The sequence below is a fragment of the Pseudophryne corroboree genome, chromosome 4, assembly GCF_028390025.1.
Source record: "Pseudophryne corroboree isolate aPseCor3 chromosome 4, aPseCor3.hap2, whole genome shotgun sequence".
Classification (NCBI taxonomy): domain Eukaryota; kingdom Metazoa; phylum Chordata; class Amphibia; order Anura; family Myobatrachidae; genus Pseudophryne; species Pseudophryne corroboree.
In genome coordinates, this window is record NC_086447.1 from 522647348 (window position 1) to 523218982 (window position 571635).

The 571635-nt window shown below is 45.1% G+C and overlaps 2 protein-coding genes and 3 pseudogenes across 12 annotated transcripts in view; 4 read left to right on the top strand and 1 right to left on the bottom strand.

Moving 5' to 3' along the window:
* Positions 1–188511: 188511 nt before the first annotated feature.
* Positions 188512–467683, top strand: PKIB (cAMP-dependent protein kinase inhibitor beta). 9 transcript variants are annotated; one of them, XM_063917249.1, is made up of 5 exons: positions 188512–188800; positions 262629–262678; positions 380516–380583; positions 463037–463211; positions 466869–467683. In XM_063917249.1, exons 4-5 carry the CDS (start codon positions 463064–463066, stop codon positions 466943–466945), a joined length of 225 nt encoding a protein of 74 aa, XP_063773319.1. In that variant the 5' UTR covers positions 188512–188800; positions 262629–262678; positions 380516–380583; positions 463037–463063; the 3' UTR covers positions 466946–467683. The 9 variants fall into 9 exon arrangements, with proteins under 9 accessions (XP_063773319.1, XP_063773323.1, XP_063773318.1 ...); XM_063917253.1 differs by lacking the exons at positions 262629–262678; positions 380516–380583 and adding exons at positions 338774–338959; positions 339049–339165; XM_063917248.1 differs by lacking the exon at positions 380516–380583.
* LOC134913175 (5S ribosomal RNA) lies at positions 315081–315199 on the top strand (annotated as a pseudogene).
* On the bottom strand, positions 351458–351576 carry LOC134913773 (5S ribosomal RNA; annotated as a pseudogene).
* LOC134912312 (5S ribosomal RNA) lies at positions 362018–362136 on the top strand (annotated as a pseudogene).
* Positions 467684–541815: 74132 nt separating the features above from the next.
* The window catches only part of SMPDL3A (sphingomyelin phosphodiesterase acid like 3A), an 89004-nt gene continuing 59184 nt past the window's right edge, over positions 541816–571635 (top strand). Inside the window, exons 1-5 of one of the 3 annotated variants that reach the window (XM_063917259.1) lie at positions 541909–541978; positions 554505–554751; positions 560597–560810; positions 563820–563964; positions 569679–569775. In XM_063917259.1, the coding sequence (XP_063773329.1) occupies positions 560722–560810; positions 563820–563964; positions 569679–569775 (331 nt within the window). In that variant the 5' untranslated portion in view covers positions 541909–541978; positions 554505–554751; positions 560597–560721. Of the gene's footprint in view, positions 541979–554504; positions 554752–560596; positions 560811–563819; positions 563965–569678; positions 569776–571635 lie in introns of all 3 variants that reach the window. The other 2 variants (XM_063917258.1, XM_063917257.1) reach the window with 2 other exon arrangements.

Consider the following 571635-nt stretch of genomic DNA (forward strand, 5'->3'; position numbering starts at 1 on the left):
CAGCCTCTGGATTCCACCGTACCTCCCAGCAGGTAATCAATAAACTAAAGGCCCTTAAAAGGAATTTCCATAAGGTCCACGACCACAACAGAAATAGAAGTGGTGCTGCCTGTATGGAGTGGCAATATTACGAGCAGTGTGCCACCATATTTGGCCACACAGCACTTGCTACACCGGTTAGCTTATCCTCCAGCATAGCAGCAGCAGAAACAAGACAGGCCTGTGCTGCTTCCACCTGCAGCGTACAGGACCCAGACACCCGATCACAGGACCCAGACACCCGATCACCACCACCATCTCCACCAGTCGTACTGTGTGATACGCAACCGATGCAAACCACTATGCCTGACCCAGTTGTACAGGAGCCCAGCAGAACTGAAACCACTGATGCGCCAGAAGACACAGTGGCCCCAATTGCACAAACGCAGCCTTTGCGTGGAAACAGTAAGTACTACAATCCTAAAAGCATAATAACTAACATTAACAATTAACGTAAACTAAACACAAACTAACAACTCTAAACATTAACGTCATTAAATCTGAACCAAAAATGCATACAATTAAAAATGATAAATGTTGCAGAGTATATGCAGTGTGTAGGTGGGAGGAGGCCACAAACACGTTTGCGAACACTGCTATTTTATATAAGCTCTTTGCAAATTGCAATAACATAATTATTTGATTTGTGTCTGCAGTATATACTGTTCCGCCAAGGAGGCGCCGCCCAAACAAAACGGAGCAAGCTGCAAGAATTATGACCACTGTCCTGGTGGAGAAATTAGAGCAGATGGACGCTGCCATGGCTGATCGAGAAGATGCACGTCTCGAGCGATTTTTGCAGGCAGAGCAAGACATGTACAACACATTTATGACGCAGAAAATACAAAATATTCACACCCTCAAGAATTTGCGCTACCACTCAGAAGTGGGATGTTACCCTCACCCCAGAAAAGACACTCCAAACTACCAAGATTTCTGAATGTCCTCTTTCCTGCGCTCTCCCAAATTAAGAACAAAAGGGAATCTTCACTTATCTTAAACCAGATGCTTCTCTCAGTTTTCCACCATCTTCATGTCCACATACATTGTCAATAATGGTGTATATTTTTCAGCAGTGGTACATGAAAGAGAGAAATCAGGAATACAATCTAGTGTATTATCTTCTTAACTTTAAAAAGGAATCACTTCCAACTTATGGAGTACAATGATCAAAACATGTATGATAAAATATAATTCTATTTAATAGTCATAGAGCAATCCAGCAATAAAAATCTTCATCACGTGAAGAGATGATAAAAAAATCCACTTTACATCCAAAATGTATGAGGGGGGCTTCCTACCAAAAAGATCAACGGATTGATCGAAACGCGTTGGCTGATTATAACAACTGGTGGCTGATTGACCAGACGAGGAGAGGACGAGGTGCCCACTGCTTGGAGCTGATTGTCCCCGGGGACGCTGAACATCTATACAGCCCTATATTTGGTGCACTTCAGAAATCCAAAATCTGGTAGGAAGCCACCCTCATACATTTTGGATGTAAAGTGGATTTTTTTATCATCTCTTCACGTGATGAAGATTTTTATTGCTGGATTGCTCTATGACTATTAAATAGAATTATATTTTATCATACATGTTTTGATCATTGTACTCCATAAGTTGGAAGTGATTCCTTTTTAAAGTTAAGAAGATAATACACTAGATTGTATTCCTGATTTCTCTCTTTCATGTACCACTTCTGAAAAATATACACCATTATTTACAATGTATGTGGACATGAAGATGGTGGAAAACTGAGAGAAGCATCTGGTTTAAGATAAGTGAAGATTCCCTTTTGTTCTTAATTTGGGAGAGCGCAGGAAAGAGGACATTTATGACCTCTATGCAGGAAACCTATAATAGGGATGCAAGAGAACGTCAGAGGGAAATGCAGGAATTTCAAATGTCCATATTTGACCGAATGTTCCAATGCATTGAAGGGCTGCACACAGTGCCACCAAACTACCCTCAACCGTATACCCAATATTACCCTGGCCCCCCCTACTATGAACATACCCCACCTCAACCAACGTCACACCATACCCATCCTTGACATAACCAACCTCAACAAACCCCACCTCCACTAACTCCAACTCACTATACCCATCCTCGACATACACAACCTCAACAAACCCCACCTCCACTAACTCCAACTCACTATACCCATCCTCGACATACACAACCTCAACACACCCCATCACCTTCTGAAACGGAGACAACTACAGAGTCTCCTGTTTACCGTAATTTATCTTAAATGGTTATTGTTTTTAAAAAAAAAGTTGGTTTTAAAATCATAGGAGTGTTTTTCCTACACTATTACTGGTTTGACTTTTATTACTGTAAAGATTTCACTACTTTATTTACCAAAGTTTTATACAAATTAAAATTCTAAGGTCTCTGACCTTTTATTAATCTTTGGACTTGTCCTATTTTTACTTACAAACGCATGATACATCCATTTCAAATTGGATATTGATGTTGTACATTTGTTATCGACACAGTAGCAGAACGTCAACTAAACAGGTTTATTTTTTGTAGCAACAACAATTAACAGAATATACAAACTGAAAAAAATTAACGGAGTAATGAGGGAAGGTTGGCCATTATAGCAGACCTCATCTGTTCTGCACTTCCAGAATGGTCGCCCAGATAGGCCTCACAATCAAGTGCAGGGTACGCAGCGGAGGCCTGCACTGTCCACTCTGGTAGGAATTCCTCCCTCTGAAACTCACATAGGTTATGCAGAATACAACATGCTGCAACAATGTTAGGCATGATATTAATGTCTACATCATTGCGCTTCATAAAACAGCGCCAACGTCCTTTTAATCGTCCAAAGGCATTTTCGACCACCATTCTTGCTGAGCTCAGGGTGTGCGTATATGTAATTTGGGGCTCAGCTGGACATGTTGGGTGAACCCCTTCATGAGCCATCGTCGTAACGGGTAGGCTGCATCACCAATTATGTGTACCGGGATCTCCACTCCGCCCACAAATTTGGATTTCTAGTAGGAATATAGATAAAAAAATGTACGTTAGCAACAAGAAATTGGAATACAAATATGAGCAGACTCCTCCGTGATGGGCAGGCTGGTGGGCACATAGGAAGCATGTTTGAAGGTAACGACAACTAATTGTTCCCAATGTAAATTAAATTGCATTCATCTATTACCTGCTTGATTCATGAACATTGCGTCATTTTAACACATCTTTTCTTGGGCATGTTTTCAAAAGTATTAAAATTATTAAACAAAATCACCTCTCTTGGAAAAAGGTAGCCCCCTTGCTTGTCCTCTGCTAGCCGGTACAGATCAGAGTTAGCAAGCACTCGAGCGTCATGTGACCGTCCCGGCCAACCGATGAATACGTCTGTGAAGCTAATATAAAAATATATATTAAGTTGTAAATTAATTATAAACAATTAGCATTAAGAAAACACACTGACAAGAACATTACCAATACTTATGATCCACCACAGCTTGCAAAACAATGGAATGCCATCCCTTTCTGTTGTAGTAGTTGGCAGGATTTTCATGAGATACGATTATAGGGATGTGGGTACCATCAATTGCACCTGCACACTGCGGATATCCAGACTCCACAAATCCCTTAATTGTTTTATCCAAACGCTGGCCATGCGGAAGAGAAATAAATTTGTGGTATAGGTTGTCCACCAATGCTCTGGTCACCTCATGTACAATGGTGCAAACGGTAGATATCCCCACACCAAACAGGCAAGCAATTGTGCGATATTCACCTGGAGTGGCATACCACCACAATGCTATAGCTAGCCTCCTGCTTGGCTCTATTGGTGACCTGAAGTTTGTGGTCTGTCTAGAGAGTGCTGGGGACATTAAATCCAAAAGGTAGTGGTATGTGTGACGCGACATTCTGAAGTGACACTTCCACTGAACATCCTGAAAGTTCAGCACACTTTGCATAAAAACTTGTCCATGCTGCCGTTCTCTAGACCACAATCTTCGTTGAGTAGTGAGGTTAAGGTTGAGTATGGTGGTCACAGAAGCAGATATAAACGATCTCCTTCTGCGCAGGTATTGCCGGCGACGAATGGCGGTGTCTCTCAAATACTGCAGCCTCCTCCTCCTCATAACATAGCTGCTGAACAAGCTACAGAATGTGAGAAGCTCAAATATCCTCTCACAGGCTGAATCCAAGAGCAGTACAGCTGAGACTATCATAAAGTCTAGAGACATGTGCTGTGTCGGCCATGATTGCTGCACTACTGAGCACTCTCCAGCCCCTCCTTGTAATACCTTTCAAACCTCATCAATAGGAGACAGAAAAGTCCATTTATAATGACATCACAAATGTTTTCAAAGTGTGAACCGGGTTCAGTGTGAAAGGCACCAACCCGGGAATAATCCGGTAATAACACGGCTCCAAACTGCGATGTGAAAGGGGTATAGCGTGTTCAGACCCGGGTCGGAACCGTGTTCAAAAGCCGGTTCTTTACCGGGTTAGCGATGTGAAAGCGGTATAATAACATACAGTTTTATAGGTTGCAAATATAGGGAAGATGTGGCACACCCAGCCTATGTGGAACTACAAATCCCAGCATATCCTGCCAAAAGCAGGGTATACTGGGAAATGTAGTTTCACACCAGCTACAGGTGACACATAGAAGCAACTCCACAACCTACTTGCAAGGAGGAGGAAATGTCAGACGGAGAAGTAGTCAGTCAGCATCCATCACATCCTATGGACCTACAGGGCTTCTGTAGCTCTGTAGGACAAAGTTATAAAAAAGTCTGTAGTAGGATCACGCGCCGTGGCTGGTCCAACAGTGACAGTCAGATCGCAGCCACAGCTGCAGCCGCATAAAACACTGCACCACCAGGGCATACTTGCCTACTCTCCCGGCTGTGAGACTCCTGAGAGGCCAGGAGGCTTCATTTGCCTATGCCTAGAGCCAGCTTTGTGTTGAGGCTATTATTTTATACCAATAATCTCATTTTATTTAATCCAAAAACAGCATCATATCGTCCTCTATTTACTTGCACTATAAAAGGGGCACTGTTGATTGGCAACTGGAACTATATATGGATTTATGCCTCCAATAGCAAGAATGTCTAAGGGGCAAATTCAGGGTTGATAGCAAAATCTGTAATGGGCAAAACAATCTGCAGGGGAGGCAGATGTAACATGAGCAGAGAGAGTTAGATTTGTGTGGGGTGTGTTCAAACTGAAATCGATATTGCAGCCAGTATTTACCCTGCACAGAAACAATATAACTCACCCATATCTAACTCTCTCTGCACATGTTATATCTGCCTCCCCTGCAGTGCACATGGGTGGTCATTCCGAGTTGTTCGCTCGTTGCCGATTTTCGCTATGCTGCGATTTGTTGCTAAATGTGCATGCGCATGGTACGCAGGGCGCATGCGCTTAGTTATTTAACTAAAAACTTAGCAGTTTTGCTGTTGTTCGTGCGGCGCTTTTCAGTCGCACTGCTGATCGGTCAGTGATTGACAGGAAAGGGGCGTTTCTGGGTGGTAACTGAGCGTTTTCCGGGAGTGTGCTAAAAAATGCAGGCGTGTCAGGTAAAAACGCCAGAGTGGCTGGAGAAACGGGGGAGTGGCTGGCCGAACGCAGGGCGCATAGGCAAACTCGGGGGGGTTCCGGTTGTCCAGAACCCCCCCTCTTGGCAAGTGGCTCAAATTCTGACCACAATAGCAATGGTATATAATACGATTACTAGAACTGCAGTCACATCATGCAGTTTAAGGGACAGACCAGAGCTGCTGCACATGCCCGGTGGTAGCAGCTTCTTCTACTGAGATTACTATGCGTGTGGATCTGAGTCCTCAATCAGTGCACTGGACCAGAGAGTACAGTAGCTAGCAGGAAAAAGAGTCAGGAGCCATACCATGAGGTGGGAGAATGTGTGCTTAGAAAGTGCAGTACTGGTTGTATTATGTTTATGTATTTAGTTATTATGGTATGTTTAACCTTTTCCTGACCACTTATTTAGATTATTTAAATATGTTTGATACAGCCTATACTATAGACCATATATAGTGTTAAATATTAATACTGTATTCCATACAGTATACAGTGTATAAAAAGACAAATGTGTACATTAATGTGAAGGGTCATTACTAGGTTCCTCGGCCACTCCCCCAGTTGGAGATTGTGGACTGCATTTGGAACCCCCCCCCACTAGAAATCCTGCGTTTGCCACTGGGGCGTGATTGTGACGCCAAACCAGGAACTAAACTGACCGAGCTGATCGCAATCTAGGAGTAGGTCTGGAGCTACTCAGAAACTGCAAGAAAATATTTAGTAGCAATTCTGCTACTCTTTCGTTCGCTATTCTGCTAAGCTAAGATACACTCCCAGAGGGCGGCGGCCTAGCGTTTGCAATGCTGCTAAAAGCAGCTAGCGAGCGAACAACTCGGAATGAGGGCCATGGTTTTGCCCATTAGAGAAAGATTTTGCTTTTGCGATCAGGTCTGAATTAGGCCCTATATCTGGATTGTTTTTCTATACTTTTTGGCCCTCATTCCGAGTTGTTCGCTCGTTCTTTTTCATCGCATCGCAGTGAAAATCCGCTTAGTACGCATGCGCAAAGTTCGCACTGCGACTGCGCCAAGTAACTTTACTATGAAGAAAGTATTTTTACTCACGGCTTTTTCTTCGCTCCGGCGATCGTAATGTGATTGACAGGAAATGGGTGTTACTGGGCGGAAACACGGCGTTTCAGGGGCGTGTGGCTGAAAACGCTACCGTTTCCGGAAAAAACGCAGGAGTGGCCGGAGAAACGGTGGGAGTGCCTGGGCGAACGCTGGGTGTGTTTGTGACGTCAACCAGGAACGACAAGCACTGAACTGATCGCACAGGCAGAGTAAGTCTGGAGCTACTCTGAAACTGCTAAGTAGTTAGTAATCGCAATATTGCGAATACATCGGTCGCAATTTTAAGAAGCTAAGATTCACTCCCAGTAGGCGGCGGCTTAGCGTGTGTAACTCTGCTAAATTCGCCTTGCGACCGATCAACTCGGAATGAGGGCCTTTATATGTGTAATAAAAATACTGAATTGTTAATGCTCTGTTTTTGAAATTATTGGTTGCATTGCAATTTTCTATTAATAAATGATATACAGGATTATCTTTATGGGAACCCGCATGACAACCCATTTATAAGACTACAACTGAAAATATTTCACAAGCATTGCAGCAATTGTACAGAACATTAACAGCTGGTAAAGCTTTCAATACCAGTATACAAAACAAATTCATTACATAGTTGCTGCCATACTAATGTTTAAACCAGAGGTTTGACTATATAAAGTATATGACAAATACAAAGAATACATTATAAATATCCTCTGTTTATTATTCTAATGATTTTTATAGTCAAAGCCACACCCGCTTTTTGGGCGAGCGCACAAGAGTCCCGATTGGCTCTAACTAAAAGTTGGGTGTTATGCCTCATCTGCTTATCTTTTCTACACATCTCTGATCAAAACTCGCCAACTTTCCAGCAGTATAACCTGCTGCACCTCTGTATAATGCCCACATACACCCTTTGGCTTATAAATTGTGTGTAAATCTAGCTCTGGTACTAGCCAGTGCCTCCACAGCCATTTACCTCACCACACGTCCCTGAGTTGCATTTGGATAACAAATGTGTCAGTACAGTATATACACTTACCATAACTAGACACTTTAGACTGACATAGTATCAGAATTAACTGTTTTTTTCCAGGTCAATCTTAAAATATTTATCACAGACTGTCATGATTGGATGCCATTCTGACGCCAGAAAGTGCATAACTGCAAATAATATTGTATTGATCAATCTCTGCAAATGCCCTGTGTGTGGTTATGTATAAATCCTGTGTGAAAAGGTCATTCTAACAGCCCCTTCACAGCAGGAACTCTGCTATGTGTCAAGGTAACCAAGCTCTTTGATATGTCAGGCAGAGAAGGCTTCAGGGGAGCATTTTGTATCCCCTTCCTCTCTGTACCTATAAAAACTATACTAAGTACTGTATGTGATCTATTGTATTGTATGTGCTGTACATGTCTTCTCAGGACAAATGGAAGAATAGTACTGGCCTGACGTGCCACTGCTCCCATGCTGATCTTAAAGGGGGAGGTTTCATGATCCGGGCTATTTCAAGTAGAAATAGGCCTGTTAAAATCAATGTATGTGATATCAATATTCTGATCGATGTACCAGTGTGTGATAACTGTCTTTGCATGTCAAATGGTTGAAGCTTGATTGATCTGCTGGCATTTCATTATAGCCACAGAACTCAGAGACACACTGGCTACGCAGGTGTGAAATTCCTCCTGACCAAAGCTAGTTTAATTACCCAGAATCAGAACTGAGATCTTAAAGTAAACGCAGGTCAGGCCTGAAATGTGTTTTCTCAACTGGCTTGTGTATCTCCCAACAGGTTGTTTCCTAACAGTGGCTTAGTATGATTGATAAATCTGATAGCCCAGCTTCAAAAGGAATGGGAAAAGTAATTAGCCAGTCCCTGCGTATATGACCAAGAGACCTCATGTTACAGTTGAGTTTACACAATTAACTCTGATCTGGAAAGGGTTAAGAAACCCAGAGGTGGGGGCTACGAGAGAGGGCAGTTTGAGTTCTTAAATACACCACTCACAGACTGCAAGGTCTGCATTATCAAAGAAGCGAGTCAGGAGAAGCATCCTGGCTTTGTAATGTCCCGAATATCTGAAGAGGCTTCACTTCATCCCATCGTTCCACTCTGCATGTGCTAGGATCAGTGGGTTTTATCTCCCTATTTTTATTTTTATTGAAACGGTTTTTACTCACGTGACTTTGACTTTTTACCATTATATCTTGTAACTTTGTTTTCTGTAACATAAGCTTTGAAGTGTTATACTTACATTAAATTATCTCATTTTAACTCTGGTTTTCTGTTGGTTGCCCAACCCAACTCTCTGAAAGAGGCGTTACCAAAATATTAATAATTCTGGGTGCAGGCAAAAGCCATAAGTTTGCCTTGGGTCATACCCTAAACGTTTGTACTTTGGCTGGTGGCAGTGACTGTGTTGAAATTAACGCACGCACTCAGGTATCCAGTAATGGTGTCACGTGGCAGGGATTCGCAGATTGGTATCTGGGGAATTGCCGTGCCTAGGATCGTGACACACACTATTGAAAGAATTGTTCTCATTTACAAGTGGCATTGTCAACTGCAAAGTCTACCCACACATTTCCAAAACTCATGAATTAGTGGACAAATTTGGCGATGTCATCAAGATCACTGACTATTTCAACTTTAAAAGTACCAGTGTTGTCTATTGCATAATATGTCCTTGTCAAAAGAAATACGTGGTAATGACTACCAGTATGTTAAAACAATGAGCACTAGAACATATTGGCACAGTTAGAAATGCTGCAACTGATCAACAAAAATTTAAACAATTAAGCATTGTAGCCACACACTTTCTTCTATGTCACTCTGACTCCCCCCGAGATCTAAAAATCTTCGACCTAGAACATATCAAACTAGGCATCTGAGGTGGTGATGCCACCAAAGCACTTCTTAGAAAAGAAAGTGAATGGACCTTTTTAACTTGGGCACTCTGACTCCTGATGGATTAAATTAACACATCAATTACCGTGTTTTTCTACACTATTGACTACTCCATTAAGACTCTTACTTTTTTGTTAATTTATTGGTCCTCACAACTTGCATCAATTGTGTTCTCAATCATCGCGTCACACTATTACACTTAATTTAGTACATCCACAACAGACTCCATGCTAACATCTCTCTCCTATTTTCCCTTTACATTCATAGATTTTATTCCTAATCACGTTTTTCATCCATTTTGATAAGACTTATTTCACATATATAATCTGGTTTTCCATTTTATTCGGACTTATGTAACTCACTTTCTTATACGTCCTAGAGGATGCTGGGGATACCATAAGAACCATGGGGTATATACGGGATCCGCAGGAGACATGGACACTTTAAGACTTTGAAAGGGTGTGTACTGGCTCCTCCCTCTATGCCCCTCCTCCAGACTCCAGTTTTAGACTTGTGCCCAGGCAGACTGGATGCACTCTGAGGAGCTCTACTGAGTTTCTCTGAAAAGACTTTATGTTAGGTTTTTATTTTCAGGGAGATCTGCTGGCAACAGTCTCCCTGCTTCGTGGGACTTAGGGGAGAGAAGTTAGACCTACTTCCAGTGAGTTAAAGGCTCTGCTTCTTGGCTACAGGACACCATTAGCTCCTGAGGGTTTGATCACTAGGTACGTCTAGGGGCTCATTCCCAGAGCCGGCCGTCACCCCCCTTGCAGAGCCAGAAGTCAGAAGACAGGTGAGTAGAAGAAGACAGAAGACTTCAGTGACGGCTTCAGAGGTATCGCACAGCGGCCGTGCTGCGCGCCATGCTCCCACACTCAGTGGCACTACAGGGTGCAGGGCGCGGGGGGGCGCCCTGGGCAGCATATACAGCTCTAAAAAAGTGACTGGCAAGAGGGGACAAGGTACCAAGCCACTGTCCTAACCCCCGCCAGTATAAAGATTTTGAAAAATAGCGGGCTGAAGCGCGCCATTATGGGGGCGGGACTTAGTCCTCACAGCTCACATCAGCGCCATTTTCTCTTCACAGAAGCTGCAGAGACGATGGTCCTTCCTCACCCTGCTGTACAAGTAACAGGGTGCAAAATGGGGGGGGGGGAGGGGCACAGTGATTTTTGGTGCAATATAAGTTATTATAAAAGCGCTGCAGGTCTGGGACATTCTGTAACTGTTTCAGAACCGGGTTTAAGCGCTGGGTTGTGGGCTGGCAAACTTCCTCTGTGTCTCTCTGACAGGCTTTATTGTGGGTCTATCCCCTATATGCCCAGTGTGTTTGTGGGTGTTTTGTGCACTTGTGTCGGCATAGCTGAGGCTGAGTGCTCTTCCCAGGAGGAGACTGTATTAGACACACAAACGGCTGTGGGGGTGACCCTGTCGGCACCACCAACTCCTGATTGGGTAAATGTGTTGAATCCTTTAAATGCTAAGGAAATCTATGGAGGATGTGTTATTACAAGTTCAGACCCCCTCGGGGTCACAAAAACGTTCTTTTGCCCGGTCGGCAGACACGGATACCGACACGGACACCGACTTCAGTGTCGATTATAGTGATGTCAGATTAGATCCAAAAATGGCAAAGAGCATGATTGTGGCGATAAAAGACGTATTACATATCTCTGAAGACCCTGCTGTCCCAGGTAAAGGGGTCTGTATGTACAAGGAAAAGAAACCTGAGGTAACGTTTCCTTCCTCTCATGAACTGAACACTCTTTTTGAAAAGCTTTGGGAAAATCCTGACAAAAAGTTTCAAATTCCCAAGAGGATTCCGGCGGTGTATCCGTTTCCCTCTAGGGATATAGAAAAGTGGGAGTCACCACCCATGGTGGACAAGGCTCTATCCCGGTTGTCAAAAAAGGTGGCTCTCCCGTCTCCTGACACGGCAGCCCTTAAGGATCCTGCGGATCGTAGACAGGAAACTACGTTAAAATCCATTTATGTCACCACAGGTACACTAGTCAGACCAACAATTGCATCTGCGTGGGTGAGTAGTGCTATCGAGAAATGGGCAGATAACTTGTCATCTGATATAGATACCCTAGATAGGGATAGCATCCTCTTAACGCTGGGTTATATCAGGGACGCTGCGAACTACCTAATGGAATCGGCAAGAGATATAGGCCTTTTGGGATCAAAGGCCAATGCCATGGCAGTCTCGGCAAGGCGAGTTTTGTGGATTCATCAATGGAATGCTGATGCTGACTCCAAGAAAAATATGGAATATCTACCATATAAAGGTGGTGTCTTGTTTGGTGACGGTCTCGCTGATTTGGTATCTACGGCTGCCGCGGGTAAGTCATCATTTTTACCTTATGTTCCTCCACAACAAAAGAAAACACACCACTATCAGATGCAGTCCTTTCGGCCCAATAAATACAGAAAGGGCTGAGGTTCTTCCTTCCTTGCTACTAGAGGGAAGGGAAAAGGTAAAAGATCACCGGCAGTGGCAGGTTCCCAGGAGCAGAAGTCCTCCCCGGTTTCTGCCAAATCCAGCGCATGACGCTGGGGCTCCTTTGCGGGAGTCCGCACTGGTGGGGGCACGTCTCAAACTCTTCAGTCAGTTCTGGGTTCGCTCGGACCTGGACCCATGGGTATTAGAAATAGTGTCCCAGGGGTACAAATTGGAGTTTCAAGACGTTCCCCCTCGAGGATTTTTCAAATCGGCCTTACCAGTTTCTCTGCCGGACAGGAAGGTGGTATGCGATGCAATACAAAAGTTATGTCAAAATCAGGTCATTATCGCGGTTCCCCCATCTCAACAGGGAGAAGGCTTTTATTCGAGCCTGTTCGTGGTCCCGAAGCCGGACAGCTTGGTCAGACCAATTCTGAACCTAAAATCCCTCAATTTCTACCTAAGAAGATTCAAATTCAAGATGGAGTCTCTCCGAGCAGTAATCTCCAGTCTGGAGGAAGGGAATTTTATGGTGTCGGTGGACATAAAGGACGCCTACTTACATGTCCCCATATATCCTCCGCATCAAGCTTACCTGAGGTTTGCAATTCAGGATTGTCATTACCAATTTCAGACGTTGCCATTTGGTCTGTCCACGGCTCCGAGAGTTTTCACCAAGGTAATGGCGGAAATGATGGTTCTCCTGCGCAAGCAGGGAGTCACAATTATCCCGTACTTGGAAAATCTCCTGATAAAGGTGAGATCCAGGGACCAACTGGTCCAGAACATTTCACTCTCCCTGACAGTTCTGCAACATCATGGTTGGCTCCTAAACTTGCCAAAATTGCAGTTGACTCCGACGAAGCGGCTGTCGTTTTTGGGAATGGTTCTGGACACAGAATTACAGAGGGTTTTCCTTCCAGTGGAAAAGGCTCTGGAAATTCAGAGTCTGGGCAAACAGATTCTGAAACCAGCAAAAGTGTCAATCCATCAATGCACTCGATTACTGGGGAAGTTGATAGCGGCCTACGAGGCCATTCAGTTTGGCAGATTCCATGCCAGAGTTTTTCAGTGGGACCTGTTGGACAAGTGGTCCGGATCCCACCTGCACATGCACCGGAAGATAGTCCTGTCTTCAAAAACCAGAATCTCACTCCTGTGGTGGCTGCACAGCTCTCACCTCCTAGAGCGGCGCAGGTTCGGGATCAGGACTGGATCCTAGTAACCACGGATGCGAGTCTCCGAGGCTGGGGGGCAGTCACGCAGGGGGAAAACTTCCAGGGAAGATGGTCAAGCCAGGAAATTTGTCTACACATAAATGTTCTGGAGTTAAGGGCCATTTACAACGGCCTTCTTCAAGCGGAACATCTTCTTCGAAATCTGTCCGTACTGATCCAGTCGGACAATATAACTGCAGTAGCGTACATAAACTGCCAGGGCGGAACAAAAAGCAGAGCGGCGATGGCAGAGGCCACAAAGATTTTCCGCTGGGCGGAAAAGCATACAAGCGCGTTGTCAGCGATCTTCATTCCAGGAGTGGACAACTGGGAAGCAGACTTCCTCAGCAGACACGATCTTCATCCAGGAGAGTGGGGTCTTCATCAAGAGGTCTTCACAGAAGTGACGAGTCTATGGGGAACTCCTCAAATAGACATGATGGCGTCTCGTCTCAACAAGAAGCTTCAGAGATATTGTTCCAGGTCAAGGGACCCTCAAGCAATAGCAGTGGATGCCCTAGTGACACTGTGGGTTTTTCAGCCGATGTATGTATTCCCTCCACTTCCTCTCATTCCGAAAGTTCTAAAGATCATAAGAAGAACAAAGGTTCAAGCGATCCTCATTGTTCCAGACTGGCCAAGTAGGACTTGGTATCCAGATCTTCAGGAATTACTCATAGGAGATCCCTGGCCTCTTCCTCTACGCGAGGACCTGTTACAACAGGGGCCGTGCGTATACCAAGACTTACCACAGCTACGTTTCACGGCATGGCGGTTGAACGTCAAATCCTAGCCCGAAAGGGTATTCCCAGTGAGGTCATTCCCACACTTCTTCAGGCTAGAAAAGGAGTAACATCTAAACATTACCACCGTATTTGGAGAAAATATGTGTCTTGGTGTGAATCCAAGAAGGCTCCTATGGAAGAATTTCAGTTAGGACGTTTTCTCCATTTTCTGCAAGCAGGTGTGGATGCAGGCCTAAAGTTGGGCTCAATTAAGGTACAGATTTCAGCCTTATCGGTTTTCTTTCAGAAACCCTTGGCCTCCCTTCAGGAAGTTCAGACTTTCGTGAAAGGTGTGTTGCACATCCAACCTCCCTTTGTGCCCCCAGTGGCACCATGGGATCTTAACGTGGTGTTGCAGTTCCTTCAATCACATTGGTTTGAGCCTGTACAGAAGGTGGAGTTGAAATTTGTCACTTGGAAAGTGGTCATGCTGTTGGCCTTGGCATCCGCGAGGCGGGTGTCTGAGTTAGCGGCTTTGACTCACAAGAGCCCTTATTTGATATTTCATGTAGATAGAGCAGAGTTGAGGACTCGTCAGCAATTTCTGCCGAAGGTGGTTTCATCTTTCCACATGAACCAACCTATTGTGGTGCCAGTGGCTACTGATACCTTGATTGAGTCGAAATCTCTGGATGTGGTCAGAGCTTTGAAAATTTATGTTGCCAGAACGGCTCAAATTAGGAAAACAGAGGCTCTGTTTGTCCTGTATGCTCCCAACAAAATTGGGGCTGCTGCTACCAAGCAGACTATTGCACGCTGGATCTGTAATACAATTCAGCATGCTCATTCTACGGCTGGATTGCCGTTGCCAAAATCGGTGAAAGCCCATTCTACCAGAAAGGTGGGCTCATCCTGGGCGGCTGCCCGGGGGACCTCGGCATTACAACTCTGCCGAGCAGCTACTTGGTCGGGTACAAATACTTTTGCAAAATTTTACAAGTTTGATACCCTGGCCGATGAGGACCTCATATTTGGTCAATCGGTGCTGCAGAGTCATCCACACTCTCCTGCCCGTTCTAGAGCTTTGGTATAAACCCCATGGTTCTTATGGTATCCCCAGCATCTTCTAGGACGTATGAGAAAATAGGATTTTGATACCTACTGGTAAATCCTTTTCTCTTAGTCCGTAGAGGATGCTGGGCGCCCGTCCCTGTGCAGTCTGTGTCTGCAGTTATTAGTTATGGTTACACACAGATTGGATTACGTTATAGTCAGCCTGTTGCTGACAGTGTTCAGGCCGTTGCCTTGAGTTATGTTGAATGCCAAGTTGTATGGCGTGCTTGAGGTGTGAGCTGGTATGAATCTCACCTTAGTTTAACAATAAAATCCTTTCCTTGAAATGTCCGTCTCCCTGGCCACAGTTCCTTTAACTGGAGTCTGGAGGAGGGGCATAGAGGGAGGAGCCAGTTCACACCCTTTCAAAGTCTTAAAGTGCCCATGTCTCCTGCGGATCCCCTCTATACCCCATGGTTCTTATGGTATCCCCAGCATCCTCTACGGACTAAGAGAAAAGGATTTACCGGTAGGTATCAAAATCCTATTTTTACATATACACACAGTGCCGTAACTAGACATTTTAGCGCTGTGTGCAAGATAGGGCCTCGGCGCCCCCCCTATGTAAAAAAGGGTCAGTGGGCGCCGTAGGCTCGCGCAAAAAATATATGGGCATGGCTTCATGGGGAAGGGGAGTGGCCACAAAATAATACCAATTCATATTACATATTATAGTAGTCTCCATTATTCAAATTACGCCGCACAGTAGCGCCACTACACCAGGTACAGCCCCTCTTACACATTACGGCGGACAGATCCCCTTTTTACACATTACGGCAGACAGCGTCCCCTTTTTACACATTACGGCAGACAGCATCCCCTTGTACACATTACGGCAGACAGCTTTCCCTTTTTACACATTTCGGCAGACAGCATCCCTTTTTACACATTACGGCAGACAGCGTCCCCTTTTTACACATTACGGCAGACTGAGCCCCCCTTTTTACACATTACGGCAGACAGCGTCCCTTTCTTACACATTACAGCAGACAGCGTCCCCTTTTTACACATTACGGTAGATTGCGTCCCCCTTTTTACACATTACGGTAGATTGCGTCCCCCTTTTTACACATTACGGCAGACAGCGTCCCCTTTTTACACATTACGGCAGACTGCGTCCCCCTTTTTACACATTACGGCAGACTGTGTCCCCCTTTTTGCACATTACGGTAGACAGCATCCCCTTTTTACACATTTCGACAGACTGCGTCCCCCTTTTTACACATTACGGCAGACAGCGTCCCCTTTTTACACATTTCGACAGACTGCATCCCCCTTTTTACACATTACGGCAGACAACGTCCCTTTTGTACACATTAAAGCAGACAGCGTCCTCTTTTTACACATTATGGCAGACTGTGTCCCCTTTTTTACACATTACAGCAGACAGTGTCCCCCTTTTACACATTAGGTAGACAGACCGATAGATAGATAGATAGATAGATAGATTACACATTACGGCAGACAGCGTCCCCTTTTTACACATTACGGCAGACTGCGTCCCCCTTTTTACACATTACGGCAGACTGTGTCCCCCTTTTTGCACATTACGGTAGACAGCATCCCCTTTTTACACATTTCGACAGACTGCGTCCCCCTTTTTACACATGGCAGACAGCGTCCCCTTTTTACACATTACGGCAGACAACGTCCCTTTTGTACACATTAAAGCAGACAGCGTCCTCTTTTTACACATTATGGCAGACAGCGTCCTCTTTTTACACATTATGGCAGACAGCGTCCTCTTTTTACACATTATGGCAGACTGCGTCCCCCTTTTTACACATTACGGAAGACAGCGTCCCCTTTTTACACATTTCGACAGACTGCGTCCCCCTTTTTACACATTACGGCAGACAACGTCCCTTTTGTACACATTAAAGCAGACTGTGTCCCCTTTTTTACACATTACAGCAGACAGTATCCCCCTTTTACACATTAGGTAGACAGACAGATAGATAGATAGATAGATAGATAGATACCATCTCTTCACTGGCTCAGGCAGTCAGGCTCCTTGGTGCTGGCAGCTCCGAAGGCAGGGAAGAAGGAGGGAGCCGCAGCAGCGCTATGTAATTGCTGGCGGCGCCGCATGCAGCTGTCCCTCTCCTTCCGCATTGGCTGGCCGCCGCCGCTGTGAATGCTGGGTCGAGGGAAGCACATCCCAGCATTCACAGCAGCGCCGGCCAGCCAATGCGGAAGGAGAGGGACTGCTGCGGCGGCGCCGCCACCAATTACATAGCGCTGCTGCGGCTCCCTCCTCCTCCTTCTCCGCTGCTCCCTCTCCTCCTCCGGCATAGGCGGTCAATTTGACTCATTACAAGCCGCTGACTTTAGGGAATGGGGGCCGTTGCGCCCTCAGTGCGACTGTGCTGTATGCCAGGCACACCTGGCACACACGTAGTTACGGCACTGTATACACACATACATTATCAGCATCTAATATCATTTCTTAACACCTAGTGTTCATTGCCTTATTTGTAATTTATCATTTTTCCTGTTCCATTGATCTACATAATGCTCTCATTTCATATGCTTACAATATCTGTCACTCACTTATGACAGTTGATGCCCTGTATCCTAGAAATCCTCCATTGGTTAGCGCTGCACATTAATGTCTCACACGGAGGCCGACTGAGCAGGTGATCAGGTGAACAAGATCCCGAGCGAAAAGGACGTCTGATGTTTTGATCTTTCCACACTCTCATTACTTATGTGCTGTTCAAACAGATGTGCAAAAGCAGACGTGGCATTTCATTCCTGATAAACCTCTTTTCCTTCTAAAAAGAGTGAAATGAGTACATTGACTAACTAATACATTATTATAATGTACTTGCTTACTATTTGGTACTTTTTCCATATACACTCTCTCATCCATACCGATCTGCAATGCTATTTAAGCAACAAGGTTTCCCTCTTGGAAAACAGAAGTGTACCATTAAATCTTCTTTCATGTCAGATTTTGAATCTTGACACACTCTCATTGCTCATTCAATGTAAAAGCAGAAGTGGCATAGCTCATTTTCCTTTTTGATAATCTTTCCCTTATTTTCCTTCTTTTGACCCTGTCGACCTATTGACTGTAAACCTTTTTATTGCAGATCTATAGACCGGATAACATTTTCCTTTAGTAGTTATCAGCTTATGACCTATCCTTCATAACTAAAATTGTGCACAAAAATTATAGTTTCAAAACTTGATATCTGTGCTACTTTTCAATATTGTACAGCATTTGAAAGCTTATTGACACTATGGGGCAGATGTATTAAGCCTGGAGAAGTGATAAAGCAGTGATAAGTGCAAGGTGATAACGCACCAGCCAATCAGTTCCTATCTGTTAATTTACATATTGGAGCTGATTGGCTGGTGCATTATCACCTTGCACTTATTACTGCTTTATTTCTTCTCCAGGCTTAATGCATCTGCTCCGTTGCAACATTGCTTTTCTTAATTATACCCCTTTCCCACTGCCAAAAATAACCAAGGTTATTGCACGTGAACGTGCAGCCTGGACTTTTGTGTAGTGTGAAAGGGGCCAATTGAAATAATCAACATGCATTTAACACAGGTCGCACTGGTAAGCCGGATCGATGCAACTCAGTACCCGTTCACTTTATAGAAATAGGCGGTGCTTGGAGATTACGTGATCTCCAAGTGCTGCCTCCGGGACGCGTCATGGCTGACGTCACAAACCTGCCAATATGTGGGGTAGGGACACCGTCTGAAAGTGATCTCAAGCTGGTCACATTCGGGAAGGAGCTGTGCACAAGTCCCTGGTGCAACCCGCTATATGCGGTCTGAAAGGGGTATAAGTGTTTGGAGGAATACAACCTGTGGCTTTTCCCTTTCATAACTGATACACAATATATCCATTGAGACTGAATTACTACAGTTTAAGAACTTGATATCTGTATCCTCTCAAACAATGCACTACATTTGAAAACTTATTGACACTATGGGGTGTATTCAATTGATGTCGGATCCTTTCCAACGGAAAAGATCCGACATCTCAGTATTCAATTAGCAGCTAAATCTGACAGTATTCAATTAGCAGACATTTCCGACAGGATTTTTTAACTTACTTTTTTAAAAAGTCAGATTTTTAACTAACTTTTTTAAAAGTCAGATTGACATTGTCGGAAATGGGGCTAAAACCTGTTGGATTTGACCACGAATCCGACAAAACACGTGGCCGATCCACGTGCTTTCCAACAAGTCGGATTTTCTGACTTGTCGGATAAACGGCACTTTGAATAGGTCGAATCTGGATTCGACCTTAAATTGCCTTTTATTCGACAAGTCAGGAAATCCGACTTGAATTGAACACTGCTCTATGAGGTTACTGCCATTTTCGCCAGGTTTTTAGTTCAAATTTACATTCAACCTATTCAATGTCCGTGACGTTTTTTGAATGGTCGAAAAATTTGTCACTAGCGAAAACCACGTGCAGCGGCAAATTTGCCACTGATACACGTGTTTTGGTGAATTCATGGGCGTTTTTGCCTGCTTTTGGCCATGCAAATTCAACAAAAAAAAAGTGAAACCACATGGGCGAAAATGGGTAAAAAAAATGGGAGAAAATGTCCGCAATTGAATACCCCGTGTCGAATTAGTGCAGTTTTTTATGCCACACTACTTTTTTAAGTGTACATTTGTAAAAGTTATGTTTTAATTATTTTTCACAATACAGTACATAAGAAACATAATAAGTGTGCCCCAGATAGACTGACAGTCTCCTTGCTCTTGCTAACTCCACTAATATAGTTTCCTGAACTAATATCTGGGAGCACTACCAACCCAGGGCTATCAACATTGTTAACATTTACAGCAGCATGTTAGTAACATACATGCGCAGACATACATAGAGATACACAATTCTAATTCCAAGACATTCCTGTGCAGAGTTCAAACTGCAACTAGAATACTATATACATTTACCATAACTAGCCACTTTAGACTGACGTAGTATCAACATTAAAGGCCCATACACACTTGACGATAAAATGAACGACGTCGTTCATTTCAGCCCTCATCAACGACGTCGCTCATTATATCGTCAAGTGTGTATGCATCCGACGACCACCGATGCGCGGCCCCGCGGGACGAGAACGACCCTCGCTTATCTGTGGAGCATGTATGCTCAATTTCCACTATGGTCATTACCGACCAGAGACGTCGTTGAATGTGTATGGTGTGAAAGACCAACGACCAACGACCAAGCCACTGTTCACCAGCCCTGTTCCCAGCTCATTATTTTAATAAACTGTTCAGCTTGGATGCTTCAACTATGAATGGTCTATGGTCTTTGGTCTTTCGTCTTTGGTCTTTCGTCTTTGGTCGTTGGTAGTGTGTATGCTCATGTCGTTTGCTCAGCTGTTCAAGGGAAGTTCAAGGGAAGTCGTTAACGACGGTCGTTAACGATGTGTGCATCGTCAAGTGTGTATGGGCCTTATCTCTTTTCTCCAGGTGAATACTTTCAATCTTAAGGCCCATACACACTTGACGATGCACACGTCGTTAACGACCGTCGTTAACGACTTCCCTTGAACTTCCCTTGAACAGCTGAGCAAACGACATGAGCATACACACTACCAACGACCAAAGACCATGCATCGTTGAAGCATCCAAGCTGAACAGTTTATTAAAATAATGAGCTGGGAACAGGGCTGGTGAACAGTGGCTTGGTCGTTGGTCGTTCACACCATACACATTCAACGACGTCTCTGGTCGGTAACGACCATAGTGGAAATTGAGCATACATGCTCCACAGATAAGCGAGGGTCGTTAACGTCCCGCGGGGCCGCGCATCGGTGGTCGTCGGATGCATACACACTTGACGATATAATGAACGACGTCGTTGATGAAGGCTGAAATGAACGACATTGCTCATTTTATCGTCAAGTGTGTATGGGCCTTTAAAATGTTTATCATACACTATTAAAATGATTATACTCATTTACAGTATGAGTGGAATTATAGAGACTCTATGCAGCTTTTAAACCGACTCTAGATTTTCTCTGCTGCACTCCTATCTTTTTAACATTTTCCTAAGCTTCTATAAGTATATTTTACAGTAATTATAGCATTGAATATATATGTATGTATATATATATATATATATATATATATATTTATACAATCAAGGTGTCTTTCACTTTATACATTTCCGTTATGAATTATTGTAGGTATTTTTTATATGTTATTTTTAAAGTATACCGAATGAAAAGATTTCCATTTTAACCATATATACTTAGACTCATGAGAGCCGTTTCAATTGTTTAACCTGGTGGCTACCACTCTGGGGCGCAAAACAGAGTAATTCAATTTTTGCTCCGTTTAGATGCCTGGCAGCCGCAGGGATGACATTTCTTCTTGCAGCCTCCTGAGGTGTTAGAAAAATGTGCACAAAGTTAGCAGTTTCAGCATTCAGACGGGAGTTTGGATGCCCAAACCAGGATTTTAGACGGGTTTAGCTGTTTTACGCTGCAATTGTTTGCATTTAGACACGAAAAATAGTCGCCCAAAACATTTGAATCGGCCCCACAGGCATCTCACGCAAGGACAATTATATTTCTTATTTGTTTTTACAATACTACAATAAAACATGACTAACAGATATTAATGAAGCCTAGATGCCCCACACTTGTAAGACTTTTTCTTTAACTCATTTTTCTTTTAGTCAAAAAAGTTGTCAAGCCTTCTTTTATTTTCTGTAGTTATGTAATTATTAGTTTCCCATTATGGACCTGATTCATAGCTGTATGCTAATGCATTCACAACTGCAATTCCATATGCAGGTACTGTGCAAAAATATGCAAATGTCTCAGCTGGCAGGTTTTCTATTATGAGGCGCCCAATAGCTGCAAATATTTAATGATAAATAGTCTCCAAGTGGAGAGTGAATTGTAAAAAAAACACTGATTAGTTGTAGAAGGGGGTTACAATGTCATTAGAGATGTTTTATACAGCATTATAGTTTATGTTCAAAAATAAGATTTTACTTACCGGTAAATCTATTTTTCGTAGTCCGTAGTGGATGCTGGCGACTCCGTAAGGATCATGGGGAATAGACGGGCTCCGCAGGAGACATGGGCACTTTAAGAAAGAATTTAGATTCTGGTGTGCTCTGGCTCCTCCCTATATGTCCCTCCTCCAGACCTCAGTTAGAGAAACTGTGCCCGGAAGAGATGACAGTACAAGGAAATGATTTTGGGAATCCAGGGTAAGACTCATACCAGCCACACCAATCACACCGTATAACTTGTGATAACTTTACCCAGTTAACAGTATGAACAATCACAGAGCATCAGATAAACTCTGATGCAACTATAACATAACCCTTATTTAAGCAAAAACTATATACAAGCATTGCAGAAGAAGTCCGCACTTGGGACGGGCGCCCAGCATCCACTACGGACTACGAGAAATAGATTTACCGGTAAGTAAAATCTTATTTTCTCTAACGTCCTAGTGGATGCTGGGGACTCCGTAAGGACCATGGGGATTATACCAAAGCTCCCAAACGGGCGGGAGAGTGCGGATGACTCTGCAGCACCGAATGAGCATACACAATGTCCTCCTCAGCCAGGGTATCAAACTTGTAGAACTTTGCAAAGTTGTTTGAACCTGACCAAGTAGCCGCTCAACAAAGCTGTAATGCCGAGACCCCTCGGGCAGCCGCCCAAGAAGAGCCCACCTTCCTAGTGGAATGGGCCTTAACTGATTTTGGCAGCGGCAATCCAGCCGCAGAATGAGCCTGCTGAATCGTGTTACAGATCCAGCGAGCAATAGTTTGCTTTGAAGCAGGCGCCCCAAGCTTGTTGGAAGCATACAGGATAAAATAAGATTTTACTCACCGGTAAATCTATTTCGCGTAGTCCGTAGTGGATGCTGGGGACTCCGTAAGGACCATGGGGATTAGCGGCTCCGCAGGAAACTGGGCACAACTAAAGAAAGCTTTAGGACTACCTGGTGTGCACTGGCTCCTCCCACTAAGACCCTCCTCCAGACCTCAGTTAGGATACTGTGCCCGGAAGAGCTGACACGATAAGGAAGGATTTTGAATCCCGGGTAAGACTCATACCAGCCACACCAATCACACCGTATAACTCGTGATACTATACCCAGTTAACAGTATGATAACAACTGAGCCTTTCAACAGATGGCTCAACAATAACCCTTTAGTTAGGCAATAACTATATACAAATATTGCAGACAATCCGCACTTGGGATGGGCGCCCAGCATCCACTACGGACTACGAGAAATAGATTTACCGGTGAGTAAAATCTTATTTTCTCTAACGTCCTAAGTGGATGCTGGGGACTCCGTAAGGACCATGGGGATTATACCAAAGCTCCCAAACGGGCGGGAGAGTGCGGATGACTCTGCAGCACCGAATGAGCAAACTCTAGGTCCTCCTCAGCCATGGTATCAAACTTGTAGAAACCGACCAAGTAACAGCTCGGCAAATTTGTAAAGCCGAGACCCCTTGGGCAGCCGCCCAAGAAGAGCCCACTTTCCTCGTGGAATGGGCTTTCACAGATTTAGGGTGCGGCAGTCCAGCCGCAGAAAGTGCAAGTTGAATCGTGCTACAGATCCAGCGAGCAATAGTCTGCTTAGAAGCAGGAGCACCCAGCTTGTTGGGTGCATACAGGATAAATAGCGAGTCAGTTTTCCTGACTCCAGCCGTCCTGGAAATATATACTTTTCAGGGCCCTGACTACGTCCAGAAAATTGGAATCCTCCAAGTCCCAAGTAGCCGCAGGCACCACAATAGGTTGGTTCACATGAAAAACTGCTACCACCTTAGGAAGGAATTGGGAACGAGTCCTCAATTCCGCCTTATCTATATAAAATACAGATAAGGGCTTTTGCATGACAAAGCCGCCAATTCTGATACACGCCTGGCCGACGCCAAGGCCCACAGCATGACCACTTTCCACGTGAGGTATTGTAGCTCCACGGATTTAAGTGGCTCAACTCAATGCGACTTCAGGAAATCCAACACTACGTTGAGATCCCACGGTGCCACTGGAGGCACAAACGGGGGCTGACTATGCAGCACTCCCTTAACAAAAGTCTGAACTTCAGGCAGTGAAGCCAGTTCTATTTTGGAAGAAAATCGATAGAGCCGAAATCTGGACCTTAATGGAACCCAATTTTAGGCCCATAGTCACCTCTGACTTGTAGGAAGTGCAGAAATCGACCTAGCTGAAATTCCTCCTTTGGGGTCTTACTGGCCTCACAGCACGCATCATATTTCCGCCATATGCAGTGGAGTTCTGGGTACCAAGCTTTTCTTGGCCACCCGGAACAATGAGTATAGTTCTTACTCCTCTCCTTCTTATTATTCTCATTACCCTGGGTATGAGAGGCAGAGAAGGGAACACATTCACCGACTGGTACACCCACAGTGTTACCAGAGCGTCCACAGCTATCGCCAGAGGGTCCCTTGACCTGGCGCAATATCTTTGTAGCTTTTTGTTAAGGCGGGACGCCATCCTGTCCACCTGTGGCCTTTCCCAACGGTGTACAATCATTTGGAAGACTTCTGGATGAAGTCCCCACTCTCCCGGGTGGAGGTCGTGTCTGCTGAGAAAGTCTGCTTCTCAGTTGTCCACTCCGGGAATGAACACTGCTGACAGTGCCAACACATGATTTTCCGCCCATCGGAGAATCCTTGTGGCTTCTGCCACCGCCAACCTGCTTCTTGTGCCGCCCTGTCGGTTTACATGAGCGACCGCCGTGATGTTGTCTGACTGGATCAGCACCGGCCGGTGTTGAAGCAGGGGTCTTGTAGGGAAGTCTCCTGACTTTTCCATATGCCTTGGAAGTTTCTTCCCTGTGTGACTGCCCCCCAGCCTTGAAGGCTGGCATCCGTGGTCACCAGGACCCAGTCCTGTATGCCGAATCTGCGGCCCCCTAGAAGATGAGCACTCTGCAGTCACCACCACAGCGACACCCTGGCCCTTGGAGACAGGGTTATCCGCCGATGCATCTGAGGATGCGACCCGGACCACTTGTCCAACAGATCCCCGTGGAAGATCCTTGCATGGGACCTGGCGAATGGAAATTCTTCGTAAGAAGCTACCATCTTTCCCAAGGCTCGCGTGCATTGATGCACCGACACCTGTATTTGTATTAGGAGGTCTCCGTCTAGAGACGCCAACTCCTTGGACTTCTCCTCCGGGAGAAACCCTTTTTATCCTGTTCTGTGTCCAGAACCATACCCAGGAACAGTAGAGGCGTCGTAGGAACCAGCTGCGACTTTGGAATATTCAGAATCCAGCCGTGCTGTTGTAGCACTTCCCGAGATAGTGCTATTCCGACGAACAACTGCTCCCTGGACCTCGCCTTTATAAGGAGATCGTCCAAGTACGGGATAAGAACTTCGGCCATTACCTTGGTAAATAACCTCGGTGCCGGTGACAGACCAACGGCAACGTCTGGAATTGGTAATGACAATCCTGTACCACAATTTTGAGGTACACCTGGTGAAAAGGGTAAATAGGGACATGCAGGTAAGCATCCTTGATGTCCAGTGATACCCTGAAATTTTCCAGGCTTGCAATAATCGCCCTGAGCGATTCCATTTTGAACTTGAACCTTCGTATATAAGTGTTCAAGGATTTCAATTTTAGAATGGGTCTCACGAACCGTCTGGTTTCGGTACCACAACATTTTGGAATAGTAACCCCGGCCTTGTTGAAGGAGGGGTACCTTGATTTCACCTGCTGGAAGTACAGCTTGTGAATTGCCGCCAGTACTACCTTTCTCCGAGGGCAGCAGGCAAGGCTGATGTGAGGTAACGGCGAGGGGGAGTCGCCTCGAACTCCAGCCTGTATCCCTGTGATACTACTTGCAGAACCTAGGGATGCACCTGTGGGCAAGCCCACTGGTCCCTGCAGTTCCCGAGACGCGCCCCCACCGCACCTGTCTCCACCTGTCATCATGCGGTGGACTCAGAGGAAGCGAGGGAAGATATTTGATCCTGGGAACTGGCTGACTGGTGCAGCTTTTTCCTTCTTCCCTTGTCTCTGTGCAGAAAGGAAGCGCCTTTGACCCGCTTGCTTTTCTGAAGCCGAAAGGACTGTACCGGAAAATACGGTGCTTTCTTAGGCTTTTGTGAGGAAACCTGAGGTAAAAATTTTTCTTCCCTGCTGTTGCTATGGATACGAGGTCCCAGAGACCATCCCCAAACAATTCCTCACCCTTATAAGGCAGAATCTCCATGTGCCTTTTAAAGGCAGCATCACCTGTCCACTGCCGGGTTTCTAATACCCTCCTGGCAGAATGGACATTGCATTAATTCTGGATGCCAGCCGGCAAATATCCCTCTGTGCATCCTTTATATATAAGACAACGTCTTAAATATGCTCAATGTTAGCAAAATATTATCCCTGTCTTAGCGTATTAATATTATCTGACAGGGTATCAGACCACCCTGCAGCAGCACTATTTATGCTGAGGCAATTGCAGGTTTCAGTATATAACCTGAGTGTGTAAATACAGACTTCAGGATCGCCTCCTGCTTTTTATCAGCAGGTTCCTTCAAAGTGGCCGTATCCTAAGACGGCAGTGCCACCTTTTGACAAACGTGTGAGCGCCTTATCCACCCTAAGGGATATCTCCCAACGTGACCTATCCTCTGGCGGGAAAGGGTACGCCATCAGTAACTTTTTAGAAATTACCAGTTTCTTATCGGGGGAAACCACGCTTCTTTACACACTTCATTCATTCATCTGTCAAAGTCGGAAAAATATCATGTTACACGTTGCCATATATTCACCTCATGCGCTTGCCCGCTGCACGTGCACATTCTCTCCCGTGCGTGCGGATACTCGCAGCTGCGTGATGGCGCCTCCTCGGCCATGCGCTCGAGCGCGTGGTATGTGCATTTACGGTAGAGTTTGTGTGCGTCTAGCGGGCGAATCAATCGTTAAATAATAAAACCAAATAGTATGTTTTATAGATAATGTTCCCCTTAATAATAACTAAGTTTGTTTAATGTAACTGGTCGCTGGACAGGGACATTCCTCTTTGCATGATACGAAGGGTCAGACAGGGTTTGAGCAGTGGTGTTTGGTACCTAACTAAAGAACATTTTATTAGAAACAATCCGGTGCTGGTTAGGTAAAGATTAATCGCTCCTGCGTATAGTTATGTCTATTAGTAGTTTCTGGACATGCACACATGCACGCACGCACACACCTGCAGTGTTGCGACTCACTCTCTTGTTGCCATTAGAATCGATTATTAGACACGTGCTGAGGAAATCTGGTGCTATTTAGTTGAGATTATAAAGGATAATTTTTAAGGGAATAATTGTAAAGGACACGCACACAGCATAGCAAATACTGTGTGGTGTACGGTAAGCGATTACAGTTGAACATCGTTTACATTTATAGAAGCGTGTTAGTTGCGTTGCTGTGGGCATATCTGGACTTTGTGCATACGTGTCTCGGGCAACGTGCGAGATTACGTACGCAGCACAAAGGCATACGCACGTAGCCTGTTTACGCAACGGAGTGTACGGATACGCCCACCGAAACTCAAATCACACGATAACATTGTTTTAGTGGGGGCGGTATAGTATAGCCACCTGATAATAGCACAGGTTTGTTCAGTTTTTCCAAAAAGCTTAGTTAAAAGAGAACCTTTTTCTATTGCAATACTCAGGGATTGGACTACTGCCTGTATGAAAGGAATTTCTGTACAGAAAGATCAGTGTGTATATGAGTGAGTAGGAGTGAGTGTGGAAATAAAGGTATTATTTTGTGAACCCAGAAATCGGGATCCCGTCGGAGACCACATCAGGTGAGTGGACACTTGGTGGCGTGGGACTGGCTTGCCCGCGTTAACATTATACAAGGTAAAAGGAGCAAGTAGTATCCGCAGACAAAAGGACTGCGAAGGTTTAAGCGCAGCCCGGGGGGTTTTGCGTATTACCCATATAGACAAGTTGAGCTCCGGCTGAAGGTTTCGCAGCCTAAACAACCGATTCCGTTGGTCGTACAGTGTATAAATATTAAGTTACTTATGCGCAGTGCGACTGGACCGCACGTAATGGTGTGCATTAGTTTGTTACCTTGATACCCATTAAAATTTACTGTGGGATCATAAACGCTATTTGTACATTCTAACGTGATTTGTGTAGGTTTTTGTTATTTTAAGGGAGTTTCGCTGTTCACTCAGGAAATCTCCAACAACCAATACTTACTGGGGAGGGTAGCATACTCCCACACGCCCCAGTAAATAGAGGTTACAAAAAGATCCCGCAAATTGGGTACGTCCAGTGGTGGGCACATTGCTGGAACTCGTATTGGCCAATTGGGGCGTAAAGTGAGTGAAGGCACTAGTTGAACTTTCACCGTCGCCTTACCGCGGGCAAGTTGGTTTGTTTTGTAAGAATTCGCTGAGACAGCAATATCTGCAAACGATGGGGGCCAGTTGTTCAAAGAAGGGACGTCCAACAAGGGTTCACGTTGGTATTTGTTGGCCCAAAGGGTCAGCCCGGTATATAATGTGTGAAAAATACGGATCACACACACAGGTATTTTGCAAAGAATGGGAACGAATGACAGAGGATGATGGGGAGCAGTTTCCCCGGGTAGGCAGTTTGAACCCTGAGGTATTGCAGAATCTAAGAAAAAGGATAGGTCTAATAAAATCTGCAAAGCAGAGGATTAGACATTATGATTGTTTACAGGTATGGCAACAGGAAAGTGAAATACAACAGGAATTAGCTCAGAAAGCAAATTCAAATCCTGGTAGGAGTCTGATAGCAACGGCACCACCACCGTATATAGTAGGGGAAAAAGTGGCTGCAGAGAATGACATGCGGGTGTACGATAAGGGTACACTTAACCAATGTAGTAATGATAAGAATAAAATGAAAGTTAATGCAAATGTTGATACTAACGCTAACCCATGCAAGTTGTATCTCATTTTAAACTTCCCCCAGGAATACGACCAGGAAGATGAGCCCACTACGATTTCAGCTCTCTCTCTAGCGGCCAGCATAAATGATACTTCAGTGGGCATCGCCCAACCAGTAAGAGTGGTATCAAAGGCACATAGCTCAGGGACAGGTGAGGTTGTATCTAGAGGTAAGTACGGCACTGTACAATATGCTGAAACTGTTGCACCACACACTGTAGAATCAACCCAGAATGAAGTAATTAATCTTAATCCTGTTAGAGTGATAGCGGTCCCCAATGGGAAGACCGACACAAATGGGGTCACACCCATCAGGAATATTGCAATGCACTGTCCCTGGTCCCGAGCAGAATTAAGAACAATTTTGTCTGAATTTCCTGATCCCAGAAAAGATTTAGCCGCATGTCAGAGGTTCATTAAGGACCTGGGTAACTCCACTGAACCTAACAACAAAGATTGGCGGACACTACTGAGGGCATGTCTGCCCTCTAGTATTGACCTTGTGAAATTTATAGCTGACTGTAAATTAGATGAAGAGGTACCCCTTACGGATGAGTATAATCAAGATAATGTAACCAGGATCAATCTGCAGCTGGGAGTATACTTCCCAGCTGTGGTAAAATGGAACAAAATTTTCTCCATTAAACAAACGGAAGGAGAAACAGCCTCTGACTATTTCCACCGGGCACTGGAGGAAATGGCTAAATATACTGGGATCGTGGACATTGAGGCAAATGTACACCATAGAGAGGTAGCGGTGTCCGTCTTGATGGACGGTTTAAAGGAGGTATTAAGGAATAGGGTACAAACCACTCAACCTAACTGGAGAGGTATGTCGGTGGCCGCCTTAAGAGAGACTGCTGTTGGGCACGACAGGAACATCACAAGACGCAGGGAGTCACAGAGTGATAAGCTGATGGCTATAAGTATCCAAGCCCTTACAACAAGGCCGCCTCAGTCTAAATCTCAGACCCCTGGTGGTAAGCCGCATATGGTAAAATGTTACAATTGTAATAGGGAAGGTCATTTTGCACGTAACTGCACCAGTAATCCACACAATGCATATAAAAACCCTAGACAACGACATGACATACGAGATTGGGATCAAGGACCGCAGAGACGGAGTTATGAGCCACACGCAGGGGAAACAAGAAGGTATCCCCCAAGAAGAGACTGGCAAGTCTCTGATAGTTCCCATTTACCCCCTTCACAGGTAATAGCTGCCAGCGCAATGCAGGGAGGTCACCACGCACCATAGGGGTGGGGCCACACCTGTAATCTGCAGCCAGTGAAATTAATTGCGAGCCTTGGGAGTGAACCCGAGGTCACAATTGATGTAGCTGGTAAATCTCTAAATTTCCTGGTAGATACGGGGGCGGCCAAGTCAGTGATAAATTCGACCGTGGGCATGAGAACCACTGGTAAAACAATTCCAGTCATGGGAGTAACAGGAGTAGTGCGACAATACCCTTTAAGCAAACCAGCAGAGATTACGATAGGGCCTTTGCATACCAAGCATTCTTTTCTGCTGGCTGCATCGGCTCCGACTAATCTCCTAGGGAGAGATTTACTGTGCAAAATGGGATGCGTCATATACTGTACCCCTGAAGGTGTGTTCTTGGACATACCCGAAAACCACGCTCAGGAAGCGCAGGATATGCTAGACTCCCCAACAAGATTAATGTCACACACTGTTGTTGTAAATAGGTGTCCGTCCAAGGTAGAGGAAATGATTTCCCAGATACCGGAATCACTTTGGACCAAGGATGGACAAGACACTGGATTAATGGCAAACGTAGCCCCAGTAGTTGTGCAAGTAAAAGATGGTAGGATAGCTCCAAAAATCCCACAATACCCTCTGAAGCCAGAGGTGGAGTTAGGAGTTTACCCTGTAATAGAGCGCTTGCTACAACAGGGCATTCTGGTAAGGACGTCCAGCACTGCCAATAGTCCCATCTTCCCTGTTAAAAAGAGTGGGGGGAGGGGTTGCAGATTAGTGCAGGATCTAAGAGGGATCAACAAAATAGTTGAGAGTCAATTCCCTGTAGTGCCAAATCCAGCTGTTATCCTTATGCAAATCCCTCCCACTGCCAAATTTTTCACTGTGATTGACCTCTGCTCCGCTTTCTTCTCGGTACCTCTGCACCCTGACAGTCAATACTTATTCGCATTCACATACAGAGGAGTTCAGTACACTTGGACTCGATTACCACAAGGTTTCATAGACAGTCCAAGTATTTTCTCACAGGCCCTGCATGATTGTTTGCAGTCTTTCCAACCAGAGAGTGGATCAATATTGATACAGTATGTGGATGATTTACTACTGTGTTCAGATTCACTGGAAGCGTCCCTGAGAGATACGAAACAACTCCTGTTTCATCTTTCAGACACAGGACACAAGGTTTCCAAGGACAAGTTACAGTTATGCCAGACCCGTGTGAAGTATTTGGGACACTGTTTAACACAAGGACTGAGACACCTCACCGCTGATAGAATTCAAGCAATTCGTGACATAACCCTGCCACAAACCCAGCAACAGATTAGAACGTTTTTGGGAATGTGTGGGTATTGCCGTAACTGGATCCCAGGTTTTTCCATACTGGCCCTACCTTTGCAGGAGATGGTCTCATCAAGCAAACCTGATCGGATTTCGCACACAGACGAATCCGAGATGGCATTTGAGAGACTTAAACAGTGCCTAACGCAGGCACCAGCATTAGGTATGCCAGATTATGGAAAACCCTTTGAACTGTACGGAACAGAGAGTGCTGGGTGCGCAGCAGGTGTCTTAACCCAGAAGCATGGTGATGCCAGCAGGCCGGTAGCCTACTACAGCGCTCAACTAGATACGGTAGCACGATCCCTCCCCACATGCTTGCGAAGTGTTGCAGCAATAGCATTGCTAGTCACAAAGAGCGAAGATGTAGTGCTAGGACACAACCTCACAATTCATACACCACATGCAGTGTCAGCCTTACTAAATTCGGCCCAATCCTGACACGTCTCATCAGCGCGGTTTACAAGATGGGAATTGGCATTGATGGCCCCCGTAAACATCACCATAAGGAGATGCAGCGCATTAAATCCTGCAACGTATCTCCCAGGTGTGCCTGGACAGGCACAAAGGGTGGAGGATGAGAGTGATGGTGAAGGAGGATTTAATACAGGAGATGACACGCATGATTGTATGGAATATTTGACCCAAAATTTCACGGCAAGGCCTGACATCAGTGACAACCCACTGGAAGATGTAGATTTTACTTTCTACACTGACAGTAGTTGTCACAGACAGACGGACTCGGGAGACTTGTGTACTGGATACGCAGTCGTAGATGACCAAGGTACCATAGAAGCAGAACCGCTAGGCCCACCACACTCAGCACAAGTTGCTGAACTGGTTGCCCTAACCAGAGCATGCGAATTGGCTAAGGGCAAGTCAGACAATATTTACACAGATTCTAGGTACGCCTTCAGAGTAGTCCATGATTTCGGGGCCCTATGGCGCCTCAGAATTTTCATGACGGCAGCTGGCACACCTGTAGCGCATGCAGCCCACATCAAAAGACTTCTAACAGCGATACAGGAACCCGACAGAGTGGCTGTTATCAAGTGTAAAGCTCACACATATAGCCAAGACCCGGTATCACTTGGTAACAGCCGAGCAGACGAAGCTGCTAAATCAGCAGCCAGTACCCCCATACAGACAGACAACACACAACTGATGGTATTTAATACTGTAAATACACAGAAATTATATGAAATGCAAAATTTGTGTTCCCCACAAGAAAAGGCAGTCTGGAGGTCAAAAGGATATGGCCAGGAGTCCTCAGGACTCTGGACAGATGGACAGGGTAAGCCAGTGGCACCCAGAGCATACCTTCCAAGTCTAGCGGAAGCGGCACATGGGCTGACTCATCTAGGCAAAGAAGGAATGTGTAAGTTGGTAAGAGCTTATTGGTGTGCCCCAGGATTTTCTTCCCATGCGGGTAAAAGAGCGATGACATGTCTCACCTGCTTGAGGAAGAATGTCGGAAAGGCAATACCGACAGAGCCATCCCATATCCCTCCGACAGATGGCCCTTTTCAGGTAATACAAATTGATTTCATACAATTGCCACCTTGTAGAAATTTAAAATATGTATTGGTCTGTATTGACGTGTTCTCAAATTGGGTTGAAGCATTTCCCGCGGCCACAAATACCGCTGTATTTACTGCAAAGAAAATTGTGCAGGAATTTGTGTGTAGGTATAGTATCCCCAGAATCATTGAGAGTGATAGGGGTACCCATTTTACAGGTGAAGTCTTTCAAACAATGTGTAAGTTGATGGGAATTAATAGTAAGCTGCACACTCCGTACCGCCCCCAGGCGAGTGCGAAGGTGGAAAGAGTAAACAGCACTATTAAAAATAAATTGAGCAAGGTAATGACTGAAACAGGACTGTTATGGCCTGAAGCTTTGCCAATTGTATTATACAGCATCAGAACCACTCCCAGGTCCCCTCTCAATCTGTCTCCTTTTGAAATTCTGTTTGGTCGACAACCCCATGTTATGATTAACCCCCAGGAGGATTTGAAATGTAACAATGAAGTAACCGTAAAGTACTTGGTTAAGATGAGTAAGCAATTGAGGAATCAGAATGATAATCTAAAGTTGGTGATTCCTGATTTGCCAGACAGTAATTGTCATGACATTGAACCTGGGGATTATGTAATGATACGGAATTTTCTACGCTCAGGTTGCCTTATTGACAGATGGGAAGGACCATATCAAGTCTTATTGACCAGCACAACTGCATTGAAGGTTGCCGAGATGGAGACTTGGGTCCATTCGTCTCATTGTAAAAAGGTTGCTGACCCAGAGAGGTCTCGTGATAAAAAACAGACGGTAGAGGTTGTATCACTAGAGTGTCTGTTCAGGGAGGATTGAGACGACACCTGAGCACTGAGAATAATAAGACCAGAGGCGTTTGTCGAGCCAGATTTCTTTTTCCCATTTGTTATTTTCTCCAGTTCCCACCTCCCTCCTATTTCCTTTCCCCCTTCTTATTTTTCTCCTTTTACTCCTCTAAGATGGACTTGCCCCAAGAGACTGTGATCCGGATTTTCCTGTTGACCATGATGTTGACCTGCTCTGGTTCTGTTTCGGTGAGAGTACCATGGAGGTCGAGAAAGGATCGGGAATGGGTTCTGATGACCAGGATGGAGGCACGATTTTCCAAGAGCAACATAATCACCGAGTAAAGGCGAGTATCAGAAAACGATCTGGTAGCATTGACAATAGAAGGAATTGTGAAGGATTGTTAGCTGAAGAGAACTGCATCTGTAGGCATTGTGACAATATAGTTGAGGATGGGTGCATCAAGAAATGTCAGTCCAGTTTTAATGTCCACATGGACCGGCATCCATTGAGTGACTATCACTCCTTAGTGGGTAAAGTGTTAAATCAGACAGACTGTTGGGTATGCTCTCAAGTACCTCAAGGTCATAGCAAATCAGGACTAGTACCATTCCCTTTAACTGTAGGAGAGGTACTTGAGTTAAGTGGTGGGAGGCCGGTGGACAAGAGGTTTAATATCTCTAGTCCTCCTAGTTTGAAGCTCCACCAATATCATGTGGATAGGTCTTTAGTATGCTTTAACATTTCCAATCCCCGAAATCCGGGAAATTGGGAAGTGTCATGGAGTAATCAAACCATGACCTATTCATACAGAGCCGACAGAATGCCCATAGACACAGAACTTATACGCCAGATAGCCGACCATAGAAAATTTTTCCGGTATAGGTACACTTTAGGAAGTAGGACCATGCGAGTTGGAGAAGTATCACCAGGATACTGTGCACATATTGTACAACCTGATACGTGTACTAGGCAGATGGGAGAGTTAGGGTTAGGAGATTTTACATGGAAAATTTGTAACATGGTAATGTCATACTCTGTCCCATATGTTCTCCCCGATGATGCATATTTCATATGCGGGAGAAAGGCGTATAAGTGGCTTGCCCCAAACTCAGAGGGATTGTGTTACATTGGAAAAGTACTGCCTGAAGTAATGACTGTAACCCATAACAAAATGAAAGATATTCACCGCAGTGCCCAAGCTCCTTATATTCACACTCATTACGAGCACATCGTTAAAAGGCACCTGATAGAGAGGACAGAGCACTCGGCCTCTGATCTGATCCATGAATCCACCGGGATTCAATTCCTACTCGCGTTAGATATCACTCGTACCGCCCGAGGAGTGATAAATTATAAATATATATCTGCGCTTGCAAATTTATTAGACAATATCACCGAAATGTATGACGACACATTCAGGTACACTGGGAAAGAGTTACAAGCCTACAAAACAGAACTGGTTCAGCATAGGATGATTCTCAATTACCTCACAGCTGTGACAGGCGGGTATTGTGTTACCCTAGCAACTCAATATGGAATAAAGTGCTGCACGTACATTACAAACAGCACGGAGGACCCAGCCGAGGTCATAGACCAAAAGATGGATGACATTTTACAATTAAAATGGGAGTTCCGAAGGAAACACAATCTCACACTCGCTGCTGTGGGTAATGAGCTGACCAGTTGGGTGTCATGGTTGAACCCACGAAATTGGTTCTCAGGCTTAGGAGAATGGGCCCAAGGTATTATAATGGATGTAGGAAAATTTCTCTTGTGTATTCTGGGAGTCGCCATATTGGTTGGCCTGATATTTAGATGCGTTCGGGCTTTGACGAAGTGTAAAAGTAATACCAGAGTGATGAGTTTAAGGAGCGAAGACACTATAATAACAACAACAAATTTGATTTATGACCCAACGATAGAGACAATGTTGTGATGAAAATGTGATTCCACGGTCCGTTTCTTTCACCCGTTTCTCCTTTGTTTTCCTCCAAGGTACAAAGACATCCGCTTGGAAGAAGAATTTGACAACCTCTTTTATACAGACCATTGATGAACTATGCTACAAGCCCCCAATTTCCCTAGTGACTTTAACTTTTACGATAGCCCAATACTTTAGAGACTGTAACATTCATGGACACTGGATAAGCTTTTGTCGCCATTTATAGCAAAAGCATCGAGAGACATCAGACAACATGTACATCAAGACAAGACATCTGACAAGACCTCAATCAGCGAATGCATATTAAACTCACATAGTTTACGATTGCATTTATAATAATTGCCTCTTATCTTCACCTCTACAACCTTTAGGTAATGACACACATAGTCGATAGGGAATATAGACACAGATATCAGCACTCACATATCCCCCCATTCATGTATCATCAACTAAATGTGCTCCCCCATTTGTTGCAACCAAAAGCCGAAAAGAGCTCGGTAAAGTTTGACAGCCCATCCACAGACCCGTAATACGGGATAAGAAGGATTCAAATGTATACTTCGCAATACCTCGAAGCTTGATTTAAAACACGTACGGCACGATGATACATGACCCCTCAAACATGGATTCATACACACATGCTTCTACTATCTCACTAGGTCATACCTTTTTCCCACCTGCTCCTCTCCTCCCTTACCCAATCATAAAATGGTATTTACATTATGACATATATATTTTCTTTTTGAACTGTTTTAGGAAGTGGCAGTTATTGATGACTGCCAAAGGGTGGACTGTCAAAGTCGGAAAAATATCATGCTACACGTTGCCATATATTCACCTCATGCGCTTGCCCGCTGCACGTGCACATTCTCTCCCGTGCGTGCGTATACTCGCAGCTGCGTGATGGCGCCTCCTCGGCCATGCGCTCGAGCGCGTAGTATGTGCATTTACGGTAGAGTTTGTGTGCGTCTAGCGGGCGAATCAATCGTTAAATAATAAAACCAAATAGTATGTTTTATAGATAATGTTCCCCTTAATAATAACTGTAAGTTTGTTTAAAGTAACTGGTCGCTGGACAGGGAAATTCCTCTTTGCATGATACGAAGGGTCAGACAGGGTTTGAGCAGTGGTGTTTGGTAGCTAACTAAAGAACATTTTATTAGAAACAATCCGGTGCTGGTTAGGTAAAGATTAATCGCTCCTGCGTATAGTTATGTCTATTAGTATTTTCTGGACATTTACTATATTTGCGGTTCATTATCCATGCGGCGGGAATTCTGAGATTCCCTCCCACCTGAGCAGTTTGATATAGTCACAGCCCACCTGTTCAAACTAACCTATGACCTTTTGTTATAATGCGGAGAGACATTCCTGTGTCCAATGAACAATAAGATCGTAGGGCCCTTTGTAGTACACTGTATGTTGTGTATATAAGGGTCACTGTCCCCAGACCGGCTAGTACTCTCTCTCATCAACATTTATCTCTGATAATTGGAGGACTGGATCCGGTTGCGCTAGCGAGTGTTCCCCGTATGGTATGTTTCTCTGTGGCCACTTTGTTACCTGTTTTAATGTTAGCCATTCATTCTTAGCCTATGTATTTGTGTTTGCGATCGTTCGCTGTTGTGTATATTTCTGTTTAGTTATTCTGTTAGATATTTATGTTAGCCTGTAGTGTATGAACTGTTAACTGTTTTTCCTTTTTTACTTAGCTAAATATTGTTAGCAAAGGTGTTGGAACCTTAGCAAGGTATTGTGTGTTTATTACATTGCTGAGGGTAATCGGAGCGTCTCAATCGCTCAAACAGCTAGCTTACAGACCAAGGTTAAACAGTTATATCCTTGTAGTATCTCAACACTAAGAATTACAGTATAAGCATACTCTGTGTAAGGTTTAAAAGGTTATTATCTGTGTGTACGCTCGCTGTGTGTATCCCGTACTCACAGCGCAGCGTGTGTACGTAACTTGCGTATCACGTGCGAGGTCTTTGTATGCAAATAGCGTACGAAGTGCGTAGCACGTGCACGAGGGACAGCGGCCATTACGGCTTTACGATATTAGTAAATAGCTTGTGTTCTAAGGTAAATTAATGAGCTTTATCACATCTGATGGGGGAACAAAACACTGGCTGCTTTTTCTCCCCAAAAATAAACACCCCTTTTATGTGGTACTTGGGTTCATGTCAGAAAATGCGTAACACATTTTTCATTGCCGAGATCATGTAACGGATGTTCCTAGTGGATTGTGTATATGTCTCAACCTCGTCGACACTGGAGTCAGACTCCGCGTCGACATCTGTGTCTGCCATCTGAGGTAACGGGCGTTTTTTGAGCCCCTGATGGCCTTTGAGACGCCTGGGCAGGCGCGGGCTGAGAAGCCGGCTGTCCCACAGCTGTTACGTCATCCAGCCTTTTATGTAAGGAGTTGACACTGTCGGTTAATACCTTCCACCTATCCATCCACTCTGGTGTCGGCCCCACAGGGGGCAACATCCCATTTATCGGCCTCTGCTCCGCCTCCACGTAACCTTCCTCATCCAACATGTTGACACAGCCGTACCGACACACCGCACACACACAGGGAATGCTCTGACTGAGGACAGGACCCCACAAAGTCCTTTGGGGAGACCGAGAGAGAGTATGCCAGCACACACCAGAGCGCTATATAATGCAGGGATTAACACTATACTGAGTGATTTTCCCCCAAATAGCTGCTTGTATACATATATTGCGCCTAAATTTAGTGCCCCCCCTCTCTTTTTAACCCTTTGAGCCTGAAAACTACAGGGGAGAGCCTGGGGAGCTGTCTTCCAGCTGCACTGTGAAGAGAAAATGGCGCCAGTGTGCTGAGGGAGAAGCCCCGCCCCTTTTTCGGCGGACTTTCTCCCGCTTTTTCTGGAATACTGGCAGGGGTAATTTTACATCTATATAGCCTCTAGGACTATATATGATGTAGATTTGCCAGCCAAGGTGTCATATATTGCCCTCAGGGCGCCCCCCCCAGCGCCCTGCACCCATCAGTGACCGGAGTGTGAGGTGTACATGAGGAGCAACGGCGCACAGCTGCAGTGCTGTGCGCTACCTTGGTGAAGACCGAAGTCTTCTGCCGCCGATTTTCCGGACTCTTCATGCTTCTGGCTCTGTAAGGGGGACGGCGGCGCGGCTCCGGGAACGAACACCAAGGTCGGGTCCTGCGGTCGATCCCTATGGAGCTAATGGTGTCCAGTAGCCTAAGAAGCCCAGACTACCACCTGTTAGGTAGGTTCGCTTCTTCTCCCCTTAGTCCCTCGCTGCAGTGAGTCTGTTGCCAGCAGATCTCACTGTAAAATAAAAAACCTAAATATACTTTCTTTCTAGGAGCTCAGGAGAGCCCCTAGTGTGCATCCAGCTCAGCCAGGCACAAGAATCTAACTGAGGTCTGGAGGAGGGTCTTAGTGGGAGGAGCCAGTGCACACCAGGTAGTCCTAAAGCTTTCTTTAGTTGTGCCCAGTCTCCTGCGGAGCCGCTAATCCCCATGGTCCTTACGGAGTCCCCAGCATCCACTTAGGACGTTAGAGAAACAAAGATTCTGTTTTCCTGACCCTAGCCGTTCTGGCTACATAAACCTTCAAAGCCCTGACCACATCAAGTAACTCGGAATCCTACAAGTCAGTAGTAGCCACAGGCACCACAATAGGTTGGTTTATATAAAAGGATGAAACCACTTTCGGCAGAAATTGTGGGCGGGTCCGCAATTCTGCTCTATCCGCATGGAAAACCAGATAGGGGCTTTTATGTGACAAAGCCGCCAATTCTGACACACGCCTAGCCGAAGCCAAGGCTAGTAGCATGACCACCTTCCACGTGAGATATTTAAATTCCACCGTTTTGAGTGGTTCAAACCAGTGTGATTTCAGGAAACTCAACACCACGTTAAGATCCCAAGGTGCCACTGGAGGCACAAAAGGGGGCTGAATATGCAGCACTCCCTTTACAAACGTCTGAACTTCAAGCAGAGAAGCCAGTTCTTTTTGAAAGAAAATGGATAAGGCCGAAATCTGAACCTTAATGGAACCCAATTTAAGGCCCAAAGTCACTCCCGACTGTAGGAAGTGAAGGAAACGGCCCAGCTGGAATTCCTCCATAGGGGCATTCCTGGCCTCACACCAAGCCACATATTTTCGCCATATACGGTGATAATGTTGAGCCTTCACATCCTTCCTAGCCTCTATCAGCGTAGGAATGACCTCATCCGGAATGCCTTTTTCTGCTAGGATCCGGCGTTCAACCGCCAAGCCGTCAAACGCAGCCGCGGTAAGTCTTGGAACAGACAGGGCCCCTGTTGCACAAGTCCTGTCTTAGAGGCAGAGGCCACGGGTCCTCTGTGAGCATTTCTTGCAGATCTGGATACCAAGTCCTTCTTGGTCAATCCAGAACAATGAGTATTGTTCTCACTCCTCTTTTTCTTATGATTCTCAGCACCTTGGGTATGAGAGGAAGAGGAGGAAATACATAGACCGACTGAAACACCCACGGTGTCACCAGTGCGTCCACAGCTATCGCCTGAGGGTCTCTTGACCTGGCGCAATATCTCTGCAGCTTTTTGTTGAGGCGGGATGCCATCATGTCCACCTGTGGCAGTTCCCACCGACTTGCAATCTGCGTGAAGACTTCTTGATGAAGTCCCCACTCTCCCGGGTGGAGGTCGTGCCTGCTGAGGTAGTCTGCTTCCCAGTTGTCCACTCCCGGAATGAACACTGCTGACAGTGCGCTTACGTGATTCTCCGCCCAGCGAACAATTCTGGTGGCTTCTACCATCGCCACCCTGCTCCTTGTGCCGCCTTGGCGGTTTACATGAGCCACTGCAGTGATGTTGTCTGACTGAATCAGAACCGGTTGGTCGCGAAGCAGGGACTCCGCTTGACGTAGGGCGTTGTATATGGCCCTTAGTTCCAGGATGTTGATGTGAAGGCAAGTCTCCTGACTTGACCACAGCCCTTGGAAATTTCTTCCCTGTGTGACTGCCCCCCACCCTCGGAGGCTTGCATCCGTGGTCACCAGGACCCAGTCCTGAATGCCGAATCTGCGACCTTCGAGAAGGTGAGCACTCTGCAGCCACCACAGGAGAGACACCCTGGCCCTGGGGGATAGGGTGTTTAACCGATGCATCTGAAGATGTGATCCGGACCACTTGTCCAGTAAGTCCCATTGGAAGGTCCTCGCATGGAACCTGCCGAAGGGAATGGCATCGTATGATGCCACCATCCTTCACAGGACTCGAGTGCAGTGATGCACTGACACCTGTTTTGGTTTTAATAGATTCCTGACCAGTGTCATGAGCTCCTGAGCTCTCTCTATCGGGAGATAAACCCTTTTCTGGTCTGTGTCTAGGATCATGCCCAGGAGAGGCAGATGAGCTGTTTTAGGAACCAACTGCGACTTTGGAATATATAGAATCCAGCCGTGTTGCCGTTACACTTCCAGAGAAAGTGATACGCTGCTCAGCAACTGCTCTCTTAATCTCGCTTTTATGAGGAGGTCGTCCAAGTACGGGATAATAGTGACACCTTGCTTCCGCAGGAGCACCATCATTTCCGCCATTACCTTGGTGAATATTCTCGGGGCCGTGGAGAGACCAAACGGCAACGTCTGAAATTGGTAATGACAATCCCGTACCGCAATTCTGCGGTACGCCTGATGAGGTGGATAAATGGGCACATGAAGGTATGCATCCTTTATGTCCAGAGTCACCATAAAATCTCCCCCTTTCAGGCTTGCAATGACCGCTCTTAGCGATTCCATCTTGAACTTGAACCTTTTCAGGTATATGTTCAGGGATTTTAAATTCAATATGGGTCTGACCGAACCGTCCGGTTTCGGAACTACAATATGGTCGAATAATAACCCCCTCCTTGTTGAAGGAGGGGAACCTTGACCACCACCTGTTGAAGATACAATTTGTGAATTGCAGTTAACACTGTTTCCTTCTCGTGGGGGAAAGCCGGCAGGGCCGTCGGTGAGGGGGCATCTCCTCAAAGTCCAGCTTGTATCCCTGAGACACAATATCTATTGCCCAGGGATCTAACAGGGAGTGAACCCACTTGTGGCTGAACTTACGAAGGCGTGCCCCCACCGGGCCTAGCTCCGCCTGTGGAGCCCCAGCGACATGCGGTGGATTTTGTAGAGGCCGGGGAGGACTTCTGTTCCTGGGAACTAGCTGTGTTGTGCAGCTTCTTTCCTCTGCCCCCGCCTCTGGCAAGAAAGGACGCACCTCGGACTTTCTTGTTTCTTTGTTCGAAAGGCTGCATTTGATAATGTCGTGCTTTCCTAGGCTGTGCAGGAATATAAGGCAAAATATCAGAATTACCAGCAATAGCTGTGGAGACCAGGTCCGACAACCCTTCTCCACACAATCCTCAGCCTTCCATATGCCTGTTAAGTCGGCATCATCTGTCCATTGCATATTCTACAGGACGGACACGTCAAGCAGAAATCGACATAGCTTTGACTCTAGGACCCAGTAGACTCGTGTCTCTTTGGGCATGTTATATATATATATATATATATATCTATCTCTTAAGACAGCATCTTTAATATATATATCTACTGCTATATATACATATATATATATATATATATATATATAATCATTCCATGGTGCGGCACTCATGCTGATCTCAGAAATAAATGGACATCAGTCCTTCTTGCTTCAACGTTTCAATTTATTTCGTCAAATTGTCATCAGGAAGTCTGATGACAATTTGACGAAATAAATTGAAACGTTGAAGCAAGAAGGACTGATGTCCATTTATTTCTGAGATCAGCATGAGTGCCGCACCATGTTATCTTTGTGAGGGCACCGGCGACAGCAAACACCAAGGCTCACACGGAGTGCCGGACCACAGTTGCCTTATATATATATATATATATATATATACATACTAGGGTCTCAATCTCTGCTGATAAGGTACCTGTCCACGCTGCCACAGCGCTATAAACCCATGCCGACACAATCGCCGGTCTGAGTAGTGTACCAGAATGTGCACGCTATTTGCAGGATCCCTGAGGATAGCTGTTACGTCAGGGCTACCTTTTGGGCAAACGTGACACCCTAGGGGAAGAATCCCATCGTATCCTGGCCCTAGTAGGGAAAGGATACTCCCTGAGAATTCTTTGTGGGAAACTGCAGTCTCTTGTCTGGAGATTCCCGCTCTTTTTCATCATGAAAGGAGGGAAATTTACCTCAGCTTTCTTCCCCTTAAACATGTGTACCCTTGTGTCAGGGACAGATGAGTCATCAGTGATATGCAAATCATCTTTTATTACATTAATCATATATTGAATACTTTTCTGCCATTTTGGCTGTAACTTTGCATTATCGTAGTCGACACTGGAGTCAGATTCCGTGTCGATATCAGTGTCTATTATTTTGGATAGTGATCATTGAGAGACTCTGAAGGTCTCTGCGACATAGGGACATACATGGGTAGATTCCCTGTCTGTTCTCTAATCTTTGTGCAATAAATTCACCTTAGCACTTAATTACACATATCCAAACAGGTGTCGGTGTTGTCGACGGAGACACCCTCTCACACACATATTTGCTCCATCTCCTCCTTAGGGGAGCCTTTTACCTCAGACATGTCGACACACACGTACCGACACACCACACACTCAGGGAATGCTCATCTGAAGACAATTCCCCCATAAGGCTCTTTGGAGAGACAGAGAGAGAGTATGCCAGCACACACCCCAGCGCTATTAACCCAGGAATAACACAGTAACTTAATGTTAACTCAGTAGCTGCTGTTTATATTGATTTTTGCGCCTAATTATGTGCCCCCCCCCCCCCTCTTTTTACCCTCTTCTACTGTAACTGCAGGGGAGAGGCTGGGGAGCTTCCTCTCAGCGGTGCTGTGGAGAAAAAACCTGGCACTGGTGAGTGCTGAGGAAGAAGCCCCACCCCCTCGACGGCGGGCTTCTGTCCCGCTTTCATGTACAATTTTTGGCGGGGGCTCATACATATATACAGTGCCCAACTGTATATATGCAAACTTTTGCCAAAGAGGTCTCTAATTGCTGCCCAGGGCGCCCCCCCCCTGCGCCCTGCACCCTTACAGTGACCGGAGTATGTGGGTGTAGTGTGGGAGCAATAGCGCACAGCTGCAGTGCTGTGCGCTACCTCAGTGAAAACTGGAGTCTTCTGCCGCCGATTTCGAAGTCTTCTTGCTTCTTTCACCCGGCTTCTGTCTTCCGGCTCTGCGAGGGGGACGGCGGCGCGGCTCCGGGATCGGACGACGAGGGTGAGATCCTGTGTACGATCCCTCTGGAGCTAATGGTGTCCAGTAGCCTAAGAAGCAGGACCTATCTGCAGAGAGTAGGGCTGCTTCTCTCCCCTCAGTCCCACGATGCAGGGAGTCTGTTGCCAGCAGAGCTCCCTGAAAATAAAAAACCTAACAAAATACTATCTTATAGCAAGCTCAGGAGAGCTCACTAAACAGCACCCAGCTCGTCCGGGCACAGATTCAAACTGAGGTCTGGAGGAGGGACATAGAGGGAGGAGCCAGAGCACACCAGAATCTAAATTCTTTCTTAAAGTGGCCATGTCTCCTGCGGAGCCCGTCTATTCTCCATGGTCCTTACGGAGTCCCCAGCATCCACTAGGACGTTAGAGAAAATGTGTGCAATTTTACTTTATCTCGACATGGTCACATTATTTCAGTTCATTTTTTGTTAATAATTTAATAAAATTGTTACGCCTCATCCTACACCATTTATTAACATTGCAGTCTTATTGCTGTATTTTTAAAGTGCACTGTACTGAGTCTTTCACTAGGGGGCACAAAAGGACAATGTAAAGCAAATAGATTTCAATATTGTGAATAAAAATCTCATATTGTGTAACATAATTGGAAATATCTCTGCAGTAAATTCAAACAATAACCACACCGTAATATTTTAATATTTAAGTTTGCCAAAACATAACTAGCACGTTTTAGTTTATTACAAATTATTCAATATTTACTCAAAGTATTTGAGAACAATACAGAACAGCGGTTCTTAATCATTTTCCACCTGGGCCCCACCTTACAGTCCTTTTGTGTTATTTGTATCCATACAACTGCAAAGCAATACACTTGTAATGGATATAATTGCTATTGTAGATTATTATTTACAGTAGGTGTCTCTAAAAACAATAAATGTGCTACAAAAAAGTTTTTTTTTTTAAAGATATAAGAATAGAAAGTGTGCAAAAGCCACACATTTGTCAGTGTGTAGGGACTATAGATTATAAACTCTACTGGGGCTCTCTATAAGCACTGTGTAAAAAATGCAACAATATATATTAATCAGCAGTAGGTGGGAGTAAGTGTATTGGGAGTAATAGGTAGAAAGTACTGTGATAAATGTATACTTTGACAGATGATACTTGCAGAATGTACTGTACAGGGCTGCAAGTAGGGGGGCTAAGGGGGCATGTGCCCTGGGTGCAGGATTTGAGGGGCGCTGAGGAGTTACAGAGAAGCAGGGTTTTTTATTGTGCTGTTGTGCTCCAGTGAGACAGCAGACGGCTCTCAGAGCTGTGACTCTGACCCACTTGTCTGCCCGCAGCTGGCTCCGACGCTGTGCAGGTGTGCTCCAGTACCTGGGATCTCTCCTATGCCGGCTACTGTCTTAAACTCTCTTCTTTGCCATGCAGTGCTGTGACTAGCGTGCAGTGCACCAAGCAAGCTATAGAAGCAAGCTGTTGGTGCTGTGTTTTTCAGCAGGCTATGATCCCGGCTGCCTACCCAGCACCAACCGATAACAAGCTGACGGATACACATCCTTGAGAGGACACAGGCTTTTGCCTGCAGGTGCAGTCACCAATGTTACAGAAATCAAAGGCTCACTTTGCTAGCTATCCATTAAACAGTAGAAACTAAGAGCCTAGACAACCTCCAACTCTCACCAAGTATCACTACAGTAGCTTTGTGGTGAGTTTAAAGACAGACTTTATTATTGGCACTGTGCTCCCAGTTAGCAGTATCAACCTCTGCTTTGCCTACCAGATGGGGAATTTGGTGTAGCTTATAGGGGGATGTAGTGTAGTGATGTAGTGTACCATATAGGGTATGTAGTGTAGTAATGTATTGCAGCATAGGTGCCGATTTATGTTTTTGCTGGAGGGTGCCATAAAGTACTAACTTGCGGGTGCGAGAACTTCACCTGCAATTGGATTTTCCCCTTTAAGTGTAAACTATGGGCGGGATGTAATGCCGTCCGAGTTTGCTGGACGTGTGGATTTCAATCCGAACTCTGAAGTTTTTTTTAAAGGGGCAGTCATTTACAAGGCAAAACTATGCCTTGTTAATGACTGCCCCTTTAAAAAAACACCCTGCATCCAGGCAGAGGTGTAGCATGGAGCCATGGCTCCCGGAGCAAGCTCATGTCACGCCCCCCCCCCCCCTATATACACACAAACACATAGTTCCCGACAGGGAAAAAAGCATTGAACCCAACGGGGAAAAAATAAGAATTTACTTACCGATAATTCTATTTCTCGGAGTCCGTAGTGGATGCTGGGGTTCCTGAAAGGACCATGGGGAATAGCGGCTCCGCAGGAGACAGGGCACAAAAAGTAAAGCTTTAGGATCAGGTGGTGTGCACTGGCTCCTCCCCCCATGACCCTCCTCCAAGCCTCAGTTAGGATACTGTGCCCGGACGAGCGTACACAATAAGGAAGGATTTTGAATCCCGGGTAAGACTCATACCAGCCACACCAATCACACTGTACAACCTGTGATCTGAACCCAGTTAACAGTATGATAACAGCGGAGCCTCTGAAAAGATGGCTCACAACAATAATAACCCGATTTTTGTAACTATGTACAAGTAATGCAGATAATCCGCACTTGGGATGGGCGCCCAGCATCCACTACGGACTCCGAGAAATAGAATTATCGGTAAGTAAATTCTTATTTTCTCTATCATCCTAGTGGATGCTGGGGTTCCTGAAAGGACCATGGGGATTATACCAAAGCTCCCAAACGGGCGGGAGAGTGCGGATGACTCTGCAGCACCGAATGAGAGAACTCCAGGTCCTCCTTAGCCAGGGTATCAAATTTGTAGGATTTTACAAACGTGTTTGCCCCTGACTAAATAGCCGCTCGGCAAAGTTGTAAAGCCGAGACCCCTCGGGCAGCCGCCCAAGATGAGCCCACCTTCCTTGTGGAATGGGCATTTACATATTTTGGCTGTGGCAGGCCTGCCACAGAATGTGCAAGCTGAATTGTATTACACATCCAACTAGCAATAGTCTGCTTAGAAGCAAGAGCACCCAGTTTGTTGGGTGCATACAGGATAACAGCAAGTCAGTTTTCCTGACTCCAGCCGTCCTGGAACCTATACTTTCAGGGCCCTGACAACATCCAGCAACTTGGAGTCCTCCAAGTCCCTAGTAGGCGCAAGGCACCACAATAAGCTGGTTCAGGTGAAACACTGACACCACCTTAGGGAGAGAACTGGGGACGAGTCCGCAGCTCTGCCCTGTCCGAATGGACAAACAGATATGGGCTTTTTTGAGAAAAACCCCACCAATTTGACACTCGCCTGGCCCAGGCCAGGGCCAAGAGCATGGTCACTTTTCATGTGAGATGCTTCAAATCCACAGATTTGACTGGTTTTAAACCAATGTGATTTGAGGAATCCCAGAACTACGTTGAGATCCCACAGTGCCACTGGAGGCACAAAAGGGGGTTGTATATGCAATACTCCCTTGACAAACTTCTGGACTTCAGGAACTGAAGCCAATTCTTTCTGGAAGAAAATCGACAGGGCCGAAATTTGAACCTTAATGGGCCCCAATTTGAGGCCCATAGACACTCCTGTTTGCAGGAAATGCAGGAATCGACCGAGTTGAAATTTCTTCGTGGGGCCTTCCTGGCCTCACACCACGCAACATATTTTCGCCACATGTGGTGATAATGTTGTGCGGTCACCTCCTTCCTGGCTTTGACCAGGGTAGGAATGACCTCTTCCGGAATGCCTTTTTCCCTTAGGATCCGGCGTTCCACCGCCATGCCGTCAAACGCAGCTGCGGTAAGTCTTGGAACAGACATGGTACTTGCTGAAGCAAGTCCCTTCTTAGCGGCAGAGGCCATAAGTCCTCTGTGAGCATCTCTTGAAGTTCCGGGTACCAAGTCCTTCTTGGCCAATCCGGAGCCATGAGTATAGTTCTTACTCCTCTACGTCTTATAATTCTCAGTACCTTAGGTATGAGAAGCAGAGGAGGGAACACATACACCGACTGGTACACCCACGGTGTTACCAGAACGTCCACAGCTATTGCCTGAGGGTCTCTTGACCTGGCGCAATACCTGTCCCGTTTTTTGTTCAGACGGGACGCCATCATGTCCACCTTTGGTATTTCCCAACGGTTCACCATCATGTGGAAAAACTTCCCGATGAAGTTTCCACTCTCCCGGGTGGAGGTCGTGCCTGCTGAGGAAGTCTGCTTCCCAGTTTCCACTCCCGGAATGAAACACTGCTGACAGTGCTATCACATGATTTTCCGCCCAGCGAAAAGTCCTTGCAGTTTTTGCCATTGCCCTCCTGCTTCTTGTGCCGCCCTGTCTGTTTACGTGGGCGACTGCCGTGATGTTTTTCCCACTGGATCAATACCGGCTGACCTTGAAGCAGAGGTCTTGCTAAGCTTAGAGCATTATAAATTTAGCCTTAGCTCCAGTATATTTATGTGGAGAAAAGTCTCCAGACTTGATCACACTCCCTGGAAATTTTTTCCTTGTGTGACTGCTCCCCAGCCTCTCGGGCTGGCCTCCGTGGTCACCAGCATCCAATCCTGAATGCCGAATCTGCGGCCCTCTAGAAGATGAGCACTCTGTAACCACCACAGGAGAGACACCCTTGTCCTTGGATATAGGGTTATCCGCTGATGCATCTGAAGATGCGATCCGGACCATTTGTCCAGCAGATCCCACTAAAAAGTTCTTGCGTGAAATCTGCCGAATGGAATTGCTTCGTAGGAAGCCACCATTTTTACCAGGACCCTTGTGCAATGATGCACTGACACTTTTCCTGGTTTTAGGAGGTTCTTGACTAGCTCGGATAACTCCCTGGCTTTCTCATCCGGGAGAAACACCTTTTTCTGGACTGTGTCCAGAATCATCCCTAGGCACAGCAGACGTGTCGTCAGGATCAGCTGCGATTTTGGAATATTTAGAATCCATCCGTGCTGTTGTAGCAGTATCCTAGATAGTGCTACTCCGACCTCCAACTGTTCCCTGGACTTTGCCCTTATCAGGAGATCGTCCAAGTAAGGGGTAATTAAGACGCCTTTTCTTCGAAGAAGAATCATCATTTCGGCCATTACCTTGGTAAAGACCCGGGGTGCCGTGGACAATCCAAACGGCAGCGTCTGAAACTGACAGTGACAGTTCTATACCACGAACCTGAGGTACCCTTAGTGAGAAGGGCAAATTTGGGACATGGAGGTAAGCATCCCTGATGTCCCGGGACACTATATAGTCCCCTTCTTCCTGTTCGTTATCACTGTTCTGAGTGACTCCATCTTGATTTGAACCTTTGTAAGTGTTCAAATTTTTTTAGATTTAGAATAGGTCTCACCTAGCCTTCTGGCTTCAGTACCACAATATAGTGTGGAATAATACCCCTTTCCTTGTTGTAGGAGGGGTAATTTGATTATCACCTGCTGGGAATACAGCTTGTGAATTTTTTCCCATACTGCCTCCTTGTCGGAGGGATACCTTGGTAAAGCAGACTTCAGGAGCCTGCGAGGGGGAAACGTTTCGACATTCCAATCTGTACCCCTGGGATACTACTTGTAGGATCCAGGGGTCCTGTACGGTCCCAGCGTCATGCTGAGAGCTTGGCAGAAGCGGTGGAAGGCTTCTGTTCCTGGGAATGGGCTGCCTGCTGCAGTCTTCTTCCCTTTCCTCTATCCCTGGGCAAATATGACTCTTATAGGGACGAAAGGACTGAGGCTGAAAAGACGGTGTCTTTTTCTGCAGAGATGTGACTTAGGGTAAAAACGGTGGATTTTCCAGCAGTTGCCGTGGCCACCAGGTCCGATGGACCGACCCCAAATAACTCCTCTTCCTTTATACGGCAATACACCTTTGTGCCGTTTGGAATCTGCATCACCTGACCACTGTCGTGTCCATAAACATCTTCTGGCAGATATGGACATCGCACTTACTCTTGATGCCAGAGTGCAAATATCCCTCTGTGCATCTCGCATATATAGAAATGCATCCTTTAAATGCTCTATAGTCAATAAAATACTGTCCCTGTCAAGGGTATCAATATTTTTAGTCAGGGAATCCGACCAAGCCACCCCAGCTCTGCACATCCAGGCTGAGGCGATCGCTGGTCGCAGTATAACACCAGTATGTGTGTATATACTTTTATATGATATTTTCCAGCCTCCTGTCAGCTGGCTCCTTGAGGACGGCCCTATCTATAGACGGTACCGCCACTTGTTTTGATAAGCGTGTGAGCGCCTTAGCCACCCTAAGGGGTGTTTCCCAACGCGCCCTAACTTCTGGCGGGAAAGGGTATACCGCCAATAATTTTCTATCGGGGGGAACCCACGCATCATCACACACTTCATTTAATTTATCTGATTCAGGAAAAACTACAGGTAGTTTTTTCACATCCCACATAATACCCTCTTTTGTGGTACTTGTAGTATCAGAAATATGTAACACCTCCTTCATTGCCCTTAACGTGTGGCCCTAATAAGGAATACGTTTGTTTATTCACCGTCGACACTGGATTCAGTGTCCGTGTCTGTATCTGTGTCGACCGACTAAGGTAAACGGGCGTTTTAAAACCCCTGACGGTGTTTTTGAGACGTCTGGACCGGTACTAATTGTTTGTCGGCCGTCTCATGTCGTCAACCGACCTTGCAGCGTGTTGACATTATCACGTAATTCCCTAAATAAGCCATCCATTCCGGTGTCGACTCCCTAGAGAGTGACATCACCATTACAGGCAATTGCTCCGCCTCCTCACCAACATCGTCCTCATACATGTCGACACACACGTACCGACACACAGCACACACACAGGGAATGCTCTGATAGAGGACAGGACCCACTAGTCCTTTGGAGAGACAGAGGGAGAGTTTGCCAGCACACACCAAAAAACGCTATAATTATATAGGGACAACCTTATATAAGTGTTTTCCCTTATAGCATCTTTTTATATATTTCTAACGCCAAATTAGTGCCCCCCCTCTCTGTTTTAACCCTGTTTCTGTAGTGCAGTGCAGGGGAGAGCCTGGGAGCCTTCCCTCCAGCCTTTCTGTGAGGGAAAATGGCGCTGTGTGCTGAGGAGATAGGCCCCGCCCCTTTTTCGGCGGGCTCGTCTCCCGCTCTTCAACGGATTCTGGCAGGGGTTAAATATCTCCATATAGCCCCCGGAAGCTATATGTGAGGTATTTTTTGCCAAAAAATAGGTTTACATTGCCTCCCAGGGCGCCCCCCTCCCAGCGCCCTGCACCCTCAGTGACTGCCGTGTGAAGTGTGCTGAGAGCAATGGCGCACAGCTGCAGTGCTGTGCGCTACCTTAAGAAGACTGAGGAGTCTTCTGCCGCCGATTCTGGACCTTCTTCTCTTTTCAGCATCTGCAAGGGGGCCGGCGGCGACGCTCCGGTGACCATCCAGGCTGTACCTGTGATCGTCCCTCTGGAGCTAATGTCCAGTAGCCAAAGAAGCCAATCCATCCTGCACGCAGGTGAGTTCACTTCTTCTCCCCTAAGTCCCTCGTTGCAGTGATCCTGTTGCCAGCAGGACTCACTGTAAAATAAAAAACCTAAGCTAAACTTTTCTAAGCAGCTCTTTAGGAGAGCCACCTAGATTGCACCCTTCTCGGCCGGGCACAAAAATCTAACTGAGGCTTGGAGGAGGGTCATGGGGGGAGGAGCCAGTGCACACCACCTGATCCTAAAGCTTTACTTTTTGTGCCCTGTCTCCTGCGGAGCCGCTATTCCCCATGGTCCTTTCAGGAACCCCAGCATCCACTAGGACGATAGAGAAAAACACAATAGCCTCCACAGGGGGGAAAAGAAAAGCACAGTCACACAATGTCCCCTAACGCCCCCTGTTGCAGTGATGCTTACACACGTAACGCCCTCTGTAGCAGTGACGCTTACACGCGTAATACCCCCTGGACCAGTGACGTTTACACGTAACGCCCCCTGTAGCAGTGATGCTTACACGTAACGCCCCCTGTACCAGTGATGCTTACAAGTAACGCCCCCTGAAGCAGTGACGCTTACACGTAACGCCCCCCTGTAGCAGTGACACTTACACGTAACGCCCCCTGTAGCAGTGACGCTTACACGTAACTCCCCCTGTACCATTGACGCTTACACGTAACGCCCCCTGTACCAGTGACGCTTACACATGCAACGTCCTCTGTATCAGTGATGCTTACACACATTATGCCGCAGTCATACATACACACACACACCACATACAGGGGTGTCAGAATGTTTTTTGGTTGGGGGGGGCAAGATAACATCTCAGTTTAGCGCCCCTAACTTCTGGCCACCTTAGACAGGTCACTTGTACCTGTACGGAACTCTATGTCCTTTACTCACATTACACCGCACAGTAGTGTCCATTACTCACATTACACCGCACAGTAGTGTCCATTACTCACATTACACCGCACAGTAGTGTCCATTACTCACATTACACCACACAGTAGCATCAGTCACTCACGTTATATCGCACAGTAGCGTCCATTACTCACATTACACCGCACAGTAGTGTCCATTACTCACATTACACCACACAGTAGTGTCCATTACTCACATTACACCGCACAGTAGTGTCCATTACTCACATTACACCACACAGTAGCATCAGTCAATCACGTTATATCGCACAGTAGCGTCCATTACTCACATTACACCGCACAGTAGCATCAGTCACTCACGTTATATCGCACAGTAGCGTCCATTACTCACATTACACCGCACAGTAGTGTCCATTACTCACATTACACCGCACAGTAGTGTCCATTACTCACATTACACCGCACAGTAGTGTCCATTACTCACATTACACCACACAGTAGCATCAGTCACTCGCGTTATATCGCACAGTAGTGTCCATTACTCACATTACACCGCACAGTAGTGTCCATTACTTACATTACACCGCACAGTAGTGTCCATTACTCACATTACACCACACAGTAGCATCAGTCACTCACGTTATATCGCACAGTAGCGTCCATTACTCACATTACACCGCACAGTAGCGTCCATTACTCACATTACACCACACAGTAGTGTCCATTACTCACATTACACCGCACAGTAGTGTCCATTACTCACATTACACCACACAGTAGCATCAGTCACTCACGTTATATCGCACAGTAGCGTCCATTACTCACATTACACCGCACAGTAGTGTCCATTACTCTCATTACACTGCACAGTAGCTTCCATTACTCACATTACACCACACAGTAGCATCAGTCACTCATGTTATATCGCACAGTAGCGTCCATTACTCACATTACACCGCACAGTAGCGTCCATTACTCACATTACACCGCACAGTAGCGTCCATTACTCACATTACACCGCACAGTAGCATCAGTCACTCATGTTATATCGCACAGTAGCATCTGTTAGTTACATTTCACCGCACAGTGGCGTCCGTTACTCACATTACAGCACACGGTAGCGTCCGTTAGTCACATTACAGTGCACAGTAGCATCCGTTAGTCACATTACAGTGCACAGTAGCATCCGTTAGTCACATTACACTGCACAGTAGCGTCCGTTAGTCACATTATAGTGCACAGTAGCATCCGTTAGTCACATTACACTGCACAGTAGCGTCCGTTAGTCGCATTGCAGTGCACAGTAGCATCCGTTAGTCACATTACGCTGCACAGTAGCATCCATTAGTCACATTACACTGCACAGTAGCATCCGTTAGTCACATTACAGTGCACTGTAGCATTCGTTAGTCACATTATAGTGCACAGTAGCATACATCACTTTTCAGTGCACAGTAGCGTCCGTTAGTCACATTACAACACACAGTGGCATCCGTTAGTCACAGTATAGCGCACAGTAGTACCCTTATACACAGTATATCACAGTAAAGCTCCTTATACACGTCACACCACACAGAAGAACCGCTTATATATCATTACACCACAGCAGAGCCCCTTATACACATTATGCTACAATAGAGCACCTTATACATGTAATGCCAGGTAGAGCTGCTTAAACACATTATGCCAGGTACAGCCCAAACACCTCCTACCTGCAACCAAACCCACCCTCCTACCTTTATTCATTAAATACTTATTCACATTGATACTAATTCCTATTAAATTGCTTTTAAAATCAGTACAGTTAATTTATATTTTCCAATAACTCTGTTTTCCCTGTTGGTCTAGTGTGAAAACATTCAGCAGGTGCTCACTATTCCCAACACCCAAAAAAAAAAAACGTTTTGGGATCGAAGGGTGCCCACCTTCCACTTACCAGGAGCAGGGGGTGAATAGGCACGGCTGCAGTGCTAGACGTGGCTGTAGCTCCTATCCATAGGCATGCACAGCTAATTTTATTACGGGGTGCACTGCAGGAGGGGCGTGTCTAGCATCACCTTTTGGTCATGTATAGCACCGCCTTTTGGACGTGTCTAGCACCGCCCAGGTACATGTCTCGCACTGTTTTACATTCTCTCAGTAAAATCACATGACTTAATATAATTTCTCCCAGGTTCCTAATAATAAAGTAGATATAATACACCCGAGAGAAATAAAATGACAACATATTGGTGCGACCACCAGCCGGTACTGCATAACCCTGAGTCCTAGCTGCCGCTGCACCCTATCGCTGCTTACACTTCCCCAAACTATCCCTGACCCAGTGGTGGAACTAGAGAGTGGTGGGCCTAGGTGCATATACTACTAGAGAGTGGTGGGCCTAGGTTCTTACCCACCCCCCAAACCCCTTGCACACGCCAGCACCTACAGCCTATTTTGGGTGGGCCACTCTGAAAAGTATGGAGATTTAGGGGGCCAAACATTTGAGTTTTAATATAACACAACTAAAGTTTAAAATGTACACATGTGTCATCAAAGCCATATCTGCCTCTTTCTATACCATCAGGCCCCTCCTCTGCCGCAGGACACCAGCATTTGTCACATGACCCCATGATCACCAGCTACTGACAGTAGCGCCCCTTATTCACATTACGCCACACAGTATGAGTCAAAATGTATATTATGCCACACAATATGAGCAGAAATGTATATTGCGCCACACAGTATGATCCGAAATTCACATTTCACCACACAGTATGATCCGAAATTCACATTACACCACACAGTATGAGCCGAAATTCAAATTACGCCACACAGTATGAGCCAAAATTCACATTACACCACACAGTATGAGCCGAAATTCACATTACGCCACACAGTATGATCCGAAATTCACATTATGCCACACAATATGAGCCAATATTCACATTAAGCCACACAGTATGAGCCAAAATTCATATTACGCCACACAGTATGAGCCAAAATTCACATTACGCCACACAGTATGAGCCAAAATTCACATTACGCCACACAGTATGATCCGAAATTCACATTACGCCACACAATATGATCCAAAATTCACATTACGCCACACAGTATGAGCCAAAATTCACATTACGTCATACAGTATGAGCTGAAATTCACATTACGAAAACATAGTATGAGCTGAAATTCACATTACGCCACACAGTATGAGCCGAAATTCACATTACGCCACACAGTATGAACTGAAATTCACATTACAGCACACGGTATGAGACGAAATTCACATTACGAAAACATAGTATGAGCCAAAATTCACATTACAGCACACAGTATGAGTATCTTCACTTTTCATTAATCCAAGTGTACCGAAGATGCTGAGCTGCCCCGCAAAGACTGTCAGTACCGGCTCCTGTCACTGAATAGGAGCTGGCGTTTTGGCGTCACCCCTTTGCGGGTGACACCTGGGTAGTGATACCACTGAATGTGTCTCATATTACTGTGCAGTTCAACCTCTTAACTAGTCAGAAGGAGGTCTAGGCTACAGTACGGATGTGAAAGGAAAGATTGCCCATATTTTTCAGGTAAAGCAATGTTATTACTGACCTAACAGGATCACTGATAGTCTAGATGAAGGTAAAATGGCCTCATTAAATTTGTAGAACCGTATGACATTTGCATAACTTGCATTCTATTAATTTTAATTAAACTACTATGTTCCACAAGATTTGTCAGTGGTTTATAACCCTAAACAGATTCCAAGCAATTGATACTGCAGACAAATATATACAGTACCATGTAGGGGATCAGTACTAAATCCCGCCGGACAGGATCCAGGTGGTCAAAATACCGAGGCCGGAATCCCGACCACACAATCCCGACAGGGGTGGCGAGCGGTACGCAGCCCCTTGTGGGCTCGCTGCGCTCGCCACGCTCGGCACACTAATTTATTATCCCTCTTTGGGTGTCGTAGACACCCACGGAGGGAGAATATGTCGGGATTGTGCCGGTCAGGATTCCGGCGTCAGTATTTTGACCGCCGGGATTCCGTCCGGCGGGATCTTGACAGCATCCCCCTTGTAGGTAAAGAAGTTAGATGTCTTTAAAAAAAAACTCTATATGCACTTTTCTGGTTACCTGGGCTGGGCCTGTGGTGTTAGCGTGTGGCAGCAGTAGCAGGACACACGTAGATTGGAGCACACTGGCAGGGCAGACATGCAGTGTGGCATCAACAGTGCCAGTCAGAGTGTAACGTCTGTCCCCCTCTGTGCGGCCGTATATACTGCATGTCATATGATACTCGGCAGCGCGGAGGGTAGTAGGCTGGGTACCGCCGGTGGCGTCCTGCGGGCTGCGGCAATCATCACGGACTGTGCCACTGTAGGCAGCAGTCGTGGCGGGTTGAGGTTGCCTGTGCGCACGCGTTCTTTCCCGCCGCGGCTAGCGCGTATCGATTGTTGTCCTTAACAGGGAGTGCAGTGTGCTGGGGCTGGGAAGGCATGCTAGACGATGACAGCGCCGCTGCCTGTAATACCATTTGACAGGTGCTGCGCTTGTCAAATGGTATGACAGGCAGTGGCGCTGTCACTGTCTAGCAGCAGATGCGGAATACAGTAGAGTTGCAGAGCGGGGAGAGCGCCTCCCTGCTTTGCAGACTCTGCTGACCAGTACAGAGGGTTCCGTTGCAACTGGTGGCGGCATGAACACACAGGGGATTGATCAGGGTGGATGGCGCCTCTCTCATGTTTGGGTGAAGCGAGCTGCCCCCTTGCCCCCCCCATTCCGACGCCCCTGACCACATACATACTGTACATACATTACACACATACACAGTCACACATATAGATACAGTACACAGATACTGTATACACACACACACACACACACACACACACACACACACACACACAGTTTCACTCACTCACACACTCGCTCAATCTCCATCCATTTACCTAAGGAAATCTGTCAGGAAATCTGTCATCCTCCTGTGTTGCAGGATGCAGTCTGGTCCCGTGTAGCCCCACCCATTTTCCCATGTAGCTCCTCCCCCTTTTAGGTCCGCAGCGCACTGTGACAGGGGAGCGGGAGAGGAGGCTTCATGCTGCCAGCGCCCTCTGAAGTTTCCGGCGCCTGGAGCATGCGCTCCACCGGAACCACCCTCCCTACGCCCCTGCATCCAGGAACCATTACCCTTTCACCCTGTCCATGCATCCAGGTACCATCATTCCTACACTCTATCCTTTGATCCAGAGGCCCTCACCCTTCACATTGTCCCTTCATCCAGAGACCTGCTCACACCTATAGCAACCCCCAGTCTAGCAATCTCCTAGACTGCCTATACCTCAGACCTCCATTCCTATCCTCAAACTCCTGTCTCCTCAGAGTCATCTCCTCTCAGTCTTACCCTGCACTACCCTGTATCACACACCCCGGCTGTGGTGTCCTCTGTATTTTATGGTTGTCGTTGGATCTCTATATATAATATGGCTTTGATTGATCACTTGGATGCTTTGTGTATTATATATGTCACTGCAATGCTCTCTGTATTATAATTTAGACACTGTACTTCTATCTATTTTATGTGGCAATCATTGCAATGCTCTCCGTATTATATGGCGTTCACTGCAATGCTTTATGGATCATCTGGCGGTCACTGCAATGCTCTCTGTATTATATAGTGCATTCTGTGATGCTCTCTGTATCATATGGTGGTCACTGATCATTCTGTATTATATGGTGGCCACAAACTTTTTTTTGTTTTAGCTCCACTTAAGTGGTTGAAGGTAGGCACTAGCTATGACCTCCATGGAGATAGCTACACCCACTGCATAGGCCACACACCCAAAGTAGATCACACCCACACCACACTGGTCACAACTCCACATCACCAGTCACATCGCCGCTGCGCTTGCCACACCTCCTGCCGAGGAACATTATAGGTCCTTCATAAAATTCAGCTCCAGGCCTATGTGGACCTTAATCTGGCACTGCCAACAACCATAGAGTGGAAATAGAAACTACTGAGCCCACAGCATGGTGAGCGCAGCGTACCCGCCAGGGAACTTGCACTGCTTATCCCGGCATTCTGCCGGGAATGATACCACTGTCAGGATACTGACAGTCACCCCCCCCTCCCCCGCCCGGTGGGATTACGTATGTAATCCGTTTAGTCAAATCACCTGTATTCCTGCATTTTGGAAACCGCAAAAAACTCCACATTTTACGCTTTGTAAAATACACTCCACGTCAGCGCCCTGATTTTTCAACTGTAATAATGCATACTATTAAACTTATCATCAGTTTCGAAAACTGTCAGGAAAACTACTGGAAAGCTGGCCAAATGAGTTGGTTGTGGTAAGCATATTTGAAGAAATCGCAACCAATTGCCTATAGGTAAAGACTATGGGGGTCATTCCGAGTTGTTCGCTCGTTGCCGATTTTCGCAACGGAGCGATTAAGGCAAAAATGCGCATGCGCATGGTTCGCAGTGCGCATGCGGTAAGTATTTTAGCACAAAACTTAGTAAATTTACTCACGTCCGAACGAAGAAATTTCATCGTTGAAGTGATCGGAGTGTGATTGACAGGAAGTGGGTGTTTCTGGGCGGAAACTGGACGTTTTCTGGGAGTGTGCAGGAAAACGCAGGCGTGTCAGGGAAAAACGTGGGAGTGTCTAGTGAAACGTCAAACCAGGAACGAAACGGCCTGAGTTGATCGCAATCTGTGAGTAGGTCTGGAGTTACTCAGAAACTGCTAAGAAATTTCTATTCGCAATTCTGCTAATCTATCATTCGCTATTCTGCTAAGATAAAATACACTCCCAGAGGGCGGCGGCCTAGCGTGTGCAATGCTGCTAAAATCTGCTAGCAAGCGAACAACTCGGAATGACCCCCTATGTCTATAAAAGTCAACAAATGTTTGATACATTGGGGTAGATTTACTAAAGCTTGTAAAACAGACAAGTGATGTTGTTGCCCATATTAATCAATCAGCTTCTGTCTATCATTTTCTAGAATACAGCTAGAATCTGATTGGTTGCCATAGGCAACACTACCACTTTTAATTTTTAGAAGCTTTAGTAAACCTACTCAGGGGCGAGGAATTGGCCCATGTGCAGATTCCATCTGGTACCCCTCCTCTCTAGTCAGCAGCGCTATGGACTCTGGGCACTAGGGTCACTAGGGGACCCTAGCGCTGTCCCATAGTCTAGTACACATGTGCAGATCTCTGGGAAAATGGCATGGTGGGCATTTTCCTGGAGATTTCCATATTGCATATGCGCAAATCTCTGGAAAAATGGCCACCGCGCCATTTACCGGAGATTTTCTTACATATGCTGCCACCGGCAGTGGTGAGTATTTACAAAATACTTGTAAATACGCCAGTGAATCTACTCCATTGGCTCTCTCAGATGAGGAGGTGGTACAAAAGTTCCAAATGCAGTAACTACAGAATGCTAGCCTCCTGAGTATGAGCAGGTGAGAGTAGATTTGAAAACAGAAACTTCACACTCCAATGCGGTGTCTGTCCTGCACAAATAAGTATGTGCTATTCTGTTTATGGTCACAGGCTCATTTCAGTCTGTGAAATCCTCCAAAGATAGATATACATATATTTACATCCCCACCCAGAATTTAGAGTAGCATGAGTTCAAGGTAGTAGAGTATAGGTTCTTGGAACTGCTTAATGTTTCTCATACGTCCTAGAGGATGCTGGGGTCACTTCAAGAACCATGGGGTATAGACGGGACCCGCAGGAGACATGGGCACTCCAAGACCTTCAAAGGGTGTGAACTGGCTCCTCCCTCCATGCCCCTCCTCCAGACCCCAGTTTAGAATCTGTGCCCAGGCAGACTGGATGCACACTGAGGAGCTCTACTGAGTTTCTCGGAAAAGACTTATGTTAGGTTTTTTATTTTCAGGGAGAACTGCTGGCAACAGTCTCCCTGCTTCGTGGGACCTAGGGGAGAGAAGTCAGACCTACTTCTGTGAGTTTAAAGGCTCTGCTTCTTTGGCTACAGGACACCATTAGCTCCTGAGGGTTTGGAACACTAGGTACACCTAGGGGTTCATTCCCAGAGCTCGCCGTCACTCCCCTTGCAGAGCCAGAAGTCAGAAGACAGGTGAGTAGAAGAAGATCAGAAGACTTCAGTGACGGCTTTGAGGTACCGCACAGCTCCCACACACAGCGGCACTACAAGGTGCAGGGCGCGGGGGGGGGGGGGGGGGGCGGGCAGCATATAGACCGCATATTAGACTGGCAGAGAGTGATTTAACGAATTCACTAATTCCGGACCCCCGCCAGTATAAATATTTTAAGAAAATAGCGGGGCTGAAAGGGGGGGGGGGGGCATAGTTGATTTGGTGCAATATAAGTTAATTATAAAAGTGCTACAGGTCTGAGGCATTATATAAGGGTTTCAGATCCGGGATTGAGCACTGGGTTGTGAGCTGGAAAACTCCCTATGTGTCTACCTGACAGACTTATTGTGCGTATGTCCCCTATAGCCCAGTGTAATGTCGATGGGTGTTTGGTACACGTATGTCGGCATGTCTGAGGCTGAGTGCTCTTCCCACAAAGTCGGCACCGCCGACTCCTGATGGTACTTGGTACATGTGTGTCAACATGTCGGTAGATTAATGTTTTTCCCAAGAGAAAACTATATGGGGGACACAGACGTGTGTGGGTACGCCCTGTCGGCACCACCAATATCTGACTGGGCAAAAATTTGCATGATAATGTGATGCATAAGGGCTATACATGTATGTATATGTATGTGTGTATATATATATATATATATATATATATATATATTAGTGATGAGCGGGTTCGGTTCCTCGGAATCCGAACCCCCCCCGAACTTCAGCCTTTTTACACGGATCCGAGGCAGACTCGGATCTTCCCGCCTTGCTCGGCTAACCCGAGCGCGCCCGAACGTCATCATCCCGCTGTCGGATTCTCGCGAGGCTCGTATTCTATCGCGAGACTCGGATTGTATATAAGGAGCCGCGCGTCGCCGCCATTTTCACACGTGCATTGAGATTCATAGGGAGAGGACGTGGCTGGCGTCCTCTCCATTTAGATTAGAAGAGAGAGAGTGAGAGTGAGACACTTGATTTACTGGAGCTTAGGAGTACTCAGAGAGTGCAGAGTTTACTAGTGACTGACCAGTGACCACCAGTGCAGTTTTATTATATTATTATTTAATATAATCCGTTCTCTGCCTGAAAAAAAACGATACACAGTGACACAGTAACAGTATACCATATCTGTGCTCAGCCTCAGTGTGCTGCATCATCTATGTATATCTGACTGTGCTGAGTGCTCAGTGCTCACACAGCTTAATTGTGGGGGAGACTGGAGAGCAGTAGCAGGAGTACATATTATTTAACAGTGCACACTTTTGCTGCCAGAGTGCCACTGCCAGTGTGACTGACCAGTGACCACTGTCTGACCACCAGTATATTGTGATTGTCTGCCTGAAAAAGTTAAACACTCGTCGTGTGGTGTTTCTATTCTATAAACGCATTCTGCTGACAGTGTCCAGCAGGTCCGTCATTAATTATATAATATATACCTGTCCGGTTGCAGTAGTGATATATATATATATATTTTTATATCATTATCATCCAGTCTATATTAGCAGCAGACGCAGTACGGTAGTCCACGGCTGTAGCTACCTCTGTGTCGGCAGTCGCTCGTCCATCCATAATTGTATACCACCTACCTGTGGTGTTTTTTTTTTTTCTATCTTCTTGATACTAGTAGCTTACTTTAGGAGTCTGCAGTGCTGACAGTGTCCAGCAGGTCCGTCATTATATAATATATACCTGTCCGGCTGCAGTAGTGATATATATATATTTTTTATATCATTATCATCCAGTCTATGTTAGCAGCAGACGCAGTACGGTAGTACACGGCTGTAGCTACCTCTGTGTCGGCAGTCGCTCGTCCATCCATAAGTATACTAGTATCCATCCATCTCCATTGTTTACCTGAGGTGCCTTTTAGTTGTGCCTATTAAAATATGGAGAACAAAAATGTTGAGGTTCCAAAAATAGGGAAAGATCAAGATCGACTTCCACCTCGTGCTGAAGCTGCTGCCACTAGTCATGGCCGAGACGATGAAATGCCAGCAACGTCGTCTGCCAAGGCCGATGCCCAATGTCATAGTACAGAGCATGTAAAATCCAAAACACCAAATATCAGTAAAAAAAGGACTCAAAAATCTAAAATAAAATTGTCGGAGGAGAAGCGTAAACTTGCCAATATGCCATTTACCACACGGAGTGGCAAGGAACGGCTGAGGCCCTGGCCTATGTTCATGGCTAGTGGTTCAGCTTCACATGAGGATGGAAGCACTCAGCCTCTCGCTAGAAAAATGAAAAGACTCAAGCTGGCAAAAGCACAGCAAAGAACTGTGCGTTCTTCGAAATCACAAATCCACAAGGAGAGTCCAATTGTGTCGTTTGCAATGCCTGACCTTCCCAACACTGGACGTGAAGAGCATGCGCCTTCCACCATTTGCACGCCCCCTGCAAGTGCTGGAAGGAGCACCCGCAGTCCAGTTCCTGATAGTCAGATTGAAGATGTCAGTGTTGAAGTACACCAGGATGAGGAGGATATGGGTGTTGCTGGCGCTGGGGAGGAAATTGACCAGGAGGATTCTGATGGTGAGGTGGTTTGTTTAAGTCAGGCACCCGGGGAGACACCTGTTGTCCGCGGGAGGAATAGGGCCATTGACATGCCTGGTGAAAATACCAAAAAAAATCAGCTCTTCGGTGTGGAAGTATTTCAACAGAAATGCGGACAACATTTGTCAAGCCGTGTGTTGCCTTTGTCAAGCTGTAATAAGTAGGGGTAAGGACGTTAACCACCTCGGAACATCCTCCCTTATACGTCACCTGCAGCGCATTCATCATAAGTCAGTGACAAGTTCAAAAACTTTGGGCGACAGCGGAAGCAGTCCACTGACCAGTAAATCCCTTCCTCTTGTAACCAAGCTCACGCAAACCAACCCACCAACTCCTTCAGTGTCAATTTCCTCCTTCCCCAGGAATGCCAATAGTCCTGCAGGCCATGTCACTGGCAATTCTGACGAGTCCTCTCCTGCCTGGGATTCCTCCGATGCATCCTTGCGTGTAACGCCTACTGCTGCTGGCGCTGCTGTTGTTGCTGCTGGGAGTCGATGGTCATCCCAGAGGGGAAGTCGTACTCGTAAGACCACTTTTACTACTTCCACCAAGCAATTGACTGTCCAACAGTCCTTTGCGAGGAAGATGAAATATCACAGCAGTCATCCTGCTGCAAAGCGGATAACTGAGGCCTTGGCATCCTGGGCGGTGAGAAACGTGGTTCCGGTATCCATCATTACTGCAGAGCCAACTAGAGACTTGTTGGAGGTACTGTGTCCCCGGTACCAAATACCATCTAGGTTCCATTTCTCTAGGCAGGCGATACCGAAAATGTACACAGACCTCAGAAAAAGACTCACCAGTGTCCTAAAAAATGCAGTTGTACCCAATGTCCACTTAACCACGGACATGTGGACAAGTGGAGCAGGGCAGGCTCAGGACTATATGACTGTGACAGCCCACTGGGTAGATGTATGGACTCCCGCCGCAAGAACAGCAGCGGCGGCACAAGTAGCAGCATCTCGCAAACGCCAACTCTTTCCTAGGCAGGCTACGCTTTGTATCACCGCTTTCCAGAATACGCACACAGCTAAAAACCTCTTACGGCAACTGAGGAAGATCATCGCAGAATGGCTTACCCCAATTGGACTCTCCTGTGGATTTGTGGCATCGGACAACGCCAGCAATATTGTGTGTGCATTAAATCTGGGCAAATTCCAGCACGTCCCATGTTTTGCACATACCTTGAATTTGGTGGTGCAGAATTATTTAAAAAACGAGAGGGGCGTGCAAGAGATGCTGTCGGTGGCCAGAAGAATTGCGGGACACTTTCAGCGTACAGGCACCACGTACAGAAGACTGGAGCACCACCAAAAACGCCTGAACCTGCCCTGCCATCATCTGAAGCAAGAAGTGGTAACGAGGTGGAATTCAACCCTCTATATGCTTCAGAGGTTGGAGGAGCAGCAAAAGGCCATTCAAGCCTATACAACTGAGCACGATATAGGAGGTGGAATGCACCTGTCTCAAGCGCAGTGGAGAATGATTTCAACGTTGTGCAAGGTTCTGCAACCTTTTGAACTTGCCACACGTGAAGTCAGTTCAGACACTGCCAGCCTGAGTCAGGTCATTTCCCTCATCAGGCTTTTGCAGAAGAAGCTGGAGACATTGAAGGAGGAGCTAACACAGAGCGATTCCGCTAGGCATGTGGGACTTGTGGATGGAGCCCTTAATTCGCTTAACAAGGATTCACGGGTGGTCAATCTGTTGAAATCAGAGCACTACATTTTGGCCACCGTGCTCGATCCTAGATTTAAAACCTACCTTGGATCTCTCTTTCCGGCAGACACAAGTCTGCTGGGGTTCAAAGAACTGCTGGTGACAAAATTGTCAAGTCAAGCGGAACGCGACCTGTCAACATCTCCTCCTTCACATTCTCCCGCAACTGGGGGTGCGAGGAAAAGGCTCAGAATTCCGAGCCCACCCGCTGGCGGTGATGCAGGGCAGTCTGGAGCGACTGCTGATGCTGACATCTGGTCCGGACTGAAGGACCTGACAACGATTACGGACATGTCGTCTACTGTCACTCCATATGATTCTCTCCCCATTGAAAGAATGGTGGAGGATTATATGAGTGACCGCATCCAAGTAGGCACGTCAGACAGTCCGTACTTATACTGGCAGGAAAAAGAGGCAATTTGGAGGCCCTTGCACAAACTGGCTTTATTCTACCTAAGTTGCCCTCCCACAAGTGTGTACTCCGAAAGAGTGTTTAGTGCCGCCGCTCACCTTGTCAGCAATCGGCGTACGAGGTTACATCCAGAAAATGTGGAGAAGATGATGTTCATTAAAATGAATTATAATCAATTCCTCCGTGGAGACATTGACCAGCAGCAATTGCCTCCACAAAGTACACAGGGAGCTGAGATGGTGGATTCCAGTGGGGACGAATTGATAATCTGTGAGGAGGGGGATGTACACGGTGATATATCGGAGGATGATAATGAGGTGGACATCTTGCCTGTGTAGAGCCAGTTTGTGCAAGGAGAGATTAATTGCTTCTTTTTTGGTGGGGGTCCAAACCAACCCGTCATTTCAGTCACAGTCGTGTGGCAGACCCTGTCACTGAAATGATGGGTTGGTTAAAGTGTGCATGTCCTGTTTATACAACATAAGGGTGGGTGGGAGGGCCCAAGGACAATTCCATCTTGCACCTCTTTTTTCTTTCATTTTTCTTTGCGTCATGTGCTGTTTGGGGGGTGTTTTTTGGAAGGGACATCCTGCGTGACACTGCAGTGCCACTCCTAGATGGGCCAGGTGTTTGTGTCGGCCACTTGGGTCGCTTATCTTACTCACACAGCTACCTCATTGTGCCTCTTTTTTTCTTTGCGTCATGTGCTGTTTGGGGAGTGTTTTTTGGAAGGGCCATCCTGCGTGACACTGCAGTGCCACTCCTAGATGGGCCAGGTGTTTGTGTCGGCCACTTGGGTCGCTGAGCTTAGTCATCCAGCGACCTCGGTGCAAATTTTAGGACTAAAAATAATATTGTGAGGTGTGAGGTGTTCAGAATAGACTGAAAATGAGTGGAAATAATGGTTATTGAGGTTAATAATACTTTGGGATCAAAATGACCCCCAAATTCTATGATTTAAGCTGTTTTTTAGGGTTGTTTGAAAAAAAAAAAACGAATCCAAAACACACCCGAATCCGACAAAAAAAATTCGGTGAGGTTTTGCCAAAACGCGTTCGAACCCAAAACACGTCCGCGGAACCGAACCCAAAACCAAAACACAAAACCCGAAAAATTTCCGGTGCTCATCACTAAAATATATAGTAAGGTTGCTTAAATCTGTGTCCCAGACACAGACGTAAAAATATCTATGGATGTCATGTTCATAGCTATATTTCCCGCAGACCCCAAGGGGTCGCAAAAATGTTATTTTGCCCGGTTACTACTCCCTGATATCGACACGGATACTGTTTCCTATGTCGACGATAAAGTTTCCTGATTAGTTCCGCTAAAAAACAAAACAAAAAAAAGCATTCAGTACATGAGTAGTGCAAAGACGTCACTGAGGACCCTGGGGGTAATTCTGAGTTGATCGCAGCAGGATTTTTGTTAGCAGTTGGGCAAAACCATGTGCACTGCAGGGGAGGCAGATATAACATGTGCAGAGAGAGTTAGATTTGGGTGGGTTATTTTGTTTCCGTGCAGGGTAAATACTGGCTGCTTTATTTTTACACTGCAATTTAGATTGCAGATTGAACACGCCACACCCAAATCTAACTCTCTCTGCACGTTATATTTGCCTCCCCTGACAAAATTCCTGCTGCGATCAACTCAGAATTACCCCCTATGTGTGGATATGTATATATATATATATATATATATATATATATATATATATATAAAAATATATATGTATATATATATATATAATTATATATATAATAATGAAAGCTGAGGTATCGTGCCTCCTTCTCATGTGTTGAGAGCTCTATGTGAGAAAGTCTGGGTCAGCCCTGACAAGATGGTTTCAAATCCTCATGAGGATTCTGATTGGTTATTTCTTTTTCCCGGCGCGGACAGAATAAAGTGGGAGTCACCCCCTGTTCTGCACGGGGCCCTGTCACAAATCCAGCGGATCGTATGCAGGAAGCTACATTATATTCTAGTTATGTGTCCACGACTATGTTAGTTAGTCCTGCCATTACATGCGCATGGGGGAGTAGTAGTATTCAAAAATGGTCGGTTGCCTGGTCATCCGTTATAGATACCCTGGGGAGAGATGGGATACTCCTTACGTTGGGTCATATCAAGTACGCTGCAGCATGCTTTCGTGCGACTGCAAATGATAGAGGACTCTTGGGTTCGCGGGCCGATTCCATGGCGGTCTCGGCTAGGAGGGCGTTGTGGATTCACCAATGGAATGCTGAGGCTGACTCCGAGAAGATATGGAGTCTCTTCCCGATGAAGGTGATGCCTGGTGACGGCCTAGTTAATTTGATCTCGGCAGATGCCGCTGGTAAGTCTACCCTCTGGGCCTATGTTCCCTCACAACGGATGATGGCGCATAATTGTCGGATGCAGTCATGTCGGCCCAATAGATATGGCTTCCCCTTTTTTCTTTGCAGGTAGAGGAAGGAGAAAAGGGAAGAGGTCAGCAGCCTCTTCAAGGTCACAGGAGCAGAAATCATCCCCTGTTTCTGACAGATCCACCCGCATGATGCTGGGACTCTCTTGCGGGAGCCCACACCGGTGAGATCACGTCTAAAACTTTTCAGTCGGTCCTGGAACGGACTTGGGCCCGTGGGTTTTACGAATAGTGTCCCAAGGGTGCATACTGGAGTTTCCAGGCGTTTTCCCTCACCAATTCTTCATTATTACCGATTCTCCTCCGGACGGGGAGGTAGTATGCGATGCAACACAAGAGTTGTGTCAGGATCAGGTCATGGTCCTGGTGTACCCTGTCACAATAGGGAGTAGGCTGTTATTCAAGCCTCTTCGTGCTCCCGAAGCAAGACGGCTAGGTCAGACCAATCCTAAAGCTGTCATCCCTTAATTTCTATTTAAAGAAATTCAAATCCAAGATGGAATCTCTCAGGGCAGTGAGATCCAATCTGAAAAAAGAATAAAGGAAGTATAATTACATTTTCCTCCGCATTAGATTTACCTGAGGTTTGCTAATCAGGATGGTCATTACCAATTTCACCAGGGTGATGGTGGTAATGATGGTTCTCTAGTACGGAGTCAAATTTATCCCGTACTGGGACGGTCTCCTGATAACGGCGAGATCAAGAAACCAGTTGGTGCAAAATGTTGCACTCTCCCTGACAGTTCTTCAACAACAGGGTTGGCTCCTGAACTTGCCAGAATCACTGATGGCCCATCGACGCGGTTGTCGGTTTTGGAAATAATACTAGATACTACAGAGAGTTTTTTCTTCCAGTGGAAAAGGCTCTGGAGATCCAGAGTCTGGTCATACAAATTCCCAGACCAGCTAGAGTGTCAATCCATCAATACATTAGAAAAGATGGTTGCGGCCTACAAGGCCATTCAGTTGACAGGTTCCTTGCCAAGGTGTTCTAGTGGGTCCTGTTGGACGAGGGGTCCGGTTCCCACCTACACATGCACTGGAAGATAATCCTGTTGTCAAAAGCCAGGATTTCGCTCATGTGGTGGCTCCACACCTCGCACTTACTAGAGGGACGCAGGTTCGGGATTCAGGACTGGGTCCTGGTAACCACGGATGCAAGTCTCCAAGGCTGGGGAGCTGTCACTCAAGAGAAAAGCTTCCAAGAAAAATGCTAAAGTCGGGAAGCCTGCCTTCACATGAATATGCTGGAATTGAGACCTTCAACAGGTGGTACATCTTCTTCAAGATCACCCCGTGTAGATTCAGTTGGATAAGGTAACAGCAAAAAAGCAGAGCGGAAATGGCAGAGGTGACGAAGCTCTGTCGGCAATTTTCATTCCGGTGGACAACTGGGAAGCATGCTTCCTTAGCAGACACGATCTACGTCCGGGAGAGTGGGACCTCCACCAAGAAGTCTTTGTAGAGGTGACAAGTCTTTGGGGAGTTCCTCCAGTAGACAGGATAACTTCTCGTCTCAACGAGAAGCTTCAGAAAAATTGTTCCAGGTCAAGAGACCCTCAGCAATAGCAGTAGATGCTCTGGTGACCCAGTGGCTATTCCGGTCAGAGTATTCCTTCCACTTCCACTGATCCCAAAAGTTCTCGGGATAATAATAAGAACAACGGTTCGGGCAATTTTTTCTGCCCCAGTCTGGCCAAGGAGGGCTTGGTGCCCAGATCTTCAGGAGTTGATCATTAAAAGATCCTGGGCCTTTTCCTCTTCGCGAGGACCTACTACGGTAGGTACCGTGCGTGTACCTAGACTTGCCGCGGCAACATTAGACGGCATGACTGTTGAGCGCCGAATCCTACCCCGAAAGGGTATTCCCAAGGAAGTCATCCCCACTCTTATTCAGGCCAGGAAAGGCGTAACGTCTAAACATTACCACAGTTTTTGGAGAAAATATGTGTCTTGGTGTGAATCCAAGAACGTTTCAACGGAAGTGTTTCAGTTAGGGCGTTTTTCTCCGTTTCCTACAGGCTGGGAGAAATGCAGACTGCAGTTGGACTCCATTATGGTCCAGTTTTCAGCATTGGCAATTTTCTTTCTGAAACATTAGCTTCCCTTCCGGAAGTTCAGTTTTGTGTGAAAGACGTGTTGCGCGTTGAACCTTCATTTGTGCCTCCAGGGGCACCTTGGGATCGTAATGTGGTGTTGCAGTTCCTTCAATCACATTGGTTTACACCTTTCCGGAAGGTGGAGTTGAAATTCCTCACTTGGAAAGTGGTCATCCTATTGGCCTTGGCATCTGCAAGGCGGGTGTCTGAGTTAGCGGCCTTGTCTCACAAGAGCCCTTATTTGATCTTCCAGGAAGATAGAGCTGAATTGAGGACACGTCAGCAATTTCTACAGAAGGTGGTTTCCTCTTTCCACATCAACCAACCTATTGTGGTGCCTGAGGCTTCTGACGCCTTCGCTCAGGCAAAATCTCTGGATGTAGTCAGAGCTTTGAAGATTTATGTTGCCAGAACGGCCCAGATTAGGAAAACAGCGGCTCTGTTTGTCCTGTATGCTCCCAACAAGGTTGGGTGTCCTGCTTCCAAGCAGATAATTGCATGCTGGATCTGGAACACCATTCAGCACGCTCATTCCACGGCTGGATTGCCGTTACCGGTATCGGTGAAAGCCCATTCTACAAGAAAGGTGGGCTCATCCTGGGCGGCTGTCCGGGGGGTCTCGGCATTGCAACTTTGCAGAGCAGCTACTTGGTCGGGGTCAAACACATTTGCAAAGTTCTACAAGTTTGACACCTTGGCCGATGAAGACCTTAAGTTTGGTCAATTGGTGCTGCAGAGTCATCCGCACTCTCCCGCCCGTTCTAGAGCTTTGGTATAAACCCCATGGTTCTTGAAGTGACCCCAGCATCCTCTAGGACGTATGAGATAATAGGATTTTAATACCTACCGGTAAATCCTTTTCTCTTAGTCCGTAGAGGATGCTGGGTGCCCGTCCCAGTGCGTACTGTATCTGCAGTTATTGGTTGTGGTTTCACACAGGTTGTGTTACGGTTTTTGTCAGCATAGTGCTGAAAATTCTTCATGCCGTTGGCTTGTGTTCCATTGAATGCCACGTTCTGCAGCATGCTTGAGGTGTGAGCTGGTAAGATGCTCACTGTGGTTTAACAATAAATCCTTTTCCTCAAAATGTCTGTCTCCCTGGGCACAGTTTCCTTAAACTGGGGTCTGGAGGAGGGACATGGATGGAGGAGCCAGGTCACACCCTTTGAAGGTCTTGGAGTGCCCATGTCTCCTGCGGGTCCCGTCTATACCCCATGGTTCTTGAAGTGACCCCAGCATCCACTACGGACTAAGAGAAAAGGATTTACCGGTAGGTATTAAAATCCTATTTTTTGAGCTAAGGATTGCACACATAGGGCCTTATTTTTATACCTATTCTTTTTGCAGAATTTGCAATCCTTTCACTCACATGCTCGGGGCCACACATCGCAGGGCAAGGCCGCCCAGCATGCTATCCGCCACCCACCCATTGCGATCCCGCTGAAATTGCGTCATGATCGCAATTTCGATCGAGTGATTGCAGAAATTATGGAAGCCTTCTGCCAGCGCAGCCTGGCTACAACAGCAGGAGGACTGGCAAAATTTTTAAGATCGGAGCAGCTGCATGTGATGACATGCAGGTACCCCGATAACTCCGCTGACATGACCCCCATTCGCGCTGTCACCTCCTGTTTTCCTGTCCCCACCCCTTCAATGATCCATCTTCCCCTTGGAAATGAAGCGTTGCCGCCCCGCGAATGCCCCTGCCTGTCAATCATCTGCAGTAAATACGGGTGCATGTGCAGGATGGGCCCTGTGCATAAATTCGGGGCAATCGCAAAAATTCCGGTTGCATCGCGATTTGCGATCCAACCTGAATTAGCCCCATATTACACAGAGACCACCTCAGAATAGGGCTATGGTATAGATAAACCAGGGCCGCAACTAGGGGGAGCTGAGGGGGCATGTGCCCCGGGTGCAGAATTTGAGGGGGTGCCGAGGAGTTATAGAGGAGTAGGTTTTTTTTCTAAACCGGCAGTGCTGTGCTGCTCCAGTGATACAGCAGACAGCTCCCAGGGCAGTGTCTCAGACCCACCCAGGGCTGCCATCAGAAATTGTGGGGCCTGGGACTGACAAAATAAGCAGCAATCCCCCCCTCAGGAAAAAAAGTTAAATAAAATTAAATATATATTTTAAACAAATCTAAAATAGAAATTTCTATGCAGACATGGAGCAACACCATTTTATGCCACTTGCACAATATAAAGTTCCCACAGTAATGGCCGTAACCATATTATGCCCCACACAGTAATGCCCCTGACACCATATTATGGCCACACAATAATTATGCAAGTACCTGTTACATGTAGATATCAGGGGTTCTGCTCATTGTCAGGGCATTCCTTCCTTCCCTCTCCCATTGCTGCCACTGTCGGGAGGGCCCGGGATGCTCATGCCGCTGCCTGCCCCCCTCTGTCCCCGCTGTTCTGCTGCTGTCCTCTGTCCTCTTGAAAACATCCCTCCCAAAATGGTCACTGCCAGGGCCCCTCTAGTATCTTGAATAACTGTCTCCTCTGTGGCAGCAGGCATTTTGGGAGGGACGCTTTCAATACAGAAAGCATCACCAAGGCTCCTCTAGTATCTTGAGTAACTGTCTCCTCTGTAGCGTCAGGCATTTTGGGAGGGACACTTTCAATACAAAGCTGCTGGGGTCGGAGGACAGCGGCAGAACAGCGGGGACTACAGCGGAATGGTGGGGATGGCGGCAGGCAGGCAGGCGGCTGCATGAGCATCCTGTGCCCTCCTCTCTTTGTCAGAGAAGCTGGGCCCGGGACAGTTGTGCCTCCAGCACCCCCTTGATGGCAGCCCTTGACCCACCTGTCTGCCCGCAGCTGGCTCCGTTGCTGTGCGGGTGAGCTACAGTACAGTATGCCGGCTACTGTCTTAAACTCTCTTCTTTTGCCATGCAGTGCTGCAGCTAGCATGCGGTGGTGCACTGTGCAAACTATAGAAGCGAGCTGCTGGTGCTGTGTTTTTCAACAGGCTATGATCCCGGCTGCCTGCCCAGCACCAACCAATAACAAGCTGCTGGCTACACTACACACCACTGAGACGACATGCTGCCCCAGACCTTTGCTTATTAACAGGTGGTGTCACCGATGTTACAGAATTCAAAGGCTCACTTTGCTAGCTATCCATTAAGAGTCTGGACAACCTCCAACTCTCACCGAGTATCACTACAGTAGCTTTGTGGTGAGTTTAAAGACAGACTTTATTATCGGCTCTGTGTTCCCAGTTAGCAGGATCAACCTCTGCTTTGCCTCCCAGATGGGGGGATGTAGTGTAGTGATGTAGTGTACCATATAGGGTATGTAGTGTAGAAATCTATTGCAGCATGGGTGCCGATTTATGTTTTTGCTGGTGGGTGCTCGGCAGGAAGCGGCAGCAGGAATTAACGGACGGCCATGGCAGTGACTAATGCCCATTACACAACACACCATAATGCCCATTACACATTATGCAACACACCGTAATGCCCATTACACATTATGCAACACACCATAATGCTCATTATACATTATGCGACACACCGTAATGCCCATTATACATTATGCAAGACACCGTAATGTCTATTACGCAATATGCCACACATCGTAATGTCTATTACACAATATGCCACACACCGTAACACCCATTATGCATTATGCCACACACTGTAACATCAATTACATATTATGCCACACGCAGTTATGGCCCTGATACCATTTTATGCCCCACACACAATAATGCCCCTTACAAATTATGCCACACAGTAAGGCTCCTAATTACTTTTAAATTACCTGCCTGTTGTCAGGGGTCTCATACTCTTTACCAAGGGTTTCATGCACGTTGTCAGGGGTTTAATGCTCTGGGTTCCATGTTCGCCCGGGGTCTCCTGCGTGTTGCATGGGGTTTCATGTGCATTGCCAGGGATCTCAAGCATGTTGCAAAGGGTTTCCTCCGCGTTGCCAGGGGTTTCCTGCGTGTTGCCAGGAGGATCCCCTGCTAGTTGCCAGAGGTCTCCTGGCGGCTGTTCCAGTAAAGTATAAGAGGGTGTGTGTGGGCTTCAGTATGTATACTTCTAGCCCCCGCAGTGGCTTGAGATGCGCTGGGGACTGGGGAAGTGCTTCTGTACATTACAGTGTGAAAAAAAACCCTTAAAATGCCCGCCGCCGGGGAGACAGGCGCAAGAGGTCAAATGTGACTTCTAGCATCTGTCTCTGCCTTGGCAGTGGCCATTTTTGGTAGGGTTTTTTACATTGCAATGTATGGAAGCGCTGTCGCAGCCCCCAGCGTATCTCAATTCACTCAATGCGGGGGCTGCGGTGGCTAGAGTAACTGTACTGGGGCAGCGGCTGGTTCCGTGGGTGCTCCTCATTGTCGATGGGTGCTCGGGCCTGGGAGCACCCACGGAATCGGCACCTATGTATTGCAGTATATAGGGGCATGTAGTGCACTGATGTGGTGTAGCATATAAGGGGATGTAGTGTAGCATATAGGGTATGTAGTTCAGTGTATAGGGGCATGTGGTATAGTGATGTAGTTCAGCATGTAGGGGGATGTAGTGTAGTGGAGAAGGGAATGTAGTACAGTGATGAAGTATTATGATATAGGGAGTAATTCAGAGTTGATCACAACAGCAAATTTGTTAGCAGTTGAGCAAAACCTTGGGGGTAATTCCAAGTTGATCGCAGCAGGATTTTTTTTAGCAGTTGTGCAAAACCATGTGCACTGCAGGGGAGGCAGATATAACATGTGCAGAGAGAGTTAGATTTGGGTGTGGTGTGTTCAATCTGCAATCTAATTTGCAGTGTAAAAATAAAGCAGCCAGTATTTACCCTGCACAGAAATAAAATAACCCACCCAAATCTATCTCTCTCTGCACATGTTATATCTGCCTCCCCTGCAGTGCACATGGGGGGTCATTCCGAGTTGTTCGCTCGCAAGCTGCTTTTAGCAGCTTTGCACACGCTAAGCCGCCGCCTACTGGGAGTGAATCTTAGCTTATCAAAATTGCGAACGAAAGATTAGCAGAATTGCGAATAGACACTTCTTAGCAGTTTCTGAGTAGCTCCAGACTTACTCGGCATCTGCGATCAGTTCAGTCAGTTTCGATCCAGGTTTGACGTCACAAACATACCCAGCGTTCGCCCAGACACTCCTCCATTTCTCCAGCCACTCCCGCGTTTTTCCCAGAAACGGTAGCATTTTTCCGCACACACCCATAAAACGGCCAGTTTCCGCCCAGAAACACCCACTTCCTGTCAATCACATTACGATCACCAGAACGAAGAAAAAACCTCGTAATGCCGTGAGTAAAATACCTACCTGCATAGCAAATTTACTTGGCGCAGTCGCACTGCGGACATTGCGCATGCGCATTAGCGACTAATCGCTCCGTTGCGAGAAAAAAATAATGAGCGAACAACTCGAAATGACCCCCATGGTTTTGCCCAACTGCTAAAAAAAATCCTGCTGCGATCAACTTGGAATTACCCCCCTTGTGCACTGCAGGTGTGGAGATATAACTTTTGCAGAGAGAGTTAGATTTGGGTGGGTTGTTTTGTTTCTGTGCAGGGTAAATACTGGCTGCTTTATTTCTAAACTGCAATTTAGATTTAAGTTTGAACACACCCCACCCAAATCTAACTCTCTCTGCACATGTTATATCTGCCCCCCCCCTCCCCCCCCCCTGCAGTGCACATGGGCCCTCATTCCGAGTTGTTCGCTCGCTAGCTGCTTTTAGCAGCATTGCACACGCTAAGCCGCCGCCCTCTGGGAGTGTATCTTAGCATAGCGGAATTGCGAACGAAGGATTAGCAGATTTGCGAATAGAAAATTCTTAGCAGTGTCTGAGTAGCTCCAGACTTACTCAGCCATTGCGATCAGTTCAGTCAGTTTCGTTCCTGGTTTGACGTCACAAACACACCCAGCGTTCGCCCAGACACTCCCCCGTTTCTTCAGACACTCTCGCGTTTTTCCCAGAAACGCCAGCGGTTTTTCGCACACTCCCATAAAACGGCCAGTTTCGCCCAGAAACACCCGCTTCCTGTCAATCACACTCCGATCACCAGAACGATGAAAAATCCTCGTTATGCCGTGAGTAAAATACCTAACTTTTGAGTAAAATTACTAAGCGCATGCGCTCTGCGAACCTTGCGCATGCGCAGTAAGCGACTAATCGCAATATAGCGAAACTCGGCAACGAGCGAACAACTCGGAATGAGGGCCATGGTTTTGCCCAACTGCTAACAAATTTGCTGCTGGGATCAACTCTGAAAACCCCCCATAGGGGCTAATTCAGACCTGATCAGTGCACAGCAGCGATCAGGCTTGAACTGCGCCGATGGCTGTCTTTAGCTAGCGATTGCCTCTGCCTGATTGACAGGCTAAGGGGGTCGCTGGGCGGGAGGGGGCGGGAGTGTCTGAAGAAATTTCTAGAATAGAATTTTCTATTCGCAAATCTGCTAATCTTTCGTTCGCAATTCTGCTATGCTAAGATACACTCCCAGAGGGCGGCGGTTTAGGGTGTGCAATGCTGCTAAAAGCAGCTAGCGAGCGAACAACTCGGAATGAGGGCCCATGTGCACTGCAGGGGGGGGCAGATATAACATGTGCAGAGAGAGTTAGATTTGGGTGGGGTGTGTTCAAACTTAAATCTAAATTGCAGTTTAGAAATAAAGCAGCCAGTATTTACCCTGCACAGAAATAAAATAACCCACCCAAATCTATCTCTCTCTGCACATGTTATATCTGCCTCCCCTGCAGTGCACATGGTTTTGCCCAACTGCTAAAAAAAATCCTGCTGCGATCAACTTGGAATTACCCCCCTTGTGCACTGCAGGTGTGGAGATATAACTTTTGCAGAGAGAGTTAGATTTGGGTGGGTTGTTTTGTTTCTGTGCAGGGTAAATACTGGCTGCTTTATTTCTAAACTGCAATTTAGATTTAAGTTTGAACACACCCCACCCAAATCTAACTCTCTCTGCACATGTTATATCTGCCCCCCCCCTGCAGTGCACATGGGCCCTCATTCCGAGTTGTTCGCTCGCTAGCTGCTTTTAGCAGCATTGCACACGCTAGGCCGCCGCCCTCTGGGAGTGTATTTTAGCATAGCAGAATTGCGAACGAAAGATTAGCAGATTTGCGAATAGAAAATTCTAAGCAGTTTCTGAGTAGCTCCAGACTTACTCAGCCATTGCGATTAGTTCAGTCAGTTTCGTTCCTGGTTTGACGTCACAAACACACCCAGCGTTCGCCCAGACACTCCCCCGTTTCTTCAGACACTCCCACGTTTTTCCCAGAAACGCCAGCGGTTTTTTCGCACACTCCCATAAAATGGCCAGTTTCGCCCAGAAACACCCACTTCCTGTCAATCACACTCCCATCACCAGAACGATGAAAAATCCTCGTTATGCCGTGAGTAAAATACCTAACTTTTGAGTAAAATTACTAAGCGCATGCGCTCTGCGAACCTTGCGCATGCGCAGTAAGCGACTAATCGCAATATAGCGAAACTCGGCAACGAGCGAACAACTCGGAATGAGGGCCATGGTTTTGCCCAACTGCTAACAAATTTGCTGCTGGGATCAACTCTGAAAACCCCCCATAGGGGCTAATTCAGACCTGATCAGTGCACAGCAGCGATCAGGCTTGAACTGCGCCGATGGCTGTCTTTAGCTAGCGATTGCCTCTGCCTGATTGACAGGCTAAGGGGGTCGCTGGGCGGGAGGGGGCGGGACAGCAGCGTTAAGCCGATGTTTAAGGGGCGTGGTCTGGCCAAAGCAGGCATGGTCTGACCGTGCCGGGAGCGGGCCTCGGCGGCTGTGTGACGTCACACGCAACCGCTGCGACCCGGACAGCGACGAGTAGCTCCCGGCCAGCACGCAGGAGCTGCGCTGGCCGGGAGCTACTCCTGAAGTGCAAAAGCATTGCCGCTGTGCGATGCTTTTGTACTTCTGCGACGGGGCAGGGACTGACATGCGGGGTGGGCTAGCCCTGTGCTGGGTGTCCCCCCGCATGTTCGTGTGCCTAATCATAGCTGCGCTAAATTTAGCACAGCTATGATCAACTCTGAATCACCCCCATAGTGCAGTGATATAGTGCAATGTATGGGTACACACAGGGGGGCATGTAGTGGAACACACTGCTGGAGGGCAGGTGATGCTTAGGGCATTTGGGGCACGTAGGGAATATTGTCCAGTAGTATCCCCTTTTTTTCCTAAATGTATTATAATCTGATCATTTTAGTCTAACAGGGTTTTATTTTTTTTATTTTTTGGGGGGTGAGGGTTTGGGGCGCCAAATTACTGCCTTGCCCCGGGTGACGAAAATCCTAGATTCGGCCCTGGATAAACTGCCACCACTATAGATTCCTGAATGTGCAGTTGATTTGTGATGTGATCATGCAGATACTGTGTGTTAGGTCTGGCTATCTTGGTTCAAGTCACGATGCCAATATTTTAGACATGTATCCTTATATTCTAAAGTTTGACTGTGGAGAATATACCAAAGGGATTGTGTCTGAATATGTTTAAACAAATTGAGGATGTCAGATAGAGATGAGCAGGTTGGACACACCCAAACTTTGGGATCCGAGTCCAGATCTTAGTCCAGCTCGGGGGTTTCCCGCCAGACTCAAAACAAGGCAAAATGTCATCACCCCACTGTCGGATTCTCAGTGGGTTTTAGATTCTATAAAGGTCCCGGTTATCAGCACCATTTTCTCTCCAGCTGTGGAAAGTGTTCTGAACAGACGTGTGCTGGGTTGCGTGCCGCGAGGTGTTGGCTTGGGGCTGGTGGCTGCTGTAGGGCTGGTATATCAGCCTAGAGGTGCTCTGTCTGTCATCTGTTGTATCTAATAAGGGGTGCTCTGTCCACTTAGGGGTGATCTGTCCATACATCCAGGGACTCTGCCCCAGTGTCAATTAAAAACCCAGTATACTGTATACATCCAGGGCATAGTCGCCTACCCTCCTGCATTCTGTAGGAGACTCCCTGAAATAGTAGCAATCTCCCTGACTCCATGAATAGTCCAGCTATCTCCCTGATTGCACCTTACCCCATTATGTAGCAGTGGCGCACCCAGGGGGGTTTCCGAGCACCCAGAAACCCCCCTCCACCATAAAAAAAAATATATATTTTTTTTTTATGCTGCATGAGTATTATTAATGGCTGTCTAGCGTCCTCTGCAGCCTGCTTTCTTCCTGGTGGCACTTGTAAGTGCTTAATAATAGTTTACTTTATTTTAATTATAGTACATATATATCCATGTGCAATTTGTGCATACATATATATACAAATGTATATACATACATACATATAAACACTAGTGATGTGCACCGGACATTTTTTGGGTTTTGTGTTTTGGTTTTGGATTCGGTTCCGTGGCCGTGTTTTGGATTCGGACGCGTTTTGGCAAAACCTCCCTGAAAATTTTTTGTCGGATTCGGGTGTGTTTTGGATTCGTTTTTTTTTTACAAAAAACCCTAAAAAACAGCTTAAATCATAGAATTTGGGGGTCATTTTGATCCCATAGTATTATTAACCTCAATAACCATAATTTACACTCATTTTCAGTCTATTCTGAACACCTCACACTATTATTTTTAGTCCTAAAATTTGCACCGAGGTCGCTGGATGGCTAAGCTAAGCGACACAAGTGGCCGACACAAACACCTGGCCCATCTAGGAGTGGCACTGCAGTGTCAGGCAGGATGGCACTTCCAATAAATTGTCTCCAAACAGCACATGATGCAAAGAAAAAAAGAGGTGCACCAAGGTCGCTGTGTGACTAAGCTAAGCGACCCAAGTGGCCGACACAAACACCTGGCCCATCTAGGAGTGGCACTGCAGTGTCAGACAGGATGGCAGATTAAAAAAATTGTCCCCAAACAGCACATGATGCAAAGAAAAAAAGAGGCGCAATGAGGTAGCTGTGTGACTAAGCTAAGCGACCCAAGTGGCCGACACAAACACCTGGCCCATCTAGGAGTGGCACTGCAGTGTCAGACATGATGGCAGATTAAAAAAATTGTCCCCAAACAGCACATGATGCAAAGAAAAAAAGAGGCGCAATGAGGTAGCTGTGTGACTAAGCTAAGCGACCCAAGTGGCCGACACAAACACCTGGCCCATCTAGGAGTGGCATTGCAGTGTCAGACAGGATGGCACTTCAAAAAAATAGTCCCCAAACAGCACATGATGCAAAGAAAAAAAGAGGCGCACCAAGGTCGCTGTATGACTAAGCTAAGCGACACAAGTGGCCGACACAAACACCTGGCCCATCTAGGAGTGGCACTGCAGTGTCAGGCAGGATGGCACTTCAAAAAAATTGTCCTCAAACAGCACATGATGCAAAGAAAAATGAAAGAAAAAAGAGGTGCAAGATGGAATTGCCCTTGGGCCCTCCCACCCACCCTTATGTTGTATAAACAGGACATGCACACTTTAACGAACCCATCATTTCAGCGACAGGGTCTGCCACACGACTGTGACTGAAATGACTGGTTGGTTTGGGCCCCCACCAAAAAAAGAAGCAATCAATCTCTCCTTGCACAAACTGGCTCTACAGAGGCAAGATGTCCACCTCATCATCATCCTCCGATTCCTCACCCCTTTCACTGTGTACATCCCCCTCCTCACAGATTATTAATTCGTCCCCACTGGAATCCACCATCTCAGCTCCCTGTGTACTTTGTGGAGGCAATTGCTGCTGGTGAATGTCTCCACGGAGGAATTGATTATAATTCATTTTGATGAACATCATCTTCTCCACATTTTCTGGAAGTAACCTTGTACGCCGATTGCTGACAAGGTGAGCGGCTGCACTAAACACTCTTTCGGAGTACACACTTGTGGGAAGGCAACTTAGGTAGAATAAAGCCAGTTTGTGCAAGGGCCTCCAAATTGCCTCTTTTTCCTGCCAGTATACGTACGGACTGTCTGACGTGCCTACTTGGATGCGGTCACTCATATAATCCTCCACCATTTTTTCAATGGTGAGAGAATCATATGCAGTGACAGTAGACAACATGTCAGTAATCATTGGCAGGTCCTTCAGTCCGGACCAGATGTCAGCACTCGCTCCAGACTGCCCTGCATCACCGCCAGTGGGTGGGCTCGGAATTCTTAGCCTTTTCCTCGCACCCCCAGTTGCGGGAGAATGTGAAGGAGGAGATGTTGACGGGTCACGTTCCGCTTGACTTGACAATTTTCTCACCAGCAGGTCTTTGAACCTCTGCAGACTTGTGTCTGCCGGAAAGAGAGATACAATGTAGGTTTTAAATCTAGGATCGAGCACGGTGGCCAAAATGTAGTTCTCTGATTTCAACAGATTGACCACCCGTGAATCCTGGTTAAGCGAATTAAGGGCTCCATCCACAAGTCCCACATGCCTAGCGGAATCGCTCTGTTTTAGCTCCTCCTTCAATGTCTCCAGCTTCTTCTGCAAAAGCCTGATGAGGGGAATGACCTGACTCAGGCTGGCAGTGTCTGAACTGACTTCACGTGTGGCAAGTTCAAAGGGTTGCAGAACCTTGCACAACGTTGAAATCATTCTCCACTGCGCTTGAGTCAGGTGCATTCCACCTCCTTTGCCTATATCGTGGGCAGATGTATAGGCTTGAATGGCCTTTTGCTGCTCCTCCATCCTCTGAAGCATATAGAGGGTTGAATTCCACCTCGTTACCACCTCTTGCTTCAGATGATGGCAGGGCAGGTTCAGGAATGTTTGGTGGTGCTCCAGTCTTCGGCACGCGGTGGCTGAATGCCGAAAGTGGCCCGCAATTCTTCTGGCCACCGACAGCATCTCTTGCACGCCCCTGTCGTTTTTTAAATAATTCTGCACCACCAAATTCAATGTATGTGCAAAACATGGGACGTGCTGGAATTTGCCCAGATGTAATGCACGCACAATATTGCTGGCGTTGTCCGATGTCACAAATCCCCAGGAGAGTCCAATTGGGGTAAGCCATTCTGCGATGATCTTCCTCAGTTTCCGTAAGAGGTTGTCAGCTGTGTGCCTCTTCTGGAAAGCGGTGATACAAAGCGTAGCCTGCCTAGGAACGAGTTGGCGTTTGCGAGATGCTGCTACTGGTGCCGCCGCTGCTGTTCTTGTTGCGGGAGGCAATACATCTACCCAGTGGGCTGTCACAGTCATATAGTCCTGAGTCTGCCCTGCTCCACTTGTCCACATATCCGTGGTTAAGTGGACATTGGGTACAACTGCATTTTTTAGGACACTGGTGATTCTTTTTCTGACGTCTGTGTACATTTTCGGTATCGCCTGCCTAGAGAAATGGAACCTAGATGGTATTTGGTACCGGAGACACAGTACCTCAATCAAGTCTCTAGTTGCCTCTGAATTAACGGTGGATACCGGATCCACGTTTCTCACCACCCAGGCTGCCAAGGCCTGAGTTATCTGCTTTGCAGCAGGATGACTGCTGTGATATTTCATCTTCCTCGCAAAGGACTGTTGGACAGTCAATTGCTTACTGGAAGTAGTACAAGTGGTCTTCCGACTTCCCCTCTGGGATGACGATCGACTCCCAGCAGCAACAACAGCAGCGCCAGCAGCAGTAGGCGTTACACTCAAGGATGTATCGGAGGAATCCCAGGCAGGAGAGGACTCGTCAGACTTGCCAGTGACATGGCCTGCAGGACTATTGGCTTTCCTGTGTAAGGTGGAAATAGACACTGAGGGAGTTGGTGGTGTGGTTTGCAGGAGCTTGGTTACAAGAGGAAGGGATTTAGTGGTCAGTGGACTGCTTCCGCTGTCATCCAAAGTTTTTGAACTTGTCACTGACTTATGATGAATGCGCTGCAGGTGACGTATAAGGGAGGATGTTCCGAGGTGGTTAACGTCCTTACCCCTACTTATTACAGCTTGACAAAGGCAACACACGGCTTGACACCTGTTGTCCGCATTTGTGTTGAAATAATTCCACACCGAAGAGCTGATTTTTTTTGTGTTTTGACCAGGCATGTCAATGGCCATATTCGTCCCATGGACAACAGGTGTCTCCCCGGGTGCCTGACTTAAACAAACCACCTCACCATCAGAATCCTCCTTGTCAATTTCCTCCCCAGCGCCAGCAACACCCATATCCTCATCCTGGTGTACTTCAACAGTGACATCTTCAATTTGACTATCAGGAACTGGACTGCGGGTGCTCCTTTCAGCACTTGCAGGAGGCGTGCAAATGGTGGAAGGCGCAAGCTCTTCCCGTCCAGTGTTGGGAAGGTCAGGCATCGCAACCGACACAATTGGACTCTCCTTGGGGATTTGTGATTTAGAAGAACGCACAGTTCTTTGCTGTGCTTTTGCCAGCTTGTCTTTTCATTTTTCTAGCGAGAGGATGAGTGCTTCCATTCTCATGTGAATCTGAACCACTAGCCATGAACATAGGCCAGGGCCTCAGCCGTTCCTTGCCACTCCGTGTCGTAAATGGCATATTGGCAAGTTTACGCTTCTCATCAGACGCTTTCAATTTTGATTTTTGGGTCATTTTACTGAACTTTTGTTTTTTGGATTTTACATGCTCTCTACTATGACATTGGGCATCGGCCTTGGCAGACGACGTTGATGGCATTTCATCGTCTCGGCCATGACTAGTGGCAGCAGCTTCAGCACGAGGTGGAAGTGGATCTTGATCTTTCCCTATTTTAACCTCCACATTTTTGTTCTCCATTTTTTAATGTGTGGAATTATATGTCAGTATCAATAGCAATGGCCTACTACTATATATACTGCGCACAACTAAAATGCACCACAGGTATAGAATGTAGATGGATAGTATACCTGACGACACAGAGGTAGGTACAGCAGTGGCCTTCCGTACCGTACTGCTATATATACTGGTGGTCACTGTGTCAGCAAACTGCAAAACTAAAATGCACCACAGGTATAGAATGTAGATGGATAGTATACTTGACGACACAGAGGTAATTACAGCAGTGGCCTTCCGTACCGTACTGCTATATATACTGGTGGTCACTGTGTCAGCAAACTGCACAACTAAAATGCACCACAGGTATAGAATCTAGATGGATAGTATACTTGACGACACAGAGGTAGGTACAGCAGTGGCCTACCGTACCGTACTGCTATATATACTGGTGGTCACTGTCAGCAAACTGCAAAACTAAAATGCACCACAGGTATAGAATCTAGATGGATAGTATACTTGACGACACAGAGGTAGGTACAGCAGTGGCCTTCCGTACCGTACTGCTATATATACTGGTGGTCACTGTCAGCAAACTGCAAAACTAAAATGCACCACAGGTATAGAATGTAGATGGATAGTATACTTGACGACACAGAGGTAGGTACAGCAGTGGCCTTCCGTACCGTACTGCTATATATACTGGTGGTCACTGTGTCAGCAAACTGCAAAACTAAAATGCACCACAGGTATAGAATGTAGATGGATAGTATACTTGATGACACAGAGGTAGGTACAGCAGTGGCCTTCCGTACCGTACTGCTATATATGCTGGTGGTCACTGTGTAAGCAAACTGCAAAACTAAAATGCACCACAGGTATAGAATGTAGATGGATAGTATACTTGATGACACAGAGGTAGGTACAGCAGTGGCCTTCCGTACTGTACTGCTATATATGCTGGTGGTCACTGTGTCAGCAAACTGCAAAACTAAAATGCACCACAGGTATAGAATGTAGATGGATAGTATACTTGATGACACAGAGGTAGGTACAGCAGTGGCCTTCCGTACCGTACTGCTATATATACTGGTGGTCACTGTCAGCAAACTGCAAAACTAAAATGCACCACAGGTATAGAATGTAGATGGATAGTATACTTGACGACACAGAGGTAGGTACAGCAGTGGCCTTCCGTACCGTACTGCTATATATACTGGTGGTCACTGTGTCAGCAAACTGCAAAACTAAAATGCACCACAGGTATAGAATGTAGATGGATAGTATACTTGATGACACAGAGGTAGGTACAGCAGTGGCCTTCCGTACCGTACTGCTATATATGCTGGTGGTCACTGTGTAAGCAAACTGCAAAACTAAAATGCACCACAGGTATAGAATGTAGATGGATAGTATACTTGACGACACAGAGGTAGGTACAGCAGTGGCCTTCCGTACCGTACTGCTATATATGCTGGTGGTCACTGTGTCAGCAAACTGCAAAACTAAAATGCACCACAGGTATAGAATGTAGATGGATAGTATACTTGATGACACAGAGGTAGGTACAGCAGTGGCCTTCCGTACCGTACTGCTATATATACTGGTGGTCACTGTCAGCAAACTGCAAAACTAAAATGCACCACAGGTATAGAATGTAGATGGCTAGTATACTTGACGACACAGAGGTAGGTACAGCAGTGGACTACTGTACTGTAATGCTATATATTATATACTGGTGGTCAGCAAACTGTGCAAAACTGAAATGCACCACAGGTATGGATGGATAGTATACTTGACGACACAGAGGTAGGTACAGCAGTGGCTTTCTGTACCGTACTCCTATATATTATATACTGGTGGTCAGCAAAAGTATGCACTGTACTCCTACTATATACTGTCTACAATGCAGCACAGATATGGAGTGTTTTTCAGGCAGACAACGTATACTGGTGGTCACTGGTCAGCAAATCTCTGCACTGTACTCCTCCTATATAATATTATACTGATGGTCCCCAGTCCCCACAATAAAGCAGCACACTGAGCACAGATATGGAGTGTTTTTTCAGGCAGACAACGTATACTGGTGGTCACTGTCAGCAAAACTCTGCACTGTACTCCTGCTATATAATACAGCTGCTCCCCAGTCCCCACAATTAAGCAGTGTGAGCACTGATATATGCAGCACACTGAGCACAGAGCGTTTTTTTCATGCAGAGACTGGATAAAACTGGTGGTCACTGATCAGCAAAACTCTGCACTGTACTCCTTCTATATTAATATACAGCTGCTCCCCAGTCCCCACAATTAAGCAATAAGTAAAGCAAACACAAATATTTGCATCAACAATACACGGAGAGGACGCCAGCCACGTCCTCTCCCTAACATTTCCAAAGCACGAGTGAAAATGGCGGCGATGCGCGGCTGCTTATATAGAATCCGAATCTCGCGAGAATCCGACAGCGGGATGATGATGTTCGGGCGCGCTCGGGTTAACCGAGCCATACGGGAGAATCCGAGTATGCCTCGGACCCGTGTAAAAAGGGTGAAGTTCAGGGGGGTTCAGTTTCCGAGAAACCGAACCCGCTCATCACTAATAAACACACACACATATGATATATATACATGCGTATATATACGTGTACTGTATGTGTATATATATATATATATATATGAGGAAGGTGCCTTTGAGCACCGAAACAGCTGTCGACCCACCTGTCTGTCGCTGGAGGCTTGCACTATCTACCACTTTGAAATGGTGATATGACATTATGCAGTTTTTTTGACACCCCATGCGCTTTATCTAATGATTTTTGCCTCTGGTGTTTTTAAGATCTTATTTCTTGATAAAGATTTTATTATGCAGCAATTTGGAGGTGCTGGTTTCTTTTCCTTGGGACTATATATATATATATATATATATATATAGTGTATCGATGTGGCGGCGGCACTCAACCAGACTTCACAACTGCAGTTCAAAGATTTATTGCGCCAACATGTTTCGGGGATTAGACCCCGTCCTCAGGGCCAGACAAACCTCTACAGACAAAACTAACACACATTTATAGACAACATACAAGACATTAGAACAAACCCTGCTCACCTGCTCCACGGCGCGACCGCCCGCCAGTCCGTCCGGCTACACTTCCGCATCGCCGTCATACGACGTCACGGTGCGCCGCGTCGCAGGGGAGTTGCTATGACAACCAGCCGAAGCTGGGCGGAAGCTGAAATACAATAACAATACAATCAAAATAAACATACAGATACTTGTTTAAATGGAAATACAATTAAAACGGCACTTCTCTGGTTAGCCACTCAGAGAATAGGAGCAGTGGCAGAAACTTGACATAATCCACACTTACATTAATTCCAAAAGCTAGCTTGATAATAAGAGCTCTGTTATTTTTAAAGGCTCAATTATTATTAAAGACTCGATTATTTATGAATCTTCACTTATTTTTAAAAATTGTTAAATTATTTTTAAATTATGTTTAAATTATTTTTAAATCATGCCAAGGATCACAATTACCCATGCAGCTATGTTGTAAACAGAGGTGATTATAACGTATCAAGCTGACTACAGGAAACATTGGATGCCCAAGTTTTCATTTAATCCTCTGGGCGACAGTGTCCCCAGCATATAAATCCACCTGGATTCTCGCTGTAATAATATCCTGTCACGATTACCGCCCCGTAATGAGGCCGGAACATGATCAATTAGTATTGCCCTGATGCTAGCCACATTGTGCCCCGCAGCAAGGCAATGCCGTGCGAATGGTTGCTCACTGAAGCCCTTTTCATGGGCTTTCTTGATGGCACTCCGGTGTAGTGCCATCCTTTCCCGAAATTGACGTATGGTCTTGCCCACATAGGCAAGACCACATGGACAAGACAACATGTATATAACATGTGTGGTGGTACACGTTAATCGGTGATGGATCTTAAGTTTCTTACCCGTAAGAAAGACAGGATAGTTACCAGGGACAGACAGGATAGTTAAAAAAGCTAAACAGTTATGGCCAATTGTTCAAACAGATCCAGCACTATCATCCCTGTCTGAAACCACTCTGTTACCCAGTCATACACGTGGTCGTAACATAGGTGATTATGTGATCAAGCTTGATATTACCAATATAACTAAGAATAAGGAATCCCATTTTTTGCGGACGAAGAATGGTTGCTATAGGTGCCTAGGGTGTGCTACCTGTAACACTTTGATTACGGGGGCCACCTTTAGTCACCCTCTTACGGGTAAGAAACTTAAGATCCATCACCGATTAACGTGTACCACCACACATGTTATATACATGTTGTCTTGTCCATGTGGTCTTGCCTATGTGGGCAAGACCATACGTCAATTTCGGGAAAGGATGGCACTACACCGGAGTGCCATCAAGAAAGCCCATGAAAAGGGCTTCAGTGAGCAACCATTCGCACGGCATTGCCTTGCTGCGGGGCACAATGTGGCTAGCATCAGGGCAATACTAATTGATCATGTTCCGGCCTCATTACGGGGCGGTAATCGTGACAGGATATTATTACAGCGAGAATCCAGGTGGATTTATACGCTGGGGACACTGTCGCCCAGAGGATTAAATGAAAACTTGGGCATCCAATGTTTCCTGTAGTCAGCTTGATACGTTATAATCACCTCTGTTTACAACATAGCTGCATGGGTAATTGTGATCCTTGGCATGATTTAAAAATAATTTAAACATAATTTAAAAATAATTTAACAATTTTTAAAAATAAGTGAAGATTCATAAATAATCGAGTCTTTAATAATAATTGAGCCTTTAAAAATAACAGAGCTCTTATTATCAAGCTAGCTTTTGGAATTAGTGTAAGTGTGGATTATGTCAAGTTTCTGCCACTGCTCCTATTCTCTGAGTGGCTAACCAGAGAAGTGCCGTTTTAATTGTATTTCCATTTAAACAAGTATCTGTATGTTTATTTTGATTGTATTGTTATTGTATTTCAGCTTCCGCCCAGCTTCGGCTGGTTGTCATAGCAACTCCCCTGCGACGCGGCGCACCGTGACGTCGTATGACGGCGATGCGGAAGTGTAGCCGGACGGACTGGCGGGCGGTCGCGCCGTGGAGCAGGTGAGCAGGGTTTGTTCTAATGTCTTGTATGTTGTCTATAAATGTGTGTTAGTTTTGTCTGTAGAGGTTTGTCTGGCCCTGAGGACGGGGTCTAATCCCCGAAACATGTTGGCGCAATAAATCTTTGAACTGCAGTTGTGAAGTCTGGTTGAGTGCCGCCGCCACATCGATACACTACTTAGTGGAAGTCAGTTTCCACCAGGAGGGCACCGCAGCAGCTATTACACTTCAAGGGGAGTGCCGGGACCATTTGCAAATTATATATATATATATATATATATATATATATATATATATATAAATACGGTAAAGTCCACACTCCAGACTTGATAAAATCAATGATGGGGTGCTCCACAAAGGCCCATAGGCCAGTATATAGAAATTTGGGTATGCAGGCACTCACCAGTAGATTCCAACAGGTATTTATTAATAACTCACAGAGACATAAAGACGGTGTGTCGACGTTTCGGTCATCACGTGACCTTCTTCAGGACATCATACAGGGACATCAGGAAGACAACTGTCCAGTGCATCACCATTCGCATGGTGATGCACTGGACAGTTGTCTTCCTGATGTCCCTTACGACGTTTCAAGGCATGGCAGCCTTTTCATCAGGTAAGTAACCCTGGTGCTGTGAGGAAGAAAAGAACCAAACCAACGAAAGAAACACTCACCTGTTAAGTAGCGTGGAGTACAGGAGAGAGGTGTTCCCGGCGTCTGTGTCCAGGACTTCCGGGAGGGTCACGGCTCCCCTGTGACGTGTTGCGATGGGGTCCTCAGTGGCCCCATCGTTTGCTAACGTATTTATGTTCCAACAAGAAGAACTGTTTTTCTTTTCATCACCTGCCACAATAGGGAAAATGCTGCTATATACACGCTATATCGATGACCTGCTCATCATCTGGTCTGGACCAGAAGAGGAACTCACTACACTCATCAACCAGATTAATTTGCAGAACTCCCCTATCAAATTCACTTATCAAATCAGCCACAATACCATTAATTATTTAGATGTAACCATAGAGATTATAGATAACCAGCTTCACACCAGACTGTTTTCAAAACCCACCGATCGCAATACTTTGCTCCACCACAGTAGTTGCCATCCTCCTGCATTGATACGAGGATTGCCAAGGTCCCAAATGCTTAAGGCAGCCCGCATTTCCAGCGACAAAACTACCCTGGCTACTGCACTTGATCAGATGATTCATAAATTTGCCAATAGGGACTATAAACTCCGCGAATTAATGAAAACCAGGGATGAAGTCCTGCAAATCCCCAGAGAACAGCTATTGTATAGCGTGCCTCAAAAACGACTTGGATCACGAATTCCATTTGTGACCCAATACACCACTGCTAGCAGGGTCATCCCACGTGCCACAAAAGGATTGTGGCCTATTGTCTCAGGGGACAAGGACCTCCCTTGCTTCAAGAATACCACACTGATGCCTTGTTATAAAAGAGGACCTAACATCAGAGACATTCTTGTTAAAACCAACATGGTCCCAAAGAATCCAGCTAATGCTTCGCATACACAGTTGAAAAAACCTGGATGCTACAAGTGTGCATCCTGTACTACATGTAAATATTTAGAAACTGGTCATGAATTCCATAATCCACACACAGGTCATAAATACAAAATCCGCCATGTGCTCACATGCACCACGTCATACATTGTTTATATTATCATTTGCCCATGTGGCATGCTTTATGTAGGACAAACCATCAGAAACCTACGAGACAGAATGGCGCTTCATCGATCTGCTATAAAAGCATCTCTGGATGGCAAACCAGTTGACCAACCAGTGGCACGCCATTTCAAATTATGTGGCCACCCGCTATCTAGTCTTAGATATAAAATAATTGACCATATTCCAGCACCCCTGAGAGGTGGTGACCGACAACGGGCCCTATCCAAGTGTGAAGCTAAATGGATCTTCCTACTGGATGCATTGTCCCCTAAAGGACTAAATAAAAAATTCACCTGGAATGTCTTCTTATAACAGAGACAGCATATTATGCTACAGTCAATATTTTTATAACCCACAGAATAGGGGTTCCTGCTTTAACCTAGTTCCCTCTGTTGTTTTTTCCTTCCCCCCCCCCCCAACCTTCCGCCCCTTTTTCTTCAACCCCCCCCCTCCCCTTTCTCATTCCCCCTTTTCCATTCCCTCACGGTCACCTTCCTTTGTTCTTTTAAACCACCTCCTCACCACCCCACCCCTCCAACCTCCCCCACCCCCCTCCCACTATCCTGGCCCTGTGATCAATAACCGTAAGGGCTAAGTGTTTAATGGTCAATATGGTTTTAATGATCACCATGTATATCGCAATTTGCATGTATTTAGTATCAAATGCTATTATGGTTTAATGATTACTTTATATATAAAATGTTGTGTAACAATATGCCTTCTTTATGGTAACACCAAGTTATCCACGATTGCACACTATCGTTTTAGTGCAGCTGCTGTTAATAATTTTTTAATCTCTTCCTTCAATTTCTTTCACATTTGCCACGCTTCACCCTATAGCACTACCCTTGCTGGGCATGGCATGTAAACACATGCCTCTATTCACTGTGTTTGTTTCTATCACCGACAGGCTTTCCCGGCGCCTGCCACAGTTTGTGTACGTTGCTTAGCACAGGGGAGCCGCTCACGTGACCCTCCCGGAAGTCCCGGACCCAGATGCCGGGAACACCTCTCTCCTGTACTCCACGCTACTTAACGCTACTTAACAGGTGAGTGTTTCTTTCGTTGGTTTGGTTCTTTTCTTCCTCACAGCACCAGGGTTACTTACCTGATGAAAAGGCTGCCATGCCTTGAAACGTCGTAAGATACCTGTTTTTTTGTTTTGAATGACACAATGTAATTTTGATGTCACTATGTTTTAAATACAAATAACCTTTTTGCATAAGTCCATGGAGTGCCGCCTTATTTCCTTCGCTGCTAACACCTAAACCACAGGTAACATAGTATCTGAGGTTGAAAAAAGACAATTGTCCATCGAGTTCAACCTATTTGTGGTGTCCTATGCATGATGATTTGACTAAAATTTCTGACTGATGCTGCTGTCAGCCATTGCATTTTATCCCTATTTATAGTAACTATAATGCATGACTATGCACCATACCCCTGGATATCCTTTTCCAATAGGAATTTATCTAACCCATTCTTAAAGGTGTTGACAGATTCCGCCATTACAACTCCCTCGGGCAGGGAATTCCAAACACGTATTGTCCTTACCGTGAAAAAGCCTTTACGCCGTATTGTGCGGAATCTCCTCTCCTCTAACCTGAGCGAGTGTCCACGAGTCCTCTGTGTTGATCTAACCAAAAACAGGTCCCGCGCAAGCTCTGTGTATTGTCCCCTTATATATTTGTAGATGTTGATCATATCCCCTCTTAGTCTCCGCTTTTCCAATGTAAACATGCCTAGTCTTTCAAGTCTTTCCTTGTATTCCATCGTCTCCATGCCCTTAATTAGTTTGGTCGCCCTCCTCTGTACCTTTTCAAGCTCCAGGATATCCTTTTTGTAGTACGGTGCCCAGAACTGTACACAGTATTCAAGGTGTGGCCTCACTAGTGATTTATATAACAGGAGTATAATACTCTCGTCCCTAGCATCAATACCCCGTTTTATGCATGCTAATATCTTATTAGCCTTCTTTGCTGCAGTCCTACTTTGGATACTACTTCTTAGCTTGCTGTCTATGAGGACACCTAAGTCCTTTTCCAGTACAGAATCCCCTAATTTTACCCCATTTAGTAGGTAGGTGTAATTTTTGTTCTTGTTACCACAGTGCATTACCTTACACTTGTCTGTGTTGAAGCGCATTCTCCATTTGGCTGCCCATGCTTCTAATTTAACTAAGTCGTTCTGAAGAGACTCGGCATCCTCCTCTGTATTTATAGCCTTACACAATTTGGTATCATCTGCAAAAATTGACACCATGCTCTCTAGACCTTCTGTTAGGTCGTTAATGAAAATATTGAACAATAGCGGTCCTAATACTGAGCCTTGCGGCACACCACTTAGCACTTCAGTCCAAGTTGAAAAAGATCCATTAACCACAACGCGCTGCTTCCTATTATCTAACCAGTTTTTGACCCAAGTGCATATTGTGCTTCCTAGCCCTGATTCTTGTAGCTTGTATATAAGTCTCATGTGTGGTACAGTATCGAACGCTTTGGCAAAGTCTAAAAAGATTACATCCACGTCTTTACCCTGATCTAGGTTTGCGCTTACTGTTTCATAAAAGCCAAGTAAGTTGGTTTGACAGGATCTGTCCTTCATAAACCCATGTTGATTCCTTTTAATGACCTTATTGGTTTCAAGGAACTTCTGAATACTATCTCTTAGAATACCTTCCAATACTTTCCCCACTATAGATGTAAGACTAACTGGTCTATAATTACCTGGTTCAGGTTTACTTCCCTTTTTGAATATAGGCACTACTTCCGCTATACGCCAGTCTTTGGGAACCATACCTGATATAACTGAATCCTCAAAGATCAAAGATAGTGGTTTTGCCAGTTCAGAGTGAAGCTCCATTAGAACCCTTGGATGAATACCATCGGGCCCTGGTGATTTATTAATCTTTAAATGTTTTAATCGGTCACAGACTACTTCCTCGCTTAAATAAGTACCTATCAGTGTGATATTGTCATTATTGAGATTGTGTGTCAGTCCCTGAATTGGGTCCTCTCTAGTGAATACTGTTGAAAAAAACTCATTTAGTGTGTCCGCTATGTCATTATCATTTTTGCTTAAGACTCCCAACTTGTCTTTCAAAGGGCCTATACTCTCCTTTTTTAATATCTTGCTATTAATGTATTTAAAGAATATTTTGGGATTCGCTTTGCTTTCCTTTGCTACTAGTTTTTCAGTTTCTACTTTAGCCGCTCTTATTTCCTTTTTGCAATTTTTGTTACATTCCTTATATTGCTGAAATGACTCTGCATCCCCGTCAGATTTGTATTTTTTAAATGCTCGCCTTTTCTTGCCCATAAGTTCCTTAATCTTTTTGTTAAGCCACATCGGTTTATGATTTTTATTCCCTTTTTTGCTACTCATAGGAATATATTTGAGTGTATTTTTAGCTAGCAGGAATTTTAGTACCTCCCATTTCTCCGTAGTATTTTTTCCTAAAAACAAATCTTCCCATTCAATATCCCTGAAAAATACCCTCATCATTTCAAAGTTGGCTTTGCTAAAGTTTAAAGTCCTAGTTGAGCCAGTATAGGGCCGTTTGTAGAAACTGATATTGAATGTGACCATATTGTGGTCGCTGTTTCCTATGGGTTCCCCTACTATAATACCCGATATTAAATCCTGATTGTTTGTTAATACCAGGTCTAAGATTGCATTGTACCTAGTTGGTTCCTCAATTAGTTGGACTAGGTAGTTATCATTTAGTGTGTTTAAAAACATACTGCCCCTAGCAGTGTCACATGAATCGTTTTTCCAGTTTATCTCTGGATAGTTAAAATCTCCCATCACTACTATGTCTCCTACTCCTGCTGCTTTTTCAATTTGCTTTAGTAACAATTCATCATCAGATGCTTTGATACCAGGCGGCCTATAGCATACACCCAATACTAACTTTTTTGTTCCATTTTCCCCGCATGCAATTTCTACCCATAATGTCTCAACAGTGTCTACAGTCCCCTCCTGACGATCTTCCCATATATTAGGTTTTAAAAACGGCTTTACGTACAGACACACCCCTCCACCCTTTTTATTTAGTCTGTCTCTCCTAAACAGTGTATAGCCCTCTAGATTGACTGTCCAATCATGAGATTCATCCCACCAAGTTTCAGTAATGCCTATAATATCATACTGTTTGCTTGCTGCAAGTATTTCTAGTTCACCCTTTTTACCAGTAATGCTTCTGGCGTTTACATACATACAACTAAGATAAGTATTTTCCCTTGCGTTAGGGACATCTTTCACCTTATGTGGCAAGGATGACCTGTAATCGTCATTGGTTAGTGCTTTGGTAAAATCCCTTTTAGTACCCATGTTAGTAACCTTACCGCCTGCTCTTACCCTCCCCCCAACTTCTCCCCCATTTTGTTTACTACTGCCGTCCCCACTATTCTCACTGCATGACCCGTAGTTTCTAGCTAAACCCTCCCCCCAGGCTCCTAGTTTAAAATCTCCTCCAACCTTCTAACCATCCTTCCCCCCAGCACCGCTGCCCCCTCCTCAGTCAGGTGCAATCCGTCACGACAAAAGAGATGGCGCCTGACTGAGAAGTACGCCCAGTGTTCCAGGAACACAAACCCCTCTTTCCTGCACCAATCCCTAAGCCACACATTTACCTCCCTAATCTCCCTCTGCCTCCCTGGTGGGGAAGGATACCTTCTCTGCATTACTATTAGGAGGGCACCCTGGCATTTATACATTGATTCTGGAGTGCCGGATATTTTTTGCTGCATATATATATATATATATATATACACAGACACACTAGTTTTACGGACCCAGCATATACTGGGTCACCTCAGTCCCCACCACTGTGCTTGGCTCCACCCAGTTCTGGAAACCCCCCCATGCAAATCCTGCGTTTGCCACTGTGTAGCTATTACATTCTTGGGGAAAAAAATAAATCAGAGATACATACATTCAAATGGGATCATCACTGCCATTTCACTGCATTAGATAAGTCACAATGATCCCTATAGCTACATGCATTTTAAATAAGATTTCTCATGGCCACTTACAGCATATGGATCCTCTTGTAAAACACAATACACAAACATATCCTGCAAAATATCAGTGTCCTTTCTTCAACAATTAGATGTTACTAACTTTGGAGCTCATTTACATTTGGATGTAAGTCATTTTTATGACACGCCTCTCAGATGTAGCCGTACACGTCAGTGCTGATAGGTGTTACTTTCACAATCTCCCATAAATGCTTTTTTCAAAAGAAGGCAAGTATGTGTTACAGAGGTTCTGTCTAGCTGCCTACAGCAGGATGCATTGTGATGTCACAGAGATACTGTCAAGATGCCTGCAGCTGAATGCATTGTGATATCACAGATGTACTGTCGGGAGGTCTTCAGTATGCCGAATGTCGGTATCCCGGCGCACAGAATACCGGCGCCAGGATCCCGACACACTGCATAACGACAGCTATTTTCCCTCGTGGGGGTCCACGACCCCCCTGGAGGGAGAATAAATAGCGTGGCGCGCGTAGCGTGCCACCGTGCCCGCAGCGTGGCGAGCGCAGCGAGCCCGCAAGGGGCTCCTTTGCGCTCTCCACACTGTTGGTATGCCAGCGGTTGGACTCCCGGCACCGGTATGCTGGTCGCCGGGAGCCCGGCCGCCGGCATACCGTACTACTACACCCGTACTGTCTAACTACCTGCAGATGAATGCATTGTAATGTCACATAGGTACTGTCTAGCTGCCAGTGTATGAATGCATTGTGACGTCACAGGTAATGATTAATGATTAGCTGCCTGTAGCTGAATGCATTGTGATGTCATAAAGGTACTGTCTAGCTACCAGAAGCTGAATAAAATATGATGTCAACTAGGTACTATGTGTCTGCTGCTGAATGCATGATAATGTTACACAGGTACTGTCTAGCTGCCAACAGCTAAATGCATTGTGATGTCACAGAGGTACTGTCAATTTGCCTGTAGCTGAATGCATTGTGATATCACAGATGTACTGTCTAGCTGCCTGCAGCTGATTGCATTGGGATGTCACAGAAATACTGTCTAGCTGCCTGCAGCTGATTGCATTGTGATGTCACATAGGTACTGTTTAGCTGCCAGTATATGAATGATTTGTGATGTCGCAGGGGTATTAAATAGCTGCCAGCAGCTGAAAGCATTGTGATGTCACAGAGGTATCTATAGTTGCCTGCAGCTGAATGTATTGTGATGTCACAGATTCACTGTTCAGCTGCCTGCAGCTTCATGAAATGCCCCCATTTTCATCACTCTGAGTGATTGTTCAGAAGTCGCTGGAGATGCTGGGCTGACCCCAGACTCTTCCTGCACTGTGAACATGTGATGTCACAGAGGCACTGAGTAGCTGCCCACAGCGGAAGGCACTGTGATTTCACATAGGTACTGCCTAGCTGCCTGCAGCTGAAGGCACTGTGATCTCACAGAGGTACTACCTAGCTTCCAGGAGCTGAATGCATTGTGATGGCACCTAGGTATTGTCTATGGGGTATATTTACTAAGGTCACGATTTCATTTGATTCCATTCGTTTTTTTTCCCCTAAGTGCCTTCTCGGTATTTACTAAACAATAAACTCGGCAGTGTTCGTGGCATTCGTATTTTTTTTCACAGCCGCATACTCAAATACGAATGAATAGACCATCGGTCAAATACGGTTGTAATTTAATAGAACATGGTACTTTACAAAGGTTTCGTATTTATGATTGTGGCTGGAAATACCTTAAACTCGGCCGCAAAAGGCCTCTATTCGTACAAAAGTTCACATTTCAAATAGAACTGCTTTTGGCTGGCGTGTTTGACATCTATCACCAATCTATCTATCTTGGTATGTATTGTATATGTTTTTTTGTGCTACTGTTATGTTTTTAACAACATAGCACTTTTTGGGGTATGCATTATTCAATTTAATTTCAATTTAATATATTTGAAATTCCAGTACAGTTATTCTAAACATTATAGGAGCACAGCATTTATGTTATTTGTTGTTTGCTTTGTGAATGTGACCTCATGCTTACACATCTCCCTAAGGTAATTTTGACAAATACAATAAAGTTTTTAAAAATACACTTTACTCTATATCAATACTTTACCACTGTTGCATGTGTAATCTATGTTGCTTGATTGTGACTGCATATTATATACTTAAACAACTATTTGTAAATTGTTCAATTAAAAATACACATACAACTTTTTCCTGTTTCACCTTGTTACTTGTGAATTTGTAAAAGATGTACATTTGTTAACCAATACTAACCCATGGCCTGAATTATGACCAGAACAAGAAAAATGCAACTTGCATAAAATTAACACTGACTAATTCAAACACATTATTGTAATCAATTATTTTGCACATCATCCTCTGGTGCTGGATGGCCCTTTCCCACTGGTGTCTGGTCGTGTTTGGCCAGAACGTCTTGGTGGTAACGTTACAGGTGTCACTAAGGGGGTTGTGGTTGTCGAACTGGAACTTGTGTGTTCAGCTTGATGAATGAGATGCTGGGTAAGGGTAGTAAGAGTCACATTCAAGTCTCTAGTGGCTGACGTGTGGTTTTCCATGATTCTGACCATGGTGTCTTGTGTGGTTTGTGTTGAAGTTAAGATCTGCAAGTAGGATTGATGGATCCTGTGATTGTCATCCATGACTCTTTGGAAGGTATCTAGCAATTTATTATTGTCTGCCCTCATTAGTTCTAGGGTGTTAGCCATTCTGGTTAGTTCTGTTGTTTGTCTGCTGTTGCTTCTGCAGAGTCTTGGAACATGATGGGTTAGACTGAAAATAAATTGGGTTTGCCTATGCAATAAATTGGGTTTGCTTGCTGGGTGGACCAGCTGTACCAAAATGCCTGTTCTTGAGACTGTGGTATTTGTGTGGTAGGGCTTCTGTCCGGCTGAGGTGTCTGTTGAGTGGGCGGAGTTGCAAAATGTGTTGTTGGTTGGTCAGGTGGTAGTATTGCTGTTAGATTGAGTGTGAATGTTTCCTCATTGTCAGAGTCCTGCACTTGGCCTGGCTGACTTGGCTGAAGAATGGTATCCCCTGAAATGAGAGACCAGTTGTGTCTAAGTATAATTGGAATACTTAATGAAGAATATCATATGTGTTATGTTTACTTGTGCTACAAATGTATTTTTTTTCTTTATGGTCATTAAATTATTACTTTATGTAATAACTTTATTTGGTGGCTTTGGCCAACATATGCGTTTTGAGGCCATAATGGTAATTTAGTTAGCTGTGGTTTGTTTTCAAAAAAATTTGGTCACTAAATTGCTTCCTTAAACCCAGAAAAAAACAATGGTGTCTTATAAGTAAGATTAGCTTTCTATTTAATCTGGGATATAGCACATATTAATCAATCACATTTTATGTGTTCCCTTCTAGAAGGTGCAACATAAATGACAAGTTTAATGTGATTGCTTTTTAAGGACAACATCCCATCTTAAGTAGCAAACAAATCTTAGTGTAATTTGATCAATGTTTGTATTAGGGTAAAGTGTGTGGCGAAAGCGGTGACAAGGGTGACAGACTGTTGAGGAGTTGCTGTGGTGGCACTTCTGAGACCTGCGATATGCGTCGACGTGGTGGAGGCTTGTGTGCTGGTCTGGAAGACACACCCAGACTGTGCTTCCACGGTGGCAATACGTGTGTGGATGGTCCTTTAAAATGAAATTTTACAATTATTATTGTGTAAAAATAGATGTGAAAACATACCCAATGCGAATGTACTTACCAGCAGCATCCTCTACTTCAGTAGGAGTGGACACAGGGCCAGAAGGTCTATGTGACTTTATTTGAGACTGAAAAAGAATAGGAAGCATTTTCTTAAAAAAAAATACGAAAATTTAGAATTAAAAAAAACAAAACACATTACTCCTAAGCTGATGTTAGCCATATTGTAGAATTTAAGTTTCTCAAAACAAATAAAAAAAATAAATAAATACTTTTAATACTTCTGCATATCATAATTTAGAGAATGTAAGCTCTCACGAGCAGGGTCCTCTTCCCTTATGTGCTTTAATGTCTCTTTCTTAACTTATCTTCTTTACAATACTCCCTTTGATGGCACCAAATCCTTAGGTTTTCTGCCATTCTAATACTTATTTCTGTGCTGTTTATTGACGCAGCTATGTTTATATACCCTGTACTTGTTCAATATTGTATTTGTTTACACTGTAATTGGTCGCAGAGGATCCCATGTGGCTCCATATAAATAATGGATTATATTAATTAAACAAATGACCATAACCATGTATTACACAAATTACCACCTCTCTTTCATTTGACTAAAATACAATGCTGAATTAAACACAGTATGTTAGGAAAACTAATTATGAACAATACCCACTTAGCATAATAAATATTGGTGTGCATGAATCTACTACAAAAGCCAGGTAAAATATTTTAAACTCTCACAACAATATAATTGTTTAATTTATGATGGAAAAACAAAACACAAAACAAACATTTCTGTGCTGACAGCATACACAATGGTAAATTAGAATATTAAAACAGCCATTCTTACTGCAAAAAAAAATAAAAATTTAAAAAGTGCACACTAAGAAACACAGTAAATACAATGTAAATATTACTGCATCTTCTAAACTAATATATTAATAATCAAACCTTACAAGCCTCCTTGGGGCGATCTGAGTCCCGGACGTAAGCCCCCCCTCACTATCTCCGGAGGAATTAGGTTCTGCAGGGGCTCCTCATATGCCAAATGAGTGGCGATAAAAAGGATGCCCACCTTCAGTTTGACATGCCAACTTGGCCTCCTTCGCCATTTTGGCTTTCACACGATGCTTAATGTCGTAGAAGCGCTTTCTGCTGGTCTCCTATGTTCGTATCACCAGGCCCTCACTGTTCACAGCATCTACCACCTTCTACCACATGAGTGCTTTTTTGCGGGATGACACCTTAGCTTCATAAGGACCAAAAAGCTGGCGATGGTATTTCATAATCACCCACACCAGGGCAACATTCTCTGCAAAAGTGAACTTTACATTGTGCCCTGTCTTGGTCCTGGTACGTGGCTGCGGAGCCACATCACTATCACTAGAAGACTCAGGCACTTCCTCTGCCACCTCCTCCACCTCAGCCCCCTCACTAACCCCCTCCACATCACTAACCTCCTCCACCTCACCAACCTCACTAACCTCCTCCACCTCACCAACCTCACTAACCTCCTCCACCTCACTAACCTCATAATGTGACATGCTTAGGACAAACAACACTGAACACTAAAAATTAAACACAGACAAAACACACTCCTCCTCTACACAGTACACACCACACACACACACACACACACACACACACACACACACACACACACACACACACACACACAAGAAACTAAATGAAAAAAACACTGACAGAAAATATGACAAACTAATAACTAACAATACAACAATAAAGACAAGACAACTTTCAACAACAATACAGCACTCAGAAATCGCAAAACTACTAACCACAAAACTCACCAACTCCTCATAGCACTATCTCTCACCTCTCCACTAACTAAAGCCACGAGGTTCGGGCGGTTTGTGGCATATTTATATGGCTGCGCTTTGACACTCCCACGTATTCCACAGAACCAAATTAGATCTTACTAACTTTGGGTCTCATTTACATTTGGATGTAAGTCATTTTTATGACACGCTTCTTACATGTAGCAGTACACGTCCACACTGATAGGTGTTGTCACTGACCTAGGTTGGGGGTGTTGTGAACTCGGGGGTTCTCCCGATGGTAGGGGAGAGGAACCACAGTTGGGTCGGAACAGGGATGGCTTGATATAGGTCTTCCTCATACTGGACTCTGACAGTAAAGCTTGGTGAAAATATTAAAGAACTTTATTGCAGGAAGGGAGCAACACAATGTCACATAGCAGAGAAGGAACGTATGGGGGGAATTTCCAGGCCTATAGGAGAACTTGTAAGCAATGTTAAAGATTCCAGGAAAAGAAGTACTTGTGAGTGTTGGTACAAGATAATAATGACTGAAGAACTTGTGAGTGATGTTTTTAAAGATACTGATGATTTGAAGAACTGGTGAACGGTGGTTAAAGACTCTGATGATTTGAAACACTTGTGAGCGGTGGTTAAAGACACTGATGATTTGTATGACTTGAGAGCGGTGACTAAAGATACTGATGATTTATAGAACTTGAGAGCGGTGGTTAAAGACACTGATGATTTGTATGACTTGAGAGCGGTGATTAAAGACACCGTAGAACTTGAGAACGGTTGTTAAAGACACTGATGATTTGTATGACTTGAGAGCGGTGGTTAAGGACACTGGTAACTTGCAAAACTTGGGAGCGGTGGTTAAAGACACTGGTAACTTGCAAAACTTGGGAGCGGTGGTTAAAGACACTGATGACTTGCAGAATTTGAGAACGGTGTTTAAAGACACTGATGACTTGTAGAACTTGAGAGCGGTGTTTAAAGACACTGATGACTTGTAGAACTTGAGAGCGGTGTTTAAAGACACTGATGACTTGTAGAACTTGAGAGCGGCGTTTAGCCCGCAGCCCACGCTGACTCCAAGAAGCACTGGTGACTGGATTGCAGAGGAACACGCCAGCCGCTGTATACGCTGGAACTGTGCAGCAACTGGCACCTGGAAGTGCCGGAGACACTGGGGTACGACTGCAGAGAGATTCGCCGGGAACAAGAGCACTGACATCCACTTCAGGGGAAAAGACGATACTCAGGCGCCGAAGCTCTGCCCGGCGTCTGCCTTTGAATCTCCCGCCTCCGCTGGATTGGCGGAACAGTCTGATGACGTCACCTGCTCCCCGCCCACGTGATGCCAGGTGTCATGGCGGCGCCCCTGCCCCGGGGAACCGCCGGAAGCCACGCCAGCCAGACGCCGGAGCCCGTGGACCACCGAAGGTGGAGGTCGCAACACAGACCAGCAGGCACGCAGGGGTAAGCGCGGTGAACGCCGCCTATGGCATGTGACAGGTGTTACTTTCACAAACTCCCTGAAGTGCTTTTTCAAAAGTAGGCAAGTATGATCCAGAGGCTGGTGTGTCCTATCAGAATTAGTCCAGGGGTGCTCTGTCTGTCATGTGCTTTATCCAGTGCTTAAAGTGGTCCTAGAGAGGTGGTGGAACTCACCCCCCAACCCTTGTTTGTGAAATAAAGGGATTACGCATGCCTCAAAGAAGGGGCATGGCCTCAAAAAGAAAGGGGCGTGGTCACCCAATAGTATCCCCAATTCAAATTACGCCACACAGTAGCACAATCTAATTCACATTACATCACATAGTAGTGTGCCTTATTCATGTTAAGACACACATTAGTGCCCCTTATACACAAAGCCCACAGTAGTAGCACCCCAAATACACATAATGCCCACAGCAATAGTGCCCCTTATCTCCCCAGGAGTTATGCCACCTTATTAAGTGTCCCCTATGCAATACTCCCATTAGTATTGCCCCCAGTAGTAATGCCCCCGTAGTTATGCCCCCATAGTTATGCTGCCTGTAGTTATGTCTCCAGTAGATATGCCCCCTGTAGATATGCCTCCAGTTGGTTTGCCCCAGTAGTAATTTCCCTATTTGTTTTGCCCCCAGTTGGTGTGCCCCCAATAGATATGCCCCCAGTTGGTGTGCCCCCAGTTGGCTTGCCCCCAGTAGTTATGCCCCCAGTTGGTGTGCCCCCAGTAGTTATGCCCCCAGTTGGTGTGCCCCCAGTAGTAATGGCCCAGTTTGTTTGCTGCCCAGTAGATATGCCCCCAGTTCCCCCCTCTAGTAGTGCTGCTTAGTGCTTACACACACACAAAAACCCAACAATATTCACCAGCCTCACTCCTGCTTCTGGAACGCAGCCTCTGTCTGGCCCCCGCTGCTCGCAGCTATGGGAGAGACGTCATGATGCCACCCAGCCGCACACTGCCCGAGCCGGAGGCCGGAGCTCAGGAGTGATCTCCGGCTTCCAGCTGCCACTTAGGGGGAAGAGCCGGTGCCTGCTGGTAACACAGTCTCATCGGGTGCCCGGCATTTCTCTAGGTTAGGTGAGCCAGTGGAGGTGGAACAGCGTTCCATCTCTAATTGGAACTGGAGGAACGCAGTTCCGCCCCTTCTGGCTCACTTTAACCTCTGGCTGTATCTGAGAAGGGATGCTCTGTCCACCTAGAGGTGATCTGACCATGCATCCAGGGGCTCTGCCCTGGTGTTAATTAAAAACTAAGTATACTGTGTACATCCAGGGGCTGGTGTGTCCTATCAGTATCAGTCCAGGGGTGCTCTGTCTGTCATCTGCTGTGTCTGGCAAGGTGTGCTCTGTCCACCTAGGGGTGATCTATCCATACATCCAGGAGCTCTGCCCCAGCATTAACAAAAAAACAACTAATATTATATTAATTTATCTATCTATCTATCTATCTATCTATCTATCTATCTATCTATCTATCTATCTATCTATCTATCTATCTATCTATCTATCTTGTGCTGTACCCCAGCATACATCCAGGGGCTGCTGTGTCTGTAGAAGGGTGCTCCGTACGTCCAAACAGGGGCTCTGCCCCAGTGTAAAATTAAAATAATAAAAGCTAAAAAGCCTAAACTATAATTATAAAATATATAATTTTATTGTTTATGCTGTACCCCAGTGTACAATACATTTTTTATTTTATTTTCATAAGTACTGTGACACTGCCGGTCAGACCACAGTATTATATTATCTCATACTTATACACATATTGTGTGACACTGTGGGTGAAGGTGGTACCACCGTAATATATTTTATTTCATACTCATACACAGTGGGTGAAGGTAGTACCACAGTAATATATTTTATTTTGTACTCAAACAAGTATTGTGTGACACTTTTGGTGAAATTAAATTGCAGTGTTCGATTACTATTTCTGACTCATATACGTATTGTGTGACACTGTGGGTGAAGGTGGTACCACAGTAACATATTTTATTTTGTACTCCTACACATATTGTGCGACACTGTGGGTGAAGGTGGTACCACAGGGGCGGCACCTGCTGGGGGTGGCACAGAAGTTCCCCCCCAAACCAGTGGAGCATCACAGCAGTCCTCCCCCTCCTTGTGGCGGTTCTAAGAGCGGCGGGGTTAGCAGAATGGGTAGTCACCGCGCCAGCGCTATTTCCCCTGCCCACATACCCCCGCCAGCCTCCCGCTGCTCAAATACCTCTCCCCCATCCGCCTGCTATCAGCTGGCTAGACCCCTCCGCAGCTATTCACTTGCCGTTGGAAGAGCCGGGAGCCGAGGGACAGGAGCCGGCGTGGTTGGTGTTGAGTAAGACACACACTCACACTCTCTCTCTCTTACTCTTTCTTACCTGGTGCAATGCTATAAGGGGCTACCTGGTGCAATGTGTATAAGGGGCTTCCTGGCACAATGTGTATAACAGACTCGACCTGGCACAATGTGTATGAGAGGCTCTACCTGGCATAGTGTGTATAAGGGGCTTTACCTGGTGTAACTTGTATAAGAGGCTCTACCTGGCACAACATTTATAAGCGGCTCTACCTGGTGTAATGTGTGTAAGACAGTGGTTCTCAAACTATGTGCCATGGCACCCTGGGGTACCTCGGGGCACTTGCAGGGGGGATGCAGTCAATTTACCTACAATCAAAGTCCCGATGGTCAAAATACCGACAACCATTGACTAACGGTCAAAATCCCGACAAGGTCAAAATCCTGACATGGTCAAAATACTGACATTTAAAATACCGCCAAGTTAAAAATATTGACATTTACAATGTCAACAGGTCAAAGTGTCGACATGAGTTTTTCATTTTTTTTTCATCGAAACAGTGTTGTTACCATCCCAGTGGACATGGAGGGGGAATGTAGTAGTGTGCGGAGCGCAGCGAGGCACCATGCCCGAAGCATGGCGAGTACAACAAGCCATGTGAAGGAACGCGGTACACTTATACGGTGTCCATGTCAGCCTATGTCGACATGCACACCCCCTAAAAATTGAAAAACATCAACTTTTTGACCTGTTGACATTTTAAATGTTGGTATTTTGACAGTGTGAACATTTTAAATGTTGGTGTTTTGACCTTGTCAGAATTTTGGCCTTGTCTGTATTTTGACCATCGGTCAATTGCTGTCAGTATTTTGACCATCTGGATTTTGATTGTAGGTATTTCATGCTGATCCCTTGCAGGGTGCCTTGGGTTGGTGACAGAGGACCTTTGGCGCGCACTGTCCCCGTTTTCAGTGGGGAAGGGGGGAGGCACCAAAGGAAATATTTGCCCTGGGCTACAAGGTCTACAACCGTCCCTGCCCCGTCCCCCTCATTAGTGGAGCGGCACAGCAGTTCTAATTATAATTACGTATTTTTCCTGTTTCCCACCTGCAGAATACCTATGTTACATTTCAGCTCCGTTACATATTGGAAAGTAAGAGAATTAGTGATGAGTCAGTGAGTGAGTGAGTCAGTGAGGGCTTTCGCATTTTTGTAGTTTATTAAATTCTACCCACTGGAGGTGCAACCCAAATTTTGATCCGATTGTCCGTTTGGGCGTTATTGTTCCCGCAATGCAAACCACACATCGGTGATGATGTCATTATGTCAACCCCTTTTTCATCCTCTTTGGGGAGGTTTATTAAAATTCAAATTACATAGTTTTCCTATTTCCCACCTGAAGAATACCTATGTTAAATTTCAGCTCTCTAACGTTTTGGGAAGTAAGAGAATTGTGATGAGTCAGTGAGTGAGGGCTTTCACATATATATATATGGATTAACATACATTAATCATAATGCAGATCATATTTTAGGTGTGAATGGGTCCCCATTGTCACAGCTCTTGAGTTTTCTTGGTATGGTATTGCTTGATACCTAATATGTACATTCTACGAAGTATTCTGTATACAGTATGTTTCTATTGTGGATCAGTACTACAAAACTGTTTAATACCGGAGGCGCTACATAGTGACTATTTAAATTTGCCTATTAGTGCATGCATATGACTTGGATATTTGTGTCTATCAAATCTCATTTGATGTTGGACTAAGTGCACACATTTGTTTGCGTGGCATATATACACAATTATATTGCAGAAGTGATCTTAACATGATTAACAACTAACAACAAGTTCTATAGCTCTGACTACAGCTGGTGTCTTTAACCTCTCCATTGATAAAGAGTGTCTGCATTTCACATTGCTTGAACTTTAAAACTATATTTCCAGATTTTACCCTTGGTTACTCCTATAATACATACCACTTACTATGTTGCTACAGAGTATTCCAGCAGAAGGGAGTGGTTTCTTAAATCTTACAGTACTTTAACTATACGAGAAACTTTAAGTTTCTCAGAATTTGATGCAGAAAAACTTAACCATACGATACTCAAACTCAAAACTGTGAAATAAATTTTCGTCTTCATGGAATAACATTATATGACTACCACTGTGACAGAAAAATTCTATGCAAATTGAGAATTTTGTCATTTGTGGGTGGCCATTCATGACACATTTTTCCCCTGGATTTGATACTCCTGGTCGTTAAGGAATCAGCCAGGGAACTGAAACTTGTGCAAGAGAAAATTAGTGTCTTTGAGAAAGCTCGTAAAACCACATTAAATGATGTCAGATTCACCAAGATTACCAAGAGCAGAAGATTCTTGGGCTACTGGTAGAAACCACTCCAAACTGAATTCCTTGACCCGAGACCCTTTAGAAGGGGTGTACAGAATATTGATTCTTTATGTGGGCCCAATTTGTCACATTGGTGGTCATTCCGAGTTGATCGCAGCACAGCGATCAGGCAAAAAAATGGCAGTTCTGCGCATGCGTATGCGGCGCAATGTGCACGCGCGACGTACGGGCACAACGAATTATGCAATTTTGCACAGGGTCTAGCGATACATTTCAGTCGCACTGGTTGCCGCAGAGTGATTGATATGAAGTGGGCATTTCTGGGTGGCAACTGACTGTTTTCAGGGAGTGTTTGGAAAAACGCAGGCGTTGCTGGACGAACGCTGGGCGGGTGTGTGACGTCAAATCCGGAACTGAATAGTCTGAAGTGATCGCAAGCGCTGAGTAGGTTTTGAGCTACACTGAAACTACACAATTTTTTTTTGCAGGTGCTCTGCGATAAAAACGTTCGCAGTTCTGCTAAACTAAAATACACACCCAGTGGGTGGCGGCATAGCGTTTGCACCGGCTGCAAAAAACTGCTAGCGAGCGATCAACTCGGAATGACCCCCATAGTGACATTGAAAAGTGTACTTTGATATCTTCAAAAAAGTCCACTTTTGGGGTGGCAAATCACACCCAGTGAGATGATGCCGGAGGTCCGTCATGAGGCGAGAAAGTCAAACCAAGAGGCAAAGAGCCCTGCAAGAGACAAATGTACTTATTAATTTGACCAACAGATTACTCATCTCCGATTAAACTAAAGTGTTAAACAAGGGGATGCCTTTTGTACTAACTAGTGGTTTCAAGGAATTTGAATGGAAGGTTGATTTACAGAGATTGAATCTAGATGAGCGGTTTGGTTTTGCTGAAAAATGAACACACACAAACTTTGGGGTTCCAAGTCGAAGAGAGTCCCGGCGTAGGTCATCCTACCAAGTTCAGATCTTGGATCTAAAAACTGAATCTCAAGTGTTTTGGATTCCATGTAAGCAGAGCCGGATTAAGGGGGGGGGGGCCCTGGGGGTACGTACCCCGGGCCCCCCTGTCCAAAAGGGCCCCCTGCCACACCACAGATCAGATCTTTCTTCCAATCCGATCTGCGGTGCTGCACTCCCCGGCTCCCGTCCCTACTGCAGTGGTGGCCGCACAGACAGGACACAGGACAGCTGAGCTGAGCGACGGCTCAGCTGTCCAATAATATATGAATGAAGCAGCCTGCGTGCCCAGCCAATGACTGAGCGGCAGGCTGCTTCATTCATACATTATTGGACAGCTGAGCCATAATCAGGGGCGGAACTGCTGGAGATGATGGAGTCTTTTGCCGCCGGGATCCAGTCCTAAAAGGGGCACCTGACCTCCCCGTGCTGTATCCTTCCTGCTTTTACAGAGGAGCATCAATCGTCATAGGTGGTGCTCCAATCCAGTGACCTGGACTCAGTGTTCGTCACCAAACATGCGTCTGCGACCCTGACTGGGCCTGGCAGAGGAGCCAGGAGCCGGTAAACAGTGCAGTATGCGGGGCGGGTGTGCAGAGGAGAGCGGACGGGAGCCAGAAGAGCAGTAGCAGATGAATGTGGTAATATGTGAACATCTATATGTAAAACACTGCAGCCGTATAAATAGTGTAGAATGCTTCCTGCACTGAAGATCGGTTGTAACAGAAATGGCAACAATGTTGCTTCTACTAAAAGTATCTAGTAATCACCCACCATCTGTCTCTGATCTCAACCTCTACAGGAATATTCATGTTGCTGTCGAGAATATGAGTCTCTATACTTGTATTTATAGTTTGCCATGTTATTTACTGTTGTCGTATTTTTTATGTATTTGGGCTGTATAAATTTATGTTATAAATGTTAGCTATTGTGTGTACTAAATGATTATGTTAAACACTATACCCATGTAATGTGTCTGTGATATATTTAAATACTGTTGGTATATCTCCTCAATTAAGAGTCTGAATGTCAGCGGCTGCACTGAGTTTATTGAAATGTGTATTGATTCGTTTTTAAATATTTTCTTTAAAAAAATGGAGCCTTCTCAGAGCTATAATTTGTGGAATAGCATAATTAAAATTGTATGGATGCATTTTACCAGCCACTGCCCGGTTCTTAAAACCGTGTTTTAAACTGATGTAATATTGTGATTAATCGAATGAGCTGTATAGGGTTAGGGCATACATGCCCACTTTCCGGGAGGGGGCAGCCAGGTAAGCACAAAAGGGGTTATGGTTCTGGCATGGGGTGGCGGAGGAATGGAGATGTGATCACTTCATTGCAGCCCCATTCCTCGCTCTACAATGCCCACATTACTTTTCCTCCGTATGCGCTGGCTGCGGGGGTGAGTGGGCAGCCAAGGGAGATGGTGCAGGAGACTGCGGGGGAAGGTGGTGGGTGTAAACCGGCTCCAGGAGACCTGCCTACTTTACTGGGCTGCCAGGAGTGGCACCCGATTTTCAGGAGCCTTCCGGCCATTCCGTGAGAGTAGGCAGGTACTGTATGTGTTAGGATTTGTTAAGGAGATTGTGTTAGGGCGGAGCCACTGGGGGGGGGGGGGGGCACCATCATCTCTTTTGCCTCCGGGCACCTGGTATGAAGATACACCACTGGAGCCATCGCTCAGCTCAGCTGTCCTGTCTGTGCGGCTGCCGCTGCAGTGGGGACGGGATCGCAGGGAAGGAGTTTGGCTTTGGCTGGGGAGGCAGGCTGGCTGTCTAAAAAGTAAAGAGTGCCGCATTATTGTCTATATATAAATATATATATATATGTGTGTGTGTGTGCATGTATATATAATACATATATATATATATATATATAAAAATTGATATAATTCATCTGCCTTCTCTTTATTAGGGGCCCCACTGTTTTAAGTGCCCCGGGCCCCCCCCCCATGGTCTTAATCTGGCTCTGCATGTAAGTCCCTCCTTCATGATTTCAGGTGCCATTTCACACTGACAAATACTGGAAATGAATGTTATTGATGTTAACAATAATGTAGAAAAAAAAAGGTCCAAATGACATGATTTTAGCTGTTTTAATAATTTTTTTAAAGAAATCTAGATTCTGGAATTTGATAAGCTTGCCTGAAGAGGTGCGTTTTCAAGGAACACTTGAAGGACTAGAGAGACTAGAAGAGAGTCTTATTATGCATGAGAAGGTGTACCACAGAGTGTGTGCAGCCCAAAGAAAGTCCTGCAATTGTGAATGGGAGTGAATAATGAGTGTATATGAGAGACGTAGAACTTGTGACAAACAAAGATGTCAGGTGGGCAGATCATTTGAGATAAGCAAAGTGATGTAAGTTGGTGTAGTTTGAGTAATGGCCTTGTGTGTGAGTAAAAGTAATTTATATTGAATACGGTAGAATTCAGGTAACCAATGGAGGGGCTGACAGAGTGGATCCGCAGATGATGAACGTCTAATAAAGAAGATTAGCCCCGCAGCTGCATTCTGAATGGGTTGTAGTGGTGAGAGTCTCTATTTGGTAAGAACAGTAAGAAGACTATTGCAATAATCAATGCAGGAGATAATGAGATCTATTGTATGTAAAAAAAAATCCTATCCTATAAATTACTATAATTGCTGCAACCATGTATAAAACAAGACACTGAATGCAAAATTATTTTTATAAATAATTACACCACAAGATATATACTTATAATTAATTATTAATATATAATTTATAAATGGGCTAATTGATCCTGGCCAATTGTCAATATGGATTCCAACATTAAAGCCTAAATGGAAACAAAGTTGCTGACTTGCTAACATAGAGGAAAAAAATCTAAAAACTGGCTAGTTCATATGGATATATCAGGTATCCTGAAAGGATTGTCATCTAATTTTCTTCAAAAAGCCAGGATGCTACAAATGTACTGAATATACAGTATAATTTATAGATGGGTTGGGGCTGAAATACCGGCAGTTGGGATGCCAGCGGTCAAAATACCGACTGCGGCATCCTGATTGTTAGAATCCTGACAGAGGTCAGGAAACAATTCTAACTAACCCTCTCTTCCAAAAGCCTAAGCCTAACCCTCTTCCCCCCCCTGCAGCTTAACCCTCCCCAGTGTTGCCTACCCCTAACCTCCACTTCCCGCAGCCTAACCCTAACCCTCCCAGGGCCATCTTTTCGTATGGGCTCAATGGGCTCTTGCCCAAGGGCCCCAGGAGTATAAGGGCCCTAGGCTGATAGCTGAGGGTACTCTCTTTCCAGGGGTACTAGATTTTTGAAAATCGGCCTTGGGGAACCGGAGATATTCAACGTGAAAGCAGTGGTCCCCATCCGAGCCTGTTAATTGCTCTTCCCAGCCAGATATCTCAGGTTCTGTCTGACTTAGAGTTTTTCTGGTATAATCCAAAAGCTGAGACTCTCCCCTTTTGCTGTACACTGTCAGCTTGTCTCTACTGTGCCCAGAACCAGAGATATCAGCCTTCCAGCAGCTGGTCCCTGCTCCAGCTCCACACGCCTGGTATACAGTTTTATATATTCGTTGGAGGATTGCTCTGGCTCCTGACCTCTGATCCCCAAGTTCACAGAACCTTCTGAAAGGTGGGACTCTCTAGTTTTTTTTATCCCATTCTAAGCTAAGAAATATATTTTCAGGAACTTGAGATATCTGCAGTCAAGCAAGCTGCCCTCCCACCAGAAAATGATGAATATTAAGCCCACTCCATTAGCCACCCCTCCCCTGCGTATTAAACACCCCCTACCACCCCGGAAGTCATGTACCAGGGTGCCTTCATTCAGCCCAATGCCCCCTTCTACAGTTTAGTGTTCTCCCTCCCACCCCATCTGTGCAGTAAAGGAGCAATTAGCAGAAATTACTGCTCCAGGTCCTACATGCTGAGCGGACGATAGAACACCCCCTACCGCCCGTGGGACATCAAAGCTGCCACTGATAGCACACCCCACCCCTACCGCTGGAGGATGGGTAGGGGGCCCAATGCATTGCTGTGCCCAGGGGCCTACACTGCCGTTAAGACGGCCCTGAACCCTCCCAGAGGCTGCCTAACCCTAATACCCCCTCCCTGCAGACTAAACCTCCCCCCCTTCCCAAAGCCTAACCCTCCCCACGCAAACTAAACCTAACTCCCACCCCCTGCGGCTTACCTCCCGGTGGCATGGCAATCCGTTCTGGATCTCGGCTGTTTGGATGCCGGCACCGACATTCTGATTCATGGCGGAATTCCGCCGTTGGTATTTTGACGGTCAGGATCCCAACTGTCAGGATTCTGACTGGATCCCCTTGTAGATATATGGAGACTGGGCCGTACATCGTACATCCTCACTCTGGCAGAAGGATGCCCATTAAACATGTGCTGTATTACATAAGCAGGTTTGTGATCTATGAGATAAAATGCCCTAGTGGACTATTATATATTGCCACATAAAGTAAAAAAATGTACATTAAATAAAGGTAAATAGGATTATCTGCAGCAGGCAACCTAGATGGTTGTGCAGTGAATTGCACAATTAGGTTCAGTCCTAAAGAATTCAAGTTTTTGCAAATCAATGTACTTCAGGGGTTCCAGTATGAAATGCCGGCGCTTGGGATCCTGGTGGTCCTAATACCAATGCTGGCATCCCGAAGCTGGAAAGACCAACAGGGAAGAGTATGGGATGTTCTCCCCCCTCCCCTTCCCCCAACCCTAACCTTCTGTTCCCACAGTCTAACCCTAACCTCCCTCCTTACTGCCTGACCCTAACCACTCCCTGGATGTGCCTAGACCTAAATCCCCTGCCCCACTGCCTAAACCTAACCCTCCCGCCCCCGCAGTCTGACCCTAACTCCTCCCTCCCTCCCTACAGCTTAACCATGACCTAGTGCTTTTTAATAGGCAATAGTTAATCTTTAAGTAATGTTCCATTACTCTGCTATGGTGTATAGATTGGCTTATATATATATATATATATATATATATATACACTGTACATTGATTATTATTAACCTTTTAACATAATATACTACTATTGAAGTTACCACCTGCTATTCAGATAGATGTTTATTTTCTATGCTTTTTTTGTTGTTGTATGTTGTCGTAGTGATGGTTACCATAGCAACTAGTCCACACTCCTGGGTATGCCACAATGTGTCACGCATCTCAGCCATTTTATTATTTATATTACTATTATCCTGCAGCTGTTGGGGGTGTGGAATGGTTTGAGTGAATGGAGAGACCTAAAGATAAACTATTTATTGTAGAAATATTAATACAGAAGCTGCTAGCAACCATAACTGTCTTTCATCATTTATATTAACTGAACATCCTTCTTCTTTAGGTATTAGAGATAGCTTTTATTTTAGTGCTGCAAGGACACTCTTGTTCTAATTGCCAACTTGAATTATATGTGATTTTCTCCTTTTTAATTTCTTTTTATTTATATATTAACAGTTATTTATAAAGCGCACATATATTATGTACCAGTTGTTTGTCGCAAGCAAATAACATTTTAGAATAATTTAAATAGGCGAGTTGTCTACAGAAAGTCCTAACTGAAGTGACATCATTCTAGACCCTCACTTTTACATACCAAAAAAGTTAAACTGTTGTCAGGTTCTGTGGATCAGAATGAAAGCATGAAATGTAAATACAAACAATGGGGCAATGTATTAACCTTGAAAAGGCATAAGGAAGTGATAAAGCAGTGATAAGTGCAAAGTGATAAACCCACCAGCCAGTCAGCTCCTGAAAGGATCCCTACCTCTCTTTGATTACCTCGATGTGATGGCCACTGACGTCAGTGAGAGCAATCCTTAACGTTACAGATAATACACGACACCATGTAGTTAAGAATCACTCTGCGTTTATTGTTCATAACAATGGTATATAAGGCATCATTGTCTAGGGAGGGATTGGAATGTCCAGGGAGGGGTAGGCAAAAGTAAATACTTTATTGGTTTAACTTTACTGCATAGGAGGGATAAAACAGGCTACATGGGGGGGATGTAGGCTACAGCCTAGTACTTCATCTAGGGGTGGTGATTTCACACAGTTCCCAACAAACTATGGGTGGAGCTATATTTATTTTATGCAATGCAAGCTAAATCCAAGGCAAAAGAAAAAGAAACAATATTTACACAATGCACAATGACAGAGGAGATTTAACCCTTCAATCCCCTCTTAGAATCATGATTGTTATACGACATGATTCTTCTGTAGAGCCCCCTTTTTGTTTCTCCAATTTTTTAGATATTGAACATAATCATCGGGGCCTTTGCTATCAGAGGAGGTGATGGGGCTAGTGGTAACATCATAATACATCAAGACTGTGTCAATACCTTTAGATGTGAGTTTCTTTCCACAGGGAATCACACAATAAACTATGAGACCTATAAAGATTAAAGTTATTATTATGAATATACTTATTTGCACAAGAGCCTGTTTCCAATTTTCAATCCACCCAAAATATTGGCTCCATGGGTTATCAACACCTGAATTTTTCTTAAGTTCTATGGATAAGGTTTCTAATTTGTTTATGGCTAAAGTAACCTTACCATTAGGACCAGTGTTGTCAGGAATATATGTACAACAGCCTTCCACCTTACTAATGTAAACACATGTACCGCCTTTTTCTGCTAGAATCATGTCAAGAGCCATTCTATTTTGGAAGGTCATTTGGGAAGTGGCTTCTAGCTGTTCAGCTATACCTTTAAGAGCATCTTTGGTATCATTAACAAATCTTTGTTGATTATAATATATATAATTAATCCAGGCTACGTTTTTATTTACAGTTACTATAGGAAACAATGATTCAAAACCCGCAGCCACCTCATCTCTAGCTTTGAACTCATTTGGAACACCTCTTGGGACCCCTATAGCATCAATGTATACGTGGGGGTCAAAGCTACCTCCTGGGAGTGCTCTTTTCTTTCGATTAGCAGGAGTATTAGAGGGAGGAGTGGGGTCATCGGTGATCATTAGGAGTGGCATTATGACTTTGGCCAGGGCACACTCACCATACCATGGTGTGTCTAATTTAGTTCTAAGCTTCATATCCCCACATATATAATAAATGTCACCTAGTGATCTAGTTTGGTTAACTAAAACAGTTGTTCTTTTATTTGCACAATACCCTGGTGGGAAGGTTTTTAAATTTCTACCTGTGGTAGTGTTAGATGTATAACAGGTATAGTTTCCAGGATATATGGTTATGGTGCTTCCTGGGTTGGGATTTTTTGACAATATGGGATATTCCCTTTTCCACATTTCGCACTGACTGTCATTTGTTTTGGTGTCATTAAAAAGGCTGAAAAAACAATTTTCCTGTTCTAGGGGTATATTAAGGGGCACTGTACCTAGGTGGGGCCTAGATTTGCCACAGACATAACAGTTACTTTTATTATGTTTGCTAGCACTATACTTCATCCATTCTAACCAGAAATTGATGTCAGAGAAACCAGTTTCAATAGCTAGGGTGTCTTTAAAGGTGGGATTGTTAACGGCCATCATATCCTTGAAGGTGGTTATATGAGGTTTCAAGGGGTTGGGGCGTGGTTTAGGGGGCTTGAGCTGGGCATACTTTTCATTGTTAAACATATCCTGTAACAAGAATGGTGTAAGGGATGGGTTTAAAAAAAAGGATTCACCTAGGACATAGGTGCCTGCATCAGTAGACTGGGGATGTTTTATGCTTAATATGAATTTACTATCACATCTGTTTTGTCTATGAAGGGTAAGACGGGTAAGCAGGGACTCACCATATTTGTCTTTTCTTGAGAGAGCCTCTTTGGGCTGGTATCCATAACTATGGCCAGAATTCCATCCCACTGATCCCCAATACGCACATTTATTTCCCCAATATTTACTAGTAACACAAATATAGGCTTCAGTGGGGGTATTACGTGTACCATACTGATCACACTGCCAGGCATAATGTTTGTTAAGACAGGGAGCAATGGTACAGAAATCTATTTTATAGGCGGCAACCTCAGTATTGGAGGAGTTATACCAAAATGTGTAGGTGCCGGATTTTTGTGTAATGTCTACTTCAGCTGTAGCTTGGCAAGTGAGGACCATTAGGATTATCAACATAGTCCCCAGGATAGAGGTAGGGGACAGGTTCCTCATCCTCCTCTGTTCTTCTGTCTTCGCTAGGTGGGAGGTCAGGGCTGTCTGCCCCCGTTTGTACCTCGCTGGAATCACTTGCTTCCCTCTCTAGGTCTGGTCTAGGAATCTTTTTCACTCGGGATGCATGGATCCAGGTGGGGCTTTCCTCTGTCAGGACTGCTGTTCTGGTTACTGCTACGACCTCTGTCTCTGGACCGTAGGTAAAGTCTCCTGGGCTCTTGTTCCTGGGGAGCACCTTCACCACGACTCTGTCTCCGACTTTAAAGGGGTGTGTAGGTTCCTGTGGATTCAAAGGGTTTTTACAAACAACCTCATGTTCAATTTCATTCAGTTTTGTTATCAGGGACCTGACATACTCTTCTCTGATAAGTTCTAGATCTCCCTCCTGTATTACTAATGGTTTCTTAGCCCAAGGTGTAGGGAAGGGCCTACCCATTAATATTTCAAAGGGGGAGTAACCCAAAGTCTTTTGTGGTGTCATTCTAATTTCTGCCAAGATAATGGGAAGGACTTGCTTCCATTTGTGGAAGGTGCCTCCTGTGGCCTTCCTAAGCTTGTCTTTGAGGGTCCTATTCATGCGTTCTACGACCCCTGAACTTTGCGGGTGATACGGGATGTGGAACTTCCATTCCACCTGCAGGGCCTTTACCAAGGCCTGTGTAATTTTTGCTGTAAAGGCGGAGCCTTTATCACTATTGATTTGCAATGGGCACCCCCATCTGGGGATGATTTCCTGAGTTAGGATCCTAGCAACTGTCTTTGCATCCTCAGATTTAGTGGGGAATACCTCTGGCCATCGAGAGAACATGTCTACAATGACCAGGGCATATTCCTGTTTACCAGTACCTGGGATATGGGTGAAGTCAATTTGCAGGTGTGTAAAGGGTGTGGTGGGGTATTCAAGATGCTGATGTTTTGCCTTGTCAGGGTTGTTGGGGTTGTTTCGCAGGCAAGTGATGCATCTACTGACATACTGATCTACTAATGACTTGGCATCCGTGACATAGAAATCATTACGTAAGAGTAAGGTAGTTGTTGCCTTACTGTGGTGTCCTATGCCATGGTAGTGGGCAATAAACAAGGGTGCACTGGACTGGGGTATACAAGGTTTCCCCTCTTTGCAGATTAATCCTGTTTTAGGATTCTTCTGCAAAACTGGGTAAGTCCAGTCAGCTAGGTCGGCATTGGAGGCTGAGGCCTGTAACTGGGTGATCAGGTAATGGTTGTCGAGAGCTGGGGGGGTCATGATGGTCATGTGGGCCTGAGTGATGGGCTGTGAGGCTGCATGTTTGGCAGCAGAGTCAGCAAGGGCATTTCCAAGGGAGACTGCATCCTTCCCCCCGGTGTGTGCCCTGCAATGGAGGATTGCAATGTCAGAGGGTAAGGTTATGGCATGCAGAAGGTCAGAGATGAGTTGGGCATGTGATATGCCTTTTCCATCAGCTCCAAGGAAACCACGGCGTTGCCAAATGACCCCATGGTCATGCACGACGCCGTACCCGTATTTGGAGTCAGTGTAGATGGTGACTGGTTTATTCCGGTAAAGGTGACAAGCCCTTGTGAGAGCAATGAGCTCTGCAGCCTGTGCTGACTGGTAAGGAATAGGCTGCGCTTCCAGAATAATGTCAGGGAGAGTGACAATAGCATAACCCGCTTGGTACGTGGTGTCATTGGGTCTGCTACAGGAACCATCTACAAAAATGACATCCGCGTCGGGGACAGGGACAGGGGACATGTCCAGTCTGGGGGATGTTTCTGACTCAATGGAGGCCGAGCAGTCATGGGGTTCAGGAGGGTGGTCTTCAGGACCTTTGAGCCCCAGTAGAGCGTTGAGAATGGGTGCAGGACCTGAAGAGTTGGTGGCATACTTAATGGTGAGTGAGGGGTTGTTCAAAAGGAGAACCTCATATCCACTAAGGCGCTGAGCTGACATGTGTTGTGTGTGTAACCCTTTTAAAATGGTTAGAACATCATGAGTGGTGTGAAGTATTGTTGTGTGGCCTAGGGTGAGTGTGGTGGCCATTTCAGTTACCATTGCACAGGCTGCAAGTGCCCTGAGGCAAGCAGGCATACCTTGCACAGTGACAGGCATTACTTTGGAAAAAAATGCCACTGGGCGCAACTTTCCTCCATGAAACTGTGTGAGCACCCCCGCCATGGTTTTACAATTGTCCCTTGCAAACAAATGAAAAGGTAGTACATAGTTGGGGAGGCCAAGTGCCGGACTTTTCATTAACATACACTTTAAGCTCTCATATGCAGTTAACATTTCCTGTGACCATTGTACAGTGTTAGGTTTGTCTTTCAGTGTGGCTTGTCTCAAGATGTTATCATAATAGGAACAATCAGATATCCACTGTCTGCAGTAATTTACCATACCCAGAAAAGACAGCAGTTCTCTCTGGGTAGTTGGGGTGACCAGGCCCAATACAGACTGAATGCGCTGTGGACTGACTTTCCTTTCCCCCTGAGTGAGCACAAAACCTAAGTAATCCACATGCTTCTTACACCATTGCATTTTTGTTTTGGACACCTTGTGTCCACATTCACAGAGCCAGTTTAACAGTGATATACCATCCTCCCGGCAGGCCTCCTCAGTTTGACTACAGAGCAGCAGATCATCTGCATACTGTAGCAGGACTGAACCATGGTGAGGTTGCCAGGGCCCCAATGTGGCCTGGAGTACAATGCTATACACAACAGGTGCGTCAATGTAGCCCTGGGGTAAACGACACCAGGTGAGTTGCTTGCCCTCAAAAGAAAATGCAAAAAGTAACTGTGTCTGTGCATCCACTGGAATGCTAAAAAATGCATTTTTTAAATCAATCACAGAAAAAATTGCAGCATCTGCAGGGATAGCTGAAATGAGTGAGTTAATGTCAGGTACAATGGGTGCTATAGGCACAATGAGTTGGTTAATTGCCCTGAGGTCTTGTACAAACCTTACACTACCATCTGACTTAGCAACAGGGTTGACTGGTGTGCAGTAAGGTGAGATTATGTGTCTGAGAATGCCTTGTTGGAGAAACTGTTGTATCATTGGTCTAAGACCTTCAACCTTCTCTTGTGACAAGGGGTATTGCTTTTGATAGACAGGTTGTGTGTCAGGTTTCAGGGTTGCTCTATATGGTGTGCAAGGAATGAGGCCAGTGTCATAGGGACCCTCCGACCATAGAGCAGGGTTTACTTTGTCAAAATCAGGTGTAATGTCTGTTGCTTCCCACACCGGTAGGTGTGGGGACTCGACCTCCAGGCCACTGCTAGTGGGTGAAGGGAGAATGGAGATTTCGAGTTTGCTAAGAAGATCCCTTCCCAGAAGATTAATTGGACATTCAGGTATTACAGTGAAATTGTGTTTACCCATATACGTGCCTCCCGTGGTTCTGACACTAAGGGCATCTGTCAGGTAAGCATCTGTGGGTATCCCATTGATTCCCATTGAAGGAGCAGTCTTTTCCAAATGACCATCGTACAGGTCGACACACAAAACACTAGTAGTTGCCCCGCTATCCACCAGGAAAGGGATTGCTCTCTTTCCTATAATCAAGGTTAGTAGCGGTGGGTCCTTCCAGTGTCTGGTGAGTTGGGCAAAGGCTGGGATACCCTCCTCCGGGCCCCGTCAGTGGGAGGGATCCTGCCAGTCAACCCGGAATCGGACATGATCCTGAAAGGGGTTGTTGTGTGACTGTCGGGGATGATCCCGGGAGGGAGCCGGAGCTTGGGGCTGTCGGTGGTTTTGTGGGGGACAAGGGCAATCCCTTGCCCAGTGATCGTCCCTTCCACAGTTGAAGCAGGAGGTTTGTTTCCTGCTGGCAGAGTCAGGGGGGTGGGGTGGCCTGGCTTGTGGGTTTTGATATCGGGCTGGATTGCGGGGTGGGCCAGTAAAGTGCTGCTGGCGTCTATCTCCCCGGTTTCTCTGATTTTGGTAATTATGAGTTGGGGCATTCTGCAAGGGTTTTTTAACATCAAAGCATCCTGCAGCTTCCTTTTCATATAAGTGCTTTTCAAATTCCTTAATATTATCAGAGGTCCAGGAAGAAACAGCTTGCTTAACAGGGACCATAACAGATGGCAACAAGTTATTTACAAAGGTAGAAATTAGTAAATGGTCTGTATCTACAAGAGTAAGACCTGCATCTTCAGACCAACACTTTTTAAACCTCTTCCAAAACTCAGTGACAGTTTCAGTGGGCTTTTGTTTACATGCTACGGCAATAGGAAGAGAAGCTCGGGTTTTAAAAATCTCTTTCATATGGGTCTCAATTTCCTTCCACATCGCCTTTACACCATCCCCAGTATTGAGAGGGTAGCGAACGGCATCGTTAAGGATGGTAGGAGTGTTTATGGTGGGAATCTTTTTCCAATCCCACCCGTTGTAATGGTCTATAACCCCATCTATGATCAGCTTCATATCTTCTTGAGTATAGCTGCGTCCTGTGCAAGCCTTTTTCAAGTAAGCTATGCAGCCGTCAGGTGCAACAGTGGGTTTGGGACAGTTCTTAACAATTCTGTCTAAATCCTCTATTTCAATGGGTTTCTTTAACAACTGATCCCCTACTGTCATAAAGGGCAGGTGTGTAGCGACACCGCTGGCACCAGCACTGTTTTCAAGGAAACCAGTGCCGGATCGCGTTATGGAGGGGGTAAGAGGGTGGTTAATGACAACAGTTGAGTCAGCATTACGGCGGGAGGTGATTTGTTTGCTAGGAGTCTGGACTGTTGTTTCAAGCTGGGTTACATATATTTGATCATGGCCTGAGCGGCCACCACCTTCAGTAGGAATGTCAGGGTCGCTACCCACAACAGCTGCGTCAGGGGCACTAGGGGCGGGGGTGGTTACGCCTGTGTGGAGGGTACTGTCAGGGGGGGCTGTTTCTCCTTCAGAGCCTCCTGAGCCTCCTTCCCCTCCTCCTCCTCCCCCTCCTCCTTGCATTGGCATTCGTGACAAAGCAATTGCAGCTAAAAGATCTGTGTCCTTTAAGGAGGGATATAGGGGAGTGTAAGGCGGGGGAGAAGAATTTTTCAGAAACTTGTTGCTTCTAAATTCCTCAGCTTTATGCAGTCTGGAAGTTACAGATTTTATTCTACGCTGTTTCTGCTTGATATTCTTGTCATACCAATGAGGTGCTATCGTGAGCCATTGCTCTCCTCCAGCACGCATATATGTCATGTCCCATTGTGGGTCATGATCATACCATGGCCAGGCTTCCTTGTCTTCCAGACAAAGACCTTTGACCATGTCCATATAAAAGGGATAATTAATACCGTCACGGGGGAATGGACTGGGGCTGCCAACTTTCTCTGTCCATCCTGCTAAGTTATCCACCCAAGGGTTAACTAAATAATAATCTGTGGTGGAGTTACGGGCAACATACTCTTTACATGTCTCCCCTGGTAAAGGTGGAGGATAAATGACTGTTTTACTCTGACCCCCTCCCATAGTAAACAATACAATCTACACCAGCTTTCTACGCAATTTCCACAACAACTTACAACAACTGTCTATGCAATATCACAACAAAAATGCAGTTTAAAAAAAACCTTCTATACAATTTCACAACAAAAAGACTTTCTATGCAATTTCACAACAAAAAAAAATGCAATTTACAAAAACTTTCTATGCATGCATTAGCTAACACCAGTTAATTAGTCATTGACAATATCACAATATTATCTGTATAATGAGAACATGAAATCTTTTGACGGGTACGCTTACCTTCGTACAAGATGTCAGAAAAATACAGCGTTTTAAACAGGAAGCAAGAAAAGAGTTTTGAGTAAAGATATCTGGCAGACGAAAACTTACCAGCCGTCTGAACCAAATATAAGAACTTATCTCACTACAACATACAAGAATATATATATAGACGATCAGATCGAGGTATAGTCTACGTTATGTATAGACCCCAGGTCTATATATTTTTTTTTTAAGTATCCCAGATACTAACGTCTTTGGAGAATTGCGCTTGGACTCCTGGTCCTTTCTCAGACGTATCTTTAAGTCCCAGACATTAAAGATTCTATGGTATCCCTGATACCTGTTTTATGTTTTTACATAAAACTTCGTAATATTAAGTCCCGGACTTAAATATTACCTTGTCACGTGTTCCCGGAACACTGACACGGATTCAGCTTCAGTGTATGACCGCAATCCTGTATGGCAAAGATAGACAATAAATTCTCTATTTTTACCATTCAGGGACGATCACTGAATCCCGGACATAGAGCTCCCAGCCTTGAAAAGGCATAAGGAAGTGATAAAGCAGTGATAAGTGCAAAGTGATAAACCCACCAGCCAGTCAGCTCCTAACTGTCAATTTGCATATTGGAGCTGATTGGCTGGTGCCTTTATCACCTTGCACTTATCACTGGTTTATCACTTCCTTATGCCGTCTCCAGGTTAATACATCTGCCCCATAATTAGGAACATCGCTACTGCCTGTCATTACGTATGAGGAAAAACTGCTGACGTCAAACAAGTGGCGGGCTTAGAGGCGTTGGTGAATTGATTACTGACAGAATGGGTAATGATGATGGGGGTTGTGTGTAAGCAGAGCAATAGTGAGGGGGTGGTGTGAGGATGGTGATGGTGGGGTGGGTAATGAATAATGGGGGTGATGTGAGATGGGTAATGATGGGGGGGCGATGTGAGGAGGGTAATGATGGGGGGTGGGTTTGGTGGGGCACTTGAAGAAATAAAATATAGCTTTTATTATTTTCATTAAATAATACATTTTTAATAACATGCAAAATAGTGCAACAATAAAATATTCAAAGATGTACTGAAGATAAAGGAAATAGAGGTTAAACATTATTTTTTGCTCCTGTGTGTGTCTTTATGTTTTTATTGCTAATATGGTCAATGCCTTGATTGGTGTGAGTTTTGGAAAGTACACTGGGCTTAATTCTGAATTGGACACAAGTGAAAGCATCATGCAGATGGATCTGGTGATTTCAGAGTACTGCACAAGTGCAGAATCAGGCATACGCACATTGACGGAAATTACCCCCCTGTGTCTGACTGATCTTGTGCACATAGCATGGTGTGGGTGAAAGTCCAGATAGTAATGATGATGACTGCAGCAGTGGTTGTAACAAAGGGTGGGATAGGCTTCTACATGCTGGCGCACAGATCTTCAGTAATTGGCTGGATTTTCACATTAGCATAAAGAAGGCGCCTGCCGTGGTCATCCACAGATGTGTCTATACTCGGAATCAGGCCCTCTGTCTGCAGTTGAAGAGTGTTCTCAATAACACTAAGGTAAATGTGGAAATTATAATATTACTGCATACACTTGATAATAGATATTTATTTATATATATACTTACATGTATATAGGTACCAGGATACTGGTGTATTTTGTCTCATTAACTAATGTGTATATATACAGTATACAAGGTGATTCAAAAGTTGCAGTACACCCTTTTGTTTCAAAAACTGTGTAGGAAATGGGAAAACTGAATACTCCAGTAAGGTATGGGTGAGGTGGACTATCTGTTAGGGTATGTACCGAACATCGGTGCCATCTTGAAATCGTACATCTTGAATCTAAGTCAGTTTTTTCAAATGGAAAGGGGGTAGTGTAACATGTCAAACAACATCAGAATTTGCAGAAAATTTTATTGCTGCAAACATTTGAAATAGCAGTTATGGTTCAAAAGTTACAACACTTTTTTTGTTGCAGGAAACTGAAGATGGCTTTGACAAAAGAGGATCCCCTTGATGAAGTCCTCTGCTATAGGCCAAAACGCATTGGCACAGGAACTTGCTGCTCACCCTGAACTTCCCTAGTGGACAGATAAGCTATTTTATGTTTTTATCCTGTACGTTTGCTACCTGCATTTGCTCCAGGACTGTATATTAAATGTGTTTACTTTTATATAATTACGCTCTTTTTATGATTTTTGGGACCAGCAGGGTTCCTAATTAGGAGCATTTGTTTAATACAGTACACACTATGTTCTTTTCTCTTTTTTAAATTTACATGCCTCAAAGTGTCATCAGAGCTGAAGACCCCTATAGAGATAAGTTGTTCTCTTAAATATTCTGTCTCACATGTTCACATGGTGATTTACCAAATCTTAACTACCTCTTATAAATAACACCAGCAGGCGCTCTTTTGCACTCCATTTTTAACACATATATATATATATATATATATATAGCACAGAAGATATAGGCGGCACTCAGAGGACTAAAATGCTGATAATATAATGGCACTAACGCCTATGTGTCATCAACGTTTCAGTTTTATTTCAAAAACTTTCGTCATCCTGACGAAAGTTTTTGAAATAAAACTGAAACGTTGATGACACATAGGCGTTAGTGCCGTTATATTATCAGCATTTTTAGTCCTCTGAGTGGTAAGGAAGACACCGAGGTGACTCCGGACCTGTCAGACGGAGTGCCAGCCAACGCAGCAATTATATATATATATATATATATATATATTAGGATTTATGTTTTGGTTATATAGAGCTTTTAGGATAGGATTTGGTATATGTAAAACAGAAAACCATTATTTTGTTACACATTTCTAATTTTATAACAATATTCTTTCAAGTAGGCATACTGTCTTATAGACTGCATTATTCATTTAAAATAGCAACGTGGTAAAGATAGCTGTTTAAAAAAAAAATCAAATGCAACATTGGATGGGAATGTATTAGGCTCCTATTTAGTGAAAGTGTTATTTTTAGGCGCGTTTTTAGCGAGATTGTAGTTGTCATTTGTAATAGAATGAGAGTAGAAGCACACTTGCAGAATCACGTGATTTTCAGCAATATACAACGACCCTTCAGATGTTTCTAATGTGAAACATACAAGTCACTGGATGTAAAAGTCTGTGAGTTATAAACTCACTGGCATTGCACCAGAATATCTCTTAAAACAACAGATGGACCAGAGGGCACCAAGATAATGCAGCTACATCACTGTGTTACACCTGGTTAAATATTGTTAAAAATAAAAATAAAAAAATAAAATGCATAGGGTCCTCCACACTAAGCATAAACATCACTAGTGCTTGTGCCTAGGTTGGCATTGGAAAATTTGGGTGTGTGGTGCCCCCAATTTTTCCATCACCAGCAATAGGTTTGACCAGCCAGAGCTAGTGGATCCATAGAGGGGAGAACTGCAATGCGGCGGTCATCTCACCATCCTTCCACTAGTCCTACATCGATTTCTGCCAGGGCACCCCAAATCCTTAAAATAAATAGCATGTTTCCAGCAAACACACTGGAAACACCCTGGAATGCTGGCTTCTTAACCCGCCAAACTGTTATGCTGGGTACACACTAGACAACATGTGTACCCAGCCGATCTGACGGGTGATGGGACCCAGTATCTGGCAAGTGCATACACACTTGCCGATACCAATCCAACAGGGGGAGCCACACGACATTCTGCATTCTGCATCATGTCATTGCTAGCATTGTGCCCCATCGGCTCTGCTGCATGGCTGACTGGATATGTCGCTAGCGACCCGTGGGAGCATGCATATTATGGGTACACACTAGACAATGTACCCAACATGTCTCTTCAATCCGCGGATCAGGCATCATTGTCTAGCGTGTGCCCAGCTTTAGTCTAACTAGATTTGTACAATTAACATTAACTTCCTTGATATGGATAGAAAATGGGTTACACTTTTTTTTATTGTGTTTCTGTCTATTGTTTTACTTCCATTGCTTTCCTATTTATTAACAAAATTAAAACTACAAATTCGCTTTTTAAACATAATACACAGTAAATGATTGTGACAGTTTTCATAAATATGTGTTGAATTAAATTCACTTCTCATTATAACTGGAAAAAAACAGACATGTTCTGTAATATCCTTTTGAATTTTCCAAATAATAAATGTCCAATTATAGATGAATCTCTTGATCTGGTATTAGTCCCATCTCTTCATTAATTTGTTCCTCAGAGTTCCATGTAAAGATACAACAAATCCTCTAACCTCATGTTTCTTGCAAGCGATATTTTTAGCATGGATTAGAAAGGTTATGCATTAAATCTCATTGCAAATTCTAAACTCTTCAAATCAGCTTTTGAAAGTGCACAATCAGGGACCACACAACAAAAGCCATGATGATTTCTGAATTTCAGTACGGAAACTAAAGACTGATTGGTGTTCTTTTCTTGTTTGTAAAATTAATGTATTTGTAACTGCCTGATTGTGTCTGCTATTCTACAGCTTAACACAAATTCATCTGTAATTTACATTTATTTTAATTAAGACAGTTGTCAAGATAAAACTTTTCTTAGTACCTATGCATTAACCTTGTTTTGGATGTAGCATTAATTCAGTAAATCAATGCACATTGCAAGATATAAATTGGCTGCAGACTAATCTATTTACTTAAGGCCTGATTCCGATGGGGCCCACAGAAGGTGCTAATTGTGCTAAGTGCGATTTGAGCCTAGACAATGTGTGCTATGTGATTTGGACTAAGTGGAGTATGCTATTTATTATTATTATTATTATTATTACTAGTTATTTATATAGCGCACAGCCGCACACATATTCCACAGCGCTTTACAGAGAATAATTGTCCATTCACATCAGTCCCTGCCCCAGTGGAGCTTACAATCTATGCTACCTGCCACATGTACACGCACACAAATTCACGCTAGGGTTAATTTTGTTGGGAGCCAATTAATCTACCCGTATTTTTTTGCTTTGTGGGAGGAAACCAGAGCACGCGGAGGAAACCCACACAAGTACGGGGAGAATATACAAACTCCAGACAGTTCGCTCCCGTTCGCTCGCTACTTTTTGTTGCGGCCGAGTGAACGAGTCCCTACTGCGCATGCACCGGCGCCGTAGTGCGACAGCGCATGCCATACGGCCGAAGGCCATAGCAGGGATGCGATCGCCTCTGCCTGATTGACAGGCAGAGGCGGTCGCTAGGCGGGAGGGGGCGGAACGGCGGCGTTTGGCCGCCGTTTCATGGGAGCGGTCCGGCCAATGCAGGCGTGGCCGGACCGAACCGGGGGGGGGCGGGCCGCAGCAACTGCGTGACGTCACATGCAACCGATGTGGGCCGGGGAGTGATGAGTAGCTCCCGGCCAGCACGCTAAAACTGCGCTGGTCAGGAGCTACTCTTCAAGTGCAAAGGCATCGCCGCTGTGCGATGCTTTTGCACTTCTGCAGAGGGAGCGGACTAGCCCTGTGCTGGGCGTCCCCCCGCATGTCAGTGTGAATGATCATAGCTGTGCTAAATTTAGCACAGCTACGATCAACTCAGAATGACCCCCAATAGACACGGTGCGATGTGAACTAGACTCGATGCTATTTGAACTAAAAAGATCAAATAGCATGCAATAATTGCATCGTGTGTGGGCACCTTAAGTTGTACACTATTTGAAATGCTGCTACATCTTTGTACGCAGCAGTGATGTGAAAATATGCTAATGCCACAGGAGCTGTTTCAGGACAAAATACGCCCACTGCCGGCATTGCAGATCTGAGTGCTGCATCCAAAGAATCGGTATTGGATCGCAATCGGGCAGTCATTGCCCATCTGAGTAAGTTTACTCACAGTGGACATCCCAACCCCTCAGCCAATGCCAGTAAATTTGCATTGGAAGACACTGGCCATGGTACAATCAGAAACGGGTCTGACATGCTTGGAAGGGTGCAATTGAAGTCATCCATCTGGATGTCTCTGCATCATTCTGCCTCCCCTACTGGTCCGTGCAGCCACTACCTTTCCTCTGCTCCATCCCGCCCCTTAGCTGCTTTTTTTCTGCTACTGTAAATACTGCATTCTCACACTACATAATGCTTCCCCACTGATCTGTGGTGCTGAAACCAGTGGCGGAACTAACAGTGGTGCAGCCTGCCGCTATTAAGGGGCCCAAAGCTGGCAGCTTTTAAATAAGTCAAACTGACTCAGTATGCCGCTGTGCTGCTTCATGTGCCATGCCGTGGCTATGAAGAGAGGATCCTGAGGACGCGTTCCAAAGGAGGGGAAGGAGGGCAGGAGGAGTGAGGGCAGGGGGAGGTAGGGCCTCCCCTCTCATCTCTTCCTGGCTCCACCTCTTTGCCTCCTTAGTGGCAGTGACCGGCTGGGTGCTGAGGGGGATGGAGGTGCCACTGGGGATGATAATACTTTAACACCAGGAGATAGATAGGAGGTGCTGCACAGATTAGGGGGAGGGGCACTGGGGTTATGCTCCCCCCCCCCCCCCCCCCTGTCTGAGAGAGCCACTCGCTGCAGATTGGATCTGCAGCCTTCACCAGTCCTCTGACTGACAGCCGTCACTCACAGGAATTTTCAATTGTAGCCTGCAGCTAAGTAGGGAGCAGGAGAAAGTGAAGGCATGGCACACTGGGCATAGCTATAGCCACAGCATACGGAGGGAGGATGACGATGTGAGGAAGGCTGAGATATAACATGTGCAGAGAGAGTTAGATTTGGGTGGGTTATTTTATTTCTGTGCAGGGTAAATACTGGCTGCTTTATTTTACACTGCAGTTTGGATTTCAGTTTGAATACACCCCACCCAACTCTAACTCTCTCTGCACATGTTACATCTGCCCCACCTGCAGTGCACAAGGTTTTGCCCATTAGAGAAAAATGTTGTTGCTGCGATCAGGTCTGAATAAGGCCCCATTACCGAACTAATACAATGTTTCTGCTTTAATCATCTTATCATTAATACTTTATTTAGGGATTCTATCAGCGCAGTCGTGCGACTTGAAAATATGTTGACCAGACACTGAACAAGATTTTTTCCTGTCCTGAACTTTACAACTTGTGACGTTCCCATTTATCTCCAAAAAACCCCCGCACTTTCTGCTAATATTATTACAGGCTCCCAAATTACATAAAAACGATCTGTGACAGAACTACTATAATACAATGTCGCTGCTTTAATCACTTTAACATTTTTTTTCAGCACATTCATGCAATTTACTGAAAATATGATTTGAAATTTTTCCTGTTTTCCTTGTAAAATTCTCATTGTCCCCAATAAGACAGTTCCTTCTGCCAATATTAATTACAGGCTCCCCAATGATCTATTCATTATCTACAGTATAAATATTATTGGCTACTGCAGCGATGATCAGTTTACTGAGTACAACATAATGTAGAAAGATTGTATGTCTCTCACTAACTGTATCTCTCATAGTCTCACGAGAAACCTATTGTAGAAAAGCAACTGAGTTCCTGTTATAATTTCGCCTTACACTAGAAAACATACTCATATCTAAACTAAATACTGAACTGACAATTTGTATGTGTCTTTTATTTGACAGTTGATATGTTCTCTTTCTTTGATTATTTTAGGCATTTTTGTTTCAATGTATAAGTTATGTTTGTTTGTCCTTGCGTTTCTCACAAATTTTAATGAACTATAAATAATGTAATGTTTTAGTATTAACTAATTTCTCACATGAACAAGTAGTTACCTCCAAAAAGGTTCTGTCTTTTGTATTTTTGGTCTATATGAAAAACAACCCAAAGTACTGTGGGTACTTACCAAACCAAGGGGAGCACCACCAACTTAAACTAATTGTTTATAACACTTTGCCATAAATATCCTGGGAAATTGCATGTGAAGGAGCAGCAACCTGGGATATTGTGCAGTGTGAAAGCACCCTGTTGAAATCACCTGGCTCAAGCAACCTGGCATTTCAACCAGAGTAGTGAACAGGGTTGAACACGGGTTCAACCCAGCTCGCGGTGCAGTGTGAACTGGTGAGCCAGGTTGAGGCGGTTCACCCCATATGAAGAGGCCGTGCATGGAGATCATCTCATCTCCAACAGCTGCCTTGTCACGCACTAGCACTGTTGTCACCAACCTGGCATTTAGCCGGATTGGGCCACCAGTCTGAATGAGGTCTCAGCCGGGTTGCACCCAGGAAGGACCTGTGCCCATAATCCCAGGTGCTACCTGGCAATGCAGTGTGAAAGAGGTATTTATAGTCTGCACTGCAGAAGATTAGTCTTCTTCTGTCAGCAGGTCAAAGTCACTGTAGGAAAGTAGAGGCTTCAGTTGGGTTCTACTTTTGCCCAGAGTATCTGCCATCATCTTTAGTCATATTATATTTCCATTTGTTTTACATGGGATCTGGTCAACATACTGGTGTTCCGGATGATGGCAGTTGAAACACTGGCGGCGGAATCCGACACTGGTCAGAAGACCAACGCCGGGATCCGGACATGGATTACAAGGCCAACTCCGAAATCCAGACTGCCAGCATCCGATCATAAGTATGCCAGGGCATGTTAGGTGTAGGCTGTGAGGGGGGTAGGGAGGTTTTTATTTTGGCACTTAGAAGAGGGGGTTAGGGGTAGACACTAAGGGGGCGGGTTATGGTTAGGGTGTGGGGAGGGAGGGTTAGGGTTAGGCACCATTGGGGAGGGTTAGAGTCAGGCTGCGGGAAGGCAAGGTTAGGGTTAGACTACTCACCTACCAGGTGTAGGGATTCTGCACATCGGGATGCCGCTGTTGGTATTCTGACCGTCGGCATCCCAAGTACCAGGATTCCAATACCATCCCGTTTTACACATATCTATTTTATCCTATCTTTTACAAACTATGCCATTTTCTCAAATTGTCCCATCGGGAGCTAAACTATTAGCCCCGATAAGCCGGAGCGAGCCGTGGCTCATCAGGGATTCTGTTTCACCTGCCTCAGGCATGCAAAACCAAATCCCTAGAAACACACACGTTTCACTGAACCTGTGTTTTATCATGAGGAAAGTTTTTTTTTTACGGGTGAACCTAATTGGATAGCCTGTAAAAAAATATGGATGAAACATCAGGGAAAGTGCGAAAACCAGACGTTTTTGGACCTTGGGGTTTTTCACCTCTAATTGGATACCCTCCATATCCTCTTTCAGCTTAAGCAGATATACTACTTTATTTTCATTGTCCTAAAAGCATTCTTTTTCCCCTTGTTTCTATCTCATTCTAAAACCAGACGATGATATTCAATGACAGATAATGCCAATGTTTAACAAATATATTAGTCTACAATATTTGAACTATATAGATTTTTATATTTCTTGAATTCTAAGTCAAATCCCTTACAGTAAGTACCGTATTAACAAAATTATATGAATTCATAGCAGGTGCAAAGCTTAAGCATGCAAAAGAAACCACAGAAGCAATAGAAAGTAAAGTTTCATCAATTATTTTTCTCTACAGTCATTAAAACAACGTCTTATATCAAGCAATATCAAGCACTGTGTTTGAAAGGTGTAAATAAATAAATAATATTTCTAAAACAATGGAAAATGCAGAAGATAGGAAACAGAAATAATTTCTTTTTAGCCATAAAACTGTCTAGAAACTATGGGTAAATTTAATAAGCAGCAGTGTTGCTAGGGTTTTGAAACCCCTGCACATCGCTGGCAAACTATGCACCAAACCAAGCACCAAAGTAACAAACCACTGAAATTACTACTATTCAGCTGTTTTGATATGGTTTGAAAACCACCGTCAATATCTGTTTTTCGACTGATACCAACATAAAACCACCACGCAACCACTGCAAATCTGCCTCAAAACTGCCGCAGAAAGTGATATACTGTATCACAATACAATTATAAATCAATAATTACAATACACAGGGGTAGACTTATTAATAGTTTACCAAAAACGGTGATGATCATCCACTTTGGACAGGCTTTGAGAAACAATGACTTAGAAAGCCACCCCTTATTGTCATGTAACTATAAATAAGCTAGGTGCTTCATATACTGTATATATCACTATACAGTAGAGATGTGTGTGGACTGTGGAGTCTTGTGTTTTGCTTTTGGTTTTGCAAAACCACACTAAAGTATTTTGCTTCGGGATTTAGATTTAAAATCCAAATCTTGAGTTGTGGATTCCGTAAAAACAGAATGGAAACAGCTAAAATCATGATTTTTTTCCCCGAACTGCGGAAAGATCAGAACCCGGCCTCGATTTTGGATCAGATCGCCCATGGGGTTCAAAACGGGGCCTTGTTTGGATTGGATCACCTCTGGAGATCACAACCGGAACTCAATTTGGATGGGATCCCCTCTGGAGATCAGAACTGAGACTTTGTTTGGATCGGATCCCCTCTAGAGATCAGAACTGAGACTTGGTTTGGATCAGATCCCCTCGGGAGATCAGAAATGGGACTTGGTTTGGATCAGAACCCCTCTGGATATCAAAACTGGGACATAGTTTGTATCGGATCCCCTCTGGAGACCAGAACTGGGACTTGGTTTGTATTGGATCCCCTCTGGAGATCAGAACTGTGACTTGGTTTGGATTGGATCCCCTCTGGATAGCAGAACTGGGACTTGGTTTGGATCGGATCACCTCTTGAGATCAGTCCTGGGACTTGGTTTGGATCAGATCCCCTATGGAGATCAGAACAGAACTGTGACTTGGTGTGGATCGGATCCCCTCTGGATATCAGAAGAGGAACTCTGTTTGTTTTGGATCCGCAAAATCCGTGTGGGTTTGGATTTCTAAAAAACCGAACAGCACATCTCTACTATATAGTTATTTGATTGTAAAGCAAATTGTCAGTTTTATTGGGACTCCATTTGCACATAACAACAAGAGATTAAGGGGCTAATTCAGGTCGGATCGCAAATCGCGATCCGGCCAGAATTTTTGCGGGGGTGCCGTGGGCGCATGTCAATCAGGCAGAGGTGGTCACGGGGCAGGAGGGGGCGGCAACGCTCCCTTTTCAGGAAGGAAACGGAGCATTGTGGGGGCGGAGCAACCCGAATGGTGGGCAGTGCGGCGCGAACGGGGGAGTGTCGGGGGTGCGGCGGCTGCATGATGTCACACACAGCCGCCGCAACAGGTATGATGGCGCTGGGACTCCTGCGGCCGCAGCTAAGCTGAGCCTGCAGGAGTCAACCTTAGTTTCTGCTTGTAGCAGGGGGGGAGGCACCGGTCAGCATGCTGGGCAGCCTTGCCCAGCACTGGGCGGCCCCCAGCATGCATGCAGCAGAATTTGCTATCCTTACTGAATTGGCCCCTATATGGCAGATTCAGGGCCACATACAATCTGCCCGCAATGCCGATGTTCATGTATGTTGAGTGATTCTTTGCCACTGAGCATACAGGAAAAGTGTCCACCGAGTACATGCACAAAAGCACTGTTGCCATTGGGACAAATGGTACCACCTGGAAGTGGCTAGAAATGAAGGCAAAAATGGTCCGTGGGTGTGCTGTGGGAGTTTCAATGAATGCAACTGCGTTTCCAGATGCACAGCCTCAGGCATAGGAGGTCATGGTCAGATGGAGAAACTGCACCTGCCATAGGGCTGCTGCAAGTTTCGATGGTGGGACTGAATTATAAAGATGCACCAATCAGTATTACATCTTGCATGGACACTAAAACTGAGCATCTCAGAACTTACACATGTATGTACACAAGGGATGGGGTTTGTAGCTGTATGTTCATAAAGATGCTGCTGTGTGCGCTTCTGCATTGGACCCACAATCAGGCTTAAGGGTTTGCATGATCCATGTTCTGTAGAGGTGAGTGAGGTTGCAGGAAATGTGAAAACTGAGTTCTGGGGATGTAGTTGTAATGTCAACATTTACAATGTCAACATTCATAATTGACATCACAATATTGACAGTTATGATGTTGACAATGAACATGTCTGCATGTGCAGAATGTCGACATGTTTACAATGTCAACACAAAGAAAGGGTTATCCCACTGCACTGGGTTAAAGAGACAGAACCTTATAGAATACAGTCTCGTTGTGATAACCACTGACAAATAACATAAGAATTTTTTTTCTATATTGATAAGAGTGGTGGTGCTCCCACAGAGTCAAACTATTGTGAATAGAGAAACAGCTCAAGAGAAAAGCTATAAAGAAACTCTATAGGTGGTTGAGCACTTTTATTAAGGTCAAGGAAGGAAGGGGGAAGAAGAAAACAGAAAATAGAGACGAACAAGAAAAACTTAACTTTTATTCAAAAATTTCAAATGGCCCCCAGGCCCATATAACCATAAAATAGACTGACATAGGCAAAATATGAAGACAATAGACAAACGTATAAGTAAAATACATGACATTTAAAAAGTCTCCAGGTAAAAGACTATATAATTATGGAAATAGCTGTGTCCCCCAAGTGATTGACAATAGATAGGCGGGACTACCAGGGCACGGTCAGAGTATTACTGTCCCTCATGTGTAATACAGTGAATGAGGGATGAGTGATTCTTAGTGGTGTCAGTCCTTGGAAAATAGAGATAAAGATAAACCAGTGGAGAGGACAGTGTCTCTTTTCTGCTTTTGGCTGATGCGTACTAGACACAGCGCAACCAATGGGAGAAATACTGGGCTGTCCTCAACTACTGGAGAAAGGATATAGTTGAATCTATAGAATGTGTAGATGTGGTGGTAAACACAAATGTATAGATGAAAAAGGTGATAGGGTCTGTATGTTATAAGGACTATAATGTTATAACGCGTGAGAACCCTGTAAACAGATCATGGGGTCTATGATTAATGCCCTTATATAATATAGAAATCATATGTAATGCGCAGGCAGGGCTTGTAAGCACACTTTCGGAGTTCTACTGTCCTCCATATGTCAAGCTGTGAATTAGGTATGAGAGATTCCTACTGGTGGAAGTCCTTAGAAAATAGAAATATCAAGATAGGGCCGGACACTTATTCCCTTCTGCTTTTGGTTGATGCGTAAAGAACACATTGAAGCCAATGAGAGAGGTACTGGGCCATCCCCCTATTGATAGAATAGATATAGATGTATGTTATTAGTGTTCAGTACCCTTATATGTGAAGATATGACTCTCCATAAAGTAATAACCTATAGAGTGATGTTATTCAGTAGTGTCCCTGTAGCAAGGAAAAAATATGCATCACCACATCAAATAATGTCTATACCTTATACATCGATCATACAAATAAATATCCAAGATCTGATATAAATAGTAAGTACGTATATCCCCTCTCAAGAATAATAAAATACCCTGTATATAGACTATTCTAATAAGAAACGATATAGATAAATCCCAATAGTATTTTTTGGGAAGCAATAACCATATGGTATATGCAAATATATATATATATATTAGGGTATATTATTTACTCCATAATAATTCTGAAACCGAGGTTATCTTATATTCTTATTAGGCAAAAAGGGTACACATATAATATCTGACTATATTGTTAGTTCAACCAGCTAGCATATGGACTTGTCACATAGAATAATTTGCAAAATACCAACAACTCCTGTATGGTATCCGATACTTTCATTACTTAACAATCAGCATCAAACTACGAAGACGTAGAAGAACAATGACATTATGTCTTAGCTGATTGGATACCTAACCGGAAGTGCTGAGTTTAAATAGCACTGTCCGTTTAGCATACAGGGTGAGCTTTTCCTGTGACAAAACCAACCGGCGAAACGTACGTCAGGACCCTGGGCATGTCTGCTAAATGCGCATAGCAGACTGCCCCCAGCCATCCAGGTACAATAGCCATGCTCGCATAATATGTTGATGGGCAAAAATTTCATATTTTTTCCTTGCTACAGGGACACTACTGAGTAACATCACTCTGTAGGTTATTACTGTATAGAGAGTCATATCTTCATATATAAGGGTACTGAACACTAATAACATACATCAATATCTATTCTATCAATAGGGGGACGGCCCAGTACCTCTCTCATTGGCTGCGATGTGTTCTTTACGCCTCAACCAAAAGCAGAAGGGAATAACTGTCCGGCACTATCTTAATATTTCTATTTTCTAAGGACTTCCACCAGTAGGAATCTCTCATCCCTAATTCACTGCTTGGCATATGGGGGACAGTAGAACTCCGAAAGTGTGCTTACAAGCCCTGCCTGCTCATTGCATATGATTTCTATATTATACAAGGGAATTAATCATAGACCCCATGATCTGTTTACAGGGTTCTCACACATTATAACATCATAGTCCTTATAACATACAGACCCTATCACCTTTTTCATCTATACATTTGTTTTTACCACCACATCTACATATTCTATAGAGTCAACTATATCCTTTCTCCAGTAGTTGAGGACAGCCCAGTATTTCTCTCATTGGTTGCGCTGTGTCTAGTACGCATCATCCAAAAGCAGAAAAGAGACACTGTCCTCTCCACTGGTTTATCTTTATCTCTATTTTCCAAGGACTGACACCACTAAGAATCACTCATCCCTCATTCACTGTATTACACATGAGGGACAGTAGTACTCTGACCGTGCCCTGGTAGTCCCGCCTATCTATTGTCAATCACTTGGGGGACTCCGCTATTTCCATAATTATATAGTCTTTTACCTGGAGGCTTTTTAAATGTCATGTATTTTACTTATACCTTTGTTTATTGTCTTCATATTTTGCCTATGTCAGTCTATTTTATGGTTATATGGGCCTGGGGGCCATTTGCAATTTTTGAATAAAAGTTAAGTTTTATTGTTTGTCTCTATTTTCTGTTCTGTTCTTCCCCCTTCCTTCCTTGACCTTAATAAGAGTGCTCAACCACCTATAGAGTTTCTTTCTAGCGTTTCTCTTGAGCTGTTTCTCTATTCATGTTTACAATGTCGACATGTGAAATGCTGAAATTCTGCATGGACCAGCGGAGGAGGGATTGCTTTTTGGTTCAGGAGGAGAGGGTTACGATTAGTGATACTGCTAGAACATCACCTGAATGGTGACATGAAATTGTATGCAATGATGCTCAAACTAAATTGTATGTGCTAATTGTTGTTTGCAGTCATAGAAAATATATTGTGGAGTGATGATTATAGACTGTGTACACTCAGGGGTGGATCCAGAACAAAATGGAAGGGGGGGGGGTGGGCAACATGATAGGAGTGGGGGGGAGTTTGTGCATGCTGAAGGAACCTGTGCTCCTGGGGAAAAGGGTGTGGCCTCACAACAAGGGGTCTGGCCTCAAAGGGAATGCACAAACCAGTGGGTGACAGGAAAGGTTAAAGGGGAGAGTTAGAGGGTGATGGAGAGAGGCAGTGGGTGACAGGGAGAAGGTGACCAGAAGAGACATTGGGTGATGGGTAGAAGGTGACGGGAAGAGGCAGTGGTTGACACCAGGTAGATGGTGACAAACAGTGGATTAGAGGAAGAGGGTGACAGGGAGAGGCCGTAGGTGACGCCAGGTATAGGGTGACAAGGAAAGGATGAAGGGGAGGGGCAGTGACAAGGGGGCACTGGGCTGGATGGGAAGGGGCCAGTGACATGGTGAAGGATGGGGGGAGACACTGGGCTGGAGAAGGGGTACACTGGGCTAAATGAGGTGGGAACATTTTGACTGGACTGGTTGGGGAGGTTCATGCTGAGGGGCAGTTATAGTAGATGAGGGAGTGGGCTAGTTGGTGGTTGGACTGAAGGGGGGATATACTGGGCTTGCAAGGTGGGAGACACTGGGATGGGGGAATCAATGAGATGGTGGGGGACACTGGGCTGGATGGGAGGTTGACACTTTGTGAGTGGGGCACTGGGCGGGATGGGAAGGGTGCAGGGAGATAGGGGTTGGAGGAGTGGAAAACTGGGCTAAATGAGGGGGGATCACTGTGAAAGGACTGGCTAGGGGTTCTAGGTGGTGGGGCAGTGAGTTAGGCACACTGGGCTGGTGGGGTGCACACAAGGAAATTACCCCTACCCACTGATATACCACCCCTGTACCCCCACACTATAATAAAGGTGACTATCCCTCTCCCAGCTGCTGCCCTTCGCTGAGGATGTGCCCAGCCATTGGAGCTGCTGCCTAGTACCTGCCCTGAGACAGACAGGTGGAAGAAACAAAGGATAGAATAGGGGGCTGGTTAGGGATGGCCATGGGTGGGTTATCCGTTGATGGTCACCATCGATGTTTAGCATCTATGTCATAAAGCCATCCTCTAGGGAACCATTGATGATTTCACCCACCAAGGGTCATCCCTGCTTTACTGTGGAGTGGGCTGCGGGGCAATCAGTGACTAAGGACGGGGATTCACAGGTGTCGGGTGGGAAGGGGGGATGACTATGCTCCATGTCCCAGCACATTGTAGAGGGGAAAAAAACCCTCTATGTTTGGTCTTACCATCAATGGTTCTCCCACATCGATAGCTAAAGAATGCAACAATGGCAATAGACCATCTATGATTTTGAATCATCAATGATGATGGCTATCTCCAAGGTGGACAGTTTAACTGGAGAATGAGATCTGCGTGCAGGCAGGGGGCAGCAGAATGCCGGTCACAGTCATGACACAGAGAAAGAGCCAAGTACACACATGCAGGAAGCCTCTGAGCACAACCTAGCAATAGGACTGCACATCTCTCCTGCACTGAAAGGTCCATCGAGGTCAGAGTGTCGTATTATCACCATCATAGGTGCAGCACTTGCGTGTGTAAACTGTACACACTGTACATAAAAAAGAGACTCCTAAATGATAGGGGTGCATGTGCCTCGGTGCCCCCCAAAATCTCTGTCCCAGAGTCTACAGTGCATGCGCAGATCGCTGGAAAAATGTTTGCCGTGTAACTACCAAACTGCTTTCTAACAAATATTTAAAATGCCCGCTCTAATATATATTGTAAACGCCTGCACATCTTATTACCATGTGCCATGAAGGTGCGCTATACATCGTAAAACACTGCATCCCATAAGAGAAAACAATACACCCACACGTTATCTGAGTTCCAAAGCTCATTGATGTATAGATTTGTTATTAAAAGGATATGGATTCAATATATTACAATATACAGTATACATATAGTTATATGGTTACAATTTATACAGTAATCAGTTAATACATACAGTTACATACAGTTACAGGCCAGCATACCATACCATTCTCTCAATGCATCTTCCTCTTAATATATCTCTCTCTCTCAGCAAATAAATACAGGAACTGGTCTGGCAGCAACTCCATCATCGTCTGGGACAAAACAGCAACTGGCAACTGTGTGTCTCTGTAATGTGTTATCTAGTTTTGGGGGAGGGAACTTTCTCATTCATGATGAGTCACTAGTCTGTTCGTATGCTAAACAGGTTCAGCCTTGAAGACATCAAAAGGGGCTGGCCTGAGCTTCCTGTCCACTACCTGTTACTGTAAATGTCTATTGTCCTAATAAGAGTGATTTTAGCTTTCATACATTTAATCATAACTCCTTGTTGCAATGTCCTACAACTTAATAACAAGTATCAAATGAATCTACACATTAATCTGGTTGCTTTAATACTAAATATGATAGGTCTATCTTGCTTCGTTCAAATAATACACATACATGACATTACTTGATTATATAATTTTAAATCATTATGATGTCCGGCGCTTGATATTATTATAATTATGTACTGTATGAAATAAGTGTCGAATCCATCTCTGTGGCATGTCCGTGTAAATGTGTGTGTTACCATATATTGCTGTGCTCGCTGCACGTATTTGCAAGTATAGCGACTTATAAGGTGTAGAGTTTGTATGTTCTTTCTATGTAATATTTTTTACTTCAACAGCCGCAGCCATTTTGCCAGTGATTTTCCTTCTGTGCATGCCCAAAACACCAGGAAAATGGCACAGCACCATTTTCCTACTGATTTCTGCAGCGCTGCTGTTGCACTGCGGAACTCTGGAGGGTAAGTATTAAAAATAATGGGTGCAGGGTGTGGGCCCCTTGGACCCCGGGTTCCCGTATGCACCACACACACTGCTTCAATTACAAATATGCCAGTGGCTCCACCCCTGAATTAAATCACAAAATCCGTTAGGCGTGACACCAGGTCTTGGTAAGCAGCAGCTACAAGAAAAAGGCATGGCCTTGAAGAGGAGTTCTGGGAGGAGACTGTATGTGAGTAAAGCAACAACAGCTGGATAAGAACGTGTATCCTGGCAGAAACAGGAAACAACTGCAAAGTTATAGAAAATATTAGCATAGCCCAGTGGTTCTCAACCTGTGTGCCGTGGCACCCTGGGGTGACTCAAGGCACTTGCAGGGGTGCCCTGGATTGGTGGTCCAGGATCAATTCAAATTATTTATGGTCAATATAATAGGCAAAACCAGTCCTGTTGGCTACCAATCATAAAATATGTGGCCAAACAGCAGCAAATCTTGTACCTCACCACACAATTGAACTTAAGGATGGCAGATAAATACAATTTACTTAATTCAATTATTTCTTTTTACATTTCTCAATAAGAAACTTTTGACCTAGGGGTACCGTGAAAAATATTCTGCTATTCCAGGGCGCTGTGATTCAAAAACTTTTGTGAACCACTGGTATAGCCTATGCTGTGAACTACTACTGATTCACAATTTTTTTTTTCCAGTGAGGGAGCCATCATTACTTTGCAACAGAAAAAAGAGATAGGAGATATTGGGGTAAATATATGAAGCAATGATAAAGTGGAGAAGTTGCCCATAGCAACCAATCAGCTGCTCTGAATAATTTTATAGTATGCAAATTATAAATGTTACTTCAGTGCTGATTGGTTGCCATGGGCAACTTCTCCCCTTGCTCACTTCTCCACTCTTATCACTGCTTTATACATTTACCCCAGTAAGTGATGAATTTGGGAAAAGAGAAACAATCACCATTAAATTGATTCAGAGCAACCTCAGTAGGATAAGAACAGACCTCTAATGCACTGCAGAGTTGATCAGTGCCGTACCTAGGCATTTTAGCACTGTGTGCAAGAAAGGGCATCGGCGCCCCCCTCCCTTTATGCAGAATAGGGGCAGTGCACACAAAAATTATAGGGGTGTGGCTTCATGGGAAGGGGTGTGGCCATAAAATAATACCAAATCATATTACGGTGCACAGTAGTCTCCATTATTCAAATTACGCCACACAGTAGCACCACTACACCAGGTAGAGCCCCTTTTACACATTACGGCAGACAGCATCCCCTTTTTACACATTACGGCAGACAAAGTCCCCTTTTTTACACATTACGGCAGACAGTCCCCCTTTTACACATTACGGCAGACAGCGTCCCCTTTTTACACATTACGGCAAACAGAATCCCCTTTTTATACATTAGAGAGGGGGGGCACATAAATTAGGCGCAAAAACACAATATAAACAGCAGCTACTGGGTTAACATTAAGTTACTGTGTTATTCCTGGGTTATAGCGCTGGGGTGTGTGCTGGCATACTCTCTCTCTGTCTCTCCAAAGGGCCTTGTGGGGGAACTGTCTTCAAAAAGGGCATTCCCTGTGTGTGTGGTGTGTCGGTACGCTTGTGTCGACATGTCTGATGAGGAAGGCTATGTGGAAGCAGAGCAGGAGCAAGTGAATGTGGTGTCTCCGCCGACGGCGCCGACACCTGACTGGATGGATATGTGGAAGGTTTTAAATGATAATGTTAATTCCTTGCATAAGAGGTTAGAAAAAGCTGAAGCCTCAGGACAGTCAGGGTCCCAACCCGTGCCTGATCCTATGTCGCAGAGGCCGTCAGGGTCTCAGAAGCGCCCACTATCCCAAATTGTTGACACAGATACCGACATGGAGTCTGACTACAGTGTCGATGACGATGATGCAAAGTTACAGCCAAAGTTGGCTAAATCACTCCGATATATGATTATAGCAATTAAGGATGTTTTGCACATCACAGAGGAAACCCCTGTCCCTGACACAAGGGTTTATATGTATAAGGGAAAGAAACCTGAGGTAACTTTTCCCCCCTCACACGAACTGAATGAGTTATGTGAAAAAGCTTGGGAATCTCCAGATAAAAAAATGCAGATTTCCAAACAGATTCTTATGGCGTATCCTTTCCCGCCAACGGACAGGTTACGATGGGAATCCTCCCCTAGGGTGGACAAAACTTTAACACGCTTATCCAAAAAGGTAGCCCTGCCGTCTCAGGATACGGCTACCCTCAAGGATGCTGCTGATCGCAAACAGGAGGGTACCCTAAAGTCCATTTATACACATTCAGGTACCTTGCTCAGACCGGCAATCACGTCGGCCTGGGTCTGTAGTGCAGTAGCGGCATGGATTGATACCTTATCAGAGGAGTTGGATACCCTAGATAGGGATACTGTTTTATTGACCCTGGGGCATATTAAAGACGCTGTCCTTTATATGAGAGATGCTCAAAGAGACATTAGTCTACTGGGTTCTAGAATAAATGCTATGTCAATTTCTGCCAGAAGGGTCCTGTGGACTCGGCAATGGACAGGTGATGCCGGGTCAAAAAGGCATATGGAGGTTTTACCTTACAAGGGTGAGGAATTGTTTGGGGAGGGTCTCTCGGACCTGGTCTCCACAGCTACTGCTGGAAAGTCAAATTTTTTGCCATATGTTTCCTCACAGCCTAAGAGAGCACCATATTATCAAATGCAGTCCTTTCGATAACAGAAAAACAAGAATGTCCGAGGTGCGTCCTTTCTTGCCAGAGGCAGGAAGCTGCACAACACAGCTAGTTCCCAGGAACAGAAGTCCTCCCCGGCATCTACAAAATCCACTGCATGACGCTGGGGCTCCACAGGCGGAGCTAGGCCCGGTGGGGGCACGTCTTCGAAATTTCAGCCACAAGTGGGTTCACTCCCAGTTGAATCCCTGGGCAATAGATATTGTGTCTCAGGGATACAAGCTGGAATTCGAGGAGATGCCCCCTCACCGATACCTCAAATCGGCCCTGCCTGCTTCCCCCCACGAGAGGGAAATAGTGTTAGCTGCAATTCACAAATTGTATCTTCAACAGGTGGTGGTCAAGGTTCCCCTCCTTCAACAAGGAAGGGGTTATTATTCGACCATGTTTGTAGTCCCGAAACCGGACGGTTCGGTCAGACCCATATTGAATTTAAAATCCCTGAACATATACCTAAAAAGGTTCAAGTTCAAGATGGAATCGCTGAGAGCGGTCATTGCAAGCCTGGAAGGGGGGGATTTTATGGTGTCTTTGGACATAAAGGATGCATACCTTCATGTCCCCATTTATCCACCCCATCAGGCGTACCTCAGATTTGTGGTACAGGATTGTCATTACCAATTTCAGACGTTGCCGTTTGGTCTCTCCACGGCACCGAGAATATTTACCAAGGTAATGGCGGAAATGATGGTACTCCTGCGGAAGCAAGGAGTCACAATTATCCCATACTTGGACGATCTCCTCATAAAAGCGAGATCAAGAGAGCAGTTGCTGATCAGCGTAGCACTTTCTCTGGAAGTGTTACGGCAACACGGCTGGATTCTAAATATTCCAAAGTCGCAGTTGGTTCCTACGACTCATCTGCCTTTCCTGGGCATGATTCTAGACAAGCGCTCACCTTCTCGAGGGCCGCTAATTCGGCATTCTGGACTGGGTCCTGGTGACCACGGACGCAAGCCTCCGAGGTTGGGGTGCAGTCACACAGGGAAGAAATTTCCAAGGTCTGTGGTCAAGTCAAGAGACTTGCCTGCACATCAACATCCTGGAACTAAGGGCCATATACAACGCCCTACGTCAAGCGGAGACCCTGCTTCGCGACCAACCGGTTCTGATTCAGTCAGACAACATCACCGCAGTAGCTCATGTAAACCGCCAAGGCGGCACAAGGAGCAGAGTGGTGATGGCGGAAGCCACCAGAATTCTTCGCTGGGCGGAGAATCACGTAAGCGCACTGTCAGCAGTGTTCATCCTGGGAGTGGACAAATGGGAAGCAGACTTCCTCAGCAGACACGACCTCCACCCGGGAGAGTGGGAACTTCATCAGGAAGTCTTCGCACAGATTACAAGTCGGTGGGAACTGCCACAGGTGGACATGATGGCATCCCGCCTCAACAAAATGCTGCAGTGGTATTGCGCCAGGTCAAGAGACCCTCAGGCGATAGCTGTAGACGCCCTGGTGGCACCGTGGGTGTTCCAGTCAGTCTATGTATTTCCTCCTCTTCCTCTCATACCCATGGTGCTGAGGATAATAAGAAAAAGAGGAGTGAGAACAATACTCATTGTTCCAGATTGGCCACGAAGGACTTGGTATCCAGATCTGCAAGAGATGCTCACAGAGGACCCGTGGCCTCTTCCTCTAAGACAGGACTTGTTGCAACAGGGGCCCTGTCTGTTCCAAGACTTACCGCGGCTGCGTTTGACGGCATGGCGGTTGAACGCCGGATCCTAGCAGAGAAAGGCATTCCGGATGAGGTCATTCCTACGCTGATAAAGGCTAGGAAGGACGTGACAGCTCAACATTATCACCGTATATGGCGAAAATATGTTGCTTGGTGTGAGGCCAGGAATGCTCCTACGGAGGAGTTCCGGCTGGGCCGTTTCCTTCACTTCCTACAGTCCAGAGTGAATTTGGGCCTAAAATTGGGTTCCATTAAGGTCCAGATTTCGGCCCTATCCATTTTCTTTCAAAAGGAGTTGGCTTCTCTACCTGAAGACATATAGATTGGTAAATGCTCAATTAGCTTAGTGATATCATTCAGGTGCTTGAAAGGAAGGGGTATTTCTGAGCAAGAAAAAAAAGCAATTGTTTCCCCAGCACCCTGAATGATAACAGTAACCAGATATAAATCCCACATGATAATAGAATTCAGAGATCTTCGTTACACATATTTGCGCAAATGTGTGGTTAAGCCCCAAAGCCGCATCATGGTAATGGAGGTGTGAGGTGTGGTGCCTCTGGACTGGCTGAGCTGGATGGCTTTAGTGTGGCATACCTTTACATTCTATTAACACTTTTCACTTATTAATTTTCTAACACTATTTCTCTATTTTAATTACATTTCATGTTTGTATCACCCCCTCTATAGCTTCGGCTTCCTAAATACTAATTTATTAACACTATAGTTTTTTACACTGGTATGCCCCTTCCTTTCGAGCACCTGAATGATATCACTAAGCTAATTGAGCATTTACCAATCTATATGTCTGTTGTGAGAGGCAGAGAGGTTTCTGCATTAGGAGGAGGTGCAGGCCCTGACATGCCACATGGAGCATTATGGGGTTGCTCCAAGGTAGGTAGCTCTTAGCTTAGACATATTTTAGTAAGGAGCCATTATCATGTGGCTCCTTGCTGGTTAATATTAGACCCAGATTGGGGTAATGGAGGTGTGAGGTGTGGTGCCTCTGGACTGGCTGAGCTGGATGGCTTTAGTGTGGCATACCTTTACATTCTATTAACACTTTTCACTTATTAATTTTCTAACACTATTTCTCTATTTTAATTACATTTCATGTTTGTATCACCCCCTGTATAGCTTCGGCTTCCTAAATACTAATTTATTAACACTATAGTTTTTTACACTGGTATGCCGCGCTGGGCTTTCTGGCTCATTCTGGGGTTTTGGGGTGCCACACCCTGCACCTAGATATAGCGCTAGGGACCCCAAATATACAGAGAGGCCTTGATGCGGCTTTGGGGCTTAACCACACATTTGCGCAAATATGTGTAATGAAGATCTCTGAATTCTATTATCATGTGGGATTTATATCTGGTTACTGTTATCATTCAGGGTGCTGGGGAAACAATTGCTTTTTTTTCTTGCTCAGAAATACCCCTTCCTTTCGAGCACCTGAATGATATCACTAAGCTAATTGAGCATTTACCAATCTATATGTCTGTTGTGAGAGGCAGAGAGGTTTCTGCATTAGGAGGAGGTGCAGGCCCTGACATGCCACATGGAGCATTATGGGGTTGCTCCAAGGTAGGTAGCTCTTAGCTTAGACATATTTTAGTAAGGAGCCATTATCATGTGGCTCCTTGCTGGTTAATATTAGACCCAGATTGGGGTAATGGAGGTGTGGTGCCTCTGGACTGGCTGAGCTGGATGGCCTTAGTGTGGCATACCTTTACATTCTATTAACACTTTTCACTTATTAATTTTCTAACACTATTTCTCTATTTTAATTACATTTCATGTTTGTATCACCCCCTCTATAGCTTCGGCTTCCTAAATACTAATTTATTAACACTATAGTTTTTTACACTGGTATGCCGCGCTGGGCTTTCTGGCTCATTCTGGGGTTTTGGGGTGCCACACCCTGCACCTAGATATAGCGCTAGGGACCCCAAATATACAGAGAGGCCTTGATGCGGTTTTGGGGCTTAACCACACATTTGCGCAAATATGTGTAACGAAGATCTCTGAATTCTATTATCATGTGGGATTTATATCTGGTTACTGTTATCATTCAGGGTGCTGGGGAAACAATTGCTTTTTTTTCTTTCTCTACCTGAAGTTCAGACGTTTGTAAAGGGAGTGCTGCATATTCAGCCCCCTTTTGTGCCTCCAGTGGCACCTTGGGATCTTAACGTGGTGTTGAGTTTCCTGAAATCCCACTGGTTTGAACCACTCAAAATGGTGGAGTTGAAATATCTCACGTGGAAGGTGGTCATGCTATTAGCCTTGGCTTCGGCTAGGCGTGTGTCAGAGTTGGCGGCTTTGTCACATAAAAGCCCCTATCTGGTTTTCCATGCGGATAGAGCAGAATTGCGGACCCGTCCACAATTTCTGCCGAAAGTGGTTTCATCCTTACATATAAACCAACCTATTGTGGTGCCTGTGGTTACTACTGACTTGGAGGATTCCGAGTTACTTGATGTGGTCAGTGCTTTGAAGGTTTATGTAGCCAGAACGGCTAGGGTCAGGAAAACAGAGTCTTTGTTTATCCTGTATGCTTCCAACAAGCTTGGTGCTCCTGCTTCAAAGCAAACTATTGCTCGCTGGATCTGTAACACGATTCAGCAGGCTCATTCTGCGGCTGGATTGCCGCTGCCGAAATCAGTTAAGGCCCATTCCACTAGTTAGGTGGGCTCTTCTTGGGCGGCTGCCCGAGCTTTGCCGAGCGGCTACTTGGTCAGGTTCAAACACTTTTGCAAAGTTCTACAAGTTTGATACCCTGGCTGAGGAGGACCTTGTGTTTGCTCAATCGGTGCTGCAGAGTCATCCGCACTCTCCCGCCCGTTTGAGAGCTTTGGTATAATCCCCATGGTCCTTACGGAGTCCCCAGCATCCACTAGGACGTTAGAGAAAATAAGATTTTACTTACCGGTAAATCTATTTCTCGTAGTCCGTAGTGGATGCTGGGCGCCCGTCCCAAGTGCGGACTTCTTCTGCAAGACTTGTATATAGTTATTGCTTCAATAAGGGTTAAGTTATGGTTGCATCAGGTTTTGACCGGATGCTCTGTTATTTGTCATACTGTTAACTGGTTGTTATCACTTGTTATACGGTGGGATTGGTGTGGCTGGTATGAATCTTGCCCTGGATTACCAAAATCCTTTCCTTGTACTGTCAGCTCTTCTGGGCACAGTTTCTCTAACTGAGGTCTGGAGGAGGGGCATAGAGGGAGGAGCCAGAGCACACCAGAATCTAAATTCTTTCTTAAAGTGCCCTATCTCCTGCGGAGCCCGTCTATCCCCATGGTCCTTACGGAGTCCCCAGCATCCACTACGGACTACGAGAAATAGATTTACAGGTAAGTAAAATCTTATTTTTTTACACATTACGGCAGACAGCATTCACTTTTTAACACATTACGGCAGACAGTGTCCCTTTTTTACACCTTATGGCAGACTGTCCCCCTTTTTTAGATTTAATAACAAGCCAGGGATGAGAATAGGATAACAAGCCAGGGATGAGGATAGGATACTCCATTGATCCTGAGGAAGCCCCACGCCAGGGGTGAAACGCGTTGATACAGGAGTTGACTTGTCTGCCGGCAGACACCTCATCTTTGAAAAACTAAGGTACTTTCTATCATTTACTTCAAAGAACAGCACATATTTGGACTTTGAAACACTGAAATCACACATCTACTGGGTTTACTTCCACGGTTTGAAGAAAGATCTTGAGGAAAGAAAAATTCCCCCAACAGATACACTAAGGCAGTGATTCTCAACCTTTTTTTACTCGCGGCACACCGAACAATAATTTAAAATTGCCAAGGCACACCAGAAAAAACAATCACATTGCTCCCCACATAAATCATGTTGCTCACACATAAATCAATCACATTTCTCCACACATAAATCCTATTGCTCCCCACATGAATTATTCACATTGTTCCCCCCATAAATCCATAAATTCGTATTCTCCCCACATAAATCCTATTGTTCCCCACAGGAGAAATAAAATAACAAATATTAGCCCCTACCGGTCAGCTGTCCACCTCCCTGTCCCTCAGTGGCGGGGGTTATTCATAGTGGAGTTCTGCGAATACTGAGCAGGGTGTGGTCAGGCAGGTGTGGATGTGGGTGGGAAAGGAAAGCTGTGTATGCAGGCAGGAACAGGAAGATGTGTATGCAGGCGGGTGGGCTGGCTGGGTGGTGAGAAGCGGCGGCCGTGACCTATGATATCACACTGCCGCGTCTTCAAGGCATAGGTCACGGCTGGAGCACGACTGATCCTCTAAGAAGAGCCCGAGCCAACAGTTCACTCTGAAGGTGCAGAAAGCTTCTCTGACTCTGCGGCACACCTTGCAATTGGTCGCTGCACGCTAGTGTGCCACAGCACACTGGTTGAAAAAGCCTGCACTAAGGGGTAAGAAGTAAAACGCCACTAAAGCGTATTCTTAACCCAGAGGAGAATTGCAACCATCACTAAAATTTGCAAGAACTATTGAACATCATCTCTAATTTCACTTTCAACCTCACATATTCCTTCTATGTTGTCTAAATGTTTGTATACCGGTATTAGGTTTATCAGTTATAGCATACATATGACCCCATGTTAAAGAGAAAAAGCAAAGAAAGTACCTTTGGGATAAAGGTTTTATTGAAAATACTCAAAATGTTTGAAATCAAATAATTATAGAAAGTTTTTGAAGAGAAGATACACCAGATAGGCAAAAGAAGTTAGATATAAAAATGAAAAAAAAAAAAAAAACAACAACAAAAAAACAACAATGTAACAATAGGTCTAATTATACATGGAGTAAGGGTGCACAAAGTAATTTTAGAAATTGTTATGGAAGTAATGATGTTAGAAGGGATACTGTACTATGAGGAATGGTAAATCTGATTTTAGAAGATGGGCAAGAGATGAGGCCTGTCCTGAGGATGAAAATATGGTCTACCAAAGGTGAAATAATGAACAAAGAGGAGGTGACCACTATAGATCACATTTTTTAGACAGAAACCCACCACAAAATAGGTTCTTTTAGCCAATGTTAAACCTAAAAACCTTGAGAAAGAGAAAGTTAAGAAAAAGACTAAAAGGGGAAAAAGAGGTGGTGTAAGGAAAAAACAAAATAGAGTCAAACAAAAGGAGGCTTAAAATATTGTCACTAAAATAGGTACAGTGAAAATATTTAATCAAAGCAAGAGAGAATTTACAATAGATGAAAAAAGAGTATTAACTAGAGGATTAAAATTTTCCCCTGACAAGTCAGTTGGAACCGTTTGATTTTTATGTTGACTTACAGAAATTTGAGCGTAAACTTACGTAAAAAGGTTTTTTGCCAGTAAGAATGGAGCGGATTTGGGGAATACCAAAGTTCCCTCTGGATCCCAAACCATCCTTTTATCTCTCCCACGCTAAAGGCAGTTTTCATTGACTGATTTTGATTTAGAGTAAGTTTTCCCATCATTAAGCTGGCGGCCTTGTCGTTATGGACAGGTTAGATTATATAGCCAAAATAGACCGCCAGTTTAATGATGGGAAAACTTACTCTACATTAAAATCAGATCCCACTATGAGTACTAGTGAATCTTTACATGTTATGACTACTGAAGCTTTGTCTAAAGGGGTTATCACAAAGGATATGGGGCAACTTCTAACCTTACTAACCTTACTAGACAATGTAAGATGGAAGGACAATTATACACTTGTAAGTATGGATGTATTTACACTCTATACGATTATTGAAGAGGATAAGGGTATAGAAGCAGTATCTTACTTTCTTGACTTCTGCGATTATTCTACTAATCTGAAGGTTTTTATTTTGGAAGGTATAAAATTCATCCTAAGAAATAATTGTTTCATTTTTAACAGTAACTATTACATTCAGCGTGTGGGGACTGCTATGGGCACCAGGTTCGCCCCCAGCTATGCAAATCTCTTCATGGCCTACTGGGAAGATCTTGTAATGTGGCATGGGGATGATCTGGGGGTGGGCCTGGTGCTATGGCATTGCTGCATTGATGATTTGTTGTTCGTATGGGAAGGAGGTTTGAAGGAATTGGATTCCTTCATTGAATCCCTTGGAGAAAATCAATTCAATATAAAATTGACTACCACTGTAAATCAGAATTAAATGATGTATCTAGATGTATGCATTCATATAGAAAATGGATCACTAAATACTAAATTATATCGTAAACCTACCAACTCTAATAGCTTTATTGAGAAAGCTAGCCAACACCACGAGCATTGGCTCGATGGGATACCATATAGTCAACTTCTAAGATTTAAATGCAACTGTACCAATCCAAAGATCTGTGAGGCCCAGACAAGGGAAATGAATGATCGTTTCCGTGAGAAAGGGTATACCATTGAGGCATTAACAAGAGCCCAGGAGAAAGTGGATACAGTGAATAGAATAGATCTTATACAAGGCACAAATAAAAAGAAGTCTAAAGAAAAGACTTCTAAATGGTCTTTTAGTTCTCATTTTAATTCTCAATATAAATAAATTGAATACACTAATAAGAAACATTTGTAGGTACTTACTAAAGACCCTATTTTTAGGGTATTAAGCCACCTATTTTGGGTGGCTTAATACCAGACAAGCCAAGTTTTATTTAAAGGAGATCAAAATCCCTGAAAGATAAATTGGTACATAGCTCAACTGAAGCTCCAAAAAGAAGTAGTATTAGAAGTAAAGGTTTTTATAGATGCAGGCTTTGTGTAATGTGTAAATGTACGAAAGGAGTAAGTAAAATGAAAGAATTCACGGTCAAAGGTACTACTTATCCAATATTGCAATTTGAGAAGTGTAATATACGCACTGGAGTGTGATTGCGGTCTAATATATGTTGGAAAGACCAGTAGAAACCTTAAAACTAGACTGCCTGAACATATATATAATATTAAAAAGGGCTTGGAGACCCATACAGTCTCTAAGCACTTTAAACTAAAACATGCATGCAAACCGTGTCATTTTAAGTCTTTTTGGGAGATTCAGTTAATTAGCCCAACAAGACATAACAAAGAAATTGATGTTATCCTTTCAAAAACCGAAATGAAATGGATATATAAATTAAAGACTTTGGTACCATTTGGGCTCAACAGTGATTTTGAGCTCAAATGGTACCTATAGGTCTATATCTCTTCATTTATCTCATTTAATTTAAATTATTGTTTTAATGAATTATGCACCTTTTTGAATGTTATTTATTGTTATATTTATTTGTTTTTCTTTTGGTGCCTTATGGTTGGACTTTTAATATGAGTGATTAAGAAACCCTTCAGACCTATTTATATGGTGGAACACAAACATCACGAGTTCACACGTTTCTTTGGATATACATTTCTTGGTGGAAGTCTGTGTGGTCTGCAAACGTCACTTCCGGTGACACATCTTCTGGTGACATGAGTGGAACGCAGAAATGCCACTTTCCGTGATGTGGGATCGGCCGCCGGGAGGACGGAAATGGTGTACCCAACTATATTTATTTGTTTTTCTTTTGGTGCCTTATGGATGGACTTTTAATATGAGTGATTAAGCAACCCTTCAGACCTATTTATTAGTGATGAGCGGGTTCGGATCCTCGGGATCCGAACCCGCCCGAACTTCACCTTTTTTTTCACGGGTCCGAGCGACTCGGATCCTCCCGCCTTGCTCGGTTAACCCGAGCGCGCCCGAACGTCATCATCCCGCTGTCGGATTCTCGCGAGATTCGGATTCTATATAAGGAGCAGCGCGTCGCCGCCATTTTCACACGTGCATTGAGATTGATAGGGAGAGGACGTGGCTGGCGTCCTCTCCGTTATAGTAGAAAAGACTGAGTGACTTAGTTATAATTGTGGGGAGCATTGGGGACGGGGAGCAGCTGTTAGGGAGTACATTGCAGGGTTTTGATTATAATACCACCAGTGAATTTAATCCGTTGTTTCTCTGCCTGAAAAAAAACGCTCCACCATATCTGTGCTCACTCAGTGTGCTGCACTGCTGCATATATCTGTGCTGAGTGCACTGCTCACACTGCCTAATTGTGGGGACTGGGGAGCAGTTATAGCAGGAGTACAGTGCACAGTTTTGCTGACAGTGACCACCAGTCCAGTATACGTTTGTCTGCCTGAAAAACACTCCTGTGGTGGCTTTTTTTTTTCTTCATACTAGTTTAGCAGTCTGCTGACAGTGTCCACCAGGTCCGTTATTATTATACATTATATTATATATATATATAGCAGTACGGTAGGCCACGGCTGTACCTACCTCTGTGTCGTCAGTACACTCGTCGTCCATAAGTAATATAATACTATACTATAGTATCCATCCATCTACATTGTATACCTGTGGTGGCTTTTTTTCCCTTCATACTAGTTTAGCAGTCTGCTGACAGTGTCCACCAGGTCCGTTATTATTATTATACAGTATATTATATATATATATATATATATATATATATATATAGCAGTACGGTAGGCCACGGCTGTACCTACCTCTGTGTCGTCAGTACACTCGTCGTCCATAAGTAATATAATACTATACTATCCATCCATCTACATTGTATACCTGTGGTGGTTTTTTTTTTCTTCATACTAGTTTAGCAGTCTGCTGACAGTGTCCATCAGGTCCGTTATTATTATACAGTATATTATATATATATATAGCAGTACGGTAGGCCACGGCTGTACCTACCTCTGTGTCGTCAGTGCACTCGTCGTCCATAAGTAATATAATACTATACTATAGTATCCATCCATCTACATTGTATACCTGTGGTGGCTTTTTTTCCCTTCATACTAGTTTAGCAGTCTGCTGACAGTGTCCACCAGGTCCGTTATTATTATTATACAGTATATTATATATATATATATATAGCAGTACGGTAGGCCACGGCTGTACCTACCTCTGTGTCGTCAGTACACTCGTCGTCCATAAGTAATATAATACTATACTATCCATCCATCTACATTGTATACCTGTGGTGGGTTTTTTTTTCTTCATACTAGTTTAGCAGTCTGCTGACAGTGTCCATCAGGTCCGTTATTATTATACAGTATATTATATATATATATATAGCAGTACGGTAGGCCACGGCTGTACCTACCTCTGTGTCGTCAGTGCACTCGTCGTCCATAAGTAATATAATACTATACTATACTATCCATCCATCTACATTGTATACCTGTGGTGGCTTTTTTTTTCTTCATACTAGTTTAGCAGTCTGCTGACAGTGTCCACCAGGTCCGTTATTATTATTATACAGTATATTCTATATATATATATATAGCAGTACGGTAGGCCACGGCTGTACCTACCTCTGTGTCGTCAGTGCACTCGTCGTCCATAAGTAATATAATACTATACTATCCATCCATCTACATTGTATACCTGTGGTGGTTTTTTTTCCCTTCATACTAGTTTAGCAGTCTGCTGACAGTGTCCACCAGGTCTGTTATTATTATACAGTATATTATATATATATATATATATATATATATAGCAGTACGGTAGGCCACGGCTGTACCTACCTCTGTGTCGTCAGTGCACTCGTCGTCCATAAGTAATATAATACTATACTATCCATCCATCTACATTGTATACCTGTGGTGGTTTTTTTCCCCTTCATACTAGTTTAGCAATATGCTGACAGTGTCCACCAGGTCCGTTATTATTATACAGTATATTATATATATATATAGCAGTACGGTAGGCCACGGCTGTACCTACCTCTGTGTCGTCAGTGCACTCGTCGTCCATAAGTAATATAATACTATACTATCCATCCATCTACACTGTATACCTGTGGTGGTTTTTTTTTTCTTCATACTAGTTTAGCAGTCTGCTGACAGTGTCCACCAGGTCCGTTATTATTATACAGTATATTATATATATATAGCAGTACGGTAGGCCACGGCTGTACCTACCTCTGTGTCGTCAGTGCACTCGTCGTCCATAAGTAATATAATACTATACTATAGTATCCATCCATCTACATTGTATACCTGTGGTGACTTTTTTTTTCTTCATACTAGTTTAGCAGTCTGCTGACAGTGTCCACCAGGTCTGTTATTATTATTATACAGTATATTATATATATATATATATATATATAGCAGTACGGTAGGCCACGGCTGTACCTACCTCTGTGTCGTCAGTGCACTCGTCGTCCATAAGTAATATAATACTATACTATCCATCCATCTACATTGTATACCTGTGGTGGCTTTTAGTTGTGCGCATTAAAATATGGAGAACAAAAATGTGGAGGTTAAAAAAATAGGGAAAGATCAAGATCCACTTCCACCTCGTGCTGAAGCTGCTGCCACTAGTCATGGCCGAGACGATGAAATGCCATCAACGTCGTCTGCCAAGGCCGATGCCCAATGTCATAGTACAGAGCATGTAAAATCCAAAACACAAAAGATCAGTAAAATGACCCAAAAATCAAAATTAAAAGCGTCTGAGGAGAAGCGTAAACTTGCCAATATGCCATTTACGACACGGAGTGGCAAGGAACGGCTGAGGCCCTGGCCTATGTTCATGGCTAGTGGTTCAGCTTCACATGAGGATGGAAGCACTCATCCTCTCGCTAGAAAAAAGAAAAGACTTAAGCTGGCAAAAGCACAGCAAAGAACTGTGCGTTCTTCGAAATCACAAATCCCCAAGGAGAGTCCAATTGTGTCGGTTGCGATGCCTGACCTTCCCAACACTGGACGGGAAGAGCTTGCGCCTTCCACCATTTGCACGCCCCCTGCAAGTGCTGGAAGGAGCACCCGCAGTCCAGTTCCTGATAGTCAAATTGAAGATGTCAGTGTTGAAGTACACCAGGATGAGGATATGGGTGTTGCTGGCGCTGGGGAGGAAATTGACAAGGAGGATTCTGATGGTGATGTGGTTTGATTAAGTCAGGCACCCGGGGAGACACCTGTTGTCCGTGGGAGGAATATGGCCATTGACATGCCTGGTCAAAATACAAAACAAATCAGCTCTTCAGTGTGGAATTATTTCAACAGAAATGCGGACAACTGGGGTCAAGCCGTGTGTTGCCTTTGTCAAGCTGTAATAAGTAGGGGTAAGGACGTTAACCACCTCGGAACATCCTCCCTTATACGTCACCTGCAGCGCATTCATAATAAGTCAGTGACAAGTTCAAAAACTTTGGGCGACAGCGGAAGCAGTCCACTGACCACTAAATCCCTTCCTCTTGTAACCAAGCTCCCGCAAACCACACTACCAACTCCCTCAGTGTCAATTTCCTCCTTACCCAGGAAAGCCAATAGTCCTGCAGGCCATGTCACTGGCAAGTCTGACGAGTCCTCTCCTGCCTGGGATTCCTCCGATGCATCCTTGAGTGTAACGCCTACTGCTGCTGGCGCTGCTGTTGTTGCTGCTGGGAGTCGATCGTCATCCCAGAGGGGAAGTTGGAAGACCACTTGTACTACTTCCAGTAAGCAATTGACTGTCCAACAGTCCTTTGCGAGGAAGATGAAATATCACAGCAGTCATCCTGTTGCAAAGCGGATAACTCAGGCCTTGACAACTATGTTGGTGTTAGACGTGCATCCAGTATCCGCCATTAGTTCACGGGGAACTAGAGAATTGCTTGAGGTAGTGTGCCCCCGTTACCAAATACCATCTAGGTTCCACTTCTCTAGGCAGGCGATACCGAGAATGTACACTGACGTCAGAAAAAGAGTCACCAGTGTCCTAAAAAATGCAGTTGTACCCAATGTCCACTTAACCACGGACATGTGGACAAGTGGAGCAGGGCAGACTCAGGACTATATGACTGTGACAGCCCACTGGGTAGATGTATTGCCTCCCGCTGCAAGAACAGCAGCGGCGGCACCAGTAGCAGCATCTCGCAAACGCCAACTCGTTCCTAGGCAGGCTACGCTTTGTATCACCGCTTTCCAGAATACGCACACAGCTGAAAACCTCTTACGGCAACTGAGGAAGATCATCGCAGAATGGCTTACCCCAATTGGACTCTCCTGGGGATTTGTGGCATCGGACAACGCCAGCAATATTGTGCGTGCATTACATCTGGGCAAATTCCAGCATGTCCCATGTTTTGCACATACCTTGAATTTGGTGGTGCAGAATTATTTAAAAAACGACAGGGGCGTGCAAGAGATGCTGTCGGTGGCCAGAAGAATTGCGGGCCACTTTCGGCATACAGGCACCGCGTACAGAAGACTGGAGCACCACCAAAAACACCTGAACCTGCCCTGCCATCATCTGAAGCGAGAGGTGGTAACGAGGTGGAATTCAACCCTCTATATGCTTCAGAGGATGGAGGAGCAGCAAAAGGCCATTCAAGCCTATACATCTGCCCACGCTATAGGCAAAGGAGGTGGAATGCACCTGTCTCAAGCGCAGTGGAGAATGATTTCAACGTTGTGCAAGGTTCTGCAACCTTTTGAACTTGCCACACGTGAAGTCAGTTCAGACACTGCCAGCCTGAGTCAGGTCATTCCCCTCATCAGGCTTTTGCAGAAGAAGCTGGAGGCATTGAAGGAGGAGCTAAAACAGAGCGATTCCGCTAGGCATGTGGGACTTGTGGATGGAGCCCTTCATTCGCTTAACCAGGATTCACGGGTGGTCACTGTGTAAAACATGAAAACAGCGCTAATGAAAAAACAGGTGTTTCCTTAAAATGAATTACATACGTTTTAATAATATATCACATAAATATAAAAGAGAAACTCTCATAGATGTAAACCATAGGATTATGGAGCCTCTAAAGCCAGTCTCTGACCCCCGACATTTTGATGTATATATGCACACCTCTTGGTATTGACAGTGTCCCTGTGACCGGTCACAATATCAACAGGATCCTCAGTTTAAATATGCAGATGAGTCCAATCTTGTAATATATTTACCAGGATTATAGTGGATTAGCCGGGTATCCCACCTAGCGAAGATCCAGAGGCTGTCTCAGATCCAACGCAGATGTTTTTGGTGGTTTTCCCTCTTATTAATTTTCCACGTCCATGGATTGGAAATGTCCAAGATGGTAGTGACTGCAATGGTATCCTTAAGATGATTTTAGGGTGTCTGGGTCAGGGCTGGTTTCCTTACGCGTTTCGCTGGCGTTTGGCAGCTTTAAAGCTGCCAAACGCCAGTGAAACGCGTAAGGAAACCAGCCCTGACCCAGACACCCTAAAATCATCTTCAGGATACCATTGCAGTCACTACCATCTTGGACATTTCCAATCCATGGACGTGGAAAATTAATAAGAGGGAAAACCACCAAAAACATCTGCGTTGGATCTGAGACAGCCTCTGGATCTTCGCTAGGTGGGATACCCGGCTAATCCACTATAATCCTGGTAAATATATTACAAGATTGGACTCATCTGCATATTTAAACTGAGGATCCTGTTGATATTGTGACCGGTCACAGGGACACTGTCAATACCAAGAGGTGTGCATATATACATCAAAATGTCGGGGGTCAGAGACTGGCTTTAGAGGCTCCATAATCCTATGGTTTACATCTATGAGAGTTTCTCTTTTATATTTATGTGATATATTATTAAAACGTATGTAATTCATTTTAAGGAAACACCTGTTTTTTCATTAGCGCTGTTTTCATGTTTTACACAGTGTTTTTGCATTATATGAGAGATTGACTGTCTCTCACTTTAACAGCAGCTTAGAGAACCAGCACAATCTTAGCGCCAGAACGTGTATCAAGCAATTGATACATATTAAATTTTTTCACGGGTGGTCAATCTGTTGAAATCAGTGCACTACATTTTGGCCACCGTGCTCGATCCTAGTTTAAAAACCTACGTTGGATCTCTCTTTCCGGCAGACACAAGTCTGCAGAGGTTCAAAGACCTGCTGGTGAGAAAATTGTCAAGTCAAGCGGAACGCGACCCGTCAACATCTGGTGGAGGATTATATGAGTGACCGCATCCAAGTAGGCACGTCAGACAGTCCGTACGTATACTGGCAGGAAAAAGAGGCAATTTGGAGGCCCTTGCAGAAACTGGCTTTATTCTACCTAAGTTGCCCTCCCTCCAGTGTGTACTAGTGCCGCCGCTCACCTTGTCAGCAATCGGCGTACGAGGTTACTTCCAGAAAATGTGGAGAAGATGATGTTCATTAAAATGAATTATAATCAATTCCTCTGTGGAGACATTCACCAGCAGCAATTGCCTCCAGAAAGTACACGGGGACCTGAGATGGTGGATTCCAGTGGGGACGAATTAATAATCTGTGAGGAGGGGGATGTACACAGTGAAAGGGGTGATGAATCGGACGATGATGATGAGGTGGACATCTTGCCTCTGTAGAGCCAGTTTGTGCAAGGAGAGATTGATTGCTTCTTTTTGGTGGGGGCCCAAACCAACCAGTCATTTCAGTCACAGTCGTGTGGCAGACCCTGTCGCTGAAATGATGGGTTCGTTAAAGTGTGCATGTCGTGTTTATACAACATAAGGGTGGGTGGGAGGGCCCAAGGACAATTCCATCTTGCACCTCTTTTTTCTTTCATTTTTCTTTGCGTCATGTGCTGTTTGGGGAGTATTTTTTTGAAGGGCCATCCTGCGTGACACTGCAGTGCCACTCCTAGATGGGCCAGGTGTTTGTGTCGGCCACTAGGGTCGCTTAGCTTAGTCACACAGCTACCTCATTGCGCCTCTTTTTTTCTTTGCGTCATGTGCTGTTTGGGGAGTATTTTTTTGAAGGGCCATCCTGCGTGACACTGCAGTGCCACTCCTAGATGGGCCAGGTGTTTGTGTCGGCCACTAGGGTCGCTTAGCTTAGTCACACAGCTACCTCATTGCGCCTCTTTTTTTCTTTGCGTCATGTGCTGTTTGGGGAGTATTTTTTTGAAGGGCCATCCTGTCTGACACTGCAGTGCCACTCCTAGATGGGCCAGGTGTTTGTGTCGGCCACTTGGGTCGCTGAGCTTAGTCACACAGCTACCTCATTGCGCCTCTTTTTTTCTCTGCGTCATGTGCTGTTTGGGGAGTATTTTTTTGAAGGGCCATCCTGCGTGACACTGCAGTGCCACTCCTAGATGGGCCAGGTGTTTGTGTCGGCCACTAGGGTCGCTTAGCTTAGTCACACAGCTACCTCATTGCGCCTCTTTTTTTCTTTGCATCATGTGCCGTTTGGGGAGTATTTTTGTGAAGGGCCATCCTGCGTGACACTGCAGTGCCACTCCTAGATGGGCCAGGTGTTTGTGTCGGCCACTAGGGTCGCTTAGCTTAGTCACACAGCTACCTCATTGCGCCTCTTTTTTTCTTTGCATCATGTGCTGTTTGGGGAGTATTTTTTTGAAGGGCCATCCTGTCTGACACTGCAGTGCCACTCCTAGATGGGCCAGGTGTTTGTGTCGGCCACTTGGGTCGCTTATCTTACTCACACAGCTACCTCATTGCGCCTCTTTTTTTCTTTGCGTCATGTGCTGTTTGGGGAGTATTTTTTTGAAGGGCCATCCTGCGTGACACTGCAGTGCCACTCCTAGATGGGCCAGGTGTTTGTGTCGGCCACTAGGGTCGCTTAGCTTAGTCACACAGCTACCTCATTGCGCCTCTTTTTTTCTTTGCGTCATGTGCTGTTTGGGGAGTATTTTTTTGAAGGGCCATCCTGTCTGACACTGCAGTGCCACTCCTAGATGGGCCAGGTGTTTGTGTCGGCCACTTGGGTCGCTGAGCTTAGTCACACAGCTACCTCATTGCACCTCTTTTTTTCTTTGCGTCATGTGCTGTTTGGGGAGTATTTTTTTGAAGGGCCATCCTGCCTGACACTGCAGTGCCACTCCTAGATGGGCCAGGTGATTGTGTCGGCCACTTGTGTCGCTTAGCTTAGCCATCCAGCGACCTCGGTGCAAATTTTAGGACTAAAAATAATATTGTGAGGTGTGAGGTGTTCAGAATAGACTGAAAATGAGTGGAAATTATGGTTATTGAGGTTAATAATACCATGGGATCAAAATGACCCCCAAATTCTATGATTTAAGCTGTTTTTTTAGGGTTTTTTGAAAAAAACAACCGAATCCAAAACACACCCGAATCCGACAAAAAAAATTCGGTGAGGTTTTGCCAAAACGCGTTCGAACCCAAAACACGGCCGCGGAACCGAACCCAAAACCAAAACACAAAACCCGAAAAATTTCCGGTGCACATCACTACTATTTATATGGTGGAACACAAACATCACGAGTTTACACGTTTCTTTGGATATACATTTCCGGGTGGAAGTCTGTGTGGTCTGCAAACGTCACTTCCGGTGACACATCTTCCGGTGACATGAGTGGAATGCAGAAATGCCACTTTCTGTGATGTGGGATCGGCCACCGGGAGGACGGAAATGGCGTGACCAACTACAGGTGCTTTGTATTTGGAAATTACAATGGTATTTAAAGCAGGAAGTACACATGTTCCCCTATGCTTCAGAAGAAGGATCGGTATCCGAAAGCACTCAAGCAGAGGACTGACTGTGCTGATTTAAGGACACAGGAGCCGGATGCCGCAATAAGTGAAGTGGGGGACACCTGAGTAACCGGGACTTGTGGTGACGATACTCCTGAATTACGATTTGTGGTATCTTGCTTTTCGGCGAGTTCTTCAGCACATCAATACTATATGCCTTTTTTAATCAATGTTTGTGAGTGTGTTTTATTAAAATAATTTTAAACTACAGATACAGACGGTATTGCACTATTATTATCTTATATTTTAAAGTGGTTGGTGGGGAAAGAGCTTGCTTACAGCATATCTATGAAGTGGAATCGTTTTGTATCCAGAGATTTGATATCTACATGCAGTTTTATCTGTTCCTCCAGGTGAGTGGGACCAGTAACAAATAAAATTAATTTGTATTACCAACAGGAATGCACTATGTTCTGTGTTCCTTTCTATCCATAGTGTTGATCATCTAAAGAAAAATATATGAAAACCTATTTGAAGTTTTGAAGCGTTCTTAAGATTCTGAAAAGAATGTAGATTTCTTTACATCAATAATGTGTAAGCTATTTGTATCACTGAATGTGTAAAGCTGTGCCACTTGGTATCACGTTTTGTATATATTTTGCCCTTAAACAGTCCAAAAGGACTGCAGATTAGGTACTGAGTAGGCCTTCCTGGCTGGGGGAGCTGCAGAAGGAAGATATGTGGACTTACCCGCAGTAGCTTTGGAGATCCATTTGTCTAGTTCATCTCCAAATAAGGCCTCTCCTGAGAGGGTAGGCCTTACACACCTTTCCTGGAGTCTGCGTCCGCAGTCCACTGGCGTAGCCATAAGCCCCTGCATGCTGACACTGCCATAGCAGTAGTTCGTGCATTAAGCAAGCCTGTTTCTTTTTTAATTTAGTCCTGTATATGTTGCAGGAGTAAATTAATCTCCCCCTGAGGCAAGGTATCGAACCCCTCAAGCAGGTTACCCGACCATTTGGCGATGGCCTTAGTATTCCACCCACATGCTTTAGTGGGTCTCTGGAGCCACCCCAGCAGCTGTATACAAAGATTTGAGTGTAGTCTCAATTCTACGATCAGCCGTGTCTTTTAGGGAGGCTGCACCTGGGACAGGCAATACTATTTTCCGTGACAGCCTGGATACTGACGCATCCACTATCTGTGGATTTTCCCATTTTTTCCTATCCTCAGGAGGAAAAGATGATATCAACCTTTTAGGGATCTGAAATTTCCTATCAGGATTAACCCACGGTTCTTCAAACAGGGTATTTAGTTCCTTTGACACAGGAAAAGTGGCTGAGGATTTCTTTTTTATATTAAAATAAGATTCCTCAGTTTCCCCTGTCACCTTATCAGGGATATGCAGAACTTCTCTGATAGCTTCCATGAGAGCCTCTATTCCCTGTGACAGAATAGCCTCCCCCACCTCTGAGTCCACCTCCCCCTCCTCCATGACTCACCCCTCATCATCAGAATCAGACTGCAGGATATGGGCCAAAGGACGTTTTTGTGTACAAATGGCAGAGGACTGAGACGTTGGTTTGGGTACTGAGTCTCTTTTTATAAACTCAGTCATCGATTGTCTTGGTATTGCGCCTTTTTCTCATTGCGGGACAATTTAGTAGAAATATTGGAAATCATTCCCCTAATGGAGTCCAGCCAAGCTGGCTCTGCCCCGCTAGCCTGGGAAGGTACACTGCACTGAGTACACTGCAGTGAACCCCCTGGAGAAGAGGATCACTGTGCCTTACATGAAACACTCTTTATCTGACATACTGTAACATTGACAGCACACACACACAGGAACAGGTTGAATGCATAATTAACCCACAAAGAGCCCTTCCAGGGAGACACAGAGATAGTATGGAGCCAGCACACAGCACCCTTACTGCTAATGCCAAGCTTAGCTGGGTCACAGACTAAGGGGGTCATTCAGACCTGGTCGCACGCATGCTATTTTTTTCACTGCTGCGACCAGGTAATTGCCGCCCACAGTCTCTGCACAGCTCAGGACTTACTCACCCACTGCGATTAACCAGGATGGAGTTGACGTCAGGATCCCTCCCTGGAAACGTCTGGGCACGCTTGCGTTTGGATGGACACTCCCTGTAAACCGTCAGCTGACGCCTCCAAACGGCCTCTTCCTGTCAATCTTCTAGCGATCGCCGGAGCAATTGCTTTCTTTGTTAGATCCGTCGCTCCCTGGCAATGGCCGTCGCCTGGGAGTGACACGCCTGCGCATTGCGACCCATGTCCAGGCGCATTTCAGACCTGATGACACCGCTGTGAAAAACGTCAGCGTGCGATCAGGTCTTAATGACCCCCTAAGTGCCCAGATTGGGGACTTAGGGGGTCATACCGAGTTGATCGTATGAAGCTACAGTACTTTACGAATGTTTGTGCAGCCCTGCTATGCAAAAAAAGTTTTGAGCAAAAGAAGACCAGGATCAGACTTACTTACCCTGTGCGACGGATCCAGCAACGAAGGTACCGGAATTGACGTCAGACATCCGCCCTCCAAACGCCTGGACACGCCTGAGTTCGCCTCACCACGCCTTGAAAACGGTCACTTGACGCCCCTGAAACGCCTCCCGTCTGTCAGTCTTCTTGCGATCGCCTCTGCAATCACTTTTTCAGCTGGCGGTGTCGCTGCAGGCAACGACACGCGTGCGCAATGCGGCCGATTGCATGCACAGTTCCGGTTAGAATTACCCCCTTAGTACACTAGTAAGTGCTCCCCCCCTGCTATGACCCCCTGGTACCTCTGAGGTAATCTGGAGTGTCTCTGGAGGAGCTGCACATCCCTGTCAGTCAGCGTCTGTGTCCTCTGCAAGGGAAAATGGCGCTGGTGACCTGCTGGATCTGCTCATAGTGAAGCCCCGCCCCTTCAATGGCGTGCGATCTTCCCGCACTTTTTTATACTGGCTGAGGTAATTTTGTGCCTAAAATGGAATCAGTCCCCTTTTAAGTCTGTAATGCCAGTCTAGGTATTGTGTACACATATAGTGTACTGAGACTCAATTCGCTCCCTCAGAAGCCATGCGTCTGCACTGTGTCTGAAGACCCAGCAGCCACATGTAGAAGCCGTGCGTCTCCGTACCCTCATGCCGCCATAATGGCCGTCGACCCGCAAACTGAGACGCCAGCTTAGTACTCACCACTCTTCTGTCTTCTGGCTCTGTTAGGGGTGGTGGCATGCTGCAGAAATGTACGCTCGCCATGGTGGGGCTTGAGAATAGTTCCCTCAGGAGCTAGTGTCCTGTCAGTGGGGAACGGGACCATTAACCCATCAAGAGGTTGGGCCATTCCCCCCCTAAGTCCCACGAAGCAGGCAGGCTGGTGCCATCCAGTCCTGCCTGAAAATAACAAACAGATAAAATAAATGCAGAAAACTCTTCAGGAGCTTCGAGCGACGTGACCGGCTCCTCCGGGCACATTTTCTAAACTGAGTCTGGTGGGAGGGGCATAGAGCGAGGAGCTAGCGCACACTATCAAATTCTTAAAGTGCCCAAGGCTCCTAGTGGACCCGTCTATTCCCTATGGTACTAAATGGATTCCCAGTATCCCCAAGGATGTTAGCGAAAATTGTGAGAGATAAAGTACGGGCTATGTTTGAAAAACGGCAGGAGCTGATTGATTGGTTTGTACTTGATCTCTTACAATATTATCTCTCCCTCTGAGCTTTGATCAATACCCCCCTATGAATGATATACCTGCTGTGTGAAACTCAATGTTGAAAGTGATATTTTTACTTTAGCTCTAACTACAAAACATCTATGAAAATTGGGGTGTTCAGGAGCGGGCTCAGAGGCATTTCCCAGAGTGCTGCAATCTGGAAGGGTACAGTCCAGCCCATCAGTCTTCGCTGCATTACACTGCTGCTCTCTGGTCTGTGCAGTTGTCCAACTCCTGTCTCTACTCTGCACGATCTCTCTCCTCTGCTTCATCCTGCCCCCTGGTCCATCCGAATAGTGTCAAATAGGTAGTGTTGAATGGTGTTGAATAGATGAGTATGACGTTCGGATGGCTTCTGATTTTTCGAGGTATCTAGAATTGCCACCGCATTACATGCGAGTCAGAATCAACCTTCTGGCTGTACAGGTAGTGATGCTTGTGTGTGATGACAGTTTGGATGAAAGATATACTGACTCAGACTATCTATTAAAGTTACCAAGGCTAATTTTTTTGGACCCCATACTCAAATGGTCTCAGCAGTTGTTTTCAGTAGGAAGATACCTGATAAGAGAATTTGGCAAGGAAAGCAGGGGTGGGGTTTATAATATTCACAAGAGCTATTTTTTTTATTTTTTATTCATCAGAGTTTCTGTAGCAGTTTTGCTGTCAGCCCCACCTCCTCCCTGCCTTCTCATTTGCCTTCTTAAGTCAGAATAAGGGTTTGTTGTCCATCATTTTGCTTGGCTTCATGCTGTCACTCACCAATGCAACTGTTGGACTGTTCTCCATCTCAGGGTGGCATGCATTGCAAACTTAGCTGCTATTAAACTTCTTTGAAACAAATTAATTGGAGACAATCTACAAAATGGTGCCTGACTGACATCAATACCATTTGTGGTCTCCTGGAAGTTTCCCCAGCCAGGTAGGAGGATCCATCAACTGCACCTCATTTTGGTATGTTCAGGCTCTATACTGGCGGGTTGGCTGACCTTCCTTACCTGTTTGTTGGGTGCTACGCTAGCTCTCTATGTTGTTTTGGAAGTTGTGCATTGGAGATCACCGTGGCTTACATCTGAAACAGTCTCCCCCCTGGAACTCCAAAGCTCTATATAGCTTCTGCAGTGAGAAGGAATGTATCACCCTCCTTTGTTCTCTTAGGCTGGGTACACACTTTGCAGACCACTGTGTAGATATGATAAATTATCTGTTCCTCAGAGCTATTATCATATCAGTCTACACCCAATACACTGACTGAGGTATTTTTAGCCCAGTGTGGGCTTTATACAAAGGTTCAGGGGGTTGTGCATCAGCAATAACTTCTGAGCCCACTGCCGCTGGAGCATTTGAAACCATGTATTGGCTAACCGCTCTACATACAGACCTATGCAATTACTGGACCAATTAGCTTGTCATTTTTATTATTTTTAGTATCTCAGTTTTATGCTTTTCTAATGAATTTTTTCCACTCAATACTGAAGGTGCCTTTCAGTCTTACATTGGATGTGAGGCCCTCTAGTAGTCACATGTGTATCTCTATACCTTAGTTATCACTGAGAGAGTTTGTAATTGTTCTGACCCTATGCTGCTGTCCTTTTGCTTTCCAACCCTTGGGGTGCCTTATGGATTTATCAATAGTCTGCCTGTATTTTTTTTTATTGTTGAATCATTCTTGGCTTCAGTTCACCCTATGGGTTTTTTTTTAGCAACCTAGTGATTTTGACAATCAATCAAAGTCCTAGAAAGCTGGATAGCTCCTGAGGAAGCTGGACATCTCTAACCAGTGAAACACGTTGAGCTTTATGCCACCAGTGACCAGCCACTAGAACTTTGATTGATTTTTCTTGGCATTAACTTGTACTACTACCCCCCACTGCAGAGAAACACTGCAGCCTGCCTGTGGCCTGAACACCCTTTCAGCACTTGAAAGGATTTACTACCAGCTGACCTTCTATGGGAACTGCTTTTTCACAATAGGCCAAAACCTCTTCACTATACAAAATGGAACTCCACCAGATCTGCAACTGATATCCGGTAAAAGAAACAAAAACCTGATGCTTATTACAGTGATCTGCAATTTTACATAAGGGGAGAGTTCTAGCCAGACAGAAATTTAATTCACAGGTGTTCTAGTGGCCTTCCACCTGGTACTATACATATGTGTGGCTTTTACTGCTGTATATACAAATATATATATTGTATATTGTATTTGTAATAAATGTGTTAATATTAACAAGCCATTTATATTTATTTAGTTTTCAGGGAACGTTTAAAGGTTTGGAGACTAAATTAAATTTAATACAGTAGAATACTGGTAACAAATGTAGGGACTGACAGAGCGGATCTGCAGACGATGAACGTCTAGCAAGGAAGATTAGCCTCGCAGTTGCATTCATGTTTGGGAAGACCAGTCAGGAGACTATTACAATAATTAATGCGGAAGATGATGAGAGCATTGATTAGAGTTTTTGCTGTGTCTTGTGTAAAATATGGTTGTATTTTGGATATGTTTCTTAGATGTATGTAACATGATTTTTAGACAGATTGAATGTGGGGAACAAAGGAAAGTTCAGAGTTAAGAATGACACCTTGGCAGCGAGCTTGTGGGGTAGTGTTGATTGCTGAGTTATCAACAGTGATGGAGATATCAGGTTGGTAACGACTACTGGCCGGTGGAAATATAATTAATTCCATTTTGGAAATATTAAGTTTGAGGTGGCGAGATGTCATTCAAGATAAAATGGCAGAAAGGTTTTCAGTGACCCGGCCCAATACAGATGGTGACAAATCTGGGGAGGATAGGTAGATTTGAGTATCATCCATATACAGATCATACTGAAATTCGAAAAAGCTGATTAGTTTGCCAAGAGATGTGGTATAGATAGAGAAAAGCAGAGGACCTAAGACTGAGCCTTGCTGTAATCCGAGAGAGTACTGTAGCGAAGAGGAGGTGGATTCAAAGAAATGAACACTGAAGGAGCAATTAGATTGGTAGGATGAGAACCAAGACAGGGCTGTGTCCTGAAGTCCTAGGGATTGTAGTGTTTGTAAGAGAAGAGAGTGGTCAACAGTGTCAAAAGCAGCAGAGAGATCAAGGAAAATAAGTAGTGAGTAATGGCCTCTAGATTTAGCAGTGACCAGACCATTTACTACTTTAATCAGTGCTATCTCTGTGGAGTGTTGGGCATGAAATCTTGACTGAAGTGGGTCCAGTAAGCTGTGTGAGTTAAGAAAGTGTGTGAGGCAATTTTAGGCAAGTCTCTTAAGTAACTTGGAGGGGCATGCGAGTTGAGAAATGGGACAGTAATTTGAGAGAGAGTTAGAATCGGAATTTTGTTTGGGATGAGCACAGGAGACAGAGCTTTACTAATTTGTGAGGGAATAGACTCAAGAGGAGAGGTAGTAGAGTAGGTAGATGAAAAGTGTGCAGATACTTCATCTTTGTTTGTGGGATCAACTGAAGAGAAAGTGTTAGAGGATTCAGGTAGGGAATTGAGCAAGTTATTGGCTGTGGAAGAGCATACCATTTAATTTCAGAACTTATCAATCTTATCCTTGAATTGGGAAGCAAGATCTTGTGCACTGATAGTGGCTGGAGGGATTGGTGAGGGAAAGATAAGAAGTGATTTAAATGTATTAAAAAGTTGCTTGTGGCTAGAGGTTTGAGCAGAGATGAGAGATTGAAAATATGGTTGTTTGGCAGTGTCCAGAGCATTACAATAAGAGTGATAAATGGTCTTATATGTGAGAAAGTCACTTGAACTATGAGATTATGCTACTGACGTTCTACTTTTTGTGAGAGTTTTTGTAGGTGTCTTGTGAATTTAGAGTGCCACGGTTGACATCTAAGTCTACGTGGAGTGTGATGGGTAGCTGGAGCCACTTCATCGAGTGCTGTTTCTAGAGTTTGGTTAAAGTGTGATACAGCAGTCTTTGGAGAGGTGAATGTAGAAATTGGTGAAAGCAGTTGTTGCAGAGAGGTAGATAGTTGTTGAAAATAAATAGCGTTTACACTTCTGTGGGTTAGAGGAGTCTTGGTAGACTTCAGCGACATTGAGTTAAAATAATGGAGGAGAGCATGCAGGTGATAAGGTTGTGATCTGAGAGAGGGAAAGGAGTGGTAGAGAATTCAGAAACAGAGCATAGTCTAGTGAATACAAGATCAAGGCAGTGGCCCTCCTGATGAGTAGAGGAGTCAGTCCACCGGGAGATGACAAGAGAGGCGGTTAGAGAGAAAAGTTTGGAGGCATGGGGAGATTGTGGACTGTCAATAGTGATATTGAAATCATCCATAATGATGGTGGAGATGTTACAAGATAAGAAGTAGGGTGCCAAGCAGAAAAATCTTTTGAAACTTTTTGGGTTGCCCAGGTGGGCAATAGATAGCTGCAACATGCAGAGAGAATTGGACAAAAATCCTAATAGAATATATTTCAAATAATGTAAATGTGAGTGATAGAACCGGTGGTAGAACTGTGAATGTGTAAGATTTGGACAATAATATTCCAACCCCACCTCCTTTACTGTTACCAGGCCTGGGGTGTGTGTGTGAAGTGGAGGCCACCATGTGACAGTGCTGCAGGGGAGGTATTGTTTGATTTTGTGAGCCATGTTTGTTATAACTAGCATATTAAGGTTTTTTTTTATTAAAGGTCATGGATAGATGTTAATTTGTTGCAAGCAGAGTATGCATTCCATAAAGCACATTCTAGTGACTTGGAGGGAGATGGGAGACATGTCATGTTTATAAGGTTTGTTGGATTTATAGTCCGTTGTGAATCAGGTGAGTGTGGTATGTGGATGGTAACTGGATTTGGGGATATGTCACCAGCTAGTAAAAGCAGAAGGAGAGACAGGTAAGTATAGTTGGAGGAGATATGTGATTGTTTCTTATGCTGACATGTTGAATATGTTATAGTTAGTGTACATACAGTAGATAGGTTAAAAGCTCATGAGTGTTAATAAGAGGGGAGTGGATTAATGAGGCTGCAATGTGGAAGGAGCGATGAGTTACAGGAATAGTGAAGGACGTTACCGCTTTATAGAGGATACCATGAAGTGCTATTAGAAAAACCATTTGTGGTACATGGTGTTTTTAAAATAAAATTATAGATATGTAGGTAAGTGCATAAGGAAAATGCAAGTTATATTGTGAAATTACCTGGTGTCCTATGTTATTTAATATTTGTTCAACTGTTGGTTTAACTGTTACTTTAAAAATGTTCTCACTTTCTAATTTCCTCACTTCGTATATTTCCAAACTCAGACAACTGCCCCTGTTTATGGTTTATGGATCTGCCAGTAATGTTTCTGTCATGTTTTCTGCCACAGCTCTGGACCATGATTCATGTCTATTCAGATCTACCATGCCTGGAACCTACCTCTTACGTTTGATTATTACTTACAAGACCTCTGGATACTGTTATTGGGTTCTTTTATGATCTGGACGTTGCTTAAAACTATGAGCTTCTGAGCCCGCCAAACCCAGGGGAACTCTGCTGCTCACCAGGTTACTATCTTTTATTTATCCATTTAAGCTAGTACATCTCAGTAACTCATATCCAGCTTCTTCAGTTTATCTGGGATATATTTAATCTGTACTGTCAAAGTAATCTGCATTCCAGCATATCTGCCAGGGCTTATCAAGTGTTTGCATAACAAACTATCTGCACTCTACTGCCCATGCATTTCCAGCAACAAACATCATACTGAATTCACTACTACAATCTGTCACTTGTTCTGCTCTCCAGGGGGTTCATAACAAACTCTGTATCCACTAAGGGTTTAGATAAAACACTGATTCTGATGCTCTTCTCACAGTGAGAACCATTCATCAAATGCTCATTGCGGTTTGAAAGGTTCTTACAGTATGTCTGAAATGAGAATGTCATTGGAGAACTCAAGACTGAAAACTCAGAGACTGGCAATTGAACTGCTCACCTTGACATTAAAATGTCTGTTTATCAGATTTATTTGTTTTGTATTTTATGAACAACATAATTTTAACATTGTATTAGAATGCTATTAGAGGTACCTCTAGCATTTTTAACCCACTACATGCAACTTTCTGTGTTAATATATTTTTCACTAAACTTTTTAATGTTTCTAACATTCTGCTATTAACCCTAATAAAGTGTATGTTTTAGCCCCATCCCTTATCATAGTCATACTTTCAATACCAGCCTGCCAATAAATTTTTACATTTACGGCCCCTTCCCACTTAATATGCATTAGACTTTTCTGAGCCTCGGATACCAACCCATTACCCTTGGATAAATGCTTTAGCGTGTATAACCAAAAAGAAAGAAAGTATTCCTTAATGGGGCACTCATGGACTCAGCATGATGTGCATTAACTATAAGTCACATCAACAGAGGTGACCACTGATATATAAAATGTAACTTTTAATATTCTTATTATTAAAATTAGCGAAATATAAAGTCACCCAAATTATAATAAATGTGCAAAAATAATATTAAACAATGAAAAAGAAATATATTAAAAGTAGATTGCACTGTTAGTCTTCACGTATCAACTGACTATTAATAGAAGTTTTTTTTATTGTGTCTGTAATAAATAGGGGCAATTTTTCAGGTTTTGTGTCTTGGTTTTGAATCTGGATCTCCTTCGTGTTTTGTATATGTATTTGGTTTTGCCAAAATCGCCCTTGCGGGTTTTGGATCTGGATTTTTATTCAAAAAATCATAAAAACAGCTAAAATAACAGAATTTTGTGGTGTTTTTGTTACTACAGTTTTATTAACCTCAATAACATTCATTTCCACTCATCTCCAGTCAGTTCTGAACACATCACAGCTCACAATATTGTTTTTATCCAATTTAGACCAAAAGTTGCACCGAAGTAGCTGGATGACTAAGCTAAGTGACAGCAGTGGGCAGCAAACACGTGAGTTAACAATATATTTTTAAATGCTGTAATCATCTGTTAAAATTATTTCAAAATTAGGATCAAGTTCTTCTGTTCCTCAAATATATCTTTGACATGGAGAACATTCGCTAATCATCCGTTAAAAATAATTTTCAAATTAGGATTATGTTTTTCTGTTCCTCAAAGATATCTTTGGCATGCAGAAGGTTAGTTATATTAATTTAATTTAAATTTAGTTAATTTATTATTATTATTATTAATAATAATATTATTAATAATAATAATAATAATAATAATAATAATAATAATAATTAATCACAATGTGGTGATAAGAAGAATTATGAAAATAGGACAATAAGTTATAACATAAGAATATGAGATACGGACACAGCACTCTGAAATGGACGGAGCATGGCTGGATGTATACTGGGAAAATACAGCACAAAATATAAAAAAAAATGTCATTTTTGGGGGGGGGGGGGGGTGAACTGGCAGAACACCCCTAGATAGATGAAGCAGCTGCAGTCCCTGGATGTATACTGAAAAAATAATTTATTTTAAAAAAATGATGCATTAGGCATGACTCAATATTTTAGTTCATAAAAAGATGAACTGGACAAAGAAGAATAAAAAAAGACAATGTTTTAGATGCTGTAATCATGATTTTAATTTATTTTGGATCAAGTTCTTCAGTTCCTCAAAGATATATTTGATATGCCGAAAGTTCGCTATATAAGTGTGGAGAGTTTAGTTATATTAATTTTATTTAAATTTTAGTTAATTTATAATTATTATTAATAATATTAATTTGAATCAATCACAATGTGGTGATAAGAAGAATTATGAAAATAGGACAGTAAGTTATAACATAAGAATATGAGCTGTGGAGACAGCACCCTGAAATGGATGGAGCCCGTCTGGATGTATACTGGGAGGATACAGCACAAAATATATTTAAAAAAGTCTTTTATTTTCGGTGGACTGACAGAACACCCCTAGATGGATGGAACAGCTGCAGTCCCTGGATATATACTGTGAGGAAACAGCACAAAATATTAATTAAATCAAAATATATATTATATTTTATATCACACACTACGGTTACAGGGTCACACAAATGAGTCAAAAATATGTATTTTTTTATATCACACACTGGCGGTTACAGTGTCGCACAAATGAGTCAGAATATTATTACACACTGCGGTTTAAATTCACAAACCGTCGCACAATACATGTATGAGTAGGAAATAATATACTGCGGTCTGACCGGCAGTGTCACAGTAATTATGAAAATAAAATAAAAATTGTATAATACACTTGGGTACAGCACAAACAAAATATATATATTTTTTATGATTATAATTTTAGGCTTTTTGTTTTTTAGCTTTTATTATTTTAATTTTACACTGGGGCGGAGCCCCTGGATGGACGGACAGATCACCCCTTTCAGATACAGCAGACAGAGCACCCCCTTTTGAGATACAGCAGACAGAGAGAGCTCCACTTTTTTAGATACAGCAGACAGAGATCACCCATTTCATATACAGCAGACAGAGAGAGCACCCCTTTCAGATACAGCAGACCGAGAGAGCACCCCTTTACAGATACAACAGACATAGCACCCACCCCACGTCAGACAACACAGTACTGAGGCGGACACGTCCGTCCAGTATACTCTCCACAGTTAGAGTGAAGATGGCGCAGATGCACAGGGACTTATATATAGAATCCAAAACCCGTGATAATTTGACTGCGGGAAGATGACATTAGGCCTCACTTTGGGATACGAGTAAGGTGGGAAGTCACGAGCCGGACTCAGAGTCCGGCTCAGATTGCAATGTTCAGATGGCTTCGATTCCCCGAGAACCGAACCCGCTCATCTCTAGTAATAACACTACCAGTGTCATTTCTTTGTAATGGTATTAATGAGAAATTAATTTACTATATAAATTATAACCTTAATATGCTCAAAATAAAACCTGTATTAGACACATGATATTGATAAATGAAACAAAACTGCACATTACCAGGACAGAGACACAATGTAAGAGCAAAGCCGTATGAATAATTTTTGCAGCATAGGAATAAATATTACAGTCTAGCAGCAAAATCTGCATTCACAAGATAGACACTTCTGAAGATTCCAGTTGCTAAGGAATTAATTTGAGCATATGAGATCAAATGCATTTTTTTCACATTTGATACACTTCGTACTGTATTTCTCAGCATGTTAGGAAACACTGCTCCGTGCCAATAAAATATATTCAGATCGTCAGAGAGCAAGAACAGTGATTTTACAAATCCTAATCCATTATCCTCAAGCAGAGAAATAGCTCTATCTGGTTTCAGAACGATATGTGTTCCAATTACATCCTGTATTTATTATTCACTCTGCCTTTTTAGTCATAATTTATATCCTGCTGAAAGCCATGCTATCATTTCTGTTTACTTTTTCAAGGACTATGGGATTATATAGCCTATTACTGTTACCATGGCTATACAAATACTGTATTTTGTACTGACTTACATTTATTCCTATAGCTTTTCATCAAACCTTTAACAAGGTTCATGACTAGGGGTCATAGAACTAGCATGCTGGTAATTTAACGTCTGACAATGTCACTACAAAGCATGGATGGTCTTCAAAATAGTCTTACTTAAATCACTCTGAAAATCAGTTTGTCAGTACTCATTAGAGATGAGCGGTCCGGATTTCAAGGAATCCAAACTGCTCCAAACACTGGGGATCCATCTGAGGCCGAATATCATTCTTCCAGCATAGGATTCTCGTGGGACTTGGATTTTATATAAGGCACCGCAGCTGGAATTTAGCACCATTTCACTGATTCATGCTGTTGTTTGCTGTGCTGTACTCTGCTATTTTCCTGTGCTGTGTGTATCAGACTGAAGACTCACAAGTGGCTGTGCAATGTATAGTGACTGTGTATAGAGGGTGTGCTGCACGCTGCTGTTTGCTGCACTCTACTCTACTGTTTTGGCTGTGCTGTTTGTGTCAGACTCCAGACTCAGAAGTGGCGGTGCAGTCTGGAGTCTGACACAAGGATTTCAAGAATTTTGGGTCTCCTCAGGCCCCTAGGCTTTCAAGTATTTGGGGCCCCCTCAGGCACTTTAGTGTGTCATCCTACTACAGCTGATATTTGGGAAGCAGAATTTATGCCATCATTTACAATTTCAGTATTCACACGGACACCATTACCCAGATGAAATAAAGGTGGTAATTCAGAGTTAATCATAGATGTGCTAAATTTAGCACATCTACTGTACGATCATTTACTTTGACATGCGGGGGGACGCCCAGCACAGGGCTAGTCCGCCCCGCACAGGTTCAAAAGTATCGCCACCGCTTTTGTACCTGGTGAGTAGCTCCATGCCAGCGCAGCTCCTACGCTCTGGCAGGGAACTACTCATTGCGTCCCAGGTCACAGCGGCTGTGTGTGACATCACGCAGCTGCCACGGCCCGCCCGCACAACAGTTCGGACATGCCTCCGCTGTCAGGACCGCGCCCCGCCAATGGCGTTCTAATGCCATTGATACACCCCCTCCTGCCCACGACCGCCTCTGCCTGTCAATCAGGCAGAGGCGATCGCAGCCAGTGAGATGCTAATAGCATCTCACTGGGCTCCCGGGCTCTGCATGCGCAGTGCGGCCACTGCGCGTGCGCACTCCGCAAAGTAATTCAGACTGTGATCGCTGTCGCAGAATAGTGGGGCACATGCATGTGACCGCCAATCATTCACTTCAAAGGGAGCCCGGCTGCAATGCGTACCCATGATGCGGCATGCCATCCCACTACAGTACGCTGTTATATGCAGCAAAGCTGTAGCAGCACATATCTCTAGGAACTGTAGGGTTAAGTATAATACAGTATGTCAACATTCATAATGTAAACGTTAGAATGAAACATTGTCATAATGTCGATACTGACTATGTCAACATTTATTATGTTGACACTGATGAAATATCTACACTGTAGAACGTCAGCATAATATCCCTGGTGGCCCAGCTGTGACTTACCTACTCTCAGCTGCTGCAGTGGCTCCAGCTGTGTCTTCTGGCTCCAGGTGGTCTTGTGACTGTCACTTCCAGTGGAATCATCTGGTGGAGTGGCGTTTCGGTGAGTATTCTGGCCCTATGTCTAACCCTAATCCCTGTCCTTAACCCTCCCTCTACTGGCCAAACCTAACATCCCACCGGAGTACCCTATCCCAACCATCCCTTAGCCTAACCCTATGTCAGCATTTCACATGTCGACATAATGAGAATGTCGACATGTTGCCTGTTGACATTTTAATAATAATAATAAATGTCAACATTATGAATGTTTTTGTCGACATAATGACTACATCCCGAAATGTATTATATGTATATTTTGTGTGTTGTAAATGTTTTAAAACATTGAACAAAATACTGTATTTTGAGAGATGCACGATCCAGACCTAAAGTTGTTGGCTGCATACTGGGGGAGGTGTATGAACGTTGGATAATTGGCTTGGCGGTAACTGCACTTATTATGTGCACCGGTTACTGCTTCCCTGTATGTATATTGGTGCTGATATTATCGCCACCAATATACCTTCATATGGGAATAATAATAAAAAAGACACATTTTGCTTAGTTAATAGGGTTGGTCTTATACGCAAGATGCTTCCAGCATAGTGAAAGTAGCATATATAAAAAATGTTGATTATCTGGCGTTCCCCATAGATTTTGTTAGATGTAGTTATTAAACCATAAATGGTGATGTTTTTCCTCAAAATAAAGAGAGAACAAAATCATAGTGTAAACTGTTGAAATACAGTGAAGTGTTCACTTTGTTAAAAAAAAAATGGCACAGTGGACAGAATCTGACGCTGTCCTCTGGTGGTTGTTTAGCAACTGGTGATAATTCTCCAGTTGCTTTTGCTTTTATGGGGTCTATTTAATAAGCCTTGGATGGAGATAAAGTGGACGGAGATAAAGTCCCAGCCAATCGGCTCCTAACTGCCATGTTACAGGCTGTGTTTGAAAAATGATAGGTAGGAGGTTAATTGGCTGGTACTTTATCTCCATGCACTTTATCTCCGTCCAAGGCTTAGTAAATAGACCCCTTATTTAGTCTTTATGGTATTATCCATGATGAAAAACGAAATGTCAAAGGAGGCAATTGTGTTCTCTACAGGAGATACTTTGAGTGTGCCTGTAAACCTGCAGGTGTTCACTCAAAAGGGGAGTAACCTCGCAGAATTGGGTATGACCTCACTGCAATTGGCGTGGCCTTGTAGGAAAAGACTACCTTACACCCCTTACACATTATGCCATACACCGTAATGCCCTGTAAAACATGAAGTGCCCTGTACACCATATTGTGCCCCACACAGTTATGCCCCTGACACCATATTTTGTCATACACAGTAACGCCCCTTGCACCATATTATGCCATACACAGTAATGCCCTTTGTCCCAGATTATGTCCCACACAGTAATGCCCAGGACACCAGATTATGCCCCATGCATATTGCCCAGTTCAGGACAGCAGATTATGCCCCACACAGTAATGCTCAACCCAGGACACCAAATTGTGCCTCACATAGTGATGCCCAAAACAACATATTATGACCGATACAGTAATGCCCAGATCAGGACACCAGATAATGCCCCAAACAGTAATGCCCAGCCAAGGGCACCAGATTATGCCCCAAACAGCATGTTCAGCCCATGACACCAGATTATGCCCAGCCCAGGATACCAGATTATGTAGGCTGACCATAATATCCCTTTAAACTGGGATACTCATAAATTACACAGGTTCTGAGGCTGACTAAAACCAGATGACATACAATCTTGAAGACAACTAGAAACAGAACCTGTGTAATGTATAAGTGTCCCAGTTTAAAGGGATATTATGGTCAACCTAGATTATGCCCCACACAGCAATGCCCAACCTAGAACACCAGTTTATGACAAGCCCAGGACACCAGATTATGCCCAGCCCAGGATACCAGATTATGTAGGCTGACCATAATATCCCTTTAAACTGGGACACTCATAAATTACACAGGTTCTGGGGCTGACTAAAACCAGATGACATACAAAGTTGAAGACAACTAGGAACAGAACCTGTGTAATTTATGAGTGTCCCAGTTTAAAGGGATATTATGGTCAGCCTAGATTATGCCCCACACAGCAATGCCCAACCTAGAACACCAGTTTATGACAAGCCCAGGACACCAGTTTATGTCCCACACAGTAATGCTCAGCCCAGGACACCAGATTATGCCCCACACAGTGATGCCCAGCCCAGGACACCAGATTATGCCCCATCAGTGACGTGCGGTGGGGTGAGGCAATGCCCAGCCCAGTACACCAGATTATGCCCCAAACAGTAATGCCCATCACAGGACACCAGATTATGCCCCACACAGTAATGCTCAGCACAGAACACTAGATTACACCCAGTCTGTGAGTGAACTGAATGCTGATACACTCACTATGCTGTCTGCAGCGGCCGCCTGCCTTGTCTAGGGGGTCTCTCTCCGATTCTGAGGGGTAAATGTATGAAGCAGTGATAAGAGTGGAAAATTGAGCCAGTGGAGAAGTTGCCCATGGCAACCAATCAACTGCTCTGTATAATTTTATAGTATGCAAATTATAAATGTTACTTCAATGCTGACTGGTTGCCATGGTCAACTTCTCCACTGGCTCACTTCTCCACTCTTATCAGTGCTTCATACATTTACCCCTGAGTGCTCTGAGTCCTTGCTGTGCTATGGCTGCCTGCACTACACCTGTACCCCTCCTCATTGCTCTCCAAAATGGCACCCGTCCGCTCCTCTGTCCTCTGCGGTGTCTCCCTTGAAACTGTGCGCTTCCAATGTGTGATGTGATAACGTCAAGATGCATCCGTGTCATGCTGCTCAACTCTTCCCAGCGTATTTAGTAGCGGGGGAGTCATTTGAGGACTTCAGAGAGCAAGCAGCAGCAATCAGCAGGGTCACGGCGGGCGCCCCCACGGCTCGTCCACCATAGAATTGGCCATGCCTGCATTAGATATTAACTTCTATAAACTTGGTCTTAATATTCCAGATATTCCGGAAAGCAGATTAACCAAAATCAGGGTGGCAGATTAATGAAGGTTAGATGGTTTACCTCCCATTAGGAAGAGTTCATAAGGTACATCATTAATTTTTATCTCAATAATAGTTTAATAAATGAACATGGATAGTATAAATAAATATACAATGCATCAAATTTAAATAATACAAGGGAGTCTGGAATAAAATTATTCCTTTACCTATTGTATATATTAATAGCCTAAGGATGACATTAATGAGTAATTTATTTCTATGACGCCATTGTCTGAGCAGGGCACATCATACAGTATACCCAATTAAAGCTCTTGATCTGTAGATTTGATGTTGTAATTGGTTGCTTTGTTACGGAGTTATGTGGCAAAATGTACAGCCGCTATTTACAATGCAGCAGCATCACCAATGTGCTCTGGAAAATGTGAAAGTTGGTGAACTCTTCATATGCACCTGCTGGGTGACCTTTAACATATGACCTGCTGGGTGGTCTTTGTCAAAGTCAGAAAAATATCACGATGCACACTGCCATATTTGTACCTCATATGTGTCCCTGCTGCGCATGCGTGCGCTCTCCCGTGCGTGCGCATACTCGCTGTTGCGGGCACCCGCAGGCGCACGGTATGCGCATTTACGGTAGAGATTGTATGCGTCTAGCGGGCGACTCTTTCGTTACATATTTCCACTATATAATGTATTTTGTAGATCATGGTCCCTTTGATAGATTCTGAAAGTTTGGTTAATGTAGCATGTTCATGGACAGAGAAATCCCTCTTTGTTTGATACGAAGGGTCAGTCAGGAGTAATACTGTGGTGTTTAGTATCCATCGGAAGAGTATTTAATTAGCAATATTCCGGTGTTGGTTTGAAGCGGATTAATCGCTCGTGCGAATAGTTATGGACATAAGAAGTTTATGTCCATTTACTATTATTTGCACTTACTTATCCATGCGGCGGGAAACCCAGTTCCCCACCCACCTGAGCAGTTGGGAATCGTCACAGCCCACCTGTATGAATCAACCTATGACCTTTTGTTATAATGCGAGGAGGAATTCCTGTGTCCAATGAACAATGAGATTGTAGGGACCATTGAATTGTATTGTGTGTGGGGCATAAATAGACAAGCCGATCACATCCAGCTCACTCTTCAACGGTTATCATTGCTGAAAATCGGGAGCTGGATGTCCAGAGGCGCATGCGATCGTTCCCCTTGTGCGTAAGTTTTCTCCGCAATCATATTGTCTTTCTTGTTGTTATGGGCCATATCTCTCTCTCTCTCTCTTCTCTTCTTTCTCTCGTACTCTCTTAAACGTAATAGTATTGTATTGTATTTCCTGTGTAGTTATCTGGTTAGGTAGTCTATGTTATATTGTAGTGTATGACTTGTATTGTATTAATTCTTTTGCAAGTATAACATTCATAATATATATATTAGGCGTTGGACCCTAAGCACGGTATCTGTGTATTTCTTATAGTGTTAAGTATTCACAGAGCGTCGGTGACGCTCAAACAGCTTTTAAGTTAATAAGGTTACACTGTGTTGCATCTACACCCTATCTCTACGCTAAGGTTTTACAGCATATTACATTGTTTATGGTTTAGATATAAAGGTTTAACATTGTGAGCGTCAGCGCCGCTAGTGATCTCCTCGTGGTCCCGAGCGTCCGCTACGCTATAGCGAATCATTGCGTTAGTCGGCAGCCAATAGCGTGCCTGCCTGTGATCTCTTGGCCGTGAGCGAACGTGACGCTTGAGCGTCTCGACCTCGGCTAAGCGATCGTTACGCAACGAGCGTACCCTTACGGTACTCCATACGTAAATAGCGTACAGTGTTCTTAGACCTCATAAAGGGTTTTATATAAGATAAATATTTAGCTTTGTCATCTTGAAACTGTGACAGTTGTTTGCAGCCACCCAGCAAACCTTTGCCGCGTTGAAACAGGGCACATCGGCTACTTTTCTTATTAATACCTAAAGACAATATGTGGGCAAAGGAACATCACATCAATAGGAAATAAGAATTAATCTAGTTTGTGAACAGGTCTCCACAGAGTGGAAAGAAGCTGTAAACCTTTTGTGTATATACCTAGGTATATTGCTCTGTGCATCCAAACTGCTTTATACAGTAAATACATTCTGCAGAGGTCACAACTGCAAGCATCTGGCTACAAATAATACTGAATAAGCACCCAAAACTGGACAGTGTAATTACAGGTACATTTTAGGATGATACACTTTTGCCATAGAACAAAAGTGTACATGTGGAATCACCCAGTGGTAGTCTCGCTTCAGGATTGGTGACAAAGCAATTCTCCTCAAACCCAGATACAGTGTATAAATAAAGTGAGGCTACATGCCAGCGAATTGTAAATATAAAACTTGCTGATTAAGAGCTATTTTATTAATGCAGGACAGACAAACAGGGTAGCATCTTGAAACAAACAGATGTTTTGAGGTTCATAACCTCTTCTTCCAGTGCAGCAAGATGTACTGTACACTCGGTAACTGGAATTGACCCGCAATGGGTTGTGTCAAACCCTGTATGAACTGTTACATCTACGATCAGTCAAACAGATATGCGGGGGGACGCCCAGCACAGGGCTAGTCTGCCCCACTTGTCAGGCCCGACCCCCCTCCGCACAAGTACAAAAGCATTGCACAGCAGCGATGCTTTTGTACTTTAGGAGTAGCTCCCTGCTAGCGCAGCTCCTGCGTGGCGAGGGTCGCAGCAGCTGCGTGTGACATCACGCAGCCACCGCGGCCACCCCCCCAACGGTCCTGGCACACCTGCGTTGCCCGGACCAAGCCCCCTAAATGGCGGACAAATGCCGGCGGCCCACCCCCTCTCAGCGACCGCCTCTGCCTGTCAATCAGGCAGAGGCGATCACAGGGCTGAGACAGCTGTCGGCTGTCTGGCATGCACCGACGCACTGTGGCGCCGGCGCATGCGCAGTTCAGACTTGATTGGCTGCTGTGCAAAAACACACAGCAGCGATCAGGTCTGCCACTTGTCAGGCAAAATAGGGTTAGTGTGTGCAGCAAAAAATAGGGGCGTGGATTTCATAGGAATGGGCATGGCCACAGAATAGTTCCAATTCACATTACACTGCACAGTAGTGTGCGTCAGTCACATTACACCACACAGTAGTACCCCTTATACCATGTTAGAGCCCCTTACACACATTACACCACAGTAGAGTAGAGCCCCTTATACACGTTACACCAGGTAGCCCCTTGCACACATTTCACCAGGTAGACCCTTATATACATAGCACCAGGTAGACCCTTATACACACTGCGACAGGTAGTCCCTTATACACACTGTGTAGCCCCTTATACACATTGTACCAGGTAGACACTTAAACACATTGCACTTATTAAGTGCCCCCTATGCAATGCCCTCATTAGTAGTGCCCCCAGTGGTAATGCCCCGGTAGTTATGCTCCCTGTATTTATGCCCCCTGTAGATATGCCCCCAGTAGTTATGCTCCCAGTAAATATGCCCCCTGTAGTTATGCCCCCTATAGATATGCCCCCTGTAGTTATGTCCCCAGTAGATATGCCCCCAGTAGATATGCCCCCTGTAGTTAAGCCCCAAGCAGAGATGTCCCCAGTAGAGATGCCCCCAGTAGTTATGCCCCCAGTAGAGATGCCCCCAGTAGATGTGCTCCCAGTAGATGTGCCCTCTGTAGTTATTATCCCTGTAATTATGCCCCCAGTAGATGTGCCCCCTGTAGTTATGTAGTTATGCCCCCAGTAGATATGCCCCCTGTAGTTATGCCCCAAGCAGAGATGTCCCCAGTAGAGATGCCACCATTAGATATGCTCCCTGTAGAGATGCCCCTGTAGAGATGCCCCTGTAGTTATGCCCCCTAGTAGCGCCGCTTACACACACAGACATTAAAAAACCTACAATACTCATCAGCCCTGCTCCTGCTTCCAGAGCGCTGCCCTCCGCCTGGCCGCCCGCTCCACGGATCTATGGGAGAGACATCATGATGTCTCTCCCATAGCGCCGCACAGCCAAACACTGTCTGAGCCGGAAGCCAGAGCTCACCTCTGGTTGCTGCTGAGGGAAAGGTGCCAGCTGCAGCGGACGCCCCCACAGCCCCATGGTGCCTGCTGCAGCCAGGGTACAGGATGCAGAGTGCGGGTGGGAGGCGGCCGCCTGCAGGGTGACTGCGCCCGCGCCCTCAGGCCACGGCGCCCCAGACACCTGCCTGGCTTCCCCGCGCCTAGAACCACTCCTGGCCATAGTCCTGGAATTTTGAATTAGGCCTGGTAATTCTCCATGTCCTGGCAACAAACAAAAGGGCTAATGGTTTATTTGGTGTCTCACTATTTGGCCAGTGCATTGGACTGTTCTGCACCCCAATAGGTGCTTCTTCAAGGGACGTATTGTTCATTATAGAGTAATAGGTGTTCTGCAGTGCAAATTTTGACAAGGATTTTCAATTTAGTTTTAGTCTCAAACACTTACTTAAAATTGTAGTTGGTTTTTTAAAGTCACATTGTAGTCTTTTTCTTTGTTTTAGTCAAGATTTAGGGGGTTATTCAAAGTTGGTCACAGATTTTTCAATCTTAGAAAAATCTGTGACCACTGAAATGACATGCCGGGGGGCTGCTCAGCATGTGTGGCACCACCCAGTGATGCAAACGCAATTCAATTGCTTTCACATCACAAAAACCTCAAATAGAGGTTGACCCCCGCTTACGCAGCATGGCTGTGTAGGCAGGGGCACCTCCGCCATGTTTTCAATTACAAGAAATGCATGTGGCGTCATTGTCCGGCCCTAAAAACGGCCATGACATGCCTGGGTTTCCCGCAACACTCCTACCCAACGCCGCGACACTGGCCCGGATGCTCGTCACCTGCCAGTCATGATGCGATCAGATAATGACTGATTGTGCACGCACACTACAGCCGGTAAGCGACCATTTGTGCGATCTCAACGGCTGCAACAGGGTCTGAATAAGGCCCCTAGTCCATGGATCTCAGTTTTCATTTGAGTTTATTTTTAGTCAATGTTTTAGTCATAACTTTTGCAAACAGTTTAATGATACTGTAATGGATTTTTCTGAAGAACATTGCTCTAAAATTCCCTTGAGTAGTTTGCATACATTTAACTATGTGTTTAGTAATCTAGGCTCAGTAGACTCAGAATCTGTCACATACTTGGAGCAGCATGTAATGAAGTCCGAGTTCTGAGGCCGCGCGGAATCATCTATAATGCATGGTTTAGCCTTGTAGATGATTGCCATCCCGCACGGCCACCGAACTCCAACTTCATGACATCCTGGCCTGAGTCCGACCTACCGTAGTGCTCCCATCAAATGAATGCAATACATAATCCTATTCCCTTCACAGCAGGTCATATTTATTTTCTGCAAATATCTAGAACACATAATTATTCTTAAAAAATGTAAAACCCTAATTCCAGTGTTAATTTTGTCAAGGATTTTAAATTTAGTTTTAGTCTTTGTCGCTTTTTTTGCTTTGTTTTTGTTAAGATTTAGGCAGCAGAGCTTAGTTTTCATTTTAGTCTAATTTTAGTCCTGATATAAACTACAGTTGACAAATACTTTTAGCCCAAATTTTCGTAGTCAAAATCAACACTGGTGTTCTGACACCCTCAGCAGGTGTCAGGTGAGGTGGAGGTGTTGGCTCACACGCCTCTAGAAAGTGGCGCCTGTTGTGCTGTTGGCTCTACTGAAAGATCCCTACATAGGGCCTAATTCAGTAAGGATTGCAAATTCTGCTTTTTAGCAGATATGTCATTACTTTCACTCGCATGCTGGGGGCTGCCCATAGCAGGGCAAGGCCACACAGCATGCTGTCTGCCGCCCACCGATGCCGTCTGCCGCCCACCCATGCTGTCTGCCGCCCACCCAATGTGATCACGCTGAAATTGCAACACGTTTGCAGTTTTAGCGTGACAGCAGGATGCCCTCCACCCTTTTTTAGAGTGGAGCAACTGCGGCCGCCTCCGAAAATGCTTATGACATACCCTCCATTCGCGCCGACACACCCCAGTTTCCCTGCCACCACCACCGCAACACTCCATCGCCACCCCCCCCTCCTGCTCCGCGAATGCCTCTGCCTGTCAATCCGGCAGAGGAGTTCGTAGTTACTGCGGGTCACCTGCTGTAAATGAGGGTGCATGCGCAGGATGGAGCCTGCGCATACACCCACGTGGCGAATGCAAATATTACAGCTGGATCGCGAATTGCGATCCAACCTGAATTAGCCCCATAGTCCAGAATGTCAAACCCAACGGAAGTGTGGATGAGAGTCTGTCCGGGGGGCAATAGTTGTAAGCGATGAGATGGCTTTGAGCTGCAACCTGGAATTCTGCAGTGTATCTTGCATCTTGTTTTCAACTTGTGGTCTAAGTTTGAATGACTGTGGGTGTGCACCTGGACAGAAGGTGTATGCATACCCTCCAACATTTGACATATAAAAATTGGTACAAATTCAGGAAGGGGGCGTGGCCACGGGTAAAGGGGGCGTGGCCACGTCCCCTTTACTATACTTTCAATGTGAATTTGGAGAGTCAAAAATCGGTACAGATCATAAAAAAAGGTACTGTACCTGGTAAAAAGGTATAGTTGGAGGGTATGTGTATGAGGAGCTGTGCGTGCGATGTTGTCTGTTGACGTGCAGTTGCCATCTGTAGCCTAACTAGTTTGCATGCTCTAACCCTTAGGAGTTGCAAGCAGTCATGGAATGCATGCTGGACATAGACACAAAGGAAAATTTCTATGTAAAAGGAAATGATGAATACCTTTCTTCCAGTGAGATAACAGACACGCCTTACCAAACCGATACCTTTCAAATAGGGATTTTGGGGTTAACCGAAGTTCATCCCTTGCACTTTTGGCCTCAGATCCCGAATTTCACCTCTGGATATTCACGCACCAGGTGAAGATTCGACCATGCAACGGAGTGCAAGGTCCACTGTCCACCCAGAAGACAGATATACAGGAAGAGAGATACATAGGTGGGTCTCACCGGTGCCACTCTTAAACTTTGTCCAGCTCACTCTCTCCTGTAGTTCATGTAACAAGACAATAAAAACCACAGTCGTGCAGGGCCTAATCCTAACATAGGTGTGTCACAAGGTATCCTCACTTCCACAACAATAACAAACGAGGCCCTTAACTTACTGACCTAACATTATGTAACAATGATTGTAGTGCAACACAACCTGCAATCTGCACAATATTCTACGCTGCATGGATACAATACAGGTATAACAATTATACAGAACAAGAATAACACATGCTACTGTCTCTTTAAACCCCTGTCTATACAGAGGTGACTAACCCTTTTCTATCACTAATACACTTGTAAAGTTAAACCTTGAATAGAGTGTGAGAGCTAAACAGCTATTCCACCTCAATTAGCAATTATAGTGCCCTAAATGTTATGGATTCAGTTATTTAAATTACCTGGGCCTATTGTCTAGGTCCACAAAGAAGCAATGATTAATTCACTGGGTCTACTGCCCAGGCTTATTAAAGGGGCACAATTCGAATGAATAGAATGATTTGTGCCTAATGCCCATATCACTCACTAGAGGGCTCAGGCTATTGCTAGCAAACTTGCCACACAGGAAGTGACCTGCACCTAAAGCCCAGAGTCACTTATACCAAGTGTGCCCAACTAGATGATTTGGGCTTAATGTCCAGGTTAACTTCATATACTGTATGGGCCTCAGACACAAGGAATGCCTAATGTTGCACAGACCTGAGTCCTGACTACCCCCACTGGCCTAGTGCCTGACCAGGGCCGAAACTAGGAGTTACCTCTCCTGGGGCGAGCCATTAACACCCCCTCCCGCCCCCCCCCGCCCCCCCCCGCCCCCCCCCCACCTCGACAGCATTCCGCTGTCAGGACACCGGCACCGGTCACGTATACCACACCCATACAGATATGTAGTAAGTCACTCACCTATTCACATACAGTCACACACACGCACACATTCATACACACATGTAGCAGTCACACACACATACAGTACCCATTCCCTGAGTCATACTCACTATTTAGGCTGTTATGCTGCTCTCCTCCCCTACTCTCTCCAATGCTGTTTCTGGCTGGCACAGTGCCATTTAGCCCTGCCCCCTTTTTGGACCTCAAGAAGCTTATTTTACAGTGCAGCAGTGGCTGCGATAATTAAAGGCACTGGCACTGGTGGTGGTGGTGGTGGTGGTGGTGGTGGGGCGGGGGACTAGTAACTTGTCCCCTGTGCCGGATGTGCCCCCTCTTAATCTAGCTCTGCCGATCAGCACGCTACAAAGATGAAACTAAAAGTAAAGTACAGTCCCCGACAGCAAGGGCTGCTGGGAGATGTAGTTTATTTTCAGTTTTATCTCAGCGATGCGGTGCGCGCGATTACTTTCCGGAACAACGAAGATTTTTTGCCATCTGAGCAAATGTAAGTAGTTCTGAGTATGCAACTAATCTGCGACAGAGACGGCCTGGAAGTGGTCTGTGTTGACGTCGGAGACCCTCCCCAAAAATGCATGGGCACGCCTGTCTTTTTTCTGACACACCCAGAAAACGTCAGGTTTCCACCCAGAAACACTGCCTTCCTGTCAGTTAAACAGCGGCTACATTGCGATTACGATCTGTACGCATTATCTGTTGCTATTACCTCTCATGGGCGCGCAATGCGTATGCTATGCATGTGCAATCGTTTGATAATCACTCAATTAGCAAATTCTATGAATAGCGATCCATGCTGAATTTGGATCTGCACCATGGAACAGTTTTCTTCCTCCACGTACAATACTTCTCTTCCACTGGTATCTCTCTCCACCCTGGAGACTCTAGCTCCATAAGTCTAGGCTGTGGACTCTTCCAATATGGAGAGATCCTGAACACTTTTCAGATCCTGAATCTTTACAGCCCAGTTAACCATCTTCATTGTCTACGGAAAAGTATCCTTCACTAGGACCTCTTCTTTATGACATAACAGCTTGGCTACATCTTCCCAGGGACACTTGTGAGCCAAGTACCCCTGCCGCTGAAACCTCCAGGGGGCTGCAGACCGCTGTCCAGATGATATGAGCACCAGTGATCTAACTTCCAGCAGGCCTTTCCACTCCATTATTCTGGTTTCTTCCAACCATTTCTGAGCTTAGCCAACTGTGATCATCTATTCTTCATCCCATGAACAATCTTTAAGGACATGCACCCTCTCCTTACAAAGATCTCGCATGGGTTCATCAACCACCTTGCACCAGATGCTGCATCTGATGCTGCATCTGTTGCCTTCTTTTGGTCTTCTGCGCAGGGACAATCCAGGAACTTATGCTCAGGGTCTCCACAGCCTTCACATTAGAGTTCTCTTTCTCCATCATCTGTGTGTTCTCTTTGGGGACATTTCTTCCACCATCCCAACCTCATGCCAGGAACATTCATTGGCAAAATTTCCCAGCTGCAGAAATGTCTTACAGGGGGTGCTGTGGCATTAGCTGCATCACTTCATGATGTCTTCTCCAGACACTGTGATCAAGCCGCTCTTGTCCACACATGTCCGAGGATGGATCTGCTCCAGTGCCATCCATAGAGGGGTCCTCTTGGGGATGTTCCACCTTGTGTCTATTGTCCGTATACTGATGACTATGCCAAATGTAAAAGGTGCGGTGCATGTGATGTTACCTGCTGCCATGCAGGTGTTGTCTGTGAGCTACCTGGTTCGCATTCGCTCAATTTGATATAGACAGACTGCTTAATATTGTTTGTTTTTGTTTAAAGATGCATTTTGCTGCACTCTGGGCCTAAGTTAGCATGAGTTGTAGATGTACGAAAGAATGCACACCTACAGCTCTTTACTCTGACATGCGGGGGGGATGCTTTTGCATGTTCAGGGTTGCCCTCTGCCTACGTTTAGCCCCAACTTCGATTTCCATAAATTGAAAAAAACGATGGAAATCGACATTTAGTAATTATACCCCTAGTAGGTACATTGGGGAGATATGTCAAAGCTTGGAGAGAGATAAAATGGAGAGAGATACAATACCAACCAATCAGCTCATAAATGCTAGTTTCAAACATAGCTTGTAACATGAGTTAGGAGCTGATTGGCTGGTACGTTATCTCTCCCGACTTTATCGCTCTCGAAGCTGTGATAAATCTCCCCCATTGACTGCTTTGCCTATCTTTACATCACTTGCCTATATAATAAAAGCCTAACGCTGCTTCTCACTTCTATGGAGGTAGTTCAAGTGTTTTGTGCGCCGTCGGCCAGTAGATGACTCTCGATGAAGCTGTTATATTGTTTTGTCATTTTGACAGGCTGGTAACTAGTAGTTATATTATATATCCTTTATTATTGCTACAGGTGGCTTCACGTACTGTATGCTTCTAATCTCTCTTTCTAGGCATGTGTTCTACTTCTAATGTGTTATTTCAGTGTCCACTTGATGGCACTGCATCTTCCTAGAATTGTTTAGTGCTAAGATTCAGCCAGGGGAGGAGAATCTGTAGATTCAAGTCACATAATAAAGACAGTTGACTCGAAGTAAAGGTGTGTGTATGTGTGTGTGTGTATATGTGGGATTACAGAGAAGAACAACTGCGACGGTATCTCTAGAGGCACTGAGAGCTGTGTGAGCTGCTGTACAGACACTACCTGAATTAGTGCTGCTGCTAAAATGACCTCCACAGCTCTCTGCAGAGGTCTGGATTATAAAGGCTGAGCAGTGTATCCTGAGTCTGTCAAGAGGGGCAGTGACAGCCCGGGTGCTGATACTGGACTGATCATCTCACTGGTGAGTTATTACAGGGTAGTAAATACTTACATACTTACATTTGATGATATATATATATATATATATATATATATATATATAGTATTATTATTAAAGCTATTGCATAGCTAACCTTTGCTAGATTGGATCATAACAGAATAACAGACATTTCTGACCTTGTCTACTAAACCGGAATTGGAGGTGGGGCGATTGTTTCATTCATGCTAGTAGTGAAATATGCCTAGACTCCTAGAATTCCTCTACTTTGTGTGATAATCATATGTGATTACATTTATATAGAGGGGGTTTTGTAGTGCATGAATTAACTGATGCTATATTTATTAAGTGCTTTTGATGCTTAGCTATACATTCTGTGGTGAAATATATATATATATATATATATATATATACACATACTGTGCATATACATATTCTATATTTGCATTTTGCATTATCTAAGAGTAACTGTCTGTGGTCCTGAGGAAGGGGCTGTGTCCCCGAAAACGTTCGTTAGACGTGACTTTAATACATTGATTCATTATACCAGTCTCTGAGTGCCGTTCATATTGGAGATATATATATATATATATATATATATATACACATACTGTGCATATACATATTCTATATTTGCATTTTGCATTATCTAAGAGTAACTTCCCATGAAACGAATATTGAACATTTAGTAATTAATATTTTTTATTTATTTGTAAACTTTGGGTTAGTATTCAATTTTTAGACGATGCATCTATCTATCTATCTATCTATCTATCTATCTATCTATCTATCTATCTATCTATCTTTCTATCCTTGAACAAGTATCTATCTATCTATCTATCTATCTATCTATCTATCTATCTATCTATCTATCTATCTATCTATCTATCTATCTATCCTTGAACAAGTATCTGTCTGCCTGTCTGTGTCTGTCTATCTATATATCTATATAACAGTTTCTTTATAGTGTATGTAATGTATTTATCTACTCTATATACTCAATGTATAACATGTAAGTAAACAGAAATAATCAACCTTTAATTGGGCTCATGTGCAAGTTTATATGTGCCCTCTCCTTGGGAGAAATAGCTCTAGCACATGTGCATAAGAGTGCAATTAGTCCTCACAATCTTCTGAGAATGCTCTATGGTGAATTAGGGGCTAAATACATCTGCCCCTTAGTCAGAAATAAGACGCTGGCATCACCCTGTTCGGGCCACCTCATCCCAGTGGCTCTGTTTAGAGTAGTAATGTATTTCTTGTGCAGAACGGTGGCACAGCGTAGAAATTAGCACTACAGTGGCTGACTGATATGAATTATATATTCTCTGTGAAGTAATGCATAATATGTAGGCGCTATATGAAAAATTGTTTATAAACATTATGAAACTGAAAACTCATTACTATTACTGTAAAATCTGTGTTTATAGTGTGTCACATACTGTAATGTTGATTTCATGCAAGCTGTGGCAACCATATCGTTAGTATCAGCACTTGCACTGGTCTGAAACTAGGTGCAGGTGAGCTGTCAGAAAAGGCTTCCATTCCCCGTATTCACAGAGTATACATTCCCATGACACGTCCATAACACTCCCATGAGACAGGGTGGATCCAATAAGGGGTATGCAATTAGGTCCGTTTTATTCGCCTAGACGAAAAAACTGAGCTTTTCGCTATTTTTAGGGCAAATGGGGATTCTCCCTATGCAATAGCAGGACCGTATTTTCACCTAGGTGGAAAATGCAGCAGGGACAGAAAACACGTGGATCGTCGAAACCACATGTTTTCCGTCAAAAATGCGGGCCATTTTCGACAATTTTTAGAAATTTTTCATCAATGCCTTTTCATTAAAAAAAAAAAAAAAGTGAAAAGGCATTGGCAAAAATGCCTTCAAAACGGACGAAAACGGCTCGCAATTGAATACTCAGTGGGGCGAATTTATTATTTCCGAAATGATCGGAGTTAATTGCATATCACTCAATGTTGTCATGTTTGTCAATGTGTGCATGTATACAAAAACTCAGCTTTGCACCTGTGCACAGAGATCCGTCAGAATCAGGCCTCAAGTTTGTATCTAGGTCCGCCAAGGAGTATGTCCATCACTAGCAGACGGAAGCTATAGTACTGTGGTGCCAATTCAGACCCGATCGCTGCTGTGCGTTTTCGCACAGCGGGCGATCAGGTCTGAACTGCGCATGCGTATGCACCGAAATGCGCAGGCGCAATCGACCACAGCAATGGGGATCGTCGGTCAGCGACAGGATGGTGTGAAAAATCCGAACGCATCGGCGAATGCAAGGTGATTGACAGGCAGAGGGCATTTGTAGGTGGCAACTGACCGTTTTCAAGGAGTGTCCGGAAAAACGCAGGAGGGCCAGGTGTTTGGAGGGAGGGTTTCTGACGTCAGCTCCGGCCCCGATCATCGCACTGGAAGAGTAAGGGGTACATTTACTAAGCAGTGATAAGAGCGGAGAAGTGAGCCAGTGGAGAAGTTTCCCCATCAACCAATCAGCAGCTGTGTATAATTTTATAGTATGCAAATTGTAGATGTTACTTCAGTTGTGAGAGGTGCGGTGCGTGTGGTGGTGCCTGCTGCCGTGCAGGTGTAGACTCTGTACTCACCAGGCGCCGCTCTCTCTCACCTTCAGGTACCGGAACCTTCAACGGACCTGGAATTCTTCAGTCGGATCCGGACACGGCGATTCCCTCTTGGAGCTGACCGTCGACCGAGCTGAGGAGAGAATGGTTTACATTAAAGGGGGTATCGACCCTTCTTCCACTGGAACAGGGGATACCCCAGGGGTGGCTGCGACCTTCACCGGCTGGGTGAATGGTCATCACCGGCACAAAGCCTCAGCTACCCAGCTTTCACACACTCGCGCTTTCGCACGTAGTGTGATGAAAGGGATTCTCACGTCCGTGAGCAATCCTAACTCCGGCGCTCGGGGACAAACAAGGGACAGACGTACACGGATGCTACTCACCGTCACGAGTCTTGCACTCCGATCTTCTCCACTTACAGGTCCCTGTAAGGAGGCAAAGAGAAACAGCCGTGCAGGGCCTAACTCTGACCTAGTGTCACACCCTATACTATCTACAACAGCGGAGCCCTCAAACTAGCTCTGTGGGTGTGGTGCAACACAACTATGCACAACTTACACAACACAACACTTTGCCCTGCACGGTAACAACATATAACACACTATCGGAGTTACAACATAAAACGGTGCTGTCCCTTTATCTACCCGACCCAGAACACCCAGTAGTGGGGACCGCACAGCTCACCCACCTACCGTACTCTCAGGGTGGCCTGAGCCTAGCGCCCAGTACCACCTTTACTCACCTCAGGGAAACACTGCTTCGCTGGGCCTAGCGCCCCCTAACTGCCCACAGGCCGGAGGCCTGACTTTGCCCACGGGCCTAGCGCCCGCCTACTTGCCGCCCGTTGGGTGACCTGGGCCTTGTGCCCAGGGTCACCTTATCGTATCCCTGATTTGGCCACAAATACCCTAGGGCCTAACGCCCTCTATTAGCCACAGGCCTAGTGCCTAGATCGTTCCCCGGGCCTAGTGCCCGCCTAACTGGTGCCGCATGAGTGGGGTGGCTTGGGCCTAATGCCCAAACCACCTCATCAAATATTGGGGGCCCAAACTCCTAACTGCGCCCAGGCCTAGCGCCTGAATTGTGTCCTCGGGCCTAATGCCCGTCCCTGGTGGTCGAGGGAGGAAAAGGGGAGGGGGAGGATAGCCTCACTGAGGCCTTACCTAACCTGGGGGCCTCCACCGTCTTCTGCCGCTGACCCGTCCTGGCCAGCGGCGCCTCCGTCTCTTCCCTGCGTCCAGCCGCCGCTGGACATCTTCTTTCTGCAGGCCGACGTCTTCTGGCCTCTTCCGCGGCCTCAGGACCTCCTCTCCCCGCGGTCGTCGTCTTCTCCTCGGCGCCGGATCCTCTTCTGCGCTCCGGCGCGCCGACGACCTCCTCCGCTGCTCCCGGCCGTGTCTTCTCTTCAGCCACGCGATCCTCTTCTTCCTCCTCCTGCGCGCGGGCTCCTCCTCTTCGCCGCTCTTCGGCGCGGCCTCCTGTCCGAACGGCTCCCGCCCGGCGTCTGACGTCAGACGCCGGGGGCGGGGCCTATGACGCGGCGAGCGCTGATTGGCTCGCCGCGTCTCTTCCTGATTGGCCGCCGCTCCGGGAGCCGCGATTGGCTCCCGGAGGGCGCCAACATTCAAACCCTCCAGCCTGGGGTCCGGTGCAGGGAAAAGGGTAATCCCTGCACCGGACACCCGCCGCCGCCACGCACCCAGCGCTGGGGACAGACAAGCTGCCCCAGCGCTGTCCCCAACTAGGGACAACACAGATGTGCCCACAGGGCACATCCTTACACAGTGCTGATTGGTTGCCATGGGCACTTCTCCACTGGCTCACTTCTCCGCTCTTATCACTGCTTAGTAAATGTACCCCTAAGTCCTGAGCTGCGCAGAGACTGCACAAAATTAGTTTGCACAGCGAATTCCCCCTCCCCCTGTAGGTGGCGACTACCTGATCGCAGGGATACAAAAAATGCACCATAGCGATCATGTCTGAATTACCCCCTGTGTGCAGAATGAGATATGTGTATGTGTAGCACCCTGCAACACTCTGTGTAGTGTAGCAGAGTTGAAGAGAAGATAGAAAGTCCTAAGATTGTGTGTGTAAACAGCAACCTGTAACAATGGGCTGGATTGATAGATGGTTGCAGTTTCCATTTTGTATGCAGTAGAGAGATATTTGCCACTGCTCATGCATCTGATATGCACTGCTCATGTGTTGTGTGACTGTCATAGTGTGGATTTAATTGACAGGCACCATATGTGTGTGGTAAGGGGTGGCTGCTAAAACACAGGTATGTTGCCACCATTTTGGGAGCATGTAACTGCCAGTCTGCGCAGCCACAGGGTTATTCAGAAGGCCGATGTTTGACTGATGTGTGTCTGATGGTTGTGTGACTGCCAACTAATAGAACTATGACAAAAGTTAAATTGTGGGACAAATATTTGCAGGTCAGAAGTATGCATGCTGGAGTTTGCAGTACTATAAACAGTGGCGCAGACAGTGGCTCTGAGGGGGCGGCTACAAATTACCTGAACCCGCGCTGCTGGAGGGGCCCAGCGGAGGCCCGGGTGTGCTACCCCAAACCTCACCTCAGTATACCTGTCTCTGTGATTTCTTTGGAAAAAAGGCTCTCTAGTGGCTAGTGTCATCTTCCCAAATATCACTGGGAAAATGGCGCTGGCCGGGGAGGAGGGACCCACTTTCTGTTCAAGTTAGGTAGGAAGTTTCCACAGTAGCCTTGCTTTGTTAATTTAATTGGATACATAAATGATATTGCTTTGTGCCAGGTGCACAATTTTGCCTAACTCTAGTTATGCCTATAATATGTATTATGGATGACTGTTGTCAAATTTTGTGTTTTGCGGCGGAACAGGTTGTTTTGATTTTTCTTCACCATTTGGTGCAGTGTCATTCCACATTATGGGGCATATGTACTAAGCCTTGGAGAGTGATAATGTAGAGAGAGAGAGAGAGAGAGAGAGAGAGAGAGAGAGATAAAGTCGTGGACAATCAGCTCCTAACTGCCATGTTACAGGCTGGATGTGAAAAATGACATGAGGGAGCTGATTGGCACTTTATCTCTGTCCACTTTATCTCTCGCCAAGGCTTAGTACATATGTCCCTCTATATGTAAATTAATATTTTGCAGAATGTACAGTTTTTAATAGAGGTAGGACAATGGTTTACTCTTTATGCTTTGTTGTGTGAGAATATTTCAACTAATATTGCTGTCAGTACAATTACTGCATATTAAGTATCACTTCTTTAATAATGAAGTCACTCCCAGGTGCTGCAGTGTCCTGGGGGTTGGATTTAGAGGGAAGCACTGTCACTGAGCAGTGGGAGTATAGATGCTGTGCGGAGAACAGATGCTGGCATCTATACACTGTACAGTGAGAGCCTGGGGGCAGTCCAGCATCTTAGAGAATCCTGGCCATGACCCCACAGTGATGACACTGGAGGTGCCACGAGTCTCAGCCCATATTTCCGCAAGGCTCCTCTACCTTTTAGGGAGCCCACTGAGGCTCTGCCCCTTTCCTACGAGGGGTCCTTCGGCGTGAATTCACTGTCAGCAATGTTGGGAAGTGCTATAGTGCATGTGCACAGTGTTTAATCCGACGAGGACTCCACAAAGCCTATAGATGGAGTTAGGATTTCTTCACAAACAACTGAAAGCTAAATTGCTAGTTGCCAAATGTTGAACTGATGTTATAACCCCTTTAAGCATCAGAAATGAGTGCTGAAGGGGTTATGACTCGTTCTTAAATGGAGCCCAAAGAGTGATTTAAACAATTATTAAAATAATACTAAACTGCTGGAAAAGTACATCAACTTTCATACAAGCGTTTAAACTTTAAAGGCATTAAAACAAAACATTATCTTTTAACTATATAGCTTAAAAGAGGAAATAAAGTTCTTCAAAGGGAATTTTCTTTCCATAATGTATGTCTCATAAGAAACACAATGTTTCCTGCCTGGAGACCTGTCACTTGTAATAATGCCATTTCGAGAGTACCTTTGCTCGGAGCCTGGAGCGTTACATGCCCTGTGAAAGCCACTGCATAAAAAGGACCTCTTTAAATCAAAATAACATCTCAAGTATTAGTTGGATACAGTCACACTGCTGGCCTTTAAATGGCACAATAAAATAAAACATTTATTTATAGGCATAAAATGCGCCTCTGGTCAGAAGAACAGTGGCCCTCATTCCGAGTTGTTCGCTCGCTAGCTGCTTTTAGCAGCATTGCAAACGTTAGGCCGCCGCCCTCTGGGAGTGTTTCTTAGTTTAGGAGAATAGCGAACGAAAAATTAGCAGAACTGCTGCTAAATAATTTGCTGCAGTTTCTGAGTAGCTCCAGACCTACCCCTAGACTGCGATCACCTCAGTCCGTTTAGTTCCTGGTTTGACGTCACAAACACGCCCTGCATTCGGCCAGCCACTCCCCCATTTCTCCAGCCACTCCTGCGTTTTTACCTGGCACGCCTGCGTTTTTTAGCACACTCCCTGAAAACGTCCAGTTTACGCCCAGAAACACCCACTTCCTGTCAATCACACTACTATCACTCGAGCAATGAAAAAACGTCGCTCGAGCTTGTGTAAAACAACAAAGTTTTGTGTGAAAGTACTTAGCGCATGCGCACTGCGTACCATGCGCATGCGCATTTTTGTCATTTTTTAAACTTAATCGCTGCACTGCGAAAATCGGCAGCGAGCGATCAACTCGGAATGACCACCATTGACTGAAGAGCAAATTGGTCAGGGTTACACAGAAAACGGTTTGTTGGTGACTGATGAAGGGATATTTATAGAAGCTTGGACAGAAATATAGTTAATTATGGGGTCCATTTACTATGCCCTGGAGTGATATAAAGTGGAGAGAGATAAAGTACCAGCCAATCAGCTCCTAATTGCCATATCACAGGCTGTGTTTGAAAAATTAGTCAGGAGATGGTTGGCCGGTACTTATGTCTGTCTACTTTAACTCTCTTCAAGGCTTAGTACAGGGGTAGCCAACCATGGTCCTTGAGAGCTACTAATAGTTAACGTTTTCCAGGTCTCCTCACAGAATCACAAGTTAAGTGATTAGCTCCACCTGTGGATCTTTTAAAAAGTGTCGGTGAGTAATGAGTTCACCTGTGCACCTGCTAGGGGAGCTGGAAAACATGAACTGTTGGACCAGTGTTGGCTACCACTGGCTTAGTACATTGACCCCAAAGCACAGATATAGTTACGCTCATCGTGGCTACAGTACATTTAGACACGAATGCGGCTAGTTTGCCGTGACGTGCATGCACGCCGCTATGCCCCATTGAAAGTATATGGGGAGTCAAAAGACGCAGCCTGGTGAGGCCAGGTGCGGGCACGTCTAGCCATGCCAGGAGTGCACATGACACCTAGATGTGGCCACGATGAGCGTGGCTACATCTGTACCAACAAATCAGCTTCTAACTGACATTTTTCAAACACAGCTTGTAAATGGTATACAGTATCTCCACTTTATCACTGTCCAAACTTTAATAAATCTCCCCCTTAATCTCTTACTAGCAGCTTAGCCTATACTGTGGAGCGTAGACAATATATTTAGGCAGCTTTACCAACAGTGGCAGGCAGTAAGTTGTCAATGTGAACATTCATAATGACGACACCAAAATATCAACTACCATTAAGGCAATGGTTAGGGTTAGGTTTAGAGATTAGGGGTTAGGTTTACATGTTAGGGATAGGTTTAGGGGTTAAGGTTAGTAATAGGGTTATTGATAAACTTACCTGAATAGCACAGTGTTGACATTCTGACCTTGTCGACATTTCATCAGTGAATGATGAATATCGACATTGAGAATGTGACATGAAGAACATGTCGAGATCAATAGTTTTAACAAGGATATGCACTAAAATCGATGTTCAGTCACATAGGTATAACATCAAAAAACAATACTTATTAGGATTGTTGTCATATGCTCAGTCCTGATATGCACGTTTCCACCCACATGTAAAGGGAAAACATATAGAACACAATACAGGTTGAGTATCCCTTATCCAAAATGCTTGGGACCAGAAGTATTTTGGATATCGGATTTTTCTGTATTTTGGATTAATTGCATACCATAATGAGTAGAGATGAGCGGGTTCGGTTTCTCTGAAACCGAACCCGCACGAACTTCATGTTTTTTTCACGGGTCCGAGCAGACTCGGATCCTCCCGCCTTGCTCGGTTAACCCGAGCGCGCCCGAACGTCATCATGACGCTGTCGGATTCTCGCGAGACTCGGATTCTATATAAGGAGCCGCGCGTCGCCGCCATTTTCACACGTGCATTGAGATTGATAGGGAGAGGACGTGGCTGGCGTCCTCTCCATTAGAAATTAGATTAGAAGAGAGAGAGAGATTGTGCAGAGTCAGACAGAGTTTACCACAGTGACCAGTGCAGTTGTTGTTAGTTAACTTTTATTTATTTTAATATATATCCGTTCTCTGCTATATCCGTTCTCTGCCTGAAAAAAAACGATACACAGCAGCAGCCAGTCACACAGTGTGACTCAGTCTGTGTGCACTCAGCTCAGCCCAGTGTGCTGCACATCAATGTATAAAAGGCAAAGCTTATAATAATTGTGGGGGAGACTGGGGAGCACTGCAGGTTGTTATAGCAGGAGCCCCCAGGAGTACATAATATTATATTAATTTAAAATTAAACAGTGCACACTTTTGCTGCAGGAGTGCCACTGCCAGTGTGACTAGTGGTGACCAGTGCCTGACCACCAGTATAGTAGTATATTGTTGTATGTATTGTATACTATCTCTTTATCAACCAGTCTATATTAGCAGCAGACACAGTACAGTGCGGTAGTTCACGGCTGTGGCTACCTCTGTGTCGGCAGTCGGAACTCGGCAGGCAGTCCGTCCATCCATAATTGTATTACAATATATACCACCTAACCGTGGTATTTTTTTTTCTTTCTTTATACCGTCATAGTGTCATACTAGTTGTTACGAGTATACTACTATCTCTTTATCAACCAGTGTACAGTGCGGTAGTTCACGGCTGTGGCTACCTCTGTGTCGGCAGTCGGCAGGCAGTCCGTCCATCCATAATTGTATTATTATTATAATATATACCACCTAACCGTGGTTTTTTTTCCATTCTTTATACCGTCGTCATAGTGTCATACTAGTTGTTACGAGTATACTACTATCTCTTTATCAACCAGTGTACAGTGCGGTAGTTCACGGCTGTGGCTACCTCTGTGTCGGCAGTCGGCAGGCAGTCCGTCCATCCATAATTGTATTATTATTATAATATATACCACCTAACCGTGGTTTTTTTTTCATTCTTTATACCGTCATAGTGTCATACTAGTTGTTACGAGTATACTACTATCTCTTTATCAACCAGTGTACAGTGCGGTAGTTCACGGCTGTGGCTACCTCTGTGTCGGCAGTCGGCAGGCAGTCCGTCCATCCATAATTGTATTATTATTATAATATATACCACCTAACCGTGGTTTTTTTTTCATTCTTTATACCGTCGTCATAGTGTCATACTAGTTGTTACGAGTATACTACTATCTCTTTATCAACCAGTGTACAGTGCGGTAGTTCACGGCTGTGGCTACCTCTGTGTCGGCAGTCGGCAGGCAGTCCGTCCATCCATAATTGTATTATTATTATAATATATACCACCTAACCGTGGTTTTTTTTTCATTCTTTATACCGTCGTCATAGTGTCATACTAGTTGTTACGAGTATACTACTATCTCTTTATCAACCAGTGTACAGTGCGGTAGTTCACGGCTGTGGCTACCTCTGTGTCGGCAGTCGGCAGGCAGTCCGTCCATCCATAATTGTATTATTATTATAATATATACCACCTAACCGTGGTTTTTTTTCCATTCTTTATACCGTCGTCATAGTGTCATACTAGTTGTTACGAGTATACTACTATCTCTTTATCAACCAGTGTACAGTGCGGTAGTTCACGGCTGTGGCTACCTCTGTGTCGGCAGTCGGCAGGCAGTCCGTCCATCCATAATTGTATTATTATTATAATATATACCACCTAACCGTGGTTTTTTTATACCACCTAACCGTGGCAGTCCGTCCATAATTGTATACTAGTATCCAATCCATCCATCTCCATTGTTTACCTGAGGTGCCTTTTAGTTCTGCCTATAAAATATGGAGAACAAAAAAGTTGAGGTTCCAAAATTAGGGAAAGATCAAGATCCACTTCCACCTCGTGCTGAAGCTGCTGCCACTAGTCATGGCCGAGACGATGAAATGCCAGCAACGTCGTCTGCCAAGGCCGATGCCCAATGTCATAGTACAGAGCATGTCAAATCCAAAACACCAAATATCAGAAAAAAAAGGACTCCAAAACCTAAAATAAAATTGTCGGAGGAGAAGCGTAAACTTGCCAATATGCCATTTACCACACGGAGTGGCAAGGAACGGCTGAGGCCCTGGCCTATGTTCATGGCTAGTGGTTCAGCTTCACATGAGGATGGAAGCACTCAGCCTCTCGCTAGAAAACTGAAAAGACTCAAGCTGGCAAAAGCACCGCAAAGAACTGTGCGTTCTTTGAAATCCCAAATCCACAAGGAGAGTCCAATTGTGTCGGTTGCGATGCCTGACCTTCCCAACACTGGACGTGAAGAGCATGCGCCTTCCACCATTTGCACGCCCCCTGCAAGTGCTGGAAGGAGCACCCGCAGTCCAGTTCCTGATAGTCAGATTGAAGATGTCAGTGTTGAAGTACACCAGGATGAGGAGGATATGGGTGTTGCTGGCGCTGGGGAGGAAATTGACCAGGAGGATTCTGATGGTGAGGTGGTTTGTTTAAGTCAGGCACCCGGGGAGACACCTGTTGTCCGTGGGAGGAATATGGCCGTTGACATGCCAGGTGAAAATACCAAAAAAATCAGCTCTTCGGTGTGGAGGTATTTCACCAGAAATGCGGACAACAGGTGTCAAGCCGTGTGTTCCCTTTGTCAAGCTGTAATAAGTAGGGGTAAGGACGTTAACCACCTCGGAACATCCTCCCTTATACGTCACCTGCAGCGCATTCATAATAAGTCAGTGACAAGTTCAAAAACTTTGGGTGACAGCGGAAGCAGTCCACTGACCAGTAAATCCCTTCCTCTTGTAACCAAGCTCACGCAAACCACCCCACCAACTCCCTCAGTGTCAATTTCCTCCTTCCCCAGGAATGCCAATAGTCCTGCAGGCCATGTCACTGGCAAGTCTGACGAGTCCTTTCCTGCCTGGGATTCCTCCGATGCATCCTTGCGTGTAACGCCTACTGCTGCTGGCGCTGCTGTTGTTGCCGCTGGGAGTCGATGGTCATCCCAGAGGGGAAGTCGTAAGCCCACTTGTACTACTTCCAGTAAGCAATTGACTGTTCAACAGTCCTTTGCGAGGAAGATGAAATATCACAGCAGTCATCCTACTGCAAAGCGGATAACTGAGTCCTTGACAACTATGTTGGTGTTAGACGTGCGTCCGGTATCCGCCGTTAGTTCACAGGGAACTAGACAATTTATTGAGGCAGTGTGCCCCCGTTACCAAATACCATCTAGGTTCCACTTCTCTAGGCAGGCGATACCGAGAATGTACACGGACGTCAGAAAAAGACTCACCAGTGTCCTAAAAAATGCAGTTGTACCCAATGTCCACTTAACCACGGACATGTGGACAAGTGGAGCAGGGCAGGGTCAGGACTATATGACTGTGACAGCCCACTGGGTAGATGTATGGACTCCCGCCGCAAGAACAGCAGCGGCGGCACCAGTAGCAGCATCTCGCAAACGCCAACTCTTTCCTAGGCAGGCTACGCTTTGTATCACCGCTTTCCAGAATACGCACACAGCTGAAAACCTCTTACGGCAACTGAGGAAGATCATCGCGGAATGGCTTACCCCAATTGGACTCTCCTGTGGATTTGTGGCATCGGACAACGCCAGCAATATTGTGTGTGCATTAAATATGGGCAAATTCCAGCACGTCCCATGTTTTGCACATACCTTGAATTTGGTGGTGCAGAATTTTTTAAAAAACGACAGGGGCGTGCAAGAGATGCTGTCGGTGGCCAGAAAAATTGCGGGACACTTTCGGCGTACAGGCACCACGTACAGAAGACTGGAGCACCACCAAAAACTACTGAACCTGCCCTGCCATCATCTGAAGCAAGAAGTGGTAACGAGGTGGAATTCAACCCTCTATATGCTTCAGAGGTTGGAGGAGCAGCAAAAGGCCATTCAAGCCTATACAATTGAGCACGATATAGGAGATGGAATGCACCTGTCTCAAGTGCAGTGGAGAATGATTTCAACGTTGTGCAAGGTTCTGATGCCCTTTGAACTTGCCACACGTGAAGTCAGTTCAGACACTGCCAGCCTGAGTCAGGTCATTCCCCTCATCAGGCTTTTGCAGAAGAAGCTGGAGGCATTGAAGAAGGAGCTAACACGGAGCGATTCCGCTAGGCATGTGGGACTTGTGGATGCAGCCCTTAATTCGCTTAACAAGGATTCACGGGTGGTCAATCTGTTGAAATCAGAGCACTACATTTTGGCCACCGTGCTCGATCCTAGATTTAAAGCCTACCTTGGATCTCTCTTTCCGGCAGACACAGGTCTGCTGGGGTTGAAAGACCTGCTGGTGACAAAATTGTCAAGTCAAGCGGAACGCGACCTGTCAACATCTCCTCCTTCACATTCTCCCGCAACTGGGGGTGCGAGGAAAAGGCTCAGAATTCCGAGCCCACCCGCTGGCGGTGATGCAGGGCAGTCTGGAGCGACTGCTGATGCTGACATCTGGTCCGGACTGAAGGACCTGACAACGATTACGGACATGTCGTCTACTGTCACTGCATATGATTCTCTCAACATTGATAGAATGGTGGAGGATTATATGAGTGACCGCATCCAAGTAGGCACGTCACACAGTCCGTACTTATACTGGCAGGAAAAAGAGGCAATTTGGAGGCCCTTGCACAAACTGGCTTTATTCTACCTAAGTTGCCCTCCCACAAGTGTGTACTCCGAAAGAGTGTTTAGTGCCGCCGCTCACCTTGTCAGCAATCGGCGTACGAGGTTACATCCAGAAAATGTGGAGAAGATGATGTTCATTAAAATGAATTATAATCAATTCCTCCGCGGAGACATTGACCAGCAGCAATTGCCTCCACAAAGTACACAGGGAGCTGAGATGGTGGATTCCAGTGGGGACGAATTGATAATCTGTGAGGAGGGGGATGTACACGGTGATATATCGGAGGGTGAAGATGAGGTGGACATCTTGCCTCTGTAGAGCCAGTTTGTGCAAGGAGAGATTAATTGCTTCTTTTTTGGGGGGGGTCCAAACCAACCCGTCATATCAGTCACAGTCGTGTGGCAGACCCTGTCACTGAAATGATGGGTTGGTTAAAGTGTGCATGTCCTGTTTTGTTTATACAACATAAGGGTGGGTGGGAGGGCCCAAGGATAATTCCATCTTGCACCTCTTTTTTCTTTTCTTTTTCTTTGCATCATGTGCTGATTGGGGAGGGTTTTTTGGAAGGGACATCCTGCGTGACACTGCAGTGCCACTCCTAGATGGGCCCGGTGTTTGTGTCGGCCACTAGGGTCGCTAATCTTACTCACACAGCTACCTCATTGCGCCTCTTTTTTTCTTTGCGTCATGTGCTGTTTGGGGAGGGTTTTTTGGAAGGGACATCCTGCGTGACACTGCAGTGCCACTCCTAGATGTGCCCGGTGTTTGTGTCGGCCACTAGGGTCGCTAATCTTACTCACACAGTCAGCTACCTCATTGCGCCTCTTTTTTTCTTTGCGTCATGTGCTGTTTGGGGAGGGTTTTTTGGAAGGGCCATCCTGCGTGACACTGCAGTGCCACTCCTAGATGGGCCCGGTGTTTGTGTCGGCCACTAGGGTCGCTAATCTTACTCACACAGCTACCTCATTGCGCCTCTTTTTTTCTTTGCGTCATGTGCTGTTTGGGGAGGGTTTTTTGGAAGGGACATCCTGCGTGACACTGCAGTGCCACTCCTAGATGGGCCCGGTGTTTGTGTCGGCCACTAGGGTCGCTTATCTTTCTCACACAGCTACCTCATTGCGCCTCTTTTTTTCTTTGCGTCATGTGCTGTTTGGGGAGGGTTTTTTGGAAGGGACATCCTGCGTGACACTGCAGTGCCACTCCTAGATGGGCCCGGTGTTTGTGTCGGCCACTAGGGTCGCTTATCTTTCTCACACAGTCAGCTACCTCATTGCGCCTCTTTTTTTCTTTGCGTCATGTGCTGTTTGGGGAGGGTTTTTTGGAAGGGACATCCTGCGTGACACTGCAGTGCCACTCCTAGATGGGCCCGGTGTTTGTGTCGGCCACTAGGGTCGCTTATCTTACTCACACAGCGACCTCGGTGCAAATTTTAGGACTAAAAATAATATTGTGAGGTGTGATGTGTTCAGAATAGGCTGAAAATGAGTGTAAATTATGTTTTTTGAGGTTAATAATACTTTGGGATCAAAATTACCCCCAAATTCTATGATTTAAGCTGTTTTTTAGGGTTCTTTTGAAAAAAACACCCGAATCCAAAACACACCCGAATCCGACAAAAATAATTCGGTGAGGTTTTGCCAAAACGCGTTCGAACCCAAAACACGGCCGCGGAACCGAACCCAAAACCAAAACACAAAACCCGAAAAATTTCAGGCGCTCATCTCTAATAATGAGTTATCATGGCGATGGGAAAGTCTAAGCACTGAATGCATTTATGTTTCATATACACCTTATACACACAGCCTGAAGGTAATTTTATACAATATTTTTAATAACACAGAATTTGGTGGTCATTTTGATCCTACGGTATTATTAACCTCAATACCATTCATTTCCACTAATTTCCAGTCTATTCTGAACACCTCTCACCTTACAATATTGTTTTTAGGCCGAAAAGTTGCACAGAGGTGGCTGTATGACTAAGCTAAGTGACACAAGTGTGTGGCACAAACACCTGGCCCATCTAGGAGTGGCACTGCAGTGTCAGACAGGATGGCACTTAAAAAAAACTAGACTCCAAACAGCACATCATGCAAAGAAGAAAAAGAGGTGCAATGAGGTAGCTGTATGACTAAGCTAAGTGACACAAGTGTGCGGCACAAACCACATGGGACGTGCTGGAATTTGCCCAGATGTAATTAGAGATGAGCGGGTTCGGTTTCTCTGAATCCGAACCCGCCAGAACTTCATGTTTTTTTTCACGGGTCCGAGCGACTCGGATCTTCCCGCCTTGCTCGGTTAACCCGAGCGCGCCCGAACGTCATCATGACGCTGTCGGATTCTCGCGAGGCTCGGATTCTATCGCGAGACTCGGATTCTATATAAGGAGCCGCGCGTCGCCGCCATTTTCACACGTGCATTGAGATTGATAGGGAGAGGACGTGGCTGGCGTCCTCTCCGTTTAGAATTAGAATAGATTAGAGAGACACTTGATTTACTAATTTTGGGGAGCATTAGGAGTACTCAGTAGTGTGTACAGTGCAGAGTTTTGCTGATAGTGACCAGTGACCACCACTTTTATTTATAATCCGTTCTCTGCCTGAAAAAAGCGATACACAGCACACAGTGACTCAGTCACATACCATATCTGTGTGCACTGCTCAGGCTCAGGCCAGTGTGCTGCATCATCTATTATCTATATATAATATTATATATATCTGTCTGACTGCTCAGCTCACACAGCTTATAATTGTGGGGGAGACTGGGGAGCACTACTGCAGTGCCAGTTATAGGTTATAGCAGGAGCCAGGAGTACATAATATAATCCGTTCTCTGCCTGAAAAAAGCGATACACAGCACACAGTGACTCAGTCACATACCATATCTGTGTGCACTGCTCAGGCTCAGGCCAGTGTGCTGCATCATCTATTATCTATATATAATATTATATATATCTGTCTGACTGCTCAGCTCACACAGCTTATAATTGTGGGGGAGACTGGGGAGCACTACTGCAGTGCCAGTTATAGGTTATAGCAGGAGCCAGGAGTACATAATATTATATTAAAATTAAACAGTGCACACTTTTGCTGCAGGAGTGCCACTGCCAGTGTGACTAGTGACCAGTGACCTGACCACCAGTATATAATATTAGTAGTATACTATCTCTTTATCAACCAGTCTATATTAGCAGCAGACACAGTACAGTGCGGTAGTTCACGGCTGTGGCTACCTCTGTGTCGGCACTCGGCAGCCCGTCCATAATTGTATATACCAGTGACCTAACCGTGGTTTTTTTTTCTTTCTTTATACATACATACTAGTTACGAGTATACTATCTCTTTATCAACCAGTCTATATATTAGCAGCAGACACAGTACAGTGCGGTAGTTCACGGCTGTGGCTACCTCTGTGTCGGCACTCGGCAGCCCGTCCATAATTGTATATACCACCTAACCGTGGTTTTTTTTTCTTTCTTTATACATACATACTAGTTACGAGTATACTATCTCTTTATCAACCAGTCTATATATTAGCAGCAGACACAGTACAGTGCGGTAGTTCACGGCTGTGGCTACCTCTGTGTCGGCACTCGGCAGCCCGTCCATAATTGTATACTAGTATCCAATCCATCCATCTCCATTGTTTACCTGAGGTGCCTTTTAGTTGTGCCTATTAAAATATGGAGAACAAAAATGTTGAGGTTCCAAAATTAGGGAAAGATCAAGATCCACTTCCACCTCGTGCTGAAGCTGCTGCCACTAGTCATGGCCGAGACGATGAAATGCCAGCAACGTCGTCTGCCAAGGCCGATGCCCAATGGCATAGTACAGAGCATGTCAAAACCAAAACACCAAATATCAGTAAAAAAAGGACTCCAAAACCTAAAATAAAATTGTCGGAGGAGAAGCGTAAACTTGCCAATATGCCATTTACCACACGGAGTGGCAAGGAACGGCTGAGGCCCTGGCCTATGTTCATGGCTAGTGGTTCAGCTTCACATGAGGATGGAAGCACTCAGCCTCTCGCTAGAAAACTGAAAAGACTCAAGCTGGCAAAAGCACCGCAAAGAACTGTGCGTTCTTTGAAATCCCAAATCCACAAGGAGAGTCCAATTGTGTCGGTTGCGATGCCTGACCTTCCCAACACTGGACGTGAAGAGCATGCGCCTTCCACCATTTGCACGCCCCCTGCAAGTGCTGGAAGGAGCACCCGCAGTCCAGTTCCTGATAGTCAGATTGAAGATGTCAGTGTTGAAGTACACCAGGATGAGGAGGATATGGGTGTTGCTGGCGCTGGGGAGGAAATTGACCAGGAGGATTCTGATGGTGAGGTGGTTTGTTTAAGTCAGGCACCCGGGGAGACACCTGTTGTCCGTGGGAGGAATATGGCCGTTGACATGCCAGGTGAAAATACCAAAAAAATCAGCTCTTCGGTGTGGAGGTATTTCACCAGAAATGCGGACAACAGGTGTCAAGCCGTGTGTTCCCTTTGTCAAGCTGTAATAAGTAGGGGTAAGGACGTTAACCACCTCGGAACATCCTCCCTTATACGTCACCTGCAGCGCATTCATAATAAGTCAGTGACAAGTTCAAAAACTTTGGGTGACAGCGGAAGCAGTCCACTGACCAGTAAATCCCTTCCTCTTGTAACCAAGCTCACGCAAACCACCCCACCAACTCCCTCAGTGTCAATTTCCTCCTTCCCCAGGAATGCCAATAGTCCTGCAGGCCATGTCACTGGCAATTCTGACGAGTCCTCTCCTGCCTGGGATTCCTCTGATGCATCCTTGCGTGTAACGCCTACTGCTGCTGGTGCTGCTGTTGTTGCCGCTGGGAGTCGATGGTCATCCCAGAGGGGAAGTCGTAAGCCCACTTGTACTACTTCCAGTAAGCAATTGACTGTTCAACAGTCCTTTGCGAGGAAGATGAAATATCACAGCAGTCATCCTACTGCAAAGCGGATAACTGAGGCCTTGGCATCCTGGGTGGTGAGAAACGTGGTTCCGGTATCCATCATTACTGCAGAGCCAACTAGAGACTTGTTGGAGGTACTGTGTCCCCGGTACCAAATACCATCTAGGTTCCATTTCTCTAGGCAGGCGATACCGAAAATGTACACAGACCTCAGAAAAAGAGTCACCAGTGTCCTAAAAAATGCAGCTGTACCCAATGTCCACTTAACCACGGACATGTGGACAAGTGGAGCAGGGCAGGGTCAGGACTATATGACTGTGACAGCCCACTGGGTAGATGTATGGACTCCCGCCGCAAGAACAGCAGCGGCGGCACCAGTAGCAGCATCTCGCAAACGCCAACTCTTTCCTAGGCAGGCTACGCTTTGTATCACCGCTTTCCAGAATACGCACACAGCTGAAAACCTCTTACGGCAACTGAGGAAGATCATCGCGGAATGGCTTACCCCAATTGGACTCTCCTGTGGATTTGTGGCATCGGACAACGCCAGCAATATTGTGTGTGCATTAAATCTGGGCCAATTCCAGCACGTCCCATGTTTTGCACATACCTTGAATTTGGTGGTGCAGAATTTTTTAAAAAACGACAGGGGCGTGCAAGAGATGCTGTCGGTGGCCAGAAGAATTGCGGGACACTTTCGGCGTACAGGCACCACGTACAGAAAACTGGAGCACCACCAAAAACTACTGAACCTGCCCTGCCATCATCTGAAGCAAGAAGTGGTAACGAGGTGGAATTCAACCCTCTATATGCTTCAGAGGTTGGAGGAGCAGCAAAAGGCCATTCAAGCCTATACAATTGAGCACGATATAGTAGGTGGAATGCACCTGTCTCAAGTGCAGTGGAGAATGATTTCAACGTTGTGCAAGGTTCTGATGCCCTTTGAACTTGCCACACGTGAAGTCAGTTCAGACACTGCCAGCCTGAGTCAGGTCATTCCCCTCATCAGGCTTTTGCAGAAGAAGCTGGAGGCATTGAAGGAGGAGCTAACACGGAGCGATTCCGCTAGGCATGTGGGACTTGTGGATGCAGCCCTTAATTCGCTTAACAAGGATTCACGGGTGGTCAATCTGTTGAAATCAGAGCACTACATTTTGGCCACCGTGCTCGATCCTAGATTTAAAGCCTACCTTGGATCTCTCTTTCCGGCAGACACAGGTCTGCTGGGGTTGAAAGACCTGCTGGTGACAAAATTGTCAAGTCAAGCGGAACGCGACCTGTCAACATCTCCTCCTTCACATTCTCCCGCAACTGGGGGTGCGAGGAAAAGGCTCAGAATTCCGAGCCCACCCGCTGGCGGTGATGCAGGGCAGTCTGGAGCGACTGCTGATGCTGACATCTGGTCCGGACTGAAGGACCTGACAACGATTACGGACATGTCGTCTACTGTCACTGCATATGATTCTCTCAACATTGATAGAATGGTGGAGGATTATATGAGTGACCGCATCCAAGTAGGCACGTCACACAGTCCGTACTTATACTGGCAGGAAAAAGAGGCAATTTGGAGGCCCTTGCACAAACTGGCTTTATTCTACCTAAGTTGCCCTCCCACAAGTGTGTACTCCGAAAGAGTGTTTAGTGCCGCCGCTCACCTTGTCAGCAATCGGCGTACGAGGTTACATCCAGAAAATGTGGAGAAGATGATGTTCATTAAAATGAATTATAATCAATTCCTCCGCGGAGACATTGACCAGCAGCAATTGCCTCCACAAAGTACACAGGGAGCTGAGATGGTGGATTCCAGTGGGGACGAATTGATAATCTGTGAGGAGGGGGATGTACACGGTGATATATCGGAGGGTGAAGATGAGGTGGACATCTTGCCTCTGTAGAGCCAGTTTGTGCAAGGAGAGATTAATTGCTTCTTTTTTGGGGGGGGTCCAAACCAACCCGTCATATCAGTCACAGTCGTGTGGCAGACCCTGTCACTGAAATGATGGGTTGGTTAAAGTGTGCATGTCCTGTTTTGTTTATACAACATAAGGGTGGGTGGGAGGGCCCAAGGACAATTCCATCTTGCACCTCTTTTTTCTTTTCTTTTTCTTTGCATCATGTGCTGATTGGGGAGGGTTTTTTGGAAGGGACATCCTGCGTGACACTGCAGTGCCACTCCTAGATGGGCCCGGTGTTTGTGTCGGCCACTAGGGTCGCTAATCTTACTCACACAGTCAGCTACCTCATTGCGCCTCTTTTTTTCTTTGCGTCATGTGCTGTTTGGGGAGGGTTTTTTGGAAGGGACATCCTGCGTGACACTGCAGTGCCACTCCTAGATGGGCCCGGTGTTTGTGTCGGCCACTAGGGTCGCTAATCTTACTCACACAGCTACCTCATTGCGCCTCTTTTTTTCTTTGCGTCATGTGCTGTTTGGGGAGGGTTTTTTGGAAGGGCCATCCTGCGTGACACTGCAGTGCCACTCCTAGATGGGCCCGGTGTTTGTGTCGGCCACTAGGGTCGCTAATCTTACTCACACAGCTACCTCATTGCGCCTCTTTTTTTCTTTGCGTCATGTGCTGTTTGGGGAGGGTTTTTTGGAAGGGACATCCTGCGTGACACTGCAGTGCCACTCCTAGATGGGCCCGGTGTTTGTGTCGGCCACTAGGGTCGCTTATCTTACTCACACAGCGACCTCGGTGCAAATTTTAGGACTAAAAATAATATTGTGAGGTGTGAGGTATTCAGAATAGACTGAAAATGAGTGTAAATTATGGTTTTTGAGGTTAATAATACTTTGGGATCAAAATGACCCCCAAATTCTATGATTTAAGCTGTTTTTTAGTGTTTTTGGAAAAAAACACCCGAATCCAAAACACACCCGAATCCGACAAAAAAAATTCGGTGAGGTTTTGCCAAAACGCGTTCGAACCCAAAACACGGCCGCGGAACCGAACCCAAAACCAAAACACAAAACCCGAAAAATTTCAGGCGCTCATCTCTAGATGTAATACATGCACACTATTGGTGGCACAGGATAGCGTACCCCTAAACCAAACACACAAACGGCAAAGCCTGTAAAATTAATTTGGAAAATAACCCTTTTATTTGAAGCTATTATAATAATATGCAGCACAGGTGAGTGTACCCCTACACCACACAGGGCAAAGTAATGTATATAACCCTTTTATTTGGAGTAAATAATATACAGCACAGGACACCACCACTGGATTTATGTCAGCATAAGACACCACCACAGGACTGATACAGGACAAGACATCACCACTGGACTAGACTTACACAGCAGTACTCCTCGACTTATACGGCAGTACCCCTGGAGTTGTACGGCAGTGTCAGACAGGATGGCACTTTAAAAAACTAGTCCCCAAACAGCACATGATGCAAAGAAGATAAAGAGGCGCAAGGTGGAATTGACCTTGGGCCCTCCCACCCACCCTTTTGTTGTATAAACAGGACATGCACACTTTAACAAACCAATCATTTCTGCGACAGGGTCTGCCACACGACTGTGACTGAAATGACTGGTTTGTTTGGGCCCCCACCAAAAAAGAAGCAATCAATCTCTCCTTGCACAAACTGGCTCTACAGAGGCAAGATGTCGACCTCATCCTCATCCTCCAATTCCTCACCCCTTTCACTGTGTAGTGTACATCCTCCTCCTCAGAGAGTATTAATTCGTCCTCACTGGAATCCACCATCACAGGTCCCTGTGTACTTTCTGGAGGCAATTGCTGGTAGAGGTCTTCCCGGAGGAATTTATAATTCATTTTGATGAACATCATCTTCTCCATATTTTGTGGAAGTAACCTCCTATGGGAGAAAGTTAAGGAGGAGCTGTTGACGGGTCATGTTCCGCTTGAGTTGACAATTTTCTCACCAGCAGGTCTTTGAACCTCTGCAGACTTGTGTCTGCCGGAAAGAGAGGTTCAGGCGTGTTTGATGGCGCTCCAGTCTTCTGCACGCGGTGGCGGAATGCCGAAAATGGCCCGCAATTTTTCGGGCCACCGACAGCATCTCCTGTATGCCCCTGTCATTTTTCGAAAAATTCTGCACCACCAAATTAATTGTATGTGCAAAACATGGGACGTGCTGGAATTTGCCCAGATGTAATGCATATTGGTGGCGTTGTCCGATATCACAAATCCCCAGGAGAGTCTAATTGGGGTAAGCCATTGTGCAATGATGTCCCTCAGTTTCCGTAAGAGGTTGTCAGCAGTGTGCCTCTTACGGAAACCGGTGATACATAGCGTAGCCTGCCTAGGAATGAATTGGCGTTTGTGAGATGCTGCTACTGGTGCCTCTGCTGTTGTTGCTGCGGAAGGCCATACATCTCCCCAGTGGGCTGTCACAGTCATATAGTCCTTAGTCTGCCCTGTTCCACTTGTCCACATGTCCATGGTTAAGTGGACAGTGGGTACAACTGCATTTTGTAGGACACTGAGGACACTTTTTCTGATGTCTCTGTACATTCTCTGTATCGCCTGCCTAGAGAAGTGGAACCTAGATAGGATTTGATACCGGGGACACAGTACCTCAAACAATTCTCTAAGTCCCACTGAACTAATGGAGGATACCGGACGCATGTCTAACACTAACATAGCTGTCAATTTCTCAGTTATCCGCTTTGCAAAAGGATGACTGCTGTCATATTTCATCTTCCTCACAAAGGACTGTTGGACAGTCAATTGCTTACTGGAAGTAGTACAAGTGGTCTTCCGACTTCGCCTCTGGTATGACGATCGACTCCCAGCAGCAACAACAGCAGCGGCAGCAACAGCAGGCGTACCACTCAAGGATCCTCCTGAGGAATCCAGGTTAGGAGAGGACTCCTCAGTCTTGCCAGTGACATGGCCTGCAGGACTACTTACGTTCTTGACTGAGGAGGAAGTTGACGCTGAGGGAGTTGGTGGTGTGGCTTGCAGGAGCTTGGGTACAAGAGGAAGAAGGGATTTGGGTGTCAGTGGACTGCTTACGCTCTTACCCAAAGTTTCACAACTTGACACTGACTTCTGATGAATGCGCTGCAGGTGACGTATAAGGGAGGATGTTCCTAGGTGGTTAACATCCTTACCCCTACTTATTACAGATTGACAGAAGCAACACATGGCTTGACACCTGTTGTCCGGATTTGTGGAGAAATATTTCCGCACCGAAGAGGTGGCTTTTTTTGGTATTTTGCCCAGGCATCACAATGGGCTTCTTCATCCCACAGACAACAGGTGTCTCCCCCGGTGCCTCATTTAAACAAACCACATCACCATCAGAATCCTCCTCGTCAACTTCCTCCTCAGCGCCAGCAACACCCATATCCTCATCCTGGTGTACTTCAACAGTGACATCTTCAATTGAATATCAGAAACTGGACTGTGGGTGCTCCTTCCAGCACTTGCAGGGAGCGTGCAAATGGTGGAAGGAGCCACCTCTTCCAGTCCAGTGTTGGGAAGGTCAGGCATCAGAACCGCCGACACACTTGGACTTTCCTTGGGGATTTGTGATACCATCTCAGAACGCACAGTTCTTTTCTGTGCTTTTTCCATCTTAACTCTTACAATTTTTCTAGCGGGAGGATGAAGGCTTCCATCGTCATGTGAAGCTGAACCTTTAGTCATGAACATAGGCCAGGGCCTTAGCCGCTCCTTGCCACTCCGTGTCGTAAATGGCATATTGGCAAGTTTCTTTTTTTGGGTCTTTTTACTGAACTTTGGCTTTTTGGATTTTACATGCCCTCTACTATCACATTGGGCATCGGCCTTGGCAGACGACGTTGATGGCATTTCATCATCTACAGTATGTCATGACTAGTGGCAGCAGCTTCAGCACTAGGAGGAAGTGGTTCTTGATCTTTCCCCTATTTTATCCTCCAAATTTTTGTTCTCTATTATTTTTCTGGAGTTATATAACACAATACGCGGCACAGGAGAGCGTTCCCCTACACCTCACAGGGCAAACCCTATAAAAATTATTTGGATTAAATATTAATAACCCCTTTATTTAGAGTAAATAATACACACCACAGGACAGCACCACTGAATTTATATGGCAGCACCACTGGACTGGATTTATACGGAATTATATGGATTTATATGGAATTATACAGCAGGATCACTGGAATTCTATGGCAGGATTACTGGAATTATACAGCAGGATCACTGGAATTATATGGCAGGATTACTGTAATTATACGGCAGGATTACTGGAATAATACGGCAGGATCACTGGAATTATACGGCAGGATCACTGGAATTATACGTTATACGGCAGGATTACTCAAATTATACGGCAGGATCACTGGATTTATACGGCAGTGCCGCTGGACATATACGGCAGTACCGCTGGACATATACGGCAGGATCACTGGACATATACGGCAGTACCACTGGACATGTACGGCAGCACAGGGACACCACCACTGGACTGATGCAGGACAACACAGCACCACTGCAATGGACTGGATTTATACAGCAGCACTGGACATATGGCAGCAGAGGACACCACTGTTACTGGTCACTGGACTGATATATACACAGGACATTACCACTGGTCTGATGCAGGACAACACAGCAACACTGTAAGGTACTTATTATACAGCAGCACTGGACATATGGCAGCAGAGGACACCACCACTGTGACTGGACTGATGCAGCACAATACACCACCACTGAGCTGATGCAGCACAACACAGCACCACTGGACAGCACTGGACATATGGCAGCAGAGGTCACAACCACTCTTACTGGACAGATGCAGCACAAGACACGGACACTGAGGACACTGAGAGAACGGAGACACGTCCTCTCTCTCCACTCTCCAATGCCGGAGTGATTCCCCTTGTGGTTCCTGTGTGTCACGGAGGTGTCTATGCTCCTGTTAACCTATGAGTCAGAGTAACATCAAGCTTCCCTGTTTTCTTTACGTCTCAGCTCACACCCAAGGTCCAGAGCCGGATCTAAAGAATCCAAGAGCCATGACAATGTTGGCATTAAAAATGTTAATCAAATATACTGAACCCCTTTACCAGGAACACATTATTTGGCAAATTATACAAACCAGGCTACTAAAGTTATATGATTATTTTATTGGTAATTACAATACATATGAATTCAGAATAATACATCTTTTATCATTTTATTTCTCTCATTTTGATTAATATTGGTGCTTTATTGAATTACAGTACACAATTACATATACTGTAATTTATATTTCTAAGAAATTCTTGGAATTATATTAAATTACAAAATACAATTTCTTATCACAAGGTAGCATTACCGATATCTTCATACTGTAGGTACATCGCTTCATTTTCATTATTAATATGAGTAACAGTGATTTGTTCCTTTAGTCAATACCTATTTACACAATCTTTGAGTCCCAATTTTGTTTTCTCATTATATGTCACTTAAATATCCACTATTCTAGTACAGGTACTAGTTACTTCCTTAGAATATCTTGCTTTTTATGTTTTTGTTTAAATTTTAGCAAAACAAATTTCTCTAACGTCCTAAGTGGATGCTGGGGACTCCGTCAGGACCATGGGGGTTTAGCGGCTCCGCAGGAGACAGGGCACAATAATAAAAGCTTTAGGATCAGGTGGTGTGCACTGGCTCCTCCCCCTATGACCCTCCTCCAAGCCCCAGTTAGATCTTTGTGCCCGGCCGAGAAGGGTGCAATCTAGGTGGCTCTCCTGAGCTGCTTAGAATAAAAGTTTAAGTTAGGTTTTTTATTTTCAGCGAGTCCTGCTGGCAACAGGCTCACTGCTGCGAGGGACTTAGGGGAGAGAAGTAAACTCACCTGCGTGCAGGATGGATTTGCTTCTTAGGCTACTGGACACCATTAGCTCCAGAGGGAGTCGGAACACAGGTCTCACCCTGGGGTTCGTCCCGGAGCAGTGCCGCCGACCCCCCTTGCAGATGCCGAAGTTGAAGAGGTCCAGAGGTCCAGAAACAGGCGGCAGAAGACTTTCAGTCTTCATAAGGTAGCGCACAGCACTGCAGCTGTGCGCCATTGTTGTCAGCACACTTCATACCAGCGGTCACTGAGGGTGCAGGGCGCTGGGGGGTGCGCCCTGGGCAGCAATGTATTATACCTTTTTTATGGCTAAAATACATCACATATAGCCCTTGAGGCTATATGGATGTATTTAACCCCTGCCAGATCTCACAAACTCCGGGAGAAGAGCCCGCCGTTTTAGGGGGCGGGGCCTATTCTCCTCAGCACACGGCGCCATTTTCCTGCTCAGCTCTGCTGTGAGGAAGGCTCCCAGGCTCTCCCCTGCACTGCACTACAGAAACAGGGTTAAAACAGAGAGGGGGGGCACTTATTTGGCGATATGATTACATATGTGAAAATGCTATAAGGGAAAACACTTGTATAAGGGGTTGTCCCTGTATAATTATAGCGTTTTTGGTGTGTGCTGGCAAACTCTCCCTCTGTCTCCCCAAAGGGCTAGTGGGGTCCTGTCCTCTATCAGAGCATTCCCTGTGTGTGTGCTGTGTGTCGGTACGTGTGTGTCGACATGTAGGAGGACGATGTTGGTGAGGAGGCGGAGCAAATTGCCTGTATTGGTGATGTCACTCTCTAGGGAGTCGACACCGGAATGGATGGCTTATTTAGGAATTACGTGATAATGTCAACACGATGCAAAGGTCGGTTGACGACATGAGACGGCCGGCAAACAAATTAGTACCTGTCCAGGCGTCTCAGACACCGTCAGGGGCTTGTAAAAACGCCCATTTACCTCAGTTGGTCGACACAGACACGGACACTGACTTCAGTGTCGACGGTGAAGAAACAAACGTATTTTCCTTTAGGGCCACACGTTACATGTTAAGGGCAATGAAGGAGGTGTTACATATTTCTGATACTACAAGTACCACAAATAAGGGTATTATGTAGGGTGGGAATAATCTACTTGTAGTTTTTCCTGAATCAGATAAATTAAAGTGTGTGATGATACGTGGGTTTCCTCCGATAGAAAATTATTGGAGGTATACCCTTTCCCGCCAGAAGTGAGGGCGAGTTGGGAAACACACCTTAGGGTGGATAAGGCGCTCACACGCTTATAAAAACAAGTGGCGTTACCGTCTCCAGATACGGCCGCCCTCAAAGAGCCAGCTGATAGGAAGCTGAAAAATATCCTAAAAAGTATATACACACATACTGGTGTTATACTACGACCAGCAATCGCCTCAGCCTGGATGTGCAGCGCTGGGGGGGCTTGGTCGGATTTCCTGACTGAAAATATTGATACCCTTGACAGGAACAATATTTTATTGACTATAGAGCATTTTAAGGATGCATTTCTATATATGCGAGATGCGCAGAGGGATATTTGCATTCTGGCATCAAGAGTAGATGTGATGTCCATATCTGCCAGACGATGTTTATAGACACGACAGTGGTCAGGTGATGCAGATTCCAGACGGCACATGGAAGTATTGCCGTATAAAGGGGCGGTCCATCGGACCTGGTGGCCATGGCAACAGCTGGAAAATCCACTTTTGTTACCCCAAGTCACATCTCAGCAGAAAAGGACACAGTCTTTTCAGTCTCAGTCCTTTCGTACCCATAAAGGCAGGAGGGCAAAAGGCCAGTCATATCTGCCCAGGGTTAGAGGAAAGGGAAGAAGACTGCAGCAGGCAGCCCATTCCCAGGAACAGAAGTCCTCCACAGCTTCTGCCAAGTCCGCAGCATGACGCTGGGGCCATACAAGCGGACTCAGGTGCGGTGGGGGGTCATCTCAAGAGTTTCAGCACGCAGTGGGCTCACTCGCAAGTGGACTCCTGGATCCTACACGTAGTATCCCAGGTGTACATTGGAAATTTGAGACGTCTTCCCCTCACAAGTTCCTGAAGTCTGCTTTACCAACGTCTCCCTCCGACAGGGAGGCAGTATTGGAAAAAAATTCACAGGCTGTATTCCCAGCAGGTGATAATCAAAGTACCCCTCCTACAACAAGGGAAGGGGTATTATTCCACACTATATTGTGGTACTGAAGCCAAACGGCTCGGTGAGATCTAAAAGATTTGAACAATTACATACAAGGGTTCAAATCAAGATGGAGTCACTCAGAGCAGTGATAGCGAACCAGGACGATATGGTGTCACTGGATATCAGGGACGCTTACCTACATGTCCAAATTTTGCCCTTCTCACCAAGGGTATCTCAGGTTCGTGGTACAGAACTGTCACTATCAGTTCAGACGCTGCCGTTTGGATTGTCCACGGCACCCCGGGTCTTTACCATGGTAATGGCCGAAATGATGATTCTTCCTAAAAGAAATATGGACGCTTTCCTGATAAGGGCAAGGTCCAGAGAACAGTTGGCGGTCGGAGTAGCACTATCTCAAGTAGTTCTACGACAGCACGAGTGGATTCTAAATATTCCAAAATCGCAGCTTTTTCCGACGACACGTCTAATGTTCCTAGGAATGATTCTGGACACAGTCCAGAAAAGGATGTTTTCTCCCGGAGAAGAAGACCAGGGAGTTATCCGAGCTAGTCAGGAACCTCCTAAAACCAGGAAAAGTATCAGTGCATCATTGCACAAGGGTCCTGTGAAAAATGGTGGTTTCTTACAAAGCGATCCCATTCGGTAGATTTCACGCAAGAACCTTTCAGTGGAATCTGCTGGGAAAATGGTCCGGATCGCATCTTCAGATGCATCAGCGGATGGCCCTGTCTCCAAGGACAAGGGTGTTTTCTTCTGCGGTGGCTGCAGAGTGCTCATCTATGAAAGGGCCGCAGATTCGACATTCAGGACTGGGTCCTGGTGACCACGGATGCCAGCCTGAGTGGCTGGGGAGCAGTCACACAAGGAAAAAATTTCCAGGGAGTGTGATCAAGTCTGGAGACTTCTCTCCACATAAATATACTGGAGCTAAGGGCAATTTACAAGGCTCTAAGCTTAGCAAGACCTCTGCTTCAAGGTCAGCCGGTATTGATCCAGTGGGACAACATCACGGCAGTCGCCCACGTAAACAGACAGGGCGGCACATGAAGCAGGAGGGAAATGGCAGAAACTGCAAGGATTCTTCGCTGGGCGAAAAATCATGTGATAACACTCTCAGCAGTGTTAATTCCGGGAGTGGAAAACTGGGAAGCAAACTTCCTCAGCAGGCATAACCTCCACCCGGGAGAGTGGGGACTTCAGCGGGAAGTCTTCCACATGATTGTAAACCGTTGGGAAAAACCAAAGGTGGACATGATGGCGTCCCGCCTGAACAAAAAACTAGACAAATATTGCGCCAGGTCAAGGGACCCTCAGGCAATAGCGGTGGACGCTCTGGTAACACTGTCGGTGTACCAGTCAGGGTATGTGTTCCCTCCTATGCATCTCATACCAAAAGTACTGAGAATCATAAGAAGGAGATGAGTAAGAACGATACTCGTGGTTCCGGATGGGTCAAGAAGGACTTGGTACCCGGAACTTCAAGAGATGCTCACGGAAGAACCGTGGCCTCTACCTTTAAGAAAGGACCTGCTCCAGCAGGGGCCTTGTCTGTTCCAAGACTTACCGCGGCTGCGTTTGACGGCATGGCAGTTGAACGCCGGATCCTGAAAGGGCATTCCAGATGAAGTCATCCCTACCCTGGTCGAAGCCAGGAAGGATGTAACCGCAAAACATTTTCACCGCATTTGGCGAAAATATGTTGCATGGTGTGAGGCCAAGAAGGTCCCTACAGAGGAATTCCAACTGGGTCGTTTCCTACATTTCCTGAAAACAGGACTGTCTATGGGCCTAAAATTAGGGTCCATTAAGGTTCAAATTTCGACCCTGTCAAATTTCTACCAGAAAGAACTGGCTTCAGTGCCTGAAGTTCAGACGTTTGTAAAAGGGGTACTGCATATACAGCCTCCTTTTGTGCCCCCAGTGGCACCTTGGGATCTCAATGTTGTTTTGAGTTTCCTAAAGTCACATTGGTTTGATCCACTCACCACTGTGGAATTAAAATATTTCACATGGAAGGTGAAGATTCTATTAGCCCTGGCTTCAGCTAGGCGTGTGTCAGAATGGGCGGCTTTATCATATAAAAGCCCTTACTTAATTTTTCATTCTGACAGGGCAGAATTGAGGACTCGTCCTCAATTTCTCCTTAAGGTGTTTTCTGTTTTTCACATGAACCAACCTATTGTGGTACCTGCGGCTACTAGGGACTTGGAGGACTCCAAGTTACTTGACGTTGTCAGGGCCCTGAAAATATATGTTTCCAGGACGACTGGAGTCAGAAAATCTGACTCGCTGTTTAGCCTGTATGCACCCAACAAGATGGGTGTTCCTGCTTCTAAGCAGACGATTGCTCGCTGGATTTGTAGTACAATTCAGCTTGCACATTCTGTGGCAGGCTTGCCACAGCCAAAATCAGTAAAAGCCCATTCCACAAGGAAGTGGGCTCATCTTGGGCGGCTGCCCGAGGGGTCTCGGCTTTACAACTTTGCCGAGCTGCTACTTGGTCAGGGGCACACCCTGACTGAGGAGGACCTGGAGTTCTCTCATTCGGTGCTGCAGAGTCATCCGCACTCTCCCGCCCGTTTGGGAGCTTTGGTATAATCCCCATGGTCCTGACGGAGTCCCCAGCATCCACTTAGGACGTTAGAGAAAATAAGAATTTACTTACCGATAATTCTATTTCTCGTAGTCCGTAGTGGATGCTGGGCGCCCATCCCAAGTGCGGATTGTCTGCAATACTTGTACATAGTTATTGTTACAAAAATCGGGTTATTCTTGTTGTGAGCCATCTTTTCAGAGGCTCCTTCGTTGTTATCATACTGTTAACTGGGTTCAGATCACAGGTTGTACGGTGTGATTGGTGTGGCTGGTATGAGTCTTACCCGGGATTCAATATCCTTCCTTATTATGCACGCTCGTCCGGGCACAGTATCCTAACTGAGGCTTGGAGGAGGGTCATAGGGGGAGGAGCCAGTGCACACCACCTGATCCTAAAGCTTTTATTATTGTGCCCTGTCTCCTGCGGAGCCGCTAAACCCCCATGGTCCTGACGGAGTCCCCAGCATCCACTACGGACTACGAGAAATAGAATTATCGGTAAGTAAATTCTTATTTTAACCTTTCTTTTCAAAAATACAGATATTTTAAAATTCCCCTGCATGCCATGTATGCCAGTGAGGTGCAGTGAGGATAATGGCTGGGGAGGCACTGGGAACTATTAGAGCCAGATTTACACACATATATGATTTGGTCACGCGTTTTGACCAGTGGCGGATTTTACCTAATGGCTGTGTAGCCCCTCCAGTACAATCTGCCACCTTAGCTCATTGTCAGTGAGCCAGATGCAGTCTGTGACTACACTGGCTTCACTGTGACTGGTAGTGACTTTCTATTCGAAGATCTACCTGTCAGTCACAGGCACTACAGGCAGTCTCAGGGGAAGGTGTCTTTTCCCTCTAGGACTGCCGGACTCGTCTGCGATTAGCTGAGCGCATGCTTCCACTCCCTGCCTTTTGTGCAGACCATTCCGGCTTTTATGATCTGCAGCGGATGCATGCGCAGTTCGACCTCCACTTGTGTGTATGCGCCGGTCCCGGCACCTGCCAGATCCATTGCGCAGGTGCTGGGACATGGCTGACAGGGGCTGACTGTCTCCTCCCCTCCAGATAGGTACAGGTAGCGACAGCCACCCTACCACAGGCAGTTAGGAGTCGCCACTGGTTTTTACTTGATTAGAATAATACAAAGTGATATAAATGATTAGAATAATACAAATATGATATAAATAATACAAAGATGATATTTATAAGTTCTTAATATCATCTTTTATTATTATTAGAATTTTTATAGTCAATACTCTGGAGTATACTGGAGTATGACAGGTAAAGCTCTGCCTCCCCTGACCGCACATCACTAGTATACGCTATACTCCTGTACATGCAGTGAACCAATGTAGTATTTAGTTGAAAGAGAGATGTCTACAAGACGGACAATTTTCTGATTTTCTAATTCAGTAATGTGAAAGCATATTTAAAGATTCAGGTTCTGCAGTATTTATCTAAATGGAAATGAATCACTTACAGCATTAATTAGAATGTTTGGGGCACATTAGAATGTAAATGTCCTAATCATTTTATCAACACTTGCAATATGTAATTGAATGCATAAAGAAGTTTCACCAACATTGTTTTGTTCTTGGCTGTCACAAAAATGATATGTATCCATCATCATGATTCTCCTGTCACCACGGGGGCAAATCCAGTATGGCTTAAAGGTGGATGCAGTTGTGAGCTTTGCATTTGAGTGGGTTGTGATTTATTTCATTATTTCAAGTATATCACTGTCACCATGAATAAAACATGTGCAGATTTATAATGAAACAAGTGTTTTCTAAGGTTTGTAGCAGACTGACACATTTTCATTGTAGTTGAAATAAAGAATAATTTAATAATTAGAGCCATTGCTGGCACAGGATTTACTTGAATCAAATAAAAACTGTAAAAGTGGGTGTGTGAAGTGAAAGACCAAGAAATGTTTTTCCAATTTATATAATTTCATTTACACTAAAAGTCTGATCATTGCCCTTTTAAGATTACACTACAATATGATGCAGATTTGATTGAAAATATCTACTTTTTTATTATTATGGCAGGCTGATTCTGCGCGCACCTCCACCCATGCGCCATCAGTTACCACGTGGAAGCTGTCAGAAAGGGTCCCGGCGGCTTCCATGCTTGATTGAATCTGTCCCAGCATGTACATACTCTGAGTACACTGGTAATTCTGTGGAGTATGCACAGCTGTGCATAAATAGATCTGATTTCTAAAGTACTTGGCAACACTTGTTTACTCAAGTTTACGCTTGTTTACTCTGAACATGGCCACAGCCGCTGGTCAGGACTCACCAGTGACTCGTCTGCAAACACCGACTCACCAGGCCCCCCCCCCCCCCACCCCATCAAAAATGGAATGTAGTTAATATCCCGGCGGCCGGGATCTCGACGGTCAGAATACCGATGCCGGGATCCTGACCGCCGAGAATGCTGACAGCTACGCTAGGCCTATTCCCACTGGTGGGTGTCCATGACACCCATAGAGTGGGAATAGAACCTGTGGCGAGCCACCGAGCCCGCAATTGGCTTTCTAGCAATTGCCCCACTTCTGGCATTCTGGCGGCCGGGATCCTGGCGTCGGTATGCTGACCACCGGCAACCCGGGCGCCGGGATTTCATACCCAACCCTCAGAAATTATTTAATAGATCTCTGTGCAATTTCTATCTGTGTATTTCTGCGGTGACCTTCTGGATGAAAACGCAGTGTGGTTCGGATGCATGCGCAGACTAGAAACGTCAGCCACTTTTCGCCGATGCCGACACAGCCTCCACTTCAGTCTTAAAATCTAAAGAGGAGCACTGTGCAAAAGTGTCATTGTCATATTATTATTTTTATTATTAACAGTTTCTTATATAGCGCAGCATATTCCGTTGCACGTTACAATTAGAACAACAGTAATAGAACAAAACTGGGCAAAAACGGACAGCTATAGTGGTAGGAAGGCCCTGCTCGCAAGCTTACAAGTCATATCAATATCAATTACTGTTTTTTTAATTTTTCTCTTAAATTACTACCAAGTATAGACTTGAATGGTGTAAATGAATTCTGAAAGTAATGGGATAGCATTACTGTCTATATTAAGGGGTATATTCAATTAAGGTCGGATCCATTCTGACATGCATTTGTCGGAATGGATCCGACAAGGGCTATTCAATGCCCATCTCAATTTGACTTTAAAAAATTTGAATTGAGATGAGGGACCGGAGAGGGGGGAGAGCCGTGGGCAGATGGGGGACAGCAGCGCTGCAGGAGGATGTGGCACAGCCGCCAAACCTCACGGCAGCGTCCACCCGGCTCTAGCAAGTGGGACCTCACTTGCTGGAGCCGGGTGAACGCTGCCGTGAGTGGCGGCTGTGCCACATCCTTCTTCAGCGCTGTGCTGTAGCGCTGCTGTCCCCTGTCTGCCCGCTGCTCTCCCCCCCTCACCTCCTCTCAGGTCCCTCATCTCAGTTCAACTTTTTTTTAAGTCGAACTGAGATGGTCGGAAACGGGGCAAAAACCTGTGGAATTTGGCCCCGTTTATCTCAGAAGTACGCGAATCGGCAGCTATACCGCCAATTCACGTACTATTCGACAAGTCGAATTCCCCGACTTGTCGAATAAAAATGCTGGGGACTGAATAGGTTGGAACCCCTTCCGACCTGAAAAAGTAAAAAACTGACGTCTTTTCGACAAGACGGCAGTTTCGACTTTAATTGAATATACACCTAAATGTGCCATTTTTATGATTTTGAGGCTTTTTGGTTTCTTTTCTATTAACAATACTCGCCTAGAAACTTGTCTCTATGCTGAACTGCGACTGAAAGGTACAACATTCATCCATTTAAAGTACAGTATAGAACCCAAACTATACATTAATGCAGGGAATCATGGGCCCGTATGGAGGGGATGGGGCCATTATGACGCAATTGAATGAATTGCGAGGAGAGAAATTTTTTTGGCATGTTCTGTTTGTCCTTCCACATAAAAAAAGATTTTAATCTGCAACACGGCCATTTTGAGTGTCATAATTGGCCTCCCCCTTGCACATAACTAAAGTTGGAATATAATTCTTAAATTACTTTCTTAAGGTTATGGCTAATGGCTATGTGACTATGTAATTGGCACCTCTTTTATGCTTGCTGATTTGATTCTACGTTCAACAAAGCTTGATGCCTATATTTTTTTGGTAGACTTGAGTTTAAGAACTCCATAGGACTTCAGCTTCAGTCAAATTAGTTCTTTAATCTTTAATATAATACTGTATATGCCTGTAGTATTATAAAACTACTGTTAATGTTTCAGTTAAACCACAGTAATAGCAAACTGTACAAATACTGTACTGGGAGCTGATATTTCAGCAGTGTTTTCTGTCAAGGAGACTTTTACTTTACACAGCATTAATTGGAGGTTTACTTCATATTTATAGACATCTTATCTATCAGTATCAGGGCTAAATCTGGATCTACAGTATAGCTATTCTCCATGACAAGGATTTATAATAAATAAGATCTAAAAATACAAGTTCTTCTATACGCTAATCCCCGTAAACCACCATGCATAAGAAGCTCACAACCAACTTACATAATACAGTTTCAATGACAAATCCCTGTTAACCTCTTCTCTGCCAAAAATGCTGGGAGATTAACATAACAGGCAGAGAAATCACCTCACATTCTAGATTAGTGGTATTGGTACAAGATTAACATAGGTGCATTAAGTCGTTCTGAAAGCCTGTCTCCCTTATGAGGTCTTCCAAAATATGTATAAAGCCCCCACTTGTCTTTGAATTCTTCATATTTAAAATTACCATTCCAGTGACTGCCTCTCTCCTTTCCTCCTTCTCTCTCTCTCGCTTCCTTTGAGACATATTTATCAATTATTAGGACTTGGATCTAAAAATTATAATTTCTTATTACTTTATGGGCGGGATGCATCAAGCGCATCCCGCCACTAATCACATGCATATTGGCATGGCTTAAAGTGGTCCTGGAGAGGTGGTGGAATTCATCAACCTTCCCTCCCCCCCTCCCATCTTCCCCAGTGCTAATGTTTTCGGCACCCATGCAAACTATAAATTAGTGCCCTATTTCCCATACTTTTTAAAGGGACATTGATCGCACAAAGAAGCAGAGTGGTCACACAATAGTACTCCCAATTTAAATTACACCACACAGTAGCATAATCTCAATCACATTACACCACATTTAGTGCCCCTGATTCATATTACACCACATAGTGATGCCCCTTAATGTGGTTACATCACTCAGTAGTGTCCTTTATTCATGTTGCACTACACAGTGGTATCCTTTGTATACGTTATGCAACACAGTAGTGCCCCTTATATACAGTATACAATGTCCACGGTAGTGCCCCTTATAAACAATTCCCACAGTAGTAGTACCACTTACACATAATGCCCACAGTTGTAGTGCCCCTTCAACATAATGACCACAGTAGTGCTACTTATACACATAACATATCTGCCTCATTCACTCCAGCAGCTCACTGCCTCTGTCCTTCTAGCAGTTCCATGCCCTGTATCCCTCCAGCAGCTTCCCCACCTCTATTGTCCCTCCAGCCCCCTTTCATCTTGGTTTCAAGATGCACAGAGCCTGCTCCTCTTCATGGCCCTTCTACACTTCAGCAGCGGTGACAGCATGATATCACATATGCTCTGACGGAAAAGGAAGCCACTGGGACCTGAGGAGGTGATGAATGCTGTCCAACAGACACAGCGCGTGTGTGAGTACCAGGAGGGATGGGCTGTAGATGGAGGAGGACCATGGAGCCACCAGGACCTGAGGAAGGGGGAGTTGGCTGCAGCTCATCAGTAACGCTAGCGCCACCTGCATCATTGATTGATATAGGTGATGGCTTTTCTGGGTGAGGTGGAACTAGTTTCCCCTACCATTACAGTTAGAGCTGTCCTTTGCGGTGGGGGGACCTCCAGGTTTATAACCTGGGAGTCCATATAAGCATGCGTCATTTGAGGCATGTGCAATGGAGGATGCTGGGAGGGATCCAATTGTGGCTGTAAGTAGTGCAATCACATATAATTAGAAATATCCTGGAAAAAATATGAGTGAACTCTCCATTTTACATTGAAATATCTGCTATATAGGGTTTTACATTTAAAACACCTTTATCTGAAATTTACATAGTACCTGTCTTCTAATGTTTTATGAGAATAATATAACAGAGTTGTTAGTTGCTAGTTCAAAATCTCAGTTTATGGATAATTCAGTTGCAGTAGGAAGATACTGTAGATGGAAAAGTAAACAATTTGTTTAGTGTACCAAATAGAGCATCAACCACTGTTTTCCCTCTGGGTCACTGGGATAATGTTAAATTCATGCATTTAGGGCCTAATTCAGTAAGGATTGCAAATTCTGCTAATGGAATTCTGCAATGAAATTGCACCTGAACTGCCAAAGTGATTACCATGCGATCATGCGATAGATCGCATGGTAATCACGTGATGGGCGCGTCACTGCCGAGTGGGAGCGGCGTCTGGCCGCTCCTGGCGGGTGCCCATCGCACATTGCAGTGCGATATATTGCACTTGCGATTCGATAAATATTAAGTGCAGCACATACTATCTTGAGACACGAGATTCGACCGGCGTGCCCGCGCATCGCGTCGCAAGATACCTAAAATGTGCATAGATCTGGTCGAAATCGAAGGTTAGCACTGATTATCTCACAAGTGTATGGGCACCATTAGAATGAAAATCTACTAATGAATGAGAGCAAATTACAATCGACCATTTGCTCCCAAACACTAGAAAAATGGACAAATGCTGTTGTTCATAAAAATTTGTTAAATCTGTGATTCAACAAATTTGCCTGAACGACAGGTTTTGGCCCTGTGCCCTGTGTGTAGGCACAGTTTGCATACCCTCTAAAGTATTGTCCACTTTAGAGTTACTTTAGAGGGCTTAAAATCGGGGGGAAGCTCCAAGTGAAAGTAATTAAAACAGATAATTGAGAAGAGCCACCAACAGCACCCCCTACCCTGCAGCGCTATGTACAGTACCCCCTCCGCACACACCTAGTTACGGCCCTGTGTGGCACAGACTGATCATGGCACTGCTGGGATCATTACAGCCCTTCCCCAGAAGCAGAGTCTCTGTCACAGCTCCAACACTATCTGGAATATCTGTCTCTGGCCTTAAGCAAATACTGTAGAACAGTGCTGAAAAAAGGCAACAGTATTTGTGATGAGTTATCACACCCAATAAGCTGTACAGGGACAGCAGCACCTTCTAGGCTGCAAATTGGGTCATGCTGTCTGTCTGGTCTAGAAATGTCAGAATTACAATGGCTTATTTATTGTATAGTGATGTCCCCACATTGTGAATGTCATGCAGTTTTTGCACTGGAAATCACTTAAATGACAGTCATATCTGTTTTCACCATACAGTATGTGTTGAGGGTAAATGCTATGGACTTTATAAGCTCAATATAAAACTTCTACAGTACAACTCTGCACATTGGAAATACAGTTTTCATTCTACTTTTTAATGATAATAAAACTGGGTCTACAAGAAATGAGTTTACCTTTAATTTAAGCACCAGTACCACATACCTCCCAACTGTCCCGATTTTCGCGGGACAGTCCCGTTTTTTGGGGACTGTTCCGCTGTCCCACCCGCGGGCCGCAGTGTCCCGCGGTGGGGTTGGGCAGTTGGGAGGCTCTGTCTCTCGCTGCCCTGCTTAGCAGAGCATGCACACAGCGTCTATTCACTGGAATCAGAGGGAGAGGGGGCATGCCAGCGGCTCACAGAGCGCTGGGTATGCCCCCTCGTGATGAAAACGGGGGCCATGCCCCTTTTTCAGGAGCGTGTGCGGCTTAGCCGCGCGTGTGTCCCTTTTTAGAGAGATGAAGAGTTGGGAGGTATGGTAACATGTACTGAAAGGCAGTGGCAAACGCAGGATTTGCATGGGGGGGTTTCCAGAACTGGGTGGAGCCAATCACGGGGGTGGGGACTGAGGTGACCCAGTATATGCTGGGTCCGTAAAACTAGTGTGTTTGTGTGTGTGTGTGTGTATATATATATATATATATATATATACACATATCTATACATATATATACCATATATACACCTATATATGTGTGTGTATATATATATATATATATATACACATACATATACACATATACATAGCATATTAAACATGCATATATATATATATATATATACATACATACAGTACACGTATATATGCACATGTGTATATATATCATATGTGTGTGTATTTATATGTATGTACATGTGTATATATGTATGCACATGGATATATATGTACTATAATTAAAAAAAAAGTTAACTTTTATCAAGCACTTACAAGTGCCACCAGGAAGACAGCAGGCTGCAGAGGACACTAGACAGCCATTAATAATACTCATGCAGGCAAAAAAAAAAAAAATTGTGGAGGGGGGGTTTCTGGGTGCTCGGAACCCCCCCTGCGTGTGCCACTGTAAGTCACATATAGGGCATACAGTATGTATTAATGCTTGGAGAGTGATAAAGTGGAGATAGATAAAATACCAGCCAATCAGCTCCTGTAATTTTCAAACACAGCCTGTAAACTGACAGGAGCTGATTGGTTGGTACTTTATCTCTCTTCAAGTGTTGATGGATAGGCTATAAGCAAACATCAGTCCCTGGGGTTTCCCTCACTGTTAGGAACTGTCTAATGCAAGAATGAAGGGGATGAGAAAAGTACAGTATATAGGGCCTTATCCAGAGATGGGCGCAGCTGTTGAATTCGCATGCAGCGGCCGTGACCATCGGATCTGCACATGCACACTGGCCATAGTGCGCATACGGGACCCTTCACCATGTGGCTGTGTCCATGAAGGATGCAGTCACAAGGTGATTGACAGCGGAGGCTGTGGGGGCGTGCCAATGTGGCGTTTATTTGGCACAGTCTTGACAATGAATGCAGGCATGTCCTGAACATTTTTTGTTCGGCTACGTGACGTCACATGCAGCTGCTCCGAGAAAACCAACGGTGCCGAACCGCCTGCCAGCGCAGCAAGTGTTTGCATGCAGGAGTCGAGCTCAAACAATGCGGTCCTCAGCATGTGAGTATATCTTGCGGGAGCAAGATCTGCTCCCATCTCTGAATAACCCCCATAACCTACTAATATGTGTACATATGCATCCAGAATCATTTATGTTGTCAGTCATGGTGACGATTTAATAACATATTAAACTAGCATAGGAAGCAAAATCATTCCTTAGATCAATCCATTAAATTAGTCATTCATTCATGAAAAATTGTCTTCAGAAACAGAACAGAGACTACACTTAAACAAAAAGTATCTGCCTGAATCTGTAAGAAATGTGGAGTTTAAACCTTGGTATTAAATCTGCCAATATGTATCCAGAGGAGGAGCATTTGGCGCTTCATACCTAAAGATTTCCAGCTTCTCATGAAGCGCTCAGGGGGCAATATATTGTTAATGAATACAGTTATACATATTTCAGAAGATTGTGTTACACATTGTAAAAATCAATTTCTAAAAGTAAGGACCAGCTATATCCCACATATCAGTAAACTAAAGCTTCAGACTGCGGTCTGAATATTTAATAGGATTTTTTAGTACTTCTGGCCACACAAAAGAAAAACAGTTTTCCATTCCCAAAGTGTTTCTCTGATCAACTCCCTGAGGTGTGATGTTTATGTACAGTATTACTGTAGTGAGAAGCAGAAGCTCTGTTATTGCTTCATGCAGCGCCAAACAGTACATTGTCAGCTCACATAGAGAAATGTGGGATGGGGCCCAGCCATGCTGCTCTTTAATCTTCTGGTGACCTCTTCTGAGCATCTGCAATATGGCGTACTAGTGAGTGACTGCAACTATATACCTGTTAGAGTGCTGGGAGCTATCTACTAGAAATGACAGTATCCCCTTCTCCTACACATAGAAAGACAGCATGGGAATAGGGTGGGCCCCACCATTAGGCAGTTTTAGGCAACTGCAAAGGGCACAGACACTTGAGGGGACATCAGAGTTTACCCACCACCCAAGACGTTTTCTTATAGATGACCATGGCAACGTCTGTGTGTCATATTAGCTACGGACGGCACTATCTCCGCTATTTCTCCCTACTCTTGGTTGGCTAGCCACAACAGCAATGACATGTCTGTTGTGTCCTGTGATGTAGTCTGCCCATCGCCTGTCCTATGCTCTTTCCTCCGTCCATACCTCCCAAACCTTCCTCCAGGCCAGCATAGATTAGAAGCAAAGAAAATATTTAAAATCTAACTTTTATTTCTCTTACGTCCTAGAGGATGCTGGGGTCCATTTTAGTACCATGGGGTATAGACGGTTCCGCAGGAGCCTTCGGCACTTTAACACTTTTCAACAGTGTGAACTGGCTCCTCCCTCTATGCCCCTCCTCCAGACCTCAGTTTAGAAAATGTGCCCGGGAGACTGGCTGCACATCAGTGAAGCTCTACTGAGTTTTGCTGAAAAAGACTTTGTTAGGTTTTTTATTTTACAGGGAACCTGCTGGCAACAGTTTCCCTGCTTCGTGGGACTTAGGGGGGAAGTAGGAACCAACTTCTCAGTTAGTTTAATGGCTCTGCTTCCGCTGACAGGACACCATTAGCTCCTGAAGAGTGCTGAACACAGCCCTTGCCTGACTGCTGCTCACTCCCACCCCCTAACAGAGCCAGAAGTCAGAAGGCTGGTGAGTATTAACCGGAGACCTGCAGAGAGGGGCCCTCCGGTCATCATGGCGGCATAAAGGTACCAGCGCAGTGCACGACGCTGCGCAGCAACAAGTCTCTCAGCACAGGGTGCAGGACGCGAGGTGGGGGGGGGGGGGGGGTAGGGGGGCGGCGCGCTCTGAGGGACATGATAAATCCTTACTTTCACTGGCAAAATGTACATATATGTGAGCCGCTGATGTACACTACCCCCGCCAGTATAAATATTACTGTGGCTGAACTGCGCCATTACAGGGGGCGGGGCTTCACCTCAGAATTGCTTGTAACACTCATTTGGCGCCATTTTCTCCTCACAGAGACGCCGGAGCGCTGATCCTAAAGGCTGCTTCTCCTCACACATCGCTGATACAAGTACCAGGGTGTTATAGAAGGGGAGGGGAGCACATACATTATTGAAGTTGCGGGCTTCACATTGGATATAAAAGCGCTGTTTTGGTATATATGTATTTTCATTGTATGTAATACATATAGGGCGCGTGGTGTGGACTGCAGTGACGTGCGGTGGGGTGAGGCAGGTGAGGCAGAGTAGCTCACCGCATGTCCCTGGTGGACTGGCAATTCCCTCTGGGTCCTTCTGACAGACATTAGTGTAGGTCTGTCCCCATTAGCTCCTGTGTGTGTGAGTGGTGTGACTGTACACGTGTGTATCATGTCTAGAGAAAGTAGTTCCCCAGAGGAACCCATTTTGGAGGCACAAGAGTGTTCTGAGCCTGTGTTGGTGAGAAAGCTGCAGAGTAATATGGCTAAACTAGCAAGGAAATTCTCTGAGTCTGAAGAACAGACAAAGCATTGGAGACAGTCTGTGGAAGATGCTTTATTTGCTGATTCACCTACAACGTCCACTCGGGACCCCTCCAGTTCCCAGTAAAGGTCCCTGGCCCAAATTATGCAAAGGGACACTGCACAGATTCCGACACTGACGTCGACACTGGGGATTTGAGGGGGGTAGATCACAAACTGGCTAAGAGCATTCAATTTATGATAGTCGCTATAAAAGAGGTGTTGGAATTTCCTGACACAACACCTCCACCTGAGGAAAAAGATTATTTTAAATTAAATAAAAAACAGGTGGTGACTTTTCCTCCGTCTAAGGACTTAAATACCTTTTTTGAGGAATCCTGGGCTAACCCGGAAAAGAAATTTGCTATCCTTAAAAGGTTGCGGGTAGCATACCCTTTCCCTGAAGAGGATAGGCGTAAGTGGGAGTCAGCCCCAATGATAGACACCTCAGTCTCTAGGTTGTCAAAGAAAATAATTTTACCTGCCCCGGGGTCAGCTTCATTAAAAGAACCTGCTGACCGCAAATTAGAGATGACTTTAAAGTCCATCTATGTTGCTACAGGTACATTACTCAGGCCCACAATTGCTTCTGCGTGGGTACGTAACGCAGTTGAAAAGTGGGCAGATAACTTGATTGTTAATATTGACATGGTCGATTAAGATGACATGCTGCAAATTCTAGGTCATATCAAAGACTCTGCAGGTTACTTGGTTGAGGCTATGAAGGACGTAGGCTTACTGGGCTCACGGGCCTCTGCTATGGCGATTTCAGCCTGCAGGGCGCTCCGGATCCGTCAATGGAATGCTGACGCAGAATCCAAAAGGAATATTGAGGCGCTCCCTTACAATGGCGAGGCCTCTTTGGAGAGAAACTAGATGCTATGATATCAACTACTACATCTGGCAAGTCAGCATTTCTACCGTCGGTAGCTGCACCGGCTAAAAAAGTATATCATTCTCATACTATGCAGTCCTTTCGGCACAATAAGTGACCACCTCCACAACGTAATTAGTGGTAGTTGGGGTACAGAAACAGAAAGAAAATGGATAGTGCAGTATCCTTTTTAAGTTGGTTGGATTTAATCAATTAGTGCACTTACAAATATACGAGTATATAGCAGCATTTCACAGATGATTCCACTGGTGTGAGATGTTAACTTTCAGATGAATCAGAATACTTGAGTCTGCAAGACAGAATATACTTGCCTCCTCATAGTATGTGCAGGAGTGCAAGTAAAGAAATATAGTGCAATAGTCTATGTAATAAAACACACATTTAATACAAGATGCACTTACAAACATAAAGGATTCATAGGCATGGTACAATGATCCCAAAGGGGGCACAGCAGCTCAGCAAGCAGCACACAGACTCATAAGTCCCACTGGAAGCGGATGTAGATATTCAAACAGATCATCCAGATGGTTGTCGTGGAGCTGTCAGGTTCCCTTGTGGGTCAGAGTTTTTGGGAGAACAAGCACTTAACGCGTTTCTGACTATTAAAGTCCTTCGTCAGAAGTGTAGCATGATCCTCCCTGTGATCCTATTTAAGTCTCCAGCAGTCAACACAGCTGTGTGTGATGATTGCAGCTTCCCGGCGTTCGCGCCGTTCTGCGCATGTGCAGTTCTTCCGGAAACCGGGAATGCGTTCCATTGTGACCCGGAAATGCGTCACATGCGTTTCAGAAGCCGGAAGTCCATGTTAAAGATAGCGCTGCTCACAATATCGTCTTGGAAACAGCACATAAACACGAATGTTCATAGTTAAAATGTCCAAAGCCATCATAAAAGAAAATAATAAAAAGCATGATTAAATCTGGATGATCTGTTTGAATATCTACATCCGCTTCCAGTGGGACTTATGAGTCTGTGTGCTGCTTGCTGAGCTGCTGTGCCCCCTTTGGGATCATTGTACCATGCCTATGAATCCTTTATGTTTGTAAGTGCATCTTGTATTAAATGTGTGTTTTATTACATAGACTATTGCACTATATTTCTTTACTTGCACTCCTGCACATACTATGAGGAGGCAAGTATATTCTGTCTTGCAGACTCAAGTATTCTGATTCATCTGAAAGTTAACATCTCACACCAGTGGAATCAACTGTGAAATGCTGCTATATACTCGTATATTTGTAAGTGCACTAATTGATTAAATCCAACCAACTTAAAAAGGATACTGCACTATCCATTTTCTTTCTGTTTCTGTACCCCAACTACCACTAATTACGTTGTGGAGGTGGTCACTTTTTTCTTCTAGGTCCAATATAAGAACGGAGGACCATTACCAATTAGGGTGATTATTGTCACTTTATTCATAATCTACGGTGGAATAATTTGTCCTTTGAGCGCCACATGTGTGTGTAACACCTTGTTTATATTGTCTGATTTCAGTGTTTTGGATGTACACTTTTGTTACACTCATTTGGGCTGCACTTCGGTCTTAATTGCGCACTGGAGTTCTCATTTTTCCTAATAGCCCAATAAGTACAAAAAGGCTAAAACTACCCCTTTTTTCATAGATTAGGGGAGAGGAAAAGGTAGAAAACCTACAACACCCTCAGGCTCCCAGGAGCAGAAGTCAGCAACTACTTCTGCAAAAGCCGCAGCATGACGCTGGGGCTCCTCTGCGGGAGTGCGATCAGGTGGGGGCACGTCTACTATTTTTCAGCCAGGTCTGGCTTCGCTCAGACCTGGATCCTTGGATTTTACAGATAATATCCAAAGGTTACAAGTTGGAATTTCAAGACCTTCCCCATGCCGATTTTTCAAATCAGCCTTGCCAGTTTCCGTTCAAGACAGCACAAATGTTCTGAACGCAATACACAAATTGTGTCAAGACAAAGCAATTACCTTGGTTCCTGCCAAACAAAGGAACCAAGGCTTTTATTCAAGCCTGTTTGTGGTACCGAAGCCGGATGGCTCGGTCAGACCGATTTTAAACCTAAAATATCTGAATCTCTATTTGAAAAGATTCAAATTCAAGATGGAATCCTTGAGAGCAGTGATTTCCAGCTTGGAAGAAAAGGAATTTCTGGTGTCAGTGGACATCAAGGATGCTTACTTGCATGTCCCCATTTACCCGCCACATCAAGCATACCTGAGGTTTGCGGTTCAGGATTGCCACTATCAATTCCAGACATTACCGTTCGGGCTCTCCACGGCTCCGAGAATATTCACCAAGGTGATGGCAGAGATGATGGTTCTCCTTCGCAAACAAGGAGTCAACATAATTCCATACTTGGACGATCTCCTCATAAAAGTGAGATCCAGGGACAAACTACTCCAGAACATAGCATTATCCCTGAAGGTGCTTCAACAGCACGGTTCTATCATCAACTTTGCAAAATCCCAGTTGGAACCGACAATGAGATTATCATTTTTGGGAATGATACTGGACACCGAGATACAGAGAATATTTCTACTGGTGGAAAAGGCTCAGGAGATCCAGAACATGGTCAAACAACTTTTGAGACCAAGAACAGTATCAATTGATCAGTGCATTCGCCTGTTGGGGAAAATGGTAGCGGCTTACGAGGCGCTACAATATGGCCGTTTCCATGCCAGGGTCTTCCAGTGGGACCTACTGGACAAGTGGTCAGGGTCACATCTCCACATGCATCAAAGGATAATCTTGTCAGCAAAAGCCAGAATTTTGCTCCTGTGGTGGCTACAAATTTCTCACCTCCTGGAAGGACGCAGGTTCGGGATTCAGGCCTGGATCCTGGTGACCACGGATGCAAGTCTCCGAGGATGGGGAGCAGTCACGCAAGGAGAAGGCTTCCAAGGAAGATGGTCAAGTCAAGAAACTCGCCTTCACATAAACATTCTGGAGTTGAGAGCTGTGTACAACAGCCTTCATCAAGCGGCACACCTTCTTCAAGGTCGTCCCATATAGATCCAGTCAGACAATGTAACGGCAGTAGCTTACATAAACGATCAAGGCGGAACAAAAAGCAGGGCGGCAATGGCAGAGGTGACAAAGATACTTCTCTGGGCAGAAAGACATGCAAAAGCTCTGACGGCAATTTTCATTCCGGGAGTGGACAACTGGGAAGCAGACTTCCTCAGCAGACACGATCTCCATTCAGTAGAATGGGGCCTCCACCCAAAAGTCTTTGCAGAGGTAACAAGTCATTGGGGCGTTCCTCAAGTGGACATGATGGCACCTCGTCTCAACAAGAAGCTTACGACATATTGTTCCAGGTCGAGAGACCCACAAGCAATAGCAGTGGATGCACTGGTGACTCAGTGGGTGTTTCAGTCGGTGTATCTGTTCCCTCCACTTCCACTTGTTCCAAAGGTTCTCAAGATCATCAGAAGAACAAGAGTTCGAGCAATTCTCATTGCTCCAGACTGGCCAAGGAGGGCCTGGTATCAAGATCTTCAGGAGTTATTACTGGAAGATCCTCGGCCTCTTCCTCTTCGCGAGGACCTGCTTCAGCAGGGGCCGTTAGTTTATCAGGACTTACCGCGGCTGTGTTTGACGGCATGGCTGTTGAGCACCAGATCCTAGCCGGTAAGGGTATTCCCAATGAAGTTATTCCCACACTTATTCTGGCCAGGAAAGGGGTAACGTCCAAACATTACCATCGTATTTGGAGAAAATATGTATCTTGGTGTGATCCAAGAAGTTTCCTGCGGTGGAGTTTCAATTAAGACGTCTTCTCCTATTTCTACAGGCGAGTGTGGATGCTGGACTGAGATTAGGATCTATCAAGGTTCAGATTTCGGCCTTGTCAGTTTTCTTTCAGAAACAATTGGCTTCTCTTCCTGAGGTCCAGACGTTCGTAAAGGGGGTTCTGCGCATCCAACCTCCCTTTGTGCCTCCTGCGGCGCCATGAGATCTTAATGTGGTGTTGCAGTTCCTTAAATTGGACTGGTTTGAGCCTCTACAAGCCGTAGAGTTGAAGTTTCTCACTTGGAAAGTGGTCATGCTATTGGCCTTGGCCTCAGGCAGACGGGTGTCTGAGTTAGGAGCTCTTTCACACAAGAGTCATTACTTAATATTTCATGAAGATAGGGCTGAACTAAGAACACGTCAGCATTTTCTTCCGAAGGTTGTGTCTTCTTTTCATATCAACCAACCAGTGGTGGTGCCAGTGGCTTCTGACACCTCAGCCGTCTCAAAATCCTTGGATGTCATCAGAGCATTGAGGATTTATGTTGCTAGAACGGCTAGGATAAGGAAAACAGAATCTTTGTTTGTCCTCTATGACCCCAACAAGATTGTGAGTCCTGCTTCTAAGCAGACTATTGCGCGCTGGATCAGGGGTACCATTCAGCACGCTCATTCCACGGCAGGATTGCCGTTACCGACTTTGGTAAAAGCCCACTCTACAAGGAAAGTGGGTTCGTCCTGGGCGGCTGCCCGGGGTGTCTCAGCTTTACAAATCTGCCGAACTGATACTTGGTCAGGTGCAAACACGTTTGCTAAGTTTTATAAGTTTGACACCTTGGCTGCTGATGACCTAAAAATTGGTCAGTCAGTTCTGCAGGAACATTAGCACTTTCCTGCCTGTACTGGGAGCTTTGGTACATCCCCATGGTACTAATATGGACCCCAGCATCCTCTAGGACATAAGAGAAAATAGGATTTTAATTACCTGCCGGTAAATCCTTTTCACGTAGTCCGTAGAGGATGCTGGGCGCCCGCCCAGTGTTCATTTTTCCTGCTGATTACGTTTATCTCCTGCACATTTTTTCATGTGTTCAGTTGTTAACAGCTGTTCCTGTTGAGTTATGCATGCTGGTTGGCATGACTTATGTTAAAGGCCATGTTAGCCGACATGTTGTTTATGGATGGTGTGAGCTGGTGTGAATCTCGCCACAAGTTTAATAGTAATTCCTCTCTCGAGAATGTCCGTCTCCTTGGGCACTGTTCCTATACTGAGGTCTGGAGGAGGGGCATAGAGGGAGCAGCCAGTTCACACTGTTGAAAAGTCTTAAAGTGCCGAAGGCTCCTGCAGAACCGTCTATACCCCATGGTTCTAAAATGGACCCCAGCATCCTCTACGGACTACGAGAAAAGGATTTACCGGCAGGTAATTAAAATCCTATTTTTCTATTGTTAAAATTAAAACCTGCAAAATAAGATAAAGAAATAGAGACTGTAATAAGTAGGAAAGGTGATTTCAAATGACTGCGTAGAGTGTTCATGCACTAATATCTGTAATAATCGTAATTACACTATAATGATGTTATCTTGTGTCTCATTTTCAGTATTCATATAATTTCACATATATTAAATGCATTAGATGTATCTTCATATAGTAGTTTGATAGCTTATAGTGCTACTTAATATCTTGAAATTTTCTGACTATAACTATTTCTCATCTGCTTATTCAGAGCAATGGTTGCCATGCATCACCAAAGGATGATCACATTTGCAGTATTAAATTGCATATTAAAGGAACGGAATATTACATTAGGGTCATTGTTTTCACAAGTAGTTCGGCTAAGTGTTATTTCAATAACCCCCAACTGGAGAGGCCAGTCGGGGGGGGGGAGGGGTGGGGGGGTTAGGATGTGGGAAGGGGGTGAGGGGGGGGGGGGTTAGGTATAGGCAGCGAGAAGGGAGGGTAGGATTATCATTCTTACCATTCTATCCGCCGTCATCCCGAACGCCGGCATATCAGCCCCGACCCTCCCAATAAATGTGGGTTCACATACACACTTTAGATCTGCTGTATAATACTATTGTATAGAGCTAATGCATTTAATATTTATTCTCCAGCAAACATTTAATAAAGGATCATTAGGGGTAGACCTTTTCAATTAATACTGTTGTGTTATACATATGTCCTGTGCGAATAGTTCAACATTAACATGGTGAGTAAAAGAGCCTGCTGTGTAAGTGCAGTATTATTATCAGTGCAGCCAGATGCCGCTGCAGTACACTAAGTGGTCTATTTATTACTTTTTTATGTTAGCCCCACCCAGCCATTAACTGAGTACCAGACTCGCTGCAAGTTGCTGCATCAGATACATTTCTACCTGTACAATTTAATATTGCTTTGATGCCAGTATAGCTACTCCTCAAAGAAGCTGCCATGGCGATCCCTACCACTGCAACTTCAACCACTACTTGGCAGCAACTCTGCCAGGTCATACCCAGCATGCATGAACTGGCTCATACATGCGCATGGAGAGAGCTGTGTCAGAAGGATCAAGAGAGTTCCCTCTTTGCTACCCGGACATCCTTTGCATGCACAGGACTGGTTCTAGATCATGTGGAGCTCAGGGCGAGTTTCCTTTGCCCCACCCCCTTCCCCCCAGCCACCCCGGCGCTTTACATAATTCATATCTATATATATTTATATAGTCAGTTCTGAGAGGCCATCGCCACTGGCAAGCCTGTGGAATCAGAGTCAAAGATCTTCCACCTGGTGGTGCTTTTATGTCACAATTGAAATCCTCCCCTAGAGGCTCCCCCACAGGCTATGGGGCCACAGTGTGTGTTTTCGGCATGGTCGTTGAGCTTGAGGGAGCATGCTAAACACAGAAGTTTGCTGCTCCTCTCTCTTTATTGCACTCCTCTCAGTAAGCCACTGAAACATTAAGGAGGAGCACATTTTTGTGCCGGCAGCAGACGGGCACTGTCAGACTAGACTAGTGCTCTCTGCATTGTATAGAAATTACTAGAATGCTCTTTGTATTGTACAGGGATCAGTAGAATGTTGTCTGTGTTTGCAGCATATTGTTTATTAAGATGTTGTTGGTGTTGTACAGTATGTTGACCTTAAGATGCTTTTTGCAATGCACAGTATTTTTGCTCTGTATAATGTCCTCTGTGTTGTATAGAGATCAGTAAAATACTCTCTGTAAAGTACTAAGGGGTACATTTACTAAGCAGTGATAAGAGTGGAGAAGTGAGCCAGTGGAAAAGATGCCCCATCAACCAATCAGCAGCTCTGTATAATTTTTTAGTATGCAAATTATAGATGTTACTTCAGTGCTGATTGGTTGCCATGGGCACTTCTCTCCTGGCTCACTTCTCCACTCTTATCATTGCTTAGTAAATGTCCCCCTACGTCCACTAGCATGTTCTCTGCATTGTATTAAGGGCACTAAAATGAGTCTGTATAGATGTGTCCTCATACATCCAGCCTCAATGCGACATGCAGCCTGCAACTCTTCTAGTGTCAAGCTTCTTTTTTGACTAAAATGTGTCTTAAGATGCATACGCACAGAACGGTTATACCCATGTTGTGGGCGTTCCGTGTGTATAAACGATAATGATATGCACACCCGCGGGTTGCTAGCGACAGCCTCAGATCTTTTGTACATACAAGAAGATCTGGGGCTGTCACTAGCGATGCCATGCTGCCGAATACAGCATGCCCTCGCTCCCCCCCTGCACTCGTTCTTTGCTGCCGGCATCGACAAGTCAAGTGTGTATACAATTACCGATGCCGCCCACCCGCCAGTCACGATGTGTCATTCAGTGACACATCGGGTCATCACATTGTGACCAAGATGCATCTTCAGCAAACAAAAACAAAAAAAAGCCGCCTAGTGCAAGTGGAGGCTTATGGGATCTGCTGTGCCGAGACAAGCTGTTTGGTGCGACTGCAGCAATGATGTATGATGACACAACTGTATGTTGTATTTTGCTTGTATGTATTATATAGAATCTGGTAGCATTTCTGTATTGTGTAGAAGTCAACAACCGGAATTCCGCCGTCGGTATTGGGACCGGCAGTCTCCTGCCCGCTTGTCACACATACCCAACGCGTCACTAGAATGTTGTATGAAAGTCTCTGCATTGTATAAAGGGCAGCAGAATGTTTTCTCTTATATGCTGTTTCTTAAGAGTTCTATATTGTGTAGTGAGCCCTAGGATACTTTCTATTTTCAGCATCAGTCAAAAGAACGCTCTCTGTATTGATGTCACTAGAATGACTGTTCACTGTAGATCACTAGAATGTATCGTTATTGTATATAGATTATTATAACATTCTCTGTATTGTTTATCAGTCACTAGGATACTCTGTGTATTCTTTATTACATCAATGCTATTATGCTGTCAGTGTTGTATATAGGTCACTGCACTAAATAGCAGTCAGATGAGGTTAATAGATGTTCTTTGACACAATTTGTATATGCTTCATAGGCTGCTTTGAAACCAGAATCACATTAGACAAACCATACATTTTTTTGCTAGAAGAACCTGGACTAACTGATAAACGTTGATTGCCCCCTTCGAGCCACCTAATAATCATTCCTAAAATATCATGCCCAATCTCAAAAAACAAGTCAACTTGAATCAGGGGCCATTCAAGATTTTTTTGACCGATACAATTGATCACATTAATGGGCCCCACTCCAATTTGTTAAAGTCAACGGGTAACTAGAAACTGTTACTGAAATTATTAAGGTTGTTGACAGAGGCGGATTGGGCATAGGGATTACAGGGAAGATTCCCGGTGGGCCGACGCTACCGTGGGGCCTGTTTTGTTTGAGGACATGTGGTCCTTTTTATAGACATAATGAATAAGGTGCAAAATAATTTGCAGATATGAAAATTACTTTGCCGCTTAGCCTGTGATTGCAGATGATCTAGTGCACAGGTTCTCAACCTCGGTCCTCAGGACCCCACACAGTTCATGTTTTGCAGGTCACCTGTAGATTTTTGAAATGTGACAGTTGGTGATACACAGTGCAGCTGCCGGGTGACATGGAAAACGTGAACCCTGTGGGGTCCTGAGGACCGAGTTTGAGAACCACTGATCTAGTGTATGCTCTCTCTGCCTGCTTGGCTGACATATAAGATTGAGTGAATAGTGATTGGGATACGGTTGGTGTAATAAGCAAGAAAATATATCTTTCTAAAGAATGATATAGTTTCCTAAATTCTGAAGGTGTATCATATAATGTGCTCATAATATTTTATTGTATTTCCTTTTAACTTCCCCCTTGATGCTGGACATGCCCACTATCTGGAAAGTCTTGGGGGGAGGGTGCTGCTGTCGTGGCCCATGGCTAGACCTTACACCTCTGGTGCTGCCCATGTGGGGCCACTAGTACAAAGTTTTCCAGGGCCGCTTTTTGTTCCCAATCCGCCCCTGGTTGTTGAAGAGAGCAGTATGAGTTACGCTAAAAGTATTCCACTGGTAAAATGCATTTAAAGTATACTATATTTTACTTCACAACAGGTATTGCACACAAATATCGACCAGTATAAAAATGTTAGTGCTCAGTTACAAAACACAAGGTTGATTAAGGCTTAACAAGTACAGTTAGGGTAAACTTTTTAATGGTCTAGAGCACAGGTTCTCAAACTCGGTCCTCAGGACCCCACACAGTGCATGTTTTGCAGGTAACCCAGCAGGTGCACAGGTGTATTAATTACTCACTGACACATTTTAAAAGGTCCACTGGTGGAGCTAATTATTTCACTTTTGATTCTGTGAGGAGACCTGCAAAACATGCACTGTGTGGGGTCCTGAGGACCGAGTTTGAGAACCTGTGGTCTAGAGGACTGAGGTATTGCAAGGTTGTGAAAGTGGCCATTTTTAACAAGCACACTGATTTACCTGGCCAGCGGGACAAAATATTTTTTTCAACAGGCTTTAACAGAATTAACATCCCAGCTCCTACATCTTTAATGTAGTGATGAGCGTGTCCACATCTCTGAGATCCGAACCGCACCGGACTTCAGGATCGAGGCAAAACAGCATCACCCCACTGTCGGATCTCGCAGGTTTGGATTCTATATAAGGATTTTTATTTTGTCTTATGAATGTATTTAAATAAAACTACTATTAAGTAATTGAATGACATTTTTTCAGCGCTCCTATAAATTATTTTTTGTAATTCTATATAAGGAGAGGCGTGTCGCCACCATTTGCACTCCAGATTTGGAGCGCAAGGGAGACAGACCTCTGTCTATGGGTGGTGGCGTACAGGGGTGCTGCTGTCCTGTGCTGTCTTGTGCTGTTCTGAGGTGGTGTCCTCTGCTGATGTACTGTGCTGTTAGGGGTGCTGCTGTCCTGTGCTGTACAGAAGTGCTGTTCTGGGGTGCCTTCCTGTGCTGTTAGTGGTGTTGCTGTCCTGTGCTGTACAGGGGTACTATTCTGGGGTGCTGTCCTGTGCTGTTAGGGGTGCTGCTGTCCTGTGATGTTCTGGGGTGTTCTGTGCTGTTTGAGGTGCTGTACAGGGGTGCTGCAGTCCAGTGCTGTACATGGGCACTGTTCTGTGTGCTGTAAAAATAAAGGGGAACTACCCTGTGTGCTGTAAAAATAAAGGGGCACTGTTCTGTGTGCTGTACAATAAAGGGGCACTGTTCTGTGTTCTGTAAAAAAAAAGGGGCACTGCTCTGTGTGCTGTAAAAATACAGGGGTGCTGTAAAAAAATAAGGAGCTCTGTGGCCCTGTCCTGTATGCTGTACAAACACAGGGGTGCTGTAAAAATAAAGGAGCACTGTGGCCCTTTCCTGTATGCTGTAAAAATACAGGGTGCTGTAAAAATAAAGGAGCACTGTAGCCCTGTCCTGTATGCTGTAAAAATACAGGGGTGCTGTAAAAATAAAGGAGTGCTGTGGCCCTGTTGGGTGCTGTAAAAATAAAGGAATGCTGTGGCCCTGTCCTGTATGCTATAAAAATACAGGGGTGCCGTATAAATAAAGTAGTGTTGTGGCCCTATTGGGTGCTGTAAAATGAAAGGAAAGCTTTGGCCTTGTCCTGCATACTGTAGAAATGCAAGGGTGCTGTAAAAATAATGGAGCTCTGTGGCCCTGTCCTGTATGCTGTAAAAAATGAAAAATGCAGGGGTGCTGTAAAAATAAAGGAGCGCTGTGGCCCTATCAGGTGCTTTAAAAATAAAGGAATGATATGGCCCTGTCATGTATGCTGTAAAAATACAGGAATGTCATACAAATATAGAAGCACTGTGACCCTGTCCTGTATGCTGTAAAAAATTACAAATTCAGTGGTGCTGTAAAATAGAGGAGTGCTGTGACCCTGTCCTGTATGCTGTAAAAATACAGGGATGTTGTAAAAATAAAGGAGCGCTGTGGCCCTGTAGAATGCTGTAAAAATAAAGGAACACTGTGGCCCTGTCCTGTATGCTGTAAAAATAAAGGGGTGCTGTAAAAATTAAGGAGTACTGTAGCCCTGTTGGGTGCTGTAAAAATAAAGGAAAGCTGTGGCCCTGTTGGATGCTGTAAAATAAAGGAACACTGTGGCCCTTTCCTGTATGCTGTAAAAATACATGGGTGCTGTAAAAAATAAAGTAGCGCTGTGGCCCTGTATGGTGCTGTAATAATAAAGGAACACTGTGATACTGCCCTGTATGCTGTAAAAATACAGGGGTGCTGTAAAAATAAAGGAGCGCTGTGGCCCTTTTGGGTGCTTTCAAAATAAAGGAATGCTGTGACCCTGTCCTGTATGCTGTAAAAATACAGGGATGCTGTAAAATAAAGGAGCGCTGTGGCCCTGTCAGGTGCTGTACAAATAAAGGAACACTGTGGCCCTGTCCTGTTTGCTGTAAGAATACAGGGGTGCTGTAAAAATAAAGGGTCACTGTTCTGTTTGCTGTAAAAATAAAGGGGCACTGTTCTGTGTGCTGTAATAATAAAGGGGCGCTGTCATGTGGAATGGAGAACAACAATTTGGAGGAAAAAATAGTGAAAGAACAGGAACCACTACCTAGTAGTAGTGCTAAAGCTACTGCCACCAGTTATGACATTGAAGATGCAATTCCATCAACGTCATCTGCTAAGGCTGATGCCCAATGTCGTAGAGGGCATGAAATATCCAAGAAGCAAAAATGAATAACCAAAACTAAAAATTTTTTTTTATCTAATGAGAAATGTAAAATTGGCAATATGCCATTCACGACACAAAGTGGCAAGGAAAGGCTAAGGCCTTGGCCTATGTTCTTGACTGGTGGTTCAGCTTCTCATGAAGATGGAAGCCTTACTCCCTTTCGAAAAATTAAAAAATAAAGCTTGTTAAAGCACAGGAAAAAAAAAAACTGTGCATTCAGATCACATATCCCCAAGGAGAGTCCAAGTGTGTCCACGGTTGCGATGTCTAGGCCTGACCTTCCCAAGACTGTATGGGAAGAGGAGGCTCCTACCACTATTTGCACGCCCTCTGCAAGTGCTGGGAGGAGCACCGCCAGTCCAGTTGCTGATATTGAGATTGAGGATGTCACTGTAGAAGTACACCAGGATGAGGAGGATATGGGTGTAGCTGGCGCTAGAGAAGGAAGTTGACAATGAGGATTCGGATGGTGATGTGGTTTGTTTGAATAAGGCACCAGTGGAGACAGTTGTTGTCCGTGGGATGAATGAGCCCATTGTCATGCCTGGGCAAAATACCAAAAAATCCACCTCTTCGATGTGGAATTATTTCTCCATTTCTCATTAAGAAAAGTGTCCTCAGTGTCCTAAAAAATGCGGTTGTACACTTAACCACGGATATATGGACGAGTGGAGCAGGGTAAACTAAGGACTACATGACTGTGACAGCCCACTGGGTAGATTTATTGCCTTCCGCAGCAACAACACCAGCAGCACCAGTAGCAGCATCTCAAAAACACCAACTCATTCCTAGGCAGGCTACGCTGTGTATCACCGGTTTTCGTAAGAGGCACACTGCTGACAACCTCTTACGGAAACTGAGGGACATCATTGCACAATGGCTTACCCCACTTAGACTCTCCTAGGGATTTGTGATATCTGACAACACCACCAATATTGTGCGAGCATTACATCTGGGCAAATTCCAGCACGTCCCATGTTTTGCTCACACAATTTTGTGGTGCAGAATTTTGGATGTGCAGGAGATGCTGTTGGTCGCCCGAAAAATTGCAGGCCACTTTCAACATTCAGCGACTGCTCGCCGAAGACTGGAGCACCAGCAAACACTCTTAAACCTGCCCTACCATCACCTGAAGCAAAAGGTAGTAATGAGGTGGCATTTAACCCTCTATATGCTTCAGAGGATGGAGGTGCAGCAAAAGGCCATTCAAGTCTATACATCCACCTATGACATAGGCAATGGAGCGGAAATGCAGCTGAATCAAGCTCAGTGGACAATGATTTCCGTCTTGTGCAAGGTTCTCCAACCCTTCGAACTTGCCACATGTGAAGTCAACTCAGACACTGCCAGCTTGAGTCAGGTCATTCCACTCATCATGCTTTTGCAGAAGCAGCAGGAGAAATTGAAGGAGAAGCCAAAACAGAGCGATTACGCAAAGTATGTGGGACTTGTGGATGAATCCCTTCATTCGCTTTGCCAGGATTCAAGGGTGGTCAATCTGTTGAAATCAGATCACTACATTTTGGCCACCATGCTTGATCCTAGGTTTAAAGCCTACGTTGTATCTCTCTTTCCGGTGGACACAAGTCTGCAGAGGTGCAAAGACCTGCTGGTGAGAAAATTGTCAGCTGAAGCGTAACGTGACACATCAACAGCTTCTCCTTCATTTTATTTAGCAACTGGGGAAAAGAATAACATTTCCTAGCTGACCCACTGGTGGTAATGCAGGGCAGTCAGTTTTGACATCTGATCCGGACTGAAGGAACTGCCAACAATTACTGACATGTCTACTGTCACTGTATATGATGCTGTCACCGTTGAAAGGATGGTGGAGGATTATATCGGTGACAGCATCACTGTAGGCATGTCAGACAGTCCGTATGTATACTGGCAGGAAAAAGATGCAATTTGGAGGCCCCTGCACAGACTGGCTTTATTTTACCTAAATTGCCCCCCCTCCAGTATGTAATCCGAAAGAGTGTTTAGTGCAGCCAGTAACCTTGTCAGCGATCATCATAGGAGGTTACTTCCACAAAATGTGGAAAAGATGATGTTCATCAAAATATAAATTCCTCCGGGAAGACCTTTACCAGCAATTGCCTCCAGATAGTACACAGGGACCTGTGATGGTGGATTCCAGTGGGGACGAATTAATAATCTGTGAGGAGGGGTATGTACACAGTCAAAGGGGTGAGGAATCGGATGATGAGGAGGAGGTGGACATCTTGCCTCTGTAGAGCCAGTTTGTGCAAGGAGAGATTGATTGCTTCTTTTTTGATGGGGGCCCAAACAAACCAGTCATTTCAGCCACAGTCGTGTGGCAGACCCTGTCGCTGAAATTATGGGTTTGTTAAAGTGTGCATGTCCTGTTTATACAACATAAGGGTGGGTGGGAGGGCCAAGGACAATTCCATCTTGCACCGTTTTTTTTCTTTGCATTATGTGCTCTTTGGGGCATAGTTTTTAAAACTGCTACCCTATCTGGCACTCCAGTGCCACTCCAAGATGGGCCACGTGTTTGTGCCTCCCACTTGTGTCGCTTAGCTTAGTCATCCAACTACCTCGGTGCAAACTTTTGGCTTAAAAACAATATTGTGAGGTGTTCAGAATAGTCTAGATATGAGTGGAAATGAATGTTATTGAGGTTAATAATACTGTAGGAACAAAAACAAACAAACAAATTCTGTGATTTTAAGTGTTTTTATGTTTAAAAAAAAAAAAATCCAGATCCAAAACCAAAACCCGAAAGGGTGGTTTTGGCAAAACCAATCCATATCTGAAACTAGAGATGAGCGGGTTCGGTTCTTAGAGAACCGGACCGTACCGAACTTCACCATTTGAGTCCGGTTCCGAGCCCGGCTTGGGTTTCCCGCCTGACTCGGAAACCCGAACAATGCAAAACGTCATCATCCCGTTGTCGGATTCTCGCGTGATTTGGATTCCATATAAGGAGCCGCGCGTCACAGCCATTTTCACACCAGTCTCGGATAGTGTAGTGAGAGCACATGTCTCCGTCCTCAGTGTCTATGTGGGGGCGGGAAAGTGGGGTGACGAGTCTTGTGCTGTGTTGTGCTGCTCAGTCCAGTCCAGTGTAGTCAGTGTATTGTGCTGCATCAGTCCAGCCAGTCACAGTGTTGGTGTCCTCTGCTGCTATATGTCCCCAGTGCTGCTGGCTGCTGTATAAGTCCCTTGCATTTTTGCTGTGTTGTCTTGCATCAGACCAGGGGTAGTGTCTTGTGCAGCATCAGTCCAGTGACCAGTCACAGTGGTGGTGTCCTCTGTTGCCATATATCCAGTGTAGCTGTATAAGTCCCTTTCAGTGGTTCTGTATTGTCCTGCATTAGACCAGGGGAAGTGTCTTGTGCAGCATCAGTCCAGTGACCAGTCACAGTGGTGGTGTCCTCTGCTGCCATATATCCAGTGTAGCTGTATAAGTCCCTTTCAGTGGTGCTGTGTTGTCCTGCATCAGACCAGTGGTAGTGTCCTGGCCATCAGTCATTCCAGTGACCAGGCAGTCACAGTGGTATACACTGCTGCTATATGTCCACTGCTACAGTATTATAATAATAATAATAATAATAATAACAACAACAACCACAAGTCCCTCACAGTGTTGGTGTGTTGTGCTGCATCAGACCAGTGGTAGTGTCCTGCCATCAGTCATTCCAGTGACCAGGCAGTCACAGTGGTATACGCTGCTGCTATATGTCCACTGCTACAGTATTATAATAATAAGAACCATAGTGTTGCTGTATTGTGCTGCATCAGACCAGTGGTAGTGTCCTGGCCATCAGACATCAGCCATTCATGTGCCGCATATTGTGTTACATAACTCCAGAAACATAATGGGTAACAAAAATTTGGAGGATAAAATAGGGAAAGATCAAAAACCACTTCCTCCTACTACTAAAGCTGCTGCCACTAGCCATGATGTAGACGATGAAATGCCATGAACGTCGTCTGCCAAGGCCGATGCCCAATGTGATAGAAGAGGGCATGTAAAATCTAAAAAGACAAAATTCAGTAAAAATACCCAAAAAAAGAAATTTAAATGGTCTGAGGAGAAACGTAAACTTGGCAATATGCCATTTATGACACAGAGTGGCAAGGAATGGCTGAGGCCCTGGCTTATGTTCATGACTGGTGGTTCAGCTTCACATGACGATGGAAGCCCTCTTCCTCCCACTAGAAAAATTAAAAGAGTTAAGCTGGAAAAAGCATAGAAAGGAACTGTGCGTTCTGAGATGGTATCACAAATCCCCAAGGAGATTCCAAGTGTGTCGGTGGTTGCGATGCCTGACCTTCCCAACACTGGATGGGAAGAGGTGGCGCCTTCCACCATTTGCACGCCCACTGCAAGTGCTGGAAGGAGCACCCACAGTCCAGTTCCTGATATTGACATTGAAGATGTCACTGTTGAAGTACACCAGGATGAGGATATGGGTGTTGCTGGCGCTGAGTAGGAAGTTGACGATGAGGATTCTGATGATGATGTGGTTTGTTTAAGTCGGGCACCGGGGGAGACACCTGTTGTCCATGGGATGAAGAAGCCCATTGTGATGCCTGGGCAAAATACCAAAAAAGCCACCTCTTCGGTGTGGAATTATTTCTGCACAAATCCAAACAACAGGTGTCAAGCCATGTGTTGCCTCTGTCAATCTGTAATAAGTAGGGGTAAGGATGTTAACCACCTAGGAACATCCTCCCTTATACGTCACCTGCTGCGCATTCATCAGATGTCAGTGTCAAGTTGTGAAACTTTGGGTAAGAGCGTAAGCAGTCCACTGACACCTAAATCCCTTCCTCTTGTACCCAAGCTCCTGCAAGCCACACCGCCAACTTCCTCAACATCAACTTCCTCCTCAGTCAAGAACGTCAGTAGTCCTGCAGACCATGTCACTGTCAAGACTGAGGAGTCCTCTCCAAACCGGGATTCCTCCAGAGGATCCTTGAGTGGTACGCCTGCTGTTGCTGCTGCTGCTGTTGTTGCTGCTGGGAGTCGATCATCATCCCAGAGGGGGAGTCAGAAGACCACTTGTACTACTTCCAGTAAGCAATTGACTGTCCAACAGTCCTTTGTGAGGAAGATGAAATATGACAGCAGTCATCCTTTTGCAAAGCAGATAACTGAGGCCTTGACAGCTATGTTGGTGTTAGACGTGCATCCGGTATCCGCCATTAGTTCAGTGGGACTTGAGAATTGTTTGAGATACTGTGTCCCCGGTATCAAATCCCATCTACGTTCCAATTCTCTAGGCAGGCGATACAGAGAATGTACACAGACGTCAGAAAAAGAGTCACCAGTGTCCTACAAAATGCTGTTGTATCCAGTGTCCACTTAACCACGGACATGTGGACAAGTGGAACAGGGCAGACTAAGGACTATATGACTGTGACAGCCCACTGGGTAGATGTATGGCCTCTGGCAGCAACAACAGCAGCGGAACCAGTAGCAGCATCTCACAAACGCCAACTCATTCCTAGGCAGGCTACGCTATGTATCACCGCTTTCCGTAAGAGGCACATAGCTGACAACCTCTTACGGAACATCATTGCAGAATGGCTTACCCCAATTGGACTCTCCTGGGGATTTGTGATATCAGACAATGCCTCCAATATTGTGCGTGCATTACATCTGGGCAAATTCCAGCACATCCCATGTTTTGCACATACAATTAATTTGGTGGTGCAGAATTTTTCTGAAAAATGACTGGTGTGCAGGAGATGCTGTCAGTGGCCCGAAAAATTGCGGGTCACTTTCGGCATTCAGCCACCGCGTGTCGAAGACTGGAGTGCCAGCAAACACGCCTGAACCTGCCCAGCCATCAACTGAAGCAAGAGGTAACGAGGTGGAATTCAACACTCTATATGCTTCAGAGGATGGAGGAGCAGCAAAAGGCCGTTCAAGCCTATACATCCACCTACGATATAGGCAAAGGAGAGGTAATGCACCTGACTCAAGCGCAGTGGAGAATGATTTCCGTCTTGTGCAAGGTTCTCCAACCCTTCGAACTTGCCACAGGTGAAGTCAGTTCAGACACTGCCAGTTTGAGTCAGGTCATTCCCCTCATCTGGCTTTTGCAGAAGCAGCAGGAGAAATTGAAGGAGGAGCTAAGATGGAGCGATTCCGCAAAGTATGTGGGACTTATGGTTGGAGCCCTTCATTCGCTTTGCCAGGATTCAAGGGTGGTCAATCTGTTGAAATCGGATCACTACATTTTGGCCACCGTGCTCGATCTTAGGTTTAAAGCCTACATTGTATCTCTCTTTCCGGCAGACACAAGTGTGCAGAGGTGCAAAGACCTGCTGGTGAGTAAATTGTCAACTCACGCGGAACGTGACCCATCAACAGGTTGTCCTCCAATTTCTCCCGCCACTGGGGCTGCAAGAAAAAGGATTAGATTTCCTAGCCCACCCACTGGTGGTGATGTAGGGCAGTCAGGAGCGAAAGCTGACATCTTTTCCGGACTGAAGGACCTGCCAATGATTACTGACATGTCTACTGTCACTGCATATGACTTTGTCACCATTGAAAGAATGGTGGAGGATTATATGAGTGACAGCATCCAAGTAGGCATGTCAGACAGTCCATATGTATACTGGCAGGAAAAAGAGGCAATTTGGATGCCCTTGCACAAACTGACTTTATTTTACCTAAGTTGCCCCCCCTCCAGTGTGCACTCCGAAAGAGTGTTTAGTGCAGCCGGTAACCTTGTCAGCGATCGGCGTAGGAGGTTACTTCCACTAAATGTGGAGAAGATGATGTTCATCAAAATGAATTATAAATTCCTGCGGGAAGACCTTTACCAGCAATTGCCTCCAGAAAGTGCACAGGGACCTGTGATGGTGGATTCCAGTGGGGACGAATTAAAACTCTGTGAGGAGGAGGATGTACACGGTGAAAGGGGAGAGGAATCAGAGGATGAGGATGAGGTCGACATCTTGCCTCTGTAGAGCCAGTTTGTGCAAGGAGAGATTGATTGCTTCTTTTTGGTGGGGGCCCAAACAAACCAATAATTTCAGACACAGTCGTGTGGAAGACCCTGTCGCTGAAATGATTGGTTTGTTAAAGTGTGCATGTCCTGTTTATACAACATCTTTGCATCATGTGCTGTTTGAGGACTAGTTTTTTTAAGTGCCATCCTGTCTGACACTGCCGTGCCACTCCTAGATGGGCCAGGTGTATGTGCCGCACACTTGTGTCGCTAAGCTTAGTCATCCAGCTACCTCATTGCACCTCTTTTTCTTCTTTGCATCCTGTGGTGTTTGGGGCCAATTTTTTAAATCTGCCATCCTGTCTGTAACTGCAGTGCCACTCCTAGATGGGCCAGGTGTTTGTGCTGCACACTTGTGTCGCTTAGCTTAGTCATACAGCCACCTCGGTGCAACCTTTTGGCCTAAAAACAATATTGTGAGGTGTTCAGAATAGACTGGAAATTAGTGGAAATTAATGTTATTGAGGTTAATAACACCGTAGGATCAAAATTACACCCAAATTCTGTGATTTTAGCTGTTTTTATGTTTTTTCCCCAAAAATCATCCAAAACCAAAACACGAAAGGGTGGTTTTGGCAAAACCAAAACACAAAACACGAAAAGTGCCAGCTGCACATTTCTATCTTAAAAGGAGATCCAGATCCGAAACCAAAACACAAAATTTAAAAAGTGTCCGGTGCACATCTCTACTTTAATGTCACTAGCAAGATTTTATGGCTTTCTGCAAGGAATACTTTGAAAAGTGGTGGTATTTTGTTCTGTATAAAGTCAGAATTTAATTGGCTGTGATCTGCCACTTTACAGTACTGAACACTCTGTCCACACATATGTTATTATTATTACTATAGTATATTATGTAATGCTTTAATATTACGCAGCACTGTACAGAAAATCAGTGCAGTAAGCTAAATGGCTGGGGAGGCACTGGCTAGTATCAAAGCCGATTTACACACACATATATGAGCCCAAGGGTACATGTAGGCATAATACACAGGTGCAGCACAGTGGCGTAAGTTCGCCCCAGTTGCCCGGAGGCAAGATAAATATTGATGCCCCCCTATTTCCTATTCTAAGATAAATGTGTGTGTGTGTGTGTGTGTGTGTGTGTGTGTGTGTTGTTCTGAAAAAAATGATATACTGTATTTATACATTTAATTGTCTTTTATTTTAAATCACACATTCCTTAGCAGTCATACCCAGGATTAGGACCCATGACCTGTTACACTGACAGCTTTATCAGTAAGGTGTCTGCTTCCTGTGTAATAGGTTGTGGGTTCTAATCCTGGGTATAACACTTGTAAAATGTGAATCTACAGTATAATAAAAAGGGTGAGATTTGTAAGGTGCAGGGACCAGTGAGGAAGTCTGCCACTGAGGAGATAGCGGCAGCTATCAATTAACTTAATTCAATGGTGTCACAGAATGGGAGGAGAGGTGCCCCCTTCAGAGCAGGAGCCCGGCGGCAGATGACTCCCAGAGTTCTGCCTCTGGTGCAGCAGTATATACTGCTGGAAATCTGGTGAGTTTTCATCAGAGATATGCAGACAAGGTAGGAGGGTGTGGCACTTCCTTATCTATGACAGACCTTTATACTCCAGAGTTTTGACCATAAAATATATTAGAATAAGCCACACCCCATGAATGACGCATATTTGGGTAGTGTCCACATGACACCCCCCATCTGTTTTCATGTCATGCTTGGGGCATGCCCAGCACTCCGGCAGCTGCTGGGCCGCCCCACCCTCCACTGTGCACTAAATAGATTCTGCTTAGTGTCCCAACTGCCCCCAGGACTCTATGGCCCGTGGGTGATACAGTCCTCGAATCAAGCAATTGTCCCACTAAAATCAGGACGATTAGGAGGTATTCATTTATTGTAAAAACTGGAGTATACTGGAGAATGACAGGAGAGATTCTGCCTCACCTGCCTCACCACACGTCACTGCAGAAAATATATATTATACCCCTTTCACACTGCACAAATAACCCGGTATCGACCCAGCATATTGTCGGGTCGACACGGGTCAGCGTGCGGTGTGAAAGCGCTATGTCGGAAATACCGGGTCGCCTGACCCGGCAATTCAACCCGGGAATAAAGCAGTGTTATTCCCGGGTTGAATACCGGGTCAATGGCAGCGTAAACGGGCTGCAACACTGCAACAGGGAGAGACAGCGCGGAGATGATCTCATCTCCCAGCACGGCCCCCGCTGCCCCCCCCACCCCTCTGCTATGGCAACCTGCCCGGCATTTTGCCGGGTCGGGGAAGCCAGCAGCACCATCCAATGCCGGATCCCACCCGGGAAGGACCCGTTTCCAATTCCCGTGGGGGATCCGGCATTGGCGTGTGAAAGCGGTATTATTCACCTCAGTCCCTATATACCCATCAACCAAACACACACAAAGTAAATTATTATTCAACAGCCATTAAACATATCAGAATATGTTTGGACTGTGGCAGGAAAGTGGAAATAAGAAGCTTGATATAAACAACCAAATCTAGATTGCCATTACTTTAGAACCACCCTTTAACTGAATAAAAACTTAATTGATTTTCAAAAATACTGCTTGGTTTAGCCTCAATTAGGACTTTTATTAATTATGAGAATGAGAAGACATGAAAATGATCTTCTCAAGCTGGAAGGTACAAAAAGTATATGAATCGACCAAGGTGTCTATTTATCAAGCTAAAATCACCTGTTTCCACATGTTTAGGCACTTTGTAAGTATCATTAAAATTGAGTAGAAGTTGAATGCAGGAGAAATGTTTTGATTTATAGAGCTTAGCCTCCAATAGCAAACACCATCTAAAGATGGCATTAGCAATTCTGTGCCTATGGGGAGAGCAGCCTCCATGCTCCTCCCCTACATGCTATTGCATTTCTTTTCCACACGTGCACGGCCACGAATGCTCAATGTCAGGAATTGGCAGTAAAATGAGACCTACAGTATCACTTTACTGTAGACTATTCCTTGGGATAGACTCCTATTGAAGTTGGTGTCCAGGCATGAGCTTTTTGTTAAATGCCAATGATCAGTTCTTAATCACTCTGATATGCAGAAATAACAAATTATGCTATTTGGGTCCCTACTGGTACCAGTAATAAACTGTCACCCAAATCTTTGCCAACTAGGAAAGGTGCAAATTCCAAAGTGATTTTGTAGAATTATAATATATATGTCAGGGACGTGCGGTGAGCTAAATGGCCCAGGAGGCACTGGCTAACCCCAGAGCCAGATTTACATGCAATATATGAGCCAAAGGGTACATCTGGCCATTATGCACAGGTGCAGCATTATAAACTCCTGAAAATCTGGTGAGTTTTGATTAGAGATGTGTAGAAAGGATACACAGGTGAGGCACTGCCTCACCTGCCATAGACTTTACTCCAGAGTTTGGGCTATAAAAATTATTAGAATAATGCAAAAAAGATATTTCAAACAAATTATCAGTATTTTTCATAGATTTTATTCAGTCAAAACTCTGGTTTTAACGTAAGTATGACAGGAAAGGCTCTGCCTCACCCCACAGCACGTCAGATATAAACTGTGCATGGACATGAGTCACAGGGACGTGCCGCAAGACATGGGTGTGTGGCCTAGCATTATTACGCTCCATCTTTCATTGGTTCCCCCACTATGCAGCTGCACAATATGACCTCACAACAGTGCCTTCAAATTAGGAGAAAGCCTGCATTTACAAGATTGGAGAGAGAGCCAGTCCAGACGTACTGTGCACCCTGCTGCAAATCAAGGAATGCCCTAATCAGTATGCCCTCTTCACTCTTTATAGTTTTTTTTATTACCAGTGATTATAATGTTCTATGTACAGTATAAAAGTCCATCCTTCTTGCTTACGCTGCAGTTATATTTAGGAGACTTTCAGGGCCTAATTCAGCATGGAACACTGCTGCGGCAGCATTCGCATGCTGATGCCCAGTCAGTGTGCACACACACATGCATAAGCCACACTGGCTGTGCAGTTAGGCTGCATAGGCAGAAGGCAATCCTAAACATGCGAAAGCCTCGCCATCGTGCAATGTTTTTGCATGTTTGCAGGGGGAGGGGAGGGGACAGGACTCTGCATGCGGGGCGGACTTGCACTGTGCTGTGCGCACCCCCGCATGTCAGTGTAATCGGTCGTAGATGTGAGATTTTTCACACGTCTACTATTAATGCTGAATAAGGCCCACAGTTTGTGGGGAATCACATGATCGCTGCCTTTCCTCCCTACTGCACAATGCTGCAAATCACAGCATTTTGTAGGGGCGAGGGGAGCTGTGGTAACGTACTTCACAGCACAACACCCATCACACCTCCCACCTGGGCTGGGTAAAAAGTAGGCAATTTCAAATTACACAATGCTGTAGAAAAAAACAAAACATATTTTCTATGTATTTTTAAATGGTGGAAAATATTTCAGATAACACATTTTTAGCCAATGCATTTTTATTTCACTGCCAATGCAAATTGTATGTTGTTTTAAACTTGAATGGTGTGATTGTTTATTGCTGCTGCTGAACTAGTACACAGTGAAGACAGTGAATCTGTCTCTTATGTTTTCAAGGACCTGGAAGTGTACAGGGACAGTACTATACACTTGTGGAAATGATGGGGGTAACTACGGCAACAGTAATTGCTATGCACTTCAAAAAGAAGAGTCTGATCAGTTCTTATTGGATTCTCTATCTGCCGCATGGTAACAGAAGCAGAAGGCGCATATCCCTATGAGACCTTTCACTTGCATTATGGTGTTATTTAAAACAAATCTAGTAGTACTCAGAAGTGCTGTGTGTTGTGGAGCTGTGCTATCCTATAGAAAACACATTCCAGACGTAACTTTTTGACAGTGTAGGTTTGCCCAAAGAGTCATTGTAAAATTTGCCTTTGAAAGAATTTAACATGAAATTACGGATGTGGAAAAATAAATATAGATTCCAACCAGGGCCATTCTGTGGATGTTATAACATTGATGCCTGCTCTCCAGAAATGTCAGAGGGACTCACAAATTTAGTTGAGTAGCTCACTCTCCCAGATCACATTCACTTCTGCAGTGAAGTGGGTATGATAGTGTGATTTGCAAAATACATCATTATAGCACTATGGGGGTCATTCCGAGTTGTTCGCTCGTTGCCGATTTTCGCAACGGAGCGAATAAGGCAAAAATGCGCATGCGCTAAGTATTTTAGCACAACACTTAGTAGATTTACTCACGTCCGAACAAAGAATTTTCATCGTTGAAGTGATCAGAGCGTGATTGACAGGAAGTGGGTGTTTCTGGGCGGAAACTGTCCGGTTTCTGGGAGTGTGCGGAAAAACGCAGGCGTGTCAGGGAAAAACGCGGGAGTGTCTGGAGAAACGGGGGAGTGGCTGGCCAAACGCAGCGCATGTTTGTGACGTCAAACCAGGAACGAAACGGGCTGAGCTGATCGTAATCTGTGCATAGGTCTATTCCCAATTCTGCTAATCTTTCGTTCGCAATTCTGCTAAGCTAAGATACACTCCCAGAGGGCGGCGGCCTAGCGTGTGCAATGCTGCTAAAATCTGCTAGCGAGCGAACAACTCGGAATGACCCCCCCCGGAATGCACAATTAGCTGCAGGAATTTTCTAATTGTGCCAAGTGGGATGTTAGTAGGGTTTATATGTTCTCCCGAATAAACTACTAGATTATTTAAGGCATTAGACATCTCCAAAGACCAAAAAGTATGTAAAGTTCCTGACTTGCTCTGGGGAGAGCATATATATCAACCTATGCAAAACCAAAGTGATTTACGTGCACTTAGGCAGTGAAGTTCTCTGAGGTGTTGAGTACGAAATCCCGGCAATGATGTTCAGGATGCTGACAGCGGCATCCCAACAGCCAAAATTCCAATGCATTCTGGTAAGTTTTTGAACCCTACCTTTGACCGTAACTCACCCCTCTCGCAGCCTAACCCTAACTATTCCCTCTCTAAACCTAGCCCTAACTTGCCCCCACACAGCCTAACCCTAACCCCCCCCCCCTTCAACCAGACCATAACCCTCCCTATAGTACCGAACCCTGACCCATGTACTTACTTCCAGGGTCCTATTGAATTGTGACCATCAGGATCCCGCTGTCAGTATTCTGAGTATCATATGGGAATATTATGATATAAACTGTCAGTCTAAATGCTTTGCAGATATTAAGTAATAGATGGCTCCAACTTCATATAAAATAATAGGCACACTAATGATTTATATATTACCATTGAGAGGGGACCAGAAGCAATAAGCCAATCAGAAACAACTGCCAATCGCCATCATATTTTGCAGTAGTAGTTGAGCACCCACATGAGATACTCCTCCTGACAGGAGCAGTTACATCAACACTTTCTGTTCTCAGCCTAGGCTTGACAGTCTAACATAGAAAGACATAAGTGAAGGATTTAACCTTATTTGCATACAGACGCAAGTACAAATCTTTTGTGTGCATATATGGAAATGCATATTTTCTGCTAAAAACACAATACATCCAACTCTATGGGCAGGATGCATGACTCATCACATTTTGAATGTGTGGCATCCTGCCACTCATCACAAGCATAACGGCATTTATTAACGCAATATGCTTGAAGAACGTCTCAATGGACAGCTCCTCCCGGTAAGAGCTGTAATTTGCGATAGAAGGACTTCCAGGTTTAAGACCTGGAAGTCCTTTTGCACTAGGTAGACCAAAGGGTGCAGAGAGGGATCCATTTGAGATAACATGGAGAAAAGCCCATAAGATTCTATATGGTAATACCATCTAAAGATTGTGTTATCCATAGCTTCCAAGCTCCCGAATGTATCGCATTCCAGAGCTAAGTACACATGCATAAGTGGCCAAAACTCAAAAAAAGGCAATTTTCAGAGGTTTCACCGCAAATTATGCTTTGGTTCATCATGACCCAAATGAGTCTACGTGCGGGATGTACTAAGCATCACATCTGCAATGTGGTACATCCCGACACTTATTGGGTACATACCGGCGCAAATAACTCTGGTATGTACCAAGAAATTTGCAAAGAACAGCCCCCCTGATAAGAGCTGTCCTTTGTGATAAGAACTTCCGCGGTTAGGACCCGGGAGCCCTTCTGCGCATGTGCAGATGGATGTGTGCACCACCGGGGTTGAGTCACCCAAAGGTGGCATTAACCAACGGAACCAAGCTCCAGAATGAATTGCATCATGGAACTTGGTACATATGGAAAAGTTGAAAAAACCTGAAAAAAAAAAAGGCATTTCAGGGGTTTTTATAGCATTTTAGAGTTTAGCAGATCCCCCACTAAATAACTTCATATTTATCCACACAAAATAAATACGTTATAGTTTGTAATATTACATTTTAATTTTATTATTATAAATTAATTTTTTGAGACTTTGGCTGATTCTAGATGTTTTAGGAACTAATTAAACCTGTGGTTCTCAGAACTTAACCTTCATCTTATTCTTTTCAGTCCTTTGGGATCTGCACTAAAATCTACTAATGAGCAAGCTTTGAGTTCAGAGGCTTATTGCTGTGAATGTGTGTCATGTATAATTGCCTTTTTTGCGTTGTGGTTCAGTTAAATGCAACTTAGGGACGACTTCAGCAGCAAGATTTGTCTTGAAGTATTGAAGATGTTATTATCGGTAGAGACAGTGTTATAACACATTCACTACACGGGGTTGATGACCATCAAAGCAATTTAGACAATAATCTCTGTACTGTTGAGAGCTGTCAGCTGGAAATGTAATGATTTATTCAATGGCACTGCTGGATGGTCTTAAAAATATAAAAAATTAACTGAAAGAAATTCTAGTACCGTATATACTCGAATATAAGCCAACTTTTTCAGCACTTTTTTTTGTTCTGAAAAAGCCCCCTCGGCTTATACTCGAGTCAGTGCAGTGGGAAGGAGTGGGGACACGGAGGGCAGTCAGTGCAGTGGGAAGAAGGGACACAGGAGGGCACAGCGCGCACCTCTCCTGTGTCCCTCCTGCGTCTCCGGTGGCAGGTCTATTAAATGAAGTACCCGTTCGTGAGCTCTGATTGGCTCACGAACTGGCACTTCATTTAACAGACCCGCCGTGGCCGCCGGAGACGCAGGAGGGACTCAGGAGAGGCGCGCGCTGTGCCCTCCGTGTCCCTCCTTCACAAGACATTGCGGGAGTGGCGGAGGGTAAGTTACCGTATACCTGGCACTGGGGGAGCATATTTGGCACTTGGAGGGGCATATGTGGCACTGAGGGGGCATATCTGGCACTGTGGGGGCATATCTGGCACTTTGAGGGCATATCTGGCACTGTGGGGGAATGTCTGGCAGTATGAGGGCATATCTGGCACTGTAGGGGCATATCTGGCACTATGAGGGCATATCTGGCACTGTGGGGGAATATCTGGCAGTATGAGGGCATATCTGGCACTGTGGGGGGCATATATGGCACTTTGATGGCATATCTGGCACTGTGGCAGAATGTCTGGCAGTATGAGGGCATATCTGGCACTGTTGGGGCATATCTGGCACTATGAGGGCATATCTGGCACTGTGGGGGCATATATGGCACTATGTGGTCATATCTGGCACTGTGAGGGAATATCTGGCAGTATGAGGGCACATCTGGCACTGTGGGGGCATATCTGGCAGTATGAGGGCATATCTGGCACTGTGGGGGCATATCTGGCACTATGAGGGCATATCTGGCACTGTGGGGGCATATCTGGCAGTGTGAGGGCATATCTGGCACTATGAGGGCATATCTGGCAGTATGAGGGCTGTGTACGGCTAGAGCTGCATTTCCCACCCTAGGCTTATACTCGAGTCAATAAGTTTTCCCAGGTTTTTGTGGTAAAATTAGGTGCCTCGGCTTATATTCGGGTCGAGTTATACTCGAGTATATACGGTATATTTGTGTACTAGGTGGTGTCTCTTCTCCCTCATCTGTTTAATCATATGAGCACTTGTTTTTATTAAATAGATTATCCTCAGCCTTACCTTTTTTAATCTTACTATTGTACTTTTTGAGAAGTCAACACTTTTTCTTTCTGTATTGTCCTACTGTATGTTCCATTTTCATTTCTTCTATACTGCTGTGAATAATGTATTGATGTTATTATTGGTTGATTTTTAGTAGTGATGCACAGAATTGAAGTTGCTCAATCAATTTATTGGCCCATCACAGGTGCATTCTAGGGGGAGTTAATCTAGACTAGAAAAACAAACAAAAACAAACCAAATTCACCCAATACACTGCAATGGACCAGCAAAAGAGAATTACATCCTACATGATAATAAAATGCAGAGGGCTCAGTTAAATACATTTGCACAAATATATGGTAAACTTCCAGCCATGTCAAGGCAGCTCTGTTCTGGTGGTCCTGCACTACATATAGCACCACTTAGGTCATATTTTAAATTGAGAGCCAACTTACCTGGAGGCACTTTGTGATCATCATCCAATATGGCACTACAAGGACCAGTATACCCAGTAGCTACTGATCCCATTCATGCCTCTCTGGACTGCGATACACAGAATGGCAGTTCCTTGATCAGTTTCATAGAGTTTCATGAGTGACTGTGTTTTCAGGTGGTTTGGAGACTGTAGTTGTGTGATATGCCGTAACTCCATATGGCAGTAACATCATTAGCACAGTTGGAGGATTCAGAGTTCATAACTGTCATTAACTGCCAACATGTTGACATAATTGTTTCATCTATCTATCTATCTATCTATCTATCTATCTATCTATCTATCTATCTATCTATCTATCTATCTATCTATCTATCTATTGTATTATATTATATTATTTTCGTGATGTCAAAGCCACCCTCGAGCGTTTCGGTTTTGGATCTGGATGTCTTAAAAGTTGACAAACATCTAAAATCATTTAATTTGGATCTGTTTTTGTTCCTACAGCATTATTGGCATCAATAAAATTAATTTCCAGTCATTTCCAGAGTGAAACGGCTCCTGCAATCACTGGGGAGGGAATACATATGATGCAAAACCGAAACGCTCATCTTTAATAAAAAATAATAATAAAATATATATATATACAATTCTTTTTTGCATACACAAGCCTCCAGTGCCGTTTTCTTTGGATCTGTGTATATATATATATATATTTATGGCACAAATGTAGCGGCACTCCAAGCACAGTTTTGTACACTAGACAATGTATATTGGCAACGTTTCAGTTCCTTTACTTAATCACGCCATTTTATATATATATATATATATATATATATACTGTATATACTCAGATGTTGCCATGTTCTTCTTTGCTGCAATGCGGCAGGCTGCATCACAACATGCTGATTGGCGTGCAAGGCTGTGACTAGTCGCAGCTGTCAATCGCTCCATTAATACCATTAGGAATTAATGGAGCGATCGCTGGCTGTGAATAGCCAGGCATGCTACTCTCAGCTCATAAGGGAACAGTCAGGAGAATAGTATAATATATCTGTAGTGCATTTAATATTTGTATAGAGATGAAGGAAAACCATTGGATTCAATTCAGTTTTGTTTCTTATCACTGTGTTTGATTTCCCTTGAACATCCTGTTTTGTGTTACATATCCAGATTTGCATACACAAATGGATGGATATCAAGTACAGATGTGTCCTCTTATATCTAGCCAAGCAGTGGGAGGTGCCTGGAAGGTGTGAGCTGACAACTCTGCTAGCATCGGCCATGTTTTTTTTTTTGCCGAAAATGCATCTTGGTCTTAACGCAATGGAACTAGGATGCACCAGGAGACTATGCTGATAAATTTAATATGCAATATTTGTATATACGTGTGTGACTGTGTGACTGAGTCTGTATATGAAGTACAATGGAACTTGGCATAGAAAAAAATCAATGGCCACTTCATTGTTGCTCTTTGTTTGCAGATCCAAAGACTCAGCTGCACACATACAGTATATATCAGCACAATCTCTTATAGCATCCTAGGCTCATCGCGTTGCATCTAAGATGCACTTTCGGGGGAAAAAGACACAAAAAAAGCAGAGACCCACGGGACCTGGAGTGCCAACAAGGCCTGTTTGGCGCAACTGCAGTAAAGATGTATAAGGACACATCGGTAGTGGCTGCAACAAAAGTGAATTTCCACTAATACCACAGCCGGGAACCATCTGGACCATTCACATTGCGTTATTGATGCATGCATTGATGTAGAACAACGGGCACTTGTGTTCTGATGGCACTTGTGTACTACATCCGCCCACCTCTGAATCAGACCCTGTATTATAGTTCTGCAAAGCCAATTATCCCTGCTGTGATATTATGTGTTGAATGTCTTAGCTCCAGAATGCCAACCTGAATAATACCTCAAAGTAAAGCTTATTTTCTATTATTGCAGATGTTGCTTTACATCACATTTTCATTATTACACTGTTATTACATTTTGTATGTTGCTGTGCGAAAGACTGTGTTCAGAGGTAAACATGCATATGGCAAGAATATTACCACATTGTATTAATGCTGGAAAAAGATGAATGTGTCATTCTCAAATTTTTGCTCATCTCTTTCAGTTATAAACTTGAAAAAAATCTTATAATATGATGGTGGTTCAATAAGTAAGGTAACTAGACCTCTCTGTTTCATTCTAATTTCCCGCAAGGTCAAATATAAACCCACAGTCCTCCACATCAGGGTTTTTTTGCTACTGTCTTTTCCTCACTTTGCCTAGACCAGAGGTTCCAAAACTGTGTGCCGTGGCTCCCTGGGGTGCCTCGGGATACTTGCAGGGGTGCCCTGGGTTGGTGGTCCAGGACCAATTAAAATTATTCATGGTCAATATAATAGGAAAAACCAGTGCTGGTGGCTGCCAGTCATAAAATATGTGGCCAAACAGAAGCAAATCTTGTCCCTCACCACACAACTGACCCTAAGGATGACATATAAAAGCGATCTTCTTAATAAGAAATTTTTGGCCTAGGGGTGCCGTGAAAAAAATTCTGATATTCTAGGGCACCGTGATTCAAAAAGGTTTGGAAACCACTGGCCTAGACTCTTGTCTAGGCAAAGTGAGAACCTAAAGCAACATCTAAAGCAACATCTGTAATAACATCTATACCTGTTACATTTACGATAAGCGGGATCCACTCATTCACTATTTTATGTCCCTAGGATTTAATAGTGAATACCCACAATGGGATCCGGTCTCTAGGTTGACAAGACTTAGGTTGACAATGTCTATGTTGACCACTATTGGTCAACAGTAAGTAGGTCAACATGGTTTTCTAGGTCGACAGGGACCATAGATTGACATGTTCTAGGTTGACAAGACAAAAGGTCAACATGAGTTTTTCACATTTTTTTTATTTTTTGAACTTTTTCATACTTTAAGATCCATGTGGACTACAATTGGGAAAGGTAACCTGTGCCGAGCGCAACGGCAGCGTAGCAAGGCACCTTGCCCGAAGCTCGCGAGCCATGCAAGGGGACATAGTGCACTAAATGGGGTTCCCTGTCACTGGGGGTCATTCAGACCCAATCGCACGCTGCAGTTGTTTGCAGCGCAGCGATCGGGTCGGAACTGCGCATGCCCCGGGCCCAGTGCGCCAGCGCATTCCAGAAGGCCGAAGGCTGATGTTACTTAGCGATCACCTCTGCCTGAGGGAACAGCACAGCAGCATTTAGCCGCCGTTTTCGGGGTGCGGTTCCGGCCAACACAGGCGTGGCCGGACCATGCGGGGGGCTGGCCGCAGCAGCTACATGATGTCACATGCAGCCGCTGCGACCCGGGGCAGCGACGAGTAACTCCTGACCAGCCGCAGGAGCTGCGCTGGCCGGGAGTTACTCTTCAAGTACAAAAGCATCGCTGCAGTGCGATGCTTTTGTACTTGTGCGGGGGTAGCCGGACTGACATGTGGCGCGGACTAGCCCCGTGCTGGGCGTCCCCCCTCATGTCTGGGAAGATGATCGTAGCTGTGCTAAATTTAGCACAGCTACGATCAATCTCGGAATGACCCCCAGTGTACGGAGAAAACACCAAAAAAAGTGAAAAAACTCATGTCAACCTTTTGTCATATTGACCTAGAGTCCCTGTCGACCTAGAAACCATGTCGACCTATTTACTGCAGACCAATAGTGGTCGACCTAGACACTGTCGACCTAAGTCTTGTCTATCTAACATACCACACCCACCAGCAATCTATCCCATTTTAGGCAAATCTTGTATGCACTTTTCTATCCCTTAATTACCTGCATATGTTTCTTAAGACAATTACATTAATTACAATATATTAATATAGCATATTATGAACTGATGTGGAGGTCCGTGGGTTTAAATTAACGTATTCAGTACTTGCTGCATAGTCATGCTAAAAAGATATGTTCTGTTATAGTTTCACTGTCAAACTATTCATGTATAGAATATGATGTGGCTATAGATTTACAATATACTGTATTGTCACGTTTTTAATTACATGTCCTTACCAGTTAGGTTTACATTCTTCATCAACAGTAGTGGATATATTATAATCTTCTTGACATGAACCTTTTCATATGGATATACGGCTTCTGACATACTGTACCTGTTCCTGTAATATCTGTATACAAAAACAAATCTGGGGTCGTCTTACTGCATCTTTTTCACTTCATGATCTTAGTTTATTATTCGGTTTAGTTTATTACTGGCTTCACACTACAGTAAATTGTCTTTCGCAACATTGTATTATAGTGTATAAACTACTGTATGGTCTATGTGTACACACTGTTTAATACACTGACATTAACCTGCAAATAATTTTCATGTGTAAGATCAGTTGTTTGTAGTTTGACTACAGATTCTTACAACTGTACTTCGGTTGTCACTCACTGATTAGACTGCAGAGAGGCTTCTCTGCAGTATTATATATAATAGGTGTTTTGGGCATTGTCTTGTCTGTTTTGGATATTTTAAATGGAATTTAATACAAAATAATTTTGACTTCACTGAGATGCCCCCACAAAAAGTGTCTTTCTTTTGTGTTATTGCTTTATTACTGTCAGTGACAGTAATACAGCAAGTAACACTGTGCTACACCGCCCCCACAAGTGGCACGCATATCATATGAGATGTCATGGCTTGTTTTATTATTATATTATAGTGGCACATGCCAAATTAGGGAATATACTCTAAAAATAAAATGATATAACTGGGGAGTGGCCTTTCATTTTGTGCCTAGGGTTGGACTGAACCCTAAATTCACACTTGGTACCTGGTATTGAACTTTATCTATAAAATGTGCCCAGAAGTAATGGTTGGTGACTCATAAAAACCTGGCTGTTTTCCGCATACTGGCACCAGAATCCCGGCAGCCGGCATACCGACAACTATTCTCCCTCTTGGGGGGTCCACAACACCCCTGGAGGGAGAATAAATGGTGCCGGGATCCCAACAGCCGGCATAAAGTAGTAGACCCGCATTTGACAAAACAGAATGCATACAGTATGGTCTTCACATGTGTCTGCTGTCATTAATGATACCTGTACTGTGCTTCTGATTGATGCAGTTCAGCAAATAAGAGCAATGTCTGACCCGTTGTTACCAGTACCGGTTTAATGCTTTTAGTACTTTTAATGTTAATTGCTGAATGCCTCTATTTATTGTGGTAATTATTCTTTTTTTCTGTATATTTAATTTGAATTATTTTGGTTTCCAAAATGGCATCTAATTTAACAATAACACACTGAACTTACACTATAGTGATAAATATAATGTATGAGTGGGATAGCTATTATTTGTCAGGAAGGAACAGAAGGAATTGTTAAGCAAATTCATATTTTTCTTACAAAAGGCACATCTGTATAGCCATGGGCGCATAAGCCACTGTAACTTCAGTACGAGGAACTGCCAGTCAGTTGGTAAATTCAGAAATGTTCAGCATGTACAAAAATGTAGCTCATTCAATATCTGGTTTTCACTTGTGCTTTAGCTGCTTTGTAGCTCTATGGGTTCCCCTCATGGTGAATATACAGTATGTAAGGTAGAAATTAATTATCAGATAAAAGACACATAGGAAAAGAAGAGAAAAATGGTCAGCATGGTTCTTAATAAATAAATCCACTCAAAATTAGATTTGAAGTAACCTCCTCACACCACATACCCCTCTTTCTTCACTTAATAAAATGTCATTTTTGGGCCATGTAGACTAAGCCTGCTTACTCCTGCTGGCTGGTTGGGGTAGGGACAGATGAAGCAATTTATCAAAATATACCTTCCAAAAGCACCTGCAAATAATAAGTACCACCTGGATGGATGTATGGGGGACCACTGCAGATATCGGAGCTATCTGCTTCAATCCCTCTTATAGATAGCAAAAGTATCCACCATAGGTTTCTATGGAGGCTGCTACAATGCAGAGATTACCGAACTCTGGAACGCAAAGCATTTAAAATCATTAACAGAATAAAATAAAATATTAGTACTATGTCTATGTGGCCTTTCCTGAAATCTGGGAATGAGGAGGGGGGATTCTGTATTGATAAAACATTGAAGGCTGGCCATGCCCAATTTGCTGCCATAGTTTTTAAGGGTGCTCTCCCCCTCTCATGACTATGGGCATACCACCGCACTGCATGTTACGGGATTAACTCCTGATACCCTGTTGGTCTAGAGTGGTAATGAGCAAAGGGGGTTCCACTGGGACTTTACCCATCCCGCCAAGCCCGGTACCCTCTGCACCATCCCATCGTCACAAGGGACGACATCACTCCTAGGCTTGCCTTGCTGTGGAACCTCACTTGCTTCTTGGTGCTAACTTGACTCCTTCAGCTACTTGACTCTTGCTGGACTTTACCTGAAGAGCAGGGGAACTGATATAAGCTCTTTTGCAGAGTCCCCTTACTGACAGGGATCAGACATCATGGCTTGACCCCGGTCTTCTGGCTTGACCCGGCAACTCACGTTTTCCTTCTGCTATCTCTTACGCTGCCTTCTTAGGCAGCAATTCTTTGACTGTTTAGAAGTTCCTCTATGCACCGCCTCCACCATCATACTGACTTTGTGCCTCTTGCACCGGCTAATAAAAGCCAGCATTAGTGACAGAGCGATAGTGTGGTGAGCCACAATTGGCTCTCTGCTGCTATTCATGATTGGCTGCAGGTATGCAAGCCACAGTTGGCTCAAGGCTGGCGCCAAATTAGAAAAATGGCTCCTCCATCAGTGCTAAGATCCAATGCTCAGTCTCAGTGCGACCCACAGATGTGTCCTCAGCGGTGCACAGCTCTACACCCGGACAGTCTGGTAGATTTCCAGATTGTCCAGAGTAATTCCCGGGTGGTTGATACTGCTCAATCCTGGATGGGTGACATCCCTCTGGAGCAAAGTCACCCTAGGCAACAGCCTAGGTCCCCTATATTCATGGCCAGCCCTGGAAACATTTACTTTTGGGTAGACTTATCTTTAGTTTTGAATTCATGGTGTACTGTAGATACTGACTTTAGAAGGGAAGGTAAAACATATTTGGAATAACAATGCTTTCACAATGTATTTTGAGGTCTCTTTTCTTTCATATCAGTAGCAATGTTTTTTTTATTTAACCAAATTCTATGATGAGATAAAAGCAAAAGTTATTCCAGTCTTCAAAATAGTCTTGTCTGCTGTGGGAGTTTGTCTGGATTACTTGCAATCACACTATCCTTAAATAATGTGTCTGTGAGATTGGATGTCTTTTTTCTTCAGCCTGAGCAATATTATCTACTTTCAAAGCCTCCCTACCAACAGCATTGAATATTTAACAAACATTAACTCAAGTGCTTTATACACAATCTTTGGTAGACAAAACATCTACAAATCAAATTCAATGTTTTGGCTTCCTTTTTTTTTTTTTTTTTAAATTGTTTATTTAATTTTCAAGTTATACAGGGTTACATTGTTACATTAGCCCCCCCACAACAGGTGGGGAGGGTATATCTGTGGAACAACAGTATTTTTACAGAAGATGTATAATCCAAAAGCAGAGATAGCGAGGATCCCTTGTCGGAAGGAAAAAAGAACATTATGGTAATAATAAAGGGAGTGGTGATGACGTATACATTGAGAACGACCAAAGCACTTTAATTAATTAGTAACCGGGGAAAAAGAAAAACATGCTCGTGGTTGTATCAGTAGAGAGAAGAAGAGTGAAGAGAGGGCGAGGAGTGGAGAGAAAGGAAAGACAAGGAAAGTATAGAGTAGGAAGAAAAGAGGCAGGGTTGGGGGGTTCCGCCAGCACGACGCCATATACAGCGAGTATAGCTCGAAGCGCCAGTGTAAAACAGGGGGTAATGCTCAAGGTAAACGAAAGGGCAGCATGTAGGACGGTCACACACCTGCACTGTGGGAGGCGGAATTGCTAAAATCACAGGAGGATTGCTGCGGAGCCCCCAGGGGTGCGAGCTCTACGTGCTGGAGCTTGAGAGTTAAACCACAATTCCCAAATCACTAGATACTGGAAAGATCTGTTGTGTAGGTATGCAGTGATTTTTTCCATGCTTGCGAAGTACCATACTTTATCAATGACCATCTTAATAGGGGGGGCCTCCTTCTTTTTCCAATGGAGAGCAATTGAGCAGCGAGCAGCATTTAAAATCTGTGACAGTAATTTATCGGTATTTGGAGGTGTGTTAGTAACGGGGAGACCCAGTAGAAAAGACCAAGGGTCTTTAGATATCTGAGATTGGAGCACTGTACTTAACAAGTGTGCGACTGAGTCCCAAAATAGCATGATCTTGGGGCACGTCCACCAGATGTGAAGGAAAGAGCCATGTCCGCCGCATCCTCTCCAGCACGAGGGCGAAGAAGAAGGAAATATCTTGTGGAGTCTAGAGGGGACAAGGTACCACCTATATAGTACCTTGTAAGCATTTTCCTTCACTAGCGTTGAAATGGAGGATTTTGCGGCAGCCGTGAAGACATCCGACCAATCATGGTCTCCAGGCGGCGGACCAAGATCCCGCTCCCACTGGAGAACAAAAGCCGGGATCGTCGGCTGCACTTCAACCTGGAGAAGGGAGTACAGTAGGGAGATGATTCCTCGAGCAAGCGGTTTATGATAGCTATATGATTCTAGAGTGGTTAAAGGTTGGAACGGGGAAGAATTCGATATAGAAGAGACAAAATGTCGTATCTGGAAGTAGGTAAAAGGGTTCGCCTCCTGGAAATCATATTTCGCTATGATGTCCGATAGGGACGCGCATGTACCCCCAGACAGAACATCCCAAGCAAAGCGGATGTTCTTTTCCATCCATGGACGAGATCGAGTCAGAGATTGACCTGGGGTGAAGGAAGGATTATCCCATAATGGGGTAAGTTGAGAGGGAGATGACAAGAGGTGAAAGCGCCGAGTACAGTAGTCCCATATCTGGCAGGAAAATTCCAGCACTGGGTGCAGTTGCAAATGGGGGGATCTAGTTTTGGGGGAGGATACGAGAAGAGACGACAAAGACGTAGTATGGCCCAGTGCAGATTCTAGCTGTAGCCATCTAGTGGACTGAGCAGGGGCGAACCAAGCGACGGCTTGGCTAAGATGAGTGGCCAAATAGTAAAGGCGGATATCTGGGAATCCTCTTCCGCCTTCCTGTACTGGTTTGCGTAAGGTGGCGAAACCTATCCTAGGGGTCTTATTTTTCCAAACGAAGCGGAGAAACCAAGAGTGAACTTGCGCTAGGACAGAGTCCGGGACTTTCACAGGCAGCGTCTGAAATAGATAAAGTAGGCGGGGGAGTATATTCATTTTCAGAGCTATGATACGCCCCAACCAAGATATAATAAGGGACTGCCATTTATGAAGATCGGCCTTGATGTTGACCAGCAAAGGGGCGAAGTTTGCCTTATAGAGGTCCCCATAGCGGTGCGTGATGTATATTCCCAGGTAACGGATCTTTGAAACACACCAAGAAAATTTAAAGTTGGATTGCATGTGAGCTAGGTGGGTAGAGGGAATATGGAAGGGGAGAGCTTCCGTCTTGGACCAATTGACTTTATATCCCGAGACATGTCCGTACTCCGAGAGAAGCTGGAGAAGGTTCGGCAGTGAAGTATGTGGTGAGGAGAGCGAAAGAAGGACATCGTCCGCGAACAGGGAAATCTTGTAGACTGAGCTCCCCACCTCTACACCCCCAACATCATTTGAAGTCCGGATGTGTGCGGCCAGTGGTTCTATTATCAGAGCAAATATCAGGGGTGAGAGTGGGCATCCCTGTCTGGTACCGTTGGAGATATCCAAAGGGTCCGACAGTACTCCGTTCACGGATACCCGTGCTGACGGGGCCGAGTATAGAGCCTGAATCCCCGTGAGAAATTCCCCTCGAAAGCCAAAATGAGCGAGAGTTTCGAACATAAAGGGCCATCCTATCCTGTCAAATGCTTTCTCCGCGTCCAGAGAAAGCATAAGAGCAGGGGTACGGGTAAGGTTGATATGATGAGCAAGGCTTATGACCCGTCTCGTATTGTCGCGGGCTTGACGACCCGGGATGAATCCCACCTGGTCATTATGAACAAGGTGGGGCAATACGTTGTTCAATCGAAGGGCCAAGATTTTCGCGTATATCTTAATGTCCGAGTTGAGCAGCGATATAGGTCTATAGTTAGCGCAGTTGGTTGCGTCTTTGCCTTCCTTGGGAATAACTATGATCTTGGCCTCCAAAGCCGATTTAGAAAAAGAGGCACCCTGTAGGACAGCATTAAATAGGGTCGAAAGGTGGGGCATAAGCTGGGGCAGAAAAGTCTTATAGTAGACGGCGGAGAAACCATCTGGGCCGGGAGCTTTGTTGGGTTTCGAATCTTTAATGACGTTGGCAATTTCTTCATCGGTGATTCTAGTGTTCAAGTTCGCGGAGATCGTTGGGGATAGATGAGGTAGATGGCATTGGGACAGAAAGGCACGCACTTCCGTAAGAAAGTCCGGACTAGAGTGTGAGGGCCCGTAAGCATTATATAACTTCTTATAGAAGCTAGAGAAAGTCTCGGTGATACGCTTGGGATCACAGGTTTTCTTCCCAGGGGAAGATTGAATAGACTGAACATTATTCCTTGCCAATTTAGTCCGAAGCCGCGAGGCTAGTAGCCGGTCCGCCTTATCCCCCTTTTCGTAGAAAGACTGGTTGAGCCATTTCAAGCTAGTTTCCACCTTAGCCGTCAAGAGCATGTTCAATTCGCCCTTGGCAGAGGACAAAGCAGAAAGATCCGCTTCTGCCCCTGATGTTTTGTGTTTCAGCGAAAGGGATGTAACCAAGTCTGAGAGTTCCCGGATACGGTTGGTTCTAGCCTTCTTGTTAAAAGAGGAGGCACTAATCAGGCAACCACGTAAAACCGCCTTGTGGGCATCCCACAATAACATAGGAGAAATAGTCGAGGACGTGTTTGTATGAAAGTAATGAGAAATTTCGGCTGCTATGTGGGCCTTCGTTTGAGGATTAAGAAGGAGTCTGTCATTCAGCCGCCACGTAGGGTGGCGAGCGGGAGGGTGCGGACCTGGGATGTCCACCGTGACTGGGCCGTGGTCTGACCACGTACTAGGGTAAATGGAGGCGTCTAGGATGCATTGGGCAGGTTCTGTACTCAGAAAGAGCATGTCCAATCTTGTATAGACATCGTAGATAGAGGAGTAGTAAGTGTAATCCCGCGCGGTCGTCTCCTTCACTCTCCATGTATCAAAGAGAAGGTGTCGGGATAGCAAGAGATTCAGAGCAGCTGTATTACGTGAGTGAGAGGAGCGCATTGATCTGGGTAAAGGTTTAGATCTGTCCAGGGTGCTATCCAGGGTCACATTAAAATCCCCACCTAGAGCCACATTGCCGCGTCTGTGCAGAGCTAGTAGGCCATTCAGGGAATGGAAAAAAGGGGCCTGAAGTTGGTTTGGAGCGTAAACATTCAGGAATGTGTAGGGGGTCCCGTTCAACAGTCCCACCAACAATAGGTATCTACCCTCAGGGTCCCTTAATATGTTGGAGGGGGTAAAAGCAAGGTGGCTAGCAAAGAGTATAGAGACCCCCTTCTTTTTGCGTATAGGATCGCAAGCATGGAATGTGTGTGGGAATGTTTTAGACCTAAGTTCAGGGTGTGATGTGCCCGAAAAGTGGGTCTCTTGTAAGAATATAACATCGCCTCTGAGTTGTTTGAGGGTTTGAAATAGGAGAGAGCGCTTGTGTGGACTGTTCAGGCCCTTCGTGTTCAGGGAAACTATTCTAAGAACCATGGGAAGTGAATGGGGTACCACTCAGACTGAGGCGCACCGGCGGAATCCCCGAAGAGAAAGGTGGAGGAGAAGGGAAGAAGACCTGAGAAGAAAGAAGATAGGTAAAAAGAGAACAGAGGAGAGACAGATGTATGGTAGTGATAGCAATGAACAAACATAGAGATTCTATTCTCATTGGTCGGACCCAGGGAAAAAATAGGCCTGCGGGCCAATTTCGTCCGACGTCGACCCTAAGGGCCGAATGGGGGATGGGTGAACCCAGCCGCTCAGAGGAGAGGACTGTGAGCACCGGGTTCCGTGTGTGGGCAAAACCCATGCAGAGCGCAAATTGTATTTAGTAGACTGAAGGAGCTATAGGGGGAAGAGAGAGGGGGGGAGAGGGGGGGGGGGGGGCGAGGAGGGGGAGCAAAACTAAAAGAGCAAAGTGTAGATATGGTGTGACGTCTATCCGACCTCAAAAGAGATGGAGGCTTGTGGTTCCCCACTACCCAAGTCACAGAAGAATAAGCATATAAACGCAGGGGAGGGTGGGGGGGGGAGATAAAGGAAAAAAAAAAGAAAAAAAAAAGAAAAAAAAACAATACACCAAAAGGGAACAGTAACATCACGACCATTTAGGAGCGCATAGGAGAGAGCGGGGCCCGGTCGGGACACCCGGGCTCGGGGGCCGCGCGGCCAACCGCGGAGGCCCCCGGTCCCGGGGCCCGAACCGGCCCAGCCCCCACAAACATATACATGTTAAAAACAGGAAACATTAACTAAACATAGGGGTCCACCGAGTGTGTGGACGCTGATGGAGCATCAGACGACATCTGGAGATCCCGTGATGGCCGTTGCGGGGGAGAGGCCCGCACAGGGGCCGCGCCAGTTATAAAGTCATGTGCCCTTAGGAGTGTGGGAGGCAGAGCCAACTGTGTTCCAAACGGGGGACGGGGCCTTGGGGGGAGGAGAGGTGTCGACTGGGGGAGGGCGTTGCGAGGCAGACAGAGGGCCAGAGATGTTCAAGTGGCGGAGCAGTTGGAGGGCCTCGTCGGGGGATCTAGCAGAGAGGACTTTACCATCAGATCGGACCTGTAGGGCAAAGGGGGAAGCCCCATCTATATCTGATATTGTTATCTCTTAGGGTCTTGGTTATGTCCTTTAATTCTCTTCGTCTATTCAGCGTGACCGGTGACAAGTCCTGGAAAACTAGGAGGTCGGAGCCCTCGAAAGATATGGTTGGAGACATCCGAGTTTTGGCGTAGACTTGGTCTTTGACCGCAAAATAGTGAAAACGTAGGATTACATCCCTCGGTGTTTTAGCATCTTGGGATCTAGGACGTAGGGCCCTATGTGCCCTATCTAGGAGTAGCATATCGTCAGGAATTGAGGGAACGAGTGAGCGGAACAGGCGGAGCAAGTAATTAGAGAGGTGGGACTGTTCTACCGTCTCGGGAACGTTGCGGATCCGGAGATTGTTCCGCCGGCCTCTATTATCTATATCTTCTTGCTTATCTGCTAGTAGCATAACATCTGTACGCATTTGGGCCATCTCCTGTTCCGATTCTTGTTGAAAAGCGATAAGCTCCTCTTGTTTCCTTTCAACAGCGTCAACTCTGGATCCCAGGTTGTCCACGTCTGTCTTCAGACCAGAGATAGCTTCCTGCACCTCTGCACGGATTGACTTTTTTATATTGCGCATCTCGGACAGAAGAAGAGCAACGTCTGCTTTGGTGGCAGGAGTGGAGGAAGCATCATCATCCGAGTCGTGGTCGGACGTTGCTGATACAGGTGGAGGTGATGATGATTTCCGAGTAGAAGACGGGGTGGAGTTCTTGAAGTAGCCCACCAAGTTGTGGGCATTGGATTTTTTCCCTCCTTTAGGCATAGTGACGGAGAGGAAAGAGGTAGATTGGTAGTCGACACCTAGTCAGGGACGGGGAAGCTCCTATAGCATGAGGGTCACCCACAGGACCGGGTGTATCACATGGTGAGATCACATCATATGCAGTTCATAGAGTGTGGCCGGGGAGGGGGGGGGGGGGGGCATCCAGGTGCCCTGTAGTGCACGAGTGTAGATTCCGGAGGTTGAGGCTTGTATAAGAAATCCCTGAATCACCGCAGCTGTAATATGTAGAGGTGCAAGAGAAAGCACCACAGAGGTGCTTTTAGAAACACAGGGATATAGGTTGGAGTATTACAGACCTATCGGAGAGGACTTGGTATGGGCAGCTTGTCCCCGTGAGATCTCAATCTGAGGATATACTGCTGGGGAGAGAGAGTGCTCATGCAGGGGTATTCTCCCAGTAGCAGTGCAGTGAGCTTCACAGCAGTGTATTGTGAGGCTGTGTGGAGATATTTATACCTTGGGGTATCCAACAGGCATCCCGGGGGTCAGTGGGTGCTACTAAGGTGGAAACCCAGGGGAGAGCTGAGACCCCTCCAAGATGGCCGCCGGGCGTCCCTCAGCTCCGCCAAGCCGCACGGCCTACGGCGTGGTCCAGTTCAAGGGCAGCAGAGAGGCCTCCAATAAGGTGAGCAGCGGCGTGCTGAGTGCTCAGGAGCGAAGGTGAGGGTGCTCAGGAGCGAAGGTGAGGGTGGGGAGCCTGAACCGCGGACCTCGCCGGCCCGGCGGTAAAATCCAGGTCCCGGCTTGTGGGAAGCTGCTAGGCCGCTATCCGCGGGAGCTCCAGGGTCTGCTCCCCGATTCCGCGGCACGCACCCGGCTGTAGCAGGCAAGTCGAGGGGGGTAGGGACAGCGGCGGGAGGGGGGGAAGGTTCTCCGATGCTGCGCCGGAGTAAACCCGCAGGAGAGGACTCACCCGCCGTACGGAGCCGCCGCCGCCAGCTCCCCTCAGCTGCACGTCTCAGGCTCCGAGGAAATCACCAGTCGATGCTCAGTTTTCACATGCGTGTGCACACCCAGGTCCCCTCTTCTGACAGCCCGCACAACCGCGTCTCCGGGCGGGGGGGGGGAGGGGGGGGGGGGAGTCCTACTTCAGTCCCCGGCTTCTTGTGGAGGGGAAGGCCGCAACCTGCAGGAACCCTGAAAAGGGCTCCCCGGCTCTGCAGTCCAGACCCTCCAGTCCCAGGTGTGATAGGGAGAGGGTACACTACTTTGCAGGTGTGTGCAAGCCCCCAATTCACTTTTTAAGGCTAGAAAAAGAGCAGGGCCAGCAGGAGCTCACTGAAATCGCCTCCTCTCAGCTCACTTGCCAGGCCACGCCCCTGGCTTCCTTTTTTGTTTTCTAGTTTTGGCTGTTATTAGAAGTGATTGTTTTATTAACACAGAATCAGGAGAAACCAAAGAATAACATAATCATTTACGCACCATTTTCAAAAGATTTTGAGACAGATAAATTGAGCCTTAGAAATTAAAGTGGGGTGAGATTAGGGGGTCATTCAGATCTGGTCGCTGCTGTGCGTTTTCACACCGCGGGCGATCAGATCAGAACTGTGAATGCGTATGCACCACAATATGCAGGCGCGTTGGACAGCTACAACGGGCATGGGCGGTCAGCGATGGGATGGTGCGAAGGATCCATTCGCACGGGCGTTCGCAAGGTGATTGACAGGAAGAAGCCATTTGTGGGTGGCAACTGAGCGTTTACAGGGAGTGTCCAGAAAAACGCAGGCATGTCCAATCGTTTTCAGTGAGGGTGTCTGACGTCAACTCCGGCCCCGATCAGCAGGATTCAATCGCACTGGAAGAGTGAGTCCTGGTCTGCGCAGAGACTGCACAAGCAGCTCTGCTACACATGCGATCGCACACTTGCACAGCTAAAATACTCTCCCCCCGTAGGCGGCGACTTTCTGATCGCAAGGCAGCAAAAAACGCAGCCCAGCGATCAGATCTGAATTAGGCCCAAAGTACCAACCAATCAGTTGCTAGCTGCCATGTTAAAGGTTGTGTTAAAAAAAAAGACAGGAGCCGATTGATTGGTACTTTATCTCTCTCCACTTTATCACTTTCCAAGGCTTAGTGCATCTGCGCAATTGTTACAGAAATCACTGACATTTTAGATTATGTTAATTAAAATTAATATGTATGTGTTATTTATAGGTGCTAAAGATGCCAAGTAATTCATTGTATGCTATTGTTAAAGTGACACTGTTATGATTGCTGTTCCATTAATTACCGCTGTAAGCACAATATTATTGTTTTAGTGGTATAAAATATCATACAGCAATGAATTTCAGTGTCAGTCCATTAATAAACATACAACTACGTGCTCTCCAATGCTTTCAGTATAGCATGACGCACTGTACAACGACAAAATAGTATATAGAATTAGTATAGTGAAATAGAGTGTTCTTTTGCTGTGCATAATGCAGAATGTTCACAAGTAAATTCTTTGCATGTGAGATTAATGCCCACCGCATGCAGCCCTATATTCTGTACATTTGGTGCCAGGTCTGTTATTCAAATTCATATCTAGTGCCAAGCCTAATGTTCAGATCCATACTCTGTGACAGTAGCTTGCAGAGAATGTATATGATTTTAACATTAATTAGGAAGCAAAACAGAATCCACCTCTGAGATTATTATAAAGCATGATAATAATAATAATAATAATAATAATAATAATAATAATAATAGTAATAGTAATAGTAATACTTTTATTTATGTAGCATCTAATATAAGGTTCACATAATATCACCATGAAAGACCAAGGTACACATTTGACCTGAAATTTGTTGGAGCCATAAAATCCGCCACCTGCTTCACTTTATTTTGAAGTTAGCATTGTGAGTTATAGATTTTCATATGAATCTGTCCTCGGGAATTATCTGAGTACTAAATTAATAATAAAATACTAACTTCTGTTTTATTGAAACGTACAGCCAGATTCCATACTAATGACCCTGTAGCTCTTTATTTAGCTCTTCTGTCACATTCCAAATCTACATTACAGACACTCTTAGGAGAATGAATCACAGGGGAGTATAGGATGTTAGAAACGGGTACACACAGCCACTCAAAACTATCATTCTCCTCTTATTTACAAACAACATACACTACCTAAACGTCAAAGCATTTCCCAGAGTCCTCTATTGTTTCAGAATATAGAAGAGACAGATAGGTATCTCATGTTTGCCATTTGTTTTTTTTTACAGAACAGTACAATTATATTTTATTTTTACACAGTGCTTTTTACACATGACTCATACACTGAGCACAGCATATGTTTAAGTGTTCTTATCACTATTTTATGTTATTTGGTACTGTAACTAAAAGGGGATCGGTATGCGTGACCAGCGGACGGGATGTCCCTGCCCACATAACCGTAACCCTCCCTTACCGCAGCCTAGCCCAAACCTCCCCACTTAGTGCCTAACCCCCTTAATGCCTAAACCTAACCCACCCCTTTCCGCAGCCTAATCCTAAACCTCGCCCTTAGTGCCTAAACCTAATGGGTGGTGATTACCACTAACCACCCCCCACCCCCCACCCCCTGCAGCCTAACCCCAACACTCCCAGCTATACTTACCTTTGGTATTCCGTCTGTCGGGATATTGGTGTCGGGAAGTTGACCTGTTCTGGATTCCGGCGTTAGTGTTCGGAGCGGTGTAGGGATTCCAGCATCGGTATTCTGACTGCTGGGTTCCCAGTAGCTGGTATACCACTAAAAGGGATATTTCCACCATGAAATATGTATGTAATAAGACCAATATACTGTATGTGTAACAAATGTATCTCTGGTTTTCCATATGAAACAACTCGAATATTTTCTAGGTGGGTCTGAAAGACCAAGTATAAGTTTTCTAGTTTTTCAATCTGCACCACAAGCCTTGGTTAGTATACAGAAAGATTTAGTGGGCATTTTGTTCAATTTAACTAAACATTTTAAGTTAACACGTTGCTCTACTTTTGAACTAAGCATTTTTAAGATGCACGGTAAAAACAACTTCAATCTTGATGATGATGGTAGTTTCCGGTGCATAGACTAGTGTTTTGTCTCACGATCTCTGCTTGATTTTTTTTCTAAAATGGACAAATTCGCTTTTGACTTTCTTTTTGCTCGGCAGTGAGAAGCGTTGCTCTTAGCACTATTTTGTCTAATGTTAAGATCTTGATGCAAAACTTGCCTAACAGTTTCTTTGTCGATTTTTACCATTACTTCTATCATTCGGATGCTGAGTCGCCGGTCAATTCAAACAGTTTTGTAAATTTTTTCCACATTTTCATTTGATTTTGATGTGCAAGGCCTTCCGGGATGTTCATCATCTTTGGCATCCTCATGACCAGGACTGGCTCCAGGCCTACTAGCACCCCGAGCGAGAAAATATTGAAGTGCCAAATGCGTGCTCCGACGGTGCGCGCGCTCCTGGAAAAATGGCCGTGGCCTCGCAACTTCATATTATCATACTATAAATAAATAAATTTTCATACCCCCTCTACACATGTAATTAGCAGCCTTACACATAACAGCTACAGTAGTGTTCCTTACACATAGTGTGTCCAATATAGTGACAGATACCCTTGATATGCCCCCCAGCAGCGCCGGATACACATGATATGCCCCCCAGCAGGGCCAGATACACATGATATGCCCCAAAGTAGTGCCAGACACACATGATATGCCCCACAGCAGTGCCAGATACACATGATATGCCCCACAGCAGTGCCAGATACACATGATATGCCCCTCATCAGTGCCAGATAGACATGATATTCCCCCAGAAGTGCCAGATAGATATGATATGCTCCCCTCAGTGCCAGATCCAGATATTTATTTATTTATTAACAGTTTCTTATATAGCGCAGCAAATTCCGTTGCGCTTTACAATTTGAAATAACAATAACAAACTGGGTGATAACAGTCATAGAGGTAGGAAGGCCCTGCTCGCAAGCTTACAATCTATAGGGAAATAGGCATATGTACACAAGGAAAGGTGCTATCTATTGCATAGAATGAGAAGACATGTGAGGATATGTGTGGACTGTACAGAGTGGATGTAATGTGATAGGAAGGTTTATGAAAGTTATGTGGGCGGTTCAGGAATTTGATACGCTTGCCTAAAGAGGTGAGTTTTGAGGGAACGCTTGAAGGTTTGAAGACTAGAGGAGAGTCTTATTGTGCGTGGTAGGGCATTCCACAGGGTGGGTGCAGCCCGATGAAAGTCCTGCAGTCGTGAGTGGGAGCGAGTAATGAGTGTGGATGAGAGACGCAGGTCTTGTGAAGAGCGCAGAGGTCGGGTTGGGAGATATTTTGTGATAAGCGAAGTGATGTACAGATATGCCCCACAGTGCCAGATTCAGATATGCCCCACAGTGCCAGATCGATATGCCCCACAGTGCCAGATCCAGATATGCCCTCAGTGCCAGATAGATATGCATTCAGTGCCAGATAGATATGCCCCCATTGCCAGATCCAGATATGCCCCCAGTGCCAGATCCAGATATGCCCCCAGTGCCAGATCCAGATATGCCCCACAGTGCCAGATCCAGATATGCCCCACAGTTCCAGATAGATATGCCTCACAGTGCCAGATAGATATGCGCCCAGTGCCAGATAGATATGCCCCCAGTGCCAGATAGATATGCCCCACACTGCCAGATCCAGATATGCCCCACAGTTCCAGATAGATATGCCTCACAGTGCCAGATAGATATGCCCCACAGTTCCAGATAGATATGCCTCACAGTGCCAGATAGATATGCGCCCAGTGCCAGATAGATATGCCCCACACTGCCAGATAGATATGCCCCACACTGCCAGATCCAGATATGCCCCCAGTGCCAGATAGATATGCATCCAGTGCCAGATAGATATGCCCCACAGTGCCAGATCCAGATATGCCCCACAGTTCCAGATAGATATGCCTCACAGTGCCAGATAGATATGCCCCACAGTTCCAGATAGATATGCCTCACAGTGCCAGATAGATATGCGCCCAGTGCCAGATAGATATGCCCCACACTGCCAGATAGATATGCCCCACACTGCCAGATCCAGATATGCCCCCAGTGCCAGATAGATATGCCCCCAGTGCCAGATAGATATGCCCCACAGTGCCAGATCCAGATATGCCCCACAGTTCCAGATAGATATGCCTCACAGTGCCAGATAGATATGCCCCACAGTTCCAGATAGATATGCCTCACAGTGCCAGATAGATATGCGCCCAGTGCCAGATAGATATGCCCCACACTGCCAGATAGATATGCCCCACACTGCCAGATCCAGATATGCCCCCAGTGCCAGATAGATATGCATCCAGTGCCAGATAGATATGCCCCCCAGTGCCAGATAGATATGCCCCCAGTGCCAGATCCAGATATGGCCCACAGTGCCAGATCCAGATATGCCCCATAGTGCCAGATCCAGATATGCCCCACAGTACCAGGCATGCCCCACAGTGCCAGATCCAGATATGTCCCCAGTGCCAGATAGATATGCCCCCAGTACCAGATCCAAATATGCCGCCAGATCCAGATATGCCCCACAGTGCCAGATAGATAAGCCCCCAGTGCCAGATAGATATGCCCCACAGTGCCAGATAGATATGCCCCACAGTACCAGATCCAGATATGCCCCCAGTGCCAGATATATATGCATCCAGTACCAGATAGATATGCCCACAGTGCCAGATCCAGATATGCCCCACAGTGCCAGATCCAGATATTCCCCCAGTGCCAGATAGATATGATCCCAGTGCCAGATAGATATGACCCCAGTGCTAGATAGATATGCCCTACAGTGCCAGATCCAGATATGCCCCACAGTGCCAGATCCAGATATGCCCCCAGTGCCAGATATGCCCCATAGTGACAGATCCAGATATGCCCCAGTGCCAGATAGATATGCATCCAGTGCCAGATAGATATGCCCTCAGTGCCAGATCCAGATATGCCCCACAGTGCCAGATCCAGATATGCCCCCAGTGCCAGATATGCCCCATAGTGACAGATCCAGATATGCCCCAGTGCCAGATAGATATGCATCCAGTGCCAGATAGATATGCCCTCAGTGCCAGACCCAGATATGCCCCCAGTGCCAGATATGCCCCAGTGCCAGATCCAGATATGCCCCATAGTGCCAGAATCAGATATGCCCCACAGTGCCAGATAGATATGCACCCAGTCCCAGATAGATATGCCCCCCAGTGCCAGATAGATATGCCCCCAGTGCCAGATCCAGATATGCCCCACAGTGCCACATCCAAATATGCCCCCAGTGTCAGATAGATATGTATCCAGTGCCAGATAGATATGCCCCCCGTGCCAGATACATATGCCCCCAGTGCCAGATAGATATGCCCCACAGTGCCAGATCAAGATATGCCCCTAGTGCCAGATAGATATGCCCCCAGTGCCAGATACAGATATTCCCCACAGTGCCACTCACCGCCGCCGGGCTCCTATGCTGCTTGGCTCCCTCCTCTTCAAACACTGCCGGCAGATCCAGATATGCCCCCAGTGCCAGATCCAGATATGCCCCACAGTGCCAGATCGATATGCCCAACAGTGTCAGATAGATAAGCCTCCAGTGCCAGATAGATATGCCCCCAGTGCCAGATAGATATGCCCCACAGTGCCAGATAGATATGCCCCACAGTACCAGATCCAGATATGCCCCCAGTGCCAAATAGATATGCCCCCAGTGCCAGATAGATTAGCCCACAGTGCCAGATCCAGATATGCCCCCAGTGCCAGATATGCCCCATAGTGACAGATCCAGATATGCCCCCAGTGCCAGATAGATATGCATCCAGTGCCAGATAGATATGCCCTCAGTGCCAGATCCAGATATGCCCACAGTGCCAGATATGCCCCAGTGCCAGATCCATAAATGCCCCATAATGCCAGATCCAGATATGCCCCACAGTGCCAGATAGATATGCACCCAGTCCCAGATAGATATGCCCCCCAGTGCCAGATAGATATGCCCCCAGTGCCAGATCCAGATATGCCCCACAGTGCCAGATCCAAATATGCCCCCAGTGTCAGATAGATATGTATCCAGTGCCACACAGATATGCCCCCAGTGCCAGATACATATGCCGCCAGTGCCAGATAGACATGCCCCACAGTGCCAGATACAGATATGCCCCTAGTGCCAGATAGATATGCCCCCAGTGCCAGATACCGATATGCCCCACAGTGCCACTCACCGCTGCCTCCTCCACTGCTGGACTCCTCTTCAAAAACCGCCGCCGGGCTCCTCTGCTGCTTGGCTCCCTCCCCTTCAAACACTGCCGCCAGGCTCCTCCGCTGCTGGACTTCCCTTCTCCTAGCACTGCCGCTGGGCTCCACGGACAGGGCATGCTGCTGGTGTTCGAGGGAAGGGGAGGGGAGGAGAGAGCAGCGCGTTCCTCTCCTTCCCCTCAGTAAGTACAGTTTCCCCATCTCCTGAGGCAATGAGTGCGGCGGGCATCTCAAATATAGCGCCAGTTCGTGAGCCCATCAATGCTCGCGATCTATCAGCCAATCAGGAGCCAGTACGCGAGCTCTGATTGGCTAGAGGCCGGCACCAAATTTGAAAGTGACAGCCGCCTTTAAAAACCCAGCGCCCTGTGCGGCCACTCAAGCCGAACGTTCCTGGAGCTGGCCCTGCTCATCACTGTCACTAAATCTTTTGTCCCACTCAAACACACGTGCACGTGACATACTACCTGCCCCACAAGCCTTGGTTAGCTTACAGAAATATTCAGTGTGCATTTTGTTCAATTTAACTACTTTTGAACTAAGCATTTTTAATATGCACGGTAAAAACAACTTCTTTAAACACTGTGTGACAGCAAACTCGATTAGCGAGAGGGGTAAAACTTGCAAAACCATTTTGGGATAATTCAAGTTCCCCCTTCTAACATCCCTAACTCCCGTAGTATGGTTTATTTTTTTTACAAGTACAGTCTTGTTATTTAATTTAATTGCCACACCTCGTATAACTCCAAGCAGCATATCTATATATTAATAGCAGAAGGATGACTTTTATGAGTTACATAGTTCTATGATGCCATTGTATGAAAGCTCTTGGTCCACAGATTTGCAGAAAAACATTAGCGCTGTAATTGGCTGCTTCGCTTCGGAGTTATGTGGTAAATGTCTGCTCGCTTTTTACATTGCCTCACCATTGTGCTCTGGAAAATGTGACGGTTGGTGAGCTCTCCCTGTGCACCTACTGGATGACCTGGAGCATGTGTGACATTCCGGGTGGTCTAGAAACTGTGGCAGTTATTTGCAGCCACCCACTAAGCAGGGATTTTTTTAAATTCGATTCCTTAGGGGCTTTGCCTGGTTAAAACCTGGGACATCAATTAGTTTATTATTACTAATTAGTTTATTATTACTACAGTATTTGCAGCCAGCCCCCCAAAATAGATAGTCATCATTGCAAAAAAAATGTTGGCATTATGGACTCTTTTTTCATCTGTATGTATTATTGCTTAGACACCAGGATAGGGGATCCGATAGCAGTCAGTCCCGGCAAGCAGTAAGAAGCAGTAAGAAGTAATGTGTTTGCATTACAATAACATTACTTTCTACTTTGCCCCCTCACCTGTACTACTGCGTGGACAGATGTTGGAACATGTGCAAACCAGAACCACTGGGAAAGTACCCATTGGATCCCTCTCCTGGAAAATATTGTGAAATTAGCCCATATGCTATAATAGGCTAACGCGATCTGAAGTTGGCATTAGCTGCCAGGGGCCTTCAGCAATCCAGTATTTAGGGAAAGGATCTTCAGTTCCCCTCTAAGCACTTTTGCAGTGCTGGGAACTAGAAACAACATGTGATATCTCTGGTCACAGACCACGGACATCACAGCCCGGCTTCTCACTGAAGAACAAAAGGATTTCCTTTCATACACAGTAGGGAGCCCAGGCCTCCCAGGATCGTTAATAGGCCTGCAGAGGAGCAGAGTTTGTGGCTGCATGAGATGCAACCAAAGCAGGGAAAGGCCACCTCCGGTGGTCACATCCCATGCAATCATGCCAGGCAAGTGGTTAACAGCAGCGGGGGAATGGAAGGGGATTACTAATGGGGTATGGGTCGTTGGGTCGACCCAATTTAGGTTGACAGTCATTAGGTCGACCACTGAAGGTTGACATGGGCATTAGGTCCATATGCACTAGGTCGACATAGGAATGAGGTCAACATGTACTAGGTAGACAGGTGAAAAGGTCGACATGAGTTTTTGGACTGTTTTTGGTGTCGTTTTCTTCGTAAAGTGACGGAGAACCCCAATTAGTGCACCGCTCGGCACAGGTTACCGTTCCAATCTTAGTCCACGTGGATCGTCAAGTATGGAAAAATCCCAAAAATGAAAAAAAAAAGTGAAAAACTCATGTTGACCTTTTGACCTGTCGACCTAATGACCATGTCGACCTATTGACCATGTCGACTTAGTGCATGCCGACCTACAGTGGTCAACCTAATGACTGTCGATCTAAGCTGTGTCAACCTAACGACCGTATCCTTACTAATGTATGGCCTGGCTGCCTGCCCCAACAGACTCTGGCACAGAAAGAAGTTTTGCTAAACTTGATGGATAATAGATGGCATTTAACATTATTGTATTAATAATGGAATGCATATACTTCATTTCATAGTTTTTAAAATAAATATGATGGTTATGTTATACAGAGTGATGTGGCAGAAGAGTTACTTTGCCACCTGGAAACAACTCTAAGCAATCAATACTGTCATGTGCCGCTAATAGAGTGACTGGTGGAAGCCACTTACAGGGTCCTCGGGGTGAATGGGAAGTACAGATGGACCGGATTCCCATCCATTGGGCCCAGACCAGGTCTTATGGGCTTCTCAGCCCATGAAGATGCTTCATAAGCCAGCACTTGGCTGCTGGGTTTAAAGCAGAGTCTCTCCCACAAGTCAGGGCTTCTGAAGGCAGTTAGTGCCCAGGCAAAAGGCCTGCTAACAAAAGGTTTCTTTAGATGTGGAACCTGTTTGGGATGCATGAGCGTCACAAACAGTTTTGGTCCTAAAGTAAGAGATGTTAATATTAATGGGATGAAATATGAAATAAAGGATTTTATGACCTGTCATTCCAATAATGTTATCTATGGAATAGAATGTTTATGTGGGAAATTTTTATATTGGAAGGACAAGTAGAACATTAAAAATCAGAATAGGAGAGCACCTACGGAATATACGTAAGGGTCTGGAATCTCATGCTTTATCAATGCACTTTAAGGAGATTCATGGCTGTGATGTGAGGGGAATAAAAAAACTTTTTTATATTAAAAAAAGGTTTTACCTGATGTAAGAGTGAGTAATATAGCCACAAATTTAGCAAAGAGTAAGATGACCATGATATATAATCTCAAAACATTATCACCGTTGGGTCTTAATAAGGACTTTGAATTAAAGTGGTTTATGTAAATAGGAAATCTTTATTGTATTTATTGTTTTTCTAGTATTCATTGCTACCCCATATGTGGATTTATTGCTTTCCAAAATGTATGTATTGCTTTTTAGTATTTATTGCTTTCCTTTATGTGGATTTTATATTATATTAATATGTGCTTTTTTGTATGCAATTCCCTATTTAAATTTCAAGAAAATGGTGGCATTCCATGCAAAGTATAGGACCACAGTTTAGTAATTTTTCAGTTAACCCAGAACAAACTAATAAACAGACACACAAATCTAAAAGTGGCTAATTCAGTTGAGGTACCTAAGCTAAACATCTAAGTTTAAAATGGCTATATATGTTACAACTAGAAAGTTAAAATTTTTTATTTAGATGTATGGATACAGATTAATAATTTTTGAAAATAGAGTGATGCATGGCTTGCTTTCTTCTCATGTAATTTGACATGATTCAAAAACGAACTACATTTATATAACTGGCCTTAAAAGCTGAAAGATAAAAGAGCAGCGTAGGAGAAAACAAGAGTAATATTAAAGGCTTTGCTAAATTTCAAGTTCACAGGTATAAGAACATCAAAGTAGCTGCCTTAGAGGGGCATTTACTAAGCAGTGATAAAAGCGGAGAAGTAAGCCAGTGGAGAAGTTGCCCCATCAACCAATCAGCAGCTCTGTATAATTTTTTGTAGTATGCAAATTATAGATGTTACTTCAGTGCTGATTGGTTGCTATGTGCACTTCTCCACTGGCTCACTTCTCCGCTCTTATCACTGCTTATTAAATGTCCCCCTTAATACCATATACTGCTCAAGTATTCACTTTTGTACTTGTAACTGGCCCAGCAAGACTATCTCTCATACTCCTGCTAATAATGGCATATAAATAACATGCCTTTTACTTAGTATCGATGTATAAAGCTAATTGTCCTGTAGTTATTTAATTTCATCTAAAGTATTGCAAAATGCATTGGAGGAATTCAATTGGCTACAATACATTTTTCTGTGAAAAAAACTGGCTCAATGTTTTTTTGGGGCAATTCAATTAATGGCCTTTATTCGTGGAAAAATTAACCTCTTCATGTGACAGCCATAAGAAACAAAAAACAGCACTTATCATGGATGTTGTTTCTTCTGCCTCAGGGCAGGTGATCCCTGATAATGCTGGCTATATCACCGTCAATTGAATTACCCCAAGGAATCAATTAGCTGTGGTAATTTACTGCGGGTTATTGAATTCCCCCCACTACATGTACAGTATGTGTAGACAAATGAAGAAATTCTCCACTTCAAATACAAACAAAAAAAATGTATGAATAGAATAGAATGAGAGAGACCAAAGTTATATGGAAAAATAACTTCTTAGGCACAAATACCCAGAGCTCTCATGCATTGTACATCCCAGTAACTGTCCCAAGCTCTCTTGAGGTCAAAAATATAATTTCTTATTGTCACAAATGGCAGTGATAACAAATAATTTATCTGTATTATTTCATATATACTCATGCCATCACTGCAGCTCTGATAACAACCTTTTGGAATGTGAATTTAAAAACCTGTAATAAGTATCATTAAGTACATAGTTGGCCTATTCTTGTTTATTTGTTCGTTTCCAAAGTTGGTGAAATGGTTTTAAAAACATTAACTTTCATCTAGGTAGGTTAGAAGAGAGAAGTGTTAATGTTGGGCAGGTATGTTGTGTAGTGAATAGGTGAAATTCTCTAGTTTTTACAAAGTTGTTAAGGTTCTTATTCAGAAAAAAATATGTATTTGCTACATGATTGCCTAAAACTGTGTCTCTAACATACGCAGTGAGAATTTTGACATTCATAGTGACTAACAAAAATGTAAACCAATACATGTGCAAAAGTCACAAAACACAGCAGAAGTAATACCCAGTATAATGCCCATCGTTAGTAGTAATGGCCAGTATGTTATCCAACAGTATGTTCAGTTGATGTACTGTAATACCCATTAAGAAGCAGAGTTTGAGCATTACAGCCCAATAAATGGCACTGCAAAAGCAATAATTCCCATTGCTGTGTCATCCATGCACAATCATTATTTACACATGCTTATCTATGAATGCAGATGTTGTTGACTCCCTCTCCCATGAGATTACAATTCATATGTTGGTAATTTGTACTGTCTTAACCGTCCTTGTAACAGAACAATTGTTTATTTAAAAAAAAATAGCTTAAAACTTAATTACTGTATAGGAAATTTAATTTGCTCTCAGCATAATACTGTCCCGTCATTTGAAACCTTGTCCTCGCTAACATAATCACACTAGTCCTGGTGGACAGGTCAGTCCCTTCAACATGATCAGCAAGCTCACGCTCTGAAATTCTCTCTGCTGCAGTGGACGATCCTATGAACTGAGTGCAGTGTTTCAATTCTGCCCACTTCAAAATTGGGGAAACAACAGATGAGAGAAACCTGAAGATAGAATATATAAAATGTGCTCTGACCAATTATAAACCCACCTAAAACATATTAGTAAGAAAATAATGGTACAGCTGAAGCGGCAATAAGGCAGATACAAAAAGTATATTAATATACTGTGCTGTATTGGGCACAGAAAATGACATCTACTAACAAATACCCCTTTTCCACTTACGAGCACGGGTCGCAGCCGGGAGCCTGACACGGGAGCTGCCCCCTGCTGCGACCCGTGCTCGGCCCCTTTCCCATCAGCAGTCACAACCCGGCATATGCCGGGTTGGTGACGCTTCTAGTGACGCGGCAGGGGCGGCGCAGGGAGATCACATGATCTCCCAGCGCCGCCCTTCCATACAGTGTAAATGGGAGCCGTGTCGCATCGACACGGCTCCCGTTTATACTACAACCCTACCCGGATCATTCCCGTGTCCTACCCAGGTAAATAGCCGGGTAGGATTCACGGGTCACTTGATCCGGGTTTACCCTTTTCCACTTGCAAAAAACACGGGTAAATGCGCGCCCCCGTGCATTTACCCGTGTTTTTTGAGCTAGTGGAAAAGGGGTATGAGTGATGTGTTTTTGTTAGTGGTAGAAAGGAGTTGGAGGAAAACCAACAATCACATTTTGTTGGTTTAATTTTCAAGTGAGAAAAATACAGCCTCATTTCCCCAGAATAAAATGTTCAGGGAATAACAGGCAGCTAGAAAGCTTATTTTCAGTATATAACCATTTTCAGTTATTGAAAACAGCAACATAATACTACCAGTTAAATTATTATATTAAAGTGTAATTATTGGCAAACAAAAGGTTAACTAATGGCGGGTACACACTAGACGACATGCAATAGATATTTCGCTCACGATTTCCCTTGAACTTCCTGGGACTCCTAGACAAATAATATTGTGCGTACACACTGAGCGATTTTACAAACGACCAAACAATATACGTTTGCTACTATCAAATTGTTGGTCTCAGCCTAATTTAAATACTAGGCAGGTGGTGAAGACATATTGTTCATCTTTGGTAGCGTACAGACGGCGCAATTTGCTCCTAGTCATCAGCAACATTTTCAAAATTGTGAGTGCGCATTGCTAACGATACAGTGTATACACAATGAATGATTTAAAGAATTTGTTGTAACGATTGGTCGTTATCAGCAAATTTGTTTAAAATGTTGTCTAGTGTGTACCCGACTTAAAGTGATTTGGAGAAATTGATTTTGCATAGTATATCAACAAACTTACAAACATGTCATGCTAATTAAACATCCCGTTGAATGGTGGTACTGTAGCTTTTATTGTACCTAGAAAAAAAAAATACACATCATACTGTAAGTGAATGGACATATTTCTAAAGGATTCCAGCTACATTCTATCTTTATACACTGTTAATTTCTTATTATGAATAATAATAATAATAATAATAATAATAATAATAATAATTATTATTATTATTATTATTATTTAAATAAAACTTTTCTACTCAAAAGCTATATTTGCATTTAAAAATAAACTGAACAGAAAAGAGAACTTCAACAGATATTTGAATTCCCTTATCTTGTCTACAATCCAAGTGGTGCAATTTGTGGTTTAGATCGTTACCCTTCTAATCTTACTTGTTTTTGTTTTTGCAGACCTGCTCCTTATTAGCTTACCTGTTTGATACTTCATGTATATTGGATCAATTTATGAGCCAGCTGCATGCATCATTTCTGTGGTGGCAGAGGCTGTGGAAAATATTGGTCCCTAAATATCATCAAATGTAATTTCCATATTAATTATAAGCAATAGGGACAGGTTTTGACAGATGGCTGACTTGCTACAGTTTATACTATACGAGTATTTTGGACCAGTCACTTATTGGGTCTATAGTTTCCCATTCCTCACTCTCCTTTTGGTCTTTCTCTCTCTTTCTTTCTCTCTTCCATCTTTTTGTCTTTCTCTACAATGTTTCTCTCACTCTCCTGTCTCCCTCTGTCTCTCTTCCTTCCACACCTTCCTCTCTCTGGGGCAGAATTATTAAGCCTGGTGAAGTGATAAAGCAGTGATAAGTGAAAGGTGATAACGCACCACACAATCAGCTCCTAATGTCATTTTTCAAACCCATAATGATTGGCTAATGCATTATGAGCTATCACTTATCACTTATTTTTCACTGCTTTATCACTTCTCCAGGCTTAATGCATCTGTCCCAAAGTACCAGCCAATCAGCTCCTAACTGCCATGTCACAAGCTGGGTTTTAAAAATGACAGTTAGGAGCTGACTGGCTGGGGCTTATCACCTTCCACTTTATCACTTCACCAGGCTTAATAAATCTGCCCCTGTGTCTCTCTCTCTCTCACTCTGTCTTCTTTCCTCTCTACCACCTTCTATCTCTCTGTAAATGTATGTGGATTTTTAATGTTGTCTCTAACACAGCCTACATGTCCTACACAATAGCAGAGGGAAGGCATGCTGGCCATGTAGTGCTACTCAGCACCTCCCCAGTTTAATGATGAGCAGCTCAACATACAGTATATAGAGTATATGTGGCATGATGTTGAACAGCTGGACATATATAAGGCATAAGGAGAACGTTATTGTGCATTATGATTACCAGCTCAGGGTAGCCATCTTCTCCCTCCAGCTCTGTCCCTTGATCTGATTGTACAGTCCCCACTGCAGCAATTGAGGAAGGGGGAGTGTGATCCGGTGGTGGGAGTGCAATCCAGTGGTGTGAGTAAGGGTGTGATCTGGATGTGGGGGAGTGATACAGTAGTGGAGATGGGGGTGTGATCTGGTGGTGGTGTGATCTAGTAGTGTGGATACAATGCAGGTCAGAATTGCTTCCAGAGTGGATGCCCAGCTTGTGACCTTATTCTCTCAGTGGGGTGGGGTGGGGGGGCTAGCTTTTATGAAGTTGTGGTTCAAAAGAGCATGTTTGATAGTTCCTGTTTTTGTTATAATTTCAAATTGTTTGTAGAAGATGCAGTTTGTAGGTCCAGTTGATTCATCATCACAGTGGTGACATTCTGTTGCTGCTATCTCTAGCTTAATTTGATAGAATACTTTTGTATATACAAGTTTTTAGCCATGTTACATAGTTACATATTTGTTGAGGTTGAAAAAAGACAGATGTCCATCGGGTTCAACCTGGATAATAAATATTTTTGTTTTTGTTTTTTTAAATCTTAATTAAATGCTGTATCTTTGGATATTTTTTTCCGCTAGGAATTTATCTAATCCATTTTTAAACTTATTGATTGAGTCCACCATTACTACCTTCTCTGGCAAAGAATTCCAAATCTTTACTGTTCTTACTGTGAAGAACCCTTTTCTCCGTTGTGTATGGAATTTTTATTTAGTTTAACCTCAGGGAGTGTCCTCGTGTCCTATGTTGTGTTTTTTTGATAAACAAATCGTTTGATAAATCCTTGTATTGTCCCTTAATGTATTTCAAAATATTAATAATGTCCCCGCTCAGTCGCCTCTTTTCCATTGTAAACAATTCAAACATTTTAAGTGTTTCCTCATAATCCAGTGCCTCTAACCCCTTAACCAGTTTGGTGCCTCTAACCCCTTAACCACTTTTCGAGTTCCAAGATATCTTTTTTATAGTGAGGTGCCCAGAACTGTACACAATATTCCAGCTGTGGCCGCACCAATGATTTATACAGTGGCAGGAATACACTCTCATCCCTTGGCTCCATTCCCCGTTTAATGCCTGCTAACACCTTATTTGCTTTTGTTGCTGCATTTTGACATAGCGTACTGCTATCAAGTTTATTGTCGATGAGCACTCCCAAATCTTTTTCAACTACTGTTATCCCTACATTTTCCCCATTTAGTTTATAGGCTGCCTGATTGTTCTTAGTCCCAAAGTGCATAACTTTACATTTGTCTGTATTGAACCCAGTGCGCACCCAGGGGGGGTTTCCGAGCAGCCAGAAACCCCCCTCCACCAAACAAAAATTATTATTTTTTTGCTGCATGAGTATTATTAATTGCTGTCTAGCGTCCTCTGCAGCCTGCTTTCTTCCTGGTGGCACTTGTAAGTGCTTAATAAAAGTTCACTTTATTTTAAATATAGTACATATATATCCATGTGCAATTTGTGCATACATATATACACATGTATATACATACATACATATAAACACACACATATGATATATATACATGCGTATATATACGTGTACTGTATATATATATATATATATGCATGTTTAATATGCTATGTGTATATGTATATAAATATATACATAGGTGTATATACGGTATATATGTGTAGATATGTATATATATATATATATATATACACACACACAGACACACTAGTTTTACGGACCCAGCATATACTGGGTCACCTCAGTCCCCACCCCCATGCTTGGCTCCACCCAGTTCAGGAAACCCCCCCATGCAAGTCCTGTGTTTGCCACTGGAACCTCATTCTTCATTTATCCGCCCAGACCTCAAGTCTAGGTAAGTCATTCTGAAGAGACTCAACATCCTTGTCTGAATGAATTACTTTACATAGCTTAGTATCGTCTGCAAAATTTGATACTGTGCTTTCCAGTCCCTCTCCTAGGTCATTAATGAATATATTAAACAACAATGGTCCGAGTACTGAACCCTGTGGTGTTCCACTGAGCACTGAAGCGCATTCAGAGTACATCCCAGTAATCCCCACTCACTGTTCCCTATTGAACAGCCAATTATTCACCCAAGTACAAATAGTGTCCCCTACCCCAAGCTCCCTTAATTTGAGAATTAGTCTGTTATGTGGAACCTTGTCAAAGGCCTTAGCGAAGTCCAAAAAGATCACATCCACTGCATGACCCTGATCAATATTATCACTCAGTTTCTCGTAGAAGCTTATTAAGTTAGTTTGACAGGATCTGTCCTTCACAAAACCATGCTGATTCCTAGTAATAACCTTGAAGGTATCCAAGTACTCAAGTATGCTGTCCCTTAAAATACGTTCTAATAATTTCCCCACTATAGATGTCAAACTTACTGGTCTATAGTTACCTGGGTGAGTTTTAATACCCTTTTTAAATATTGGGACTACCTCTGCTATACGCCAGTCCTTTGGTATCATTCCTGATCTAATTGACTCTCTGAAAATCAAATATAGGGGTCTCGATATCTTTACATTGAGTTCCATAAGAACCCTGGGGTGCAGTCCATCCGCCCCAGGAGATTTATTTATCCTAATTTATTTAGTATCTCCCGGACTACATCCTTGTTTAACCAAGTACCTAACATCAGGTCGTTTTTGTAGCTTATGTTATGCTCTACTCTCGTCAACCTGTCCTCATTCGTGAATAATGATTAAAAAAATGTATTAAATAAATCTGCTTTATCCCTATCATCATTAATGAAGACATCCAACTCGCCCTTTAAAGGCCCAATATTCTCCCTTTTTAACCTTTTTCCATTTATGTACTTAAAGAACTTTTTGGTGTTTGTTATAATCTCCTTTGCGATTTTTTTTCCGTCTTCTAGTTTTGCTGCTCTGATTTATTTTTTGCGTTTTTTGTTACATTCCTTTTATAACTGGAATGAGTCCACCATTCCGTCAGGCTTAAATGCTTTGAAAGCACGCCTTTTTTTTTTATCCATTTGTTCTTTGACCCTCTTATTAAGCCACATTGGTTGGAATTTCCTACTCCTGTTTTTGTTGCCTTTGGGAATATGCAAATGAGTGTACTTATTAAGCGTAGTTGTAAAAACATCCCACATTTAAGCAGTATTCTTACCTTGCAATACAATTTCCCAATTGATGTCCCTCATTGCTTGTTTCAACAATATGAAATTGGCTTTCTTTAAAGTTAAAAGTTTTAGTTAGACCCTTATATTGTTATTTTTGAAAGCTGATATCAAATGTGATCATATTGTGATCGCTATTTCCTAGTGTCTCCCCTACTTTAGTATTTGATATTATTTCCTCATTATTAGTTAATACTAGGTCCAGTATAGCCCTATGCCTGGTTGATTCTCCGATTACCTGTGACAAGTAGTGATCTTTAAGCATGTTTAAGAACCTATTACCCCTAGTTGTATTTAATGTTTTGGTGTTCCAGTTTATGTCTGGGTAATTAAAGTCCCCAACGATAATGACGTCCCCCATACCTGCAGCTTTTTCGATTTTCTGCCAGAATAGTAATTCGTCAGACACACTAATATCTGGCGGTTTATAGCATGTCCCTATTAGAAGTTTTTTTGTATCCTTACCCCCACTCGAAATCTCAACCCACAATGACTCCACGTAATCTCCAGTCCCCTCGTAAATGACTTCCTTTAAATATGGATTTAAGAAAGGTTTAACATATAGACAAACACCCCTCCCTTTTTATTAGAGGGTGAACCCCTCCATGTTTGCCGACCAGTCGTGTGAATCGTTCCACAATGTCTCTCTAATGCCTATCATATTGGTCATTAAGTGCAAATTGTTTCTAATTCCCCCATTTTACTTGTTAGGCTTCTTGCATTTGTAATCATACACTTTAGTTTGGTAATTCCCTGATCCGTGAGATTTGTTGTGGATAACTTTTCCTTAGTAATCTGAGTTTCCCTTAAATTACCATCGCTGACTATTTTTCTCCTTCCCCCACTCTCCACCCTCATTATACTTTATACAGCCCATTTTTCCTCGCTCTCTAGTTGTCCCACTAATTATTTCTAATCCCTCCCCCCAGACACCTAGTTTAAAATCTCCTCCAACCTTCTAACCATCCTTCCCCCCAGCACTGCTGCCCCCTCCTCATTCAGGTGCAATCCATCGTGACAAAAAAGATGGCGTCTGACTGAGAAGTCTGCCCAGTGTTCTAAGAACACAAACCCCTCTTTACTGCATAAGTCCCTGAGCCACACATTTACCTCCCTAATCTCCCTCTGCCTCCCTGGACTAGCGCGTGGCACAGGTAATATTTCAGAGAATATTACCTTAGAAGTCCTTGTCTTTAATTTTTGGAATAGGTCCCTATAATCTTTCTTAAGGACATCCCACCTACCACTAACTTTTGTCGTTGGTACCAACGTGCACCAAGATTGCCGGGTCATTCCCGGCCCCTCCCAACAATCTTTTTACCCGGTCCGCAATGTGCCATACCCGAGCACCGGGGAGACAACAGACTGTATGGCAATCACGGTCCCGGTAGCAGATTGCCCTGTCTGTTCTCCTGATAATAGAATCCCCTACCACCACAATCTGGCTAGGTACCTTACTGTCTTTTGTTCCCTTTGTCCTGGAGGGACCGCTCCTCTGGTTGCTACAGGGAATGGTCTCCTCCAGTGCTGTCATTTCCTCACTGTCCTCCCCAGAATCTTTGTCCAATCGGGCAAATTTATTGGGGTCTGGCAGATCGGAGATGTCCTGTCTCCCCCTCTTCTTCTTCCGTCTAACCATGACCCAGCTAGCTACCTGATTATACTAGTCCTCGTCTACCGGTGGCCCCCCCTGCAACTCCTCCACCGTTCTATCTAAGCTCCGCTCAAGATTGTGAATCTCCCTCAGTCGCGTAACGGTTTGCTCTAGATCAGGTACCTGGGCTTCCAGGGCAACCGTTTGCATACACCTTGCGCAGAAGTATTCACACTGGACCAGTTGCTCCAGGTGCGCATACATCTTGCACGACATGCACTGAGTGAGAGCCTCAATCACGCCCACCCCCATTTTGTTTAAGAAAAAAAAACTCCAACTCCCTGTACCTTTAGAAAAACAATATGCAATACAGTACGAACAGTACAGACTATGCTACACAATACCATACTATAGCCTAGCTGTGGAGGGAAACAATTAGCAACACAGTAAAGTAAGTGGCAATGCAATGTATAAAAGATGTATCAATAGAAAACAGTCAATAAAACAGTCAATACTAACTATAATAAACAATACAGTACTATTGCCTAGCTGTGAAGAAAAACAATGATCACGACAGTACAATTACAGAACAGTAATTGGTAATTTAAATCAAGGACAGGGGGAGAGAGAAAAGAAGAAAAACACTTATGTACTATACAATATACAGTAATTCAAAGACAGTAATATAATAAAGTAGGTAAAATGATACTTATATGTGGAAGCCCTCTCCTGCGGCACCCCTGTACCTCCTCACTTCTCCTCTTAACGATGGGTTAGCTGTCCTGCAGTCCCTGAGGCTCAGGCTTCCCTGCTGCTACTCAGTCTCCGGCTTTCAGCATCTCCGTCCTGGCTCCTCCGTCCCCTGCAGTTATTGTGCCTCTGGCTCCCGTCACCCCCGTCTTCCAGCGGTGGGAGGTTTGCGGCTCAGGCTTATGGCGCCTGCGGTCCCCTGCTGTTCCCACGCGTTGCTCCGTCCTCGCGCGAATGGTTCACGGATCTTCCGGTTTCAAGCTTCCTGTTTCCGGTCGCACGTCTCAGCGCATCTCTGCGTCTCCTCCTCCTCTGCCTTTCAGCGTCTCCTCCTCCTCCTCAGAAACATGTGATTAATATAAAATTCTTAAATGCTATACTATGATTTTTTGGATGTGTTTGGTACCAGGTTCTACTTGTAAATGGAAGTAGGATCAATCCCTCAAGAATAATAAGTCCTGAAGAAAGTATTGAATACAGGGAAGCCTAATTTTTTGTTTGCTTAATTGAAATTATGTAAGTCTGACAATACCACAAAACCAGTTGCTTTTCACACCTGCTAATAAGATTAGCGTCAATTAAAGGGTATTTGTGGTTTTATTTTAAATGCTTTTAATAATGGTAAATGTGTTTATAAGATCTGACATATTCACATTATACAACTAATGGTTCACATATTTAGAGTTAGTTCATTGTTCTAAATGACTTCTTGCAAAAAATATATTTTGCAGTAAATTGACTTACAGTTGTTTTTACTTGTATTGATAAATTAAAGTTCTATCCTGTATTCGTGTTGTATTTTGCTCACGATGTCGCCATAGAGACCAGCACAAAAAAAAAGACAGTTGAACTTTCACTGATTACTGATTTTTATCCCTATGGCTTCTGAAAGTATTCAATGGTGTCCTTTTACAATGTAGAAAAAATATAATCAGGGGCATACCTAGGGGTTTATTTACTAAGATTCATGTTCCTGCCGAATTGGTGGGAGTTTAAAATCGAATTTTATCTGGTGTATGTTTCTGCAACTTTTTTAAATTTATTTTGGTAATTTACTAAGATGCTGAGTTTTAGTTTTTCGGATTTTCCGATGTCAATGTTATCCGTATTGTCGGGCGTGTTTTACGGGAGTGATTAGTAAAACACTGCTGGACATAACACAATGAAGCCCTGCCGGATCAGGGAGATCCGTGCAGGGCTTTATTGTGTACAGTATGAAAAGACTGTAAACAGTTAAAAGTGTGAAAAAAATGCATGGGGTTCCCCCTCCTAAGCATAACGAGCCTCGGGCTCTTAGAGCCGACCCTGGTTGTTTAAATACCGGGGGGGGAAATTACTGGGGTCCCCCTGTATTTAGACAACCAGCACCAGGCTCTTGGGCCGGCCCTGGTTCCAAATATACAGGGGACAAAAGACGTATTTAGTAACTACTAAATATTTCCACATGCCATCTTCAGTGGAGTATAAATGGATAGGACAAGCACAGACATAATTAGAAATAAAACAAAATGTTACAGTTCATGGCTCTTTTTGTATTATTGTTTGAAATTGCTAATCATCAAATGAGGTTTTACAACCATACAATGAAAATATTAAAATTGGGCAGAGAGGGGTGCGGATTTCTGTTGTGCCTAGGGGTGATTTGATGCCTAAATCCACCCTTGCTAATACCCTAACTCTAATATCCTAACCCTCATCCTTAATCCTAATCCTAATACCCTAACCATCACCCTTAATCCCAATACCCTAATGCTAATACCTCACCCTTTATCCTAATACCCTAACCCTCACCCTTAATCTTAATACTCTAACACTAATACTCTAGCCCTCATCCTTAATCTTAAACCTTAACACTAATAACCAAAACCTTCACAATTAATCCTTCTACCCTCACACTAACACTCCAACGTTTGCGCGTAATCCAAACTCTGACCCTAATACTTTAACACTAATGCCCTAGCAAACCCCTAACCCAACCTGCTAAACCAACTCTACCGTCTAACTCTAATAACCGCTTCCTGAAATGTCAGAATATATGGGCCAAATGGTTCTAATCTGCCACCAAATTCTTTGTTTCTATGTTACCTCTCTGTTCAGTGCTACCTCAAGCCTAACCTGAATAAAAACAGAGCGCATAATCTTCTGCACTCCCCAGAGTCACTACTCCTCCAGCAGTCTCCTACAAAGCTGACATCTCACTCTCCCTTGTTTCTCAAAACTGCTGCCTTTGCATAACTCTTTCCTCATCCCTCAGCTTCATCCCCTATAAATAGTCCCCCAACCAATGGGGCTGCATCCTCCTTCACATCATGCCAAATTGATTCTTGACATAGGACGTGGCCATGACCCTGTTACACTTCCTCATCATTTCCCACGTGGATTATTGCAATCTCTTGGCCACTCCCATAACCAACTCATACTCCTAGAATCCATCCTAAATGCTGCAGTATGAATGTAAGGAATTCTCACCATAATACATCCACTACACCACTGTGTAAATCCCTCCAATTGCTCCCCATCTCCTCCAAGTTCAAATTCAACTTCTCTCATCCTCCCACCACTTCACACTCTCACATACATGACTTGACCCATACTGCTCCCCAGATGGGAACTCCTTACACATCCCTATAGTGACCGCTTAAGGCAGTGAAGGTTTGTGTATCTCCACCAACCTCTGCTTCAAGTCCCTCAAAATACAACTCCTATTTAATTATTAACAGATAATTATATAATATAAACATTCTGCAGCGCTTCACAGAGAATATTTGCCCATTCGCATCAGTCCCTGCTCCAGTGACGCTTACAATATATGTCCCCTACTGCACGCACACACACTCACATGCACACACACACACACACACACACACGCATATACAAACTCCACACAGTTAAAGCCATGGAACTGAACCCAAGACCTCAGTGCTGTGAGGCAGTAATACTACCCATTACACCATCTGTTCTGCCCCAGTGCCTACATACTCTGCACTGTATAATTATACATGCTCCAAGAACTTACACACAACCTTTACCTGACTCATGGCTATTCACACATGACTAGTATATTCATGTTCCTGAATACCTTTTATATATATATATATATATATATATATATGGATACACTGATCAAAAAAATAAAGGGAACACTAAAATAACACATCCTAGATCTGAATGAATGAAATATTCTTAATAAATACTTTGTTCTTTACATAGTTGAATGTTCTGACAACAAAATCACACGAAAATTATCAATGGAAATCAAATCTATTAACCCATGGAGGTCTGGATTTGGAGTCACACTCAAAATGAAAGTGGAAAAACACACTACAGGCTGATCCAACTTTGATGTAATGTCCTTAAAACAAGTCAAAATGAGGCTCAGTAGTGTGTGTGGCCTCCACGTGCCTGTATGACCTCCCTACAATGCCTGGGCATGCTCCTGATGAGGTGGCGGATGGTCTCCTGAGGGATCTCCTCCCAGACCTGGACTAAAGCATCCGCCAACTCCTGGACAGTCTGTGGTGGATGGAGCGAGACATGATGTCCCAGATGTGCTCAATTGGATTCAGGTCTGGAAACGGGCGGGCCAGTCCATAGCATCAATGCCTTCGTCTTGCAGGAACTGCTGACACAGTCCAGCCACATGAGGTCTAGCATTGTCTTGCATTAGGAGGAACCCAGGGCCAACTGCACCAGCATATGGTCTCACAAGGGGTCTGAGGATCTCATCTCGGTACCTAATGGCAGTCAGGCTACCTCTGGCGAGCACATGGAGGGCTGCGCGGCCCCCCAAAGAAATGCCACCCCACACCATTACTGACCCACTGCCAAACCGGTCATGCTGGAGGATGTTGCAGGCAGCAGAATGTTCTCCTTGGCGTCTCCAGACTCTGTCACGTCTGTCACATGTGCTCAGTGAGAACCTGCTTTCATCTGTGAAGAGCACAGGGCGCCAGTGGCGAATTTGCCAATCTTGGTGTTCTCTGGCAAATGCCAATCGTCCTGCACGGTGTTGGGCTGTAAGCACAACCCCCACCTGTGGATGTAGGGCCCTCATACCACCCTCATGGAGTCTGTTTCTGATCGTTTGAGTAGACACATGCACATTTGTGGCTTGCTGGAGGTCATTTTGCAGGGCTCTGGTAGTGCTCCTCCTGTTCCTCCTTGCACAAAGGCGGAGGTAACGGTCCTGCTGCTGGGTTGTTGCCCTCCTACGGCCTCCTCCACATCTCCTGATGTACTGGCCTGTCTCCTGGTATCGCCTCCATGCTCTGGACACTACGCTGACAGACACAGCAAACCTTCTTGCCACAGCTCGCCATCCTGGATGAGCTGCACTACCTGAGCCACTTGTGTGGGTTGTAGACTCCGTCTCATGCTACCACTAGAGTGAAAGCACCGCCAGCTTTCAAAAGTGACCAAAACATCAGCCAGAAAGCATAGGAGCTGCAGCACAACTCCTTTATTGGTGGTATCTTGCTAATTGCCTATAATTTCCACCTGTTGTCTATTCCATTTGCACAACAGCATGTGGAATTGATTGTCAATCTGTGTTGCTTCCTAAGTGGACAGTTTGATTTCACAGAAGTGTGTTTGACTTGGAGTTACATTGTGTTGTTTAAGTGTTCCCTTTTAAGCACATCCCAGCATTCACAGCGGCGGTGGGCAGCCTATGGTGAAGCAGAGGGACAGCAGCAGCGGCGCCTCTGCCAATTACACAGCGCTGCTGCGGCTCCCTCCTCCACCTCCCTCCTCCTCCTTCTCCCCTGCCCGGGATCTCTGCAGAAGCTGCACCGAGGAGCCTGAGCCAGCGGAGAGAGAAAGTATAATTCTTTCTTTCTTTTTTCTTTTTTTTCTGTCTGCCTTAATGTGTAAAAAGGGGGGCGCTGTCTGCCGTAATGTGTAAAAAGGGCACGCTGTCTGCCATAATGTGTAAAAAGGGCATGCTGTCTGCCGTAATGTGTAAAAAGGGGAATCTGCCGTAATGTGTAAAAAGGGGACTCTGTCTGCCGTAATGTGTAAAAAGGAGACTCTGTCTGCTGTAATGTGTAAAAAGGGGACGCTGTCTGCCTTAATGTGTAAAAAGGGGACGCTGTCTGCTGTAATGTGTAAAAAGGGCATGCTGTCTGCCGTTATGTGTAAAAAGGGGGACACTGTCTGCCGTAATGTGTAAAAAGCGGACGCTGTCTGCCGTAATGTGTAAAAAGGGGAAGCTGTCTGCCGTAATGTGTAAAGCGGGCACGCTGTATGCTTTAATGTGTAAAAAAGGGCATGCTGTCTCCCGTAATGTGTAAAAAGGGGGACTGTCTGCCGTAATGTGTAAAAAAAGGTCACGCTGTCTGCCGTAATGTGTAAAAAAGGGAACGCTGTCTGCCATTATGTGTAAAAAGGGCACGCTGTCTGCCGTAATGTGTAAAAAGGGGACTCTGTCTGCCGTAATGTGTAAAAAGGGCACGCTGTCTGCCTTAATGTGTAAAAAAGGGCACGCTGTCTGCCTTAATGTGTAAAAAAGGGCACGCTGTCTGCCGTAAAGTGTAAAAAAGGGTATGCTGTCTGCCGTAATGTGTAAAAAGTGGACACTGTCTGCCGTAATGTTTAAAAAGGGAATCTGTCTGCCATAAGGTGTAAAAGGGGCTCTACCTGGTGTAGTGGTGCTACTGTGCGGCATAATTTGAACAATGGAGACTACTGTGCACCGTTATATGAATTGGTATTATTTTCTGGCCACACCCCTTCCCCATGAAGCCACACCCCTATATTTTTTGCGCGCGCCTACGACGTGCACTGCCCCTGTTTTGCATGTAGGGGTGGGGCTCCTATGCCATTTCTTGCACACAGTGCTAAAATGTCTAGTTACGGCACTGTTGCTAGGTATCCATTCTCTGGCCCTGAGCAGGTCCCCCTCACCAGATCCTCTCCAGGGGTGAAGGGGTGGACTTGGATGGGATGAGGGGGGGGGGGCAAAGCATTTTGTCGCACCTGGGCCCACCGCTCGCTAGTTCCGCCACTGGCTGTGATGCATGTGCAGTCTACCAATAATCAGGCCCCATCTGTGGTGCTTGCTGTATGTGACCACACCATTGAAATAAAAAAATCACACATGCTCTGCTCTCACCTACACCTCATAGTAACCAATCAGATTCCACTTAACATTTATCTAGCTGCTTCTAGAAGATAATAGATATAATCTGGTTGCTATGGGCAACATCACCAGTTCTAAATAATTCCCACATTAGTAAATTTACCCCAAATTCTTCCCTTCTGGCCAGTCGTACAGAAGAGAAGTGCATCAAGTTTTATTCGCTAGAAAATAAAATCATGCACTGATCAAATGTGGTCTATTTCTGTTTTCTTTTGTTGTCTCCGTTGTAGTAGAGGGTTCAGTCAGCATTGTGCTTCGCAACTAATAAGGATCTTCACCTGTAATTAGTTCCACTCCTGACATTGTAGTTTTTAAATAATTGACTACAGTTGCTTTGTGTTGTCGTGAGCATGTTTGTTTTGTTTTTTTAAGACCTCTATGTCTTCATTGTTGTGTTGTTCCCTTGAAAAAGCTGCAAACATCACCTAAACATCTGTCGGGTTTATTTATTCACATAATCCAGATACTGTAAGTATGATTTTGGCATTGCTGCTCAGCTGTTAACTGTAATGTTATAATTCCTTCTCATATAAATACAGTTTGAAATGTTTTTGCTAATATGGGGCCTGATTCTGGTGTGCAAAGTACCGAACATGCTGTAAAGTACTGATGGTTAACATTGGTGTTTACAGTAATCTGTATATATTCTGTATATACATACAGTACATTTATGTGACAGGTAGTATACAGAATGTTTGATTGTTTCTCAAAGTTCTTCATTTATAACTTTGGATACAAAGTTTCTGCATTTGTTCGGCGTTGAAAAAAAGCTTCTTTTCCTCTGGTAGTTTGTGTGGTAACAAAGTATCTATTTCCTTAGGGAAATTTGTAAGGAATGCCTCCCATTTGTATCAATGGATTTATTATAAAAAACATCCAGAAATGGTGCTTTCTTTCTTTTAAGTATCAGCCACACTGTATGTTTTAAATATGTAATAGAGGAGAAATCACAATTCTGCATTACTTAAATTTCATCCGATTTTTGTTTCAAAATCACCATTGCACTGTCCTTTATGGGAATGGTAAAAAATGTATCAAGCTCCAAAAAAATAATAATTGGATAGTGGGGTTTTTTCCATGTAGCCTACACATATGTACAGTATTACTCTCCTTCGCCATCAGCCCAACCACCTCTGCTGCTCTCCCACGGTCTCATCGATACCCCTCACCCTGGCTCCCCTGCAGCCCATATGGGAGTCCATGGTCTTGCCTATAACTCTGCCCTAGGCTCATCTGGCTGCTCTTGCAGACATCAGCAGTGAAGCATACTTACCCACTCTCCCAGAAAGGCCGGGAGGCTCCCGAAATTAGGGTGGCACTCCCGGTCCCTTGGGAAAGGGGCAAGTCTCCTGCATCCCGCTCGCCCCCCCGTCGCACCCCTCACTCCTTCCGCTGCACCCCACGCCCCCCACCACTTTCAGCCAGTTAACTAGAAAAAAGGGGCAGGGAAATGACGCGATCGCACTCATTTGCATAATATTAGCCCCGCCCCTGCTCTGCAATACCAATAATGTGGGCATTACAAAGCAGGGGCGGGGCTACGATGATGCAAACACATCACCATGCCCCGTACCTCCTCCTCCACGCCCCTTCTTGTGTGACCAGCCACAGAGTAGGTAAGTATGCAGTGAAGTTAATGCTGTACTGCAGTGTTACACTATAGACCACGAAAGCCTTCATCGCTGGGACAGCAAGATAACTGTAACTGTTCTGGCAACTGCAATTTGATACAATAACATAATAATAAATAATAAACAGTGATGTCACAGTCTGTGGGAGTGTACCATGGTAATGAATGCACAAAATAATTGGATTATTAATGCATATATCCCTAAGATTCTATTCTACACTATGTGCGACACCGAAGAAGGTCGAGTCAGTCACTCCAATTCGTCCCTAAGGTTCTCAGTGGGATTAAGATCTGGACTCTGAGCTGGCCAGTCCATCACGGTTACTGAATTTTCTATATACCAGTCCAGTGTCGTCCAGGAGACATTACATCGCGCAGCAATGATTCCCTTTTCAAACTTGTTTAGCCACTTCCGGCAAGCCATTTCATTAGCAAATTGTCTAATTAGTGCCCCTCTACCCGTTTTATACCTTCATGAACATGTCTACTGCGGGAGCAAACCATTTTGCTTGCACGCGGAAGTGAGGAGAGGAAGGTCACTTTTGTCTACATAATATAGGTTATGTACAAAAAACTTCATTACAATATTATATTTTGCTCAGAATTGGTACTGTAGCTTTTTCAATGACTACTCACACTAGTAAGCCACATCTCTTGCTGTAAAACATGTGCATACAGTATGCTGTTGTTATAGCCTCGTGTAAATCAAGCACATGTATTGTTGCTGCCTATCATAAGCAGGTCCCGGGTCAGAGGCATCACTTACCTGCTCGATACTCAGTGCGACATGCTCAAAGGGGGTGTGGCTTAGCAGGATGGAGGTGTGGAATGGGACATGGCTTAGTGGGATGGGGCGTGGGCAGGCTTCCCAACCCCCATATTTGTCACTCCGGGGTCCGGGAAATATGGGCTGCACCCGGAGGATGACTTGTTTGCAGTGCTGGCTTCTACATGGTGATATGAGCAGGGGTGCTGCATGTAATGTTACAGTGCAGCACCTGACACAGGTTGTTACTGAGCAAGAGACGGCACTTTGGTGTCACCCCTTGGCAGGTAACACCTGGGTGTGGGCCCCCCCGCAACCCCCATGTGATGGCACTGTCCAGGGTAGTAAAGAGGAACCCCATCATATCTCTGGGTGGTCTTCTGTATGCCGACTGACGGGATCCCGGCGCACAGTATACCGGCGCCGGGATCCCGACAGCCGGCATACCGACACTTATTCTCCCTCGTGGGGGTCCACGACCCCCCTGGAGGGAGAATAAAATAGTGTGGCGCGCGTAGCCCGCAAGGGGCTCATTTGCGCTCGCCACACTGTCGGTAAGCCGGCGGTCGGGCTCCCGGCGCCGGTATGCTGGGCGCCGGGAGCCCGACCGCCAGCATATCGTAGTGAACCCATATCTCTCACCGCCGCTTCTGCATTGAATGCCCTGTGGCTGTGCGCATGCTTGATATCAGGTAACACACTGGTAACACTTGGACTTTGTTAACAGTGTTAGGGATCACTGGAACCACTGCTTTTCGGTGCAGCTGTCCCTGCACTGGAGCAATATTGAATTGCTCAGGTAGTTAAGTATCCAATGTGGCAACCTGTGGTAAGTAGGATACTTAATCCAGCTCCCAATAATGAAATGATTCCATAGAAATTCTTCCAACTGAGCATATTGCACCTTTTTTCCCCAGACACATTTTACACCTGCAGTATTTATGTAAAATGTACAAAAGTTTACATCAAACCAAATCTGAGCAGTATAGAAATGGGGTAGGATAACAGATTTTATGGTCCCTAGTCTGGACTCCTCACATGACCGAAGATGTATGCGAAAGAGGGTGTGGCCTCATACAATAATGGATGAAAATTTGGGGGCAAGACCCTGTTCTCATCATGCTGGGGACTTGCCTAGGGATCCTCTTCTGACAGTGTGGATGATGCTCCCCTCCCCCCCCTTCCCCCACCTACAGAAAACAGCTGCCTGCATTGGGGCAGAGAGACAGTGCCTAAAAAGCAGGACTATCCTGCTGAAATCGGGATAGTTGGGAGGTATGATTTAACCAGTGACGTGCAGTGAGGTCAATGACTGGGGAGGCACTGTTGTAAATGAATGTGAATATATATATATATATATATATATATACACACACAAAACACCGAACAAAAATTACATGTACTGTATATTGAATTTAAAGAATAAAAAGTCACTGTACTTAAAATAATAATAATAATGACACACAATGAGAATGCACAGAAAGGTACACACACAATATAAGCGCCTGACAGGGACTGGATCTATGATCCAGGCCTGCCGCCTCCCGCCACTGTCGATGCCCGCCGCCGCCCAGGCAGGGGCGGATTTAGATCTCATGGGGCCCTAAGCAAGGCACCAATTTGGGGCCCCCCTTCCTCAAACAATCCATAGCACTTTATCCTGTCATCACCGCCCCTGGTTGTGCCTGCTGTGTTTGTGCCTCCTTCCCTCGCACGCCCATGAAGTGGCAGCAGAAGTGCAGGTCCTACCTTCACTTCTGCAGTGGGGGCAGATACTGGAGCCTCCTCTCGGGCAGCGTGGGGATCGATCTTGCTAGTCTCCAGCCTCCGCCACCAGCAGCAGATTTCCCAGCAGACACACTGCTTCTGAGAGAACTGCTACTGGCAGTGGAGGCTGGAGATTAGCAGAATCGTCCCCAAAATGCAGCGCCAGCAGGGACAGACCTATACTTTTCTTTTAGTGGGAGCTGGCAGTGGACATCCCCCCGCTGTGATAGGTTTGTGTTGCAGTTCAGAGATAGAAGAAAGCCAAAGGGGGCCAACAACAAAGGGGAGAGAGAGACCGTAGACAGGTGCAAGAAGCGAGATGGGAGCTGCCGATAGACGTTTAAGAAGAGAGAGAGCAAGATATGTGGAGGGATAGAGTGTGGACACTGTGACTATACTGGATGGGGGCTTTCTAGGTGCAGGAGCAGTGAGAGAAGTGCAGTGGGCTGGTTGGGAAGGGAAAGGAGGAGACACTGGGTCGGCAGGGTGGGAGACACTGGGATGGGCGGGCAGTAATGGTGGGGGACACTGGGCAGGGTGGGAGACACTAGGATGGGGGGCAGTGATGGTGGGGGACACTGGGCAGGGTGGGAGACACTGATATGGGGGCAGTAATGGTGGGGGTCACTGGGCAGGGTGGGAGACACTGGGATGGGGGCAGTAATGGTGGGGGTCACTGGGCAGGGTGGGAGACACTGGGATGGGGGGCAGTAATGATGGGGGACACTGGGCAGGGTGGGAGACACTGAGATGGGGGCAGTAATGGTGGGGGTCACTGGGCAGGGTGGGAGACACTGGGATGGGGGGCAGTAATGATGGGGGACACTGGGCAGGGTGGGAGACACTGAGATGGGGCAGTAATGGTGGGGGTCACTGGGCAGGGTGGGAGACACTAGGATGGGGGGTCAGTAATGGTGAGGGAAACTGGGCAGGGTGGGAGACACTGGGATGGGGGGGCAGTAATGGTGGGGGACACTGGGCAGGGTGGAAGACACTGGGATGGAGGGGCAGTATTGGTGGGGGACACTGGGCAGGGTGGGAGACACTGGGATGGGGGGGCAGTAATGGTGGGGGTCACTGGGCAGGGTGGGAGACACTGGGATGGGGGGCAGTAATGGTGGGGGTCACTGGGCAGGGTGGGAGACACTGGGATGGGGGGCAGTAATGATGGGGGACACTGGGCAGGGTGGGAGACACTGAGATGGGGGCAGTAATGGTGGGGGTCACTGGGCAGGGTGGGAGACACTGGGATGGGGGGCAGTAATGATGGGGGACACTGGGCAGGGTGGGAGACACTGAGATGGGGGCAGTAATGGTGGGGGTCACTGGGCAGGGTGGGAGACACTAGGATGGGGGGTCAGTAATGGTGGGGGACACTGGGATGGGGGGGATCAGTAATGGTGAGGGAAACTGGGCAGGGTGGGAGACACTGGGATGGGGGGGCAGTAATGGTGGGGGACACTGGGCAGGGTGGAAGACACTGGGATGGAGGGGCAGTATTGGTGGGGGACACTGGGCAGGGTGGGAGACACTGGGATGGGGGGGCAGTAATGGTGGGGGTCACTGGGCAGGGTGGGAGACACTGGGATGGGGGGCAGTAATGATGGGGGACACTGGGCAGGGTGGGAGACACTGGGATGGGGGGGCAGTAATGGTGGGGATCACTGGGCAGGGTGGGAGACACTGGGATGGGGGGCAGTAATGATGGGGGACACTGGGCAGGGTGGGAGACACTGGGATGGGGGCAGTAATGATGGGGGACACTGGGCAGGGTGGGAGACACTGGGATGGGGGGCAGTAATGATCGGGGACACTGGGCAGGATGGGAGACACTGGGATGGGGGGCAGTAATGATGGGGGACACTGGGCAGGGTGGAAGACACTGGGATGGAGGGGCAGTATTGGTGGGGGACACTGGGCAGGGTGGGAGACACTGGGATGGGGGGGGCAGTAATGGTGGGGGTCACTGGGCAGGGTGGGAGACACTGGGATGGGGGGCAGTAATGGTGGGGGTCACTGGGCAGGGTGGGAGACACTGGGATGGGGGGCAGTAATGATGGGGGACACTGGGCAGGGTGGGAGACACTGAGATGGGGGCAGTAATGGTGGGGGTCACTGGGCAGGGTGGGAGACACTGGGATGGGGGGCAGTAATGATGGGGGACACTGGGCAGGGTGGGAGACACTGAGATGGGGGCAGTAATGGTGGGGGTCACTGGGCAGGGTGGGAGACACTAGGATGGGGGGTCAGTAATGGTGGGGGACACTGGGATGGGGGGGATCAGTAATGGTGAGGGAAACTGGGCAGGGTGGGAGACACTGGGATGGGGGGGCAGTAATGGTGGGGGACACTGGGCAGGGTGGAAGACACTGGGATGGAGGGGCAGTATTGGTGGGGGACACTGGGCAGGGTGGGAGACACTGGGATGGGGGGGCAGTAATGGTGGGGGTCACTGGGCAGGGTGGGAGACACTGGGATGGGGGGCAGTAATGATGGGGGACACTGGGCAGGGTGGGAGACACTGGGATGGGGGGGGGCAGTAATGGTGGGGATCACTGGGCAGGGTGGGAGACACTGGGATGGGGGGCAGTAATGATGGGGGACATTGGGCAGGGTGGGAGACACTGGGATGGGGGCAGTAATGATGGGGGACACTGGGCAGGGTGGGAGACACTGGGATGGGGGGCAGTAATGATGGGGGACACTGGGCAGGATGGGAGACACTGGGATGGGGGGCAGTAATGATGGGGGACACTGGGCAGGGTGGGAGACACTGGGATGGGGGGGCAGTAATGGTGGGGATCACTGGGCAGGGTGGGAGACACTGGGATGGGGGGCAGTAATGATGGGGGACACTGGGCAGGGTGGGAGACACTGGGATGGGGGCAGTAATGATGGGGGACACTGGGCAGGGTGGGAGACACTGGGATGGGGGGCAGTAATGATGGGGGACACTGGGCAGGATGGGAGACACTGGGATGGGGGGCAGTAATGATGGGGGACACTGGGCAGGGTGGGAGACACTGGGATGGGGGGGCAGTAAATGATGGGGGACACTGGCCAGGGAGCACTGACCTCGGGTTGCTGCTCCTGTCAATGCCTTGCCCCGCACACTGGCTCCAGCACTGCACTGCACTATTACACAGCAGCCTGCTGAGCCACCCCTCCGCTCCGGCTGCTGCTGGGATCTGGCAGGCTGGTGTTTGTGAGGTGCTCCAGGGATCACTGCCTCACGCTGGTGGTGCGGTGCGGTACAGCTCGCTAGGAGGAGAATAGACAGTGTAGTGCCAAGCGCCGGCTTTAGGAAGCCACCATCAATTAGACTGAGCTGTGCGGTTAGGAGGCGGGACTTCCCCTCCCGGCTTCCGAGCCTCTCTGACTGTGACTGTGTAATGACTACTGAGGGAACGATGGGGCCGGGGCCAGAGCCGGCTCCCGATTAGCGCAAGCCGCACACGGATTTTAAAACAATTTAAAAAAACAGACACCGCAGCCGCCTCCGCCCGCTACCGCCCTCTATGCCGGGTCTCACACAGCAAAGTGTGCCTGCTCATCGAACGTGATGAGCAGGCATTAACCATCTGTGTGTGTGCTGTGAGTGTGGATCTATTTTATAAAATACATTTAAACCTCTATTGTGTGGAACGGAGGAGAGGGGAAGGAGGGAGAACGTTAATATAATATTGCTGTCCAGGGCTTCCATCCATTAACTTAATAGCGCTGCGGGTGCAGCGCTATTGGGTTAATGAAAGACCTGGACAGCAATATAGGGAGATGTAGAGTAAACTGTGTGACAGTGTGTGTGAGTGTACTGTAACTAAACACTTACATGCACTGACACACTGCAGCAGACACAATCTCTCTCCTACTCTCCCACTGTACATCACGGACAGTGATAGACGGATGCAGGTCACTGTCAGTGCTGCAGCTGCTGCCCAGTGCCCAATCACAGTGACAGGGGCGTGCTTTCATATGGCTGAAAGCACGTCCCTGCTGCTCTGAGGCACTTGTATAGGTGCCGCTTCCAGTGCATTTTTTAATGGGCTTTTTCAGCCCTCACCATGGCCCCGCCCCCCGACCGTCCCCTGCTTTCGGACTTTACAATGGTGAGCGAGAGGCACCGCTCTCGGTGCCGCAGACAATGTCTGAAATTAAGTTTAAACAGGTATTTATGCCTAAAATGATTAACATAATATAAAGCAGATACTTCTGACACATAATATGTGTCATAAGTATCTTCTTTGTATTATGTTAATCATTAATGACAGGGGAGGCACTGCCTCCCCTGCCTCCCCTGACTGCACGTCCCTGGATTTAACCCGTCCTTGTGGTTTACATAAGATTGTGGTAGAAAGAGTTCTAGTGATCAGGCCATAGTTACTGTCTTAGTAAGCTATGAGATGTGTGCTTCTATTCTAATTGGTTGCTAAGGACAAAATTACATTTTCTAAACACGTACCTGTGGAACACTTTTTGGAAATATTCCCCTTTTCCTCACACTCAAATTATCATATAGATTGGCTTAATCTGTGCAAAATTATTAGAACCTGAACATAAGAGTTCATAATAGAATGCACATTTAAACTTTAACTAGGATAATGTCAACCACATCAGTATAATTAGGAAAATTGAAAATTAAAGGTTAATAGATGCAACTAATAAGGTACTTTTGATGGTTGCTAAGCAACAATTCTGTTGGATGATTTTAAAAATTAATATTATTCTGTCTCACATAATACCTGTAATAGGTTCAAATTTTGTGAAAGTTACTTTTTTCCCAATGAGATAATAATCACTTTTGCCTGAGTATTGTGGTGAAATTAACAGAAAGCCATCACAATCACTCTTTACTGGATACAAGTTGCAATCTTGATTTTTAACATGCCAAAAATGTCAGATATACAGTACTTTGCTGCAACTTGAAAAATCGCCAAAAAACTTTTAGAATAAAAGAGGTTCCTCGGCACAATATATAGGAAATAGAGATGTGCAGGTTCGAATTTATCCGGTTCTTAATGCCAAAATGAACAAGAGTTCGGATTTAGCCAGATTTTTCTTATTGGCTATCCAAAACACGGGATATCTGAGAGCCAATAAGATGTCGTTTAGTGATCCGGGTAAATCTGAAATGCACATCTCTAATAGGAAACCATATTATGTTAAAAAAAGGAAACATGTTAACTATTTTCACAACTAGAATCTATTATTATGAGTTTTTGGCCTAGAAAAACTGTTCCTCCTATCCAGACAATTTCTCAAAACCTGAGGACTGATTATTCCACAGCCACGTCTATGTCTTTATGCTAATGTCACGGCCAATTTTGAGAATACTGAGTAGCCCATTTGCAGCATCTTATGGCGGTGCAAATCTGTCTCTGTGAACCATCAGAAGCACCTTCAAACCTTGTACCAGCCCTATGCACAGAGGCGGATTGGCCATAGGGTTTACAGGGAAGATCCCCGGTGGGCCGACGCACCCGTGGGGCCTGTTTAGTTTGAGGACATGTGGTCCTTTTTATAGACATACTGAATATGAAAATTACTTTGCCACTTAGCCTGTGATTGCAGATGATCTAGTGTATGCTCTGTCTGCCTGCTTGGCTGACATATAAGATTAAGTGAATAGTGATTGGGATACGGTTGGTGTAATAAGCAAGAAAATATATCTTTCTAAAGAATGATATAGTTTCCTAAATTCTGAAGGTGTATCATATAATGTGCTCATAATGTGTAATTTTATTTCCTTTCAACTTCCCCCTTGATGCTGGACATGCCCACTATCTGGAAAGTCTTGGGGGGAGGGTGCTGCTGCCATGGCCCATGGCTAGACCTTACACCTCTGGTGCTGCCCATGTGGGGCCACTAGTACAAATTTTTCCAGGGCCGCTTTTTGTTCCCAATCCGCCCCTGCCTATGCAGGTACATTTAACCATCAGAAGCACCTTCAAACCTTGTACCAGCCCTATGCAGGTACATTTTCTCTATTTGGACATGGCTTCCTTTGCGAACAGTTTGTCTGTCTTTGAATGAAGCTGCATACAGTTACATTTCTGGTCTCCCTGCCTCCTACATGTTAAAATAACTGGTTTCCTAGCCCCCACTGGCTTCCAAGCTCAATGGACTCTGACTGCAGACCCCACCTGGACTATCTGACTGCTCCAGCCCCACCCAGGCTCTGTCTCAATAGGCAGCATCTAGGTGTGGCCACTCACCCTTTTTCTGCCATGTGTGGGCAGAGCCCTTCTGCCCCACACAGAATTCATGGCTGACTAATGACATTTACCTTCATACTGCCACACATTCCCCTCCCCTGCTCAAAACCTCTAGTTTGACTGACATTGGACAAGGCAGCATTTTCATGATGAAGTCCCTCTTTACTCTTCTTATCAGGGCCTTTCACCACTTTCCAAAATAACATCCATACTTGCCTGACATTTGGCGGCCTTATTATCCACATTCCTGTGTCTCTTTTTTTTCCAACTTCATGGCACTTTATAGGTTTCTGTGAATTACCAAGCAGTTGCTTGATGGGGTTTTCAAACATCGTATCAATCAAGGGCGTAGCTAGCATAAGTGCAGGAAGTGCAGCTGCTATGGAGCCCAGAGCTGAGAGGGACCCCCTTCATTGTCAAAGTTAGAAGTGTTATATAAATTTTTTACCGTTGAGTGGTGCAAAGGGGCCCTTATAAACTTTTGCCTGGGAACCTACAATGTATCTAGTTATGCCCCTGGACATGCTCATTGTAGTGTGGTATAAAATGAACTGGATAATGTTACATAATATGAACTGAAGCACTGTAATGTGCCATAATATGAACTGGGGACACTGAGAGTTATACAGAGATGAACACAGATCGCTGCATGTGCAGCCAGACCTGCATTCATCTCTGCACATGCTGGGGGCCACCTAGTACAGGGCAACTCCGCCCAGCATGTGTAAGCCAACTAGATTGCAGACATATCAGAAATAAGGTTGACCCCTGGCTGTCAGGTGGTCTGCCGCCATTTTTTTGTTCAGATCGGCTGCATGTGACATCATGCAGCTGCCCTGCAAATTGTCCCAATCCGTACCCATTCATCTGCTCCCCCAATGCCACATCGCCACCCCACAAATGCCCGCTGCTTGTTAATCACATTGTGGTTGCATCTATCAGATGCGACCACAATATGTGTGTCCACACAGCTGCTGTGCGGCTGCTGCACATGTGTAGTTTGCCGCCAGTGGCAAATTGCGCTGCGGGCCACTGATACGGCCGGGTCTGTATAAACCTCTGTATGTTATAATGTGAATTGTTGATACTGTGTTGCATAATGGGTACTGGCAGTCTTAATATGATAACATAAATTAGGGCACTACTATGGTTTATAGAATGGACTATTACCCTACTATGGGACACAGCATTGACTAGTGCACTACTATGGTTCAGAAAATGAACTAAAGCACTATTATGGGCATAAAATCAAGATCTACTGAGGAGAGGTGTCTATCTAGAAGCATTGGGACAGGGGCCCCTTTAAAATGTAGCTATGGGGCCCACACCATTCTGGCTATGCCCCTGGCAACAATTTTTTCCACTTGAACACATTCCAAATAAAGCCTTATGTGCTCCTTCCTCAATTTCCAAAATTTTCTTTGAACCTCTTGCCCAATAGTCTGTATAAATGCGTCCCTATCTTTTTGGCTGTATTAAGCGTGTCACAAACTTTCCCCACATATAATGGCAAGAGGTGATACTTTTCATCTATAACACTTTCTGGGATGACTGCGATTACAGAAGCAATATCAAAGACTGTAAATGTCCCCAGAAGGTTAAGACTTTCAATTTCTCTTCATTTTTGACACATTGCTCAACTGAGCAAGACAATTCTGTCAAAGTCTCCACAAGCTTTGAATGGCTTTTTCTTAGTTTCTTTTTAACAGAATAAATGTTTCTCTTGCTTAAACTTCTTATAGGCCCATGCAGTGGCCAACTTATGCTTGCAACATCTCTAACCTTCAGCCTTGAAGCACTATATTGGCCACTGGCATGCCTCACTGCCAACTAATCTTCCCTCAATAAGCCACTATCATCATAATCTTCAGACCTTGGCTTTATGTCAGGTGACATACTGGTACTGCCACTCTCAGATTCTGGACTTTCTCACCACATAACATACTCAAATTTTGATTTTATTGATGCACAAACTTCATCCTATGATTTTGATGACTATCGGCCACTTCAGTAATACTCATATCTCTTAGATCTTCCTGAGCATCTGCTTGTTAGGCATTTGTCAGCTCCACATCACCAACTTTAGACACAGCTTTATTATGTGGAACTGTAACCCTTTGGGAGGACTTCACTCTTTGAGACATAATAGGAAGCTGAATGTCACTTGAAGGTATCTCGTCCACTTTTTCAACACAGTCTTTTAGGGAGTTTCCCAGTTTTGATTCTTTGTTCTCTTCTTGCACACTGTGACATTTAATGAGGACATCTCCTGTGTCCCGCTGCTGCTGAAATCTCAACTTTTGTAAAGCTATGTCAAATTCTGACACTTTTAATTTACACTTAAGCTCTAGTTCTCTGTCATTAATTTCCATTTGGAGAATTCTCCATCTCTGCTCTGTTGTCTCAATTTCTCATTTCTTATATAGGTGCACTCTCATTGGCGTACACATAAATCTCTACTACCATACCACGCTGTCAGCGCCCAATCTCGTCCGATCTTGGAAGCTAAACAGCGTTGGGCCAGGTTAGTATCAGGATAGGCGACTGCCTGCGAATACCTGGTGTTGTAGATCAGGAATTAATTTCCTCCCTTATGTGATAAAAAACACCAACAGCAGTATCACCACTAATTCTATTCTGTACTTCTCTATCATAGTGTTTACAACATTAACAGTTTTTTGACTGTATTATGATGCCTACAATTTTTGCCTGCAAACATGGCATTTATATGTAACTCAGGTGTACAATCCCTAGAGTGGTGACCGCTGATTACCATTCTAGTTATTCATAGTCTACTTATTTTGACTTCCTTTATAGAAACTGTGTTTTGACCAACCCCCGGTTCCATCAATACAGAAACCCTGTACTGGTCAGGGGAAATGGGGGTATGACAATTCAATGTCTACAACCTTTCCAAATACTCTTTGAAATAAAGAGACCAGAACAATTTTAATATTTTCGCAAATTTTCAATCTGTCTCATAGATCTTTGGGAAGGGTATTTTCGTTTTAACTATGTCAATAAAGGTTATGTCTTAAGCATTTTCTAGATTTTCATACATTATCTACTTCCTTTCTCAAGAGTGCACCCACAAAAGAGCCTTCTGTTCTCTCCCATTGTAAGTCTACCATTTGCATGTCCCCTCCAGCCCCGTAACCGCCTCTGCCTGTCAATCATACAGAGGCGATCGCAGCCCTGAGATGCTGTTCGCATCTCTCTGGGCTCCTGGGGTGCGCATGTGGGTGAACTCTGCAAAGGGCTTCAGACTGCGATCATTGCCACTGCAGAAATCCAGTCTGAATTAGGCCCTAAGTCCCTTATTTGCTCATAATATGACAGTCTTTCATGCATAACTTTTTCATATGGTCAAATGCTGACATAATCTTCATAAATTCATCTGCCGCCAGCCTTTGCACCATAATTGAAACTCACTGTTACATTTACTTTGACTAAGCAAAATAAAGCTATCTTTATCTATTCTCTGCAAATGAATATGCCATAAGAGTTTATACAACTTTATACCATCTTTAGTCACCTCACTTGCATTGCTGCCAAACAGTGACTCTCTATCATGAAAGTGAACACGTTTAGCGGGCCACATGCCATTCCTATTAGCATATTTATTTTTATTTTCCATAATTATTTGCTCACAATACACACAGGAACAATTTCTCTCTTGTATCTCACTTGGATTTCAATGTATTTTCAATATTGCAAAATATTTTTTTTTTCATGTGGCACTACAATAACAAGTATTTATAGTGACACTTACTCTTAAACTGCCTTTTGCAAAATGAATCTCCACACATTGTTTGATGAGGTATCTCTCCACCCATTGCTTGATGAGGTACTGTATCTCTGTACCACATCTTGCAGTAATGAGCCAGAGAAATTGGCTTGGGTGCTCAGCAATATAAACATACTTTTTCCATTAACCCTATCTCTGCTGCAACAAATTCACAAACACTATTTTGCTTTTGTTTGCAGAAATTTTTCAACAATTATATAACACATTTCTCTTCAAGGACACAGTATACTTTAAACTTTTGTTTTGACTCACCACCTTGATTAGCTCTGTCCTGTCCACATGCAGCTTTTCAGATAAAATAAATCATACATTTAAATGGTGCTTTACTGTCAGCAGAACAACCTAGATGTGTGTAGGGTACTATCTCACTGCTCTGCCCCTCACTATACTGGGGCAGCTAAACTGCAAACAAAAGTATCTAAACCCAACAAAACTAATGGGCACTACGCAAAAAGTTGGGTCACTTTTCCCACATTTCAGCTCGCATTCCCTGGGCGCATTTTAGTGGCTACCTGCGAGAAAACCAAATGAATCTTGCCCAAGATATCTGTTCACTGAAATGGTATTTTGAGACAAATTTATTAACACAATCCATACATTTAAAACATTGGTGGTCATTCCGAGTTGATCGCAGCCAGCAACTTTTTGCTGCTGCTGCGATCAACTAGTACACGCCTATGGGGGAGTGTATTTTAGCTTAGCATGGCTGCGATTGCTTGTGCAGCCCTGCTAAGCTAAAAAAATTTCAAGCAAAAGAAGACTAAGCCTATACCTACTTGCACTGTTGACGATCCCTGTGATGCTGGAGCCGGCTTTGACGTCAGACATGTGCCCTCCGTTCTTCTGGACACACCTGCGTTTTACTCACCACTCCCCGAAAATGGCTCCAAACGGTCCAGATCCGCCCTGGAACGCATTCTGCCTGTCAATCTTTTTTGCGGTCGGCTCTGCGACTGCTTCCTTTGTAAGCCGCAAAGTAACCCGGCGACCCCTGTCGCCGGGTAATGTTGTGCACGTGCACTGCGGCTGGCATGCATGCGCATTCCGCACCCATTCACACCGCAGCGATAAACCACTGCGTGCGAATGGGTCGGAATGACCCCCACAGTTATAAATGTATTAACAAATAGATCTGTTTAAACCAAGGGTCCCTTGCCCAAAGAAAAATTATAAAAAAGGGGATATGGCATTCATTTCCACTCACATGATATTAACAGTATAATTGAAAAGAATTATCATATCCTGAAACCTGACTCAGTTTTAAAAGATATCTTACCAGCAAAACCAAAAATATTATATAGAAAAAATAAATCTTTACAAATATTATTGCTACAAGCCATCTAAAATCCTATACAGACTCATTCATTTAGTAATTTGGACACCTGGCTGTCAACGAAAACTAATCAGTTTCTATAAATGTGGTAAGCCCAGGGCTATCACTTGCACACATGCTATGAACAAAACAAAAACAGTGATGGTACAAAATAATGTCAAACCTTTTACAATAAAACATTTTAATAATTGTGACACATTATGCTATCTATTTATTGACCTATGGTTGTGAGAACATGAGACAACTTGGGAGAACAATCAGTTGTTTAGAACATAGGAGGAACATACAGAGCCGGCCCTAGCCAATTTGATGCCCTAGGCAAAATTTTGTCTGGTGCCCCCTAGCTCCGCCGCTAGTTCTGCATCTGCACCTGCAACGCTCAGGTAGTGGGGCCCACTGGGGGGTTACCCTGTGGGCCAGTTCAACTCTGCACAATGCCACACAGTAATGACCATAATACATATAATTCCACACAGTAAAGGAACCTAACACATATGCCCCACATTAGTAATGCCCATAATACACATAATGCCACACAGTAATGCACCTTACACATATGCCCCACATTAGTAATGCCCATAATACACATATACTGCCACAGATACTGCCACACTTGCTGGTTATACAAAAAGATCAGTATCAAACATGTAGAAACTGTCCATTCTCTTCACTATTCAGTGTGTGTGCTGGTGTCTGTTACTCCCGTTAACTGCATGCACTTTACTTTATACTGTGGGAGCTAAATGCTCTGCCCTCCAGTCTGATGTGTCCAAAAGTCACGCTGCACTGATGTTTCATATAGAAATAGCACAACGCAACTTACTGACCACGTTACAGTGCTAGATGGCAGGGGAATTTTACGGTATGGACTGACTAGGAAATAAAGTGTGGGGAGAACACTGCCCATGTTATGTCCCTGCAGACACCTGGGAATTGCACAGGGATAAGGGACACACACAGGATGGCAGGGTCCCCCTCCCCCATGTGCACAAGCAGTATAGGTGATGTCAGGTTTCTGTGAAGCAGTCTTCCAAAATACACATGTGTTATCATAAGAAGCCATCCAGTAATAACCTTATATAGTCAGTAAAAATGTCACAGGTCCAGGAATTGCATTTACTGGGCTTCTGCTGTCTGTCTGAGGTCTCACAAGTCAGGGGCATTCACGCATGTCAGAGGAAGTTTAAGGCACAGTGTGCATTTTTTTTGACAAATGTAAACAGCAGTGTATACAAGTACTGATTGAATACATTTGGAAAGTAACAGTTAGTTTGCGGACTGTCCCTCTCAGCATGAGATGCTGCAGGGACATGCTTGGATGCCCCTAGACATGCTTGAATGCCCTAGGCAAATGCCTAGCCTGCCTATAGCTAAGGCCGGCTCTGGCAACATACTTAAGAATATGTGGCATAGTGTGTTATGTCACTTTATTGAGAAACATGAGGGGGAAATAAGCACATTAAAAGTGACAGGTTGGGAACTGGTATGTGGTCTATAGATCTACAGTGTCTAGATAAACAGTCAATAGGTTGGCACCAAATGGTCAACATGGTCAAAAGGTCAACATGGTCTTTAGGTCGACCTGTAAATGGTTGACAGTGATTATGGTCGACAGGTACAAATGGTCAACAGGTTCAAATGGTTGACATGCCAATGATTGACACCCATATGATCGAGTTTTTTTATTTGTAAATTTTTCTCATATTTTTCATACTTTACCATGCACGTGGACTACGATTAGGAATAGTAACCTGTGCCAAGTGCTGCAGTAGCTGTGTAAACCATGTGTGAGCTATGAAAGGGTAATTGGTACACTCTTTGGGTTTCCTTGTACTCTGACGGTGAAAACGACACCAAAACAATAAAAAAGTTGTGTCAACCTTTTTTGTTTGACCTTTTCATGTGTCGACCTTTTATAAGTCAACCTAATGACCATGTTGACCTTTTGTCCATGTCGACCTAATGCATGTCAACTATTTGGTGTCGACCTATTGACTGTCTATATAGACAAGTTTATCCTCAAGCTCTGTAATTATCCACAGCTGCCTTCCTATTTTAGGCCCTCAATGTAAATAGGTCAGTGTTATTTTATATATATACTTTTGGAGAATGGAGGCGGGTTGTGGCGGTGCAGGATGGAGCTGGGAATGGGCAAGCAAAGTAATTCTAATCCATTGCTATCCTTCCCAGGACCCCCAACAGCCACCACATCACACTGTGCATGCGCAGAAGGACCCCTGGGTCTAAAACCTAAAAAGTTCTTGAATAGCAAAGGACAGCTTTTGCTGGAAGAGCTGTCCGATAAGTGGTGGGTTGTATTGTATCACATATGCAATGCTTGATACATCCTTCCCTTTGTAGCATAATAATAGTGAGGTAGCAGTTACAAGTACAATTACAGTAGCTTTACTCCTGTCCTGGTATAAATCAATCTTGAATCAGTACTGTTTATAGAAGAGCAGGAGCACCCCAGTACTAGGCTGGCAGTTATAGTACTTCTTCAACATTTGCTTTTAAAAAAGTCAAGGGGTAGGATGAAGGTGTAAGAAAAAACACTCCATGTCTAAACAATGTTTGACAATATTTAAGAAAACATCACCTAAAACAATGAAGGGAAAAGTTACTGATGAAAAATGTAAAATTGCCAACATACACCACCTACAATAGCAAGGAAAGGGTCTGACTATGGCCTTTGTTTGCAAATTAATGCAAAAGCTAGTACCAAACACAATCAGGCAAATTTTGTAACCTTGTATGCACCACCTCTAAAACAGGCAAATCCGTGCACAAAAAGAACAAGTGTCCATGTGTTGAATGTGTGAGTCTGACATTTCTGACTCTGACACTACTATAATCCTAGAGAAGACTCCTTTCACCATGTCTGAACCCTCTGTAAATGTGAGACTGAGTAGTCATAAAAGTATTGATGATGATGATGGTGGTTTACATATTGAGGATACTACTGTTGAATTTGTAAATATTCAACAGGACAATGGGGATAATTGTGTTGGACAATAGCAAGTTGATAAAATTCAGGAAGGTGATGTGTTGGAGTATGTCAGCTACCAGTGGCAGCACTTAATGCCGGTCATGAGAAACACTTGGGCAGCAAACCAAAAAAGCCACCTCTTCCATATAGAAATATTTTTACCCAAATCCTGACAACATGAATATAGGCATTTGTAATATTTGTTAAACCCCAGGAAGTAGAAAGTAGTAGTAGGAACTAAAACATCTAGGAATCTCCCCCCATTATGTCATTTGCAGTGAGTTAATTCAAGTGGTTAAAAAAATATATGGACAACCATGTATAATAACAAGCAGTCCAGCATCAATTATCAGCCCTATGGATACATACTGGAGATGACCCCTGACTCCATGTATTAGTTTTGGTTCTAATTTATCATAATTTTTTGGTTTAGGCAAAACCAGCCTCAAGTATTTTGGTTCAGATTCAGTTTTTGGTTCAGATAAAAATCAAGAAAAAAATCTGTAATCATTAATAATAAAAAAAAAAATCAGTTAAACAAGTAAAAGCACATAATTTGTGCAATACAAAACCTGAAATTTGGATTTAAAATTTTATTTCTGAGCCATAGCAAGATCTGAACCGAGTCTCCGATTTCCTCAGAAGATCCGTACTGGGTTTTGGTTCAGTTCAGATCCACAACACTCGGGTAGATTTGGATTACTAGAGAACTGAACTGCACATCTCTAATAGATATAAACACATGCAATCTCCATTACCAACATCTTTATCATCACCTCCTCATTAATGATCAGCGGTACTCCTCTTGCATCTTCTTTGCAAAGGCAAACTGACTCCCCTAATGCAATCCATGATTCCTAAAAAAAATCCTTTTACATTAGGGCTGCTGCTGGATCTGAATCTTCATTACAGAAGGGGATTAAGAAAACTAGTACTTTAAATAATAATTTTCTGTGAAACAACTGTTTGCAAGAGAAACCAAGTATGACAGCTGCCATACTGTTGCACAGTTCCATCTCAATTCTATTTTTCCAGAACAGCAATTCCACACCTGAACCAGGACATTAAACAAAAATGTATTCTTTGCCTATAAACTGCCGTTGTACCAATTATCAACTTAACAATAGATATGTGGACAAGCGTTACTGGCCAAAATAAAGTCCACTGAGTAGGTGTATCACCTTCAGCAGCAGTAACTAACACACTATGCCAGTTCTTTCACAAGCAGACTACTCTCTATATCACTGGCTTCACTAAGAAACATGTCAATCTGTTGGAAAATCTCTGGGATTTGTTACCAAAATAGCTTGCCCTTCTAAGACTTTGCTCAGGATTTGTAATTTCTGATAATTGAACTAACATTATACAAACATTATGAATATGTAAATGTCAACACGTACCATATTTTGTGCACACAAAAAACTTGGTGGTTCAAAATGTAAAAAAAAATGACTGGTCCATGCAGGAGATGTTTCTGTGGCACATGGCTTTTATGCCCATTCTCTACTCGGCAACTACATGTAGATCATTGCAGCAGCAGCAAGAAAAGTTAAATTTGCCATACTCCCAAGCATGAAGCACAATTTGGTAACCAGATCAAATTATACCCCAGTGTCTGGAGAAACAGCAACAAGCCACCAAGACATACTGTACACATAAATTCTAGAGATGTGTGAGCTCGGTCTCCTGAAAACCGAACCTGCTTGAACTTCAGGTATCCAAGGTAATCCAAGCCCTGGCTCAAGTTTTCCTGTCAGACTTTGATTTAAAAATGAGGCAATACGTCATCTTACCGGCGCTAGATCTTGCATGTTTTGGATTCAATGTAAGTGGCTCCCATAGTGATTTGGGCCCCATTTCACAGCAGACGCCTGAAAGCACAGCCACTAAATGGCCAGGCCAAATATAAATATTATCCTCCTTACTAGGGCACTGCACACACTGCACATTGCCTTGCACATCGCCCAGAGCTCCTAAGAGCAGCATTTTTTTAATTTTAATTTTAATGACATTATTTTTTTTTCAACCATAACATTAACCCTCTCTACTAATTATTGGTGCACAGTCAATCACACTGGTGCTGTAAGCCAGCAGTGCAACCCAGTGCTCCTAATACAGGGGTAGCATTAACCCTTGGTGCATAGTCCACATGTATTTTTTGGCACTGCCTACATTGCAGCCCAGAGCTCCTAAGGGCAGCATTATTTATATTTATTTTAATGCTATTATTTTATTTTTAATCATAACATTAATCCTCTATGTTTATTACATTATGTCACACTGGTGCTGAAAGCCTGTTTTTGTCATTTGTAGAAAAACAGTAAAAAGAACAAAAAATATTTTTGTACAACTTGTAGTGTGTTTTCAATAAAGCCCAGTAGGTGCCATGCCCCAGTGTGTTAATAAATATAAGCACTGTGAATCAGCAGTGTAAGTCCACAGAAAAAATAAAAAATATTTTTTTTTGTACAACTTGTGTGTGTTCAATAAAGCCTGGTAGATGCCATGCACAACTATGTTAATAAATACAATCACTTAGTAGAGGGATCTTGATCAGTCAATAGAAGAGCAGAAGCAGCAAACAAGTACTAGTGCTGTGGCTATTGCCAGTCATGATGAACTTGATATTAGTACTTCAAATTCTACTAAAGCTGGTGCTCAATGGCAGAAGAAAAGAAACCTGAAATTAAAGCAATACTTTACAATGCTAAAGACAAAAGATCTCTAATACAGGGAATGTTTAATGCTGAAAAATGTAACATTGCCACTGTACCATATACCACATGCAGTGGCAATGAAAGAAATGGAAGCCTGACCTTTCTGATACTGTACTCATAGAGAAGCCTCCTTCCACAATTTCTCTATCCTCTGCAAATGTGGGGATGAGTAGCACAAGTCAACATGCTGACATAAAAATTGAGGAATTACTGTGGAAATGCAACAGGATAAGGGTGATATTTGTGTAGCTGATGCCACCACTAATGAGTAGACTGATGATGAGGATGTTTGTGTAAGTCAGGCACCAGTGGAAGCAGTTCTTGCCAGTGATAAGAAGGTCATTGCTATGCCTGGGCATAAGACTTAAAATCCAGCTCTTATGTGTGGAATTATTATTTTTGCCAAACCCTAACAACAGTTGTCAAGCCATCTGTAGCATTTGTAAAGCCAAAGTAAGTAAAGGTAAAGATAGTAACCATCTTGGAACCTTCTCTCTGTTGATTTATTTGCAGCAAGTTCATGCAAGTTATTCAAAATCTAAAACAAATCCTGTAAAATAATAACAAGCAGTCCAGTATCAGCTACCAGTAGTTGGGACCAGCACAGGCAATCTCCACTGCCATCATTCTCATCATTAACATCCTCATTAATGATTGGAGGTAGTCCTCTTAAAAAAATGTTCTATAGAGGCCCAAACAAACCAAGCATTTCAGTCCCTGTCGATGAAGTGCTTGGTTTGTTAAACTGTGCATGTCCTTTTTTTATATCCAACATAAAGGTGGGTGTGAGGGCCCAAGGACAATTCCATCTTGCACTGCTTTTTTTCTGGCACTGCTGAGTGGTAGTGTTTCATAGATGTGCTATAAAACTGCCATGTGTTTGTTCCCCTGCTCTGTAACTTAGTAATCAGTCAGTTCACTGCAGCCGTTGGCCAATGTTGATAAAAACAACATTATGAGCTGTGAGGAGGTCAGAATTGACTGGAAGTGTATGTTATTGAGGTTAATAATACTGTAGGATAAAAAAAACTCTTGTGTTTTTAACTGTTATCAATTTAAAAATAAAAATACAGGTCCAAAATGAGTGAGTATGGTTTTGGCAAAACCAAAACCCAATGAGGAATTAGAACAAATACCAAAACATGGGAGTTGGTGCACATCTCTAAAAATTCATGCTATAAGAAGATGAGGATATTAACTTACTACTGTACTCTAGAGAATACTCTATATTTTATGCAAGCTACTGAACCATTGGAAAATGTAACCTACTGTATGAAGTGAATTCAAACACTGCTATTCTGATTCAGGTCATATCCTTAATTAAAATACTTGTAAAGCAGCTAGAGAATCTGAATGAGGGTGAAACTAAATTCTGCTTTTGGATCCAGTATTTTCAATGTGGATGTGAATTTCTTTATTTGCTTTGTCAGGACCAAAAGGTTTGCAACATCTTGCAATTGGATTAATCCTTTTTGACAACCATGTTTGGTTATGTATATAATATCTTTCTTTCTAACTGATGCAGCTCGTAAGAGAGCAAGAGGTCCTTGCAAGCAAGTTGTCAGCTCAAGCAGCCTGCTTCTGCCAGGAAATACTGACCTTTTCAAGAGATTCACTGATGTTGATGAGCAATCTCAGCGCACCAGAGTGAAACCTTATGACACTTGGTCAGGCTTTAAAGAAATGCCCACATATATTGATAGCTCTACTGTGGCTGATCCAGTAAGCATTAATAGAACGTTGGAGGATTCCTTTAATGGCAATGAACAAATTAGCATATCACACAGTCCCTTTGAATACTGGAAGGAATAACAGGTCATTTGGATATCCTTGCACAAACTATCTATGGGATTTTCAAGCTGCCCACTCTCAAGAGCAATTTCAGCATACACCAATGGGTGTATGGGTTTTGCCTGCCTTGCTGTATTGGTATAAATGCTACTAGTCCAGTGGTTTCCAAACTTTTTTGAATCACGGCGCCCTAAAGTATCAGAATTTTTTTCACGGCACCCCTAGGCCAAAAATTTCTTATTGAGAAATTTAGAAAGAAATATTAAATGGAGTAGATTGTGTTTATATGTCATCCTTAGGCTCAATTGTGTGGTGAGAGACAAGATTTGCTTCCGTTTGTCCCCATATTTTATGACTTACAGCTACTAGCACTAGTTTTACCTATTATATTAACCATGAATAATTTGAATTGGTCCTGGACCACCAACCCAGGGCTCCCCTGCAAGTGTCCTGAGGCACCCCAGGGAGCCACGGCACACAGTTTGGGAACCACTGTACTAGTCTATTATTCCATCTACATTTACATGTAGTGGTCTCAGGCCTGTGATTTGCTGTTTGGTGTAAGTTATATGGTGATCTCGTTTCTACTATACATTATTCCAGCAGCAATCACCCCTACTGGCCTGAGGCATGTGATTTAGTATGGAAGCTTGGTTTTTAATTATTAGCTTCATGTTTCCAATTTACTTGTCCTTATACATGGTCTAACTTCCACTAAATACTCTACCTTCAATCACCTATATTGGAACCTGGCCTGTTATTTGTTGTTTGTAGTTTCATGGTGAACTAGTTTTCTGCTAGTTGTTACTCTGGCAGAAATCTCGCTTTCTGGCCTGAGGTCTGTGATTTGTTGTTTGGATTCAGTTTGGTTTTTAATATCTTGTTCCATGTTTCCAATATACTATTCCTTTATAGTAATACATGTTTTACCTTCCTATAAATACTCCACCTCCAGTCTCCTGTACTGATCTTGGGCTGTGATTTTCTGTTTGGAGTCTGTTGGTGATCTACTTTTCTACTAGACTTTACTACAGCATCAATAACATGTACTAGCCTGAAAACCATGAATTGCTGTTTGAAGAAGTGTGTTGGTAATATATTATATTTTCTAAATATTTCACTATGTTTTATTGATGAGCTATAATCTTTTAAACTGCTGGGTGTTTATGCCACTGCTCTGTTGCTTAATTTTGCCATCCAGCTTACTGCAGTCTTTGCCAATATAGGTAAAAACAATATTGTGAGCTGTGAGGTGGTCAAAATGTACTGGAAATGACTAACAATGAGTCAGGAGGTGGCCCCGCCTCTGGAGCCGTCCCTGTAACCAACTCAAATCTAAATCTCTCTGCACATATTACATTTACCCCATCTGCAGCGCAACATGGTTTCACCCTATTACTAACTTTTTTGGTTTGCTAACAATAACTTCCATAGTGTGGAAATTAGTCCACAGGATGTAATACAAAGTTGCAAAGCAGGTGAATATAAGTATTGCCATTAGCATTTGGGGTCAATTCAAGATGGTCTTGCTGTATTAGAATAGTCTATGTATCTCTGGTTTATGCATAGAAGTTCTAGAGTGAAGGTTAACAAGACAGTTACTGAAGATATTGTAGGACAATACTGTAACCACGTAATAGGCTGAAGCCTGGGCTGGTGGAAAACCATGTTATCCTGGTCACCAACAGATGTAGATATATAAACAGGACAGGGTCATAACAGTAACCTACTGTAACACAGGAAACAGCCTGAGGACAAGGTCTGGAGCAACAATAGTAAACCAACAGGATATACACATTGATCTACAATGAGTATAAGGAAGGGTAGGTCTATAAAGCCTCAGCACAGGTGATTCAAATCACTAATGCAGTCATGAGATTAAACTGCTGAATAAAAAAGAACCAAGTTAGTAGCAATCCAGGTGGAAGGACAGGATGTTGGAGGATGTAAGTAAAAACATTCAGGCAGACTTTACAGTCCTAAAAGTCATCTCCCTTTTGATCCTCATCGTTATCTGACACCTAATAGAATCAGTAGCAAGGTGACTAAATTACAATTTTGAGCTAGCTACCTGATGCTCAGTATGTTATACAGAGCAAAATTCTTGAGAGCCAATATACAATACTGATTTTGTTGTCTGGTGGTTACTGAGCCTATAAAACAAATCCCATTCCCTGCTTGCCAGTGAACAGTAGAGTACATTCTGTGATGGCCTAATTTACAAAATGGCATACTGTAATGTAAGATGTATAACAGAGCCCGTTAGTAGTAGCCAAATAAAAAACATAAAATATTGCTTAGTGGCTAAGGAGCAAATGTATCAGACATTGGAGAGAGATAAAGTACCAATCAATAAGTTCCTCACTGGAGGAGAAGAAACTATCATTAATAAGGACTTCTCTGCCTTTATATCAGCCCAGCACTGGGTAACTCAACAAAACAAACAGTACAATTTTAATAGTTCTAATAACATAAAACAGAGGCTTTGTATACGCAAATTTTTAGAGCATAGTAAATATATAAATTAATGTAGACACTTTTCTCTGGCATGTACTGTCTGGTGAATTAATTGTAGAAAGCAGGAATTCTATCTTATACTATCAAGTATAAATGTGTTAACACTGAGGAGCAGAAACATTTTCAAATCATAAAAATGACACAGGGGTCCCTGTGGGCTTACAATAAACTAATAACTAGTTATTAAAAAGTGCAATGGCCTGACACAAAAAAAAATGTGATTTAAAAGGTTTATTAAATGCAGCATAACAACAACAAGATTATAAGAGTGAAATTGCAAGTGAACATAAAATAAAACACAAGGCAAGGAAATATCAATGAAGCAATAACAGAAAGAAATAGAATCTAAACATTAGTCCAAATAACATATGTAAAGTATCAAAGATATCAAAGAATTAAGGGACATGACCAGAAAATCTACCAGGAGTGTTGAAACCGATTGGAACCAGGGAAAAACCAGGATAATGCTCTGCCGGGAAAAATAACACGGCGATCTGGAGGGAGAGTCAAGCTCAGAGTCATTGATTGCAGGTATAGCTGCAGAGATGTTTACTGTCCTTTAACTCTTGACCTGATGGAATGCGCACCATAGCAGGGGTGTAACTCCTAGAGGTAATAGAGATGCCTGCTTCCGGGATCCAAGTGTAACCGCAGCTCTTCCAGTGGAGATCTGTGGTGCACCCACTACTGCTGCAGAAATAATCGCCTCTGTCCCAGAGCCCTGCTAACATCTGCAATAGGGGAAAGGATGTCTCCCTCCTGGTACCTCTCAGCCTCTGCTGCAGCAAGCAACGGTGCACTTGCCATTGTTGCTGGACTGTGAGATGGGAAACCGGTAAATACTGACTCTACATACTGCAGACTGCTGAATTTTGTGAGTCTGATCCTGACCCACTGGCCACTGTCACACAGCATCGCTGGAGCCCTAACAATTTGCTACAGACTTCGGTCCTGAGAGCACTATCTGCGTAACTCTGTAGTATATATATATATATATATATATATATATATATATATGTATATAGTATACACAAACGCACCCATATATATTTGTTTTTCCTTTTTTTCGTTTTTTTAGAGGGGGAAGCACCAACCAAACTCCAGCTTGACTCTGGGCAACTGGGATGAACTTCTGCCTCTGCACCATAGTAATTACTGGTAGATTGATTACAGGACGCTGACAAAATCTGAAAGAAAACAATTTATCCACAATAAAAAATATGAATCACAGGATATCAAAATAATCAATTTTAGATATTCCTGCTAGGGCCATAGAAAGCAGGCCTGGGCCCTGGTATTGTAGGATGGGTTACCTAATCATGGAGACACGACCAAGCCCCGATACAAAAAAAAACAACAACTTGAAAAACAGTACGCAGCCATTGGCAGATCCAGTGGGGGCGGGTGGAGGGAGGGGTGTTAGTGATCAGTGCATATTCTTCCCCACACACATCAAGAAGGGAGAGGAGACGGCTGTTGCCCAGCAGAAGCAGCCACCCTGGCTCCAACGCAGCCCAGCGCATAGAAGTAGCTGTAAGAATTAGCAGCCACTCCCCCCTCCTTCCAGTACCCATGATTTCCGCTATGTACTAAAAGCTTAATGCAGGAGATTTCACAGAAGTCTCCAGCAAAGGTTATATAGTGCTGCAACTGCAGTCCCAGTTATTATCAAAGTACAGTAATATGAAAGACTCCTCCAATATGCAAGGATGTAATTAGAAGGGGTTGCGGTTATCTGTACCGCTGTCCAGTGGTGCAAGTAGAAAAAATGTCTTATAGGTACTGTGCGTGCGCAGGCCAAAATGGGCGTGGCCAAATGCTACATGGGGCGTGCCAGATACACAAATGACCCAGAGTGCCAGCTACACAAATGCCCCCACAGTGCCAGATACACAAATGCCACCACAGTGCCAGATACACATTGCCCCACAATGCCAACTACACAAATGCCCCGATAGTGCCAGTTATACATTGCCCCACAGTGTTTGATGCACAAATGCCCCCACAGTGCCAGATACACAAATGCCCCCACAGTGCCAGATACACAAATGCCCCCACAGTGCCAGATATACAAATGCCACCACAGTGCCAGATATACAAATGCCCCCACAGTGCCAGACACACAAATGCCCCCACAGTGCCAGATATACATTGTCCCACAGTGCCAGATATACAAATGCCGCCACAGTGCCAGATATACAAATGCCCCCACAGTGCCAGATACACAAATGCCCCCACAGTGCCAGATACACAAATGCCCCCACAGTTCCAGATATACAGTGCCCCCCCCCCCCCCGTTTACCGCTGCCTCTTGTTTCTGCTGTGTGAGGGGAGGACAGCGCAGCGCCTTTCCTGCCCCTCATGCTCCTGAAGTCCATACTCTGCAGCTCCGGCGGCGGGTATCTCAAATGAGGCACCGGTTCGATAGCCAATCAGGAGCCGCGGTGCTGCTCCGCGAGCTCTGATTGGCTAGCAAACCGGTGCCTTATGAGATTCACCCCGCCGCTGCTGCAGCCATCCCAGAGAATTGAGGGACAGGAGAGGCTCACATAGCAGCCAGTGGGAGGCAGGTATGGTGGACGGCCCGGCAGTACGGCGTACCAGCTGGGAATTTCTTACCGGTACGCCGTACAGCCATACTTGCAGCACTGCCGCTGTCCCTCCCTGTGAGTTACAGTTAGTATATAGCCAGGGCATTTCTGTAAAAAATGAAAAAGTGTTAATAATCACAGTGCTGCCAAACAAATCAAAAATATCCAATTTTATGCTAGTGTATGGTTAAAATCAGCAGATTTGCAGACCGTTTCTAGTAAAGTAGAAACATTTCAAGATTGGCAGATCTGTATTTGCTGAAAGTTATCTGCAAATCACTGAAAAATATCTGTAATGTATGGGCGCAGATTGGTGGATTTGAGAATAATAAGAATTTACTTACCGATAATTCTATTTCTCATAGTCCGTAGTGGATGCTGGGGACTCCGAAAGGACCATGGGGAATAGCGGCTCCGCAGGAGACTGGGCACAAAAGTAAAAAGCTTTAGGACTACCTGGTGTGCACTGGCTCCTCCCCCTATGACCCTCCTCCAAGCCTCAGTTAGGATACTGTGCCCGGACGAGCGTACACAATAAGGAAGGATTTTGAATCCCGGGTAAGACTCATACCAGCCACACCAATCACACCTTACAACTTGTGATCTGAACCCAGTTAACAGCATGATAACAGAAGGAGCCTCTGAAAAGATGGCTCACAACAACAATAACCCGATTTTTGTAACAATAACTATGTACAAGTAATGCAGACAATCCGCACTTGGGATGGGCGCCCAGCATCCGCTACGGACTATGAGAAATAGAATTATCGGTAAGTAAATTCTTATTTTCTCTAACGTCCTAGTGGATGCTGGGGACTCCGAAAGGACCATGGGGATTATACCAAAGCTCCCAAACGGGCGGGAGAGTGCGGATGACTCTGCAGCACCGAATGAGAGAACTCCAGGTCCTCCTCAGCCAGGGTATCAAATTTGTAGAATTTAGCAAACGTGTTTGCCCCTGACCAAGTAGCTGCTCGGCAAAGTTGTAAAGCCGAGACCCCTCGGGCAGCCGCCCAAGATGAGCCCACTTTCCGTGTGGAATGGGCTTTTACAGATTTTGGCTGTGGCAGGCCTGCCACAGAATGTGCAAGCTGAATTGTACTACAAATCCAACGAGCAATCGTCTGCTTAGAAGCAGGAGCACCCAGCTTGTTGGGTGCATACAGGATAAACAGCGAATCAGATTTTCTGACTCCAGCCGTCCTGGAAACATATATTTTCAGGGCCCTGACTACGTCCAGCAACTTGGAATCCTCCAAGTCCCTAGTAGCCGCAGGCACCACAATAGGCTGGTTTAAGTGAAAAGCTGAAACCACCTTAGGGAGAAATTGAGGACGAGTCCTCAATTCTGCCCTGTCCGTATGAAAAATTAGGTAAGGGCTTTTATAGGATAAAGCCGCCAATTCTGAGACACGCCTGGCTGAAGCCAGGGCTAACAGCATTACCACTTTCCATGTGAGATATTTTAAGTCCACAGTGGTGAGTGGTTCAAACCAATGTGATTTTAGGAATCCCAAAACTACATTGAGATCCCAAGGTGCCACTGGAGGCACAAAAGGAGGCTGTATATGCAGTACTCCCTTGACAAACGTCTGAACTTCAGGAACAGAAGCCAGTTCTTTTTGGAAGAATATTGACAGGGCCGAAATTTGAACCTTAATGGACCCCAATTTGAGGCCCATAGACAGTCCTGTTTGCAGGAAATGCAGGAAACGACCCAGTTGAAATTCCTCTGTAGGGGCCTTCCTGGCCTCGCACCACGCAACATATTTACGCCAAATACGGTGATAATGTTGTACGGTTACATCCTTCCTGGCTTTGATCAGGGTAGGGATGACTTCATCCGGAATGCCTTTTTCCTTCAGGATCCGGCGTTCAACCGCCATGCCGTCAAAGGCAGCCGCGGTAAGTCTTGGAACAGACATGGTCCCTGCTGGAGCAGGTCCTTTCTTAGAGGTAGAGGCCACGGGTCTTCCGTGAGCATCTCTTGAATTTCCGGGTACCAAGTCCTTCTTGGCCAATCCGGAGCCACGAGTATAGTCTTTACTCCTCTCCTTCTTATGATTCTCAGTACTTTTGGTATGAGAGTAAGAGGAGGGAACACATACACTGACTGGTACACCCACAGTGTTACCAGAGCGTCCACAGCTATTGCCTGAGGGTCCCTTGACCTGGCGCATTATCTGTCCAGTTTTTTGTTGAGGCGGGACGCCATCATGTCCACCTTTGGTTTTTCCCAACGGTTCACAATCATGTGGAAGACTTCTGGGTGAAGTCCCCACTCCCCCGGGTGAAGATCGTGTCTGCTGAGGAAGTCTGCTTCCCAGTTGTCCACTCCCGGAATGAACACTGCTGACAGTGCTATCACATGATTCTCCGCCCAGCGAAGAATCCTTGCCACTTCCATCATTGCCCTCCTGCTTCTTGTGCCGCCCTGTCTGTTTACGTGGGCGACTGCTGTGATGTTGTCCGACTGGATCAACACCGGCTGACCCTGAAGCAGAGGTCTTGCCTGACTTAGGGCATTGTAAATGGCCCTTAGTTCCAGGATATTTATGTGAAGTGACGTTTCCATGCTTGACCACAAGCCCTGGAAATTTCTTCCCTGTGTGACTGCTCCCCAGCCTCTCAGGCTGGCATCCGTGGTCACCAGGACCCAATCCTGAATGCCGAATCTGCGGCCCTCTAGGAGATGAGCACTCTGTAACCACCACAGGAGAGACACCCTTGTCCTTGGAGACAGGGTTATCCGCTGATGCATTTGAAGATGCGATCCGGACCATTCGTCCAGCAGATCCCACTGAAAAGTTCTTGCGTGGAATCTGCCGAATGGAATCGCTTCGTAAGAAGCCACCATCTTTCCCAGGACCCTTGTGCATTGATGTACTGACACTTGGCCTGGTCTTAGGAGGTTCCTGACTAGGTCGGATAACTCCTTGGCCTTCTCCTCCGGGAGAAACACCTTTTTCTGTACTGTGTCCAGAATCATCCCTAGGAACAGCAGACGTGTCGTCGGAATCAGCTGCGATTTTGGAATATTTAGAATCCATCCGTGCTGTCGTAGTACTACTTGAGATAGTGCTACTCCGACCTCTAACTGTTCTCTGGACCTTGCCCTTATCAGGAGATCGTCCAAGTAAGGGATAATTAAGACGCCTTTTCTTCGAAGAAGAATCATCATTTCGGCCATTACCTTGGTAAAGACCCGGGGTGCCGTGGACAATCCAAACGGCAGCGTCTGAAACTGATAGTGACAGTTCTGTACCACAAACCTGAGGTACCCTTGGTGAGAAGGGCAAATTGGGACATGGAGGTAAGCATCCTTGATGTCCAGAGACACCATATAGTCCCCTTCTTCCAGGTTCGCTATCACTGCTCTGAGTGACTCCATCTTGAACTTGAACCTTTTTATGTAAGTGTTCAAGGATTTCAGATTTAAAATGGGTCTCACCGAGCCGTCCGGCTTCGGTACCACAAACAGCGTGGAATAATACCCCTTTCCCTGTTGTAGGAGGGGTACCTTGATTATCACCTGCTGGGAATACAGCTTGTGAATGGCTTCCAATACCGCCTCCCTGTCGGGGGGAGACGTTGGTAAAGCAGACTTCAGGAACAGGCGAGGGGGAGACGTCTCGAATTCCAATTTGTACCCCTGAGATACTATCTGCAGGATCCAGGGGTCCACTTGCGAGTGAGCCCACTGCGCGCTGAAATTCTTGAGACGGGCCCCCACCGTGCCTGAGTCCGCTTGTAAGGCCCCAGCGTCATGCTGAGGACTTGGCAGAAGCGGGGGAGGGCTTCTGTTCGTGGGAAGAGGCTGTCTGCTGCAGTCTTTTTCCCCTTCCTCTGCCCCGGGGCAGATATGAGTGGCCTTTTGCCCGCTTGCCCTTATGGGGACGAAAGGACTGAGCCTGAAAAGACGGTATCTTTTTCTGCTGCGAGGTGACTTGGGGTAAAAAGGTGGATTTTCCAGCCGTTGCCGTGGCCACCAGGTCCGATAGACCGACCCCAAATAACTCCTCCCCTTTATACGGCAATACTTCCATATGCCGTTTGGAATCCGCATCCCCTGACCACTGTCGCGTCCATAATCCTCTTCTGACAGAAATGGACATCGCACTTACTCTTGATGCCAGAGTGCAAATATCCCTCTGTGCATCTCGCATATATAGAAATGCATCCTTTAAATGCTCTATAGTCAATAATATATTGTCCCTGTCCAGGGTATCAATATTTTCAGTCAGGGAATCCGACCAAGCCACCCCAGCACTGCACATCCAGGCTGAGGCGATTGCTGGTCGCAGTATAATACCAGTATGTGTGTATATACTTTTAAGGATATTTTCCAGCTTTCTATCAGCTGGTTCCTTGAGGGCGGCCATATCAGGGGACGGTAACGCCACTTGTTTTGATAAGCGTGTGAGCGCCTTATCTACGCTAGGGGGTGTTTCCCAACGCGCCCTAACCTCTGGCGGGAAAGGGTATAATGCCAATAACTTTTTAGAAATTAGCAGTTTTTTATCGGGGGAAACCCACGCTTCATCACACACCTCATTTAATTCATCTGATTCGGGAAAAACTACGGGTAGTTTTTTCACACCCCACATAATACCCTTTTTTGTGGTACTTGTAGTATCAGAAATGTTCAAAACCTCCTTCATTGCCGTGATCATGTAACGTGTGGCCCTACTGGAAAATACGTTTGTTTCCTCACCGTCGACACTGGAGTCAGTGTCCGTGTCTGTGTCTGTATCGACCTGAGGTAACGGGCGCTTTAGAGCCCCTGACGGTGTTTGAGACGCCTGTACAGGTATTAACTGATTTGCCGGCTGTCTCATGTCGTCAACAGTCTTTTGTAAAGTGCTGACACTATCACGTAATTCTTTCCATAAGACCATCCAGTCAGGTGTCGACTCCCTAGGGGGTGACATCACTAACACAGGCAATTGCTCCGCCTCCACACCATTTTCCTCCTCATACATGTCGACACAACGTACCGACACACAGCATACACACAGGGAATGCTCTGATAGAGGACAGGACCCCACTAGCCCTTTGGGGAGACAGAGGGAGAGTTTGCCAGCACACACCAGAGCGCTATATATATACAGGGATAACCTTATATAAGTGTTTTTCCCTAATATAGCTGCTGTATATATTTATATGCCAATTTAGTGCCCCCCCTCTCTTGTTTTACCCTGTTTCTGTAGTGCAGGACTGCAGGGGAGAGTCAGGGAGCCTTCCTCCAACGGAGCTGTGAAGAAAAAATGGCGCCAGTGTGCTGAGGAGATAGGCTCCGCCCCTTTTTCGGCGGCCTTTCTCCCGCTTTTTTATGTTAAAATAGGCAGGGGTTAAATACATCCATATAGCCCAGGAGCTATATGTGATGTATTTTTTTGCCAAAAAGGTGTTTTTATTGCGTCTCAGGGCGCCCCCCCCCAGCACCCTGCACCCTCAGTGACCAGAGCGTGAAGTGTGCTGAGAGCAATGGCGCACAGCTGCGGTGCTGTGCGCTACCTTAGTGAAGACAGGACGTCTTCTGCCGCCGATTTTGCGGACCTCTTCAGTCTTCTGGCTCTGTAAGGGGGACGGCGGCGCGGCTCCGGGACCCATCCATGGCTGGGCCTGTGATCGTCCCTCTGGAGCTAATGTCCAGTAGCCTAAGAAGCCCAATCCACTCTGCACGCAGGTGAGTTCGCTTCTTCTCCCCTTAGTCCCTCGATGCAGTGAGCCTGTTGCCAGCAGGTCTCACTGAAAATAAAAAAACCTATTTAAACTTTTACTCTAAGCAGCTCAGGAGAGCCACCTAGATTGCACCCTTCTCGTTCGGGCACAAAATCTTAACTGAGGCTTGGAGGAGGGTCATAGGGGGAGGAGCCAGTGCACACCAGATAGTCCTAAAGCTTTTTACTTTTGTGCCCAGTCTCCTGTGGAGCCGCTATTCCCCATGGTCCTTTCGGAGTCCCCAGCATCCACTAGGACGTTAGAGAAATTTAAATCTGGAAAAAAATCTCAGAATCTGCAGATTGTTTTTTTTGTGATTGCTACTGTATGGGGGCCTTAAATCTTTAAATTAAATTGCAGTGATTAGATTAATTGAATGCAAATCTATATTATAGAGCTGCAGAGCTTTACATCCTTATTACTAAAAGTGTTCACTAAAAAGACAAAAGTCCCTGTCGGCAAAACCAAATTATTTGTGTAGCTCGTGTCTCATATGCAGTGCAGGTCTGTGTATGTAATAACCACTTTCAAGGTTTTGGAAAACAATACTCACATGGGATTCAGTATGGAAAGGATGCCGGTGGTCAGAATACCGCCAGCGGCTTCCTACCTTCAAAATACCAACAGCACCCCAGAAAGTACCCTAATTGTCCATGCCCCCTACTCTTACCCTCCCTTCTGGGTGCCTAACCCTAACCTTCTCCGGTGGTGTCTAACCATAACCTCCCCAGTGGTGCCTAACCCTAATCCTCCCTTCCCCGCTGCCTAACTCTAACCTCCCCCTCCCCGGTACCTAACCATAACCTTCCTGCCCCTGCACCCTAACCCTTACCCCACTTCCAGTGCCTAAACCTAATCCCCCCACCCCACCCCATGGTGAGATGTGAGCGCACCCAGCTGTAAGAACTATCGGGATTCCGAGCATCTGTATTTTGATGCTGGGATCTGAGCTCCATTGGGATTTAGGTGCCTGGCTTATGGCGTCCTTCAGGATGCTGGTGTCGGTATTCCACCCAGCGGCATTTTAGCTATATCCCCTCTCACATGTGTGGTTGGGCTTATGTATTTCACCACATAGTACTTTTGTGGTTTCAGAGGAAAGTAAGTACTTAATATGTCATGGTTATAATTAAATCAGAACCAGCTAATCAGATTTAATTCTTATCTGTCTCTTTTAGATTTGGTTTATTCATAAATTGCATAATTTCTCTTTGTTGTGCTTATAAATAATAATAACTAACATTTTGACCAAATACCCACTTGTTCATAAACTTATTAATGTTATTATTTTTATATACTATGTTCTGGGGGAACCCTTTCCCAGCTACATTTGCGATGTGTAGCCCATAGGCTACAGCTGGCTAAAGCCATCTATGGTTGACATTAGCAGCAGGGAAGCAGATATATGCTGCGATCCTTCTGTCATATATCCAGGGGATAAATATTTTCTATTACCCAAACTGACTCTAAAAAAATAGAGCTTCACACCTCTTATTAATCCTTTACATTATGAATGATATGGCTGTGTTGAAGTAACTGTAGATACAAACAAAAAAGCTGAATATTTTAAGATTTGTTATAGCACTAAATTAACAGCTGACTGGAGGTTTGTTCTCTTGTTATTAAATTATTTTCTTCCTTGAAAAGCATTGATACCTAGGGGCCTTTGTACTGGTCCTTGCAAAGGGATAAAGTGTCAACCAATCAGCTCCTACCTGTCATTTTTTTTAAACACAGCCTGTAAAATGGCAGGTAGGAGCTTATTGGCTGGTACTTTCCCTCTCTCCTATTTATCACTCTACATGGCTTAGTAAATGACCAACAACAGACTGGTATCAAACATGCCTTTTCTAGGAAAGGTTTTTGAGAAAGTGGTTGCAACTCAACATATGATATTTATGATCCATTCCAGTCAGGATTCAGGAGAATACATAGCACTGAAACAGCCCTGGTATATGTGCTTAATAATCCTCTGATGGCAAGAGACAGTCGACTGTTCAATCTTAATCCTTCTGGATCTATCTGCAGCCTTTGATACTGTGGACTCTGGGATTCTGATTAAGCATCTGAAAATTTTCTGTGGACTGGATGGCACAGTCCTTATCTGCTTTAAATCATTTCTCACCGACAGGTCACAGAAAGTTATGTCTGGACTATTTATTTATTACCAGTTACTTATATAGTGCACACATATTCCGCAGCACTTTACAGAGAATATTTGTCCATTCACATCAGTCCCTGCCCCATTGGAGCTTACAATCTATATTCCCTACCACATGTACACGCACACACATTCACACTAGGGTTAATTTTGTTGAAAGCCTATTAACCTACCAGTATATTTTTGGAGTTTGGGAGGAAACCGGAGAACCTGGAGGAAACCCATGCAAGTACAGGGAGAATATACAAACTCCGCACAGTTAGTGCCATGGTGGAAATCGAACCCATGACCTTAGTGCTGTGAGGCAGTAATGCTAACCATTACACCATCCGTACTGGACTATACTCATTGTCACCAGTGTCACTGCCATGTTGTGTCCCACAAGGTTCTATACTATCCCTCGTGCTTTTTGCAGTATACATGCTATCACTGGGTGAAATACAGTAATCAGACATCGTGGCCTGGTCTACTGCTGCTGTGCAGATGATACACAACTATACCTGTCCTTTTCTCCAGGTACTCAGAACCCAATAACAACTCTAAATGGCTGTCTAGCAGAATTCCAGCAGTGGACGATTGCCAGTTGGCTGAGACTGAATCCTAATAAAACAGAAGTCTTTATGATAGAACCTCAACATCAAAGGATGAGGCCAACCAACTGGATTTACACTTGGGGTTTAAGAATTCCAAAACACTGATCAGGTGAAAAATCTTGGAGTTGTCCTGGTTAGTGATTTTACACTTAAACATCAGGTATCTGCCAGAATCAAATCCTCATTCTTTCATTTTAGGAATATAGCCAGAATCAAGCAATGAATTCTCTCTGAAGGTCTACCAAAAGTCACACATGCTTTGTATCATCTCGATTAGACTACTACAATAACCTCTGCCTTGGTCTCCCAGAAAAAGTGAGCATCCATTCTCTACTCCCTCCACTGCTGCCTGTAAGTTGATGAATCTATTTCAAGATTGGCTTACTGACTTTCAAAGCTCTACATACCAGGGCTGTAGGTATTTGAAGCAGCTTCTGTTTCCATACTGCCCCATTCGATTACTGCGATCCGTAGATGAAGGAATTTTAGCACTAACTAAAATCTACCGGAATTCATCTGGTGCTTGAGGCTTTAGCCATGTGGTTCAGACTCTATGGAACCCGCTTCCTCATACAGTTCGAGAGGCCCCCCACTCTAGAACCCTTAAATAACAGACTCATGACTTACCTGTTTACTAAAGCATTTCCTTAAATATCTCCATGTTCTCTTTATTTTATGAAAAGCTTTTCTGTACTTCATTGTTTCTATATGGTATTACATTCATTCTTTCTGTTAAGCGCCTTGAGTCCTATTGGAGAAAGAGCACTGTATAAATAAAATTACTGTTGTTATTATTATTATTATTATTATTATTACTACTACATAGGCCCCATAATCTCTAAAAATGTGATTGACTTCACAAAAATCATTCCTTGAAATGTAACTTGGAATTTTAAAACTAAAGCTGGCCATCCACCTAAAGAATACGTTATCTGTACAACCAACCAGTGAAGTGCAATGTGGTCTATAGCTGGGGAGGCACTGGCTAGTACCAGACCCAGATTTACACACACATACATATATGAAACCGATGGCTCCAGGCAATTACTATCGCAGAAGAGATACGGAGTTCATTGCTGCCTTACTTCTGGTCTCTTCCTGACCGTCCCTGTATTTCCAGTGGAGCGCTGCAACTTTGGTGAGTTTTGCCTTTAAAAAAGAATAGAGTAATACAAGGATGATATTTATAAGTTATAAATATCATCTTTGTATTCAAAAATTTTTTATAGTTAAAATTCCCATGCCTACCCTGACTGCACATCACTGCAGCCAAGCAACCAATTTGTTGTGTTATGCAAATACAGCGCTATGTGTAAATGTTGGAATGCTGATTAATATACAGGTTGAGTATCCCTTATCCAAAATGCTTGGGACCAGAGGTATTTTGGATATCGGATTTTTCCGTATTTCGGAATAATTGCATACCATAATGAGATATCATGGTGATGGGACCTAAATCTAAGCACAGAATGCATTTATGTTACATATACACCTTATACACACAGCCTGAAGGTCATTTTAGCCAATACTTTTTATATCTTTGTGCATTAAACAAAGTGTGTCTACATTCACACAATTCATTTATGTTTCATATACACCTTATACACACAGCCTGAAGGTCATTTAATACAATATTTTTAATAACTTTGTGTATTAATTAAACAAAGTTTGTGTACATTGAGCCATCGAAAAACAAAGGTTTCACTATCTCACTCAAAAAAGTCTGTATTTCGGAATATTTGGATATGGGATACTCAACCTGTACTATATATTATGTGTTAATACACTGCACAAGCACTAATACTAAAAAAAAATAAAAGGTATGTTTGTTTCATATTATGTCATCTTGTAACAAAGGAAGGACATTATTTTAAGTGTTGTGAATTTTTAGATTGTATTTTTTAGTATTATGTTTGCATAGTGTTTTAACACACACACTATTTAGTACTGTATATTATTCAGCATTCCAACACTTAGACATAAGTGCTCTATTTGAATAACACGAATATTGATATGTATATATGCTGCTTCATACTATATAGCGCAGAATCAATTTTATATTTTTTAACAACCAATTGTTTGTTGGAACGAATATATGGTAATGGATGTGAGCAAATGGTAATTAACCATTTATTCTCAAACACTTGAAAATATACAAAAACAGTCATTCAGACAAATTGGTTAAATCCATTTGATTTAATTAGTTTGTCTGAATGGCCATTTTTATCCATTTTCCAGCATTTGGGAGGAAATGGTCGATTGCAATTTGTTCCCATACATTACCACCTTTTCATTCCTGCTGTACCAGCGAATTGGATAGTTGGCTGGACAGAAAATCTTAGTGTCCTGCTAAGCAAATGTTGTGTCCATTGCAATGCCTTGAATACACTTTTCTCTATTCAATTAAAAAGTGCAGGCAGCTTTAGCTAGGTTGATGATGTCACTGATTTACTTCAAATAGTTGTAGTGATATCACTCAGTCTGAATATAAAAGTTAGTACTGGTCTCAGAACAGCGAGTTATCAGCTGTTTGTGAACAAGTTTGTATTGTGTATATTTTTCATTTAGTTTATCAGCTGTATTTTTTTTATCACACATACTAAATTAAACATATTTTATATATGCATAAAAAATATTTACTAATAGTCAGTATTTACAGTACAAAAAATAGATATGTGATATATAAAAATATACTTATCATTATACTAAATTTAGTGCTCACAAACGGTTCATTTTAATCAGGTCTATTAAATGCTTATAATTTTTCATGTCACTAATTTTTATAAGGTGTACAATTAAAATATAGTATACTGTGATTATTAAGGCTATTTATATAACCTGATAACAGTATAATATTGTTTATGCCAATTTAGAGTTTTCCAATTGAGCACTCAGTGCCGAGATGAGATTTGCCACCAAGAATCAATAGTGTTGCCGTTGGTGGAAGAAGTCTGCTGGTTCTCCACCATCGATGGTAGGGAATCATGGCACATGGCATAGCACTTACCATGGTCCCAACCCCTTCCCTGATTGCCCCACAATTGTGACTTGTCCCACAGTGGTGATGCCCCAAGGATTTTAACCATCAATTGTTTCTTGCTACTGAAATAAAACATCAACATCATAATTAGAGACCATCAATGGGGAACCCTTAAATGGCAACCCCTACTCACAGCCGAGTGGAAAAGTAGTTTAACACTTGTGGGGTACACAATAGAACTCAGGTTGCCCCAAACATAATATGCCCTTGCATAGGATCTAAGCATCAACTTGGTCAAGCCAACGTGAAAATGTATATTTTTCTATATGATCTCTTGCACTCCTAGTACATCTGGTTCCAAGATAGAAGTCCTTTTAGATCCTCTTTTATCCTGGTTCCATGATTAGGATGCACTGTGTTAACCAGAAGATTAAATGGGATATATATTAATGTGTTATTTAAAAAAAAAAAAAAAAGTGAGCAAGACCTTGCTGCCAGGGGTTCCTGGGGCTTTTGAAACGGAAATTTCCATCATGAATATTTCCACAATAGTATTACTCTGATGTTTTGAAAATGCTATTGTTTATAATGGAGATTGAGGTCAGTATCTGCGCAACCAAGTAACTGGCAACATTGCTTGGTGAGTGACTATGCTTTTTCCATTTATTATATGGGCTATGGATTTCAATGTGCTTTCTGCTCCAAATGAAAATTCTCTGCCTATTCAAATGCTTGTGAAAAGTGTACATTTTGAATAGCAGAATAAAATGTCCCACATTTCATGCATTTAAAATAAATATAGCTTTAATAGAGTGGAGACTTGAGTGAAAGAATTAATTTATTTTGGTGATTTTAACTTTTGAATAAATTTGCCAACTGGTAGATTTCCCACAAGGATCAAATTGCAGTGCTTACTGCAGACTTCTAGCTCCAGGCTTTAACACCCAGACTTATTCAATTACAAGTCCATTTGCTTTCTGTACTGCTGTCTTCTATCTCCTCATGGTTATCCCATAACTATCTAAAGCTCATCAGGTCAAAAGCACATCTCATTAGCCTAAGCAATGATTATGTCCCATGACATAGCATATAAAAGTAGGGTATTGGGCAGCCAGAATTGAGGGGAACTAGCAATTATCAAGTTCACCCTCCATCCACCTTCATCTCCTTTTAGTGTTTGGCTAGGCTCAGCTCTTTAGAAACAGAGTAGAAGAGGATGTTGAGAGGAATAAGGGGGACACCCTCAAGCAGAGGGACTCATCAACAATTTCCCCAGAATCCAAGCAGACCAGTCAGACATTGTAAGTCACGTTATGTATTTCTACTAACAGTGGAACTTTTTCAGCTTAGTGAAAGATGCAACAAAGTGGAATGAAGTGGCTACAACACAATTTTAAACAATGACACAGTACATATGTATTAGCTGTATTGATTGATCAAGTGGGTATTTTAAAGCAATAGTTATTACAAATAACTGCAGTCCTCCCACGATTTAAATTCTTCAATAAGGAAATGCCTTCTTTAAAAGGGAGTGTGACCATATCACATTAGGGGCATGGCTACATCAAAATAGCTGTGACCAGGCTCTCAACCTTTATTTCCTCCCTAGAAGACACCCTGAAATTACTGCTCATTTCAGAAGCATATGCCTCTAAAGATGCCCATTGATGGGTTAATTATCAGTGGCTTTTAATCATCTGTTAGAAACTATCAATGGTTGAACTATTGATGGGTCCTAAACATGAATATGAAGACCATGGCCACACTCTGTCATCAGACCTCCGCATCCGATTTTCACCATCAGCGAAAATCCAATAATATTAAAATTATTTACAATATGTGTCAGACCATTGATGATGGATAATTGTTAATGGTCAGGCTATCCTTACATGCATCTAGTGCACATAGCACTTGCATACCTTTGTAACCAAAGACATACAACCTAACTGCCTGTGAGTCAGGACACATGTGAGAGGTTTGTTCCTGCAACCTCTGTGGGAGTTTTTGTAGCAATGTATTTTGTAAGTAGCTGTAAGGGTCACCTATGAGGTCTTACAGTATAACAGATGTTAAATTATACACCCTCACATTTGATAAGAGTACAGTCTTTATTATACTACTCAAAACCTTTTGATCAGCTAGATTGGAGATTTATGACTACGGTATTAGGACGCTTGGGGTTGGGTGAAGCCTTTCTTCTCAAGATTCTGGCTCTATGTAGGGTGCAGATTTGGGTAAATGGGACTCTATCGGACCCAATGCATATTGCAAATTGCATTCGGCAAGATTGCCCTCTGTCGCCATTAGTCTTCATCCTTTGCATGGAGGCCCTTACTAGGCCGATTCATGCAAATCAGAATATTACTAGCTTGGCGGTGGGCTTGTGGGAGTACTGTCTTGCTCTCTTTGTGGATGACTTGTTAGCAGTGGCTACGAACTCTGTTACATCTTTTCCAAGCTTAGTGCAGGAACTCCAGCGATTTGCCATCTTTCAAATTTTAAAATTAACAACATAATGACACCTCCTCGGTAGAGACTGTATCTGCTCATCATGCTTCCTGACTTTTTGAGTAGTACAATCATCTATAAAATACTTAGTATTTTCCTTAATAGACAATTTAGTGACTTAATCTCCCTCAACAACATACCTCTGCCTTGTACACTTTGCAAGAAATTAGATCAGTGGCTCTTGTAATTCTTCTGACGAAGCCGCTGAACGTATATTAAGTGGAGAAACGCGTTAAGAAGGACCCTCTGAGGCTCGATGGATGCAGTGTTTGCTACTGTCCTGAGAACGAGTGGCTACCAGTGGAGTGAGGAGACCCGTCACCGTTTGTTACTGTATCACGGGTGAGGGAGCAATCGGAGTCTGACTTTTGAATATCCATGTTATTTGGAGCACTTGTTTGGGACTTTTATATGCATCCTTAATTTATTACATTACTCCAAGTTGCTTTTAACTAATGGACACTGTTTATTACGGACAGCAGCGAGGTCAGATATTTTGATCAATTTAATATATTTGAGAACCTGCTAACCAAACAGTTGGAATCCAATCATTTTGGAGTACTATTCTAACACGTTGAACCATTGCAAAAACAGAACTTTGAAACATTGTAATGTGACCCCTTTTAACAAACAGGTGGAAACTGTTTCAATGAGTTTTTGACTTTTGAAACTTATGTTGCTAGTTATGTGCAATAGCATCTCCGCTGTGGAAATAAATTCAGCTGCTTAGGAGTATTTTTTGTTAATTTTAGAGATTGTACTGCTTTTTAACACCGGCCGAGTGTAATATGTTTGTATAATAAATATATTTTTATTATTTTTTAAGACTGTGTTGTTAATATACTCACTTTGGCACAGCAGCGCTGTACTTTTGTCTGTGGGATCTTGTAGCATTCCTCTTTTTTCGGACACATAACTATCATTAAAAATTAATCTTGTCCCCTGACTTTTATATTTATTACACCACGGTTCTTCTCTGTGGTTCACACTTTTCTCCGTAATTTTGTCTGGGGGGGGAGTGGGGTAATTAATCAGAGACTAGAGTAGGCAAACAGCTGCCTATGATCTTACTAGAGACAAGAGACTCAGGAAGGAAGCAATGGATGAAACTAGAGACCCTGTCCTCAAATCTTCATCTAGTTACGCTTTCCTGGTGCTTTAAAATAATGCGGTCAATCCATCTGACAGTTTTCCCTACGATGGAGATGTGGAGAAGACTGTGTGGAAGAACAAGGGTTTCTCTGTATTATCCATCTCACACCTATTTTGCATAACCCTCTCTACCCCCTTAAGTTTCAAGCAAGGCAGTTTCAACTAGGGATGAGCGGGTTCGGTTCTCTGAGAACCGAACCCTACCGGACTTTACCATTCGAGTCCGGATCCGAGTCAGGCTCGGGTTTTCCCACCTGACTTGGAAACCAGAACGAGGCAAAATGTCATCATCCCGCTGTCAGATTCTTGCGGGATTTGGATTCCATATAAGGAGCCGCGCGTCGCGATAATTTTCACTCCAGTCTCGGAGAGTGTAGTGAGAGGATGTGTCTCCGTCCTCAGTGTCTGTGTGGGGGTGCGAAAGTGGGGTGGCGATTCTAGTGCTGTCTTGTGCTGCTCAGTCCAGTGTAGTCAGTGTCTTATGCTGCATCAGTCCAGCCAGTTACAGTGTTGGTGTCCTCTGCTGCTATATGTCCCCCGTTCTGCTGGCTGCTGTATAAGTCCCTTGCAGTTTTGCTGTGTTGTTTTGCATCAGACCAGGGGTAGTGTCTCTCTTGTGCAGCATCTGTCCAGTGACCAGTCACAGTGGTGGTGTCCTCTGCTGCCATATATCCAGTGTTACTGGCGTATAATACTAGTGATATTGCCGTATAATTCCCGTGATATTGCTGTATAATTCCCGTGATACTGACGTATAATTTCAGTGATATTGCCGTATAATTCTCGGGATACTGGCGTATAATTCCTGTGATATTGCCATATAATTCCAGTGATATTGCCGTATAATTCCCGTGATACTGGCGTATAATTCCTGTGATATTGCCGTATAATTCTCGGAATACTGGCGTATAATTCCTGTGATATTGCCGTATAATTCTTGTGATATTACCGTATAATTCTCAGAATACTGGTGTATAATTCCTATGATATTGCCGTATAATTCCTGTGATGTTGGCATATAATTCTCGGAATACTGCCGTATAATTCCTGTGACATTGCCGTATAATTCTCGGAATACTGCCGTATAATTCCTGTGATATTGTCATATAATTCTCGTGATACTGGCATATAATTCCTGTGATATTGCCATATAATTATTGGAATACTGGCGTATAATTCCTGTGATACTGCCATATAATTCCCATGATACTGGCATATAATTCCTGTGATATTGCCGTATAATTCCAGTGATATTGCCATATATTTACCATGATACTGCCGTATAATTCCAGTTATCCTGCCGTATAATTCCATATTGATCCATATAATTCCATATATGTGCTGTCCTGTGCTGTATATTATTTACTCCAAATAAAGGGGTTATTAATATTTAATCCAAATAATTTTTACAGGGTTTGCCCTGTGAGGTGTAGGGGTACATTCTCTTGTGCTGCATATTGTGTTATATAACTCCAGAAAAATAATGGAGAACAAACATTTGGAGGATAAAATAGGGAAAGATCAAGAACCACTTCCTCCTAGTGCTGAAGCTGCTCCCACTAGTCATGACATAGACGATGAAATGCCACCAACGTCGTCTGCCAAGGCCGATGCCCAATGTGATAGTAGAGAGCATGTAAAATCCAAACAGCCAAAGTTCAGTAAAAAGACCCAAAAAAAGAAATTTAAATGGTCTGAGGAGAAACGTAAACTTGCCAATATGCCATTTACGACACGGAGTGGCAAGGAACGACTAAGGCCCTGGCCTATGTTCATGACTAGTGGTTCAGCTTCACATGACGATGGAAGCCCTCAACCTCCATTTTACCAATTAATTCCAGTGATTTTGACCTATAATTCCAGTGATTTTGCCATTTAATTCCAGTGATTTGGATGTAGAATTTCAGTGATTTGGACATTTTATTCCAGTGATTTGGACGTATAATTTCAGTGATTTGGACGTATAATTCCAGTGATTTGGATGTATAATTCCAGTGTTTTTGCAGTATAATTACAGTGATTTTGCAGTATAATTACAGTGATTTGGATGTATAATTCCTGTGATTTGGATGTATAATTCCAGTGATTTTGACGTATAATTCCAGTGATTTTGACGTATAATTCCAGTGATTTGGACATATAATTCCAGTGATTTTGCCATTTAATTCCAGTGATCCTGCCGTATAATCCCAGTAATCCTGCCGTATAATTACAATGATCCTGCCATATAAATCCAGTGATCCTGCCGTATAATTACAGCGGTACTGGCGTATAAGTCCAGTCCAGTGATACTGCCGTGTATATATATATATATATACACCCTGTTGCAAAGCGGATTACTGAGGCCATAACAACTATGCTCGTGTTAGACGTGTATCCGGTATCCACCATTAGTGCAGTGGGACTGCAGTGCCAACCCCAGGTGGGCCAGGTGTTTGTGCCACACACTTGTGTCGCTTAGTTTAGTCATACAGCTACCTCATTGCCCTCTTTTACTTCTTGGCATGATGTGCTGTTTGGGGACTATTTTTTTTAAAGTGCCATCCTGTCTGACACTTCCGAATATGTCCAGTGGTACTACCATTTAATTCCATTGATTTTGCTGTATAATTCCAGTGATTTGGACGTATAATTCCAGTGATTTAGCCATAGAATTCCAGTGATTTTGACGTATAATTCCTGTGATTTTATAGTATAATTCCAGTGATTTTGCCATTTAATTCCAGTGATTTAGACATATAATTCCAGTGATTTTGACGTATAATTCCAGTGATTTTACAGTATAATTCCAGTGATTTTGCCATTTAATTCCAGTGATTTGGACGTATAATTCCAGTGATTTTACAGTTTAATTACAGTGATATTGCCATTTAATTCCAGTGATTTAGACATATAATTCCAGTGATTTTGACGTATAATTCCAGTGATTTTGCCATTTAATTCCAGTGATTTGGATGTATAATTCCAGTGATTTTGCCGTATAATTCCAGTGATTTAGACGTATAATTCCAGTGATTTTACAGTATAATTCCAGTGATTTTACAGTATAATTCCAGTGGGAATTTTTTGTGTTGCTTGGCTTAGTCATACAGCTACCTCATTGCACCTCTTCGACATCTTTGCATGAGTTGCTGTTTGGGGCCTAGTTTTTGAAAAGTGCCATCCTGTCTTACACTGCCATATGAGTCCAGGGGTTCTGCCGTATAAGTCCACCAATTGCAGAATTTTTGAAAAATGACAGGGGCGTGCAGGAGATGCTGTCAGTGGACCTAACAATTGCGGCACACTTTCCACATTCAGCCACTGTGTGACACTATTAGATGGGCCAGGTGGTTGTGTCGCTTCGCTTAGTCATACAGCAACCTTGGTGCACCTCTTTTTCTTCTTTGCATCATGTGCTGTTTGGGGCCTTTTTTTGGACATCTGCCCTCCTGTCTGCCACTGCAGTGCCACTCCTAGATGGGCCAATTGTTTGTGTTGCTTGGCTTAGTCATACAGCTACCTCATTGCACCTCTTCTACATCTTTGCATGAGCTGCTGCATTCAATAAAGCAACTGCATTAATAAATATAAGCACTGTGAGTCTGCAGTGTGAATTTGTCATTAGGAAAAAGACAAAAAAAGCTTATTTTTTTTTTTATAGAACTTGAGCGTTTGATAGAGCCCTTTAGGTGCTGTGCCCCACTGTGTTAATATTATAAACATGGTGAGTCCACAGTGTGAATTAGTAATTTGCTAAAAATCAAATAAAAAGCTGTTATTTTTTTTTGTACAACTTGTGCATTCAATAAAGCCCAGTAGGTGTCGTGCCCCACTTCTTTTAATAAATATAAGCTCTGTGAGTTTGCAGTGTGAATTTGTAATTTGTAAAAAAAAAACAAATAAAGCTGTTATTTGTTTTTGTCCAACTTGTGCGTTCAATTAAACTCAGTAACTATAAGCAGTCTGAATTTGTCATTTGTGAAAAAAAAAGCTGTTGGTAAGAAAGGCTCAGGCCTCGGCCTTTATGAGTGGTGGTTCAGCAACTGTCAGTAAGGCATATGTTGCCTCTCATAATGATGCAAGGCCTTTTTACAATCTTGTGGTTGCCCTCAATTAACCTTGTGGTCTACCGCAAACTGCCAGTTCTCACTCATAGACTTCTACGGGGACTTTTCCCCATAGAAGCATATAGGCTCTGTTTGACTGACAGCGCCGCAGTGCTAAGCTATGCTGTGCTCCCTGATTGGCAGGTGGGTCTCCAAGTGACAGGTGTCATGTGGATGCCTGACATTCAAGAAAGGGGATCTCCCTTGAAGGAGAGAAGGGAAAGGGGGGACATGATAGAAACTTTAAAATATACCAAGGGTCTTAACAAAGTTCAGGAGGGAAACATTCTTCAAAGTAAGAGAAGTATTAGAACTTGAGGACATACACTGAAACTGGAGGGAGGCAGGTTCAGGGGAAATTTAAGGAAAAATTACTTCACAGAAAGGGTAGTGGATAAGTGGAATAGCCTCCCATCAGGGGTGGTAGAGGCTAAGACTGTAGAGCATTTTAAACATGCTTAGGATAGGCATATGGATATCCTTACAAATAATTAATGTTCAAAAAGGGTTGAGATTACCTAAAGGATAAAAAAGGGGCAGACTAGATGGGCCAAGTGGTTCTTATCTGCCATCAAATTCTATGTTTCTATGTTTCTATGTGTATATATACAACGATCTCCTAAGTCTGCTTTATCAGGTTTTTCATTTCTTTATTTTTAACCCCTGGGATGCCTACATGGATTGAAGAATACCAATCTACACAGGAAATAGGTGAGTATTTTTTTTTTACAGGTTACGTATGGATTACCCAAGTGCTACGTGGGATGGTAGGTAAGTGTGTGTATGTAAATGTGATTGTGAAGGTGTTTTATTAAAGTTCTACTCTGTACGGTATCCATGTAGTGTCATTGGTGGTCATTCCGAGTTGTTCGCTCGCTGCCGATTTTCGCAGTGCAGCGATTAAGTGAAAAAACAGCAAAAATGCGCATGCGCATGGTACGCAGCACACATGCGCTAAGTACTTTCACACAAAACTTTGTAGATTTACACAAGCTCGAGCGATGTTTTTTCATCGCTCGAGTGATCGTAGTGTGATTGACAGGAAGTGGGTGTTTCTGGCTGAAACTGGGCGTTTTCAGAGAGAGTGCTAAAAAATGCAAGCGTGCCAGGTAAAAACGCAGGAGTGGCTGGAGAAACGAGGGAGTGGCTGGCCGCACGCAGGGCATGTTTGTGATGTCAAACCAGGAACTAAACGGACTGAGGAGATCGCAGTCTAGGAGTAGGTCTGGAGCTACTCAGAAACTGCAGAGAATTATTTAGTAGCAGTTTTGCTAATCTTTCTTTCGCTATTCTGCTAAGGTTTCAAAAGAAAAGAGAGACTCTGTGTTGGGGCACGCTTGAAAACGAAAACTTAACTTTTAATTAGAGTATGATAAAATTATGGTACACAGATAAACACACATATATAATACTTTAGGAGAAGGTCATAAAAAATTATTATAGCCTCTCTCCACTTGTATTCTTTGATCTGAGAACTGATTCTCACTAGTCAAAAAAGGGGGGGGGGGATAAATAGGAGTAACAATTCTCCAAATAATATGAGTATTTAAGGTGACAGTGACACCTGAGATGAAAATATTAGGAATTTAATTTCAGCATAACAATTTTTTTTCCGACATGTGGTACATAGGCATGTGATATAATAAATTTTGACTAAGATTTTAGTCCATCAACCAATGCCTATTGTAATAGTATATCCTGGTAAAGATTAATCTGCTATTTCTAAGTTTCTGATCAACAAGTACAGTAAGAGAAAAGCTCTAGATGAGTCAATGATCAGAAAAAAAGATTGAATAAGAAGAAAGGAATATAGATGTGAAATCGGTAAGGGACAAAGGTTGCTCCAACACTTCTGCTTTTCACATGGATACAGAGGTATTTATTACTGCACCTAATATTCCCTAGCAGTCTCCCATCTAGGTACTAATCAGGCTATTCACTGCTTAGCTTCCAAGATCAGGCGAGATTGGGCGTAACCAGTGAGATATGGCAGTAATATCACATAGATTGTGAATGAGAGGGTGTATGGTTATTGGCACATACCAGAAAGAGTACTTCTGCTGTCCATTATTGCGCACAGTCTCTCTGTTACTTTTGCATTGCAGAGAAGTTATGTGACTGGCGTCAGGATGAGAGAGTACTGAAAAAGCAAGATATAGGAAACGTATAGGTTCAGGGCACGTCTTCTGCTGTCCACTGTCATATAAAGAATATAGCGGACAGTAAATGAGAGACGCGGGTTACCTAGGCCTATTGAATATTCGTGTGAAATTACACAGGTATCTAAAGGTTTCTTATGATAATACAGCATCCGAATTCAGATTTCTCTGACGTCCTAGTGGATGCTGGGAACTCCGTAAGGACCATGGGGAATAGCGGCTCCGCAGGAGACTGGGCACAAAAGTAAAGCTTTAGGACTACCTGGTGTGCACTGGCTCCTCCCCCTATGACCCTCCTCCAAGCCTCAGTTAGATTTTTGTGCCCGGCCGAGAAGGGTGCATTCTAGGAGGCTCTCCTGAGTTTCTTAGTAAAAGTTTAGTTTTAGGTTTTTTATTTTCAGTGAGACCTGCTGGCAACAGGCTCACTGCATCGATGGACTAAGGGGAGAAGAAGCGAACCTGCCTGCTTGCAGCCAGCTTGGGCTTATTGGCTACTGGACACCATTAGCTCCAGAGGGACCGAACACAGGCCCAGCCTCGGAGTCCGGTCCCAGAGCCGCGCCGCCGGCCCCCTTACAGAGCCAGAAGCAAGAAGAGGTCTGGAAAATCGGCGGCAGAAGACATCAGTCTTCACCAAGGTAGCGCACAGCACTGCAGCTGTGCGCCATTGCTCCTCAGGCACACTTCACACTCCGGTCACTGAGGGTGCAGGGCGCTGGGGGGGGGGGGGGCGCCCTGAGCAGCAATAGAAACACCTTGGCTGGCGAAAATACATCACATATAACCCCCAGGGCTATATGGATGTATTTTAACCCCTGCCAGAATACAGCAAAAAGCGGGAGAAAAGTCAGCCGAGAAGGGGGCGGAGCCTATCTCCTCAGCACACGGGCGCCATTTTCCCTCACAGCTCCGCTGGAAGGACGTCTCCCTGACTCTCCCCTGCAGTCCTGCACTACAGAAAAGGGTAAAACAAGAGAGGGGGGCACTAATTAGGCGCAGTATAAATAAAACAGCAGCTATAAGGGGAAAAACACTTCTATAAGGTTATCCCTGTATATATATAGCGCTCTGGTGTGTGCTGGCATACACTCCCTCTGTCTCCCCAAAGGGCTAGTGGGGTCCTGTCCTCTATCAGAGCATTCCCTGTGTGTGTGCTGTGTGTCGGTACGATTGTGTCGACATGTATGAGGAGGAAAATGGTGTGGAGGCGGAGCAATTGCCTGTAATGGAGATGTCACCCCCTAGGGAGTCGACACCTGAGTGGCTGAGCTTATGGAAGGAACTACTCAGCTCGTGCCTGTCTAGGCGTCTCAAAAGCCATCAGGGGCTCTAAAACGCCCGTTACCTCAGATGGCAGATACAGACGCCGACACGGATACTGACTCCAGTGTCGACGATGAAGAGACGAATGTGACTTCCAGTAGGGCCACACGTTACATGATTGATGCTATGAAAAATGTTTTACATATTTCTGATAATACAAGTACCACTAAAAAGGGTATTATGTTTGGTGAGAAAAAACTGCCTGTAGTTTTTCCTGCATCTGAGGAATTAAATGAAGTGTGTGATGAAGCGTGGGTTTCCCCCGATAAAAAACTGATAATTCCTAAAAGGTTATTAGCATCATACCCCTTCCCGCCAGAGGATAGGGCACATTGGGAAACACCCCCTAAGGTGGATAAGCGCTCACACGTTTGTCAAAACAGGTGGCACTACCGTCTCCTGATACGGCCGCCCCTAAGGAACCTGCTGACAGAAAGCAGGAGAATATCCTAAAATGTATATACACTCACACGGGTGTTATACTGCGACCAGCAATCGCCTCAGCCTGGATGTGCAGTGCTGGGGTGGCTTGGTCGGATTCCCTGACTGACAATATTGATACCCTAGATAGGGACAGTATATTACTGACTATAGAGCATTTGAAAGATGCATTTCTATATATGCGTGATGCACAGAGGGATATTTGCCGACTGGCATCAAGAGTAAGTGCGCTGTCCATTTCTGCCAGAAGAGGGTTATGGACGAGGCAGTGGTCAGGTGATGCTGATTCCAAAAGGCATATGGAAGTATTGCCTTACAAAGGGGAGGCGTTATTTGGGGTAGGTCTATCAGACCTGGTGGCCACGGCAACTGCTGGGAAATCCACATTTTTACCCCAGGTAGCCTCTCAACATAAGAAGACGCCGTATTATCAGGCGCAGTCCTTTCGGCCCCATAAGGGCAAGCGGGCAAAAGGCTCCTCATTTCTGCCCCGTGGCAGAGGGAGAGGAAAAAGGCTGCAGCAAACAGCCAGTTCCCAGGAACAGAAGCCCTCTCCCGTTTCTGCCAAGTCCTCAGCATGACGCTGGGGCTTTACAAGCGGACTCAGGCACTCCCCCTCGCCGTTTCCTAAAGTCTGCTTTACCGACGTCTCCCTCCGTCAGGGAGGCGGTATTGGAAGCCATTCACAAGCTGTATTCCCAGCAGGTGATAATCAAGGTACCCCTCCTGCAACAGGGAAAGGGGTATTATTCCACGCTGTTTGTGGTACCGAAGCCGGACGGCTCGGTGAGACCTATTTTAAATCTGAAATCCTTGAACACTTACATACACAGGTTCAAATTCAAGATGGAGTCACTCAGAGCGGTGATTGCGAACTTGGAAGAAGGGGATTATATGGTGTCTTTGGACATCAAGGAGGCTTACCTCCATGTCCCAATTTACCCTTCTCACCAAGGGTACCTCAGGTTTGTGGTACAGAACTGTCACTATCAGTTTCAGACGCTGCCGTTTGGTTTGTCCATGGCACCCCGGGTCTTTACCAAGGTAATGGCCGAAATGATGATACTCCTTCGAAGGAAGGGAGTTTTAGTTATCCCGTACTTGGACGATCTCCTGATAAGGGCAAGATCCAGGGAACAATTGGTAGTCGGGGTAGCACTATCTCAAGTAGTGTTGCGGCAGCACGGTTGGATTCTCAATATTCCAAAATCGCAGCTGATCCCGACGACACGTCTTCTATTCCTAGGGATGATCATGGACACAGTCCAGAAAAAGGTGTATCTCCCGGAGGAGAAAGCCAGGGAGTTATCCGAACTAGTCAGAAACCTCCTAAAACCAGGCCAAGTCTCAGTGCATCAATGCACAAGGGTCCTGGGAAAAATGGTGGCTTCCTACGAAGCAATCCCATTCGGCAGATTCCACGCAAGAACTTTCCAGTGGGACCTGCTGGACAAATGGTCCGGATCGCATCTTCAGATGCATCAGCGGATAACCCTGTCACCAAAGACAAGGGTGTCTCTCCTGTGGTGGTTGCAGAGTGCTCATCTTCTAGAGGGCCGCAGATTCGGCATTCAGGACTGGGTCCTGGTGACCACGGATGTCAGCCTGCGAGGCTGGGGAGCAGTCACACAGGGAAGAAATTTCCAGGGCTTGTGGTCAAGCCTGGAGACATCACTTCACATAAATATCCTGGAGCTGAGGGCCATTTACAATACCCTAAGCCAAGCAAGACCTCTGCTTCAAGGTCAGCCGGTGCTGATCCAGTCGGACAACGTCACGGCAGTCGCCCACGTGAACAGACAGGGCGGCACAAGAAGCAGGAGGGCAATGGCAGAAGCTGCAAGGATTCTTCGCTGGGCGGAAAATCATGTGATAGCACTGTCAGCAGTGTTCATTCCGGGAGTGGACAACTGGGAAGCAGACTTCCTCAGCAGGCACGCCCTCCACCCGGGAGAGTGGGGACTTCACCCAGAAGTCTTCCACATGATTGTAAACCGTTGGAAAAAACCAAAGGTGGACATGATGGCGTCCCGCCTCAACAAAAAATTGGACAGGTATTGCGCCAGGTCAAGGGACCCTCAGGCAATAGCTGTGGACGCTCTGGTAACACCATGGGTGTACCAGTCAGTGTATGTGTTTCCCTCCTCTGCCTCTCATACCCAAGGTACTGAGAATTATAAGACGGAGAGGAGTAAGAACTATACTCGTGGCTCCGGATTGGCCAAGAAGGACTTGGTACCCGGAACTTCAAGAGATGCTCACAGAGGACCCGTGGCCTCTACCTCTAAGAAGGGACCTGCTCCAGCAAGGACCCTGTCTGTTCCAAGACTTACCGCGGCTGCGTTTGACGGCATGGCGGCTGTACGCCGGATCCTGAAGGAAAAAGGCATTCCGGAAGAAGTCATTCCTACCCTGATCAAAGCCAGGAAGGATGTGACCGCAAAGCATTATCACCGCATTTGGCGGAAATATGTTGCGTGGTGCGAGGCCAGGAAGGCCCCAACGGAGGAATTTCAACTGGGTCGATTCCTGCATTTCCTGCAAACAGGAGTGTCTATGGGCCTAAAATTAGGATCCATTAAGGTTCAGATTTCGGCCCTGTCGATTTTCTTCCAGAAAGAACTGGCTTCAGTTCCTGAAGTTCAGACGTTTGTCAAGGGGGTGCTGCATATACAGCCTCCTTTTGTGCCTCCAGTGGCACCTTGGGATCTCAATGTAGTTTTGGGGTTCCTAAAATCACATTGGTTTGAACCGCTTAAATCTGTGGATTTTAAATATCTCACATGGAAAGTGGTCATGCTGTTGGCCCTGGCTTCGGCCAGGCGCGTGTCAGAATTGGCGGCTTTATCTTATAAAAGCCCTTACCTGATTTTTCATACGGACAGGGCAGAATTGAGGACTCGTCCACAATTTCTCCCTAAGGTGGTTTCAGCGTTTCACCTGAACCAGCCTATTGTGGTACCTGCGGCTACTAGGGACTTGGAGGACTCCAAGTTGCTGGACGTTGTCAGGGCCCTGAAAATATATGTTTCCAGGACGGCTGGAGTCAGAAAATCTGACTCCCTGTTTATCCTGTATGCACCCAACAAGCTGGGTGCTCCTGCTTCTAAGCAGACTATTGCTCGTTGGATTTGTAGTACAATTCAGCTTGCACATTCTGTGGCAGGCCTGCCACAGCCAAAATCTGTAAAAGCCCATTCCACAAGGAAGGTGGGCTCATCTTGGGCGGCTGCCCGAGGGGTCTCGGCTTTACAACTTTGCCGAGCAGCTGCTTGGTCAGGGGCAAACACGTTTGCTAAATTCTACAAATTTGATACCCTGGCTGAGGAGGACCTGGAGTTCTCTCATTCGGTGCTGCAGAGTCATCCGCACTCTCCCGCCCGTTTGGGAGCTTTGGTATAATCCCCATGGTCCTTACGGAGTTCCCAGCATCCACTAGGATGTCAGAGAAAATAAGAATTTACTTACCGATAATTCTATTTCTCATAGTCCGTAGTGGATGCTGGGCGCCCATCCCAAGTGCGGATTGTCTGCAATACTTGTACATAGTTATTGTTAACTAAATCGGGTTATTGTTGTTGTGAGCCATCTTTCCAGAGGCTCCTCTGTTATCATGCTGTTAACTGGGTTCAGATCACAAGTTGTACGGTGTGATTGGTGTGGCTGGTATGAGTCTTACCCGGGATTCAAAATCCTTCCTTATTGTGTACGCTCGTCCGGGCACAGTATCCTAACTGAGGCTTGGAGGAGGGTCATAGGGGGAGGAGCCAGTGCACACCAGGTAGTCCTAAAGCTTTACTTTTGTGCCCAGTCTCCTGCGGAGCCGCTATTCCCCATGGTCCTTACGGAGTTCCCAGCATCCTCTACGGACTACGAGAAATAGAATTATCGGTAAGTAAATTCTTATTATTGCATATTCTTAATCCTAACAGTAGTGGGCAGAAAATTTTCGCTATTAGCGATGCCCCTAATGTACAGCAATGGAGAACCAAAACCAGCTGTTGGAGATATCCCATAAACATACGTGATAAGTACGAATTATATATCACTAATTGAAGTATGTAAATGAAAGTAAAGAACATTAAAAAGCGTTAGACGTTTAACACTGTAATCGTATAATAAATAGCAGATTTAGCAAATATTAAATAATTTGATGACCATAATTTCGTCAAATATACGATACCAGGAGGTGAGTGGGCTGAACCGTGCACTGTTCAGCACCACTTAACACAGACGGCCGTTTCACCTGAAGGTGGCTTGTTCACTGTGTGAAGTAGTGGTGGAAGACAGTCTATTTAAGGCAAAAATAGGGGTGGTCTCAATGTAAGGGCCAATCACAGGAAGGAGGGAATGAATCATGTGATGTTTCTGAGACATACAGCGCATCACTTCCGGTTTCAAAACCCGGAAGTTGTATCTAATCGTGTTATATTAAAGGCCTGTGTGTGGTTAGATATGGCTTGAAGTATTTGGTGAAACTCATATTAATAAAAGAAAATGAAAATTTGACTTGGATGCTGGAGCCAAGATCGGAGCATTAACTCCGTGACCGGAAGTCCTTAGATCACCGGACTTCTCTGGGGCGTGTCACTGGACATTGTCGCGTCACTTCCGGTTTCAAAGACCAGAAGTGGCGTGGAAAGCCGTCACGTCTGAGTTTATGTGCGGCTGAGTTGAGAATTACATTGGGCTGGGAATGACTAAGTGAGCCTGAAGGGGAATAGAGGGTTACATACTTGGTAACCCGGGCGATGGGGCCGCATTCGGAGTGATAGCTCCATGACCGGAAGTGGCGTCAGAACGTCATCATACAGGCAAAGCATGGCTACATCACTTCCTGTTTTGAAAAAAACGGGAAAGCTGTGTGCAACCAATATTAGGGTTGAAAAATGATCACATGGTTATGTTTATGTTTATCAGGTTGCTAGGTAACCATGAGGTGAATAAAAAGATGATATTTGTGCAGAATTGAGAGTTAAGGTAAATAATTAAAGTGTATACTATAAAATCTATGACTATGAGTAGCTGGTTAAAGGTGAGGAGAAAAGGATAATTGCAAGTTTAATAGCCACGATGATACGATTGCAATCGGAGCATATTGGGGTATCGGGTTCAGCAAGGTTGCATTTAATTATTTTGAAGGAAAAGGAAAGGAAAAAACTGAGTGCAGCCCCTATAGTAGAGCAAAAGGAGTCTTGTGATTATATTTTTATTTTTATTTATGAGGTTGCTAAGTAACCATATGGTGAATAGGAGATAGTACTGTGTTAGTGCAGAAATCAGGGTATGGTAATTATTTTGAATGTAAAAAAATGTTTGGAGGAAAAGGAGGGATGTGTTTATAGAAAAAAGGGGAGAGAGAGAGAGGAAACCTGGGGGAAAAAAAGGGGGGGGGGGGGTTGCTATTGGTGGTCCTATTGAGGAAAGGATAGTAGGGGAAAGGGTGTGAGCCTTATATGATTGGGAAAGTAAAGGGGGATGTGAACTAAAAGAATGGTTGGCTGGTATGCCAGATTGACATAGCAGATCTTGATAGAGGAGGGAATATGGGTATTAGGAATGTCTGTGAAAAAAGTGGGTCATTACTTAATTCATGATAGAGGGAGTGCCTATAATGTTGTTATATGTAGGTTTTAATTATGTGTGTGAATGTGAGGGGATGGGTGGAAGTGCTGGATAAGGAGGTAAAGTGGATAGGGACAGATGAAAAAAGGAGGGGGGGGGGGTTGTGGATCCTTAGTATTAGTATATTGAAGAACATCAAATAAAAACTCCATAATTGATGTGATCATTCATGCCTTTTGGTGCAAGACAGTTTAGTTTGAAGGTCCATTCGGATTCATGTTTTAGCAATTCTTGCATCAAGTCTCCTCCGCGTATTCCTAAGCTTATTCTTTCCAAACCAAAGGCTTTAAGTTCTTTAGGATTGTCCTGATGATGGTTGAAAAAATGGCGTGCCACTGACGTTAATTTTTTCATTTTTTGAATATCGGATGACGCATTTCTCACAGATCCTTTGTGTTCCAAAATGTATTGTTTCAGGGCTCTTGTGGTGATGCCCACATATTTCATATCACAACTACATAGGCTCTGTGAGAAATGCGTCATCCGATATTCAAAAAATTAAAAAATTAACGTCAGTGGCACGCCATTTTTTCAACCATCATCAGGACAATCCTAAAGAACTTAAAGCCTTTGGTTTGGAAAGAATAAGCTTAGGAATACGCGGAGGAGACTTGATGCAAGAATTGCTAAAACATGAATCCGAATGGACCTTCAAACTAAACTGTCTTGCACCAAAAGGCATGAATGAACACATCAATTATGGAGTTTTTATTTGATGTTCTTCAATATACTAATACTAAGGATCCACAAACACCCCCCCCCTCCTCCTTTTTTCATCTGTCCCTATCCACTTTACCTCCTTATCCAGCACTTCCACCCATCCCCTCACATTCACACACATAATTAAAACCTACATATAACAACATTATAGGCACTCCCTCTATCATGAATTAAGTAATGACCCACTTTTTTCACAGACATTCCTAATACCCATATTCCCTCCTCTATCAAGATCTGCTATGTCAATCTGGCATACCAGCCAACCATTCTTTTAGTTCACATCCCCCTTTACTTTCCCAATCATATAAGGCTCACACCCTTTCCCCTACTATCCTTTCCTCAATAGGACCACCAATAGCAAACCCCCCCTCCTTTTTTTCCCAGGTTTCCTCTCTCTCTCTCTCTCCCCTTTTTTCTATAAACACATCCCTCCTTTTCCTCCAAACATTTTTTTACATTCAAAATAATTACCATACCCTGATTTCTGCACTAACACAGTACTATCTCCTATTCACCATATGGTTACTTAGCAACCTCATAAATAAAAATAAAAATATAATCACAAGACTCCTTTTGCTCTACTATAGGGGCTGCACTCAGTTTTTTCCTTTTCTTTTCCTTCAAAATAATTAAATGCAACCTTGCTGAACCCGATACCCCAATATGCTCCGATTGCAATCGTATCATCGTGGCTATTAAACTTGCAATTATCCTTTTCTCCTCACCTTTAACCAGCTACTCATAGTCATAGATTTTATAGTATACACTTTAATTATTTACCTTAGCTCTCAATTCTGCACAAATATCATCTTTTTATTCACCTCATGGTTACCTAGCAACCTGATAAACATAACCATGTGATCATTTTTCAACCCTAATATTGGTTGCACACAGCTTTCCAGTTTTTTTCAAAACAGGAAGTGATGTAGCCATGCTTTGCCTGTATGATGACGTTCTGACACCACTTCCGGTCACGGAGCTATCACTCTGAATGCGGCCCCATCGCCCAGGTTACCAAGTATGTAACCCTCTATTCCCCTTCAGGCTCACTTAGTCATTCCCAGCCCAATGTAATTCTCAACTCAGCCGCACATAAACTCAGACGTGACGGCTTTCCACGCCACTTCCGGTCTTTGAAACCGGAAGTGACGCGTCAATGTCCAGTGACGCGCCCCAGAGAAGTCCGGTGATCTAAGGACTTCCGGTCACGGAGCTAATGCTCCGATCTTGGCCCCAGCATCCAAGTAAAATTTTCATTTTCTTTTATTAATATGAGTTTCACCAAATACTTCAAGCCATATCTAACCACACACAGGCCTTTAATATAACACGATTAGATACAACTTCCGGGTTTTGAAACCGGAAGTGATGCGCTGTATGTCTCAGAAACATCACATGATTCATTCCCTCCTTCCTGTGATTGGCCCTTACATTGAGACCACCCCTATTTTTGCCTTAAATAGACTGTCTTCCACCACTACTTCACACAGTGAACAAGCCACCTTCAGGTGAAACGGCCGTCTGTGTTAAGTGGTGCTGAACAGTGCACGGTTCAGCCCACTCACCTCCTGGTATCGTATATTTGACGAAATTTTTGTCATCAAATTATTTAATATTTGCTAAATCTGCTATTTATTATTCGATTACAGTGTTAAACGTCTAACGCTTTTTAATGTTCTTTACTTTCATTTACATACTTCAATTAGTGATATATAATTCGTACTTATCACGTATGTTTATGGGATATCTCCAACAGCTGGTTTTGGTTCTCCATTGCTGTACCTTAGGGGCATCGCTAATAGCGAAAATTTTCTGCCCACTACTGTTAGGATTAAGAATATGCAATATCTGAATTCGGATGCTGTATTATCATAAGAAACCTTTAGATACCTGTGTAATTTCACACGAATATTCAATAGGCCTAGGTAACCCGCCTCTCTCATCTACTGTCCGCTATATTCTTTATATGACAGTGGACAGCAGAAGACGGGCCCTGAACCTATACGTTTCCTATATCTTGCTTTTTCAGTACTCTCTCATCCTGACGCCAGTCACATAACTTCTCTGCAATGCAAAAGTAACAGAGAGACTGTGCGCAATAATGGACAGCAGAAGTACTCTTTCTGGTATGTGCCAATAACTATACACCCTCTCATTCACAATCTATGTGATATTACTGCCATATCTCACTGGTTACGCCCAATCTCGCCTGATCTTGGAAGCTAAGCAGTGAATAGCCTGATTATTACCTAGATGGGAGACTGCTAGGGAATATTAGGTGCAGTAATAAATACCTCTGTATCCATGTGAAAAGCAGAAGTGTTGGAGCAACCTTTGACCCTTACCGATTTCACATCTATATTCCTTTCTTCTTATTCAATCTTTTTTTCTGATCATTGACTCATCTAGAGCTTTTCTCTTACTGTACTTGTTGATCAGAAACTTAGAAATAGCAGATTAACCTTTACCAGGATATACTATTGCAATAGGCATTGGTTGATGGACTAAAATCTTAGTCAAAATTTATTATATCACATGCCTATGTACCACATGTCGAAACATTTTTTTGTTATGCTGAAATTAAATTCCTAATATTTTCATCTCAGGTGTCACTGTCACCTTAAATACTCATATTATTTGGAGAATTGTTACTCCTATTTATCCCCCCCCCCTTTTTTGACTAGTGAGAATCAGTTCTCAGATCAAAGAATACAAGTGGAGAGAGGCTATAATAATTTTTTATGACCTTCTCCTAAAGTATTATATATGTGTGTTTATCTGTGTACCCTAATTTTATCATACTCTAATTAAAAGTTAAGTTTTAGTTTTCAAGCGTGCCCCAACACAGAGTATCTCTTTTCTTTTGAAACTTTGACACGTACTATTGACTCTGGGTGCACCACCAACAACAGCAACTCCTTGAATACCGATACAGGCATTTCTTATGCATATGCACTGTTGGTTCACAAGGGACAAATTTTACAAGAGCCCATTATAAAGATATTTCTAGAGTCCTGTGCGGCACCAAACTGACCTTTTCCTGCTATTCTGCTAAGCTAAGATACACTCCCAGAGGGCGGCGGCCTAGCGTTTGCAATGCTGCTAAAAGCAGCTAGCGAGCGAACAACTCAGAATGAGGGCCATTATTATAATTTTTTTTGGGTGGGACTACAGGTACCAGCTGGTCCTTTAATACCCAACATGCTGGTACTTGTGGTTCTCAAAATACCAGCATGTGAGGGAGGCTTTAATTCTTAATTTTATACTCAATTGTAATTAACTTTCCACCAACAGCCCATGTGTGGTGGAAATAGGCCTAGGCTTCTCTCTATCACCAGCTTCACTAAGTGGCATACCCCTGACAACCTCTTAGAAAAACGAAGAGATGTCATAGCATTTATTATTTTTGGTAACACCAGTAATATTTTGAGAGCATTACAGCTAGGTTAATTCAAACATGTTTTGCTCACACAATTAACTTGGTAGTACAGAGTTTTTTTTTTAAAATGAGGGGGGCGGGGTGCAGGAGATGCTGTCTGCCAGCCCAAAACATTTCAGGACATTTTTTGGCATTCAGCAGCTGCATGCAGAAGATTGCAGCACCTACAAGAACAGTTCAATTTGCCCTGCTACCAACTGAAGCAAGAGGTAGTACCAAGGTGGAATTCAGCTGAAGGAGGAACAACAAAAAGACATCCAAAGCTACATGATGCAGTGGGGAATACTCTCTGTGTTGTGTAAGGTGCTGAAACCATTTGAAGTAGTCACCTGTGAAGTGAGTTTTGACACTGTGAGCTTGAGTCAGGTGATTCCCCTAATTAGACTTTTGGAAAAGCAGCTCTAGAAATTGTAGGAGGAGATGAAATTATGCAATTCCGCTAAGTATGTAGGACTTGTAGATCAAGTCTTTTTTTCCCTTTGCCAGGATCTAAAGGTTACCAATATCTTCGAATTGGATCACAATATTATGGCGAAAGTGCTTGATCCTAGGTAAGTTGTAAGTTGTGTCTTTCTTTCCATATGATCCAGATCTTAAGAGATGCAAAAAGCACCTGGTGAGCAAATTGCTAAGTGGCACATGATACGCCTACCTCTCCTTCAGTTTCTCTGGCTACTGCTGCGGTCATGAAAAAACTGAGTTTTTCCAGAAGGCCCAGTGGTGATGCAGATGAGTCATCACAACATTTACTGCCCAAAATTAGTGAAACCTCTACTGTAACTCCAGTTGATACGGCCACCATACATAGAATGTTGAAGGATTATTTTATTGACAATATACAAATAGACATGTCAGACAGTCCCTTTGACTACTGGAAGGAAAAAAGCCATTTTGGAAGCCCTTGTACAAACTGCATTGTATTACTTAAGCTCTCACCCTCCATTGTGTATTTGGAAAGAGTTTTTAGCACAGCCAAGAACCTTGTCAGCAATCGGCGTAGAAGGCTACTTCCTCAAAATGTGTAAAAGATGATGTTCATCAAAAGGAACTACAAATTCCATGAGGAAGACCTTTACTGGCAATTATGTCACAGTACAGAGACTGCTGTAATGGTGGATTCCAGTGGAGATGAATTAATATTGTGCAAAGATGATGTGAACACTGATGAGGGTGAGGATGATAATGAAGACATCTTTCCACTGGAGAGATCATTGACAGCACTGTTAGCTTAGCTTCCTTAAGCCTATCATTGACAACAACACTGTTAGCTGCCTTAAGCCCATTGGTAGCTGGTTTTGTTGGGGCCCCAAAAAAGCCAAGCTCTAGCTACAAAGTGGCAGCCCCTGTTGCTGAAGTTTTTGGTTTGTTAAACTGTGCATGCCCTTTTTAATATCCAACAAAAGGGTGGGTGAGAGGACCCAAGGACAATTCCATATTGCACCACTTTTCTTTTCAGGCACTGCTGTGTGGCAGTGTTTCATAGATGTTCTATAAATAGCTGTGAGTTTGTGCTGCTGCTCTGTCACTTAGTAATCAGCCAGCTCACTGGAGCCTTTGGCCTATATCAGTGAAAATAATGTTGTGAGCTGTAATGTGGTCAAAATTGACTGGGTATGACTGGAAATGAATGCTATTGAGATTAAAATACCATAGGAGCTAATTAATGGCCCAAATTATGTTATTTTAGCTGTTTTTATCATTTTTTGAAAAAATACAGATCCAAAACCAAACACATGAGGGCAGTTTTGCCAAAAAACAAAACCTGACGATGAATTAGAACCAAAATATGGGGGTCGGCGCACATCTCTACTTTATAACAATTTTCACATTGCATATAGCAATCATAAAACGATATGTTAGGAAAGAAGACTAAAGACGTGAGTTTGAAGGGAAATTTTGAATGGTGCATTGTTTTGGGGTTGTCTGATGTGGTGATATAATGAGCTCCATAATGAAATTGAGAGTTCTTGGAATGTCATAAGACTTTATAAGTGTAGGATTATTGGAGCACATGATTGTTCAATGTTGTGAAAGACTTCAAATGTAATTCTACATTTTATAGACCATGTAACAGAGTACGGAGACTGGAATAGGAAAGGAGAAAATATGGAGAGACACAAGGGGTCAATGATGTTTATGGATCTAGTGGCATGATGAGAATAATATTAATAATAATAATAATAATAATAATAATAATAATAATAATAATAATAATAATTGTATTTATGTAGCACTTTTCTCCCACAGGACTCAAAGTCCCTTTACATACATCAAATCATGGTACATTGTAGAAAGGCATTAGATTTACAGCAAATTGAAAAATGTACAGAAATAATTAAGACCAACAAAACCTAGAGAGCACAATAGTCATAATGCAGGGTAGGTGCAGACATTTTGGGTAATACCTTCTAAGGATTATAAGTGTATTAAAAATGAATAGAACAAGGTGAGGCAGCCATGTTGGTCACACTATGTAGGACTACCCTGGGCAAAATAGGTCACATCCAAAAGAAATGACACGGCACAATCATCAGGTCCATGTACTTTCCAACCGATCCATGGGCATGCCAGGTGAGGCATCCATGTTGAGTGCAATACAACAGTTACGCTTATCCGACATAAGCCATACAAGGGCCAGAGGCGTATATGGGAAAACTGGCACATGTGTGTTAGTATGGTATACCCTGCATGAGAGACATCCTGACCACAGGGGACCATCAAATGCAGCCAGTGGGGTCAGAGCACACAGGCATAACATACAGTGGTGATGTAAGTACACAGTTAAGAAACAGTGGGGACAGACATACAAGGTAACAAAACAGTGAACAGCAAAGTAATATATTGTTTTCACCAGCTCAAGGAGAAGTTGGATCAGTGATGGCAAGAAGATTGAATGCATGGGAAATTAATAGTTTGTTTCAGATGAATCTGACATTCCAGAGGGCCACGGAGAGTGGTAAGAACGGGGCAGGGGAAATGTGGATGAGATTGGTTGGGTTGCAGATTTAAGGGGGTGGGATGGATCTTGGGGGATGTGAGAGCAGACAGAAAGGGTTGGTATGGGACAGTGCCATGGAGCCATAGTGGGCAGATCTGGCAGTAGAGACAGGGGATAATATGGGTAGTATGCTGGGTGAGGGGTTTGGCAGGTGTAAAGATAAGTGACAGGTAGGAAAGCCCGGCAGTGAATACCAGTGTATAAGAAAGGAAGTAGGTAGAAGACAAATCCTACCATAGGTACTCAAGGCTAAGCTGTTGAGAGAGTTTTGGCATGTACAGTGTATAGGAAGTGCAGTTAAATTGGCAGAAATGTAGGTTAAAGAGGTAAGATTACAAGTATCAATCTCTGCTCTTGACTTTGACACTTACCTCACATCCAAAATGTATTCAATACATCAGGACATCACATCACACCAGACCATCAGCAGCCAGCCTTCTCCCATCCCTTACAATCCCTCCCCATCCCTCTCACCAACTCTGACATCTTTCTCCCATGCATCTCGTGAGGAAGTCATGGCCCTCATTCGTTCCTCTCCTCTCACCACTTCCCTACTTGACCCTATCCCCTCCTGCCTCTTCCGCTACCTCTCTCCTTCTGCCTGTTCCCATCTTTCCCACCTTCTCAATCTCTTCATCTCATCAGGCACTGTCCCCTCTGCCTTCAAGCATGCACTCATCTCTCCTATTCTTATAAAACCTACCCTTGATCCAAACACTCTCTCCAACTACTGACCCATCTCTCTTCTCCCTTTTGCCTCCAAATTCCTTGAGCGTATTGTCTACAACTGCCTTACATCCTTTCTTTCCTCACACTCACTGCTTCACCCATTCCAGTCTGGCTTCCGTTCTCTCCACTCCACTGAAACTGCCCTTAAAAAAGTCTGCAATGACCTCCATGCTGCCAAATCTAGGGGCCACTACTCTCTACTTATTCTTCTTGACCTCTCTGCTGCTTTTGACACTTTGGACCACCATCTCCTACTGCAAATCCTTCACTCCATTGGTCTGCATGATACTGCCCTCTCTTGGCTGTCTTCCTACCTCTCTGACCATTTATTCTCTGTCTCCTCTCATAACTCCACCTACCCCTCATTTCCACTAACTGTAGGTGTACCCCAAGGTTCTGTACTTGGTCCTCTTCTTTTTTCTCTCTATATGTCCTCACTAGGTAAGCTCATTAATTCGTTTGATTTCCAATATCATCTCTATGCTGATGACACTCAAATCTATCTTTCCTCTCCGGACCTCTCCCCTGCTCTCCTCACTCGTATCTCCAACTGTCTCTCTGCTATCTCTGTTTGGATGTCCCAGCGCTTTCTTAAACTTAACATGTCTAAGACCGAGCTGATCATCTTCCCTCCCTCCCGCATAACCTCACCTCCCACAATCTCATTATCGATTGATGGCACTACTATCTCCTCTAGCCTCCAAGTGCGCTGTCTTGGAATAATCCTTGACTCCTCCCTCTCCTTCAAACCACACATTCAGTACCTCTCACAAACCTGCCGTTTTCATCTAAAAAATATTTCCAGGATCAGACCCTTTTTGACCCAGGATGCTACTAAAACCCTTATCCACTCAATGGTCATCTCCAGACTGGAGTACTGCAATCTCATCCTGACTGGCATTCCTGACAAATACCTCTGTTCACTCCAATCTATCCTCAATTCTGCTGCCCGGCTAATTTTCCTCACCAAATGCACTACGTCCACCTCTCCTCTCTTACAATACCTTCACTGGCTTTCTTTCCCTTCCAGAATCCATTTCAAGCTTCTCACACTTGCTTACAAAGCCCTCACCCACTCCTTTCCCATTTACATCTCTGACCGTATCTCCCTTTACACTCCCACCCGTCCTCGCTCTGCTAATGCACGCCGACTCTCCTGCCTACTGATTACTTCCTCCCACTCCTACCACCAAGATTTTACACGTGCTGCTCCCTTTCTTTGGAATTCCCTACCTCTCCCCCTCAGACTCTCCACCTCTCTACAAAACTTCAAACGGGCTCTCAGGACCCACTTCTTCACCAAACCCAACCAAATCTCATCCTAACCCTCTGTTCCACGCTCTCTATGTACCCCGTCTGTGTCACCCCTGTCTGTCTACCCCTCCCCTTTAGAATGTAAGCTCTCACGAGTAGGGTCCTCTTCCCTTGTGTGCTTTTCCTTTTTCTTACTTTAATAATCTCCAACTGCACCAAATCCAGCGGTCTTCTGCCACCTGATACTTATTCCAGTGTCATCTGCTGATGTAACTATATTTATTTACCCTGTACTTGTCCTATATTGTCTTCAACTGTAAGTTGCTGTTTTCCTATTTTGATTATTTGTTTATGTATTCTGTAATTGGGCGCTGCGTAACCCTTGTGGCGCCATATAAATAAAGGATAATAAAAATAATAATAATAAAAACTACAGTAGTGAATAATCTAGAAATTGTGAGGAAGAAAATGGTAAAATAAACAATGTTAAAAGTGGGCGTGCTAAAAAGCAATGGCATTGCAGACAATACTTTTAAGGGAATAGAAGCAAATTGAAATTGGTACAGAGTAGATGTAGCTAATAGTATTTTGAAAAAGCAACAGCTGAGAGCAGCAAGTCTTTAAAATATCCAGGTAAGGAGTACAGGTTGTCCAGGTTGTGCATTCAACAGGTGTTGGAGGTGGGGAATTAGTCAACTCACAGTAGTGTGATGAAAGTAGTCCTTTTGGAGTAGATATGGAAGATAGATCATTGTCCTTCTGTTGTCTCCTGTTTAACTCTGTTGTAACTCCGAGTTTCATATTAATATTTTATAGCACTTTATACTAAACACTTAACCGCTTGACCTATAAAATAAGGCTACAGATATGGTGCCTGATTGATCCCTACCCTCTAAAAAGTTCACCCACAACAAAAGGTTTTAACAAAGTGTAAAGAGAGAGAGAGATACAGATTTTAAGCTATTACTATAAACTATTGACACTAAACCTAAGTAATGATTTCACTGTTATAAAAATACTCACAAAGCATTAGTAGATGATGGGAGTAGGAATACCACAATTTACCTGTGGAAAACAGGCAGAAAGGAGGGGTCACTTCGCAGCTCATAAGATGTCTGGTGTAACTCCGATTTTCATAGTAATAGCTCATGACACTTTACACTAAACACTTAACAGCCTAAATGCTTAGCACGCTGACCTATATGGTAAGATGAAAAGGCAACAGACTCTAAGGGCTAAATGTAATCGCCTGTGAGAACCAGGAAGTACGGGACTTTGTGTGAATCTGGCCGAGTTTAAAAAGCGACAATCATTTAGCCAGCACAACCAACCTGGAAATGGCTTGTAAATGATTGCCATGTAAATGATTGCCGCTTTAAAAATCCATCCAAACTCTCATGAAGTCCTACACTTCCTACGTCTCGCAAGCTATTGCATTTAGCCCTAAGTGTGATAGCTACCATTGGTGGGGGGTTTGTATATTCTACTTGTGTTTCATGGATTTCTTCTAATGCTCCAAGGTTAATTGGCTGCTGTCTAAAATATACTCCAGGGAGTTGTGTGTTTTCTTGTACATAAGGAAATTTAGGCTGCAGGCTCCAATGGGACATGAAGTAATATGAATGACAAATATTTTCTCTGTATTGCACAGTAATTTTGTGGAAGTGGATTTTTGTAACTATCTACTCTATATTAGATTCTTATATCTGTGATAGGCTGTGGCAGAAGGACAATCTGTGCTTCTATATACAGCAAAAGTATGACATATAGAAAAATAAATCTATTTTTGAATAATCTGAGTTTATTATGTTATCCATACGAGTATATTTCTGAGGACACCGTGCAATATCATGCAGACTTAGATACTAGATGTTTGCTACACTAAGGAATGGTTGACTTCTTGAAAAGCAGAGGAATATCTAGAAGTAGAAGAATGTTTAGGGAGAAATGTAATTCAGGTGTGTGGAAACAAAGTTATTTTCACCTTTTGATATAGAGGCATTCCTGCGACCCCTTCCATGAGAGGGCAGACAGCTCAGCGCAGCAGGGGATGGGATGGGTGTGAGTGACACGGCATAGGGAGTGGGACCTGGCTTAGGATAGGAGGCCACACAGGGGGTGTGGTGCAAATGGTTGCATCATCGTGGCCATGCCCCTGCTATAGTGTGCTGATATTGCAGTTATTGTACCTGTGCTCTGTAAGTCCTCTGTAAGTGCACCTGTGCTCTGTAAGCGGGTGGCTGAGGGGGAAGAGAGCGACACATGATTTTGGGAGCCTCCCAGCTGTTCCAGGAGGGTAGGCAAGGATGAATAGAGGGAAACTACTATTACTACCATAGGTGTTTCTATAATGGGTGCAGTGTGTGCGGTGCACATGGGCCCCTAGGTACACAGGGACCCGCACCACACATACTGCACCCATATAGTATACTTACCCTTCCAGAGTCCAGCGCCCATTTCCGAGTGAATTGTGCATGCGCACTGAAGATGTTCCCCGGAACAAGGCGTGGGCGCCATGTTCCCGGAGACTTGCGCAGGCGCAGTAGACTCTGGCATTATGCCAGAGTCTACCTACCGTTTGAGATGAGCGGGTTCGCAACGGATGCTGCACGCGGGTCCCCTCCTCTCTTAAAACGCCCCTGTTTATTACTTAGGGTAAATATCTGGATAAGTGTATATAAAATGTTTAAATAATAGCCAATTAAACAGAATTAATATTCTGGTGGATTTTTTAAGTCTCTGTCTGCAAATCCGTGCTAAAGTAATAAAATAATCACTCTGCAATTGAGGCAATTTTCCCTTCTGGTAAGCCTGGTTATCAGCACACATGGTTCATGAAATATCTGCTTTATATGTTTTGGGATTTATAGCCAATAACTTGCCTCTGAAAGAGATGACAGAAAGCTTCCTTATTCAAACACAGCTGGTCTGGATGTCAAGTAGCTTGATGAACAATAGCACTAATCTATCTCTTCAGTTATATGTCTAAAGAGAACAAAAGTAGTGTAACAGATCTCTCACACTGTCTAATTGTGACGCAACATCAAATTGCTATAATTTTTCCTTCTTAGTAATACCATTCAAGGGGAAGGTCAGCTTGTCTGTTGTAAATTACCAGTGTTGGATGAAAAGTGAAACATTGAACTGATCCTCAATGCATTTAATTTATGCAACAATGAAATGCAGTAGTGTGGAAACTTAGGGTTGCCTGCTTTTGTTAAGGCTAACATCGGGCATTTGTAGGAAAGTTAGCACATTGCATAGTGCAGCACAGTACATTTTTAAACTTCCTAGACATAGTAATAATTGTTTAAAGTGACAAGAATATAAAAAAGTTTTTATCTAGATGACTCATTTCAATTAACACGTACAGTATGTTATCAGGTTATCTTGTTCTCTAATATATACACCTTATACCCCTTTTCCATCTGCAGCACGGGTCGCAGCCGTGTCGCCTCACACAGCTGCGACCCATGCTACTGCCCCCTTTCCCACAGCGCTCACCAACCCGGCATATTGCCGGGTTGGTGATGCAGCTAGTAACGCGGCAGGGGCGGCGCTGGAAGATCACATGATCTCCCAGTGCCGCCCACCCATACACTGTGAACGGGAGCGTGTCGCCTCGACGCGGCTCCCGTTCACACTACACAGCTTACCGGGTTGAACACGTGTTCAACCCGGCAAGCTACCCGGGTAGGATTCCCGGATTACTTGATCTGGGAATTTGCAGGGGGACCCTTTTCCACTAGAAAAAAAACACGGGTAAATGCGCGCCCCCGCGCATTTACCTGTGTTTTAAAAGCTAGTGGAAAAGGGGTAATAGTGATTAGGGATACACAATATACACAAATGAACTACAACTTAACATTGCTGAGGTGATGTAAGTGATAACCATAATAGTAAGTAATATTCTAAGCAAAGTTGATATTAATGTTTTACAATATTAAGTAAAATATTTAATATCATTAAACTTGAAAAAGTATTTTGTGGGGTAGCATTAGGATTAACAATAGAGTTTGTGGAATAATATAGCTACATTTTACAAATAGTGGGGTTAGCCTTTCATAACATTTATTCTCTACAACACCTACTGCAGGCTAAGCACTCCCTTCCTAATTTATTTATTTTATTAATTATTTTAATATGTCAGTTTTTTTACTTTTATTTATTTTATAATTTATTTTAAGTATTTCTTTTTTGTCTTGATATGCAGTGATAAGTTCTTACTGCCACCAATAATAGATATGCCCATATAGCCATATACGCTGAAATGTCAATAAAAAGATACCCTGAACAAATAAATAGCTACTGTATATAGTAGATCAGCCAAGCACCTAAATTGTGACTTTTACTTGCATGGAATGTTAATAGGCAACAACCATGCTAAATAACTCAGTCATAGCTCACACAGAAATTCTAGGGTGGGTGGATGGGTGGCAATAAAAAATTTGACATTATAGGTCATTTCAAAGTCATTTTGTGGCCTAAAAAGGTCAAATTTCAAAGTCATCCAAATATAGTCATGTAATATATTAAATGAAAGGTGTGGAAGAGTCAAACCATTTGGTACTATTAGGTCAGAATATTGATCTCAGAAGTAGCTAACATAGGAAATATTTAAGTAGGTCAAATTTGTAGGACAAGGTGACATGATAAGAAAATAAAAAAAGTCTTATAGACGTGACATTACAAAATATAGTTTTAGCCATCATGTAGTTGACTTCTGGAATAAGTTGCCGAGTGATATACTTATGTTCTTATTTTGTTATGTACTGTACACATTATTACAATGTACAACCTTAATACATTTTACTGTATATAACTAATAACATTTAGGGGGAGATGTACTAAGCCTTAAAAAGTTATACATTTCACGGTGATAAAGTACCAGCAAATCAGCTCCTAATTGCCATGTCAAGGGCTGGGTTTGAAACATGACACTTAGGAGCTGGTTGGTTGGCACCTTATCACAATTAAATGTATCACTTTTCAAGTCTTAGAACATCTGGCCCTTATTGTCTTTTCTTGAGCAGGCTGTGAACTGATTCTTCTACAATAACCACCAAGATGCAGTGTACTGAGTATGAAAACAAGAATGATTGTTTATTTTGTCAAAGCCATTCAAGCCTCCACTGATGGAAAAACCAGAACCAAATTTGTTGCACAACAAAGAAGGAAATTGGGTGACCACAGTTATTCAGAAGTGATGGACAAACTATTTGGTCTCTCATTGGAAAATTTTAACTCTTTTGAAATTAGGTGGTATAAATCCTTCTATTCTGTGTTTACATCAAAGAGCAAACTAGACAGACTATGGAATAAGCGACAAACAGCATCTATACCATCTACCAACTCAAACATCACAGCTGCAACAAGAAGAACAACATCAGACAACTATTAACTGGAAGCTTTGTATGTTTTGCCAATTACAGACCTCAAACAAGAAACATAGAAACATAGAATTTGATGGCAGATAAGAACCACTTGGCCCATCTAGTCTGCCCCTTTTTTTTTTTTTTTTTTAGATGATTTTTTTCTCTAACCTTGTTTGATCCTTATTTCTTTGTAAGGATATCCTTATGTCTATCCCTTGCATGTTAAATTGCTCCACTGTCTTAGTCTCTACCACCTCTGATGGGAGACTATTCCACTTGTCCACTACCCTTTCCTCAAATTTCCCCTGAACCTCCCCTCCTCCAGTCTCAGTGCATGTCCTCGTGTCCTATTGCTTCTCTTCATTTGGAGAATGTTTCCCTCCTGGGCTTTGTTAAAACCCTTGATATATTTGAAAGTTTCTATCATGTCTCCCCTTTCCCTTCTCTGCTCCAAACTATACATATTGAGATTTCTTAGTCTTTCTGGGTATGTTTTGTGATGTAGGCCATGCACCATTTTAGTTGCCCTTCTTTGTACAGTTTCTAATGTATTAATAACCTTTTGAAGATATGGCCTCCAGAATTGAACACAGTATTCTAGATGAGGCCGCACCAATGACCTATACAGTGGCATAATTACTTCTTTCTTTCTGCTGCTGATTCCTCTCCCATTGCAGCCAAGCATCTGACTAGCCTTCCTCATTGCTTTGTTACATTGCTTACCTGCCTTTAAGTCACCTGAAATAGTGACTCCTAGATCCCTTTTCTCCTCAGTAGTTTCCAGTATAGTGCCATTAATACTATATTTAATCTTTGGATTTTTGAGACCCAAGTGCATGATTTTGCATTTTTGGGCATTAAACTGTAATTGCCACACTCTTGACCATTCCTCTAGTATACCTAGATCCTCAATCATTTGTTTTACCCCACCTGGTGTGTCTACCCTGTTGCATACCTTTGTGACATCTGCAAAAAGGCATACTTTCCCTTTAATGCCATTTGCAATGTCACCAATGCAGATATTAAAAAGCACTGGTCCAAGTACAGATCCCTGGGGTACTCCACTAGTAACATTTCCCTCCTGTGAATGCACTCCATTTACCACAACTCCCTGTTTTCTATCCTTCAACCAATATCTTATCCATTCAATAATCCTAATATCCAATCCAAAACTTTCAAGTTTATTTAGTAGTCTGTGATGTGGAACAGTGTCAAAAGCCTTACTAAAGTCTAGATAAGCTATATCCATGGCTCCACCTTTATCCATCACTTTAGTCACACAGTCAAAAAAGTCAATAAGATTTGTTTGACATGATCTCCCCCCAGTGAATCCATGCTGTTTGGGATCCTGTAAATTGCCGGATTTGAGATAATCTACAACTCTTTCTTTTAAGAGTGTTTCCATCAATTTCCCTACTACTGATGTAAGACTCACTGGTCTGTAGTTGTTTGCCTCTTCCTTGCTTCCACTTTTGTGCAGTGGGACTATGTTTGCTCTTTTCCAGTCCTCTGGAATTACTCCTGTAGCTAATGACTGGTTGAATAAAGGAGCTTCACAAAATTGAAACTACAAATAAATTCACAACACTGATTGAATGATCTAAATCTGCTCCAGAGATGTTTGTCAGACTCTCTGGTATCAGTGACTTGTTTTCATATTCAATATGCTGCCTCTTGGTGGTCATTCTAGGGGAACCTTCACTCATGATTATTGTATCATCAGTTCACAGTCTGCATATGCAAACATACAATAATAATAAATGTTACTAGTTATATACAGTAAAATGTATACTGTACATTATACTAAAGTGTACATAACAACATAATAATTGTAAGAATAACACAGAGCCACTAGGGCCCATCGATGGACAGACTGCTGAATCCCACTAAAAATCAATGAACAAATCACTACAAACCCTGCTCATTCATATACTTATCCAAACCTTTCTTAAAGGAATTAAGAGAGATACGATTGACTACATCACCTGGTAACTTATTCCAGAAGTCCACTACACAATGGCTAAAACTATATTTTGTAATGTCAAGTCTTACAGTGTCCCCCAGTATACCAAGCTGTACTTGTAGAAAGACTTGAAAGCATATATATATATACACTGCTCAAAAATAAATAAAGGGAATACTTAAACAACACAATTTATCTCCAAGTCAATCACACTTCTGTGAAATCAAACTATCCACTTAGGAAGCAACACTAATTGACACTCAATTTCACATGCTGTTGTGCAAATGGAATAGACAACAGGTGGAAATTATAGGCAATTAGCAAGACACCCCCAATAAAGGAGTTGTTCTGCAGGTGGTGACCACAGACCACTTCTCAGCTACTATGCTTACTGGCTGATGTTTTGGTCACTTTTGAAAGCTGGCGGTGCTTTCACTCTAGTGGTAGCATGATACAGAGTCTACAACCCACACAAGTGGCTCAGGTAGTGCAGCTCATCCAGGATGGCACATCAATGTGAGCTGTGGCAAGAAGGTTTGCTGTGTAAGTCAGCGTAGTGTCCAGAGCATGGAGGCACTACTAGGAGACAGGCCAGTACATCAGGAGACGTGGAGGAGGCTGTAGGAGGGCAACAACCCAGCAGCAGGACCGCTACCTCCGCCTTTGTGCAAGGAGGAACAGGAGGAGCACTGCCAGAGCCCTGCAAAATGACCTCCAGCAAACCAAAAATGTGCATGTGTCTACTCAAACGATCAGAAACAGACTCCATGAGGGTGGTATGAGGCCCCGACGTACACAGGTGGGGGTTGTGCTTACAGCCCAACACCGTGCAGGACATTTGCCATTTGCCAGAGAACACCAAGATTGCCAAATTCGCCACTGGCGCCCTGTGCTCTTCACAGATGAAAGCAGGTTCTCACTGAGCACATGTGACAGACGTGACAGAGTCTGGAGATGCCAAGGAGAATCTTCTGCTGCCTGCAACATCCTCCAGCATGACCGGTTTGGCAGTGGGTCAGTAATGGTGTGGGGTGGCATTTCTTTGTGGGGGCTGCACAGCCCTCTATGTGCTCGCCAGAGGTAGCCTGACTGCCATTAGGTACTGAGATGAGATCCTCAGACCACTTGTGAGACCATATGCTGGTGCGGTTGGCCCTGGGTTCCTCCTAATGCAAGACAATGCTAGAACTCATGTGGCTGGAGTGTGTCAGGAGTTCCTGCAAGACGAAGGCATTGATGCTATGGACTGGCCCGCCCGTTCCCCAGACCTGAATCCAATTGAGCGCATCTGGGACATCATGTCTCGCTCCATCCACCAACGCCACGTTGCACCACAGACTGTCCAGGAGTTGGCGGATGCTTTGGTCCAGGTCTGGGAGGAGATCCCTCAGGAGACCATCCGCCACCTCATCAGGAGCATGCCCAGGCATTGTAGGGAGGTCATACAGGCACGTGGAGGCCACACACACTACTGAGCCTCATTTTGACTTGTTCTAAGGACATTACATCAAAGTTGGATCAGCCTGTAGTGTGTTTTTCCACTTTAATTTTGAGTGTGACTCCAAATCCAGACCTCCATAGGTTAATAAATTTGATTTCCATTGATAATTTTTGTGTGATTTTGTTGTCAGCACATTCAACTATGTAAAGAACAAAGTATTTAATAAGAACATTTCATTCATTCAGATCAATAATGTGTTATTTTAGTGTTCCCTTCATTTTTTTGAGCTGTGTATATATATATATATATATATATATAGATACGAAAGACGTGGCACTCCTGGTGTCTCAAATAATGGCGCTTTTAGGCAGGTAGTATACAACGTTTCAATTACTTTATTCCGTCATTTTCCTCAGGTCAAATCAAACAAGTATACAGATCTTACCTTTTAAAGAGTACCATCACCCATGTGCAAATGCACGCTGCGGGCTACGGGACGCCGCCCGCTCCGTCCAGCGCGCCTGGAGATGACGTAATGCTGCATATATATATGATGTTGGCCCAGATGCTTGTAGTATATGATGTTGGCCCAGATGCTTGTAGTATGCATTGATACCATGCCCTCCACCTTTTGTATTTTCAGCGGTACGTCTGTTGTTTTTATTGTTTATGGTGTGTTGTAACTATGGTAACGGGGAGCACGGTACGGGATAATGACGCAGCATTACGTCATCTTCAGGCGCGCTGGACGGAGCGGGCGGCGTGATTCTGGATATTTTCACCCAGAACCATTTCCAATATGCTGATTCCTTTTATGTGCAGAATGCTGGGACCGCTATGGGTTCAAATTTGGCACCAGTATATGCCAATATTTTCATGACGCAGTATGAAAGTACCCATATTTACCCTAGATATGGTCCCAGCATTCTGCACTACTATAGGTATGTAGATTACATTTTCATCCTGTGGGGTGGCTCCCGTGACAATTTTTAGAAATGGGTAGGGAATTGAATGAGTTAAATAGTTCCATCTGTTTTACATACAACATCCAGACCAACCAAATAGAATTTCTTGATGTCTGTTTTCAAAAAAGATAATAAATTGGGGACTCCTTTGTTCCGTAAAAACAGGTTCTTATACCAGTCACCATCCAAGATCTCTTAAAAATGGACTGCCTATTTTGCAATTCCTATATGTTATGCATAAAAATACACCAAGTGATTTAGCAGAGATACAGCTATTGGAGATGACAGCCAAGTTTGAAGAAAGCAGCTATTCATCAAGTATTGTAAAAAAGGGCACTCAAAAGGGCAAGATATTTTTTTGCACATGGACAGACTAGATCAACATCACAAGTTTCTGATAGAATTGTCTTTACTACCCAGCATGATGTCAACGCACCTGCTTTCGTCTGCTCAGTAAAAATAAACTTGCTGATAATTATTACAGATAAGGTCTTCAAGAAAGTTGAGAAGAAGCCATTAATATCTTTTGCATGCGTGCCAAATTTAAAACAGCTATTAAGGCAGCCAATGAAGAATTCAGCATAAAATGTAAACAATCCTGGCTCAATCCCAACAAATTGGGTTGTTTTCGTTGTTTGGGCTGCACAACGTGCAATGGCATGCTCACTGGTAAAGTATTTGCATACCCTCATACGGGTAAAAAGATCCTCATCAGGCATCACGTAACATGCACGATGGACCATGTGATCTATATTCTTATGTGCCCTTGCAGACTTTATTATGTTGGCAAAACCACTACAACATTGTGAGAAAGAATGGTGAATCATCGACTCTCCATTAGACCGGCAACCATCAACAAACATAGGCCCTCATTCCGAGTTGTTTGCTCGGTAAAAATCTTAGCATCGCAGCGATTTCCCGCTTAATGCGCATGCGCAATGTCCGCACTGCGACTGCGCCAAGTAAATTTGCTATGCAGTTAGGAATTTTACTCACGGCTTTTTCATCGTTCTGGCGATCGTAATGTGATTGACAGGAAATGGGTGTTACTGGGCGGAAACAGGCCGTTTTATGGGCGTTTGGGAAAAAACGCTACCGTTTCCGGAAAAAACGCAGGAGTGGCCGGAGAAACGGGGGAGTGTCTGGGCGAACGCTGGGTGTGTTTGTGACGTCAAACCAGGAACGACAAGCACTGAAATGATCGCAGATGCCGAGTAAGTCTGAAGCTACTCAGAAACTGCTACAGGTGTGTAATCGCAATATTGCGAATACATCGTTCGCAATTTTAAGATGCTAAGATTCACTCCCAGTAGGCGGCGGCTTAGCATGAGCAAATCTGCTAAAATTCACTTGCGAGCGAACAACTCGGAATGAGGGCCATAGTTATAAACCGGTGGCCTGGCATTTTTTTGAAAGTGGACATCAACTTACATCACTTAAAAGCATGATTATAGATCATGTCCCCAAGTTGACTAGGGGTGGTGATCATGGACGGGTGTTGCTCCAAAAGAAGGCCAGATGGATATTCATATTATAAACTAAATCTCCAAGGGGCCTAAGTGAGAGTATAAACCTTCGATGCTTTCTGTGATTTGGTAGATTTGCAACACTGGCTTTTATACATCTTTTATACATGTTTTGCTAATTTTTTGTAAATATTACTATGTATTTGTGTGTATAATAAATGATATTGTTTTTGTGTTGTTTGGTATAAAGTGTCTTAGATGGCACGGATTATTACCATACTGCCCATTGTATTACGGGATCGTTTGTATTATGATATTAATTGATTTATTATTTGATTCATTATTATATATGTTGTTGTTGCACTTGGCACTTTAAAAGTCTGTGGTTAGAGGACATTGATGGGAGATGACCCCAGAGACTTACATATTATGATATAATGATTAACATATATGATATGCCTTGGTATTTTTGTGATTTTTTTTTATTGTCAATGTATTTGATCTATATTATATACTGTGCTGATTGCTGTCCCATAAACCCTCAGTATGGCTAATTCCACATAGTACTGTGGGGCTGATTCCTTTGTTGATTAAAGTTAACAAAATTAGCATATAATTGCAGTTTATCTGCTAAGCATTAAGTGGCTGTTAAGCTATGTAAAAGACCGGGCTGGGATACGCAGGCATAAGCCTGTTGTTTGCAGCCACTGGTATCCATGGCTACAGCTTAACTTAAGGAACAATCTGAGCATGTGCATAGCTTGTCACCAGAAGTGACGCGCACCCAGTGGAACTCATAACTCGGAAGTCTGGGAGCTTATGGAACGCAGGAAGCTTCCTGCTGAACCAGAGTATGCAGCACCCTGAGTAAGCAGCACATAGAGTAAGCAGCACATAGTGAAGATGCTGCTGGGCTATAGTGCATGCCCAGTAGTGTGGAACGCACCCCAGAGGGTTGGACATCATGTCAGCTTAGTTGTAAATATTTTGTTATTGTGTTTTGCACATTTATCATGAGTCTGTGGTGTCTTCTCCTTAGATGGCTCTGGACTACAGAATTGGCAATGACGTGATGCTGGGGTCTTGAATGGTCATTTACTGACTGAGGTCCATAGACTGATAAGTTACAACTTTCTATTTCCAATGCATTTCTGTACTATGCTGACCATTAAGGCACTATAATTGCTACTACTGATTTATGCTGGATGTCTGGATTTTTATGCTAAGCCACTATAATTGAGACTTTTGGAGTGCCCATCTGGGTGAAAATAAATATATGTGATTTTTTTCAAAAATGATGTGCCCTTTTCCATATTATTCTATTTGTCCTGGACCATGATGGAATAGATTCAAGGGAGAACTGTGTAAAAGTGATCTTAGGAGAGTGCAACTGTCCAATGATACGAATAATAGAAATCCAGAGGTCTTAGTTACATACATTTGCAAATATATGATAAGCTACCAGGCCCCGACACAGCTCCTCTGATACTGGTAGTCCCTAAATCTAGGTCTGGACCTGGGGTGCAGAACCCCACAAACCGGCAGAGGCTAGCTACCCCAAGGCAGCACAATGTGAGAAGATAAAGTGTTAGTAAGCACTGCATCTTGGTGGTCATTCTAGGGGAATCCATTCACAGCCTGCTCAAGAAAAGACAATAAATGTTATTAGTTATATACAGTAAAATGTATCAAGGTTATACACTGTAATACTGTGTACAGTACATAACAACATAAGAACATAAGTATATCACTCCGCAACTTATTCCAGAAGTTCACTACATGATGGCTAAAACTATATTTTGTAATGTCACATCTATAAGACTTTTTCATTTTCTGATCATGTCCCCTTGTCCTACAAATTTGACCTACTTAAATTTTATCTATGTTAGCTACTTCTGAGATCAAAATTATGACCTAACATTAGTACCAACCTGTTTGTCTCTTCCATACCTATCTTCAATATATAACATGACTATATTTGGATGACTTTTTTACCTTTTTGGGCCACAAAATGACCTCGTAATGACCTTTTAAGGTCTACGTTTTTAGTGGCATCCATACTAGTATTTCTGTGTGAGCTATGACTAATTTAATTTAGCATGGTTGCTGGCTATTAACATTTTATGCAGGTAAAAGTCACACTTTTGGTCCTTGGCTGGTCTAATAGAAGGCTGAAACACATAGGTATACTATAGAGATGAGTGAAATATTTCCCTCATTTATCATTTGTCTGAGAATGTTGCAATGTACAGATTAGTGAAAATGTAACTTGAAGATTGTACTGCTGATACAGTACCTCAATAATCTACAGAACGGCATGTACCAATGTAAACTCAATATGTTTGGAGTTTTGCAAATGTTTACTAGTCTGTAAAGCAGTAAAGCGCTGTAGATTAACCTATTGATCATTGCATGATGTCATATCTCTAAAGATCGGTACACACTAGGCGATGTGCTTGGTGAGCACCATCACCATCAGGGTCATTAATGACCCACAGGGCCGTGCATCGCTCGTCGTTGGCTGCATACACACTGGGCAATATAGTAAACTATATCGCTCATGAGGGGGGAAATGAATGGTATAGTTTATTATATCTATAAGTGTTTACCCACCTTTAGACTTTTGCCTACAGCTCATCTTCCCCCACAAATTTGCCACACCAGTTTAAGTTCCTCTGTGGAATTGGCATCCTTTGACTCTTCCATACCTAGACTTCTTCTACATATGCTTGCTGTCAGTTTGTCAAAATCAGGTCCTAGCATATTACCATTCACTTATCTTTCCTGTTGGTGCTCAGCCTGGGAATTCACACAACTCAGTAAAAGTGATTCATACGTGGATTTAAAATGTTTTAGAAAATGCAATTGCTTACATAAGGTTTTCCAATTAAAGAATCCACAATTCAAACTCATATCAGTTTCCCTTTTCTGTGTGACAGGCCCTACAATATTATATTTATTTTGGCTTCAAATATGAAGGAATAGTACCAATGGAACAGGACTGAGGATCTATGTTTGAAATGTACTCACTTGATTGTAGAATGTTTTGTCCTTTGAAAAAAACATCTAAGAATATACAGTACTCAACAGAATGATTTCTTAAGGACTGGAAATTGATCAGTGTATTTCCAAGAACACTATAGTTCATATAACAAAAACAAATCTGTTGTAATATTCCGTGAAAAGGTTTTGTTTTGATGGAATGATTAATTTTGGTAAAGTAATATTGTGTTATCATGTTAAAAGTTACAGGGAGTTTTCACAAAAGAAGCTCTATGTATATATATATATATATCTAAAAAGGAAAATTAGAGGAGCGCTTCATAGTGCAATATCGTTTATTCACAAACAATTTTAAAACAGCAAGCAAACTTGCTGTTTTAAAATTGTGAATAAACGATATTGCACTATAAAGCGCTCCTCTAAGTTTCCTTTTTAAACAAATCATCCTGTGGGATTCCAGGATCCTTCTAAGAGGCAGCTGCAGTCTGAAATTAGAGGACTTGGCGCTGGCAAATTAATTGGAGGACACTCTCGGAATTTACTATCTGCAGACCACCGTGAAGCGCACCTGTACTCTTTTCCACAAAAAAATAATATATATATATATATATATATATATATACTGTGTATATATATATATATATATATATATAGTTATATACACACGCACACACGATCGAGTCACATTAATTTGACTACCTCATACATTTGACGTCTGCAGCGTGTGGCCCATGAAGTACTGTACATGTCATGTTGTGGGTACGTACGGTGTGTAATAGGCCATCTGCACACATAACACTGATTGCTGTCATGGGTAAAATGGGCGATTTATCCGAGTTGCAAAAAGGTATGTGTGGTGTATATAGTTCCTATTGCTGTATATGTGTTCCTGTGGAAGGTTACAATGGATCTTATTTTGTGTTTGTATTAGTTGGCGTATGAATCTCTTTCTGTGGTCTTTTGTTTCCTGTAGTTCTCCAGTAAAGAAGCATGCAACACTCACTGTGTCCTGGTTACATAAAAAACTCTTATTGAAATATAAGTCACAGATTTAACAGGATGTTTATTGGCTTTTGAGGCCAAGGGTGGCAGTATTTCTGAAACAGCGCAGTTTGTGAACTTCCCACGTGCTACTGTGGTGAAGATATATCGTAACTGGACAAATGGCACCATTGCAAATAACCGACGTGGATGCTGGGGAGTACCATATGCCACTGATGTAAGAGATGAATGTTGGCTACAAAGGTACGTGAGGGACGTCAAACCTGCTACAGTGAAGCAGCTCACCATTAAAAGGACCCTGTGGCTTTCCAGACGTGTGTCTAAAACAACAGTTCAGCGAACCCTGCTGCTTATGGGCATTTGAAGCTATTACTCTGGCTAATAGGTGGTGGATATAATAATGTGACTCGAGTGTGTGTGTGTGTGTATGTGTATATATATATATATATATATAGTGCATCTGGAAAGTATTCACAGTGCTTCACTTTTTCCACACTTTGTTATGTTACAGCCTTATTCCAAATTGGAATGAATTCATTTTTCCCTCCAAGTTCTACACACAATACCCTATAATGACAATTGACAACGTGAAAAAAGTTTTGGGGGGATTTTTGCAAATGTATTAAAAATTAAGAAAGTAAGAAATCACATGTACATAAGTATTTACAGCCTTTGCCATGAAGCTCAAAATTGAGCTCAAGCGCATCCTGTTTCCACTGATCATCCTCGAGATGTTCCTAAAGCTTAATTGGAGTCCACCTGTGGTAAATTCAGTTGATTGGACATGATTTGTAAAGGCACACACCTGTCTATATAAGGTCCCACACTTGACAATGCATGTCTGAGTACAAACCAAGCATGAAGTCAAAGGAATTGTCTGTAGACCTCCGAGACAGGATTGTCTCAAGGCACAAATCTGGGGAAGGATACAGAAAAATATCTGCTGCTTTGAAGGTCCCAATGAGCACAGTGGCCCCCATCATCCATAAATGATAGAAGTTCGGAACCACCAGGACTTTTCCTAAAACTGTCCGGCCGTCTAAACTGAGCAATCGGGGGAGAAGAGCCCTAGTCAGGGAGATGACCAAGAACCCGATGGTCACTCTGTCAGAGCTATAGCATTCCTCTGTGGAGAGAGAAGACCCTTCCAGAAGGACAACCATCTCTGCAGCAATCCACCAATCAGGCCTGTATGGTAGAGTGGCCAGACGGAAGCCACTCCTTAGTAAAAAGCACATGGCAGCCTGCCTGGAGTTTGCCAAAATGCACCTGAAGGACTCTCAGACCATGAGAAACAAAATTCTCTGGTCTGATGAGACAAAGATTGAACTCTTTGGTGTGAATGCCAGGCATCATGTTTGGAGGAAAGCAGGCACCGCTCATCACCAGGCCAATACTAATACTATCCCTACAGTGAAGCATGATGGTGGCATAATCAAGCTGTAGGGATGTTTTTCAGTGGCATGAACTGGGAGACTAGTCAGGATAGAGGGAGAGATGAATGCAGCAGAGACATCCTGGATGAAAACCTGCTCCAGAGCGCTCTTGACCTCAGACTGGAGTTACGGTTCATCTTTCAGCAGGACAACGACCCTAAGCACACTGCCAAGATATCAAAGAAGTGGCTTCAGGACAACTCTCTGAATGTCCTTGAGTGGCCCATCCAGAGCCCAGACTTGAATCCGGTTGAACATCTCTGGAGAGATCTGAAAATGGCTGTGCACCGACGCTTCCCATCCAACCTGATGGAGCTTGAGAGGTGCTGCAAAGAGGAATGGGCAAAACTGCCATAGGGATAGTGATTCAGTTGACAAACGATCCTAATTATGGGGGTAACTCCAAGTTGATCGCAGCAGGATTTTTTTTAGCAGTTGGGCAAAACCATATGCACTGCAGGGGAGGCAGATATTACATGTGCAGAGAGAGTTAGATTTGGGTAGGTTATTTTGTTTCTGTGCAGGGTAAATACTGGCTGCTTTATTTTTACACTGCAATTTAGATTGCAGATTGAACACACCACACCCAAATCTAACTCTCTCTGCACATGTTATATCTGCTCTCACCTGCAGTGCACATGGGCCCTCATTCCGAGTTGTTCGCTCGTTGCCGAGTTTCGCTATATTGCGCTTACTGCGCATGCGCAAGGTTCGCAGAGCGCATGTGGTTAGTTATTTTACTCAAAAGTTAGGTATTTTACTCACGGCATAACGAGGATTTTTCATCGTTCTGGTAATCGGAGTGTGATTGACAGGAAGTGGGTGTTTCTGGGCGGAAACTGGCCGTTTTATGGGTGTGTGCGGAAAAACTCTGCCGTTTCTGGGAAAAACGCGGGAGTGGCTGGAGAAACGGGGGAGTGTCTGGGCGAACAATGGGTGTGTTTGTGACGTCAAACCAGGAACGAAACTGACTGAACTGATCGCAGTGGCAGAGTAAGTCCCGAGCTACTCAGAAACTGCAAATAAATTTCTATTCGCAATTATGCAAATCTTTCGTTCGCAATTCTGCTAAGCTAAGATTCACTCCCAGTAGGCAGCGGCTTAGCGTGTGCAATGCTGCTAAAAGCAGCTAGCGAGCGAACAACTCGGAATGAGGGCCATGGTTTTGCCCAACTGCTAAAAAAAATCCTGCTGCGATCAACTCAGAATTACCCCCTATGTCCACAACAGATGCCCAAATTAGGAACAGGTTTAATGGAAAGTCCTCTACATGTTTCGCCCCTCTAAGGCTTCACTCCTAGTGGATATTTGTGGATATATATATATATATATATATATATATATATTCTGCTGAGATAGACAGCAAACAGAAGTGCTTAAAATTATAATAAATCTTAAATGTGAGTCTGTGAAAAAAATCTATAAATATGTGGTTAAGATATGCAAAATTGAATGGTATACTAAATAAATGAAAATAGATTAATACAATTAAAATAAATATGTACAAAATAAAAAATAAGTAATAACGAATAAATAAAAATGAATTTAGAATTTCCAGCTTACTGTGCCATAAGGGTACTGTATGCTACTGTATACGAGACATTCTTTGCTAATTAGGACGCTATCATTATCTTCACCAAACTGGTAATCATACTACCTTAAAGCTGGACATTTACTAATTTAAAGGGGCACATATTTTATGTCCTACTATTGACCTTTGAGATCTGAATTTAAGTACTCATAAAGTAGTGTAATTCACGGCTGCTCAATTCAGTCTTGAGGTCATTTATCAGAGATATTCTGTATACTAGTAAATATTTACCATCAATTAATTATATACTGTATGTACCAGTAAAGTCACGTACTTGAAAAATTGACTAAAGACCCCCATACATCAGCAATCACAATTTATCGTTTCACAGATTCTGTGGGGTTTTTTTCCAAAAGATTTATTTTTTCCCCAATTCATCTAACTTTGCCCATACATTACATATGTGTTTTAGTGATCTGCAGATTTTTTCCTTTCAAAGATTTGATCTGCACATCTTTCAAGTAGCCATATATCACAACAATCGAATGTCATGTAGAAAATGTTAATAATGAGTGGCATTACAAGATGCACATGGAAAAGGAAATGATGTCAAGCATCAGCTTCTACAAGCCAGCCCTGGTTCTAAAAATATGGGGGGGAATGAGTAGGGGTCCCCTGTAATTTTAGAACCAGCACTGGCTGGAGGATAATGCCACATCCAGGGAACACACTTGACGGGGTCACCCTGGGCAACTAATCAGCCCACTAAAGCACGTTATTGCAGTGGTTCTCAGTGGGTGATATGGCAGGGTGAGCTGCAGGGGTGCCATGCGTTGGTTGTCCAGTACCAAATCACATTATTTATGGTCAGTGTCATAGCCAGATTAAATTGGGGATGCAGGGCATATTGTGCCCCTCTCAGAGGGCCCCCTAGCCGAAGCACACTGACATCACTAGCTCTCACTCTTGTGCAGCAGCAGAACCATGCATCCAGAATGTGAGAAGGGCAGTATGCAGTGCATTCAGAGAGACACAGGAGTATCAGGTTTCATGGCCTACCATTGGAGCTTCCCGACCAGAGGAGAGAGAGGAGTGGGGAAAGAGCTGCAAGTGAGCCAGGGATCCCTGCTTCTCCTCCTCCCAGCCTGGGTGTCTGGGTCCTGTGTAACCTGTTATCTAATGAGAGCATTCAGGTCTAGAGGGAGACATACACAGAGTCCTCCTGAGTCCTGCCCCAGTTTGTAAGTAGTATAGAGAGGCTGCTGCTATTGCATTTTGCAATATAAATTATAGATTTTATTTTTCTATGTGTATTTTAAGGTTAAGTTGTCTTTGTCCACTACAAGAAAACTGTATAAAGTAGTTGTCTCTCAATTAGATGGCGCTATAAACAGTACCCAGGCATTATTAAACTATTACTTTAAATCCAATATACACCATTGGTTTAAATTTAATATACACATACCTCCAAACCCATTCCAGGAGGGACAAAATGCTCTCTACCTGGACTTCCCTCCCTTGGGCCCCCATGTCTTAAGTGCCCTGGTCAGTGTGATAGGCAACACCAATGCAGGTGGCTGCCAATCATGAAATGTGTGGACAGCATAAGCACAACCCTCTCCACCACCATGTAAACGAACCGATGAATGAGTGGGAAGCATAATTTTTGCTTAATTTAATATTTTTTGCTGAATTTCTCAATAAGAAACTTTTGTCCTAGGGGTTATGTGAAAAAATGCAGATACTCTAGGGAAGTGGTGGCCACCCAACAGCTCTTGAGTCGCATGCGGCTCTTTCTTTATTCAAATGTGGCTCCCGACACTTTCTACAACATATCCAGAAATGGTTGTCCAGCCACAGACGCAGGGGCACTACAGGGTGTAGTGAGTGTGGCTCCGGTAGTGCACGAGCTCCGGGTGCCGAAAAAGTTAGAGGGCGTGCTGCTGCCTGCCATTCCCCTTCGCACAGGCCACTGTACTGACAGCAGCAGAGCAGGAGGAGGAGAATCAGAGGGGTGCACACTGACTCGGAGACTAGGTAGGGAACAGGGCAGGTCAGAGGTGACAGCAGGAGATAGCTGACACATGCCTGAACTCTGCCCGCCATCGTTTTGTGTCTCACTCTCTGCTTGTTGCTGTGCAGCAGGGTTACTTCTGTCCTGCAACACCACTTTCTGCCGCCCACTGCTGTAACACCTTCCTCTTTCCTGGAAGCTGCAGCACATGTCTCTATTTCAGATGCTGCAGCTCTCTCTGCCCTAGCTGCTCCTGCACCTCTTTTTGCCCCTGCTTCTTTAGAACTTCTCTCTGCCCTGGCTGCTGTAGCACTTCTCTCTACATTGATATTGCAGCACCTCTCTCTGCCCTAGCTGCTGCTGCAGCACCTTTCTCTGCCCTCGCTCTGCCCCAGCTGCTGCTACACCTCACTCTGCATTAGAAGCTGCAGCACCTCACTCTGTCTCTCAGACTGCTGCAGGACCTCTCTCTGCCCCTCAGGCTGCTGTGGTGCATCTCTCTCTGCCCCTCAGGCTGCTGCAGCACAGCTCTCTCTGCCCCTCATGGAATTCTGGGACACTATTTTCATTGAAGCATAGTGGTATTATCAGGTCTGGGATGGCAGTTCTAGGGTATTATTTTCATTGAGGCATTGGGGATTATCACATTTTTTGTGTGGGGGGGGGCAATTTTAATTGACAGTTTTGAGGGTTTCAGGTCTGTGGGGAGGGGGTCACATTTGGGGCATTATTTTCATTGAGGCATTGGGAGATTATCAGATCTGGTGGGGTCAGTTTTGTGGTATTATTTTCATTCAGAGATTGGATGGGTTATCAGGTCTGTGTTGGGTCACATTTATTTTCATTGAGGAATTGGGGGATTGTGAGGTCAGGTCAACTGGGGCATATATAGGGTTTTTAATTTATTTGAATTAAACAAGTAAATAGTTAAATACAGCTACTTCCACAGCAGCTCTACCATGGTGTATTGTGTATAAGGGGCTCTACTGTGTGGCGTAATGTGTATAAGGGGCTCTACTGTGTGGAATAACATGTATAAGGGGTACTACTGTGTAGTGTAATCTGAATAACGGACACAACTGTGCAGTGTAATGTGAATTGGTACTATTCTGTGACCACGCACCTTTCCAATAAAGCCATTATTTATTTACTATTACCAGTTATTTATATAGCGCAGTGCTTTACAGAGAATATTTCACCATTCACATTAGTCTCTGCCCCATGGGACCTTACAATCTATATTCCTTACCACAAATACATACAAAAGGGTTCATTTTTGTTGAGAGTGAATTAACCTAACAGTATATTTTTATATTGTGGAAGGAAATAGGAGGACCCAGGCGAAATCCACGAAAGCACGGGGAGAATATACAAACTCCACACAGTTAGTGACATGGTGGGTATTGAACCATTACACTACTGTACTGTCATGCTTCTACATTGTTGTTGCAAGACTTCAGCACACACTGACCCTATTTTAAGTATGGGGGTGCCCAAAAGAAACTTTCATACTGAGCTCCAGAAGGTCTAGAACTGGCCATGTCACCAATTTAGGATTTTTAAATATTGTTTCTTTTCAAATATAACATGTCACCACATGTTGGCTAGGCCCCCAATTCAGTACTGGGGAGGGGGGTGCCAAAACATACTTTGCTCTGGGCACCATGGCGTCTAGCCACACCTCTGATTAAAGGTACCGAGAACTGATGTTAGACACCCATCAGCAAACAGAGGACACATGAGGGGCTGCTGCAATGGCATGCAGTGGGGGGGGGGGGTGGAGTGACAATGCCCCCAACCCTTACCCTCCCTTTGGGCAGCCTAAACCTACCCCCACCCCCACCCGCAGCCTAACACTAACCCTCCCCTGTGGTGTGTATACCTATCCCCCTCTCCATAGCCTACCACCCTCTACGGGGGTTGTAAACCTAATCACCCCTCTCTGCAACCTAAACCTAACCCCCCCCATGCAGTCAAACCCTAACCCTCCCCCCGAAACCTAAACCTAATATATATCTTGGGGCTATGTGTATCTGTAACTGTGTGGGGCAATATGTATCTGTCACTGTGTGGGGCAATGTGTATCTGTCACTGTGTTGGGCAATGTGTATCTGTCACTGTGTGGGGCAATGTGTATCTCACTGTTTGGGGCAATGTGTATCTCACTGTCACTGTGTGGGGCAATGTGTATCTGGCACTGTGGGGTAATATGTATCTGGCACTGTGGGGCAATGTGTGTCTGACACTGTGGGGTACTGTGTATCTGGCACTGTTGGGCAATGTGTATCTGGCAATGTGTATCTCACTGTCACTGTGTGGGGCAATGTGTATCTGGCAATGTGGGGTAATATGTATCTGGCACTGTGGGACAAAGTGTATCTGGCACTGTGGGGCAATGTGTATCTGGCACTGTGGGGTAATATGTATCTGGCACTGTGGGACAAAGTGCATCTGGCACTGTGGGGCAATGTGTGTCTGGCACTGTGGGGTAATATGTATCTGGCACTGTGGGGCAATGTGTATCTGGCACTGTGGGGCAATGTGTTTCTGGCACTGTGGGGTAATATGTATCTGGCAATGTGTATCTGGCACTGTGGGGCAATGTGTATCTGGCACTGTGGGATAATATGTATCTGGCACTGTGGGGCAACGTGTATCTGGCACTGTGGGGCAATTGTGTATCTGGCACTGTGGGGCAATGTGTATCTGGCACGGGTGTGGTTCATCAAATCGACAGTGTCTAGGTCGACAATGTTTAGGTCGACCACTATAGGTCGACAGTCACTAGGTCGACATGCATGGAAGGTCGACAGGGTTTCTAGGTCGACATGTGCTAGGTCGACAGGTCTAAAGGTCGACATGAGGATTTTTTTTTTTTTGTGTCGTTTTCTTCGTAGAGTGACCGGGATCCCAAATTAGTGCACCGCATCCCCTCGCATGGCTCGCTTCGCTCGCCATGCTTCGGGCATGGTGCCTTTGCTCCACTACCGCTTCGCTCGGCACACTTTACCGTTCCAATCGTAGTCCACGTGGATCGCTAAGTATGAAAAAATTCAAAAAAAGAAAAAAAAATGTGAAAAACTCATGTCGACCTTTAGACCTGTCGACCTAGCACATGTTGACCTAGAAACCCTGTCGACCTTCCATCCATGTCGACCTAGTGACTGTCGACCTATAGTGGTCGACCTAAACATTGTCGACCTAGACACTGTCGATCTTCAGACCGGATCCCATCTGGCACTGTGTGTACTGTGTAAAAAGGCGACTCTTCCTGCATACTGTGTAAAAAGTGGACTCTGCCTGCGCACAATGTGAAAAGGGGACTCTGCCTGCGTACTGGGTAAAAAGGGGACTCTGCCTGCATACTGTGTAAAAAGGGGACTCTACCTGCGTACTGTGTAAATAATAGGGAACTATTCTGCCGTAATGTGCAAAAATTGAATGAAGGTGTGCTGAGAGATGACACAAGGGGTAGGTGATAGTGTGCTGAGAGGCGACACAGGGGGTAGGTGTTAGTCATGTTGGCACGCCCCATTTTCAGTGGCCATGCCCCTTCCGGTATGTGGCCAAACCCCTTCTGGTGGGTGGCCATGCCCATTTTCGACGCATAGTTGATTTTATGAGGGTTTTTTTTTTGGGGGGGGGGGGGGGGGGCGCCACTCTTCATCTTGCCCTGGGCTCTGAAAACCCTAGTTACGCCTCTGTTGGCTGTACTCCCTACCTGCCTCGCCGCTCTCTGATTACTCCTGCTTTGTACAGTCCATGAAATGTGCACAATGTACTTTCTTGTACTAATGTTGTTTGTGTTTCTGATATCTATAAACACCATTGTTTGGCGCATAATGGCAGTGTAAGAATGTTGGCAGGTGTGTATTCATTGTCTTAAGGAACTTATTTTTCTTCTGTGCAGTACAATAAGACTAAATATAAAAATGAAGAAACAAATTCATGCAATAAACTGCCAAGCTTGAGATTAGTCATTTTGCTGTCTATTAGACTGCCTGAAATGTTGTTTTCAATGTCTTGTAAAACTACTTTAAAAATGTTTACTCCACTATTGTACTGTATATTGCGAATTATGGGGCCGATTCAGACCCTGTCGCAGATGTCCTAAAATCGGTATGAAGCAATTTCTGCACATCTGCGCATGCGTGTATGTCGGTACGCGCATGTGCAAGGTCCTAAACTGCGTTCTCGTCAGAACGCAGTTTTAGACCTGGAGGGGGGTGGGAACGGGGGCGTTTTGCGGGGTGGGTCATGGCGGCTGCGGGATGTCACACGCAGCCGCTGTAACCCTTAACATGGCAGGTAGCCGTCTGCCTTTGCAGCGGGGCTGCGCAGGCAGAGGGCTACTTGCAACATGCCAAAGCATCGCCACCGTGCATCGCATGTGTGCGGGGGGCAGGATCTGGCATGTGGGGCAGACTTGCCCTATGCTGCGCGTCCCCCCGCATGTCAAAGAAATTGATCTTAGATGTTCATTTTCTCACACATCTACGACCAGGACTGAATTAGGCCCTATATGTATTATTGTACATAGAGCTACAGAGCTCTTTTTCTGGGGCAAACTATGCCATATGTAATACTGAGGTACTACATAGCCTGCTTGAACACTCTGCAGAGGTGACAGAGGATTTCAGCTCTGGGAAGTAGGAAAGAATGAAGGGAAGGAGTGGTACAACATAAGGCAATGTTAATACGGTACAGGTTGAGTATCCCATATCCAAATATTCTGAAATACGGAATATTCCGAAATACTGACTTTTTTGAGTGAGAGTGAGATAGTGAAACCTTTGTTTTTTGATGGCTCAATGTACACAAACTTTGTTTAATACACAAAGTTATTTAAAATATTGTATTAAATGACCTGCAGGCTGTGTGTATAAGGTGTATATGAAACATAAATTAATTGTGTGAATGTAGACACACTTTGTTTAATGTACAAAGTTATAAAAAATATTGGCTAAAAGTACCTTCAGGCTGTGTGTATAAGGTGTATATGAAACATAAAAGCATTCTGTGCTTAGATTTAGGTCCCATCGCCATGATATCTCATTATAGTATACAATTATTCCAAACTACGGAAAAATCCCATATCCAAAATACCTCTGGTCCCAAGCATTTTGGATAAGGGAGACTCAACCTGTAATTGTTAATATCCTTACCTCATGTTGCTTTAACTATTATTAGCTGCATTAATATGATAAAAAAATATGCTTAACCTGCTCTTCTGGAATATCCCGGTACCTCTCAAATTACATGGGCATACCTCACAGCTTTTAGTTTATGAGATGCAAGACTCTTCTGTGTGGCGAAGAGCATGCACACATCCTCTATTCACCGCTGCTCTACAACAGAGCTGTGAGTGACAGGAGCCTCGCAACTGCCCCACCCCTGCCACGGGGCACTGCGGCCTGTAGGTGGGACAGTCCCAAAATAAGGGGACTATCTCTCGAAAATCGGGACAGTTGGAGGGTATGCATGGGTCTCCCACAGATTACCATGAGAGTAAGACAACCTCCTGTTTGCTGATCACTTCACTGAAATGGACAGTTGAGGACTTAATTAAAGGATTTACCAATTTGCAGTGAATTTTAGCATTGTTGCCCCGCTTTACAATGCCACAAATTGCAGCTTTGTACAGCAGAAGGCAGAACTATAATGACTACATTGCGGCATCTGCTTTCTTGTACAGTATCTACGGCATCTGCTTTATTGTGCTTCCTTGTACAGTATAGCTATAAGCTGCTTGAGATCATCTCGTGATGTACAATGTCATGCCAATGTAACAAATCTGGCAATTTTTGTGCAACATTGCAATTGTTTTGTATTAGTAAATGTGTAGGCATCTGGGACCCTGCAGGTTCCCCACCCTGCAGCAGGCGCTGTGGGCTGTGTGGATGCCTGCTGCAGCCAACACCATTAAGGGAGACAGTCAGATAACCATCTGGAGGAGAGCAGGGAGACAGATTGTACAGGTCAAGTGGGCATTACAGTGTGTAATGGGCATTACAGTGTGTGTCATAATGTTGAATTGGCATTACGATGTGTGGCATAACATGTAATGGGCATTGCGTTGTACAGCATAATATTAAAAATGGGCATTATGGTGTGTGGCATAACGTGTAATGGGCATTATGGTGTGTGACAATAGTTGTAAAAGGCATTACAGTGTGTGGCATAAATATAATGGGCATTACGGTGTGGCATAAGTTGTAATAAGCATTACGGTGAGTGGCATAATGTGTAAAGGCGTTATGGTGTGTGGCATTACATGTAATGGGCATTAATGTGTGTGATATAATGTGTAATAGGCGTTACGGTGTGTGGCATAATGTGAAATGGGCATTACGGTGTGTGGCATAATAAGTAATGGGTATTACGGTGTATGGCATAACGTATTATGGGCTTAATTCAGACCTGATCGCAGACATGCGAAAGCAACGCACAGTGGCGATGTTTTCGCACTTGACGAGTAGCTCTCTGCCTACGCAGCCTAGTTTCAAAGGGTCGCAAAGGCTGCATGTGATGTGACGCAGCTGCCGTGACCTGCCCCGCCCACTCTCCCTAAACGTCATTGCAACACCGCCAACGCGCCCTGTGATCTCCTTTGCCTGCCAATCAGGCAGAGGTGATCACATAAGTGAGAACACGAGCAGTGCGGCACACTTTACTGGGATTAAGCGTGCGTACGCTGCCGCTGCAGTGACCAGGTCTGAATTAGGCCCTATGTGCATCCCGATGTGTTTCATAATGTGCTATGGTCATTACGGCATGTGGCATAATGCATAAAAGGCATTACGATGTGTGGCAGAATGCATAATAGACATTATGGTGTGGCATAATGTGTAATGGGCATTACGGTGTGTGGCATAATGTGCAAGGGTTACGATAAGGAGGAAAAATTACAAATAATCTAAAGTGAATGAATCATGTTTTTTTTCCCTTTATTTTTGTTTTTCCTGTGTTATATGGGCGGGATGTTCTAATGTACATCGCCGCCCGTTCGCCGCCCTGCGCCACGATGCTGATCGCATATGTACTAACATATGCGATCAGCATTGCGGACGACAGCTCTTCCGATAAGAGCTGTCCTCCGCGATGCGCAGCGGCAGCCTGACTTCCGGGATTCGGCCCCAGAAGTCAGTCTGTGCATGCGCGGGGTGACGGGGGCGGCCGCAGGGCATGCTGGGAGGGATCCGATCGGATCCCTCACACAGTGCCGCGGAGAGAAGCCCATAGGCTTCTATGGACGTACGCCAGCTAAAGCTGGCGTACCCCGCCGCGGCGCTGTCCTGCCGGCCGGGGGTTAGTACATTAGGAAAATGCGGTAAACAGGGAGTTTACCGCATTTTCCGCTTAGTACATCCCGCCCATATAAGAGGCTCTACCTGGTGTAATGTGTATAAGGGGTACTACTGTGTGGTGTAATGTGACTGTTGGACACTACAGTGCAGTGTAAGGTGAATTGGTACTGTTCTGTGGCCACACCCCTTCCCCATGAGGCCACACCCCTATTTTTTACGAGCCTCTTCCAGCGTGCACTAACCCTGTTTTACATTGGGGGAGGGGGGAACCAAAGGAAACTTTCGGCCTGGGCACCACAAGGTCTAGACTGTACCAATAGTGTGGCTGGAAATATATGGCCTAATTAAGACCTGACCACTCCTCTGCGAATTTGCAGAGGTTTGCAATCGGATAATTGCCAGCCAGACAGAGTGAAAATCTGCCCCGCGCAAGTCTGCAGACGACATGCAAAAAGCTTTGCAAACGCAGTCAGCTGCAAATCTGTACGCAACTCACTCACATCAAATGATTTTTTCAGTCTGTGCATAGCCCAGGACTTACTCCTACAGTGTGATAGAAACAGGCTGATCGGGCCAGAGCTGACGTTACACACAACCTCCCTGAAAACAGGGAACACATGCATTTTTCCTGACATTCCCAGAAAACAGCCAGTTACCATCCCCAAACGTCTGCTTCCTGACAATCAACCTGCGTTCGCCTAGCGATCAAAAAAGACGCTGATTTCTTTTGCAGTTTGGCTTCACTCATGCTCATTATGATCTGTACGCATGCGCAGTCATTCGATAATCGTCCACCTTGTGATTTCGCACAACAGCAATCAGGTCTGAATTAGGCCCTTAGGACCCTATTCAGTAAGTATTGCAAATTCTGTTGAAACAGGGGGTTACTTAGGTCTGTTAGAAAATAAAAAAAGCACACTACTGGGCAAAACCATGTGTGCTGCAGGCAGGGCCGGCAACAGTAATCTTGGGGCCCTGTACAGTGATATCCCTGGGGCCCCCTCAGATTATGTGTGTGTGTGTATATATATATATATATATATATATATAAAAAATTATATATATTTTTAAAGTGCAATAGAATGTGATGCGCTATAGAAGAAACTGTTAATAAATATATATATGTATATCTTTCCATAAATATAAATATGTATATCTCTCCTTCCTCCCCCCCCTCCCCCCCCCCCCCCTTCCCCACACACAGGGCCGGATTAAGCCTTTGGGGGGCCTGGGTCACTTAACATGGCGGGGCCCTTCCCCTGTTGTCAGCGCAGCCCCCCTTCCCCCGCATGAGGCAGCCTTGCAGGTCCTACTTTTAAATATATATATAATATATATATATATATATATATACACATATATACTTCAATGTTTAAGTCTATTGATTGACATCACAAACAAAATAATATACTGTGTATACATACCTCCCAACTGTCCCGATTTCGGCGGGACAGTCCCGTTTTTCACGGTCTGTCCCGCTGTCCCACCCGCGGGTCGCAGTGTCCCGCGGGTGGGGGGGCAGTTGGGAGATCACCCCCTGTCACTCGCTGCTCTGAGCAGAGCAGCGGTGAATAGATGCTGTGCGCATGCGCACAGCGTCTATTCACGGCAGAGAGGGACAGGGGGCATGACCAGCAGCTCTCACAGCGCTGTTCATGCCTCCATAATGAGGAAAATGGGGGCGTGACTTGCGATCGCGGCAGTTGCCGCGAGGCCATGCCCCCTTTCCGTTAGGCCACGCCCCTACAAAAAATCGGGCACGCGGGAGTGTCCCTCCTCGGATGAGAGTAAAGTTGGGAGGCATGTGTATATACTGTTTATATATATGTGTGTGTGTGTGTATAGATAGATATATTTATACACATACACACACACACACACACACACACACACACACACACACACACACACACACACCTACAGTATATATCTATAGCTATTTATGTAGATAGACAGACAGAATAGATAGACAGACAGACACAGGCAGATATATCGATAGATAGATTAGAGAAAGAGGGAGGGAGAGAGAGATGATGATAGTGAAAGCACTATCTGTGGAATGTATCTAGCTGAATGCCTGCCTGTGGAATGTGGATTGACTTTCCGGGAGAGAAGAGTCACTTACTCCTGTATGATCCAAATGCAGCGTCCCGTCTCTGAAGTGCTAAAGCAGGGGTCTTCAACCTTTAAGACAGTGTGGGCCACATAAAAAAATGAAACGAAGCCGAGGGCCACTAAGCTATACTGCGGTATTTAGAATCTAAATTTTAATTTATGATTGTAATGAGACCTTTTCTAGACTCATAAGACCATAAAAAAGACTTCAAAAGATAATTATTGTAATTGAATGAATGAAACATGGTCTACTTTACCTTTGTTATTATAATAAGTTCATATCAGTGGGAAACTTGGCATTGTTTTTGCTTGGCCAGCTTGTCGATGTTGGCATCAATGTTAGAAGTCGCTATGCGCAGAGTATTCTCAAGATGTTGGTCTGTAAGCACTGAACTGGACTCATACGGCAGTATCACTGGACTGGTGGGTATAATGTGGGCATGCTTTCACAATATTGCTGCTGTCTGTCTGTGATGGGGGGAGGGAGGGTATGATAGCGCCTATGTCAAGACATAGGTGCTATCATACCCTCCCTCCTCCCCATCACAGACAGACAGCAGCATTGTCAAAGCATGCTCCCTGCCATCTCTGCTCTTAATACACCCCCTGCTGGGTCCCCCGCCACGCCCCCTGCCCTCAATACTAATTTATTCACTGCCATGCTCAGGCTGCCGCACCCCCGTCCCCGCCGCTCCCGCACGCCGGGTTCCTGCACTGCCCCCTGCCCTCAACACTTATACACTTTTATTCTCCTGCCGCAGGCCCCCCCCCCCCCCCCCCGCGCCGGGTCCCCGCCGCACACAGCCATGCTCAGGCTGCATACATGCTGCCGCACCCCCTCCGCTCCCGCCCGCCGGGTTCCCGCACTGCCCCCTGCTCTCAATGGTAACTTGCCGCACCCCCCCCAGCCGGGTCCCCGCCGCTCTCACCCACCTATTCAACACTGCAGGCGGAGGGAGACACAGGGAGGGAGACACAGTAAGGGTGACCAGACCACTGACCAGCCTAAGAGGAGCTACTCCCCTTCTTCACAGGCAACCAGTGACAGTGCGGGGGAGTCACATGACTCCGGGAAAGGGGAAAAAAAAATTATTATTTTTTTGTGTTCATATGTGCGCTGCGGGCGGGCGCGTCGGCGGGCCATGGAAACCATAGCAGCGGGCCACCTGTGGCCCGCGGGCCACGGGTTGAAGACCCCTGTGCTAAAGGAAGATGTGTAGTTTTTTCTCTGGGTCCTAATGACCGCAGTGTTCAGACCTTCTGTGGTGCTGCAAGCATCAATAGCAGGGACAGTGCATCTGTGCCCGGGGGACCCCCTTAGACACAGGGGCCCGGGGGTACTTACCCCCCTGTGACCCCCCTTAATCTGGATCTGCACACACACCACAGTCTGTGTCTCCCTCTCTCCTTCCTCCCACACACCCCATAGTCTGTCTCTCCCCAGTGACTCCATGCTGCATTCCTAGTTCCCCCACCCCATCCCAAAGCCCTGTAACCCCTCACCAATCCACTCTTACTCCAGGTAGAGACTCACCTGCCCTACACTCCCCAGTATACATACCCTCACACTGCACAGCAGCATACCCTCCAACATTTTACACATAAAAATTGGTACAAATGAGAAAAGGGGGCGTGGCCACGGGTAAAGGGGTTCTGTCCATGCCCCTTTTCCTATACTTTCAATGGTAGTTTGGAGAGCCAAAAATCGGTACAGACCAAAAAAAAAGGTACTGTACCTGCTAAAAAGGTACAGTTGGAGGGTATACAGCAGGTACCATACGGCCCACACACCCCACCAGAAGAGGCAGGGCACAGGAATCCTGGCCAGTGGAGCTGCTGCCATGTCCTGTAACTGCCTGCAACACAGCTGGACTCACACTCGTGCCGCATAGTCACTGTGTGTGAGAGGCTCCTGTCACTCTGAGGCTGCACCCACACCGCCTACAGCTTGCTGCCCTATTTGGACAAGACAGCTCACCTTCCTGCTGTGCACTAAGCATATCCTTGGGGCCTCTCTAATCCTTGGGGCCCGATACAGGTGTCCCCTTTGACCCCCCCCTGTCGCCGGCCCTGGCTGCAGTTGGGGCAGATGTAACATATGCAGAGAAGTTTAGATCTGGCTGCTTTATTTTTACACTGCAATTTAGATTTCGAACACACCCCACCCAAATGTAAATCTCTCTGCACATGTTACATCTGCCCCACCTGCACTGCACATGGTTTTGCCCATTAGTGTGCTATTTTGGTTTGCTAACAAACCCGTATAACGCCAATAGTCCTTTGGATACATTTTTCTGGGTCTTCTTGTGGGAATGTGTTATGTGTAAACAATGGGGGTAATTCCAAGTTGATCGCAGCAGAATTTTTTTTAGCAGTTGGGCAAAACCATGGAGGTCATTCCGAGTTGTTCGCTCGCAAGCGGATTTTAGCAGATTTGCTCATGCTAAGCCGCCGCCTACTGGGAGTGAATCTTAGCATCTTAAAATTGCGACCGATGTATTCGCAATATTGCGATTACACACCTCGTAGCAGTTTCTGAGTAGCTCCAGACTTACTCGGCATCTGCGATCAGTTCAGTGCTTGTCGTTCCTGGTTTGACGTCACAAACACTCCCAGCGTTCGCCCAGACACTCCTCCGTTCCTCCGGCCACTCCTGCGTTTTTTCCGGAAACGGTAGCGTTTTTTCCCACACGCCCATTAAACGGCCTGTTTCCGCCCAGTAACACCCATTTCCTGTCAATCACATTACGATCGCCAGAACGATGAAAATGCCGTGAGTAAAATTCCTAAGTGCATAGCAAATTTACTTGGCGCAGTCGCAGTGCGGACATTGCGCATGCGCATTAAGCGGAAAATCGCTGCGATGCGAAGATTTTTACCGAGCGAACAACTCGGAATGAGGGCCCATGTGCACTGCAGGGGAGGCAGATATAACATGTGCAGAGAGAGTTAGATTTGGGTGGGTTATTTTATTTCTGTGCAGGGTAAATACTGGCTGCTTTATTTTTACACTGCAAATTAGATTGCAGATTGAACACACCACACCCAAATCTAACTCTCTCTGCACATGTTAAATCTGCCTCCCCTGCAGTGCACATGGGGGGGCTAATTCCAAGTTGATCGCAGCAGGAAATTTTTTAGCAGTTGGGCAAAACCATGTGCACTGCAGGGGGGGCAGATATAACATGTGCAGAGAGAGAGTTAGATTTGGGTGGGTTATTTTGTTTCTGTGCAGGGTAAACACTGGCTGCTTTATTATTACACTGCAATTTAGATTGCAGATTGAACTCACCACACCCAAATCTCTCTCTCTCTGCACATGTTATATCTGCCCCCACCCTGCAGTGCACATGGTTTTGCCCAACTGCTAAAAAATTTCCTGCTGCGATCAACTTGGAATTACCCCCAATGTGTAGTTTTGGTTTTAATACAGGACCTGTCCATATATGGTCATCAACTGGGATCTCATACTGGCATTTCACTTCAGCAGCCGTCACTGGTACAGTGATAGTGTGACTACTCCCAGCGCCATTCAAAAGCAACTGTAATGAAAGTGAGCCAGACTAATCACAGGAGTAATCAGGCTGAAGTCAGGTAATGAGGTATTCCAAACAGGGGAGCTGCTGCACATAGCAGCCAGCGTCCTAGTTGCTAGGAGACAGCCAGAATACAAACAGGAATGAGCAGTCGCAGCAGCGATTCATAACAGTTATGAGGTGAGGAGGGCCTGCCTAAGTAAAGCACCCTGAACTTTCCATACCCCACTACAAATTTCCACTTTCACCACAGCTTCTATCTATTTATCTGGACCTTCCAGGAGATACTGGAGTTTTAGTTTGCTACTCTTTTTCATGTCTCACTAGCTGATGTGTACCAGTGAATTCAGTGCATTCATCAGTGAATTCAGTCAATTCATATACTAACATATATAGAGCCTCAGTGGTCCATTTTTGCCTCATAGAGACACAGTGGCGTAACTAGGGGTCCGCAGCCACTGCGAGCACTTGGAGGCGCGCAGAGCTGCGGGGTGCCCTAGCCGCCGAAACTGATTCTGTTTTGTGAAGGAGGGACACGGAGGGCACAGCGCACGCCTCTCCTGTGTGTCCCTCCTGGGTCTCCGGCGGCAGCGGCGTGTCTGTATAATGAAGTGCCTGTTCGTGAGCCAATCAGAGCTCACAAACGGGCACTTCATTAAACAGACACGCCGCTGCCGCCGGAGACGCAGGAGGGACACACAGGAGAGGCGCACGCTGTGCCCTCCGTGTCCCTCCTTCACAAAACTCAGCACAGCAGCGGGGGAGCCTGGAGGGGAGAGATGGGGGTGTACCTGGCACTGGAGGGAGCAAATTTGGGCACTGGGGGGAGAGATTTGGCACGGGAGGAGAGCATATTTGGCACTGGGGGAGCATATTTGGCACTGGGGGACAGCATATTTGGCACTGGGGCAGCATATTTGGCACTGGGGGGGCATATTTGGCACTGGGGGGGGGGCATTTTTAGCACTGGGTGAGCATATATTGCTCTGGGGGAGCATATTTGGCACTGGGGCGGTATATTTGGCACTGGGGGTATATGTGTACCAGGCACTGGGGGGGGCCATAAATGGCACTGGGGGCCTCAAAACTCCCCTGCTATCTCATTTTTTTTATTCATTATTCCCAACACACAATGGGGCAGCAGATGCAGGGAAACTACATAGGCTATGTATACCTCCTTTTTTTTCTTTTTCTAACAAACAAGCTGTTTTTACATTTTTGACTATTATTATATTTTATGCAATGTTGTTTCATTTATTTTCCACTGAATATTGATAATAAAATTGTTGCAATAAATATGTATTTATAACAGCACTTTACCACTAAGCAGTTACTAGGCTATCGAATGTTCAGAATTCAGGGGTCTATTTACTAAGTCTTGGATGAAGATAAAGTGGACAGAGATAAAGTACCAGCCAACCAGCTCCTAACTGTCATTTTTCAAACACAGCCTGTGACATTGCAGTTTAATGCTGATTGGCTGGTACTTTATCTTCGTCCACTTTATCTCCATCCAAGGTTTAGTAAATAGTCCCCTAAGTCTGCTATCTGCATTATATGGTGGTTATTGAAATTATCTGCATTATGTTGTGGTCACCATAATGCTATCTGCATTATATGGTGGTCATTGATGCTCTCTGTATTATATGGTGGTCATTGATGATGTTTTCTGTATTATATTGTGGTCACCATAATGCTATCTGCATTATATGGTGGTCATCGATGCTATCTGCATTATATGGTGGTCATTGATGTTCTCTGTATTATATTGTGGTCACCATAATGCTATCTGCATTATATGGTGGTCATCGATGCTATCTGCATTATATGGTGGTCATTGATGTTCTCTGTATTATATTGTGGTCACCATAATGCTATCTGCATTATATGGTGTTCCAGGGCCGTAACTAGGTGTGTGCCAGTGGTGCCTTGCAACTGCACTGTGGTTGCACCGTCTGGCAGCACCACCCGCACGGTGGCTGCCCGCACTCTCTCATTGCGTCCCGCCACTGCAGCGCTGCCCTGCAAAGAAGCCGGAGCTGCGAGCTGCTATTTAAGCCCCACCCCTCTAGAATTTGGCTCCATCCCTTCAAAGACCCATGAATTGTGGGTTGTGCACTTGTTCTGTGTGTTTCTTGGCACTTGGCAGCTGCTGTAACCTCCAACTGCCTCAGTCCCTCCACTGGCTGCTGCATCCTATTACTATAGCACATTGTCTGGTCTTCTTCCTGGATGCACTGGTAAGTGATATTATCCTAAAATACTTATATCTGCCATAATGTGTAAAAAGGGGACTTTGCCTGCTGTAAAGTGTAAAAGGGGGACTCTGCTGCCATAATGTGTAAAACGGGGGCTCTACCTGCCTAATGTGTAAAAAAGAGGGACTCTGCAGCCATAATGCGTAAAAAGGAGGACTCTACTTGTCATAATGTGCAAAAGGGAGCTCTGCCTGCCACAATGTGTAAAATGGGGCTCTACCTGGCATAATGTGTGACGGGCTCTACCTGGCGTAATGTGTGATGGTCTCTGCCTGATGTAATGTGTGTAAGTGGCGCTATAATAATTTGCTGTGTAATTTGAATAATGGAGACTACTGTGCAGGGTAATATGAATTGGTATTTTTTGGGGGCCATGCCCCTTCCGCAAGAAGCCACGCCCTTAGATTTTTGATGCGCCTATGGTGCACACTGGCCCATTTTAAATATGGGGGGGGGGGGGGGGCGCCTATGCTGTTTCTTGCACACAGCGCTAAAATCTCTAGTTACAGCATTGTGGTGGTCATTGATGCTCTCTGTATTATATCGTTGTACAGGTTGAGTCTCCCTTATCCAAAATGCTTGGGACCAGAGGTATTTTGGATATGGGATTTTTCCGTATTTTGGAATAATTGCATACCATAATGAGATATCATGGTGATGGGACCCAAGTCTAAGCACAGAATGCATTTATGTTACATATACACCTTATACACACAGCCTGAAGGTCATTTTAGCCAAGATTTTTTATAAATTTGTGCATTAAACAAAGTGTGTGTACATTCACACAATTCATTTATGTTTCATATACACCTTATACACACAGCCTGCAGGTCATTTAATACAATATTTTTAACAACTTTGTGTATTAAACAAAGTTTGTGTTCATTGAGCCATCAAAAAACAAAGGTTTCACTATCTCACTCTCACTCAAAAAATTCTGTATTTCGGAATATTCCGTATTTCGGAATATTTGGATATGGGATACTCAACCTGTAATTGATGCTATTGTTATGAGCCACGGCTGTGGCTCATTCCTGTTTTGCAGTTTTGTTCTGTATTTCATGTTATACTTCTGTTTATGTTCCCCGTGGGTGTCATGGGGTGCTCGGAGCTCACCCTTAAGGAGGGGATACTGTTATGAACCACAGGTAGTGGTTCATTCCTATTTTATGTTTATAAAGTTGTCTTGCATGCCAGGATTTCCTGTTGCTCTGTTTTAGAATACTCTTGTCTGCTGCCGCTGGTGAGTCTGTGTAATTGCAGCTTGTTCCCTTGTGTTCAGCCTCACCTGGCTGCTAATTGCATCTGGTCAGTTTGGAATCATGCAACAAGGCAGCTGCATGGGATTATTTATTAGGCCTCTCTGTTATATGCTGGCTGTTTGCAATTCACAGATGCTGGTGATATTCCTTGGTTTGCAGTCTGCTTGAGTTTTGAGCTTGGTTCCTGCTAGTTCCTGAGCTTCCTGTGTCGATTCCTGTGTCAGTCCCTGTGTCGATTCCTATGTCTGATCCCGTGTCCTGCCGTGAGGCGTTCCTGTCCTGAGGTCCAGTACCGTTGCCTGTGCAAGTTTCTGGCTTCTTGGTGTCCACCGGTCTGTCGTTTGGGATTCTGCCTGTCCTCCAGTTCTGAGAGTCTGTGTCAGCAGCATTGGGAGTTCCTGTCCGTTTGCCAGTATTCGTACCGGTTCCGTGAGTAGCGGCACGGCCGCGTCCGTCGGCCTAGGCCGCTGTATTCCCTTATTATTTCTGTCACTGGTGTTTTGCAGAGGGTTCTGCTTATGCTGTCACCGCCGGTACACAAAAGTATTGTGTCGGCGTGTGGTCAGCATTTCCTTTGTTGTTCTTTTCCTTTGGCGGCAAGCCGCACATACTTTGGTTTTAGGTTTGTTAGTAGCCCCTGGCCTTGTTGTTTAGTCAGAGGGCCCCTTGTTATCACCCTGTCTCGGTTCACTCTTTGTCTCTCATTAAGACCTGAGGGGGCATCGAAGTTGGGCAGACGTAATCCACCCTTCAAACGCGGCTGCCATGGGCTCAAGCAACCATAGTCTCGCAGGAGTGTACTGACAGCACGGGTGAGACAACGGAGATAGGGCGCCAGGGGCTATTCCCTTTCCATTCCCCTTTCCCAGCGTTCCGTCCTGGTGCTCTGGACTCGCTTCATAACATCTCCCTTGTTCTGAGCACCAGGAACCTAACATTATCACCAGCCATACCACAAAAAAGAAATAAAACTTTTTTTCTTTTTTGGCCCAGTCCAGTGTCTAGTCTAGAATCCAGTCCTGTCTAGAATTCAGTGTTTAGAATCCAGTCCAGTGTTTTAGAATCCAGTCCAGTGTTTTAGAATCCAGTCCGGTGTTTAGAATCCAGTCCGGTGTTTAGAATCCAGTCCGGTGTTTAAAAAAAAAAAAAAAAGTCTTGTTTTGTTTAGCAAAATTTAGTCTTGCCTTGCCTTGTCTTGCCTTGTCTTGTCTTGTCTTGTCTAGTTTTAAATCCTCCTATGTCTACTATGCAAGCCCTGCAGGCATCTCTCGCAGCCCTGAACTCTGTATTCAGTGCTTTGAGACCAGAGCGACTAGAAGTTTTGCAGCAATCCCTAAAGCAACTGCAAAACCTTCTGACTAAAATCTTGCTCATTTTGCCAGAAGTCGTTGAGAGTACATCTATCTCTAAAGAGACTCTTGTTCACAGTATGGTGACAAGAGAATCCTCTGGTTTAATTGAAGAGAAAAGGTTTAAAAGTTTTCTGCGGCCCAGGCTCTCAGAAGAGGAGCGTCTGCGTCGCAGAAACTTAAACTTATGCCTATATTGTGGGGGTTTAGGCCATTATCTACAGACCTGTGAGTTGCGCAAGCCAAAGTGTGGTAACGAGTCTTGCCCTCTGGCCAAGTTGAGTCATGATACAAGACCTACTCCTGTCTCTACTGTGGCAGAGGTACTTGTCACACAACCCACACAAAAAAGCTCTCTGTCCTATAATTGGGGTCCTTGGGCAAGGGAGCCCCATTATAGATTCAGGAATCAAAAGAGAATGTTTCTCTCCTCTCTAGGGGTTCCTGTGGAAGCGGAGTTGCAAGTCCCTGGAGTGGTGCCTGATGCCCAGGTTCCTGGAGTGGTGCCCGATGCCCAGGGTCCTGGAGCGGTGCCCGATGCCCAGGGTCCTGGAGCGGTGCCCGATGCCCAGAGTGCTGGAGCGGTACCCGATGCCCAGAGTGCTGGAGCGGTACCCGATGCCCAGAGTGCTGGAGCGGTACCCGATGCCCAGAGTGCTGGAGCGGTACCCGATGCCCAGAGTGCTGGAGCGGTACCCGATGCCCAGAGTGCTGGAGCGGTACCCGATGCCCTAGCTTATAGAGGGACATCAAATATTATTGTTCAGGTGTCCATACCGGAAGGGGTCTCAGAAGCTGTTACCCCAGGTAGGGACTTGAAAAGCGCAACCCTAGAAAGGGTCTCTAAAACCATAGTTCTTGAGGGGAACTCGAGAAGCAAAACTCCAGAAGGGATCTTTGAAGTAATATCCCCAAGTGGGGTCTCGAGAGACGCAGCCCCAAAGAAGGGTCTAGAAGTCGCTTCCCCAGGAAAGAACTTAAGAAGCATAGCATTAGTGGAGGATCTGAACGTTATTGCTTCAGCAAAAGTCCCGGAAGTCATAGTCCCGGGAGAACTTTCGATAATTATTGACTCAGAGAGGGAGGCCGATGGCCCGATCCCAGTCAGGGAGGCCAACGGTCCGGTCCCAGTAAAAGAATCCGAGGTGCTGGCCCCAGCGGGGTTCTCAGAGGCCACTGCCCCAGCGGGGTTCTCGGAGGCCACTGCCCCAGCGGGGTTCTCGGAGGCCACTGCCCCAGCGGGGTTCTCGGAGGCCACTGCCCCAGCGGGGTTCTCGGAGGCCACTGCCCCAGCGGGGTTCTCGGAGGCCACTGCCCGAGCGGGGTTCCCGGAGGCCACTGCCCGAGCGGGGTTCCCGGAGGCCACTGCCCGAGCGGGGTTCCCGGAAGTCAATGCCCCGGGTGGGATTCAGAAAGTCACTGCCCCGGGTGGGATTCAGAAAGTCACTGCCCCAGGTGGGGTTCAGAAAGTCACTGCCCCGGGTGGGGTTCAGAAAGTCACTGCCCCGGGTGGGGTTCAGAAAGTCACTGCCCCGGGTGGGGTTCAGAAAGTCTCAGCCCCGGGTGGGGTTCAGAGAGTCTCAGCCTCGAGTAAGGTCAATAGTGACCAGGTCCTAGCAAAGCACTCCAGTCAGTCAGATGAGAAGGAAACAGATCCTGACTCTGATATCTCAACATCCATAGTCTTTGATGGGGACTTAGCCCAATTTTTGGCACTTTACAAACACTATTACATTATTATGTTGTCTAGACCATTTCTGGGCATCACTTCAGAGAACATTGTGCTTTATCTGATTTATTCTTTTAGAGGAGAGCCTTTTGAGTGGGCGACCAGCCTAATGAAAGCTGAAGATCCCATTCTTCAGGATCCCCCAGCATTCAGTGATGCAATTATTAAAAGATATGGTTCCAAAGAAATTGGTTCAGGTTCCTCTAAGTCACCCGTCTTGTCTGCTGAGAGTCCACCAAATACTGTAAACTCGGCACAAGAGTCCCAGCCCGTTGTTTTGACTGCAGGATGTGCTTTTTTGACTTCTTCTTCTAATAATAGTACTTTACCAGAAAGTTCAGCTCCCAAGGGTAAGAGACCTGTCTCTGATTTGAACGCAGCCTTGCTGGGTGGTACCATCAGTTCAGACAATGTTTGGGGAATTACCTTGGTCAGACCTAAAGAGCTTTGTAAAAAGAAGAAGAAGAAAAAGAAATAATTTTTGACTCTTGCCTTGATAAAAAAAAAAAAAGATTTTTTTTCCCCTTGTCTTGTGTCCAGTGGCCACCATCAAGGGGAGGGCACTGTTACAAGTTGTTGCTACAGCTTGTTTTTTGTTTTCTTGTCTGTTAGACCAGTGTGTCAGGTTTTTTTTTTTTGTATCCCTTGTTCTGGATAGTCTGAATTTTGGGGTCTTTTGACCCCTCCTCAAGGGGGGGGTAATGTTATGAGCCACGGCTGTGGCTCATTCCTGTTTTGCAGTTTTGTTCTGTATTTCATGTTATACTTCTGTTTATGTTCCCCGTGGGTGTCATGGGGTGCTCGGAGCTCACCCTTAAGGAGGGGATACTGTTATGAACCACAGGTAGTGGTTCATTCCTATTTTATGTTTATAAAGTTGTCTTGCATGCCAGGATTTCCTGTTGCTCTGTTTTAGAATACTCTTGTCTGCTGCCGCTGGTGAGTCTGTGTAATTGCAGCTTGTTCCCTTGTGTTCAGCCTCACCTGGCTGCTAATTGCATCTGGTCAGTTTGGAATCATGCAACAAGGCAGCTGCATGGGATTATTTATTAGGCCTCTCTGTTATATGCTGGCTGTTTGCAATTCACAGATGCTGGTGATATTCCTTGGTTTGCAGTCTGCTTGAGTTCTGAGCTTGGTTCCTGCTAGTTCCTGAGCTTCCTGTGTCGATTCCTGTGTCAGTCCCTGTGTCGATTCCTATGTCTGATCCCGTGTCCTGCCGTGAGGCGTTCCTGTCCTGAGGTCCAGTACCGTTGCCTGTGCAAGTTTCTGGCTTCTTGGTGTCCACCGGTCTGTCGTTTGGGATTCTGCCTGTCCTCCAGTTCTGAGAGTCTGTGTCAGCAGCATTGGGAGTTCCTGTCCGTTTGCCAGTATTCGTACCGGTTCCGTGAGTAGCGGCACGGCCGCGTCCGTCGGCCTAGGCCGCTGTATTCCCTTATTATTTCTGTCACTGGTGTTTTGCAGAGGGTTCTGCTTATGCTGTCACCGCCGGTACACAAAAGTATTGTGTCGGCGTGTGGTCAGCATTTCCTTTGTTGTTCTTTTCCTTTGGCGGCAAGCCGCACATACTTTGGTTTTAGGTTTGTTAGTAGCCCCTGGCCTTGTTGTTTAGTCAGAGGGCCCCTTGTTATCACCCTGTCTCGGTTCACTCTTTGTCTCTCATTAAGACCTGAGGGGGCATCGAAGTTGGGCAGACGTAATCCGCCCTTCAAACGCGGCTGCCATGGGCTCAAGCAACCATAGTCTCGCAGGAGTGTACTGACAGCACGGGTGAGACAACGGAGATAGGGCACCAGGGGCTATTCCCTTTCCATTCCTCTTTCCCAGCGTTCCGTCCTGGTGCTCTGGACTCGCTTCATAACATCTCCCTTGTTCTGAGCACCAGGAACCTAACAGCTATCTGCATTATATGGTGTTCATTGATGTTCTCTGTATTATATTGTGGTCAACATAATGCTACAATATCTGCATTATATGGTGGTCATTGATATTCTCTGTATTATATTGGGGTCACCATAATGCTATCTGCATTATATGGTGGTCATTGGTGCTCACTGTATTTTATGGTTGTCACCGTAAGGCTATCTGCATTATATTGCAGTCACTGATGCACTCTCTATACTATGATGGGCTCTCTGATGCGCTGTGGTGGGTTGAATAGTGCAGTACAAGCAATGATACTTACCACTTAAAAGTGAAGACACCCTAGAACCACAAAGTAAATTCAGCAAGCACTGGCACCTTAATGTAATGGTTGTGCCTTGTGGCAACATACTGAAGGTGCCTCTGTCCCAATGCTTCTAAAGACAACTCTCCACAGCAGTTGTTAACGCTATGCCCCATAGTAGTTACTTAGTTCTTTTTATAAACCATAGTAGTGCCCTAGTTCACATTATGTCACATTATAGGCCTGCCAGTGCACATTATGCCACACAGTTCCCCAATTCACATTAGAACATAATCCCCCCACTTCATATTATTGTAACATTACAATGCCCCCTGTTTATATTATGTAACATTGTAAAGCCCTCCAGTTAATTCTATACCACATTACAATGAGCAGGTCCAGGGGCATAATTAAATATATTGTAGGCCCCAAGGTAAATGTTCCCCAATGGGGAAAAATGTACACTGATGCATACCTCCCAACTGTCCCGATTTTCGCGGGACAGTCCCGTTTTTTGGGGACTGTCCCGCTGTCCCACCCGCGGGCCGCAGTGTCCCGCGGTGGGGGGGGGGCAGTTGGGAGGCTCCTGCACGCGCTGCTCTGCTTAGCAGAGCAGCGATGAATAGACGCTGTGCGCATGCGCACAGCGTCTATTCAGTGCAGACAGAGGGAGAGAGGGCATGCCAGCAGCTCACGGAGCGCTGGGCATGCCCCCTCAATGATGAAATCGGGGGCGTGGCTCGCGATCGCGGGTCCTCCGCGAGGCCACGCCCCTTTCCCATAGACCACGCCCCTTTATCGGGAGCGCGCGGCAACGCCGCGCGTGTGTCCCTCTTTGCAAGCGGCTAAAGTTGGGAGGTATGCTGATGCTCTGCAGCCCTTTTTGTTCCCAAACACCTTCTGCCTCACTCTCTGTAGCCCTGCACCCACACAAGTAGAAAGAAAAAGAGTACTGGGAGAGCAAGCCGATATAATTAACTTTGAATGCAATAAATAGCATACAGCATAAAACCACCATATAAGTAAAATAATCTATAATAAAAGAGGAAGGACATAGAAGCATAATTAAATTAAATTAAACATTCAAGCATATATTATAAATCACATAACTATATATCCCTCATGGGGAACACGAGTTTCAAATATCAGTAGGAATGCGGAAATGTGAGAAAGTCAGTAAAGTTGCAGAATGTTATATTGATAGTTTGTAACAAGCCAGCTGCAGTTCTGTTATGCAAGTGAGAGGGTTGACAAACGGAAAGAGCTGTCAAAAGCAGGGAAGGCTGAAGACCCGACTGTGGAAGCAGTGGATGCAGTGACAATCCTGCTGGGACTTAGAGCAACAGCAGCTACACTTCTGAATGTGAGCCTAACGGCCATCACTACGGTCACTGTGGAGGCAGCAATAGGGAACTGCAGCCAACCACAGTGTGGCAAAGTAATTGCAGGTGGATAGGAGATGAATCAGCTGTTTCTGGCTGGCATGTGGTAAGACGGGGCCCTCTTTCACTTTGAGGCAGTACCAATGGGCGCTCAGCGGGTGGGTAGTCAGGGCCCTCCATCTCTTTCAGAGTGTCCAGGCTCAGGACTGCAGTACTGGCAGTCCCCCCCTGATGGCGGCCCTGCATACCATATACATTATGATATTGTTTGATGTTCAATGTAAGGAGCATGCATAGAAATGCTGTACTGTAATGCTTGCCTATAATTAGGGCTAAAAAGGCTGCAAGGAGAAAACTTGGTGACTTTGAAAGAAAAGCATTTAAAGAAAAGCTTCTGTGCTCAAGTCAGATGATCATAGTAATATTTTAGGCAATTTTGCATTTAATTCTCTGGGAGAATCTTGATCAGCAAACATTTGTATTAAATTAATCCAGAGCTGGCTTTTGGGCACGATTCAATTCGATGACAGTTGAATAGCGCTGTGAATTAGCTCCCGGGGCTATTCAACACAGCGCCCTGTGACACCCAACGACAGGATTTCGTCTTGCACAACCCCGCAGGGGTGCAAGCAGAAATCTGACAAAAGTGCCAGCGCAATGCTGGGCAGTTAAGTTGGAGAATGCCAGTTCTCCTGACAATACACCCTGTTTAGTTCGGGAGAACGACCATTCTCTGACTTAGCACTGCGCTGTATTGAATAGTCCCGGAAGCTAATTCCTGGCGCTATTCAACTGTCATCGAATTGAATCATGCCTATTGTTCCTTATTCAGAGTTGGCTGCTGATGCGGACACATTGGAAAACTGTGCAAACGCAGCGGCCAGTCATGCCTGCGTGGTCATTCACATTGCGGGTGCATCCCCAAAAAATGCATCCACAAGATGATTGACAGTGGCAGGTGTTGGGTGGGTAGTGACGCGGCGTTGCAGGGGTGTGGTGGGCTAAAAAGGAGGTGCTCTGAGAAAAAAAATGGTGCCAGACTGCTCTTCACACCGTCAGTAGGGGCTTCGCCCCCTTAACCCTTTTTATTATATGGAGTATTAGGGCCAATCATAATTTAGTGAGTGGTGAAATATTGCACGGACAAAGGGCGTGCGATGGTTAAGGGGCCATAGCCCTTTGTGACGGCGTGAACAGTGTGCATTGAATCACCTAGTAGGTGCTGTGATTGGGGGAGTGGTGGGTGCAGGGCAGACGTGGAGGGGGTCAGGGGTGCCGCGTGTGGGGCGGTTGTGGGTGGGGATGGGACGGGTGCGGGGGTGCCACGGATGGGGGAGAGTGTCCAGAGGTGCTATGGTTGGGGGAGGTGCATTTGGGGGTTCACAGATGAGGCAAGGGGTGGGGAGTTGCTACGTGTGGGATACGGTCGGGGGAGTGGGGGCGGCGAATGGGGGAAGGGGTCGAGAGGGGCTGCAGGTGGGGTTGTGGTGAGTGTGACATGTGTGTGGCAGGGGCAAGTGCGGTGCTGCGACGGATGGGGGAGGGGTTCCAGAGGTGCTGCGAGTGAGGAAGGGGCGGGTGTGCCGCGGGTGGGGTATGGGGTATGGAGGTGCTGCGGGTATAGAAGGGGCAGGTAGGGGATGCCGCTGATGGAGGATGGGGTCCGGAGGTGCTGCAGGTGATGGGGGGCGGGTGTGTGGGTGTCGCAGGTGGGCTAGGGGGCCAGGCAGCGATGCGGGTGGGGGAGGGGAGGGTGCAGGGTTTCTGCGGATGGGGTAGTGGTTCCGGGGGCTCTGCAGGTGGTGGAGGGGTGGGTGCGAGGTTCCTGCGGGTGGTGGAGGGGAAGATGCAGTGGTGCTGCAGGTGGGTGAGGGGCACTGTATATAGAGCCAACCATTCACACATGAGACACTGTCCACATGCCCCATGCACACACTATACCTCAGAGAGCACACACACAATCTCCTGGAGCAGCAGCAGCACTGTAGTGAACTGGATGCGTGCTCCCTCACACTTGCTGCTGGTGCTGCTCCTGTTGTCCAGGTAGCGGCAGCAGGAACTCAGAAACGGGGTCATGGCTAGTCTGCAGCAGCAGCAGGTGATGGGAGGGAGCGCGCTGCTCAGTGACACTGGGTACGCCCCAGGCGGCTGACAGTGAGGCGGGAGAGGGGATTTGGGGAGGCGTGGTGGCCGCAGCAGCAGCAACGGCGGGAGGCAGCCTCATCCGTGGCTGTGCTCAGCCGCCCTCCTAAGCACAGGAGCCGGGAACCGGGAGGAGGAGAACGCGTGCGGCGGGGAAGATGGCGGCGAGGTATTTGTCAGATCTGTGACTCTATGCCTGTGACTCCGCCCAGTGTTAGACTCACAGGCACAGAGTCACAGATCTGGGGTAATATCAGGGGCATAGCCAGTACTTTGTGGGCCCCATAGCAACATTTTGAAGGGGCCCTGTCCCAATGATTCTAGAGAAATTACTCTCTGCAGAAGTTAATTTTATGCCCTATAGCAGGCTTTTTCAACCAGTGTGCCGCGACCAGTTGCAAGGTGTGACGCGGAGCCAGAGCAGCTTCCTGCACCTTCAGAGTGAACTGTTGGCCCGGGCTCTTCTTAGAGGATCAGTCGTGCTCCGACCGTGACCTATGCCTTGAAGAAGCGGCAGTGTGATATCATAGGTCACGGCCGCCGCTTCTCACCACCCAGCCAGCCCACCCACCTGCACACACATCTTCCATTTCCTGCCTGCATACACAGCTTTCCTTGCCCACCCACATCCACACCTGCCCGACCGCCCACTGCTCAGTATTTGCAGCACTCCACTATGAACAACCCCCGCCACTGAGAGACAGGGAGGAGGACAGCTGACCGGTATGGACTAATATTTGTTATATTTTTTCTCCTGTGGGGAACAATAGGATTAATGTGGGGAGAATAAGGATTTATGGATTTATGTGGGGAACAATGTGAATAATTCATGTGCGGAACAGTAGGATTTATGTAGAGAGCAATATGATTTATGTGGGGAGCGAGCAATGTGATGTTTTTTCTGTGTAGGCCAATGTATGTGTTTGTTTTTTTTACTATGAGGGCCAATGTGTGTTTTTGCTTTTTTTCTGTGGGGAACTGATGGTGTGCCTTGGCAATTTTTAATATTGTTCGGTGTGCCGCGAGTAAAAAAGGTTGAAAATCACTGCCCTATAGTAGTGCCCTAGTTCACATTATGTCACATTTTATGGCTGGCAGTACTAATTATACAACACAGTTCTCCCAATTCATATTATGACATACAGTGCCTCCAGTTCTTATTATGCCACATTACAGTGCCTCCAGTTCTTATTATGCCACATTACAGTGCCTCCAGTTCTTATTATGCCACATTACAGTGCCCCTAGTTCATAGTATGCCACATTACAGTGCCCCTACGTCATATTATGTAACAGTATAGTACCCTCATGTTCCTTTTATACCACATTACAATGAGGAGTTCCAGGGGCATAACTAGATATACAGTATTGTAGACCCCAAGGCAAAAGTTTGTATGCATCACCCAATAGTGAAAAATATATATAACACATGTATCTTTGACAAGGAAGATGGGCCCTTCTCAGTTCTGGGCCCCATAGCAGCTGCACTCCCTGCACCTATGGTAGCTAGTAGCTACGCCATTGGGTAATATATAGGATATATATGTATATATATATATAAACAGAACTGGGAAGCGGCACTCAGGACACATACACAGCGACACTATTGTGTAGATCAACGTTTCAAACCTCTAATGGTTTGTCATCAGGATACATAAACATACAGAAACAAGTGACTTACCTATATACCCGCCACCACATGAACAGGAGAGAGCCCGCTCGTCGGCGCCGCATGCAGCTTCCGGAGCTTGGCGCCCGCTGATGACGTCATCACACCGACGTGAGGACGTTACCAAGGTAACTTAAACACCACAGTGACAGAATGTTTCTGTATGTTTATGTATCCTGATGACAAACCATTAAAGGTTTGAAACGTTGATCTACGCAATAGTGTCGCTGTGTATGTGTCCTGAGTGCCGCTTCCCAGTTCTGTTTATATACTGCTGCCATGCAGTGCTGTAGGCACCGGACCAAGTTTTCTCCGTCCATGGGAGTGCCGAGTCTCTTGGTGTATGTATATATATATATATATATATATATACAGATGTAGCCACTCTCATCTTTGCCGTGATACATATGCGATTGCGACTATGCGACTAGTGTGCCTATGTATGGCTGCATGTATGCATCATAGGAAATTAATTGTGCATTCACACACGCGATGTGCCATGCTACGTACAACTGATTGCAGCAATGCATATGCCCATGCATAAGGAACGTGCCATGAGCTAAATTGCTCAGGAGGCACTATCAAGTACCAGAGCCAAATTTACACATACAGGGGGTAATTCCAAGTTGATCGCAGCAGGAAATTTTTTAGCAGTTTGGCAAAACCATGGCCCTCATTCCGAGTTGATCGCTCGTTATTTTTCATTGCATCGCAGTGAAATTTCGCTTAGTGCGCATGCGCAATAGTCGCACTGCGACTGCGCTAAGTAACTTTGCTATGAAGATAGTTTTTTTACTCACGGCTTTTTCTTCGCTCCGGCGATCGTAGTGTGATTGACAGGAAATGGGTGTTACTGGGCGGAAACACGGCGTTTTAGGGGCGTGTGGATGAAAACGCTACCGTTTCCGGAAAAAACGCAGGAGTGGCCGGAGAAACGGGGGAGTGTCTGAGCGAACGCTGGGTGTGTTTCTGACGTCAATCCAGGAACGACAAGCACTGAACTGATCGCACAGGCAGAGTAAGTGTGGAGCTACTCTAAAACTGCTAAGTAGTTTGTGATCGCAATAATGCGAATACATCGGTCGCAATTTTAGGATGCTAAGATACACTCCCAGTAGGCGTAGGCTTAGCGTGTGTAACTCTGCTAAATTCGCCTTGCGACCGATCAACTCGGAATGAGGGCCCATATGCACTGCAGGGGGGGGCAGATATAACATTTGCAGAGAGAGTTAGATTTGGGTGGGTTATTTTGTTTCTGTGCAGGGTAAATACTGGCTGCTTTATTTTTACACTGCAATTTAGATTGCAGATTGAACTCACCACACCCAAATCTAACTCTCTCTGCACATGTTATATCTGCTTCCCCTGCAGTGCACATGGGGGGTAATTCCAAATTGATCGCAGCAGAATTTTTTTTAGCAGTTGGGCAAAACCATGTGCACTGCAGGGGAGGCAGATATAACATGTACAGAGAGAGTTAGATTTGGGTATGGTGTGTTCAATCTGCAAACTAAATTGCAGAGTAAAAATAAAGCAGCCAGTATTTACTCTGCACAGAAACAAAATAACCCACCCAAATCTAACTCTCTCTGCACATGTTATATCTGCCTCCCCTGCAGTGCACATGGTTTTGCCCAACTGCTACAAAAAATTCCTGCTGCGATCAACTTGGAATTACCCCCCTGGTTTTGCCCAACTGCTAAAAAAATTTCCTGCTGCAATCAACTTGGAATTACCCCCCTGGTTTTGCCCAACTGCTAAAAAATTTCCTGCTGCGATCAACTTGGACTTACCCCCAATATATGAGCCCAAGGTTTCATGTGGGCATTATACACAGGTGCAGCAGTATATACTGTACTGCTGGAAATTTGTGGTGAGTTTTGATCACAGATGTGTGGAAAAGATAAGCAGAGGAGGCACTGCCTCCCATGTCAGAGACTTTTTACTCCAGAGTTTTGACTTTAAAAATGTTTGGAATAATACAAAGAAGATATTTACAAGATACTTTTCATATTTTTCACATACTTTATATAGTCAAAACTGTGGCTTATACTAGAGTATGACAGGAAAGGCTCTGCCTCACCTGCATCACCTCACCACACGCCACTGCCGTGCATACGCATTGAACATTTTATATATATATATATATATATATATATATATATATATACTTCCCAACTTGTGAAAATACATTTTTGCCTAGGACAGGTTCAGGAACACTGTCCCTGATTATGTCAGACAGTAGTTAATGAGAGATTCAGTTATGAATATTTCTACTGTGTATATGTTGTGTTAATAATTCAGTTATAAAGACCTGACTTCTACTATTGCAGGTATTGAGCCTGCTTCTGGGGTGGGAGTAAAGCAGAAAGCGCAATTAGCTTTGCACCTTACAAATCCATATTGCTCTGCATCTGGGGAAGTTTTAATGTGAGAAGGGTGTTTGCAAAATGAAATCTAAATTGCTGCTTACAAATAAAGTTGCCCAGCATTTGTGGGCTACATGCAAAAGCAGCCAGTATATATCCTGCATTGAAAGAAAAAGTATTTACACGCCTTGCATTGCAACATGGTCTGTCCATGTACAATTACTTGCACTTTTCTGCTTTACTCCCACCTCATAATGAGGCCCATTATCCATGAACTGTAAGTGAAAGTGAATGTTATAAAAATGTAGGAACAAAAAAACATTAACACTACATGATCTTACCTGTTTAATGAAATCCAAAACCAGTACACATGAGGGTAGTTATACCGAAACCAAACCACATAGATGGTTTTAGAGCAAAGACCAAAACCAAATTCAGATGTCTGTGCACATCTCTTCTACTTAAATACAGTAACAATCTATGGGATGTAGTTATGTGACCGGCAGTCGGGAGACTGCCGGTCACTATACCGACGGCGGAATCCCAAGCAATTAGAAACAGTCAGTCAGCATGCCAACTAAAAGGGACTATTCCCACTTGCTGGTGTCCACAACACCCGTAGAGTGGGAATAGAACCTATGGCGCTGTGAGCCCACAAGGGGCTTCATTGCATTCACCTGCCTGCAGACAATCTAAACCTCGGGATACCACCGTTGTTATGGTGACCCATACCTAACTCCACTCTACACTGTATATGCTAGTATATGGTTTTTGGATTCATTGACATCACATTTTATCATAGATTCTAATATGAAACGTGCTGGATAAGGTCAATGTTACTTGAACCTATATTGTATACAATAATACATATGAAATAGGCAGAAGCCAAAACCCAACTTGATATCCCTTCTCTGGCCGGAGAACACTGAATAATATCCTAAAAAATGTACAATCCCATTAACAGTCATTGTCTGCTTCTAAAGTCCCTCCAGGTCATTGTTTGTCAGTAACCTCAGACGTGTGAGAAACATAGGAACACAGTTAAGACAATAGACACAGCATGTTTCCTGCTTAGTCTCATACTTTAAATGTTGGGAAATGACTAACCAGTAAATGTGCAATTTCCCCTGCTTAGAAATGAGAGTTTCCCATTCATATGCTGCATGGGACAGGAAAAATGTTACTCAACTTTGGAATTGACACAACAATCTAGGACTTCTCACATTTATTTCATTGTATGGTCAATGAAATTGCACTGGAAACAGCAGCAAATCACTTGCGCACGTGCAAGAAAGGAACTTGATAAAAGGGGCGTAGTCTTGCAGGAAAAGACTACTTTACATCAAAGTTATGCTCCTGACATTATATTATGCCCACACAATAATGCCCCTTACAAATTATGCCCCACAACTACATACCTCCCAACTTTGTGGAGGTAGGAATTGGGACTATGGGGCATTGCAGCTGTGCCCGCCTGGGAAAAGGGGGCATGGCCTCAGTAAAGGGGGCATGGCTTCATGGTAATGCCGTGATTGAGCCATACCCCCATTTCACATCACTATGGGGGCATGGCCAGCGCTTTGTGAGCTGCTGGCCATGCCCCCAGTCCTTCTGTCTCCGTGAATAGATGCTGTGCCGTGCCCATAGATGCTGTGCCCGAGTGACAGGAGCCTCCCAACTGCGGACCGCAGGTGGGACAGTCCCAAAAAAATGGGACTGTCCTACTAAAATCTGGACAGTTGGGAGGTATGCAGCTATGCCCCTTCATAATACTAATATGTATGTAAAAAGTATACAGTACATATATGCAAAATAAGGGGGTCACAGGAAGTATTCTTAATGTTATATTTTGGGGAATACGTATCAGCGCTTGGAGAGAGATAAAGTGGAAAGAGATAAAGTACCGACCAATCAGGTCCTCACTGTCATTTTTTAAACACAGCCACAGGTAGGATGAAGAGGGACATATCTGTAGTTGAGAACAGTTTTATTTTTTTATTTTGTCTTTTGACAGTTGAAAATGAAAACTTTATTTACTATATTTCAGTATGTCTACTTACAGCAGCTAAGCTATGTGATAAGTCACTTGTATATTCTAAAGATCAAAAAGAGCCTTTACCCATAGAAAACCATGCATATTAGACAGTCCAGTGTCATAGGGATACAGCTTTTGTTTAAAATATGACTGTTTCCTTTCCAAAGAGGTAATGCTGGCCACACATCAGGACAACCTGCATCCGATGCAAGTTGTATCACGATTTCCCTTCAACCTCCCTGGCAGCTCCCTGGCAGTCCCGGACATATGAGTGACACACAATGTGCTAACAACCCGTCGTTAAACAACTGATTGGGTGCCTCATAAAAAGGAAAATGCCACTCAAAATCGGACAATGCATCATATGTTCATAAAACAAGGTACGTTGTGCATACAGTTACGATGGATTATATTGGCTGCACGTATTATCTGAGGATGTGACATTCGACTCATGGGGATGTGCATTGCATCGTAATCATACCCAAAACATGCATGATGTGCACAAAATGCATCAAATAAGGTGTCAAAATAGTACATTTGTATGCGATATCGGCCTAGTGTATGGCCAGCATTAATCCCAAATTAAAACAAGTTAAAGTACAGAAATGTTATACGACACTTTAGCATGTACGGAGATGAAGTTTCCAGGTTGAAGGCTAAACTACGGTAGATTAAAAATTGATTTATGATACAGTTACAGTCATGAGAAACTGCACAATATAGTGATAAGGTAATACAGTACGTAGGGTTAAGGTTTGCAGAACAGCCCAGCAACAACTACTACAGAAACAGAATTAGGACCAGACAATTATCAGAAAGTTATTTCTGCAGGGAGTCCAAGCTGGTGACAGGTTTTGCAGAATGTGAGTAATGTGGTCTTGCATGGCTTCCTGCATGTGCGCCCATTCAGAGCAATCTAGTGGTTTTAATGGGCAATGGAGCGTCAACAGGGTCCGTGACCTGAGCTATCAGAGACTGTGGGTGATGTTAGAGGTTTTGATTAACTGTGTCACTAAGGATGACTTTCCTGAAAAATGGAGACAAATAGATATTCATCCTTCACCAGGGACCCCACAAGGAGGTGATGGACTTTACAGCAATACACCAAAAGGTTGCAGTCCCTTGGTTGGCCCCACAAAGCAGCAATTAACTCGGGAAGATCAGTGAACAAGCAACACAATACAAAGACAGATAAGTGGTCAGGACAGGTTTAAAAAAATTAGCCAAAGCTTAGACTAATACCCCTTTCACACTGCCAATACCGGATCCCACCCGGGAATAGGAAACGGGTCCTTCCCGGGTGGGATCTGGCATTGGCCGCTGCTGCAGGCTTCCCCGACCCGGCAATATACCGGACGGGTTGCCATAGCAGTGGGGGGCAGGGCCGGCGTTGGGGGCGGAGGTGGAGGCGGCGCTGGGAGATGTGATCATCTCCGCGCCGCCTCTCCCTGCTGTAGTAAACGGTTCCCGGGACGCATCGACCCGGGAGCCCGTTTACGCAGCCACTGACCCGGTATTCAACCTGGGTATAGCACTGCTTTATTCCTGTGTTCAATTGCCGGGTCAGGCGACCTGCGATTTCGGCTATGCCCCTTTCACACAGCAATATGCCGGGTCGATACTGGGTTATTTGTGCGGTGTGAAAGGGGTATTAGTGAATAGGAGTCAGGGCAAATTAGTGACCATGCCTAGCAATGTCAAGCACTGTAGTACTGTATATGTTACCATATGTAATATACATATTAATTCTATTATTTTTATCTAAAGACAACAGCATAACTTCTTGTATGGAAATGATTCACAAAAAGTTTCATAAAATCATAAACAAGTTAAATAACATGAAACACATGCTTAGGGGGTCTATACATTTAGAGTAGGAATTTCCGACAAGTCGGAAAAACGTCTCTACTACAACACTCTCTATTCAATTGCGGGCGTTTCCAACAGATTTTTGGTCCGTTTTCAATAATGTCGATTCTACTTATTTTAAAGTCGAATGGCATTGTCGAAAACGGGCCAAAAAACTGTCAGAAATGGCTGCAAATTCGACAAGAAATGTGGATTCACAGCTAATCCGCCGATCCACGTGTTTTCTGACAAGTCAGAATTTTCAACAAGTTGTCAAAACAGCACTGGAAATGAATAGGTCGAATCCAAATTCGACCTAAAAAAATCGAAAAGTGATGTTTTTCTGACATGTCGGAAATTCCAACACTAATTGAATAGACCCCTTAGTGCTTATGCTTAGTGGTTAAAATGAATGTGAAGTAAAACAATACAATTTTCTATTTGAATCTCATAACCAGATTGATTGTATGATTCTCTGGATTTTGTTAATCTTTAGAATATTTCCATTCTGAAAAAAACACACATAGTGATCCTATTACATTGAAATTTCAACGTTTTAATTCACTGAATAAATGACAATTAAAATGGATTATCAAAACTGTTATTTATTCTATCTTGAAATGTTTTCAATATTAATCTGTAATCTGCTATTTTTGTTAAGACTGTTATTATTAATTATTACACAGACATATCTTATGTGCTTTGCACATGGCCCATACACACTATGCAATATCGTTCACAATCTGAACAATATTGTTCAGTCCTAAATTATATTGCATAATGTGTATGCATGATCCGACATACGATGCGCTGTCCCGCGGGTCACATGTGATGTATTACGTTGGACTGCGTGCAGTCTTGATGAGGCGATATTGTGTGGTTTTAAACTCCAGTGATGACTTTGGTTCTAGACATCATTTGACATCGTTGTAGTGTGTACACATGATCTGAAATATCTTATACAATATCAAATGATATTGTATCGTATGGGATTGCATAATGTGTACATAGCATAAGATTTTGACTATATAGTCAAAATCTTAAGAAAAATTAGTACATATCTCAAGGTGTTCAGCAGCTTGCGATACCGATTCGATCCCGATGCATGCTCCTGTGGGATCGGTATTGTAAGGCTAGATAGACTGTGCAGGCAAGTCAATCTTGACTATCTATTATACTCTCTAGTACAAAGTGTAATCAAAATTGGCACTAAGTCAAAATCGCACATAGACAAAATCTCAAGCACAGATAGTCAAAATCTATGCTATCTGGGCTCTGGGGGAGTTCAAGGAAAATCGCATAGTCAAAATCGGGCATAGCAAGGATCTCACCGTGTATACACACCTTTAGAGTCTCTGTTGTTATTACATTACACACTGACAAGTGATAGAATCAGAACCAACAAAAGGTACTCTGCACCTTTATAACATGTTGGGATCATTTTGTTTATTCCTCAGCTTACCCAAGCAAATTTCATATGTTTTTCTTTTTTCTCTTGTGGAACAGATGGGTGTACTTGTGGTAACATATTGGAGTAAATCTGTTTATTGTGTGTGTAAAGATAGACAAAAATATGGAAAAATACATTCTTCTAATATGCTGCCATGACTACATTTATATAATTACTCCAAGACTAGAAATATACTGAAATGTGTAATCTAATCTCATAAATTTCTGTCTCTTAATTGCAGGAATACCAATCTTGTAATTGTAGGGTTGTATAATTAAATACCAACATATTTTATCTATTGTCAGTGGGTCTGATACAGTGGTAGTCCCAGAATAAATATACACATACTGTATTGTACAAAATAGTCACATTTTCTTTTCTTCAAATGTAAATCCTCATGACTCTAATGGGCATTCCTTATTGCTGGCACTAAACGATACATTGTACCTTGGATCATAATGCTTATGGTCCTGATTCAGAGTTGTACGCAGACCCATGGGTTTGCATACAACGATGGGGGTCATTCTGACCCGATCGCACGCTGCAGTTTATCGCAGCGGTGCGATCGGGTCAGAACTGCACATGCGCCGGCACCGCAGTGCGCTGGCGCATGCCAGACAGCCGAAGGCCGTCGGGCTGCTACGATCGCTGGGCAGGCGTAGCTGGACCGAGCGGGGGGGCGGGCCCCAGCGGCTGCGTGACATCGGGGAGTGATGAGTAGCTCCTGGCCAACATGCTAAAGCTGCGCTGGTCGGGAGCTACTCTTGAAGTGCAAAGGCTTCGCCGCTGTGCGATGCCTTTGCACTTCTGCGGGGGGGGGGGGGGGGGGGTGCCAGCACTGACATGCATGACATAGCTGTGTCAGTGTGAATGATCGTAGCTGTGCTAAATTTAGCACAGCTATGATCATCTCAGAATGACCCCCTATAATAAGAGTTCTACACATGTGCATAAGCCACACTTGCATGTGGTGATTTCTGTGCCCCCAAGCCTCAGCAATTTTGGGGATGGGATGGGGCAGCAATGGGGACCATTTAACAAAACGAGGATGTGTCTCCTGCCTGACCCAGCAGAGGAGTTCCCATGGTTATTCTGAGTAGGCTTACTCAGATGACTGATGGCTGTGACCATCGCAATCTTTGAACACAACACTCGGATCTTCAATGCTTTCAAGGGACATTCTGTTTCTTTAGAAGAGATTTTTCTTCAAGTTATCTTTGTATCAGACAGTATACTTAAAGTATACAGCTGAGCACTGTTTTTTTTTTTTTTTTTACTATATTGATCATAATGCTTTTACAATGATTATATGGATGTAAAACTCTATCGGACTAACAACTGAACCATGTTTTGCAGATGGATTTTCCAACTGCTCAGGCTATGTAGCATACGAGTATACAATTCAGAGTTGTATGCAACTCAGTACCGTCTCCACTTGAGGCTGAAGGGGTATAATTGGGAAGTAATGTGTTGTTCACTCAGAAACTAAGTATAGCAATAGTGTGTTAAGGATGTGTTGATGGAATTTGAGCTGCACATGATAGGGCTTGTGCAAGTGTGCATTGATAATGATGATGCTATTAAACTAAGGTAACTAAAGTATGAATAAGGGAGGTGAAAATGCATAGGTATACACGCTCAACATACAAGCCAATATTCACATTTAGATCAATTCATTAAATACAGGTGCTGCTCCTAGGACCCTGTACAGGTACAAATGCATTATTTCTAGAGTAGGGTTTCCAAATGCAATCCACAATCACCCACCGTCTCTTCTCCTGGCAGCTACTCTCTGGTCCAGTGCACTGATTGTGGGTCTCAGATCCACACACACAGCAAACTTGGTAGAAGAAGCTGCTGCCACTGGGCATGTGCAGCAGCTCTGCTCTTTCCTGTTAAACTGCAAGTTGTGGTGGCAGCTCTAGCAATCGTATTATATACAATTGCTATTGTCATAATTTGAGCTGCTGACCAAGAGGAGGAGTTTATGGGCAACCAGTGCATCCCCCCCCCCCCCCCCCCCGTGTTTGCCTATGCTGTGCCCTGGGAATCAGCAATGCTTACACACCCCTCCCTATGTCACTGGATGTGATTATACTTCTGCTAGTAAGAATGGTACAGAACAATGGGCCTGATTCAGACCTGGTCGCACGCAGGCTATTTTTTGCACCGCTGCAACCAGGTAATCGCCGCCTACAGGGGAAGGGGTAAGCGCTTTGCAGGGGTGCGATCGGCTGTGCAGTGAGCTGCACAAACAAAAGTTTGTGCAGTTTCTGCACAGCCCAGAACTTACTCAGCCGCTGCGACGATCCGGTCAGGTGGTCACGTCAGGAATCCTCCTCCAAAACGGCTGGGCACATCTGCGTTTTTCAGGACACTCCCAGAAAACGGTGAGTTGCCGCCCACGAACGCCTTCTGCCTGTCAATCTTCTTGCGATCGCTTTCTTCGTTAGATACGTCGCTGCCCGGCAATGGGCGTCACCGGCGGCTGACGCGCCAGCGCATTGCGGGCCACACGCATGCGCTGTTGAGACCCGATCGCACGGCTGCGAAAAATGCAGCGTTCGATCGGGTCTGAATGACCCCCAATGTGTCTCCTTGAAAATTCCTTCTCAACGCAAAGAAGAAGCAGCTGTCAGTACTTCCATACATTGGCTTAGATATCTGTGGATTACATAGTGTCCTGCAGTGGTGTCTGGTGTACTACTGTAATAATGTATATGTAAGTGTATGTGATGTGAAACATGTTCTAAAAAATTTATTTATTGATATTAGATTAAAAAAACATACCACAATATGCTATCTGGAGATTTGTAAGCATACTGCCAACCTTCTGCTGCTTCTTCTCACAAGAAAATTAATGTGATTCCCATTTAGTTGAAACCTGATCATGCTTAGCCTCTGTTAAATGTTAATCAAATCTTGGGATTCAGTTTTGTCTCTGTGTATAGAGGCATTTGAATTATGTTAATCATTCTCATAGTCTTACAAGTTGTAAAGTGGTTTTTTTTCTCTAGAAAGTAAATCTGAACTTACAATATACCTATTCCTATAATGTTAATATGTTAAATACTGTAAGAAAATAATAATAAAAAAAAATCTTCCAATTCTATTCTATTTGAAATTAAAATCAAAATTAAATAAATCAAATCAGACACCACCAATTGCTCTCTATGAACACCTTCACTAAATGGCAGGAGAATTAAATGACTGGGAATGTAATTAACCACTCAAACAATTATTTCCCATGCTGGTCAAGATGTGATCATCTGGCATCATTAGAATCTGAATCTCTACTGATGCTGTCCAAGAAAAATACTGACGCAATCCTGTGGACTCCCAATGTTATGTTCATTTGAAAGAGGTTTCAACGTGTAGTGCACAACCCCACTGAAATAGATGTGTCACTGAAACATATGTGTTATTAACAGTTTCGGACTGGGGCATGAAGGGCGTACCGGGGGAATGCAGTGGTAGGGGCCCATGCATAGGGATGTGGCCAGCCACCACATTGGTTTACCTAACCATTAGAGACTGCATGGGCTGGGTCCCTTGATATATATATATATATATATATATACAGTAAATATTGCTAGTGCATGCATGATAATGTACAGTAGCAGATTAATAACAGCAATGCGTGATAGAAAATACACCATAGTCCTGTGCATTATAATGGAACATATGCATAATATATCATTCAAGTGAACAGTCTTGAACCTCTACCCTAGAGGGGGGGGGGGGGGCAGTAGGGCCCACCGGGCGGTTCACCTGTACCCCTATGGGCCAGTACGACCCTGGTTATTAATATGAAAGGGAAAAATACAGAACAATCCTGGTATAAATGCTCTTGTTAAACTCTAGAGGGCACGTACACAATTGGTCAGATGCCAAGTGAGAATGATGCCAGTTGAGGTCACGTATCTGATAGTAGCAGGTGTTCATATTAAACTTTCTGCAAGTTTTACTTTTTACAGCACTTCAGCAATAAAAAATAAGAATTTACTCACCGGTAATTCTATTTCTCGTAGTCCGTAGTGGATGCTGGGTACTCCGTAAGGACCATGGGGAATAGACAGGCTCCGCAGGAGACTGGGCACTCTTAAAAGAAAGATTAGGTACTATATCTGGTGTGCACTGGCTCCTCCCTCTATGCCCCTCCTCCAGACCTCAGTTAGGGAAACTGTGCCCGGAAGAGCTGACATTACTAGGAAAGGATTTGGAATCCAGGGTAAGACTCATACCAGCCACACCAATCACACCGTACAACTTGTGATAACTATACCCAGTTAACAGTATGAACAACAACTGAGCCTCATTCAACAGATGGCTCATAACAATAACCCTATAGTTAAGCAATAACTATATACATGTATTGCAGAAAGTCCGCACTTGGGACGGGCTCCCAGCATCCACTACGGACTACGAGAAATAGAATTACCGGTGAGTAAATTCTTATTTTCTCTGACGTCCTAGTGGATGCTGGGTACTCCGTAAGGACCATGGGGATTATACCAAAGCTCCCAAACGGGCGGGAGAGTGCGGATGACTCTGCAGCACCGAATGAGCAAACTCAAGGTCCTCCTCAGCCAGGGTATCAAACTTGTAGAATTTTGCAAAAGTGTTTGATCCCGACCAAGTAGCAGCTCGGCAAAGTTGTAATGCCGAGACCCCTCGGGCAGCCGCACAAGAAGAGCCCACCTTCCTCGTGGAATGGGCTTTTACTGATTTAGGATGCGGCAGTCCAGCCGCAGAATGTGCAAGTTGAATCGTGCTACAGATCCAGCGAGCAATAGTCTGCTTTGAAGCAGGAGCACCCAGCTTGTTGGGTGCATGCAGGATAAACAGCGAGTCAGTTTTCCTGACGCTAGCCGTCCTGGAAACATAGATTTTCAGGGCCCGGACTACGTCCAGCAACTTGGAATCCTCCAAGTCCTGAGTAGCCGCAGGCACCACAATAGGTTGGTTCAAATGAAACGCTGATACCACCTTTGGGAGAAATTGGGGACGAGTCCTCAATTCTGCCCTGTCCATATGGAAAATCAGATATGGGCTTTTACAGGACAAAGCCGCCAATTCTGACACACGCCTAGCTGAGGCCAAGGCCAACAGCATGACTACCTTCCACGTGAGATACTTCAACTCCACGGTCTGAAGTGGCTCAAACCAATGTGATTTTAGGAAATCCAACACAACGTTGAGATCCCAAGGTGCCACTGGAGGCACAAAAGGGGGCTGAATATGCAGCACTCCCTTAACAAACAGCTGAACTTCAGGCAGTGAAGCCAGTTCTTTTTGAAAGAAAATAGACAGGGCCGAAATCTGGACTTTAATGGATCCCAATTTTAGGCCCATAGTCACTCCTGACTGTAGGAAGTGCAGAAATCGACCCAGCTGAAATTCCTCTGTTGGGGCCTTTCTGGCCTCACACCAAGCAACATATTTTCGCCATATGCGGTGATAATGTTTTGCTGTCACATCCTTCCTAGCTTTAATCAGCGTAGGAATGACTTCATCTGGAATGCCCTTTTCCATTAGGATCCGGCGTTCAACCGCCATGCCGTCAAACGCAGCCGCGGTAAGTCTTGGAACAGACAGGGCCCCTGCTGTAGCAGGTCCTGTCGGAGTGGCAGAGGCCAAGGGTCCTCTGAGATCATTTCTTGTAGTTCCGGGTACCAAGTTCTTCTTGGCCAATCCGGAACGATAAGTATAGTTCTTACTCCTCTCTTTCTTATTATCCTCAGTACCTTTGGTATGAGAGGAAGAGGAGGGAACACATAAACCGACTGGTACACCCACGGTGTCACTAGAGCATCCACAGCTATCGCCTGAGGGTCCCTTGACCTGGCGCAATATCTTTTTAGCTTTTTGTTGAGGCGGGACGCCATCATGTCCACCTCTGGCCTTTCCCAACGATTTACAATCAGCTTGAAGACTTCTGGAAGAAGTCCCCACTCTCCCGGGTGGAGGTCGTGCCTGCTGAGGAAGTCTGCTTCCCAGTTGTCCACTCCCGGAATGAACACCGCTGACAGTGCTAGCACGTGATTCTCCGCCCATCGAAGGATCCTTGTGGCTTCTGCCATCGCCATCCTGCTTCTTGTGCCGCCCTGTCGGTTTACATGGGCGACCGCCGTGATGTTGTCTGACTGAATCAGCACCGGTTGGTTTTGAAGCAGGGGTTCTGCTTGACTCAGGGCATTGTAAATGGCCCTTAGTTCCAGAATATTTATGTGTAGGGAAGTCTCCTGACTCGACCATTGTCCTTGGAAGTTTCTTCCCTGAGTGACTGCCCCCCAGCCTCGAAGGCTGACATCCGTGGTCACCAGGACCCAGTCCTGTATGCCGAATCTGCGGCCCTCGAGAAGATGAGCACTCGGCAGCCACCACAGCAGAGACACCCTGGCCCTCGGGGACAGGGTGATCAACCGATGCATCTGAAGATGCGATCCGGACCACTTGTCTAACAGATCCCACTGAAAGATCCTTGCATGGAACCTGCCGAAGGGAATTGCTTCGTAAGAAGCTACCATCTTTCCCAGGACTCGCGTGCAGTGATGCACCGACACCTGTTTTGGTTTCAGGAGGCCCCTGACCAGAGATGACAATGCCTGGGCCTTCTCCTCCGGGAGAAACACCTTCTTCTGTTCTGTGTCCAGAATCATGCCCAAGAACAGCAGACGCGTCGTAGGAATCAGCTGCGACTTTGGGATATTCAGAATCCAGCCGTGCTGTTGTAGCACTTCCCGAGATAGTGCTACTCCAACTAACAACTGCTCCTTGGACCTTGCCTTTATAAGGAGATCGTCCAAGTACGGGATAATTATAACTCCCTTCTTTCGAAGGAGTATCATCATTTCGGCCATTACCTTGGTAAATACCCTCGGTGCCGTGGACAGACCAAACGGCAACGTCTGGAATTGGTAATGACAGTCCTGTACCACAAACCTGAGGTACTCCTGATGCGGTGGGTAGATGGGGACATGTAGGTAAGCATCCTTGATGTCCAGTGACACCATAAAATCCCCCTCTTCCAGGCTTGCAATAACCGCCCTGAGCGATTCCATTTTGAACTTGAACTTCCTTATATAAGTGTTCAAGGATTTCAAATTTAGAATGGGTCTCACCGAACCGTCTGGTTTCGGTACCACAAACATTGTGGAATAGTAACCCCGTCCCTGTTGAAGGAGGGGAACTTCTTCACCTGCTGAAGGTACAGCTTGTGAATTGCCGCCAGTACTACCTCCCTTTCCTTGGGAGCAGCTGGCAAGGCTGATTTGAGGTAACAGCGAGGGGGAGACGCCTCGAACTCCAGCTTGTATCCCTGAGATACCACTTGTAGAACCCAGAGATCCACCTGTGAGCGAACCCACTGGTCGCTGAAGTTCCGGAGACGCGCCCCCACCGCACCTGGCTCCACCTGTGGAGCCCCAGCGTCATGCGGTGGACTTAGTGGAAGCAGGGGAGGATTTTTGTTCCTGGGAACTGGCTGTCTGGTGCAGCTTTTTCCCTCTACCCCTGCCTCTGGGCAGAAAGGACGCGCCTCTGACCCGCTTGCCTTTCTGAGGCCGAAAGGACTGTACTTGATAATACGGTGCTTTCTTAGGCTGTGAGGGAACCTGAGGTAAAAAAGTCGACTTCCCAGCTGTTGCTATGGATACGAGGTCCGAGAGACCGTCCCCAAACAATTCCTCACCCTTATAAGGCAAAACCTCCATGTGCCTTTTAGAATCAGCATCACCTGTCCACTGCCGAGTCCATAATACTCTCCTGGCAGAAATGGACATTGCATTAATTCTAGATGCCAGCCGGCAAATGTCCCTCTGTGCATCCCTCATATATAAGACAACGTCTTTAATATGCTCTATGGTTAGCAAAATAGTATCCCTGTCAAGGGAATCAATGTTATCTGACAGGGTATCAGACCAAGCAGCTGCAGCACTGCTTGGTCTGCAGCATCCATGCTGAAGCAATTGCAGGTCTCAGTATAGTACCTGAGTGTGTATACACAGACTTCAGGATAGCCTCCTGCTTTCTATCTGCAGGCTCCTTTAAGGCGGCCGTGTCCTGAGACGGCAGTGCCACCTTTTTTGATAAGCGTGTGAGCGCCTTGTCCACCCTAGGGGATGTTTCCCAACGTAACCTGTCCGTTGGCGGGAAAGGGTACGCCATTAGTAACCTCTTAGAAATCACTAATTTCTTATCTGGGGAACACCACGCTTCTTCACACAATTCATTTAACTCATCAGATGGGGGAAAAGTCACTGGCTGCTTTTTCTCCCCAAACATAATACCCTTTTTAGTGGTAACCGGGTTAATGTCAGAAATGTGCAACACATTTTTCATTGCCGTAATCATGCATCGGATGGCCCTTGTGGACTGTACATTTGTCTCATCCTCGTCTACACTGGAGTCAGACTCCGTGTCGACATCTGTGTCTGCCATCTGAGGTAGCGGGCGTTTTTGAGCCCCTGATGGCCTCTGAGACGCCTGGCAGGCGCGGGCTGAGATGCCGGCTGTCCCAAAGCTGTTACGTCATCGAACCTTTTATGCAAGGAGTTGACACTGTCGGTTAATACCTTCCACATATCCATCCACTCTGGTGTCGGCCCCGCAGGGGGCGACATCACACTTATCGACTCCTGCTCCACCTCCACGTAAGCGTCCTCATCAAACATGTCGACACAGCCGTACCGACACACCGCACACACACAGGGAATGCTCTGACTGAGGACAGGACCCCACAAAGTCCTTTGGGGAGACAGAGAGAGAGTATGCCAGCACACACCAGAGTGCTATATAACAGAGGGATTTACACTAACACAAAGTGAATTTTCCCCCAATAGCTGCTTATATCACCTTTTGTGCCTAAATTTATGTGCCCCCCCCTCTCTTTTTTTACCCTTCTTGTAGTGTATACTGCAGGGGAGAGCCTGGGGAGCGTCCTTCCAGCGGAGCTGTGAAGAGAAAATGGCGCCGGTGTGCTGAGGGAGATAGCCCCGCCCCCTCCGCGGCGGGCTTCTCCCGCTTTTTTAATAATGTTAATGGCGGGGGATTAGGCACATATACAGTTTATAACTGTATTATGTGCACATTTGATAAAAGGTATACATATTGCAGCCCAGGGCGCCCTCCCCCAGCGCCCTGCACCCACCAGTGACCGGAGCGTGTGGTGTGCTGTGGGAGCAATGGCGCACAGCTGCAGTGCTGTGCGCTACCTTATTGAAGACCAAAGTCTTCAGCCGCCGATTTTCTCCTGGTTCTTCCGTCTTCTGGCTCTGCAAGGGGGACGGCGGCGCGGCTCCGGGAACGGACGATCGAGGTCGGGCCCTGTGTTCGATCCCTCTGGAGCTAATGGTGTCCAGTAGCCTTAGAAGCACAAGCTAGCTGCAAGCAGGTAGGTTTGATTCTCTCCCCTCAGTCCCTCGTAGCAGTGAGTCTGTTGCCAGCAGATCTTACTGAAAATAAAAAACCTAACAAATACTTTCTTTTCTAGTAAGCTCAGGAGAGCCCACTAGGTGCATCCAGCTCTGGCCGGGCACAGATTCTAACTGAGGTCTGGAGGAGGGGCATAGAGGGAGGAGCCAGTGCACACCAGATATAGTACCTAATCTTTCTTTTAAGAGTGCCCAGTCTCCTGTGGAGCCCGTCTATTCCCCATGGTCCTTACGGAGTACCCAGCATCCACTAGGATGTCAGAGAAAGCAGTGATGTGCCTTTGGACATGATCATGGGTCTATGTGAAATATAAACCAGCATTCCTGTCATTGAGCCACAATAGTTGTTGTCGGTTCAGACTTCTGTTTCATATACCTGCATTGTACTGACTCTCCTCCCACTTCCTGGCTAGAACCAATCCCCTGTAGACTGTGGGTATTTAAGACAGTAAGTCAGCAGGTTATGTTGTCTGTCTGTTGGGATTATGCTAAACCTGATACTCCATTATTTGATTCCTTTGTCTGACATGCCTGCTGCCTGCCCTGAACCTGCACTGTGACCTGTTTTTTGCCCTAAACTTGGACTGTTTCTGACCATTCTATTTCCTGCCAGACTATACCTTTGTGACCTGCTCCAGTCCACACTTTATTCCCTGTCTCTTGCCCTTCACTCTCCAGTCATGCTCAGTACTTAATTGGATGGCTGCAACCCGTGAGGTATTCAGCAGAAAAGTCAACACTTCTTTGCAGGAGTTCCTGGCAGAAATCTGACCACTGTTAGACTCTGAGCCTCCTGGATAAGTAGCACCAAATGAAGCTGGCCTAGTGGCCTATTCAGATTATTAAGTAACTGGTTGTGTTGGGGTATACATAATTATGTATTATTTATTTATTTACAGATTCTAATATAGTGCAACATATTCCGTTGCGCTTTACAATTGGAAACAGCAGTGATAAGACAAACTGGGTAATAACAGACAGACATAGCGGTAGGAAGGCCTTGCTGGCAATTTTATAATCTATAGGAAAATAGGAAGGATACAGAAGGATAGGCACTATCTATAGAATAGTAGTCCCGACAGATTGCAAAGACAGCCCTGATGGGATGTAATTAGTGGTTGCAGTTAAAATGTCGGCTGTCGGAATCCCGGCATTCAATATACCAACGCCGAAATCCTGACAGCTGACAATCCCAACAGACGGAATCCTGGCTCACCGGGTCAATTCCCATTCTTGGGAGTCCATGACACCCATAGAGTGGGAATAGACCACAGCGTGGCAAGCGCAGCAAGTCCGCAAGGGGACTCTTAGCATTTGCCCCACTGCCGGCATTCTGGCGGGGGATTGCCGCTGTCAGGATATTGACAGCTGGCATCCTGTCTGCCGGTAAAACGTACAGTATGTAAACCATAATTAGATATGAATGCTTTTGAAGCTTATGTGGGCAGTTCAGGAATATGATAGGCTTGCCTGAAGAGGTGAATCTTTAGGGAACAGTTGAAAGTTTGGACGCTAGAGGAGAGCCTTATCATGCATGGAAGGGCATTCCATAGGGTGTGTGCTGCCTGAAGAAAGTCCTGCAATTGTGAAAGGGATAGAGTAATCTGTGCAGATGAGAGATGCAGAATTTATGCAGAGTGAAGAGGTCGAGTTGGGAGATATTTTGAAATAAGCAAAGAGATGTATGTTGGTGTAGTATGGTTAATAGCTTTAAATGTGGGTAGAAGTATTTTATATTGAATACGATAGAATATGGGCAACCAATGGGGGGGAGTGACAAAGAGGATCAGCAGATGATGAACGTCTTGCTAGGAAGATTAGCCTTGCAGCTGCATTCAGAATGGATTGTAGTGGTGAGATTTTTTTCTTGGGAAGACCAGTCAGGAGACTATTGCAATAATCAATTCGGGAGATAATGAGAGCATGGATTAGAGTTTTTGCATTTTTTGCATTGTCTTCTGTAAGATAGGGTCATATTTTTTTCAAGGATGACACCTAGGTGGGGTAGGGTAGATTGTCGAGTTGTCAAAACTGATGGAGATATAGGGTTGGTCCATTCTCTTGGCTGGCAAGAATATCATTAATTCTTATTTGGAAATGTTGAGTTTCATATGGTGAGATGACATCCAAGATGAAATGGCAGAAAGGCATTCAGTAACAAGGAGCAATACAGATGGTGATAAATCTGGGGAGGATAGATAGATTTGAGTATCATAAATGTACAAATGATACTGAAATCCAAAGGAGCGGTTTAGTTTACCAAGAGATGAGGTATAGATTGAGAAAAGCAGAGGACCTAAGACTGAGCCTTGCGGTACTCTAACTGATAGAGGAAACGAAGTGGAGGTGGAATCAGAGAAGCGACCACTTAATGAGTGATTAAATAGGTAAGATGAGATCCAATAAAGAGCTGTGTCCTGGAAACGTAGGGATTGTAGTGTTTATATGAGAAGAGAGTGGACAACAGTGTCAAAAGCAGCAGATAGATCTAGAAGAATAAGAAGTGAGTAATGGCCTTTCGATAATGTAGTGACCAGATCATTCACTACTTTAGTCAGTGCTGTCTCTGTGGACTATTGGGAACAAAAGCCTGACTGAAATGAGACCAATAAGTTGTGGGAGTTAAGAAAGTGTGTGAGGCGAGTGTAAGCAATTCTCTCAAGTAGCTTGGAGAGACATGGGAGGTGAGAGATGGGACAGTAGTTAGAGATAGAGTTTGGGTCAGAATTGTGATTTGTTTTCAGAATGGGAGTAATCACTGCATGCTTGAACAGAGAAGGAAAGACAACAGTAGAGAGAGAGATTACAGATTTTAGTTAAGATAGGGATAAGCTCTAGAGACAGAGTTTTACTGACTTGTGAAGGCATATGATCAAAAGGAGAGGTAGTGGAGTAGGAGGATTAGGACTTTGTTGATACTTCATCCTCACTTGTGGGATCAAATGAAGAGAATGTGCCAGAGGGTTCAGGTAGAGAATTAAGCGGGTCTCTGGCTGAGGAAGACCATTTCATCTCGGATTTTAACAATCTTGTCTTTGAAGTAGGAACCAAGTACTTGTTCAGTGATAGTAGATAGTGGGGAGGGGGGGAGGATAAAGTAGTGATTTAAATGTATTAAAAAGTTGCTTGGGGCAGGTGGCATCAGAACAGATGAGAGATTGGAAAAGTGTTTCTTTGGCAGTGTCCAGGGCATTACGATAGGAGTGGTAGGTGGTCTTATATGTAAGGAAGTAACTTGGATTCCGAGATTTATGCCACTGACATTATACTTTACGTGACAGTTTTTGAAGGTGTCTTGTTGATTTAGAGTGCCACGGTTCGCATCTAAACCTATGTGGAGTGTGATGGCTAGCTGGAGCCACTTCATTAAGAGCTCTCTCTAAAGTCTGGTTCAGGTGGGATACAGCAATCTCAGGAGAGGTAAATGTAGAAATTGGTGAAAGCTGTTGTTGCAGAGAGAGGGAAAGTTGTTTAAATTCATAGTGCTAGTATTTCTGCAGGTTAGAGGAGGTTTGATTTCAGTGACATAGAGTTTGGAGTAATGGAAGAGATTGAGAAGGTGATAAGGTTGTGATCAGAGAGAGGGAAAGTAGTGTTAATCAAATCAGAAACTGAGCATAGTCTGGTGAAAACAAGATACAAGAGGTTAGAGATGTTAGGAGTTTGGAGGCATGAGAAGATTGTGGACTGTCAATAACGATATTTAAATCACCCATGATGATGGTGGATATGTCAGAGTATAAGAAGTTTGGGAGCCAGGCAGAAAAATCTTCTAGAAATTGTTGTTTGGGTTGGCCAGGTGGGCGATACATAGCTGCAACATGCAGGAGTGAAAATCCTGATAGAGTGAACTTCAAACGATGTGAATGTGAGTGATGGAACCTGTGAAATATTGTGACAGTAATATTCCATCCCCAACTCTTTTACTGTTACCTTCCTGTAGGTGTGTGTGAACTGGAGGCCACCTTGTGACAGTGCTGCAGGGGAGACTGTGTCTGATTGTATGAGCCATGTTTCTGTTAGAGCCATCAGGTTGAAGTTTTCAGAGATGAAGAGGTCATGGATGGATGTTAATTAATTACAAACAGCATGCATTTAATAAGGCACATTTTAGTGACTTGGAGGGTGATGGGAGACACGTGATGTTTATGAGGTTAGATGGATTTCTATATTGTTTTGAATCAACTGAGTGTGAGTGGGGCACTTGGTTAGGGCCTGGATTTGGTGTTATGTCACCAGCTAATAAAAGCAGAAGAGAGTGATAAATATTGGTGGAGATTTGTGAGTGTTTATTAAGGTGGCTGATTGTGGATGACAAAGTACTTGTAGAGAAGTAAGTATCAAGCTCATGAGTGTTTAGAAGTGGGGAGTGGATAATAGAAGCTGTAATGTGGACAGAGGGGTGAGTTGTAGGGTGATGTGTAAAATTTGGTGAGAATTCCATAAATTGAAATGAGAAATAGTAGTTTGGTGAACATGCTGTGGTAGCTTTTAAACTAATAGTTAGGGTTAAGTGCTTTAGGAATAATTTTACTTAGAGATAAAATTACCTTTCCCTTAATTTTGTTCAATGTTTGTTCAACTGTTTTTTTTGACAGATAGCACACTTCATTAATCCACACTTTGGTAATTTCACGCTAGCTGCACCCCCAGCTATCTGCCCCCTAGACTGAATCTAAAGAAATAATATGATTATTAACAGAGAAATTTTGTATCACCGAAGAGCAGCTACTTCAGTAGCAGTTATGCTTACCACCCCTCATGCTAGGCTTGATCTGAGCTTGCACATGCACCCAGCCAAAGGTTGCACACTGAGGGCGCGGCGGAGGTATTCCTTGGAACAAACTCCATCTGAAGTTCTGAGAACATGCGCATTTGTTTGTTCTCGCAAGCAAACTCTGAAAAAATGTATTTTTCAGCATTTGCTGATAATAAGGCTGCCCTATTTTTCAACCCCTTTACTGGCACCTCAATAATAGTAAATTTAGGCGATACATTGCATTACCCAAAAGGAAGGTTAGGGGCACATTGTGTTACAGAAGACTGGTACTCAGAGTCAGTCTGATTAAACAAAATGTTATAATAAATAATCAAATACACACAAACACCTATACAGTACTTATGTATGAAATAAAAGAATAGTCATAGATCTAGAGATCTATATTTTCATTCATACATCAACCAGACAATATTATGGGGTTGATGTATCAAGCACAGAAAAGAGTGGAGAAGTGGACCAGTGGAGAAGCTGCCCATAGCAACCAATCAGCTACTACATATTATTTTATAGAATGTGCTTGGTAAAGGCTGCATCAAAGCTGATTGGCTGCTATGGGAAACTTCTCCACTGGTCCACGTCTCCACTCTTCTCACTGCTTACATCAACCCTTTAGTTCAGTATATATGTGGGCAAAATGCCTGAGAGGTGCTCACACTATTATTGCCGGATATAGTAGTGCAATTGTGTTGGTGCAGTGTTGCATTTATTGTGTTGGGCGCACCCAGGGAAAAGTGTGTTGATAATGTAGTGGGTGGTCCTGGACGGTTACAGGAAAGTGTCTCAGTGAACACACAGAGATGGGAATATTTTATGGGCGTGTTATGGGAGTGTCCCGGGTGTGTTCATGAAACACTCGCTCACTCACATAGACACATACACAGATGGAGAAACTGCACCTGCTATAGGGCTTGTACAAGGTTTGATGGTGTGTCCATCTGTGTCGTCACAGGATGCACCAATCAGCATTACACATGGATGCAGAAAGTGGGCATCTCAGTCCTTCCACATTAAGACTCACAGATGCACATACTGTAAGGGAAAATCTTTGTAAAAGCAATTCCATAAAGTCGCAGATGGGCGACCACAATAGACGGTGCTGTTGGCGCTTCTGCATCCACCTCTGAATCAGAAACACAGTGTCACAATGTCCAGTATGCATTATACCATTCACATGTCCGGCTTCTATGCATGATTGACCTCGGCTCACACATGCGCAGAGCCGCAGGTCACACAGTGATGAGGTGGTGGAGGTATCTGCTCCTTCCTGCTATTGCATCCTCAAAACTCCTTTTCCATAGGAAGGAGCAGGGCTCCGTGATCATAAATATATCTGAAGATGGTGTTTATTCTCACAGGTAAACTCTGGAAACTTGAAGTTTTCGGAATTTGCTGAATATTAGGTGGCCTTATTGGACTTTTATTACATAAAATTAGAGATGTGCACCGGAAATTTTTCGGGTTTTGTGTTTGGATTCGGTTCCGCGGCCGTGTTTTGGATTCGGACACGTTTAGGCAAAACCTCCCTGAAAATTTTTTGTCGGATTCGGGTGTGTTTTGGATTCGGGTGTTTTTTTTCAAAAAACCCTCAAAAACAGCTTAAATCATAGAATTTGGGGGTAATTTTGATCCCATAGTATTATTAACCTCAATAACCATAATTTCCACTCATTTCCAGTCTATTCTGAACACCTCACAATATTTTTTTAGTCCTAAAATTTGCACCGAGGTCGCTGGATGACTAAGCTAAGTGACCCAAGTGGCCGGCACAAACACCTGGCCCATCTAGGAGTGGCACTGCAGTGTCAGACAGGATGGCACTTAAAAAAATAGTCCCCAAACAGCACATGATGCAAAGAAAAAAGAGGTGCACCAAGGTCGCTGGATGACTAATCTAAGCGACCCAAGTGGCCGGCACAAACACCTGGCCCATCTAGGAGTGGCACTGCAGTGTCAGACAGGATGGCACTTAAAAAAATAGTCCCCAAACAGCACATGATGCAAAGAAAAAAGAGGTGCACCAAGGTCGCTGGATGACTAAGCTAAGCGACCCAAGTGGCCGGCACAAACACCTGGCCCATCTAGGAGTGGCACTGCAGTGTCAGACAGGATGGCACTTAAAAAAATAGTCCCCAAACAGCACATGATGCAAAGAAAAGAGAAAAAGAGGTGCACTGTGGTCGCTGGACGGCTAAGCTAAGCGACAAAGCACCTCAATATCACAGGAACTATTCGTTCTAATCAATGGTATTATTGGTCCAAATCACTGGATGAAAATGACAAAATCACAGGAATTATTCATTCTAATCCATGGTATTATTGGTCCAAATCACTGGAAGAAAATGACAAAATCACAGGAATTATTCGTTCTAATCAATGGTATTATTGGTCCAAATCACTGGAAGAAAATGACAAAATCACTGGAATTATTCGTAAACATTTGTAGAAAGTCACTGCTTTCTGATTACAGAAATGCTCAGATATTCCTGTGAATCCACAATCCCTTCCCAGAGGAAAAAGAAATTGAGAAACCGTTGTTTGAGAACGTTTGTTCTCTTTCCCTTACAAAGGAACAAATCACTTTCCAAGAAGACTGACGTTTTTGGGATTATGGAGACATAATGTTTTTGAATATAGGTGGTCATTCCGAGTTGATCGCTCGTTATTTTTTCCCCGCAACGGAGCGATTAGCCGCTAATGCGCATGCGCAGTGTCCGCAGTGTGACTGCGCCAAGTAAATTTGCTATTAAGTTAGGTATTTTACTCACGGCATTACGAGGTTTTTTCTTCGTTCTGGTGATCGTAGTGTGATTGACAGGAAGTGGGTGTTTCTGGGCGGAAACTGGCCGTTTTATGGGTGTGTGCGAAAAAACGCTGCCGTTTCTGGGGAAAACGCGGGAGTGTCTGAAGAAACGGGGGAGTGTCTGGGTGAACGCTGGGTGTGTTTGTGACGTCAAACCAGGAACGAAACTGACTGAACTGATCGCAGTGGCAGAGTAAGTCTCGAGCTACTCAGAAACTGCTAAGAACTGTCTATTCGCAAATCTGCTAATCTTTCGTACGCAAATCTATTATGCTAAGATTCACTCCCAGTAGGCGGCAGCTTAGCGTGTGCAAAGCTGCTAAAAGCAGCTTGCGAGCGAACAACTCGGAATGAGGGCCATAAATCCTAAAGCAGGTGGTGTATTAGAGCAAAAGAGTGCAAGAGACCAGCCATGCAGTTTCTGAAATATTATGACAAAATTTTACTGTATTTCATAAGCACTCATTCCTAACTCTGCTAAGTACTGTTTGGTATACTGTATCTGGCTTCCATGAGGTAGTTGTCCATTATTTCAGCTTCCATTGACCTTTTTGAAAGCGGTAGAAGTTATCGATTCTTTTTCTTTTTCCCCCCTATTTTTAATTTTCTCCTGCATAGCCCAGTAAAATGTTGCAGTGTTAAGTATTGACTTGTGCCTTCTGGGGGTCCACTTCTTCACCAAACCCAGCCAAATCTCATCCTAACCCTCTGTTCCATGTTCTCTATGTACCCCATCTGTGTCACCCATGTCTGTCTACCCCTCCCCTTTAGATTGTAAACTCTCTCGAGCAGGGCCCTCTTCCCTCATGTGCTTATCCTCTGTCTTACTTTAATAATCTTCAACTGTACCACATTCAGCAGTCTTCTGCCACCTGATACTTATTCCAGTGTCATCTGCTGATGTAACTATGTTTATTTACCCTGTACTTGTCCAAAACTGTCATCAACTGTAAGTTGCTGTTTTCCTGTTTGATTATTTATGTACTCTGTAATTGGGTGCTGCGGAACCCTTGTGGCGCCATATAAATAAAGGATAATAATAATAATATAGGGTGTATAATCACCAGGTGTATCTCACACATCGCTCAGTACAGATTACAGGATGTATAATCAGTAATCACCAGGTGTATAACACACGTCGCACAGTACAGTACATAGGGTGTATAATCCCCAGGTGTATCTCACACATCGTCAGTACAGATTACAGGATGTATAATCAGTAATCACCAGGTGTATAACACACATTGCACAGTACAGTATACATACTGGTCACAACAATGCAGTAGATATTGAGCACTGATCAAGATACTAGAAGTGACGCAGAGCTGCAAGATACAGCAATGGCCTACTGTACTGTACTATATATGTATACTACCACAAAATCAGAGATCTGTGTTTATAACCACAGCGCTTTAACACAAAATTATAGACAAATAAAAATCACCATAACGTCCCTTAATGAAGGTTCCTGTGATGGAGTCCTCAAAGCGAATGTTCTGATGCAATTTCTCCAGAGTATAGTAACATGTAAGGGAATAAAAATAAAGACCAATGTGTAGTAGATTCCTTTTATGTATCCACAGTTCTTAGTGTATTTTTTATATGATAAAGAGGTGGCTTAGGAGCGTACCCCACTCACACTTTGATTAAGAAGCTATAAGCCCATCAAGGTTTCTGTTAGGCGCCGCGGTCCGGGACTTCCTCCCGGCCCGGCGCCTAGCAACTAGGGACGCCGAGCGCGCTGAGCCGCCGGGTCCCTAGCAACGCTAGGACGCCGTGCGCGCTGAGCCACCGGCTCCCTAGAAACGCTAGGACGCCGGGCGCGCCGAGCCGCCGGGACCCTAGCAACGGGGACGCCACGGACGGACCGCGTTCCCCGTTGCTGGGTTGATTATTTAACTGTGCACACATGTTTTCTGGTCGTGCAGCAAGGCAGCTGCACGACATTCATTGTAATCAGGCTCTGGACTCTGATTGGAGGATTCCCTGCTAAATACCTTCTCAGTGCCTCACAGACGCCGGTGATAGTTTCCTGCATGCTGCTCATGTTGGTGAACGTCTGTTCCTGGTCTGCTGTGCCCGGTCATTCCAGTCCTCTGAGTTCCTGAGTCTTGGTGTTTGTCATCTCATCCCAAGGAGTTCTCCTGGTCCTCATTTTCCTGTGACAGTCTGTAGAGGATCTCGTTTGGTTTCGTGAGTGGCGGCTCTGCCGCGTGCTGCGGCCTAGGCCGCTTTATATTGTGTTCTGGTTTTGGAGCATTTGCGGAGGTATCCGCTTCCACAGTCCTCTCCGGAACTCGGCGGTGCCGTGTAGGAGAGTGGACAAGTGGAGTATTTTGGTTGTTCTTTTCCCTGGCGGTAATCCACGCATACTTTAGTTTTAGGTTTGTTAGTAGCCCCTGGCCTTGTTGTTTAGTTAGAGGGCCCCTTGTTATCACCCTGTCTCGGTTCACTCTTTGTCTCTCATTAAGACCTGAGGGGGCATCGGAGTTGGGCAGACGTAATCCGCCCTTCAAACGCGGCTGCCATGGGCCCAAGAAACCATAGTCTCGCAAGAGTGTACTGACAGCACGGGCGAGACAACGGAGATAGGGCGCCAGGGGCTATTCCCATTCCTTTCCCCTTTCCCAGCATTACGTTCTGGTATTCAGGTCCTTTCATATAAGATCACCCGAGACCTGAGTATTAGAATCATAACATTATCACCGGCCCAAAAACTTAAAAAAATAAAAAAAAGGGGTTTTACATTTTTTCCCATTCAGTTTTGGTAAGAGTTAACCGGCTTCATGAATCCGGCAGGGTTAGGACCAAATCCTGGTCAGCTTTTAGTTAACCAAATTCAAGAACTTACTCAGATGGTTCAGGACCTTTCTTTTCGGGTGAGATCGCAGGAAGATCTTTTGTGAGCCTCCCCGAGGGTGGTCCCAGAACCAAAGATGCATTTACCTGACCGTTTTTCGGGTAACCGAAAAGATTTTTAAATTTTAAAGAAGCTTGTAAGCTATATTTTCGTTTAAGGCCTAGTTCCTCTGGTACTGAATCTCAGCGGGTTGGGATTATTATGTCGTTACTCCAGGGGGATCCACAGACCTGGGCGTTTGGGTTAAAAGCTGAAGATCCTGCTTTGTTATCTGTAGACGCCTTTTTAAAATCATTAGGTCTGTTGTATGATGACCCAGATAGAGAGGCGTCAGCTGAGAGTCACCTGCGTGCTCTCAAACAAGGTAAATAATCCAGCAGAGGTGTATTGTACCGAATTTCGCCGCTGGTCGAACGACTGTGGCTGGAATGACCCGGCCCTGCGCAGTCAGTTTCGCCTCGGTTTATCTGAACTTATTAAAGACAGTCTCCTCCAGTACCCCGCTCCTGAGACTCTCGATAAACTCATGGAGCTTGCTATAAAAATAGATCGTCGTCTCCAAGAGCGGAGGGCTCAAAGAGGAACAACTGTTAGGCCTAGTCCTTGTGTTTATACCTTTCCAGAGGACGTCGAGGAGCCCATGCAGATGGGTCTCTCCCGGCTGTCCCCAGAGGAAAGAACCAGAAGATTAAGTTCTGGTCTTTGTTTGTACTGTGGTGGTAAGGGACATATTGCTCGCAACTGCCCGAACAAGTCGGGAAACGCTCTGACCAAGTGAATTGTGAGGGGGTTCACTTAGGTCTGCAGCTTATCTCCTCAAATGACTCTCTCTTAGTCCCTGTTAAGATTTCCTTTGGCAGCCTCAGTTCATTGGTGTCGGCCTTTGTCGACAGTGGAGCTGCAGGAAATTTTATGGATTTAACTTGGGCTAAGGCCTTAGGCATTCCACAGATACCGTTGGATAAACGTATCACCATGCACGGGTTAGATGGGGGTCCGCTTTCCAATGGGATAATTACTCACCGCACACCTCCAGTATTACTTACAGTAGGAGCCTTACATTCTGAAGATATAGAATTCTACCTTACACATTGTCCGGCAGTTCCTGTAGTTTTGGGTCACCCTTGGCTTACCTTTCATAATCCCACCATTGATTGGCGGTCCGGGGAGATTTCCCAATGGGGTCCTTTTTGTGTTAAGGAATTTATTTCTTATCCAGTCCGGGTTGCAGCAATCGTCCCAGAGCTTATTCCTGTGGAATATCAGGATTTTTCCGATGTGTTCTCCAAAGGCAATGCGGACATTCTGCCTCCCCATCGGTCCTACGATTGTGCAATTGAGTTAGTACCAGGTGCCACTTTGCCTAAGGGGAGATTAAATGCCCTGTCCAGGCCAGAAACCACGGCCATGAATAATTACATTCAGGAAAGCCTTAAAAAAGGTTTTATTAGGCCTTCAAAATCTCTGTTGAGTGCAGGATTTTTCTTTGTTGAGAAAAAAGATGGGTCACTTAGACCATGTATTGATTTTAGGGCTCTGAATAAGATCTCTGTGAAAAACACCTATCCTTTGCCATTAATTTCAGTTCTTTTTGATCAGTTACGCTCCGCCGTGATCTTTTCGAAAATTGATCTTAGGGCAGCTTACAACCTCATCCGAATAAAATCTGGGGATGAGTGGAAGACGGCTTTCAGCACTCAGTCGGGTCACTATGAATACCTGGTGACGCCGTTCGGCCTGTCAAATGCTCCGGCGGTTTTTCAAGACCTCATTAACGATGTTCTCCGTGACTTCCTTGGGAAGTTCGTGGTCGTTTATCTTGACGACATTTTGATATACTCTGAGTCTATGGAACAACATGTTACCCAGGTGCGTCTGGTTCTTCAAAAATTATGAGAGAATCATTTATATGCCAAGCTTGAGAAGTGTGAGTTTCACATCACAGAGGTGTCTTTCTTGGGGTACATTATTTCTCCCCAGGGATTTTTCATGGAACCGAAAAAAACTCCAGGCCATCCTTAATTGGGCGCAACCCACTAATTTAAAAGCAATTCAGCGCTTTTTAGGGTTTGCTAATTATTATAGGCGGTTCATTCATACTTTTTCTGACCTGGTCGCTCCCATAGTAGCTTTGACTAAAAAAGGAGCAGATCCCTCCAATTGGTCGCTTGAAGCTGAGTTAGCCTTCCGGGCCTTGAAGCAGGCCTTTGTCTCAGCTCCTGTCCTCAGACATCCAAATCCGGTGTTTCCCTTTATTGTGGAGGTTGATGCCTCAGAGGTTGGAGTGGGGGCTATCCTTTCTCAGGAAGATCCAGAGTCTCAGGAGTTACATCCTTGTGCCTTCATGTCCAGGAAATTCTCCTCTGCTGAATCCAACTATGACGTTGGTAATCGGGAATTACTGGCAGTAAAATGGGCTTTCGAGGACTGGAGGCATTGGCTGGAGGGAGCTAGGCATACTATTACTGTTTTTACGGACCATAAGAACCTGCAATATATTGAATCAGCTAAACGGCTTAATGCTCGGCAGGCACGTTGGGCATTGTTTTTTACTTGTTTCAGATTTATAATCACCTTCAGGCCTGGTTCCAAGAATACGAAAGCTGATGCCCTGTCACGTTGCTTTCTTCCGGTTCACAATAGCAATCCTGTTACTACACCCATAGTTCCATCTTCAGTCATCCGGGCAGGCCTCACACAGGATTTATTTACTCAGTTAAACCAGCTTCAACACCAAGCTCCTAGACTTACTCCTGCTGGTCGTCTTTTTGTCCCTGAATTTTTGAGAGGCACTGTTTTAACTGAGTTTCATGACAACAAAGTCTCGGGGCATCCGGGTATCACTAAGACCTTGGAGTTAGTCTCTCGCTCAGTGTGGTGGCCTAGTCTTTCTAAAGACGTTAAGGAATTCGTCCATTCCTGTCAGGTTTGTGCACAGCATAAGGTTCCTCGTTCATTGCCTATCGGGCAACTTATGCCTTTAGCCGTTCCTCTCAGGCTATGGTCTCATATTTCCATGGATTTCGTGGTGGACCTTCCCCTTTCAACCGGATTGCGAGTCATTTGGGTGGTAGTGGACCGTTTTAGTAAAATGGCTCATTTCATTGCTCTTCCCCGATTACCCTCTGCTCAAGGGTTGGCAGTTTTGTTCCTCCGCCATGTGTTCAGGCTCCATGGTTTGCCCACTGATGTTGTCTCTGATCGGGGTCCACAATTCATTGCACGATTCTGGAAACATTTTTGTGCCTCTTTGAAGATGAAACTGTCTTTAACATCGGGTTACCATCCACAGTCTAACGGGCAAACCGAACGAGTCAACCAGTCATTAAAACAGTACTTACGCTTGTATTCGGCCAAACTCCAGAATGATTGGTCCGAGTTTCTTCCTTTGGCCGAATTTGCTTATAATAACTCTTGTCATTCCTCCACCAAGGAGTCCCCATTCTTTTCAGTCTTTGGTTTTCATCCTAGAGCCAACTCTTTCTTCCATCATTCTCCAGTTTCCTCGTTGACCTTAACCTCCCATCTCAGAGCAATTTGGAGAAAAGTGCACCTTGCCCTCAGAAAAGCGGGCTTCCGAGAAAAGACATTTTCTGATAGGCTCCGACGTCCTTGCACTTTTAAGGTGGGAGATAAGGTATGGTTGTCAACTCGCAACATCAAGCTTCGACAACCCTCAGCTAGACTGGGACCCAAATTTATTGGACCGTTTCTTATCATTAAGAAGGTCAACCCAGATGCTTTTCGGCTACGCTTGCCAAGATCTCTCAGAATTGGGAATACTTTCCATTGTTCCCTGTTGAAACAATATGTTTCTTCCAGCAGATTTCCTCGGAGGACCTCCCAGGATAGATCTCCAGTGGATGTGCAGGGACAACAGGAGTTCTTGGTAGAGAAGGTGTTAGATTCAAAAGTTTCCCGGGGCCGGCTTTATTTTTTGGTTCACTGGAAAGGCTATGGTCCGGAGGAAAGGTCTTGGGTCTTGGATAAGGATCTACATGCCCCTAAACTCAAGAGATTATTCTTTCAGGAATTTCCTCAGAAACCTGGCTTTAGGGGTTCGTTGACCCCTCCTCAAGGGGGGGGGTACTGTTAGGCGCCGCGGCCCGGGACTTCCTCCCGGCCCGGCGCCTAGCAACTAGGGACGCCGAGCGGGCTGAGCCGCTGGGTCCCTAGCAACGCTAGGACGCCGTGCGCGCTGAGCTGCCGGCTGCCTAGCAACGCTAGGACGTCGGGCGCGCCGAGCCGCCGGGACCCTAGCAACGGGGACGCCACGGACGGACCGCGTTCCCCGTTGCTGGTTTGATTATTTAACTGTGCACACATGTTTTCTGGTCGTGCAGCAAGGCAGCTGCACGACATTCATTGTAATCAGGCTCTGGACTCTGATTGGAGGATTCCCTGCTAAATACCTTCTCAGTGCCTCACACAGACGCCGGTGATAGTTTCCTGCATGCTGCTCATGTTGGTGAAGGTCTGTTCCTGGTCTGCTGTGCCCGGTCATTCCAGTCCTCTGAGTTCCTGAGTCTTGGTGTTTGTCATCTCATCCCAAGGAGTTCTCCTGGTCCTCATTTACCTGTGACAGTCTGTAGAGGATCTCGTTTGGTTTCGTGAATGGCTGCTCTGCCGCGTGCTGCGGCCTAGGCCGCTTTATATTGTGTTCTGGTTTTGGAGCATTTGCGGAGGTATCCGCTTCCACAGTCCTCTCCGGAACTCGGCGGTGCCGTGTAGGAGAGTGGACAAGTGGAGTATTTTGGTTGTTCTTTTCCCTGGCGGTAATCCGCGCATACTTTAGTTTTAGGTTTGTTAGTAGCCCCTGGCCTTGTTGTTTAGTTAGAGGGCCCCTTGTTATCACCCTGTCTCGGTTCACTCTTTGTCTCTCATTAAGACCTGAGGGGGCATCGGAGTTGGGCAGACGTAATCCGCCCTTCAAACGCGGCTGCCATGGGCCCAAGCAACCATAGTCTCGCAAGAGTGTACTGACAGCACGGGCGAGACAACGGAGATAGGGCGCCAGGGGCTATTCCCATTCCTTTCCCCTTTCCCAGCATTACGTTCTGGTATTCAGGTCCTTTCATATAAGATCACCCGAGACCTGAGTATTAGAATCATAACATTATCACCGGCCCAAAAACTTAAAAAAATAAAAAAAAGGGGTTTTAAATTTTTTCCCATTCAGTTTTGGTAAGAGTTAACCGGCTTCATGAATCCGGCAGGGTTAGGACCAAATCCCGGTCAGCTTTTAGTTAACCAAATTCAAGAACTTACTCAGATGGTTCAGGACCTTTCTTTTCGGGTGAGATCGCAGGAAGATCTTTTGTGAGCCTCCCCGAGGGTGGTCCCAGAACCAAAGATGCATTTACCCGACCGTTTTTCGGGTAACCGAAAAGATTTTTAAATTTTAAAGAAGCTTGTAAGCTATATTTTCGTTTAAGGCCTAGTTCCTCTGGTACTGAATCTCAGCGGGTTGGGATTATTATGTCGTTACTCCAGGGGGATCCACAGACCTGGGCGTTTGGGTTAAAAGCTGAAGATCCTGCTTTGTTATCTGTAGACGCCTTTTTAAAATCATTAGGTCTGTTGTATGATGACCCAGATAGAGAGGCGTCAGCTGAGAGTCACCTGCGTGCTCTCAAACAAGGTAAATAATCCAGCAGAGGTGTATTGTACCGAATTTCGCCGCTGGTCGAACGACTGTGGCTGGAATGACCCGGCCCTGCGCAGTCAGTTTCGCCTCGGTTTATCTGAACTTATTAAAGACAGTCTCCTCCAGTACCCCGCTCCTGAGACTCTCGATAAACTCATGGAGCTTGCTATAAAAATAGATCGTCGTCTCCAAGAGCGGAGGGCTCAAAGAGGAACAACTGTTAGGCCTAGTCCTTGTGTTTATACCTTTCCAGAGGACGTCGAGGAGCCCATGCAGATGGGTCTCTCCCGGCTGTCCCCAGAGGAAAGAACCAGAAGATTAAGTTCTGGTCTTTGTTTGTACTGTGGTGGTAAGGGACATATTGCTCGCAACTGCCCGAACAAGTCGGGAAACGCTCTGACCAAGTGAATTGTGAGGGGGTTCACTTAGGTCTGCAGCTTATCTCCTCAAATGACTCTCTCTTAGTCCCTGTTAAGATTTCCTTTGGCAGCCTCAGTTCATTGGTGTCGGCCTTTGTCGACAGTGGAGCTGCAGGAAATTTTATGGATTTAACTTGGGCTAAGGCCTTAGGCATTCCACAGATACCGTTGGATAAACGTATCACCATGCACGGGTTAGATGGGGGTCCGCTTTCCAATGGGATAATTACTCACCGCACACCTCCAGTATTACTTACAGTAGGAGCCTTACATTCTGAAGATATAGAATTCTACCTTACACATTGTCCGGCAGTTCCTGTAGTTTTGGGTCACCCTTGGCTTACCTTTCATAATCCCACCATTGATTGGCGGTCCGGGGAGATTTCCCAATGGGGTCCTTTTTGTGTTAAGGAATTTATTTCTTATCCAGTCCGGGTTGCAGCAATCGTCCCAGAGCTTATTCCTGTGGAATATCAGGATTTTTCCGATGTGTTCTCCAAAGGCAATGCGGACATTCTGCCTCCCCATCGGTCCTACGATTGTGCAATTGAATTAGTACCAGGTGCCACTTTGCCTAAGGGGAGATTAAATGCCCTGTCCAGGCCAGAAACCACGGCCATGAATAATTACATTCAGGAAAGCCTTAAAAAAGGTTTTATTAGGCCTTCAAAATCTCCGTTGAGTGCAGGATTTTTCTTTGTTGAGAAAAAAGATGGGTCACTTAGACCATGTATTGATTTTAGGGCTCTGAATAAGATCTCTGTGAAAAACACCTATCCTTTGCCATTAATTTCAGTGCTTTTTGATCAGTTACGCTCCGCCGTGATCTTTTCGAAAATTGATCTTAGGGCAGCTTACAACCTCATCCGAATAAAATCTGGGGATAAGTGGAAGACGGCTTTCAGCACTCAGTCGGGTCACTATGAATACCTGGTGACGCCGTTCGGCCTGTCAAATGCTCCGGCGGTTTTTCAAGACCTCATTAACGATGTTCTCCGTGACTTCCTTGGGAAGTTCGAGGTCGTTTATCTTGACGACATTTTGATATACCCTGAGTCTATGGAACAACATGTTACCCAGGTGCGTCTGGTTCTTCAAAAATTATGAGAGAATCATTTATATGCCAAGCTTGAGAAGTGTGAGTTTCACATCACAGAGGTGTCTTTCTTGGGGTACATTATTTCTCCCCAGGGATTTTTCATGGAACCGAAAAAACTCCAGGCCATCCTTAATTGGGCGCAACCCACTAATTTAAAAGCAATTCAGCGCTTTTTAGGGTTTGCTAATTATTATAGGCGGTTCATTCATACTTTTTCTGACCTGGTCGCTCCCATAGTAGCTTTGACTAAAAAAGGAGCAGATCCCTCCAATTGGTCGCTTGAAGCTGAGTTAGCCTTCCGGGCCTTGAAGCAGGCCTTTGTCTCAGCTCCTGTCCTCAGACATCCTAATCCGGAGCTTCCCTTTATTGTGGAGGTTGATGCCTCAGAGGTTGGAGTGGGGGCTATCCTTTCTCAGGAAGATCCAGAGTCTCAGGAGTTACATCCTTGTGCCTTCATGTCCAGGAAATTCTCCTCCGCTGAATCCAACTATGACGTTGGTAATCGGGAATTACTGGCAGTAAAATGGGCTTTCGAGGAATGGAGGCATTGGCTGGAGGGAGCTAGGCATACTATTACTGTTTTTACGGACCATAAGAACCTGCAATATATTGAATCAGCTAAACGGCTTAATGCTCGGCAGGCACGTTGGGCATTGTTTTTTACTTGTTTCAGATTTATAATCACCTTCAGGCCTGGTTCCAAGAATACGAAAGCTGATGCCCTGTCACGTTGCTTTCTTCCGGTTCACAATAGCAATCCTGTTACTACCCCCATAGTTCCATCTTCAGTCATCCGGGCAGGCCTCACACAGGATTTATTTACTCAGTTAAACCAGCTTCAACACCAAGCTCCTAGACTTACTCCTGCTGGTCGTCTTTTTGTCCCTGAATTTTTGAGAGGCACTGTTTTAACTGAGTTTCATGACAACAAAGTCTCGGGGCATCCGGGTATCACTAAGACCTTGGAGTTAGTCTCTCGCTCAGTGTGGTGGCCTAGTCTTTCTAAAGACGTTAAGGAATTCGTCCATTCCTGTCAGGTTTGTGCACAGCATAAGGTTCCTCGTTCGTTGCCTATCGGGCAACTTATGCCTTTAGCCGTTCCTCTCAGGCTATGGTCTCATATTTCCATGGATTTCGTGGTGGACCTTCCCCTTTCAACCGGATTGCGAGTCATTTGGGTGGTAGTGGACCGTTTTAGTAAAATGGCTTATTTCATTGCTCTTCCCCGATTACCCTCTGCTCAAGGGTTGGCAGTTTTGTTCCTCCGCCATGTGTTCAGGCTCCATGGTTTGCCCACTGATGTTGTCTCTGATCGGGGTCCACAATTCATTGCACGATTCTGGAAACATTTTTGTGCCTCTTTGAAGATGAAACTGTCTTTAACATCGGGTTACCATCCACAGTCTAACGGGCAAACCGAACGAGTCAACCAGTCATTAAAACAGTACTTACGCTTGTATTCGGCCAAACTCCAGAATGATTGGTCCGAGTTTCTTCCTTTGGCCGAATTTGCTTATAATAACTCTTGTCATTCCTCCACCAAGGAGTCCCCATTCTTTTCAGTCTTTGGTTTTCATCCTAGAGCCAACTCTTTTTTCCATCATTCTCCAGTTTCCTCGTTGACCTTAACCTCCCATCTCAGAGCAATTTGGAGAAAAGTGCACCTTGCCCTCAGAAAAGCGGGCTTCCGAGAAAAGACATTTTCTGATAGGCTCCGACGTCCTTGCACTTTTAAGGTGGGAGATAAGGTATGGTTGTCAACTCACAACATCAAGCTTCGACAACCCTCGGCTAGACTGGGACCCAAATTTATTGGACCGTTTCTTATCATTAAGAAGGTCAACCCAGTTGCTTTTCGGCTACGCTTGCCAAGATCTCTCAGAATTGGGAATACTTTCCATTGTTCCCTGTTGAAACAATATGTTTCTTCCAGCAGATTTCCTCGGAGGACCTCCCAGGATAGATCTCCAGTGGATGTGCAGGGACAACAGGAGTTCTTGGTAGAGAAGGTGTTAGATTCAAAAGTTTCCCGGGGCCGGCTTTATTTTTTGGTTCACTGGAAAGGCTATGGTCCGGAGGAAAGGTCTTGGGTCTTGGATAAGGATCTACATGCCCCTAAACTCAAGAGATTATTCTTTCAGGAATTTCCTCAGAAACCTGGCTTTAGGGGTTCGTTGACCCCTCCTCAAGGGGGGGGGGGACTGTTAGGCGCCGCGGTCCGGGACTTCCTCCCGGCCCGGCGCCTAGCAACTAGGGACGCCGAGCGGGCTGAGCCGCTGGGTCCCTAGCAACGCTAGGACGCCGTGCGCGCTGAGCTGCCGGCTGCCTAGCAACGCTAGGACGCCGGGCGCGCCGAGCCGCCGGGACCCTAGCAACGGGGACGCCACGGACGGACCGCGTTCCCCGTTGCTGGGTTGACTATTTAACTGTGCACACATGTTTTCTGGTCGTGCAGCAAGGCAGCTGCACGACATTCATTGTAATCAGGCTCTGGACTCTGATTGGAGGATTCCCTGCTAAATACCTTCTCAGTGCCTCACACAGACGCCGGTGATAGTTTCCTGCATGCTGCTCATGTTGGTGAAGGTCTGTTCCTGGTCTGCTGTGCCCGGTCATTCCAGTCCTCTGAGTTCCTGAGTCTTGGTGTTTGTCATCTCATCCCAAGGAGTTCTCCTGGTCCTCATTTACCTGTGACAGTCTGTAGAGGATCTCGTTTGGTTTCGTGAGTGGCGGCTCTGCCGCGTGCTGCGGCCTAGGCCGCTTTATATTGTGTTCTGGTTTTGGAGCATTTGCGGAGGTATCCGCTTCCACAGTCCTCTCCGGAACTCGGCGGTGCCGTGTAGGAGAGTGGACAAGTGGAGTATTTTGGTTGTTCTTTTCCCTGGCGGTAATCCGCGCATACTTTAGTTTTAGGTTTGTTAGTAGCCCCTGGCCTTGTTGTTTAGTTAGAGGGCCCCTTGTTATCACCCTGTCTCAGTTCACTCTTTGTCTCTCATTAAGACCTGAGGGGGCATCGGAGTTGGGCAGACGTAATCCGCCCTTCAAACGCAGCTGCCATGGGCCCAAGCAACCATAGTCTCGCAAGAGTGTACTGACAGCACGGGCGAGACAACGGAGATAGGGCGCCAGGGGCTATTCCCATTCCTTTCCCCTTTCCCAGCATTTCGTTCTGGTATTCAGGTCCTTTCATATAAGATCACCCCAGACCTGAGTATTAGAATCATAACAGTTTCTTTGCCCAATGCCGTGGCCTCGCCCACTTGAACTATGCCCAGCGTGATGTTTTAGGATGGAAATATATATAAATGAAGCGTACCCAAGAACTCCCACTCGCAAGGTGGGTGTTAAACACATCAAGGTATCTTTAGTATGGAAAGGAGTGAAATATGGGTCCACTCAAGCGTACCCCAACTCACAGTGCTCGGTGTGATGATATTCCCATAAAGGTATCTTTCAGTTCTGTTTCCCGGACTGTGGGGGTAATTCTGAGTTGATCGCAGCAGCAAGTTTTTTAGCAATTGGGCAAAACCATGTGCACTGCAGGGGGGACAGATATAACATTTGCAGAGAGAGTTAGATTTGGGTGGGTTGTTTTGTTTCTGTGCGGGGTAAATACCGGCTGCTTTATTTTTACACTGCAATTTAGATTGCAGATTGAACACACCACGCCCAAATCTAACTCTCTCTACACATGTTAAATCTGCCTCCCCTGCAGTGCACATGGTTTTGCCCAACTGCTAACAAAATTCCTGCTGCGATCAACTTGGAATTACCCCCTGTGTTCATAAAGTGGTAATGTTGGCTCCCCAAAGAAACTCACTCTCCTCAAGTGGAAGCAGGGGAGTACACAAATTTAATAAAAATCACAAACATGAACACTTAAAATGGAGTCCATCCATAAAATAAACAAATAGAAAAATAGCAGCAAAAATCGGCAAAGGGGTTAAAAGTTCCAAAGCAGCAGAATTTTTTTTGTTTGAAATATCCAATAGGTAAATAACTACTCACACTCCTGTTGTCAACATGTTTCAGCCCTGGCCTGGGCCTTTATCAAGACATGTCTTGATATATCAAGACATTGCGGCAGCATTAACTTCCAGGAACATTAAAGATGGCCGCCGGGGGAGCTGCTGCGCATGAGCAGCCACAGCAGCTCCCCCATAAGCCTTTGTAGGGCTGAGCCGTCAGTCAGCACTGATGGCTCCGCCTCCAGGACTACTTCTAGACCTGAGGCTTCCTTCTCCCCCAAGCTGTTTCCCTCCAGCCAGCCAGGCAAGTCTACAGTAAAGTGATAGCTGCGTCCTGTCCACACCATGATGATGTGCCAAATATATATATATATATATATATATATATATGTACAGTGTATGTATATATATCTATATATATATATATATTATAGACTATTTGTTAGTGGATTTACACTGCTCTACTGCAGTTACTTATATATGTGTATAAGTGTATAACGTGCTCTACCTGGTGCAAAGTGTATAATGTGTTCTACCTGGCGCAAAGTGTTTTACGTGCTCTACCTGGTGCAATGTCTATAACGTGCTCTGCCTGGCGCAAAGTGTATAATGTGCTCTACCTGGTGCAATGTCTATAACGTGCTCTGCCTGGCGCAAAGTGTATAATGTGCTCTACCTGGTGCTGTGTGTATAATGTGCTCTGTCTGGCGCAAAGTGTATAACGTGCTCTACCTGGTGCAGTGTGTATAATATGCTTTACCTGGTGCAGTGTGTATAATGTGCTCTGTCTGGCGCAAAGTGTATAACGTGCTCTACCTGGTGCAATGTGTATAATGTGCTCTGTCTGGCGCAAAGTGTATAACGTGCTCTACCTGGTGCAATGTCTATAACGTGCTCTGTCTGGCGCAAAGTGTATAACGTGCTCTACCTGGTGCAGTGTGTATAATGTGCTCTGTCTGGCGCAAAGTGTATAACGTGCTCTACCTGGTGCAAAGTGTATAACGTGCTCTACCTGGTGCAAAGTGTATAACGTGCTCTACCTGGTGTAATGTGTATAATGTGCTCTGCCTGGCGCAAAGTGTATACCGTGCACTACTTTGCGCAAAGTGTAGAACGTGCTCTATCTGGCGGAATATGTATAACGTGCTCTACCTGGCGCAGTGTGTATAGGAGGTTCTACCTGGTGCAATATGTATAAGCGGCACTACTATATGGTATAATGTGAATTGGCACTATTATGTGGCCACGCCCCTTCCCCACTAAGCCACACCCCTACTATTTTGCTGCAAGCCTGCGGCGTGCACTTTCCATGCGTACTTATTGGCGGGCCTTCTGAGCAGTAATCCATCCCATTTGACAGACACACCCCCCTATTAGGGCTGCTTCCATAAATTTCCCGGGCTGGTTTTCAATCTCAATCCGCCCCTGGTAAGTGCGATTCATTAAAATACAGAAAGCTCAGCTTTTTCGCTTCTTTTGTGTGTCTAGAGTCACCATCTCAGGATGGCGTAATCTGAACTGCAGTGCAAAAGCAGCAAGAAAGTTTAATGCTTCCCTGCTCTCTGCAGGGCTCCCAGCACTTCCTCCACCGCCTTGATGTCCCAGCAGACCTTGCAGCTTCCCCTGACCTCAGCTGTCGGCACATGCGCAGAAAGGTACTGCCTTCTGACTGCATGCTTTGCAGAGGATTGCAGCTGAAGACAGAATTGCCGGAGCCATGGATTCCTGTATCGCATCACTGGAAAGGTAAGTATACATGAATTGCTACTTCACTAAGATATAAATCACAGGTGTAGTATGAGTGGCCGGTGATCGGGATCCCGGCGCCCAGCATACCGGCGCCGGGATCCCGACCGCCAGCATGCCGGAAGCGGGGCGAGCGCAAATGAGCACCTTGTGGGCTCGCTGCGCTCGCCATGCTACAGGCACGGTGGTGTGTTACGCTTGCCATGCTATTTATTCTCCCTCCAGGGGGGGGTCGTGGACACCCAAGAGGGAGAATAGTTGTCGGTATGCCAGGTGTTGTGATTCTGGCGCTGGTATACTGAGCGCTGGGATCCCAACAGCCGGCATACTGAATACCACCCATATATCGCATCAAACTGATGCAATATAAAGTGAAAAGTAACAATTCTTTTGTCAGTTTCTTTATGAATTGACCGTGAATTTGCTGCATACGCACTTTTCATAATTCCACAGAAATTCCACCTCATTGATCTTATTCCAGAGTAATTCCAACTCATTGATCTTATTCCACAGTAATTCACAGTAATTCCACTTTATTGACCTATTCCACAGTAACTCACCGTAATTCCACTGTATTGAGTTTATTCCACAGTAATTCCCCTCTATTGACCTTACTCCACAGTAATTCACAGTAATTGCACCTTATTGAGCTAGCCAGCCTGTTGTTCTTACACTCTTTCTCTGCGGCCAAAGCCTTTGTTCCTCAGCTATGTGAGTCCCGATTTCATGCTGGTTGAAAGACCTTTTAATTCTTCTCACAACGTTTCTCTGCCAGGTGTATTTAGCTGTGTGTGATAGTGCTGCTTGATGACTAATTTGATTCCAGGCTCTACGGTTCATGGACAGTGGTTGTTGGGTGTATGGGAGTGGGTTTATAGAGACCATTGAGTAAATAAACCTTCATGAATACAGTAAACAAGGTGAAATAAAATTATTCTGACTGAACTGATAGTAAAGAAATGGATAAAACATTTATCCTGCCCTAAATTATACAGTATGATGGCAGCAGGCCACCAAGCAATGTGGATCACCCCTGAAATTGTGGGAGCTAAATTTAAAATGAAACTGGACACTGCATATGCCCTTTCAGTTATTAGAATGATCATCTCTAAGGAGGCCTACAAATAGTGAAAAGGCTTTAAGGATTCTATTCATAAAGAAAGAGAATACAGAATTGTTACTTTTCACTATCACATCAGTCCAATGCGATATATAGCTTTGTTAAGTATCAATTTATGTACACTTACCTTTCCATTGATGCAATGCGTAGAAGAGGCCCTCTGCTATGCTTTCTTCTGCTCTGCAGTCCATGGAGACATCAAGGTGTTGTATACAGGTTTTGTGTGTGCATATGCTGGTGGCAGTAGAGTGTCTCTCAGTAAGTCCACCGACAGATCAGGGACAGGGAAAAGCAGTGCGAGCTGGGGCAGCACAGTAATTCTATGCTCCACCAGAGGATCAGGAACAGTGGGGGGGGGGGGGGGGGGGGGGGGCCTGTAAGAGCCGGGGACAGCAGGGAGGAAACAGTCTGAAGTAACTTCATTAACATATATGCTAGAGTGGCAGGGGTTGTGGTGGTTTACAGAGCAGCGGGGGTGAGGTGGGGGGCACAGTGCGGGGGTATAAAGTAGTCGGCAGAGCACTGCAGTCTTAAGTGACTCAGTTTATTCTGAGAATGAGTGCCAGGAAGGAGTGCCTAGAGCTATTTAATTAGTTGCACTGTAAACTTGTGACTAGAGGATTTCCGCTTGCACCCTCAGGTGCCAGCAGAAATTTGACAAAACTAAACTAGTGCAGGGATGTTTGAGTTCATGCCATAGCCGAGCTGTACATGCACTTTGGGTAATGATCCCAAATTGAGCTCCATATACGGCCGACACTGATGGTCATTAAAGTCTTCAGCTTCATACACACTGGGCGATATAGTAAACGATGTCGCTCAGAAGGGGGAAAATGAGCTATATAGTTAACTATATTGCTAAGTGTATATGCATCTTTACAGATCTACCACACACATTAACAACATCGCGCCCAACACTTACTGTAAGTCGGAGAATGCAGTTTACTGCAGTTTTAGATGTGGTAACCTGCATCTCTTGACTTAAGTGTCATGGCTCTCATTCCCAGCACCAGTGGCATATTTATAATGGGTGCAGTGTGTCTGCTGCACATGGGCTCCTGGGGTGCACACCCTGCACCCACTTTTTTCAATACTCACCCTCCAGAGTCCCGCATTGGCAGCAGCGCTGCAAGAATCACCAGGAAAATGGTGCAACGGCCATTTTCCCTGCATTTCGCACATGCGCACTAGACTAATGCCCAGAGTCTACAGCGCTGCCGGCAAGAGAGGAGGGGGCCCAGATGGATCCTGCACATGGGCCTCCTCAGCTCTTGATACGCCTCTGTCCAGCACTGTACAATATCACATTTAATTGAATTTTCCCCTTGGTTCTTTCATATGGAATCTGAAGTGTACAGTAAACACAAACAAAGAAAGAGTACTAGATATTGTTTCTCAAACTCAGCTGCAGCTGTTTCTGTTTAATGGAAATTCAAAACAGACATAGCTTCTCTGTAGGCCAGTAATAAGTGTTTCCAAAGTCTATATTAAAGTACCATGTTTGGAAAAGTGCCAATTGCTTCCATGTTATTTATAAACAATACAATACACCTGTTATTATACAAAGTAAAATATTAAAGTCAGTAGTTTGTTATTTGGCTTTTTAATGCACACCCTTAGAATTAAAACAGCTCAGGGAGCACGTCCTCATTTAATCATAATTACATTTCATTAATATTGCAACTTTTTAATAATTTTTTTTTCGAAATCTGGTGTAAAAAGGTTGAATTCTGACAACGTTTCAACAACTGCATCTTCATTCAACTATGTGCTTTTATTGCAATTGCTTGGTCATTATAAATGAAACAGTTCAATGCCTTTGTCATTGGTCTGGTTCCTTGTGCTTTTGAGTTTTTAGCCTTTGGATAACACACAGATCACACTTACACTCAATGACACTGATATATACTCTCCATGTGTATTGAGTCATACTTGCCTACCTGACCCTCTCAATGAGAGAGAAAATGCTCTGTTCATGGACTTTCCTGGCAATGTATGATTGCCATCACCTGTGTTGAAACACCTTTCTTATCAATTAACTAGCTCACCACAGGTGATGGCAATCATACATTACCAGGAAAGTCCAGGAACAGAGCATTTTCTCCCTCATGGAGAGGGTCAGGTAGGCAAGTATGTATTGAGTCCTGGTAGTCTATTGTAAACCACCATGGGGTAAATTTACTAAGGTGGGAGTTTTTAGAACTAGTGATGTTGCCCATAGCAACCAATCAGATTCTACTTAACATTTATCAAGCTGCTTCTAGAGCAGTGGTTCTCAAACTCAGTCCTCAGGACCCCACACGGTGCATGTTTTGCAGGTAACCTAGCAGGTGCACAGGTGTAGTAATTACTCACTGACACATTTTAAAAGGTCCTCAGGTGGAGCTAAGTATGTCACTTGTGATTCTGTGAGGAGACCTGCAAAACATGCACTGTGTGGGGTCCTGAGGACCAAGTTTGAGAACCTGTGTTCTAGAGGATAATATATAGAATCTGATTGGTTGCTATAAGCAACATCACTAGTTGTAAAAAAACTCCCACCTTAGTAAATTTACCCCCATGTGTGTTCCTGTGAAAATTGTGTCTGCATAGAGTTCAAAACTGGGAAAAAATCCACAAGCCTATGTCCATTCATTCTTTTGACTTATAATACACTGGTGGTATTGGGGAACATACCATTACATATGGGGCCAAATGTAATAGAGCATAGGTTCTCAAACTCGGTCCTCAGGACCCCACACAGTGCATGTTTTGTAGGTAACCCAGCAGGTACACAGGTGTATTTATTACTCCCTGACACATTGTAAAAGGTTCACAGGTGGAGCTAATTATTTCACTTGTGATTCTGTGAGGAGATCTGCAAAACATGCACCGTGTGGGGTCCTGAGGACCGAGTTTGAGAACCTATGTAATAGAGTGAGAGTTTGAAAAAGTGAGAGATTTGGTAAGGTTTAGCATTTTTTTTAAAAGTGGCAATCATTTACACAGCAAGATCAACCTGGTTTTGCAGTGTATATGATTGCCACTTAAAAAAAACTGAAAACCCTTACCAAATCTCTCACTTTCTGAATCTCTCATTCTATTACATTTGGCCCATGGAATGATCACTGGGATCCAATACAAAGGGAGACAGCATCTCATGCACAATACAAAAGTCTGATCTTGTTTGTGGTAGGAAACCAAGGGGGTGACTGAAACATACTATTCTCTGTTCTTAAAGTACTGTGTGGCAGATGTATTAACCTGGAGAAGGCATAAATAACTGATAAACCAGTGATAAGTGCAAGGTGATAAATGCACCAGCCAATCAGCTCCAATATGCAAATTGACAGGAGCTGACTGGCTGGTGCGTTTATCACCTTGCACTTATCATTGGTTTATCACTTCCTTATGGCTTCTCCAGGTTAATACATCTGCCCCTGTATGTCTGCATCAGCTCATTAGCCGCTGGTTATAGGGGGGCAGATGTATTAATCCTTGAGAAGTGATAAAGCAGTGATAAGTGCAAGGTGATAACGCACCAGCTTCTAACTGTCAATTTACATATTGGAGCTGATTGGCTGGTGCATTATCACTTTGCACTTATCACTGCTTTATCACTTCTTCAGGCTTAATACATCTGCCCCAGGATCCTCAAACTTATGAGACCTTTTTGAGTTCTGTTTACTTCATTGCTTCACCTGTATCCCTTAATGTACTTGGCTCCTTATACTTCCCTCTGTTCTATTTACTCCTTACCTATGTAACAAGTTTATTTGTTGTGTTGGGAACAATGAAATCTATAATCTCAAAATCTGATTCTAGTACACGTTTAATTTCATTATAACATTCATTGGGAAGTCAGAGAACTGTGGCCCAGGTTCCAAAGAATGATTTCTAATTAAAAATAATGTATAGCCCTTGAACCGTAGCTCAGTAAGAATGTTAAGAGCTCTGACTTTTCAGTTCCAGTAATGTGGAAGATTTCTGTGTCAGTTACATGTCTATGCTTAGACAATGAGAGCCGTACATTGTGTTATGCCAAGGTACAGAAGGCCTCATGAGAAAGAGATGGCAGTGGTGAAGACAGCACCCAGGCAGCAGATTATGAGGACAGAGGAAAGGTTTGGGCATTTAAATAATGGAGTTCAGCTCTCTTAGCTATACTGCCAGGCAGTTATGGAGGTAACTCCTTAATAGAAACAGAACCCTGTATTGGAGCAGGTTATTCAGAGTTGAAGCCTGTAAAGACCTTTCATAAGACGTATGCATGCTAAGGTTATCATCTTGCATTTCTGGTTTCAGTCATAGAGATTATTTTTGTGATTTCTGGTCATTAGTCAAGTGCCCACTGTAATTTTCCCTCTCCGGATGACTACTAACTGTGCTGGCCCTATCAGACTTCTACCAGACAGCTGGCATGGAGCGTGCATCTGCCTAAGAGGGAGCTACACATGCAACAAGCCCAAATCCTGAGATATCGTCACTTGCTTTGTGTAAATCCAAGTCTCAAAAATATGAATGTATTGAAAGTCATCACACAATATCCTTTCAGGCCACATTAACAGTGGGACAGATGGGACTACAGCCTCAGGATTCCACATAAATATATGCCCATCAGCATGATGATGACTAGCTGCCCAGGTGGCCACATGGTCTGCCATTACTCATAAGTATTACATTGTATTTCTGTTTTCTTCACAAAATGATGCAATTTTCTACTGTTATGCATGTAAGGAAACATTGGGGCTGATACACACCCACATGGCACTAGCCACACCCACACAGCATTGGTGACACCTCCTGTCCCTTTCTCACAATAGGCTCTTGCTCATTTTTAGCACCAGGCCCATGTGATATTTAAGCCAACCCTGTAGTTTATCAAGGCTGACATGAGAATATCATTTGAATATCACAAAAAAGTGTTCAGCAGCATGTCTCAGACGATGACCTCTGAAGATTATAATTGCTGAGATAGAGATACAGGTATACAAATAATATCTACTGCCATAATGCCATGTATGCTAAATTACCCTGAGTTTCATAATTAATTATGTTACATACTAATTGGTATAACGGTCATACTGAATGATTTAAAGTATAAATTTAGCTTTTAATAATAATAATAACAACCACCACCACCACCACCACACACAACCTATCTTTACCCCTTAACAGTATAATACCTAAAAGTTTTTAGTGTATATTATTTATTAAGAAGAAATATTGTGTTTCTTTAAGACTCCCTGGGAAAAGGAGTCAGAGTTGCATGTAAATATTTTTTGCGGACGTATCTTGAGATTTGTAGCACTGCACATGCTCCTTAGCTGAGTGTATGCGTCTACTGGCATTTCACAATTGCAGGCATCTCATTTGCATCTTCACTTGTGGCTGAATAAGAATTCTGTGCAGCAATGAGGCATTCGCCCATAGGCTAAATTTAGTGAGGGCAGGTGTAGGGCATGTAGTGAGAATTGTTGGCTATGGTGAGTTGTGTGTATACAGAAATCCATCTGATTTCAGACAGATCTTTTGCAACAGGTATACAACTATATCTATGCAGTTTCCAATTGTCTTGTACCGTTACTTATTAATTGAAACTTAATTTTTCAGTGTTTATTATTATTATCATCATCATCCATATATTAATAGCATAAGAATGACTTTTATGAGTGACATACTGTAGTTCTATGATACTGTTGTCTGAGCCAGGCACATCATATATCAAATTAAAGGCCTTGACCCATAGATTTGGTATTGTAAGTGGTTGCTTCGTTCTGGAGTTATATGACAAAATATCCACCTGCTATTTACAATGCATCACCATTGTGCTCTAGAAAATGTGATAGCTGGTGAACTGTCCATGTTCACCTGTTGGGTGACCTGGAACATATGACCTGCTGGGTGGTCTGGAATCTGTGACAGTTATTTGCAGCCACCCAGTATGCAGGGATTTATTTTTTTAATTCAACTCCTAAGGGGGTGAAAAGGGTTGAAATGTTCTGCCCAGCAAACCTTTGCCGCCTGGTTGAAACCGGGCACATCAGCTACTTATTATTATTATTATTATACTTTATTTATTTTTCTGTATCAACTATATTCTAGATGTTGCTATGAAGAGAGAAGTCAGAAATGACTGATGTGGAACCTGGGGTCACAGATTTTGCAGCATCAGGAAGATCAGGTCGCCGCAATGCCTTACCAGATATCTTGGGTTCTCCTGCAGGAGCAGATTCCTCTGATCTGCCACAGAAATTAGCAGAACTTTCTGTATCTCAAGGTAATTGCTTTATTATAATACACTGCTGCTGTTAAATGACCACTCTCACATTAAAAAGAGAGCAAACTACACAGATGATTCATGATAGGATACCACTGGCAAGAACTCAAATACAAGGTGGCAATGGGAAGGAAGCAAAGCCATATTATATAGTCAAACTCATGATCTGGACATACCTGGGTATCGCTAAATGCATAGGAAATTATTACAGCAGCATAGGGTCAGATAATAGCATATTACTTCAGTTTCAGAGATCTAACACACCAGCTTCTCAATGGCAAGAATGTCAGGCAGAAGCGTGAGCAGGTCAATATTCAGTACTAAGATAGAGGAAAGACTATCTTGAGAAAGACCATTACAGAGTTGAAACACATTGGCGATGGATGGGACCAGATTTATAACCAGACCATAAGGATCCACACACTGGGACCCCCCTTCATGTCCTTCAGAGGAATCTGGAACTCACTGGGAATTTGTTGAAGGAGGGTCTGACCAATTTCCATCTTGGTATGATCCTATTTGTTGTCTGGAATAACCTGTTTATTTTATGAATCTACAGTATTTTCCCGTTATACTAAAGGGTAATTTCATTTTTTTTGTTTTTTTTTTTAAATCATTTTTATTGAATAAGTTGTTTATATAATTTTAATGTACTGTATAACATCTTCTGCTTATACTATCTATATTCTGATACACTGGCCATCTATCTGCTAGTAGTTGATTTCAGCGTGTGAGCACTCAGGAGATCCACATACACAACCTGTTATGGACAAGAAAGAGTTTAACGGTTGCTACAAAAGTATCAAGTGTATCATCTGCAGTGTAACCAATAATGATTAGTTGACAGGTCAACTTTTAAGTGATCTCTACTATGGAGGAAGACCTGTAAGTATGCTGCTATATAGATGTCAAAAGTTACTTTCATTGTATTTTAATAATGTAGAAGAATTATTATAAATTATAGATGGTATTAATTGAAACAGAAAACGAAATGGCAATTATTGAAGTCTATAGTAATAAAGCTTGGAGGTAAATCCAGCCAGTGCTGGATTACCAAATGGCAGAGCAGGCAACAGCCTATGGACCCTGTGCCTTTTAAGGACCCCACAACAACGGATCAAAATAATATTGGTTCGATCTTTAAAAAAAATTACAATCAAGCTTTCTAAAATAAGTTTCCAAAAGATAGAATGAATCAACTCAAAGAAATGAAAACTTTACATTAAAGACTCTATAGAGAAATTAATGTATTAATGTAATGTACCCATTTACATCTTAAAGTACATAAACCATAGTCATCAGATTCACATTACAGTTTCCAGATCCTAAACTGTTGGTTGGTAAAATAAAAATAAAATAAAAAATAATATAAAAATAAAGAGATAATTTGCGAAGGGGCCCACCGAGATTTTGACTGCCTAGGAGCCTCCACAGGGTTTAATCCAGCACTAAATCCAGCACTACAGTATTTTCTAAAGAGTCTGTCTGTATGCATAAATGTCAAATAAACATTAAATGGCTTTCTGTTATCAAAAAACTTAAATACATATTGAGTGACAACAAAAAATGTCTTATTATTTTAATGCATATCTATTGAAGATTATTTAAATTGACTTCATATATGTGGAAGTAGTTATTGTGACTGAGAGTGCACCATTAGGGATTTCTTGAGATTTGGGCATTTTCTCAGTTCTTTCTTAATAGTCCAAGGTGCACCTCCTGGCCATTCTGTACCAACAATGATGCCATTTTTTGCTAGGTTTGTAAGGTCCTTTGCTTTGTGCAGTGAGACATCTCATTCTTGCTAGGCACTGGCTGTCACGATCTAGGTAATTCCTTATCAGTATTTACCTTCCAAATGCCTCCTAAGACTGTCCCAGTGTTCCAAGCCTGGATTCCATCTGCACTGTCTGTGTGCAGCACGCTGCATCTCATTGTCTCTGGTTAATCAGCCAGCCAATCCCTGCTTCCCAGCTGGTATAAATATCCTGTTCCTGGGGTGGAAAGATGTCAGTGCTTCAATTGTCTTCAGTGATTCCAGTGTGCAGTTCTCCCATGGACTTTCTCTGCAGTACAGCCTGACTCCCTGGTGATTATACTCTGCAGTGTAATCCGACACTCCAGTGATTAACCCTCTACAGTCTACGCTGATTCACCTGTGTCTGAACTCCGGCTTCCCAGCAGCCATTCTCCAGCGATCCCCAGCATCACTTCATGCTTCACCTGTGCTTCTAAGTACAATAGTGCATTTCTATCTGCGAACCCCAGCTTCACTCAAAGCTTACCAACGATCCCAAAGTAACCATCGGTGTTCCGTCATCGATTCCAAGTCACCATCGGTGTTCCGTCATCGATCCCAAGTATTTCTCTGAACTGTGTTTCCTATTACCAGTACCAAGTCATCAGTATTCCTCTGAACTGTGTTTAATAAAACCTTTGAACTTTCCCTTGTTGTCGTGGTCACGTCTTCGGGCATTTGTTCTAAAGGTTCCCTGCATGTCCAAGAACCCTGTACTGCCTCCCAGGTACACATATACCTCAGCCCCTACAACTGAGGCTTCCCCCTGGTCAGCACCAGCCCTCAGTTGTGACACTGGCACTGTTGCATCAGAGTTTTTTTGGACATAATGTCTTAGATATATTCTAGGGTAATCAAGAATGGGGTGATTAAGTTATGAAGGGGCCTGGACCTAGAAGGATTATATCAGACCTCCAGGTCCTGATATATACAGTACCATGACATTTCTCCCCACCCTTTAGACTCACCGGCCACAAATTGGTGTACACTTCTTCCCTGAATGCATGGTCTCAGAAGTGACTAAGCTCATGCATTGCTGTGCTTGGTCTTTTGTGCATATCCTGTGTGTACTGCACTTTGACAACAGAAGTACAGTATGTACATAGTCATTTCCAGGCTCACTGTATGTACGTTGTCCCTGGGGGAGGCCTTGTGCTTGCCTCACTTCATTATCCCCTCCAATGAAGAGTATTACCGCACCTAAGAAAAATGTTGCTTCCGCTATTTTTAAAAGTCCACACTGGGAAGGATGGATGGGAGGATGGAAGCATGGACATGCACACGTTCAGGCGTATTTCCTAAGTTACGATTGATTTTTCTGGTGCAGTTCCAAGTAATATGAAGTGAATATGTATCTTGAAATGAGGTAGGCAACTAATTGCACTCAGCAAACACAGGAGCCATGTGGGTCCTCAGTCTCAGCAAATTACTTTTATTAGTTTTTATCTGTGATATGCAAATTAGATAATATACTAATTAGAAGTTATATTAAGTAAAGAATAGCCCTCTTGAGCAATATTAATAAATCATTTTCAAAATATTTGGGCCATATGACAAATATCTGTAGAAATTGTGGGTGGTATTCAATTCAATGTGATGTGCGCAGATTGCCTCTGGAAAGGTAGAAGAAGGCACTCTCTGCAGTGAATATCTTTGTTCATTTTTCATCGTACCACATAGAGCTGTACAGAAAACGGGCAAAGATTGTCTAAAGTTATTAGTGGTAATGTCCGCAGCCAAACATTGCGATGATGTGTGACTCCACTTCGTGTTGAGTTTAATTCTCCAATTTGATTTTCTTTTTACAGTTTGTTATACTTAAGTGAACTAAGCTTATGTCAATATTTTGTTTTATTCAGATGAAGGTGCAGAAGGAGGAGGGGCAACTTCTGGAGAAGCCCCTGCCGAAACTCCAGAAGAAAAATCAGATACTTGAGAGTCATCCTGAGGCAGAAACATACTCGCAAAAAGCTGCAGCAATGGCTTGCTCTGATGGACAATGAGCCAGAGTTATTACTGCTGGGCTATGTGGGGGACTATGCAACAGATTCGTATAGAAATACTGTATCTCTTAGTACTTAGCTCTGTCACCAGAAAATATATTTTCTACTCTAGATGGACACACACTAGGTTTATAAAACATTTAGGAAAGAGCTATTTGACAAAGAATGTGAAGTGCGTTATAATACACATCATTGGTTTGCAACCAATTTGTAGCCCGCAGCACAATAACAACTGAACTGTATAGACTATCCATTAGTGTTTTGCATTGTTTTTCATATATATGAAAACAGAATAGTAAATGTTTAGTATTCAGGACACTTGAAGTTATTTTATTAGATATGTCACCATGTCTCACACATTTCAGTTTGTCTAGAAACTAATTCACTTCAGGTTTTAGGTCACCTTAAGATATTGTTCCAGAATAATTGTTCCGTAAAGGAAAAATACATAAAGGCAACCAACTTCCCAGTGCCTTAATGTCATAAATTTTCTATATGACAATCCCATAACCAGAAAACTGAGTCGGTGTCACATGCACCAGATAAAAAATTGGCAGAAATAGTAGCCAGCAGCTACAGATGCATCTCCGTGTGTCATTTCATCAGCCGATGTAGCGATGTTTGTGATTTAATTTGTTTGATATGAAAATAAAAATGATATTGGCATTGCAGGCATTGTGTAGTAATTACAGTTCTAAATGTGTTTTCCTTAGGGATGAATGATTTTACAAGATGCCATTAAATTTTTCTTTTTAAAGTGTTTATCTGCCTAACACGATGACATCTATAAATAAAACATTGATTTATGAGCAATGTGAACACATTTGTATGAGGCATTTAGAAGCCAGTTGGGAGTACCGTTCTGTGTAGTTGCTATACATCTGCTAATAATTCAAATACAATATGCCTAGAGAAATGTAACACACTGTATTATGTAATGAATGAATAGCAATCCCAGTACATTTATATAACAGATGTACACTCTGTCCAAGTTTCGGTTGCCAGGAATGACCTGAAAATTCAATGTTTCACTTGCATGACTCTAAATATAAAATCGGTCATAAACAGACTTTATGAAAATCATGTCTTACTAATGCACCAAGTGGGCAAAGCTGGGTTTAGTTTCAGGTGCATTTGTCTAATGTTAGAAAAAAAACATTTAAATATGGAGACTTTCAGCAAAATTTTGAAAGGGCCCCTAAAGTGTCCGGATAGGGATTCCAGGGCGATTAGAGTGCCCCTAACCAAATGCAGTGTCTAGTGCTGACCATGGAGCTTTTCTAGGAGGTTTTGTCTTGCTCATATTATGCCCCCCTCTCCCCTGCTTGTATTATGCTCTGCTTCCCTTCTCTACTTGTGTTATATTCCCCATTTGTATTATGCTCACATCCTCCATCCTTACATTATACTCCCCATTTGTATTATGCCCTGCTTCCCTTTTCTTCTTGTGTTATGTTCCCCATTTGTATTATGCTCACATCCTCCATCCTCACATTATGTCCCCCCACCTCACTTGTATTATGATGTCCTTTCTCTCCAGTGCTTTAATTATGGTCCCGTTCCTCCTCCTGCTTGTATATGATCTGCATTCCTCGCCCATGCTTATACTATGGGGTGTACTATGTGATACCCAGTGCTTAAAGTGGTCCTAGAGAGGTGGTGGAACTCACCCCCCTCCCCACGGCGCCCATGCAATACGGCGTGCACGCAGAAAAAGGGGCGTGGTCTCAAAAAGAAAGGAGTGTGGTCACACAATAATAATAATGCCCACAGTAGTAGCACCCCATAATACACATAATGTCCACAGCAGTAGCGCCCCTTATACAATGCCCACAGTAGTAGTGCTCCTTATGCAATGTCCACTGTACTGGTAGTGCCCACAGTGGTAGTGCCCCTTATATAGAGCCAATAGTAGTGGTGCCCCTTATGCAAAGCCCCCAGTAGTAGTGCCCTTTATGTCTCCAGGAGGGATGCCCCTTATGAAGTGCCCCCTTTACAATGCCCTCATTAGTAATGCCCCTGTGTAGTATTGCCCCCAGTAGTAATGTTGCCTGTAGTAATGCCCCCTGTCATTTAGCCCTAGTAGTTATGCCCCCAGTGGTAATGCCCCTGCAGTTATGACCCCAGTCATTTACCCCCCTTTAGTTTAACCTCCCAGTGGTAATGCCCCCAGTAGTTTGCCCCTTTTAGTTTAGCAACCAGTAGTAATGCCCCCAGTAGTAATGCCCCCTGTAGTTTGCGCCCTTGTAGTTTAGACCCTGTAGTTATGCCCCCAGTAGTTTAGCCCCTGTAGTTATGTCCCCAGTAGTTTAGCCCCTGTAGTTATGCCCCCTGTAGTTTAGCTCCCAGTAGTAATGCCACCAGTAGTAATGCCTCCAAGTAGTAATGCCCCCAAGTAGTATTACCCCTGTAGTTATGCCCCCAGTAGTAACGCCCCTGTAGTTATGCCCCCAGTAGGATGCTCTCCTGTAGTTTGCCCCATTGTAGTTTGCCCCCAGTAGCTTGCCCCCTTGTAGTTTGCCCCTTGTAGCTTGCCCTCTTGTAGCTTGCCCCCAGTAATAATGCCCCCCAGTAGTTTGCCCCCAGTAGATGCCCCCCAGTAGTAATGTCTTCCAGTAGTTTGCCCCAGTAGATGCCACCCAGTAGTAATGTCCCCCAGTAGATGCCTCCCAGTAGTTTGCCCCCAGTAGATGCCCCTCTGTAGTAATGCCCCCCAGTAGTTTGCCCCCAGTAGGTGCCCATCTGTAGTTTGCCCCCAGTAGATGCCCCTCAGTAGTAATGCCCCTCAGTAGTTTTCCCCCAGTAGGTGCCCCTCTGTAGTAATGCCCCCCAGTAGTTTGTCCCCAGTAGGTGCCCCTCCGTAGTAATGGACCCAGGTAGGTGCCCCTCTGTAGTAATGCCCCCGGGTAGGTTGCCCCCAGTAGGTGCCCCTCTGTAGTAATGGCCCCCAGTAGTTTGCCCCCAGTGGATGCCGCTATATAACAGAAAAAAATACACCATACTCACCAAGCCCCACTTGTGTCCAGCGCTGCAGTCCTCTGGGCGTCTGCTCTTCTGCACTATGGGAGAGACGTCATGACGTCTCTCCCATAGCGCACACTGACAGCGCCGGAAGCCGGTGCTCACTACTTAGCTCCTGCCTCCGGCTGCCGCTGGGCGCCCGCTGTTAACGCAATCTCAGCGGGCGCCCGGCATCTCCCTGCAGCACCGGCCACACATCGGGTTAGGTGAGCCGGAACTGCGTTCCGTCCCCAAGTGGAACTGATGGAACGCAGTTCCGCCCCGTTCCAGCTCACTTTAACCCCTGGTGATACCAATACTCGGGATCCAGGCGCCCAGCATACCGGCGCCGGGATCCCAACCGCTGGAATGCCAGTAGCGGGGCGAGCGCAAAAGAGCCCTTTGCAGGCATGCTGCACTTGCCACGCTGCGGGCACGGTGGCGCACTTCACATGCCATGCTGTTTATTATCCCTCCAGGGGTGTCGTGCACACCCCAAAAGGGAGAATAGTTGTTGGTATCCCGGCGATATGCAGTGCGCCGGAATCCCGACAGCCGGGATATCTAGTGACTCCCACACTATACTATCCTTCTTCCCACCTGCTTGTATTATATTTTTCTCCTCCTACACTGTTTGTATTGTGCCCCCATTCCTCCCCCAATTTGTGTTATGCTTCCCTTATTCTCACCTACTTGAATTATACTCCCCTCCTCTTCCCCTGCTTTTATTTAGTTCTCTTTTGCTAATAGTTTATTCTTCTCCCCTTCCCTGCTTGAAATACACTCTCCTCCCACTCCAGCGTGTATCATGCTCTACTTCTCCCCTGCTTATACTATGCTATCCTTTTTCCCTCCTGCTTGTATTATACTTTTCTCCTGCTATACTGCTTGTATTATGCTCCCATTCCTCCCCCATTCTAATTATTGTGTTATGCTTCCCTTTTTCTCCCCTGCTTGTATTACACTCCCCTCCTGCTCCACTGCTTGCATTGTAATCTCCTGCCACAACTTCTTGTATTGTGCTCTTCTTCCTCTTCCCTGCTTATAATAAGCTCCTTTTCTTCTCCCCTTCTTTTATTAAGCTTTCCCCTGCTTTACTGACACTCTCCACCCACTCCACAGAATGTAAAATGCTCTACTTCTCCTCACCTGCTTGTACTAGGCTCTCCTTCCTCGTCCCTTTTATTATGATCTCCTTCTCTTCCCCATTTTTGCTATGCATCCCTTCTTTTACCCTCCCTTATTTGTATCAAGCTCCATTTCATCTCTCCGACTTGTATTATAAACAACTCACTTTTCTCTACTTGTATTATGCTATCCTTCCTCTCCCCTGCTTTTATTATACTCCTCTTCCTCCTTCTGCTTGTACCATGCTCTCCTTCCTCTCCCCTGCTTTTATTATACTCCTCTTCCTCCTTCTGCTTGTACCATGCTCTCCTTCCTCTCCCCTGCTTGTATCTTACTATCCTCCTCCTCAGTGGCGGATTTAGGGGGGGGGGGGCACCAAGGCACGTGCCCCCCCTGTCATTTTTAGTGCAGACTGACATGCGGACGAGCGTCCGCATGTCAGTCTGCGGTCTCGTTTCCTCCCCTGCTGTTAGGAGGGACACGGAGGGCACAGTGCGCGCCTCTCCTGTGTCCCTCCTGGGTCTCCGGCGGCCGCTGGTCTCATAAAGGAAGTGCCGTTCGTGAGCACTTCCTTTATTACAGTGACCCGCGGCCGCCGGAGACACAGGAGGGACACAGGGAGGCGTGCACTGTGCCCTCCGTGTCCCTCCTAACAGCAGGGGAGCGGGGGGAGCAGCGGCAGAGGCGGAGGAAGGGGGAGGGGGGGGACACGCACTGGGGGGGAATATCTGGCACTGGGGGCATATTTGGCAGGGAGGGGGGGGGGGGAGTATCTGGCACTGGGGACATATATGGCACTGGGGGGAATATCTGGCACTGGGGGCATATCTGGCACTGGGGGGGGGGGATATCTGGCACTGGGGGCATATGTGGCACTGGGGGGGGGATATCTGGCACTGGGGGGAATATCTTGCCCTGGGGGGAATAACTGGCAGGGGAGGGATATCTGGCACTGGGGCATTGTCTGGCACTGGGGGGCATATGTGGCACTGGGGGGGAATATCTGGCACTGGGGCATATGTGGCACTGGGGGCATATATAGCACTGGGGGGGCGATGTCTGGCACTGGGGCATATGTGGCACTGGGGGCATATATAGCACTGGGGGGGGGGCGATATCTGGCACTGGGGGCATATGTGGCACTGTCGGGGAATATCTGGCACTGGGGGTATATGTGTACCTGGCACATGGGGGGGGGGCTATATTTGGCACTGGGGGCATGTGAGTACCTGGCACCGTGGGGGAATATCTGGCACTGGGGACATATGTGGCACTGGGAGCACAGCCCTAGCAACAAGGACTACCTCCTAGCAACGAGCATGACACCCAGTGCATGAAACCCCTGGCAACGAGCATGACACCCAGTGCATGAAACCCCTGGCAACGAGCATGACACCCAGTGCATGAAACCCCTGGCAACGAGCATGACACCCTGAGCATGAAAACCCCTGGCACCGTGCATGGAACCAAGAGCATGAAACCCCTGGCAACGAGCATGACACCCAGTGCATGAAACCCCTGACAACGAGCAGGTATTTGAAAAGTAATTAGAAGCCTTACTGTAGGACTTAATGTGTAATGGGCATTACGGTGTGTGGCATAATGTATCACGGACATTGCGGTGTGTGTCATAATGTGTCACAGGCATTACGGTGTATGGTATACTATATCGCTGGCATTGTGATATGTGGTATAATGTCTCAGGGTCATTGCAGTGTGTGGCATAATGTATCACGGACATTGCGGTGTGTGTCATAATGTGTCAGGCATTACGGTGTGTGGTATACTATATCACGGGCATTGTGGTATGTGGTATAATGTCTCAGGGTCATTGCAGTGTGGCATAATATATAACGGGCATTGCGGTGTGTGGCATAGGGTATAACGGGCATTGCGGTATGTGTCACAGGCATTACGGTGTATGGTATACTATATCACGGGCATTGTGGTATAATGTCTCAAGGTCATTGCAGTGTGTGGCATAATGTGTCCCAGACATTGTATGTGCTATAATGTATCAGGGGCAGTGCAGTGTGTAGCATAATGTATAACGGGCATTGCGATTCCTGTCATAATGTGTCACAGGCATTACGGTGTGTGGCATAATGTGTCTGGGGCATTACAGTGTGTGCATATTGTGTCATGTGCATTATTGTGTGTGGAATAATGTCTAAGGGCCATTGCAGTATGTGGAATAATGTATACTGGGCATTACTATAAGGAGGAAAAATGACAAATAATGTAAGGGGCATGAATCAGGATAATTTTTCTTTCCTGTGGTGGCCAACGTCTGGGCGTGCAGGTTGCAAAACTGGGGTATAAGGTAGTCTTTTCCTGCAATACCACGCCCATTCAAACAAAGCCACGCCCATTCCAACGAAGCCACGTCCCTTATGGTGCCACCCCTGTAATTTTTTTATGGATCCGCCCCTGCTCCTCCTTTACTGCTTGTATTATGCTCTTCTCCTCCCCTGCATGTATTATGCTCCCCTTCCTCTTACCATTTGTGCTATGCTTCTCATCCTCTACCCTGCTTGTATTAAGCTACTCTTCCTCTCACCTATTTGTTTTGTTCCCCTTCCTCATCCTACTAGTACTGCACCTAACTTCCTCTCTCCTGCTTATATTATGTTCTTCTTCCTCCTTCACTCTTCCTGGTACCATCCTCATTTTCTCTCCCCTGCTTGTTTCATGCTCTCCTTTTCCATTCCTGCTTTTATTATACTCCCCTTCCTCTACTATACTCTTCACCTCTACCTCCTCATCCTCTATCCCTTCCACTGCTTGTATTATGCTCCCCTTCCTCTTACCATTTGTGCTGTGCTCCCCTTCCACTAACCTATTTGTATTAAGCTCCCCTTCCTCTCCCCTGTGTGTGCTAAGCTACTCTTCCTCTCTCTACTTGTGTTATGCTCCCCTTCTGCATCCTGGTTGTACTACACCTCAACTTCTCTCGCTCCTTGTATTATGTATCCCTCCTTCTTCTTTACTTGTATTATACTATCCCTCATCTCCTCTGCTTGCATTATGCTTTCCTTCCTTCTCCTGCTTGTACTGTGCTCTGTCGTTCATCTCTCTGGCTAATATTATGCTCCTGTTTCTCTCCCCTGCTTGTATTATATTCTCCTCCTCCCACCCTGCTTGTATTATGTTCCCCTTCTTCTTCCTTGCTTGTATTAAGCTCCTGTCCTGTATTTATCCTTTGCTTGTACTACACTCATCTCCTCCTCCTCCATTGCTTGTATTATGCTACCCTTCCTCTCCACTGATTCTATTATGCTGTCCTCCCTCTCCCCTACTAGCATTATAGTCTATCCCCCCTTCTGCTCATACTATAATATCCCATCACCTGCATGTATTATGTTACCCCTTCTTTGCCCTGCTTAAATTATATTCTCCTCTGCCCTCTGTTTTTATTAAGTTCATATTTCTCTCCCCTGCTTGTATAACACTCTCCGTCTAGTTTGTTTATATTATAATTTGTTCTGCACTCCCCTGCTTGTATTTCATACCCAACCCAATTATTAATAAGGGGAGATAGCTTCACACACAACTTCTCTCGCACAGCCTTTGAGATCTATGGCAGAATGCCATAATGTTAACATAATTGGAGCAATCATAACTTTTGAAGCTCAAAATTAACATGTACAGTCAATTACCCAGGCCCACCAAGCTGTGTGGCAATGTGCATGCATAGTACTTTCTATTTTGTTTACTGAAGGGCCACACCTCTTGTATTATCATTGAAGATCTGGACAGCTCTGGGCACAGTGCAAAAACCACTTTAGTGTGCTATATGCATAAATTCTAGCTAAAGCGAAGAAGCTTACATTTGAACTAGCTCATCATGGAAGATGGGCAGGGAGGGCATTTCTTGCATAGAGCAATAGATAATTAATATAATCATGTTATTTGATTTTGCAGAGTGAATTTTTGAAATAAGATAAGGAGGTGCATTTTTAATGGCTTTCCTTGCTGTGTAGAGGGCCACACAGTCATTTCTACACTTTTAACGTTATTTTTGTGCCAGTTCAAAGATTATATTTCGCCATATACTTATAATGGTTTGGTAACGCGTGACCGGCGGTCGGGAGACCGCTGGTCACCATACTGACAGCGGGAATCCGGCATTGAGATGCCCGGAGGAGGGGACAAGCTCAATGTAGCCCTTTGCGGGCTCAGTGGCGAGCGTTCTATTTCCACTCTGTGGGTGTCGTGGACACCCATGAGTGGGAATAGTCCCTGTTAGTCAGCATGCCGATTGTAGTGATTGTGAGGGGACGGGATGTAGGTGCCAGTATGGTGACCGGCGGTCTCCTGACACATAACTACATCCCTTTATAATGGCATATCTTTTGCATATTACAATATATGTTTTTCAATTTAACTGTTTCATCTTTTTTTTTTTTTTTGCCATTCTAGGACATTGGGGCTAATTGAGGTTGGATCGCAATAAGCGATCCAACCGCAATTTATGAGAAAAAGATGTGGGTGCATGCATTTTCTACGGGGCGGAGCAGTGTGCGTAACACACACCTTGTTTAAATAAAGAGAAAAAAAAATATTGTACAGGGCAGCCAACTGCAAGTGCTAGCAGCTGCCTAGACCCCAATTTAAACGATAGATCCATCCATCTATAACTGCTACCTGCGTTGCTACATTGATCAATTGTTATATATGGATCTCTCTGTGCCTCCGTTGCCCCCCTGACAACTGGCATGAGGAGACCAATCTTTCCATGGCCTCAGGAAGTTCCACCACTGGCTGGCAAAAAGACTAGCACAGACTGGGATGTGCAGAAGCTGGTATAGCAGGTAATGGGAAAAAAGGCATACATAGAGCTTAAATGGAAAAAAATGGCACAGATGGAAGAGATGGTAATAAGTACTGTGGGGGTCATTCCGAGTTGATCACTAGCTGCCGTTGTTTGCAGCGCAGCGTTCAGGCTAAAAATTGGCACTTCTGCGCATGCATATGATGCACAGTGCGCACGCGCGTTGTACTTTCACAAAAGCCGATGTAGTTTTACACAAGCTCTAGCGACGCTTTTCAGACGCACTGCTGGACGCAGAGTGATTGACAGGAAGTGGGTATTTCTGGGAGGTAACTGACCGTTTTCGGGGAGTGTGTGAAAAAATGCAGGCGTGTCAGATAAAAACGCGGAAGTGGCTGGGGAAACGTAGGCGTGGCTGGCCGAACGTAGGGTTTGTTTATTGACATCAAAACAGGAACTAAATAGTCTGAAGTGATCGCAAGGTAGGAGTAGGTCTGCAGCTACTAAGAAACTGCTTGAAAAAATGTAGTCGCCGTTCTGCGATCCTTTCGGTCGCACTTCTGCTAAGCTAAGATACACTCAGAGAGGGCGGCGGCTTAGCGTTTGCACTGCTGCTAAAAGCAGTTAGCGAGCGATCAACTCGGAATGAGGGCCTGTATTGTAACAGACAAAATAGAATGGCAGTAAAGGTACGTAAATATATACAGTACTGTGCAGGTTTTCCTTCCAATCCTTTTTCCAAATGCAAAAATACAATTTATTATGAGTTGGTATGGCCCACTGGGGGAGTACTGGAGGTTGAGTCAAATTATGTAACACTGGCTAACCCATGACTACTTACAAAAGAAAAGAATATACAAATGTTGTGGAATTTAGCAAAGCCGCACGGCACTTCGGTTTTTTATTCTATGTTTTTAAAGGCACAGTGACAGAGATGAATGAATTTCCTCATTAAGTTGTGCCCTTAGACCTTGAGCAGCGGGGTCTACCAGGGATTTCCCCGATTCCTGAGTAAGTCAGTCCAATACTGTTCATGATAATAGTTGGAATGGATCAACTCAGCACCAGAACTCTGAATTAGAAAAGTGACCGAATTTAAAAGAAGGATAAAGAGCATTCACATAAGAATGAGCTATAACTGCTAAAGATAAGGGCACAAGATATTCAGTATTATGAGGATTCCCAGTCTATGGATGAGAAGTCAACAATGCTTAGGAAATATATACACCTGGGAACAGGAACAAGGTAAGTACAGTATGTACAGTGAGCGTGAGTGTGTAATAAAGCAGTACGACAATCAGTGTGTGTCTACAGTATTTATTTTAATATTTCCTTCACAGGTGCTTGCTGGCTGGTTCTCTAAGTTCCAGCAAGCAAAACAGGCTAACTGGGACCTGTAGTCATACTATAAAGGACAAAGGGGGCTATTCTGACCTGGATGCAGTGTCTTTAGTGCGTGACCCTTCACCAAGCGGCTGCATCATGGAAGAATGCGACCGCCATGTGATTGATAGTAGCGGGCGTTGACATGGCGCCATTGTTTTGTTTTGCGGGCATGTTCTAGACAACGTAGGCATATCTGGTCCGTTTTTAGGGCGGTTGAGTGACATTACACACAGCCTCTAAGAGACAAAAAATGGTGCTGGACCACCTGCCAGCACAGCCAGGCTGCACAGGCAGGGGTTGACCTCAAATCAATAAGTTCACAATTAAATTATGAATGCATTGCGGGGCAGTGCCACACACATGCTAGGCATCCTTACCCTGTGTTAGGCGGCTGCAAGCATGTGAGTAGATGGACATCCATCCATCTCTGAATAACCCCCAATATTACTTTTATTCTGAGTTTTCAGTGCTATCACTCACTGCGCATGGGGGTAGGGCGAACGGGTACTCTTTACTCGGGCCTGAGCCTGTTGAAGGGTCTCAGGTCCCGCTGCCCCTCCTTCCCCATTGGAGATACGGAAGGAGCGGCGTGTGACTACTTGGGTGCAGGGAGAAAGAGGCCTTACTGCTGCAGCAGCAGCCTCTCTCCCCAGCACAGCACACAGCATACGCTGCTGTGTGCTGCACTGGGAGAGAGAGGCAGCTGCAAAAGCAGTGTCCTCTATCTCCCTGTATTATATGCCTGTTCTTTAAATACAGGCAACCGCTATGCAAATTTTCCTCCATATTTTTAGGACCAGGGCTGACTCAAAGAGCCTGGTGCTGGTTATGCTTTTCGGAGAACCCATGCTTTTTTTTCTTCAGATTTTTAACTTTCTTTACATTTGCATATGTAAAAGCACTCAGGGGTAGATCCAGAACAAGATGACAGCTGAATCATCATCACGGGGGAAGGAAGGAGGTTGTGTATTATTTATTTGCTCCTGGGAAAGTAGGCAGGACCTCACAACAAGGGTGTGGCCTCAAAGGGAATGCCATATCCTCATGAAAGGGAGGAGGTGATGCCTTAGAGAGACAGAGGGTGACAAGAGTGAAAGGGTGATGGGGAGGTAGTGACACAGGGGAGAAGCAGTGGGGAAGGCAATGGGTAATGGGGAGAGATAGTGGGAGATGGAGAGACAGTGGTTGACAGGGAGAGGCAGAGTGTGACAGTGAGAGGCAATGGGTGACGCCAGGGAAAGGGTGAAAGGGGGATGCAGTGGGTGGTGTCAGGGAATGGGTGACAGTGGGTGACACCAGGAAATGGGTGATGGGGGATTCTGTGAGTTAGTCAAGGGAATGGGTGATTGGGGGAGGAGGTGGGTGATGAAGAGGATGACGGTAAAGGCAGTGGGTGACAGGGTGAGCGTGACAGGAGGGAGGTGATGGAAGAGATAGTGGGAGATGAAGAGGCAGTGGGTGACAGAAAAGGGTGATGGAGAAAGGCAGTGGGTGACAGGAAGAAGATTATGGGGAGAGGCAGTAAGTGACAGGGAAATGGCGACAGGTAGAGGCAGTAGGTGATGGGGAGAAGCAGAGGGTGATGCCTTTCAGAAAATGAGGGTTACAGGCGAGAGATGGTGATGGTGAGGTAGTGACATAGTGGAGATGCAGAGAGTGAGGCAGTGGTTGATAGGGAGAGAAAGTGGGAGACAGAAAGGCCGTGGATGACAAGGAGAGAGTGACAGTGAGAGGCAGTGGGTGATACCAGGGAATGGGTAACAGTGGGAGGCAGTGAGTGACAGAGGATAAAGGTGAGGTAGTAGGTGGTGGGGAGAGATAGTGGGAAATAGAAAGGCAGTGGCAAAGGGTGATTGAGAAAGGCAATATGTAACAGGGAAAGGGTGACAGGGAGAGGGAGTGGGTGACAGGGAGAAGCAGAGGGTGATGGGTGAGGATGATGCCTTGGAGAGCCAGAGGTTTACAGGAGAGAAAGAGTAATGGAGAAATAGAGCTACAGGGGAGAGGCAGAGGGTGAGGCAGTGGGTGACAGGAAGAGATAGTGACAGACAGAGAGTCAGTGGATGACCAAGGAATGGGCTTAAGAGGTAGGCAGTGTATGATGTCAGGGAATGGATGATACAGGGAGTAAGTGGGTAAAGCCAGGTGGAGGCAACAGGTGATGTACACGATGACAGGGAGATGCAGTAGGTAACAGGAGAAAGAGGTGACAGGGAGAAATAGTGGGAGATGGTGTGGCAGTGGGTGAGGGGCAGAGGCAGTGAGTGACAAGAAAGAATGACAGGCAAAGGCAGTGCGTGACAGGGAGAGGCGTAGGATGACAGGAAGACAGTGGGTGACTGGGGAGGCAATGGATGACATGGTAGCATTGGGTGAAAGGTAGTGGGTGACAGAGGCAGAGGGTGGCAGAGAGAATCAGATGGTGACAGGGAGAAAGTGGGTGACAGAGATAGGTATGGGTGACAGGCAATGGCAGTGGGTGACACATAGAGGTAGTGAGTTACAGAAAGAAGTAGAGGGTGACTGGAAGATAGTGGGTGATATGGAGTCAGTGTTTGACAGAGAGAGGCAGGGGTGACAGGGAGATAGTTGGTGACTGGGGATGCAGTGCGTAACATGCAATCAGTAGGTGACATAGAGAGGCAGAGGGTGACAGGGAGATAGTGGGTGACATGGAGGACGCAGGTCACAGAGAGAAGTAGGGATGACAGAGAGTAGCAGAAGGTGGCTGGCGAGGCAGTGGGTGACATGGAGGCAGTGGGCTACCCTCTGTGTCTCCTTCACAGTACTTTGTGTGCGGCAGAAGTGGGAGGTGCAGGAATAAGCAGCAATGGAGGGCTGTTGGAAGGTGCAGGCGGGAACACCATCTGGGGGCTGGCAGGAGGTGCAGGTGGCAGCAGCGGCCAGGGACTGGCTACTGCTGCCAGAGTCTGGTGCTGAAGGCAGACAGCCTGCCCACTACCTCTGATCCCTAGCCTCCTGCTGGCAAATTGGGAGATGTGGTACCGGAGATCTTGGCGAGGGGCAGATCCCCCGGAGAGGCTGAGAGTGGTAGCCCCAAGGCTCTGGGTCACTGCAGGAGTCCCCCGAATCACCAAGCTGTCAGTTCTAGGGTAGCAGAAACATCCCGGCTGCCAGTGCATTCCTCTCCTGTCAATACAACCCGGTTATGTTGCAGGCAGCCCAAATAGGTGGGAGGCAGCAATTTAAAAAAAAATATGCCCAAAAATAACAGGTGAGTACATGGTCCCCCCACCAAAAAAAAATAAAATAAAAAAAATACAAAAACACTGATCTGTGTAGACTTCTACAAACACGCTGGTCACAGGCAGGTCTATAGAATTCAGACACAACACGACTGAACTCTCATACAATAAGCACAACTAAACATGATTACATAGACCATTGGATAAAATCAGTCCAGCAAATACAATTCTTAGTAAATTTGAGTGTTTGATCTTGAAAATCTCTAATGTATCCCAGCGATGCCCACCGTGTTTAGACTTAAGGTGCATACACACTTGCCGAGAAAATGAGCGTCGTGGCTCATTTTCCACCTTCCTGAGCGATGTCGTTCATTTTCTCAGCAAGTATATATGCCGCCAGCGACGATCGATTCGCGGGCCCTCGGGTCGCCAACGATCGTCGCTGACGGCAGTGCATGCATGCTCTATCTGGACTGTCATCCAGGAGCTGCATGCACGGCCAGCCGCTGCGTGATGTCACTGAGCGATATAAACGGTCATATCACTTAGTGTGTACGGGCAACCACCAGCAGCCTGGCCCAGGAGGGGAAACACTAGACGACGTCACTCATGGAGCAACGTCGTCTAGTGTATATCCAGCTTCAGACCAAACACGATTGTTAGTAAATTTACCCAATAGGGCCAGCCATCAAAACAAAGCATCCTGACAGCAACAGGTCAAGCAGATGAAACTGTAAGTAAAAGCTGCTACCTGGAAGTACTGCAGAAAATTTTGGAGTAAAGGACCTTTAAAATAGTTTATATTTTTTAATTCACTGATTTAGTAAAACTGTTTAAATATAATTTGTGAAATGAGAATTTTTAGTTTTCAATTCTCACCCTTTCATTAAACAGTTTTTTCACTATTTATACTGCCTCTCTAATAAAAATATAACTTCTGAAAAACTGCTATTTTTGAAATTTTTTGGGGAAAAGTGATATTTCCCCCTTTCAGCTGAGGTGTCCATAAGAACTTCCTCACACTGGGCCTAATTCAGACCTGACCGATGCTGTGTGTTTTCGCACAGCAGCCGATCAGGTCTGAACTGCGCATGCACCGGCACTGCAGTGCGCCGGCGCATGCCAGACAGCCGACTGCCGTCTCAGCCCTGCGATCGCCTCTGCCTTATTGACAGGCAGAGGCGTTCGCTGGGTGGGAGGGGGCGAGCCGGTGGCATTTGGCCGCCGTTTTAGGGGCGCGGTCCGGGCAACGCAGGTGTGCCCGGACCGTGAGGGGGTGGGCCGCAGCAGGCCGCGTGACGTCAAACACAGCTGCTGCGACCCTCAGAGTGACGAGTAGCTCCCTGCCAGCGAGCAGGAGCTGCGCAGGTAGGGCGCTATCCTAAAGTACAAAAGCATCGCCGCTGTGCGATGCTTCTGTACTTGTGCGGGGAAGGGGGGGTAGAGCCTGACATGCGGAGCAGACTAGCCCTTAACACATCTACGATCAGGTCTGAATTAGGCCCACTGTGCATGCGCATTTAACTTTCTCTCCACCCCAGAGACAATCATGCTGCAGCCCCCCCTCCTTCCCCCCCTCCCGCACCTTATTGCTCGGTTTGTCCGGCTGCAGAGATCACGCTGCATGGGGAGTGTTGAAATTATGACAAATAAAGGATAATGAATATGCCTCATATTTTTGTTAATTATTCTGTATTTACAAGGTTGTTCTACTTTAATTTATTTCTGCATTTGAAATAAGAAAGTGGATATTTTATTACTTGCTGCAAAACTGTTCTCAGGAAGCTAAAGTGTTTAGCAATAACTCATGACTATGGGGGTAATTCAAAGTTGATCGCAGCAGCAAGTTTGTTAGCAATTGGACAAAACCATGTGCATTGCAGGGGGGGCAGATGTAACATGTGCAGAGAGAGTTAGATTTGGGTGGGGTGTATTCAAAATGAAATCTAAATTGCAGTGTAAAAATAAATCAGCCAAAAATGCAGGCACGCCAGGAAAACGCAGGCGTGGCTGTGGGCGAACGCTGGGCGGGTGTGTGACGTCAAAAGCCAACCCTCCAACATTAGAGTCAACGCACACGAAGAGTAAGCCCAGGGCTGGTCTTGTTTTGCACAAAATGTTTCTGCAAAGTGAAAATACATAGCGTTTAGCGACATAGCGTTTGCACGGCTGCTAAAAACTACTAGCGAGCGATCAACTCGGAATGACCTCCAATGTCCTAGTGGTCCTACATTGTAAATTGATAACTAATGAGTAAGCCACAAACATTCCATGTAGTTTATCAGTATATAGGATAATCAACTCAACTTGTTTATCTTCTGCAAATGGATCTGGATAAAGATAAACGGCAAATAAAGTCCTAAGTTATCACTTAGGTACCAAATATTACGTGTGCATTTTCAGAGTTGGACTAGTCCACAGGGGTACAGGGGAAACCTCAGGTGAGCCCCACTGCCTGGGGGCCCACCTCCTCCTCCTCTAAGGATCGGCTTCCTGGCTGTGCACTTGAATTACGCATAATACATATGTTACTTTACATTACACAGGACTATGGTGTATTTTCTACAGTGAATGCTCTATCAGTATAGAGAGCCAGTGGCGTATTAACAGAGGAGTAGGCTCGTGTATATATATATATATATATATATATATATACCCATACACACACAGATACATATAGACATATACATAGCATATTAAACATACATATATACTGTATATATCATGTGTGTGTGTTTATATGTTTGTAAGTATATACATGTGTATATATGTATGCACATGGATATATATGTACTATAATTAATATAAAGTAAACTTTTATTGCACTTACAAGTGCCACCAGGAAGACAGCAGGCTGCAGAGGACGCTAGACAGCCATTAAGAATACCCATGCAGCTAAAAAAAAAAAAAAAAAAAAAATATATATATATATATATATATTTTTTTTTAGTGGTGGGGGGTTTCTGGGTGCTCGGAACCCCCCCCTGGGTGCGCCACTGAAACGGCATAGTGCCCATTTTCCCAGAGATTTCCTTACTGCGCATGCAGAAACTCCAGAAAAATGGCCAGTGCACCATTTACCCAGAAATTTGTGGAGACAAGCTGCCTCTGGTTGGGGACTCCAGAGAGGTGAGTATTGAAAAAATAGGTGCAGGGTGTGCGGAGTGGGTCCCCTGGCCCTGGGTGCCCATGTGCACCGCACCCACTGCGCCCATTATAGATATTCCAGTCCATTCACTCTCTAATGGTTAGCCATACCTCGGTGTAGAGTGGCCACACACTACACATGGGCCCCTACCACTGCATGCCCCAGGCGGACCCTTTATGCCACTGTGCATTTTACATTTAAACACACATTCACCCTGCTGCATGGCTGGACTGGCCATTTGGCACTTCTGGCACATGCCAAAAGGGCCAATGGGCAGGTTGGCCGAATCGGTCGCTCAGAGAGCCGGGAAGGCTGTGCGCAGCGCAGCCTCCGGTTCCATGGTCTCTATGGAAATGGGGGCGTGCCGCGAGTCCACGCCTCTGGACTCGCGGCGTCCCCCCAGCAACTGTCGCCATTGTAATGGGGGTGTGCCACGAGTCCACGACCCCATGACTCGCAGCACGCCCACATACATCATGCAGAGCGCCAGCACGTGCGTCCACAAATGCCAGGGCCGAATCGAGGCCCCAGTCCGTCGCTGCCCTGCTACACACCAATTTGAAACTAAGCTCCACCCTAGAGACAATCATCTCCACTGTGTGTTGTTGTCTGGACTGGTCCCTTCCTTACTGTCAACTATAGTAGCTATCATACCTCCAAACATTCACGTTGACAGATGCGGCACTTCTGCGCGCGGCAAAGCAGTACGCATCCGAAAAGTGGTTACGGCCTCGGTAAAGGAGACATTGCTTCATGGGAACGCCGCAATCGTACGCCATGCCTCCCATTTTTTGTCACTGAGGGAGCATTCCGAGCGCTTTGCGAGTTGCTGGCATGTCCCCAGCCCATCTGTCTTCCATGAATAGATAATGTGCGCATGCTCACAGCATCTATTCACCACCGCTCTGCTAAGCAGAGCAGTGAGTGACAGGAGTCTCCCAATTGCCCCCCCCCCCCCCACTGCACCACCACCACCATGAGACACTGCGGCCTGCGTGTGGGACAGTGCCCAAAAAACGGGACTGTCTTCTGAAAATCAGGACAGTTGGGAGGCATTAATCTTCAAGTCACTTGCAATACACAGTTTTTTTGGTCTTAGTGATTGTAATGTGTTTTTACAACTACTGTATGTTTCTGAATTATGCTAAAATTAAAAACATCTATTCTGAAAGTGTACTTATGTGGTATGTGTGGTATTTTCAGTCGACAGTGTGAAAATCAACAGGGGAATGTTGCCGTCCTGGGTGCCACCATGCAGCAGTATATAGGAGTACCCAGAATAATAGTACAGTAATGTAGGCAGAGGTAGACTGACAATTTAAAGTGGGCCTAGAATAAATTACAATAGAGACCTTATGTAGGTGAGGTCAAATCAACGGTAGATGGGGCCAATACAATATCTCAGAACGCACATTAACCGACTTCCCCTCATGATAAAAAAAATAAACAACAATCATACTAACTTACCCCCTTATTGTTAACAGTATTATCCTCTAACCAGGGCCGGATCAAGGCTCGTGGGTACCCAGGGGCACTGAGTTGTGGGGGTCCCAGCAGTAAAAGTGCTCAAACACCCTCTCCCCTTCCCCTGTGAGTAAAATGTACACACACACACACACACTCACTGCTCCCTAATGAGGTCTGCCATCCACACTGGCTGCTACCATATTACCGGAGACCGATGAGCACTCCTCCTGGCAGTGATGATGAGCGGGCAGGGGGATCAATGATGCTTCGTGACCGGGGAGGGGTACTGGCTGCTGCTCCTACTGACCACAGCATAGTAGCCATTGGTACACACGTTGGTCCATCACAGATCAGCGGCTGAGCGTGTCTGCCGGCCCCCGGCCACTGTCTCGCGGGATGTCACCTCACCATCCCATGAGACTCGGTGGATACTGATAACCACTTGTGCAGAGGAGAACTGCACAAGTGGACAACTCAGCTGTGTGTGGTGGCCCTTAATGTGTGGGGGCCCAGGATGACCGCCTGTGTCGCCCCTGCCTTAATCTGTCCATGCTTCTAACTAATTACACTCCCATTCACTTGCTTGATGATCCAATCTCCTCTGTGATGACAGTGTTATGTGAAGGAAAGGGACTGTGGGCCTAATTCAGACCAGCAGCAAATTTTTCCTCTAATGGACAAAACCATGTGCACTGCAGGTATGGCAGATACAGTATAACATGTGCAGAGAGATTAGATTTGGGTGTGGTGTGTTCAAACTGAAATCTAAATTGCAGTGTAAAACTAAAGCAGCCAGTATTTACCCTGCACAGAAACAAAATAACCCACCCAAATCTAACTCTCTCTGCACATGTTACATATGCCCCCCCTGCAGTGCACATAGTTTTGCCCACTAGAAAAGATTTTGCTGCTGCGATCAACTCTGAATTAGGCCCTGTATGCTGAGGAAATAGTTACCTACAACTACAAGGGAAAGAATAGTAAAGTACTACTATACATGCTACACATAGATACACATGTATATACAGTCATATACAAAAATAAGCACATATACCTACAGTAGGTACAAACACTCATACTGTAGTTGAGGGCTTTGTGCTATGGCTATGGGCTCATGGCTCCTTTAACAACTTAACTGGCTAAAATTTTTTGCTCAACAATTGTAGATTTTTTTTTGTAAAATTAGGTTAAAAACATCTATGTAAAACTTAGCCAACATAGGGGTATATTTACTAAAGTCCCGATTTTGACCGAGTTGATGTTTTTTCTTCAAAGTGTCATCTCGGGAATTTACTAAACACAAATCTCGGCAGTGATGAGGGCATTCGTATTTTTTTTGAAGGCAAAGAAAAAAAATACGAATGAATACACCATCGGTCAAACATGCCTATTATTTTATACAACTCGGTAATTTACTAAGAATTCACAATCACTGCCGGCAATAGCCAAACACTGCCGTGAAAAAATACAAATCGTAAAAAAAAACAGTTGTAAAATAGACCTGCTTTTTTTACCGTGTTCTGATAGGCATGCACGGATCCGTGAGATCCGTGCATGTTTATCAGCGGGAAGGGGTGGGAAAGAGTTAAAAATCAGAAAAAAAATTGTGTGGGGTCCCCCCTCCTAAGCATAACCAGCCTCGGGCTCTTTGAGCCGGTCCTGGTTGTAAAAATATGGGGAAAAAATTGACAGGGGTTCCCCCATATTTTAACAACCAGCACCGGGCTCTGCGCCTGGTCCTGGTGGGACATAAGACGCAGGGGTCCCCCGCATAGGCGCACCATTGTATCCAATGGTGGGAACTTTGCGGTCTGCGGTAGATGGCGAGGTTAAGTGAGGTCACTCTTGTGGTTGGCCCCACTTAACCTCACGGTCTACTGCAGACTGCAAAGTTCCCACCATTGGATACAATGGAGAGCCTATTGGCTACATTGTATCTACAGTGCGCAGCCTGACTGGCAGCTCAGGAGCGCACAGCCAATCAGGAGAGTGCCATGACGTGGCGCTCCCTGATTGGCTGAAGGGACCCTCTTTGACAGGAGTCACTGGGGGTCCCGCTAGTCGAGGAAAAGGGATCCACGTGTAAACATGGATCCCTTTCAGTGCGTGGTTCGGGTAATCCGTTTTTTTATTTTGCCAAGTCCCTGGATTACAAACTTAAAGAAGAGGACCGATCTACACCGGATTTTTTGTGAGTATAATTTTTATTTACAGGTACCCTGGGATTCTACTGTTGAAGAGGACCGACTGCTTCGTGTCAACATAGGTAAGTATGTATGAATGTAAGTGTGCATGTATGTTTAATAAAATGTTACTATCAAGGTGTGTGTGTTTTGTTTTTATTTGGGTATTTTTTGTAGTAGAACTACAGGTACCAGCGCCCCCCCCCCCCCCCCCCCCCCCCCCCCGCATGCTGGTACTTGTGGTTCTCCAAGTACCAGCTTGCGGGGAAGGCTTGCTGGGACTTGTAGTACTGCTACAAAAAAACAATATTCTTTTTTTTACACAAGGCTATCAGCCTCCCATCCTCCGCCCTTGGATGGGGGGGGGCAGCCTCGGGCTTCACCCCTGGCCCTTGGGTGGCTGGAAGGGGGGACCCCTTGATTTAAGGGGTCCCCACTCCTCCAGGGTACCCCGGCCAGGGGTGACCAGTTGGTGATTTAATGCCAGGGCCGCAGGGACCAATATAAAAGTGTCCCCCGGCTGTGGCATTATCTCTCTGACTAGTGGAGCCCGGTGCTGGTGTTAAAAATACGGGGGACCCCTACGTCTTTTGTCCCCCGTATTTTTTGCACCAGGACCAGGCGCAGAGCCCGGTACTGGTTGTTAAAATATGGGGGAACCCCTGTCAATTTCCCCCCCGTATTTTTACAACCAGGACCGGCTCAAAGAGCCCAAGGCTGCTTATGCTTAGGAGGGGGGACCCTACGCAATTTTTTTTCTGATTTTTAACTCTTTCCCACCCCTTCCCACTGATAAACATGCACGGATCTCACGGATCCGTGCATGCCTATCAGAACATAGTAAAAAAAAGCAGGTCTTTTTTAAAACTGCCTTTTTTACGATTTGTATTTTTTCCCGGCAGTGTTTGGCTATTGCCGGCAGTGATTGTGAATTCGAATTTTTAGTAAATTACCGAGTTGTATAAAATAACAGGCGTGTTTGACCGATGGTGTATTCATTCATATTTTTTTTCTTTGCCTTCAAAAAAAATACGAATGCCCTCATCACTGCCGAGATTTGTGTTTAGTAAAATCCCGAGATGACACTTTGAAGAAAAAACACCAATTCGGTCAAAATTATGACTTTAGTAAATATACCCCCAAGTGTACACTGGGACAGCAGAGCTCATTAGATTTCCTCAGCAGCTGCTCCTCTCTACATCTGGGCTGGCCGATCACTGCACACAGCAGTAATCTGCAGACATTGGAGAGGAGCCATGGGTAAAAGGGGCCAGGAAGTCCCTCTGAGATTGACGGCTGCTAGATTATTTTACAGAAGCCGCCCAGATGGCATTTCGGGAATCCCAGCCTGGCATGGTTGCATCTGATGGTGGGCAAGTGGTTAAGAGGAGGAATACTGTATTTCATTCAGGCAACCATGGCTTGCACTCTACTCAACCATCCTCTACAGTCAGGCCCCACCACAAACCTGCTCCCTTTGAAAAACTAATTAACCAGATGTGGGAGAAAAAAATATATCAGTCAGATCATTGGTTTAACTTGGAAAAGTCCCAGTAAGGCATATGGCCAATCCACCTTGGGTGTAGCTATCACATTATACAGTATTAGTTCATTTTCAAACCACTTTCTTGACACGTTTGGAAAATTCATATAAATTACTCACCACTTGGCAAAACAAACAACTAGTAAACACTCTAGCACTTTGTCCGGAACCTAACTATCCTGACTAATGGTTGTTTACACTCTGGACTTTGGTCACAGTACCATAATTTGAGTACCTAGACATTCTACATATATTGCCACCATCAAGAATCATTAAAGGGGTCACAGATCTCCCAACTCCATTATATAACAATTGCGAGGAGGCTCAATGACACAGATGTCCATGCAATCCGCTGGCTCGCCTCCTACTTTGGTACTAATTAATAACAGTTTATAACATAGCCTAGCAGTCTAACAGTCTCTTCAGAAATCACTGGGTTTGGGTGCAAATATCAAAGACTAATAGTGAATTCTTTAGTTACAAAAAGATACAGTACATATTTAGAAAAATATAGGTTACAAGGATAAAGTCCATACAAGTATTTGCAAAAGTAAAAAAGAAAAACTGACAGAGTGACATGCAGAAAATCTGTCCGGCAGAAACAGTAAGAAATGCAGGGAATACAGGATTAAACTTCAACGTGCCTGTGATACAGATCAAGCTTAACACCTTGGATGATGTCACCTAAGTCTTCGCTGACTGGCTGGTGAGTTAATTAGACCCGGGGCACTGTGCTGATGCATCTCTTCAATGTACACAGCAAAAATATGAACTCCATTAAGTGCTAGGTAGGGTTACATGTGAGATAGCAGGGGTTTACACCCCTAAATACAACATGAGAAACTTCCCTCAAATAAATAGAAAGTCTCTAGTTCCTGAAGGCTTCACCAAATTTTTCCACTCCTTCTCTATAGGGGATAATTCAATTGTATGGTTCTCGAGATGATACCCAAAAAGGAAAAGAAAAAATGTGGTGCAATACTGTTTTTCTTCCTTAATGGAATTTTGAAGGAATAGCACTCACATTTGAAACAGAATAAACAGGCATATATCTCACTTGAAGAAGAATTGTCACTGTAGGACCTCAATCTCACAGAGGAGATTTTCCTTTCTCGACCAGAAGTATTTTTAGGAAGCAATTGTTTTCACAGGCCCCAAGGATAAAAAGATAATAATAGTTCAAATCCTTTTTTTACAAACAGAATGAAAGCTTGTTTAATATATTGCACTCACATAATTAAAAACATTCACATGCATGTCTACCACACAGTGGGATTCCATAGAGATGTTAAGGAAACAAACGACCCTGTTAGATGGCGCAAGGCACTGGACAAAATTCGGATAGATCCATGTGCTGGACAGGGAAAGTGTCTCCAAAAACTCCTGGTTCCACACTGGTGGTCTCTACAGCAGCTTATTGCTTTTCAGACCCTAAGTGGGTCCTTCCTCAGAAGCATGCTGTTCTAATGTTCTTACAGTCTTTTTAAAGCAGTCCTTAATGAGCTGAGCCTCCTCTCCCTCATTGCCAGGCTTCCTTGGGGATTTGTGATAGCTCTGAACACACAGTTGTTTTTTCCTGTGCTTTAACAAGCTTAATTTTTTTTTATTTTTCAAGAGGGAGGAGGGCTTTCATCCTCATGAGAAGCTGAGCTATCAGTCATTAACACAGGCCAAGGCCTTAGCCTTTCCTTGCCACGTCGTGTCATGAATGGCATATTGCCAATTTTACATTTCTCATCAGATAATTTCTTTTTTCCCCCTGATTATTAATTTTTGTTTCTTGGATTTTACATGCCCTCTATAACATTGGGCATCTGTCTTAGCAGACGACATTATGGAATTGCATCGTCAATGTCATGACTGGTGGCAGCAGCAGCTTCAGCACTAGTACTAGGAACTGGAAGTGGTTCCTGATCATCCACTTATTTTTCCTCCGAATTGTTGTTCTCCATTTCACAGGACAGCACCCCTCTATTATTACAGCACACACAGAACAGTGCCTCTTTATTTTCACCGCACCCCTCTATTCTTACAGCATATGGGACCAGTGTGCTTTTATTTGAACAACTGCACCTCTGAATTTTTACAGCATACAGGGCCAGTGTAATGTTATTTTAACAGCAGCACCACTATATTTGACAGCATACAGGAGCAGTGTGCTTTTAATTTTTAACAACTGCACCCCTGAATTTTTACAGCATACAGGGCCAGTGTTATGTTATTTTAACAGCAGCACCCCTGTATTTTACAGCATGCAGGACCAGTGTGCTTTTAATTTTTAACAACTGCACCCTTGAATTTTTACAGCATACAGGGCCAGTATAATGTTATTTTAACAGCAGCACCCCTATATTTTACAGCATACAGGAGGACAGCTACACCCATGTACAGCTGCAGCACCCGTAACAGCACATGAAACAGAAACACCAGTGACAGCCAGGACCAGGGCAGTCGAGAGCCAAGCTGGGCCCAGATACTTTCCAAGGGGCGTGGCCTAATCACAGGAGGTGTGGTCATGTACCATGAGAAAAAAATACTGAAAAAAATAGTATTTTAAGCACCTCCATAGCCACACTGCAGCCCAGTACACAGCAGCATGTGCTAGGCTGAGGAGAAGAGCTGCAGCTGCTGCTGCCAGGTAAAGGGGAGGGGGCATGGGCCCCTACTGGATCCTCATTGGGCCCCTCCATCAGACCTGGGCCCAGGTAATTTGTACCCTCTCCTCCCCTCTCTTGACACCACTGGCCAGGACAGCACCCCTAACACAGCACAGGTACACCACAGTGACTGCAGCAGCACCCCTAGAGAACACACACTAACCTCACCTGATGCCACCACCCACAGATAGAGAGGTCTGTTTCCCTCACTCTCCAAGTCCAGAGTGAAAATGACGATGAGGCGCGGCTGTTGTGGAGTACACTCTACTTCTAAATAACTGTAATGGGTTCACAATTTCTCACTTCTCAAAACTGTTTAATTTAAAATGACTTCAATTAGGTTTTTCATTTTTTTTTCTAGATGACTACTATACATAGCTATGTAACAAGCTGAAATAATTGGTTTGAATTCAAGTTTCACACTATTCCAAGTCCTGTTTCTCCTTCCAGATGCCGCCGTCCTGTTGTGAAAGTCACCTTGAAAATATGCAAAGGATTTTATTTAGCATTATTAATGACAGTATATCTCCATAATGTTAACACTCCCTGTGTTACTAAGATAAATCACATAACATACATTAAATGTCCCATGATTGGTTCAAAAAAGATGTATAATATTAGACCATTAATAGGCACAATGAAACTACTGTATATCTTATGGTCTCAGTGTATATATCTAATCTCAAGCAATGCTTATAACATCATTATTCATTCAGTATACAGTATTCAGTATACAGTAGATAGTAACCATTACATATGATATCACATGTCCTCTATCTTTCTAGGTCTGGTGCCTCATATCTCCCTCAATATATTACATACATTATTGTATCTGTTATTTTATAGCTGGAGAAATAAGGAAGCATTGCACTCTTGAGGAAAGCTTGGCAGTTTGGTACTGTTGATCCGTTTGTCAGACCAAATGTGACAAGGCAATTTGTTTTCCTTGCTAACATCAAATGATTTCTAGTTTACTGCACAGACTGAAATCCAAATCCAGGCTATGAAATGTTTTCACTATTTCATCTTTGTAGACATAATACATTTGGTTAAAGCCCCTGAAGCATTTATCATGCCTACAATAATTTAATGTGCATGTATTTTTCTAGTTCACAGTGTTATACAATATAATCAGGTATGCCTCCAGCACAACAGCATACTGTACTCACTGACATGTCTAGAAATGTTTTATTTGTGTTAAATGAAGTAACAGAATAGTAAGTAGTATTATCAGTATCAGGTGGCAATGTAATCTAAAGAGTTCTTGAAGTTTACATACCAGGGCTGCCATCAGGGGGTGACTAGCATCCTGAGCCCAGACCACGAGGTTGTCCGGAAGGCAGTGTGGATTATCGAGCTAGTGGCATTTTAATCTTGGCTCCAGCCATGAGCTAATTGGAGCTCACGTACTGGCAGCCAATCAGGAGTGCCTGCAGAGATAGTGAATGTGCAAGGAAGCCCAACTGCTGCAAACACCCATAGCGGAGACCCTATGGAGAATGTCAGAGAAGGTCCCGGTTGAATGCAACCCGCAGGTTATCCTGTAACGAGGGACTGCCCCCATGTGTGAGGAGGGGTCTGAATTCGGGTTAGGTGGTCATGCTCATCGTTTTCAATGGGACCCTGCTGCGGATATTGAAGGACCAGAAAGCAGGGACCCCCTGGGGAGTCAGTTCCTGTTCGGGGGCCACAGGGACTGGTTCCAGGAGATGGAGGCTGGGTATTAATAACATATATATATTTTTTATCCAACTGTTGGGGCTCACTTTGAAACGTAATTACTTCATTTTTGATGGTAAACTGTACCAACAACAGTCCGGGTGTGCAATGGGTTCTTGTGTAGCTCCAAGCCTGGCCAACCTTTTCATGTGTGAGGTAGAAAAAGACCTTTTCCTGACTAACCCTATGATGTCAAATAAGATCAAATCTTACCTTCGCTACATCGATGATATTTTCATCCTGTGGTCGGGTACAGCAGAGGAATTCACTAGTGCTATGCACCAAGTGAACTTGCTTGATACATCCATCAAATTCACGTTTTCCTCAAGTTTTGACACTATCCATTACCTTGATGTAACAGTTATACAGGACCGGAATCACTGTCTACATACGACACTTTATGTCAAAGATACTGATAGGAACACTACCCTACACGCCAACAGTCATCACCCCCCAGCAATGAAGTGGGGTTTACCGTATTCCCAATTTCTCAGGATTTTCCGCATCTGCAGCGACAGTACGGATGCAAGCTCACAGATTGATACTATGATACGCAAGTTCCGTGCGAGGGGGTATAATTTGAAACTTCTCAAAAAAGCGAAAGAAAAGGTCCTGTCTAAAAATCGTGTGGACCTATTAAACAAGAAAATTTGCAGGGACCCCAGGGACCGAGTGGTCTGGCCACAGGACTTTAGTACCAATAGTGCCCAGATGGTCAACTCCGCAAAACGGGTATGGCCAATTGTATCCAAGGACAGAACCCTGCCATCTTTTAAAGAGACGTCCATTCTTCCAGCATTCCGCAGGAGCAAGAATATCAAGGACATTATTGTTCACAATGACATTTCTAATTTCCAGAAATCTACGACTACACATTTTCTAACACGTAAACCGGGCAACTATAGATGCTTGGGCTGCACCACTTGCAGTTGTCTTGAAATAGGACAGTTCTTCCATCATCCCAGATCAGGCAAAAAATACCTGATCAAAGCTCCCTATACGTGTTCCAGCCGTTATGTCATCTACTATATTAAATGCCCCTGCGGACTCCTCTATATTGGTAAAACGATACGCCAATTTAAAGAAAGGATTGCCCTCCATCGCTCTAGTATCAGAGCTGCCTTGGAGGGAAAAGGCTCCGACCAGCCGGTCGCTCGCCATTTCAAGGAACACCATCATAATTTAGCATCAATTCGCTATAAAATCATTGATGGGGTACCAGAATCCAAAAGAGGTGGTGATCGGGGTAAAATTTTATTGCAGAAAGAAGCACATTGGATTTACATGTTACAAACAGTTAAACCACTAGGGCTTAATGATATTCTGTCGTTTACATGCTTTCTGTGATTCATGAGGTTTAGATTTGTTGCATTTTTGTGGGGCACTGTCACTTTAAGTGAGACTTACTGTCCCACTGACCAGTGCTGTCTTATTTGGCAGTCTACTTACCTTTTACCTTTTTACCTTTTTGGCATGTGCTGCCTGACAGTGCCACACCGTGGCAACAAATCATATGCCTATGGCCACCTGCCGTTTTTCTCTTCTGTATATACTTGATCCGATTGTTATTTACACTGACAATTATTGACCAGGTTACTCATCAGTGACCATATCGTGTTAGTTGTGACTCCTGTTACCCGCTTTATACTTTATTGTATTTACTGTCTACATGCGTTTAATCCACAGCTGTGTTTCTATGGTGATGGGTACAACACACACTTACACCTCCCCTTGTGGACGCAGGACGCCGGCGCCGGCGCGCACCGATGACGTCACTGCATGTCCCGGAGAGCGGAGGTGAACGATCTTCACGTGGTGTTAGGTAAGCTATTTAAGTTTTGTATTTTCAGTTTTGCTGTTGGTCTTGATAAAAGGAGTAAATCCTGAAACGTTGACTAAAGCAGCTGCTGTGTCAAGTGATTATTTCAGTCTCGTCGAGTGCCGGCTACCATTGTTTTCCTATATATATATATATATATAAAATATATATATATACATATATATATAAAATTACAGAAAGTCCCGGCACTCTTCTTGAACAAAATTTCGATGCTGCGGCGCCCTCCCAGAGGTATTGCTCCTCAGTATAAGCTATGAAGAATAAGGGCGGCACTCACGCAGACTTATGCAGATGTATAAAAGGTCAGTTTAATAATCCGACATGTTTCGGGGACTAACCCCGTCCTCAGGGCCTAGAGGACGGGGCTAGTCCCCGAAACATGTCGGATTATTAAACTGACCTTTTATACATCTGCATAAGTCTGCGTGAGTGCCGCCCTTATTCTTCATAGCTTATATATATATATATATATATATATATATATTTGTGATGAGCGGGTTCGGTTACTCGGAATCCGAACCCCCCCGAACTTCACCCATTTTACACGGTTCCGAGGCAGACTCAGATCCTCCCGCCTTGCTCGGTTAACCCGAGTGCGCCCGAACATCATCATCCCGCTGTCGTATTCTCGCGAGATTCGTATTCTATATAAGGAGCTGCGCGTCGCCGCCATTTTCACTCGTGCATTGGAGATGATAGGGAGAGGACGTGCAGCGTTCTCTCAGTTGTGTTCAGTGTGCTGCAAATATCTGTGCTCAGTGTGCCTCAAATATCTGTGCTCAGTGTGCTTGCAAATATCTGTGCTCAGTGTGCTGCAAATATCTGTGCTCAGTGTGCTTGCAAATATCTGTGCTCAGTGTGCTGCAAATATCTGTGCTCAGTTTGCTTGATTGTGGGGACTGGGGACCACCAGTATTATATAGTAGGAGGACAGTGCAGAGTTTTGCTGACCAGTGACCACCAGTATTATACGTTCTCTGCCTGAAAAATGCTGCATATCTGTGCTGCATTGTAGTATATAGTAGGAGGACAGTACAGAATTTTGCTGACCAGTGACCACCAGTATTATATCAGTACGGTACAGTAGTCCACTGCTCTACCTACCTCTGTGTCGTCAAATATACTATCCATCCATACCTGTGGTGCATTTTAGTTGTTGTGCGCAGTATATATAGTAGGATGACAGTGCACAATTTTGCTGACCACCAGTATATAATATATAGCAGTACGGTACAGTAGGCCACTGCTCTACCTACCTCTGTGTCGTCAAGTACTGTATACTATCCATCCATACCTGTGGTGCATTTTAGTTGTTGTGCACAGTATATATAGTAGGAGGACAGTGCATAATTTTGCTGACCACCAGTATAAAATATATAGCAGTACGGTACAGTAGGCCACTGCTCTACCTACCTCTGTGTCGTCAAGTATACTATCCATCCATACCTGTGGTGCATTTTAGTTGTTATGCACAGTATATATAGTAGGAGGACAGTGCATAATTTTGCTGACCACCAGTATATAATATATAGCAGTACGGTAAAGTAGGACACTGCTCTGCCTACCTCTGTGTCGTCAAGTATACTATCCATCCATACCTGTGGTGCATTTTAGTTGTTGTGCGCAGTATATATAGTAGGAGGACAGTGCATAATTTTGCTGACCACCAGTATATAATATATAGCAGTACGGTACAGTAGGCCACTGCTCTACCTACCTCTGTGTCGTCAAGTATACTATTCATCCATACCTGTGGTGCATTTTAGTTGTTGTGCGCAGTATATATAGTAGGAGGACAGTGCATAATTTTGCTGACCACCAGTATAAAATATATAGAAGTACGGTACAGTAGGCCACTGCTCTACCTACCTCTGTGTCGTCAAATATACTATCCATCCATACCTGTGGTGCATTTTAGTTGTTGTGCGCAGTATATATAGTCGGAGGACAGTGCATAATTTTGCTGACCACCAGTATATAATATATAGCAGTATGGTACAGTAGGCCACTGCTCTACCTACCTCTGTGTCGTCAAGTATACTATCCATCCATACCTGTGGTGCATTTTAGTTGTTGTGCGCAGTATATATAGTAGGAGGACAGTGCATCATTTTGCTGACCACCAGTATATAATATATAGCAGTACGGTACAGTAGGCCACTGCTCTACCTACCTCTGTGTCGTCAAGTGTACAATCCATCCATAACTGTGGTGCATTTTAGTTGTTGTGCGCAGTATATATAGTAGGAGGACAGTGAGTAATTTTGCTGACCACCAGTATATAATATATAGCAGTACGGTACAGTAGGCCACTGCTCTACCTACCTCTGTGTCGTCAAGTATACTATCCATCCATAGCTGTGGTGCATTTTAGTTGTTGTGCGCAGTATATATAGTAGAAGGACAGTGCATAATTTTGATGACCACCAGTATATAATATATAGCAGTACGGTACAGTAGGCCATTGCTATTGATATATTACTGGCATATAATTCCACACACTAAAAAATGGAGAACAATAATGTGGAGGGTAAAATAGGGAAAGATCAAGATCCACTTCCACCTCGTGCTGAAGCTGCTGCCACTAGTCATGGCTGAGACGATGAAATGCCATCAACGTCGTCTGCCAAGGCCGATGCCCAATGTCATAGCAGAGAGCATGTAAAATCCAGAAAAAAAAAGTTCAGTAAAATGACCCAAAAATCTAAATTAAAAGCGTCTGAGAAGCGTAAACTTGCCAATATGCCATTTACGACACGGAGTGGCAAGGGACGGCTGAGGCCCTCTCCTATGTTCCTCATGACTAGTGGGTCAGCTTCACATGAGGATGGACACAAATCCCCAAGGAGAGTCCAATTGTGTTGGTTGCGATGCCTGACCTTCCCAACACTGGACGGGAAGAGGTGGCGCCTTCCACCATTTGCACACCCCCTGCAAGTACTGGAAGGAGCACCCGCAGTCCAGTTCCTGATAGTCAAATTGAAGATGTCACTGTTAAAGTACACCAGGATGAGGATATGGGTGTTGCTAGCGCTGAGGAGGAAATTGACAAGGAGGATTCTGATGGTGAGGTGGTTTGCTTAAGTCAGGCACCCGGGGAGACACCTGTTGTCCGTGGGACGAATATGGCCATTGACATGCCTGGTCAAATTACAAAAAAAATCACCTCGTCGGTGTGGAGTTATTTTAACAGAAATGCGGACAACATTTGTCAAGCCGTGTGTTGCCTTTGTCAAGCTGTAATAAGTAGGGGTAAGGACGTTAACCACCTAGGAACATCCTCCCTTATACGTTACCTGGAGCGCATTCATCAGAAGTCATTGACAAGTTCAAAAACTTTGGGTGACAGCGGAAGCAGTCCACTGACAACTAAATCCCTTCCTCTTGTAACCAAGCTCCTGCAAACCACACCACCAACTCCCTCAGTGTCAATTTCCTCCTGAGACAGGAACGCCAATAGTCCTGCAGGCCATGTCACTGTCAAGTCTGACGAGTCCTCTCCTGCCTGGGATTCCTCCGATGCATCCTTGAGTGTAACGCCTACTGCTGCTGGCGCTGCTGTTGTTGCTGCTGGGAGTCGATCGTCATCCCAGAGGGGAAGTCGGAAGACCACTTGTACTGCTTCCAGTAAGCAATTGACTGTCCAACAGTCCTTTGCGAGGAAGATGGAATATCACAGCAGTCATCCTGCTGCAAAGCGGATAACTCAGGCCTTGGTAGCCTGGGCGGTGTTAAACGTGTTTCCGGTATCCACCGTTAATTCACAGGGAACTAGAGTATTGCTTGAGGTACTGTGTCCCCGGTACCAAATACCATCTAGGTTCCACTTCTCTAGGCAGGCGATACCAAGAATGTACACAGACGTCAGAAAAAGAGTCACCAGTTTCCTAAAAAATGCAGTTGTACCCAATGTCCACTTAACCACGGACATGTGGACAAGTGGAGCAGGGCAGACTCAGGACTATATGACTGTGACAGCCCACTGGGTAGATGTATTGCCTCCTGCAGCAAGAACAGCAGCGGCGGCACCAGTAGCAGCATCTCGCAAACGCCAACTCTTTCCTAGGCAGGCTACGCTTTGTATCACCGCTTTTCAGAAGACGCACACAGCTGACAACCTCTTACGAAAACTGAGGAACATCATCGCAGAATGGCTTACCCCAATTGCACTCTCCTGGGGATTTGTGACATCGGACAACGCCACCAATATTGTGCGTGCATTACATGTGGGCAAATTCCAGCACGTCCCATGTTTTGCACATACATTGAATTTGGTGGTGCAGAATTATTTAAAAAATGACAAGGGCGTGCAAGAGATGCTAGCAAAGAGATGTAACCACTCCCTAGTAGGCGCTAGATCCGTGTAGATATGATATCTCCAATATAGATGTCAAATGAGGTATCAAAATATGATAAAATATTTAATAAAATAAACATAAAATAAGACAAAAATATAGAAATATAAAACACATGTGGTGAATCACAATGAAGGTAGGAAGGTGATCGTACCCGTATATTTGGTGGGAGCCGCAGGTGTTGAGAAAGCAGAGTACCCCGGGAAATACCCTGCTATAGGCTCCAGAGATTTGATTCCCAAATGACCGTCCATAAGGCACAGCAGGATTTGCCCTGCTGTGCCTTATTCCATTATCAAGACGGACAACCTCTGCATGCTGTGGGTCATGTGGACGGTCATTTGGGAATCAAATCTCTGGAGCCTATAGCAGGGTATTTCCCGAGGTACTCTGCTTTCTCAACACCTGCGGCTCCCACCAAATATACGGGTACGATCACCTTCCTACCTTCATTGTGATTCACCACATGTGTTTTATATTTCTATATTTTTGTCTTATTTTATGTTTATTTTTTTAAATATTTATCATATTTTGATACCTCATTTGACATCTATATTGGAGATATCATATCTACACGGATCTAGCGCCTACTAGGGAGTGGTTACATCTCTTTGCTATTGTCTAGTCCCAAGGGAGTCATATAGGGGACCCCTATACCCTCCCTCACGGCCTGCTTCAGATCCTATACAGCGCCAGTTAGCCCCCACCTTTCATATTTAGTGCAAGAGATGCTGTCGGTGGCCCGAAGAATTGCGGGCTACTTTCGGCATTCAGCCACCGTGTGCCGAAGACTGGAGCACCAGCAAACACTCCTGAACCTGCCCCGCCATCATCTGAAGCAAGAGGTGGTAACGAGGTGGAATTCTACCCTCTATATGCTTCAGAGGATGGAGGAGCAGCAAAAGGCCATTCAAGCCTATACAGCAACCTACGATATAGTCAAAGGAGGGGGAATCCACCTGACTCAAGCGCAGTGGAGAATGATTTCAACATTGTGCAAGGTTCTGCAGCCCTTTGAACTTGCCACACGTGAAGTCAGTTCAGACACTGCCAGCCTGAGTTAGGTCATTCCCCTCATCAGGCTTTTGCAGAAGAAGCTGGAGGGATTGAAGGAGGAGCTAAAACAGAGCGATTCCGCTAGGCATGTGGGACTTGTGGATGGAGCCCTTAATTCGCTTAACCAGGATTCACGGGTGGTCAATCTGTTGAAATCAGAGCACTACATTTTGGCCACCGTGCTCGATCGTAGGTTTAAAGCCTACGTTGTATCTCTCTTTCTGTCAGACCCAAGTCTGCAGAGGTGCAAAGACCTGCTGGTGAGACACTTGTCAAGTCAAGCAGAACGTGACCCGCCAACAGCTCCTCCTTCACATTCTCCCGCAACTGGGGCTGCCAGGAAAAGGCTAAGAATTCCGAGCCCATCCGCTGGCGGTGATGCAGGGCAGTCGGGAGCGAGTGCTGACATCTGGTCCGGACTGAAGGACCTGCCAACGATTACTGACATGTCGTCTACTGTCACTGCATATGATTCTGTCACCATTGAAAGAATGGTGGAGGATTATATGAGTGACCGCAGCCAAGTAGGCACGTCAGACAGTCCGTACGTATACTGGCAGGAAAAAGAGGCAATTTGGAGGCCCTTGCAGAAACTGGCTTTATTCTACCTAAGTTGCCCCCCCTCCAGTATTTACTCCGAAAGAGTGTTTAGTGCAGCCGCTCACCTTGCCAGCAATCGGCGTACGAGGTTACTTCCAGAAAATGTGGAGAAGATGATGTTCATCAAAATGAATTATAATCAATTCCTCCGTGGAGACATTCACCAGCAATTGCCTCCAGAAAGTACACAGGGACCTGAGATGGTGGATTCCAGTGGGGACAAATTAATAATCTGTGAGGAGGGGGATGTACACAGTGAAAGGGGTGAGGAATCGGACGATGAGGAGGAGGTGGACATCTTGCCTCTGTAGAGCCAGTTTGTGCAAGGAGAGATTGATTGCTTCTTTTTTGGTGTGGGCCCAAACCAACCAGTCATTTCAGTCACAGTCATGTGGCAGACCCTGTCGCTGAAATGATGGGTTTGTTAAAGTGTGCATGTCCTGTTTATACAACATAAGGGTGGGTGGGAGGGCCCAAGGACAATTCCATCTTGCACTTCTTTTTTCTTTAATTTTTCTTTGCCTCATGTGCTGTTTGGGGACTATTTTTTGAAGTGCCATCCTGTCTGACACTGCAGTGCCACTCCTAGATGGGCCAGGTGTTTGTGTCGGCCACTTGGGTCGCTTAGCTTAGTCACACAGCTACCTCATTACACCTCTTTTTTTTCTTTGCATCATGTGCTGTTTGGGGACTATTTTTTAAATCTGCCATCCTGTTTGACACTGCTGTGCCACTCCTAGATGGACAAGGTGTTTGTGTCGGCCACTTGGGTCGCTTAGCTTAGTCATCCAGCGACCTCGGTGCAAATTTTAGGTCTACAAATAATATTGTGAGGTGTGAGGTGTTCAGAATAGACTGGAAATGAGTGGAAATTATGGTTATTGAGGTTAATAATACTATGGGATCAAAATGACCCCCAAATTCTATGATTTAATCTGTTTTTGAGGGTTTTTTGAAAAAAAACACCCGAATCCAAAACAGAAGGAGAGAAAGAGTAACGTGGGCGCTCAGAGGGGATAGTAGTACAACGGCTGCTGGTTTTATAAATATATAATTTTGTTTATTGGTAAGAAAATTCTAACAAATAGACACTAAATGGCTGGAGTGCCTTTTACAGTACATATACACAATTAAATGAAAAATAAAAAACAAATTAAAACAATAATTAAAAATAATGACTGTGTCCTGGGCCTCAGAACTTGCTAGTGTTTAAACACCAACCCTAATTTGTGTTAGTTTTCTTGCATGCATAAGCCAGCTGTTAATGGCAATAGGGGTTAGTGCATATTAAGCTCAAACTGCACTTTGAGGGAGAAGAGGCTGGTTAATATTTGATAGAGCCTGTTGATACTTCACCAGAAAGAGCTGATGGGCGAAGTATTCAATGGTGTGGCTAGATGTTAAACAAGCCAATCCCACATCCGTCTCATGTCTGTGAGGCTTGTTTGATCCACTCACTGGTTTGGTGGCTGACCGCTCAGCGGCGGTTCTCTTTAGCAGTGCCTGCTGTGGATGATGCGGTGTGCTGTCTGCTAGCACTGAGCCAGGATGGGGACAGAGACAGGGAGTCCCACGTGCAAGTCCTGGGTAGCAGGGGACGCTGTGGTGCCGCGTTCCGCGGCTTCCGGGTCCGGGGCTTCCGGTTGTGGTCCACCTGCGTTCCACAGTCGTAACTGGTCAACTGACGCGTTTCTCCGCCTCCAAAGTGGGCGGTTTCATCAGAGGTAACCAAAACACATCCGAATCCGACAAAAAATTTTCAGGGAGGTTTTGCCAAACGCGTCCGAATCCAAAACACGGCTGCGGAACCGAATCCAAAACCAAAACCCGAAAAATGTCCGATGCACATCACTAATTATATATATATATATATATATATATATATTTATTTGTATTAGAGATGAGCGGGTTTGGATTTACTCGGTTCTTTACGTCAGAATTATCGCCATTTCTTATTTTCTGGATTTTTCTTATTGGCTAACCAAAACACGTATCGTCCGATAGCCAATAAGGAGATTTGGGTAAATCCGAGTAAAACCGAACCCGCTCATCTCTAATCTGCATGTATGTACTCCTTCTGAGTACATATTGGTGCTTGTACTTTGCTGGAGATAAGCAGGGGGTGAGGGATGATGGCGGGAGGGAGAGGAGGGGGATGATGGTTGGAGGGATGAGGGGTGATAGTGGTGGTGGGCTCTGTCTATTCAGGCAGTTCCGGGCCCCACAACTTCTTATGGCAACCCTGCTACACACCATGGGCTCAATATACATTAAATATTAATTTCAACAAACCAGCTGTTGTTATAACAATTGACAAATTGCAACTGTTAACAACAGCAAGAAGCAAAAGGCAACATTTATTTTTACAAGTTGGACAGGTTCTCCACTTTACTTTTGTTTACAGTATTTAGCATAATGTATATACAGTATATATATATATATATATATATATATATACAGAGAAAGAGTGTGTGTGTGAGAGAGAGAGAGAGAGAGAGAGAGAGCGATGAAAGATTGTAAAGCTACAAATGTTCTGTGCATGTTAGTAATTAGATGAAAGGTTGTAGAGCTGCAATATTATATAACACATGGTTTGGAAACAATCATTCCATCTGTTGCTCTGTATAAACCTCTCAACGGCTATTTCACAGCAGTCAAAATCTGAAATACTAATTTCTCTCCCCTCTAGTTACTCCAAACTGCTTGATGCTTTAGATCCTTAACCTCTGCTCATAAAACAGGCATCCTGGCTTATTTGTTCATTCTTGTTTGTTACAGTATAATACCAGAGATTAGCTGCACACTTGTAAGGAATACAAGGCTGGGGGCACATGTAGCCGACAACATGATTTAACAACATTTAGATGGAAAGATAAAGCAAGACATTATAAAATATGTCATAGATTTAATTCAGCCATCTTGGTTGCGGCAGGATATAAACCAGTTGACATATTGTGTGATTGCATAGTTGCACAAATATTATGCAGAGGCCCAGGAAAATGCCTGGTAATGCGTCAAATGTCCTTAAACAATGTTTAACACATAGGGCGTAATGCAGAGACACACTCAATGCCGATGTTGACGGAGTTTAGTGATTTGTTTGCTACTGCATGTGCGTGAAATTCGCTAAACCTCTTAGGGTGCATGAATTACACAGACTGTGCACACAAAGGTGCTGCTTGTTGTTTGTTGTCGAGATCCACAATGAAGCAGAATTGTATGGGGCACTCCTGGGCAGTGATTGGGAGGTGGCTAAACAGACACACGGATATGACCTGTCTTATGGGCGTGTTATGGAAGTGATGCAGGTGTGGTACTGAAGTGTTTGCATACCCAGGTGCTCAATCGTTCTCATAGGGGGCCATACTCAGACAGTAACTCTGCACCTGCTATAGGGCCACTGCAAGTTTCAATGGTGCTATCAATGGTGATGTCTAAAGAAGCACCAGGCGGTAATACAGCGTCTGCAGATGCTGAAAGTGGGCATCTCAGACCTTGCAAATTCATACGCACGGCTGTACACCAAGTAAGGGATATGTAGCAGCATTGGCAAAAAGTCACAGATGGGTGACTGCCTAAAAAGGCAGCAGCATCCGCATGTGTGTCCACCTCTAAGTCAGGCCCATTATATGTTACCTGTAGGTAGAGCGCGTTCATCATACAATAAATGTGCTACATGCATGTAGAACATTACAGTATAGTAACAAACAACAAACAAGTGCCCAAAAAGTCATAAACTTGTGCTTGCATAGAGATGGATGATCAGAGAGCCATTATCTGTCTTTTGGATTGATACAAGATCATTACTTGCAAATTGTTTCTGTGCTAATATCGTTTGCAAGCCATAAAATCTGTATTTTTTGGTGCATATTGCTAAGTTACACATGTGCCCTGGAGGCTCTCTTCACTGGCAGAATGCAGCAGAACACTTCTCTATCAGTGAATACAGAGCAATCAATCCAGCTAATATAGCAAATCAAACGAGAGGCTAAAAATAAATATTAATATGTGATGTCTATCCCTACTCTCGCTGGCTAAACTGTGGTCGCATTCTTCAAACTTGCAAAAGTTTATGAAATTTCCTCTGAGTTTTTATATTTGCTTTAATCAACTTGCTCAAGAACCATTTTAAAAATAGTTAAAATTTCTCTATCTTTGAAAGAAAGTGTATATTAAGCATACTGTATCTATCTGGAAAAGCACACACATCAAGCTGGGTACACACTATACGACATACTGTGGGGTGTGTTTAAGATGCCAGCTGTCAGAATCCCAACAGTCGTATTACCGATGTCGGAATCCCGACACCCGTCAAGATGCAGATGGTGGAATCTCAACAGGGTCAGGAGACTGACACTGAGATCCCGACAGCTGGCATCCCGAATATAGTATAGTATAGCGGCCGGGTTAAGGCTATGGCCGGGAGTGTGGGGGGTTAGGTTTAGGCTCCACACGGGGGGGGGAGGGGGTTTAGAGATAGCCTGCAGAGAGGGGGGGGTGGGGTTAGGATTAAGCACCACTGAGGGGGAGGTTAGGTTTAGGCATTGAGGGGGGAGGGTTAGGATTAGGCTGCGGGGATGAGGCATCACTAGGGGGGGAAGGTTATGGTTAGGTACAAAGGGGGGTGGTTAGGGTTAAACTGCGGGAAGGGAAGGTTATGGTTGGAGGGTAGGTGAGAGGGGGGACCATACTTACCTCATCCCAGTCAAGATATCACACTGCAAGATTCCGGCGTCGGCATTGTGGCCGCTGACATCCCGTCCAGCAGTCAATCATACTGAATCCCATACTGTATCATGCAATTTTGGTACTTTCGACCAATCTGCACAAGCATGGTAGTGTGTACAGCCAATCTATCATTTGTACATGTCGTTCATCGCATCGTCCCATCCGATGTGCTTCACGTCAGATTGGACGATTCCACAGCCGGTGCAGTATTGTTATATTAACAATATATTGCGTCTTTGTACAACAGATCCTGTAGTGTGTACAGCAATGTGATACATTGTTACATCACATCACTGGGTTGCACCATTGTTCAGGTGTGTACCTAGTTTTAGACCCCAAGTAGAGCAGAAGCTTGTATCTCCTGAATATAACTGCAGTGTTACTTCCACAGTAGGATCTATAACAAGCAGGGAGGACATAGGACAGGTCATTATAAAGGATCCAGCCACATACAGGTACAAACAGGCTGTTTGATTATCAATAATTACTCGTTTGAAAAATCCAAACAAGATATTGGAATACTCTGGTGACACAGATGCATCAAATTATTATCTGAAATAATAGTAATTACATATGTAGAACACTGTCTCAGTAACTACTAAAATTAAACGTGTGAATCACTCATCATAAGAGATTACTTACAATTAAATCTGTTCTACAGTAGCATACTCATCTAATCAGAATGCTGGTTCTTGCCTCATCTTTTTAATTAATCTATCTTGAAAGTAATCAATTATGTACACATTTTATTTGGTAAAATAAAACACCATTTTTCTTTAGGTTCAACCTTACGTTTTTGAAAATGTGACTGAATCCTCAGGCAGATGCATAAATCAAACTCAAGGTGCTTCTAGACTTTCAAAAACACTGTCCCATTCAGTTTCCTGAGTTTGCCATAATTAGCAATTGACATATAGGGGGTAATTCTGAGTTGATCGCAGCAGGAATTTTGTTAGCAGTTGGGCAAAACCATGTGCACTGCAGGGAGGGCAGATATAACATGTGCAGAGAGAGTTAGATTTGGGTGGGTTATTTTATTTCTGTGCAGGGTAAATACTGGCTGCTTTATTTTTACACTGCAAATTAGATTTCAGATTGAACACACCCCACCAAAATCTAACTCTTTCTGCACATGTTATATCTGCCTCCCCTGCAGTGCACATGGTTTTGCCCAACTGCTAATAAAATTCCTGCTGTGATCAACTTGGAATTACCCCCATAATGTAATATATTAGCAAAATGCTCATTGTACCTCTTACAAATTAATCTCCTCTTTAATCAGTCTACCATGATTTAAGACATTTCAATGTTTAGGTGCCACAAAAACAAAAATTGCTTCCAATAATGGAATAGAGGGTTTTATGAGGTTAAATATACTGTATTATTAACCTTATCTGGTGTGCATAATAGCTGTGGAGTCTGCATAGCAACTAATGAATTCGCCAGCACTGTAATGAGAAACAAGCAGGCAGTGAAGGGAGACATTGCATAGCTGATACATTTTCTTACATCTCAAGATTATGATGCAATTGGGTGAGTGATTTCATGCATGAAGTTGTTGCCATGCAACAAGCTATAGAATGACGTAGGCCTTAGCTGATGAGAAAAGCATCAAAGAAATGTTAATGCAGCCAAATATCATTTGTATACAACTTTGGGTATTTGTTAAATAAGCAGTTTCTACTCTTCTTGTTTAATACAGCATATCGGTATACAGGACCTCATTCAGTAAGGATTGCAGTTTCTGCTAAAAAAGCAGTTGCTGCGATCAAATACAGTAGTTGCTGCCCAGAAATAGAGAAAAAAAAAACACAGATTGCAGAACTTGCAAATGCATCGCAGTGTGCGTTCTGATCGCAGAACCATACGCAATTACCGAAAAAAATCAAAGATCTTTCCCAGCTGCGCCAAGCAAGGTTGTCCACAATTTTAACAATGCAAAAGGCTGGTAGTGGTCATCGCTGATGTCAGGTTTCCACCCAGAAACGCTGGCATCCTGTCTGTCAAACAGTGGCAGCATAGCGATTAAGATATGTATGCAAATTCTCTTGCTACTTCTCCTCATGCATGCGCAATGCGAACGCTGCACATGCGCAGTCTTTCGATAATCGTCCAGACTACAATTCTCAAATTTTGCAATCCAGCCTGAATAAGGTCCACATTTGTGTGTCACAATATTAAAGTTGATGCTTCACAACAGTGGCAGAACTTGTGAGTGGTGGGCTCAGGTGCAAATGAAACACCTTGCAAATCCCCCTACACCCCCTCCCCCAGCCCCTCCTCTGCCCCATCACAAGGTGACAGGGAGATATAGACAATGACAGGGAGAGACAGTGTGTGATATGTAAAGGTACTCAGGGCCGGTTCAAGGGCGCAGAGCGCCCCGGGCAGGAAAGGGGCGTGGCCTAATACAGGGGGCGTGGTGAGTCACGCCCCCTGTACATTGAAAGCGCCGCTTGAATGCTGAGCGGTGCGCGATGACGTCATCGCGCACCGCACAGCAAAAGGTCCTCTCCACGAAGAGAAACTAGACGCTATGCGTCTAGTTCCCTTCGTGGAGAGGACCTTTGCTGTGCGGTGCGCGATGACGTCATCGCGCACCGCTCAGCAGTTACTCTCCACGAAGGGAAACTAGACGCATAGCGTCTAGTTCCCTTCACAGGAGGCGCCGAGGACGGGGACGGCAGCGGAGGCGGACGGGGGACACAGCGGGCAGCAGTGGTGGATCTTGCCACGGTGCGGCGCCCTCCGGATGGCGCCAGCGCCCTCCGGAAGGCGGCGCCCCGGGCAAAAGTCCTGCTTGCCCGTGGCAAGAACCGCCACTGAAGGTACTGTATTGGAAGACAGAGAAGCAGTGGGTGACACAGAGAGCTAAAGGGTGATGAAGAGGTAGTGGGTGACAGGGAGAGGTAGAGGGTGACAGAGAGGTAGTGCATGACAAGGAGAAGTAGACAGTGACAGGAAGAGGCATTGTGTGACATGGAGAGGTACAGGACAACAGGAAGACAGTGGGTGACAGGGAGAGGTAGAAGGTGACAGAGAGGCTATGGGTGACCTGGAGAGGTAGACAGTAACAGGGAGAGACAGTGTGACAGGGAGAGGAAGTGGAGATGGAGAGCCAGTATGTGAGAGGGAGGGTAGAGGGTTAAAGAAAGGCAATGGGTGACAGGGAGAGGTAGAGGGCGACAGAGAGGCCTTGGGTGACAGGGAGAGGTAGACAGTAACAGGGAGAGACATTGTGTGACATGGAGAGGAAGTTGAGATGGAGAGGTAGTGCGTGAGAGGGAGGGTAGAGGGTTAAAGAAAGGCAATGGGTGACAGGGAGAGGTAGAGGGCGACAGAGAGGCCTTGGGTGACAGGGAGAGGTAGACAGTGACAGGGAGAGACAGTGTGTGACATAGAGAGTCAGTGGGAGATGGAGAGGCAGTTTGTAACACGGAGAGGTAGTGAGTGATGGAAAGGCAGCAATGGGTGACAAGGAGAGGTTAAGCGTGACAGGGAGGCAATGGGAGACAGGGAGAGGTAGATGGTGACAGAGAGGCTTTGGGTGCCACGGAGATAGACAGTGACAGGTAGAGACAGTGTGTGACAAGGAGAGGCAGTGGGTGACAGGGAGAGGAACAAGGTGACAGAGAGGCAGTGGGTGACAGGGAGAGGTAGTGGGTGACAGATAGGCAGTGGGAGACAGGGAGAGGCAGAAAGTTGCAAGGAGAGACATTATGTGACAGGGAGAGACAGGCAGTGACAAGAAGAAAGTGCGTGACAGGGAAAGTCAGTGGGAGACATGGAGAGGTAGACAGTTACAGGGAGAGACATTATGTGATAGGCAGAGGTAGTGATAGGTAGAGGTGGTGGAAGATGGAAAGGCAGTGCGCAACGCGGAGAGGTAGAGGGCAATGAAGTGGCAGTGGGTGACAGTGAGAAGTGAGTGACAGGGAGGCAGTAGGTGACAAGGAGAGGTAGTTGGGACATGGAAAGGTAGAGGGTGATAAGGAAAGGCAGTGTGTGAAAGGGAGAGGCAGTGAGTCACAGGGGTATAAGCACACAGCCCTGCATAGTACAGTGAATGTGGATGGGGCAGGAAACACAGCTGCTTATGCTTTGTATGTGTGAGGGGGCTCCGTCCTCTGTGCTTTCCTCAGTTGGTACTGGGTTAAGCCATGAACTGCCTCTGTGAATTAAAGGGGTAGCAGTTAATTTACAGATGGTCATAATCCCACAGCCATTGACCGACAGTCAAAATACTGTCATGGTCAAAATACGACATTCATTATGCCAACATATTCAAAATGACGACATAGTCAGAATACCGACATTTGAAATGCCGACATGTCAAAATGCCAACATGCATTTTTAAGGAATTGGAGGGGAAATATAATGGTGCGCGAGGCACCTTCCCCGAAGCATGGTGAGCGCAGTGAGCCATGTGAGGGGATGCTGAACACTTAGACGGTATCCATGTCGACCTATGTTGACATGGACACAACCCCCCAGGAAAACTCATGTTGGTAGTTTGACATATCGACATTTCAAATATCTGTTTTCTGACTATGTTGGCATTTTGAACATGTCGGCATAGAATGTTGGTGTTTTGAATGTGATGGTATTTTGACTGTAGGTCAATGACTGTCGGGATTATGACCGTCGATATTGTGTCCATCGGTAAATCATACTGAACACCTTTACTGTCTGTGAATTAGAGACAGCAATACGTTGCAGTGATCATCGGCACAGATAAGCGGCAGGACTCCCCTATCAGCTTAGATGTCAGACTGATGCGGCTGTACACACAAGGTCATCCCTGCCTCTCTAAGGTAAGGGGCAGGTCCCTTAGGCAGTGGGGCCCCTCCTGCTCTTAGTGCTGGACCAGTAATCTGACATTGTTAAAAATGGCGACGGGCGACGGGAAAACTGATTGCTATTCTGGGCAGCAGTGGGCCCCTAATTTAGAGAAAGTACTGAAAACTCTTCATAAAATACAGGTTGAGTATCCCTTATCCAAAATGCTTGGAACCAGAGGTATTTTGGATATCGGATTATTTCGTATTTTGGAATAATTGCATCCCATAATGAGATATCATGGCACAGAATGCATTTATGTTTCATATACACCTTATACACACAGCCTAAAGGTCATTTAGTAGAGATGAGCGGGTTCGGTTTCTCTAAATCCGAACCCGCCAGAACTTCATGTTTTTTTTCACGGGTCCGAGCGACTCGGATCTTCCCGCCTTGCTCGGTTAACCCGAGCGCGCCCGAACGTCATCATGACGCTGTCGGATTCTCGCGAGGCTCGGATTCTATCGCGAGACTCGGATTCTATATAAGGAGCCGCGCGTCGCCGCCATTTTCACACGTGCATTGAGATTGATAGGGAGAGGACGTGGCTGGCGTCCTCTCCGTTTAGACACTTGATTTACTAATTTTGGGGAGCATTAGGAGTACTCAGTAGTGTACAGTGCAGAGTTTTGCTGATAGTGACCAGTGACCACCACTTTTATTTATAATCCGTTCTCTGCCTGAAAAAAGCGATACACAGCACACAGTGACTCAGTCACATACCATATCTGTGTGCACTGCTCAGGCTCAGGCCAGTGTGCTGCATCATCTATTATTTATATATAATATTATATATCTGTCTGACTGCTCAGCTCACACAGCTTATAATTGTGGGGGAGACTGGGGAGCACTACTGCAGTGCCAGTTATAGGTTATAGCAGGAGCCAGGAGTACATAATATATTATATAGTGAGTGACCACCAGACACACAGTGCAGTTTATTTAATATATCCGTTCTCTGCCTGAAAAAAGCGATACACACAGTGACTCAGTCAGTCACATACCATATCTGTGTGCACTGCTCAGGCTCAGGCCAGTGTGCTGCATCATCTATATATATTATATATCTGTCTGACTGCTCAGCTCACACAGCTTATAATTGTGGGGGAGACTGGGGAGCACTACTGCAGTGCCAGTTATAGGTTATAGCAGGAGCCAGGAGTACATAATATTATATTAAAATTAAACAGTGCACACTTTTGCTGCAGGAGTGCCACTGCCAGTGTGACTAGTGACCAGTGACCTGACCACCAGTATATAATATTAGTAGTATACTATCTCTTTATCAACCAGTCTATATTAGCAGCAGACACAGTACAGTGCGGTAGTTCACGGCTGTGGCTACCTCTGTGTCGGCACTCGGCAGCCCGTCCATAATTGTATATACCACCTAACCGTGGTTTTTTTTTCTTTCTTTATACATACATACTAGTTACGAGTATACTATCTCTTTATCAACCAGTCTATATATTAGCAGCAGACACAGTACAGTGCGGTAGTTCACGGCTGTGGCTACCTCTGTGTCGGCACTCGGCAGCCCGTCCATAATTGTATATACCACCTAACCGTGGTTTTTTTTTCTTTCTTTATACATACATACTAGTTACGAGTATACTATCTCTTTATCAACCAGTCTATATATTAGCAGCAGACACAGTACAGTGCGGTAGTTCACGGCTGTGGCTACCTCTGTGTCGGCACTCGGCAGCCCGTCCATAATTGTATACTAGTATCCAATCCATCCATCTCCATTGTTTACCTGAGGTGCCTTTTAGTTGTGCCTATTAAAATATGGAGAACAAAAATGTTGAGGTTCCAAAATTAGGGAAAGATCAAGATCCACTTCCACCTCGTGCTGAAGCTGCTGCCACTAGTCATGGCCGAGACGATGAAATGCCAGCAACGTCGTCTGCCAAGGCCGATGCCCAATGTCATAGTACAGAGCATGTCAAATCCAAAACACCAAATATCAGTAAAAAGCCTCTTTTTTTCTTTGCGTCATGTGCTGTTTGGGGAGGGTTTTTTGGAAGGGCCATCCTGCGTGACACTGCAGTGCCACTCCTAGATGGGCCCGGTGTTTGTGTCGGCCACTAGGGTCGCTAATCTTACTCACACAGCTACCTCATTGCGCCTCTTTTTTTCTTTGCGTCATGTGCTGTTTGGGGAGGGTTTTTTGGAAGGGCCATCCTGCGTGACACTGCAGTGCCACTCCTAGATGGGCCCGGTGTTTGTGTCGGCCACTAGGGTCGCTAATCTTACTCACACAGCTACCTCATTGCGCCTCTTTTTTTCTTTGCGTCATGTGCTGTTTGGGGAGGGTTTTTTGGAAGGGACATCCTGCGTGACACTGCAGTGCCACTCCTAGATGGGCCCGGTGTTTGTGTCGGCCACTAGGGTCGCTAATCTTACTCACACAGCTACCTCATTGCGCCTCTTTTTTTCTTTGCATCATGTGCTGTTTGGGGAGGGTTTTTTGGAAGGGACATCCTGCGTGACACTGCAGTGCCACTCCTAGATGGGCCCGGTGTTTGTGTCGGCCACTAGGGTCGCTAATCTTACTCACACAGCTACCTCATTGCGCCTCTTTTTTTCTTTGCGTCATGTGCTGTTTGGGGAGGGTTTTTTGGAAGGGACATCCTGCGTGACACTGCAGTGCCACTCCTAGATGGGCCCGGTGTTTGTGTCGGCCACTAGGGTCGCTAATCTTACTCACACAGCTACCTCATTGCGCCTCTTTTTTTTCTTTGCGTCATGTGCTGTTTGGGGAGGGTTTTTTGGAAGGGACATCCTGCGTGACACTGCAGTGCCACTCCTAGATGGGCCCGGTGTTTGTGTCGGCCACTAGGGTCGCTTATCTTACTCACACAGCGACCTCGGTGCAAATTTTAGGACTAAAAATAATATTGTGAGGTGTGAGGTATTCAGAATAGACTGAAAATGAGTGTAAATTATGGTTTTTGAGGTTAATAATACTTTGGGATCAAAATGACCCCCAAATTCTATGATTTAAGCTGTTTTTTAGTGTTTTTTGAAAAAAACACCCGAATCCAAAACACACCCGAATCCGACAAAAAAAATTCGGTGAGGTTTTGCCAAAACGCGTTCGAACCCAAAACACGGCCGCGGAACCGAACCCAAAACCAAAACACAAAACCCGAAAAATTTCAGGCGCTCATCTCTATCATTTAGCCAATATTTTTAATAAATTTGTGCATTAAACAAAGTGTGTGTACATTCACACAATTCATTTGTTTCATATACACCTTATACACACACAGCCTGAAGGTCATTTAATACAATATTTTTAATAACTTTGTGTATTAAACAAAGTTTGTGTACACTGAGCCATCAGAAAACAAAGGTTTCACTATCTCAGTCTCACTCCAAAAATTCCGTATTTCGGAATATTCCATATTTTGGAATATTTGGATATGGGATACTCAACCTGTATAAACCTTTAGGATTATTAGGCTCATATAGAGAAGTGCAAAATGTTTTTAGAGCTGTGTATGTGCAGTATGTATACAGGGCTAGCTCTACCATTAGGCAACTTTAGGCGGCTGCCTAGGGGCGCCGGCCTCAAGGTGGGCTCCACTAAATTCATGTAGTAAAAAACTAAAGAATGTTACTTTATGCAGCCTACTCCTTTTACACTGAGCAGGCTGCTGCTGCTGGTCTAATCAGGTGCCGCCACCACTATCAGGCTGTACCACATAGGGGATCCGGTCTGAAGATCGACAGTGTCTAGGTCGACAATGTTTAGGTCGACCACTATAGGTCGACAGTCACTAGGTCGACATGGATGGAAGGTCGACAGGGTTTCTAGGTCGACATGTGCTAGGTCGACAGGTCTAAAGGTCGACATGAGTTTTTCACATTTTTTTGGGGGGGATTTTTTCATACTTAACGATCCACGTGGACTACGATTGGAACGGTAAAGTGTGCCGAGCGAAGCGGTAGCGGAGCAAAGGCACCATGCCCGAAGCATGGCGAGCGAAGCGAGCCATGCGAGGGGACGCGGTGCACTAATTTGGGATCCCGGTCACTTTACGAAGAAAACGACACAAAAAAAAAAAAAATCCTCATGTCGACCTTTACACCTGTCGACCTAGCACATGTCGACCTAGAAACCCTGTCGACCTTCCATCCATGTCGACCTAGTGACTGTCGACCTATAGTGGTCGACCTAAACATTGTCGACCTAGATACTGTCGATAAAACGAACCACACCCACCACATAGTGCCTCAGTGCTTCCTCTGTGTTGACACATGTAACATCAAGCCATGTGTGGGCACATAGCAGGCGGATGTAACTATGGCTCCCGAGGGGTGCCTCCACGGCCGCGCCTCATAGCCCTGATGCAGTGGCGGAACTAGCGAGCGGTGGCCCAGGTTTGACAAAATGCTTTGGGCCCCCCATCCCATCCAAGTCCACCCCCTCACCCCTGGAGAGGATCTGGTGAGGGGGACCTGCTCAGGGCCAGAGAAATGGATACCTAGCAACAGTGCCGTAACTAGACATTTTAGCACTGTGTGCAAGAAATGGCATCGGAGCCCCACCCCTGCATGCATAACAGGGGCAGTGCGCGCCGTAGGCACGCGCAAAAAGACATAGTGGCATGGCTTCGTGGGGAAGAGGTGTGGCCACAAAATAATACCAATTCATAAAACGGTGCACAGTAGTCTCCATTATTCAAATTACGCCGCACAGTAGCACCACTACACCAGGTAGAGACCCTTTTACACCTTACGGCGGACAGATTCCTCTTTTTACACATTACAGCAGACAGCGTCCCCTTTTTACACATTACGGCAGACAGTGTCCCCTTTTTTCACATAACGGCAGACAGAGTGCCCTTTTTACGCATAGCGGCAGACAGCGTGCATTTTTTACACATAGCGGCAGACAGCGTGCACTTTTTACACATAACGTCAGACAGCGTGCACTTTTTACACATAACGGCAGACAGCGTGCAGTTTTTACACATAACGGCAGACAGCGTGCCCTTGTTACACATAGCGGCAGACAGCGTCCACTTTTTACAAATAACGGCAGACAGCGTGCCCTTGTTACACATAGCGTCAGACAGCGTACACTTTTTACACATAACGGCAGACAGCGTGTCCTTTTTACACATAACGGCAGACAGCGTCCCCTTTTTACACATTACGGCAGACAGCGTGCCCTTTTTACACATTACGGCAGACAGAGTGCCCTTGTTACACATTACGGCAGACAGCATCCCCCTTTTTACACATTACGTCAGGCAGATTCTCCCTTTTTACACATTACGTCAGGCAGATTCCCCCTTTTTACACATTGCGGCAGGTAGATTCCCCCTTTTTACACATTGCGGCAGGCAGATTCCCCCTTTTTACACATTGCGGCAGGCAGTTCCCCATTTTTACTTATTGCGGCAGGCAGATTCCCACTTTTTACACATTGCGGCAGGCAGATTCCCCCTTTTTACACATTGCGGCAGACAGTCCCCCTTTTTGTAGATGGTAAGAAAGACAGACAGAAAGACAGAAAGAAAGAATTATACTTACCCTCTCCGCTGACTCAGGCTCCTCGGTGCAGCTTCTGGTCACGATTCCCGGTCAGGAGAGAAGGAGGAGGAGGGAGGTGGAGGAGGGAGCCGCAGCAGCGCTGTGTTATTGGTTCTTGTTGTTGGTTATTGGTTATTGTTCTCGGAAGACAGCCTATAGTGAAGCAGAGGGACAGCAGCAGCAGCGCCTCAACCAGTAACAAAGCGCTGCTGTGGCTCCCTCCTCCACCTCCCTCCTCCTCCTTCTCCCCCCGTGCCGCTGCGCTCAGTGCGCTGTTCTTCTCTCCTGTCCGGGCGGCTGTGTGCTGCGGGCAGCGGCATGTAATGAGTCAGTTTGACTCATTACATGCTTTGGGCCCCTGGACAGTGGCGGGCCCCAGTGCAACGCACTGGTTGCACTGGCGGTAGTTCCGCCTCTGCCCTGATGCACCTCCTCCAGGCCCCTGGATCCCGGCTCTCCAGCAGCAAGCAGAGCCTGACATGTCTGTACCCAGCAGCGTCTCTGTAATGCTGCCGCCTGCAAGATGAACCATGCCAATTATGAGGCAAAACAAGGAAACAACTTTTTGGTAAGTAACCCATAGGGGTTTCTGCAGGACCAAAGACAGTACAGATCTCAGTACATGTGAGGAAACCTACCAATATAACAGAGTTGAAGCTGTTTTGTAGGGAGGAATGGAGTAAAATTCCTCCAAGCCGATGTTCAGGACTAATCAACAATTACCAGAATTTGTGTGAAAATCTGAGGTAGTTTTAGGCCAAATTTAAGCCAAATTTAAGCCAAATATAGAAAATTTGGAAGAATTCACAAACTTTTAAGCACCGTTGTATATATATTATCCTGGCACTCAGTAAAAATGTGAAATCATCCTCAGTATCATATACAATTCCTATCATGCCAGCTAGTGTGTATACATAGGCAGAAAGAATGGTCGTCACTCAAGGCTTTGAAAGTGAAAGTATATCATACTTGCCTACTCTCCCGGAATGGCCGGGAGGCTCCCAAAAATCGGGTGACCCTCCCGGCCCCCCGGAAGAGCAGGCAAGTCTCCCGATTTGCGGGGTCCCCCCTGCCCATCCACCCACTTAGTGTGTAAAGTGGGCGGTCCGGGCAGTCGATGACAATCGCATCATCATAGCCACGCCCCCTGCAGTGTAATGCCGGTGATCGCGGCATTACAGAGCGGGGTGCGTGGCTTAAAGGAGGCGTCACTGTAACCCCGCCCATCCCACCCTTGCTCCGCCCCATCCCGCCCTTGCTCCACCCCTGTCCCGCCTCCACCCCACCCCCTCCTTTACGTCACAGCCTCCCCTGCCCGCCTGCTGAGCCGACCTGGCTGCCCTCTCCCGCAGAGAGCAACCAGAATGTCGGTAAGTATGAAGTATATTGTGAACAAAGGGCCTAATTCAGACCTGATCGCTGGGCAGCGATTTTTGCTGTCCTGCGACCAGGTAGTCGCCGCCTACATGGGGAGGGTTTTTTGTGTGTGCTGGTGTGCGATCGCATGTGTTGGAGAACTGCACAAACAGCAGTTTGTGCAGTATCTGCACAGCCCAGGACTTACTCACCCGCTGTGATGATTGGGGCTGGAGCTGACGTCATGAATACTCCCACAAAACGCCGGGTGCCTCCTGCGTTTTTCCAGACACTCCCTAGAAACGGTCAGTTGCCACCCACATACACTCTCTTCCTGTCAGTCTTCTTGATTTCGCCAGGTGTGATCGGATCTTTCGCATCATCCTGTCACCGACCGTCGCTCACCGTCGCTGCGGACTGTCGCGCCTGCGTATTGCGGTGCATACGCATGCACAGTTCAGACCTGATCAGCCGCTGTGCGAAAACACACAGCAGCGATCAGGACTGAATTGCTCCCAAAGTCACAAAATTTTGTGACTTTGTTTACAATATACTTTTTCACTTTAAAATTCCTTGAGTGTTGCCCCTTTTCTCTGAATATCTATAATGATGCAATTCACCCCATCTCGCCTAGTGGCCACCTGCATACCTGCATCTTCCTTCCTACAGGTGGTGGAGGTTGGGTTTGCAGGTTAGGGGGCGCTAGGCTGAAGCTTTGCCTAGGGTGCAGAGAGATCTTGCACCAGACCTGTATGTATGAAAACTGAAACATATCTCCCCATTGTGACTTTACACTTAGAATGGTTGAGAGAAGGGGCGAGTTGATGTCTCCCAAGTACAGTAAGCATGTGTTAATGCTCCGTACACTGTATGTAGAGGGGAAGCAGCTGCCTATATGCCTCTAAGGAGGCATATCTGTTGTGGCTGCCTCCACTTTGGTACAAGTTATGTCCTATACCTGAATATATGACAATAAGAGTAGGGTTGCTGGTGCTGCAAAATTGCCTTTATCAGCACTAGTCTATGCCAGCCAGAGCTGGTGATAACTGCATTGAGTGGTTCTTGAGTGCATTGAGTATACCTTCTGTTATAGTAAAAAAAGATCTCTAAGCTAATCAGCATGGGCTATATTTTTGGGTAGTCTCAGCACCCCAGAAAAGTAGGTGGATCGCCTGTAACCCACCCATTGCCTTGTGAAGTGGGCAGGATAGGGAGATAATCACAGGAATCACAGAGCCATATGGAGGTGGCGGAGCTAAATGACCTGCGAATAGCTGCATTTTTCTGAGATGGAGGCAGGGCGTGAAATTAAGCATGGGTGAAAATCTAAAGGGTGACATTCTTCTGAACCACACTTATCCCCTTGTCATGGTCTCAGCACCTGCAAACAATCACACCGACAGTCCACCCAAATGGCTGCACTACACAATATAAATACCGGGATAATGTGTTCAACCCATGTTAGCCTACTGTAACTACAATACACAGGTCCTAAATCTGACACCCTTGTGTGGATCAGAACTATGGCTATGTATGTGCACTACCCCTAATTACACACGCTAGGCTAACTTCAGTACAATACAGTCCAATACAGTAACAGTGTTCTGAAGATGCAATATAATCCAATAGCCTACCTTTTGTGGGGGTCTGACTGATGGGAGAACCAGTACTGAGTTGACAGGGTATTAAGGGTTGTACATAGTATGTGGACAATGGGTCACCTACTACCTGGGAATGGTGTTTGAACATACACTCATGTATAGGACAAAGTGTAGACTGGTAGCTAATTCCAACACCCATGGGCCTACTGCCCAACTATAGTACCCACAGGCAGGGGTGTATCTAGGGGTCCAAGCGCCCCTGGCAAAGTAAGTGGCAGGCGCTCCCACCCCACAACCTACACACATTTGAAATACGGTGTGAGTACTGGAAATGGGCATGGTCTTGTGGGGGAAGGGCATGTACACAATAGTACTTCCAGTTCAAATTATGCCACACAGTAGTGTCCCTTATTCACATTACACCACACAGTAGTGTCTCGTATTCACATTACACCATCCCTCCCCCCTAACCCTAACCCACCTCTCCCACAGCCTGACCCTAACCCCCCCTCCCCAGCCTCTTCAGTGGTGCCTAACCCTAACCCACCCTTCCTAATCTCCCTCCCTGCAGCCTAACCCTGACCCTCCCACCCTAGCAGCCTAATCCTAACCCTCCCACGTGGCTTGCCAGTGGAGACTTTGGCACCAACTCGAGACGGATTTTGTCTTTCTGCATCGCTATCTATGTTGGGATGCCAGCATCAGCATTCCGAGCAGTTTCAGGATGCTGGCATCAGCTATTCGACCGTCAGGATGCCAAATGCCTTAATGTCTCATATGTCACCCCTGCCTGAACTTCCTCCTTCCCCATACTTACCCCCTTGCACCTCTCATGCCCCGTTTCTCTTTAGCCCTGTAGTTTTCAGTCCCTCATTCCATCTCTCAGTCTCACCCCTCCCGCACCTCTCACTCCCTCCCTCTCTCACCCATGTACCTCACTCCCTCATTCCATCTCTCACATCACACCTGTACCTCACTCCCAGCTTCCATCTCCCAAACCTCTTCTTCACTCCCAGCTTCCGTCTCCCCTGCACCTCGCTCCCACCTTCCATCTCCCCTGCACCTCGCTCCCACCTTCCATTTCTCAAACCTCGTCTTCACTCCCACATTCCGTCTCCCCTGCATCGAGCTCCCACCTTCCACCTCCGCTGCATCTCGCTCCCACCTTCCATCTCTCACACCTCTTCTTCACTCCCACCTTCCACCTCCCCTGCACCTCACTACCACCTGCCACCTCCCCTGCACCTCACTACCACCTTCCACCTCCCATGCACCTCGCTCCCACCTGCCATCTACCCTGCACCTCGCTCCCACATTCCATCTCTCACACCTTTTCTTCACTCCCACCTTCCACCTCGCCTACACCTCACTACCACCTTCCACCTCCCCTGCACCTCACTACCACCTTCCACCTCCCATGCACCTAGCTCTCACCTTCCATCTCCCCTGCACCTAGCTCCCACCTTCCATCTCCCCTGCACCTCGCTCCCACCTTCCATCTCCCCTGCACCTCGCTCCCACCTTCCATCTCCCATACCTGTACCTCCCTCCCACCTTCCATCTCCCACACCTGTACCTTGGTCCCACCTTCTATCTCCCCTGCACCTCGTTCCCACTTTCCATCTCTCACACCTGTACCTTGCTCCCACCTTCCATCTCTCACACCTGCACCTTGCTCCCTCAGACAGATTATTTCCCCCTAGTACAGGGATCCCCCTTCCTCTCAGACACATTATCTCCCTTAGCAGAGAATAGCCCCCTCCTCCCAATATAGAAGATTCCCCTGAGACAGATCTCCCCCTATCAGCCAGTACAGCTCACACACAGAACCTTCTCCTGGTATGCGGTGTCCGCTCCATTGGCAGGTTAGGAATCACGGCGGACAGTGTCATAGTGGGAGCCGGGAAGAGATGGTACCCGCACATTGTGACTGTATAGTGTGTATTATGTGTAGTCAGCAAGTGCTGGCCAGGGCTGGTTCTATATTAAATATTTGTGCAGTGCCTGACTAGGCATGTGGGGGGTGCTCAACATCAGGGTGTGCCTGTGCACACATGCCACCCACCGTGTGCACGCATATGCCCCCTCCCCCATAGCAGAGCAATTAGCCCCCCGAGCCCCCACTACCTTATGTGTCTCTGCCTCATGCCCTACCCCCTAATAGCAGTGTTATCAGCTGCTCTTACAACCCCATGTCTCCGCCCAATAACAGTGTCATATTCCCCTGTGCCCCCACTCCCCATAGTTCTCCCCCTCATAGCAGTGTCATTACCCCCTTCCCCCACTCACCATAGGTCTCCCACTCCCATAAAGCAGTGTCATTACCCCCTTCCCCCACTCCGCATAGGTCTCCCACTCCCACATAGCAGTGTCATTACCCCCCTTCCTTCACTCCTCATAGGTCTCCCACTCCCCCATAGCAGTGTCATTACCCCCTTCCCCCACTCCCCATAGGTCTCCCACTCCCACATAGCAGTGTCATTACCCCCCTTCCCCCTACTCCCACATAGCAGTGTCAATACCCCCCTTCCCCCACTCCCCATAGGTCTCCCACTCCCACATAGCAGTATCATTACCCCCTTCCCCCACTCCCCATAGGTCTCCCACTCCCACATAGCAGTGTCATTACCCCCCTTCCCCCACTCCTCATAGGTCTCCCCCCATAGCAGTGTCATTACCCCTCTTCCTCCACTCCCCATAGGTCTCCCACTCCCACATAGTAGTGTCATTACCCCTCTTCCCCCACTCCCCATAGGTCTCCCACTCCCACATAGCAGCGTCATTACCCCCCTTCCCCTACTCCCCATAGGTCTCCCACTCCCACATAGCAGCGTCATTACCCCCATTCCCCCACTCCCCATAGGTCTCCCACTCCCACATAGTAGTGTCATTACCCCCCTTCCCCCACTCCCCATAGGTCTCCCACTCCCACATAGTAGTGTCATTACCCCTCTTCCCCCACTCCCCATAGGTCTCCCACTCCCACATAGTAGTGTCATTACCCCTCTTCCCCCACTCCCCATAGGTCTCCCACTCCCACATAGCAGCGTCATTACCCCCCTTCCTTCACTCCTCATAGGTCTCCCACTCCCACATAGCAGCGTCATTACCCCCATTCCCCTACTCCCCATAGTCTCCTACATAGCAGCGTCATTACCCCCCTTCCCCCACTCCCCATAGGTCTCCCACTCCCACATAGTAGTGTCATTACCCCTCTTCCCACACTCCCCATAGGTCTCCCACTCCCACATAGCAGTGTCATTACCCCCTTCCCCTACTCCCCATAGGTCTCCCACTCCCACATAGCAGTATCAATACCCCTCTTCCCCCACTCCTCATAGGTCCCCCCCATAGCAGTGTCATTACCCCCTTCCCCCACTCCCCATAGGTCGCCCACTCCCACATAGCAGTGTTATTAGCCACCTTCCTCTCCCCATAAGTACCCCGTTACCCCATCCATATCTTACCTTTGTGCTGTGATGCTGCAGTGCTGGGGCAGGGTTCTGGCTCCGGAGGCTCAGTGCCTGGCTTCCTCTGCAGCTGCTATCTGTGCTCAGCCACAGGGCAGGCAGAAAGTGAAAGTAAAGTCACTTCCTACCTGTGCGAGCAGAGATCCGGGTCTGTATGCTGCTGCTGCAGCCTCCGTCCTAAAGGGCCCCATACACTAGAACGATAATGCCCTATTTCACCCCAATTCCTGCATTCGGGCCGATATATTGGGTGAAATCGGGCATTTTCGTTGTGCTTGACACCCGATCCGATCCAATGCGCGTTCCCGTGAGCATCGGATCAGATCACCCTAGATCCGACATATCACGAGTGCTGCACTCATGATATGTCGGATCCCGCAGGAATGGCTGGGATAGTAAAAGATACATTGTATGCAAAAGGACCGCATACGATGTATCTTTTACTATCTTGCCGCCCGGTAGGCTGCCGGGAGGTTGAAGGGAAATCTTATACGACATGACTGATTGTCATGTTGTATAAGTGTATGGGGCCCCTCTCTCCTCCTGGCTGGCTGCAATAACAGAGCTGGCCCTAGCCTTGGGAATGGATGCCCCTGGGCATTCCAGATGCCCAAGACATTTGCCTAGAATGCCTATAGGCTAGGGCCAACTCCGGTTGAGAATGTGTTACTGCCGGTGTCCGTCAGCACCGCACTGCACTAGTGATCAGACTAGTGTCCGGCAGCACCGCACTTGTAATCAGACTCAAAATAAACTACAGCTACCAGCAGCTGGGAGCTCCCAGCAACTAGGGCTGCTGGGAGCTGTAGTTTATTTTGAGTCTGATTACTAGTGCAGTGCGGTGCTGATGGACACCGGTGCCGTGCCGGCAGTAACAGACTCTCACCAGGTACAATCTGACAGTACTACTCGTCTACCCTTTTGCCGCGGGTGGCACCCCCTCCTTGCCTGGGGCCCCTGGCAAGTGCCATCCTGGCCAATGGGTAGATACACCCCTGCCCACAGGCCTAGGACTTGACTGCTGTACTCCAGAGCCTAGCACTGAAATACCCTGCCCTGGGCCCTAGCACTTGACACTCATTAGTAACAGGTCCATTTACAAACTCCACACAGTTAGGTCCATGGTGGGAATCGAACCCATGACCTCAGTGCTGTGAGGCAGTAATGCTAACCATTATACCATCCATACTGCCTGTAATGTCATTGGGTTATGGAGGATATTATGTGCTAGTGTTATTCTGTTCTGTTACTTATCAGACTCACATTTATATGATTGCAAGCGTTCAGTGAACTTTTTACATACACACAAAGGGGGTAATTCCAAGTTGATCGCAGCAGGAACTTTGTTAGCAGTTGGGCAAAATCATGTGCACTGCAGGGGAGGCAGATATAACATGTGCAGAGAGAGATAGATTTGGGTGTGGTGAGTTCAATCTGAAATCTAAATTGCAGTGTAAAAATAAAGCAGCCAGTATTTACCCTGCACAGAAACAAAATAACCCACCCAAATCTAACTCTCTCTGCAAATGTTATATCTGCCCCCCCTGCAGTGCACATGGTTTTGCCCAACTGCTAAAAAATTTCCTGCTGCGATCAACTTGGAATTACCCCCAAATTCGCTGATATCCTTCCAGTTTTAGTACTGTTGCTTTTACCTTTGAGATTTATGTATTTCCCTTTTCTTTCCTTTCCACAGCATTCTACATATCATACTACATAGTGAAAACTATTTTTCCATGTCAGAGAAATTATAGTTATAGAATGGATACATGTGACATTATTATTATTATTATTATTATTATTATTTTATTAATGATGAAATATGACATTCAAGTGGTTATAATACATTTTCAATTGTAATGCTGATATATATAATATAGCCAAAATAAAAAAATGAAATAAAATTCAGAATCCAACTTGTGCCTGCTTTATCCTAAAGATAAGCACAACTTCATGAAAATATTGGACCCGATTCAGTAAGGATTTGCAATCCTTGTGAACCCTTGCTGAGTGCCGCTTCCCCCTAGATGAAGCAGAAATTGCGATCGCATCACAATTTCTGCTTCATCGTAGAAATTAGGGTAACCTCCTGCTGGCGCATCTCAGCTGCGCTTACAGGAAATCGGATGCCATCTTCCTGCGTCTGACATCACGCCCCCGGTCGTGTCCCCATGCTCCCCGTTTTCAGGCCATGCCCCTGCAACGCTCCATCTCCGCCTAGGAAATGGAGCATTGACGCTCCCCACGAACGCCTCTGCCTGGTTGACAGGCAGAGGCGATCGCATTTTCTGCAGCCCCAGCAGAAAATGCGGCCTCATGTGCAGGACGGGCGCTGTGCCTGCATCTTTTTTGTAATTTTTGCCATTGGATCGCATTCTGCATTCAACCTGAATCAGAACCATTGTTGTTAATTTTGACATTGATATTTTCCTTTCTCACTATAGCTAGGGTTTTCTACTACTAAAACAACTAGTACTTTAACTTTTTTAATAGATTTAAACCATAAATAGGATCCGCTGATTATAGAATGCAGAGCATTTACTTATGTGCAACTCTGCATTTTCCACATCACCTATGGCTGTAGAACTTCCTCATTCTGTTTACTGACGTTCTTCTCAGCAACTGCTTTGCATAAGGACTGGGAAAATGTAGTCCATAAGGGAAATGCCGTTGTTACTAAAACTTAAAATTACCAAAGACTGCCAACAAACAGCCTTTTTATTAATTTTAAAATTGATTATTTCTCCTAAAATACTGTTTGGTGGATCAGGATTTGTGTTTGAAATTACTCATTTGAGTAAAAAAATGTGGAGATGACCTTTTTTTAGAAAAGAAAAAAGCCAAAAAAACAAATCATGAGCATGGCGATTGTTATTTTAGAAACAGCCACAGTTAGGCACAAGCTATGGGGCTTCTCACAAAGATGTGATCTGTACACACCTGGGGCTAATATATATAAAAAAAAAAAAAATCGCTCAGAAAGTGTGGTTTTTTTTTTAACTGAATTAGGTTAAGAACATTTATTGAAAACATATCCAACACAATTTTATTTAAAAATAAAAAATGTAAACATTTTTTAGAAACATCGGTTTAAACATCAGTGGTAGATATGTATATCAGTCCACTGATGAACAGAACATCACAACCATCGCGAGTTTACCTTTTCCTGGTGGCTGCTCCTCTCTGCAGGCGTAAGGTGAACACAGGGAATGTGAGGGCTGCTTCCTTTTTCCATTTCCACAGCAGCTGCTAATGTCTGCATCCAAGGATGCCGCCGGGCTGCTGATCAGCAATGATCGGAAGGAACCTGGAAACAGTGGGCATGGCCGTAACTAGGGGGGGGCCTAAGGGGGCATGTGCCCCGGGTGCAGAATCTGAGAGGGCGCAGAGATGGGTACTCTGCCTCCACTCCTTCCTCTCCCCAGCACCACCAATGTTGACCCCGGGGAAACTGCCCCCTCCCCGGCAACTAGAATGCTAATGAATGGGGTAGGGGAGGTGACCATGGACTCTCCAGCTTCCCCCTTTAATTTCCCGAGCGCTGGTCCATGGCCGCTCACACACTCCTGTGCCTGTGTAAGCGATGTCTGCCCCCAGTCCTGTTCCCCAGAGCCTACTCCTTCCTGCACAGCAGCTCCAACCAGATGAGGAAAGGGCAAGAGGAAGCAGCAGCAGCCAATAATTAGTCTGGGTACTGAGGTGAGGTCTCTATATGCCGGGACAGCTGCTGCCTCCCATAGAGTGGTCCTAGGTCCCAACAGGTATGCAGGGCTTTGTAGTCCTACAGCAGTTGATCAGTCAGAGTCACCCCCCAGTGTGTGTGATACAGTGACTGCATGGCTTATATCAGGTATATAACAACAGCCAGTCCTAGGGACTCCTCTCTGCAGCCAGGATAACCCACATTGTTTGTGTCCCCTCCCAAGAAAGTTGGTACTCCCTAGGTCTTGGCTGGTATGCTGGGCTATGTAGTCCGAGTCCTCCACAATACTGTATCTGAGGTGCATGTTAGGTTTCTTGTTCTCCTATCCATTTTCCATAGATAATGTGTGCTGGATGTACCCTTATGGTGCTGGTTATCACTTTGCGTGCATGGGGGCGCCAAATTACTGCCTTGCCCCAGGTGCCAAAAATCCTAGTTTCAGCCACAGTGAGTGGGGCTGGGACTCCGTGGTCCCTCTGAGAGTGGCAGTTGCTGGAAGAATATCTTCCAGCAGCCACACAGTGGGTGTTTCTGACTGGTCACATCTGATCACTCCAGGCAAGTGATTCTGTGTTTAATGAATATATTCCAGCACATATAATAATACTTAACGAACAAAAATAAAAAATATAGCTTTTGAGCACAACAAAAAAGCTTTGCAGTGTTATAATCCAGGAAGTAAAGCTTATAATAACAGTAGAGGATGTTCTTCCAGAGCTTGCAGGTATAGATCCACACTTTTCACATTCAGGAACAATTAAAAGATTTAACAGACATGAGGGAGCACACACTGTAGCTTACTGCTTGCTAGCAGGCTCCTGTCTCCATCCCTGCTGCTTTCTTTACTCAGCTCTGTTGTCACTTACTGTTCTTGCTCGGACTGTAAAAAGGAGCCACGGTGCTGCACAGGGCCACTAGGCAAAGTGAACATGGATTTGTGCCATTTATTCTAAAGGGGAGTGGTAAGCAGGATGTGATACAAAAGCAAGGGGAGGAAGCATTATGGAGGGCTAAATCTATTATCTGCTGCTTAGGCTGCAGTTAATGATGGCTGGTGTCAAGGGAGAGAAGGATCAGCCACCATTTATTGCAAATCAAATGCAATCATTAAGTGATATGTCAACCGCTGGTACCCACTGTTGGTAAAGGAGGTGACTGGATCCCCCAGGGCCATGTAACCTAATAGATAATACAAATATGCGTGTAGTGAGCCAGTAAAGAACAATATTAAATATATTATTAAACTGTTATTATTTCACCACACCCACAGCTACACAGGTGTGGGGAATAGCCATAATACTGGGCACTAGGGATTGGTATATGTATGAGTAGGGGCAGGGCCGGCCCAAGCTTATTTTTTTTGGGAGGCGAAAATACATTTTGGCGCCCCATGATGGGATCCACTTTTTACAGGGACAGAGCACATGTTGCCGCAAAAAAAAGGCTGTGATTTGACAAGGAAAGGGTGTGGCCACACAACAGTGCCCCAATGGGTACATTGAGATAGTGGGTGACTGGGGTGGCAGGAGTGACTGGGAGATAGTTGGTGACTGGGGTGGCAGAGGTGGCAGGGATTTAGTGGGTGACTGGAGAGGCAGGGGTGACAGGGAGATAGTGTGTGAGTGGGGAGGCAGGAGTGACAGGGAGATAGTGGGTGACTGAGGAGGCAGCAGTGACAGGTGGATAGTGAGTGACAGGTGAGGCAGGAGTGACAGGTGGAGTGACTGGGGAGGCAGGAGTGACAGGTGGATAGTGACTGGGGAGGCAGAGTGACAGGTGGATAGTGACTGGGGAGGCAGGAGTGACAGGTGGATAGTGGGTGACTGGGAAGGCAAGAGTGACCGGGAGATAGTGGGTGATTGCCCTACACAGATTGGGATTGAAATACTGGCGGTCAAAATCCAGACAGGCAGAAGGCGAGTATACTTACCTTGCCCCAATGGCCTCCTAACCCTCCCTTCCAGCAGCCTAAACCTACCCCCCGCCCCTCCATCCCCATGTAATCCTTTTCGGGGGTGTCTAAACCTAACACCCCCCTCCTCGCATCCCAACCTTCCACCCCCTGCAGCCTAACCCTAACACCCCCTTCCCCACAGCCTAAACATAACCCCCCATCCCTGCAACCTAACCCTCCCCCCACGGCTTAAACCTAACCTCCCCCTGCAGCTTACCTATCAGATGGGCCAGGCTTGCTCACTGTAACAGAGTCCTCGTTGTCACGGTAACCGCACTCCCCAGCAGCAACTTAAGTCTTCTAGCTGCTCCCAGTCTGAGTAGCAGTGGCATCAGTGACAGTGGTATCCCTGTAACACAGTAAGCGCCCAGTGTCTGCCTATCCACGGTAGGGGGCAGGGCCTTCTGGTAGTGTGCAGAACAATTGGGATGGGGAGACAGAGTCTGAGGATTTCTATTGGCGCAGAGCAACACACCTGCTCATTTTCCAAAACCAGGTCCCTCACTTTCTGTAGCGTATATTTTGAGATCACTGGCATAGGTAGCTGCATAAATTATATGATTAAAAGGGATGTAGTTATCATCCCGGCGGTCGGGATCCCGGTGGTCAGCATACTGACACCGGAACCCCGGCTACAGGAATGCCAGCAGGGGGCCAAAGGCTATTCCCACTCGTGGTTGTCCATGACACCCATAGGGTGGGAATAGAACCTGTGGCGAGCGCAGCGAGCCCGCAAGGGGCTTCTTTGCGCTCACCCCTCTGCTGACTGGGATCCTGGCGTCGGTATGCTGACTTCCGGGATCCTGGCTACTGGTCAAACATACCCAACGTGATAAAAAAAACAGGACAATAACATTTTTGAAAACACATTATTAAATAAATTATATGTAATGAATTATGGTGCTACTATGACGGGTGCCACAGACTGGATTTAGACACTACAAAAGTGTTACACAAGGTGATGGGGCGAGAGGGTGACAATGCTGCTGGGTGTGTAGCATACATGACACTCAGTACAGACACTGGGATTTGAGTCATGTTGCCTGGAATTTATGTGCCGAGTGCAGTTACCAGTAAAGGCAGACAGCACAGTGAGTGTCACTGAAGTTGATCACCCAACACATAAATTCCAGGCAGCATGACTCAAATCCCATATGGCTGTGCTGAGTGTCCTGTATGCTACACACCCAGCAGCATTGTCACCCTCTCGTCCCTCACCTTGTGTAACACTTTTGTAGTGTTTTCCAGCGCCATGCGGTCACTATCTCCGCCTTCTTACCATCGGAGGTCACCAACTCTGAGGTGCCGATGTATCCCTTTCTGGAGCGATATGATGAGCAGCCTCCCCAGCCGTCACCCCCCACAGCACATATCATATGACATATGCAGTTACCTCCAGGCCGCAGCACATACGCCGTCACATCCCGCCCCGCAGCATATAAGACAGTCTAGCGCAGGGCCTCTTCACACTCAGCCCGGTCCCCGGTAAGCCAAGCCCATGGCCCACGTGGATGGAGGGGAGGGCTAGTGCTGTCACTAGGGCCAGGATGGGCCCAGCCCACCAGCAAATGGTCATAAGGTCCCCCTGGGCCAATCCACCCCTGCTAATTTATATCCCCTGCGGTAGGGACAGCAGCCCACTGTCTCCCTCCCCCTGTTTCCTGTCATTGCCGGAGGGCTGGGAGCCAGGAGTATGCACGGCTGCAAGCTTATCAAAAAGGAGTTTTGTGTCCAGGGCGGGTGGCCGCGGCGTTGTAGTGAGTGACTATCTCACTCTCTGCAGCAGCGCCCTTTACATATTGGCGCTCTACACGGCCGCGTACCCCGCGTATGCGTCGGGCCGGCCCTGAATAGGGGCACCACACAACTTTTGTGGACCTGACCACTTTTGAGAACCCAGGTCAGATGCCAGCTACAGTAGCTTAATGTCGGTGGAATGATGGATGGTTATGCCTAGTTCTCATTAATGGAAAAAGGAGATTTATGGCAGACTTACCATTGCTAAATCTCTTTCTGCAAGGTACATTGGTTCCACAGGGAAACATTGGGGTGTAGAGATGGATCTTGATCCAGGCAATAACAAGCTAAAGCTTTAGACTGTCCCTGGATGCATTGTGGGGCCTCCTTTATAACCCTGCCTCCAGGCACTGTGAGCTCAGTTTCGTTAACCAATCCAATGCATAAGCAGGTAAAAGAGAAGGTGGATGTCAGTCACATAGAACCACATTCTCACGAAAGGAGAAGGAACTAGCGGCTAATGCCATACAAACCCATAGAAGCTAGGTGCGTCAGGAGGGCACCCTGTGGAACCAATGTACCTCGCAGAAAGAGATTTAACAATGGCAAGTCTACCATAAATCTCCTTTTCTGCAGCAGGGTACCTTGGTTTCCACAGGGAAACATCGGGGTTGTGCTAAAGCAGCTCCTCATGGGAGGGGACGTGCCGTAATGGGTATGAGAACCCGGCATCCAAAGGAAGCATCCTGGGAGGCGGAAGTATCAAAGGCATAGAAACTAATGAATGTGTTCACTGAAGACCACGTAACCGCCTTGCACAATTGTTCAGCGGATGTGCCTCAGCAGGCCGCCCTAGAAGGTCCAACAGTAGAAGGTCCAAGCAGAATGGGCTTTAATAGCAGCAGGAGCTGGAAGACCAGCCCGTGCATATGCTTGTGCAATTACCATTATAATCCATCTGGCCAATGTTTGCTTGTTCGCAGGCCAGCCACGTTTGTGAAAACCAAAAAGTACAAAAAGGGTATCTGACCACTTAATAGAAGCAGTCCTCTCTACGTAAACACGGAGAGCCCTTGCCACATCCAAAGACCACTCTTTAGATGACAAACTTGAAGAGATGAAAGCTGGAACCACAATCTCTTGGTTAAGGTGAAAAGATGACACCACCTTGGCAAAATAACCAGGGCGAGTTCTAAGAACTGCCCGGTCACGGTGAAATATCAGAAATGGGGGACGACAGGACAGAGCGCCTAGGTCTGACACCCATCTAGCAGAGGCAATAGCCAGTAGGAGCAGGACCTTGACCGTGAGCCATTTAAGGTACACTGACTTAAGAGGTTCAGATGGAGACTCTTGCAGGGCATTCAGAATGACAGACAGATCTCATGGAGCCACAGGAGGGACATAGGGAGGCTGAATCCATAAAACACCCTGAGTGAAAGCATGAACGTCAGGAATAGATGCAATATTTCTCTGAAACTAAACCGCCAAGGCAGAGATATGAACCTTGAGGGAGGCCAGACGAAGTCCTAAGTCGAGGCCTTGTTGCAAAAACCAAGAAGTCTGGAAGTACTGAATTTGTAAGCATTGTAATTCTTAGCAGCACACCAGGTGAAGAAGTAATAACTCCAGACCCTATAGTAAATCCACGCAGAAACCGGTTTGCGAGCCTTCAGCATAGTTTGGATAACCACCTCGGAGAATCCTTTGGCCCTCAGGAGTGAAGCTTCAAAAGCCACACCATCAAAGCCAGTCTGGCCAGGTCCGGGTAGACACAAGGGCCCTGAACAAGGGTGTCTGGAAGTTGAGGAAGTAGAAGAGGACGCTCTATCGATAGACCCTGTAGGTCTGAGAACCAATGCCATCTGGGCTATGCTGGAGCGACTAGAAGTAGTTTTCCTTCTTCTTGTTTGAACTTCCGCAGTACCCTGGGCATGTGTGACACTGGTGGGAACACATAGGGCAGCCGAAAGGTCCATGGAATTGGCAGTGCATCCACAAATGCTGCTTGAGGATCCCTGGTTCTTGATCCTAAGACCAGAACTTTGTGATTGTGTCGAGACACCATCAGGTCTACATCTGGTAGATCCAACTTGTCCACTAGGAGTTGAAAGACCCCACTCTCCGGCAAGCACGTCCTGACGACTGAGTAAATCCGCTTCCCAGTTGAGGACTCCCGGAATGAACACTGCCGATATTGCTGGCAGATGGTGTTCTGCCCAACAAAGGATTTTTGACACTTCCATCATTGCCATGCGGCTTCGAGTGCCGCCTTGATGGTTTATGTATGCTACTGTTGTAGCTTTGTCTGACCGTACTTGAACAGGCCTGTTCCGTTACCCGTATCAGAGGCAGGGCGAGAGACAAAGCATTGAACACTGCCCGTAATTCCAGAATGTTTATTGAGATGAGTGATTCTTCCTTGGCCCACTGACCCTGGAAAGAGTGTTGCTCCAACACCACGCCCCAACTCATCAGACTAGCGTCTGTAGTCAGTAGGACCCAGTTGGGGATCCAGAAGGATGGCCCCTGCTCAACTGCTGGTCCTGTAGCCACCATGTCAGTGACAGACAAACCTCTGGAGTCAAGGAGATCATGTGAGACCTGATCCGGTGAGGCAGGCCATCCCACTTGGAAAGGATTAACTTCTACAGAGGGCAGGAATGAAATTGAGCGTACTCTACCATGTCAAAAGCGGACACCATGAGGCCTAGTACTTGCATCGCCTAGTGTATCGACACCTTTTGACGAGAAAGGAAGTATCTGATCCTGTCCTAAAGTTTCAGGACCTTCTCTGGAGACATAAACAGCCATTGACTGTGTGTGTCCAGCAGTGCCCCCAGGTGCACCATGCTCCGAGCGGGGGCCAGCGAGTACTTCTTCCAGTTGATGAGCCGCTTGTAGGAAGTTTACCGTCAGTTGTAGATCATCGTGGTAGTTTGCCAGAATCAGCAAGTCGTCCAGTTATGGCAGGATCCTGACTCCCTGGTGACGAAGATGAGCCTTGGTGAAGATCTGAGGGGCCGTGGCCAGTCCAAATGGCAGAGCCTGGAATTGATAGTGAAGGTTGCCAATAGCAAACCACAGATTTTGCTGATACAATATGACAATAGGTATATGCAGGTAAGCATCTTGTATATCTAGTGATACCATATAGTATCCAGGTTCAATGGCCAGTACAATTGAGTGCAGTGTTTCCATATGGAACTCTCACAAACTTGTTCAGTGGTTTGAGGTTGAGTATAGGCTGGCAAGACCTATTGGATTTCGGGACTAGAAACAGGGTCGAGTAATATCCTCTGCCTCTCTGGGACAGAGGTACCGGCACTATCACTCCTGTATCAAGGAGGGAATGCACAACCAATTGTAGAGCTTGCGCCTTCAACGGATCCAAAGGAATAACCGTTGTGCAGAACTGTCGAGGGGGACGTCTCTTGAAAGAGACTGTGTACCCGTGAGAGACAACTTCTCGCACCCATGCATCTGAAGTGGTCTTTAATCAGACCTGGGTGAATCACAGAAGTCGGCCTCCCACCCTGGGGTCTCCCAGGGGGAGGCCCGCCCCATCATGCAGCAGGCTTGTCATGTTTAGTTTAGAAGCAGGCTGACGGGTAGCCCAGGATTGTTTTGTCTTGGGCTTAGTGGTTTTGGGAGCACGAGATTGTCTCAGTATGCCTGACCTTTTGCTTTCCCTTGAGGCCGAAAGGAGCGAAAAGCGGTACCTTTTGCCTTCTGTGCAGAAGGATTAGTATTTGGGAGAAAAGCAGTCTTAGCAGTCGCTAAGTCAGTTACAATCTTATTGAGATCTTCCCCAAATAGAATGTCTCCCTTAAAAGGGAGTACCTCCAAGGTCTTTTTGGAGTCCAGGTCCACCTTCCACGACCTCAACCACAGAATATGGCGAGCCAGGATGGACGTAGTCGATGCCTTGGCCGCCAACACACCTGCCTCAGAGGACACCTCCTGAATGTAATAGTGGTAATATAAGACAGGTATTGTCTGGCAGTGTCAGATATATTCTGAGGCAGCTCTTCCTCTAATGCCTGATCTCATGCTTCAATTCCTTTTGCAGCCCAGGAGGCTGCTATAGTGGGTCTATGTACAGTACCTGTAAAGGAGTAAATACACTGCAGGCAACCCTCCACACACTTATCTGTCGGTTCCTTTAGTGAGGTGACAGTGGTGACAGGTACGGTAGATGACACCATGAGACGAGTGACATGTGAATCCACCGGTGGTGAATTTTCCCATTTGTTACACAACTCAGAAGGGAAAGGATAACGAGCTACCATCTTTTTAGATAGGGAGAATTAATTTCCTGACGAAGACCAGGGTTCTTGACGTATGTCTACCAAATGGTCAGAATGCGGTAATAATGTTTTAGTTACCTTCTGACATTTAAACTTATCAGGTTTCTTAGACACGGTAGTGGTATCCACATCATCATCTATTTGTAGGATTTGCTTAATAGCAACCACTAGCTCAGGGACATCAACCTGAGTTGTAGATTCCTCATCAGAAGCAGCAGTATCAGTGTCTGATGGGTCAGAATACTCCCCATCTTCATCAGAAGAATCTACCGAGAGATAAGTGGATTGGGAGGAGGAAGTGGCCCGCTTAGATGACCCCTTGGCACTAGAGTGACTTGGGTAGGTTTATGTCTAACCAAAGATTGATTCAATTGCTGCAACTGGGTAGACAAATTATACGCCCAAGGGGGATTTACCATAGGGACAATATGTGTCTGTAATGGCACAGGAGGTACCATAGGGTGCACAAGGCGTGTCACAAGCATATTGAGCATAGATGAGAACGCTGACCAAGGTGGCTCCCGATTAACTACAGGAGCAGTGGATTGACTGGGAGATGTAGGTCACGCATTACACAGACCATCATTCAAAGTTTCCCCTTTCAGGCAAATCCCTGGCGCATGCGCTGCATGATACAGGCGCGTCCATGGATTTCCCGCCCTTTGTGTTAGACATTTTAGTGGATGCAACCGCAGAGCGTATGAGTATGATATAGCCAGAGTAATACAATACCTGCAAATATTATATTAACAACAGACAGAGGAGGGGGGTGCAAATCCCCACCCCTAAATTCCCTTCCGCACACTGAAATTTACCTGTAACCATCCCTGAATCTATCTGGTAATAAAATTCAGAGAATTAGTCACAAATGTTTGCAAACACATGTTTAGCTGCTGGCCACGTCACGGCTTCTCCGATACAGCAGTCCTAACCTACATAATAGCAGTGCCCACATAGGGCCATGTAATTTGTCACAGTAGGCCTCATGATAAAGGCTATTACTAAAACACTTCCAGACAGAGAGCTAACTTAAATATTATATTACTTTGGTCTTGGCTTTACTAATCAGCGGGATGCAATCCCACTGGTAAAACGCAGTAAATCTTTCGCAGCACAGAATGTCACCCTGACATGTAAGTGCTGCGGCCCTTAAAGTCTACTAAAAGCCTTTTCAGGGCTGCCCAGTGCAGCCCCCTGTTAAGTGACCTGCTCCTGCAGGCACCAACTCGAAACTGAGCTCACAGTGCCTGGAGGCGGGGTTATAGAGGAGGCCCCACAATGCATCCTGGGACAAAGCTTTAGCCAGTTGGTGCCTGGATCAAGATCCATCTCTACACCCCAATGTTTCCCTGTGGAAACCAATGTACATTGCTGCAGAAATTGGAAGGACTCCACACTCTTTGTCACCCCCCCTGATTTTTCCTTTACCTAACTAGGCTTCCAGGCCTATGGTTGATTATCAATTTGGGGGGGGGCACCAAGCCATTTCTTTGCAACATTTCCTTTATAATTAAAATACTGTAGATATCTGCACAAAACCTAGGCATATGTGCAATGCTTTTTACATATACTAATGTCAGAAGCAGGTCAGTTATTTGGGAAGGTTTCGCTGCGGGTTTGCAGCAGGTTCTAAACCTGCAGCATAGTGAATCAGGGATTTCTATGTTTCCAATGGAAAACACATTGGGGGTCATTCCGAGTTGATCGCACGTAACAACTTTTTGCTGCTCGTGCGATCAACTAGACGCCGCTTATGGGGGGAGTGTATTTTAGCATAGCAGGGCTGCGATAGCTTGTGCAGCCCTGCTATGCTAATTTTTTTTGGTGTAAAACAAGACCAGCCCCGCACTTACTTACCCTGTGCGACGGATCCAGCGATGAAGGGCCCAGCATTGACGTCAGACATCCGCCCTCCAAACGCCCGGACATGCCTGCGTTCAGATCTCCACGCCCGGAAAACGGTGAGTTGACGCCCTGGAATGTCTTCCTCCTGTTAATCTTCTTGCGGTTGCCACTGCGACCACTTTCTTCATACGCGGTATCGCTGCCCAGCAACAGCCGTCGCCTGGGATAACGCCGCGCCTGCAAAATGCGGCCGCCACGCATGTGCAGTTCCAACCCGATACACCACTACGATGAACTACAGCGTGCGAACAGTTCGGAATGACCCCCATTATGTATCTATTATATTACTTTGGTCTTGGCTTTACTAATCTGCGGGATGCAATCCCACTGGTAAAACGCAGTAAATCTTTCAAAAGCCAAAACCAACCATAAATGTACCTCAGTCTTCCCAACATATTATATTGTAGAAATATCTTTTAAAACAGATGTTTTGGAGACCTCAATGTATTAAAAGGGCATCATAGTCCCTCTGTCTTCTATAGCAATTACACTCCCATAGATTTCTATGGAAACTCTGAAATTGTGAAATGTAAAAAATACTGAAAAGCTGGACTAGACAGCTAATGTTATCTATAGATTGTGTTCAGTCCTGTCTTCACCTGGCACTCAGCGGTATGCAGTACAGACGGTACACATTATTTTTCTTGTAACTAGTGCAGCAACAGGAAGTAATCAGTCTGAGTCTAATCATATCAGAAATGAATAAAATAAGCCTCTGATGACTTGTTCAGAGCATGACATTTACTTTGACATGAGTAATTACAGCGATATGCTATATTTTTGTGATTCACCATGCACATGCATTGAGAAAGCCAGGTCAATCCATACCAAGAAATATAGTGATAACAGTAGTTTTTTTTTCATTATCACAGGCCAGAGATAGAGGGCCTAATGCAGACCTGATCGTACCCCCCACAGAACTACAAAAGCATCGCACAGCAGCGATGCTTTTGTACTTCAGGAGTAGCTCCCGGCCAGCGCAGCTTTTGCGTGCCGGGAGCTACTCTTCAGCAGCTGCAGCCCGCCTCCTGCATGGTCTGGCCATGCATGATCCGGCCGCCCCCTCCTGCCCAGCAACCGCCTCTGCCTGTCAATCAGGCAGAGGTGATCGCTAGGCAACGACAGCCATCGGCTGTCAGCCATGCGCCGGCGCACTTCTGATCTGATTGCTGCGCTGCGATGAACGGCAGCATGCGATCAGGTCAGAATGACCCCCTTAGTTAGGTGCCATAATGCTTGGAGCAAGTGTACTGAATTGGGGGCATGTTACATTTGAAAAGAAAAAATATTGAAAAATCCTAAATTGGTGACAGGGCCGGTTCTAGACCTTGTGTAGTTCAGGGTGAAAGTTTCCTTAGGGTGCCCCTCATGCTTAAAACAGGGACGGTGACCAGACTTACCTACATTTTGGCTGCTCTCTGCGGGAGAGAGCAGCCAGGTCAGCTCAGAGGGCGGGAAGGGGAGGCTGTGACGTCGTGGAGGGGGTGGGCTGGAGGCGGGACGGGGTGGAGAAAGGGCGGAGCGGGGTGGAGAAAGGGCGGGGTCATGACGATGCCTCTTTTAAGCCACGCCCCCGCTCTGTAATGCCGCGATCACCGGCATTACACTGCAGGGGGCGTGGCTATGATGACGCGATTCAGCAAGAATCGCGTCATCAACTGCCCGGACCGCCCACTTTACACACTAAGTGGGCGGACGGGCAGGGGGGTCCCCACGAATCGGGAGACTTGCCTGCTCTTCCGGGGGGCCGGGAGGGTCACCCGATTTTCGGGAGCCTCCCGGCCATTCCGGGAGAGTAGGCAAGTATGCGGTAAGCCAAAGGCGTGCAACAAAAATATAGGGAGGTTATGCCACAGTAGAGCTGCTTATGCATGTTACTCTGCAGCTTCTACTGCAGAGAGAGGTGCTGCAGCAGTAGCTGGGGCAGAGGGGTCTGGGACTCCAGGTCGACACCAAAAAGATCGACACGCCTTAGGTCAACATGGACAAAAGGTCGACATGAACAAAAGGTCGACATGAACAAGGTTGACATTGGAAAAGGTCGACATGATTTTTTTAATGTGTTTTTTTTTGTGTCGTTTTCTTCGTAGAGTGACCGGGAACTCCAGTTAGTGCACCGCGCCCCCCCCCCCCCCCCCCCCCCCCCGCATGGCTCGCCATGTTTCGGGCATTCCCAATTGTAGTCCACGTGGATCGTAAAGTTTGAAAAAGTTAAAAGAATTGAAAAAAATTAGAAAAACTTATGTCAACCTTTTGTCCATGTTGACCTTTTGTCCATGTCGACCTTTTGTCCATGCTGACATAAGGTGTGTTGACCAATTGGTGTTGACCTTTTTTGTGTCGACCTGGAGTCCGGATACCAGGGCGGAGAGCGGTGTTACAGCATCAAAGTAGAGAGAGGTGCTTCAGCGGCTGGGTCAGAAAGAGGTGCTGCAGCAGCCGGGGCAAAGAGAGTTGCAGCAGCAGCCGGGGCAGAAAGAGGTGCTGCAGCAGCAGTGGCAGATAGTGGTGCTCCAGGACAGAAGAAACCCTGTAGCACAGCTACAAGCAGACAGTGATACATATAAAGAGGACGCAGAGCTGTCTCTAAGTCCGAGTCAGTGTGCGCCCCTCTGCTTCCCCTTCTCCTGCTCTGCGGCTGCCTATACATTGGCCGTGGTATTGCGGGCACAAGGAGGGGGTGCCCCAGAGCTTGCGCTCCACCAGAGCCACCCTTGCTGCACCCCTATCACAGGCACAAGATTTTAACAGACTCCATGTCCCTGCAAGAGATTATTAATGCATAACCCCAATAAATAGTCTCTTCTTTTGTGTTTTAAAAGTATCAGTGTATAATACAGTACTGAATAAATGGTGCAAAGTATTCATTTTATTTTTAACTACAAGTATCCTTTACACATAAACAAAATGAATCAAACTGTGTTATAAGAAAGGAAATTTGTGTGGATGATTTTTATTTTTATTTTTGAATGTAACTACTTCTACTGTGAATAAAAACTACTTGTAGGCAGATTTATCAAAGCTTGTAGATAATTACAGAGGAGTGAGATAAAGTACCTATCAATAAAGGCCGGTATTCACGGGCAGAGCGTGTGTGCTGAGCGTGTGGGCGGAGCGGGGGTGGGGGGCGCTCATTTCACCCAGTGGGTGAAGCGAGCGATCTGCTAGATTGGCCTGCATGCAGGCCAATCTAGCACCAGTGATAGCGATGCGCGGGGCTGCGCATCGCTATCGCTGTGAGGGGTACACACGGAGTGATCGCTGCTTAAAAGCTAAGCAATCTAGTCAGATTGCTTAGATTTTAAGCAGCGATCGCTCAGTGAGTACCCCCCTTAAGATTCTGTCATGTCACAGACTGTGTTTGATAAACAAGGAGCTGATTGGTTATCTCTCTCCAAGCTTTCATAAATACTGTATACCCCTTGGGATCCGGTCTCTAGGTCGACAAGGCTTAGGTCAACAATGTCTAGGTCCACCACTATTGGTCGACAGTAAGTAGGTCGACATGGTTTCTAGGTCGACAGGGACTCTAGGTCGACATGACAAAAGGTTGACATGAGTTTTTCAAAAATATTTTCATTTTTTAAACTTTTTCACACTTTACAGTCCACGTGAACTACAATTGGGAACGGCAACCTGAAGCTGCTCGCCATGCGAGGGGACACGGTGCACTAATTGGGGTTCCCCGTCACTGTACAAAGAAAACGACACCCACATTTTTTTTAAACTCATGTCGACCTTTTTTCATGTCGACCTAGTACATGTCGACCTAGAAACCATGTCGACCTACTTACTGTTGACCAATAGCGGTTGACCTAAGTCTAGTCTGTCTAACATACCACACCCATACCCCTTGATACTGTTAAAAGATATTTTAAATGTAATCATGTGACACTCAATGACCTCACACACATGTAGACCAAACACAGACAATCCGGAATTTCTAATAAGAAATGCTTTAATATTTTACTGCTGTGTAACTAGTGACCTAAGAGGGTTATTCAGGTCGCATCGCTAATCAATGTGACCGCAATAACCCCGGCTGCAGTGCGCAAGCGCAGGTACCGTCCTGTGCATGCGTTAGCAGCCAAAGCGATTTGATCGCATTGGCTGTGAACGCCTTTGCCTGATTGACAGGCAAAGGCATTTACAGAGCGTTGCGGAGGCTGCGAATCAAAACAGGGGCAGGTCAGCAACATTTTCGGGGCAGCTGCATGATGTCACATGTGGCCACTTCAATCAAGAAAATGACAGCGGACAGCATGGGGTCATCCACAGTTGCTGCAACCGCAATTAAATTGCAGTCGCAGCCACTGGGCAGGCCATTTAGCATGCTGAGTGGCCTTGCCCTGCAATATAAGGATGGAGAGGGTGACCTTCCGGCGCCCCGCCGGCTTGCTCTTATCAAATAACTGGAGACGAGACTGTAATTTTGTGCAAAGAATAAATGGTCACAGCTTTATTTCCACGTAATACCAAAAAACACAGCATTGCAGGGTAAAAAAGGAGAGGAAGCGGTGCACGGCTCTCCCGCTGTTTAGAGAAACGACTGGGGCGTGCCTTACGCCGCCTTACCGGCGACGGCCACGCCCCCTCCCTGCCTGAGGCGTACCCGGCCCGCCCTTGCGGGCCGACAGACCACGCCCCCTGCGCTGGGGGACCAGCTACCATGCGCATAACACCCTACCATGGCGCGCAACCCGTATGGCCCCTGCCGCATTTAGCTGGAACCAGGCGTACGGCCTACTAATTGGTGACTTATGCGAGGCATTCTGACAATCCTCCCCTTACCATGCCTTGTGCACCGCTCAAACGATTTACACCAAACCATGTTTATTGCGATAAAACAAAACACCATAATCCCTTCTCACAACGTGTCATTCATTAGCAAGTGACGAAAAAACTGCCTAAGTCCTGCGCTCCCTTGGCCCGTTCCCCTGTCCTAGCTACTACCGACCCTGTTCCTTGCCAACTCAGGGCGGGTGGGTGGGCTTCCTTTCCTGCGTGGGGAAAATGGAGCTATTAACTCCCTCCCCCCCGGCTGCTGCTTTTATCTGCATCTCCCCCCTCACCCCCCGCCTCTGGGCCGCACCTTTTACTGGCCCAGGGCTCCCTGCAGGTGATGAAAAGGGGAGGGGGTCCCGCCACCCTGCGGCAAACCCCCCCTCACCTGGCGTTTGCGCCTTCGGGCCGCCCAGCACCCCTCCTCCTTATCCCGCTGCAGCGCCATTGCTGCCCCCTCCGCCCCTGGGAGGCCCCCAGCATGCAAAAGAACGGATAGCAAATTCTGATTTTTAGCAGGATTTGCTATCTGTTCTGAATAACTCCCTATATTCCATAAAGGTTTCATCTACACTAAACAGATTTTTGGACCTTTGCTTACAAGTAAATACATAAATGAATAAAAAATCATTCTTGGCTATATAAAGTGCCAGAGTCGGACAAATCCAGGGGCTGATATTAGAAAGTAGAGCAGAGAGTAGTAAACCAGACATATATTGTACAGCTGCAGTGCCTGCAAAGGTTAATCCCTGTAACCAGAGAAGTTACTCACCTCCCAACGTTGTGTAAACAAGGAAGTTTTTTTTTGTTTTTTGCAAGTCATAAGAAGAAACTTCAGTCAGATAGTGAGTAGCAAGCAGAGGAAGGAGATGGGGTCTCTCCGTGTCTGCTTGTTTCTTCTGCTCCCTGTGGTCACCTCGGCTCTTCCAGTAACTCTTGGAGGTAATAGTGAGCAGCAAGGGGCTCCAGGTAAGTACAGAAGGCAATTTGCAATGGGCTGTCGTAGTAGTGTTGTTTACATTACAACACACAGAGACTGAGCTAATATGCTTTTGCTGTTTACAGTAGATTGTACACTAATAGTGCAGTAAATAGTATTATCTGTATAAGACATGCTTCAATGCCTACAGGCAGAGTGATATTTACTGTATGTTATTTTTTGATTGTGAAGCAATTGAGTTTACCTTTACCTGTCAGAAAACATTGTAGATAGTGTTTACTTCTCACTCTGTCTCTTTCTCGGTCATGTCATATTTATTTATAGGTTCTAAACCCAATAATTATAATCTCTGATCAGGGCAATAATAAATTAAGGATTACCCGAATGTATTAAAGTATATTCTGGGATAATGACCCTGATAGGAACTCATCCCTGCGATGTGTCAGTAGTGTAGTGATCACTAATGGTCAGCTGACCATGGATGGACAAGAGGCCTTTGCCGAAAAATATTAGAGTGTAGCCACTGAAGATGGCATTAGCTACTGGGGCCAAGCTCCAGAATGCTTTGCATAATGGACCTTGGTAAATTCTGCAGTCAAACAGCCCTCATAGAAATCTATGCGGGGTGCTTTTGCAGTTGAAAATGGGGGATTGCAGCAGATATCGTATCGTAGATATCGTCTTTCGGTACCCTTCCCAGACACATCCAGGGGATACTTAATATTAGCTGGATATACCCTGAAAACACCTGCCATGGTATATGCCACTAATATTTGTTGGTAAATATGACTCTTTCCTCTTTCATTTTCTCTTTCTCTTTCTTTCTTTCTTTCTTTCTTTCTTTCTTTCTTTCTTTCTTTCTTTCTTTCTTTCTTTCTTTCTTTCTTTCTTTCTTTCTTTCTTTCTTTCTTTCTTTCTTTCTCTCTAACTCTCTCCCCCTTTTCATTATAAAGATACAGATAGCCAAAATATGTCACTGAGTCAATAAACTGATTACAGTAAAAACGAGATTTATGCTAAGAACTTACCTTTGTTAAATCTCTTTCTACGAGGTACACTGGGCTCCACAAGGATAGACATTGGGGTGTAGAGTAGGATCTTGATCCGAGGCACCAACAGGCTCAACGCTTTGACTGTTCCCAGAATGCACAGCGCCGCCTCCTCTATAACCCCGCCTCCCTGCACAGGAGCTCAGTTTTTAGTAAACCAGCCCAATGCAGTGGCAGGAAAACAGATGACAACGGTTAGTAGCCATATACACCATACTCTCACAACAAGAGAAGTGTCAGCGGCTAATGCCATACCAACCCAAAGAAGCTAAGTGCGTCAGGGTGGGCGCCTTGTGGAGCCCAGTGTACCTCGCAGAAAGAGATTTAACAAAGGTAAGTTATTACCATAAATCTCGTTTTCTGCTGCGGGGTACACCGGGCTCCACAAGGATAGACATTGGGGATGTCCTAAAGCAGTTCCTTATGGGAGGGGACGCACTGTAGTGGGCACAAGAACCCGGCGTCCAAAGGAAGCATCCTGGGAAGCGGCAGTATCGAAGGCATAGAACCTTATGAACGTGTTCACTGAGGACCACATAGCCGCCTTGCACAATTGTTCAAGGGTCGCACCATGGCGGGCCACCCAAGAAGGTCCAACAGACCGAGTAGAATGGGCCGTAATGTGAGCAGGAGCTGACAGACCAGCCCTCACATAAGCGTGTGCAATCACCATTGTAATCCATCTGGCCAAAGTTTGCTTGTGAGCAGGCCAGCCCCGTTTGTGAAATCCAAACAGTACAAAGAGAGAATCAGATTTCCTAATAGAAGCAGTTCTCTTCACATAGATACGGAGAGCCCGTACCACATCCAAAGTCCTCTCTTTGGGAGACAGATCAGGAGAAACAAGTGCCGGAACCACAATCTCCTGGTTAAGGTGGAACGAGGAAACCACCTTAGGTAAATATCCAGGACGAGTCCTAAGAGCCGCCCGGTCACGGTGAAATATCAGATATGGGGAACTACAGGACAAGGCACCCAAATCCGACACTCTTCTAGCTGAAGCAATAGCCAGCAGAAACACCACCTTAAGGGAAAGCCACTTAAGATCAGCTGAACCAAGAGGTTCAAACGGAGACTCTTGTAATGCCTCCAAAACCACCGACAAGTCCCAAGGAGCCACAGGCGGGACATAGGGAGGTTGGATACGCAACACACCCAGAGTAAAGGTATGCACATCAGGTAAGGTCGCAATTTTTCTCTGAAACCACACTGACAAGGCAGAAATATGAACCTTGAGGGAGGCCAGACGCAGGCCTTAGTCCAGGCCCTGCTGAAGAAAAGCCAACAACTTGGCCGTACTAAACTTGGAAGCGTCATAATAGTTAGATGCGCACCAAACAAAGTAAGAATGCCAGACCCTATAGGAAATCCGAGCAGAAGCCGGTTTCCGGGCCCGCAACATAGTTTGAATGACCGCCTCAGAAAACCCTTTAGCCCTCAAGACGGAAGCTTCAAGAGCCACGCCGTCAAAGACAGCCGGGCTAGGTCCTGCTAGACACAGGGGCTCTGAATGAGAAGGTCTGGGCGTTGTGGAAGTAGAATTGGACGCTCTGACGATAGACCCTGCAGGTCTGAAAACCAGTGCCGTCTGGGCCACGCCGGAGCTATGAGGAGCAGAATCCCTCTTTCTTGCTTGAACTTCCGAATTACCCTTGGCAGGAGTGACACCGGAGGGAACACGTACGGCAGCCGAAACCTCCATGGCACCGCCAGCGCATCCACGAATGCTGCTTGAGGATCCCTTGTCCTTGCTCCGAAGACCGGAACCTTGTGATTGTGTCGAGACGCCATCAGATCTAAGTCTGGAAGGCCCCACCATTCCACTAGGAGTTGAAACACTTCTGGATGGAGGCTGGCATGTACGTCCTGACGACTGAGAAAGTCCGCTTCCCAATTCAGGACTCCCGGAATGAAGATAGCCGATATGGCTGGTAGATGGCGTTCCGCCCAATGTAGAATCCGTGAGACTTCCTTCATTGCCAGACGGCTTTGAGTGCCGCCCTGATGATTTATGTAAGTCACTGTGGTGGCAGTGTCCGACTGAACTTGAACAGGACGGTTCTGAATTAAATGCTGGGCTAGGTTCAATGCATTGAAGACCGCCCACAATTCCAGAATGTTGATTGAGAGGAGGGACTCCTCCTTGGTCCACCGACCCTGAAGAGAGTGTTGCTCCAGCACTGCGCCCCAACCTCTTAGACTGGCATCTGTCGTAAACAGGACCCAGTTGGATATCCAGAAGGGACGGCCCCTGCACAATTGCTGGTCCCGGAGCCACCAGAGCAGCGACAGACGGACCTCCGGAGTTAATGAGATCATTTGAGACCTGATCCGGTGAGGCAGGCCGTCCCACTTGGCTAGAATCAGCATCTGGAGGGGGCGAGAATGGAATTGAGCATACTCCACCATGTCGAATGCTGATACCATGAGGCTCAGCACCTGCATCGCCGAATGTATAGACACTTGCGGACGAGAAAGGAAGCAACGAATCCTGTCCTGAAGCTTCAGGACTTTCTCCTGACACAAGAACAACCTCTGGTTGTGAGTGTCCAATAGCACTCCCAGATGCACCATGCTCTGAGCAGGGACTAGGGAGGATTTCTTCCAGTTGATGAGCCACCCGTGGGCTTGTAGAAACTGGACCGTCATATCTAGATGACGTAGGAGAAGTTCTGTGGAATTTGCCAGGATTAACAAGTCGTCCAGATACGGCAGTATCCTGACCCCTTGACGGCGGAGTACCACCGTCATCACCGCCATGACTTTGGTGAAGACTCGCGGAGCCATTGTTAAACCAAAAGGTAACGCCCGAAACTGGTAATGGAGGTTGCCAATAACAAACCTCAGGTATTGCTGATGTGACGCTGCTATAGGAATATGCAGGTAAGCATCCTGTATATCCAGGGAGACTATGTAGTCCCCAGGTTCCGAGGCCAGAACTATAGAGCGAAGGGTTTCCATACGGAACTTGGAAACCTTCACAAACCTGTTCAATGCCTTGAGGTTGAGAATGGGCCGGGAGGACCCATTCGGTTTCGGGACTAGAAACAGCGTAGAATAGTGCCCCTGGCCCCTCTGCGCAAGAGGCACCTGTACTACGACTCCTGTATCCAGGAGGGTCTGTACCACCAAATGTAGAGTGTTTGCCTTTGTCTGGTCCAACGGGATGTCTGTCCGGCGAAATCTATGAGGGGGTCGGTTTTTGAAGGCTATGGCGTAACCTCGAGTGACGACTTCCCGTACCCAGGCATCTGAAGTGGTCTTCAACCATTCCTGGGTATACCTTAGAAGCCGGCCCCCCACCCTGGGATCCCCCAGGGGGAGGCCCGCCCCGTCATGCGGCAGGCTTATCGGCCTTGGAAGCTGGCTGACGGGCCGCCCAGGCTCTTTTGTGCTTAGGCTTACCAGGTTTGGAAGTGCGGGCCTGCTTGTTGTACAGCTGACCTTTTGCTTTACCTGAAGGACGAAAGGGGCGAAAGGAAGTACCTTTAGCCTTCGACACAGAAGGAGCGGTACTTGGCAGACAGGCAGTTTTGGCAGTAGCCAAGTCAGCCACTATCTTATTTAAGTCCTCCCCAAACAGAATATCTCCCTTGAAAGGGAGTACCTCCAGGGTTTTTCTAGAGTCCAGATCCACAGACCAGGATCTCAGCCACAATATCCGGCGAGCCAGGACTGACGTAGTAGAGGCCTTGGCTGCTAGGATACCGGCATCAGAAGCCGCCTCTTTAATATAGCGAGAAGCTGTGACAATATATGACAAGCATTGTCTAGCATGGTCAGAAGAGATTTCAGCTTCTAACTCCAAGGCCCATGCTTCAATAGCCTCTGCAGCCCATGTAGCTGCAATAGTGGGCCTTTGTGCAGCACCCGTGAGGGTGTAAATCGCTTTCAGACAACCCTCCACACGTTTATGTGTAGGCTCTTTTAGAGACGTGACGGTAGTGACAGGTAGAGCTGAGGAAACCACCTTCCTAGCCACATGTGAGTCTACTGGAGGAGGCTTTTCCCAATTCTTAGACAGCTCTGGTGTGAGGGGTTAGCTGCAGAGACACATATGGTTGTACCGGCATAGGGGGTCCCATAGGGGGTGTTAATTTATTAACTAGCGTATGTAGAAGCGTAGAAAAAGCGGCCCACGGTGGGTCATTATGTACCTCCGTTGCCACAGTCCCACTGGGGGGCAAAGAGCCCCCTGAACCAGAGCCCACAGCTACTATATTCTCCTCATAGGGATCTGTGGCTTCAGCGACACCGGCAGTGTGTTCAGCACGAGAACCGTTACCCTCAGAAGCAGACATGATATAACTTGCAGTATCAGGTAACACAGTACTATTTTCAGCAGCACAATACCTCTTATCCAAACCCCTGCGCAGTGTAGTCAGCACTAGCAGAGATAAAGGAGAGATATGGTGACTAAATCACAGAGAAAAATACGTATTAAAGTATATCTTTGTGAAAATCCTATATCAATAAAAAACCTGACGCACCAAGCCGCCTCAGGTTATAGAATATAGGGATAGCAAGTTGAGTGAAAGACACGAAATGGACACCACTCAGCTAGCTAATGCACACACATGTAGTCACAGTTTGTACAATGCAGAGGTTATTACTAACAATAATACCGCACTGGACTAGCATATATATTCGGCTATGTAGTCAATAGATATAAAACTGCACAGTAAGAACTGGATGTATATCACAGGGTAATTGTACTAGAAAACCCTGACTAAATGCACTCTTTCTTAACTAGCACTGTCTAAAAAGGCAGGTAGAATACTTAAGTGTCATGTAAAGTCACATCACTGACAACCAGGCGGCTTTACACAGGAGGATTTGCCCAAGCAGTCCCAGGAACAGTGAAACTGAGAGATAATGGTGCCCAGACACTGACAGGGAGTGAGGGAGAGACAGATATGCAGCTCCAGGGCGGGAACATTTACGGGAAATTGCGCCCTGGGGCTGGTGGAGGGGCTTCAGGTTTAAGCCTTATCCCCCTGCTGGCAAAACCACGGGTACTGTGGGCTACTGAAATTGGTTTAGAGAGAAAACCTGACCTGCACCCATGCCCTGGTGATCTAGTGGGATCGCCTGTACTGCCACAGTGTCCACCGCCAGCGCGCGCGGCCCGCCTCCCACGGACCGCGCCGGATCGCGATAAAGACCGGGTCCCGCAAGCGGGACCCACTCACCACCTCTCGAAGCGCGGCCACGCGATCCCGGAGAGCCCTTGTCGTGTGTGCCTGACTGTGAAGAAAACCGGAGCCTCCTGCTGTAGTTACCCGGCAATCAGGGCTCGGGAGTGTACAGCGCCACTGGGGAGAGCTGGAGCTGCAGCAGTGAATGTCTCCTGACATTTACCACCGCTGCTGCCCTTGTAGTCTTCACTTTTTTCTTCAAAAAAAGCTCTTCTTAGGGCTGCCTGGAGCAGCCCCTCTGTTATGTGCCTGCTTACTGCAGCACCAACTACAAAACTGAGCTCCTGTGCAGGGAGGCGGGGTTATAGAGGAGGCGGCGCTGTGCATTCTGGGAACAGTCAAAGCTTGAGCCTGTTGGTGCCTCGGATCAAGATCCTACTCTACACCCCAATGTCTATCCTTGTGGAGCCCAGTGTACCCCGCAGCAGAAAGCATCATTTTCACACATTCATCACAATTCTCTCCCTTACACTGCAGTAAAACACACAGACATGTTAAACCATTGATTTAGAAATGTTGTGGGCTTGTAATCCCTGAAACCACTGCTACCCTTATATACTGTATATTTGAGTTACTGCTAGGGGTGTGCACTGGGCCATTTTTCAGGTTTTGTATTTTGGTTTTGGATCTGGATCTCTTTCGTGTTTTGGATCTGGATTGGTTTTACCAAAATCACCCTTGCTGGTTTTGGTTTTGGATCTGTATTTTTTCGAACAAATCATCAAAACAGCTAAAATAACAGAATTTGGGGGTGTTTTTGTTCCTACAGTATTTATTAACCTCAATAATATTCATTTCTACTCATTTCCATTCTATTCTGAACACCTCACTCCTCAAAATATTGTTTTTAGGCCAAAAGGTTGCACTGAGGTAGCTGTATGACAAAGCTAAGTGACAGAAGTGGGCAGCACAAACACCTGGCACATCTAGGAGTGGCACTGCAGTGTCAGACAGGATGGCAGTTTTACAAACTATTCCCCAAAAATGCTCCAAAGAGCCAGAGGTGTAGCTAAGTGCCATGGTGCCCGGAGCAAGGATATGTTTTGGCATCCCCTCCCCTGTACTGAATTGGGGACCTGGCCAACATGTGGTGGCATGTTACATTTGAAAAGAAAAAATATTAAAAAATCCTAAATTGACCTTGAGGAGGTAAGGGTGGGAGTTTCCTTTGGATGCCCCTATGTTTAATGTAGGGACAGTGCGCATCGAAGTCGTGCACCAAAATTTGGGGGTGTGGCTTCATGGGGAAGGGGCTTGGCCACATAATAGTACCTATTACACCACACAGTATAGTCCGTTATTCACATTACACCACTTAGTTAGTAGTGTCCATTACATTACACTACACAGTAATACCCCTTATACACTTTATGACACAGTAGAGTCCCTTAGACGTGTTACACTACTGTAGAGCCGCTTATACACGTAACACCACAGTAGGACCACTTATACACGTTACACCATGGTAGAGACGCAAATACACATTATGCCAAGAAAGAGAAGTGCTGCAGCAGCAGCTGGGGCAGAGAGAGGTGCTGCAGCATCAATGTAGAGAGAGGTGCTGTAGCAGGCGGGTAGAGTGGGGTGCAGCAGCAGTCGAGGCAGAGAGAGGTGCTGCCGCAGTTGGTGCAGAAAAAGGTGCTGCAGCAGGTGGGGTAGAAAGAGGTCCTGCAGCATCTGGATATAGAGAGGTGCTGCAGCAGCTGGGGCAGAGAGTGGTATTGCAGGACAGAAATTACCCTTCTACACAGCTACAATCAGACAGTGAGACATATAATGAGGGCGGCAGAGCTCCTGCATGTGCTGGCTGTCAGTGTCTCCTGCTATCGCCTCTGGTCTGCATTGTACCCTACCTAGTCTCTGAGTCAGACTCAGTGTCCACCTCTGCTTCTCCTCCTCCTGTTCTGTGGCTGCCTGTATAGCGGCCCATGGTACAGCAGATGGAGAGAGGGGGTTGGATAGGCGGTAGCATGTCCTTTATCTTTTCCAGAACCCGGAGCTCGCGCTCCACCGGAGCCAGACTCACTACACCCCTGCAAAGAGCACATAATGCATAGAAAAGAGTTGCATGATGGAACTGCCCTTGGGCCCTCCCACCCATCCTTATAAACAGGACATGCACACTTTAACAAACTAATAATTTCAGTGAAAGGGACTGCCACACCTGTGGCTGAAATAATTTATTTGTTTCCCACAAAAAAAGAAGCAATTGATCTCTCCCTGGCACAAACTGGCTCTACAAAAGCAAGATTTCGTCGACATTATCCTCCGATTCCTCACCCCCATTAGTATGTACATCCTCGTCTTCACACACTTTTAATTTGTCCCCGCTGGAATCCACCATCACAGGTCCCTCTGTACTTTGTGGAGGTAATTGCTGGTAAAGGTCTTCCTCGTGAAATTTGTAATTAATTTTCATGAACATCATCTTTTCCACATTTTGGGGAAGTAACCTCTTATAGGTCCTACACACTGGGCGATAATACTCAAAGATATGAACGATCTCGTTCATTAATGAACGAGATACCATTCATATCTTTGAGTGTGGAGGCACCAGCGATGAATGATGCGCGGCCCTGCGCTCGTCTATCGCTGGTGCCCCGTCGCATGTGCATGCAGGCCAATATGGACGAGATCGTCCATATGTGCCTGCACTGCTATGGAGCCGGGTGACGGGGGAGTGAAGAAACTACTTCACTTCCCCCATCACTGCCCCCCCCCGCCGCCGGGTCGCCCGTATCCGCCATCGGGCAGCTCGGCGGGCGGATCGACAAATATGTAAGGCCCTTTACACCAATTGCTGACAAGGTTCCCAGCTGCGCTAAAAACTCTTTCAAAGTACACACTGGAGAATGGGCAACTTAAGTAAAGCAAAGCCAGTTTGTGCAAGCAAACGGACTGTCTGACATGCCTATTTGGATGATGTGACAGGACGGTCCCGTACGAAAGCACTCGCCGCTTTCGTGTCCCGTCTCCTGCGCACAGAATGGAGGGTCAAGTCACACAGGACCTGGCCACATAGGGGATTCCCGCTTACCGTCAGTAACCACCTGTTACTGACTCCACCCACTGCGCTGTGGGCGGGTTTATGCTGCCACCACCAAACTCCTAACCTGCCGTGGCATTTGGAACCACGGTTCTGCTCTGTATGTGCCGACGCACTGCCTTACCACACCTGTGTGGTGTTGACGAATCCCCACTAGCCACTTGCTAGGCCTCTACCGGTAGCTGGCGGAAGGCGGAACTTGGAGACGTTAGGTGCTTCCCTGGACAGCCGGAGGACGGGGCTATGTTTGGCATAACCCTGTAGGTCACAAGATGAAGCAATCTTCTTGAGGCAGATGGTATTTATTTGCAATAGTTCTAAAGAGAACTCTTCCCTATTGCTAGGGGCAACAGCATACAGCAAGATGTTCCAGCAGAATAAAGATGGTACAACTACAAATCTGGAGGCACGCAGGCCTCCTTTTTATGTCAAATTTCCACACAGTACAACAGGGGGGTAAGCCCTCCCTGTCTTCTCCAACCAATCAGGATAACTTAGAATATACAAGTAAATAAATTACATTTCAAAAGGAGATAAGTGCAATAAAACAATATCCTCCTTCCTGTGACACAGACAACGTTTGGTATCAGATTAACATTCACTATTGATAAATTTATCACATAGCTTCAAATGTTTCTGTCTCAGTCACATCTCCAGGCAAACCCAGTGTTTGAGATTACAACAGGAAAGGCTACAATACAAACAAACAGTCTTCCTTCCTGCATCTGCCATTCAGGGTTCGTATATCAATTAAATCATTACATGAAACAGGTTCCAAGCCCATAGACCCCGTGATTAGCATCTTTACACATCAAAAGGTTTTGTCATTCACACCTCTCTGCTAGGACAGGGCCATTTGTCCACAAACGTAAATGCATTTTAAAACCAACACAGCTTACACATTCCTTCTAAGTGCTGGCATTTGCATGCAATGTAAATGTGCAATCCTACAACTGTGCCTATTGCATTAAATATAACATTGGTTAAAACACAGTAGTAAATATATTTTTAAATACCCGGCGCCTAGCGCCCACACTACATTTAAAAGTGGAGCCAAGCGCCCATTGTCCTTGAATATGGCTCCGGCCACTGAGGGTTAACCCCCTCAGTGCCGCGCCGCCATTGTCCACGTGGGCTGGGGTCTCTCCGGCCACAGATGCTATCACTGAAATAGTCATCAACCATTCTTTCAATGGTGACAGCATCATATGCAGTGACAGTAGACATGTCAGTAATTGTAGGCAGCTCCTTCAGTCCGGACCAGATGTCAAAACTTATTCCTGACTGATTTGCGGGTCTCTTCGGAAAATTGGGGGTTTTTCCTCGCAGCCACAGTTGCTGGAGAAAATTAAGGAGGAGATGTTGCCATGTCACGTTCCGCTTGAGCTGACAAGTTTCTCACCAGCAGTTCTTTGCACCTCTGAAGAATTGTGTCTGTCAGAAACAAAGATACAATGTAGGCTTTAAACCTAGGATCAAGTACGGTGGTCAAAATGTAGTGATCTGATTTCAACAGATTGACCACCCTTGAATCCTGACAAAGCAAATGAAGGGCTTCATCCACAAGTCCGACATACTTAGCAGAATCGCTCCATTTCCACTCCTCCTTCACTTTCTGCAGCTGATTTTGCAAAAGCCTGATGAGGGGAATGACTTGACTCAAGCTGGCAGTGTCTGAACTAACTTCACGTGTGGCAAGATTGAAGTGTTTGAGAACCTTGCACAACATGGAAATCATTCTCCACTGCGCTTGAGTCAGGTGCATTTCCACTCATTTCCCTATGTCACAGGTTCTCAAACTCGGTCCTCAGGACCCCACACGGTGCATGTTTTGCAGGTCTCCTCACAGAATCACAAGTGACAATTAACTCCACCTGTGGACCTTATAAAATGAGTCAGTGAGTAATTAATACACCTGTGCACCTGATGGGTTACCTGCAAAACATGCACTGTGTGGGGTCCTGAGGACCGAGTTTGAGAACCACTGCCCTATGTCATAGGTGGATGTGTAGGCTTGAATGGCCTTTTGCTGCTCTTCCATCCTCTCAAGCATATAGAGAGTAGAATTGCACCTCGTTACTACCTCCTGCTTCAGTTGATGGCAGGGCAAGTTCAAGAGTGTTTGCTGGTGCTCCAGTCTTCAACGCACAGTCGCTGAATGTTGAAAATAGCCACCGACAGCTTCTCCTGCACACCTGTCATTTTTTTTAAATTCTGCACCACCAAATTAATGAGCAAAACATGGGACGTGTTGGAATTCACCATGATGTAATGCTCTCACAATATTGGTGGCATTGTCATATATCACAAATCCCAGGGAGAGTCCAAGTGGGGTAAGCCATTGTGCAATGATGTCCCTCAGTTTCTCTAAGAGGGTCTCAACGGTGTGTGTGTCTCTTACTGAAACGGTGATACACAGCATAGCCTGCCTAGGAATGAGTTAGCATTTGTGAGATGTTTGCCCTGTTCCACTTGTCCACTTGTCCGTGGTTAAGTGGACAGTGGGTGCAACGGCATTTCTGAGGGCACTAATTACACTTTTTGTTATGTCCTTGTACAGTCTGGGAATTGCTTGTGAAGTTGTGTAGTGAAGTGGAATCTAGATGGGATTTGACATCGGGAACACAGTACCTCCATCATGTGTCTGAATCCCACTGCACTAATGGCGGATACTGGATGCACATCTAATACCAGCATAGTTGTTATGGCCTCAGTAATCCACTTTGCAACTGGGTGACTGCTGTCATACTTCATCTTCCTTGCAAAGGGCTGTTGAACAGTCAATTGCTTTGTTACAGTAGTACAAGTGGTCTTTCTGCTCTCCTTCTCAGATGAAGATCAGTTCCCTGCAGCAGCAACAATTGCAGCAGCATCAGTAGGCATAGCAGTTAAGGATCCTTTGGAGGAATCCTGGATAAGAGAGGAGTTAGTCACGCCAGTGACATGGCCTACAGGATTTCCTCCGATCCTGATTGAGGAGGAAATTGACGATGAGGGTGTTGGCGGTGTGGATTGCAGGCACTTGGATACAATAGAAGAAAGGGAGCTAGGTGTCACTAGACTGGTCACACTCCGAGTCAAAGTTTCTGAACTTGAAATTAACTTTTGATGAATGCGCTGCAAGTGACGTAAAAGGGAGGTTGTTCCTAGGTGGTTAACGTCCTTACCCCTACTTATTATTGATTGACAAAGGCTACTTGTTGTCCGGATTTGTGGAGAAATAATTCCACACCTAAGAGGTGGATTTTTTGGTATTTTACAGAGGCTTGACAATGGGCTTCTTAATCCCATGGCCAACAACTGTCCCCACTGGTGCCTTATTCAAACAAACCACATCACCATCAGACTTCCTCCTCATCGCCAGCTACACCAATATCTTCCTCATCCTGGTGTATTTCTACAGTGACATTCTCAATCTCAATGTCAGCACGTGGACTGGCACTGCTCCTCTCAGCACTTGCAAAGGGCATGCAAATGGATGAAGGAGCCTCCTCTTCTGGTACAGTAAGGTAAGACAGGGCAACCACAGACCCACATGAACCCTCCTTGGGAATGTGTGATATTTTTGAAGGTTCCTGTGCCTTTACAAGTTTTTTTTTTTTAGCTCTTCTTTAGGGAGGAGGGCTTACATTATCATTATAAGCTGCAGAACCACAGTCATAAACAAAGGCCAAGGCCTTAGCCTTTCCTTGCCACTTCATGTAGTGAATGGCATATTGACAATTTTACATTTCTCTTCAGCTAACTTTAATCTTTATTTTTTTTATCATCTTCAAATATTGCTTCTTTGACTTTACATGCCCTATACGCCATTGGTCATCGGCCTTAGCCGATGACGTTGATGGAATTGCATTGTTGTCATGACTAGTGGCAGCAGCTTCAGCACTAGTAGTACTAAGTGGTTCTTGATCTTTTACTTGTTTTACCTCCATTTCTCACACACTGAGTGAGGATATAGAGCAGTAGTGTATGGCAGTACTAGTAGTCACTGAGTGACGCACCAATAGAAATATATTTTTTTGCGCTGGACCACACACCGATATATAGCAGTAGTGTACGGCAGTAGTTGTTGTCACTGAGTGACACACCAATAGAAATATATATATTTTTGCTCTGGATCACACACAGATATATAGCAGTAGTGTATGGCAGTACTTGTAGTTGTCACTGAGTGACACACCAATAGAAATATATTTTTGTGCTCTGGATCACACACAGATATATAGCAGTAGTGTACAGCAGTACTAGTATTCGTCACTGAGTGACGCACCAATAGAAATATATTTTTTGCTCTGGATCACACACAAAGAGGATATATAGCAGCAGTGTACAGCAGCCACAGTAATAGTAGTCAGAGTGACGCACCAATAAAGTATTTTTTTGCTTTGGATCACACACAGAGGATATTTAGCAGTAGTGTACAGCAGTACACAGCCCCTTATAGACAGAGAACAACACCTGGTCATATACACAGCCACAGTATGCTATATGTAGTGCACTACTATGCAGATCCCTAACACAGTGACAGCACACCTACACAAGCAGCACCCCAGGTTAACTCAACTCTCCTGCAACCCCTCTGCTCTCTCCTGCCCCTCTTTGATCTCTCCGGACCCCCTTTGATCTCTCCTGCCCCCCTTTGATCTCTCCTGCCCCTTTTCCTAACTACAGTACAGAAGGAACATGTCCTTACTGTGCACTCTCCAAGTCTGGAGTGAAGATGGCGCCGATCACTGGGACTGTTTATAGAATCCAAAACCCGCGAGATCTGACAGCGGGATAATTACATCTTGCCTCGTGTTTTAATCCGAGTCAGGCGCGCAAAATCGAGCCTGGCTCGGATCCTGGCTCGGACCTCCAAATCCGCTCATCCCTAGTTACAGCCTAGTTAAAAAGGATACTTGTGACATCAGGGGCTAACGCAGAATTTGTAAGGGGGGTTTCCGTATATATCTATCTATCTATATATATATATATATATATAGAGAGAGAGAGAGAGAGCATATGTAACTCGGCACTCTGTGCCTTAGAAGTCAACTCACCCGGTGCCCTCTTAAACAGCTTTGTGACTGTAAAATAGCCAAACAATCATAAGTGGCACTCACGGGACTCCTCAGATGAACGGGTCCGACACCCCGATATTCAGCAACGTTTCGGTTTTATTTCAAACCGAAACGTTGCTGAATATCGGGGTGTCAGACCCGTTCATCTGAGGAGTCCCGTGAGTGCCGCTTATGATTGTTTGGCTATATATATATATATATATATATATATATATAGAAAGAAGAAAGAAGAGGTAAGCAGGCGGCACTCGTCAGGCTGAATAAACGTGGTGACTTTATTGGCTAAAGGCCGACATGTTTCGGAGATAGCTTCTCCGTCCTCAGGGCCAGACAAACAAATTACAAGTGTACAAGTGGCTTATATGACATAGAAAACCCCCCAAATTAACAGACCTAACCGTACTCACCTGCTCCACGGCGCACCCGCCCGTCGACCGCTACGAGGCACTTCCGCGTCTCACTGCCGCGACGTCACTGATGCGCCGCGTCGCAGGGGAGCTCCATGGCAACCGGAGCGTAAACTAATCACGTCTCCGGCAACCTGTGAAGTAACCAAACATGTGAATGCATAACTAATAAGTGCATAACAAACAATATATTATCCTTAAATGAAAGATTTAAAAATTAAAAACACTTAAACACATGAAACGAGAAGCTGGGGAAGACAAAGAGTGAGTAAATACTGTATATACACGTGTGTGTGTCTATATATATATATATATATATATATATATGTATATACATACATGTACATATATATATATATATATACAGTATATATATATATATATATACACACACACGACGCACATATATATATAGCAGGCAGATGATGCAGCAGTGTGGTAGTCAGGTTTTGAGACTCTGTGATAGTGTAGGACCTGTATGAAGGTGGGGTACCTTGAATCGGTATACAGGCTTCCGTGCATTGGCCAATCCACCAACTAAACCCCCATCATTTATTTATTGAATTGTTGAGGATAAGTGAGTTTACTTTGGTGAGTGCTGGGTTCTCTGTTTGTATTTATTAGAGCGATGTGGTCATGGGCTACATGCACCCCGCCCTGTGAGTGGTAAGTACAGCTGTGTACCCCGCTTCTGTGGTGGAGAGTGCAGTGTTACATGCACCCCACCCTGTGAGTGGTAAGTGCATAGCTGTGCCCCGCTTCTGGTGCGGTGAGTGCTGTGGTTTTTACTCTGTGTGTATATGAAGGGGTTAATCTATGGTTAGCTCTTATTAACCGTGGCCACTAGCTTTCTCATGCACCCCTGTGTGGACTTTATTATCCTGAACCTGTCTCAGCTGTTTTTTAGCAATCATCTTTGAGCCAGTGCAATAGGTGACTAGTGTGCCTTTAAAAGCCATATAAGTCTGTGGCAGGTACACATTACATCTAGCAGGCAGATGATGCAGCAGTGTGGTAGTCAGGTTTTGAGACTCTGTGATAGTGTAGGACCTGTATGAAGGTGGGGTACCTTGAATCGGTATACAGGCTTCCGTGCATTGGCCAATCCACCAACTAAACCCCCATCATTTATTTATTGAATTGTTGAGGATAAGTGAGTTTACTTTGGTGAGTGCTGGGTTCTCTGTTTGTATTTATTAGAGCGATGTGGTCATGGGCTACATGCACCCCGCCCTGTGAGTGGTAAGTACAGCTGTGTACCCCGCTTCTGTGGTGGAGAGTGCAGTGTTACATGCACCCCACCCTGTGAGTGGTAAGTGCATAGCTGTGCCCCGCTTCTGGTGCGGTGAGTGCTGTGGTTTTTACTCTGTGTGTATATGAAGGGGTTAATCTATGGTTAGCTCTTATTAACCGTGGCCACTAGCTTTCTCATGCACCCCTGTGTGGACTTTATTATCCTGAACCTGTCTCAGCTGTTTTTTAGCAATCATCTTTGAGCCAGTGCAATAGGTGACTAGTGTGCCTTTAAAAGCCATATAAGTCTGTGGCAGGTACACATTACATCTAGCAGGCAGATGATGCAGCAGTGTGGTAGTCAGGTTTTGAGACTCTGTGATAGTGTAGGACCTGTATGAAGGTGGGGTACCTTGAATCGGTATACAGGCTTCCGTGCATTGGCCAATCCACCAACTAAACCCCCATCATTTATTTATTGAATTGTTGAGGATAAGTGAGTTTACTTTGGTGAGTGCTGGGTTCTCTGTTTGTATTTATTAGAGCGATGTGGTCATGGGCTACATGCACCCCGCCCTGTGAGTGGTAAGTACAGCTGTGTACCCCGCTTCTGTGGTGGAGAGTGCAGTGTTACATGCACCCCACCCTGTGAGTGGTAAGTGCATAGCTGTGCCCCGCTTCTGGTGCGGTGAGTGCTGTGGTTTTTACTCTGTGTGTATATGAAGGGGTTAATCTATGGTTAGCTCTTATTAACCGTGGCCACTAGCTTTCTCATGCACCCCTGTGTGGACTTTATTATCCTGAACCTGTCTCAGCTGTTTTTTAGCAATCATCTTTGAGCCAGTGCAATAGGTGACTAGTGTGCCTTTAAAAGCCATATAAGTCTGTGGCAGGTACACATTACATCTAGCAGGCAGATGATGCAGCAGTGTGGTAGTCAGGTTTTGAGACTCTGTGATAGTGTAGGACCTGTATGAAGGTGGGGTACCTTGAATCGGTATACAGGCTTCCGTGCATTGGCCAATCCACCAACTAAACCCCCATCATTTATTTATTGAATTGTTGAGGATAAGTGAGTTTACTTTGGTGAGTGCTGGGTTCTCTGTTTGTATATATATATATATATATATATATATATATATATATATATATATATATATATATATATATTCTTTAGTAGTAAATCAGCTGCACCTTCAGTGTTCAACAATTAAACGTGACTGTTGCTATTATCCAAAATTGATAATAAAATATGCGTACCAAACATAGGAAGAAATCAGCTTGTTGTATCTTTACACAAGGTCTTTCCAGTTGTTGTATCTTTACACAAGGTTGTATCTTTACACAAGGTCTTCCTCATAGCCTCCTCCTCCCACAATCGCTCAAACATTTTATGATATTTTACATAAGTAGAGGATGGAGACATTATATCAATCAGATGCACTTCATAATATAAAGTGACTGTGCTTGCACGCAAAAAAGTGCTACGGTGCTTAATGTGCAAAAAAGCTTGTGAGTGCCACCTTGTGGTAATATTCTATTCACCAGACAAATATATGGGAAAAACATTACAATTTGAGTAATGAGGCTCTGGAGTACCACTCACTCTAGATGGATTCTTCAAAGCTGTCCATCAAACAGTGAACCTTAAAACCAAAAAAGCTCCCAATAGGGGAGAAAGCTCACAAAATGACCGTCTCCAGGAGAGACAGAATGCAGTGATGTCACATGCAGCCGCCACGATCAGAAAGATGGCGGCCGGTCTCCTGCGGGCGCAGCCAAGCTGTGCCAGGAGGAGGCTACCCTAATTTCTACATTGAAGCAAAAATTGCAATGCGATCGCAATTTCTGCTTAATCAAGTAGGGGAGCGGCGGTCAGCATGCTGGGTGGCCTTGCCCTGTGATGGGCGGCCCCCAGCAAGCGTTCACAAGGATTGCAAATTCTGCTACTTTGCAGAGTTTGCAATCCTTACTGAATCAGACTCAATGTAAGGTGTCTAATTATTAATACTAAATCTTGTGGAAATTACTGTTTCTACATGTTTAAGACACCTTTATAGTATTGAGGCTATTTAATAAGCAAGTATTTTCTACATTCAAGACTGAAATGATAAATCATCACATTAATTAGTTTGTTTTTGCTGTGAATAATGGTAATAGCAGATGTCAATTAATGTGGCACAAATGCTGACCTTAGTAAATAGGCCCCTAAGTGTCCGCCTGCAACAGCACGTTAAACATAAATTCCCATACTATGCTAAACCTAAACGGTCTCAGAGGACTGAATTTATAGAGCACCATAAATGTTCCCTACATTTGTTTTATTTATGGAAAGTTGAAACAGCCTGTATATAAATTAGACTGGACTCGAGGCCAAACAGTATCACATCAAAAGTCCTTTACTCTCAATAAAATGTTAACTGAAATTTTAAGCACAAATCAAGAGCTATATGCAAAAAACAGTGTAGTTTCAAGCCTTACTGCCAGGCAGATTATTACATGTAACATGGGTATGTTGGTACTGTATATGGTGCAAAACCTTTGTGTAACAATTTACAACTTTTTCAATAGTGTGTTCTTGAAACCATTGTTTGATTTTTTATTTGTTCCAACTACACTTCAACTTTTATTTTTCTTTGTTTTATATTTAGGGCAGTTTTGGCATATTTCAGACCTCCATTTAGATTTCTCATATCACTTAACCGATGATCACACCAAAGTGTGTTTGTCCTCTAAGGGTGTCAATGCCTCAAACCCAGGAATTTATGGAGACTTCATGTGTGACGCCCCGTATGGACTGATATTATCAGCAATTCAGTTTATAAAGGACTCAAAACAAAAAGTTGAATTCATGATTTGGACTGGGTAAGTCCCCATCTTGCTTTCCCCTCTGGAATGAATGCATACAACCTTTAGGGCTATATCTTTCTTTACTCTGTATGCCCTCTGTTTTGTTCCTGCAGACATAGGAGCCTAATTAATCAAATAAGATTTAAGGCTGTTTATCATTACCCCCTAGTTGGAATATCTGTGCTGATAAGCAACTGACTCTGTGAAGCCTAAAATCTGACTTTCACTGCTAATAATAACCTTTCATGGAAGCCTCTGCAGTTAGGGGGTCATTCCGAGTCGAGCGCACGCTGCGTTTCCTCGCAGCCATGAGATCGGGTTGGAACTGCGCATGCGCGGTGGCCGCATTGCGCAGGCGCGTCGTTGCCCGGTGCCGGCCAGGCAGCGACACCGCTAGCGAGGAAAGCGGTCGCAGCGGCGACCGCAAGAAGATTGCCAGGAGGAAGGCGGAACCGGGCAGCAACAAACCATTTTCGGGAAGAGGTGAGTCCAACGCAGGCGTGTCCAGGCGTTTGGAGGGCGGATATCTGACATCAATTCCAGGACCTGCATCGCTGGATCGATCGCACAGGGTAAGTAAGTCTTACCCTGGTCTTCTTTTACAGGAAACTTTTTTTGCACAGCAGGGCTGCACAAACGTTCGCAGCCCTGCTATGCAGAAATATACTCCCCACATAGGTGACGTCTAGTTGATCGCACGGGCAACAAAAAGTTGCTACGTGCGATCAACTAGGAATGACCCCCTTAGAGAGCTTATTCCATAGAATGACCAAGCTAATGCTCTCTGAATTGGTATTAGCTGTTGGAGCCAAGCTCCAAAAACGTTGTCTTTCAAAGCTTGATATGGAGCACCACAACAATGTCCCCATACATTGCATGGCGGCTGTGGTGTATTCCAATTCTTATGGGCCCTACACACTGGCAGATAAAACAGAACGATATGAACGTTCTCGTTCAAAAATGAACGAGAACTCGTTCATATAGTTCTGTGTGTAGGCACCAACGATTAACAATGTGTGGCCCCGTGCTCGTTAATCGTTGGTGCCCCGTCGCTTATGCATGCAGGCCAATATGAACGAGATTGTCCATATTAGCGTGCAGTGCTATGGAGCCGGGTGATGGGGGAAGTGAAGAAACTTCACTTCACCCGTCACCTCCCCCCCGCCGCCGGGTCGCCCGTGGGCCGTATCCGTCGTTGGGCAGCTCGGCGGCAGTTCGGTATGTGTGTAGGGCTCATTACAGTAATCAGGGGCGTTTTAAGTGAGGAGGAGACCCGTGTTCAGCCACCTCTGTTGGGCCCCCACCTCTCTGCCCGGAGCACTGTAGAGTCTGAGCAATAGAGGGCTCAGACTCTCCCTGAGACCTCTCTACTGCGTATGCGCAGAACTCCGTGAAAATGGGCGCTGGTCTATTTTCACTGTGTTCTAACGGCGCTGCGGATGGCGGCGCTGGACTTCGGAGGGGTGAGTATTTTAAAAATGGGTGCAGTGTGTGCGGTGGGGGCCCCATCTGGACTCAGGGGCCCGTGTGCACCGCACAGACTGCACCCATTATAGAAACACCAGTGGCAGTAATGCATGATCATTTTCAGACATGTTGGAAAATCCAGTCACAAGATGACTGTGCGCTCGTGTTTGTGGCCATTGTCTGACCTCATTAGCAGGTTCCAGAAGTGTTTCCTGTTTGCAGCTAGACCTCATGTAGTTTGGTCACTGAGATCCTGTCATTTGGTTCTTGGGCTCTTAGCATCTGGATCACAGTGTTTGGGTAACTTAACAGACTTTCTAATTACTGGTAAATGCCCTGTAACTAGAATATAGCTGTACATATATCTCTTATTGTTTTCATTAGACAAATACAAATGGAATAAAATTAGGGTAAGTGTGCCTTTAACAGAAAGTTCTATCATGAAAAGTACAAGGATATTGGCCCTCATTCCGAGTTGATCGCTCATTAGCTGCTTTTAGCAGCAGTGCAAACGCTAGGCCGCTGCCCTCTGGGAGTGTATCTTAGCTTAGCAGAAGTGCGACCGAAAGGATTGCAGCATTGCTACAAAAAAAGATTGTGCAGTTTCTGAGTATCTTGAGACTTACTCCTAGCTAGCGATCACTTCAGACTGTTTCGTTCCTGGTTTGACGTCACAAACACGCCCTACGTTCGGCCAGCCACGCCTACGTTTCCCCAGCCACTCCTGCGTTTTTTTCCCGGCACGCCTGCGTTTTTACACACACTCCCCGAAAACGGTCAGTTACCTACCAGAAACGCCCACTTCCTGTCAATCACTCTGCGGCCAGCAGTGCGACTGAAAAGCGTCGCTAGACCTTGTGTGAAACTACATCGGCTTTTGTGAAAGTACGACGCGCGTGCGCACTGCGCACCATGCGCATGCACAGAAGTGCCGCTTTTTCACCTATTCGCTGCGCTGCGTACAAAAGCAGCTAGCGATCAACTCGGAATGAGGGCCATGGAGTTGCCTTTCTTGCAGATAACAGACTAAGTGGGAGGTGTATCAAACATTCTAAGGGGACAAGTGGAGAAGTTGCACATATCAACCAGCTTCTAGCAATCATTTACCAAGAACATGCTATAAAATGATGGCTAGAAATCGATTGGTTTCTATGGGCAACTTGACCTGTCATCTTTACAAGGTTTGATTTATCTCCCCCTATTGCTTTTATTTAGCACACATTATTTATACATTTTTGTTCATCAATGTTTTTAGATTTAACAAATTTGTACCTGGAAGCCAGAGACTGGGCATCCAGCTGTACTGCCCACATGTCACCTTTCAATACTTGGGCATAAATGATCAGTATGGAGCCCCGTAGGCCATTGAGCCGGGCATGTGTTATGTTTATAAATAAGCACTAAAATATTTTCTATCGCTACAATAGAAAATTGGACTTTTTGGGCTATTTAATAAACAGAACCTTAAATATGCACATTAATAGCCTTGTTACATGCAATGACACTGTAAATCTGCACCTACTATAGGTAAATGTATATTCCATGTCTCTTCCACAGGGATAGTCCTCCACATGTTCCTGTAAATGAACTATCAACAAAAATGGTAATAGAGGTCATCAGGAATATGACTTCTACCATTCGCAACCTCTTACCCGACATGCTTGTTTTTCCAGCACTTGGCAACCATGACTACTGGCCCCAGGTATCTTGTCTTCTTGCAACGTATTAGAATAAGGACTGTGACTATTTTACTAGTGGAAAAGCTGATAATACATTTTTCTTGTGGCCATGCCTCCATCATACATTGTGCTGGAATTACCAGATAGTGAGAAGGGGCCTATTTTTGGGTGGTCAGCTGAATGTTCAGTATGCTTCTGGCTGAGTCCTGCAATGTTACATACATTCAATCAGTAATTAGCTTTGAAGGCTAATAAACATATTAGATGAGAATGTATGACTAGTTGTGACATGCTACTGTGCAATTCCACATTGCTAATATATAACCTACACACTCATTTATAGAACTGCTAGCATCAGTACTGTTGCTTGGCATGTCAACATTGCTTGTAGTTGTACAATAAAGGTGTCCATTCACCATCTCTGTCAAATTTGTCAATACAAAATGGGTTTGACTTGTATTACAGGGAACCAGTGGTGGCTACTACCTTTTAAGAGGAGGGGGGCTGCCGTGGGTAGAGGGAGGAGCCGCTGCTGCTGCTGGCCGGGCCCCGAGGAGGCGAGAGAGCCACTGTTGCTGCCGCCGGCTGGGTCCCGGGTCTGCACATGCGCAGTCAAGTGGCGGCTTGACTGCGTATGCGCAAACTCCGGCTTCTAAGGACTGTATTGGCTGCAGTCCATAAATGCCGGAGTTTGCACATGTGCAGTCAAGCCACCGCTTGACTGCGCATGCGCCGATCGCTGTCAGGCGATCAACACGGTCTAGCAGTCCCAGAAGGAAGAGACACCTCCCAATGGGACTGCCTGTACTGGGGTTGACTGACAGGTAGGACTACTAAAAGTAGTCATCACTGCCAGTCACTGTGTAGTCAGTGCAGTCACAAACTGCAGCTGGCTCACTCCCTGTAGTGGCGGATTTTACTGTGGGGGCTGCAGCCCATAGGAAAATCCGCCATTGCAGAGAACAAAGGTATATAGCCTGATTTAGAATAGTACGCAAGCCTGATGGTTTGTGTACTACGATGGCAGGTGGACTGCGCATGTGCAGAACAAGTCCTACATTGTTGCTCGCATCTCTGAAGCAGCAGCATGACTGTAACAGCGGATGACAGAAGCTGCTGTGTGCTGTATGCACTGTGTCCCTCACTGAATAAGACCCTGTATTGTCTATTAAACCCCTAACATGGATAAATCAGTAACATTAATTATTGCTATCATTCCAATCTCCCTTTTATTAGCACCTGATTATTCAGTGACTTCAGTGTTGGTGGAACATTTTCATGTACCTTCCTGCCTAACACACTCGTATGTGCTATTTTCATAGCATAGTATTGTTTATTTAAATGTGCTGTGAATTCTAAAACATTACAGTGCACTGTAGAACTGCATGGTGGTGTCAGATTGTTTCTATCATACTGAAAGCAGGCAGCTGAGCCACTAAACACTATTTTAGTATCTTAACATTCATAATGTTGACAAAAGAATGGTGACAGTTATGATGTCTTCATTGTTAAAATGTCAATATCTAACATGTGACACCTGAAAACTGTCCTGGCCAAAATGGCAACATAGTGAAATGTGGAAATTAGGGTTAGGTTTAGGGGATAGGGTCAGTGGGCATACCTGAAAACAGCATTGTTGACATTATGACCATGTGCCTAATTCAGGTCGCATTGCAAAGATGATGCGACTGCAATTTCAGTGATGGGACCCACATGCGCATGTGCAGGTCCCATCCTGCACGTGCAGCTAATGCGGTCGGCCCGCATTAACTGCGAAAACCTCTGCCTGATAGACAGACAGAGGCGTTCGCGGAGCAACGACCGAGCATTTTCTGGGCCAGCGCCAGGGAGAATCAAGGGCATGTCAGCTGTGTTTTCGAGGCGGCAGCCGCTCCGATCTAAAAAATGGTGGTGAGACTCCTGCCATTGCAGCCAGGCTGTGCCGGCAGGATGCTTCCATAGTTTCTGCGACCATGCATTACAATCGCAATTAGGGCATGATCGCAGTGGGTGTGTGGCGGGTTGCATTATGGGCGGCCTTTCCCTGCGATGGACAGCCCCCAGCATGCGATTGAAAGAATTGCAGATTCTGCTGTAAAGCGGTATCTGCAATCCTTACTGAATTAAGCTCCATGTCCACATTCTCATGGTCACTTTTGACATAATATACCAAACACTACTGTACTGAACCAGTAACGGAAGTTCTTTTCTATTTCATTTAAACAGTAATTTTTAACACTAATGGAAATTTTCTCTGTTGTTTAGTTGACAGCGCTATCATGTTAAAGCATGATTTTCACGCTGCCATAGGCACCAATGGCAGCACTAAGTGTGTCAGGTGTTGCTAAGCTGTCAGGTCACTTACTGTGCCAGACAGAAATCCATCCAGATCAAAATATTGATAAATACTAATACAAATGTCTTCTTTTACGTCTAGCTTCAATACACCACGCAGCGTGAGATGCCAGGCGAGAGTGAGACGCCAGGTCCCGAGCAACTCTGCCAGTGTTGTCCTTTTTTGGCTGGAAATGTGTCTTATACCCCTTTTCCACTAGCTTTTAAAACACGGGTAAATGCATGGGGGCGCGCATTTACCCGTGTTTTTCCCTAGTGGAAAAGGGTCCCCCTGCAAATTCATGGATCAAGTGATCCGGGAATCCTACGCTTGCCGGGTTGAACACGTGTTCAACCCGGTAAGCTGTGTAGTGTGAATGGGAGCCGTGTCGCCCGTTCACAGTGTATAGGAGGGCGGCGCTGGGAGATCATGTGATCTACCAGCGCCGCCCCTGCCGCGTCACTAGCAGCGTCACCGACCCGGCAATATGCCGGGTTGGTGAGCGCTGTGTGAAAGGGGGCTGTAGCACGGGTCGCAGCCGTGTCAGGCGACACGGCTGCGACCCGTGCTACAGTGGAAAAGGGGTATTAGTCACAATGTGATGTGACCAGGATGCACCAAGAGCCTGTGCTGATTAATTTGATATATGATACTTCTATATTTGTGTGACTAAGTCTGTATATGGAGCACAATGGAAAAAGTGGCGACTGCTACATTGTAGCACTTCGTATACAGATTCAGAGACTCAGTTGCACACAGATACTGTATACGGGTGCCGCATATTAGATTAATCAGCACAGGCTCCTGGTTCACCCTAGCCACATCGGGTTGCTCTTGCAACTAAGATGAATTTCAGAAAAAAAGACACATGGGAGCTTATGGGAAACAGTGACCACAATATGGTCACATTCAATAACAGTTCTCACAAGCAGCCCTACATAGGCTCAACTAGGACTCTAAACTTTATCAAAGCCAACTTTGATATGATGAGGGAAGCTTTAAGGGGCATTGAAAGGGGAAATTTTGTTTCAAGGAAAGAATACTAAGGAGAAATGGGAGGTATTAAAAACGCTGCTCGCTAACTATACTTGTCAATTCATTCCCATGGGCAGCAAACGAAGGAGTAATAATTCCAAACCAATGTGGCTTAACAAAAAGATTAAGGAACTAATGGGCAAAAAGAGGCTAGCGTTCAAAAAATATAAATCAGACAGGAAAGTGGAGTCATTCCAGTACTATAAGGATTGTAACAAAATTTGCAAAAAAGAAATACGAGCAGCTAAAATAGATATTGGAAATCTAGTAGCAAAGGGAAGTAAATCAAACCCCAAAAAGTTTTTTAAATACATCAACAGCAAAAGACTAAAGAAGGAGAGTATAGGCCCTTTAAAGGACAAGTAGGGCATCTAAATCAAAGACAATATTAACATAGCGGAAAAATTAAATGAGTTTTTCTCATCAGTATTCACAAGTGACCAGATGGCGGAATTAACGCATAACCTCAGCAATGATAATGTTCCAATGTTAAGTGCTTGTTTAAATGAGGAAGTAGTCTGCGCCTGCTTATAAAAAATAAGATTAATAAATCACCTGGTCCCAACGGAATTCACCCGAGGGTTCTCATGGAACTACACTCTGAACCAGCAAGTCCGCTATCTTGGTTCTCAAAGCTGGCGTATAGCGGAAGTGGTGCCGATATTCAAAAGAGGGAAGTAAATCTGAACCGGTTAATTATAGACCAGTGACCCTTACATCTATAGTGGGGAACATACTGGAAGGTATTTTAAGGGATAGAATACAGAAGTTCCTGGAAGCCAATAAGGTTATTAATAGGAATCAACATGGATTTGTGAAGGACAGATCATGTCAAACAAACTAGACAGCGCTAACCTAGATCAGGACAAGGAGGTGGATGTAATCTTTTTAGACTTTGCTAAAGCTTTCGATACAGTACTGCACATGAGACTTATCTATAACCTACAAGAACTGGGGTTAGGGAGCACAATATGCACTTGGGTTAGAAATTGGCTGGATAATAGGGAGCAGCGAGTAGTGGTAAATGGAACTTTTTCAAATTGGACTGAAGTACAAAGTGACATGCCAGAAGGGTCTGTACTGGGACCACTATTGTTCAACATTTTCATAAATGATCTAGAGGTAGGTCTACAGAGCATGGTGTCCATTTTTGCAGACGATACCAAACTGTGTAAGATTATAAATTCGGAGGGGGATACTGAGTCTCTTCAGAACAACCTGTTTAAACTGGAAGCATGGGCTGCAAAATGGAGAATGAGGTGCAATATAGGCAAGTGTAAGGTAATGCACTTTGGTAGCAAGAACAAAAATACTACCTACATACTAAATGGGGAAAAACTAGTGGATTCTGTACTGGAAAAAGATTTAGGTGTTCATATAGACAATAAACTCGGCAGTAGTACCCAAAGTAGGATTGCTGCAAATAAGGCTAACAACGTATTAGCATGCATAAAATGGGGAATTGATGCAAGGGATGAGAGTATTGTAATCCCATTATATAAATCACTTGTGGGGCGACATCTCAAATACTGTGCACAGTTTTGGGCACCATACTACAAAAAAGATATCCTGAAACTAAAAAAGGTTCAGAGACGTGCGACCAAATTGATTAAGGGGATGGAGACGCTAGAATAGAGGAAAGGCTTCCTAATCTAGGCATGGTTACACTGGAAAAGAGGAGATAAAGAGGGGACATGATTAACATTTACAAATATGTAAGTGGACAATACACAGAGCTTGCAGGGGATTTGTTTTTGGCAAGATCAACACAGAGGACGCATGGACATCCGCTTAGGTTAGAGGGAAGGAGATTTCGCACAGAGAGACATAAAGGTTTCTTCACTGTTAGGACAATACGTATTTGGAATTACCTGCCTGAGAGTAGTAATGGCGAATTCCGTCACTACTTTTAAGAATGGGCTAGATAAATTCCTAATGGATAAGGATATACAGGGTTATGGTGTGTAGTCACGCGCTATAGAAAAAAAAAGAAGAATAAACATAATGGTCAGCATTCACTACAGATAAAATTGTCCTAAAAATAATACAGTGCAGGAGATCACTAATAGGTTAAACTCGATGAACAAATTGCCTTTTTTCAACCTCAGAAACTACAGTATGACACTAGCAGAGTCTCATGGAACCTGGCTGTTTGGTGTGACTGTAGCAATAATGTATGAGGACACATCTCTATTCCCCTTTGGGTTATAGTACATTGACGCTGTTTCCATAGTATTGCCTTATAACAACTGCAAAGTTTTTGGATGCTATTTTGTTCTAGTGCTTACATTTATTTTACGGATTGCTGTATCTACTTTGCCCGTAATAACTGTGGTTACAAAAGTGACCATTCTTTGTGTATTTCAGGATCAGTTCCCTGTATCAGGGAGCGAGATATATACATCAGTAGCAGAGATCTGGAAACCATGGCTGTCTGAAGATGCTCTCTGCACTTTCCGGAAAGGTAAAGCTGTGTTATCTGTGATCATTTTGTTATTTTTATAAAGCAAGATTGAAGACATAACAACTGAAATTTATCCAAGTGGTATAAAATCCCCTCCCTGCTACAGTCCTGTTACAGCACTGTGCCCTGTGCAAGTCATGCCCCCTGACCAAATGAGGTCCTGCTCTTCCGTCATGGGGGTGTGGCCACCAGCACCGGGAAGTACAGCTCTGCCTGGAGCATCCTCATGATGCTACTGGGGCTGTACAGGGTGCTGCAGTGTGCATGTCTGGATGCTCCAGGCAGAGTTGCAGCAGAGATACTGGCTGCATGGTGCCGTTACAATCACCCTGTTATCCAGAAGCAAGGGCCCTGGGGCAACGATTGTAACTCCCCCAGAGCCCTGTGCATCAGCACCACTCACACAACCCTAGCTATGGCCATGCCCTGTTATAAAAAATCAGCCTCAAATACCTAGATATTAGTTTAAAGTGCCAGCAGGCACCTGACAATCGGTTACATATCATGTAGGGTTGTTTTGGTTCCATGGCTATTGAGTAAACTGTTTTGTAGTACAAGTAAATGTTATTGGATTTATTTCCACCAAAAGATTTCACAAAACCCAACCTCCCTACCACACTAAATCAAAATGATTTGAGTCAAGAGTTTTTTCCTATCAATAACTAACTGCTCTGATGAGGAAGAAGAAGATCTGTCCACTATCCTATTATGATGATTTTTACGTGTCCATTGTCACTTTACAGAAGTGAGACACAAGGACTCAGTAACAGAACCTGACACAGGGCCAAATTCAGACCTGATCGCAAAAGTAAAGTCTTTCTTTAATGGGCAAAACTATGTGCACTGCTGGTGAGGGTGTGTTCAATCTGAAATCTAAATTGGAGTGTAAAAATAAAACAGCCAGTATTTACCCTGCACAGAAACAATATAACCCACCCAAACCAAACTCTCTCTGCACGTTATATCTGCCCCCCACCCCCTGCAGTGCACATGGTTTTGCCCATTAGCCAACAAATTTGCTGCTGCGATCAGATCTGAATTACCCCCCAGGTCTGAATTAGGCCCACAGTGTCCTCCATCACCTCCACTCAAGAGAAATCTACTCAGCAAATCAGCTGTGTGCATGTGATCACAGTGGGCCTGATTCAGAGATGCGTCTTTAGAGGCAGCTGCTGTACAAAAATATGCAAAAGCAGCAGGAAGAGTACTGTATAAATAGACGCCTCCTACATGCTTGTGTGAAGATACAGCATTGCTTCACTTGCCTGAACATTGTCCATGTGAGTAACCCTTAGATTATGCAGGATGGCTGGGCTGTTCACACTGCTGGGGTCAGGAAATCTGCAATGAAGACACAGACCCTGGCCTTGCCAGTTGCCACTACTAGAAAATTAGGTCAACATGCCCCCATTTTCAGGATTACAGCCCAGCTCCGCCAATACCACTGCCAAACACCTGCAGCCTGTCAATTAGTCTGGGGTACAGGGGCAAATATGTGTCTGCTATATAAGTAGCTGGTAATAAATAAATAAATAAATAAATAAATAAAGAAATATGGAAAACATCATTTTCACAGGTTATCACCAGACAGAAGTTGCTAAGTGGCCACATCATTTGAAAGAGGAGACTTACCATTTTTCAAACGTATCCCAACTGGGTCGTAGGGAGGGGTGTGCAAGCAATACCATTGCCCAGGGCACATGGTCCTCCTGGGGGTGGCACCATTACTGACCCAGCCCCTGCAATCGACTAGCAAGCTGTCTGAAAAGGCACCTTTTGGACAATAGCAGTTCTGTTTGGAGCATCAAAGTTGGTCCATGCACGCACCCTACAGTACATAGAGATGTATAGAGCACTGGC

Bases quoted from the DNA above. Each gene is read 5' to 3' on its own strand.
- PKIB (XM_063917249.1), top strand. From the start codon at position 463,064: ATGACTGATGTGGAACCTGGGGTCACAGATTTTGCAGCATCAGGAAGA. The intron at 463,212-466,868 runs GTAATTGCTTTA...TGTTTTATTCAG, and splicing joins AGAACTTTCTGTATCTCAAG to ATGAAGGTGCAGAAGGAGGA.